The sequence below is a fragment of the Argiope bruennichi genome, chromosome X2 (assembly GCF_947563725.1).
Source record: "Argiope bruennichi chromosome X2, qqArgBrue1.1, whole genome shotgun sequence".
Lineage (NCBI taxonomy): Eukaryota > Metazoa > Arthropoda > Arachnida > Araneae > Araneidae > Argiope > Argiope bruennichi.
The window spans coordinates 125,462,097-125,918,505 of record NC_079163.1 but is presented as its reverse complement, the minus strand read 5'-3'; the positions used below and the strand labels follow the sequence as shown (position 1 = coordinate 125,918,505).

The 456,409-nt window shown below is 29.4% G+C and overlaps 7 protein-coding genes across 9 annotated transcripts; 4 read left to right on the top strand and 3 right to left on the bottom strand.

Moving 5' to 3' along the window:
* The first annotated feature begins 67,131 nt into the window (after positions 1-67,131).
* LOC129960061 (TBC1 domain family member 5-like) lies at positions 67,132-111,405 on the top strand. Of its 2 annotated transcripts, none has more exons than XM_056073119.1 (18): positions 67,132-67,323; positions 72,464-72,556; positions 75,781-75,889; positions 77,913-78,002; positions 80,147-80,218; positions 83,662-83,729; positions 83,821-83,923; positions 84,179-84,267; positions 84,515-84,565; positions 86,955-87,024; positions 88,812-88,978; positions 89,545-89,687; positions 89,776-89,882; positions 90,078-90,184; positions 92,428-92,549; positions 102,573-102,919; positions 105,866-106,039; positions 110,433-111,405. In XM_056073119.1, the coding sequence occupies exons 1-18, from the start codon at positions 67,304-67,306 to the stop codon at positions 110,787-110,789; spliced, it is 2,289 nt and encodes a 762-aa protein (XP_055929094.1). In that variant the 5' UTR covers positions 67,132-67,303; the 3' UTR covers positions 110,790-111,405. The 2 variants fall into 2 exon arrangements, with proteins under 2 accessions (XP_055929094.1, XP_055929095.1); XM_056073120.1 differs by having other exon boundaries at positions 67,132-67,396; positions 110,433-111,404.
* Positions 111,406-114,656: 3,251 nt separating this feature from the next.
* Positions 114,657-235,154, bottom strand: LOC129960063 (uncharacterized). The gene is made up of 5 exons (XM_056073121.1): positions 234,992-235,154; positions 153,210-153,287; positions 128,711-128,919; positions 125,102-125,367; positions 114,657-117,674 (listed from the first exon to the last, which is right to left on the bottom strand). Exons 1-5 carry the CDS (start codon positions 235,137-235,139, stop codon positions 117,524-117,526), a joined length of 852 nt encoding a protein of 283 aa, XP_055929096.1. The 5' UTR covers positions 235,140-235,154; the 3' UTR covers positions 114,657-117,523.
* LOC129959874 (glutamate receptor ionotropic, delta-1-like) lies at positions 235,094-332,182 on the top strand. Its single transcript, XM_056072769.1, has 13 exons — positions 235,094-235,267; positions 256,267-256,420; positions 259,365-259,448; positions 294,316-294,402; positions 295,758-295,861; positions 302,395-302,485; positions 306,472-306,630; positions 323,117-323,285; positions 325,903-326,117; positions 326,850-326,961; positions 328,715-328,883; positions 329,050-329,306; positions 332,118-332,182. The coding sequence occupies exons 3-13, from the start codon at positions 259,416-259,418 to the stop codon at positions 332,180-332,182; spliced, it is 1,461 nt and encodes a 486-aa protein (XP_055928744.1). The 5' UTR covers positions 235,094-235,267; positions 256,267-256,420; positions 259,365-259,415.
* Positions 331,165-376,693, bottom strand: LOC129960518 (chitinase domain-containing protein 1-like). Of its 2 annotated transcripts, XM_056074001.1 has the most exons (11): positions 376,489-376,631; positions 375,640-375,723; positions 373,266-373,415; positions 371,090-371,270; positions 368,690-368,790; positions 366,909-366,970; positions 363,447-363,539; positions 344,411-344,509; positions 340,549-340,704; positions 339,564-339,641; positions 331,165-334,048 (listed from the first exon to the last, which is right to left on the bottom strand). In XM_056074001.1, the coding sequence occupies exons 2-11, from the start codon at positions 375,658-375,660 to the stop codon at positions 333,895-333,897; spliced, it is 1,095 nt and encodes a 364-aa protein (XP_055929976.1). In that variant the 5' UTR covers positions 375,661-375,723; positions 376,489-376,631; the 3' UTR covers positions 331,165-333,894. The 2 variants fall into 2 exon arrangements, with proteins under 2 accessions (XP_055929976.1, XP_055929975.1); XM_056074000.1 differs by lacking the exon at positions 375,640-375,723 and having other exon boundaries at positions 376,489-376,693.
* A 270-nt stretch (positions 376,694-376,963) lies between these two features.
* On the top strand, positions 376,964-389,912 carry LOC129960297 (glutathione S-transferase Mu 1-like). The gene is made up of 7 exons (XM_056073621.1): positions 376,964-377,121; positions 379,420-379,560; positions 379,982-380,063; positions 385,157-385,257; positions 387,510-387,608; positions 387,751-387,861; positions 389,582-389,912. Exons 1-7 carry the CDS (start codon positions 377,086-377,088, stop codon positions 389,684-389,686), a joined length of 675 nt encoding a protein of 224 aa, XP_055929596.1. The 5' UTR covers positions 376,964-377,085; the 3' UTR covers positions 389,687-389,912.
* Positions 389,913-399,578: 9,666 nt separating this feature from the next.
* Positions 399,579-400,871, bottom strand: LOC129960553 (GATA zinc finger domain-containing protein 1-like). The gene has a single exon (XM_056074040.1). It carries the CDS (start codon positions 400,716-400,718, stop codon positions 400,119-400,121), a length of 600 nt encoding a protein of 199 aa, XP_055930015.1. The 5' UTR covers positions 400,719-400,871; the 3' UTR covers positions 399,579-400,118.
* A 19,501-nt stretch (positions 400,872-420,372) lies between these two features.
* Positions 420,373-450,052, top strand: LOC129959873 (troponin I-like). Its single transcript, XM_056072768.1, has 8 exons — positions 420,373-420,390; positions 421,418-421,549; positions 421,646-421,769; positions 440,901-441,001; positions 441,090-441,133; positions 444,006-444,047; positions 448,830-448,932; positions 449,893-450,052. Exons 1-8 carry the CDS (start codon positions 420,373-420,375, stop codon positions 449,926-449,928), a joined length of 600 nt encoding a protein of 199 aa, XP_055928743.1. The 3' UTR covers positions 449,929-450,052.
* Positions 450,053-456,409: the final 6,357 nt, after the last annotated feature.

Genomic DNA, 456,409 nt, shown 5'->3' with positions numbered 1-456,409 from the left:
CTTTGTTATCTCATTAGATGACGCTTTTGATCAGAAAATGTGTTATTTTACAAATTCAAATAAGAAGCTACAGAATACCTGATATTTGAGGATTATGTGTCATTTTTGTATCGGATAATATGAGTTGAAATTAAATCCTTCAATGACGATAAGTTTGAGAAATGATAATTCAAAGCGCATATGACGAACAGGTAAGGCGATTAAAGAGTTAAGCATGTCCAATGAACTATTTGTCACAATTAGCGTTTTTAAAAGTAACCCAACATCCAGCTTATAACTAAAACGTGATTAATTTCTGGTGGTAATTGGGAAAAGGTAATCTCTGGTAATTAAAATGCAAAATAACTAAAGATGTAAAAGTTTGTAACAAGACTGGGACTTTTCTCTAAAAAAAATGCCCGGATTTTTTCACATATTCACTAAATATTTCTTTTGATAAACGTTATCTTTTATTTTTGTCAAAAATGCCGCTACTGAAGGGAAATGTATGTCGCTAAAATATAAGTAACCTTCAAATAGGAAGCAATTCGTTAAGCTCTGGTATTTAAAAAATTGATTAGATCAATAAAACGGAAAAATGCATGATAAATTTGGAAATTTAAATGCAAGGCAACTTTTTAAAGTGGGGCAAAAGTCTGAGACATTTCTCTATCAAAGAGCCTGAATTTTTCACATCTTCACTGGACAGATTTGTTGCAATAAAATTTATTCCTAATTTTTTGCCAGATTTATCATAAATAGAAATGCAAATTGTTAAACTGTAGTAGCCTAGCTAGAAGAATAATAACGTAGAATAGTTCATTATTAAAATATAATGAAGTTCTGATGTTCGACAAACTGAAATGGTCGAATGATGGATCAAAAGACCCGGAACTATATTCAGAGCATTTCATAATAAAATGTATTGCTTTCATACTCATACAAACTCAATCTGGAAAGCATTCGACAAAATATAGTTAAATATAACTCATTAAAGAAAGCTTTTTAATATAAAATGAAAACCTCTTTAATTCTCCTTCTGGATTGTTAAATGAAAACCCAGTGGGAGGTTCTTTTTTTTTCTTCCAAAACTCTCTCACCTATTTTCTAATAAAGGCGCGTCCCACCCCAACCCCCATAAAACTTTGGATCCCCCAGCATAACATCATGAGAGCCTAAAGCGTAGAGATTCGTCAAAATTCAATTCGAATTTTTTAAAAAACTATTTTAATACTTTCTCTTTACATACCTCGTATGCACGAAAGTAAAAAACAGGAAATTGTAGCTTCCAGTTTTTGTAATTATGAATGCATAAATTCAGAAAATTTCTGATTATTGCAGTATGCCATACCAAACTGAATTGGCCTAATTCAGAATTTTTCAATATTTCGGATTCTGATCCAGTTATATGATTTCATGATCATAATTTCTTTTAGAGAATTTTAAACATTTTTTCATATTCTTTGAAAAATTCGTGGTGGCATGATGAATGCTACTGTAATAATACGCAAAAGCCTACGCTAATTTTCCAAATCCTCTTCCTTAAACTTAGGATAGATACAACCGAATTTCTTACTATGGATTAAAAATGAGATTAAAGGCGGCTAATGTATTGACCGTTTATTAATATTAAATGTTCAAAAACATTTGGTAGTAAATTGTCAAGCAGAAAAAATTTTTAAAATCAAAAATATAGAGATCAAATCCAAACTATAAAAGCGTGAGGCGCTAATTAAATACTTTAAACAAACGAATTTCTTTCATATTTAAATATATTTTTAAATTTTAACGAAGGTTCCAGGATTTTCTTTCTTATGACATTCATTATGGCCAAATATTCTTATGATATTGTTGTAAGTACTTTACATAGTTTTAATAAACAGCTGGAGAGGTTCTCCCAAATTTTTCTCGCATACTCTCGAATAAAGACATCATCCCCCTCCCACCGCATAGAATTGGGGACCTTGCGTAAAGTCGCGAATGTGAACAATTGTTATGAAATATATCTTTGGCGTGAATCTAGCATTTTTACTAAATCTATCATGCGGTCTTTTGTAAATAATCTCTAGCATGCGATCAATATGCAAGTACACGAAAATCGAATATGTATTTTGGACGCCTGTTTTCTCACCAATTGGAACCAAAATTTGATATAGAGCTACAATTACAGTCTCAAAATCACATACTAAATTTCATTTATTTAAGTCATTTATTTATTGCGTTTACATGCACGCTAAAGACAACCCTTTGACAGAGTTGTTTCAAAATTTGATACAAATCTGTATAGCTATACTTTATATTCTAAAACTGTGTACCAAATTTTATTCATTTAGTTTTTTATGTACTGTAATTATTGTACTTTCTTGAAACAGCCGGACAGATGATTTCCCTCAGAACGGATTTCATTCAAAATTTGATAAATTTACAATTGTGGTGTAAAGTCAATATACCAATTTCATCCGTCACAAAGCGTTTCTGAGTTATTGTGTTCACAGACAAACAAAATTCCAAAATGTATTTTTCAGGCTCACAGACGTCTGAAATGGAATTTCTTCGAAATTTCGAGTTAGGATTCATGACGATTACAATACTTTCTTATATATTTCGCATACGAGAAAGTTAAAAAACTATTATATCCTTTACAATAGACTAATGCGTATTTTTTAAAATTTGATTAGTTTCTAGTTTTTGTTCTTTATTTTATTATCCAATAAATTATTTAAAATACTGAAATAAATATTTTCTGGAATTCAAAAGTGCATGATACCAAGCCTATGGAATCACAGTTTAATTGAAATCAAACGAATAACTGAAAATCGAGTTCTGAAAATAAGAAAATATTGTACTGTCACAATCGATCGGTAACATACTACTGGGCATAATTTTAGAATTCTAGTTATCAAGACCGACTGAAAAATTGATTTCAAACTTTAAAGTTCAATAAAAACTTTTAAGAAACAACATAAAAACAGGCAAAAAAAAAACAATTCGAGAATTTCTAAAATATTTCACGATTGCAAATCAGATATGTTTTCTGTAAATCTCTCTGTGCAATAACTGCAGATATGAAAGAATAAAAAAAATTGTTTTATCACCATAAAATCTTCCATTGAATAACTTTTTATCCAGAAGGTAAAACAGTGATACAGTTGTCAATCAGTTTACAGTAATACTCTATTAAAAAACTGAAAGCAAACTTATACCGACAATTTGATGCGATAAGCATTACAAGGCCTAGCTTTTTTAAAAAACGTTTTTTATTCACATGTACAACATTTCCGTAAACAAAAGATTTCTAAAAGTCAAGGATAATTAGGGTAAATTTTTTTTCCTTCAAAATTTCCTATAAATATGTTTTGAACAACCTTGTTTAAAATAATGTCTCATAATTTGTTTCAGTGAGACGAAAATATTTTAAGTGCGTAAAGGGGAAACAATTATTATTATTTTTAAATATGATTTATTCATTTTAAAGTTTGAAAAGTTTTCGATCTTTTACTTTTGATTATTTACGATTCTTCTCTTTTCCAAACCCGCTGATACTTAAAAAGATTACGATAATTATGATATTTAATAAGATCAGCTCATTTACCGACTTGCACACTTCAAAACTTCAGCCAAGAAAGTTGGTAAGATTAAAATGGTTTAGATTTAGAATGCATGCTAGACAATTTTGCAATTCCTGCTTAAAAAAATTTATAGCAAATGTAGAGTTTAGTTATAGTACATCATTTGATGCATTTTATATCAGGTACGCAGAAATATCAAGAATAAAATACAGGTGCAGATAAAAAGTATTCGGTATCCGTTCTTGAACTCGATTGCTACCGAATAATAAATTTCATGATATCTTTCGTCTGCGATCAGGTGATCCACCTGACTAAGTATTAGGCGGATACAGTATCACCCAACTATAATTCGTCGTTGCCTTGCTTCGCCGGGGCTATTAACCTGCATTTTATTTTTAATTACATTCAAGAAGAGAACTGGGAATAAGGAGTAATCGGGAATGTTGATTATAGTACGCACGGCACTGGTAAAGCTTTAGAGAGGTAGGAAACGTATACTTTTCTTAAGGCCCTCCAGATAAAGACAAAAGCACTTCCCAATTTTCTTCAGTGTTCTTTTTTTAGTTTGTTTCATTGCAACCATTTTTGAAAAAAGTGAAACCAAAACATTCCTAAGAGTCATTTTTCATTGCTTATATCGGTTATTTTCAAGGTAAGTTGCTAAGTTGTAAATTTCTTTTATCAATAATATGTAACGATTAAGAGTAAGATTCAATTTTCATTTTTGGATCTCCTTCTGGAAATACAAAATGGAATTCCCAATGACTCCTAACAATTTCCATTGTGGTATAAGTAGAAACGGAATTTTAAAAATATCTTTTAATAAAAATCAATATATTTCATGCACGAGGAATAATTTTTATATTGATAAGAAGTGAAGTTAAATCTAGGAACGTGATAACATTCCACCCTGCCAATAATATTTATCATTTTATATCGAAATAACAGATGATATATTTAAAGAATCTACTGTGTGATCTGCTTACACATTACTTTTCACGTATGAAAATTGTTTATTAATAATGATTTGATACTGATTGACATCTATAAAAGAAAAAAAGAAACTGACGTCGAGAAGGTAAAAAAAAAAAAAAAATGACACTGAAAGAAGAATCTGAAGATTATGATTTTGACTCTTTTGAATTAGAAACAGATTTTGGAGAGGCAATAATTCATCTTGAATTCTCCAAGATTGGATTTTCAACAAATATGCAAATTTCTACAATTATTTTGAAAGTACTAGAATGAATTCCCATTATTCGAGGAGGGATAGATGGAGTTGACAGCGATCAATTGAATGCGACAAATTTGAAGAGCACTCATTTGACTAAATTAAAATTTGATTCTGTGTTAATGATAGTTGAGGATTTCCGAGAATCAGATAAAAACTATACTACCAAATCGTATAGTTAAGTAGAATTTTTTAAAACAGTGTAAGCAACAACGAAAACTGAGAAAGGATAATGAAATTTCTGCTTGAAATGGTTATATATGTTTTTATTATTAAATTGATATGCTATTCCTTATAAATTTTAAGGTCCATTTCTAAATCTTAGATATCTCCTTTTTCTTTCTTATAATGTTCAATCTTTTCTGTTTTTATTTAGGTTCATTTCCCGAATTTTTCCTACAATATTGGGACACAATGATTATAAATTACTTCAAGTTGAAAGTATTAAATAATTTTGACTTTTCATATGTGTTATTTGACGAAATATCATAAATTTTTATTGAAAGAAACCGTAAAAATTTGGCAATGGGTCGTAAAATAAATTCTGAGGTCATAGGCTATATTTCCTATCATTTCTGATATTTTCTCAAATTATTTCATTATTGTAGTTAGAAGACAAAATACGTGTACTTTTATTAGGCAATATGCTACAAAGTACACTCCGCATATTTTTAGTTGAAAAATTGAATTCGTAATTTATTCGTCAGTCACTATTGAGGAGTGGACTATATCATCTATTCTTCCCAATGTCTATTGATACTTTCTGGAAAAATTTTGGTTCTCCAAACTTCCTTAAATGTTGAACCATCTGTCCGTTAACAGAAAATTTTTTGCTTTTGTATTTACGAACTGGAGCAGTTTTGCTAATGTCTGTGAACTGATTCCGACACGTTCGTTTGACACTATGTGATTAAAAATTTTGCACTGATTAATAATTTTGCATAATTATAATAAACAAAACACTCATTACACCACACCACTTGATTGCCTGCCCTTGGGCCTTGCAGTCATTTGAAAAAGAAAAGAATATCAGCTATTACTTTTAATTCTTTTAGGTACCCTTAAAATAACTATTTTAAACCAATAAAAAAATCCATAAAATATGAAACAAATTTTAAAATATAGTGATATAGCACATCAAATTCTTACTGTTACAATATTTCACAATTGTCTGCGTTAAATTTTAAAATAAAGCTGATAAAAATTGAAGAAACACATGAACAGAAAGAAATTTGATATCACTATTATATGTAAAAATTTCGAATTTTAAAACGGCATTTAAATATTTTTTGTAAAATAATTTTCTCCAAAGTTGCTACAGAAAAATGGCTAAACTTCAGCTAAATATACATACCCGCGCACACGCGCGCGCGCACCCCTACACCCCCACAATGAATTATTTATATTAAGATGAAGAAAACTCAATATGCGTTTGGGAGCTTATTCCCTTTAACCAACTGAAACTGAAACTTTATACAGATCTTTAATCTTGATATAAAGATTAAATATTAAAATTAATCTGTGTAGCTTACTGCGTTATCGCATTCCTATACATTAAGAAGAACATATATCCACTCTTCTTTTTAAAGGATTCCGTTCTTAATTTTTTTACAAATATACATCCAAAATTTCCCTCTTTTAGCTCGTTTCTAAATTTTCCCTGACAGACAAAATCTTAAATAACATTCCTTGATACAAGGAAGTTTAAAATACAGAGATTCAAGATATAGCGATTATTCTAGAGACGAAATCCTCAACGGTATCCATCCAAAACTGTTCGCCAGTCATTCCGTCGATGCTTCCAAGCTTTTATTACTGATGATGGACACATTTCTGGACAATAATTAGAAGCTTTTTTATTATGAAATGACTAGCTGTCCAGTAAACGGCTGTCATAGGCTGTCCAGTAAAAAAAAAATCATAAATTAATTTTTAAAAAATGACCGGTACTTATCCTTTAAATTTTGATCATTTTTTCTCAAAATACTCTCCTCTACAGGCAGTGTATATTTTCCAGTCTTCAAACACTCTCTAAAAGCCATTTTTTGACAAGCCTTTCAAAATCACTCTCGCAGCCTTTCTCTATTGTATCTGATAATCAATGATTGATTTCCAACTAGGTAGTTGCTTAGGGCTGTTACGCTGACAGAGGACTGCAAGCAGATCGATTAAAAAAACTTTCCCTAGTTGCCAATGTAAAATATACCAATTCCATAAATAATAAATTATTAGAATAATATTACCACTTTATAAAGTTTAAATGACCAAGTTCCAACGTGCTTCATTAGCTAATTTAATTATTAGAATATTTATAAAATGGAACATTTGTCCCAATAATATTACATAGAAACGTGAATGCGTGGCAATTTAGAATTATAATTGAGAAAATATTGCTGTCTTTTATTTATCTACGTTTAAAAATTAAAAACTATAGTAGTCTAAAATAAAACATTTATGCGTTAAAAATATTTGAAACGTGAAACTAAATTGACTGTTTTATCAAATGAGAGGGCCTCAAAAATGAGCACTACATAGAGCCACGAGACACCTAAATCCGCCACTGCTGATGACAGAAGATGCTTATCCCAGAAATGTTTCTTCAAATATGTGGAAAGAAAAATATCATGTTGCTAAGTTAGAGCTATAAGGAAGGTGGGGAACTCATGTGACTGGCGATTTTTGAAAGATAATGTCGAAAGTTTCGGCATCCACCGCGAACAAACACGTGCAGTAATAGTTTATTTTATTTTGGAGCAAAGTGTGAGTTGCATCTACTGAAATGTTCATTCTTTCTGTGAGGTCTATGAATGCGATTTGATAATCATTTCTCCCTATTCACAGTAGGCTGTGTTGATATTTATAGCAATTACTGGATAGCAATTACATCGGGTCCAACTTCCTTTGTAATCGAAAGTCTCTCTTTATACGTTTTTAACATCTTCTAAATATCCTATAGAGAAGGACAAACTCCCCATAAGCTTCCTGTAACGCCATATAGACTTCCGCTGATGATTTTTAAGGCGAAAACAAGAATTCGATGTATTTTTCAAATGGCCTATCCATTTTTGGCATAGGCCAATCAAAATGTACTTGGCTAACTGCCATGGCGACCGCAGTGACGTCATAACCATGAAACGCGCTATTTATTCTTCATTTATCGTGCTAAACACGCAATACTAAGTTTTCTTGGTGTTTTTAGCCACCTTTAAAGAAATATGATAATTCTTTATTGAATAGCCCGCGTAATTTATAAATATGTATTTGCGTCCCAACGAATCTCTTCAGCTCATACTTTTCAACACAAAAAATGTTTTAGTGTTCTTTAACATCCTTTAAATTTTTGCCAATGAGTTCAGATTCATGCTACATGGGCTAATCTTTCCAATTATTTCATACTTGAAAAGAAATTGCTAAATGCAATTTTCAAAATGCTTGAGTAATTACTTTTTACATTACGGGAGGGTGAAATCTGAAAATATTCTTTTAAAGTTTGAATCCTGACAGAAGAAGGAATATGATCCCTCTCTTTTTAAGGCATTAGAAGATATGTGGTCCCTTTGAACTTCCTGTAGATTTGTATATTCTCGTATACTATTAGCAAAATATGACTTTATAACAATTGATACAACAGGTAGCGGTGCTAAAATGTCCACAGAATGGGTAAAGAAGCAACAAATTAGCTTCACGGTGAGAAAGAAATCTTGATGGATCAATAGTATAGCATCTGTACAATTTATACACAACGGTTTAAAAAAAAATCTAATGATTCAACATTTGAACGAAGAAGGTAAACATTTTCTCAATTTTAAGAAAGACTTCTTCAGATTAAAAAGCCGATTTTGATTAAAATGCCCAGTATTGCCAAAAATATTATTCTATTTTTTCCGTATTTGTTTGGTAAGAAATATGTTTGAAAAAGAGCTAATATGAACGGATCAACAAATCTGAGTTCAGAGTAGCATTTTTATGTTTCTAAGCAAGCAAAAAAATTTTAAATATTAAAACTGAACAAAGGGAAATTCAAAACGGATCAATGAATGTAGAAAGATTTTGGGTTAAAGCCAGACTTCAAATATTAAGCCAGTACAAGACTGTAATGACGTTATATGTTCTTCGGTATAAACTGTTCATCCCTTGGTATACAGGATGTTATGACTTCAGAGTAGTGACAACTATCGTCTTGAAAGTTGATTGCATCATTACTAATTCCCAAATTTCGAAGTTAGTGTACCTTTTTAGAAAACATTTGGTAGTAAAAGAAACCTTGTACTCATTAGACAAAAAAGGTATTGTTTGGTAGTGATTTTCGAATATTGTGTCATCACGAAATAAAGAAGAATGCAGCATTTACTTTTCATTAGAGCTCCTTCTTCTTTCTGCCATAAAGAATTTCTGAATTTCGATTTTCAATTAAAAAACAAGATCTATCAGCTTTTTATTGAAAATTCTGAACCAAAATAGCAGTCCAACGTATTTGATGTTAAATTTTCTATCGCTTAATACTGGCAATAAAAGATGATAGATAAAAAAGATAGATTACTGTTGTTCACAGTATTACATGAATAGCATCCTCATCTCTCCGTATCGTGGTTGCCAGGAATGTTTGCTGGACCTCTTAAGTGATTCATTGCGCACTAAGCGTAATCTATCAGCATTCTACCTCTCTACAATGGTTTTGACTGGTATGAATGAGCAATTCATTCGTTCAAGATTTTCCTATTTATATAGAGAGACATATAATCTACTCGCTAAGTCACAATATCACGCTCAACATTTTCGTATTTTATGGGTTTTTTTAATGTGCGCAAGATATCTAAATGAATGATACTCTACAACTTATATATAATTCGTATCTCATACAGCCTTCAAAAGGCGGTTCATTCCATATTTTCCTACAGTTGACGGTATAAGATGCTTTACTACATAGCGGATAGCCGTTTTATTACATTTGGACGCCACTTTTATGCCTATACCTATCCACGTTCTGAAGGTGTGGAAGACGGGTGATTCAGGATTTTAGTAAGCAGTTTGTATAGATAGATACGCCGACTCCAGAGAAAACTGCAATAAACTTAATCAGTTTTACTATAATGTTTTCTTTTGCAATTAGACAAAACTTTCTGTTTTGGAAATGCATTGTATTGATTCAACTAAAAGTTCAGAAAAAAGCTTAAAATATTTTTGAATTACCCAGCATTTTTGGATAGATTTATAATGTTTATGAATGACTAAAGTTTAGTTGGTCAATATAGAATTAAAATAATTCGATGGACGTGCTCGGGCATTACAGTTGAACGGTTAAAAAAATCAACGAACTGTAAATTATTCTACTCCATATAATGTTGCCCCATGCTTTCTATTTCACTTTCTAAAATCGTCCTATTTAATGCCACAAGACTAATTTTTCATTCAGTCCTTTTTTGAATTCAATTTACTTAATTCTCTTGGTGATGTTATCATTTTTTTTTTTTTTTTTTTTTTTTTTTTGCATTTTCTATTTCCGATCTATAGCTTTCCGAAGGGTAACTTCTGTACTCCGAACCAATCTTTGTTTAAGTAAAAGTTACTGTATAAAAATGTTATTTATAAAAAAAAAATTGTTAAATTAAAGGGTAGGTTTCAATCAAACTGTTGACACTATACACTAACTGAAGAAAAACATTGTCAGTATTGCACATCTCAATCGTAATCGCTGCTAGAGAGGTGAGGGAGAAGAATCTTAATACATTTCAGAAGATTTTGGAAAAATTCTAAAATCCTTATGAACACTATAATATTTTGTAAATTTACAGAACTTCCTAAAAGTTTCTAGAACATTAGAAGCATTCAAGATCATTCTCGAATATATTTAAACATTATTGAATTTTAGAAAAATTCAAAAATTTTATTAAACTTGATATAAATTTTTTTTAAATATAGCTCATTCAAAACATCCTAAGACAATTTCTACCGTTCATGAATAGTATAGAAGTTTTTAGAAAATTCTTGAATATTTGGGAATATTCAGAAATATTTTCGAGAGCTGTTATAGCTTTTAAATCTGTTCTAAATTTTAATTCTATATTCTAAATCATTTTGGATTTTCTAAATCATTCTGAGGCAATACAGAATATTTTTAGCCTTCTAAAGCATTTTCTTGATGCTTAAAATAATTAATTAATCAACAAACTAAATTTAATTTTAAATATTAAATTATACATATTGTATAGTTACTTAAGTATTGCACTGTATATTTTTTGAAGTTTAATTTACGTGTTGTTTCTTCAAACTGTTATGTTTTCATTTAAATCACACTGATAAATAAGCCGGATTTGAAAGATTGAATTTATGGTGGTTATGAAAAATGAGTGTGAATTCTTTTTCAAAAGAAATGAATTGGATCTGTGAATAAATTATATCACCGATGAACGCCTGATATATGAGTTAGTTAATATATAAAAAAACACTGCTTATATACCCGTAGTCCCCTGACCTCCTGCACTAAGTGACATTTATTTTTATTTCCGACATTAAAACCTTAGAAAAGAAATCAAAGTTTATATTGTTTTCTAGTTAAGATATGTTTTTTCAATCTAGTTTTCTAGTGATTTATTTGGAATGAATTCGTTTTTAACAAATAAAAAGTAAAACTTTTACTTTTTCGGATAATATATCAGATTAACTCTCCTAAAGTACCACTAGATGGCGCCACGACTTGTGAACAGTGCTGCAAGCTCTAAATGAATTCTATGAATTACTATGCAAAAAGTAAAGATCAATGATTAAAAAAAAAAAAAAAAAAAAAAAAGAAGGGAAAAAAAAGAAGAAAAAAGGATGGAATCTAAAATATTGATCTGTTGATAAAAGGGAACTATATTACTACAAAATCACTGCAGCATTTGTTCAATGCAATAGAATGCAGCCAATTTCATTCTGACGGGACTACAATAAAAACTCGATTTATTCTAAAACTAGAATTAAGAATAACAGGATCTAAAAATAAATTAGCAAAAGATGACAATTTTTAAAATAAAAAATTCAGCAAGAATATATTTTTGACTTACAATATTTTAAATAAACAGAAAATTATTTAATAAACATATAAGTGGAAATTTTTTAATAAAGTGAATGAAATTGTCTATTAAAAATTAATAATTTTAGATGCAATTTTTAAAAATAAGTAAATAATTGTACTAAAATCCTAATATATGATGTTTATACAGCATTTGTGCAATAAAACTCTAAAACAGCATACTTCTCACTTATAGCTCAAATCTTTTTGAAAAAGCGAGATGTTTTTCATTTTTATTGAAAATATTTTGCCCTTTTTGCTTACTGTGTGCGTGCACGCGCGTTTTGGCTTCTAAAGACTAGAACATTTGACCTACATCTTCCTAGCGTACCATATTTTACACACACATACACACACACACACACTTTGGAAGGTGGGAATGCAAACCTTTGAGCGTTTTTTTTTTTTTTTTTTTTTTTTTTTTTAATATTAAGTGGAATTTAAATTAAAAATTAAGTGATAGTTTGGCATTTCCCCGCGATACGTCCGAAAATATTAGAGCCCAAAAATGATTTTTACGTCATCTTAAAATTTGAAAAGTGAATGTTTGAAGGTATTAATTTTTTTTGTCCCAAAATTTTTTTTCCTTTTCTCATTAGTTTTTCGTCTGTCTTGTCAATCTTATTGATGTTCTTTCTTAGCAATTTAAAAAAATATATTTTAAGCATATTTTCTAACAAGAATACAAAAATGCGTAAGAATTCAGAACAAATTTTAAGCATATCTCTCACAATAATACAAAAACATAAGAATTCCGGAAGAAAACTACAGTTACCGATAAAAGTCACTTTTAAAGTTACAGATACTTTGATTTTTGTTTTATAATACAAAAATAATAAAAGTGGTAAAATAATGAAATTAAACTTCTGACTTTAATTCATATCATTATTGGTAAGTCAGATTTCAGAGAAGCAAGCAATATATTTACTTAATTCTGAGAAGAATCTGTAAAATTTATTTTTAAAATGTACTATTAATATGAAGAAAAATGCCAAACTTCACAATGCTTTTAGAAATGAAGTTACGTTGTTAAAAGGCAAGAAACAGCAGAAAGTATCCATTTTCTGACAACTTTTAGGGGAGCTTAGAGAAAATTTGGGAAATACATAATACAATAAGCAGAACGGCGTAAAGTTTCTGTAATAAAACGAGTTTTATGACTATCAAAATTTAAAGCTCAAAATTTATTTTTTGATTAAGATACTAAGAGACAAAGTTACATAAAATATTGAATTGAAAATTTTAGCGAGCATTAACCACAGTGAATCGGCTGGGCGCCAAACGCGGATAGCTAAGAATAAGGAAATAATTGCGAATCAAAATTTACAAATTATTAGTATATCTTTAGAAAACAATTGTTTTGAATGTAATATTCAGCATGTATATTTGCAAGGTGTTGCACTTTAATACTGACCCAATAGCAAAATATATTAAACTATTACCCAGTTTCCAAGCTGTGAAAAGTAGGCATGTAGTTCTAATTGTAGAAATGCTTTAAGTGACGTACAGAATTATATTCTTTGAGTGAATAAATAATATTAATGAAAGAATTCCAAATCTAAATTTTTAGACAGTCCCTTTCCTATTAAACTTATTTAATAAAACATTCTTAACATGTTATCACTTTAAACAAAAAAATATTCTTCTCACTGACTAAACTGATCAATTATAAAACTTTGAATACCAATGTTTTAGATGATTTAGAACGTCTTGAGGAAGATCTAAGAACAAATCCAACGTGCTTCTTCAGGTGGCCGCTGATTGGTCTAAAATAATGAAAATCAAGACTTCATAACAAGGTCAGTTTTATCTCGAAAGAACTTATTTCGTACAAAATGTTTGCGTGTTGAGAAAGTTTTACTAACCAAGACTAAAGCTTAGAAATTGTATAAAATTTTAAATTTCGAATTTTTTTGGCAATAGTACATTTAGTAACTAATGCAACTCAAAATATAATTTTTGTTATTTAACTTTTTTCTTATTAAGTTTCTTAACTTTTACAGATATACCTCTCTATAAAGGCTTCGGAATGTACTGTTGGCCACGATTAAAGTGGATACCTTGTGCATATTTATGAAATATGTTCATCGCATTGATATTATAACCACTAAAAGCAAAAATCAATAATATTAAGATTGTTATAAAATATATTTTGAATTATAAGCATTCTTTAAACTTCCTACTTTCCGAAATTTATTTTTAAAAAATCCTGATTTTCCACATACACGACGGATCCTTAGTGAAACTCAGTTTTGAACCTGGAATCCTTCGATTTCGAAGACCTTAATACTAGTAATTTGCAGAAGAAAAACTCAAATCTTTCGCCTTAAATTATAATGAGAATCAATGAATAAAGGACAAAGAAGTCAATTTAGAATCCATGAGTCATAATAAGTCTTCAAATGTTTCATTTTCTCACATCATCAATAATTCACATTTTAATTGCAAAACTGCAAAAATAAAATAATAATTTCTTAACATATACAGTGAGAATCAAAAGAACGTAAACACCCATGATTGATTTAGAAAATGCGTTATTTCGAACATATTATTGATTTATAATATAAAGTATATATATATATAATTAATTATAGATATAATATAAAGTAGAAATATATATAATTAATTATAGATATAATATAAAGTAGATATATACAATTATTAACTTATTTAAGCAGAATCTCACAACTTGAAAGCATTGCAATAATACATAAAGAGATAACTGAACTTGAACCTAATATCATCCAATTTTATGCGTCAAAAAAAAGTAAAAACTCATAACTCATTCTTCTTCAAATGTTTCAATTTTATAGATATCACCACTTTTTTTTCTTAGAGGATCTTGATATAACTCTTATATTCTGCCATCATTTATGCGAATTTCTAGAAAATTCTGAAAGATTTTTCTAGAAATTTATATAATTTGCGATGGGGAAATTAACAGCTCCAGAAACAGAAAATTGATAATAAACTTGAAGGAAAATGGTAAATCCTTACGTGAAATAGAAAAAAAAAAAATGTTGAAAGAAGCCACTGCACAGTGAAGAAAATTTTTGATAAATATTCCAAATGCAGACAGATTTTGAGAGAACAGGACGCCTTCCTGGTACAGAAGGGAGAGCAGTGATACGAGAAATGAATGCTAATCCAACTGCAAGTGCTTTCAATTCTCAAAGCATATCGCAAAGATCAACGAAGACAATAAGTGCAAGCATTATAAAAAGGACTCTTCATGAACATAGGTTACATGGGCAGGATTCCACGTAAGAAACCATTCATCATGAAATCGAACTAGGAAAAGAGTCTGCTGTTTGCCAAAAATACCTTAATAAGGATTTAGATTTTTATAATAGTATTTTATTTAGTGATGGGAAAGAAAAATTAAATTGTTTGGAGCACAGAATTTCAAAAAATGTTGAAACCAAAGAATAAAAAATCCAGTAATAAGTATTCAGTTAAGACGATTAAACATGGGGTTGAATCTGTTATGATGTATGACTGTGTATGGTGGTAGCATGAGTCGGTCATTTAGTATTTATCGAATCTACAAGAACAAAATGGACTATCTAAATATTTTAAAAGATAATATTGTCCCTAGTGCAGCGAATTTGGGACTGTCTGGAAGTTGGGTCTTCCAACATCATAACGATCCCAAACACACATCAAAGATTGTGAAAGAATGGTTACTTTATCGTGTTGCAAAAACTTTGGACCATCTTCCACAATTACCAGAGCTAAATCCCATTGAAAATGTATGGTCATATCTTGAGAAAAATGTCAGCCAAAGAACCATTTCTACTTAGGAAGAGTTGAAACAAATTGTCGTAGAAGAATGACCCACCCGAAAATTCCACCCGAACTAACAAAAAAAATTGGTCACATCTATTCCTAAACGATTAAAGGCAGTGATAAAAATTTAAAGGGCTGCAGACAAAATATTAATATTATAGCTTTCCTTATTTTTGTCAGTATCAGTGTTCTCAGTTTACTTTTTTTACGCCTGAAATTTGATGCTTTCTGTTTTAATTGAATTATATTTTTTTTGTATTTTATTTTAATTTAATTTTTACAAGTTGCTCGATTCTGCTTAAATAAGTTAATAATTGTAACTATTTACTTTTATTATAAATCAATAATATATTTGAAATAACACATTTTCTACATCAATCATGGGTGTTTACTTTCTTTCGACTCTCACTGTAGATGAAAGAAGATCTGCTCGATGGTGATTGCCCTAGTGCAGCGGACGAGCTGTAGCGTACTCAGGTAATGTGAACATCATTGATTACTCTCATCTATTATATCTAAGGTAAATATTCGTTTACATAAAATTCAGGGATGCTACATACAGTTCCCAAATATGGGTTCATCAAACTCAAGAATCTGAATGCATCAAAAACTTGTAGTTGAGTGCCTGTCTCATCAGAGTTCCTACCGCCTAATCAGTTTGAACTGATTGATTGGTTGATTGAGATTTACACTTAATACATGTGCTTTTTCTCTACTTATACATCTGGATTAAAAAAAAATTTTTTTTCAAAAATAACTTTTGGAAAACTGGGAAAGTAAATAACAGATAATTGGATAGTAGATGTACCGAAAAGTTATTTTCGGTTTCGATTTTTCATAAATGTCAGAAATCCAATTAAATGAGACTGAATTGCATTCAAATTCTTGTTTTAAAATTTCTCTTTGAGATTCAAATCTTATGCAGTGAAAAATAATGCATTCTGAGCAAATGTTTACCTTGTTTGCAAGTATTGTAAAGGGAATAAATTAATGGTTGGTTGCTTGGCTAAAGAATTGTTTGACTGTAATTGAATGTTTTGGTGCGGAAGTGTGTCTTTATGATGTTTGTTTTTCTGTTATACAGTATTAAACAATGTTATGGTTTGAAATTAATAAGATGCATAAAATTTTTATAACATTTGAAACTCTTTAATGTTGTGTCTGCTTCCATTCTCACGTTATTCTTTAGATAATGATTGAGATCACCCAATGAAAACCATTTAGTAAAACATGTGCCTAGGGCTGTCCGGACTACATTATGAATTAGTTTGTATTCGGCGATTCTGGAATGTCCTGAGATCCCAATGAATACAATGGAAATGATTGTGGGGATTTTCATAATTTCTTGCGCCAAAAAACTGATTACATTTTTGGAATGAGTGCTTGAGGACTGTAGAGCTTTCAAAACCGATAAAATATATCATTCTTGTGAATTAGCGAATATAATTGTTGCATGCTGGATTGCAAAAAGATACAGTTTGAAATAGAGCCTGATTAATAATAATGATATTTACAATCCTGACCATCTAATTGGGAATTTAGACGCATCATTCATTAAAGTTTTGCCCATCGAATTATGAAATTTATATTCTTGATATAAGTTTTGGATAATAATGGCGGGCATGTTTCTGATTTGAAAGGGAAAGGAATCGAGTTAGAAGATATTTTGACAATTGCATAATAGTTAAATTTTCGGAATGAGAAAAGTGGTTTGTATATTCAGTTTTTTGATGCGGTTTTCTGGGAATTTTTTAAAAAGAAATTGTTTTTTTGTGTTTTGGTGGTAATAGAGAGGTTCGAAGGTATTTCGATAACGTAATTAAGGGACTGAGTGCAAAGTTTTTAATTAAGTTCGATCATCATTGTAAAATGAAGATTGAGAAGCGTTTGGCCAGTCTCTTTTACAAAGATGGGAATTGGCATTCATCCCCAGCTTTGTAGTTCGGTTGCGAAAAGGAGGGCAGTGTGATAAATGATTTCCAAAATAGATAAATCGCCTTTACTTGCTGTTATGACATTCGAGACTTCTTCTGATAGTTGAATGAATTATTTTAGTTAAATGAAGGAACTAAAATACCCCCAATCGTTGGCTGCAATGTCAGCATTTAGCCTTTTAAAAAATGATTTTTCAAATAAAGAGCTATTTAAATGTTAAATTGAAAAAAACTATATACCGAAGATTTTAATGCTTTATTTACTAAGCATTCTAATGTCATTTATTCCAAAATGATATTCGGGAGACTGCATAATGTTAGAGAAAATTGCTTCCCATTTTTCTGGATGGAATTTTTTATTCATCAATGGATAATATTAGAAAAAATAGTCGAAAGTTGCTAACAGTAGTTGAGAGACCTAAGATGCTACTAGTGTCATTGGAGTAAATTAGTAAAAATTGGCAGTATGGGGAAAATGACTGCAAATATATCCATCAATCTAACGGAAAATTGAAATCCCTTCAGAATACCTCGCAATGATTGCTTGTTAGTTTGACTTTTTCAAGGAGTAAAAAAATATCATGCTAAGAAAATTCTAAAACTAATTTTCTGCCATTTCTTTGATACCTAGTTGAAGAATTTATTAATTAATAAATCTCTCATAATTTAATCATATGCTGATGCTGTATCAAATTTGATGAGAATGAATTTTTTTATTATTATTATTGCGATTATTATTTTATTATTAAACTTTGATTTAAAAAAAACTTTGATTTGAAAATGTCGCTATTGATTATCATATGTAGAAATAACTTTTCGAAAATTTTGCGTAAAATAAGGTAAGATTGAACATTATATAGTATTACTCTTTCAGGTTTTAGGAAGTGGGTGATTTTCATTGTCTCCCACTTTGTGGGAATATTTTCGGTACTCCAAATTTCATTGTACATTGCTGATAAATAGTATTTGTAATTACAGGGGAAGGGTTTTAATAAATTTTACAATAATTTCATCTGATCCGGAGGAACTATTAAGGGTTTTATGAAAAGCGCGTTAAAGTTCCTCAAAAATTAAAAGTAGATAATTGCTAAATTTTGTTGCTGTAGAGGTCATTATGAATGAACTCTGCAATAGCTTATAAGATATAAGGAACTGCGAAAAAATTTGCTTGAAAACTTGGGTTGGAGATGATGGTAGTTGAAATTCGTATGCAATTGACACTGTCGATGGGAAAATGGTTTCTGTTTTGCATAGGTTTTAAATTTTTATAGATTCTTCCTGAAAATTGGCGTCTTCAAGTTTTATGTCCCCAAGTCCATATAAGGGTGAGCAGTTGAGCACAGAATATTTTTATATTGGATCCAAGAACATGAAAAATGGGTTTAGGCTAAACGAAGTAATTTGCTTTTTTGACCCAAAATTAAGTTACAGCAAATTTTATTCTGAAGTAAAAATTGACTGAATGCGAATTTTATTTGTAGTATTTGAATTAGAAATTGACTTGCAAAAGTTTTCAAAAGAACTACAATAAGAAAGATTTGTTAGCGGAAACTAATGACATAAGAGTTTCGTCCAATTCATCCCCTGTCCACATCCTTAAAACTCTGTGTATTGTTTTTTGAATTCTAATAAATTGAGAAAAAAAATGACCAAAAGGATGTAAGTGGAACGAAAAAGTAATGAAAGGATAGATGTCTGAGGTGGCTATGAGGTGTGTATACAGTCACTCAAAAAAGTATTAGGACACTTGGCATGAATACCTACAAAGCTATTTATAAAACTACTTATTACATTAAAATAAAAACAAATGAATCAAGAAATATTTTAACGTTTGTTGCACAATTTGTAAGGAAAATTTGATTGGTATTTTAAAATTATAATTTTATCTAGCTTTTCAAATATAATTCAAAGGTAAATAAGAGTCAAAAAAAGTTTTAAGGCACTTTTTAAATGAGAAATTCAATAAATATACAGCACATCGATAAAACTAAATTAACTACCACTTTTTTTAGATTATAATTTTAAGCATAAAAGTTTCAACAGATAATATTTACTTATTGAAAAAAAGGCGAGAAACAAAGATATATCGATTGTTATACGAAATCTTGTAATATGTCATTGAAAAAAATAGAAAATGAGTTCTCTGTATAGGACCATATCTAAGGACATATCTAAGTCTATCTAGTTCATGGTATTGATAAAATGAAATATTTTCGAATCATTGTCACTGTGTTCATTTAATATTAATAAGAATATAAGCCTTCATCTTAGTATAAATAGAAATTGATTCTCAAGATCAAAAATTTGAATCTCCAATATCCAAAAAAATTAACAGTTGATAGAAACATGACATGACAATTTTTTGGTATAGCACAACTGGCAACAAAGTCAGAGAGGTTTCCTGAGGAATCTGATCACAGCCCTTTACACACACGATGGTTCAAGCTCAGATCCGTGGTTTGTCAAGAGAGAAAAGATTGCGCCTGCCAAATATCGATGAAAATGTTAAAAAGAAAACTTGTATATTCAAGCTCCATTAGTTATTATAGGTGCGCCAAGAACAGGAAGGAAAACTCTCGCATATCGTTTTGGTAATATGAATCAGGGTTTTTTTCATGAACCAGTACCTGTAGTCTATTTCTACTCTGCGTTTTGGCAAGGCAGCGTTCCTCCTCAGCAGTCGAATGCAAATAACTATTCTAATCCATATAGACGATTTACATTAAGACTTGATGTTCATATTATCCCATAGTCAGAAGAGCTGCCTCCTTTAACTACTGTACATTGGGAAAGTTGGCAGGAATTTTGTTGCGCAATCTTTGCATTTGATGCGAGAAATTGGGCATCTTTTCATACTGTATTTAAACATATTCCTTAAGAATGGTTATCACTTACCCTCCAATATCATTCTAGTAGGAAACAAATCCAAATCGAAGATCTGAACCATCAGGACCTCCTGACGATCCTTGAGAACATGAAGTGCCTAAACAGACCGCATACATGGAAGCCGAACATATGGGAGGAAGGCATTTTTAATGTTCTGCCAAGAATAAAGCAATCGTTTCTCCATTATTAAGACACATTATATATAGAGCAGTTTGACCAACCATATTTGTATCCAGAACATTATTGATGAAGATAAAATTCTAATGTTGTATATAGAACAGAATATTTGAAAATTCATGCTACTGCATTGCGTGAAAACAATTCAATTTTATGCTCTTGAAAATTTATAAAGAGGAGTAATTCTATCTTTTGCAAATATATATTTAAGGGGTGCGTTATTCGACAAGCTGTTAAATGGTTGTAGTTAAAAATTTATTAAATTATTAAATGCGTAATTCCCCTTAATAATCTTATTTATTATATTCTGTCTGTATGGAATGAACGGTAATGCATAGTGATTTATGAAAAAAAAAATTAGAAATTGTTCGCTGTTCGTTATTTTAAATAATTTAGACTAAGCTTAATTTTCATAGAAAGATGTATTTTATGCATGAAAACTTCTAATTATGGTAAAATGATCTAAATTAAAACAATACAATTCTGAAAATGCTTGTCTTATGTTGGGAATTTAGCATATGTATCTCTCTTCCCCAAGTAAATTTTACTCGGTTGAAGTGTAGTTTAGTGTGCCCCCGAATTTGTCGCCAATATGGTAACCCAACGAAACGATCTTATAGCAACCCTAATGCTGTTTTGTTTACTACTTTTTTTACAGTAATTGAGTTGTACATAAACTACAACTATTTTATAAAAAATGTTAAATTTAAAAAATAATAAATATCAATTAAAGATTTTAATATAGTTTTGTATTACAATTAAAAGTTTTTTATTGTTAATAAGACGCTGTAATGTTATTTTTAATGTGAACACGAACAGAAAATATTTATTCTTTAAAAATACTTGACTGTCGGTATGCGTTCTTGAAATCGTCTGAATGTAATTCCTTGCATTTTTCGTAATTCTTTTTCTGATCTGCCGGGTTTTTTGATAATTCGTTTTGTCGCAAATTTGTTCAAGAACGGATGTGTGGTGAATAGGATGGCAGGAAATATTTTGAACCTGCATAGTGAATGAAGGGTCAGTGGAATATATACGAGTTGATGAAGTTAGGAAATGGATGCTTGTTTGAAATTTTGTATGGAGAATGGTTTGATTGCTTCATTCTTTCTTTTCTTTTGATTATGTACTGTTCCTTTTCTACACACAGTCCTTATGTTCAATGAGCTAGCGAAGCCGTAGGATGGGTTTTTTTTAAAGTTATTTTGTACGGTTCCTTCATTAGATGCCGAAGGCCTCGCAAGCTTTAAATTTTACTTTCTACACAACAGACCGGCGCGGCCGGTTTGAAAAACTTCTTTATTTCAAAATTGTTAAGATAAGCAGTGATAGTGATCTCAAAGATTTAAAAAAAAAAAAAAAAAAAAACACGGATAAAATACTTATCAGTAAATATCATAATTTTAATGCAGAAGTGTTTGGATGGAAAAAACATTCTAGCATCAAAACCAAAGGATAATCTAACATTATTAGGATTAGAACTAACATTTTGCACAAGATTCTTCATCATTAAAAAGACAAATCAATAATTAAAATGTCGAAAGAAACGCATCAAGCTAAACCGATACATGTACTTACCCGAGTATTTCTTGAATTTCAGCTTTTCACAATTTCCAATATCTTTCATTTTATGAAAAGTGCATAAATGATCTCGCAAATCACATAATGTTGGTAAACTTTCCTCACAATTTTTCTTCCTGGCACATAATATTAGCCCTTACAACGTGATGAATTTTCCCGACGTGTGTCGACAAACTTTTTTCAGATGCGAAATGTTTTTCGCAATATGTACATACAAAATTTTTATTATCACTTTTTACCCCATGAATTCATGATTCGGGCTTGTAAATTGCGTTTTCTTATAAAATTCTACGCCGCATTACGCACATTTGAATTCCATGTTTATTGCTTATCCTTGCAATAAGAAACAACGTTTATGACTTCGCAGATAAAATTGGTTACTGTAAACTTGGCGGGAACCGCATTTGGTTGTTTTTAATTCACTGATCTGACAAACCAATCAGATTAGACTTGTTTTTCGGGTGTCTCCTGAGATTGAGGCGCCTCTAGTGTTTGTTTATTTTGTCCGCTATCTTTATTGGCGACTTGGCATCCTTGGATCAGCAATGGCCACACTAAATTACACTTTTACCTTTTATTCCTCCATATTTTTAATTTTAGAAAATCTCGAGTCAATAATGGACGATTCAGCAATGAATCTCTACAATCTAGTGTTTTGAAGGAAACAAGTTATTACATAAAGGCATTTTGAGGGACGATCTAGAATAAGATAATCATTTACCTAAATCTATTGTTAAAAATAATAAACCGAATTAAAGCCAACTCTATTTCTTTGACAATCGCTGTGCAGTTCTTTAGCACCATTCTTGAATGCATAAAATCATTATAATGCCACAATTGTCTGGTGTAAATCTCGATTTGGTTCGAGATCTGATCTTATTTGAAGCCTGCTGGCCGATCTACTGAGACTTTTAAGCCTGAGGAGTAACCACTTGCATTAAACATAAGCAATTGAAATACCGGAAATCGTCCACTTAAACAGGAATTTGACTCTATGAACTTGGACCCAGCAGTCTAGCATTATAATTCTTTATCTTCTAATTATAAAAGAATAAAACTGTATGAAATTCAATGTCATGCTAATTGTCAACAATGGCATTCAGAAATATTTTGAGTTTTTAACACATTGACTGATGCATTACTCACCTATGCATTACAGATAATATGTATTTGTACCAAACCATCTATCTAATTAGATGACAACTTCTGTACTATAGTTAAGAGATAGCCAAGAATTCATTTTAGATAGATCTCGAATATCAGGCTTGAATCGTGGCAGGGAATGCGTTAAGTACAAAAATAAATGCTCTTTCATTAAAGTATATTTTTTAAAGGCTGTTTAAATTATAGCTTGTTCATTACTCTGGGATTTATTTTTCTAAAAAAACTGTTTTATAGTAGATAAATCTGAAGTATTCAAGCTTTTCTTGCATTTTATCCCAGGACTGCAGTAATGAATGTTTTAATTATGGTCATACAATAGACCCTCATTTATCCGTCAATTACCAGACCAGAGAATTGTTGGATTAACGAAAATACCGGCAGTGAGAACTCATTAAAAAATGCGTTTTAACGGTAAAAATATTTATTTCACAAGATATTCAAAATTATATCATATATAATAAATATTACAAAATGTAATTAAAAAGTTGTGCAGCAGCCTATTGTTAACGATGGGCCAAGGTCTTTGATTTCCATATGCAATATATGCTTTCCTTTTAACATTCACTTTGCTGTAAATGCCGAACAATAAAGGCAATGAATTGATCAACGATCAAAAGAGAAATTCATTTAATAGATCAAAAAAGTTTTTTTTTTTTCTGGATACATTTCCGTTATATACACATCACTTGCCTTCTTTTTCTGTGCCTTAGTGAATTTTCTGAAGTGATGCTCCAGTTTAACTCGATTTTTTCCAACACATTTTTTCACCCACATTTTTGTAACCTTGTGCGTTTTTATTTTATTTTTATTTATTTATTTATTTTTATTTTTATGATGATTGCTTTCAATGCACTGCCGAATCTACAATGTTACCACTACCAACAAAGCCTAGAATTTTTTTTTTTTTATATATATTTAAAAAAATGTTTCTCCGTAACCATTCGGATGTTCTAGGTACCGCATGTATGATTTGTTCTGCTTCATAAACAAGGAAACTAAACCAGTTACTCGTATTTAACGTCTTACATTGCGATGCCTACGATTTCTCAAATGGTATTGGATAAAATTCTTTGTCATAGAAAATATCCTTCGATTTTGCTAGTAATGGAAGTGTGAACTTTTGTTTTTTAATACTTTGAAAATAAGAATTCTCTACTCCATCCAAGTATCCCGAGTGGTGGTTGTATAAGATGAAAGTACATTATTAAGATGAGCAACAGCTTTCTTTCTTACTTTCTTTTATACGAAGTGTACAAACATAAAATATTGCAATCGTCGAAAAAATTCGAACCCAGGATTTTGACAATCTTCCCGTTTAAGACCTCCCTTGATCGGAAAAAGACATTTTTGGTGTAATGTCTATCCTTCTGTCTGTGAATACGATAACTCTAAAACATTTTGAGCCAGATTAATTAAATTTGGTACATGGTCTTTACCTCAAATTTCCAGATTTCTATCAAATTTTGAATAAAATCCAAAAGAAGTCTGTCTATCTGACCGTCCGAATGTTAACACGATGACTACAAAAAGAAGACAGCTATATAGATAAAATTTGGTACATAAATTAAACATCTAAAGCGTAGATACTTTTCAGATTTAGAAACTAATCTCTCTAGAGCTTGTTCGTCCGAGGGCCTGTACTTTCACAAGCATGCAAACGCGATAACTCGAAACCGCAATGACTTAAAAATATGAAATTTGGTATGTAATTTTGTCACTGCAATCGTAATTCTCTATCAAATCTTGCTTTCAATAGGTCTAAAAAATACTTTGTATGGATATAAAGTATATACGTAATTTTATATGGTTTTAATTATCCTCTCGAATCCAGTCATATGTCGGATGCCCTGAAATTTCACTTACAAACTCTAAAATTGAGCGAAGCATGCAAAACAAACCATTTTTGTAGTAAAATATGAGGTCAGAAATTTAAAAAAAAGGTCAGAGTAGGAGCATTCTTTGTCAGTAAATAAGTAAAAGAAAAGACACAGAGATACAATGTACAATATAGGTTTAATGGAATGTTTATTTTTTATAGACAAACAACACAATTTCACGAATAGAAACATACAATACGTGTATCACTTCGAACGGCAAATCTTTTGAACATTTTGTACTCCAAAGGTATGTTGTGGTTACTACGTCTTACTTTCTATTATCGCATCTATTATGATGCGTACATCTTGTAATGTAGTTGTTCATTTAATGAGCTTAGTTTATTTTGATGCGAAGTTAGATGACATTAATGACCTTCTGAAAATCTTTCAGAAAAAACGGAGAGTTTGGAGGGTGTTATTCACATCTGCTAAATAATAATAATAATAATAATGAAGAAGGAATTGATAAAGAAGAGCAAGACGATATTATGAGCCATAAATGCGGTGTGTTTCAAATTTTGTGCATGGTATTTGTAAAAGTATTTTTAAGCTTAAGTTAAAAATTGATTTTTCTCAGATAGAGATTTTATGCCTAATATTCTCATTTTAAACATGATATAAATAGATTGATTTGAAATTCTACGAACAATTTCATTCACTAGATCTCTTGAGAATATATAAGAATAATTTATATCTTATGAATATTTTGTGAATTATTGCTTTTTATTTGAAAAATGTCAGTAAAAATCTGCTTGAACTCCTGCATTGATTGTGCGAATTTGTTCAAAAAGATTTACGTGTAAAATAGAAATTAAAAATTGTAATGCACCCCCTTGTCTGAAGTTTGCAATTTATTTTAGCATTAGTTTTTTAATCAATACAAAAAAATTCCTCTATCATGACTGAAACTCTTGAAAATTTTTATTATAAATCTGCATGAATTGAATTTTTGTTTTGTAAAATTAGGAGAATTTATACACAGATATCTGTTTAACGAGAAACATACTTACACTATATTAACCCTTTGCACTCTGAAAAGTAGTTAGATGCATAACTATGCAATTAATACAAGAACTTATTTACTGTTCCAAAAATCAATTAATATATAATTGTTTTAAGTTGAATTTCCCCGAAATATTAATCTACGACTTTTTATCATTCTGTAGGCATTTTTAACAATCAAAAGAGAAAAATAAATAAATAAAGCGTCAAAATGATGCACCGTTTTGAATGGTGCCTGAGAGGAGTCATGAGAGTGCTGAAGGTTAAACAATATCTCTGATTCACATGTTTTGTCATACTATCAAAAAGGGTGCTTCATGTTTCAAAAAGCAAAGTTCCTCGTTTGAAACCTTTCTGAATGTAGGATCATATACCGAACATTTGGGAGTTGTTTCTCAGACAAATTTCTTCTCTTATGTAACATAATTATCGAACCATCTGATAATAAAAATTTGAGACTATGCAAACAATATATTATATTTTCCAGACAAAAAGGAAATCCCATCCTTTTTTTAGTCCACTGCATCTTTCTAACTTCATTCGTTTAAAAGTTATTCTTTGAAAAACACATAAATTATGATTTTATGACAGAGAAAAAATCCACTTTCTTTTCCATCCTCACTGTGCTAATAACTTTATTTATTTGCTAGTTATTTTTTTAAAACTGCTCCAAATTAGTAAAACAACTGCATTTTTTTTAATCCTCCCTTTAAAAAGATAGAACATTCTTTGAAACTTTTAAAATGATCTTCTCAAGCGATATGCTTCACACCTTCGTTGTATTTACTTAAAAAAAGGGTTCCGTTTATGAATGAAATGAATTTAAAGTATAGAATTTTGAATACTTTTCTATAAAATTATTTAGATAAGATCAAGCAAAAATCTTTCATATAAGTTTTTTTAGAAAATATTTTTTTATGCCTCATTCAGCAATTTAGTATTATTTGCGTCGCTGGAAATACTATATGGGTTTGGAAATAAAATCTGGCTACACATTCAGCACAAAGTTTAGTTTCCAATAAATATCTCTCGACATTTTACTTTGAAATAAAAGGCAGATATAAAAAGTTTCAACAATGGTTCGGAATCTGATTTTCACCTGCAAAACCAAATTAATTTCTTTTCTTATGAATATTATAATTCATATAATATAAAAATTATATTTTATCTCCGATTCCAAGATGTTAGTTTTATATTTTATTCCAGTAGTGAATAAGCAAAAAATAAATTGATAGTTTCTACATGTGAATACTCCTGTAGGGAAATAAACAATTCTTCTTAAAGAAACTTACTCTATTTCTATATTAAATAAAAGCAGAATGGAAATGCTGTGAAAAAAATTACAAAAAGTAGCAGGAACAGTTTCTTAAAACACGGATCAGTGATGAAAGAAATCAGATTTCAAGTTTTCAGATTCAAGATTTTCAGATTCAAGAATTCAGATTCAAGATTTTCAGATTCAAGAATTCTGATTCAAGATTTTCAGATTCAAGATCAGATTCAAGATTTTCAAATGATCCAACAACTGCGAAGACAATGCAGATTCATTTCTATATTTCAACAAGATCTTTTGGGAAGAAAAATTTTTATTTCATGAAAAACTCAAAGTACACTTTTAACAAATGAACAAAGTTTAATTAAAAAATTAATTTTATAAAAATATAATTTGTAAAAACACACTTTTATAAAGTATCCTAAAAAATTTATCTTTTTGTTTTAGATCTATTCTTTTGTTTTAGTATTTAATTTATAGTTCAGAATTATGAGCATAATGGGAACTTGTAATAATTTTTTTTTCCTTAAATTAACTACCAGGTACTTACTGCCTCTCGTATGAAATTTAAACTTCATTGAACTAATAATTTAAATGATAACTGAATTCTGAAGGTATTACTGTCATCAAGATCTATGAATTATTCCAAATCGTATACTTCAAAAATAAAATTTAATTTCAAAAAATTTATATATTTAATCAATATTTTAAGAGTGAAGTTCATGCACATGCGCAGATTTCATTCCTATCTTATCATTGTAGTTTTAGACCAGATTGACATCGTATTTAACCGTATTTATCGGATAGTCATAATGAGAATCTTAGACCATTTAGACGCTCGGGGGATAAGCGCCTTTGTGGCAGGGCGTGTTGCGGAGTTTTGCATGTCTTCTCTTCGTGTCTCGAAACCATGCAATGTTTTTAAATATTTTTCTTTTTTTATAATTTTTCAAAAATTTATTTTAGCTATTTTTCTCCAGTATTTCCACAGTTGCTATGAATTATTCCAAATCATATGCTTTAAAAATAAAAATTAACTTCAAAATATTTCTATATTTAATCGAAATTTTTAGAGTGTAGTTCACGCACATACGCATAATTCATTCCTATTATTAGCATTGTACTTTTAGACACCGTATTTAAAACTTTTATCTGAGAGTCATAATGAGACTCTTAACCCCTTCACACGCTCGCTGGGCACGATGCTTGCTGGCTGCATCGGTAGGGTTTGTCACTGTAATTTGCAGGTCTTTAGTTCGAGTTTTGAAACAGAGAGGTTTTTTTTTATATATTTTTCTTCTTTTTTTAAAAAATTTATTTTAGGTATTTTCTCCATTATTCCTACAGTTACTATGAATTATTCTAAATCATATACTACAAAAATAAAATTTAATTTCAAAATATTTCTATATTTTTAAACGAAATTTTAAGATTCAAATTCACGCACATACGCGGAATTCATTCCTATTCTTAGCATTGTGCTTTTAGACCAGATGAACACCTTGGTTAAAACATTTATTGGATAATCAGAATGAGAATCTTAGACCCTTTCGACGCTCGCGGTATAAGAGACTTGTTGGCTAGATCGGCAGGGCATTTCGCTGTGTTTTGCAGGTCTTCAGTTCGAGTTTCGAAACCAAGAATGGTTTTTATATATTTTCTTACTTTATAATTTAAAAAAAAATTTATTTTAGCTATTTTTCACCAGTATTCCCATAGTTACTATGAATTATTCCAAATCATATACCTCAAAAATAAAGTTAACTTTAAAATTTCGATTAAATATATTTAATCGAAATTTTTATAGTGAAGTTTGAGCACATGCGCAGAATTCATTCCTATTCTTAGCATTGTACTTTTAGATAAGAATGACACCGTATTTAAAACTTTTATCTCATAGTCGGGAAGAGAATCTTAGAACCTCCAGACGCTGTTGGCATACGAAGCTTGGTGGCTAGATCGGCAGGTTGTGTCACTGACTTTTGTATGCCTTCATTTCGAGTCTCAAAACAGAAAAGTTTTTTTAGTATTTCTCTTCTTTTTTTAAAAAAAATATGTTAGCTATAAATTTAATTTCAAAATAATTCTATAGAAGGTATGTGCCTACCTTCGGAGACTTTTTTTAAAAATATTTAAATTTTCAATAAACAAATGACGTTTTTACTTAAAATGGGGTATAAAACTTTAAATTTAAATGTAACTTGTATGAAATTATTATTAATTTTTGAAATATTGGAAAATTTTAGTGAAAAATTACACTTAAGGTAAACCTTCTACTAAAAGTTCTAATGAATATATTTCAATAATATTTATGCAGTGAATAAGTAACACCCTTATCTGTGTTATGAACTAAAAGATTTGCAAAATTTTGAAAAGTTTTTGAACTATTTGAAATTTTGTGTCAAAACTCTATTTTTTTAAAAAAAGACTCATGTTTCCCCCCCCCCCAAAAAAAAAGCAATAAAAGAAATAATGATGGAGATTAGATTTTAGTTCATAACACAGATAAAATATATTTAAACACTTTCTCAAAATTTCAAATCAATATCTTAAAAAGATGTGCTTTGGTGATGTTTAGCGTAACGCAAAATATTGAAAAACACAGTTTTTCAGAAAACACATTTAAAGATTTTAATGCATCATAAAAAAATTTTTACTCCTTTTTTATTCTTAAAATTTACCATATTTGTATGTCAAACCTTCTCTAACTTCATTTTTAACTAATTTTTTTTTTTTTTTTTTTTAGCTTTTAGCTTTTTTCTGGTCAGTTTAGTGGAGGGCAATGATTGACGTCTCGATTTCTTAATTCGCTCATCATCGATTCCCATATAGATTTTTAAAGTCAGAGGATTAATTGGAATTTCCAAATGTTTAAAAATAGGTAATAGTCCTATATAGCTAGAATTAAACAATATGGCTGCCACAAATGCACCTAAAAATAAAGTTTCTTTTCCACAAAATGTTCTTTAGGTAATATTGACCACAAGATGTTGTTGAAACTTTCATTATTGTTTTGTGTCATACCATGCAATCATTTTTTTAATAACTCTCTATCACAGAGTTCTAAATACGTTGAGTTTACCACTTTCAAGACAGAACAAGGAAGACCTGATGATTTTTCTGAATATTCTGTTCCGTTGCTCATAGCTTGCTGATATCGACACCAGCTGTCACTCTCTTCTGGACACTGCCTATGCATTAAGATTCTACTGCTAGAACAGCAGAGAAAGAAAGCAACTATAACAGCAGATTTCATTTTTCCAATATCTCCAACATTACTACGGATAGCAATTCCATAGTAATTTTGAAGTTTATCGATAAATTTATCAGTTAATTTTCCTTTTCCACTGAGTCCTTTGGTCTTCTTTTTTAATTTCCTAAGTCGTGACCCTACTCTTTTTTTAACGTGCCCTATACATTCAAGTTTTGTAACTGTATCTTTTTCATAGATATCCTTTAATTTCAGAAACTTCCGGTTTATTAATTAGGCTATAACTTTGCTTGTAATTAACGTAAGAACAAAAATGAAACAGTTCTAGGATCGTAAATGTATGGGATATAAAATGAGCACATAATAAAAATTTCGATAATTTTCACGAAAACGTTTATTTTAGGGTAAGCACATACGAAATTTTGTGTCAAGTTCACGCACATGCTCAGAATTCATTTCTTTTCTTAGCATTATACATTAAGGCAAGATCGACACCGTATTTAAAACTTTTATCTGATAGTTGTAATGGGACTCTTCGACCCTTTAGGCTCACACGTGATAAAAGTCTTGTTGGCTATATAGGCAAGGTATGTCACTGAGCTTTACATGTCTTCTGTTCGGTGGTGGAAACCGAGAAATGTTTTCATATATATTTTTCTTTTTTTTAAATATATTTTAGGTATTTTTCTCTATTATTCCTACACTACGTATGAATTATTCCAAATACTATGAAGTTATTCCAAATTATTTATTATTATTCCAATTCCAATTAAATATCGAAATATTTTGAAATTAAATTGTATTTTGAAGTATATGACGTGAAATAATTCATAATAACTGTCGGAATAATGGAGAAAAGTAGCTAATAAAAATTTTTAAAAAAGAAGATAAATATATAAAAAAAACTTCTCTGTTTCGAGACTCAAACTGCAGACCTACAAAAACTATTGACACTCTTTGTCGATCTCTCCACCAAGCCTCGTATCCTGAGACCGGGGATAATCTGAAGGGTCTATTATTCTCATTATGACCATCAGATAAAAGTTTTAAATAGGGTGCCAATCTGGTCTAAAAGTACAATGCTAAGAATAGGAATGAATTCTGCGCAAGTATGTGAACTTGACTTTAAAAACTTCGATTAAATATAGAAATATTTTGAGTTAAACTTTATTTTTGAATTATATGATTTGGAATAATTCATAGTAACTGTCGGAATAATGGAGAAAAATAGCTAAAATAATTTTTTTTTTAAAAAAGAAAAATATTTTTAAAAAAATTCACGGTTTTGAGACTCGAACTGAAGATCTACAAAACTCAGCGACACACCAGACTGATCTAGCCACCAAGCCTCGTATATCGAGTACGTCTGAAGGGTCTAAGATTCTCATTAGGACAATCCCATAAGAGTTTTAAATACTGTGTCAAACTGGTCTAAAAGCAGAATGATAAGAATAGGAATGAAATCGGCGCATGTGCGTGAACTTGATTTTTAAAATTTCGATTAAATATAAAAATACTTTAGAAATTAAATTTTATTTTTCAAGTATATATTTTTTAATGATTCATAGTAACTGTCGGAATAATGGGGAAAAATTGCTGAAATAATTTTTTTAAAAAACGAAGAAAAATATATTTAAATCTTCTTGGTTTCGAGACTCGAACTGAAGACTTGCAAAACTCAAAGACACGCGCTGCCGATCTAGCCACCAATCCTTGAACCCCTAGCGAGTCTAGAGGGTCTAAGATTCTCAAAATGACTATCCAATCAGTTTTAAGCAAGGTGTCAATATGTCTAAAAGCACATTGCTACGTATGGGAATGAATACTGCGCATGTGCTCTTGACTCTTAACCCCTCAACCGGCTGGAACTTAGAAAGTCACTCCAACGTGTCTCTTGAAAACCGGCTGGAACGTAGGAAGTTGCTTTCCGAAAACTGCTTTAACCCGGCTGGAACGTAGGAAGTTGCTTCACGCAAACTGCTATTTACCCGGCTCCAACGTAGAAAGTCGCCAATGCTCTCTCTAATTAGGGGAATGAACTCCCGAGAAGAGGCAGCAACGTTTTTCGTAAGAATTCACGATTGCAGGATCGATTGGTGATATGAGCTGTATACTTCATTCCTGATTTGAATATTTCATTATTTCGCCACAAATTTAATATCCAAATGAAAACTATTATACTTAATAAAGGTAGGGAATCCCTCATATTTACATTTCATAATCATGTATAACAGTTAATGATTGTGATTAGTTCGCAAAAAAGTACGTTTGAACTTTTAATAATACTTTTATTAAAATGCAGTAAAATATTAAAAAAAAATCCTTTTATAAAATTTTTAAATTTATTTTCATCCCGATTACTAAGCGAGACAAATATTTATTTATAAGTATAATTTTAACTATTGCTTAAGATTTGTATATAGATTTTGGCCAAGCATTTAATACGTTATGAAAGGAATATTTGAAAATTTTTTGGATCTAATTATTTATTTTTTACTGTTTAGAGTGAGTTTTTAGTAAAAGCGTTTTTAATTATTTTTATAAATGTTTTTATTTAAAGGATTTATTTTATTTTTTATTTCATTATTTAAATACAAGCGTTCTTTACTGCCTTTTGCAAATCATATTTGTCTTTTTTTTTGGGGGGGGGGGCTCAGGTAGGAAAAAAAAACCGCTTCCTTTATAAATATAAAAAATATTTTTTAGAAATTATATCTTTAAAATATATAATTATATTATTAATATATATATTTAAAATCTCTATAAAAAATCAAAGCACACTCAAATGGGAGGAAGATTTGTGTCTTGTGACGAGCTGCGAAAAGCGTATATGAAAAAAATTACTTAGTAATAATAAGGAATATTAAAAAAAAGTTTAGCATATGAAAGAAAGAAAATATATTTCATAAAAGGAAAACATTTATTTATATTCAACAAAATTCGGTGATGAGTATGATATTACTTTGAAGAATAGAATTAATAAATGTATTTGTGCAATTATAGTTATTGCTTTGCACTGAAACAGCATTAGCTATTTAATGAAATTAAATAAATGCATTAAAGGCTGATACGATTTCTAACTGTTTGAACTTATCACAAGGCTGTGGATTCAGAACTTTTTTTTATTTATGGATCTCGGTTCCTTTCAATTGCTAGTATTCGGTAAGAAAATCCATGTGTTTATCTATGTGAAAGTAGTTTTTCGGCTGGTCCGCATTGTTAATAGAAGTTTTACGATCAAATCAAGCTGTAAAATGTCGGTAGGTTTAGTGCTTAAAATTGCCCAAGTTACGTTACAAAGAGAAGCGTTACATCTGGCGACAACAGCCTATTCAATAAAAATTAGTGTCTCAAAATGGGTTATATAGAACATACGCCAGGCAGATTGTACAATAGAAGTACTTTTAATACGAATCTCGCATTGAAAGGGAGGATATTTTCCCTTGCTAGGCATTCAGCAAGACAAGAATGAATTCTTGAAAGATGTTCTGAGTAGTTCTTTTAATCTTTACCATTTTTTAAATTTATGAGTCTTGGATGTAAAAGATTAATTCATCACTCCTGAAAGCACTGTTCTTTTTATAAAATTAACGTGGGTATTATGGCAATAATATATGAAAAAAAGTTTTTAAGCTTTGCTCTTTAATCAGTTTTAGATTTTATGTCAAACAAAGTGTGTGCTCTACTATTTTTGATTTTCATATCCATTAAAGTTTTTTTTTTCATAGAACATTTAAAGACGTACTTCTTAATATATTTAATAATAATTAATGACTAAAAAGTAAAATAAAAAATTCAATTTCTCTGTTCACTAATACAAGGCAAGTGGATTTTCTTACTAAATTTGTTTATATTCTGGTTGAAATTCGGCTATTGATCAGATACTACTGAATATTGTTTCAAATAGAAAAATTGCTTCCTTTAGGAAATTTATTTCTAATGCACCTCCTAAGGCCAATCCTAATAGGAATTTTCAAAAATGAGCTAAAAATTTTTCACCAATGCTTGATTCTGCACTTGAACTTTATCTAAAATACAACAAAATTTTTAACAAAAGCATACTACTGAAACATATTCAACATTAAATAATTAGTTGGATCATATCTTGATATCAACAATGGAAAAAAATTACGTTGAAATGATAGAAGCAACAATGAAGACAATTTAATTTCACTTCCATCATGAAATATATTGATGTAAAATATACTTAAATTCGATAAATTGATATACAAATGTCAAATTACTTCATTTACTTTCCTTCGAATTACCACGGGAAAATGTTGATTAACATTTTTATTATGCTTTAAAAATTAATAATTTACGAAAATATTAGCTTTGCATTTTTAAAAGCTATTTCTGAATATTAATTTTGCTTTGATAAGAAATGGTTACAGATGCTAAGAAGATTTTAACATCATGAGACACCGATGAGTCATCTGTGACTAAACCACCAATAATTCGCTGATTTTACCGCACCAACATGATTCTCCGACCCAGTCTTTGCTAATTAATTCTATGACATGGCAATTGCCCTGCGTCGACAGATTGATTACTTGATTGATCAGTCAGTACTATTCAAAATCCCTGGTGTTTAGGGGGAGGTAATGGTCGAGACGCGGTAAAGTTTACCCTCTGTTGTGAATGGTCAGGGGAAAGCAAAAACATACCAGGCCGGTTTACGAACGTTCTGCCAATTTCTTATCTAGTAAATTGTATTCAACCTTTATTTTGACTGAGGCCGTTTTAAGAACATTCTTGAGCTAGACAGTCGGCTCTCGATGGGTTGAATACGGTGTTAATTTGGTCTAAAAGCACAATGCTAAGAATACGAATAAATTCTGCGCATGTGCGTGAACTTGACTCGTAACATTTCAAATAAATATATAAATATTTTGAAATTAAATTATACTTTTGACGTAGATGATTTGGAATTATTCAATTTATCACTAGGAATGATGGAGAAAACTGGCTAAAATAAATTAATATATGTATATCAAAAAATTGGTCGGCTTAGAGCCTCGAACTGAAGAAATGCAAAACTAAGCGGAATACTTTGCCGACCCAGCCACCAAGCCTCGAAACCCGGCGGCTTCTGAAGGGTCCAAGAGTCTCATTACGACTGTCCAGTAAAATTTTAAATACGGTGTCAATCTGGTGGAAAAGCACAATGCTAAGAATACGAAAGAATTCTGCGCTTGTGCGTGAAATTGACTCGTAAAATTTCGAATAAATATAGAAATATTTTGATATTAAATTCTATTTTTGACGTATATGATTTGGAATTATTCAATTTATCTCTAGGAATAATGGAGAAAACTGGCTAAAATAGATTAATATATATATATATATATATTTGTTGGCTTCGAGCCTCGAACTGAAGACCTGCAAAACTAAGCGCTGCACTCTACCGATCCAGCCACGAATCCTTGTAACCTGAGAGCTTCTGAAGTGTCTAAGAATCTCATTACGACTGTCCAGTAAAATTTTAAATACGGTGTCAATCTGGTCTAAAAGCACAATGCTAAGAATACGAATGAATTCTGCGCATGTGCGTGAACTTGACTCTTAAAATTTAGAATAAATATAGAAATATTTTGATATTAAATTCTATTTTTGACGTAGATGATTTGGAATTATTCAATTTATCTCTAGGAATGACGAAGAAAACTGGCTAAAATAAATTTAAAAAAAAAAGAAAAAGAAAAATATATAAAAATATTTGTCGGCTTCGAGCCTCGAACTGAAGACCTGCAAAACTAAGTGCTACACTCTACCGATATAGCCAACAAGCCTCGTAACTTGAGAGCTTCTGAAGTGTCTAAGAATCTCATTACGACTGTCCAGTAAAATTTTAAATACGGTGTCAATCTGGTCTAAAAGCACCATGCTGAGAATACGAATGAATTCTGCGCATGTGCGTGAGCTTGACTCGTAAAATTTAGAATAAATATAGAAATATTTTGATATTAAATTCTATTTTTGACGTATATGATTTGGAATAATTCAATTAATCTCTAGGAATAATGGAGAAAACTGGCTAAAATAAATTAAAAAAAAATATATAAAAATATTTGTCGTCTTCGAGCCTCGAACTGAAGACATGCAAAACTAAGCCCAACACTCTACCGATCCAGCCACCAAGCCTCGTAACCTGAGAGCTTTTGAAGTGTCTAAGAATCTTATTACGACTGTCCAGTAAAATTTTATATATGGTGTCAATCTGGTTTAAAAGCACAATGCCAAGAATACGAATGAATTCTGCGCATGTGCGTGAACTTGACTCGTAAAATTTAGAATAAATGTAGAAATATTTTGATATTAAATTCCATTTTTGACGTAGATTATTTGGAATAATTCAATTAATCTCTAGGACCAATGGATAAAACTGGCTAAAATAAATTTAAAAAAAATATATAAAAATATTTGTCGGCTTCGAGCCTCGAACTGAAGACCTGCAAAACTAAGCGCTACACTCTACCGATCCAGCCACCAAGCCTCGTAACCTGAGAGCTTCTGAAGTGTCTAAGAATCTCATTACGTCTGTCCAGTAAAATTTTAAATACGGTGTCAATCTGGTCTAAAAGCACAATGCTAAGAATACGAATGAATTCTGCGCATGTGCGTGAACTTGACTCTTAAAATTTAGCATAAATATAGAAATATTTTGATATTAAATTCTATTTTTGACGTAGATGATTTGGAATAATTCAATTAATCTCTAGGAATAATGGAGAAAAATGGCTAAAATGAATTTAAAAAAAAAAGATAAATATATAAAAATATTTGTCGGCTTCGAGCCTCGAACTGAAGACCTGCAAATCTAAGAGCTACACTCTATCGATCCAGCCACCAAGCCTCGTAACCTGAAGTCTGAAGCCTCGTAACCTCGTGAAGTATCTAAGAATCTCATTACGACTGTCCTGTAAAATTTTAAATACGGTGTCAATCTGGTCTAAAAGCACAATGCTAAGAATACGAATGAATTCTGCGCATGTGCGTTAACTTCACTGGTGAAATTTCGATTAAATATAGAAATATTTTGATATTAAATTCTATTTTTGACGTAGATGATTTGGAATTATTCAATTTATCTCTAGGAATGACGAAGAAAACTGGCTAAAAAATTTTTTTTAAAAATATATAAAAATATTTGTCCTCTTCGAGCCTCGAACTGAAGACATGCAAAACAAAGCGCTACACTCTACCGATCCAGCCACCAAACCTCGTAACCTGAGAGCTTCTGAAGTGTCTAAGAATCTCATTGCGGCTGTCCAGTAAAATTTTAAATACGGTGTCAATCTGGTCTAAAAGCACAATGCTAAGAATACGAATGAATTCTGCTCATGTGCGTGAGCTTGACTCGTAAAATTTCGAATAAATATAGAAATATTTTGATATTAAATTCTATTTCTGACGTAGATGATTTGGAATAATTCAGTTAATCTCTAGGAATAATGGAGAAAACGGGCTAAAATAAATGAAAAAAAAATAGAAAAATATATAAAAATATTTGTCGGCTTCGAGCCTCGAACTGAAGACCTGCAAAACGAAGCGCTACACTCTACCGACCCAGCCACCAGGCCTCGTAAACTGAAAGCTTCTGAAGTGTCTAAGAATCTCATTACGACTGTCCAGTAAAATTTTAAATACGTTGTCAATCTGGTCTAAAAGCACAATGCTAAGAATACGAATGAATTCTGCGCATGTGCGTGAGCTTGACTCGTAAAATTTAGAATAAATATAGAAATATTTTGATATTAAATTCTATTTTTGACGTAGATGATTTGGAATAATTCAGTTAATCTCTAGGAATAATGGAGAAAACTGGCTAAAATAAATTAAAAAAAAAAAGAAAAATATATAAAAATATCTGTTGGCTTCGAGCCTCGAACTGAAGACCTGCAAAACTAAGCGCTACACTCTACCGGTCCAGCCACCAAGCCTCGTATCCTGAGAGATTCTGAAGTGTCTAAGAATCTCTTTACGACTGTCCAGTAAAATTTTAAATACGGTGTCAATCTGGTCTAAAAGCACAATGCTAAGAATACGAATGAATTCTGCTCATGTGCCTTAACTTGACTCGTAAAATTTAGAATAAATGTAGAAATATTTTGATATTAAATTCTATTTTTGACGTAGATGATTTGGAATAATTCTATTAATCTCTAGGAATAATGGATGAAACTGGCTAAAATAAATTAAAAAAGAAAAGATAAATATATAAAATAATTTGTAGGGTCGAGTCTCGAACTGAAGAGCTGAAAATCTAAGAGCTACACTCTATCGATCCAGCCACCAAGCCTCGTAACCTGGCAGCTTCTGAAGTGTCTAAGATTCTCATTACGACTGTCCAGTAAAATTTTAAATACGTTGTCAATCTGGTCTAAAAGCACAATGCTAAGAATACGAATGAATTCTGCGCATGTGCGTGAACTTGACTCATAAAATTTAGAATAAATATAGAAATATTTTGATATTAAATTCTTTTTTTGACGTAGATTATTTGGAATAATTCAATTAATCTCTAGGTCCAATGGAGAAAACTGGCTAAAATAAATTAAAGAAAAATTTATAAAAATATTTGTCGGCTTCGAGCCTCGAACTGAAGACCAGTAAAACTAAGCGCTACACTCTACCGGTCCAGCCACCAAGCCTCGTAACCTGAGAGCTTCTGAAGTGTCTAAGAATCTCATTACGTCTGTCCAGTAAAATTTTAAATACGTTGCCAATCTGGTCTAAAAGCACAATGCTAAGAATACGAATGAATTCTGCGCATGTGCGTGAACTTGACTCGTAAAATTTAGAATAAATGTAGAAATATTTTGATATTAAATTCTATTTTTGACGTAGATGATTTGGAATAATTCAATTAATCTCTAGGAATAATGGAGAAAACTGGCTAAAATAAATTTAAAAAAAAAGATAAATGTATAAAAACAATTGTCGGCTTCGAGCCTCGAACTGAAGACCTGCAAATCTAAGAGCTACACTCTATCGATCCAGCCACCAAGCCTCGTAACCTGAAGCCTGAAGCCTCGTAACCTCGTGAAGTATCTAAGAATCTCATTACGACTGTCCTGTAAAATTTTAAATACGGTGTCAATCTGGTGTAAAAGCACAATGCTAAGAATACGAATGAATTCTGCGCATGTGCGTCAACTTCACTGGTGAAATTTCGATAAAATATAGAAATATTTTGATATTAAATTCTATTTTTGACGTAGATGATTTGGAAGTATTCAATTTATCTCTAGGAATGACGAAGAAAACTGCCTAAAATAAATATATATATATATATATATATATATATATATATATATATATATATATATATATATATATATATATATATATATATATATATATATATATATATATATATATATATATATATATATATATATATATATATATAAAAATATTTGTCGGCTTCGAGCCTCGATCTGAAGACCTGCAAAACTAAGCGCTACACTCTACCGACCCAGCCATCAAATCTCGCAAACTGAGAGCTTCTGAAGTGTCTAAGAATCTCATTGCGGTTGTCCAGTAAAATTTTAAATACGGTGTCAATCTGGTCTAAAAGCACAATGCTAAGAATACGAATGAATTCTGCGCATGTGCGTGAGCTTGACTCGTAAAATTTAGAATAAATATAGAAATATTTTGATATTAAATTCTATTTTTGACGTAGATGATTTGGAATTATTCAATTTATCTCTAGGAATGACGGAGAAAACTGGCTAAAATAAATTTAAAAAAAAAAGAAAAATATATAAAAATATTTGTTGGCTTCGAGCCTCGAACTGAAGACCTGCAAAACTAAGCGCTACACTCTACCGACCCAGCCACCAAGCCTCGTAACCTGAGAGTTTCTGAAGTGTCTAAGAATCTTATTACGACTGTCCAGTAAAATTTTAAATACGGTGTCAATCTGGTCTAAAAGCACAATGCTAAGAATACGAATGAATTCTGCGCATGTGCCTTAACTTGACTCGTAAAATTTAGAATAAATGTAGAAATATTTTGATATTAAATTCTATTTTTGACGTAGATGATTTGGAATAATTCTATTAATCTCTAGGAATAATGGATTAAACTGGCTAAAATAAATTAAAAAAGAAAAGATAAATATATAAAATAATTTGTCGGCTTCGAGCCTCGAACTGAAGATCTAAGAGCTACACTCTATCGATCCAGCCACCAAGCCTCGTAACCTGACAGCTTCTGAAGTGTCTAAGAATCTCATTACGACTGTCCAGTAAAATTTTAAATACGTTGTCAATCTGGTCTAAAAGCACAATGCTAAGAATACGAATGAATTCTGCGCATGTGCGTGAACTTGACTCATAAAATTTAGAATAAACATAGAAATATTTTGATATTAAATTCTTTTTTTGACGTAGATTATTTGGAATAATTCAATTAATCTCTAGGACCAATGGATAAAACTGGCTAAAATAAATTAAAAAAAAAAGATAAATGTATAAAAACAATTGTCGGCTTCGAGCCTCTAACTGAAGACCTGCAAATCTAAGAGCTACACTCTATCGATCCAGCCACCAAGCCTCGTAACCTGAAGCCTGAAGCCTCGTAACCTCGTGAAGTATCTAAGAATCTCATTACGACTGTATTGTAAAATTTTAAATACGGTGTCAATCTGGTCTAAAAGCACAATGCTAAGAATACGAATGAATTCTGCGCATGTGCGTTAACTTGAATGGTGAAATTTCGATAAAATATAGAAATATTTTGATATTAAATTCTATTTTTGACGTAGATGATTTGGAAGTATTCAATTTATCTCTAGGAATGACGAAGAAAACTGGCTAAAATAAATAAATATATATATATATATATATATATATATATATATATATATATATATATATATATATATATATATATATATATATATATATATATATATATATATATATATATATATATATATATATATATAAAAATATTTGTCGGCTTCGAGCCTCGAACTGAAGACCTGCAAAACTAAGCGCTACACTCTACCGACCCAGCCATCAAACCTCGTAATCTGAGAGCTTCTGAAGTGTCTAAGAATCTGATTGCGGTTGTCCAGTAAAATTTTAAATACGGTGTCAATCTGGTCTAAAAGCACAATGCTAAGAATACGAATGAATTCTGCGCATGTGCGTGAAATTCACTCGTAAAATTTCGCATAAATATAGAAATATTTTGATATTAAATTCTATTTTTGACGTAGATGATTTGGAATTATTCAATTTATCTCTAGCAATTACAGAGAAAACTGGCTAAAATAAATTAAAAAAAAGGAAAATATATAAAAATATTTATCGGCTTCGAGGCTCGAACTGAAGACCTGCAAAACTAAGCGCTACACTCTACCGATATAGCCACCAAGCCTCGTAACCTGAGAGCTTCTGAAGTGTCTAAGAATCTCATTACGACTGTCCAGTAAAATTTTAAATACGGTGTGAATCTGGTCTAAAAGCACAATGCTAAGAATACGAATGAATTCTGCGCATGTGCGTGAGCTTGACTCGTAAAATTTAGAATAAATATAGAAATATTTTGATATTAAATTCTATTTTTGACGTAGATGATTTGGAATTATTCAATTTATCTCTAGGAATGACGGAGAAAACTGGCTAAAATAAATTTAAAAAAAAAAGAAAAATATATAAAAATATTTGTTGGCTTCGAGCCTCGAACTGAAGACCTGCAAAACTAAGCGCTACACTCTACAGACCCAGCCACCAAGCCTCGTAACCTGAGAGTTTCTGAAGTGTCTAAGAATCTTATTACGACTGTCCAGTAAAATTTTAAATACGGTGTCAATCTGGTCTAAAAGCACAATGCTAAGAATACGAATGAATTCTGCGCATGTGCCTTAACTTGACTCGTAAAATTTAGAATAAATGTAGAAATATTTTGATATTAAATTCTATTTTTGACGTAGATGATTTGGAATAATTCTATTAATCTCTAGGAATAATGGATTAAACTGGCTAAAATAAATTAAAAAAGAAAAGATAAATATATAAAATAATTTGTCGGCTTCGAGCCTCGAACTGAAGATCTAAGAGCTACACTCTATCGATCCAGCCACCAAGCCTCGTAACCTGACAGCTTCTGAAGTGTCTAAGAATCTCATTACGACTGTCCAGTAAAATTTTAAATACGTTGTCAATCTGGTCTAAAAGCACAATGCTAAGAATACGAATGAATTCTGCGCATGTGCGTGAACTTGACTCATAAAATTTAGAATAAACATAGAAATATTTTGATATTAAATTCTTTTTTTGACGTAGATTATTTGGAATAATTCAATTAATCTCTAGGACCAATGGATAAAACTGGCTAAAATAAATTTAAAAAAAAAGATAAATGTATAAAAACAATTGTCGGCTTCGAGCCTCTAACTGAAGACCTGCAAATCTAAGAGCTACACTCTATCGATCCAGCCACCAAGCCTCGTAACCTGAAGCCTGAAGCCTCGTAACCTCGTAAAGTATCTAAGAATCTCATTACGACTGTCCTGTAAAATTTTAAATACGGTGTCAATCTGGTCTAAAAGCACAATGCTAAGAATAGGAATGAATTCTGCGCATGTGCGTGAACTTGACTCGTAAAATTTAGAATAAATGTAGAAATATTTTGATATTAAATTCTATTTTTGACGTAGATGATTTGGAATAATTCAATTAATCTCTAGGAATAATGGAGAAAACTGGCTAAAATAAATTTAAAAAAAAAGATAAATGTATAAAAACAACTGTCGGTTTCGAGCCTCGAACTATAGACCTGCAAATCTAAAGCTACACTCTATCGATCCAGCCACCAAGCCTCGTAACCTGAAGCCTGAAGCCTCGTAACCTCTTGAAGTATCTAAGAATCTCATTACGACTGTCCTGTAAAATTTTAAATACGGTGTCAATCTGGTCTAAAAGCACAATGCTAAGAATACGAATGAATTCTGCGCATGTGCGTGAACTTGACTCGTAAAATTTAGAATAAATGTAGAAATATTTTGATATTAAATTCTATTTTTGACGTAGATGATTTGGAATTATTCCATTTATCTCTAGCAATGAATGAGAAAACTGGATAAAATAAATTTTTTTTAAAAAAAAGAAAGAAAAATATTTAAAAATATCTGTCGGCTTCGAGCCTCGAACTGAAGACCTGCAAAACTAAGAGCTACACTCTACCGATCCAGCCACCAAGCCTCCTAACCTGACAGCTTCAGAAGTGTCTAAGAATCTCATTTCGACAGTCCAGTAAAATTTTAAATACGGTGTCAATCTGGTCTAAAAGCACAATGCTAAGAATACGAATGAATTCTTCGCATGTGCGTGAACTTGGCTCGTAAAATTTCGAATAAATATTGAAATATTTTGACATTAAATTCAATTTTTGACGTAGATGATATGGAATTATTCAATTTATCTCTAGCAATGATGGAGAAAACTGGATAAAATAAATGTTTAAAAAAAATGAAAGAAAAATATTTAAAAATATCTGTCGGCTTCGAGATTCGAACTGAAGACCTGCAAAACTAAGAGCTACACTCTACCAATCCAGCCACCAAGCCTCGCAACCTAACAGCTTCAGAAGTGTCTAAGAATCTTATTTCGACTGTCCAGTAAAATTTTAAATACGGTGTCAATCTGGTCTAAAAGCACAATGCTAAGAATAAGAATGAATTCAGCGCATGTGCGTGAACTTGGCTCGTAAAATTTCGAATAAATATAGAAATATATTGATATTAAATTCAATTTTTCACGTAGATGATATGGAATTATTCAATTTATCTCTAGCAATGATGGAGAAAACTGGATAAAATAAATTTTAAAAAAATTAAAGAAAAATATTTAAAAATATCTGTCGGCTTCGAGACTCGAACTGAAGACCAGCAAAACTAAGAGCTACACTCTACCGATCCAGCCACCAAGCCTCGTAACCTGGCAGCTTCTGAAGTGTCTAAGAATCTCAATACGACTGTCCAGTAAAATTTTAAATACGGTGTGAATCTGGTCTAAAAGCACAATGCTAAGAATACGAATGAATTCTGCGCATGTGCGTGAGCTTGACTCGTAAAATTTAGAATAAATATAGAAATATTTTGATATTAAATTCTATTTTTGACGTAGATGATTTGGAATTATTCAATTTATCTCTAGGAATGACGGAGAAAACTGGCTAAAATAAATTTAAAAAAAAAAGAAAAATATATAAAAATATTTGTTGGCTTCGAGCCTCGAACTGAAGACCTGCAAAACTAAGCGCTACACTCTACCGACCCAGACACCAAGCCTCGTAACCTGAGAGTTTCTGAAGTGTCTAAGATTCTTATTACGACTGTCCAGTAAAATTTTAAATACGGTGTCAATCTGGTCTAAAAGCACAATGCTAAGAATACGAATGAATTCTGCGCATGTGCCTTAACTTGACTCGTAAAATTTAGAATAAATGTAGAAATATTTTGATATTAAATTCTATTTTTGACGTAGATGATTTGGAATAATTCTATTAATCTCTAGGAATAATGGATTAAACTGGCTAAAATAAATTAAAAAAGAAAAGATAAATATATAAAATAATTTGTCGGCTTCGAGCCTCGAACTGAAGATCTAAGAGCTACACTCTATCGATCCAGCCACCAAGCCTCGTAACCTGACAGCTTCTGAAGTGTCTAAGAATCTCATTACGACTGTCCAGTAAAATTTTAAATACGTTGTCAATCTGGTCTAAAAGCACAATGCTAAGAATACGAATGAATTCTGCGCATGTGCGTGAACTTGACTCATAAAATTTAGAATAAACATAGAAATATTTTGATATTAAATTCTTTTTTTGACGTAGATTATTTGGAATAATTCAATTAATCTCTAGGACCAATGGATAAAACTGGCTAAAATAAATTAAAAAAAAAAGATAAATGTATAAAAACAATTGTCGGCTTCGAGCCTCTAACTGAAGACCTGCAAATCTAAGAGTTACACTCTATCGATCCAGCCACCAAGCCTCGTAACCTGAAGCCTGAAGCCTCGTAACCTCGTAAAGTATCTAAGAATCTCATTACGACTGTCCTGTAAAATTTTAAATACGGTGTCAATCTGGTCTAAAAGCACAATGCTAAGAATACGAATGAATTCTGCGCATGTGCGTGAACTTGACTCGTAAAATTTAGAATAAATGTAGAAATATTTTGATATTAAATTCTATTTTTGACGTAGATGATTTGGAATTATTCCATTTATCTCTAGGAATGACGGAGAAAACTGGCTAAAATAAATTTAAAAAAAAAAAGAAAAATATTTAAAAATATCTGTCGGCTTCGAGCCTCGAACTGAAGACCTGCAAAACTAAGAGCTACACTCTACCGATCCAGCCACCAAGCCTCCTAACCTGACAGCTTCAGAAGTGTCTAAGAATCTTATTTCGACTGTCCAGTAAAATTTTAAATACGGTGTCAATCTGGTCTAAAAGCACAATGCTAAGAATAAGAATGAATTCAGCGCATGTGCGTGAACTTGGCTCGTAAAATTTCGAATAAATATAGAAATATATTGATATTAAATTCAATTTTTCACGTAGATGATATGGAATTATTCAATTTATCTCTAGCAATGATGGAGAAAACTGGATAAAATAAATTTTAAAAAAATTAAAGAAAAATATTTAAAAATATCTGTCGGCTTCGAGACTCGAACTGAAGACCAGCAAAACTAAGAGCTACACTCTACCGATCCAGCCACCAAGCCTCGTAACCTGGCAGCTTCTGAAGTGTCTAAGAATCTCAATACGACTGTCCAGTAAAATTTTAAATACGGTGTCAATCTGGTCTAAAAGCACAATGCTAAGAATACGAATGAATTCTTCGCATGTGCGTGAACTTGGCTCGTAAAATTTCGAATAAATATAGAAATATTTTGATATTAAATTATATTTTTGACGTAGATGATTTGGAATTATTCAATTTATCTCTAGCAATGATGGATAAAACTGGATAAAATAAATTTTTTTTAAAAAAAAGAAAGAAAATATTTAAAAATATCTGTCGGCTTCGAGCCTCGAACTGAAGACCTGCAAAACTCTGAGCTACACTCTACCGATCCAGCCACCAAGCCTCGTAACCTGACAGCTTCTGAAGTGTCTAAGAATGTCAGTTTGACTGTCAAGCAAAATTTTAAATACGGTGTCAATCTGGTCTAAAAGCACAATGCTAAGAATACGAATGAATTCTGCGCATGTGCGTGAAATTAGCTCGTAAAATTTCGAATAAATATAGAAATATTTTGACATTAAATTCAATTTTTGACGTAGATGATATGGAATTATTCCATTTATCTCTAGCAATGATGGAGAAAAGTGGATAAAATAAATTTTTTTTAAAAAAAGAAAGAAAAATATTTAAAAATATCTGTCGGCTTCGAGTCTCGAACTGAAGACCTGCAAAACTAAGAGCTACACTCTACCGATCCAGCCACCAAGCCTCCTAACCTGACAGCTTCAGAAGTGTCTAAGAATCTCATTTCGACAGTCCAGTAAAATTTTAAATACGGTGTCAATCTGGTCTAAAAGCACAATGCTAAGAATACGAATGAATTCTGCGCATGTGCGTGAACTTGGATCGTAAATTTTCGAATAAATATAGAAATATTTTGACATTAAATTCAATTTTTGACGTAGATGATATGGAATTATTCAATTTATCTCTAGCAATGATGGAGAAAACTGGATAAAATAAATTTAAAAAAAAAATGAAAGAAAAATATTTAAAAATATCTGTCGGCTTCGAGATTCGAACTGAATACCTGCAAAACTAAGAGCTACACTCTACCAATCCAGCCACCAAGCCTCGTAACCTAACAGCTTCAGAAGTGTCTAAGAATCTTATTTCGACTGTCCAGTAAAATTTTAAATACGGTGTCAATCTGGTCTAAAAGCACAATGCTAAGAATACGAATGAATTCTGCGCTTGTGCTCGAACGTGGCTCATAAAATTTCGAATAAATATAGAAATATTTTGACATTAAATTATATTTTTGACGTAGATGATATGGAATTATTCAATTTATCTCTAGCAATGATGGAGAAACTGGATAAAATAAATTTTTTTTAAAAAAAAGAAAGAAAAATATTTAAGAATATCTGTCGGCTTCGAGCCTCGAACTGAAGACCTGCAAAACTAAGAGCTACACTCTACCGATCCAGCCACCAAGCATCGCAACCTGACCGCTTCTGAAGTGTCTAAGAATCTCATTTCGACTCTCCAGTAAAATTTTAAATGCGGTGTCAATCAGGTCTAAAAGCACAATGCTAAGAATACGAATGAATTCTGCGCTTGTGCTCGAACGTGGCTCGTAAAATTTCGAATAAATATAGAAATATTTTGATATTAAATTCTATTTTTGACGTAGATGATTTGGAATTATTCAATTTATCTCTAGCAATGATGGATAAAACTGGATAAAATAATTTTTTTTTAAAAAAAGAAAGAAAATATTTAAAAATATCTGTCGGCTTCGAGCCTCGAACTGAAGACCTGCAAAATTAAGCGTTACAATCTCCCGATCCAGCCACCAAGCCTCGTAACCCGACAGCTTCTGAAGTGTCTAAGAATCTCATTACGACTGTCCTGTAAAATTTTAAATACAGTGTCAATCTGGTATAGAAGCACAATGCTAAGAATAGGAATGAATTCTGCGCATGTGCGTGAACTTGGCTCGAAATATTTCGAATAATTATAGAAATATTTTGATATTAAATTCTATTTTTGACGTAGATGATTTGGAATTATTCAATTTATCTCTAGCAATGATGGAGAAAACTGGATAAAATAAATTTTAAAAAAAATGAAAGAAAAATATTTAAAAATATCTGTCGGCTTCGAGCCTCGAACTGAAGACCTGCAAAACTAAGATCTACACTCTACCGATCCAGCCACCAAGCATCGCAACCTGACCGCTTCTGAAGTGTCTAAGAATCTCATTCCGACTGTCCAGTAAAATTTTAAATACGGTGTCAATCTGGTCTAAAAGCACAATGCTAAGACTACGAATGAATTCTGCGCATGTGCGTGAAGTTAGCTCGTAAAATTTCGAATAAATATAGAAATATTTTGATATTAAATTCTATTTTTGACGTAGATGATTTGGAATTATTCAATTTATCTCTAGGAATGACGGAGAAAATTGGCTAAAATAAATTTTTAAAAAAATTAAAATATATAAAAATATTTGTCGGCTTCGAGCCTCGAACTGAAGACCTGCAAAACTAAGATCTACACTCTACCGATCCAGCGACCAAGCATCGCAACCTGACCGCTTCTGAAGTGTCTAAGAATCTCATTTCGACTGTCCAGTAAAATTTTAAATACGGTGTCAATCTGGTCTAAAAGCACAATGATAAGAATACGAATGAATTCTGCGCTTGTGCTCGAACGTGGCTCGTAAAAGTTCGAATAAATATAGAAATTTATTGATATTAAATTATATTTTTGACGTAGATGATATGGAATTATTCAATTTATTTCTAGCAATAATAAAGAAAAATGGATAAAATAATTTAAAAAAAAAAGAAAGAAAAATATTTAAAAATATCTGTCGGCTTCGAGACTCGAACTGAAGACCAGCAAAACTAAGAGCTACACTCTACCGATCCAGCCACCAAGCCTCGTAACCTGGGAGCTTCTGAAGTGTCTAAGAATCTCAATACGACTGTCCAGTAAAATTTTAAATACGGTGTCAATCTGGTCTAAAAGCACAATGCTAAGAATACGAATGAATTCTTCTCATGTGCGTGAACTTGGCTCGTAAAATTTCGAATAAATATAGAAATATTTTGACATTAAATTCAATTTTTGACGTAGATGATATGGAATTATTCAATTTATCTTTAGCAATGATGGAGAAAACTGGATAAAATAAATTTTAAAAAAATTAAAGAAAAATATTTAAAAATATCTGTCGGCTTTGAGACTCGAACTGAAGACCAGCAAAACTAAGAGCTACACTCTACCGATCCAGCCACCAAGCCTCGTAACCCGACAGCTTCTGAATTTTCTAAGAATCTCGTTACGACTGTCCAGTAAAATTTTAAATACAGTGTCAATCTGGTATAGAAGCACAATGCTAACAATACGAATGAATTCTTCGCATGTGCGTGAACTTGGCTCGTAAAATTTCGAATAAATATAGAAATATTTTGATATTAAATTATATTTTTGACGTAGATGATTTGGAATTATTCAATTTATCTCTAGCAATGATGGATAAAACTGGATAAAATAAATTTTTTTTAAAAAAAGAAAGAAAATATTTAAAAATATCTGTAGGCTTCGAGCCTCGAACTGAAGACCTGCAAAACTAAGAGCTACACTCTACCGATCCAGCCACCAAGCCTCGTAAGCTGACAGCTTCTGAAGTGTCTAAGAATGTCAGTTCGAGTGTCAAGCAAAATTTTAAATACGGTGTCAATCTGGTCTAAAAGCACAATGCTAAGAATACGAATGAATTCTGCGCATGTGCGTGAAATTAGGTCGTAAAATTTCGAATAAATATAGAAATATTTTGACATTAAATTCAATTTTTGACGTAGATGATATGGAATTATTCCATTTATCTCTAGCAATGATGGAGAAAACTGGATAAAATAAATTTTTTTAAAAAAAAAAGAAAGAAAAATATTTAAAAATATCTGTCGGCTTCGAGCCTCGAACTGAAGACCTGCAAAACTAAGATCTACACTCTACCGATCCAGCCACCAAGCCTCCTAACCTGACAGCTTCAGAAGTGTCTAAGAATCTCATTTCGACAGTCCAGTAAAATTTTAAATACGGTGTCAATCTGGTCTAAAAGCACAATGCTAAGAATACGAATGAATTCTGCGCTTGTGCTCGAACGTGGCTCGTAAAATTTCGAATAAATATAGAAATATTTTGACATTAAATTATATTTTTGACGTAGATGATATGGAATTATTCAATTTATCTCTAGCAATGATGGAGAAACTGGATAAAATAAATTTTTTTTAAAAAAAAGAAAGAAAAATATTTAAGAATATCTGTCGGCTTCGAGCCTCGAACTGAAGACCTGCAAAACTAAGAGCTACACTCTACCGATCCAGCCACCAAGCATCGCAACCTGACCGCTTCTGAAGTGTCTAAGAATCTCATTTAGACTCTCCAGTAAAATTTTAAATGCGGTGTCAATCTGGTCTAAAAGCACAATGCTAAGAATACGAATGAATTCTGCGCTTGGGCTCGAACGTGGCTCGTAAAATTTCGAATAAATATAGAAATATTTTGACATTAAATTATATTTTTGACGTAGATGATATGGAATTATTCAATTTATCTCTAGCAATGATGGAGAAACTGGATAAAATAAATTTTTTTTAAAAAAAAGAAAGAAAAATATTTAAGAATATCTGTCGGCTTCGAGCCTCGAACTGAAGACCTGCAAAACTAAGAGCTACACTCTACCGATCCAGCCACCAAGCATCGCAACCTGACCGCTTCTGAAGTGTCTAAGAATCTCATTTCGACTCTCCAGTAAAATTTTAAATGCGGTGTCAATCTGGTCTAAAAACACAATGCTAAGAATACGAATGAATTCTGCGCTTGGGCTCGAACGTGGCTCGTAAAATTTCGAATAAATATAGATATATATTGATATTAAATTCTATTTTTGACGTAGATGATATGGAATTATTCAATTTATCTCTAGCAATAATAAAGAAAAATGGATAAAATAATTTTTTTTAAAAAAAAAGAAAGAAAAATATTTAAAAATATCTGTCGGATTCGAGACTCGAACTGAAGACCTGCAAAATTAAGCGTTACAATCTACCGATCCAGCCACCAAGAATCGTAACCCGACAGCTTCTGAAGTGTCTAAGAATCTCATTACGACTGTCCAGTAAAATTTTAAATACAGTGTCAATCTGGTATAGAAGCACAATGCTAAGAATACGAATGAATTCTTCGCATGTACGTGAACTTGGCTCGTAAAATTTCGAATAATTATAGAAATATTTTGATATTAAATTCTATTTTTGACGTAGATGATTTGGAATTATTCAATTTATCTCTAGCAATGATGGAGAAAACTGGATAAAATAAATTTAAAAAAAATGAAAGAAAAATATTTAAAAATATCTGTCGGCTTCGAGCCTCGAACTGAAGACCTGCAAAACTAAGATCTACACTCTACCGATCCAGCCACCAAGCATCGCAACCTGACCGCTTCTGATGTGTCTAAGAATCTCATTTCGACTGTCCAGTAAAATTTTAAATACGGTGTCAATCTGGTCTAAAAGCACAATGCTAAGAATACGAATGAATTCTGCGCTTGTGCTCGAACGTGGCTCATAAAATTTCGAATAAATATAGAAATATATTGATATTAAATTCTATTTTTGACGTAGATGATATGGAATTATTCAATTTATCTCTAGCAATAATAAAGAAAAATGGATAAAATATTTTTTTTTTAAAAAAAAGAAAGAAAATATTTTAAAATATCTGTCGGCTTCGAGACTCGAACTGAAGACCAGCAAAACTAAGAGCTACACTCTACCGATCCAGCCACCAAGCCTAGTAACCTGTCAGCTTCTGAAGTGTCTAAGAATCTCAATACGACTGTCCAGTAAAATTTTAAATACGGTGTCAATCTGGTCTAAAAGCACAATGCTAAGAATACGAATGAATTCTTCGCATGTGCGTGAACTTGGCTCGTAAAATTTCGAATAAATATAGAAATATTTTGATATTAAGTTATATTTTTGACGTAGATGATTTGGAATTATTCAATTTATCTCTAGCAATGATGGATAAAACAGGATAAAATAATTTTTTTTAAAAAAAAGAAAGAAAATATTTAAAAATATCTGTCGGCTTCGAGCCTCGAACTGAAGACCTGCAAAATTAATCGTTACAATCTACCGATCCAGCCACAAAGCCTTGTAACCCGACAGCTTCTGAAGTGTTTAAGAATCTCATTACGACTGTCCAGTAAAATTTTAAATACAGTGTCAATCTGGTATAGAAGCACAATGCTAAGAATACGAATGAATTCTTCGCATGTGCGTGAACTTGGCTCGTAAAATTTCGAATAAATATTGAAATATTTTGATATTAAATTCTATTTTTGACGTAGATGATTTGGAATTATTCAAATTTTCTCTAGGAATGACGGAGAAAATTGGCTAAAATAAATTTAAAAAAAAAAGAAAATATTTAAAAATATCTGTCGGCTTCGAGCCTCGAACTGAAGACCTGCAAAACTAAGATCTACACTCTACCGATCCAGCCACCAAGCCTCGTAACCTGACAGCTTCAGAAGTGTCTAAGAATCTCATTTCGACTGTCCAGTAAAATTTTAAATACAGTGTCAATCTGGTATAGAAGCACAATGCTAAGAATACGAATAAATTCTTCGCATGTGCGTGAACTTGGCTCGTAAAATTTCGAATAAATATAGAAATATTTTGATATTAAATTCTATTTTTGACGTAGATGATTTGGAATTATTCAAATTATCTCTAGGAATGACGGAGAAAATTGGCTAAAATAAATTTTAAAAAAAATGAAAATATATAAAAATATTTGTCGGCTTCGAGCCTCGAACTGAAGGCCTGCAAAACTAAGATCTACACTCTACCGATCCAGCCACCAAGCATCGCAACCTGACCGCTTCTGAAGTGTCTAAGAATCTCATTTCGACTGTCCAGTAAAATTTTAAATACGGTGTCAATCTGGTCTAAAAGCACAATGCTAAGAATACGGATGAATTCTGCGCTTGTGCTCGAACGTGGCTCGTAAAATTTCGAATAAATATAGAAATATATTGATATTAAATTCTATTTTTGACGTAGATGATATGGAATTATTCAATTTATCTCTAGCTATAATAAAGAAAAATGGATAAAATAATTTTTTTTTAAAAAAAAGAAAGAAAAATATTTAAAAATATCTGTCGGCTTCGAGACTCGAACTGAAGACCAGCAAAACTAAGAGCTACACTCTACCGATCCAGCCACCAAGCCTCGTAACCTGGAAGCTTCTGAAGTGTCTAAGAATCTCACTACGACTGTACAGTAAAATTTTAAATACGGTGTCAATCTGGTCTAAAAGCACAATGCTAAGAATACGAATGAATTCTTCGCATGTGCGTGAACTTGGCTCGTAAAATTTCGAATAAATATAGAAATATTTTGATATTAAATTATATTTTTGACGTAGATGATTTGGAATTATTCAAATTATCTCTAGGAATGACGGAGAAAATTGGCTAAAATAAATTTTAAAAAAATGAAAATATATAAAAATATTTGTCGGCTTCGAGCCTCGAACTGAAGGCCTGCAAAACTAAGATCTACACTCTAAAAATCCAGCCACCAAGCATCGCAACCTGACCGCTTCTGAAGTGTCTAAGAATCTCATTACGACTGTCCAGTAAAATTTTAAATACAGTGTCAATCTGGTATAGAAGCACAATGCTAAGAATACGAATGAATTCTGCGCTTGTGCTCGAACGTGGCTCGTAAAATTTCGAATAAATATAGAAATATATTGATATTAAATTCAATTTTTGACGTAGATGATATGGAATTATTCAATTTATCTCTAGCAATGATGGATAAAACTGGATAAAATAAATTTTTTTTAAAAAAAGAAAGAAAATATTTAAAAATATCTGTCGGCTTCGAGCCTCGAACTGAAGACCTGCAAAACTAAGAGCTACACTCTACCGATCCAGCCACCAAGCCTCGTAACCTGACGGCTTCTGAAGTGTCTAAGAATGTCAGTTCGACTGTCCAGCAAAATTTTAAATACGGTGTCAATCTGGTCTAAAAGCACAATGCTAAGAATACGAATGAATTCTGCGCATGTGCGTGAAATTAGCTCGTAAAATTTCGAATAAATATAGAAATATTTTGACATTAAATTCAATTTTTGACGTAGATGATATGGAATTATTCCATTTATCTCTAGCAATGATGGAGAAAACTGGATAAAATAAATTTTTTTTAAAAAAAAGAAAGAAAAATATTTAAAAATATCTGTCGGCTTCGAGCCTCGAACTGAAGACCTTGCAAAACTAAGAGCTACACTCTACCGATCCAGCCACCAAGCATCGCAACCTGACCGCTTCTGAAGTGTCTAAGAATCTCATTTCGACTGTCCAGTAAAATTTTAAATGCGGTGTCAATCTGGTCTAAAAGCACAATGCTAAGAATACGAATGAATTCTGCGCTTGTGCTCGAACGTGGCTCGTAAAATTTCGAATAAATATAGAAATATATTGATATTAAATTTAATTTTTGACGTAGATGATATGGAATTATTCAATTTATCTCTAGCAATGATGGATAAAACTGGATAAAATAAATTTTTTTTAAAAAAAGAAAGAAAATATTTAAAAATATCTGTCGGCTTCGAGCCTCGAACTGAAGACCTGCAAAATTAAGCGTTACAATCTACCGATCCAGCCACCAAGCCTCGTAACCCGACAGCTTCTGAAGTGTCTAAGAATCTCATTACGACTGTCCAGTAAAATTTTAAATACAGTGTCAATCTGGTATAGAAGCACAATGCTAAGAATACGAATGAATTCTTCGCATGTGCGTGAACTTGTCTCGTAAAATTTCGAATAAATATAGAAATATTTTGATATTAAATTCTATTTTTGACGTAGATGATTTGGAATTATTCAATTTATCTCTAGCAATGATGGAGAAAACTGGATAAAATAAATTTTAAAAAAAATGAATGAAAAATATTTAAAAATATCTGTCGGCTTCGAGACTCGAACTGAAGACCTGCAAAACTAAGAGCTACACTCTACCGATCCAGCCACCAAGCATCGCAACCTGACCGCTTCTGAAGTGTCTAAGAATCTCATTTCGACTGTCCAGTAAAATTTTAAATACAGTGTCAATCTGGTATAGAAGCACAATGCTAAGAATACGAATGAATTCTTCGCATGTGCGTGAACTTGGCTCGTAAAATTTCGAATAAATATAGAAATATTTTGATATTAAATTACATTTTTGACGTAGATGATTTGGAATTACTCAAATTATCTCTAGGAATGACGGAGAAAATTGGCTAAAATAAATTAAAAAAAAATGAAAATATATAAAAATATTTGTCGGCTTCGAGCCTCGAACTGAAGGCCTGCAAAACTAAGATCTACACTCTAAAAATCCAGCCACCAAGCATCGCAACCTGACCGCTTCTGAAGTGTCTAAGAATCTCATTACGACTGTCCAGTAAAATTTTAAATACAGTGTCAATCTGGTATAGAAGCACAATGCTAAGAATACGAATGAATTCTGCGCTTGTGCTCGAACGTGGCTCGTAAAATTTCGAATAAATATAGAAATATATTGATATTAAATTCAATTTTTGACGTAGATGATATGGAATTATTCAATTTATCTCTAGCAATGATGGATAAAACTGGATAAAATAAATTTTTTTTAAAAAAAGAAAGAAAATATTTAAAAATATCTGTCGGCTTCGAGCCTCGAACTGAAGACCTGCAAAATTAAGCGTTACAATCTACCGATCCAGGCACCAAGCCTCGTAACCCGACAGCTTCTGAAGTGTCTAAGAATCTCATTACGACTGTCCAGTAAAATTTTAAATACAGTGTCAATCTGGTATAGAAGCACAATGCTAAGAATACGAATGAATTCTTCGCATGTGCGTGAACTTGGCTCGTAAAATTTCGAATAAATATAGAAATATTTTGATATTAAATTACATTTTTGACGTAGATGATTTGGAATTATTCAATTTATCTCTAGCAATGATGGATAAAATAAATTTTTTTTAAAAAAAGAAAGAAAATATTTAAAAATATCTGTCGGCTTCGAGCCTCGAACTGAAGACCTGCAAAACTAAGAGCTACACTCTACCGATCCAGCCACCAAGCCTCGTAACCTGACGGCTTCTGAAGTGTCTAAGAATGTCAGTTCGACTGTCCAGCAAAATTTTAAATACGGTGTCAATCTGGTCTAAAAGCACAATGCTAAGAATACGAATGAATTCTGCGCATGTGCGTGAAATTAGCTCGTAAAATTTCGAATAAATATAGAAATATTTTGACATTAAATTCAATTTTTGACGTAGATGATATGGAATTATTCCATTTATCTCTAGCAATGATGGAGAAAACTGGATAAAATAAATTTTTTTAAAAAAAAAGAAAGAAAAATATTTAAAAATATCTGTCGGCTTCGAGCCTCGAACTGAAGACCTTGCAAAACTAAGAGCTACACTCTACCGATCCAGCCACCAAGCATCGCAACCTGACCGCTTCTGAAGTGTCTAAGAATCTCATTTCGACTGTCCAGTAAAATTTTAAATGCGGTGTCAATCTGGTCTAAAAGCACAATGCTAAGAATACGAATGAATTCTGCGCTTGTGCTCGAACGTGGCTCGTAAAATTTCGAATAAATATAGAAATATATTGATATTAAATGCTATTTTTGACGTAGATGATATGGAATTATTCAATTTATCTCTAGCAATAATAAAGAAAAATGGATAAAATAATTTTTTTTTTAAAAAAAAGAAAGAAAAATATTTAAAAATATCTGTCGGATTCGAGACTCGAACTGAAGACCATCAAAACTAAGAGCTACACTCTACCGATCCAGCCACCAAGCCTCGTAACCTGGCAGCTTCTGAAGTGTCTAAGAATCTCAATACGACTGTCCAGTAAAATTTTAAATACGGTGTCAATCTGGTCTAAAAGCACAATGCTAAGAATACGAATGAATTCTTCGCATGTGCGTGAACTTGGCTCGAAAAATTTCGAATAATTATAGAAATATTTTGATATTAAATTCTATTTTTGACGTAGATGATTTGGAATTATTCAATTTATCTCTAGCAATGATGGAGAAAACTGGATAAAATAAATTTTAAAAAAATGAATGAAAAATATTTAAAAATATCTGTCGGCTTCGAGACTCGAACTGAAAACCAGCAAAACTAAGAGCTACACTCTACCGATCCAGCCGCCAAGCCTCGTAACCTGACAGCTTCAGAAGTGTCTAAGAATCTCAATTCGACAGTCCAGTAAAATTTTAAATACTATGTCAATCTGGTTGAAAAGCACAATGCTAAGAATACGAATGAATTCTGCGCATGTGCGTGAACTTGGATCGTAAAATTTCGAATAAATATAGAAATATTTTGATATTAAATTATATTTTTGAAATAGATGATTTGGAATTATTCAATTTATCTCTAGCAATGATGGAGAAAACTGGATAAAATAAATTGAAAAAAAATGAAAGAAAAATATTTAAAAATATCTGTCGGCTTCGAGACTCGAACTGAAAACCAGCAAAACTAAGAGCTACACTCTACCGATCCAGCCACCAAGCCTCGTAACCTGGCAGCTTCTGAAGTGTCTAAGAATCTCATTTCGACTGTCCAGTAAAATTTTAAATACGGTGTCAATCTGGTCTAAAAGCACAATGCTAAGAATACGAATGAATTCTTCGCATGTGCGTGAACTTGGCTCGTAAAATTTCGAATAAATATAGAAATATTTTGATATTAAATTATATTTTTGACGTAGATGATTTGGAATTATTCTATTTATCTCTAGCAATGATGGATAAAATAAATTTTTTTTAAAAAAAGAAAGAAAATATTTAAAAATATCTGTCGGCTTCGAGCCTCGAACTGAAGACCTGCAAAATTAAGCGTTACAATCTACCGATCCAGCCACCAAGAATCGTAACCCGACAGCTTCTGAAGTGTCTAAGAATCTCATTACGACCGTCCAGTAAAATTTTAAATACAGTGTCAATCTGGTATAGAAGCACAATGCTAAGAATACGAATGAAATCTTCGCATGTGCGTGAACTTGGCTCGTAAAATTTCGAATAAATATAGAAATATTTTGATATTAAATTATATTTTTGACGTAGATGATTTGGAATTATTCAATTTATCTCTAGCAATGATGGATAAAACTGGATAAAATAAATTTTTTTTAAAAAAAAAGAAAGAAAATATTTAAAAATATCTGTCGGCTTCGAGCCTCGAACTGAAGACCTGCAAAATTAAGCGTTACAATCTACCGATCCAGCCACCAAGAATCGTAATCCGACAGCTTCTGAAGTGTCTAAGAATCTCATTACGACTGTCCAGTAAAATTTTAAATACGGTGTCAATCTGGTCTAAAAGCACAATGCTAAGAATACGAATGAATTCTTCGCGTGTGCGTGAACTTGGCTCGAAAAATTTCGAATAATTATAGAAATATTTTGATATTAAATTCTATTTTTGACGTAGATGATTTGGAATTATTCATTTTATCTCTAGCAATGATGGAGAAAACTGGATAAAATAAATTTAAAAAAAATGAATGAAAAATATTTAAAAATATCTGTCGGCTTCGAGACTCGAACTGAAAACCAGCAAAACTAAGAGCTACACTCTACCGATCCAGCCACCAAGCCTCGTAACCTGACAGCTTCAGAAGTGTCTAAGAATCTCAATTCGACAGTCCAGTAAAATTTTAAATACTATGTCAATCTGGTTGAAAAGCACAATGCTAAGAATACGAATGAATTCTGCGCATGTGCGTGAACTTGGATCGTAAAATTTCGAATAAATATAGAAATATTTTGATATTAAATTATATTTTTCAAATAGATGATTTGGAATTATTCAATTTATCTCTAGCAATGATGGAGAAAACTGGATAAAATAAATTGAAAAAAAATGAAAGAAAAATATTTAAAAATATCTGTCGGCTTCGAGACTCGAACTGAAAACCAGCAAAACTAAGAGCTACACTCTACCGATCCAGCCACCAAGCCTCGTAACCCGACAGCTTCTGAAGTGTCTAAGAATCTCATTACGACTGTCCAGTAAAATTTTAAATACAGTGTCATTCTGGTATAGAAGCACAATGCTAAGAATACGAATGAAATCTTCGCATGTGCGTGAACTTGGCTCGTAAAATTTCGAATAAATATAGAAATATTTTGATATTAAATTATATTTTTGACGTAGATGATTTGGAATTATTCAATTTATCTGTAGCAATGATGGATAAAACTGGATAAAATAAATTTTTTTTAAAAAAAAAGAAAGAAAATATTTAAAAATATCTGTCGGCTTCGAGCCTCGAACTGAAGACCTGCAAAATTAAGCGTTACAATCTACCGATCCAGCCACCAAGCCTCGTAACCCGACAGCTTCTGAAGTGTCTAAGAATCTCATTACGACTGTCCAGTAAAATTTTAAATACAGTGTCAATCTGGTATAGAAGCACAATGCTAAGAATACGAATGAATTCTGCGCATGTGCGTGAACTTGGCTCGAAAAATTTCGAATAATTATAGAAATATTTTGATATTAAATTCTATTTTTGACGTAGATGATTTGGAATTATTCAATTTATCTCTAGCAATGATGGAGAAAACTGGATAAAATAAATTTAAAAAAAATGAAAGAAAAATATTTAAAAATATCTGTCGGTTTCGAGCCTCGAACTGAAGACCTGCAAAACTAAGATCTACACTCTACCGATCCAGCCACCAAGCATCGCAACCTGACTGCTTCTGAAGTGTCTAAGAATCTCATTTCGACTGTCCAGTAAAATTTTAAATACGGTGTCAATCTGGTCTAAAAGCACAATGCTAAGAATACGAATGAATTCTGCGCTTGTGCTCGAACGTTGCTCATAAAATTTCGAATAAATATAGAAATATATTGATATTAAATTCTATTTTTGACGTAGATGATATGGAATTATTCAATTTATCTCTAGCAATGATGGATAAAATAATTTTTTTTAAAAAAAAGAAAGATGATATTTAAAAATATCTGTCGGCTTCGAGCCTCGAACTGAAGACCTGCAAAATTAAGCGTTACAATCTACCGATCCAGCCATCAAGCCTCGTAACCCGACAGCTTCTGAAGTGTCTAAGAATCTCATTACAACTGTCCAGTAAAATTTTAAATACAGTGTCAATCTGGTATAGAAGCACAATGCTAAGAATACGAATGAATTCTGCGCATGTGCGTGAACTTGGCTCGAAAAATTTCGAATAATTATAGAAATATTTTGATATTAAATTCTATTTTTGACGTAGATGATTTGGAATTATTCAATTTATCTCTAGCAATGATGGAGAAAACTGGATAAAATAAATTTAAAAAAAAATGAAAGAAAAATATTTAAAAATATCTGTCGGCTTCGAGCCTCGAACTGAAGACCTGCAAAACTAAGATCTACACTCTACCGATCCAGCCACCAAGCATCGCAACCTGACTGCTTCTGAAGTGTCTAAGAATCTCATTACGACTGTCCAGTAAAATTTTAAATACGGTGTCAATCTGGTCTAAAAGCACAATGCTAAGAATACGAATGAATTCTGTGCTTGTGCTCGAACGTGGCTCGTAAAATTTCGAATAAATATAGAAATATATTGATATTAAATTCTATTTTTGACGTAGATGATATGGAATTATTCAATTTATCTCTAGCAATAATAAAGAAAAATGGATAAAATAATTTTTTTTAAAAAAAAAGAAAGAAAAATATTTAAAAATATCTGTCGGCTTCGAGACTCGAACTGAAGACCAGCAATACTAAGAGCTACACTCTACCGATCCAGCCAACAAAACTCGTAACCTGGCAGCTTCTGAAGTGTCTAAGAATCTCAATACGACTGTCCAGTAAAATTTTAAATACGGTGTCAATCTGGTCTAAAAGCACAATGCTAAGAATACGAATGAATTCTTCGCATGTGCGTGAACTTGGCTCGTAAAATTTCGAATAAATATAGAAATATTTTGATATTAAATTATATTTTTGACGTAGATGATTTGGAATTATTTAATTTATCTCTAGCAATGATGGATAAAACTGGATAAAATAAATTTTTTTTAAAAAAAGAAAGAAAATATTTAAAAATATCTGTCGGCTTCGAGCCTTGAACTGAAGACCTGCAAAATTAAGCGTTACAATCTACCGATCCAGCCACCAAGCCTCGCAACCAGACAGCTTCTGAAGTGTCTAAGAATCTCATTTCGACTGTCCAGTAAAATTTTAAATACGGTGTCAATCTGGTCTAAAAGCACAATGCTAAGAATACGAATGAATTCTGCGCATGTGCGTTAACTTGGATCGTAAAATTGCGAATAAATATAGAAATATTTTGACATTAAATTCAATTTTTGACGTAGATGATATGGAATTATTCAATTTATCTCTAGCAATGATGGAGAAAACTGGCTAAAATAAATTTTAAAAAAAAGGAAAATATATAATAATATTTGTCGGCTTCGAGCCTCGAACTAAAGAACTGTAAAACTAACCGCTACACTCTACCGACCCAGCCGTAAAACCTCGTAACCTGACATCTTCTGATGTGTCTAAGAATCTCATTACGACTGTCCAGTAAAATTTTAAATATGGTGTCAATCTGGTCTAAAAGCACAATGCTAAGAATACGAATGAATTCTGCGCATGTGCGTGAAATTGACTCATAAAATTTCGAATAAATATAGAAATATTTTGATATTAAATTCTATTTTTGACATAGATGATTTGGAATTATTCAATTTATCTCTAGGTATGACGGAGAAAACTGGCTAAATTAAATTTTAAAAAAATATATATAAAATTATTTTTCTATTTCGAACTGAAGACCTATAAAGCTAAGCGCTACACTCTACCGATCCAGCCACCAAGCTCCGTAACCTGAGCGCTTCTGAAGTGTCTAAAAATCTCATTACGACTGTCCAGTAAAATTTTAAATACGGTGTCAATCTGGTCTAAAAGCACAATGCTAAGAATACGGATGAATTCTCTGCATGTGCGTGAACTTGACTCGTAAAATTTCGAATAAATATAGAAATATTTTGATATTAAATTCTATTTTTGACGTATTTGATTTGGAATTATTCAATTTATCTCTAGGAATGATGGCGAAATCTGGCTAAAATAATTTTTTTTTAAAAGTAAATTTTAATTAAAATTTTTATTATGCTTTAAAAATTAATAATTTATGAAAATATTATCTTTTGCATTTTTTAAAAGCTATTTGTGAATATTATTTTTGTTTTGATAAGAAATGGTTACAGATGCTAAGAAAATTTTAACAGCATGAGACCCCGATGAGTTATCTGTGACTAGACCACCAATAAATCCCTGCTTTCCCGCCCCGACATGATTCTCCGACCCAGTCTTTGCTAATTAATTCTATGACGTAAAAAATTCACGCTTTTCTCTATTTTTCTTATATATATAAAATAACTTATACCTATATTTTTTCTGATTTAGCACAACCTTCTTAATATGAAATGTCACCTTCTTAATATGTAATGTCATTGTTAAGCCACTTTTCTTCCAACCAATTTTTGTGACCGTAGGATAAGATCCTTTAAATGAAGAACTCTGCCCTTCCTCCACAAACTGGCAAAATTATTACAGATTCATTAATATCTATAATTTGTTTTATTTTAATTAATGTGCCAAAATTTGTAGCAAGTATTGTTATTGTTGGAATGAAATAAAGACCTTATTTTTCGCTTACGGGTTTTAAACGTTGCTGAAGTTATGATTACTTACTCTAGATTGTTTTTCTTTTATTTTATTATTCATCCATCTTTTGAAATTCACATGCAGTGAAATACCTTATAAATATTTCCAATGAAATTCGTTTGAATTGTTCAGAAATGAAGAGCATGGAAGCAACGGTCTGAAAGGGTAATTTTTAAATGCTGGACACATGCAGCTAAGTCTCGTTTTTATCTACGAGATAATTTACGAATTTTCATAAAAAAATCATAATATTGTAACTTAATAAAATGGGTACAATTAAAATTTTGATTTCATTGATGGAGTAAGATGAAGGAAAGATTCTTCGCAATATTTGTCAGCAGAGAAATGCATGGATTTATGAAAATATTTCTGCACTGACTATGAGTCATTTTTACCAAGATTTGTGACAAGATTAGGAATGATATAAGAAATTGACATTCAAAATATTCACTTATTAAATATATGAATGAAATGAAGATTTTTATCAGATACAAGCCTCGTGAGTAAATGGATACATTAATATGTTTTCTTATTTAAGTATTAAAATTAACTTTAAAAATTTATTATTTCAACTTATTTTTTAATTATTTCAAAATAAGATAATAAGTTAAAAATATTCAAGTTAATAATATTTTCATCAACATATTATCAATTAAATATTCACCTACTATATATTAACAAAAGATTGTTTTATTATTTTCAGAACTTAAAAAAATGGAATGAAAAACAAAAATCTAAAAACAAACAAAAAAAAATAATACGAATATTTATTTATAATTTTCAATAACAGATTTATTTCCGAAATTAATGTAGTATTTTTAAATTATTAATAATAAATTTTTATAATTTATTTTAATCAGAGAACTATATATTCATCCATTATATATATAATATGCGAGTAAAATGCTTACAACTAAACATTAGAAAAAAACTTAATTAAAATTCACTGAATGTCAGTAAAAAGAATGTATTATATTTGTAATGCAATTTGATGAATGATAATTCCTTTTAAATAATTTATTAAACAAATTTTTCTATTACTAATAAAAAATTATAAAATCATATTGAGGAATTTTTTTTAAATTTATTTTTGAAAAAATTCTATTTTCTGTAAACATTGCAGATTAAAAGACAAGTCCTTAGTTCTCAGAGCGAAAACCAACTTCGTAGTCGAAAAACCACATGGCAATTGCCCTGCGTCGACAGATTTATTACTTGATTGATCAATCAGTACTATTCAAAATCCCCGGTGTTTAGGGGGTGGTGATGGTCGAGACGAGGGAAAGTTTACCCCCTGTTGTGAATGGGAAAGCAAAAACATACAAGGCCGGTTTACGAACGTTCTACCAATTTCTTATCTAGTAAATTGTATTCAACCTTTATTTTGACTGAGGCCGTTTTAAGAACATTCTTAAGCTAGACAGTCGGCTCTGGATGGGTTAAAAGTTCGATTAAATATATAAATATTTTGAAATTAAATTTTATTTTTGAAGTATATGTATTGGAATAATTCATTGCTACTGTGGAAATAATGGAGAAAATAGCTATAATAAATTTTTAAAAAATGTATAGATACATTTCTTCGTTTCGAGACTCGAACTTAAGATCTGCAAAACTCAGACACACGAGCTGCCGATCTAGCCACCAACCCTTTATTCCGAGAGTGTGTAAAGGGTCTAAGATTCTCTGTATGACTCTCCAATAAGTTTTAAGCAAGATGCAATCTGATTTGAAAGTACAATGCTTCATATAGGAATGAGTACTCTTTAACATTTCAATTAAATATAGAAATATTTTGAAATTAAATTCTATTTTTGAAGTATATGATTTGGAATAATTCGTAGTAACTGTGGGAATAATGGAGAAAAATAGCTAAATTAAATAAAAAAAATTTAAAAAATAGAAAAGAAAAGTAATATATATATATATATATATATATATATATATAAACTTCTCGGTTTCGACCCTCGAACTGAAGACCTGCAAAACTCAATGGCACATCCTGCAGATCTAGCCACCGAGCCTGGGATCCCAAGTGCGTCTGATGGGTCTAAGATTCTCATTAGGATTATCCAATGAGAGTTTTTACGTTTGAATCTCATAACTTTCATGTCATCTTTCATCACATTTGAAATTGAATGCTACAGCATTCACGCTGTGAACATGTTAATATAATTAGCATTCTTCTCTTCAAAGTACCATTTTTGTCTATGAAATTACTGAATTTCACAAATAGTTGCTAGCCAGGTTTGAAAACACTCGAAAATTGGTATATGAATGGGCATTGTCATTTTCTCTTTTCAGTGGCGAATTTCTAACTTGACAATCTGGACAGCTACCTACGTTCACTGAGTTGAAGAAGCCCACAGGCAAGTTGATAAAGAAATATTATTAGTCTAGTTACTAAATAAAATTTGCAAATGATGTAAATCCCGTGAATCGTTAAATATTGGGATAATATTATCATTTTGTTAAATATAATTAATTGACCAGGTTCATATCTGTTTCATTAAATCCAGTGTTTATAAACATCTGATGCATAAGTTAGGCTTATAAACATCTAATAGCACTTTAGTTGTTATAGTATTTATAAGCACTAAGAACTTAGTGAAATATACGAACAAACTTGGATGTTGCGCAGGTATGGGTCATAATAAATAAAAATATATACATTTCCACAAATTTACTAAAATACAAAAAAAAAGAAAAAAAAAAAAAAAGAGGGAATGTGCCATTAGGATGGTCATTAAGTTAATAAACTGTTTAAATGTAAATTAAACTGACTACTTTATTTAAAGAGGAGTCTCATAATATTTACTGCCTAGGGTCGCAAAATGCATAAGTCCGTCACTACTTTTTTAATTCTCTGTTTGGCAGTAATTGCCGGCGAGAGAAGTTATTTCCTTAAGAAAGAAAATATTGTCTCTTGTCAGATTTAGTATTACCGACATTCACCTTCAGTTAAATAATCACCTCAACAGTATATGACTCGAAATAAGGGGGAAAAAAAAATGTAGTAAAAGAACGCCAAGTGTTAGGATTTCGATGTAAACCTACATTTCTAGAAAAAAAGAAGGAGTGGTGGTGTTAACATAAATTTACATTCTTTATTTAGCCCACGCCAGAATTTCAATCTGATCTACATAATGAACAAAATTTTTGACATTCCGCTCATTTTAGGGCACTTATTATGACAAGCGTTTCAATCAAAGATTAAAAAATAAAATAAAATACCGGTTAAAATTCCAGGCATGGAATTGAATTATATAACGTCAAAAAAGATTATGAATGAAATATTTAAAATAACGTTTCAGATATTTTTCATGAATAATATCAATTTCACACTTCTCACTATTGGTTTCGATTTCTATGCTTTCCTGGCGATTTCCCTGACATTTCTGATAAACTTCTGTTATCCAGTTTGGTCTATTCACCTCTCCCGCTGAGGCGATTAAAGGCGAATGATTTTGCGATGTGTTCATCACCCGAAAACGAATTTTCTATAATCAAACAGAACTTTCAAAGTCAAGGATCACGACCCACGTCGCATTTTTCTATGGTGCACTGTGTTTGTTCTAGTACGACATATTTATTGCACTTTTTTTTTTTTTTTCATTTTGTTTTGGAATTATTAAAAAAAATGTTTGCATTGATTAAAATGTTTAATTGATTTTAATCTGATCCAATTTATCAATCAGTTAAATGGCAAGTGAAATAGTCTGCCAAGCGTAAAATTCATTATTCATTCTTTTACGACTATTTTCGATGAAAGCTAATCGTAATTTTAAATCCTTCTGTTGGGACGATGTTTTGTTTATGTTCGGCTTTCCAAAACAAAATTGACGGGACTTCTGAGCATGCGGTGGTATTCCACTGATCTATATTGGGCATGAGTATTTAGAGTTTTTTTAAATGTCTGGTGACTTTTAGGAGATTCAACAAAAATAGTTTGGACTATAAATTTCACTAAAATTAAAGAAAACTCATGATTCATCAGCTTAAAAAGTAATTAATTCTAATTAGGTTTTAATTTATTTTTACAGACTTGTGATCAACTTCATGAGTCTCCTATAAAAAGGTAATCAGATTTTATGGATGAAAATTTCAAATGGTTTTATTCTAATGTGCGCAAGATATAAGAAATTCTGCCTTCCAAAAGGTTTATTTTCCGGAAAAATAATTCCATTATGTGTGTATTTTTTAACGTGTAGTTTTAAGGAAAATTCATACTATATGTACTCGCATATGTTTTTATTTTTTATTCATATGATGTGCATAAATTTTGAGTATCGTTTCTAGCAATGTGGTATGGATTTTGATTCTCAGAAATGTTGCATGTTAAATACAAAATATTCTAGACATTACTTTCAGACTTAGTGAGTGCAAAATATTCAAATTAGGCATAAGACTGAATCACTAACAATAATTTAGAAGTAAAGAAGTTGGGTTAATGCATTCCTAAGTGCATCCTAAGTGCTTTTTCCATTCTGGCTAATAAAATGCATTTATAGGCCTCTAAGGAAAAGTATTTTTATAGAGAAGTAGTTAAAAAATTAATTTGGGTGGCATTATTAGTAGATAGAAAATTTTACAGTCATCTGATCTTTCTACAAGTCATTCTACTTGCTGGATGTCATTATATGTCTATATTGGATTCTGTAGCTTCATTTATTGAATTGTATTCATGGTGATTTGGATCGTTCAATGCATAACTATTTTTCCTTTGACTTATTACCTTTGAATAGAGATCATGAAGAATGATCCTTATCATCTCACCTCTGTGTAAAATGAGGAAGTTCTTTTGAATGTAGCTTTAAAATAGGATTCTGTCTAATTAAATTAAACCAAGCTTAAATAGAAATCATGTTTACATTCAAGAAATAATCATACATATTTATACTTCTTACATTAATATATGTCATTTAGTTATTGTGTATAACTTACTTCTTATTATTATTAATATCTTTTAAAGTTATGTCTTATTTACCATGTTATCTTATTCTTTACTTTTATTGTGTAATCTATTTTATATTTTCCTTCTTTAAAATTTATCTTATATTTTTATTGTTATTATTTTATACCTTATTTTATGTTTGTTATTTTGCATTTTACTTTATTATTTCCATTTATTTTTTTTCTATTTAAACTTTGCTATTACTATTAAATTTCATGTGCTTTTTCTTTTCAAAATGCTGCTGTAATTTTAGATTTTGTAATGTCTAAATTCTCATTCATTCAGCCAAGTTTATATTATATTTTATTGATACTGTTAAAAGTGATAAGATATGATGAGTATGAAAGCCTCTACTATATCTGTCTTATTTGTTGTATCTGTACGAGCTTTTGCTCTATTGCTTGTAAACTACCTGTATATCCACTTTGGTTTGGTCAGGTTTTTCTTTTTTGGGTATTTGTGCTTCCGTTATTTTCAATACTTACTTTTTAACTAAACTTTCTTTTATACCAAATTGCTAAGTCTTACTTAAGATTACAGTTGATGCAGAATTATTAAAATGCAATAAATAATTATAGCTTCCAAGTGGCTTACTCTGTGTATTAGTATATGGTTTAGTTTTATTACATAAGTTCACAGCTTTGTTATATCATGATTTATTTCTATGTGGATGGATAGGTAGAAGTGAGAGAAGAGTGCAACTTTCATTGCATTCAGGTTAGATATTTGCTTTTTATTATAATTAGAAGTCTATAAAATAAGATTTGGCAGATGGAGCTAAATACTAAAAAAAAATCTGTCATTATAAATACTCTAATCAAATTAGTAGTTCTTAAATATTTGTTGCTTTATTTATTTCATTACTGCTCTGTATTCATCATTAACTTTCTCTCCTTTAGTACCTACTTTAACTAAAATTAAAATGGAAATTCATCAGATATAACAAAATAGTTTATATTCATGACACAGATACAGGTATTTGAATTATTTGGTACATATTTAAACTTTTTAAGTAAACAGGTAGGTGATTATAATTACTTGATTTGTAACTTTTTATGCTTGAGGCATAGAGACTATAAATTTTGGGGTCCCTCCTCTTTAGTTATTTTACTTATTTTCCCTCATTTTCCTTTAATATTGTAAAGAAAATGCTTTCGACTTTATGCATTTAATTTCTTCTTAATTTCTTTTGACATGAACAAATTTCTCAGATGTAAATAAATTTTTAGTGTGTAAGAGTAAAACATATGCATGGGTTAAATATAATTTAAGACAATGTGTAAAGTCTAATATTGTGTCCTAAAATTTCTGAGCAGGATATGGAATAGAAAGTGTTGGAAATTAAGTATTGTGAAAAAGATTTGTGAATATTTATTTAAAGGTAATTCTTTTCCATTTATATAAATAGAATGAGCATATATCAAAATTTACTACTTAAAGGGGGAAAAAAACCTTATTAATGAATGTATAAATTAACTCTTTCCAAGGAAAATGTAATCATTTAATTCTTCAACTTTTAAATGTTTATGATAAATTATTTTATGACTGATTAGAGCTGTTATCTTTTAATAACAACAGAAATTGCAAAAGTATTAATAAGCACTTTGGCCTCGTAATCTGATTTTTAAATTCAAGTTAATTATTATTAATACCTATTTGAGATAGTTATGTACCAAAAATTAATGGTGACAAAAAAATTGGTGTGTGCTCCCAACAAGATTTTCAATGATACAAAAATCTATGTATTTCAATTTCTTATTTGAAACTATAATAATTTATCTTTGTTAATTAATTCATTTTCAAATTAATTTTATTTAGTAAGTTAAATTTATTTCTTTTGAATTCCTGCACCATTATTAAAGAAAATTGCCTTTTAAAGGATTAATAAAAGGTAAATATTTTAACCTTGGAGAAATATCTGTTGCAGGCATTGCTCATTTCTGAGCTGACAACTTGTCTCAAGATTAAATGTTCTGTGTGAACTAGTAAATGACATTACATCTTACATCTTATTACATATAATTTAAAATTGCATAAGTGCCTTTCTAGTATTAATCCAATTATGAATTTCTAATATTCTATGCTTGTAATTATTTTGCTTTACTCTTTTAAATATAATGGTTTATTTATTAAACCACTTATATCAAAGCATTTCATATATGGTTGTTAAATTTTTGAACCATTTAATAAACAGAGTATACTTTAAAAATTAAATATTTGCTTTCTTCATTAAATGGTTTAAAAACTGAACAATTGTGCATTAAATACTTTGATATATCTGATTCAAGATATAAACCACCATAATTTAAAGAGTTAAGATTAAATCGCTTTACATTTTAGAAAAATATGCATTTATTTATTTCAATATTTCTGTTATATGAATATTTTACTCCAATAATGTTAATTTGGACTTATATTAACAGATTACTATTATTATTTCATAGTATTTTGAGATTTTCAGTTTATCCCCATTATTATTTCAAAACTAATTTTTTCAATTCAAAGATAATTCTGTGCACTTTTAGATTTTGAACATTAAACATACTTATTTGATATTCATTGCTTCTCTCTCTCTCCTTCTCTCACTCTAATTTTTTAAATATAAATTTGAAAATATTCTTTTGAAAATGGTTTTATTATTTCTTAATGAGGAGTCAGGTTTGTCTGTATCTTTAACTAAATGTAATTGCAAGTTAAGTATATTATGCATATGTAGACATGAAAAGTTAATATGGTATGTGTGATTTCATATTTTCTTTGTTACAAAAGTTCCAAAGTAACAAATAGGATTACATTTATTGTAGCTAAAATAATATCTTAAAAATTCTAATTCACTTTTTTAACCTCTTAAATGCAGAATTTATTTAACCTGCTATTTAGATGGCATTTCCTCTTTGGAAAGTCATTATTATTTCAATTTATATAAGAACTCAAAGGATTTCTGAAATGCTTAAGCATATCCAAGCAATTTTTATCTTTTAAAGTAACTGTTACTTTGACTTACTTAACTTGGCACACTTTGAAATATGATATTTTCAATTATTTTGTATGTATTTTTTAAAATGAAATCATGAATAAAGCAAAAATATTTTTTAATACTTTTTAAGTAGTTTATATTTATCTGGTTATTTAAAATATCTGCTTACTATTAGTGTTTTTTTTTTTTTTTTTTTTTGTGATGCTTGGAGTATTTGGAAGTAAAAATTATCTTGTGTCCTATTTTTTGCTTTAAATATCAAATTTGTCATCATATTTTTAGTTATAAATCTTTTATTGTGTTAAAGGAAAATTCCTTTAACAACTTCTGTGATTATTTTAAAGATAAATAAAATATTTACATACATGCAAGGGTGGATACAGATCACATTTTTTTTTCAGGGGGTAAAGAAATTTTTTGTAGGGGTTCCTCAGGGTCAATAAAAAGCACCAAATTGGTGAGAAATAAGATGTTTGGAACTAAACTGTGCCATTATACATTCTATAATCGTATTTTAAATGCAAAATTAGAGTTGATATTTTCAAACTTTAGTTAATTAATTTCTTAGAAAATAAAAAGTATTTGTGCAAGTAAAGTTGCTTCCATGATTGCCAACTGTGAACATTAAATTTGTCCTAAGCCCTGACCATATGCGGCAAAACTTAAAGTACATTTCTATATGTAATATATATTGCTTATTTGTAAATTTGTATATATAATATATATATTGGGGTTAATTTGTATAGATAACATATAGAGTATATTATAACTTTGATATTATATAGCACATAGTTCTCTTTCATAAGCATACCATCTTGAATGTATTATGAATGTATTGAATGTAGTATGCCTTGTTTTCATAATAGTAACTTAATATGAGAGTCCCTGATGGGGTGATTTGTTAATGAATGAAGTTTTTAATGAAAATTGGATATCTAAGGCCACATAAATATGGATTATAAAAATTAACCAATTTATTTGATTCTTTTACCTAACTGATTTTGACTAAGATTTTTTTCTATCAAATAATCATATAATCCAGTCAGTTGTCAAAGGAAATCCTTTCTTTCAGACTATAAAATACTGTCTAAGGTTTGGGAGATGGGATCATAACTGTTCTTGTATTTTCTCATGCATACATGTACACTTATATTGAAAGAACACATTTTGCACAAGATATTTTTTATGTAACAATGTTTTCTTTTTATTATCAGGTTTATCATGGTGACTAGAGCTATGGAAGCTTCAAATTCATCCATATCAGATTTTAATCCATTTCAGTGTGATGAAGTTACAAGCCCTTATGAGTATGGAATATTTATTTTTAAAAAGTCTTTAGTCTTTTTTGAGTACCATGTACATTTTCAATTTATGTGATTAATATATATCTGTATATGTTTTGCCAATAAGCAAATGTTTTTTAAATGATGCTTTTGTTTATTATTAAGAAGTGTAATTAAGTGGAAATTCCATTAGTTGGATATTATTGATGTTATAATTTTGCCTGAGAACAACCTGAACATGTAAACTGTTTATGTATATATCCAATAAAAACGCCTTATAAAACCAAAAATTAAAATTTGATGATTAAAATAAATAATATTTTAAATCCTAGGAAAATGAAATATATTCAATTGTTTTTGCATCTTTTAGTGATTAACATTTTAATAAAACATTTTTTACATGCATATTATGTTTATTATGAAAACAATTTAACTTCATGTTATAGAAAAATGTGCATCATACTTGAATATACAATAACTATTTTTATTATCAATATTGCATAGATGAATTCTTTATGATGTGCTTCTACTGAACCTTATGATAGGTTTAATATAATCATACTTATTATAACTTTGATACATTAATTGGTTTAATAGATATTTTCTGCAGAGGTATATTTACTTTTAAAGGCTTAGTATGGCAGCCATTAATGTTTTTAATACTCTCATAATTGTAGCAAGCAATATCATGTTACCATCATGAGTGAATGAACATGCACTGACAAAACACCTTGTAATATATTGTACATTATATATTCATGTGTTAAACTATGTATATATTTTTTACATATTCTGTATTACACTCTAAATGACTATATGTATGTATATATATATATATATATATATATATATATATATATATATATATATATATATATATATATATATATATATATATATATATATATATCATTCAATCTGAATTGAAAATTAATAAATAAGAATAAAAAACAAATAGGGAATGGAATTAAAATAATATATACAAAACATTTTTGATGAGGTAAAGTATCCATAGTGTCATTTTCTTTACTATAGTGATTCCTAGATAATCATTATAATTCATAGTATTACTTTAGAAAAATTTTAAATTGCACTTGTTTGTTATCTGGCACTTTAAGAATTGCCATAAAAAAACTAGCATTCAAATGAAAAGAAAGTTTGTGCTTGTAAATTAAAATGTTCATTCTTTAATTCTTATTTAATTATTTCATTTTTCATATTTTAATTCTCTTAAAGTGAAAATGCATTAGGGTGGGGGAAAAACTTCTATAATTAATATTCATTTATTTAATTTTGATGTCTAAAAAATGCCTTAATTTTTGTTGAGTGTGAAAAATACAAAAATTATAGTTTTATTATTGAGGAAGACAGTTTTGTATATTATTTTTCAACTTTTTTCATAAATAATGAAATAACCTATTAAAAGTAAAAAAAAAAAAAAAAAAAAAAAAAAAAAAAAAAAAACGTTTTACACTATTAGGAGTAAAATTTTACTAAAGTTTTGTTAAATAGAAAATTATCTCTAAGAGAAATGCTAAATTCTTTTAAATGAGTTAAGAAAACAGTTGTTTGGAAATAAAATAATAAATTTATCAAAAACACTTTTGAAAATACTCTTTTTTCTGGTATTATAAAAAATAAATTGTATTTTTACCAGAATGAAGCCAGGCCAGTTCAATAAATTGTGCAATTCATTACGAAAAAGAGAAAGTTGTTTAGTAAATAAAATATGTTGCATATTAATAACTTCTTCATAGCAAAAAAATTTATAGTGACAAATTTATCTTTTTTTTTGTTTAATTCCATTATATATATATATATATATATATATATATATTAAATAAGAAATATTTCAGTGAGTCAGGAGACACTGAATTTATTTTTCTGAAGTTTTATATGACTTTTTTTCCCAATTACAATAATTTTAAAGAAAAACTAAATCTACACATATGTGTCAGTATCTTTGAAAAGGTTGATTGAAATTCCATATTTCTTTAATCATCTGTATCTGATGCACTGTTCATAAACACCACTGTCATTCTTATTAATAACCTGGGTTTTCTTACACCCAGTATCTGCCATAAAAGTTAAATGTAATTATGTTATAAATATTTTTCATTATTTTTATTTACTATAAAATTCTAAACTAAAGAGTTAATATTAGATTACTTCTTGTTCAATTAAAAGGCAGTATACAGTGATTTATTTTTATACATTATTGTTTTTGCAAAATAAGTTTAAAAAACAAAAACTGTCCTTAATATTAGATTTTATTATTGAATTTTCTTCTGATATTTGACTCAGGATAACCTTACCTTTCCTTAGCTGATATCTAAAGGAAACAAAAAAATTATCATCTACATTTTCTTATGTATTTAAAATAATTCTTTGATCGAAATGCCATTTAATTTATGAATTTTCTTATAGAAACTTGTTTTTTTAATCCAATAAAGCTGTTTTTAATAAATTTAAAAACAATGGAAATGTCATGGAACGATTTTCTTAAATATTTGACATTGCTTTTAGTATCCATATTAACACAGAATGCCAAATAAAATCATATCTACGTGATGTGCAGTATTCAGAATATTGAATCGCATTGTAGATATGTCATACAATATCTTTTGCTTATAGAGATGCTCTAGAAGTAGTAAAAACTGCAACTAAATCTCATCTCACCTCAAAAAGCTATTATTATTTGCCATGTTTTCATCTGAAATTAATTGATAGAATTTTTATGCTAAGTTTCAATATATTTCTTTCAATAGTTTCTAATATCAGATTCTATTTAAATAAAATAAACAAGGAAGTATTCACCAGATGAAGTTAGAGATTAACGGGGCTATGAAAAATGTACTGAAATATAAGCAACTTATGTTTCTGGAAATGATATTTATCTTTTTGTTGTACGTTATTCAGTATTATGCGTCTTGTGTTTACCATTATAAAAATTAGTATTCAGCAATCTTCTCAGAATGATCATTGAGGAGAAAGTATGTAATTAGTTATTAATTATTCGTATTGACTGTTATGCTCTGGAACTATTTTTGTTATTTCCTAACATTTTAAACTGTTTAAATTTCTTGTATGCCTGTTGCATATTTACAAATTCTGAAATACTTCTGAGGTCATCAATTATACATTAAAGTTATTACACTCAAATGTATCTATTTATTTCTGAAAAATATTTTTTAGCATGTTTTGTAATAATTTTTATTTGTTTAAATAATTTAAATTGCTGTTTTTAGGGAGGAATGGGAATCCTTGTTCTCAGGTGTAGGCTATCTAAACCGATTAAAATCTTCTGCAATTAAAGGTAAACTTCAAGCTTCTCACTTTCGGAGCGTTTGTTGGAAGGTATGATACCAATTTTTTTTACAGTTATTACAATGTTTTTGATATGAAGGTGTAATTGAATGATTTTAAACAAAAATTTAGCTAATCCAGATACAGTACACTATATCTAAATTAGCGGCAGAAAAGGGTATTGTTAATGTTAAATTAGTGAAAATGCAGTTATTGGAGGAATAAAGAAAAAAAAAATTATGTGAAACTTGAAACTTTGCTCATACTGCTAAATATATTTCAAGATTATTTCAAGCATATTTAATCCATTCATATGAACCTAATTGTTAGTTAGCCCTAGTTAGCTGTTTAATTTCCTCCATTGAAACAGACCTTCCTTTCAGTCACTATAATAAAGGTGAAAAAACACAAATAAAAACCAGATAATGAAAAAACAAGCAAATATGCAAAAATGAAAAATGACAATTATTATTACAGAGTTTTAATAAATTGGAGTTTCTAGCAACTCTAACTATATCCTACCCAGCTGTCATGAAACACTCATTCTCTAAACAATCACTCATTGCCTCAATGAAAATTAAAATTATCAAATACATTTTTTGATTTATGATTTTTTTATTAAGTCAATCATTAATTTAAAAAGGATTGTTGCATATTTAATGTGTTTATTTAAAGTTAATTACTATAAATTCTTTTAAAGTTAAATTGCCACTTATGGTTTATTTTGCTATAATATGAAAACAACAACAACAACAACATGACAAGATCGTTTTGTTTAGGGATCTAATTAGTTGTATATGGCTAAAATTTAAAAAAAGTGTAATAGAAAATATATTGTAGAGCTTTTCATTTATTACTTTGTACATTGTAAACTTATGCATTTTATGCTCTCATCGATATTTTTTGAATGAAACAAAATCTGATATTGAGTTAATTCTAAATGTAATAAAAAGGGGTTTCTTATAAAAAATATTTAAATTTAATCTCCTTCTAGAAATTCTTTTGCAGGAATCGTCTGTCAATTTAATTATTAAAAGTGATGCCTCAATATGATTTTGCATTAAAGAAGTTTACCCAAAATTATTTCAGTATGATATATATTTTAATATACATTCGTCAATTTTTCACATTTAACTTATTTTTACTTTTATTTTTATTGTAACTTCAAAGCAATGGATCAGTTTCCCCGACTTTACTAAAAAAGATTTTTTTTTAAATGAAAAGTTAATCATGCTGCAAGAACCTCGGTTATAAAAGCTTGGATGGTGTTTACAGTGTAGAAATAAGAAGACTGAAACCAGGATAGAGGAAACTGCTCAAGATGTGTCATATTTTGACTCCATGTATAGTTTATAAACAATAAAAAAATAAAAACGCATATCCTGAATAAATGGTTGAGTAGAATTAAGTATTAGCTGTTCTCTTAGTTCTTTGCGTTAAATTTAGCCAAGTAAAAGCGAATGGTGTTACTGAATAGAGCAACATTATTTTTCATTTTTAATGTTTGGTTTGCACATCAATTGGAGAATCTATTACTTTAATTAAAACTTATTTTTTAAATGCATCTATATATATAGTATTGTTAGGAATAAATGATAATACTAGTTTGACTATTAAATGATAAGAGCTTAACAGTAGATATCAGTTAAATTTAGAGCAATGAAGTCGTGATGGAGAAAATTATGTCGTTTGGAGAAAACTATTTTGTTATACATTCGATGTTTAGCAATATACAAGTTGTAGATACAATCGTAAATTTCAATTATTTTTTTTTGATAAAGCCATTGAAAAGAAAAAGAAGAAAGAAACACTTCTGTGAGAGGGATACTTCATCAGTATATAATTCACTTAAATTTGAAATTTCGAAAACATAGCTTAATAAGGGAATGGTTTTATTATCTTATAGTCTGTTCTTGACTTTCGATTTTAATATTGCAAAATATTTTGCATCTACAAAAATATTTCCTGTCAAACAGCTAATTTATCCATTAATATTTTTAAAGACTTATGTAATGTTATATTTGTAAATTGATACATTCTCGAAACTTTGGATAAGTATTTAAATTCGTTATAGTTATTTCTTCGGTGTCTGCCAGAAAATCGTCAGCTATGGATTGAAACTGTGAAATCTCAGAGGCAGCATTATGAGGAAATCATGGATAAAGTGAGTTTTTTTTTTTTTCCAAATTAGCATTCTTTATTTTGAAAGAATATACAAGGAATAAAATCGCGAAACGAAATTTCTTATAGGAAATATGTCTTTTTTTACTTATAATAATAAAAATCGGATGAGGTTTTTAATTAAATAATGTTGTATAGTAATTTCAAACTACTCATATATCATCAAATACTTTTAGGCATATAATCTTCGCTCTTGTATTTACAGCTGCATGTAAAAGCAGAATTATGGATTTTAATTTTTTATCGTTTTATAGAAGTAATTGATAGAACTTTGTCTTTAGACAATATGAATTTCTTACGAAAAGCTCCTGTAGTTATTTAGTGGCTAATATGCATATACTTACCAATTTGAGCTATTAAAGATTGATGATAATTAAATAAATATCTCATGTATAAAAATTCCTGCCAAAATTACCTAAATTGAGGCTGCTTTGTTGAAATGAATACTTTAAATTTCAGTTATTTATTAATTGGTAGGAGTTTCGTTTTTTGAAAGTGATCAATATATTTTGACATTTTCATGTAAAAAGTATTTTATATTTACATCTTATTTACTAACAAAAATTGTGAAAGTATGCAAAACTATTTTAGACAAAAGCAAGAAAAGTTTTAACAAAAATTCAATATGTTCAGAATTCTTAACCATTTATACTCTAAAGATTTTTTGGTTAATTTGGAAATTAGATGTATGTTACAAAATTGATTTTTCCCAAATTCTAGAAGATCTTTCCATTAAAGGAAAAATCCTTTATTTTTCTCTAGAATTATTCTTGTTGCAATTGAAAACTTTTCTTCACAATATGTATTTTCAGGAAAACGTATGAATGACTAAGCAACTAAAGAAAGCATTATATATAGTGAACCTTTCTCTTTCTTTTCCTTAAATGATGGGAAAAAAATTAAAACTATATTAATCTTAGGTATTTTTTTTTCCTATGTTAATATTTGGTAGGTATTCTAGAAGATCTTTCCCTTAAAGGAAAAATCCTTTATTTTTCTCTAGAATTATTCTTGTTGCAATTGAAAACTTTTCTTCACAATATGTATTTTCAGGAAAACGTATGAATGACTAAGCAACTAAAGAAAGCATTATATATAGTGAACCTTTCTCTTTCTTTTCCTTAAATGATGGGAAAAAAATTAAAACTATATTAATCTTAGGTATTCTTTTTTCCTATGTTAATATTTCATATTGCTTTGATAGTTATGATAGTTTGATATGATTTCAGATTTATAAAAGAAAAAATGAAAGGTGTTTTTTTTTTTTTCCCCTATCCCATGACTATGCCTGAAATTTTTTATCACATTTAATGAACTTTATTTGCATTTTTCCACAGCAGAACCACTCAGTCTTTCATTTCACTAATTCGAACAAAAATCATTTCCTCGTATGATCTTTTCAAAGTTATGGAGAGTTTGCTGCAGAATCTGACATGACTTGTGGGTTAAAGAATTTAGTTTGAGACGAGGAAGAGAGGTGCCGGATCAGATATAATTTTGATTGTTTGATCAAAACAATATCTGCACTAAACTGTTCTCATGTAGAACTGAACTGCACTGCCTTGCACTAAAATGATACTCATGTAGTTTCAAAATAGTTATCTGACTAAATTTTTACTCTACTTAGCTATATTTTTAAATATTGGAACCTACTGACATTTCTTAAACATGTCTCTCACTGTTACTTTTTATATTATGTTGATATATTTTCCTTCAGAATACTTTTTTATTTCCCCTGATGCTCCATTTTCATAGTTAATCTACTGAAACTGTGTGAATAATATCATAAATATCACGTAATATCACATTAATTACCCAGTGAATATAGTTGAATGCATAGTATAAATTTTTAATTGCTGCAAAATTCTTGAAACTTCGTAGTGTAACATATATATTTAATTGAAATTTAAAGTTAGAATTTTTTCCTCACTTTACTTTCCATAGATGATATATTATAGAGAATCACCCGAAGAAATTTTTTTAATAATTATATATTTTTATGCAAAATATGGCTGAATATATATCTTCGAAAGTGATAAAAATACCATAGAAAATGAAATTTGGTAAAATAGTTTACACGAATTAACTTCGTTGTTAATTTCTTGTGTCTTTTTTTTCATGTTCTAGTTTGACACCAATCCACGGAATGTTAATTCCTTAGATGTTACTGTTAATAATCCATTATCGCAATCGCAGCAGGTTTGTATTCATTTTATTAAAGTTTTATATTAAAGTTTTGTTTTGAAGAAATAATTTAATATTTTTCTATTGAAGTTATTCTGCTTCAGTAACTGGAGGTATACTCCTCTTCAAAGTGAGGTTCTTTTTATAAATCTGTGCTTAGTTAAAAAAAAAAAAAAAATGCAGTAAAATTATGGTTTGAAACAATAATAAAGGCTCGAAACAGAATTTATCATCCAATTCAGAAGTTAAATACATTTCTAAGTCAGGAGGTTAAATCCTTTTTCAGTAAGGCATGTAGTATAGATTTTGCGGTTTGACTGATACTTAGGAAGAAATCCCCCCTGCCCCTTCTTCTCTTGTGTGTAGTAAAAAGCTGTTGGAAATGCAATCAGTTTATTGTTTAAAATTGTTAGATTGCTGGTTCGTTGTATGATTTTATACATATTTAGAAACAAGAGAAATTGTTCTTCATTTGAAATGTCTGTGAAAGCAGGGGAAATTGTAGTCTCCCGTATCATCTGGGCGAGTGCCTAGTGACATCTAAAGATGTGGATAATTTTAAGAAAGAACCCCATATTATTATTAATATTAATCAAAAAAGTTTATAATAATTAGACTATTTAGGCTCGGAACTCGATTCCTCCAAATATTCGGTAACGTAACTAGAGTGGGGTTGACAGAACATGTGCTCTGGGTGCAGTTATCTGGGGGCGCAAAAGTAAGGAATCAGTTCGCTGTATTTAAAAGAAAAATAGTAATTCTAATAAGTTCATGTTTCGAAGATTTAAAAAAAAAAATTAAAATGGTTGCAACAAAACAAGCGGAAACTTAAGGGTAATTAAAGACAATAGATTTGCCTAATTGATTATTTTATGTGTTATAGAAAATAACTTATAACAACTTATTTTTTTAAAATCATTTATTCACTGCGAAAGTTCTTTTAACTAACTTAAGAATTTATTTTCATACCTGTCAGTTTCAATGGGACCAAAAAAAAAAAAAAAAAAAAACTGATTTGTCTTTTTTGAGTACAAACTGACTTTTATGAAATTATAAACTACTTCACGTTAATAAAATAAGGAAGGTGATTTTATTACATTGTTGACAATACAGCCTTCAGAATTTTTCGAAAGTATTGTATTTGTTTTTTTATGTATATAAATAAATATCTAAAGTTATAAAGGAATGCAATTTTACATTTCATGGGTTAATTAATAATGTGTTAATTTTTATTCATCTTTCAATCAGATCTTTGAGTTGTTATATAATTGCTATCTTCGCATCTCACGCTATACGTTTTAACTTTGTCATAGGGTGCTAGATATATTATTAAATATTATTAATTCTACATTTTTAGGATAAATTTAAATATGTACATGAGCTAATTCTGTATATTACAATAGATATTAATTTAATTGCCAAGACCTTTGAATGATTTTATTTGTATTAACAAAGGATTTATTTCAATTTTCAGACTTTTTATATAATGCTTAAGTACGAAGACGTAATATATATATATTCATTATTACTTGTATTTTTCGATATAAAATTACACATAATATATATATATATATATATATATATTTCAAAATACCGTATAAAATCATTCTTGATTTGTATTTCTCTAATGCATTAAAAGTTCCACACAAAAAAACTATATATATATATATTTTTAAATATTTGTGCTTTATTCAGGTTATAAAATTAGGACGGATAAAGTTTTTTGTGTAAGTTGAACATAAAACTTTCAAACATTTTTTGAAATATTCTTATGATATATTTTCCTTTATATTGAAGAGCCGCTCATTCATAGCGATCAATGTGAAATTATTTGCAGTGCTTAAATCATATCAATTAAAAATGTTTTATTCATTATTATTTAAGCCTAATTGGGCTTTCATTTATTGCATTCCTCAGTGTAACGAGAGGGAGAGAGAAAAAAAAGTTCACATTTTAAAAAGCATGGGGAGGTGCAGTTTTGGTAGTTGCCTGGGGCGCCATTTTATGCATATACGCCACTGCAGATATTTGGTATTTGGAACTCCTTCTGGTGTAGCGCAGATGTTTTGAGAGAGGCGTGTTGGTTTAGATGTTATTATTTAATGCAAAATTTTGAAATTTATTCTGTAATAGCCCCCGATTAACTTCAAAAAGGGATTTTTAAAAAAAGATTTTTTTTTTATCAAAACAATTGTGAATATTTTATTATACATATTGATTGCATACATTTGAAATAAATTCTGATGCCAAGCTGAGGCATTTAATGTGTAGAAAAGTGGATAAGGTAAAATTGAGTATGCCTTAATTTTTATGTGGATTCTTATAAAATTTATCCAATAAAAAAACTGTTGTCTGAATCAATGGCTGAATTAAAATTACGAGGGCTGTCTAAAAAGCATCCGGCTTTGAATTTCCCTGCGTACGGTAATCATTCCAGAGAGGCGCCACTATGCACAGTGGAAGAAAACGTAATGCGCATACTTGAATATTTTCTCTGTATTTCAGTGTGTCAGTCGCTGCTTGCTGGCCGCGGAATAAAGTGCTGTCGTAAATGTTCGTCGGGTTTTTGATATCTCTCAGGATAACTGAACGAATTGAGCAAAGATACTGCATCACATTTTCTCAAAATCTTGGTGATTCTCAAAACGAAACAATTCGTAAGGTTCTGCAAGTGTTTCGAGACAAGGCTATGGAAGTAACAGAAGTGAAAGAGTAGTTTAACCGATTCAAAAATGGTCGCTCAGAGGTGGAGACTATAACGAATGCATCACGAATATGCACAGGAAGGACAAACAGCAACAAAAGAGTACTGTCAACAAGTTCAGATCAGATATGCAGTTTGGTGCAAAAGAACAGACCTCTGGACAACGAAAAACTGGCAGTTGCATCATGACACTGCTCCGGCTCATTCGTTACGCCCAATCCAGATTTTCTTGGCGAAACCCGGAATTCCATTTGTCTCCCAACATCTCACTCTCCAGATATGGCTCTTTGCGATTTCTGGCTGTTTCCGAAATCGAAGATGACGTTGAAAGGATCCCGTTTTGAGAGTAGAGAAGAGATGGTGCAGAACGTGAAAACGAAAAGGAACACCATTCCAAAAGAAGCTTTTTAGGAGTGTTTTCGGCAGTGGAAGAATCTGTGGGCTAAGTGTGTGAAGGCGCAAGGAGCCAATTTTGAAGAGAATGAGGGTCCCAATTTCATCACGTAAATAATATGTTTCTCTTGGCCAAAGGTCGGATACTTTTTAAACAGCCCTCGTATATTTACGATAGTCTATAATAGTGTTCCTTGTTTCATTTTTGATTTTTCTGTTACTTAATTAAAATATATAATTTCTGTAATACTCATTTCTTTTGAATTGCTAAATACAGTTTTTATTTAAAAATTCAGTTTTTTTTTAAATCTATGATTTTCATTCAAGTTAATGCATTTATTTATTTGTTTTTAAATTTAAGAATCCATGGAATCAATATTTTATGGACGCAGAGCTGAAAGTAACCATACACCAAGATGTTGTTAGAACGTAAGTTTATTTTACTGTTTTCCGCCACTTAGTTCGTTTCCAATGTTTTTATGTTCTTTTAAAATGCATATTTAAATGTTTCTTATTCTAGATTTCCAGAGATAGAATTTTTCCATACACCTAATATTCAAAAAATGATGTGCAATATTCTGTTTTCTTACGCAAGAGAGTTTCCACATGTATCCTATAAACAAGTATGTTTTTGATTCTATCGTATATATATTGTTATCAAATTATAAAATGGAATTCGCAATTTTTTTCGGGCATTTTTTTAGATTGTATTTTCATTCTGTATAATGCCTATGAAATGTCATTAAAACTACAATTTACCTTTTCTAAAACATCAAGTGCTTTAATCTCATATATTGTCACGACACACACATACACACATTGTCTTATTCTTACATATAATATTTAAGTAATCTTAATTATTTTTCTGTTTGTATTAGGGCATGCATGAACTTCTTGCTCCTATTATATTTGTGCTTCATTATGATCAACAAGCATATTTGCAAGCTTCTGAAATAGACAGCTTAGAGTAAGATATATGTTTGGTTTCGAATATTTTGGTTGTAAATTTTATGTTTATATATATATATATATATATATATATATATATATATATATATATGTATATATATATATATATATATATATATATTTGTTCTGATGAATTATTTTATTTATACTGATCTTAATTTAATTTTCTTTACTTTCAAATGGGTTATTAATATTTTTGCACTTGTGAGTTATATATTTTTCATTTCACATTTTCTTTTTTTCAGTTTGGAAATTCATATTCTACTGAATCAAAATTATATTGAACATGATGCCTTGTAAGTAAATATTCATATATGTATATATATTCATGGGTGTGTGTCTGTAATTTATGAGAGCAATTCGGAAAATGATTACCATTTGATGACCATTTAATAATACTTGTAGATACCAAACTATATGCATTATAAATCAATCATCATTTTATGACTTAATCACCACTAAATTTAAAGCATTTGTGTTAATGTTTTACAAGATATAAAATTCCCTTTCTTGGAAGAAAAAAAAAAAAAATGCTGCCAAGGAATGAAGTTATTTAACCAAGGAGAGAATGGGCATCGTAGAAGCACTACACTGCGAGCCACTGCTTCAATTTCCTAAATATTTGTTATTCACACGGTGCCAAATCAGGGCACGAACAAAAACATTTCAATCGAGATGCTGCAAAATTTCTTGGGTGGTGCTAGGGCGAGCATTACTGTGAACCTTTTGGGATTTGACATGCCCAATATTTGTATTTAATGGACCGCGCAGTTAGTGATGAATGACGGTTGGCAAAAGATTTTTTGCTTATAAAAATCTTTTAATTACACGCACTACATATTTGGCAGATTTTTCTATTTTGGCTTTCATTTTCAGTTGATTTTTAGAAAATTTTAATTGTTTCTCCAGGATATGTGGATTACATCCAAAGAAATGCCAAAACTTTTCCCGCTTAGTTACATCAAATGGTATTTAATTTCCGAATAACTCTCATATTTTCTTTCCTCAAAGGTGTGAATATAAATTTATTTGAAAAATTAGTATTAAGAGTAAAATTAACATTAAGAAAAATAATATTTAAGAAAACAAAGTATTTAATAAATTTTATTTTTCAAATGAACTTTCCACCCTACAAAAAATAAAGCACAGAATGGGACTTTAAGATTTTGTTTTTGGATGTGCTTACATATATTATAAAATTATTTTTAATATATTTCTTCATATATTTATCTATCAAGGGATGATAGAAATAAAATATTTTGTGAAACTTATAGAATGTTTTTATGATATGTATTAAAGCCATAAAATTTATAGTGCCTAAACGTTTTTAAATTTTTTTGGAGGAAATTTTTCAAAGTTAACTTAAATTTCAGTAGAAAAATGAATTATCTACATGTTACATTGATATTGGCATAACTAGAGTGGGGCATGCAGGGCAAGAGCCGTGGGCATCATTAGAAGGGAGCACAAATTAGTGAAATAAGTTGCATTTTTAAAAAATTGCCATTTTTTACTGTTATATCCCAAAACTTTAAAACCTAAAACATGGATATATTTTGTTATCTAGAAATTTCCTCAAATTCAAGTCACTATTTACGTTTCGTGCACTTCGTTTCTGGCATTCGCAATCAAATCATAAAAGTTTTAATTTTTTTTATTAATAAGCAAATGAAGATATATCGCCGTAATATAAACGAATCATGGCAGTAATATTCAATAAAAAAAAGATTAATATGAATGCGGGCTTAATATAAATAATCTTAGAAGGTCTTATTTCTCTTCACCGAAAACTTTTCTCAATTAGCGAAATAGATCAGTATTTTGAAATACATTGTTTAGAATTGTTGTTGACGAAACTGGATCAGAACAACGCAATAAATTTCATTAATAATAAAAGTATCCTAATGCAGAAATTTTAATGACAGATGTCATGGAGGATGTAACGAATTTTTAATTTGATATTTTTGTCTTGAAAATTTTGGTATTTTATCGATATTTCTGGTATTTTGAAAATTAATTTAAGCCCAGCTTATAATTTCTTTATTATTCAAAATAAAAACAAAGATTTTTACCACTATTCTATTCGTGTGTTTTATACATTTAATGACAGCGATTAATGCTGTATTATTTTCTTAAATTTAATTCGGTGAAAAAAATGTTTCTGAATTGTTGCAGTTTATTTTCTTTAATAACAAGGTATTTCAAAGGTTTCTGTGAAAGTTTACCCTTATTAAATTTTGAACTCATTATTAACATTAAAAAATCAGGCAAATAGAGAATATGAATCTTTTAAAAATAAGATACATTATAAATTGTTTGATGTAATGGTGTGATAAATGTTAATGGTGTGAGTCATTTCTGATAAAAGTTATTTCCCTTCTTATTTAAAAAGCTAATGCTTTTTTGATTTTGCATTTTATTGCATTTTTTAAAGAATGGGAGGAGGGGCACTGTTTTGTTATTTGTCGTAGGCGCCATGAGTATATGTAGGTACGCCACTGCACTTAAACTGTAATTTCCAAATTTTTCTTACAGGTGATTTATTAAAATTTGTGTAATTCATATCGTATAAATTGCATGTAATTTTTATTTGTTATTTAATTTCATAGTAAAGTAGCTATTAATCAATTCTAAAAATAATACAATGATATGTATTGACAGAATATTTTTTTCTCTCCCTCAAAGCTTTATGTTCTGTCAGTTAATGGACTCTGTTGAACCTTGGTATACTATGACTGATTACTCTCATTCTAAGGTAAGGTATTATTTTTTATTTCTTGGTATGGTTTAAACAAAACTGTTCATTTTTTAAAAATAAGATACATTGATAAATTGTTAATGTTCTTTTAATGAGGTGCGTTATATCTGATAAAAGTCATTTTCCATCTTATTTTGAAATCTAATACTTTTCTTTTTTACATTTTTAAGGCAGATTTTTAAGAATAATTTTGTATGCAATTTAAAATAGTATTAAGGAGTTGACTATGTTAATTAGGTTGCAAAAATTATATTGACTATTTACGAGTCACCTTTGTCAATAAACTGTAGTTCACCCTGTTTGATATTATGTTTTGTGTGTTTTTCTAAAGTAGACCCTGTTTACTTTTGTTTGTAGAAAATAATTACATTATAATAAAGGCTTAAATTGTAAGTAATATTTTCATGTGATTTCTTATTAGATAAAAAATTCTTCATATGGGAACTTCCTGTTTTTGTAATTGCCAGTTTAATTTCCAAGCAAATTTTTTACAAAGTTTGATCATTATATATCATTTTTGAGACTGGCACGAATCAAATTTCAAAGATTGTAATATGGGAAATTCTTTTCAAGATAAGGATTTGACAACTTTCTTTAAGATATTATGCAATCTCTCATTAGCGGCAGCTATTTTCAATTTGTAGAAATTGTTAAATTTTGAAAAATTAACTGGAGCATTGAAAATTAATATATGCTTATATGCTTTTTTAATAAAAACACTTTAAACGTATGTTTTTATTAAGGCAATTATTTTCATGCATTGTTTGAAAATATGGATTTTGCCATTTTTCTGGATTTTTGTAATAAATCTTATCAATTTTTATTACACATTTTAAACATTCCAATTAATATTTATGAATAATTTTACAAAATTAAAAAATGATTTGGTTATGTCATCTAATTATTTTTATACTTGGATTTATTATGGCCATGATATTACCAAAAATACTCTTATTGTCTAATGCAATTTAGTGAGTTAAAATTTATCTTAATTTTAAATTTTAGTCACATAGAACACATTTCTAATTGTGGCTTAATTTGTCCTTGTGTATCTAATGAAATGGTTTGAAATATAATACCATGATAAAATTTTGCTGTTTCAACTCGTACTTTCTTCTTTCAGCCATTTCTTTTTTAATGAGAGTAACCTGAAGTGCCTTTAGATGGTTTGTATTCAGTGAATTATATATGTAGTAGAGAAAGGTTATTGATGTGTTATAAAGTTTACAGTTTTGAAAGGCTGTTAGTCAGAATTATGAACTATATAACACATCAATAAGCTTTATTTAGGATTTCTTATTAGATAAATAAAAATTTCTATGAAAACCCAAAATGAATATTTGCTTTTGATTTTTTAAAAATAATCTTTGGGATAGTAAATATATAAAATATGATATGTGTTAGAATTCTTATCTTATAAACTATTCAAATGCTTATTTTTAAATATGGGCTTTTCAAATATGTGATTAATCTCAAATAAATTCCTTACCTTTTGAACAGTACTCAAAAGGATATTATTACTAATTTTACAACTTTAAATGACCATGTGTCTTTGGTCTGAGTGTGGGACTTTCGTTTATTTTTAGCTAAAAATACCCAGCATTTTGACGTTAGTTTAAATTACTTTTGACTATATGTGTAGTTTTAATATATAATAAGTGTAATTATGAAATTTTCTTGTATTTCTAAACAGGTTAGTACATTAAAATAATCACTGTCGTAATTATCGTATCTTTTTAAAATTGTGTTAATTTTATATCAAAATTGTTTTCTTGTTTTTGTAGTATGCTAAGCAAATTGCTACAGAGCCGTTTTCTCAGAGCATTGTAGCCCCTGGTAATTTGTTAGGAAGAAAGCTGAAAAGAATTTATGAGCAGCTTTTGAAACATCATGACTTAACATTATTTTCATATTTTGAGCAATTGGAAATCACTCCTCAGATATTTGGAATGTAAGTTTTATTTTTATGATTTTTCATATTTTAACCTTTTGCAAACATGGATCAGCATTACAATCGTCCATGCATATAAATTGGTTCTTAATAATAAAGAATGTAACTTCATAATATAATTTGTATCCATGTCAGATTGCAATCAGATCCAGTTATTCTTATTAGCTAATTATTTTGTTAAAAAGATTGTTTTATAAACTCTTTATCAAGAGCGCTTTAGCGTGCTTTTCTTTCTATTGGCATTAACGCATCTTCTAAGTCGCATGAGAATTTATTTGTACATAATCGCTCTATGCTTACAAAATTCATATTTATGTGTTTGATATCTAAAGATATAGAAAATAAACTAATGATTTTGACCGTAGCAATTGTGAATTTTAATTTCAATCGAACGTAATAGAATGTCAAAAAAATTTGCATTAGTGGAAATGATATATATGTGTTGCTAAAAATAAATTCATGTTCCGTCCTCAGAGGGTTAATCATTGTTTAGTGCAATGAATAATATCTTTTTATTTGATAATGCTAAGTAACCTGCAATTTTCTCTCTCTCTCTTTTTTTTTAGTCGATGGTTGAGATTATTGTTTGGAAGAGAATTCACGATCCACGATTTACTCATTGTATGGGATGCTATTTTTGCAGATAGTATTACTTTTCATTTAGTTGATTACATATTTGTTGCCATGCTCATCTCAATAAGAGACTTATGTAAGTTGAAACTTGTTTGGAAATAATTTTCAAAAGATGAACCGAATTCTGGAATTATATGAATATATTTATAAAATTTTCTTTTCAGTGCTTAAAGGTGATTATGCGACGTGCTTAAGTCATCTGATGCGTTTTCCAAATGTTGTGGATGCGCATTATATTGTTGACCTAGCATTGCATTTACGAGAGCCAGATGTAAGTTAATTAATTAATTAATTAAAAATAAAATATTTTTAAGCACAACAGTTCTATTTTATCTTATTTAATATTGACACATTAGCATTGTTTGATACTTACGCATTAATAAAAATAAATTATAAATCAAAATTAAGAGAGGCTTTTCATTTTAGTGCTGACACAATTAGTGATGATATTTTTATTTATTTTAAGCGCATAAAGATGCCAGAAAGGAAGATTGTAAATCCTCTACAGCTACGAGCATCAAAAGACTCAAAGCGTGCCGAAAATAAAAGTGTATCCAAAAATTCCTATCCTGGGTGAGTAAGTTATATGTGTACGTATATGAACTTCTTTTGATTATTTAAGGGACTTGGATGGGAAACTGAAGTCAGATTAATAAATTTAGTAGTTTTAATCAAATTTTTTTTTAAGCTTAAAGTTAGCTTGAATATTAGATAAAAATAAAGGAAACCAATAATTTATAGTACAAGGTGCGTATAAAAAGTACGGTGAATCGGAACATGAAACAAATCATGGGAGAAAAAATACCTTTATTCTCCTTTAAAGCAACATCCATTAGCCACAATACACTTTTGACAACATTGATAAAGCTGATGGAATTAGTCAGCGAAGGCCTCTTTTGGAATGGAGTGAAGCACAGTTGTCGCACATCGTCGGATGTCTGCAAGACGTGCGCCCTTAAAGGTCCCCTTGAGACGAGGAAACAAAAAGAAGTTCGCTGGCGCCAGATTAGATGAGTACGATGGATGTGCAATGACGGTTACACGGCGTTTGGTCAAGAAGTTGTGTACACGGATCTCAGTATGGGGGCAGGCGTTGTCACGTGACAAATTGCACTTACCAGTCCTGTTCAACTGTTGGCGAACACGTTGGAAGCGCAGCAATAACTTCTTCAAAACAGCTACGTAGAATTCAGCCTTGACAGTTTCCTCTTCTGGGACAAATTCCTGGTGGATCATGCCGTTACTGTCGAAAAACGAAATCAAGGGTGTCTTAATTCTGAACTTCTATAGGTGGCTCTCTTTGGGGTGCAGGGAAGACGGGGAGCACGATTCCATATTTTGCCGCTTTAGCTCCGGTCAATTTAGTCAATGAGTGCGACATGAAACGGGAACAAATCTTACCCAAATCATTGTGAATGACGGTGCTTACACTATCCTTGCTAATTTCCAATTCCTCCGATATCCATCGTAGAGACAATCGGCGGTTTTGCAACAGCATCTGTCGCACCCGTCCTTTGTTGTCAGTATTCACACTTTTTGAGAATCGACCCGAACGTGATTCATCATCAATGGTTTCCTTTCCCACCCGAAAATGTTTAAACGAGTCGTAAACGCGTTCTCTGCAAACAGTGTCTGTTCCGTACACCTGCACCAATATTACATGCGTTTCTGCGGCAGTTTTTCCCATTTTGTAACAAAACTTCATGCAAATGTTCATTGCTTCATTTCAATTTGACGTGAGTTTTCGCACACACGCCGTTCGATTGCCCGTTGCAGAATAATCTGCATTAATTTCTTGCGCTCTTTGCTATGTGGCGTCTCTCCATAGGTCCCTCGCTGCTTATGCGCCTGACTGTATTTCTCACTCACGTTGCTTTTGAGATATCCATCTATTTGCCGAACGTTTCAGACGCACCTTATATTTATAATTCATTTAGTGAGGCTCTGAACTTATGATGATTGAGCTTTTTAAGCTATATGATATGAATGTTCTGGTTTAGGTTTTTATATTTGTTGTCTGGCTAAGAATGTATTATTTATGAATTATTATCAGCTGTGGCAGTTGGCTGATTAATGAAAGCATTTTAATGTTAATTGATGTTCATCGTATAATCAGAATTGAAATTTTAGCTCTTGATACTTTTTTGCTTTAAAAAAATTATGTAGATATATCTGTAAAAATTTAGAAAAGTGTTGTCTAGTGTTCAAAATTAATTTGAGACGCATTTTTCAAAAATGATGCAGATTACTTTCGATTGATAGGGAATTTTTTAAGGTTTTTTTACCCATTATTTATTTTTTTAGAATAGAAACCACGAATTAAGACTTCTTGTGGTTAAATTAAAAAATTGTGTGTTCAAACAGGGTGAAAAGGTAGAGGATTTCTGGTATGTTAATGCACATTTGAATTTCTTATGATGTAGGGGAACCAGGAGTAAGTTGGTATATTCAAGCTACGATGTGGTTTATAAAATTTATAATCGGAATTTTCGTTAAATATTATTTTTAAGATAGGCCCTATCACATTAGCGTAGTTAGTGCCCAGCCGAAATGGGTAGTGAGGAATTATGAACAGATTCTCTGTTTTAGCTAGTGAATAGAGAAAAATTATTTTATAAATTTTGATTTAAGACAATTAATCCGTTAAAAACATATTTTAGTTTATCTACTTTGTCAATGTATTAAGATTTAAAAGGCTGCTTTAATTTTTTTACTAATCATTATATGTTTTTTATAAATTAAAAAAAAAATTGTTGAAACTATAATGTGGGTCAAGTTGTAACAGTCTTTACAACTTTTTCTTTTATTTTTACTAGCATTGCTAAACCAGTTAAGTCGCAAACCATTTCTAATAAAGCTATAGAAACTCGACCAAAATCCTTAAGTATTTCCAGCGTCAATGTATTGCGAAGTAATAGTACAGAATCTTCTCCAACAAGTAAGTTGTTCTATTTATTGTATCATTTTATTTTCCTTAGCGTTTATACCTGAAAAATTGGTTTTGGAAAGAAATTTCATGCCTTGAAGTAACATTTCCAAATTTTAAAATTTTCTAGAATACCATTGAAATGTATTTTAATATTAAAACATGTTGGAAATATTATTATCTTATTTATTAAAAATGTGTGATATTTTTTAATTAATAGCAAAACCAGAATTTTTTTTTATCAACGATAAAATAAATATTCCAAGAAGGGAAATCACCATTATTATGCCTATTATACCAAAATTATTGGAACTAAATTCTAACATGTTGTCAGTTTAGAGGTTTGATAGACGTGTATAATACTTGTATCTTGATTTGTTTGTCTGGAATGATGTTAGCATTTGTTGGATGATAAAACTTAGGAATAAACATTATTTTATTTGCTCAGATGAAATGACTTAAATTCTATGTACCATATTTTATTCATATGAAATTGTTAATTTTTAAGCATGAATTAATGCTCAATATGTATATCTTGAATGTATTTCCAAATGTTTTTTTTTATGTCATTGAATTCGTCAATATGTATAATTCGTGTGATTTTTGTATTCATTATTATCCTTCCTAAGTTGTTTAAAAAATTTAAGAATTTTGTTTAATTCTGAACTATATTATTTTTCAAAAACAAAACAGTCTGAAATTTTATAAGATCACGTATATTTTCTTAATACTGAATTTTAAATATATACTTTTCTTTTGCCAATCTTTGTCTTGTTAAATTTACCCAAGTACATTTGATTAGCTAATTTTTTTTTTTTTTTTTTTGAATTTGCACTAGTTAAAACTCAATATTTAATTTTATTTGGAATTAACTCTATTATAACATAAAAAGCTATGTGTAGTAATAAAAACAAAATACTTTTGACTGTGTGTCGTATATTCAGCTGTTGAGCCATGTTCACCATTTATTGAAGGAAGTGAAAGAAGATAGCTCCATTCTTGTTGCCATGAATTGCTTTTTATTTGATGAATAATCGAATTCAATTGTTTAATTGAGTGTGCAGACTTGCCAACCACTAGACTTTATAAATGATATTCATTTCAGTGAGATATTTAGTTTCATTAGAAGGGATAAAGTCACTAGATGCTAGACAAGATCCGGTAGTGAAAGAGATTCCATTTCGATTTTAGCTAATCTATTGTAAAAACAAGTTCAGGTAGAATGGTGTTTAATTAATTGCAGATATCCAGTTATTTATTTTCCCTGGTCACTCACAATAAAGAAGACATTTTCTTACAAAGCCTTCAATTTAGATATTATAGCAAAAAATGAGCTTTCATTTTCAATGATTATCAAATTGTTTAAAAGTCAGTAATAGTAATAGATCAGTCTAGTAATTTAATCAATTTCACTATGTAACTCGACATTCAGTTAGATCAGACATTTGGCACACTGTGAATGAAAAATTAGTTTATCACTTCAATTCGTTTTCCCGTGTCTCATTTGTTTAAAGACCATGAAATTAGTTTAAAAACACTCTTAAGTTATTACTACTAAGTTAAGCAAATCCTACTGTTTTTAATTTTATTTTATCATAACCAGTCCATTTTAAACATTAGATATTTCTTTAAAGGATGAATTGTCGTATATTTCTGAATTTTATTAATTGCATTTAATAAAAAGATTTAAAAGCAACACTATTTCAACACTTCTTGAAGTTGGAACTGTAGCACAGTGAAAGAAAAGACCTTGGGAGATTTATGAGCTTTAATTACAGTTTGCTTCTATTTTCATTATGGAAACTGAATCCATCAGTTTTACTTGTATGCTTCTTTATTACTATTTTATGTCTTTTTCAACACATTATTATTATGTAATTGTAGTTTAGAATTAGTATGCCGTCTTAATTTTTCTAATTTTTTTGTGATTCTTTGTAATTGTGAACAAAAACAACATTTTTGAATTTATGTGCGTGTGTTTGTGCTTTGTCTTCCAATTGAGTTCAGTATCTCTTCAAAATATTCTCCAAGGCTTCTTAAAATTTGGCAATATTTTATATGTATGGAAATAATATTTCTAATTTATTATTTGGTTTCTAATCTTTATTGCATTAGGATATAATTTGGAAAAATTTCTGGGTTATCTATATGATTCAACAATTTTCAATTTTAAAAGTATTTTGTGGAACAGTGTTTCGGAAGAAATAACTTTTGTTCATAAATTGATGCATTTAAGAAATTTTAAATGATTAAATAAGAAAATGAGGTAAATGGATTTAAAACTATGTCTCTCACAATAAATTGTTTATCATACTTTATTATTTAGTAATAAATTAATTTTTTTGAATTTTAAATTTTTGGTTATTTGAAAATTTATTATTTTGTAGTAAAAGTAATCAAAATAAACCTGTGTAATAAATTTTTCTAAGAGGAGGTCAATTATTTATTCGAATTTTAGATACAAATTTAAAATTGCCAAATTCGAAGCATCATAATATAGCAACAATTAATTATAAATTTCTTATAATATTGCATATGAAGATAATAATTTTCTTATAATATAGCATATGAAGATAATATAGCATATACTTGGGAAAACTATATCTCTTTCAAAGAAATGATTTTAGCTCATTATTTCTTCATCAATCTCATATTTATATAGAAGGGTTTATAAGGAAATTATAACAAAAAAAGAATTTCTAGGTTAGTTTTACTAAGAATTATAATGCATGTAAGATTACTTTAATTCCTGCATTTCCATTTTGCCCTTCATTTCTACATTCCTCCTGTCAAAACGTAAAAAATGGAATTTTAGTAAGTGTTTCAAAGCCATATTTCTTTCTTCACAAGTAATTTGAAACTAATATGTTTCATTGTTCATTTATTTGTGTTTCTGTCTGCATAATTTGTTTTAAATATCTAGTTTTGTTAGTTCTTTCAAGCAATCTTGTTTTAATAACAATGAAATGACAATATTAGATTGCATGTTTATTGAAGTAACAGCAAATAGTCTGTATTATTAAAAAATAGAAAAGTTTCTCTGGTGGAAAAATTATGTAGCAATCATGACTCAAACATTTGAATACGAAGATTCGGAGAGCGATAGGATACAAGATACCATTTTTTTTTTTTTTTTAGATCTAGGAAGGTCCTCAAGTTTTAGGTGAGAAAAAGATCCTTTCTTTAAAATTTGGAAGGCAAAGCCAAGAATATTGGGGGGAAAATCATCCTGAAAATATCATTTCGTTAAAAGGTGTTAAAATCTTATATTTTTGTCTCTGTTAAATGAAGCACACAATGATTAAACGTTTAGCATTTTGCACTTTTAACCCTGCTGTTCTCTTTGGTTCATTTTGACTGGATGAATTGCTTGTGAGAAACGACGGTATCAAGTTATAGATATTTGTTGTCTTTGTTAAGGTGTGGATATTTCTCTAAAAAGGGCACTTTTTTTTTATTTATATATTTTCTATAATTGTTTTCGAATAGTATTAAAGTATCTTTCGAGGCTATTTGATCCGATACTATTTTCTCTGAACTATATTTTAAATTCGCTTCGTATAATACTAATTCTTCTAGAAAGGATAGAAATAAATTCTTGCTAAGTATTCGGTGTGGTAAGAAATGAATTTCTCTAGAAAAAGCTCGCATAAATAAGCTGTTCGGAAAAGTTGGGGAAAATTACTGTAAATTCAGAATTTTTTTTTTTTTCAAAGTGAAAATACTACAATTGACGAACAATTAGTTTTTTTCATTGCTGATATCAAATAAACCTTTGCAATATTGCTTTATATATACGTAAAAGAATTTAAATATTGTTTTTGTGTAATAGTGAAACTTTATTTGTTCTAAAGGTACACATTTATAATGAAAAAGATTCTGTTCTAGGACTCTGAATGATCAACTTTTGATATATGTACTTGTAAACGGAAAACAAATCGTTGACTTAATATCTTTTATAATAGTTCTTTTGTTAGTTTTGCTTGCAATGCATTTATTTTCTGGACATCAGTAAATACCTAATGGTTTGAAAATAAGCTTACCAAAAAAAGGTTGCTTTTCGCTATCCTTTTTTTTGTGTGTGTGTGTGTGCTTAGGCAAATAAGAAAAATACAAGTAATACCACATCACTCCAGAAATGAAGAGTCACATAATATTGTCGAAAGATTACAGAAAAGGCGATAAAATAATTTATCATCAACTTTCGCTATTGATTTACAATTGAGTAATAAACGTGCGCGTTTCTGGTTGTTTCCTTCAAACTGTAATAATAATAAATGAAATAAATTGTGCAAAAATTATAAAACAAACAAACAAAATTGCTAACTATGTGTAGCATATTTTTGTCAAAATAGAAAATTTACAGAAGGTGAAATTTAAAAAATTGCTCTCATTCATTTTTTTATATTACAGAAACTTTATATATTTAGATATTTTTGTATTAATTTTTAACTTTATCATGTTTTTCTATTATAACAATTCTTATTTATTTCAAACTATTTTTCTGAAAACTGGGAGAACATGTGTTCCTGAAGTTATTATTTAATGTTTGAGTTATATTGACTTGAACATTACATTTCTACATTAAATGCGCCCTGAATAACTGGGTTAAAGAAGAATATTTTAGAGAGAGAGAAATGGAACTGTGCTAGAAATGAGTTTTTATTGAGGGGCTTTACTTCTGTGGATTGTACAAATCATCACATGTAAGAGATTTGTATACACTGATAGCACTGGGTTAGAAATATGATGGAGAACAATGTCAATAAATAATTCTATTTTGTAATGTGAAGTTTGAGATTGAATTATATCATATCCGTCGAAGTTGACAGGAATTTAATAAATGAGCATAAGTCACGGAAGTTTTTGAGATGTTTGTTAACAGGTAAAAAGCAGCGTCATTGGTCTACCCGAAGCTTTCTCGTTTACTCTATAACAAAGATTTTAAGCCCCACTCCCTCCTGGGAATTGGGAATTTTGGGCTAAGCCGTGAATTCCACATACAGCCAGATTTTTATTTTTGGAATCCCTTGCAATTACGATTTTGTGTTTCTTAGTATAACAAAGAAAATATAGTGTTTATTTTGGTGAAGCCCTTTTGTGGATAAATTGAAATTAAAATTTGACACAGAACTACTATTTTAATAACTAAATAATATAAGAAATTTCATTTTTCTAAGTAGCTGCGTTTTTGAATTTTTGTGTTTACATGCGTGCAACTGTACAGACCGACAGATGGTCAACATCATGTCGGAATTGGTTAAAAATTGATACTGATTTGAAGATCTTTTTAGTATGTATCAAATGTTGTTCATCTAGTTCCTTGCGGTTTTAATCGCCGTGTTTACTTGCACCCAGACAGATGCCAAACTTTCTGTGATTTCGGTCAATCTATGTATTTGATGTGAAGATCAAATATCATTTCAACTGTCTAGCTCAAAGTATTTTTGAGTTTTAGTGTTCATAGACAAAAAGACAGACATAATTCCATTTTTTTAATTTCAGATAGGTCTGAAACGTGATGCATTAAAATCTCGGGACCGAATTTGATAACAATACTTTCTCTTTGTATATTATACGTGAAAGTAAAATAAATGATCAATATTGGAGAACATGTTACAAAAGATGAAAAGCTGGAAAATTTTAGAGGATGTTCAGTTTGGCATTGTATGCCTTGAAATAGTTAGCTATATATGAAACAAAAAATTCTCCATAATTAACCCAATATCATTTTACTCGTTAAAAAAGAAAATAAGCCGTGGAAATCTAGAAAAGAAAAAGGTTTTCATGGTTAGGGAAAAAAACTGAACGAATTGACTAGAGAACTGACGTGTGCAGCTTGCGAAAATTTCAATACCGATCCTTGTTTTCTCCCCCCCCCAGAAGATAAATATTCTAAGAATAAATCCAAGTGTGTTACTAACGTCGACGAAAGAGTCCCAAGAAAGATTTCGAAACTGAATGCATTTTATCCAAAATATTCCATTTGAACTTATCACATCGTAATCAGAGGAAAGATCAACATTGACAATGTTACTGATTTACATAAAAGATTGTTTCAAGATCTACGCCTTTTAAAGGCGCAGTTTTTTTTCTTCCGAGAAATAAAAGATAGGAAAACAAAATTCCCTTGAAAAACATATGATAAGAACATTTGTTAAGAATATTCCATAGTTTTTCAGATTTCTACAAGCTATTGTTCAGATATGGACAGTAAGTTTATTTTTACGCTCGTAATTTCTATAAGTATTTCTTTACTAGGAATATTAAACTGCTCTTTAATTAGTGAAAATTATTTTTTAATGCTTTGACTATTTATAAATTAAAATATACTATTTGTTTTGTGATCTAATTTATTTATTAATAAATACTTAATTGTTGTGTGTCACATCCCGTGCGTCCACGTTTGAGCGTCCGCTTTACGTGTGTGCTCATGGGATGATAATCATTTAGAGGCTTACATTTCAAAAGCATCTAATTGTTTTCAAGAAAATTATTTGTGCATTCCTTTAATTAGCGATGTTAATATTTTTCTTTTTCTTTTAGCTATTAATTTTAAATATTCACATTATTTAATTTTATTGAAATTGCAAATTTTATCTTTTTGATAAGATTATATATAGTAAACAAAAGTGTTTGAAGAAGATAAACGGGGAATATTCGATTATGTATAGTAACAAGAAAATTTGCTTTAAAAAAATTTTATTACACATGCTTCATTTTATGTTTTAAATACAAAATTTTTTCAAGTTTATTTTGAAATGATTTGTACTCAAGAGAAATGGAATTTGAATGCGTATATTAAGTTATTTTTTCACTAAAAGCCAAAAATAAATTTAATTTTCAAAAATGAATTATAAACCTTCTGTGAATATTATTTGTTTCTGCAAATAAATGTTTTGCATTTAGATATTGTATTATTTAAAGTAACTATTGCTTGAAAAGTTTTCCAGTTATCTTTTTTCCTTATTATCACATGATTAAATCATATAATTTTTTGTTTTTAATATGTACTTTTTATTTATAACTACTTTTTATTAAAATTAAAAAATATGCTTTCATTTGATATTTTCATAGCTATACCTGTAGGATACAAGTTGAATTTTAAAAGCCGAGATTAATCAATTCGGGAGGATATGAATCGTAATTTATTTTCGACTATACCAGAAGAAAATTTCTTCACGAGAATAAGAAAGCAATCTTTGTTAGGCTCAACATCTACTCTTAAAACCTTATTTGCACTTACAGTTTTCTGTTTCTTTTACTCTTTTAATCTATTTATCACTTTTCCTGGTGGAGAATATGTACGTTATGTAATTACATTAAAAGTGTATAAGTATCAGTTTTGTATAAGTTTACTTTTATCTAGTATGAAATTTAATGCTACTTTGTCAAATTTTTAGACTTCCTCAGCATTTGGTTGTTATTTAGAGTGGCTTCAGACTCTAATTTCTTTATAACTTTTATACCATTCTCTAGAGTCTCATTCAATTCATTTTTTGGAATCTACTGAAATGTTCAGTCATAAAACTGTATTTAATATCTCCCTATTTGTATTTTAATGGTACTTACTTCTTGAAAAATTAAATATTTTTTGACATAATAGTTGCAAGTATTTAGGAACTGATTTTGTGATTTGCTTTATTTTCGCCGCAACATTCAAGTAGGTAAATTGTTTTTTTGAAGAAATTATTGCTACGTTTAGATATGCATATAACAATAAATTGCAGTTAAATGCAAAGCATTTTTATTCTCGTTTGTAATACTTATTTGCAATGATTTTAAAATTGGGTTGTGTTTTATATAAAAAAATATTATAAATATAATAGAGAATTTATCATGAATAACATCGCGTTCTGAAATCTAAACTGGTCTTTGCGACTCTATTCTTTGATTGTAATCTGAAGTTGAATAATTTTTTCTGCGGTAAACTTCCATATTTCTTTAAAACTGTCTTAGTTGTTAATAATTCAGAATTATGGTCAAAACATGTGGATTTTTTTTTCTTGTTGTCTTAATGTTATTAATAGCTATCGATGCTGTCTTAAGTTCAATTATGTGAAATAGCATTATAAATAAGAGTTTTTCCGAAACACATCTTTTAAAGCTGAAATTTGGTTGAGTTCTTTTTGTACATCAAAAGCTGAGGAAAATTGAATACATAACTTGCTGATATATGTTATGATATCGCCTTCCTTCATTATTGCTCATATATGTTATGTTATTGGAAAGAAAGGCTAAGGGCAAATTTTGTTTGTTCAGGACTGTTGTAGATAAAAATATTAAAATTGCAATTCAGTGTATAGCTTATATTTAGATATCTCAATATCGAATGACATGCCATTTTGCTCAGTGTTAAGCAAGATATTTTAAAATTTATCTACATGATACCAATATCTAAAAAGAATTGAAACATGTTTTTCGAAATTAAATTTGGCAAAAATATGTTCATAAATTTTTCAATAACTACTAAGAAATTCTTAATAAATGTATAAGTAAGAGTATTTTCAAAATTTCAGTACGTACAATTTTCAGAACATTCAAATTTTCTGCGATAAGTACTCTTGTCGAATGCATTTTAAAATACTAAGCAAATTCGACTTAATTTACAGACCGCATCAAATTACATATCCTTTTTTTTTTTTATTGATCAGCGAGTGCGATGATCTGAGAGTGAAATGCGATTTTACTTATTTCATGTTAAACTTCCATTGTGATTTCTGTTCAGTTTAAATCTGAAATGTAGTAAAACTAATCTTGACCATATTTGGTATGATTAATATGTCTTTGCAATCGCCGTGCAATGTTTATTGTATGCTCGCATGTGTGGAGCAGAAGTTTGATAAGACATGATAAGACTCGTGAGTATCATTCTTGTTGTTTGACCATAATTCAAAATGGCGTTCAAATGCCTATCCTAAAATATCCCTTGTTTTGCTTTGAAATGGAACAATAAAATTACTGAGCTAAATTAAACAAAATTAAATACCAATTATAATCCTGCAAAATGCATTATTACATCTTATACAGTTGTTGGCAATAATATACGGATAATAATTGAATTATTTTACTAACTACAACTTCTTTCCTGCTATTCATGCGAAGTGTTTGCAAATAAAAATAAGCGGTTTTGTAAAATTCATTTCATTTACAATAATAAAAGAAATTGCCTCTCATAGGCAATTAATTATATTATTGGATACAAGAGGTTCTTATATGGGTAATGTCTGGAATTAAAATGAATGGAATCTGTTTTGTCTATGAATAACTCTTTATTTTCATGTACAGCATCTTCAAGAAAGTAATGTTCATAGTAATTGTATTATATAGTAATATAGGTATAGTACCTACAGTTTATCTCTTTCTAAAAATAATTTGTAGCCAGTGATGAGAGTTTTCAATACCGCCGTTTGAGTTCATAATTTTTTCTCTTTGATAAAATTATTGAAATTTTATTGGAGTGAATGCACGAAAGCACTTTTTGATGTTTGTAAATAGATTGTTGCAGTATTTGTTATATTAATCATTAATTTAATTTTTGAATTATATCATTCATTTTAAAACAATTCACAACAAAACGCAATAATTTGATCTTGGAAATGTCTGATAGTTGTTGTTCAGATGATGGGATCATGCTACCGAATGGGTAGCTATTAATCAAACTAAAGTTGATTGTCTTTTTTGCTTAAAATAGCAGGTATCTTCATTCAGTTTATTAATTTATACGAATACCATATAAAACTTTTACGTAAGAATTTTTTAGCTGTTAGCAATTATATGGTACTGATTACTGCACTTTTGATAAAATTTAATTGAATGAGATTGAAATTTTTCTTTAAAATTTCTGAACCTGAATCAATTCCTTTTTGTTTAAGTGAAAATATAAAACCGACTTTTAATTATGACTTTTCTTATAGGATATTGTTAATTTGAGATTTTTAAAATAAAGGTTGCTTTATTACTTTGTGTCATGGGAAAATTTTCTCTATATAATATTAATTTCCTTTTTTACTTTAAGTTTTTCTTATTTTTAAGGTGCTCGAACTAAATCATCTAGTCTTAGTGAAAGAAATTCTAACGCTCCTTCCTCTGATCCTGATGAGGTATCATGTTCTGAATTTCTTGACTCATCTGTGTCATATACTGAAAGTAAGGGTGCTTCATTTACCTTACCTCGAACACGCATACGTAATGTAATGGAGAACAGAAACCATAAATTTCGACCATCTGATATAACTCAATCTCTTGGTAATTACAATGAGAAAAGTTCGTCTTCTGAAGCTACATTCCGCGAAATGGTTCCTCTTGTTCCATCATCATCTAATCAAACTTTGACTCATGTTGAATACCTTTCTAAAAGAGAGTGCAAGCCAACGTTAAAAGTATGTATTTAATTATTCCTTACATATTTCGATTTTTTATGCATAAATTCTACAAACTGTACTTAAATAGAAATTTCATTTTTAATTTTGGCACTTCAAATTATTCATTCATTATTATTTATTGAATGTAACTATTCATTATTATTTGTTGAATGTAACTATTATAGGGTTGCCACGCTACTGCGAGAATTCGAAAATCGTCTAAACAAGCTGGAAAAACCAAAAAATTTGAAAATTTTCATAAAATTCTGAAAAATACTGGGAATTTTAAATTTTTTGGTTATTTTTTTCCAAACTAAAAGATGTCGATCTCTAAAGATTCCAAGAATAAAATATAGTAGTCATAGCTTCCAAAAACAATACAATATCATTCGCGATTTTGTAATGCGGAAACTCACTATTTTTCATCTCTCTTCCCCTTTTTTTCTGTATACATTAGTCCAGTTTCGATTTGCGATACAGTTGTTCATTTCCATAAGATCCCGAATTGCAGCTAATGAGCATGCGCGAGACTTCTGTAACTGCGGGAAAGAATAGAATACAATTCTCTGGCGGGAATAACAACAACTGTTAAGTCTACCGTGCTAGAGTTTCTTGAATGGTTGTTTATTATTTGAGAAACTGTGAGCTTATTTAAAATATATTAGAGAATTTTTTTAAAACTATGAGCTGCTCAAAATCAGTATTTAATAAGAATTGGATGGATAAAAAAATCAATCCTGATTTTGCTGAATGGGTTCGAGAAGTCCCGCAAAATCCATTTATTTTGTACTGCTCGCTTTGTAAGAAGATAACAAGCTTAAGTAATATGGGAAAACAGGCAATTACAAGTCATGCTAAAAGAGGAAAACATACAAGACTGCGTGTCAATTCAAAGGAGTCATCATTGATTTTGGATTTAGTATCTGAAGCCCCATTCCGACGGCCCGTGCGCACCTTGAATCCGGCACATTTTGCCCTTGTTCCCCTTACTTGTGATTTTCCGGGGTTCTTTGATGTCTGTTTATTTTACCAACAGTTTTCCAGAAACTTCCGATCGACGTCCACAGTCGAGAGTGGTTCTACAATGGGTGAGATGGCAGATTTACGACCATATCCGTAAAAGGCAACGGGTCGTAGGAACGGGGCTTAAGAGAAATACAGGAAAAGATGACGCCAAATATGAAAACGTCAAATTTAATGTCCGAAAATAAACCGATTTCGAATTTTTTAATTCAAGTCAATCATTTAAAGTTGAATTTTTATGGGCATTAAAACTTGTTGCGTCACATTCGTCCTTTTATACATTCAGTGATATATCAGAAATATTTTCACATATGTTCACCGAAAGTGAAATTTGCTAAAAAATAGAAAAATGTCTTATTTATTTGTTACCGATTAGTTCTATGAAACTGATGGCTGAAAAATTTGCAGAAATTGGTGCCCAAATACATGAATTGTCAAAAATGAATAAATAAATAAATAAAGCAATCTTGCTTTGTAAAGTTTTTTGTTAAGTAATCATTAAATGATTTGTATCATGATAAAAAAATGTTTCGTGTTTTATCTCATCCGAGTCCTTAATTTTGTGTGATTTACTATTAAAGTACGGGAAGTAATGTATCCACCCCCTTAATATATAAATTTTGTTTTGCTAAATTTTAGATAATAAATAAATTCCTTTCCTCTGTATGGAAATATAAAAACTTTCTTTTATTATGTTATTATTTCGAATAATGTTAAATTGATTTTTCCTTTCCATGCTTTTTCCACACCATCAAACCATATTTCATTATAACTAGCACATGAATGCGATTTGCGCATTTCCTCGTATCTTGAATATGCATACAGGGAAATTTTTTTCTAGATTTGAGTGGCAACCCTGATTCAATGATATATCGAAAATATTTTAATATATGTTCACTAATAGTGAAATAACTAAAAAATGTACATTAGGTCGTACAAAAATGTCGTACTTAACGGATTAGCTCCATGCAACTGATGGCTGAAAAATCTGCAGAAGTTGCATAAATTGATGCCCAAATACATGAAATAAATAAAACATATACAGTAGGAATAAAAACATATACAATAGGTATACAGAAGGAATAAGTAAAAAAAAGTAATCTTGCTTGTAATAAATTTTTGTTAAGTCATCATTAAATGATTTGTATCATGATGACAAAAATGTTTCGTGTTTTATTTCAGCCAAGTCCTTAATTTTGTGTGACTTACAATTAAGGAGCTTGAGAGGTAATATACACCCCCCCTCCCTTAATATATAAATTTTGTCTTACTAAATTCTGGATAATAAATAAAGAGAAAATGGGGTTTTTTTGTATATTGTATTTGTCCTATTCCAAATAATATTGAATTGTTGCTTCCTTTCCTTACTTTTTCCACTTTTAAAATAATATTGCATTATAACTAGAATGGGTGCTATTCGCGCATTTCCTTGTACCTTGAATATACGTACAGGGAAAAAATAGGGAATTTTTTTCCAGTTTTGAGTGGCAACCCTGTATTACCTATTTTCTTTTTATGAATTTGTTTTGTGTTTATGCGTGTCGATGTGTTATTTTTAAAAGTTACTAGTATGCTCTCTGATTTGTTTTCTTCAGTTAAATAAGCTGTCTATTGGTAATTAAAAATAATGTTTATAAATAATAGCTAAAATAAATTTTATTATTATGTAAAATAAAAAAAAAATTCTCTAAAAAGAAAGCTAAACTTGTTTCTATTGCCTTAATATTTAATTAAATTCTTGATCTTAAACAATAGTTTTTTATTTTAAATAATTTGGTTACTGTAGAACGGATTCTTTTGTTTTTAGTTTTTAAATACATTAAGATACTATATTATTCTAATAATGAAATATTCTTAGAAATTTTGTAGGTTTTTTTTTTGTTGTTGTTGTTGTTGAAAATATTTCTCATAGAAAACTTTAAAAAATTCTGACTCTTATAGGAAGCAAATGAAGAAATAAAAGTCCTGAAATCAAAAATTTCAGAATTAAAATTAATGAACGAATACTGTACAGAAGAAATAACTCAACATTTGGAAAAGTTGCAAGAAAGTATGGTGAATCAAAAATTGCAACATGAAGATGAAATGTTCATTGCCCTAGCTGGTATAAAAAGGGTAAGTTTAGTAGTCTATTTCGTATTTTTTTTTTAAGTTCATTACTGAATAAAAGTATGAAAGAAATGCACGTTATAGTGAACACCAGGAAGACTTTATCGAAGTTTTTTTTTATTATTAATATTTCTCATATACTTTAATTTTTAGCATCATGAAATCGTCTAGGGTCAGGTGTGCTTACCATAAACAGTTCGTCCGAAATATTTTTCTTAAAACAATCAATCTAAATATGAAATAAATAAATTCAGCCGTGTTTAAAATTCTGACTAAAAATTAAAATTTGAAACTGTCACATTAGATAAATATTTTATTTTTAATCGATTTTTGAAACTAATTTTTAAACGATCATCTGATATAAAACTTCAGCTACCAAAATTCTATCAAATACATCAACAATCAAGGCTGCTAATATTATACAAGGCTAAAGACCATTCAACTTTATTTTTCGGGTTCAGGACTTAATTATCAAACAGAAAAAGTAAATAATTGCCTCAAGGTCCCTAAGTCCTTGATTTTTTTTGTGATGTTTTTGTGGTATTCAATTTCGTGCTTTCATTATACTTTATAAGGATCATATATTCGGACTTATGCGAATTAAAGTCAAGTATCAATTAAATTTAAAAATAATATTCTAATGATTTTTTTTTTTTTCATACTTGGAGGTCAGGTTAGCCTATTTATTTTTCTTTTCACCAAACTATGAATTCTAGTATTTGAATCGTGTTGATAACAAATTCTGTTGATTTTTTTTTTACTATTCCATTCAAAATTACTTTTAAATTTGAATTTATTTATATGTGAGATTATAAAATAATTGTTCTGAAAGTTTTCTGCAATAAAATGTTATATTATTAAACATAACATAACAATACAAACACAGTAATACAATATTTGTTACTTAAGGTCTTCTAAAATAAAGATTAAGTTAAAATAAATGCAAGATTTCTGGCTTTGAAAATTTTGGAAGAGAAAGGGGGCCTCGGGAACTTTCATTGTCATGACCCCTACATAATTTAATTTGGCCGTATTTCGTTTTCTATATTCGAGACAAATTCCACCATAGCAGGATGATGTTGTTCCAATCAACTCGGGAAAAGTTGCTGTGAGTAACAAAAGAAACGGATACATACATCTCTTGCTTAGTGAAATTGTATTGTTGATGTTCGCCCTATTTGACTTTGTGTTTACTAGTTTAACCTAAAAATTAAATCATATTGAATTAAGATATTGCGCACTATCATTGTATCAAATTGTTGTTTAAGATATTCTGAAAACTTAGATTTATCTCATTGATCGTAATTCGAACTTCAATTTGAAGAGCGACGTCCGCATCCATAGAAAAAAAGGAATATGAAAAAATTACTTCAGAAATACCAAAACACGCACACACACACGCACGCACTATTCACATTTACCACGGTTTTTCAGATTGGAATGAAAAGTTCTTTCTAATGTGCCAAATGACTAAATGGGGATGGTGTTAACTAATAACAAATGTCTCAGAATTTGCGGAAAATCAAATTCTGAGAAATCACCTAGAATCAATTCTCCCTAGTTTTCCTTGTCTTATAGGGAAATGTATCTATACTATATCTTAAGATTTCAAGAATTTTCTCTTAAGTTTTTTAATTTTTCAATATAATGGAACAAATACTTGCCATATTTATTTATTTTTCATTTTAAAAATCATTTCATTTTTCAAAATTTTTGTGTGAAGTCCTGTGTTTTCAAAAAATTGGATCTCAGACAGTTGTGTATTCTTCAGGATTTCGACACACAGTTTGTTTGTAGAAGGCGGCGTAAAAGTAACTAAAGACCACAGTTATAATCTTTGCGTTGAAAGCAAAATTTGTGCCATATCGATGTGGAAAATTTTCCTCTTCGAGATTTTTATTTGGGTTTTTTTTTTCTTCCATATAATAACTTGAAACTGAACCAATATTAATTGGATGTCTGACATTAAAAGTGGTGTTTACAAAAGAGAAGACAAAAGCACAATTCCCAAAGGAAATATTTAAATAAACTGGATATTCTGAATTTTTTAATTCTCTTTAAAAAATAAAATTGTAATGTATGAAAACTTCTGCAAATGAATGATCATTGTTTGTTTTAAATCTGATGGTCTTTCTAGTTAAACTTCTAAGTAAATCTAACATAATTTGAGAAAATATTTTTATGATTGAAAAGATTATTGTAAATAAAATGCAGGTTGTATTTTGAATTCAGTACTCTTATAAGTGTTCAATGTGAACCTCTCCAGAAATGCAAACAGTATCAAGTGGTATGTTAATTTATTTCGTATTTTTTTCTGCATTCCTAATGTGGTGCTTCGAAAGAGTGTTGATATACGTATATTGTCACTGTTTTTAATTTAAACTTTCAATTGTTATTTTTAATTTCCGATGAACTACAAGGTTGTGCGTTATTTTCTTTTCATAATTTTGTAAAGTTGGGATATTCATTTATGAACATCCTGTACATTTCATATCGCTTTAAGGTAGATCACCATAAATTTTGTTGCTTGCAATAGTTTAAATCCATTTAATAAAATAGAAAAAAATGATTTTAAATATTCTTAAGAAACGAGGAACGGTTAAATGTTTCTGTGAATGTAGTCTTTATAAAAATAGCAGAATAAGTCAATTTTAAAAACCATTCTTTGCTTTTCAAATCAAGAGTTTGAAGTGATTTAATACATCTATTTCTATGTATGTATGTTTATTTCAGGCAAAGAAGCAAGAGAGGGATTACCTTTAAATTATAGATTTATGTTTCTTCTTGTTTAAACAGAATGCTGATTTTCTTTTAAATGTTATTAAAGTTTATCTTTTTATAAAATCGTGGTCAGTATTGGAGCAATAGACTCATCAGAGCAACACAGAATAAGGAAAAGGAGATCGTGAGAAAGCATGCATACATTTGAGAAGGGATCATGAGAAAGCATCGAAATCTTTTACCGAAGTCTTGTTTTGCAAGTATTTTGATTTGAATAAGCATTTCATGTGATACTATTGTTTAACGTTGAACAATTAAAGTTACAGAAAGGCTTGGGAAAGACAGAACCTCACACAATTCAGAAGTGAAGTTTGAATTCAAGTGGTTGGAAAATAATTAATTTTAAGAATGCGAATGAATTGAATTTATTTCATGTATTTCAGAAAAGAAAGAAAGAAAGAAATGAAAGTGAATGCTGCATGTATAATGTCTATCAAATAATAGGACTTTTTATCTCTCTGAAACATAGACTGTGAAAAAGAGTTATTGGTTCTAGAAAGATATTTACATCATGAAACAATTCATAAAGTTTATAATGCTGCTGTTTGCACCTTCGCATTTGAAATCTATTTAAAGTGATTGAAAATTTGAGAGAAAGTAAAAGGTTTGAAGTAAATTGCATCATTATAAATATCATTGTTTTCTTTTGAAAGATAACAAGAAATTTTATTGTAATTGCTTTACAAAAAAGTAAATTGGAAAAAAAAGGTATGTTAGGTATAAGATTTCGATTCGAAAATTATCATTAATGGCATTAATCTTCAAGCAATTGATTGAATATCATTATTGTACATTAATTTCTGAATTATCTGCATATTGTAAATTCAGCGAAATGGTGTAGTGAGTTAGAAAGTAACACTGACATGAAATTATTTGTTCTTTTTTCACTCTAGTGTGGACAATAGTAATATTGCTTAAAATTCTAACTAATTTAACTATCTTTTTCCTTGTTGTCGTAGTTTTAGCATAAGAGTAAAATTTAAGTGATACTTTTATAATGTTTTATTATCAGAATCATGCTAATTGTTTCAATACATTATTTTTAATAAATCAAAAACTAATATAATATTGATAATAAATATCCAAAAATATCATTGTTAGTAAATAAAGGAAAGAAAAGCGAATCTTCAATTTTTTTTCAATATTAAGTAAATAATATATGAAAAAATTGAATTTCCTCAGAGTAATTTATTTTTGCATAAATATCAATATATCAGGATTTGCTAATTTTTCTGTTATAGATCAGAGTAGTCTTATAATAGGTATTGATTTTTTTGTTTCATAAGATTAATATTTTACTTTGTCCGCATAACTGCGAGCGCTAATTGGCAAAATTTAGTGAAGTTAATGCACTTTTAGAATTGTGTTGCAAATTTAATGAGTTCAGGAAAGATCTATAACAATATTTTTTTAATATAAATTCCTAGTAATTACTAACAGCTTGCGTATTTATTTTACATGATTCGTGTTCTCTTGAAGATAATACTGTTTCGTCTTTGAAATTTATCTTTAAGACAACAGTAATAATAAATAATGCTTTTTTTTTCGAGTATTGCATATTTGAAAATTATGTTTTATATTTTCTTTTAAGTGTAAAGTTGTGTTTTTTTAAAATTAGGTCCGAGATATATTAAAGGGAACTGTTAGCTTTACTGAAGAAGTCCTTGGTGATAATCTGATTCCATATTGTGTTTCTTCTCCTGGTTCCTCCAAACTATATAAGGATATTTCTGTGGTGGAAAAAACTGAGATTAAAAATGCTAATATCCCATGCTCTAAAATTAGTGCTAATAATGTAATCGATGAAGTTTCAGCTGACGAATCATTTCAAATTATTGATGTAAATACTGAACTATTTGATTCTTATGCCTCCACTTCTGTGATAGATGCTTTCTCTTCTCATTCAACCCAAGAAAGTAATTTTTTAGATTCCTTTAATGAAAGTTTAAACTTTGAAACATATTCCCGAAGCTAGTCTTGAATCATTATGTTATAATTTCTTAATGTATCATTTTTAATAAGGGAATTGTGATAAACTATTCAAAGAATATTTTTTTAATTTATTGTTGAGCTTTGTATCGTATATGGCACTAATAATTAGTAACATGCTTTTCATATTACTCTACATTTGCTGTTAATTAACATTAAAGTGTATTTTCAGAATTTACGGGATTTCTTGCTTTTCTTTTGTGTGAATGGTTACGTCCTAAAATTAACTAGACAGGATTTTTTTTTAAAAACCAAAAGTTGCTTATTTTCTTGTATTTATAAAGATGTTTCCTATAAAATGATTTTCCCATATTTATTATTTTTTATTTACATTAGAAAATATATTTAAGTGAAAAAAGGGAATGCTTAATTGTATTTATCAGGCTATTCTCAAACATGGCACTTCACTATCATGTCTTTGAAAGTTCCTAACATTATATTTTGAATGTGTAAGTATTCATTATAAAAACTTAAAGGGTTTCCATAGCTCGCAAAATTCACATTTTAAATCCTTGTTTTTCAATTTGTAGACTTAGAAATAGTTTTTTGTTGAAAGTTTTACTGTCAAAACCAAATGTTTACTTGATTTTAAATTGTAAATTTTTTAGAGAGAAAACTTTAAAAAAAATTTATTAATGAATCAATTTTTTCTAGTAACACGAATATTATATATTCAAATGTGTAAGTGAAATTTAAAAAATATAGCATTTGGGATAATTCATAGTTTTATTTAAATAAAATGCTTAGATAAAAGTTTCTAATATATTTGAGCATTGAAATGTTTTGGAACATATTTTGTAATTGAAAGCTTGGTGTTTTATATTATAAATTGAGAAAAGTATTAGAGATAATTGGTTATTATTTTAAATTTTAGTTTTAATGATATATAAATGTACCTCTAAATTTTCGTAAAAGGTTTGAATGTTTCTATTTACATTTATTATTAGTACATCATATTTTGTAAAGTTTACAGTAAATGCTTGCTTTACTTTTCTAACGATGTTATCGTTTTATAACATTTGAAATGATTCTTATAACTTAATATTTATATATAAAGTTGGTTTTTATTTAGAAAAAAATTGCAGATCATTAGATTTTATTATACTTCTTTTTTCCTTTCTGTGTTAAATATGCAACCCACCATTTTACATGAGTGATGCAAGAGCACTTTTTGTCTGAACGAGAAATTTGTTGTAGATTTTTGTCTTTCTGATAACCTTGATTGAAAATGCATTTTTGATGATGTGATTTGCCAAAGTATTTATTATATTCCAAGTATTTTTATTTCGCTTTTTGTATGTTCTGGTGTATTTTTATTTTAAAACGAATGTGCTGTATCATTTTGTGTGTTTCCGTTACTTAATAGTAAATATTTAAAATAATATTTTCACATTTATTTTTCACATAACATTTTGAGATCTAATAAACGAATTAATGAACGTGCAGATTTTATTTTTTGAAATCATGCCATCTTGCAAATTAGCATTGATGTTTGATATAATGAAAGCAATGTCGTACCCACACGAACCAATATATTAATGGATGCCTTCACAATTATAATCAACGAAATATGGATTTTGATACTTACATTTGAAATTAAAGATTTAAAATATTCGAATTTTGGAACGGCCCTAACAGGTAAAATATTTTTTTAAAGCTACAGCAGGGGAAAATGAGGCATAGAATACTGATAAAGAAGCACTTTATGAATCTGTTTGATTATAGCTAGAAAATAATGATAGATAATTCTTTTAATTTAAGAATGCAGTTATGAGAAGAAATAATATACATTGTTCTTAAAAAAGTTTTAATAATTTTAAGATCTAAAATGAGCTAGTTTTTAATGTATTAAAATTTTAGACTCTCCAACTATTGTAAATAGAATTGCTAGGACTAGACTGATAAAATACTTCTTGTAATTTTTTGACATGAAAAACAAAGAATGAATTTTATGGTTGATTCTGTTGACCATAGTAATATAAACCTGTAGAAAAAATACCAAAACAATTTAAATACTATCAAGAGTAGAACCTATTTAAAAAGAGCTATAACAAAGTAACCAAGATGCTGGTCTAGACATATTACTCCGATCGAACAATAAAATAATACTTTAGTCTATCTATTTTCAATAGGCGGTTCAAGGTCACATTTTCTATCTCGTTATTGGTTGTCTGGTACCAGTAACGCGGTAGAAAATGTGACCTTGAACCGCCTATAGAAAATACACAGACTGTAGGAATACAGAAGCAGTACTAGGTTTTGCATTATTTGGCGAGTCATTTGCATTAGTGTAACTCTGATTAGACTAGTAATGAGGATAAATAAATTACTGAAGAAATCTTTATAGTCCTTCTAATTAAATTCCATACAAAAAAAATTATGTCATGCAATATTTTCACTTTTTTAATGCAATATAATAAGTTGCATGTTTTCTTCATATACGGCTGGATTATTTTTGTCATAAAAAATTAAGATATGATGGCAGTTATTAGGGAAGGGAAATGAGTAGAATATTAATCAGTTTAGTACTTTTTGCGTTAAAAATAATTTTATATAAATAATATCGTGAATACTTGTACAGTATTTATTGAAGGTAAACTGTTAATCTCTATGATATTGGACAAAGTCTTCTATCACATTATTCTGGCGTCCATTTTCACTAATTATTTGAAAATTTGCTTTACTTTTCTTGAAAGCTTCAGCAGTTTAATTTAGTGAGACCATTATATATATGTGAACTTCTAAATATATTATGGTTTTCTTCATATGCATGTGATATTGAAGTATGAAGTTTCAAATGTAGACCTTGTCATTTGTTTAAAATTAAAGCTTTAAAGTCATCTTTAGTCCATGATTGAAGTTTAATTTAACATTAACACCTTAGAGCTGTAATTTTCTCTGCTATCTAATCCGACGACATCTGTTTTGGAAATTGATTTGTCATATTGATTCAATCAAAAGTCCATGGTAACGCTTGGTATATTTATGGATTCTTCGTAATTTATTTATCTAATTACAATGCCTATGAATTACATAATTTTGAATTAGCTGAAAAATTTAGTTATTCAATGCACGAACTACGCTCGGGCGTCGCAATTAAAGGTTAATATTATGAAACGAAATATCACTATAGGAACATTATATATGAATTGTCTGAAAAAAATATTAATCTGATGTTAACTCTTGAAAAGATTTGTACATTATATATTTAAGGATGAAATGCTTATTTTTATAAATATGAAATTCATCAGAAGTTTATTATATATTTAGGAGTATATTCTTAAGTATTTTAAGCAAAAAAAACGAATGGAGTTTTTACCTTGCTTGTCTTTTTAATGTAAAAAATTTTCTTTTTTTTGGGGGGGGGTAATTTTTCACTCTATGATATATCGGTATTTCTTTGTACTTATTGTCGATTGTGTTTCACATTTTGCTGGCTATCTAATGAGGTTGAAGTGAGTTTTGATACGGCGCGAATGTTAAAGTTGTTGCGATCTCCAGTGCTTATTTCCGATGTGGATTTAAACAATTACACTATCTTCAGTTTATCAATTATTGCTACATTGTTTAACCACTTTATTTTAGATTTCTTCAGGAACAGTGTACTGAAGTTTTCTCATAAATTTCTTGAAATTTTCGTTCCTGAAATTTTTCTCTCAGCTATTTTGTTACAGTAATATTGTACCTGTAATATTGTATATAAAGCTGCTTTTATCAAATGGAGTTGGTAAAGCATAATAATTGTAATGTTTTTGTTTGAAGAAGTCATAATAATGTATTATTAGTCATAATAATGTATTATTACAAAAGTTTTTCCAACATTTTATTTGAGAGAAATAAAACAAACTAAAAATACTTTTGTAACAAATGAAATGTTTTATTTAAATGCAACCACTTACCACCTTCTTTAAAATAAAAGCACAAATGTTTAAATAACTTAAAGAGACAAGCTCTCAGTGGAGACACACATTTTAGCAAAGCACTATTATGCTTTGATTCGTCTGATTACGAACAAGAACGAAGTTCACGACACCTTATATCATTTTGTTAGACAAATAAACATTGTAAAATCACAGGTATAAAATTAAGAATCAGTAAATACACTCTGGAACTCTTTAAAGACTAGATTTTCTGTGTAAATGGTATGTCAAAACTTAATTAAAAATATGTGAGATTTTAAACGTAACTACACATGTTCAAGTCAATGTGTTCAGTTTTTAGAAGCATTTTTGTAACAAAGAAAAGTGAATATTGTTATAATAATATAATCTTTATATTAATAATGACTTCCTAGGAAGAGAGGGATAAAAGCAGGTCTGTAATATAAGGAAACAGAATTATAAATAATCGTGAAAAGGAAGAAGCGCAGTTTTAAAATAACTGAATAATGAAGTAAAAGTTTTGCACTTTTAATTTTTCCAAGATCAGCTACAAATGGCTTAAAAAATGTATGCGTTTAATAAAATCATCATTGTTCGAATCGCTATCACAGGTTATAAAACACTCCATTTCATTTGATAAAGCTGGATAAACAAAGATTTTACGGAGATAAACTTTCCTTTGTGAAATGTGAGTTCATCTACAATAAGATTTAAAAAAAAAAAAAAAACGCATATATTTTTGAGCAGGATTTTTTACTGGGAACCGTACTGAAATGAGTGTCGCAAATCACCTAGCGCCGTAAACAAAATTCATACGACAGCGAAACACCGAAAAATAGACACCAGGGGTTATGGTCTACGCGGAATATCAACGAAGTTTTACCAGTTGACGATTAAGGAGAGTGATTCTTTCGCGGAATATCAACGAAGTTTTACCAGTTGACGATTAAGGAGAGTGATTCTTTTCATAAACAGCAACGATGGAAAATGTTTATTCCTGTCAGCGATAAACAATATGATTTTTGTGGAAAGAAAAGGTTTTAAGAGGTGGTATCTGTCTTCATACGGTATCGATGTGTGGAAACGAACTATCCGCACACCGACCTAGGAGAAAAAGTGTCATCAAGACAGACTGTGTGCCATTGATTGGCTAAGTGCAGCAGTGAACAGGAAACTGCAACCAAAGATATGAGCACGTAACGATCCTTTACTTACGACAACTGATAAAAGTGTATTACTGAATAAAGTATTTTATGTGACTATAGCTCTATAAGCACAAAATATTGTATATCTCCACGATATTGTTCGATATTCTGAAAGTCGAACAATATCCTGAAGATGTAACTATATTGCTGGGCGTTTTGTTTTGATATGGACTGAATAGGGGCATAATACTTGATGACCTGCAGAGCGAAAGGTAACGGTGAATTGCAGTATATTATCTGTAGAGGGGGCACCAGCACACTCGTGGAATGGTTTGGCACACGCACTTGGAAACTCCGAGCCAAATGGCGAAAATGCTTAAACTTTATTCGATAGTAAATCTAATGTGATATTCAGTTTTTGTGAATAAAATATTTTCCATTCTGTGACTGCATTTGTATCAGCCATTTCCGTACGGCGTACATGTTTATTTTAAATTGAATTTGTAGTTATGAGTAGTGTTTTTTTTTTTTTTTTTTTTTTTTTGTTGTTGTTGTTGATATTAGAGAATTAATCACGATTTTGTATTAGTTTCCAGTGTGTTAGTTTTACTTCTGTTGACTGAGATTCCATGTATCAGAGAAAACATTTGTAGGTCTTTTCCATGTGTACGTACTGAAAAAGAAAATAATGGTTCAAAACCGTGCTTTTACTTTGTCAATTATTTCTGTTTATGAATTTTAGGTTTATAATTGTAGCGTTTTTTATTTTGAAATATTAGTTTTGTAAGATTTTTCTTCTATATTTTATATTGAAGATTGAGAAAATGTATCAAATTCTCTTACTTTCATTCAAATTATATTTATTTTAAATAATTTTGATGTAATGTGCCTTTCATTTCTTTGTTATTAATGCAATTTGAAAATTTGAACCGTAAAAATTAAATTGAATTAATCTTTATCATTGTTATCTCTATCAGAGAAATCGTATAAATATTTATTATAAATAAATACTGTAAGTGCATGACAATATTCTTTTGGGCTCTTTTTTGCTCATGTCGGAAGGAATTATAAATAAATCAATAAAATTAGCATTTATCAATCTCTTTATTGTCAAGAAATTTGTGGAGTAAAAAATTTATAAATAAACTTATGAATTTTATTTGTTGTATCAGAATTATTAAATCTTTTTCAAAATCATTCCTAACTTTATTATTCCTATGAGCCCTTTATTATATGTGCTAAAGCGTAATTAAAATTGGATTATAATTATCTACATATTTGTTATTTTTTCTGATCATTATTAATTAGAATTACACAACGGAAAATGGAGTGTTTTATTAATCCCATAATTTTAATATTTTGTTTTAATGAAATATGAAAGCCACACACAGTTTTGACATTTTCTTTAAGTATCGTATTTGGTACGATCAAATATAACATTTTCCTAACTTAAAAGAACATAATAAATATATATATTAAGTACGGAACCATTTTAAATAAAAAGTGCTGTTTGAAATGAAAATACAATATACATCTAAAATGAAATGATCATACTTTTTGATAGTATCGATTGGAAATGACAATAAAATTACATTCATATCAGCCGTTTCCTTTACAATGGTCCTCTAATCAGTTGGTGGAATGGCGACCAATTTTGGCAATGGAAGTTCACGACATTTACTTCCGCATTTTAGTCATGAGTCTGGAATGTACTTCGGAGTAATTTTGCAAGCACAATGATGAGGTGCAGCCACAAAGCCCCATTGAGGAGTTCGATATGGGTCATCCACTCTTTTGTAGTACATATACATCCATCCATACCTTTCGGTACATTCGCTTTCGTACCTTTAATAAGTAATAAATAAATAAATAAAGTGAAATGAAATATTCATGAAATGACACTTTCATGGCAAGTAACTATTGAATCAAGTTCCTCCGAGATTGGAGAATAAAATTTTAAACTATTGTTTCACTCACTAGCTACGTTAACAGAATTCATTTTGTAATTATTTGATGAAATTTTGTGGGTTTAATCAGGTCATTTGCTTATATTTCTGCTATTGACAGATAGATTCTTTTAGTTGGTGAATTTGCATTAATCCAATGTAACTCAACAATTTATTGTTTTTTTTGTGTATACTTCAAATATTTGATATCATCTACTATATTCATAGCCCAATTTTAAGAAATATGTCGGCTAGTGGGGCATATGAGAGGCAAGATAGGTATTGATGACACAATGCAAGACATTGTACAATATCTTCACGATGCTGTTCGATACTTTGAATATCTTACTATATTGTTGCTGAAAAATCCCAAAAATCGTTCGATGGGTGTACGGTGAAAATTCCAGCTGGCTCATTAACGGATAATAACGCTTTATTCTACACATATTCACAGCAGAAAAACACAGCTTAAGCGTATAGAAGAACAACATTTACAGTAAACAGCAGCACACAAGTAGAAAATAGGTAATAAACAACCATAATAGTACAAAGCGCCCAGTCACTGTCATCTGGGTGCTCCTCTTTTTACAGCTTCCGTGGCAGGACATCGAATATTTTTGAAGATTATTGTATATTTTCTCCTAATCGATGTATAGCCCAAATTCCAGTAGTTTCAGGAACTTTCGATTTTGTCACCAAATGATCCCTAATGCTATTTATTAATTAACCTGGCATCCATTCAGCAGCCATTAATATAAATGCAAAATTATCTTCCTTACCAGGAGACTTACTGTGCAGGGAAGTAACGTTTGAAATTCGTAACAATATTGTAAAGATGTAACAATATTTTAGGGTATTTTTATTTGACTAGGGAAACGCTAGAATTGTGAAGCGCTGCGATCATCATTATTTGACATTTTTATTCCCAAGTATTTATACAGAATATAGGGGAGAGACAACAAATATATTTTATATAGCACCTTTTCCCTTTATGCCTCTGTGTTGGCAAGAGATCTCATAGTTATGAATTGTTGTCCGATAATGAAGACAATGAATGATTTTACATTTTTCTCTCGAACTGCTCTAGCAGTAGCATGGAATATGGAATTCTGGGTACCAGTTTTAGAATATACCATTGAGACAATATACAAATTAATTTTTGTCACTTTTGAGTGCAGATAAAATGAGGGGATGAATTAATAAATAATATGCTTCAAGAATGGCAAGGGGGATAGAAAGATGTTTACACACTTCCATCAAAGTGATCTCCTTTTATTATCTATCATTAGAATCTAACTATGCGGATTTTCAGAGAAATCATGTTACGAACCCGTAATTCTGCAGCACGAAACAGATGTCTTTGCCAACACTATTTTCTTTTCGATGGAGGAATGGTGGCTGTGGTGCCTCATTTCGATATTGGAAAATAGTAAGTTCAAGTCCAATTGAAATAAAGATTCCCAGTGTATATATTTCTAGTGCATATTAAATAACTTGCTCCATGTTCAGATGTCCTGATGATGATCTGTGAAAAATTGTGGAGTAGAATGCAAGCTCAAATATAATTCCATCATTTAGAATACCGGCTTCAGAGGTTATACTAATTTCATAAATCAGATAATTTATTAATAAAATCATAGATTTCTATGTTGTGATATGGTTGGATAATTTTTGCTTGATTCAATCACAGCCGATTATCAACCAACGGGTGTCGAATGTTGTCCTTTACTCCTAGTGACATCTAGCGGAGAAGAGGAATAATTAAGTTGAAATTTAAAATCTGTTTCTTCCTTTTGTCAACTTTTTTGTCTGTCATTTAAATATTTTTTAAGGACTATAATACGACCAAATTATGTCAATAATTAAAGTCAGACCGATTCTGAAGTGCGCAAATTTTTCAAACATGATTTTCATTGAGTAAATGTAACTTGGTTTATTTATGCACGGATACTTTTTCAAAAGAAATGAGGGGACCACATTAGACTATTTACTTCTTTTCTCAGATTAAAAAAAAATAACAATAGAATTATTAAATTCGCTATTGATAAAAAAAAAATATGTCAAGGTTGCAATTATTTCAATATTAATTATCAATTATTGACTTTTCGATATTGTTGCTTGTACCATTTTACTGTATACATATTTTTTATCCCCTATTCAATTTTTAAATTTAGATTTACCTATTTTTTAAAATAAAATTTGCTTTATTACTGGAACATGGATTTTTATATGAAAAATTTAATGCTCATTTCAAGATTGTTTTAAAGAAAAAATTATCGAGGCAGAGAAAATTATTCAAAGTAAGATCGCTATATAATTTGTTTATTCCCACATCCCCTCCCCCTTGATAAAATGTGCCCATTCAAAATAAATGGTACTACTGGGTGTCCATTGACTCGAATGGATTGAAAAATGACATGGTTCGGGTGGCCAAGTGGCAGCATTTTACTTTCCAGATCGATGGGATTCATGAGGATTACCTTGAAATTTCGCTTTGTGCAATAGTATTTGTTAAATCTATGACAGATTAAACGTTTCCTCTATGATTTGATGCAAAAGCTAGGACAGCATGCATTGATTTAATTATCGCACTACCCGAGTTTTCACCGTCTTAACGTCTACTGATTTTATGCAAATAATTGTGTTTCAGTGGTACCAAAATTCAGTACATTGATCTCTGGGATATGAACCCAGAATATATATATATATATATATATATATATATATATATATATATATATATATATATATATATATATATATTTGAAACTGAGTCGTGGCCGAGAGAGGACTTTGAATTTTATTTTTAAAAATTCGCTTTCATCCCGGGAGGCATAATTTATATACAAGAAGAGAGGATGAATTGGCGTCCATTCACAAGCGATACAAGAACAGAAGTCAGCGAATAAAACGCGAAATATTTATCCTCGTTGTTTATATACTGTGAGATTCTGATAGGGATTTCTTTACACTTGTCTATTTAGGATAGGGGCAAATAGGGTATCTTATAAAGAATTGGTTTAGATCAACAGATTTTTATCCCTTCACTCGGAGCGTGTGAAAGTTCAGATTTAAGCACTTTTACAGAGCTCGTGGCGCATTAATTAAATAAAAAGAGGCGGAATTGGATCAGGAAATAAGAGAACATTTTAGAATTAAGTTAATATGAGTTAAATTAAGATAAAAATTAGGAAATTAATTAGGATTTAATTTTGATTTAGAGATATCATTGCATATATATATGTAGTGATATCTCTAAATCTAAATTCGAGTAATACTAAATTTAGAATATATATATATACGCAATACTGGTTTGAATTGCCTTTTTGAGTAATTTATTTATTAAAGCTATTTTTTTAAATGATATTTTTAAACGACGCTCTCATTTTAAGTGCACAGTGTCGAAAACCTCACACGGAAATGTTGAGGAAATTACAATGTGATATTTAGAACCACTAGCGACATATGGCGTTTTGTGGTCACATACAACAATCACATATCGCATAGAACAATTTGAGAACAGATGTAGTTAATCTCTGCAATTGTTTTGGGTCAAAAAAATATTTTAACAAATATGACATACGATACTTTGATACAGTAGTGATGAAAAATTATTCTTCTAATAGAGCAAGTAATAAAAAAATGCTCAATGTATTTGGCTTTTATTGTTAAAGAAATACTGCAAATTTGACATCGAAACATCTAAAATATTAAATTATTAAAAAACCGTACAAGTTTTAGCCTCTTAAATGTGTTGTTGTTCTACTTACTATCTAATTAGATGACTTTTTCTATTATGGTAAGATGTCGTCGTATTGATTCAAATAAGTGTCTACAGATTACTGGATATATTAATGGATTAATAGTTATTTTTATATCGTTATAACTATAAATAACTTAATTTCACACTAGATGTTTTAAAATGCCATAAATAAATGTATGAATGGGGCTTGGACTTACCAAATATTTGGGGAAACCAAAGTATTTGGATTATATATTATTCAGAAAAACTATATTTTCAAAAATGTATTTTTTTTCATTCTGTTGTTAACTACAATATATAGCTTGTTCCAAAAGTTTAGAAAAGCAACTCAACTAAATTTTTCTAAGAGAATAATAATAATAAATTGCAGTTGATGTCGTATGGATTCATTTTTATCTCCATTTAGGTTTCGTGTTTCCCAGTAAAGAACACTGGCGTCCATTGTAGTAAATTTAATAAATTAAAATTGTCCCTATCATACATTTTCTCTGATATTTAAATTTACAGATACATATATACAGGTGTATATATACAGATGTTAAATGTTTAAATACAGATTTATTAGCGACTAAAGCAACATAGATATATTTTGGCTTCTTATTATAGTTAGATATATTTCTTAATGCTGTCTTATTATACAACAGGTGTGAGCAGTTAAGATTTTATAATGAAATATTTAATGCTCTCGTGCAATATTTACGAAAGAGAGTCAAAAAGTAAAGGAACATTTGAAAAAAGGTACATTTATTCTAATGATAGAAAACTGAAGCATGCATTATTTTTCTACATAACCACCCTGAACTTTAATGCACTTTTCTCAACGTTTCAGAAGTTTTTTTGGTTCCGTCGGAAAAAGGTTTTTTGGTTGTATCTGCAACCAATTTTGTACCCCATCAATGACTTCTTCATCAGTTGCAAATCTTCTGCTCCTTACCACTTTCTTCAATGGTCCAAACATAAGAAAATCCTTTTGGAGTCAGGTCTGGTGGGTGTTCCAGCACTTCGAATCCCAACTCCTTTATTGTTTTGGCTGTCCGTTGAGCAGAATGTGAGCACCTTTTTTGCAGTTTTCCTCGACGTTTGGATTATCTTCTGTTTGGACTTTTGTCTGTTTTCCATCACCATACCCTCAACGACTTTCAAATTGTCCCTAGTGTTTGACGCCGATAGTCTGCCCGATCTACCGTCATCGTATAAAGTTCTTCCCTGTTCATTTGTAGATGGTTTCCTTCGCGATAAACAGCTGTCACCATATTGCGCTTACATTTGACGAATAACTTCCTCGGATTTAACGCGTTCCGCAAACAAAAAGCGAATCACTGCCCTCCTCTCCTATTTGGTTCAGATCGACAATGGAGCTGCCATATTTAATGGTCTGCTGCACATCAAAGACTAACGCGGGAATAAGAGTCATACGTTGCATAGAAGTGTTGCCGACTGCACTAATTCAGCGCAGAATACTAGCAATGCTATCAAACCCTGGAAAGAGAAATCGTAAAAGTCCCTTTACTTTTTGTTTTTCCCTCGTATAATAGATATTAGATTATTTTTTAGTGTTTCTTTGTGATTCTGATAACTTTGTTGACTGTCTGGAAAGTTTGAAGATAATTGACCTCAAAGCGAAATTGCAAATTAGTTCATTTCTCACCTCATCTTGCTTTAGTGTTAGTTGAAATACACTGGAGGAAAAATTAAAGGAACAACAATAAAATCTATGAACATGAAACTTGCACAAGAACTTTATTTTATTCCTACATTTTCGAAATGTACATTGCCTGAAAAAAAATTAGAATTATTTTGTACTTAAAAATTAAAAGGAAGCAAATTTTTTAAATTGTAAAAATAAATTTGGAGGGGAAAAAAAAAAAAAAGGAAATTTTATGAAAGGTAGGACTGGGAAAATAATGTTAAGCAATTTTTTCAGAGATAAATGGGAAGCAATTAATAAAATGCAAGATTACCGGGGACTAAAATTCAAGCTTTGCAGCTATTTGTTATGCTATGTATTAAATTATACTGAAGTGTCTGCCGCAAGAATTGTATTTTTTGTAAATAGCACCATGAAGTTCCCAAAGAATGTTTGATAAAGTGTATAATCATGAATATTGTCTCTTCGTCTTCGAATCGGTCGCTAGTACAGTGTGATGAGGACATGAATTATCGTCTCTTAGGCAGCAGTTACTTACCATAAAAATACTTAGTACGAGGACCAAGTACTCTTTTTATCTCAATATTCATAGTTGAATAGATAAAAATATGCTAGTCGTAGAAAGGCCAGTTAAAATGATAGTTGCCCCTGTCATGATAGCACCAATTTTGTATCCATGTCTTGTTTGGTTTTTTGAGTATAGATTATGATAATTTTTTTAAACAAAAAGGATTCTCTCCACTCCGGTTCCTATCCATGGTACTCCTAACACGATTATCTCTGCATCACTTTAACGAGCGCATTTCGTAGCAGGATGGATGGCAAATCATGGCTTCCCTTGCAAATAGCCCTATTCTATACAGCTTGTAACTAACGGTATATCTGAATAATCAAGTTTTGAATACTGCAGCAAATTCCCTAACAATCAGGGCTATCTAGTTCATTTAGTAATCGTTACTAAATGACGGCATTGTTAGTGGCACATATTCGATCTTACCTATTTTCTACATTGATCATTAGTATTTTTAAAGCATTTGAAGATTCTTAATAAGATGTTTTTGGCAACTTTTAGGTTTATATAGTCCTAGTATCTGAGCGGCTCTATTCTCTCAATCGCAAGTCATTTCTCATAATCCGTCAAATGCGTTCTCGAAGATTATTTCTACATTCCGCAAACAGAACTTATGTTCAAAAATTCTCCCTATTCGTATAATAAAATTCATAGTCTTTAATATTAAGTTCTTTTTTATGTTTATTACTTTCATTTTTCCCCGCCAGTGTTTTGAATGAGGTTAATAACTGTTTAATTATTTCCGATTAAGTTGTCAGATTTTCACAAAATTCGTTGTCATTTCAAAATTGTGTTGTAATTCTAATGAATGAATTAATTTTTTTCACATTTTTTTTGTGTGATTCAGACATCGTGTGTTCCAGATATTTTAATGAGCTACATTTACCTGGAAGAGTTGTCTATCACTTAGTTTTCATTAATTAATTTCTAAAAGTATAAAAAAAATTATGCATGATTTGAAAGGCTCATTGTTAAAAAAATACAATCACCTGCTCAAAAAACAGTATTTTTATCTTCAAATTTAGCTACTGGGTACTGAGGCGCGATTTCATTCTGTGCCTTTCATCTGAGAAATTACCATTTAGGTGTATTTTGCGTTTAGAATTGTTACAACCCTTATAGAAAAGAAAAGAATAAAAAAAAAATACATGGTATTGTATAAGTGTAAATTCAATGCTCAGGAGTATGTGAACATTTATTTTATTGTAAAAAATATTTTAAATGAGATATGAAATTTCAGAAAGATTTCCTTCGCCATAAAATTTTAAATATAAGACTATCAATACATTCGAGAACAGTTTAATTGCCTTTTAAATCTTTTTATTCTCATAACTGAGTACTTACAAAGGGGATATTCCAATGCATGGTCCAGTTTCTGCGACACAGCTATACGAGAAGACATACTGTTGAACACTGTCTTGAATCACTTCGACTTCATTGCCATAAAAGTCGTGGGTACTGTTGATTTGTTTCCACTGACGATCCGTTTTGCAGATCTCTTGGGATGGAAAGCTCATCTGGGCTTTCTTTTGAGGGTTCGACTTCACTTCGTGACTCTGGTCTGAGGAATTCTCACTCAGATATCTTTTCCGCTTAGAACTGGTACGGCCCTGGTAGAAAAGATTTTACATGGAATTACATAAGAATTCTGTTAACATTATCTAATTTGTGCGTTTTATTGCGTCGTTAAAGAATCTCTAATAATCTCATTAATTTAAAAGCTACTGGAGCACTTTAAATGCATTTTAGAAAGTCAGTCACTTCTTACTGACTCTGAATATGGATTATGAAGTATCGTTCAGAAAGTAAAGATACATTATATATAGGCAGAAATTTATTGTCTTGCTGCTGTCGTTGACAATGCTGGCTTTGACCTTGATTTGTTTGCTTTCCTTTTCGTTGTTCTTTGTCATTCCCCTATTTAATACCTGGTTTTCAAGAGAAGACGACTGAGAAGCAAGCATCATGAGATATGAAACGAGTCTGTTTTGATAAATTAAGAAGAGACCACGCAGTTGTATTCATTACAAGTCTTTTATTTTTCCGTGAGTTGCTGTCTGTTTCATACTTTCTCCATTATTAGCAAATGTATTTATTTGTCTGAAGTCAGCCGCCAACTTATGGCAGTCAAACATTAAATCTGGTTCTATCTTTCTGGTATTAGTTCGTGTTTAAATCGGCTGCTCAGACTGGGCATCCTATCTGATGTGAAATACTTTCTGTTAATGTAACGTAAAAAAAGAACCCATGGAATATTATTAAAGTAGTTGTTAAAAAGTTGTTGTTGTTTATTGTGGTTTGGAGTAGTTGTTGTTTATTGGTATATTATGAATCAGCACAAAGTAATAAAATTATGTCATAACTTCTCTGAAGATCATCCGATAGGATTAGGATCTATATTCATGATGAATACAGGGGCGAGAAATCGCCAGTGCTTTTTATGATGAATTTTTTCATACAATTTAAGAGGAAATTCAAGCAGATCAATGAGAAAATTGGATTAAAGAATACCGGATATGTTTAAGACAGCTTTCTGTGAAATAAAATTGAACTGTGATTTCAGCAACAAGTGGTATAGATTCTGTAATTCTGGGATATACAAGATTGCACTTGAATGTAATAAATACTTGGGAAATGGCTGCATCCGTGTTGAAAAATAAAGCAAATACCAGAAAGGAATACGTAGTAGATATTTTAACGAATAAAAATGATTTAAATGAAAATGAGACGTTGAATCTTTAATTTTCGACCAACCTTCACTTTCGATTACTATAGTAAATAAGACATTCAATTTACGGTCAATGTAGTGTTTGTAAATCTGATATTTGTTTTTTCTGTTGGGTATTTTCTCGTTTGATTAATGTGCTAATTGCGTAGAATTATGTGGATAGAAATATATAAATGTCTTTAGCATATAATTCTTAAATTTCACAGAATGTAGTTAAATTTGTCTTTTAATAGGTTAATTTTTAAAAGCATACTAACTTTTCATTCAGGTTTATAATAAGATTTGGATAATTTCGAGTTATAGAATAATTTTTCCCATCGCTTTTTTTTTCAGGTAACTTAGAAATTATTTCTCTATTCATTCCAGCAATTTTGTAGGCAATCTGCTAAAGCGTTACATATAAATAGCAACTCGTTTCGTCTAAAAGTAATTATGAATTAGTCACGAGCATTGGATTTAAACGATGATTAAAAGTAATTCATAGCTTTATAGAATAAAGAGGGAAAGAAAGAAAGGAAATTCAGTCAGAGGAGGTAGAGGTTTTTTCTGCTGTAAATAAGATCAAAGAAATCAAACTGTAATAAACTAAAGGAAGAAATGAAGGAGAACGAAATCTACGAATATAATGACAAATCAAAGTCGAAATTATTGATGAGAAATATCAAATAGATGTTGAGGCTTTACTAAAATGAGAGAATAAGCAATAAATAATGTAAGAGTGAAAAATATTCAAGCAGCTATTTTTCACATTAAATCTAAAATGCACGTTTTATAATGTGATAAGCGTAAAAAATTCTTGATATTACTGTAAAATGAGTGTGAAAAGAGATTATTAGTGTAACGTAAATACGGGCTGATCAATAAGTGTTTTGTGATTTTCTAATATTATTGCTTTTGACACCTACAACATTTACCAATTTTTGTTCTCAAATATCAAAACGGTAATTTACGTGAAGACAGTTATTTTCTTTCTTGTTCCTTCTATCAACATAAATTATATTGATAATAAAGAGAAAATGAAAACTGTATTAACTTCATTTATGTTTATAACTTAATCTAAATCTCTACCAATAATAAAGACGAATGTATGTGTATATGGGGGGTCTACAGGCCAAGCCGTTTGATCTAGAGATACCAACTTTGGCTCATATCTACCTTAGAGGATAGGAATGCGCATTTCAGGGATATTTTTGAAAATTTAATTAACTAAAAATTAAGCGAAGTTATTCCTTTTTATTCACCGAAACTTTTAAAAAATATTACAGTACAAAAATTATTTTTACTTTATTTTAAAATTAGAACAACCATTCTTTTAATGATACAAATTTTTTGCCGTATAATTTTTTAAATGTTTAATTAATTTTTAAAAATATTTTAAGCGAATTTTACAACAATATATATCATTGTTCAAGTGAAATTCAAATCATTTCCGTTGTTGCTACTAATATTTCATCTTCTATTTCTTTCATTGCCGATGATCAGTGTATGAAGATTAGGCGTATTCATCCATGTTGAATAGATTTCAGCATAAGACATTATTTTAATAAAAGTTTTGAAATTGTATTGTACTTACAATAAAGGCTTAACTTCAAAATCAAGCAATTGCGACATTTTTTTTTAATTGTGTCCATTTTTAAACATTGGTATACTTTCCAGTTATATAACTGGATGTATAAAGATATGGGAAGAAAATTACGAAAATGCATAGCACACTGAACAGAACTGTGTAAGGCTTCTCAAATAATAAGATCTATATGTCTATAAAAATTTAAAGTTTAAAATTATTTTGCTAAAGAAGCCATCAAGACCAAGTTACAAAATATTGAATAGAAATTTTTAACAATCATTGATTCCGGCAAACTAACTGGTTGCCAAAGGCGGCAAGTAAACTAAAAATCCAAACATCCTAACTTTATTCTAATACGTGCAAGTAAAGAGCATTGTACAAAATATTCAGTTGGGAATGTTTACTGTCATTATGTCAGGTGTATTTTAAAGAATGTCAATAACTTCTATTATAAAGATTACAAATGGTGAAATAAATCAATTTTATTCTCTTTGAAATTACAAGTTAATTAAGACATGGAAACTTTATTCTTGACATTGTAAACCAGAATGTTTCATTTTTGGGGCATTTTCAAAATAAAGAAATTAATTTAAGTTTTAAGATTCAGTTTTATTTATTCAGTTTCGGGAAAATTCGTATATAAACGAATTTGACTCACTTGTCTCATCGGTTGTGAAGAAGTGTTGATATCAGGGTCTATATCCGGACGTCCTTTCCCAACCCACATATATCTTTGATGTAAAGCCGGATGATGCCGAATATGCTCATAAAGAGACTTCATCCTTTGTTTCAGAAGAGCATGTTGAATCTCAGTCAGTTGAAATTCTGGAATGGAATTCATCTCTCGGAGCATTTCTTCTGTGTAGGCTTTAAAAAAAAAAAAAAAAAAAAAAAGATGCAGATTAATTATTTGTACAGTTTTTCTATCATTATTCCAAATATGACTCCTTTAGGGTCGATATATGACGAAAAATTCTTGTCAAAAAGTTATTTATTTAATGAAACAGCTAAATAGAAGTGGATGGAAGCCCAATAAAAATTCGATTTAATCAGAAATCAGAATTTTTAAAAAAATGGGTATCTGAAAAGAGTACAGCAAGAAAAAGTAATGATTTTTAAATTAATATGGCAATAAGGATTTAATTTTAATATTTATCCTCTAGTTAATAAAGCATGATAAATACATAAATAAATGTTAATTTTAATAAAGTAATAATAATAAAAAAATTTGATAAGTTTTAAAATGAATTCTATAGGTAAGTAAATAATTTTAATAAAAACAGTTTTAATCTCATTAAATAGAAAAATTGTACAGTAAAACTTTCAAATAAACACAACAATTCATATCTAATGTATATAAAGCCTTTTTAAAGCGAGAAAATTTTCATTGCTTCTTTAATTGTACTGGCTTTTATATGTTTGATTCAAATTCTGCAGTATAATTAAGTCCTCAAATGAAGTGAAGGCCTTGAAAAATATTTCACTTATGGTTACTGAGAGACGACCTATTTGAATAATGAAAAAAGTTGGAGAATTCATTTTTTTTTATAATTTTATTTTTGATTAACTAAATTCCAAATATATATACGATATTTTAAGATTATATTTAATGGATCAGTAGAAAAATGCGAATTACAACGAATTTGAAGAAAAAGCGTTCTAATGAGTCAAGTTCTATTGCATAAAATCAACACCAAAAATTTACATAAAAAGTGAAAAAATGAAATGCTTTTCATTCATTCTTAAATATTTTAGTTCATATAATTTTCATTAAATTAATAATATTTTATATGGAAGGGATAAATAAATATTTGGTTAAGATGCTAGAATTTGTAAGAATCATTGTTATTGCAATCGACAAAGAAAGAAAAGAAAATTAATTTCGATAGTAACATAAAAACAGTACATTGGTAAGCAACAAAAACAGTTGTGCAAATGGAAGGAAAACACTTTCCATCAATTTTTTTTTTTCACTTTGTTGATTTCTAACAAAGAAAATCGAAAAGGAACAAGAAAAGTGTAGGATGTTAAGAAAATCTCACAAATATAATTGTAAGCTTTCTGTTTTATAGTAAAATTGTTTGTTTACTGAAAGTTTGAAGTAGTATGTTTTTTTTTTTTTTTTTTTTTGCTATTTTATCTTTTAATTTTATTATTAAAGATTGTTCGCTTTTATTTGCACTACATTACTCCGCTTTTACGCTTCCGGCATTAAGGTAAGTGACTTTCCATGTTTTACATTTTCCCCAGATTGCAGCAATATTTTGCAGGTCCCTTGAAAAGTGTGTAAAAAGGGCTAATTCTGCACTATACATAATATTCGTGTGATAGCATGGTATGAACCAAAAGGAATTTAATAAATAAGCTAATAATAATTATAATTGTTATGTAAGTTTAATAATCATATTTCAGTAAATAATTAACTTTAATAAGCAAATAGCACACAGCATTTTGAATAAACAATTGTTTAATAAAAATTCGAAATAAACTAAGCGTCTGTACTAAAATTTATAAGAGAATGCAATGTGTAAAATAAAACTATTTGTTTATTCTTAAATCTCTCTCTCTTACAAATAAATTGAAATTTGTTAAAGATTCATTAATATAACTTTTTTCGAAAGAGTTAAAATTATTTGTTGCTCAAAATTTCTTGATCAATTTTACACATTTTATTTAGTCATTATTAGGTCTTCTTCTAGAAGATGGAATTAAAGTTGGTACATAATCACGAAACTACAGATTAGTCAAACATTGATGAAACATTTTGTAATCAAACATTCTTTAAATTTCATTCATTATCCGAATAAATATGCCCATGAATACAATCATAATATTAATATTGCTTTTATTAGTGAAGCTAACCGTTTCCTGAGCGAAAAGTTCCTTTTGATGTATCAAAAATTTCGATGAATAATAATTTTCGAACAGACAAGCATTTATTATTGAGAAATAATAAACAAGGCTTGGTCATGAAAAGTTTATTAGCAAGGGCAATACTCGAAGAAATATTATTCTTTTATTTAATTTATCATTTTCTTGAATTTAAATCTTTCAAATTATTAGAATGAATAATTTTTATTTAGAATAAAACTAAGCAACGAGATTTAAATCATGAAAATTGCAACAAAAATACAATTGATTATTTTATCAGTGCACTAAGTAGCAGATACTTATTATTATTATCATTCTTTAATTTTATCTTGATATATATTTTTTCTTAAACTCGCTACCAGATGTCACCACAGAAACTAAATGAAAATTTTATGTAATTAATGATTAAGTTATAAAAATATAAAAATGTATTTTCATATAGAATTTACAAGTGTACTAAACTTTAAATTTTTTTGCGCATAGGGAAGTGAGGGGATAAACAATTACAAATTTCCATTGTTACAAACATGAAACAAGACAAGTCAAATAAAAGTATTTCTAAACTAAACAATATTTTAAGCAAGAAAAAAAAAATTCGTAGTAACTACTTCACCCAATATCCGCTTCAAGCAATCTATTTTCAGATCCTGCTGATTATTTGTTATGTCTTGGGATGATATTACAAGACATTTCAAAGTACGGTGTCTGGCTTATTTTTTCTCCGACCCTAAGAAACAGAATCTTCGATGGGCGCCTTAATCCTACAACGCCCACACAGTGTTATAGGGGATATAATTTCCGGAATTCTTGGCTATAATTCTGTCCCCTATGTGGTGCCAAGATTCTTGGATTAACCCCCCGCCTACCTCTTCTCTTGTCAATAGAACTCATATTTCTATGAAAGAAGACTTGGCTTTGGCTACTGACAGTTTGGAAAATTAACCAGCAGTTTCTGAAAAAAGATTTATTCTTACATGAAGCACTACAGTCAGACTTTTCAAAATACCCATTTTCCAATACTGCCCTTTTGTCTTTCATTTTTCACTTCTGTTATGTATTGGTTTACTGTTATCCACTATTCTGAGCCACCAATTTTAAGAATGAATTTTGTGCCCTTAATGTTGATGATATAAATTAGTTATTTTTATACACTTTTATATAACACTATCTATCCTCGGCGACCCATTGGAAATAGTGGTTCAGCTTGCTTTCAGTTAAATCTCATATGCAGGGATTAATGTTTATGATTTTTTAAGAAAATATTTTTAAGCATCAAACTATCACAGACATCAAAACCGTGTTATTTTAATAGCTTTATGCCTGCTCTGTTCATTGTGTGCATGGACCATCTTAATAAAGGTAAGTCTTATGACTGTATTCTACTGTATAAGATTAGTGGTACTATGACTTCACTTTCTAATTCGTTATGTAAGCTACACGAATATTAAACATAATTCTTCTTTTTTTTAATATTTCAACAATGGCAGAATATTATGCGATTAAATATTTGATGAACCAATGAAACAGTTTGAATTTTATTACAATAATGAAATTCATTATTGAAAATTATGCAAAAAAATAGTTTGAAAAATTACCAAAATTTAGAAAAAATCTGCATGGTTACTAAATTGGTATCAAATTTTCTTAAATCTTAAAATGGTGCAACATTCAGTTTTGCTCAATAATATGTTTAAGGGTTGTCGCAGGAAATCTCACTTAATTTTTCACTAAATAAAAGTTTGAAAAAAATTGCTATGAGTTGCACATTTCCAACCTCCAAAATATATCAGCGCTAATTTTAGCTGTTCTTGCACAAACGATTTGCTCCGTAGAGTGCTAACATGCACGCATACACAAAAGTGCGTACGTAAGTACATTTATATGAAATTTTAAAATTGATTTTCATCCCACTTTTCGATGAGAAATTTAGTGAAATAGCGTGTTCTAGATTTTCTAAACTAGTATGTTCACTATTTCAATATTTTCAAAACTTATGTATCAATTAATCGATTGCTTTAATTAAATTTTGATTCCATTCAAGCAACCTCCTAATGAATTTTGAAAAACATTATTTCTTTATTTTATATTATTTATTAAAATGAATTCTAAATTAAGGTCTAAAAGGTAGAAAATAATTTCAACTTCTTAGTTTATTAATAAAGAGTATTTAAAAATTAATTTTATTAACTTTTGTAAACTGAATTTCTTTCTTTCATGACTTTAAAAATAGAATTTTGTAATCAATTTTTCGTTCTCTTCCTGATGTGCTGCAGTTTTGAATTTCTTTACAGTTCTGTGTTTCATATAAAGAAAAGTTTGAAGATTAAAGCAATTCAGGTGCCATTCTTTTTCATCTGAGCAAAACATAAAAGGTATGAGTTCTGTCCGAAAATAGCCCACTTTTAGATTAAAAGGACGTTATATAACTAAAATAACTAGCTGGTTAAAATGTTGGAATTCACTAGTTTCGAAAATTGACTGGAATGTATGAAGATTCAAAATGATAAGAGGTAGAATCTAAAATATTCAAAACTGCTTTTCATTTTAAAATGTCAAATGAGAAATTTTTTGTAATATAGTAATCGTGCGAAATATTTGGAAGGCTTCTAATTAATTAAAAAGAGTGCGTGGAAAAGTTTTTTTATGATTTTGCAATGTTTCTCATTTTATCACTTAAAAGTTTGCCACTTCTTATTTCTATGGCACTTTAATTTTTTACACACACACACACATGCCCGCGCGTTTTTCTTATTGTTCATTGCTTTCAAACGTAATCCGTTTCTTCTCTTTGTATTTATTATAATATTTCAGCATTTCTTCTTCTCCTTTTTAACATACACACCTCTGCTTGATTCCTTTGCGCTTGATTGGTTAAATATGTGCAATAATGTTTGTACACCGATTACTGAAAAGCGATAATTATACGGAAGTGGGGAAAAGCAAGTGGGAATAATTAATAATATTTCGAGAGCATCTTTTTCGCTTACTTCGTAATAAAGATGATATCCTTCCTCTCTCAAGAATAAAAATTGAGTGCCCTGAGCACAATTGTGAGCCGTGAACATCACGAATGATCAGATTTTTATTTGCAGAGTTCTACAAATGAGAGTTTTGTGCCTCGCATAGAATTGGGAAGAAAACCAAATATATATATATATATATATATATATATGGATTACTTTTTGTCGACCGATTGGAACCAAAATTTAGCACAGAAATGCAATTTTAATAACAAGATCACACATTAAATTTTATTAATCTAAGTCGTTGTAATTTTTGTGATACCAAGTTTACATGCTTGAGAATATATTAATTGACAGTCCTTTGACAGATTTATTTCATAATTTAAAAAGATTTATATCTTTGATACTAAAACAGTGTACCAATTTTTTTTGATGAATTACATATTTTAGTTATCGCGTTTACATGCATACGAAAGTACAGACTAACAGACTCTTTGACAAATATGGTTCAAAATTTGATAAGAATTTATATTTTAGATGTTTAACCTATGCATCACCGAATTCTTATCTATCTAGCTTTTTACGTTCTTTAGATATTATGCTCACTTGACTCTCAGGCAAACAGACAGATAAATTTCCTGGGAATAGATTTCGTTTAAAATTTGGTATATATATCTACAAATTTGGTTCAAAGACCTCATACCAAATTTTATCCATCCAGCTCAAAGTGTTTTTAAGTTATCATATTCCCAGATATTCCCTATTTTTGGACTCAAAGAGGACTGAAACGTGAATATTCTTCAGAATCTCGAGGTTGAATTTTTTGACGATTATAATACTTTCTCTTTGTATTGTTACTAATTTGTAATTTTTTCTGTTAGTTCCATCGCAAGGAAGACAGTTTTACAAATATGATAGATACTAAACGGATGCCGCATGAATCACACTTGGCCTTGGTGGCGAATTTGTTGACAAAATAGAAGATTACATAATAGAAGATTACATAAGCTACAGGAATTTTGGTGATAGATATGACGATCTTTCTATTCTCTGTCTGTTATACATCTCTGTCACGTAAACTATAAGAAGTTAAGAGACAGAGTTAAAGTCAGTCAAGTATTGAAACAGCTTTAAGTGATCTGCTAAGTAGCCAGTCTATGCTGAGACATACGACGAGTTGTGTTGCCAGTAAGTAGCATGGATGAGAAAGAGTAGTAGAGTTCTCTCTGAGAGCTTCGTACTGTTACGATTGCTAACAATCTACTCTGAAGTGCCAGAAAAACTGGTACATCAATCTAATATCGTGTAGAGCCCCCACAAGCATCAGGAATGCCGCAACACGGCATGGCTTGGATTCAACTAATGTATGAAGATATTCTGTAGATAGCTCACATCAAGATTCCTGCAAGGCCATGGTCCACAAAGCCATGAGAGTGCAAGGCGGTGGAGATATCCTAAGGATAGCACGTTGTAAAACATTCCCAGATATGCTCGATAATGTTCATGTTAAGGGAATTAGGTGACCAAGAGAGGAAACGAAATTCAGAAGAGTGCTGAACCACTCGGTCGCTACTGTAGACCTGTGGAGTGGCTCATTATCCGGTTGGAATTGTCCACGTCCGTTGGAATGTACACTGGACGTGAATGGATGCAGGTGGTCAGAAAGGATATTAACGTACTGCTGATCTATCATGGTCGAGTCTGTACTATCATGAACTATCTATCATGGACAGTCCCATTTAATTCCAATTGCACAAGCCCTATACCATCACCGTGCCTCCACCAGCTTGAATAATTCCTTGTAGGCATGAGGGATTCATGAATTCATGAAGTTTTCTCCACACCCGCAAATGACCATCCGCCCGATACAATTGGAAATGTGACTCGTCAAACCAGACAACGTTTTTCTAATCATTAAGAGTCAAATGACGGTGTTGGCGAGCCCAGGCAAGGCGCAGAGATTTGTGCCGCTGAGTCAACAATGATACACGAGAGGGTCTGCGGCTGCGAAAGCCCATATCAATTAGGGTATGTTGCACAGTGTGTACACTGACACTTGTTGATGGGTCTGCATTAAAATCCGCAGCAATTTGAGGAAGTGTTAAATGTCTATCTCGTGTAACGATTCTTTTCAGCTGTGGATGATCCCGTTCTGTCAAGGTCTTTTTCCGGCTTTACCGCAGTCGGAAATTTGAAGTTTTACAGGAAACCTGATATTCGCGGTGCACTTTTGAAATGGCTGTGCTCGAAAATCCAAATTTCGTGGCTACTTTGGAAATGCTGTGCCACATCTCTCGTGCGCCGACGATTAGTCTCCGTTGAAAATCATTTAAATCTTGATAACCTGCCATTGTAACAGCAAGAATCAGATACCTGCTGTCTTATATACGCATTGTCGATTGCATCGCGTTACTCTGATTGGTTGAACACATCCGTTATTTGCGTACGACTCGCTATACCAGGTTTTTTTTTTTTTTTTGGCTCTTCAGTGTATTTGCTGCTTAGGTACTGTTATTTATTGTGAATGCTGTTCTTGAGTGCACTTTGGCTGTGTGTTCGGGCTTTTGTGTTGAATAAACATCGTTATTTGTTATTGAGCCTGCTAGATTGTTTCACCTTACAATCACTGACATTGATTGTCGGACGCGTTGATTGTCGGATTTGAGGATTATTTGGAAAATTTCTATAATGAAGAAAACGAAAATATTTGGAAAATTTCTGTGCAAGGTGATCATAATTAAACTTGGCGTATTCAACTAAAGCTCTAACTAAAATGCGGATTTATTTGAAAATTTGTCGATAGACTGTTCAAAGGATAGTTTACCCGGAATATTCAGGAAAAATAATTGGTTTAAGATTAATAATAAAATTAATAATTAATTATTCTGCTAGAGGGCGCTTTAAAGCCAAAATGCTTAAAAAGACGTGCAATAAAACCTGTGGACTAAATAAGTATTTTCAAGCGTTACGGAATTTAAAATAAGAGTTTTAAACTCTCACTTTTTGCATTTAGCTTTAGAATAGTCGTACAAAGAACTGCAGTTAAGGCACTGCAAGTGAAATAATCTGATTTGCATAAGCAGATGGTTCAGCGTAAGTTCTGGGTATGAAAAGGAAAAGATTGAGTGAGTAGCATTCTTTCAGTCACGATGGTTATTAGTTTCTCAGAAAGTGCATTAATTATGAAACTGTTTTATGAAAACCAAGGAAATGCAGTAGCAACTCTTTGTGAATTTCGACCTCGAAAGAAGTTGCGACAGGGACCAATATCTCTAGAATGTGTGAGTGACTTGACATTTCGATTTGAAAAAAAAAATGGGTCGTTATGCGTTCAACGTGTTAGAAAACGAAAGCCGATGAGCGCAGAAGTCGTTCCAGAAGTAGCAACGACCCTTGTCGATCAGTCACTGATGAATTTTTATGCAATCAGTAGTGCACGTGCATTGCCACGACAATTCGTATCATATGGAACAGTGAGGAGATACTGTGAAAAATAGTGTACTTTTTTCCGTATAAGCAAATACTCGGTACTAACACTGAATGTCGCTTACCTTTTGCACTGACTTTTAATGCCCAAATAGAAGTGGATGATTTCTGGCTATGGAACATCCTGTGGAGTGACGAGGCACAATTTTTATCTCAACTGAACGGTGAATACACAGAATTGGTGAATTTAAATCATGGAAAACCCGCGTGCATTCCAGACAACTCCTCTACATTCGTCTAAATATACCACTTTGTAACGGCCTTTCGATATCATGACATGCTCAACAACTTCGTCGTACTTCAACTTTAGCAGCTACAATACGTTTCACCTACTACTTTTATGCAGAATGATACCCTTCCACAAAATGAACTCTGTGTGCAGAGGTTTTCGCAGCAATATTTTACCGACGACAGAGTGATTAACTGTCCTTTCTGAAACTTGTTGCAAGATCCCACTCATTGGCTGGCCCTTTCTCCTGATCTCACACCGTATGAGTTTTGGTTATGCCATTTAAAGATTTTAGTTTATTGGGGGAATGTTGCAACTTTGGCTGACGTGAAAGACCGTATAACATTGCATGTACGACAAATCACTGGCGATCAGCTGGGGTTAGTAGCTGAACACACCGTTGATGGTCTTAATATGTTATACCCTAAAGTCGGGACCCACATTGAACAATCTGCGCTACATCGCTAAATAGTATGTATACGCTTGCATTGAAATTTGCAGCTTTTTTTTATTTCAATATCTTGTGTTCCCCTAACTGAATTTTTTTATGAATCTTTCAGCGTATCCTTTGAATAATCTATCTACAAATTATCGAATGAATTCGTATTTTAGTTAGAGCTACAGATTGTTCTGATTAGACCAAATTTAATTTCGATCCCCTTGTCCTTCATTTATGAGAAGGTAAAGAAAAAAGAATGCAAGCAAACAAGGAATGTAAAATGCTAACTGTTGGTGTATTCATCTTTATTTTTTTTTATTTTTATATTTCCTATAATAATGTCCATAGAACATTTAAAATTAAATATCGATATCAATCAATTAAATAAAAAATGAAGCCAAAGTTATTGGATTAGTATCATTGATCGCAACCTGAAATACTCTAACAAGAAGACGCAGACAAATAGTTTCATTGTTTATCTAAACTGTTTTTCAAACTTAGATTAACAAAATAACATTTTTATTGGTTCAATCTTTCTAGCAAAGAGAACCAAAATTCCAAAAAAAAAAAAAAAAAAAAAAAAAACAAGAGAGACTAAAATAGTAAATGTTTCGATACATTTGAAAATCGTGTAGGTAGATTTAATATGACGACAATTGAATCGATCATATGAGTTAAAAATATTTTGCTCGCTTTCCAGATGGATGAGGATGAAGACGGATGAGAGAGTTGCTCACATCTTTTCATCCGACACTAGATGTACAAGTAAAGCATATTTCATCTTGAAAAGTTTGACAGAAACGAGAAAAAAAATGAGACGTAGGTGGAAATAAATTGCAAAATAAAGCGAGCTCTTTTTGTATGCTTAAGGCTCAGACAAAAATTAACTCAGGAAAATATATTTTCAATTGCAAAAGTTGGAGAATTAATTTTTTGGAAATATATATAGTGGAACTTGGCTAATTCGAAGCTGACGGGATAAAAATAAAATTTTTACTAATCTGAAACTAATATTAAACTGAAAATGTTAGTAAAGTTTTTTAATCCATAAAATTTTAAATAAATTATATAAAACAAATGGGAAATTAACACTTTTAATAAATAAATTAATAATAGTTGTAATAAAAAATTTAATATATATAATTTAGCATTATATGAAAAAAAATTTATCTAAGCAAATTCTTTTAATAGGAAATCATTATATAACAGTTTCTAATACAGTGGCTGTATTCAGTCACTCCAAAATAAGAAATGCAGTTTACATCTAATAAGCTCAAAGTTTGGAAAAAAAAGGGGAGGTTTTTTTAGTGCCCTTTTAATCGAAGACATTGTTCAAGTTTAAAGCCCCTCGAATAATCATAAAAATTATTCATTTATGATTCCTGAGCATACAAAGTATAGATTGTATTATATATAATTAATGAATTAATCAATTATAATTAATGAAACGAATTATAATTGACCTCAATTCTCAGTTATAAATGTAAATTAAAGACGATATTTTAGTACTAAGTGTACAGACACCTAATGAAACCCGGCGAAAAGACAAATTATCAACTAATTCCAAAGTAAAAACGTTTGAATTAACGAAATTACAATGTGAAACAAATATGTTATAATCGTGACAAGGACATATGTGATTATTTAAAGTTTCTTATATAACAAAAATAATTGCGATATTACATATTAAATATTATCCATAAAAACATAATATATTACGAAAAGTGTAATTGAGACAACTAAGTTTCACTTATGATTGTAAGATGGGATTTATTCTAAAATAGAACTATCTAACTATAATATATTTGAATGAAAATCACATCCAGGTTCAAACCAGATTCTATACCACTGATCTACTGCATTCATTTCGAAGCATCTTTAAACACCTGTACGTGTGGCATTTTGAGCAGGAACGTAACACTGAATTATCACTTTTCCATTGTTGTACTCCAGGGGTGGGAAACATCTACATAATTTTTTTATCAGGTGCCTGATGCTTCATCAAAAATTATATACAGGAAGGGTATTTAGAATTCTTCAAGAATGATGTAAGCTATCGGCTTCAAAGTATTTTTACTTTATCGTATACGAAGTATACAAAGAGAAAATGCTGCGAGCTTGAAATAATTCGTCCTTGAGATTTTGATGAATCGCCATGATCCATTAGATCTCTCTGACTCCAAAGCTGTCATTTTTGAATGATAATTGTCTGTGCTCACGATAACTAACGGTTTTGTCATCCGAATTGTAGCTTTGTACTAAATTTCAAATCAATCTATCTCTTTCCGCACATGCGAACACGATTATTAAAACAAAACTAACCTTTTGTTTTGTCAGTAATAGAGATTTAAAACAAGTTTGAGCCTAATCTGACCACTAACAATATTTAACCTCCATTTCGAAACTATACGATGACACTTGCAGAACAAACTTTGCAAATTTGAACCGTAGTCAGATGACTAGGGCAGCACCTGAGCCGGCTACCTCTCTCACTATTGGGAAGACTCAATAGTTAGGCCGAGTGTTTTTAACGCGCATCTGAATCGTTTACACAGAGGTTCTTTAATGGAGTCGGATTTCGAAGGCGGAACTCTCTTGCACCGAAGCCGAGAATTTACCAGCAGACCAACATGACGGTAATCGGGCAATGGAAAGGAATCCAAAGACGCAAAATTAAACCTATTATCTTCACCCTATGACGAAGCTAACACACAGAACTCTTTATATTCTGGAAATACAAGGAAATATCAATAACTAACGCATATAATTTTGAATGCATTAATAAAAAGTGCAATTACTGACAATATGAGAAGTAAATGGAAGTACCGCTATGAATGACGGTTATACTTTTCGACATATTTGTCATTCATGTTGAGGCATTTGCCCTAGTGCTGGATCAGTTTGAAAATACAGATCTCATAGTACGTCGTCGTCGTCTCATCCCTTGTGTAAGTTCGTTGTCAGAGTCGAGCGTCTCACAATCGAGTAACCTCTTCATGAACCCAAACAGATGAAAACCTGAAGGTATTATGCTCCGATTGCTTTATGGCAAGTTATGGGAACAGTTTATGCAAAATTACAAAGAAATTTTGGAGCACCCACAATACAGACCGGACATGTCATTTTCAGGTTTTCTTCTTCTGGAAGCCATAAAAAGGTTATTAGGCAGTCAGAAGCTTAAATCTGAAGAAGACATCAAATGGGCCGTGCGACAGCGGCTTTATTCCCAGTTTATTTACGGCATTTTATTCATATGTGATCTCGATTTTCAAACAGATCCAGTGAGAGACAAATACGTCTGTATAAATTGAAGTTACGTCGAGAGACAGCAAATTGGCAATACTTTCATCTCCGTTTCATAACGTCATCCACTGCATTTTTTATTATTATGTTCAACATTATGTGCATTACTTATTGATTCACCCTCGTAAACTAAAAAAGCCGAGGAGCATTCTTCCTGGCTATTTATGTTGCCAATTATTTATGTCAAATTTTTAAATATGAAATTAATTATAAATGCATCGCTTCACGCATTCCCCGCTTACTTTTCCCTCCTTTTTTTTTCTAAATTAAACAATAGAACTACGCAGAGACTGTTTTCGTATAGTAATTTCTAATCCAAATGAAATAAGATATTATATACGATGGAACTTTCGTACAATGATTTCTGCATTAAAGGAAAAATATGTTATATTCAATAGAACAAAATAGGGATCATTTTCGCTTAATGATTTCTACACTCAATGGGACAGTATTTGTATGCAGTGGAACTAAGTAAAGACAGTTCTCTTACAACGATTTCTACACTAAATGAAATAATATATTTTATATCAATGAAATGAGTGTAGGCAGTTTTCGTACAGTCGTCAACAACAACAACAAATGGAATACCTCTGTAACTTTGTTATTTATTATTGCATCTTCACAAAATTGGAATCGAAGGAAATGGTTTAAAGGGGCAGATTTGTTGAGATAGGGAAACTGTTTAAACGAGCTAATTAATATAGTTAATTAACTGCTATTTCAAAAATTTTCCATTATAGAAATCGAGATTTTTAAAATAATGCTATTCAGTAGGGTTCTTTTTTTATATGTATATCAAATTTCCTTTCGAAATTCATAGTCATTTCTGAGATATACTTAATTTTGTTTCCTGAAATCTCCGCCCCAAAAGAGCTAACCTACCGAGGACCGCATATTAAAGAAATCTTATCTTGTTAACAGCAAAATAAGGCTTTTTTCGCTTTTTTTTATTACAAGAATTTCAGAGGAAAAAACAACACAATTCAAATTTTTCTTTAATATGAGTATGATTTATAAAAATATAAAAACTTTTTTCTTTTTATTTAAATATTGAAGCATTTCCATTACTTTTAAAATCAATTCATCAATTAGGCTTTTTTGACTGATTTTGCAATAAGAAATCAACATAAACCTTCATTTTTATAGCGAATAAAATGGATTGCTTAGCCCTTTCTTCCTTTCTTTCTTTTTTCCTTCAAAGTCGTTGATTGGTGAGATGCGAATAACTTAAAGACATTTTAGGCCAATGTAATGATCCATTTTTATTTAAAGCATAGATTATTTTCAAGCGGAAAAAACTAGTAATCGTATAGAAGAATAATTAAGTTTACTACTGTAAGAACGACAGAGTGATGGACATTCTTTCTGTTATGCAACGGCTCTTCTTGTAATTAAGACGATTTGAGCCAAGCAGATTATCATGCTGCAGTATCTCGAACCAGAGATTTGAAAATGTTTTTTCATAAACGCAATTTCAAACAGAAAATTATTTCATAACTTTGAGGGAATCTAATTAAACCTCAACCTAATTAAAGAAATTTATGAATGAGTGCTCAACATAAACCGTTAATTATATAAATAGATTCTAATTAATTATCTTATTTTAGCGTTAATTATTTTACTGAATGGTAATAAATGATACGGATTAACTTTGATCTCTATTTCATTTACTTGCAAACAATAACTGCCAAAAAAAAAAAGTAAAAATTAATTAAACTTTCCAGCAGTCAATCTGTCCTATGATCACATTTTATACCGTTTGCGTTGGAAAAAAACCCTTTATTATTTTTTTTAAAGAAAGCAAAATTCATATTGAATTAAAATCGTTTGATCTGAAAATAAATTTAATTTTTAACTAACTGTGATAATATAATGGTCATTAAAGCCTGATATTCATCGAAAGTATATCTATAAATACAAATAATATTAATATAAGGTCCCTCAAAAAGAGGGATATACAAATCGGCGGTGGAAATTTTATAATTTTTGTAAATATTTCGATAAGTATGTAGGGTATGGTTACAATTTTTTGGATTCCGGAATTTCAGCATGTTAATTTTACACCCATGTAAAAATTTAACAATGTTAGAATTCACTTTTTTCGCACTCATCTTTACAAATTTATAAAAAATATTAAATTTGTGTTAGTTATGCATTTATTTCATGACTTTATGAAATATGATATTTTACCTTAGATGAGTTAATTTTTTTTTAAAAAAATATATAATAATTACCGAGATATCGCCGAAAGTTCATAAGATTCATTTCATACTGGGAGCGTCATTTTTTAAAACTGTATAGCTTACGAAATTATCATAATTCCATAAAATAATTTCATTAAATTATTTTATGGAATATTTATTATTATAATTATAAATCATGATAAATAAATGCATTATAATTAATATGCAATAATATAATATATAAAATTGTTTTATGGAATAATTCCATAAAATTTTACTATGACAAATCAATTCAGTAAAAAAAAAAAACCTGATAGATTTGATGGATAAATTTTGAGATAAAAATTAAGTACGATGTTAATTAACTCGGTTAATCAGTTTGTCAATCTCATCAAACCTATCCCCCTAGAATCATTCCCATCGACATCAAACTTGTGAAGATGCGATAATAAATAACAAAGTTACAGAGGTGTTCCATTTTTTTTGTTGACGACTGTACAATTATTTTTACACTACTTAAATAATATTTTGTACATAGCAGAACTAATAGAAGCACTTCTTGTTTAATGATTTCTACATTAGATGAAATAATATATAGTATTTTGGTAAGGGTTTCCAATATTAATAAAAATTGAACTCTCATTATGCTTTAGAGAATACTGGTGATCTGGCTGCGATGGTAAAATAAATCAGAGTTAAAAAAAGACTACATTCGTATTTGAAGTAAAATTAAAATCATTCAGCTTATTTGAGCAGTCTCTCCCCCCCCAAAAAAAAAATATCAAGATTACCAGTTTTCTTCTTTGCTGTCTTAAATTCTTCCATTGATTACTCCGAATTTTAATGTAATTTTTTTTTTCCTAGTTTCTTTTTTTCTTCCGGTAGAGGAAAAAGAAAGGGAACCTGTTTTAAAAATATCAATTTTTCGACAGTATTGGAACGAAAGATTACTCTTTAATTTAGCATAATTAAAAAAGTTTTTTAATATCTTCTTTTCGGCACATCTTTAGTCTGTAAAAACATAAATAGCACATTCACTATTGCGCAATCAATAAAAATGTGAAAAACTACTTGGGAATCTCTTAGTCAGGGAAATTAAAAAGTTCCGATTTTCAGAAAACGTATTCTTAAAGGCAACGAGTCGATATCCTGACAAAAGTAACTTTTACTCTTTTAGCTCTAATTGTAAAGTGAATTAAATTTCGTTGCACCATTTTGACTGGAAAAAAAAGTCGGAGATAAATAAGGAATTCACTTTTCAATGAAATTAGAGTGAATGTTAAGTAATGGGAATTAGACTTCGAGAGAGATTGGTTTATCAGGGTTAGGCTTTGCAATAATTTTAGAGATTGGAAGTTTAACATTATTAAAAAATTAATAGCATCATACATAATGGAAATACATTTTTATTTAAAATTTATAATTATAATTATTTTTGTGTGAAAAACAAAAGAAATTAGGTGTTTAAATCCAGTTTCCGAATCTTTTATGCCTTTTGACTAAGTCTTTTCAAGGAGTGAGGACCTCAAATATGGGAGTGAAAAGACACATTATAATTATGAAGGTTCTCGCTTCCTTCAAGAATACAGTAGTGACTAAGAGATATGGATAATGTGATTACATTATCCATATCTCTGATGACAGGAAGTATTTCATATGGGAGGAATTGGAGCGTGACTGGTGATGGTTATTTTATATCTGAGCTTAGTTCTCATATTTGCTATGGTTAGCCATTCAGATATACCGGGCAAGTGCCATGATTTAGTAAACAATATATGTTTCCTTTTGGATTTAGTTTGAAAGAAATACTTGTATTTCCAGTCCTTCGTTAAGGCACGGAAACTAAATTAGTGAAAAAGTAGATTAACATTAAATGAAAAAGTTAATGTTGTTCTTTGGTTTAATGGCATATTTTAAACAACGGTGCTTCTTTTTTCCTTTCTCATGATCATCAAAAATTTCAATCAATCTCTATGTTTTAGACCTTTCAAGATCCTAATCCTCAACCTCCCCACTTTTTAAAAGATGTCTGTTCGTAAATACAATAGCTCGAAAACGCAAAGATTTAGACGGATGGTGTACTATATAGGGTTTCATAACACAATTCCACTTTCTGTCAAAAAATTTGATTAAATCTATTTGTGTGGAGTATTTTTGTCTGTCCCTCCTTGTGAACAATAACTCAAAAAGACAAAGACATAGAAGGATGAGATCCAGCATACATTTTTATAGTCAGATCTGCAAATTTGAACTTCACCGTTGTAAGCAAATCAACAATCGGAAGTGCTATGAGTTGATTGGTTTATTATTCTTCAGGTGGCCAGTGAATAGCGGAAATTCGTCTCAAATAGTGATTTTTTGACATCACTCTGTCAGTTTTAGAAAGGAGAAGGAACGAAATATTTTTGTTTAAAATAAATGTGAGTCGGGAATATTTTACTAAGCCTGTCTAATAGAAAAATGAAACTGTACGCAACATTAGACATCATTATTTTTTTCGGCAGCACATTTATTTTCTAACAATATAAAATATAATAGTTTACAACTTCTAGAGGATTTTTAAAACTGGAAATATATGTATATCTCTCACGGTTTAAAAATCAGTTATTGGATTAGAGGCAGACTAGAGGCGATACCTTATATACTTAATATTTGCTATTATACAGATTCCTATTACTATTATACAGTTAAAATTCTGGCCCATACTGTATACTTCAAACATTCACTCATTCCTTTGTATGGTAAAATAATGACGTAATAAAATACTGTGAAACTTGGTGTATTCGAAACTTCTTTTTCTTGTGTACAGCCGACCACCCTGTCACCAGTGAACGTAGCAGTATCGGCAGGATTTGTTGTGGCCGACTGCTATCTAGAATTGTCCATCTTTACATTGACCGATTTGTCAAACTGACATTTTCTTCGAGGTAATTGGCCACAAAGTGGTCAATTACTGACCTTCCTTCTCATCTTCCTATTAAACAAGGAACAGGCCATCACAAAAAGAAAATCTCCGCGAAATTCTAAATATTTATCCAAATTCTCGTTTCACAACAGAAATCCGAACACTTTCAAACAGTTGGTAAAAAACTGGCAATTTTTGACATCATGTCCTTCAGAGTTTTAAGATTACCTGGTACTATCAGTACTGAAGTCATTATTCCAGATTTTTTCTTAGTTCCGAGATTTCTATTCATTCCTTTAAATAGTGGTAAACAGTGCCGATTCCTCCACAAATGCATTTATTTTCCTGCATTCTTCCAAATCTTTGGAAATATGCAGGAAATCTCCCATGTCCTGATATAATTTTTATTACCAGTGGATGGTATTTACTTATTCTTATTTCTGGATTAGGAATAAAGTCGTAAGTTGCTCTTCCTTTTTTGGATATATACCATCTGTCAAATCATTGTAGCTTTATTTCTTCTCTTAATTCCCATTTTAAGACACCATTTGATTTGGGGACAATTACATGAACACTCTTTTTCTGTGCCGCCAACTTTGCATATTGATCCGACTTTACATTACAATATATCTCAATATGGGTCTTAACTCAATTCAACTCTGTCCATTGTTAATTTTTACATTTTTTATCTTTTATTTTATCGTCCATATTTCCCTATTACAATTGTGACGATTATATGGCTTGCAGGACTGACAGAGAATCTGAAAAAATTGAGCACTTCTGTTCGTCCTCCACCCTTTCACAATATTCAATGGCCATCTTTAAAGCTTGCATTTCTGCCTGGAAACTTGTGGTTAGGTTCGATAATTTCACAAGACTTTTATCGATCTCTTTCCCATAGTAGCATACTACTATTGCAGCTCCTAATTTATTTTCATCTTTTGAACCATTTGTAAAAATTTCTATTCCATCTATATCTGGGATTTTCATTTGAAAACCATGAATAAACCATTCTACAGGGCGAACTTGTCAAAATACATTTCATAATCTTTATTGCTGAAGCATTTGTTTCCTATTTTAACTTTATTACTAGTAGTTCTTATTTGAAAATTAGTGAATATTTCCGTTGCTCTGAGATCCATTGGCAAAATTCCCGTTATCACTTGAAGGGCTTCGGTAGAAATGATTCTATATACCCCAGATATACTGATGAGAGGGCCCCTTTGGATTGCATTTAATGTTTCTCCCGTGCCCGAAAAGAACAAATGGCTCAATGGCTCCAATGTAGATTCTTCTTAGATGGTATTTCCTTTTTCTATAAAATTTATTCGCAACTGTCATTAGTTTATATGTTAATGCATCCACTTTTTCTTGACCTTACTAAAATGTGACGTAAATGTTAATTTACTGTCCCATGTAACTTCCAAGTATTTAATTTGTTTGACTTATTTATATTGTTATTGTCTATTTTTATGTTAGGCAGGTCTGTTAATTTTAAACGTTCTCCAAATGTAATAGGCATTTGAATTGTTTTCTTTTCATTCAACTCAAGTTTATATATTTTGCCCCATTTTATTAGTCTATGAATTATTTGTTTTCCTTTAATTTCCAGTTCATCTTTTGTTCTTCCCGAGATTATTAGTAGCACATAATCGGCATACGTCTGTATAAAGCAGTTCTCTGGAAGATTGATCTTAAATGCAGAATTCATAACCAAGTTCCAGAATAACGGCCAGCTGCATGAGCCCTGTGACATTCCTCTATCCATTATAAATCCCCAATTATTCTCTCCATCTTGGTAAATGCATTGTCTTTCACTTAAGTAATTTTTAATCATTTCCAAAAAGTTGCTCGGGCAATTTATTTTTATAAGGGCATATAAAATGCTTTCCCTCCATACTGAATCAAATGCTCCACCTACATCCAAAGATATAACTGTTGTTTTTAGTTTTTGATTCATCGCACCTTTTATTTTACTCCACAGTGCATTTTGTGCTGTTTCACAAGAGTGATTATATCTAAAACATGTTGATCATGATGTAGTCTACTTTGTGCCGTTAATAAGTGCTGTACTCTTTGAGTTATCAGTTTATCCAAGATTTTACTTGATGTTGTTAGCAAATGAATTGGTCTATAGGATTTAGGGCCTATTAGTTATAGGAATTAAAATCAGTTTTGCTACCTTCCACTGATTAAGGAACCTACCTAATTCTAAGCACTTGTCTAAAAGTATGAATGGATTTTTACTGTTAATTTCAGCAAGCATCACCATTGGGATGGTGTCTAATCCAAGTGTTTTCTTTTTAGCCATTTTATTAATAGTTGTTCTTATTTCATTTATTGTGAATATTTTATATTTTTCCTTTGTTTTATATTCCTCAATACTTTTCCTTATTTTATTCTGCTTTTTATTTTCTTGTTGAGGCTGTTCCTCTTTGAAAAGGCATCTCACAATAGTTTCTTGTGTATTTTTAATTTTTGTTCCATCCTGTATTTTGACACCGTGCAATACTGTTTTCTTTTTCATTTTATGTTCCGCTAATTTATAAGGTGGCTCAAAAGGATTCCTTCTCCTTATTCCGCTACATAACTTTTAAAAGCATTCTCTACTTTTCTTTCTTAACATTCCTCTGTATATTGATTCATTTTTTTTTATAAATTTGTCTTCTCTTCATTCTTTCTTCAATGTTTTTAAATCGTTGGTATTTATGCTGCAAGGCTCTTATCAATTTCATTTGTTTCTCCAGCTCAGTGTCCCATCAGGGGAGCCTGAGGTGATTTATTTCTTTACTGCTTGAGCTTTGGCTAATTCCTTGGATGAATTCTGTAAATTCTTTAACTCATAATTCTAAATCTTTTTTAGTTTTTATCCTTTGCATGGTTTCTCTTATATTAGCATATTTTTCAGTCACTTGAGAGCTAATTTTTCGAATTTTTCTCTTGCTTAATTTAAACCTTTCTGCTGAAAAAACTTTGCCACCCATATTAATTTGAAAATCCAAAAAGCCATGGTCACTCAGAGTACTTTGGATTACCTTCCAGCCTATTCTCTGTCATGCAGGTCTTTAGTTGATAAGGGGACATCAATCCAGCTTCTTCCACGTGCAAATTGAAACGTTGGCAATAAGTTTGGAGCATTCCAAATAACAAGGTTTTTCTTAAAAGTGAATTCTATAAACGAGCCGACTTCATCTTGTGGTCTATGATCGGGAATTTCATTTCCCCACAGAGGATAATGAAGACTGAAATCACCTCCTAGAAGTATGGATGATGTTCCCAACTGTTCAAACAGATTTTCAAGCTCCCTGCAGATTTCTTCCTTATTGTGAGTCGATAGGAAGTATACCGATACTACAGTAATTTTGCTATTTCCCACTGACAAATCGGCTGCTACTATGTTTTCGCTAGTAAATCTTGTCAATACAGAAATAATTTGGTTTCTAACTGCTATTATCGCCTTCCCGCAAGTTTCAGCAATTATTCTCCATCCTAGGGGAAGTCCTATTATTTTTCCTTTAATTGCATATGGTTCCCGTAACAAGTAAACATCTTGGGGACAATCTGGAATACTGTCCCCAAACAAATTTGGAAGTTCCTTTGTCGCTTATTTACCCCGACCTATATTATGTTGAATTACACTCCAAAAATTACCATTGAAAGGTTTATTATTCATAATTCGTCTGTTTGATCAACTGATCTCTCTCCCTGATAAATACAGGGCAATGTTCCGATGTTGTAATATGATCCGTTCGAATCATAATTCTAGTTCTTTTGCAATACTCTTTGCAGTTTCTGCATTCTGGATTTTGCTTTGTGCAATTTTTATAATGCAATTCCAAACACTTGGAGAGCTTTCTTCTTTTTGCATACATTTAGATCGAGCATGCCCATATTTGAGACATTTAAAACATCTAAGGGGTTCTACAAATTCTCTAAATCTATACGATCCGAAACTACACTGTAGTCTTGCTTCACCTTTAATTATTCGGAACGCTTTCGGGCCCAAACTTATAACCCTGTGAGTCGAGCTACCTCTTCTTTTTTGCCTATTTAGAAACCGCATGTTCCCCATTGCTTCACTTGATTTGATTGAGAAAATCCAATTCCTCCTCCTACCTGGGTCTCTCACTCTTTTCCACATCATATATAATGATTTGAGGCATTCTAATCCGTGGAGTAGTAGCCTTGTATACATTTTGCAGATTTGTATGATTGTTAATTGCATCTTTTAACTTTATGATCATTTCCGGTGTTTCAACCTGAACCAGAACTCCATTTCCCATTGCCGGCTTCAGACTCATAATTTTAATTTCCATCTCCTTTGAGCTGATATTCGCTTCCAATGTCTTTCTCATTTTAATCGATGAGTCTATTGTCTCTGTAATTGATCTAACTACCTGAGTAGGCAGGTTTGCTTTAGGTCTTAACAATAGTGTTGATTTATTATCTTTTTCATCGGGTTTATGATTTTTTGTTGTGTTTGACTCCTTTCTTCCCCCACCAATAGTTTTTTGGAGGCTTGGATCCTTCTATTAAAAGTTATACCTGGTTTTAATGAAATTTTTTAATTTTCCACTATGCCACTGTTTAGTTTTTAACCACATTTGCGAATGTTGATCTATGATTATCATTGGTTGAATTAATTTTGGCTACTGAAAAATTTGACAAAAATTCAAAAATAAATCTCTCAGTTCTTCAGCCGCGTTACCCGCAATCCTATATTTATTGATAATATTTTCAAATGTTTCCAATATTCCCAATGGTCCGAAGGTTGCTTATTTTCATCTGGTATTATTTCGCTTTCATTTGCATCCACATTCTTTGTCTTCTTAGCATTTGCAATCCTATCATTTCTTTCTTTCTCTTTGCCTTTACGAGGAATGATTGGTCTTTTATCTTTAGGACGATTTTCCCCTGTTTTCATTTTTCTTTTTGTGGCCATTTGTGTTTTGCTATCCGTCTGCACTGTCAGTTCATTTATCTCATTTGAATCTGAATCCAATGATTATTTAAAATCTTTATATGTCAGTCCTTTAAAACTTTTAATTGGATTTGGTATATCGGGGATTACCATTTCCGCTCCTTTTAGAGAGTAAAATAAATCATCATCATTTAAAATATCGCTATCATCAGCATAGTTTTCCCTATCAGTGTTGCTTTTCTCTGATTCCATTTTTTTTTTCTATTTTTTCACAAAGTCTAAATTTCTTGTTTGTTTGTTTCTTATGGCACTTGCCACTGACAAGCCCGCTGTTACGAAGACAGCGATTTAAGCCTGAGGGGGAACGTCTCTTATTTTTTATAGCAGCGCCAACTAGGGCCAAGAGTACGACTTTGCCACTCACGCATCATTCATTCGCTTGCACAACCCCTTTTTACAGGAGGGCACATTCACACATCTCACAGATAGAACAACAGAAGAACAACCATGCCCAAACCGGGACTCGAACCCGGGACGCCCAGATCACGGGGAAGACGCGCTACCCCTATGCCAGGTCGCCGGCCTAAATTTCTAGTGCAACAGAAAGTAAAGCTTTAACAAGCTCTTAACGAAATGTTTGGAAAGCTTTACCAATTTTAAATTTGAATTATTATAAACACATTTAAAAAAAACTATCCAAATAAAATCTTAATTTTTTTAGCATAAAACTATCTAAAGTATAACAAGAATTTCTTCTAATTAGATGCACCAATGAGAATTAAAAAATTCTAAACAATTTTGTTGTCAACTAATATTAAACACATTTATGAACACTTTCCATAAACTGGAATTTAAAATTGGCAAAAAAATCGCAAAATAAGAGTCTGCACAATAAAGAAATCTTTGGATACAGTAGGACAATATCCGAGTCCTGCAAATAGTTCATGCACTGAACGCAGATATCGATAACAGTTTCTCAAATGGCAAACACACAACCAAATGGCTACCTAAACAAGTGGGCGTTTCTGCCACAACTGCATTTTAGAAAGTCAAAAACTTCCAAGATACTAAAGAATGTTGAAATAAAATTCATAAACCTCTTACTCCAGGGTTTCAGCTACACTTGACGATCACATTGAACAGAAATTATTCATCATTTTTCATTTAATAGGCATATTTTAAAGAACCTAAGAAAATATCAACTACACCGATCACTACAATATCGATTATGGTGTATTCGAAACTGAAGGGACAATGATAAAAAATTTGAACTATCGAAAAATTTGAGCAAAGAAAAATTGTGCCTAAGAATGAGTACAGCAAGATTAGATGACAATTTTTGAGCTGTGGAATCGCAGTAAGTTTTTATTTTTAATACTAACAGTTTTTTAAACTATTTTATTAATTATCAAAAATGGCTATAAATAAAGTTATAATTATTTGTATTAAAAATAATTATTTCAAAAGTTGCAGTTTTAATAAATAAATAACCAGTAACCTTGAATACAACAACTCTACAATTGATCTTCTGTGTAGAATGGAATTAAAAGCAATTTTTAGTTTCGATTTTATATTAATGCACCATAAATTTAAAATGATATTTTAACATTAAGCTCAGAAAGGGTAAGTCAGTCAAGCTGATAAAAATGACCGTCGAATTCAAATTAAAAAGTTCAAAATAAATAAGTTCAACTATAATCAATTGAATAACACAAATATGAAAATAAGATCATGTTTAAACACAGTGATTATCATATTAAAATAGTTTTACGTATTATTATTTCAACAGGATTAATAAAGATTTTATTGAGAAATAATTTGTTAAATAAATGATAGAACAACAGGGTTTTTTTTTACCTTCAATAATCAATTGAATGATTCCATTGGAAAAGGGATGTTGGTGCAAGGTTGAGCTTGAAATAACAGCAGGGATGGCTGAAAGAAAATTAAACTGCTATTAGTTAATATATAAAATGAAATACGTGATTAGTGTTATTAAAGAGCTAACGTACAAAAAATAAACGTGAAATATGTAACTCAACATTATTACAGATATAAAACGAATTCGACAATTTTATGTCATGCTATGAATTCTGAAAACTCTGAATGTGTATATTAATTTAGCACAAGATTTTTTCTAAGATAAAATGCAGACGTAAACTGTGTATTAACTCATATTTAGGCATTAATAAACTTAATACTCATTCATTGAGATAAATTCTGAAGAAATGCATATCAGAAACTTACTAAAATGTTTTACTGACATTCAAATATAAATGTCGTATATCGAAAAGAAACCTAAAGCCCCATTTAATAGAACGTAATATTAATAAGATTTTCTTCTTTGGCGTTTTTAGAAAGGCCCGGGTGATCACCCTTAGTTGAAACAGAAAAAAAAAGTAGTAGATTGAATTTAATTTATTACATTTATGTTTGAATTTTTAGATCTGCTGTAAAATTCTAGATTGCTCTCTGAAACTTGTTGCAAGGTTTAGAGAATAATCAGGAATGAATTTGATTCAAAAAAGCAAAATGTTGTCGAAAAAAGAAACGATGCTGTCCAAACAGAAAAAAAATCGATGACAAAATTTAAAGAAAGAAATATTCTTTTCATTTTATTTGCTGTATTGTGACCTAGATGATATTTTGCGTCTTGTTCTGAAAACTATTTAAAGAAGATCCATATATCTTTAATAAACAAATATATTTCAGTTAAAAATAAATATGACTATTAACGAATTCTTTTATTATATATACAACAGAATATTTCCTCTGACCAGAGCTCAATTTTATAAGGTCTGCACCAACATAGCCTCAGTATTGCTTTCTAACGGGACGTTAATGCAACTAAACTAGACTAAACTCGTTTATCTAAGAGAAAAAAAGAATTTCTTTTCTGATTACTGTTAATAGTTTTACCCAATTATGTTTTGTGATGCCATCTAAAGAAACTGGTGCAAAAAACGATCGTTGTTCATGATTCCAGATCTGTCAATCACAATTAAATAGATAATTTGGAAAATAATACATATTATTTAAAATATATAGATGTATTTTATATTTAAAAAAAACAAAATTAGGTTAAATTTGAAAATTATATTATGAAATGCATTCGAATATCTTCTTGGTTACTAAATTGTCATTAGAGTTAAAAAAAATTCTTCGTGTAGACTAGTCACTCCGTGTATCTTGTTTTGACATACTGACAGATTTTATGAAATTTTGAAATTCTTCGCCAATTTCTTTTCATGTGACTTTATTAGCCGCATATCATGTTCGCCTTCCTTTTCAATTCTTTGTTCATTTATTTTTATCTTTATCATTTGAGAGTATCATAATATCATAATTGCATATCATAATTGTCTCCAATCCCTCATGCTTACATTTCCCCTTCTCTAGTCTGTTACATTTTTTGTTGTCTCATAAGTCTAAATTTCGGATTTAAATTTATATAATCGAAATAGTCATTATTTTCGTATTGCCGGTTAATTGGATGGCGGTGACGAGAGATTTTGCTGCAGTTTATAAAAACTATTGAAATTCTTTGCGAAGATAAAAGAAATGCAAATAAAAACGGCTTGGAATTCCATTTAAAAATATATCTTGCTCTTTATTTTTGTTTTTTGTCAAAAATAAAATTAACTAGAGACATTTTTTCTACAGATCAAGTATCCTGTAGAAAAATGCGGGGAGAAATACAAAATTCAGTATAATTTGCAAACAATAAAAAATGTAATGTCTAATAATATGTAATTGGACACCTGTGATAAATAAGATAAATAAAATTTATTGCTATTCAATAGTTGGTAGAACCTGCAAATGAAGCAATTACAGCCTTAACTCTCAGGGGCATGCTTTCCAAAAGTGTTTGGATAATGGACAATGGTATTTTCTTCCACTATAGATGGTAATAGTGGACAATGGTATTTTCTTCCACTATCCCCAGACTTTAATTCTACTTCCGCCAGGCATTACTGTAGGTACAACGCATTCTGGCAATAGGAGTTCACCATATATAAGCCAAACCCAGACTCTGCCATCCAACTAGTAGAGATTGAACCTTGATTTATCACTCCAGAGAACCTTTTTCCACTCATCTACGGTTCAGTTTCGATGTGTCTTGCACCATCTCAGCAAAGAAGCCCGGTTGAATTTTGTAATAAGAGGCTTATGGGCGGCACATACCATAGAAACCAAGCAAATCTGCTTCCTACCTGATGGTATTTCTCGAAACAATAGTTCCGGATGCTTGTTGGAACTCCTGTAGTATGTGGGTCATCGGCTTGGTACGGTTTTTCCAGATTTCTTTGGACAGCACTCGTCGACCTCAATCTCTTAGTTTTGTGAGTCTACTGGGTCCAAATACATTCCGACAATCACCACACACCTTTCACTTCTTAATGACAAAAGCCGTTGTCGATTTTGGAAGGTTTAATTCACTAGATATATCCCTTAAAGATCGGACGTTTCTATAATATCCGACAATTAGGCTTTTCTCGAAGTCAAACAGCTCTGAATTTGAGGTTTCTTGCATGTGATCAATGCCAATGCTATTTCCTACACGATATTTAAGTTCAGAAGACCTGACGTTGATGAGGACCGCAGATATGCTCATTTGCATGGGCGTCCAAATACTTATTGGTATACAGTGTATTAAAAGTCTAAGAACATAAAATGTTTGGTCTTTCTACATGACATTGAGACTTGAAATGACCACCTTTGACAATGATATATACATTTTATGTAAAACTGTTGCATATGAAATACCATTAATGTTTGCAAATGATCATAAAAATTTTCTGAAGAAATTATACTTAACATATTTTTAGCTAACTATTCAGTAACTTATGTCCGAGTCATTCTCACAGTATAATCAGTATGAAAAGTTAATAATGAGGGATTAAAAATTTTTAACAAACATTCTTACTAACCATAACAAATAAAAATATAGTTAATGAAATTATTAAGGCATGATTCAACATATAAATTACTGGCAAGTCTGAATCCTGACAGGGTCGAAATCCTGTCTGTCAAATATCTTAACCCTTAACTGGGGAGTGCGGTCTGTCAGACCGCTAAAGATGGGCTTTCTGTCACCTCTACTCTATTTTTAGTTCAATTGAATGGATTGACCCTACAGCTTCCTGTTTCATGACCTTCACCACACGTGCACTTTTTTAGCTGGTTTCAGTGGATGCTTTTAAAAATATTTCAGCCATTTCTTATCGCGACGTCTGTGAGATCGGACCTCCCTTTTAGTGTTCAAATTTTATACTTGGCTTAGCAGAAGGGTCTTGGTGCTCGAAACATCATCCTACCTACAGATCCTCGTCATAAAGCAGAGTCCCAGAGACTTTTAAAAGAAACAGAAAGTGATTTTACTGATGAGGATAATTGTACAGAAAATGTTTTCGATGAAAGTTCTCATTCGGCTGATTCTGATGTGTATGTTCAAATATAATAAATTTTTCTAGTGATAATGTATTTTGAAAAATTTCTAAAATACAGGGTGATCAAAAATAACAGTAGGTGTTCGGGGCCTTGTAGCGTGTGATATAATGAACGAAATATAATAAAATTTGGCCACCATACACATTAAAGTATGCGGTTTCGATTTATCAAGAAAAAAATAGTACCAAAAAACGCCGATAGGGGAAATTCTAGCGCTGCAAGCACATAATGTGTGGAAAAAGAATACATAACTGCCAATGGAAACAGTAAATAGCAACACACCAAATACCAATGAAAAACGTTTATTATAGCAATTTACAAATTTGGCTCAAGGTGACCACCAACTTGATGTTCCAATAATGTATGCGGTACACGAGGCTTTCGACATAGGCTCGCAGCATATCGACATTTATTCGTCTGGCATGTAACATTATTAGATCTTTTAAAGTAGGAATGTCAAGAACATGTCCTTGATGCACAACGCCTTTCAATTGAACCAGAACGCCCCACAACCAGAAATTCCCAAGATTCAGATCAGTGTCATCAGTTAATGGGTGTTATCTAACACAGATAAAATTTCAGGATGTTACGCAATATCTTATGCACCGTCGAGAATGGGATATCTGTTTGTCCTGATATTGAACGTGCACTGCTGGTACCCTGCTTATTAGCTATCGCCTGATCCATAACGGCTGTTGCAACGTCTTCAACTTGTCTCTGCTTGATACCTTTACATCCTCGGCCTTGAATACTCGCACACCAAAATTCATGTTGTTTCAAATCTTTCAACTATGCTTTGTAAGTTAGTTATGGTCATCGGTTCTCTACGTAACTGTTTTAACCACCGGTATTCACGAAGAGCAGCACTGGCATTTTAATCTCGCTGATAAAACAGCTCGACTAATAAGGCGTGTCCACGTAGTGACAACGCAGAATGATTTAAATTCCCGCAACCCTTCCTTTTATCTTCTATGTCATGTCCCAAAGTACCCATGTAAGCAAATTATATAATAAAGTTTTCGGTCGCAGCACCAAAATGTTTCCTTTCGGCGTTTTTTGGTACTATTTGTTTTCTTGATAAATCGAAACCGCATACTTTAATGTGTATGGTGGCCAAATTTTGTTATATTTCGTCTAGTACATAACACGCTACAGGGCTCCGAACACCACCTGTTATTTCTTGATCACCATGTATATTATTATACTAAGAGAAATATCTACAGAATTTATAGACTGATTTTTATACTTAATCTGTATGTTTAAAATGCCCTCAAAAACCGATGATGCTAATAAAAAAAAAAAAGCGTCAATTTTACCCATTGTCAATTTTTTTTATTTTTCATATGATTGTTGAAATTTCCCTTATATTGTTTTCTATATACCTTTGTATACTGGAAAAATAAATATGATTTAAAAATAATAAGTAGTATGTTTTTTCAAGAATATTATTTGTTGTAACATGTAATTTGAGAGGAAAATGTATGTTCCAACGCAATTACTTTTTTCCATGATAACATATTTTGAAAAATTTCTAAAACATATTTATATATCAAGAAAAATATTTGCAGAATATATTGACAGATTTTCATTCTGATAATTTGATTAGAAAATTTAATTTGAGTGTAAAGAAAATGCACCTCCGAGACCCCACCTCCCGAGTTAAGTCCTAAATTTTCACCTCCACAGTTAAGGGTTACACAGTTTAGGAATGTGAGCCATTTGACAGTCGTACAACAGAATCAGAATTCGAGCGAAGAGCGAAGTTTAACCCCCCCCCCCTCAAAATCTTTCGTTGTGATCCTGTAAATCTCGTTGGTCTTTTAATAACGTTTCGGCTCCAAAACCGAAAGGCTCTGAATTCCATGAAAGATTCATCGAGTGCAAGGGTCGGATGCTCTTTAAATTAAATCTAACATCAGATTCAGATATTTTGATGTTAGTGCGGTGCGGGAATTTGTAGAAAGAGCTACCGGCTCATCTTCGTTATTGAACTACATTTCAAAATGATGAGCTCAAGAAGTAAAATGACATTCGCGTTGCTTTAAAATAGACATTAGTATAACTAAACCAAACTTTGACGCTATACTCTTTTGCCAATTTGGGTCTGAAACTCATCTCTCTCTCTCTCTCTTTTACTTGACTTCCTCTCCTATTTCCTTTATATCTAATCAGTAAAAGAAGCAGTAAAGTACAGAGAAGAAGAATATAGATGTTTTCCTCCTTCTTATTGACTTTTTTTAATGAGATGAATTTCCTCAATTTTCATTTCAGTTTGAGAAAATTTATATCATTTATGACATAATTTTTATGATTAAAATTATAAGTAGTTTAGAGATGTCTGTACAATAGAAATTGACATGATAATTACTATTTAGTTGAAAATTGCATTTAATTGAAACAGATCGAGCTGTTGGATTTAGTTAATAATTTGTAGGGATTTCAATCTTGTCAGGATTTTTAAACCGTCGGGATTAGAGTTCAGTATCTTTAAAAACACAAGTTTCACCAAGGATTCTCTGTTAAAAACCAGTATAAATAAAAATGAAAAATGAATTAAAAACGTATTAAATTTTTCAAATTAAAACTACTTTTATTGTAAAATTTATAGCAATAACAATAGCAAATTTGATAAAAATATTTTTAGAAATACACTTTTATATGCGTGCTAAAAAGTAAACTTCTTTTTTATTTTAATTATTTTCTACTGTTTAGTATTTAATTTATAAATTCTAAAATAAATATTATGAAATCTTGAAATTATTTTTTTGTCAAATTTGCTATCAGGCGGTACCACTTGTATGGGATTAAAATTTAATTATTATAACTGATTAAGTTATCTAATAATTTTCTGAAAATTTTAAAATTATATATTGTGACAGAAAGATGAATAACCTTGAAAATCAATCGATCAAAAATTAAGTACAAAATTCCATCATTATAAACTTGAAAAAAAAATCACGTAAATCGGAATGAATGAAAAATTAAAACCTAATATAAGAATTTATTGCAGAAAAAGACTGGTATGTCATTCAACTATTTTATAGATTAAATACCTTTCGCTTTACAGAATGAATTATTTTATAATATCAGCATGTTGATGCTAGTGGGCGAGTTTTATTATGATATAATTATTTTCGGTTTACAACGGGAAATATTTCGCATTAAATAGGTTCAAAAACTGCATTCAAGAATGCACTTATTGCAAATTCCTGAAAAATCAGTTATATCGAAATCTATTTCTTCTGATAACTGTTCGATCTAACTATTGAAATGACCTTCGCTAATCGCTGAAAATGTTAGAAAACCTGCAATTTTTTTGAAAATTTATTAAAACATTTTATTACAATATATTGCTGATAGATTTTTAAACATCGCTGCCTAGGAAATAAATCCCATAATATACCAAAATTACATAAAATGCTTTTCATTTCGGTCTCTGAAAGGGAAATAAAAACTCTCAAATATAAATTTGAAAGGATTAACAATATGAAATATCGGAATCAAATTAGTGTTTCAGTAGAAAAGAAAGAAAAAGATTTCCTTATTGTTTTATATTTATTCAATTTTATTGAACATTTCTTATTAAAGCAATATATTTTAAGAGAGGGCCTTTCTATTCTCAAAAGAAAGGCACTCTCTTTTAAGTTATATCAAAGGTTGGATGCGATTGTGCAGATTTTCATCTTCAGGGAATCGAGTAATTTAGTACAATTTCTTTTTAACCAATATGGTCCAAATTTTCACACAAAACTACATTTCTAATGTTTAGATCACAGACTAAAATTCATTAATCTAGCCTATTGCGCTTCTGAATTATCGTGCTCACATACACATGAAAGACAGACAATCAACAGATCTAGACCAAATTTGATATGCATCCATAATTTCGACGAATAAAAGGCATTTGAAAAATATTTAGATAACTGCGTTTTAAATCTGTTGTGCTTACACGTAAAAATAAATAATAAAACTCGTTCAATCTTCCCGTTGACCGATTTCGTCTAAATCTGAACGAGGTGTTGAGATCTGACGGATAATCAAATAGATAAAAAGACATTCCGTAGTCCAAATGTTATCTATTTAGCTTTTTATGTTTTGTTATTATCGAGTTCGGTTTTAATCAGGTAATCGGACAAACATACTTCATTTGGGTGGATTTCATTCATAGTTTGATAAAAATGTACAAATTTGGTGTCATGTCCTTATACCAAATTTCATCTCAAAGCATTTCTGAAATTTCAGCATGCAAATTTTTAGCAAATTTCATCTCAAAGTTTGGCTCAAAGCCTTTCTGAGTTATCGTGTTCACAGACAGAGAAACAGACAAACATAGTTCCAAAAATGTGTTTTTTGGACTCAGAGAGATCTGAAACTTGGAGATTCGTCTAATTCTAATTTCCAAATTTTTTGACGATTACAATATTTTCTCTTTATATATTTCGCATGCGAGAAAGTAAAAAATAATCTCTTTTGCAACTATTGGATCACTGATAATATCCCAGCAGGTTCCAAGAACGTATTTCATAAAAACAGACCATACTTACTGGATAAATATAGTGTCATGGGTAAATTTCGGGGTTTAATATACTTTTAATTTCGAAACCAGAAACGTTTTCATAAAATATTGATAAATTAATAACTTATTTAACAACTTAAGTCTCTCATTCAAGAATGTTAAGTATATCGTTCATTGTAAGTTAACATTCTGAATAATATCAAGAATAATTTTCTTTATAATCGTGACCAAATGTCATTATTAATGAGGTATTCTGAAAGCCCATCATAAACAACTGTCTTGAAATGTATGGAAGATGTTATCGAAGAAAGTTGAGAAGGTCTCGCGATTACAAACTTATGAATCAAAGATCTGAAGAGTGTTAGAAAGATCTTCTTTATTATTATAATCAAACTGCGTTATTAGGAAAATATGCATAAAACATCATTCCGAAATGGTGCGTGATCGACGAATGGATCTTAGCTGAAGCACTGTTCTCTAATTATACCATGCTTCATATTAGACTATCTCAGAACGTCACACTTTTTCTCTTTATCTTGCGAGTGTATCCATCATTCTTCATTTTCATGTTGTCTTCCATTGCGTCCGCGGCTTTTCTTTTTATGAAATGGTATTTCTGATTAGGAAATATGATGATATATTTTTTTGCTGTGTTAGTAAATGATTTAGCTACATCGAGCCATAAAAAGAAGAGAATAAACAATCCTGTTAGGTGGTCTCAAACAAATAATGAAAACCACTCTCTTTTATACAAGGAAAATCTATCTATAAATTGCTACGATCGACCGAGGAAAAACAAGTCAGAAAAAATTGTATGCGTGACAGTGTTATGCTAATCAAAAAGTTCCAATCATTATTCAAGAAATTGAATCCTTACTATGTTAGGAATAAATGGTTTTGTTAAGGAAACGAGTTTGTACTATTGTAGTTGATTGTTCTTTTGATCAATAATGTTAAGAAAAAAAAGCGTTTTGAAATGGATGTCTCTATCTGTTTATAAAAGAATGTAATGATTTTCCAAGGAAACTTGATATTTAAATCAGAAGAATTCGATGACCTTTCTAAAGATAGGAGGAAAAACAGGAAATTTTTTACGACTTCCAACTAATGATAAAATATAGCTTAAATAATTTATATTTTGAATTAAAGTTGATTTTAATTTGTTCATGAATTAAGTAGAGTTAGAGAAAGCGTTGTAAAAGACAAAAAATTAGACTTTGAAATTTTGATGACTGTCCAAGTTAAAATCTTTTGGGAACCATGTTTGAAATGATAGCTGTCTCTTTTTGAATACGATAACCAAGAAAACAATAGAGTTGGAAGAATAAAATCTGACATGAAAATGGTAGGTTTTCATCAAATTTTGAACGAAGTTATAAGAGGACATACAGGACAAAACCATTATTCAAAAACGCAAACGAATTTTGTGCAAAAAATAAACAATTTTAGAAGTAGAAAAGGCGCCACCCCCTTCCTATTTAAACTCCTTTTTCCTCAGTTTTAGCGTTAATTATTTTAAGTGGTTTCCCTTCTTTTATACCACTATATCTCTGGTCCCTTGGAAGATGTAAAAGTGCGATTCGATGGTATTTTATTGCAAACAATACTTTTTGAAAAGTTATTACTATAATGACAAAAATCAGAAGTTCTCATACATGACGCTCATTAAGAATACAAACATGGCAAAAGATTAGAAAAAATCCGTTTTAATGAAAATTAATAATTATTTCTAAAACGTGAATAAAGATTTGCGAACTTCGCTATTGCGTTTAAAGTAAAAATATCTGTAATACAAAAGATTAAAATAATATTACTAGTATAAAATTAAATCTTACATTAATATTTCATATTAATATGAAACTGAAGCGCATTAAATCTGTCATATAGCTTGGATATACAGAGAGTGGGTTGCATTTGTCACTTTTTATAAAGTTGTCGAATGTGAAATTTGCCAAAATGTTTTACTAAGCAAAACAATTGTATCTGTTAGCTATATTTGCCTTAAAATTGTTGTACGTTGTTATGAAATGATAGTCTTTAGTACTTTCGGTACATTAAAATTTCTTACGTTTTACCACCTAAACGTTTATTTATTATTTTTTTTTTTTGAAATATTACATTTGGATATAACAGTAATGGTATAACGACGACACAATGGACGCAAGATTTCATTTTTGTACAGGATTAAGTCAAGTTATATAAAATCGAGTAAAAGTATTAGAAAATTATTCTCCCAATAATAATAGGAAAAATGTCAACATTCTCATTTTTTTGCAAGTTCCTTTTTTCCACTAAAGAAGTTTAAAAAAAATAACTTGACATGAAGTATCAATTGCATCAATTTATTTGAGGTCACATTCAGTCTTATGGAAAATGGAATTGCGAGGATTATTTGGTGTCAAGATACGCTATATCGTACTGCGCTGTCACAATATGAGTGATGAAATTTAAAATTAATATATTGTGGATTATTTGGCTCATAATTTGATCCCATTATCTGAAAAAGGCTAATCTATGATTTATAAAAATAATCTTACTAATTAAAAAAATGAATGACCAGCATTTTCAATAGCAATATCCATTGTTTTAAATGCGTTTCAACTTTCAAGCTTCTAAAATATCTAAAAAAATAAATATACACAGATGTAAATTTAGAACACACAAAAGAATAGTTTACAGAAGTACATCCTATTCATATCTGTACTATTTTAACAATTAATTAGTTTCAGTTTTTTAATTTAGATTCTCATATTGTTTTAGAACATAATATCAGTTATATATAACATTATATATGTTATACAACATTTTTATATCCATTAGAACATGATATAAAATATATGTCTTAAATAAGATTGAAGTAAATTTTATGATGAAGTAAAAATATCAACTTATTGACCAATATTTTTAGCTTTAACGTAGATAAAATCTGAAAGCAAGATTTACATTTTTGGATATTTCATTCTTTTAAAGGGTTAAACCATAATTGTCATTACTTATTGCTCTCTACTCATTTTATGCTCATATATTGCACGTTCATACACTGTCTGCATCAATCTAATTTGGGAATTCACTGCATATTTTGAAAAGGGAAGAAGAACGTAAAGTTATACCACAACGTTAGACAACTTAGAGAAAGAGAAGTCGTGAGGAAATGTGGCACGTACAATTATGTTTAAAATGTGACTATGGTTATTTCTCTTACAAAGGACATGCTTTCTCTTTTCTTGTATCTGATGAACATAAATGGCGCAACATGAATCCTTTGTAAAAACAAATGAAATTGACAAATCGTTTAGAAAGTATGCATATGTATGTAAATGTACCTCGTAATTGATTTTATTTGATACATTTCTTAAAATCAGTTGCTTAATATCTAGCAGAAACTGCTTTTTAATTAAATTTTAATTACATACGAGAGTGCCATTTAGCATGAATTTAAGAAAAAAATTAATTGCCAGATTGCATTATATTCACAACAATTGTGAATTACATTAAATACTAAAAAGTCGAATATTTTTTTATTAAAAAAAAATCTAGAAATCAAACTCTTTACAAAAGGCACTGAGAAATTCTCAAACCATTAAGGCAAATCGTCGAATGAGATGAAAATGTTATCTTTTATAAATTGACAAACAATTTTCAAGAAATATTCTTAATTTTTTTCGTTTCAATGCTTTGGGAACAATGTGCAAAATCAGCAGTATGGATCCTGCCAGTCAAAAGACAAATGACTAAACACTGTATACAAATTTTATCATCCACTGATTTCAATGAAAGAATTTACAGATCAGCAGTAGATCAGCGCCTTAATACTTATCACAGTTCCTTCAGCAATCAATCTGAAAGAAATATACATTGAAGCTTGCAGGATTTGAATCATAATGAAATTATCACTATCCTACCACGTGCGGAACTGAAAAACTGTTATGTTTATTTGAAATGCACGTGGGAATTTATATTAATTTTCTTCTTAAGCAATTGCTATCTTAATGAAATGAATAGAATAGATTTCAATAAACAAAAACATTCAAAAAAATTTCTTTAGCCTGCAATTTTATTTTTATTTTATTTCTGTAAACGGAAAGAAAGGGACAGTAAAAAAAATCTACAAAATACATTGTTTATTTTTTTAACTTGGTTTCATAATTAGGAACAGCTAAGTAGAAAACTAAAATAGTAGTAAAAGATGAAATATTTCACTTAGCAATAATCATTCTGAAGTTATTTGCTCTGATTCTCTTCACGCTTTTATTCACAGCTTTTGTTTAATTTGATTTATTTCATGACCATGAAAATTGAATCTTATACTCAATTTTTCAATCACTTCTTGATATTTTAGAGCTCTGAAAATTTTGTACATTTGCGTGTTGTTGATGACAATATAGTATTTTAATAATTTCAGAATTAAATTATCTGATAATAGATTAATTTAATTCAAATTTTTATTCCCTGCAATTGACGCCATTTAGTAGTGAGAAAGAATTAATCTACGATTTTTTAATACACACAACAATGAACTGCAAATTAAAGACTAAAAAGTAGACAATATTAGAAAAGAAGTTAACTATAAAAACGCTCATAGAAGTTTATTTCTGAAAATTCTTTTTATTTTATTTCCCTTTTGTATTATTTGTAAATATGGAATTTTATAATCGACGTTTCCTTCATTTCTTGTCGCCCTAGAGGACCGAATTTATACATATTTGTATATTCTCGATCAAACAGGCTATTTTAATATTTTGAGCACCTAATTAACCCTTCATTACCACTTAAATCACACTTCCATTGCATAGAATTAGTCACCTGGTAGTCAGTTTTAGTAATAACATACCTCAAGATTCAGAAATAGAAAATAATCAAAGTAAAAAAAAAGTCTGCTGTTTGGCATACTACATTTCTACATCTATTTTTAAAACTATTTTAATATAATTTATTTTTATTTCAAAATAGATTTCTTTCACTTATTTCGCTCACATATAAAGTATAACGAAGCCTAGACTGTAATCTGATTATTGTATGAGTCAGAAACTTCCAAGTTTTTTATGTATTTATTTATTTATTTTGTCGAGATTTCAGTCATGACTGATCACCAGACTAGTTAACACGATGAATAACTGTCTGATTACTCTACATGCGTTTTTTAGCAAAAACTTTTTACGTGGGAGTACGTCGATTGACAGTCATTAAGCGACAGCATAAAAGGAATGTTTAATTTTGGGAAATTCGTTCAATTTCATCAGAATCCGCCTTCCATAATCAAGAGAGATAGCAAAAATTCTTCATAAATTTCACCGCTATTTTTAGTATGTGAGAAAAATATCTCTGTGAAGAAATTCGGAAAAAATTACATGAAAAAAAGGGAGGAAATTAGAAAGATTGTGGAAATCACGAGTGGATATAAATATAAGAAATTATTAAAAAATGTAGTAATGAATAAGACTTTCATATGAAGAATGATATAATAAATTGATGCATTCTAATTATTCCTTATTACTAAAGAATCCTTATTAGTGAACTTTAATGCATTTTTTATTCGTATGGGAATAAATTAAGAACTGGAATCATACAAAAATTCGAATAAAAAAACTAGTTTATAGAAGGGGCACAATAAGACAATTATTTAAATACATAGCAATCAAGAATTATTTTTAATATGCAACAGTTTTAATTAATGATACATATTTGATAAAAGACGGTAATTAATTTTAAAAATAAAGTAATCATGATTATAATTAGGAATATGACTTATAATTTAAAAAATAATTTCTATTACAAAGAAATTAATTTTAAAGAAGAAAGTAGATAGTAATTTGAATACTATAATTGTGTAATAAAACTTCAAATAAAATAATACAACTTACATTTAGTGTGTTCAAAATTCTCTATTAAGTGAAAAAATGCATGGGCTTTTATTCATTCAATGCTTTGTACCGTAGTTCAATCTTTGAGGGAATTGAAGTTATTAAAATTTATTTCTTTGATATCACTGAAGATACATTTTAGGGAAGTATTTAAAAACCGAAGATAATTTAAAACGGTATTTTCTGAATTCTTTACTGCAAAATTTTCAGAGTTTTACAATTTTTAGTATTGACTTCAAATTTACCAAAATAAATTCAAATTGCAGACGATATTTTAAGATTATAGGAAATTCAAAGGACCAAAGAATGAAATTCGGATTAAAAATGTTTGAATTAGCCAAGCTCCAATGTAGTAACATTAACATTGCTATTTAAATCGATAGAACTGTTAAGCAAGTATATGGAATTGAATACTTTTTAAAGAAGCATTTTTTATTACTGTAAAGGTATAGTAAAGGTAAAATTATGGCATTAATATTACTTGAATTCTTTGATGAACTGAAAGTCTTAACAATGTTTCCGACAAAATTTATTGGATTATAAGTTGCTAAAAATGAGTGCCTCAATTTTCAAAAACCTTTTACAATTTATTAAATTACCTACATACTTTAGAAAGTTTAACTTCCTGTCAGCACAAGGGATTGGTTTATTAAAGACTATTAGTGTATGTTTCCATGAATAATACTTTAATATTTATTTGACATTAGACAAAAAGTGAGGCGATATTATCTTTACTTTTAACTTGTTGATTTTATTACAAAGTATCCCTAAAATGTATAAATACTGTTAACACCTTTTATAAACAGAAGATAGTAATTTACTTCAAAATTTCATTTCTCAAATTAACATCATCAGCAATTGGAAGTTTTGTGATTCTAATGAATTAATGCAATAGCAAAATTATACTTCAGACATTTAAGATTTCACTCTGTAGATAGCATTTTGTGGCGATATAAGAAACACAAACTTTAATGTTTAAGTTCAGCTACAATTAAGAAGATGAGAGCATACATTGAAATAGAATACACCAAAATATCAAATGTTATATTTAGTGCCTTTTGAAATTTCATTGCTCAATTTTATTAACAGTGCCAAGATTATGGTTAATCATTAGATTACTTTGGATAGCTGACGAAATTCGTCATCTGTATTAAAAATTTTGATGCAAATTTTAATTTTTGTCCGTTATTCAAAGCATATACTCTAAATACTATCAGGGAGCAAGGAACAAACACAAATCAATCATCAATAACTTGAAATTATCATATCATTAACTGCAATTTAATAACAACCAATAACTTGAAATATTTTTAATGAGACAATGATACAAACTGTAGATTTGATATCCAAAATATCTTTGCTTCATACAAACGTTGAAACCGAAAGAGTTTACTACATATTCTTTTCCTTTCATTGCTTTCTCCTACATCCTGATGGATGAAAGCTGAAGAAACTGTAGGTAGTAAAAGACAAACGAATTTAAGTGAATATAACCCTGTTTTAAATTTTGATAAAAAATAAATTGTCTTCTACCTTTTAGTAAGATTAAATTTAATAAATCTATTTGTAATTTCTTAAAAAAAATTGTACTTTTATTACGCAATGACTCATATTTCCTTCGTATCTATTTCTGCTTTCTTCAATTAAATGAGGGTGATTTAGCAGATGATTGATAAAATTATGTAAGCACTTTATTTTAACTTTAATGAAAAACGTTTTTTATAATAGAAATTACTGAGCAATTAAAGTATAATACAAATGAATTCGTTTTAATTAATATGCTTGACCCAAAATAAATCTGTGAAATTATTTTTCTTACATTTCTTTCATGCATTTATAGTGATTTAAACATGTTTTGTTTTAAAGGTAAAAACTCTTGAAGTATCATTTTTGGTAAAAGATGGTTATTAAATTTTCAATTAATGAATCAAAATTGTTCAATTAAAGAAAGGGAAATCAATATTTAGAGAATATATTTGTCGTTTTCCGTTCTTCTAAGAAGTCTCATATTTTGCACGACAATGATCCTAATTAAATTCCTTGTTAATTTAAAACTTTTCGGGAGACAAAGATACAAACAGTAGCTTCTGATTCCTAAAACATCTGCTTATCAAACAAGTGTTAAACTCAGAACAGCTTTGTGCTGTTTTGAGACAGGTAATCCCAGACTAGATATATTTTACCTTCTCATATAAATATCAATGACAGTATGTATCTGTTTTCTATTGACTCTTTCTACTGCTAAAATTTATTTTATTTCCATTGGGAAAAATTCATCATCCTGAAATGTAGATAATCCGTCATGGATTTTATCATTCAATGCATCGGAGCTTTAACATAATTATATATTAAGGATTTTTCCTTAACATAAGTTTTAATTCTTTCTAGTTTTTATAAAAAAAAATACTCGGAGAAATTGACATTTCTTCAACGTAATGGTGTTGTTTCAAAAGAAAATTACCTCAAAACTTTTTTTCAAAATCGATTCTTTTTAGTAGTTTTTATAAATATTTTAGATATTTTAAACATTTCTTATTTCTAAACCAGAACCGCCCAATTCAAATTAATATGCTGTTGAGAATAAAACAATACTTTCGTAGTAATATTTTTTTTATTTATATTAAACTGAAACCTTCTGAAATACAGAATAATCATAAATTGAGTATAGATGTTTAAAATTCAATTATAAAATAAATGAATGAATACTAAGCTAAAAAGATAAAAATTTTGTTTATGCGTTATTTTGAATACGGGGCCGATTTATAAAGAAAAAAAAATTTACCATGTATACCACCAGAGGTGCCAGGTGATTTTGGGCTATAAAACGGGCTTTGAAAATAACTAAAAGAATATTTTATGTGATTGTCAAAAATTTAATATACATTTTAACATAGAAATGAAAATTGAACAATTACATTTCATTTGTAACATTTAATTGGATTTTTACAATTTGCAAATCTGTTGTTGACATTCCAGTTTACAACTTATCTTCTTCCACTTTCCTATTTGTTTCGAAAATTCAGAATAATTAATTACTGATTTTTTTCCAAAAAACTTTCCACTTCAAAATGCATCATATTTCTATCGATCTATTTAATGGGCAGTGTTGTTCGGTTCTACGTATACTGGGTATAAGTAGTTCATAGTTTAAGATCAGACGAAGAAAAATTTGCATAATTCACATTCATATGCGTTTTGTAGAAAAAAAAAACCAGATTTTAATGGTTAAACAGACAAATATAATTGTTAAAAATATTTTTAACTACAAATGCTTATCAAATATTTTATAAACAAATATAAAGTTCTTTTTTGAAAATTTTGATGCTTATTTTTACCTTGCAATTTCAGTCTATAGCGCTACTTTTGCCTTTGTAATGAAAACATAAACTCTTTTTCCATTCTTTATAAAACGGTGCTCGCGCTCCAAATTCTAGGTATGCAAATTAGGTTGATACTTAGGTGATAGTTGCGTTTGACCCAGTACTTGCTTTGTAATAAAGCGTTAAACACCTATACTTTAATCATGATTACCCAGTATATAAGCTATTTAAAATAAGAGCTTCTTGGAATTTTAAAAGCATTCATCCAAGAAATTAAAGTGAGCCAATAGAATAGTTTGTCATTTTCTATTTTTGTTGATAATTGGTTTTAGTTTAACTGTTTTTGAAATTTCTCAAAATGTTGGCTCACTTTTGCCTTTAAAAACTACATCGCTCACAAAATTATACTGACAAACTCAGTCATTCAGAACCACTGAAACAACATAAATGAAACCAAATCAATTATTCATTTATTAATAATTGCTGTATAAAACAGGTTTATACAGCAATGTATAAACCTATGTTGATTGATTAACTATCCTATCGCCGATGAAGAAGCGTATCTTTATGTGCGAGTTCTGCGAATGTAATAACACTTGTAATTAGGAATTAATAAGTACGTTCTCGGAACTTACAATACCATTAAGGTTTCCGGTTTTACCGAATTTCTTCATGACTGTATTCTTTATATCTGACCGCATTATATCAAATACGCATTTCAGATGTTGTAGGTTCCAAATAATCAGTACTTTTCTTCAATAATAAATCTTCTTTGTCATTTTAATTATTTCATTCTGACATCAAAAGATTTCATGAATACAAGACGATTTCGATTCAATATATAAAACATAATACACTCAATGATAATAATCACAGATCCCTTTTATATCGGCTTTTCACAGACTCCAGGCCCACTGGGACATGCTGTTATCTATATTGAATGAATTCCCATCTGATAGAGAGGACGCGCTAGAATGTTCCTTTTTAGGAATGACTCTGGCCTACATTCGCCACATGTGTGATCTATTTTTCCTCATTTGCGAAAGAATGATTATAAATGTGTATCTCCGCTTTGCAGATTTGTTAAAAGAAAGCAAAACAAAGCACAATCTTGTTGTCCCTCGGAAATCAAAAATAACAGTTGAAAGTTTAAATTCCGTACAGTTATAAATGCTCAGTGCTCCAAAAATACGAAGGATATCGAAGTAATACGATAACTCATTCCACATTTTTCTGAGTGATGTTTTGAAATGATGCAGATATGTGTGTATGGGAGTATTTGATTTTTTTTTCTGGGCTCCATACAGCAAATGTCTGTTCCACCATCATCAACTTATATTGATAAACTGAAGACATGCATATCTGCAGGCTTTCAAAGCATCACATTTGAGATGCTGAGAAGGTATGGGAGGAGATATCGTATAATCGTGATCTCGTTCGTGTTTTGGGAGGTGCTTACAATTAATATTTATAACTGTGTGAAATTCAACTTTTCAGGTGCTATTTGTAACTTCCGTTACAACTAGGTTATACTTTCTTTTCTTTTCTTTTAATAGTCCTGCAAAGTTGGGATATTGATTTATAAACCTCCTATACATTTAACTTATTCTTCTTTTCTGGATGAAGACTTTAAATTTCTTTAAATACCGTCACAAAGAAATAACTTACGTGGTTTTTGACTCTACTTAAAAGCTGTAATTTTTAAGTATGTTTTTTTTTTGCATTGAAAAAGTAGAGTAACAAAAAATTTTAAGTATAATAAAGAAATTTAATTATAGAATGAGATAAGAAAATTTCCTTCAATTTTCTATGAAAACTTCTGCTTTGGAAAAGTACTATACTATGCTACTATGAAGTAATGAATATGTATCGTGCATGACTCAAGAATATTAAAATGCTTTTTTTGAAACAAAAATAGGCATTAATAGAATTAAAAATAGAAATTTGTGAGTTATATTATATTTTGAAGTTTTATTGCACAATTATTATAGCATGGTTTGTTTATTAAATTTAATCACTTATTTATTAAATTATTATTCTTAAAGTTATAATATTGTTTTAAATATTATAATTTCCCTTTCATTTTTTAAAGTTAATTATTTAATTTATAATGTAATATTTATTAAAATTGTTAAATAAATCTTCGTTTGCGGTTTTAGTTAAAAACAACAACATTTGTCTTCTGTTGCTGTATCCCTTTTTAGACTCAATTCTTCTGAATTCTAATCCTTTAATGGTGATTCCATCCATTTCGAACTAGCCAAATTCCTCTGCATTTATAAAAGCCTGTGGAAGAATTCGTCTTTTGTAGGAAAAGTGACTCTCCTTCTAGGAATAGATTTTAGTGATTCATCATTGTTGACAAAATGTCTCATTTATATAACAAAATAATAACAATAATATATATATATATATATATATATATATATATATATATATATATATATATATATATATATATATATATATATATATATATATATATATATATATATATATTATTATTATTATTATTATTATTATTAAAAGAAAATTTTTAAGAGCAAAATCTTTCCATATGAAGTAGTATTGAAGTTTGCTATTAGGTTACCCGAAATAAACTAAAAAGATATCGCAGTTCATCACTTGATAATTCGCACATTGTAATGACATTAGCTGGAATTACAAGGATGTGCTAAACTCGAGATTAAATCTAGATATGGGAAAGAATAAAAAAGTGGTTTAATTCCGTAAGATTTTGTGATAAACGAAAAGTAGCGATTTACTTTTCAGAAGTCAACCAACAACAAATGGTGCGAATGCTTTAGAAATTGCATTCCGTTGCTCTATCAAGAAATTGCTACAGTGCTATCACGAAATCATCACTAATATGATGATGATCTTTTACAAGCTCTAAACTTACTTATGCGAAAGGAGTCTATTTTGAAAAAGCTATTAATACGAGGATATTAAATATGTTTGTATTTATCTAAAGAATATGCAGTGACCTTCATTCTGAAATGGATGTTACAGATGGCGCGGCTTCTTTAGAATTTACTTTATGCTAAAATATCATGCAATTTCATGTGGACTATTATGTTGTTGATATTTTGGAAAGCTTATTTTAAAACGGCTGAAACAACTGGCTTGTTTATGGAAAAGTACTCAATGTATAGTGTTTTAAATATCTTAATTTTTTACTAATGAATATGTGCAGCGAAAAAAAAAATCGGATTTTGGGGTTATGGATATTCTTGCATACACACCATGGAGTTTCATTTGAATTTGTTGACTTGTTGATGATAGAATAGAAATACTTAAAAAGTCTGTCTTAAATAAATAAATTTTAATGTGGACGCAAGGTAGAGTGAGACATAATGCCCAGGAACACAAAACAGATAAAAAATGTGATTTCAAATATCTTTTTGAATAACATTAAAATAATTCTTTAGATTGTGTAAGAAGACAGAATAATAGGAAGACGAAGGCGAAAAGAATGAGATCTGCAGAGGTGAAATAAAATATTCATTTTGTGAGTCGGTGCATATGAACGGAAAGAAAATTCACGACTTCAGTCGGAAGCCTTAATGTTCTCTCTGTTTTGAGAATAAATATACTGATGATGGAGAAAAGAAACTAATCTCTGTATTAGAAAATCTGGAGCCCGAGGTCGAAGTTCAAGGATGCTAGTATATGGAATAGAGAGGTCACGAATTCTGCTATCTTCGACTTTGCCAGCCAGCTGGGCGTCTCGTCGCCACCTGTTCGCTAACTACGTTGCTGAATGAAAAAAGTAAAACAAATGACAAACATTGCAATTCAAGCAGTTCTGAGGCAACGATGGTAACTCAGATTTTTTTTCGTTTTCTATCTATGGTATATGATTCAATCTGTCAAAAGTTTTACTTTTGAAAGAGACCGACAACAAGTGTGGCATGAAAATCACATGTTGCATTAGATCGCTCCTAAATAAAGCGGAAAGGCTTAATATCTTTGACGAGTCATGTTAGGATAACAGGTTTTCATTGCGCTAGCTAACACCGCATCTGACAGTTGAATGTGCTTGAGACAAGCAATAATATCAGCAATGCTAAGGAAAATAATTCTTTCCTTTTATTTTGATGCATGGAAACATATATAAATAATCCTCTTTTTATTCAATAATTTCATAACAACGTAATTATTAAGAAACGGAAAAAAAAAAGTCTTTAAGTAGGTTATCAATGGGTAGCTGATAAGCGCCAAACAGAAAGTATCTAATAACTTTGATAGCTGCATAGCCATGAAAGTTTATTTACTTATGTCCGAATTAGATTCAGAATTTAAGATGCTATGAAGAGTCACAATAAAATATTTTCTACTGTTTGCAAAAATTGAGACACAGTTCCCATGGGACAAAATATTCAATTCATTCCATTAGAAACCAGTTTCTGAGAATAGAAAAAATTAAATACGTAGGAAATCATCAACAGCTACCGACTTTGATAACTAAATGGAAGGCTTATTTATTGCGTTTCCGAGTTGGATTTGATCTTAAGATAGTATGAATTGTCCTATTGAATTGCATTTTTTCTTTCAAAAATTAGGATAGAGTTTTTTAGGGGTGAAGGGGGGGGGGGCAAAAGAATAAACACCTTTAACTCAATTTCAAATTATAGTTTCCAGTAGAAGTATAGTTTGAAGCATATTATGATATATTTTATTAGAGCAATAAGCTGTTTCTGAAAAGATGATTCGTTAATAAAGGATTTCTAATTTACATTTTAACAGCTTTGTCTTATCTACTATTTATTTACATGAAATAGTCTGTTTCGGGATTATGCTGCTGTTTTGATTCAATTTAGATTCCAGAGAATAATTTTGATGGTTATGGATGCAATGTAATTTTTTATCGGAATTAACAACGTCTATGAGAGATTTAATTTAAGCTTAAATATACGAACACTCTCTACATATAAAGTAGTGAGTAATTGTATCATTTGTTCTTTTAAGTTTTCATGGAAATAGAAGACTTCAAAGAACAAATTCATATTTCTCAAACATTTAAAAAAATATTTTTTAAAAATTCCCTTTCCGTTAAACTAACTTTTTAACTTTCCTGTCTCCTTTCAAGCTTATCTCCTGGATCAAATCTTTTCCTATGTTCTTAATATGGCATAGTTGGCATATAATGGCCAACAATTTTTATAAACTTTTCTTATTTTCTGATACATTGCTGGCCATTAAAATTGAACACCCGGAAGGAATGATCTGACGAACGTCAAAATCGCATGAAAGAAAGAAGAGGTTACGATATGCAAATGATTAATATTTCAGCACATTTAGACGAAGCAGGAGGGAGAAACGACATCTGAAGTTCTGCATAAAAAAAGTTGTGTAGTGGATTTTTTTTCATTCGAAAAGCGCTTTATAAGGATGGCGTTTGCTGAGAATCTCGTGTTATGCCTCGAATAATAAGAAGTGCTTACCAGGATCGTTAGAATTACTTAGAGGCAGGATCGTTGTCTATCGGGAGTGTGGATTATCGTTCCGTGATATCGCCCGTCGCACTGGTTGAAATCCAACCACTGTCATGCGAATATGGAATCAATGGGTTGCTGAGGGTCATACTGAAAGTCCTTCAGAATGTCAACACCCTCCCATGATTAACGCCCAAGAGGACAGACATATTCTGAGGTTGGCCTTGCAAAACCGTACAACCACATAATGGACCATTAGTCAGGAAATCAACATGTTTGCAGCCCACCCAGTATCTGCTCGTACGATGCAAGAACGTATGCAGCAGCATGGATTATCAGCACGGTAACTATTACTTCGGGTTCCCTTGACAATGTGACATAGAGAGAGACGGCAACTCTGGTGCGCCGAACGACAAGGCTGGATACAGGAGTGGCACAATGTCGTCTTTTCAGACGAGTCCCAGTTCTGCGTGCATTATTCTGATGGCACCTGGTGTGATTGCTTAGGCAGCCATTGGGTACACGACACTCATCTCTCTAGTTCATATCGACTGTAATTTGAAAGCAGATCGGTACATTTCTGACATCTTACTTCCAGTGGTTGTGTGTGCCCTATCTTCGAGGCATTCCAAGAGCAATCTTCTAACAAGATAATGCAAGATCACATGTTATACGTCATGTTCTGACCTTCCTCGATTTACAGGGTATTCGATTGTTTCCGGGGCTTGCATGGTCAGCAAATCTGTCACCCATTGAAAGCATCTGCTCATGGGTTGCTAAGAGACTGACCTGCCACCCTTCTTCAGCTAATACGGTTGATAAAGTGTGACATAGACTTGGAATTAGTTACCCATTTCTATCACCCAAGCTCAGATCCACTCTATACCTAACCGGGTAAACTCCATTTTAGATGACAGGGGTGGCGGTTGTTACTACTAATTTCGTAGCCCTGTAAACCCCAAAACTGCTTACAAATTTAATCATTTTGTCTTCATGACCTACTGTTTACGTACATTAAATATCTTTTTTATATTTGCTTTCCTTCATGGTGTAGCAAATTTTAATGGCCAGTAGTATACGTATGGGAAGTAGAATGGTAGTATCTTCGTCCTTTTTAGCCTTACGACAATTTCCTTAAACATGACATCTTTAATTATTTATAAAATTTAAGTTTAAAACTAAAATAAAAATCTTAGACTGCAGTGGTAGCCAGATGATAGAGAGATTATTAGGTAACTGCATTTTCTGTACCATTTTTTAGCCATAGTAAGAACATAGAAGAACTGTGTTAAGCCACTGCACATAAGTATCGTGACAGATTTCGGCTACGAGACCAGAAGGCCAGGATGAAGGCCTTCTGAAGTCGGACGCATGTACGACCTGGCACAAGTTAAATTTTTAGAGAATAAATCTTTTTGCTACTGTTATGGGATAGCAATTTCGAAGAGGAGGTGGGTGCTAACTCAGATGTCGTTCCTTCCATGATTCAGAATTATGAGTTAGATGAGGAAATTACGAAGTTTCATTCAAAATTTAAATCCCAAAATGGAATGTTAATCTAACTGAATTGAACTAAATGCAGTAATATTAGCTTAAAGGTTGTCGGTACATTCACACATACTTACGCAATATGGAGCTTTCTGTGTTGAATCTCATAGTATAATGAAAAACAGATCGAATATACATTTTGGGTTCACTTCCTTTTGAACAACTGCGTTCAATATTTGATTTTGAAAAAAGGGTGTTATTCAAAATCAAATTTTGTACTACAAAAATTCTGAACTGCATGTAAACTGTGGGTGTTTGTGCAGCTTATTGCGTTTTTTAATTATCTCGCTCACACATATGCGAATAAACTAATAAACAGCTTGACACTATTTTGCGTATTTGGTTTTAAATTTAACACACATCTATAATTTGAGTGCTAAAACCAAAATTCATATAATTAATTCGGTGTGTTCTTTGTGTAATTATTATCAGTGATTTATTACAGATATCACGTACAATTGTTTACGGACATATTGGCAGATTTCCGTTAGATGGATTTCGCTAAAATTTCATGAAACTTATGGTTTTGCTATAAAACCACGTATTAAATTACATCTATTTATCTCAATGTATTTATTATTGATTTTGTTTATAGACAGACAGGCATAATTCCAAAAATAATTTTATTGTTCTAAAAGATGTGAAAAACTTACAGATTCATCAAAATGGTACTGAAATTTCGGCGATTTCAATAATTTGTGTATTTCAAAAAAGTAATAATTGAATCATTTGGAGTTTCTTCAAATATTCTTGAATCTCAAGCGTGCAATTGCTAATCCATATCAATATCAAACAACGAATTCCTTAATAATATATGACTTTTATATTCAGGGATTTAATTTAGTTAAATTCATGAATATATATAATAATTATTATTATTATCTTGTTTTGCAAAAACTTAAATATCTGAAAATTGCCATAAAGGCAATTATCAGACTGAATACAACTGTTCATTCAATTTTCAAATAGAGCTAGGTTAAATTTTTATTTTATTTTGATTGCTAAGCACAGTAAACCTCCCTCCTTTTTATTAGAAAAACCACCAAAATAATAAAAATATTAAGATTTCAAATTACCCAAGACGTAATTAAATATGGTCGAAATCATGAGTCAAGTTATAATTTAAATAGGGTCGAAATCATGAATCTTAACATATTCATTTCCTTTCTGATTACTCTTCATTAATTTTTCGAGGTCAATAGAAACACAGTTAAATTATATCAATAGGTTCATGCTTCGAATTTTAAGAGTCTGATTTTTCAAACCTATTCCTTTAATAGAAAATATTTTTTTCTTCTTTTATTTAAGATTCTTAGTAATTTAAAAGCGATATTTAGCTTTTAAATCAGATTTTAAGGATACGTTGTGCAATGTTTCTTTCCAACAGCCATTTCTCAAATATTTGAGATCGCTTGCTCGTCAGTTTACAAGCCCTATTCTATAATTCTATTTAAGAAAGAGTTTAGTTTATAAGTTTTGGCTTTTGTATAAATGAAAACGATGAGTAAATGTTACAAGGCAAACCAGGAGAGCGTTCTCCCTTTGACTTTATAGAATATTTAAATAATATAGTACATTTTCTGCTTAGTGATAGAGTCAAGAGAATCGAGTACGCCGTTTGGATTTCCGTTGACCAGATAAGGCAAATATTTCATGTATTACTTCGTTACCCTACCTGTTACGTTTTTACTTTTTCGTATAATAAATGTACAAAAAGAAAATATTGTAACTGTCAAAAAATTCGAACTCGAGATTTTGACAAATTTGCTCGTTTCTACCCTCCCTCATTCCAAAAAACACTTTTTTGAGTTATGTCTTTCTGTCTCTGTGAATACGATAAATAAAACATTTTTTGAGCTACAATGATGAAATTTGATACAATTAATACGGAATTTGTAAACAAATTTTGAGCAAAATCCATTCAGAGGAAGTCTATCTGTCCTGCTGTTGGAATAGAATTTCACCCGATAACTACAAAAAGAAGAGAGCGAGATTGATAAAATTCGTTATACAAATTTACCATCTGTAATGTAGACACTTATCACATTTTGAGATAAATATAACATAGGGTTGACAGTTTGTCGGTCTGTACTTTCAGACGTATATAAACGCAATAATTCAAAAAAAAGAAATGGCTTGATTCTATCAAATTTGGTATGTGATTTTGTGAGTATAATTGTCATTCTGTGTCAAATTTTAATTTTAATTTGTTGGAAAACAGGCTTTCAAAATGCATATTCGGTATTATGGTAATGGCGTATTAACTGCATCCCAGTGATTAGTTTCAAAAAATTCCACTCTAATAGGCTCTTTCGTAACCCTTGTTCGGCGATGGCATGTGGTTAATGACGCAAAAGTACATTTATCAGAGTATACGAGAAAATTTCAGTAAGACACTCCCATTGGTTTAGTTATTGTATTCATGTGTTCATTTGAACAGACAAACAAAGAAAGAAACAATCTACTTGTTGAAGTATTTTGTTTGCATTCAGCTTAGATTTAGAATTCTAATAATAAAACCATATATAAAATTTTATTTATGTAGTTCGCTGCGATTTTGAATTTTCGGATATACGAACGAATAGATAAACAGATATTCCGTATTTAAATGTATTTTGATAGATTTTCAAATTCAGTTTCAAAAACTGTTGCTAAATTTCATCGGTTTAATTTACTGGGTTGTGTCGATTTACCAGATTTACAGAAAGGCAAGTGCAATTGCAAAAATGACCCTTCCACATTTTATACCCCCCTGCTGCCCATGCCTCAGGAATGCAGTGATCAGCCAAAATCTTGGGGTCGAATTTTTTTATAATCATTATATTTCATCTTTGTATATTTTGTAAACGAAAAAGAAAAATTTTACAAGAAAATGCGACTTGCGGCTTAAGCACTATTTTGCCTAGATCCATATTTTTGAAAGTCATGCTAAGTGTAGATTCATTTTTGTCAATATTCATTATAATATACAGGATGTCCAATCAATAGCTAATTTCTAAACCGTTAGAAATTGTATAAATTTACAACTTTAAAAATTCTCCGAATGGCGTAAAAATCTATATTTTATGATGTTTGAGTCAATAAATGTACTTCTGAAAAAATGACAATGTCTAAATTTGTATATATTTTTATGGTTCTATTCGTCATATTTAGTAAAATACTCTCGACTCATTAACCTTATAAACAAAGATTTTATATTCTACTGAGACAAAATAAACGCTACGACTCTACTAAAAATATTCTGAAAAGTTAGGAGTTTTTATTATATTAATTTTAAAGAATGGTTTGGAATTTACTTTCGTGCGATATACTATGTAATTTATTTTCTTTTCAGTGTTCAACACTTCACTCTACTACAATTTAGTATAATACTATATACTTTGTGCAAATATAATATATATTTTGGAATAATAAATTGTTTTAAATTCATTGTTGCACTAATAAAAGTATGTTTTTAATTTTTAATTTCTATTTTCATATTTCCTTATTAGAAACATTGCAGCCTCTTAAAATATATTTTCTCCAATTCAGCACCAGGTAATGCCACTCAAACATCAGATAAAATGAATCCCTTTACTGCCATTTAACTTCTAAAATGTTAATATATTGTATTCTCATCAGAATACACAAAATTTCAAAACTCGAACGTATCAGAAAAGGAGTGGAAAACCGATTTCCAAATTTCATGTCTGACAAACATTAGCAACAAGTCACGCTAAGTAAAATTGCTTTAAAGTGAAGGTAAAATAATACTTAGTGTAAGAAGAAACTAAAAATGAATTTGAATTTATTAAATATACAGAGATTTACGATAATGAAAAAATATCTTATTCTTTTTAATAAAATTAATTCTTCGATAAATTTAATTCTTTGTTTTGAATCAACTATATTTTTTCACTGTGCGATTGATGCTATATTATTCTGTATGGATTGTAATTTCGTTTCAGTTTGAAATAATTTAACTTTAAATCACTATAACGAAGTTAATTTTCCGAAGCAGTTTTTCTGTATGGAATATTTTAATACGTCATTAAATGACAATTTACTGTTAAATTAATAAAAGGAATAAAACAATCCTAAAACTAGTTTACTTGAACAACATAATTACCAAAGAAAACGGACACTGCTTTGAGTTTTGATTTATGCGTGCGTCTCGACCTTTAACATAAAGAAGAAAGCAAAAAATCTATTTTGAAAATTCCATTAAAACGCTTTTTGAAATTGTATAGCTAATATCTTGATGTTTTAATGAGAGAGAACTAAATAATGACAGTGTTTTCGTAGATAAATTTCAGATATTTCAGTCGAATGTATAACAAAAATTTCTTTGATGGATTCAATTTGTTAGAAACCTAAATTTCATTCATCGCTTTAAGTGTTTGTCAAAAATTGGATAAATTTCTTCAAAATACAATACATTTCAGAGGTAACATACAATAGCGATATATATATCATTCCGTAAAGAATGTTATAAATATCGCTTTTGTTCGAAGATTTTAGGGAGTTTAAAATTTGATTTTATCATGAGTCGTCTTTCACAATATTTTTATTATTAAACTTTAATGTCTTTTATCACAATAATAATCACAGTTCGTTATTAGGATTGCAAAGTCTAACAATAAGTTGGTCGCGGCGACATCGTAGTAAAATCTCGACAGCGAAACTAGAGAGCTCTAGATTCAAAACTGAATTAAACCAAAATTCCACAGTGTATGTAGATCTAATGCACTTTTAATCTGACATCAGATGCAAATGTTCTTTCTTTGGAGCGGGACAGAATCTTGGATAAGGGAATGTTGATTTAAACGTCATCCTCGTCATCTAACTATCGTTCAAAATTATTAAATACAAATCTTTCATGTTAGTACTATGTACAGATTTATTAGCTTTACCCAATACTCTTTTTTAACTGTAAAATTTCCGAATATTTAAAAGAGACAAAAAATATCGTGGTATTGTCGTCTCCCTTTTAATAATAGAATCACTTCCATTCAAAGCTTTTGATGAAAACCTCTAACAATTAGTATTTGATATCCTCTTCAAAACACATCTGCTTTTGTCCTCATTAAAATTATTAAGTTTTCTGTACGGAAAAAACGTTTGTGGAAAGCTTGACTAAAGCTGCTCTACAGCAGAAGCATTACTTTTAGCTTTTTCTAATCTATTATAAGTATGCTCTGTTGATATCTTACAAAGAGCTTCAATCGATTAAAAATATGTAATATCAGCAAAAATACTTAATGAAGAATTGCCAGAATTCGAATCTATCCAAATAGAATCGAAACGAAAGTCTGAAATATTAATAAACGAATCATTAAAGAAAAAAAAATACCCAAAGTATGCTGAAAGAATATATATATATATATATATATATATATATATATATATATATATATCAGTTCTAAAGAGGTGAAAGAATTGACTTGTTGACTTGTGAATTGAATTGTTTAAATAAAAAACAAAAATCCTTCTTCAAAAGATATAGATGGAGGAGGCTGATGTAGCTTTTGATGGAAAATGCATAATTCATCCAAAAAGAAAACTAATTTTGAAATAAAAGCTTCAACCTACTTGCAATGATATTGGTTAACATTAATACTTAATTTTTAATAACATTTTTTTCGAGAGCCACACATCATTTTGTCACTATTTTGTGAAGCTAAGAAAACCTCTATATGTGTGGTAGGTGATATTTTATATATCGAATATGGATCAGCATAATTTGCATAACGGACTCTTTACCGAAATATTGTAACAAATATACAGAAAAGGATAGCTTTATTCAGTCTCAATATTATAAATGATACCAATTTTTCGAACCAGTCAAAACATTCACCAAAGACGAACCGAAAATTGAACTCCTTCCAACAGAAATTTTCATGCCGTGAAAGAGCATGATTGGATTCGTAAAAATTAACCTTTAATTCTCCATGAGACTGCTGGAGATTTGGGCTACAGCAAAAGTTCGTTTGATAAAATTTCAGCTGATAATTTGCAGCCGCGTTGCATAGCAGCAAACGTTTTGCCTTGACACTTGATTAACAAACAAAACGCGAATCGTTTCCCAGCTCGTCAATAATTGCTGAACCGTTCTAATATGGATCAAAAGCTTGTTGTAATTCCAGAGATTTAACCCAGTGACATTTTTGCTTGTTTCCAAAGTTGAAATTTACTATGAAAATTCAAAGTTTTGAAAATATAGAAGAAAATTCATTCGATACTTACTTATGACTCCAAAAGGAGGATTCCCGAGAGCCAGTCTACCAATGAAAGACAAATTAGGACTTGTGTATGAGTAAAGAAGAATAGTACTTTTAAGGAAACAAGTAACATTTAAATTTACACTTGAAAATTATTTAACATTTCAATAGCTTTTCGACAGACTATGTACTTTGAATAAATCTTTCACTTCAAATATAACCAAACATCTTTTACTTACTCGGAAATCAGGAGAGTCATATTCATAAACCTAATGGAAAAAAAAACTAAAAATAAAAAATCAAAGAAAATAAAGCAAAGCAATCTCTAAATTCCACGTTTTGAAAGAATAAAATGAGAACTCAAAAGAACAACCACGGCAAAACCCACCATTCATTATAATGAAGTTTACGTTTTTAATCAACATAAATAATCATTATGAAATCGAAATTTGACTAAGTGCTCAGTTAAAGTAGATGAAATTAAAAATTTATATTGTTTATCTGATTTTAGCTCACCACCATCATTTTAAAGTAAATAAGGGCAAAAGGCACGTTTGAATTAAGTAATTCAGTTTGATTCTATAAATCATATTGCTTCCAGCAAAATTAATTTAATCTGCTACATTTCCGGAAATAGAACTTTGAAATGTACAGTATTACGAGGGAGACTAATAAAGGCTCAAAGTGAAATTCAATCTATTTTTGATATTCGTTCCTTTGATATTCGTTCTTTAAACAAGTTGAGATTGGATACCACTCAAATGAGGCCAATCATTTTGAAAAGTTTATAGTAGTACACGTATCGTAGTAGAATTTATTTTAATTATTCTCTTTAACATGAAAAATTTATCATATTATATATGGACCCAGAAATATACTGATTGCTAAAATAAATATTCTTAGTAACTTGTTCTTTCAATAGATAGCTTTAAGCTTTCTTTTTTACTTTTCCGAAATATACAATGAGAAAGTGCTATAATCGTCAAACATTTCGAGATTTTGATGAATCTCATTTTAAATCTTTCTGAGTTCCACCCCCTCAAACCCGTCATTTCTGGAGTTATGTTTTTCGGCTTATTTATCGTCTGCAAACAAAATAACACATAAACACAGCAATCTAGATGGATGAAATATGGAATCATAAACAACTACACCAATCGACCCGAAGGACGACGGGAACTATGGTTGAGTCCTAAGGGCCATCAATGGTTCCGTTATAATTTCTACCGTAGGAGACACATCCCATCATCGGTAGGAGGTAATCGAACCCGTGCCATTTCTATATTCATACAGTTTCAGATCCAACCACCGAACCGGAAGTTTCTCATTACCATATCTGGGGTGTCTCCCCCCTCCGAGGGATAAAATAGGGCATGTAATCGTAGAATGAAAACTGCGAATTTAGACCAAATTTTAAACAAAATCAGTCTGCGGCAAATCCTCCGTGTGCCTGTATGCGTACAACATAATAAATCGAAAACGCAATATTCACGTAGTTTAGCATATGTCTTTATTACCAGATTTTATTTACGTCAGATTTTAGACATACTTTTTTAGCATGCAGCGCTAAACACCGGATGGCTAAAGAAATTAATTCTCATTGAATGTCATTAGAAAAAACATTCCTAAATATGTATTAATAACTAAAATATAATATGTTGAATTTATCAGTGTTTAGATCACCATAAAAATATTTTATTCCAGTGTTATGTTCTGAATCCCAATTCATTATATTGTCTACATAGTAAAAGAAAAACTAGAATGAATTGAATATATCACATCACAAATATTCAAATTGTTCATATATAGTAAAGCATCATTCTTGCATAAAAACTGTGAAAGCAAATGAAAATTGCATTCTTGCGATGAAGTTAATGCAGAATGTGGTGTCAGATGCTTCTAATTAAATATTTTTTTCTGAAGACGTATAAAATTCTTGGAACGTGCCCTTTTACAACTTCTTTAAATTTTACAATACACCATGATCCACTCAACGGAAATTACCATAAAATGAAAATTTCCTCCTGTACCTTACACAATCAGTGAGAATACGTCAGTTTGTGGAGAGGATTTAACTTTTTTTTTTTTTGGAAATTATTAAATATGATTGCTTATGCTTTTTTGCCACAGATATACAAATATAAATGCAAGCGTTTTAAGGATAAAATCATGCGAATAGTTTGTAAAACTGTAAGGTAAAAGTAAATGTAATGATGTGATCTCTGTAATTATTTTTTCCTTCACATTTCTTGGTAGTCGGACATTTAATGTTACTATGGTGAGTTAATATTACAAAAAAAAAAAAATGTTGCAATTTTTCTATCAATACACATTTCTAAGAATTTTAAATTATTCTATTTATTCAATTGAGTTCCTAAATACTTTATGAGTTGAAGAAAACTGTGAGTAGTTTAAACACCCAAATATTTAGAAATTTTTATATTGTTTTTTAAATAATAAGAGTTATATATACAAATTAATTGCTGATTTGAATATAGTTTTGTCATTTATAAACTTCATAATTTAGAATTACAGATATAAGCATAAGTAAACCAGCATTTTAAAAATGAATCCGCTAATGAAGATCATGTTACTTCAAATTAGTAAAATTCAAGGGGCATTGTCAAGTGTTCCAAGAGTGAGATAAAAAGAATTCACTAAACCCTTTTTATTTTTGATGCTATTTGCTATATTGCAAATAAAGGCTGAGGAATCTTACAAATTGCAAAAGCAATTCGTAGTCAAGGAATTAACATAGAGCAATGGTCGAGAAATGACGAATGTGGAACTAAACGATCCTAAGCTGGTTAAAAAACAGCCATAGTATAGAAAAAGAAAATAAAGGTCTTTGTCTTACAACAGTTTAAACGAATTACTAGAAAAAAAAAGACGCAGGAACTATTCAACTACTGGAAATTGACCCAAAAAAGAAAGTAGAGCCACTTTATGAGAAACATCAAAAAATTCTACGTTGCTTGCCACAAAATGTTTAAATAGTTACTGAAGTCCTTATACCTAGCAAAAATAACCAGTTTTTAAAGAATAATTGTTTCAGATTACTATTTATCAAACAGAAATAAAAATTCTTTCAATTAAGAATCGCTTTTCCTTTTTTCAATGACAACAATATTTAGGTTTATTTAAATTGCATACACTTTCCTAATTTAAATTATACCTCCATTATTTTTTCTATAGTAAGTTAACTTTGTGGAACGAGATTTTGTCGTGCACGCGCTGTATTAACAATGTTACACACCACCACCACTTCGAGTTTGAAAAGGGATCCCTGTTCAGATATGGTTTCGCTTCAATTTAGAACTTGAATCTGTTTTAAAGAAAGTAGTGAAGTTTTTGGCTAGTGCAGCGGGAGAAATGAATGATGGAAAAAAGGAGAAAAAAATCGCATGCCACTAGCAAGTTTTAATTCATAGGTATCATGATCAAGCCTCAATTATTATATCACAAAATTTGAATCATGCTTGCACAAGAGAGAATTTGCCTTTTATCACTTCACGTTTACTTTTGAAGTTTTCTTTGTGACATTCGTTTCCCACGTTTGAAATAAATAGAGTTAACATTTCATGCTCTTATGATCATTAGTTTGTTTCTCTGTAGTGCTCTGAATAAGGAAAATTTATTTCTAACAATCCGGTATTTATAAAATAAAAATATTCTATCATTAATTATAAGTGTGATCCTGAATTAAAAGCTTTCGCAGCACTATTCAACTGTCTTATCCCACCAGTCCTTAAATTTATATCTATTCAATCAATGCATAGCTTCAGTTGTACTCTTACAATTCTTGTTAACATGTCTTATCACTAGGATTGAATTATTATATCACAAAATTTGATTATACAAGCGAATATTCATCCCACGTTCTTTATCTTTATTCTTGGAACTTTTCGGTGTTATTCCTTTGCTGCTTTATGAAATAGACTTTTTAAAAGAAATTATAGAAATTTTACGCTCTTATGATCGTTTTTCCTACAGCGTCTGAAGAAGGATTATTTAATTTTACTACCTGGTATTTTCAAAGTAAAAAAAGTAAATCATCAACTATAAATAAATACGTGAAATATAAGTATTTAGAATAAGATTCACTTTTCAATTTTCTTATAAAGTCATTTCTTTTCATTCCACCGTATTAAAAATAGCAGTTCAATTACATTCGGCACATCATCTTTCCAAGTGTGATGATCATTTTTGAAATCGTAAATTATTATTCAATCGCCGTTATTGGAGAAAGACATAACAATAATAATAATAAAAAATACTCGCATTAGATTCGATGCAAATGCATGGAACTATTTTTAGAATTTAGGGCTAAGGATCAAATTATAACTTCCTCTCTTTCTCTGAAGGAACATATCTATTATTAGAAATTATTTCAAGCTTCTTAGATGAGAATTTTAATTATTCTTGAATTCGATATTGGAACAAAATAGTTTCTTTCGTAATCAATAATATGCAAATTTTCCGAATGAAGCATGAGAAACGTAATTATGAGATGTTTTTGAACTGAATTAAAAAAATTTCCAAACAATTTCCAATCAAATGTAGTGAAGAATCCCTTGATTTAAATCAGTTGCTCGCTTAGAGAATGAAATGCTTCAAAAATGAAAAAAACATATTGCATTTCATTCGTCTTTTTTGAGATCTATCTTTAGTAGCTTATTTAAGGAAATTAAAAGAAATATTTCTATTTATCTCTGAGGAGTTTTTGAAAAGCCTCGAGAAGTTTTAAGAATCAAAACAGGAAGATTGTTTTCAAAGTAATTTGAGATCTTTCTGAAGCGTAGGAGAAATTACTATGTATGTAACAGTGTAAGGCGGCTAAAATTAAAATATTATTTACAGTTGAGAAAATGCCAAAGGTCCTATAACCATCAAATTTTAATTGAATGTGCTTCAAAACTTGAGGAAAGATAAAAAAAGATTTTTAACATTTTTATTGCTATTTTAATGTAGAAATTAGACAGACTGACGGACAGTGAACCTTTTAATGGATTTGAAGCAGACCTACAAGTTTAGTGATAAACGATATTTACTGTTTCATCATTTTATCTCATTACGTTGTCGAGTTGTGTTCATATGGAAATAGACAACCAGATTTCTCATGAGCGATTTTACTCAAAATTTGATAGGAACCTACCATTTTGGTTATTGCGCTTTTGCGTTTCATGTTCACAACCAGACGGACAAGCATAATTCCAAAAATGCTGAGGTCAAAAATGTGAATATATATCGAATTCTTGAGGTTATTTTTTTATTTTTCATTTTATTTATTTATTTATTTTGCTTTTACTGTACTTTCTCTTTGTATTCTTCCAGTACGGAAAATCAAAAACAATAACAAATTGTTGATATACTACCTAAGTTGACCAAGTTTAAAGAAATAGGATAGCCAGTTAATGGGTTCTTGTTCTTTTTAAATGTCATTTTCGTAACAGAAAAAACTGTGCATAGATATATATGTGCAGTATATATTGTATGCTGACGGTGTATTGATACACGTGATTTTTTTTCTGTTACGAAGATAAAGTTTTATAATAGCATTAACATTAGCTCGCATCTCTTTTTCATTTGGCTTGGTCATTTTAAGCAACATAGGAAGATATGGTTCCATTTTCATATAGTGTATACTGTCTACCGCATGTGTTAGTGTCTATTACAAACAGGGGAATTACGGATGACTCGCTTCACTAGCTAGCAATCTGTTGACCGGCAAACTTACAAGTTTCATGTAATAGGCTTTGTAATATTTTATGTAAATGGCGATAATTGTCCGCAATTCCCAAGAGATACAATTTTTAGGCACGATTGAAACAAGTAATATTCAATTAAAAACATTACCCCAAGTTTCGTGTATTTTATTCGCAAATCTGACTCAATTATTCAGAAGATGATAGAGTGGCAAAAATGGTGACGCAGAAATGCATTTCTATTGTAAATTGATGAAAATTATTTTCATTTAATTGCATTATTTGCTATTTTTAATTTATAATACTACATTGATAAAAAAAATGTATTCATTTCCATTAATACAGTACTATATTTTTGAATGTTTAAGCTAATTCCAATCATTCTATATATTTCATTTCATTTTGCAATAAAAAGAAATTCCATTTTATTCAATGAATTCTAGGAATGAAACAATAATTATGAAAGTCATTCTGACAATACGTTTTAACCATCATTTGTATTAAAGTTCCTGTTGCTAAAACACACTTAAAAATGGATCATGATTTCGTTTGGGTTTCAAGTGTCTAATTCAAACTGGCAATTATATTTTTGTATTTTTTTAAAGTTTATTCCAATTAAACTAGTATTATCATGTGAGAAAAATGATGTTGTTTTCGTTAGGGGGTTTTGAAGCTCGAATTCATGTAGGCAATGAATAAAGCATAAATGGCAATTTTCATCATCTTTTAATCGCATATATTCTTTTACCTGCTTTTACCAGTATTGCATTATTATTATGTATGCTTCTTTGAAAGCAGATGCGTATTTAAAAGGGTGACCTGTTTTAACAGTATTGCTTTATTATTACGTATGCTTCTTTGACAGCAGATACGCTTTTAAAAGGTTAACGTAGAACTATGACATCATAGCTGTTATTTCATCTCAAAATCGTTCGAACTCTAAAACTTTGTTTGCCAGCTAAAAAAAAATTGAAAATGAAAGTTTAAAAAAATTATATATATATATATATATATATATATATATATATATATATATATATATATATATATATATATATATATATATATATATATAAGGATGCTACTTAAAATTCATGTTGACACGTTATATTATTAAAATAAATTTCCTTAAAACTCAGGAACAATATAAGTCTTATGCCAAAGTTACCGGAAGAGAATTATATTTCTGCTTGTGTTGTGCGAATTCGTAATGCGTTCGTCAATAAAGAGATATGTCTTGACTTTATGCCATCATTAACCGAAAAAGTGAAATGTACGCCAAAATTGATTTTCTTAAAAAGGTTTTTAATAAATCTTTTGCAAAGAATCTTATAAATGTGACTTTTTGAAATATAGAAAGTGTAGAAAGAAAAACTTATTTCACTAGGAAACCACACTTTATATTGTTTTAAGTGAAGCTATAATTAAATTAGAATTTTAATTGTAATCATAATTGAGTTTAATATATGTTTAAGAATTCTATTAATTGTGGCTTAATTTTCTTTTTGTAATTTTTCCAGCGCTTCCCAATTCTACAATTTTTACTTTCAAATTGAGCTTATTGACTAAATATCTTGTTCTCTATAATTTAGCACATTATTAATAGCTTAGCTTGAAGAAATGTTTTACTTATTTTTCTTGTCTTTTACATTTAATATAGTTCATAATTCAGTTTATAATTCTTGGAGAATTTGGTAATTAATTTTTACCACTGTCACCAAATAGTATTGTTCCAATTGAATCAAAGTGAAATTAAATCAAGCTACAATTATTAATTAAATTTTGAGTCTATTAAAATATACTATTGTCATCTGCAGCACACAATTACACAGAATTTAAAAATTTAGCACATCAAATAACGACTCTGAAGTCGATTACAAATTCTATCTTTTTAAATATGAAACAATTCAAGCTCTATAAAAGCATACAAAAATACTATTTGTTCTATACTTTTCTGCAAAAAAGAAAATATATTTTTAAAATTATATATTTAATCGATTAAAATCGATTGAGTTTTTGAGAAAATATTTTTTAAATCATTTAGGAAATTTCAAAACTTATTACAATGCTCAGAAATTGTTTTTATATGGAATTATCTCATTCTTCAAGAAAATTATTTTTATGAATGATGTATACCTTCACATTTAAGCGACAACTAGATTTCAACTAGATTTAGAATACAAGTTTTGAAATTTAATAATTCTTAGCGAGTCCAAAAAATCATACAAAAATGAAATAAATTTAAAGATGACACATTAGTATTTTATTGAAATATTTCCTTAAAAATATAATATTTCTGAAAAATTAATGATTAAACTGAAATATTTTAATTACGGAATTGTTTAAGGCACTGATTCCAGTATTAACATAGGCGAAAGTCCTTCATGCATGAAGACATTTTTTATGAAGTACATTTGATAGATAAACGTTATCGCTTGTTTTTTTTTTTTTTTATAAAAACTAATGGAACAATAACAAATTTATTCAAAAAATGAATCAAACTTAACTCTTTTGTAAGTTTTATGTTTGCGGATTGTAAAGATTTTTTTCTTTTTTTTTTTGCATTTTCTTTTTTCTTCTGTAAATCGTGTTTCATTTTGCAACTATAAAGTATTTCCGAATTTATTTCAATATTTTCGTGATATTTTTTATAAAAAAATATCCTCTAAATGGCCTAAAATTTTGAATTTTGGATTAATAATAAAATTGAGCTAAGCAAATTATGAGATGTTTTCAAATGCAAAAGAAAAAATTAAAATTTTTCAATTAAAAAACTTATGACTAAATACATTTTTAAAAATTTACCTCTTACATGATGTTGTTTTTTCCTGAATAAAGGAAACTTTAAACAGAAAATTATTAATAAAATTTTATTAGAAGAATAATTCGCAAATTTTTTGTTCTCATTTATCATAGTAGAAATTAATTTTGTACAATTTACTTTTAAATAGTTTTATAAATCCTGAAAAAGACTTTTTGGTGAACGATAATTTGAATGCACTTCAAAACACACTTAAAAGATGTATAGATGAGCTGTACAACAAGTTCAGTCTGTATTCAGATAACTTACTTATCTCAATAGAAATTTGTGTGCTTTATGTGCAGTGTAGCAGAGCTATCCTCGGAATTTTATTTATTTTTCAAGTTTGAACTTTTATTCCGATTCATTAAATTTGATATTAATACGGTCTATATAGTCTGTTTATGGAATGGACTAAAATATCGTCTAGGATTCGAGTTTATTTTGTCTTAATCATAGTCGGAACAAATTTTTTGAATTTCTGAATTGCTTTCCTTAGTTAAGTACATCAATATCTTATATCCTCAGCGATTAAAAGCAGTTGATTATTTAAACGTTTAATTTACTGGAGGTAACTGCAATGGCATGTATTAAACAGAAAAGGAATAATAATTTTCGTATTTTTCAAAGCTTTAAACATGTTTGATGAAAACTGTATTGTTAGTTCGGAAACTTCATAAAACAGTTGCATTCAATTAGCTGTATACTACTTCCTTACAAAAAAGGCCTACAGATTTAATTGAAATTATTATTTACAGGACTTTTGTCACTTTTTCTAATTATAGTTTTTATTACTTTATTCATTAAAATTACTAACTGCTTATTTATTAATTATCCATGTCTTATTAAAATTCTAAAACACAAAAATGAATTTTTACTGTCATCCTTATTAAAAGTATTTCCCGCTATGCTCATTTTTGTACTCAATTTTTATAAATTCGAACTTTTGGATGAATCAAGTTTTAGAATAAAACAAACTTTTATTTCGGTCTAGCCATCATCGAAACAGCCATCTGATATGTTCCACCATATTAGATCTAAATTATTTATGATTTTTTAGCGAGATTGATAAAAAAAAAGTCACGTTTTATTGTATTTTCAACAACAGGTTGAAATTATTATATCAGCAAGACAATTATTATCGAACTATGAAACTAACCCTTTTTTTTTCCTTTTTAACAAAGTAATCTCCATAGAAACGATGTCAATGTTTACTACCAAAAACATTTTTAAGGAGAATCGTGATTCGAAGACTCTGAACTTTTGAATTTCCACTCAGAACTCTAATCGAGTGAATAACAGTTGATCTCTTATCTGATTAAAGCAAGATGCTTCGTAAGACATTACTGAATCTTTGTAAAATGGGTTTGTCGCTGTCACTAGGTATGATGACTCAAAAAACGGGGCTTCTAATGAAATTGTCCTCGGAATTCCTTTCGCTATCAAGAGATTATGCGCTCAGCTGATACAAAATAGCAGACAGTAAAAAAAAAGGAGAGGAAAAAAAAAAAAAGAAAGAAAGAATTTTGTGATAAGAGAGCGAAAATAGCTCATTTGAAATTTTCACTGTCAAGGTTCATGCATTTTATCTAAAGTAACTGGTGAATTAAAAATTGTAACGAGACTTAGCAATATGTATGTAGTTAAGTTAGTCGTTAAAATTAAGCATACCGACACACAATATATAGTTATTTTTACTAACAATAAAGATGAATGTATATGTGTGTATATTGGCTCCCTCCAGACCAGAGTATTTGACCTACAGCGACCCAATTTAGCACATACGTTGGAAGGTGGAAACGTGCATCTGGGAGCAATTTTTTAAAAATTTTAATTTGGATTTTAATTAATTAAAAATAAGCTAAATTAGTTTAAGTAAGTAATTGAGTTTTTCCGCATTAGCTTTCAAAAATATTATTGCATAAAAATGAATTTTGCACATTCCAAAATTTAAAAAAAAAAATTCTTTTTAATTATACCAATTTAATAGGTGTATTTTTTCCCCATTTTTTTTTTTTTTTTTTTTTCATTTACCGTTTTCAGTGTTTCCTCAAATATTGAATAGCATTTTGCTTCGTAGAATATTGAAAGAAACAATTATACATTTTGACAATTGTTTATGACTGAATAGGCTCAAGTTTTGATATGGATTTACTTAAAAATCTGAGACAGATTTACGATTCTGAGGATAAAATTGTATGCTGCATTTGATATATCTTGGTGGTTGAGTTGTTGAATTTTCATGCACGTGGATGGACAGATACACAGAGTTCCTGTTGACAGATTTCATCCGCAATGTAACAATTTTGATGTGAAGATCGCATTACAAATTATTATGCCTCTAGATTGTCGAGTTTTCGATTTTTTGTGTACACAAGTCGACTAACAGACAGATTTCATTCCAAAAATAATTTATTCAAATTCAAGGAGGTCTAAAATACGGAAGCGTATCAGAATGTCAAGGTCGATTTTTTTTGTTGATGATGATGATTTCAATATTTATTCTTTGCTGGTAAAATACAATAATGAGTAGGTAGAAATATAAGTAAATTTTGAATTCATTGCAAACTGCAGATACAGGATGTTTTTCTGTTAACATATTTCTAACATTTGGAATAAATATTTATAGTATTATGATTTTACAGAAAGGAGTTGAAACAAATAAGTAAGTGGCTTATTTTTAAGCACACAATTGAAAAAAAAGCACCATCTAACCAAATACCAAAGATGGCACAAAATGCTTAAAACAAAAATTATGCAAACATAAAAGAATGCACAAAGCAACAAAAATATTTTTAACAGAAGAAATATAAATGCGGAAGAATGCCCCAAACAATGAAAGAAAGAACACAAACACAAAAGACTACAAAAAATAAAACATGTCATTTTAATGTTGTAAGGTGTAAGATTATTAATCTGTTAAAGGGAAAGTTAGCTTGAGTTCAACTCGTTTTTCAATAAAATATTTCATCATGCTCAAGAAAGAGGTTAAAATGAAAAGAGAATAAGCATAGAGATTGAATGAAGTAATAATAAGTATAAAATTGAAAATGAGTGAATATATCACCTTTCTAATCGGGTTTTTTGGCAAATAATATAGTGTTTTAAGGCACTCGAAAGGAGGTTGTCTGTCACCTTTTGTCATAAAGCTGTTTAAAATCATGATTCGGCCTTCTTCGTGCAAAGTGAATGCTAGAATATACTCTGCCTTGGCTAGAACAATCAGACACTTAATTTGAAATTAAAAATAATCAAGAAAAAGTTGTTCTTGCTTAAAATCAGAGATAGAAATATTAAAAACAGGTAAATTTTAGATATTAGATTCTCGATAGCAATCAAATATCTTTGATACACATAGCACTGTAAATAGAAGTATTTTTATACTTAACAAATAGGAAAAATGAAAAATTGTATGAAATCTTAAAAACGAACCGCTTAGTAAATTACTTATTGCATTACAGTTTCCAAATGTACTCACCTATCAAAGACATTACCTTTAACTTAAATGGAATAATTTTCTTTTATTTTAAACTTTATAGGTTGTTCCCATCAAAATTGTTAATTCAAATATTAGGTTTCCCTTTGTCCGCTGTTTACTGATGTCGTTCATTATACTTTCTAATCAGCTACCTATCCTTTAGTGTAAGACGCTTTTCTAATCATACTGATTTTTTTAAGGCTTAAAACCTTAATTAAAAAAAGGATAGTTCAGTAATTTTCCTGTGAGGCTATTTTTATCCTTCAATCAAAATGATGCATTGTAATAGCTACAGAATTTTTTTACCACGCTAAATTTTTGTTGATGAAAAATTATTTGAAATTTATTCTTCGTCTTTGTAAATTTTTAACCTTTTCTTTATATATTTTAGATATCAGTTATGGCTTGTTCATGTAATGTTAAAAGCAACTTTTTTTTTTCCAAGTGAAAACAATTTTCTTAAAAAGTATATATCCAAAAAAATTGCGTGACTGTCCTTTGAGGGAAATTCTAAACGTGGAACATATGATTTTTCAGTGCCTGTATGTGCGGGGTTGCCGTAAAATTCTTCAACAAAATCTTATTGTCTCATCAAAGGATTAATCCATCGCCCTGAATTCATTTGTTTATACATATTCTTTTTGTTTTTACAGAACTTGCGTACTTAAATGAATGTTACTTCTATACTATGGTTTAGAGCCTAATGTAAAACTATTTTGCTCAGAATCATTATTACTTTTGATTTTATTTCTGTCCCATTGTCTTCCATTTCACCCTGTCTTTATTATGTTTTCACTTTTAACCCTTAAACTTTCATAACTGAATTTTTGACTTTCAGTTTACAGTGGCATTTCGTTTGTAATGATTTATGTGTTTGTGGGTTGATATTAGTGCATTTTTATGTTTTTTCTAAGCGTATTTGCGCATCATATTTTGCTCTATTTTGTTTACTTTTATCCACTTTGTGGTTTTTATATTTGTGGTGAACGATGAATATTAATGTTTAATCACAAATAAATAAAATAAATGCATTAAATATCTTTTTATAATATAGTTAATAACGGTTGTTTTGATCCTTAATTTTTTCGTCCCCTTTTCATTTATAACATTTGAAAGTGTAAATATTTTACAATTTTATATTTTCAATGTTCTCTAAATTAGTCCCAGGACATCCATTCCTTCTAGCCAGTGGTTGCGAAGAATGATTATTGATAATACTAATTATTTTTGCAAGTGAGTGTTACTATTGTTAACTGTTGTTCAGAATCATCATAACCTAATATTTACTGTTGCTCATAGTAGTGTTACAAGGGTAATCACAAAGGCATTTATCTCCTCCTGCCGAAGCACCCGAAGTAAACTGAATGATTGTCATCTCAATAGTAGGACGTAGGAAATTAGAGTTGAGTCCTAAGGGCTATTATTGTTCATGGACAAGTAACAGTAGAGATTCATCCCGTCAGTAGAGCGAAAATAGCTTGACCCCACAACATTACTCTGCCCTTAGAGAAACGAACCCCCACGCCAGGTGACTTCTCATCTAAACACTTCCGATGCTCACAGTGGAGGGTATAACTAGGGTAAGGGATTTTGTCGCAGAAAATATTTTTTCCTCTTTTTTTATATTTGGAATCATCAAAATGAATTTATCGTCCCTGTAACCTCTAAGTTGTTCCTAGACTATCTATACCTCCTACACCAAAACTGCTAAAAATGATGATTGCTAATATTAATTGTTAAAATTATACTACAAATAACTACTATGAAAAATGATGGAACTACGACTAATTGTTGCTGAGAAGGTTTATAACCAAATATTTATTGTTTCTCATAGTGCTGTAAAAGAGTAGAGTTCCATGTGCACAGAATGTTTCGGCCATCTTTTTTGATATTTCGAATTATAAAATGGAATATATATGATACAATTCTATCTTGTGGCAACCTTAAAGACGGCGGCTATTTTAAATTTAGCCCCTACGCCCTTGGCTGGTCAAAACGATTATTGTTACAACTAACTGTTGCTGAGAATAATTGTTACAATAACTAATTTTCAATGCAGTGAGAAATACTAATTAGAATTTATAAGTATTTTTGAATCATGTGGTCTAATTCAGAAGATTAATTATTTTTTTTATCCCGGGGTCTAAAATTGCGCTTTGTCTTCAGGATGACTAATTCGAGGCCCATCGAAAACTACTCAGTATATGAAAATGATATTCATTGAATTTATTCTTGGAAATAAAAAAATTATTGATTCTGATCGCGGATCAAAAAAATCAGTAAACCACAATCATATGTCGAACTCCTAATCTGGTCACGGTTCAGAATTATGAAATGAGTTTTCAGCTTCAAAACTGAACGTAAATCTATAGAAACAAATCAATGAATATTTCTTGGAAAATTGTTTAATTATCATAGTATTAATTATTGGACATGTTCCAAAATTTTGATGTTTAAATTCTGCACTCATGAAAAAAGACGTCTGAAAGTCATGCTTCTTAAGGTAACATATTACCTTTTTTTTAAAAAAAAAAATGTTTTACGTACACAGTAATATTAAAAATAATTAATGATCTTTCTGAGGATTGTATTATTAAATTGATTTCAACCGAAAAAGTCAGTTTACCAAGGAACGTTACCATAATACTTTAAAAAATTGAAATTTTTAAAAACTCTCATAAATTATTGATTTTTTATATTTTTTTAATTATTTCAATTGATTTTTTCTTAGTTGGATTATCGCCAACAAAAGTTAGCTTGGAATCGGAGATTTGATTCCTTGTAAAATTTTACTAATTACTTTTCCAGAGAAATCTGAATAAACCCTAATAATTATAAAAGTACCAACTCTGATATTTAAAACAAATAACTAGAACTTTAAGACAAATCGGTATTAATTCTTATTGTGTTGCATGATATGAAAATATCTACAAAAGCTTTTAAGACTTTATCTTGAACAGAAAAAAAAACTTTATGGAAAAGAAAATACTTCCCTCAATAAAAATAGAAGTCGAAAAAAAAATGAATGTAAATTTTGTAAAGGAATTAAACAAAAGCTAATATTGATTCAAATCTCTAAATTTTAATTTGTTCTTCATCAGCTTAAAATATGCATAAAACACTATTTAGACTTGTTATTGAATATATTTCCTTATTCAAATTGTTATATTTTCAAGCAACATCAATAACCTTCGTTACAACAGCAGATTAATGATCATAACTTAAATTATTATGATCAAAACTTAATAATTTCATGAAAGTTTTGAATAGAATGTACTGCTTTAATATAATAATAACACAAATTTAAAAAAATAAAAAACCATATTTATACATAAAACCTTCTAATTTCTTATCAGTTTTAAATCGCATAATTAATCAGTTTCGTTTTTGTTACACGACTTTATATGTCAGATTTTATTTTCAATATCCAGAATAATACAGTTTAATGCACTAGAGATATCTTCCGTTAGATATATATTTTAGCAGTAGAAATATTTTATCCGTAATACCTGCATTCAACCCACTTGTATTTTGAAGTCTCACATTAGGGTCTGCAGAAGACTGGTTTCGATAATTATTGTTTCTCTAGTCTGCTAACTCTTCAAGACATTATGTGTCTTAGTAACTCGAGAGCATTTCGGTAATGATATTTTTTCAACATAAGAATGAATAAAAAAACAACAAAATATTAAAATGCAAAGCTTATAAGTAAAAAAAAATTTATGAAAAAGCTAAAATCAGTCTTGAAAATGTTCTGATCTTGAAAAGTTATGTATGTTAGTTAAGTAGTAATGAAAACTTAATTAGAACACAGAACATTAATGGAATTAATTTTAAGCATTGAAAGCTGATAGCCATTTCACCTAATAAAATAATATAAATTCAAAAATGTTTTAATTAATTAATTTTAATTATGGAGAATTGTTTTAAAGTAAAAGCGAAACTAACTTATTACTTTAATTTGAGACTGCGGACACTTAGAAAATTTCAAATATCTTTAAAACTTTATAAATATGAAATCTAAAATTTTGAGTCGCGCTTCCCAGCGGCATGAGCCCTCGAAAAGTGTAATAAAATCTTTTTTCAAAATTTTAATAATTTTTAGAGTACTGTGTAGCCTTTATTCAATTCTGAACGATTCATAAATAATATGATGCCTGATTACTTGGCTGTAACTGCTAAATCTATTCATCATTCTCTTCTTAATAAAGAGGTCTAAATATCCTAGAAATTTAAAAATGAAAGATTCTGAAATTTATTTTAGATGCAAGATCGAATTCAAAAGAGAAAACGAAGAAAAATTTTCTTTTTAATATCAATATGAATTTATCCAGATTTAAATTCTGCAATTCCTTTTGAACAAAAGAAATTGTCAAAGTAATCTATATATTAATTCTATATTTTATTTGAACAATGTTATAAAGAGTAAAAATATTTAGAGGAGAAATCTGAATTGAGGTTAATTATCGTTAATATTTTAATGGCACAAAGCAGAAATTAATCAGTATTTTTTCTTTTTACTAAATCACACAAAACCTACATTGAAAACGAATTGCTTGTAAACATTTAGTAAAGTCATCAAAATAAAGAAAATGTTTATTGTCTGCCCATTTTAAAAGGGTATAAAAAGTACAATTGTACACAGATAAAATTACAACAATATTTACAAGAAAGCAAAAGCCTTTAAATAAACAAGATGGCTGAGTTTTAAACGTGTTTAATGAATAAATAGTTATTTTTTCTTATTTTTGCGAGTTTTAATTATCACCGCATATTATTACAAATATTGCAGCACATCGTTCATAAATATATATTTCAAGGAGAATTTTTTTAAGTATAAAAAATATTTAATTTTCGTTTTATTACTTTGCGTGTATTGCACAGAAGAAAAGAATGAAATCACTCTTCTAACCTTTTATCTTCAGCACTTAATATAAAATTTAAAATTATTTATCCTACGAATAATTTAGTTTTTACGAAAAGATTTAAAGCATATATATATTTTATTTTATTTGAAGAGGCATATATTGGAAGAGGCCTATTCCAGTTTTCACTCCAGAAACTTAATAAGATTCTTTCCCACCTCATTCTTTATTTTTTATCTTTATTTCTACTTCATAACAGATCGGACACATTTATGCTCAACAATCAACTGCATCTTTCGCATTTCAAGCTATGACTTTTTTCATAAAGCCTTACAGAAAAAGTGTTACTAATTTAATTACTTCATTACAAATTATTTTCTGTGCCACAGTTTGTAGTTGGCTCAATTTTACACTACTGACTACACCATTTAGATTGAAATTTCAACTATGAACTCGAAATCCAAAATAGGATGGTTAGTTCCGATTATTTAATAGTGTACATTCCACAAATTTACTATTTTTTTTTAATGATTCATTGGAATGAATCGAATGTCGCATCATTTCTCCGTTGTTTCGAAGTGTTTTCCCGCGTGAGAGTGTCGAGATAAAGATTCTAAAGTGATTCATCCCGAGCTGTCATCTCCTCCCATTGGCAAAAGCATGATGCTCTTTGGTCGGTGGCTTTCTCACAGCTGCGAAAAGTGGCAGTGAACCCGAACGCTGAGACGAAAAACATATTGCGTTGTACTTTCTCAAACTGCTGTCATCTTACGCATCATGTTCATGGGAAAGGAGGATTTAGAAAAGAGCGCTAAATCACTAATCTTTGCGTTGCGTTCATGATTCTTGAACGGCCGTACAAGTGAAATAAACTGTCTTTATTCTTACCTTCTCATATCCGAAATATACAAGAGGAAAGTATAGTAATTGTCAAAAAATTCGGCCTCAAATTTTGACGTATCTCCTCGTTTCATACACCCCCTGTGTCAGAAAAACATATTTTTGAAATGATGCCTATCTGTCTCCTGTGAATACGACTATTCAAAAGTTCATTGAGTTAGAGCGATGAAATTTGATATCTTGCCTTAACACCAAATTTGTAGATTACTTTCAAAATTGGGATTATACCCAGGGAAGACCATGTGTCTGCCCTTTTACTTAAAGAAAGAAATGTGTGGGTGACATTTGGTATACAAATTTATCAACAACGTTGTAGATATGTATTAAATGTGTATAAAATCTCTAGAAGCAAGAGGAGATAATTTGTGGATCGCGATGTGAACGCGATGACTTAAAAACTGAATAACTTGGTTAAATAAAACTTGATATGCACACTTTGGATTAAGTTGTAAATTTTTGTCACATTTTAGATACGAGCAGTGGAAACGAAGAATACTGTCCAAAATGCATACTCATTTTTCTACGTTATGTTATAAAGCACAAAACGCGCCATATTTTGTTTCTACCCGATGAAGCTAGATACCTGCTCACGCTTGCGGACTGTCGTGACTTTCGAGAATATGCTGTCTAGCGACACTAGCCCACACTCATTGCATGTCCAGAGAATGCATAACAGGAAAGAAAGAGAGCGAAAATAAGTGCTGGTTTGTGTAGAAAGTCAAGAGGAAAACATTCTAGATAGTTTTTTTTTAAAGGTAACACAAATGAAATACCTACTTCTTCCGTTTCGTGAACTTATGATGGATGCTGAAAGGACGATTCGCTCCTTTTTTCTGCAAAGGAACTGCTTTTGATGTTTCACTGTATTTTTTTCGTTAAGGATTGTGCAAATGAAATAATCGCTTCTTCTGTTTCACTATCTTATTCTTTAAGAAGAGTGCAAATGAAATCTGTGTTTATTGCGTTTCACTTCCTTTTCCCAATACAAATGAAATTGCTCCTGCTTGCATTTCATCTATCTTTTCTTTATAGGTAGTACAAATCTCTGCAAGAACGTCTGCCCTGCATTACTGGATGGTATTTATGTATAACCACAAAAACAACCGAATTTCAATCCCTTCGTTCTTCCTTTGGGAGAACCAATTAATCTATTAAGAAATTCTACTTTTCTATCTTGTATCATCACCATACGCATAATAGTTAGCTTTCATATTACTGAAGGAGCTAGTTTTGTGACCTTCTTTCCACTTTCTTGTCTTCTTCCTCAAAAAGAAGCATTTTGTGTTTAGCTTCGTCTTATTATAAAGAAAAAAGAATTTGCATTTTGGACATCTTCATTTAGGCTGGTTAGGTCTAAAATTTCTCACTTATTTAAAATTTTTATGTTAAGGCCATGTCAAATCTCAGTTATTTAATTTGCTGCTTGTTTGAGCTATCATATTAACATGCGCATAAATAGGCAGACCGACAGGCAATCATTTAATAAATGGGTTTCTTCTAAATTTGATAATGGTCTGAAATTGTATAAATGAAACCATATTTTAAATTTCATCCATTTATCTCATTGCTTTTTTAAATTATCGCGTTCACGTCCAAAAAGTTTGTAAGCTTTTTTGCCGAAGGGTTTTGTCGAATTTTTGTCAAAAATCTACAGTTTTGGAGTAATGATGGTATAAAAATTGTCATTCATCAGTCCTTTTCCGTTTTTTGAGTTATATTCACAGACATATAATTCCAAAAATGGGATTTTTAGACACAGAGAAATCGAAAATGCAGAGATTCTTCAAAGTCACGAGACTGGATTTTCAGAAAATTCAATAGTTCCTCTTTTCAAACTTCGTGAACTAGAATGTGAAAAAGAATAAGTCTCTATGACGGATTGAAAGATTGCCAAAAAGGAACGGATTATAGCGTCTTCTCTTTACCTGCATGTAGGAAAAGCTCCTTTAGATGTCAAAATTTCAATTTTCAGAAGAACATTTGGAATCGAGTTGCATTCATATGAAAATTAACAAATGAAAATGGTTTAAAGCTTATTACACTTAAGTGAAATTTGTTCATATGAAAAGTATCTAATGGATTTAATTTTAGGAAAGAGCATGAACTAAAACACTTTTGTTGAGAATTAAGTGAGATCTATTAAGAATGAGAAAAAAATACATAATGATGTAAAAGATTTCCAAAACATCCCTTGGCTGAAGAAATATGGTGATATTGACTTTTGGTTCCGGTATATCGTGGAATTGTAGTATAAATAAAGATAGCAATTCCAGTAAAAAAGTGTTGCCTTAAAATCGTAGGAAATCGGACGAAGAACATCATTTGTTCTATCCTAACTTTGCTTTTTAACCAACGTTGTTCAAAAACAAGTAGGATTTTAGAAGAGCATGGCATTGTTGAACAACTGTTATGAAACATAGGTCTTTGGCACGAATCTAGCATTTTAACTGAATCTAACTTATGAATGCGTATTTTTGCCGACCGATTGATGCCAAAATTCGACATAAAATTTTTGTTGTATGACATACCGAATTTCATTGATTTAAGTCATTGTGTTGTCACGCATGTGAAAGTACGGACCGACACACTGTCAGTCGTTTGACGGATTTGGTTAAAAAAATCTACTAAATGTACTAAATTTTATCTGCATAGCTCTTTGCATTTTGTAGTTATTGAGATCACTTGTACTGAAACAGCCAGCCAGACATTCTGAATTGATTTTGTTCAAAATTTGATAGAAATCTACAAATTTGGTCAGATGAAATCTCATCTGTATATCTAAAGGCCTATGTGAGTTATCGTATTCACAGACAGATAGACATAATTCCAAATATGTTTTTTTTTTCTGGAATGTGGATATTTGTTAAAATCTCGAATTTTGAATGATTACAATACTTCCTCTCTACTTCGTATAGAAGAAAATAAAAAAGAATTTTCAATCAGGATTTACATTAACGGTAGTAATTTCTAAGTCAACCATCACACTATATAGACCTATATATATCTTGACTAAAAGTAGCATGTAATCTTAGCATTCTCAACCGAGAAGACGAAATTGCAATCATTGTCTGCTTCCTAGCTAAACAGCTGGAGTCATTCCCCCAAATTTTCTTGCCTATGCTCTAATAAAGGTGTTATTCCAGATAACTCCTTGCATGGAATTAGCGTATAATAGTTACGAAATATCAACCTTTGACTTGAATAAAGTATTTTTACTAAATCTATCGAATAATCCTTGGCGAAATATTGGCTTTTAATCACTGGCATGCGGTTAATAGTATCCGAAATTTGAATTTGTACTTTAGACGCCTTTTTCCAAACCGATTGAAACAAATATTTGAGCACAGAACTACCATTGTGGTCACAAAATCCCACACCAAATTTAATATATTTAAGTCATTGCATCTTTGAGTTATCGCGTTTACATACTTCTGTAAATACAGATCAACAGACGGTCAACCGATCGTTAGATTTAATTAGAATATGAACAGTACAAATTTGAACGGTGTCTAGACTATAAATATTAATTGGGTTTATCGAATTTTATCAATCTAGCTCTCTTCGTTTCGTAGATATCGTGTTAAATTATATTCGAAAAGCGGGCCAGACAGACTAAGAACGAAATTTGCTCAAAATTTGTTAGAAATCTACAAATTTTACTAAAGGCAGTATACCCAATTTCATCCTATCTAGATGAAAGTGATTTTGAGTTATCTTTGTCACAAATAGACAGACATTTTCTAAAATTGGGTTTTTCGAACTCAGGGAGCTCGCTAACGTGGAGATTCTTCAAAATCTTGATGAATGACGATGAGTGAGTTCTCTATACTACGCATTAGAAAGGAAAAAGGGGGGAAATTCTGACCAATATTTACATGAATGGTAACATTTATCATCAACAATAAATCACTAATATGAATTTGTTCGACAAGAATAAAAATTAGATAGAATTGTCTGCATCTCATTATCTCTGATTTTATTTACGATAAATTTCGAATTGTAGAAGCATAGTAAACAGGCACAGCAGTTCGCATTTTCTAATTGATAAATGTTTTTAATATACATCTTTTATTAATATACAGGGCAGGAAACTGTATTTCCTGCCCTGTATTCAGGTTCACGGTAATCTGCTGCTAGAGTCAAGATTTCGGGTCAGAGGTCATGAGTTTGAAACCATTAGTTGTCCCATTAATCATGCATGTGAGCCTGATGCGTACTAAATGTGTCGTCGCAATTTAAAAATCTTCACACTGGAGTAACGTGGAAACTTAAAAAATAATGTGTTGGCTCGGATGTAAACAGCGTCATTTGAGAACGGTTCAAAATGACAAAGTCTTTTCCAAAATAACCTTCATGTGACTTCAAAACGGAATGCTGATCTAGCTAAACTAAGCTCCAAGAAATATGATATAAAAGTTAACAAAGAACTAGTTTTGTACACAAAACGGAAGTTAACTCTGTTGATTTTATTGATACTGAGTTTATACTGATAATAATCTAGATTCTCTCAGAAAGTTCTCAATAAAAGCCACTTCCCCTCTGTATGGGCCCTAAGTCAAACCTCTATCTTCTCTATGTGTAACAGATGCTATTACTTTTCCTTTTAATGTGGGTTATTGGCTATTGGGCACAGTTAGCTACACTAGACACCCTGCGATTTCAGTTTACAAAACATTCAGATATTAAAAACGTTGACAAAAACTTCAAACTCAATGTCATTTTTATATTAACAGTTATTTTTTGTTTCATTTGTTCAAAACAGATTTCAGTTCATTTATTTAACATTGTTTCTTGAAAGATTATTTAACATTGTTTCTTCGTTTTGGAAAAATACTAGTTAATAATCAATTCCAAAATTATATTTGTCAAAAAATTAAAAGAAAACTGAAGGAATTAAAAAAGAAGATCAATGCAATTATAGATTTAAAGGAGAAAAGTTGAGATATCTAAATAAATTTTGATTTAGACAACGAAAATAAGAGTATAATACTGTGTGGGAAGTTAATCACTTTTGTTCCAATATGCTAAAATTAAATTCTTAAAATAAAGAAGATCGCAATTGAATGAAGCATTCTTGTAAATTTTATCGATAAACAGCAGAAAACTTTGAAATTTAAAAATGCCCGATAGAAACTAATTAAAATTAAGGAGCATTTGCTCAATTTAACCTAATTCTTCAAATAAACTAATTAATTATAGTTATAGTAATTAAAGTTAAAATATAGAAATAGGCGGAAAGCCTATTGATAAACACTTCTCAAATCGCAATTGCATGCAATATACAGCTTCAGGTATACCGAAAAATACACCTTGTCGCAACTTGCACATTATTATTTTTTTAAATGTCATTATTAAAGTGAATTTGAATAAAATGTATTAATAGATAATAATTTATTTTGCTTTTCATATTTTTTCGTAAAATAATTAAAATCAAAAAGGGTTGTCCCTTCCTTCCATTATTAGACAATCAAAATCAAATTTGAAAAAAAGATAAATTGCTTCATGACATGTTGCAAATATATGAGATTTTTTTTTTATTTTCGAGACAAATTTATATTAATGAGAAACATTTACGATGAAAGTAATATTGTAAAAATCATCAGTTTATAATTTCAAGCTTAAATTCTGTTCATTACAATCTGTCTGATGTTATCTCGCTTTACTTAATGTATTTAAAAAGGATACTTTGTATCAACATTTTCTCTTCGTTCGTTCTTATGTTAATCAGTTAGATCTTTCAAAAAACTAAGCAAAAAGATAACATGAAGTAGTATCCCAAAGCTCTTTGAGCAAGGACGGTCACGTATTTACAAACATACTTTGGAGTTTTGTTAAGCAAAATATTATGAAAATGAAAAAATAATAAAATCATTAAGTGCTTGAGGACATTTTCTTCTAAATCATAAGAAGAGTAGGCATTTTTTTAGCTTGCAATTCTTATAAAAGATTCTTAAATTCATAACATTTGCTATTTTAATGATCCAAATTTTTATTTTCACTTCCAAATTTAATTATTTCAGATTTATTTACGAATTCTGAAACAACTTAATGACAATTTAGGTCAAAATTATTATAAATCTGCATGTTTTCAGTCGATGTATTTCATATTTGGAGTGATTTAATTAAACCTTGAAATGCAATTTACTAACATCACAAATATTATGAAATTTTTTTTTCCAAAAAACAAAATTAAGAAAAAGTGTATTAATGAACATATTTTCTTTTCATTATTTTATCTTCTTTAGTTGCCTATCAAAGTCAAATTTTCTTCAAGCAAAATGTTTATTCTTTATTTTTCTCTTGTACTTACGCATTATAACTAATTTCTTGTTTAGTTCTGAAGCGTTGGGAGAAAAATCGAGTCTGTATATTATGCCTATTTCATTTGATTTATTAAGTTCTAAATATAGTAGAAAATTACAATGACTGTATCAAGACCTCGTGCCGAATTTAATTCAAGTTCCTTTCGTTTGTAGCTTTGCAGCAATTATATACTAGTATGTAGTGTTCATATATTTACACTAATATATAAAGCGACATGCAATCATCCTTTTGCAGGATTTCATTCAAAATTCGAGTCATGTCAACAAATCCGGGGATAGATCATACTTTTTATTTCAACCATCTATTTTATTGCGCTTTTGAGTTATCAAGTTCACATATACATGGACATTCAGGGTGAACAGATATCTTGTTGATGGATTTTGTCCAAAATTTGAGAGAAATTTATTATTTTTGATGTACATACCACATATCAAATTTCACTAATCAAGATTCTTGTGTGCTTGAGTTACCATGTTCGCGGGCCAACAAATATTATTCCAAAATGTTTTCTTTTTTTTAGGTCTCAGAGAAATCTAAACCAAAAAAGTTTATCGAAATTTTGAAGTCGAATTTTCTTATTATTATTACAATACATTCTTTACGAGAAAATTAGAAAGCAGACTTTCTAATCATTCCTGAACATGACTAAGAGAACGAAAAGAGCTGGATTGTTGAACTTTGATATGTGGTCTTTAAATTGAAATTGTAGATTTCTATTAAATTGTGAACGGGATCTTTCAAAAGGGAATCTGTCCATACTTGCGTATGTGAACACGATATCTCGAAAATGTAGCGAGCTAAATATATGAAATTCGGTTTATAGTTTTTTTTTCATAGAATTGCAAATGTGTATCAAATGTTGTAAACAAAGGATTGTTGCCTGCCTGTCAGTATTTGCGAGGTATTAAAAAGTGATCATTTGAATCACCACAAGTTACAAACAAAAATTCATGCATGGTGTTGAAACCAGAATTGTAAATATTCTTAAATTTAAAACTGGGACTGCCAAATATATGATTTTAAGTAAATACGCAATTCTCATCTTTGCTATATGTATTTTATCAGAAAACGCTCGTTATTATAAATTTCATGAAAAAATGGAGGGAAAAGCATTCTTGCTGGTTCTGGAAAATTTCGGATTCCGTTATTTAAGTGGATAATTAAACTAGTGAAAAAAAACAGATTCAGATCTGAATATAAATCCTGATGTTTTACTGAAACGTTACTCCTTTTTCCCCTGATTCTTTGGGACCTTGACATAGATTTATTTGTTTCCGTTTAATGTGTTTATTAAGTTCTTGAAAGTTACGTTCGCATGTGTCTTTTAATATTGATCTTTTACCAGTGCAGCTTTTGCTTCATGAAACGTTAGCTAAGAAAAATTATACAGCCTTTCAAGAATGCAGGAATAATATAAATTGACAAATAAAAGATTTGCAGGCCATTTGCATAATAAATTCCTTGAAAGATGGCACATAATTCAAGTAGACAATTAGAGGATAAACATGATCTTAATTAAATATGTCTTTAATTATTGCTGTTATTATTTGATATTGAAAAGACGACGACGATTTCTTTTTTGCAAAAACTTTAAATATGTTAAAATTTAAATCTTTCTTATTTGCAGCAAAAATAAGTAAGAAATTTTTTAAATATTATAAATCTATTAACTACTTCTCTATTGGGGAATCAAAAATATTGAAGATAATTTTTTTAATTCATTTTTAGTACAATTACTTCATTGATAAGCGGTTAGGGCAGAAACAATTTAGACAAGAGAAAGCGATATATCTACACAATATTCTTTGAAAAATGCAGAAAGAAAAAGAATTTAAACGATGGAATTTTAATAAAAGCGCATTAGTTTAAATCAGTGAAAACATAAAAATTAACAACATTAAATTGAGAGATACTACTTCTTTTATTAAAGAGAAAATAATTAAATAACTGTGATGTTGCACCTATTTGAGGTAGAATTATATACACAGCCTTTTAAAATCTTATGTAACTATTTATCCAGTCTGGACTATAAAACGATTAAATTTTTCACAAATGGTTTATTTTAAGAAAAAAAAACTTATCAATCAGAAGTGAGGAAAATACAATTTAGATAAGGCAATATAATAAAATTACAAATTTCCTTTTTATTTTAAAACGGATGACAAGAACTATTAATACTACGCATTCATTTCTCCTTAGAAAAAAATTTATTGCTTGTTTTTAATAAATATATATATTGATACTTAATAATATAAACTTTATTAAAATAATTCACTTTATAGGTGGCTAAGAGTTTCTAATAACTTATATTATTGTCGTTGTCATATAAATAATATCGTATTAATAAACAAAAATATTTTGAAATAGGAATATTTTATTTGAAATTAAAATTAACCTTCCCACATACTCCTATTCCTTAATTCTTTGCCACCTACTCTAAAAAAATTAATCTGCACTATAGATCTTAACAAAACAATATGCGAGAAATTTTTAAACAATTTTCTTTCAGTTTCGAATATTATTATTGGATCCTTGTAATAAATAATAGCATTTTCAAAAGTTAAATTTAAAAATAGAAAGTAAGGTGCAGTAAAATTTATTTTAGAAATCAGATTTTTAAATTCGTTTTTCATGTATTCTTTATGTCGTATAAATATAGAACTGCAATTGCTCTTTTCCGTTGAATTCACATTTGTAATTTTTTTTCCATTTGAAAATGCTTCTCACATTTTTTTTTTTTTTATCAATTCTACATAATATACAAAAACACTTCTTCATATCTATTTATATGATGCATCCCAATAAGTTTTACCTTATTTTAAGAATTGTTTATTAATAGACTTAATTTCTTTATTTTCACGCATTTTTTAAAAAGCAAAATAAATATATTAAAATTGGAGCTCACAAAAAATTAAAATAAAAACGGGGATTTTCGTTTCGCGTGTGCTAAGTTTCAGAATCCAATTTTCTCCACTTTATAAATATATTCTTTTTATCAACAATACAAAACAAAAAGAATATAATAGATATCGAAAAACTAAGTCGACGAAACAATGAATAATCCTAATTTAATAACTTTCTTAAGAATGTGAATAATAGAAAATTAGATTAATTTATGAATAAGGAAATAAGAAAAGTTCTGGATCTTTGCCATGTACACAAAAAGTATGAATCTCGTATTTCTGCTAAAAATAATCCCGTTGTAAGGATTAATCACCCCCCCCCCCAAAGAAAAAGAATATGAATTCATTTTTTTTTTTTTTTTTTTTTTGGTTTCAGATCTTTTTATTATTCTTCATTTAATCCTTAAAAAATTAATAGTTCTTCTCATATAATCAAGATACTTAACTATTACTCGCTTTAATTTATCTTGGCTTTTTTCATAACAGTCACTACTTCACCTGGGATATTGGTTAGATTTAATATCTGTTAAATCGTTTACATATAACTCCATGTTCCTGATTCCGTCAAATTGTTGAATATTAAATTCGTCTTATTTCAACTGAAATTCGACAAAAAAATATTTTTAAAAAACTATCCAAATTCTGGAAAAACTTGCACAACTTTTAAATTTGTGTCATTGTCACACATTTTTTAAATTTCGAAATGATACAATTCGTTTTGTAACATTTTCAGAAGTTATCGTAGAAAACACCAAAATTCAGCTTGATTTTTAATTAATTAAAAGTTATAATCAAATGTCAAAAAAAAGTCATGCGGAAGAGCACATTCTCATCCTCAAAAGTATACATGTGCCAAATGTCGTAACTGTAGTTCAAACTAGTCGACAAAGAATAAGTTTCCTCTCTAAAAATCTCTTACCTTTTGCATTTTTGTTTAATTTTCTTTTATACAAAAGGATAAAGATTCTCCTTTTGGTGAATTCTTGTCTATTTTTCGACTTTCATCAGAAAATACAAATAATTGACCTAACTTTGAAAAAAAACCAAGACAGATATCTGATTGAATTGTTCGTGTCCAAAGAAAGCTATGTGCTGTATATATGGAATAACTTCATAATATTATAAAGAGAAAGAAACTTGCCTCAAAACTTCATTTGATTTTGGGTTTGCTACTTGAGGGAGTCAATCTAATAAATTAATTCTGTAATTAATGCAACAAAAAGAAGCATTATTACCTATTTGAATACCTGTATATGCTTTCATTCAAGAAAAATATCGTAACCTTGCACGTGTGTGATTTTAGTTATTAATTTTAATCTATTTTTTTACATGATAATACTTTTAAGCTGGCATATTGTTTGTAAATTGTGGGATACCAAAACTAATCTGTATAGAATACAACGGTCCGTTTTATCTAGAGCTACCAAATATGGAACAGATTTATGTCTGTGGAAATTAGAAAGGATTTTTTAATTTTAATTGATTGAAAATAAAATGAATCATTTTCTATCAATTATGTTAGAGTATAATATCGCAACCAAAACCATTTTCACTTCACTTTAGAACTAAATAGTTTGGGTTTTTCAACTATACCAGTAATATTTCCTTGCAATTGTTCGCTTTAATTTTTATAAATGTTTCAAAATTAATTTAAAGCCCAATATGCAACAAAATTGTTCATTATTAAATTTGCATCTATTTTATTGTTTTAAATCAATACTTTCCATTCGGTTTTCTCATATATTTACAGAAAATGGCGCATTTTGAAATTTTCTAGCATGATTTGAGATTTTCTAGCATAGCGAGAAAAAAAAAAAACTTGTGTATTTTGTATCTCTTAAAGTTGAGAGATTAGGTCAAAAATTTGATATAAATGCGCAATTGTAGTGTCAAGATAACCTGGCGAATTTCTTTCATGGGGTTTGTTGCATTTTTTCGTTAGCACATTCAGATATAGACGAATAGACAAACGGACAGATAGTGATTCCGTCTGCGTATTTGATTCTAAATTAGCCATAGATTTACAATGCTGCTGAAGAAACTATGCATAAACCTTCATTCATACGGCCCGCTGCATTTTTAAATTAATCGGGTTCCCATGTTCATAGATATTCAAAAATATAGCTTTTCTCTCGAAGAATTTTGCCCAAAATTTGACATGTATTTTTATTTATTTATTTATTTATTTTTATGTAAAAACTTTGTACTAAATTTCTATGAGTTCATGAGTTCACAGACAGATAGATAGACATAATTCCAAAAATGGTGTTTTCAAATTCAAAGAGGTAAAAAAACAAGAAAATTCATTTAAGCATCGAGGTCCAATTTTTTGACAATTATAATATTTTCATCCTTGCAAACTTCGCATACGAGATATTGCAAACTGGCAAACGCAAACAAAACTATATGGAGAACTATATATAAATAATAAATATAGACTATAAGCTAAAAAGAAACTAAAATTATATATAAATAATAAAATGTAGACTATAAACTAAACAGAAACGAAAACTATATAAACTCTACAGAAACTAAACAAATTATATCGAGATAAATGATTCACGGTCATGTTTCTAACACATTCTTCATTTATAACTACGAGTCCTAAAGTAGAAAAAATGGAGCAGTATGGCCAAATGTAACTCTTGCACCAATAAGTAACATAAAACAAAACTAACCATAAGCAGCAAAAAGAAAAGACGACGACTAGTATTATGCACTGAATTTGATCGTATTATGTGAATTCTTTCTTCAAAATATAACAAATAAGATATTCAGTTAATAATTCATCGTAGTGTGGAATTATTTGAGACCATTTAAAAATAGAGTAACTTAACTTAAAAATTGAAATAGAACTACTAGAAAAGTGCAGTTAAAGTTTATGCATATTAAAATTAAATCTTATGTTTAAAAAAAAAAATAGGAAACTTTCATTATGATTAAATTATGCTAAAAAAAGTTTCGTTAGGTCTTATGAAAGCCGGTTTTTTTATATTTAAATAGTCACTTCCTTATTTTTTTCCAAAAATAGCTTGCAGAAGTTACCATATAGTCTTGGTGCTAAAGACAATTTGATGAGATTTTCTTTGGACGCAGAAACCCTAACTATAAGTAGGTAATACGGAGGCGTCCCATCTTATTTTTAGATTATTGCAACAGAATGAAGTTTAGTTGTCATGGAAACTAAGTTAATCTCAAGGCTAGAAATTTCCTAAAGTCTGACCTTCCAGGTTACATAGAAATAAAGAGAACTTCTGGAATGTAAAGAAATTCTTATCGATCATATAACAGCTACAAATCAAATATAAAATATTCAATTAGTCATATAAAATGGGCAAGTATTAGATTTGTTTAAATAACTTTTATTTGCTATAAATAAAAGAACTATTCTATGGTGGTTTCTAAAGGTCTTAAAGTAAGAAGTCCAAACTTTTCTACTAGAGGAAGAAAGAATTTATAGTTAGATGCCATGCGTTAATATATTTGTCTTTTGACAGTGATGTCACTTGTAATGATTTCATAGGTCTCAAAAATGTATCTGAGAGACATTCTAGAATCTACATATTAACAACATTTTGCACAAACAGTGTTCTTCAGGATCATAATTTTTCCAAAGACTCATTATTTTTTTTTACGAAAATTGTCACTAATTCCGCAACAAACATAAATATTCTTTACTTTTATTCTTGTATAATTTAACCTCTTCAAAAGAGCCTGTTTATTTCCCTTCAATGATGTGATTTAAATGAAAACGAGAAGAATTCAAAGAAAAGATACTTTCTTTCCATTTTCAAACTCTATACAGTATAAGACCGAATATTCTGTGATATTTCCAAGTGTTTCACAATTTCCTTAAAATTTCTAGATTATTCTAGAATGATAAAGTATGTTTTAGACAATGCAGAATGATGTGCGATCTCCAAACATACATTAAATCTTCAATAATGTTTTTGATTTTCCGATTGCAATAATCTTTAAACACATTCGGGAATGATTTGTAGTAATCCAAAATATTCTAAAGACATTTAGAAAGTTTTGTAAATTTAAAGAATGTAATTGTATTTGAAAATCTTACAAAATGTGTGCAAACTTTTAATCCTTTACAATTTTATAAGAATCTTATTCTCCAAAGTCCCACAGCAGTTGAGTTAGGGATTTATATTCAAATAAACTGGAAAATTTTTAAATTTCAGATCATAGGATTAAATTACTTTCAATATTAATTTTCACGATGCTCCGTTTAACATTTGCTACGATCGTGTAAGAAAACTTCTGAAAATTATTTCAGACAAACCTATAAACGAACTATACTCTGCTTGACATATATACTTCTGATACATGACTTCTTAAAATCCAACAAAATAAGGAATGGATATATATGCTACAATGTTCAAGTCTCTGTCATCAGGAATCTTGCATACAAAATTTTTCTACACCCCCCTTCCCTATCTCCCCTAAAAAATGGAATAAATGGGAGATAAATCTGGTGTTTTGCATGCAAATAGAAAAATATTTGTCACTATAAAAAATTGGATGTGTTACTATTGCATGAGTCCAAGCCTTCAAAAATGAAACCATATTCTTCTGCTACTTCCAAAAACTTTGACATCTTGTATGTACTGGTACGTCTGACTTGGGGGCATCTCAAATGTGGGAAAGGGAAGTTGCCGGATAAATAAAATGTTCTCCCTTTCTTGGTGGATATTTAATAATGGTATGAAGATGTGTTTCTCCATTTCGATGACGGAACGTACCTTTCGCGGGAGGGAGTGGGTCGGTACCTATGATAGCTAGTAAGATTCCGTTCTTCACTTCCGAATACTGTCGCGATAACAATCATTCAATTCGTTGCGGATGTTTTACTAAGCAACAGTATACTAGTCCTATTGTACAGGTGACTGGAATGTTATTTTTTATTCGATTAATTAAGGGATGTGATTTTTAAAAATATTATTGATGTCAATTTTCAGTTCATCTTCTATATCTTGGGATTTACATCATAGATTTATAGATAATAATTACTATATCTTATTTCTTTTTGAATTGCCGACTAAATCTATTTTCAATAATAATTACACTTTTAATTTACTACTACTTTTATTTTTTGCATGGTAATGTATATACTAGAAGAAATTTTCGATTGCCTCGAAATAAAATGAATAAAAAATACTAAATCGGCTGAAAAATCAGTTCAGCATTTGATTAATTTACATACCTTCATTTAAATTGACCTCCGTTATTATTGCTTTTAATATACCATACAAGATATATCGTATCTGCTCTTTATATATTAAGTCTCTATTAGATATCCTCAATTTGGGATCTAATATGAACCCAGACTGGTTGTTGAAGATTAGAGACTGTACGTATATATTGCAGATTCAATTTAATAAATAGTCTAGGAAATGATTCTATTCTCACTCACACTGAAATTTGGAATTTATATTCAAGATGCGGAGGGGTTTTTGATGTCACTTGAAATAAATAAAAATGAAGTCATACATTGCAAATGCATGCACAGTCATTTGCAAATTATTCATTCTATTGTGTACTGAACTTCGTTTCAAATAACTTCAATTAAATCTGCATTTTTGTTTTCCCTGAACTCATAAATATTCCTCTTAATGGTATTTCAAAAGTTGCATGTTGAGTAAGATCATCTCTAAATCAATTTTTTTTTACTTTATTCGAATATTTTAACTCTAAATCTTTCACCTATAATACAGGCATGTTATGAATATAAACCATCCAAATAAGTAAACTCATATTTCAAAATAGGCTTCGTTCTGAAGAACTTTGAGATATCTTATATTAACTAAAACAGCCCTTTTAGAATGGTGTAAAAAACATTATGCCATAGCTGACCGTACATTTATGATTAAAAAACAGCTCAAGGCACTGATTTTCACATTGAAATGTTAGAGTGGTGAATTTGAAAGATTTTCTTTTGATAAATGCTCTATGAAAACTATAAAGGCTTAAGTGATGCTATAAATTATTAAAGGGGAAATGAAAAAAAATATTACGGCAAAATTATGTTTTCAATGGAAGAATATTTAGCTTTAAAAAGTACAACGAAAGGCAGCAACAGTAGGAAATTAGACTAAAACTTCGATTCCTTTTTGTACACATGTCCTGACAGAATAAATTAGATTCGGCTTTAAAAATTCTGCTTTTTGTCAGAAATACCACTAAACAGTACAATTCGGATGTTTATTGAGGAAACAAGACATTTGATCATTCCATGATAGCCCAATTTAAAAAGGTCGGTTCTAGAAAGTTTCGAAATCCACTAATATTTTTGGCTTTTCTGATACAATAATAGCTCGAGTGTTTAAAGAATGCCAGCTAAAAGGGAAAAAAATTGGGTAAAAAACGAAATATTGTGAAGAAATCGCTCCTGGGTGAAAGAGTTGCCAGATAAACTACATGGTTGATGAGTAGTAACGTTAAAGTTAAAACGCAACAAATCGCACGTAATAAATAAAAATCGTTGCAAAAACATATCCGTAATTTCTAGAAAATGGATTTTTCTACGAACTGGTTTTAATAGCCAACAATCAACAACAATTCCTTTGATTTCTCTGCAAAACCAAAAAATGGCTAATATGAGATTTTAAAAAAACACATCGACATTGGGCCTTTATTCATGAGTCAAAATATGTTGTCTAATCGTTCTGTCCAGATTTTTTTCTAATCACGCTGATGATAGTTTTCGTAAGCTCCCCTATCTATAACTGTCGGGAGATAGGATACCTAATTCACTATACCACCGACTGCTTACTAACTTTCTTGTGGCACATCAGAAGGCCAGAAACAAGTCTCAAGGAAGAATGGTACAGGGAAGTTACATCGAATACCCTTTCTCGGTATTCCATGCTATAGCAAATCATATTCACAAATACCAAGACCTTTTAATATCTAAGGCCAAAATTTCACTCATCAAAATTATTCCCTCATCACTTTAATACCCTACAGTACCAACGAACCACGCTCTCACAAAGAAAATCAAAACCACAGGACCCAGATAAAAGCTACAGATACCTGATTCTACAATTTTTTATATGCTTATTCATGTCAAATAGATGTTTACAATATTATTTATCAATTTTTTCCTTCTTTTTTTCTCTTTTCAATTAGTAGTCTCTATAAAGTTTACCCGCAGCTAACGGCCTCAAAAATGTAAAGAGGTTGCGTCTGCAAACATTAACATTTCTCTGTCAGTTCAACCGATTGTCACCACTTGTTTTTAGGTATTCTTTTTCCCTTCATTTAATTATTAACTTTGCCAAAACATTAAGCATAGCCGTGCAGGATTTGACACCGATGGGATTCTCTGCGGAGATCCTTGAATGGTTTGTCATTTTTTCTTTCTTTCTTTTCTCCTCTTCTTTTCTTTCCATCTTGTGCTCATCTAACTGGTTAGATAACTCAGTGTTATTGGCACCGGGAGCACAGGATGGCGTTATATTATGTATAGCGAATTCATGGGATTATCTGAGAAGCACAAACTGACTACTCCAACCCGCCGAAAGGCACACGGAAAAACTTGAATGACAACACTGGCGGGAACTGTGGTTGAGTCCTAAGGGCCATCACCGACCACTATATAACTCTTCCCTAAGAAAATACGTCCGGCCATTGTTGGGAGGAGCCATAAAGGAGTGGCGAGAACCAACCACCATACCGGAAGCTCCTCATCCTCAATTACGAAATGCCCCCCCCCCCGCTTTAGAAAATATTTTTAATGATCCGAGAAAATATTTTTATAATTAAAAAAAATCAGCATCCAGTTTCAGAGAAATCAAAGCAGCTGTTTAGTAGCATAGACTAATATTCCTTCCCATTGGTTTCACTAACTAAATCTTTATTCCATTGTAGTAAAAGCGATAACTTCAAAATGCAATAAGTGTGATGAATGAAATTTTGCATATCTAAAAAAGATATGCTCAGAATGATCGAGCTGTGTCAACTCTGGAGCTATCAACAATCTATATAAATGAAAGTTAGAATGCAGACTTGACACTAAAATTGAAGATCTGTACCAGATTTTGTCAACAGTCCGTCACTAGGAAAAAGTCAAGAATGCATATTCGATTATTTTCAGTGTAAGAAGAAACTAAACAACAAATGTGCCAGATTACGAAAGTACTTTAGAAAATCGCAAATGAAAACACTTCCGCTGATTATTCAGATTATAATGCGTGGTAAATCTGTGTGAATATAAAATACTTAATCGAGCTATGAAAGGAACACCCTGATAATGCAGATCGTGAAACCTCTATATCGTGATAATTCAAAAGTATTTGCTAACAGAATTGATATCACTTCAAGTAAGATAATATTGTAACGGAATCCGAGGTATCAGAAATAGAGAGTCACTTGTTGCAAAAGGCAAAATAACTCTATTTTTCTTATATAAAGAGCATTTGCAAAACACTTAACAAACATGGATGAAAAGCTAGATAATATTTGATAAAAAGTCATTTCAAATAAGCGGAAGTAAGGCTAAATAAACACTGTAAATATAAAACAAATCATATAAAAATATGTAAACAAAGTGCAGCATGTTTATAACCAGCTTATATACTCTGATTGCTCGAGATGAAAATATTTGAATGCTTTTTATGAATTAAAAATATATTAACTATTTAATTAATTGTCATGAAAACTTCGCTACTTATGATTTGGTTTCCGAGTGAAATGATTGAGGTCTTAAGCATAGCACAGTTACCTCATATCAAATAAATTGTTAATGGTTACCTGGTGAAAAATCGTTTGCGAGAAAGTAAAAATAGGTTTAATATAGCACTCGATGGAAAGGCAATGTGCACAGAAATACCAACATTTAAAAAAATAATATTTTTGAATCTAAATATACTTCTATACAAAATATTTTAATATACAATAGCTTCTTAACGTTAATTTTTTGTTTAAAGTGAATAGAATGCTTGAATTAATCTACATATAAATCAAATAATCTCACGAAAATCTATAGGCTAAATGAAACAATTTATGAGGAGCCTAATTTTTCTTATTGTCTATTAAAAAGTTTTAAAGAAATATACAAAATTAAATTAAATTCTATGAGTGGCAACTCGGTGGTAAATAAAAAAAAAGATGATTTAAAGTATCTTATATTTTCGCTCATAAAAACCATAACACTGAAAACGAAATAATCTTAATCTAATAAAAATTATTATACAATTAATTATCATGAAGCATTCACTGAAATTATCCTTTGACGTCAAAATATTTGTGAACAAATTTGAAAAAATTATTCAATACATTGTGCTTCTATGGAATATAAACTATTTATGAATTTTCACTTTCATTTATAAAGATTTGCCTCTTCCGAAAGCAATACAAAATATATTTATTATAAGTTTATATGCCTGGCTTGCATGAAGTCACAATTTTTTTAATAAATTCTTGTGCAAATTTAGAATATTTTCTAGCATTTGCGTTTCCATCTCTAACATAATTCTGACTTTGTTTGTGCCCTAAGAATAAGTATTAATATAAGTGGTTTCTTGACAATTATTTTTCCTCTGTTTTACGCCACTATTTTTCTTGTCCATTAAAAAGTATAAAATTAATTTCAAAATGTAAAAGTATATTCAAAATGACAGAAACTGCTATGTAATGTGTCAAATAATAAATAATTTTCAAAAATTTATATAATATTGTATAATATTTTAGATCGTTCTAGAATAATTTAATGCTATAAAATTAGAGAATGATCGAGAATAATCAAATTTTTTATCTTTATAAATTTCCAAAATTTAATAGTATTCGAAAAAATTTTATAATAATATCTCCAAATAGTCCAGAATTTTAACTTGAATAAAACGAAGAGCAAACTTTATGCATGCATAAATACATCGTATTTAGATGGGTTAAAGTTCGAGATGTAAAATATTTTGTTTTTCAGAAATTAATGTATCGCAAAAGTTATTATATTATTCAAGAACAAAAACTTTGAAAGGTAAAAATGAATTGAATTTGTGTTTTTGCTACAATTTCAATCTTATATTCTACAGTTTAAAACTTAACTTCTTACAATCAGGCATGTTTTTAATGAAAATGAACATTTTACCGTCTTCTGAATTTAACTTTCACCAAATCAATGAATTATATTTCATTTAATTCAATACAAAAGCGCTGCGATATCTTGTTCGAATACGTTTTTCGAGTTCTTTATCCTTATCTTTCCATCATATGTAAATATCTGTCTGATAACTGTAACCACTTGAGTATATGTATTTTTTCTATCTGTATATATCTTAGATGGTGTATTTAACGCTTTCGGTAACCTTTGTTGAAATAAAATTAATTTGTGATCGAAGTGCCTCTACCACAATTATTCAAAAACACTTACATTAATTCCGAGTATTGTCAAATTCTCTATTCGGATAAAGTCTACAGTGCTATTTGGTAATGGATTTCAGAAAAATTTATAACGAAATCAAATCTTAATAAGTTTATGACCTAAAAGTAAGAAAAAGCTTTTAAAAAGCACTTTGTAGTTTTAAAAGCATGCTTTTTAAAAACTCGGTGTTACTATAGTAGATGCTTTTAAAAACAGAAACACCAATTACATTAACACCATTGTAAAATTCCCCATTCGGTTAAGCTATGCAACGCAATCTGGCAATAGATTTCAGAAAAATTGATCACAAAATTATATTAAAATCAGAATAATCAATTATGAATTATATTAATGATACAAAAGTAGAATTTTTTTAAAAAAATCATGTTCTTAGCAGATTACTCATATATATATATATATATATATATATATATATATATATATCAAAAATTTAGACACCAAAGAAAAAGCGGTTAAAGCATCAATACAATTAAGAAATTAAACCACAAGGAACATCATTACAAAGAAAATCCCATTAATTAAATTATGAATACGATCAAAATTCCTTAGAGCATTATCAGCTAGTTCTTAACGCTTTTACAGCTTCGGCTTCCAGAGGTTTAATAAAAAATTGTTTTTGGCTTGAGTACACAAATCAAAGGGTTCCTTCAAAAATATTTTTTTAATTCAATCTTCAGAATATAATAAAGTGAAAATAAAAAAATGTCCACTCTGCATGCAACTGAAACTTTGTTTCGTTCTTACGATCCAGTCTGTAATAGAAAAGCTCATAGTGGACCCCAAAACTCCCACATGAGCTACGAATAGCAGCTCTAAATGCATTTCGTAATGGCAATTAAATTAGTACCTGAATATGAGCGAATCAATATCCTTTCAAGGTTGGAAGCCATATTAAAACAGTTCACGTCAATATGATATATTTATTACGACACTTGCATTCATAGAAAATACAACAAGTCTCGACATTACCATTTCTCCATAATCACCAGGAAGGATTATTCCTTGGTGATTCCTGTCTTTCAGTGACATTATGTTATATAGAGAACTGAATATGGCGGCAGAGAGTACAAAGCCTGTCGTGGAATTTACTTAAATCATGGAAAACTATTTAATGACATAATTGAATGTTGAATTTAATGTTGATAGGAAAATAGCTTTTTTTCTATGTAAAACAAATTTGCTCTTTATTCTTGGCTATCTTTTTCAGTTCCAATACTACATTTTAAATTATTTGTGTTTATTCGAAATATAAGGAATAACTTCGAAATGCGGAATTTCAAAAGGAAAATAAAAGAAGAACCTATTTTTTTAATCAAAAATTTTGACATTTTAATAGCATCAGATTAATTTGATTTGAATTTTAATCACATTTATAACATATTTGAACTTTGAATGAATGCTTGAGAATTCGCTTTCTTCAACGGACTGACTTTTTTCATAGCATTTCATAGCAAAATCATATTTTGATGATTTTGTTCTAGTATCCATATTGTTGATTAAAAATTTTCTACTCTATTTTTTTATATTTTACTTTTTAATCTTTGAAACATTTTACATTTATTATTATAAATCGTACAAAAATTTTAGCCTTTTCTTTTCCTACGGAAAAATCGATGTTTTAATATTTTCAGAACTTAATTATGACTTAAGGACGTATTTTTAATTCTTTCTCTTATATTCAATGATTCATCACATTCCAGAAGAATCAAAATGGTATAGAATCAAAATTTCATTAAAACTTATTGATTAAGTTATCATTAAGTCGTGAACATATTAAAATATTGTATTCCATAAAGACAATACGATTGTACAAAATTTCAGAATGTTAGCACTTCAAGGAATGAAAATTTGATTATAAATTTTCGTGATTACTAACATTAACATCACCCTACATAAAAACTTAAAAGAAATATTTTCCCTTTATATAAAATAAATTTTATACTATTTTAGGTATTTTTTCGTAAGTTCTGTTGCTGTCTTTCAAGTGATTTTTATTTGATGGGATTTAAAATCAATTTTACATTATACAGAGTTTCTTCTAATAAATGTTAAGTTATTGCGTTTTTCAGAAATTAATACATATCTATCAAAACTGTCTTTAGAAAGGTTATCTTCATGAACTGGTCTCTGACTCAGAGTAAAATCTATTATTATGAATGTTAAATGAGATAGCGAAGGTATAATCTTCTAGAATTAGAAAGATTGTTTTAAATTTTGGAGAATGAAAATTAGCAACAAGTAGTGATAACTCAACTTCATAATCAAACAACTTTCATCTTAAATATAGATTTTTTTTATTACAACATAAATTCGATAAATGGTGTTTAAAATTTAATCCTTTTCAAATGTATTAATAAATTTGAAAAAAAAAAAGATTAATTCTTAAAGATATTATTTAGACTTATTCAATTCGGCTTGATGATTCGCTCTATACATATCGCTGGGCTGTCATTTTGAATTGTTACCGTATAATTAACGTGAAGTCAAATTTTAAAATTATTTTCGAAAATATATTTTCATACTCTTTTATAGGATTTGATTTATTTCATGATTGTAAAGATGAAATTTTGTAATCAAGTTTTCACTTACTTTTTGATGTACAAAATTCCTCAAATTTTGTACATTTATATGTTCTCGATCATGAAACAATAATTTAATAGTTTTTGATCATAATTATTCCTTAATAGCATAATTCTATTAAGTTCTCATTCCATTATGGAGGTGAATTTGAGAAAAAAATTGACTTCAAAATTGCAAAATATTTATAATAAGGAATTATGAGCTAAACATTTCCAAGTAGAAAATAATTAAAAGGAAAATTTTCTATATTTTTGCTAAAATTATAAAATATATTTTTAAAAACTGTTTCTATTAAATTTATAATAATTTTGGCACTCAAAAAAAATTATTTTTTCTACAGTTCTGGTTTTTCAGATCGCATAAAAAATCCGTTCATCCAGCTCGTTCCATTTTCCAGTTATAGCTCTCACAAGGTAACAGACAATCACAATTACAAGAATGTATTACGAGCAGCTATGTCTAAAATTTGAAGATTCATCAAAGTTTCGAAGTGGAATTTTTAGTCGATTATGATGTTTTTTTTTCTTTTTATGCACATTTATTTAATTTGACTTATTTCATATTTGTAATGATGGAATTTTGTATTAGATTTTTTTCTTATTCCCTGGTAAATTAAATTTTCGAAACTTTGCACAATTATCTGTCTTTAAAGATTATTTATTGATTATGTGAATATTTTCAAAACCTAATTATTAGTTAATCATTTGATTTAATTAAATATTGATTCCTTAAGAGTGGCACCATCTAATAGTGACTTTGAGGAAATTTGAATCGAAGATTCCATAATATTTATAAGAATAAGAACAAAAAGTAGTAAGAATTAATTAAAAAACTAATTTCTAAATGCGTATTTGATAATTTTTTTGAATAGTTCTGTGTAACTTCCGTAATACAATAACCCGAAATTCTTTGCTAAAACAAATATAGTAAATGTCCTTGAAAAAAATCATGTATTATTAGTCTTCCTTCAAATACAAAGCTAACTGAACGGTTCCAAGAACGGTTTCTAAAAATAGACGGTTTAAAATACCAAGTAGTTAGAAACCAATTTCTTGATAGAAATATCTGTACACTTTTTTCATTTTCCAAAGAGATAAATTTAAAAATTTAATAAACATTCATAGCAATATTTCCTTCAGACATGAAATAAAATTCTCTCTAGATCCACTCCCGTCTAAGAATTCAGTTTTAGATATTAATGCGGCCCACTTGAAGATCTTTTCATTGTTTTCTAATAATAGTATCCGAGCCTAAGCTTTCTGGGGGCGAAATACGTAATAGAATCCAAGCTCATTTGTTGAGCAGAAAAAAACTATATTCACATGCGAGAGTACATCTCGTTATTGAATTTATTGTTATCTCGTTATTGAAGGACGAAGGATTGAAAAGTCATTTTATTTTTATAAAGAATTTGAAATGACAAAGATTAGGAAATGGATAATCAAACGATCATTAAAAAATCAGTGAGTCGTTGCTGTCTAACTACTTTAGGTAAAAATAATTTTAAAACGAAAACAAAAATAATCTGCAACTTCTTGATTTCCTTACTATAAATATTATAAAAGTAGAACTCAGAAACAGGTCTCTATATCTTATTTTGTTGGTTCAATTTTTAAATAAGTTTGTCAATTAATAATTATTTAGCCACTTCATAAATAATTAGTTTAAAAAGGCATCTGTTGAGTCACAGCTTTAAAAGTTGAATAGTACCGAAGGAAACAAATATAAAATATTTCAGAAATTATGTATAATTAGCAGATATATCCATCACTTTTAAAGGATGAAAATATCTTCATGCCATTTAATTATTCCCTTCATTGCCACCAAATCCTTACGCTTCAGCATTTGTGAGCGAAATTTGGAGCATTTACAACATAACAAATATATCATCATGATTACAGTCATCATCTATAAAATCTGCTATTGGCTCAAACATCACACTGCTTTTTTTCCCTCACAAAACTACGAAATGCCAATTGTGTTAGCATGCAAGAAAGTTGAAGGAAAGAAAATTTCTTAGGTTTCAAATTTCTTTTATGACTATTTTCAGCTATAAGGGTTATTTTCTTCCAACATTGATCATAATTAAGAAATCTCAAAGAATGTTTCATCATTATTTTATTTTTATTTTTATATTTATATAAAAAATTCATTTATATGAGCAAATCTGCAAAGAACTAAAAAAAATTGTATTTCACAAAAAAAAAAGAAAAAAAAATGCAACTGTAAATTTGTTCCTACAAAGTCAGTTTAAAAATATGTGGTTAATACTGAGACAGGCTATAAGAGAAATAAAAACAAACCAATTTTTTAAAAAGATAAACTTTCGTCTTTCTAATAAGCATTCTAAGCTTTAGATATATAGATTTGTAGTGAATAGATACGAAGCTTGATAAAACACTACCCAAATTCTGATATTTTCTAAATCGATTCGATTGATTTATTTACTTACAGAAGAATCAAAAGAATTTTACCTATGCCTTGTTTAAACGAAAGTGCTGTTAATAGTAAAACGCTAAATAGAAAATTGAATTAAAAAAGAATTTAGGTAAATTCTGAAATAAGGTTTCGTAAACTGGAGATAGATAGTAAACTGTGATAACAAAGCCTTCTTTCAAACTCTCCAATATATCATATATAAACCCATATTAAAAATTCAAATAAAAGAAAATGTGCAATAAATCTTAGTGAAGTTACTTAGCTTTATCATTGATGTTTACATTTTGGAACGCATTTTTTTCAGTTCCTTACCAAATATTAATCTCTAAAATGGATCGCAAAATTTTATCTATCCTTAAAGAAGCAGTGATTAGAATAAAGTTTAAGAAGATTTGTTTTTAAGCATGCTTGCGATGTTATTCCATCTAAACTTGATATATTTAGTGGCATCTTTACCTGTTAAAGGCATCGCCAGTAAAAGTTATTAGACGTTATTTCGGCAGAATTTTGTAAATACCTTGGCATTTTGTGCAAAAATGGGACCACGGAAAATTTTTCTGTCTTTAAAGGAGTCGCGAGATCAAAACTTCAGAAGTTCAGCTAATTCTTGAAATGTACTTGCAATTTTCATAAACTATTTGAATTATTTCTGATCTAAAGAATTTTCAGATACCACCGAATAAACATGTAGAATGAGAATCTTCGCTCCGAGGAGGGGAGACCGGGCTAGTTGTTACATTTTTTTCTAGAATTTTTTAAAAGAATCTCTTATAAGTCTTTTACAAAACATTCTTTAAAACTTACTCTAATAATTGAATATCCATAACATATTATTTTAAAATTCAACAGTACTGTTTTATATACATATGTATATCGTAAAAACTTATCCCTATTGGGGCTATTTATTACATACAATAGCAATAAAACATGTATAATATTCTTTTATTTTTGTAATTTTTATAGAATAAAAAGATCAAAAATGCTTTATTCATAATGCATTTGATTTCGTAAGCTGTTCTGTTGAGCAAACTTCATAATTATTGTCGGAATAGTACTTTTCATAAATACGAAATTTGTGAAATTCAGCCCTATGGCGTCTTCCAAATGGCCGATGGAAAGAAGTCTAATTAAATACCTCAACTAAATGGCCAGATTCCAGTTGTGTGGAAACCTTCGGCCTTACTGTATTCGGCAGGGTCTATTTCACTGCAGAAAATATGTGTCAACGAATCATTAATACTACTGGTGAAGTTTTACAAAGGCTCAAGCGCAGACCAGTCTCAGGGTTGCAATTTTTGTAGTAGAGAAGACCGAGGAATCACTCCGCCTTTTTCGACGGAGAACAATATCCGTAAATCGAGATGACATTGTATAGAAGAAGTTAGAGAGACCTATTTTTGGTACCTCATGAAATTTCAAATATCTTATCATAACTTCTGAACAAATTTCTCTGTTGTGGCTGCATTTCTTTCAGGTACTTTTGAAAGGTCAGTCATGCATGCTTAATATTTTTCCTAGGAAGAAAAAGAGGAACTGAATTGCTATTATCATGAGCAGCTGGAATCATTTTTAACAAAGTAAAAGGTGTTGTTTACATGCAAAGCTATGTACAAATGATTCTGAATTTTAAATAAAAACGATTCCGCAGTGTAATTTATTAGCAGCATTCTCAAGAAATAAATATTTTTAAAAACTGATAAAAATTTAGTTATATTGTTTATTTATTTAAATAATTACATTTAACTCATTTAACTATCCTTAATGCAATTAAATTAGAAAATGCTATTAGAATTGCAACTTACCCTTATCAACAATGGTAATTTTACTGCAGATTCTCTAGAATATCATGAAATTAATTCCACATTAACTAACTACCTTAACCACCTGTATAACCAGAATGGTGTAATACAGTTATGCAATACTTTTAAATATGTAATCGCTTATATGAATTGTGACATCATTTACCTTACCTTAAATATGACATCACTTACCTAGGTCTTCTCATTTCACTAACACTACACATATATCTCCAAGAGTTTCGGTGCTAATAAAAATTACAAATAACTAATGTTTTCACGAGCACTCTTTCTGCTATTAACTGCAGGCAGTATAAAAACCGTCGAGGAAGCTACACGAATGAAAGTCACTAACTACTAAGAGTGAAGTGAATTTCAGCCGATAGTTAACTTAAAATTCGTATATAACAACTTACCCCGCGCAGCAACTAACCCCATTCTTCCCTAAATAAAATTTCTTCAAAGAACTGTACTTCTAAGATGCATGGTTTTTGGGGAAAATACAAAAGAAAAAATATGGCGTAGCAATTTTAAAAAATGTGAGCATTTATTGTTTTTGATTAAATATTTTGATGCAGGCTCAGAGATGCAAAGTGCGAAAGTATTAAATCAACAAAAATTCAGAATTAGATTTGTTTTTTCACAATTTTTGGTTTATACTTGAAAATAATCCAAATAATTCAGATTATAAAAAATATTTTAACATTATGTTGATAGAACATTCAAGGGATCAGATTAAAATTGGATTTAGACAATTTTTTTAACAATAGGTAACATTATGTGGAAATAAAGGTATAATGTTTCCTGATTTTTACAATGATAGCGAATTTATGTTTCTACGACTTAGCTAACAACTGCGAATTAATTAATAAAAAGGAATTTAACATTTAAAAAAAGTACTATCCAATCTTTTGACTCGGATTATAAAAAAATTATCATAACGAATGGATCTATCATAGAAGCACAAAAATGATTAAAATCTCATCTCGAAATAATAGTAATTCGAGAACAAAATGGTAGAGCATAATCTCCTTTGAGATGCAAAGAAAATAGAATTTATTTCTTTGAATAGACGTTCGAAGTTGATTTTAGGAAAAAAGTCGTGTGTTTATTAGTAAAATTTTTATATTTAATTTCTCTTTTAATAAGACTATCCATGCTTAAACTTTAAAGTTATTCTAGCAAATATATCTCGAACTGATCCACGATCTCTGTTAGCTTGTACTTGAAGAAATCCTCAGCTTTAACTTATCCACGAAATGTAACCTCAAGATAAGGATAAATCTATTGGCATCGTTCAAATCGACAAAATTCGCTTAAAATTAGCTGGAGAGAAAAAAAATTTGGTGGAAGTACTTTTCCTGAATACAAAGAAATTGCAATTCATCTTTTTAAATAAATTTTTTTGGTAAAAAAAAAATCTTGATATTTATTTGAAGCTGAAATATTCTTCAAATTTCATTTGATTTATGAAAAAAATCGTTACAATAAAGACAAGCAAATTTTCTTGTTTTTAGAAAATAGCTTAATCCATGGGTTTTTAATTTTGTTTTCATTGTTTGTGATCCTTGATGACAGTAGTTTATGTAATTACAAATTCTGAAAATAACTATGAAAAATAATACTACTGTTTCTAATCATATTATAATTAGGATTATAGGATAAACTTTTCATAATATAGAAATTAAATTTGTTTTGTATAAGTTGATAAAACCTTTATTCAACTGTTCAAAGCTCTGAAATGATCCGGTATTTTTTTTTCTTTGAAAACCGGTTACAATTTTAAAAAGTTTTGAGAAATCCAAGCTTTTCTTTTTATAACGTATTCTTTTTTTATATTTTATTTTTTTAGTTAATTATTAAATTTTATCCGTTGCACGATATATATAATCACAAGATATTTATGCTTTTCAAAAAATTTTCAGACTATGAAAATTAGTTTGCCCGTCGGAAAATTATGAATGTGACACAACTAACGTTACTATTGGTTTTACGATATATTTGGCAAGTTCATCAAAAACTATAAATGTTTTGTCAATTAATGATTCGTAAAAGCTACAGTCTAGGGGAAATAGAAATGAGCACTTATCAAACTGGAGAAACGCTAGTGAATGAAATAATACCGATAACTCTTTGCTTATAAAATTAAAATTCATAGCCCTATTGTGAGAAAACGAATTTAAGCAAGTATGTAAAATCATTAGGACCAAATGAGCTATATTTTGATGATGAACATGATAATGACTATTGGTGAATGACTGATGATGAAATTTTTAGCAATTGCTTACCATCAGATGATATGCAAGATATTACGTATTTAGTAACCTGGCGATCTTTGTCATCGCTCATAATCACAAGATAATATATTAACAAATCCAAAAATAAAAATGCATTTTTGAATATTTCAAAATACTCATTTTTAATTCCGCAATAAAATTAGAAGTTATACTTAAATCAAAAATTACAATTACGAAATCAAATTGAATTCAGAAAAATACATTTATTCTTTAATTTTCGAACAATAGTTTTCGTCCACCGTGTTTAAAATTAAGAATTTTTATGGGTCACATTATTTAATTATTTATTCATTAGATTTCGTTTTATTCAATACATAAACTGGTTAAATCAGCAATTCGAAAGATAAAATCGATGCATAATTCTAAGCATCATGAATACCCGTAATTGCGAAAATATTTTTTCCTTTACATATTTTTTATTCGTGAAAATGATTATGTAAAAGAGATCTTAGTTAAAATTTTATCATTTGTTTTCAGAAATTTCAAATAAATCAACATTCTCTTAATCAACTTTCAAAAAATGAATTCATTTTATTTTAAAAGCATCTTTCATACTCAAATCATTCTTGCCAGAAGAAAGAAAAATAATATATATATATATATATATATATATATATATATATATATATATATATATATATATATATATATATAGGGTGTCTCAAAAACCTAGACCACAACTTTTATTCCTTAAATATTGTTCATAGACAAATACTGTCAATTACAAAGTTACGTAAAAAAGTGTATAAAATTTTATGAAATGGATTAAAATTTTCAGGGGATTAAATTTCAAAAAATACAAAATTTAAATTTTTAACGGACTCCGTACAAAAAAAATTCCCAATGAGTAAAATGTGCAATTATCACACAGCATTTTATCACAAAAAGTCTCAAAGATAGGAAACTACATAAATGCTGACTTAAACCACTTTTCGATGCCTGGATATGAGTTCGCAAAGAAGAAAAATCATGCCGGATGTTCGTGTTTTAGGGATCGTACATAAATTAGCAAAGAAAGTAATGAGTGAATAAATAAATAATAATTTTGCTATTTATTGGTTCAAAAGTATAAAAATATTTAGAAATAATAACTTAAAGGAAAGATTACATAAAGGAAGGATCACATAATTTTTTTTACATGTTCATTGACTGTGCTATTTTTAAATTATATTCTGTAATTCATGATATAAAATTTTAAAGTATTTCTCAGGAAGCATAGATTTTAAAATTTGTATTTAAAACTAAAGATATAAAGCATATTTTATTTCCTTATAATGCGTCGCGTCATCTGCATTGAAGCTGTAAACATTTGCATTTTAATTTGTGATTGACACTTCACCAACTTTGTTTTAACATATCTTTGAGAGTTTTCATGATAAAATTCTGGAATTTTGTACATAGCCTTATTGGAGGATGAGGCGCATTTTTTTACTCATTGGGATTTTTTTTGTACGGGGTCCGTATAAAAATTTAAATTTTGTATTTCTTAAACTTTTATCCCCTGAAAATTTTAATTGATGTCATAACATTTTGCACCTTTTTTTTTACCCAACTTTGTAATATACAGTATATGACTGTGATCAATATTTAAAGAATAAAAGCCGTGGTCAAGGTTTTTCAGTTACCCTGTATATATCATCATGGGATACCATTTCAGGAAATATGAAATTCATTTTCTAGCAAAGAAGAAGCATTCATATATGACTCTGTGAGTAATTTTATTAATAATTTTATCGTTAAACATTGAGGAGATTTGAAGATGCATAAAGTGTTTCGTTATGACTTATCTGTAGTTTTTAAATAAATTTAAGTAATACATTGAATTTTATGATTTTTAAGGTAGAAAATTTCTTTATTCGTGAAAATGATTTTTCCAAATAAGAATTCTTCGTAATCATTCCATTTTCTATTTCAATCAAGTTTCTTTAGGAATGCAATTCCATAATATCTTATTAGAGCATCCACATAAAGGAAGAGAATTTTTAATAAAGTTAATACTCATTTATATTAAGATTTTGAAGAACATTTTTTATATGAAAGAAATATATAAAACAATATAAGCACTACATTAACTAATAAAAGATAACTGCTTATGAAATCATATTTCATTCCTTAACATATCAATTTTTTATTGAAAATATCTAAAAATTATTTGCTTTTTGTCTACTTTAATGGTTGTAGATTAACATTCAGAATTAAGGTTAAGATTAACATTAAATTTCATATAAAGGTTTAGATCTTGGAGTATTAAATCTAAAAAAAATTTTGTAATAAAACTTATAAAAAGCTAAATATTTTATATTTTAAGAAATAAAAAAATAAAAATAAACTTTTGGGGGTTAAGGGATTGGAATTTGGTCTTTGACGAAAGAGGTAGTTTTTCTGTCGATTCCTTTAATCCCTGAAGTTTATTTTTCAAATAATGAATCTAGATGGATAAATGGACAATTTTCAAAAAAGCAATATATTAAATTAAAGAAAACCATTCCTTGTAGATTAACTGCTTATTTTTTGTTGATATTTTTAAATCTAATAGATTATATGAAAATGATGATTTTACACATTTTATGTTAGTTGTCGAAATATTATTCTCGGTAAAATCGATTATAATTTTTAAAAATACTATTATAAAAGTAGTATATGGAATTTTGAAAGTGTTTTTTAAAAAATATTACTTTAATTATTATTATATATTACTTAAAATATTACTTTAAAGACGTTTCTTTTCTGATATAATGAAAGGTAGTACAGCAACAGCGAACAGTTTCAATAAAATGCTTTAATGAACCAAATATTATATCTGATAATTAGAATAAGAAATGTTATTTCCAGAGATAATAACTTATACAGATTATGAAATTTATTACATAGTGAATGAAAAACAAAGTTGAGTAGTAAAATAAAGAAGTAAAAGAAATTGCGTAACTCGTCTGAATTTTACTCAGATTACTCAAGCAGAATACATTTTTTTAAAGGTATAGATCGTATCTCCTCAGATTGAATTTCCTTCTTTTTGGCTTCCCCTTTGTTGCTACTTTTTTCATTTTCATCTTTTTACTTGAGATTCAAGGATTAAAATGCGCTTATTATTAAAGAAATTATTAATTAAAAAATTTGATCAAAAAATCAAGATATCAAACATTAATTGCTGAACTAAGTTAGATAGATCTTAATTTTTTGGAGTTAAATTACATAAATATGATTTTTTTTCATTTGTCATAGTATCTTTTTATTCAGTGTTCTGAAAAAATTAAACGAAGATCGGAATTAAATCATAGTGCTATAAATATAAATTTTTTCCTTTGAAATTCGCTTTATTTATTAGCTTTTTTTGAAGCACAGTAATTGAAAATAAAGAATGTTTGAATAAGATTCTAATTATTAATGCGAACAATTAATTAACTATTTACTAATGCTAGTACTAATTAATTAGCTAATTTTTCTATCCATAATCCTTCGAAAAAAGATTTTCTTTAAAAAAATCCTTATTTTTAAGGCCCATTGACGCAAAGGAAAATAAATCAAAAAAAAAATTAATATAAATATTATAAATGAAAAAGTATTAAATGAGGAACAAAAGAAATGACTTTATTTTAAAAATAAGTTTTTGGTTCAATAGTCGTGTTCTCAAATTTTTATTATACTTTCTGGCATTTATAACTCATACCAAGACTTTTCAAAACATTTTTTTTTTAACTAATTCGACCCGTATACTGTTGTAAAGAGTTACACCAACATTTGGTTTAAAATGTATTCTTAGAAATTTTTTTGATTAAATGGCAGAAAATAAATCTGGAAACATACGAACAAACAAAATCTATGCAAGAAAGAGGTTTAACAACAAAAGTTAAGATATAAAAAGTTAAAAATCATGGAGAACGTATATATTTTTAAGGTACAAGAAAAGTTTAGCATGACATTAATTTTGAAATGTATAGGAAAGGGATGAAAAAGATGTAAAATAGTTAACTTACAATACATAATTTTATAATTTACCAAAATATATAAAAATTTGTTTGATGATGAAGAAATTAAAACAGGACATAAAAGCAGAGAAAAATAAAGGTGCATTTTATATGGAATTTTATTTCAAGTGAAAAAGTTTTCAATACAATTTTGGGGGTCGTGAAGTACTATACAAGCTCATTTATATTTGTTCCAGAACTCCGCTGCTTTCTTAAAAGTTCTTCTCAGCTTTCAATAATCATTTACTCTTTGTTCATCTTAATATTATAGTTAAAATCATCACAGACACGAAAGGATAAAAAAAAGAAAACAAAAATATATTTTAAACGATTGGCATATTTCAATAAAAATTCTTTTGGTAACTTTTTCTAATTCATGATATTAGGTGCAGTCGCTTTTTTTTTTCCTTCAAATATTTGTTTAACTGATCCCGTGGCCAATATATTAAAAAATAATATAAAAATCGCAGCAAAAATCACAAGGAAAAAAAACAGATATGCTTTATAAAAAAAAAACAAGTATTCTCAATAAAACATACTTTAAATCAACTCTGACAAAATCATTCTTCCGAAAAACTTTATTTCCACAGATTCCGTGACTAATATATTTTGAGAAAAGTTAAAATCGTAGCAAATATCAAGGGACAAAATAAAAAAAAACATAAATAATAATTAATTTATTAATAAAATAATAAATAATATAAATGGATTTATACAGTTTTCACACTCTAATAAAAATTCCTTCAATAAGTTTTCCTAACATATAACATACGCAATCATCAGAAGCATAACTACAACAAAAAAAAGTTTCGTTGTAGTTACAAAATTGAAAAAAGATGATGAAAAGAAGCGTTACTCACTGTCTAGCATGATCCAGGCGGCTAAGAGAGCGCAGGCCCTCATGGTGTTCAGCAACAGGTGTTCGAAGAGCGAAAGAACTCGCTGACTGTTCTCCGCGAAGGTTCGGTCGCGCCACGCTGCTCTCAGGGCATCTAGTGACAGACCCATCTCTTATCAGGACTTTTATATCCACACCTCTCTCGCCTCCTTTTCCACTGCCGCAGAGGATCAGCGGTCGTCGCACTCCTCACAGAAAGTTGGGCTCAACAGGTCGGCTTTTTTTTAAGAATGAACAGGTATATATTTTTAAGAATATATTGGCGAACCTATTACAATATAACAATTCGAAGAATTCAGGTTTAAGAACATCAATATGTAGAAAATTCCTTGTCATTTGGTTTCGTTTAGAGAGCAATTGAAATCTCAGTTCAGCGATGGCCATTAAAAATCCAGCGATGGCCGAGAATCAGCAACAAAAATGCACGTACCATACTTGAAACAGAATATTTTTTCTCAACAAGTTGGGATTTTTTTAAAGTTACTTTTAAAAACCTTAACCTAAATATTCCGCTTTTATAACAGCTTCTTAAATCGGGAACATAATCCGATTCAGTAATCGGAACAAAGTTATTTTTAAAAATTTTTAGCCAAATATTCACCTTTTATGGCAGTTTCAGTTTGAATTATTTTCGATTTGACTTGACAAATTTTAAACTTTGACAATTTTATATATATATATATATATAATTTCCAAAAGTGGATAAAATTGCTGTCCTGAAATTCAAAATGCTTCCATTGTAACGAACATTAGGTCTAGTGATTTACTTTTATTTTTTAAAGATAAAGAAAAATGATTCTATTAAATATTTGTGTAGTTTTCAACACTTATAAAAAAGTGAAGTTACGATACCTCAAAACTTAGAAGATAGATAAACCAGACAAACCTTATGGTTACATTTATTAAAAGAATTATAATTTTTTACATTTATAAAAACGTTATGATGTCATATAACTGATTTCTTAGAAAATTCATATTCAAAATGAAAAAAAAAACATCTTAGACTATTAAAACTGTACGATTTTACTACCTATGACAACAAGGCGGGTAGTATACAAATATCTGAAAGAAGCGCTGCTGTCAGCCTTTTCATCCTTTCTTTTGATATACATTGGGAATAAGTTTCCTTAAATTATTCTTTTTACCCGTCTTATGCTAATATTGTAATTTTATCTTTTTAATAGACTAAACAACGAGCGGTATTTTTAAATTTTTATTATTTTATATAAACAGTAACCGTCTATCCGTTGAACTGCACGTCGCAAAATGGCCAAAACATAGGTACAATTCAATACGGAAATACTTTCGAACCATTTTGAAATTCTCGTCTCCGATGCTATGAATCAACATTAAACATAATCTTGATCACCGCATTCACAGTCGCAAAGGGTTTTTCCTTTTTCGTATGCAAAGTATGGACGATCATCAAAAAATTCGAACTTCAAGTTTATACGATGCTTCACGTTTCAGACTCTTCGAGTTCGAAATAAACATGTTTTTGAATTATAACTATATGTTTCTCTGTGAAAACCATAACTCAAAAACGCTTTGAGCTAGATGGATGAAATTTGGTTTATGGACTTCACACTCATTTTGTAGATTTCTATTTAGTTTTGAACCAAATCTGTTTACAGAAAGACTGCTTGTCTGGCAGTCTGAATATAAGTAAACCCGATAACTACAAAACGTAAAGAGCTGGATAGATAAAATTTGGTACAAGGGCTTAGCATCTAAATGGTGAATTTTAATAAAATTTTGATCTAAATATATCAAACAGTTGACCTTCTTCTGGTCGCATTCACTCAAAAACACAATGGCTTAAATAAATGAAATTTGATATGTGATCTTAAGTGCAATTGTAGCTTTGTGTCAAATTTTGGTTCCAAAATACATATTCGATTTTCTGGTGCTTATGTATAAACCTCGAGAAATCGATTAATCGCTGAAGTTCACCATGCTAATTTCAGTGAAAACGCTACATTAGAGCCTAATATTGATATTTAGCATATACTGTACGCAAATGCCTCGCATTTAATATACAAGTGTCAGTCTTTTTCTATACGACGATAGTATCAAAATGTATGAGATTTTGAAAATAGAGATGTGAGCACTCATGTCGTTCGTGAACTTTATTCTGTCCACAATTATATATGGAAGGAGGGCTATGACATATTTATTAAAAAGTGAGCGAGAAAGTTTTGGGGGAACTACTTCCGTTTGTTGTTTACGATAATGGGCCCAATAAACATTAGGATTCTATACTTACAATTTTTGCTGACTGACATCTTTTAAAATTCGTAAATTTGCTTTTGTGTATTTTAAAGTATATTTTTTATTTGTAATTGAGACTTGTATTGGAAAAGAAGAGTGCAGATAATCAAAAGTTAACCATAAATCATTGATGTAATTATTATGGAATCCTTTAAAAATGTTTCTCAAATTCATTACCGTCACCATTGTAATCGTATAGCCTCGAAATTTAAATTTAATTTTTCGATAAAATAATAATTAGTTTTTGAAAACCTTAAACTATTACACTGTCAAAGAGATTAACAAATGCTCATGAGCTGAAAATTCTAGTTTACAAAAACTGAAAGAAAAAATCCATCTTTAAAGTCTGAAACTAGTTAAGGTCAGATAAATAAAATTTTATGTGATCTTGACAGCAAAATTTTAGATCTGTATCATGTTTTAGCACAATCAGTAAAAGAGAGGAGATAAAAAAAGGTCCATTAATATTTTCTTCAGTGTGCTACTCATTTTAACTCAAAATGCGTCTTATTGATTATGTATACAAGATAGTCGAAGGGAGAACATTCTCGCTGGCTTACAACTGCAGACAATTGTTTGCAGAGTGTATTCTTCCTGTTTTAGGCTGTGTAGTTCGGAAGTTTGGAGAGGGTGTGCCAGCTTAGATGTCGTTCTCATCATCTGACTGCGGTTAAAAATTACGAGGTCATCCCAAAATAGCCCCAGTGTTGCTTTAAAACGGGACGTTAATATTACTGAGTCGAACTTCTGTTTCAGGCTAATTATATACTATATGCAGAAGAAAGGAATAATTCAAAAAATATCACTTTTTGTGTTTTTGTTGTTGTTGCTATTAACAAAAATTAATGTGGGGGACATGCAAGTCAACCCCTTTTACTTTAATTTTATTCAGGTTTTCTTTGTTTTGTTTATTTCTTCCTTGCTTAATTGAATTCATGGAATTTTCTGTAATATGGGTTTATTTTTTAAAACAGTTTATCAAAGCAGCTTTTGATTTTGTAATACTTTCTATATTATAGTTTGAAGAGAAAATGTTTCAAGATTTTACAACGCTTCGTCTAATTAGAGGAATTATATACAAAATGCAAATACGAAGAAGTTTAAGAAATCAAAGTCATTTGAATGTTGAAAAACGTTTCACTTCACAAACATCAAGTTGGAAATTGGCTGCATTTCACTTTCCTTCGTAATGAATGAATGACCTTCAAGAACTTCAGAAGGTTACTGAATATGTCTGCCAGAGTCAACATCAGACCCTTTCAAATTTAAAATAACATGTAAAGAAAAAAATGAGAAGAGAATCGTGAATTGTAGTTCATTCTACTGATCAAAGCACTTTTTTCCCTTCTTTTATTCAATTTGCCAGTTTTTTCTAACAGTCTCAATTTGAATGCCTCTAATAGACAAGGGAACTTCTGACGCAGTTAGTAATATTTGTGAGATGAGTGGATTCATTACTATGCAGGAAATTTTTCGTTCATTATTTTTTACGTCCCAAACAGAATCATCGGGAGATTATTACCTTCGAATATCGAATACCATGCATAAAGGTTAAATTCTACATGTTTTGTACTTATATTATAATGAAAAAATTGATTATGCATTTTGGACGTCTTTCTTTCGACCCATTACGTTTAAAATGTGGTGCAGATTTTGTAATTTTGGCACATCACAACATATTAAAATTTATTTATCTCAATTTTTGCGTTTTTGACAACATTTAAGTGCATCCTTTTCACATACCTTTAACCTTTTAATCGGGTATGACGAAATATATCAATGCGAAACGAGTTGATTGTACGTTAATTATCCACTTAACATGTTAATAAACAGGCATTCAACCAGTTGACAGATTTGGTCCAAAATTTGATACAGGCATACAATTTTGATATAATCAATGTTAAACTTCATTTATCTAACTCTTTGGGTGCTACAGTTATCGAGTTCACATTAGCAAGAACAAACTAACAGATAAACATCCCATCAACGAATTTCATTCAAAATGAATTAAAAGTCTAATTTTCATATAATGACTTCATGCTAAACTTCAGCTATCTAGCTCGTTGAATTTCTAAGTTATGTTAACAAACCAACAAAAAGATATAATCCGCCTTTTTTGTATTCGGAAAGGTATAAAAGATGGAGAATCATCAATATCTCGTGATAGAATTTTTGGAGGATTACAATACTTTCTCCTTTGTATATTCTGCAAATGTAAAAATAAAAATAAGAGAATATTCAGAGAAAACAAACAAACAAATTGAAATAACGACATTTATAGATTTAATTTCCATGAAAAATAGCGCCATTTGTACAGAAAAGTCCAAATAAGTAAAGAAAAAAAAAAGAAAGAAAATTCTAAATTTTTTTTAATTAAAAAAAGGTTTGAGATTGAAATAAAATTATTGACCCTTGAAATTTAATAAGCGAAGTTTAAAAGGCTATTTAGCATTTTGTATATATAATGCAGTCTGTAGAAATTGACTTGCATTTTAATAACTATTTTCATCAGTTTTTAAATCTTTCAAATTTTTGTATTCATAATGACTTATGTCATCAACCAAAGTAATATACTTTACAAGTGACCAGGGTTCTAGTATTAAATGTAAGTGCTGTTGTGAGTTTTTATTATAGCAGAAAACTGCTAGTGTGCAGAGATACATTCCTAAGGAAACAAAAAAAAAAAAAAAAGAATCCAAAAAGTAAAAATTTTCACTTTCAGTTTTTTTTTTTTTTAATTTATATAAATATTTTCCTGGGGAAAGAGAACAAACTCCATGGTTAAATGTGTCCTTCATTTCGGAAAGAAATTTATTATATTGTATAATAATTCGTAATCAAGATGATTGAAATGTATGAAAAAAATTATTATTCAGAAAGAACTCGAACAAATTCATAGGGTAAAAGTCATTTTTATTGAAAAAATCATTGGTATGAATTTTAATAATTTGTGAACAAAATCAAAAGAACTTTATTCTGATGAGTAAATTTCGATATCTTCAATCTTTAAACACAATGAACCAAGGAATGGAATTTGGAATACACTTTTACACGAGATTTCTGGATCTGTGGATCAAATTTTGGGCCGAATCTGTTGAATGTGTGTCGATCTGCATGATATCGCGATAATTCACAAACACAGATGAAATCTTGATCTGTAATTTTGACTATGAATTTCTAAATCTGTATTAAATGTTGAATTCATTAGGCTTAAGGGAAGAGATCCAAATGCAGGCTCGATTTTCTTCACTAGATTACGAAGCCTGACAGAAATTGAGACATATTGTTTATGTAAACAAGAAAGCAGATGGGAGAAACTTCTTTGCCCGGAAAGACAATTATTGTTATTCTTATAAAAAAACATAAATTAATTAAAGAAACACAACATAGGGGGAAGAACCGAAATACATTGGGGGCTTTAAATATGTTATTTTATGGAGAAAAAAAATCCGCGAATGTATATTTTTGTTGCATAAATGTTTATACTCTCAAGTATCGAAAATACAGTAATGATTTTACATATAATAATTTGATCATATTCCTTTTTACCAAAGTTTGTCAGTCAAAACTCGTAATAGCCGTAAGATTCCTTTCATATATTTATATTTTTTATCTTTAAAAACGCTTCTTAATTGCTAATTTAATTCGAACAAAGAACATTCTCTCACTCAGTTACCTTAAACATGATTTATTGTCACACAATTTATTCAATTTGAGTTGTTCTGTATTCCTAAAAATATAATTTGTAATCTGTTTTTTCACTCACTTTTTTTGAATTGGAGCTACAGAAATCGGTAAATTTTTGTATTTCAGATAGAAATGTAATATTTTAATATTTACCAAATATAATTTTCAATTATTTGATTCATTTAGATAAATTTTGATTCTATATGTGTGACAACATCTGGTAGAATTCCATAAAAAATAATTATGTTTAAGACTTTGCTTTACTTTTGATAATGAATTATTAAATATATTAAGGACTAAACGCTCGAAACAATAAAAAATAATTTTAAAAAGTAAATTTTCATTATTGTTCTAAAATGTAGAAAATAACTTTTTAATCAAAAATCTGAAAGTCGAATCAGAGATTGTAAAAGTCTCAACCTCTGAAATTTCTAAAAAAAGGGACCTAAGCTACAATGAAAACCAGAAAGGAAAAGTTTTTAAATAGTCATTAAAAAGTAAAATATTTCATGAATGTGGTTAAAATTCCTTTACACATTGGATATTTATATCAGCGTTTCATACTTTTGATATATTTACTTTAACCACCCTATTTGTGATTAAAAAATTATTTTCTACATTTTCGTACATTAATAAAGCATTTTTATTTATTACTTTTGTGATCAACACAAGCATATTTGTCAGGACATTTATAAATACAAAATTTCATTTAAATGCAGTTTTGATTGAATTCCTTTATTCTGGAGATAAATTTAAAAACTGTCCATTTATATATAATAAAATCAAGAAATAAAAATGGCAACTACTACAACTTCTACCTCTCAAAGTTCAATCTTCAAAAGTATGAAAAACTTGTCTAAAGAAGTATATTTAGAAAAGAGATTCCAAGAAATGAAAAGTAACCGTTTTAATGAGGCTAAGCAAATCTTTCTTTCTTTTTTTCCAAGCTGAGTCTCATGTTAGAGCACAACGCATAGACGAGGAGTGTAGTTCGATTTCTGTGGCTTTGATTTTGGAAGTTTTTCAAATTTTTAGTTCGAAAATGTCAACAAAAAAGGAACATCTCAATATTATGCTATGAAATCTACACAAAACTCTTATCAATGGAAAGGACATGTTTATTCAGATCACCCAACTAATTAACAGGATTAATTAGGTGCTATACCGAAATTTTTCCTTAAAAGATCCGAAATCTTAAGGCATACCGAATTGAATTCTTGAAAAATCAAGAATTCGATTCGTTATGCCTTTTTACATATGTGTATCAAATTTGTTTCCAAAATTCGAAGTAGTTTTTTTAGGTGTCATTCATTTTGGTGGCTAAATTTGCCTGATAAGAGTCCATCCATTAAAGACTGTATATTAAGTAAATGTCAGCTTGTTAATGGCAGGAAAAAAAGTGATTCATTTTTTTTCCCTTCATTAGCATTTTAAGAAATGAACCAAACATGATTCAGATTTGTCTTTAATATGAGCATGCTTTTTCAAATTCTAAGTGATTTATGATTTTTTTATTAAAAGCTTGACATTTTATTGACTTTCAAAATAAATTATTATCTAGGTTTTTTAGTTCATTCCTTCTTCCTAAAGACATTCCGCTCACACCCAGAAATTGTTAATATGAATGAAATGCATATATTTCTTTATTTTTACTCGAAGTTTTCGATCAGAGTTAAGAAACAAATTCCTGTAGTGACATCCAATCCTGTGACTTTCAGCCAGTGAATTTATCATGTTTTATTAAAGGACGATATTTTATTTTTAGGCGGAAGCGATCGTTAAACGAGTTGGTAATTCGTTAAGCTTGAAAGTCTTTTTTACTAACAACAACGATATTACACACTTTAAATAGGTTTCTTCAATATTTTAATTAAATAAATAGAAAAAAGTAAGAGTAAACTTTTAAAGATTTTTATAGCAAATTTTTAGTAATCATATTTTAAATTTCAGAAATGAAGGTTCATTTCCAAGAAACTCAACTTATGTTATCTGCTTAAATTAACTGCACACGGGTGATATTTATGATGTTGAAATACTATTTAGAGTAAATATTTTATAATTCCTGTAATAAGAAGTATAAAAGGTAGAGCAATGCAAACATCAAATAATTTGAACTTTAGATCGAATAACGCAGAAACCTACAAAACTGTATGTTAAACTTTATTCTTCTAACTCTTTTGAGTGATTGCACCCACGTGTACACGAACGGACAGACATGAAGACTTTATTACAAAACCTTCCTTCTAAATTTGATGGAAATCTATAATTTTTCTTCAAATAACATGTACCAAATCTCATCGATCTGTATTATTGAAACTTTGATCACTTGCACAAGCCGACAAATAGATATAAACACAAAAAGGATTTTTCGGGTCCAGAGAGGTCTAAAAATGAGAGATTCTGACGATTATTATATTTTCTGTTCATTTATTTCGAATACACGAAAGCGGATTCTTTCATAAATTGGTTGCGTGGTATTGTTAAAATAAACATTTACAATATTGAGCATTTAATTTACTTACATAGAACACAAATAATTGAATGAATGAAGGTCAATTGAATCAGATACTTGTTAAGATACCAAATGTACGGATAATATTAGTAATTTTTTGTAAAATCCTGAAATTTTAACAGAATTGAACTACATAAAAATCGAACTTTTTTTACCAAAATTTTCTAACATCAATATTGATCTTCAAATGTCCTTCATTTTCCTTAGTGCGCTTAAATCTTCCAATGGGTGAAAACGTTTGCACGCTGTCGTGTGCGCGAAGCATGACAGCGTATTATCAAATATTTGCAGTAGAAACCAAGTGAAATGCAGTTAATTTAACAAAAATACCAATTTAAAACAATTAAATAATTTTCAAAATTTTTCATCAGATATATTTAAATACGAAATTAACCAGACATTTAAAAATATTTGCAAATCACGATCTAATGTGAGTATTTTATAATATATTATCTCTTGAAACAGCAGCTCAGAGTGATTATCAGTTTGATTTTTTTGTTGTAGAATTTTGGCAATTGCATATGAAATCCTGAATATAATTGATTGTTTTGTGAGATTTTTTTACATACACAGCCGCAAAATTCCCTTATGATGCTCTACAATATACTTATGATGTTTTGTCAATGTTGTATAGTTATAGAACAATATCATAATAATATTGTGCAATTTCTTTGATTTACTTGGGTTACAACAGATTATATCAGCAGGTATTGATTCGAATGTACATAGTTTGCAGCCTGAATAACAAAACTCGGATTTTTTTAAATAGAACATAAGTATAATATACAGGCAAATGATGCATATTAATACCGATGTTCAACGGGAAGTCTACGAATGCAAAACGTAGGGAATCTCGGCAAAATTGTCAGTTTATTGCAGTATAATTTTGCGCTTTTAATATGCTATACAATTCCACGTAACACTTTTCATAGGTGCGATGACAGTCTTTTTGAGAACTAGCAAGCAAATTCATCTTGAGATTAACCATCCTCAAACTTGCCAACTGCTGTCCATCTCTGCCCATCGTCCACTTGATTGTGAGAACTTATTTTTATTAAAACCAATTAATCTTATGATTTATTTTTTTTAAAAATTCGAGAGTCCGAGAGGTTATCATGAGCAGGTTTCCTTACAAAGCGTAATCTTTCAATCGCCTAAAAAATCAGTTTTTATTTAACACTTAATAAAGAGTTTTAAATTCCATCACAAATTTGAATATCAATTATACTAAGAGCAATTGTTGATTGTATATGCTAATGTGCCGTCTAAGTTTGAAAAGTAGGATATAAATTCAGATCTACACTATCCACTCTGTCTTTGTCATCTAACAATAGTTCAGATTTAAAAGACTCGTTCTCAGTTGTGATGTAATTTAAACTAAACAAAGCATTTCTAACCAAAGTGGGAAAGGTATTTTTATTAACATTTTGATGCACACTTTTAACTCTTGCTCATAATTCTATTAAAAATTGGCAAAAGAAACTGTTTGCGGTCCAAAAGTAATAAAATCGTTGTTCATTGTTTGCGCTTGGGGGAGATGTATTTGCGTAAATTCTGTGTACGCATACAGGGAAGAATAAGGTTTGAATTTTCAAAAAAAAAAAAAAAAAAAAAAAAAATTACACATTGCCACCTCCAAAGATAATCTCACTGTAAGGATGAATAATACTAAATGAACACTAGCAATATATGACAGCGCATATTATTAACTGGAAATGGGGTTAAATCTTTCAATAACTACATGCGATAAATAACTATTTCTATGACAACCCTCAAACAACATATTCAAGTAACATTTCATGATTTGCCTAACAAGTACTGTTATTTTATCTTTTAATGTGGCAAAGTCTTGATACATCGTTTTTCACAGATTTTCATAGTCAAAAGTCAAAACCATCGTAATCGAGAAAGAAAGTTCACGTAAAGTAAGAGCCATAGAAAGACTATTTATTTAAATGGATTAGAATTCTCTCAATATTAGGTAGATTCCTATAGGAAGACAACTTATTGCAATGGTTCTCATGGCAAGACTTCGGGAAAATTTCTTCAGTTCTTCACCGATCATAGTCCCTGGAACCATCCTTCGTTCAAAAGTTATATGCGTATAAAAGCTTTGCCCATTCTATCTTGTGAACAGGATAACTAGATAAATTTTGTTTGGATTTTAACTGGCTTGGAATATGTTGTTAGAAATGTAAAATTCTCGAACGAGTTCGTAAAGGGCCATCTAGTTCAAAGAGAGTGGAAATGGTGGGGGGTTGAAATTTTCATTTCGCTATAACTTTCTTAATATTGAAGATAGAACAATAAATCTAATTAGTCAGATGAGCACCGTATTAAGAAAAACAACTTTTGTATTTAAAGTTTCTCGATAACTGCAAAATCTGAAATGTTAGAGGCTGAAAAGGGATTTTTATTTTGACTATTTCTAACATCAACAATTTATGTTGCCAGATAGTACTTAAATATAAAGGAATCTACCTTTATCTTCCAGCTTGCCGAGAGGAATTTTTTTTAATCTTTGTGATCGAACCAGAAGGAAAAAATATTATGTAATATTTCTTTTATTCTTGCTAGAAACATCGCCAAATTTCCCCGAGGAACAGCTTTAGGCATTCGTATACTACATATTCAAATATGTTATAATACGAAGAAAAAAAAATGGATCTCAAGATTTAGATGAATCTTCCACGTTTTAGACCGCACTGAGACCAAAGAAACAATGTGGATCAACGCCTTTCTGTCGGTCTTTCGACCTATCTATATATACAGGATAATTCAAAAACGAAGCTAATTAAAGAAATGGAATTTTGTATAAGCTCTTTGCACCAAAATTGAAGATGCTTTTCAAATTTTAGACAAAGTTCATAGATAGAAAATCTGTCTCTCTCACTCATACGTCTGAAGAAGTGGACGAATTAAATTTTGGATGTGTTTTTATCAACAGAAATGTAAATTTATATCCAATATACACAAGCATTCATTGTTTGTCGATTTGTCTATTTGTATCTAAGTGAAAGTGATACCTCAAAATGCACTAAACTAGAAGAATGAACTTTTGCACGCTATTATTCCCAAGTTTTGAAACAAATCAGTCAAATGGTAGACATCTTTTTTTCCGTACGTATGTGGAAACGGATAACTCAAAACATAAAAAGGCAGATAAACGAAATTTTATGGTAACCCTTTATACAAAAATTCTGTATTTGTGTACAGTTTTGGAGTCTGTTGGTCAAGAGGAAGGTATCCAAAATACATGCTCGATTTCTTCATTATGTGACTATGCTAAAATCAAAACATGCCTTATCTTGGAAGACTGCACTCATTCAAATCGAAAACACTCCCGCCGGTTTTAGTAGAATTCGAAATCGGATATTTCACTCTACACATTCTTCGAAATGTATTTATTACATATTTGATGGAAGACTCTTAACATCTTCCGTTATGTACGTCTATTCTGCATTAGACTTTGATTTCTTAAATTGTGTTAAAATTTCAATAGGTGGAGGTATTAATACACTCCGTAAAAAAGTAGGAAAATAGACATTTTACCTGAAAAATCAATCTTGCATTTTTATTTAAACTTTCTATTAAAAACATTGAAGAATTAGCTTTAATGTTAGTCGAAGACACGGAAATTTCAGAAATAAATATTAATTGAAATATAATTAGTTGTAAACTATTGCAACCTTTATGAAAGAAATCGAAAGACGGTGGTGTTACAAATAAAATACGGGGCACAGCAGAATGGAATTTTCTTCTCATTAGATTTTATTACTTCAAGAACTTCGTCTGGAAGTAAACCGTGCAAACATTGGGTTTCAAATAAGCAGTAAATGCCCTTTGTATCATTCAGTACATCTCGATATTCACTATCGAATTCAGAATGTTTTCTTTCAGTTCTGCAGACTGTTTTCTATCAGTGCCTACTCGCTCAGCTAACATTGCCTGGATATTTTCCACTATATAAAGAGCAGAGTGTTTAACTGGTTTTGGTAAAAGGGTCACATTATTTGCAAAGAATCCATTTTTAGCTCCATACTACAGTAAATAGATATTCTCTGCTGTTGAGACATTCATTCTTCTCCAGCTAAATTTGAATCATGAGAAAGAAACTGAAAATCAGTTTCTGCTTCCACACAGAAAGATCAAATTTAATTTCCCGCTCAGCAGTCAAACCTCCACTTGCCCATTTATCGATTTGAATAAAATTTTTATTCATTCTTTAGACAATATCAGTTGCATTGGTAACTATTTAAACAGTCTAGATCAGGAATGGCGAATCGGTGGCACGCGTGTCATTGATGGCATGCGACACAATATTTTGGGCACGCCGTATCTGTAAACTGGTTACCTTGATAGACGTGTAAAGTCCTGCTTAAATTGTTTGTGAGCTTTTTGTAAAAGTTGCACTAACATTTGAAGCTTGCGAAACATTTTTCTTTCCTCATGAGGTGTTTTTTTTATTTTCTTATTTTCTGGGTTTTTAACACTAGAACTACCAAGACCACCATTTTTACAATTTTCTAATTTCAAGCTTAAAAATTTTGATATAATGTATGTATTGTTCTTGAACTTTATGACGACTTTTAATGAAATATAAGAACAATTACATATTCCTATTCAATTTCCACTCAGGCATTTTAACTTCCATAATCAGTTTGATTTATACCTATTCATACCAAGACCCATCAAAATGACAGATTTAGCAATTTCAAAGTTTATAACATTTATTGGATAATCTATGCAATGATGGACATCAATATGTATTTACGTTCGTTTATAGATCGCTTACAGACATTTTCTTGAAAAATTTGAATTACATTTTTCATATGAAATTATATTGATTGTTCCAAATTATTCAGCAGCCGTTATAATGGGGTCTATTTTATTCTGATTATTATTCATTTTAGAACTAAAATCGTTAACTGGATACCCTATACCAATACAAACTGTTTTCTTGTTTTTTTATTAATAATTAATGAATTATTATATTCAATGTTGTTTTTGTTAAATTTTATCTTTTATTTAGATAAACTAAGCTAAAAGTTACAATGAAAACCATGATGATCAAAACCCGTCAATTTGACGGGTGCGGTAAAACTAGGTATATATTTGTAGGTATACAACGGTAGTTCTAGTGTGAAATAGGTTGGAAATCATACTAGTATAGGAGCAATCTCTATGACAAATTTACTATCCTGTTTTAAGCCCAAATTTGTTCTTACTGAAAATCACTTAAATTTTCTCCTGATTCCATTTTAAACAGAAAGAAAAATAATTAATTTTTTTACAGAATAAATTGCCTTTGGCAAAGGCTACTACTGAAAGCAATTTAAATTAGTGTGCACCCATCTACCTTTTATAGAATAAAAATTTATTATTTGTCTTTGCTTGATGAATATTGATGTCAGATAATCATATTTTAATTCATATCTAAGATAGTATTTACCGAATTATGCCTGTATAAGAATTTATATTCAATTAAAAAATGTATCGTTTAATTAGGAAAACAACTGTCTTTGAATATTTTTACGGAATGTTATAAATTTAATACTTGATTCATTACAATTTACACACCCATTTTTAATACTAAATAAGGTATTATGAAGTATAGTATAAAAGAAATTAGTTGAAAAGATGTTCTTTTATCGAAATTATAAGTTTTAAATTAAATATAGTGGTTGCATGCTTCTATTTTAAGTCAGAGATGGAACATTTTGTAGAATCCGTCAATACTTTAAACGAATGCTGAAATTATGTTCTGAAGATAATTTTAAAATAATAAAATATCCTTAATATATATAAGGTATCAGTTTACGGTATAAAATTCTTAATTTAAGCATGCAATATATTTCGATATCATGCATATCATAACTGCTGGTGAAATTTAAAGTTGAATAAGCTTCTTTAGAAACAAGTGGGAATATTTTTTTTCCTTGGCTTTCTTCTATATATATACATGGCGTGATGTGTTTGTAGCAGGGCTAAGAAGAGATAATGCATTTTTAACAACTTTCCCTTCACCGCGATTGAATTTAAAATGGATTCAGAACTACAGTTCTGATGAGAAGACTATATATAAATTTCATTTATCTACCTAATTGAGTTTTAATTTATGACATGCAAATGCACTCGAATATATAGACCGAAGTATGGTCAACCATTTGACGAATTTGGTTTAACATCTGATATAGATCAGCAGTTATTCTGATTGATTTTAATTTGATTTATCTGAGTTTTTGAGTTGTCATGAAAGCCTTCTCAATGATGATACGGTAAAAGGACTTCCTCCGAAATTTGAAGAAATTTTTTTCAAAGGGATGGATGAATTTTACTGAATTCATAATTTATTAAAACTAAGAATTATTATTCACTGTATAATCTATTAAACATCAGATTAAGATTACTGGTAAATTTCTCTCCTGGAACTATCTATAATTAAAAATTCAAAGAAAATGGGGATTGTTTACTAACAATTCTTTCATGAGTTCTGCCTTCAAGATTAAATTTTCTTTTTGAAGATATGATGAGGACCATTCAAACCTTTAGAAGCAAACGCGTAGGTGATGTATTCGGCTTATGTTAGCAATACTTTGGAGGTACTACCGTAGGCGTCATAAAGCGCTGCGACTTGTCAAGAGTGCATGAAAGCAGAACCGACGTTTCAGATCACGATCGCCCTAAGTTCATGAATTTTTAATTTCCTATTGAATGTAGTTAAATATAGAGTGCATCTTTTAACTAATGTAGTTTCAACGTATATGAGAGTGAAGGAAGAATTATGAAGTCGTCAGCGTTAACCATCCGATCGGAATTAAAAAAAAAATGGTAAATATAAAGTTTGCAACTAAATCCAGGTGCTTTTGAAACGAAATGAATAGTTATTTATGCAGATATTATATGCAAAAGCATGATATAGCACATTTGAACGGCTTTAATTCCTATTCTAATTAGTAATTCTAATTGTTTCTCTGATTCCTTGAATTTTCTATTAATATTTAAAATATCATCTATAATCCAAATCTGTTTTGGTTATTTCAAAGTATGAAGCGGCCGCTGTGGCTTATTGGTACGGTCTAAGTTTCCAAGAGGGAGGGTTCCAGATTCGGAACTCGATTCCTCTAAAAACAAAAGAGCCACCGTATAAGAGGTCCTTGGGCTCATTAAATTCATCCATTCCCTAGCGTTTTACAGAAGTTTGAAGAGGGTCAGACTCCAATAGAGTACGTATTTCTATAAAGCGATACGTAACTATATTTAAACCAAATTCAAAGTCAGAGCTAAAAATTGTGAGAAATCGTTTATATTTTTGATGTTTTCTTCAAATACATCCATAAGTTTTTTACTCATTTATCTTAATATTAGAGCTACCAGAGATCGATATAGACATTATTCTACCAGAGATCGACCAGTCATTTTGACGAGTCCGGTAGTTTTAGTATTAAGTAAATAATTTTTACGCTACTTAATTTATTCAATGATTTTAATTGTTTAAAATTTATTGAATTGGAAAGAAATAAAAAAATTACTGACTTTTAAAAAAAGATTTTAATGTTTATTTTAAATTTTTGTGTGCAATGATTTCATATAAATTATTATATACTGTTTACTTATTACAGTTCATTTTCAAAGTTATCATTATTTATTAAAATTGTTTACTAATTATCAATTCATTATAATATGTTGAAATGAAATACTAAAATATATATATTTACTGTCATTTTTAAGCATTTCTTCTTCGTTTTTTTTTCTTTGTAAAGATGGAGTTTTGTAATCGGTTTTACACTCACTAGAAAGTGTCCTAAAATTTAGCTTAATCTTGTTTCAATTCAAATCTTTTTCAAACAATTGTGCCATTTCTAAACATTCTCTATTTAACTTGATTTGTTTCATACTTGTCCAGATGTAATTTTGTAATTTATTTTATAGTCGCTCTCTGATTTCTTGGAGTTTCAAAATTGTCTACATTTTCGATGAAATTACATTATATTGACATTTTCAGAACATATTTATCAATTAATCGATTTTTTAGTTAAATTTTTGTTCCGCTCCAATGATGCTTCCTGGAAGCGGTTTTGAAGGACAGGAATTATTGCAAGATTCTCTTATTTACAATTATGAATTGTAAAATGTTTTAAATGCTAAAAAATAGATAAAAAGTAAAATAAAAAAAATATTTTTTGTCAACTAATAAAAGTATGTTTTGAATAACTGGTTTTGTAAAATTTATTAGAACCACTTGTGGTTCTCATTTTTAAACAATAGCTTTGCCGATTTCAGATTTTTTTATGCTTCAAATTTCTTTTATCAGCATCGAATTAGCCGAATTCAACGCTATAATAGTAAGGACTACTTACACTTTTTTTTTGCTTTTTCAAAGAGCTGTTGTTTTGTTGCTTATTTTTTTTATTTTTTATTTTATTTATTTATTTATTTATTGCCTTAAATAATTTCATTTATGTTATGTTTTCTTTACTGTGGAGATCATTCTTTGTTAAATTTCCTCCCTTTCGTTCATTTTCTTCCTGAATTTATATTGGATTATCTTCTGTCTCTCCGGCTTCTTGAATAGTTTCTTTAGAGTGATTTAATTTAACTGCGTGGGTGTAAGCCAAATCCTTAGCATGATAAACTTAGATCGCTCAATACGAGACTCATAAATTGTAGATTTAGTAATACGCCTACTATTTAGATCTCCGCATGTCGCTACTAAAGTCTTAACTGCTAGATTTATTGAATCATTATCTTATTTCACCGAGGTGATATTAATTTTACTAAATATGCATATCCAGATTTTCTGAATGCAGAGGTATATTCTAATTCAGTCTCTTATAACTATGATTGCCTTGTGTCTACGAACGAATCCAACAGTTTGTTTTTATATCTTATCTTTACCTTAATTAAATCTACTCATTTGAAGTTTTTAATTTTTGAAGATTTGATATATATTAAATGTCTTATCATTCTTGCAGTAACTATTCTATTTTTTATTCTTCTCATCTACAATTGTACTGGAGTTTCCTGCATTGTTTTATAAAAGCTTCTGTCGTTTTTTCATTTTAAAGTTTCAGATATAGTTATGCTTTGAATAAGAACATCCATATATAAAGCATTCTTGTGTTCTCATCTGAGAATAAAAATAAAAACAAATTTTATAAACGAGGGTTTTTTTTAATTAAAATTATTTGTTTTTAGTCTTATTATGTTCCATTTTTGTTGATCTCCAAATCAATTTTTCATCGGATTTAGGCGGATCCACTTCTTAGAAGTGGATCCATCAGGCGGATCCACTTCTAAGAAATCAAAATTTAATTCAATTAATCGGTTAACTGGTAAGTAAATTCTGAAAATATTAAAATATTGTAGGTTCATGAAGAACCCAGAAGGGTACAAAAGTTCAGTAGAAAGTGGACATAATATCGATTACATCTTTATTAATTGATAAAAGTTAAATAAAAGTTAATTGAAATCATTGCTATTTGTGTTTTCCAGAATAGGTGCAATTTCTGTGGAATCGCTATCATGAACATCAAAAGATGTTATGTTTTTAGCTCTGATATATTTTTATGATTTATCCTTAAATGCAAAATAAATATCACTCTCTTCGTCTAATTTTACTTGTTTGAAACACTTTTTTCCATTGAAATATACCGATAGCAATAGTTATATCGTCATGCTAAAATTAAAAACTCTCATCGAGTACTATCATATTATTTGCTAAATCCTTATTGTTTCTTCGCTGTGAATAATAATTTTACATTTTAGTCTTTGATATTTCATCTTCTAAGTTAAATGATACTTCATATTTGAAGAGTCGGTTGTAGTATTGATTAAACTAGGAGTCCTGAGAAAGATTTAGAAACAAATCGATTATAAACTTCATTTTCATAGTTACCAAATAAATAAGTTAGTAAAAAATACAAAATCTGTGAATAATATAATATTAGGAAAATATTAATAATTTAATATATATGGTTATGTTCGTACAGAATTCAATATATTCATTTAGTTATTATTATATTTATTAATACCGAACCTCTACTTCAATAATATTGTGTAGAAACGAGGATGCCGGGCAGTGTGGAATTATAATGAATAAAGTCAAATATATTTTCACAAAGTTAATGAAGAAGAAAAAGATTAACCTCAAATATTTCCTTAAAATGTTAAAAGTGGGCAGAAAAATGAAATTAGATCGATCGTCTTATTAAAAGAAAGGTTTCATAGTGTGCTTTGCTTAGGACCGCAAAACACCTAAATCTGCCAACGGTGGTATTGGGGAAAAGCGAATGAAAAACGGTTTATCTGTTAGAAATCTATAAGTGAAAAATTTAAAAAAAACAAAAAAAAAACAGATATTGCAGATATAAAGTAAAGATCATGCCTCTTTTTAGCACATACATGCAACATCGGTTTATTTAATAGTACACCATTGACTTCCTAGAGAATATCTGTTTTTTATTGACATTTTATGGCATATCGATTATGTATATATATTGCTCTTAAACTGCGGTCAGAAAAAAACCTCAAATATCAGTGGCCTACATGCTCCAAAATAAATAATCGCTAGAAAACCATGACTAAGTTTTCACTGCCACAGAAAACGGAAGTAAATTTAGGAAATAGGTCAGTTTCTCTCACTACCGCTAAATGTAACTTAATTTTGTTACAAGTTGCATTTTAAAAGAGCAAGAGCGACATAATTTAAAAATAATGTGTTAGCTAAAAGTATAGATTACGTTCAGATTTTAGGTTTAGTTATATTAACGTCCCGCTGTAAAGCAACACTAGGGCTATTTAGGGAGGACCTCGTAATTTTGAACCATGGTCAGATGGCGAGGACGACACCTGAGCTGGCACCCCCCTCTCCACACCACACCAGTCAGATTTTAGGATACTAACACATTTACGGCCATGGTTTTTCTCTTGGAATTCAGACCAACAATCTAATTTGATGACCGCTTCTTTGGCATCTCTTAACCCTTTACAGGGCCATTTTTTTCTAGTCATATAATGTTCAAATATTTTTAGACTTGAAATTAGAATAAGAAAAGGGATTCATTTAGCTAATTAGATAAATTTAATTTGATTAATTAATTTGGTTACTTAATAATTAAGTAACAAATCAAGACACATCATTTTGTGTGAGATAAAGAAATAAAGCATCTAAGTTTCTGTCTTTCTAAAAAAATTTATCAGAACTTATGCCAACCTACATAATTTCATACAACATAATTTCATATTTGATGGGAAGCATACTTCCCACGGCCCTAGAAAGGGTTAACTATAATAGAGAAAGGATCATCTAATTAAAAAGCAGTTGTGAACCAGAAACGAATCGGGCAGCAGTCAGTATGTTAAAATATAATTCTCTCTATGGAGAAGACTAATTCGATTGTTTTTATTCTGAACTCGTTAGATTCGAATGCTTATCTATTCCCTTTTTTTCCATTAACATACAATAATACAGAAGTAATATGGCTTATAACATATTAGAAGACGATCTGCTTAATGAAAATACCGGGTTGTAATTAAGTTTTAATTGTAAAACCTATGCTTATTATAGAGAATTTTATAAAATAGGTAACATTATACATGTTATGTAAAGAGCATCACTAAATCTGAGCGGGAGTCTATTATTTATGTTGTTCTAAGGTAAATGCCAACGACAGGCAGGGACTTGTTTCCTCTTTTAAATTCCCATTAGCCTTTCTGAAAACATAGGATTATAGGAAAAATCAAACTGGCGAGGTGTCAGATTATAGAGAGATACTGCACTTGAAAAAATAGTCTAAAATTCGAATTTATTTTTGTTCATTCGAAATTAAAACAAAAAATCATAAAAACTTTTTATTTATTAAATGTTTCTGATAGTTAACTACGTCCATGTAGTATGTTTACCACGTGTGTTTCATTTCACAAAGCAATGCAATATTTCGCACTTTTTTTTTAAAAAAAAAAGAGCTTTGAATATGTTACGTGTGAAATACGTCATTTTGCTCATTTTTGAGTTTATTTGTGCAATTTTTGCATTCAAAGTGTCACATAATCTTTGTTTATTAAAATAACTTATTTATGAAAGCGATTATTTTAAAATTATACAATTTTTACACTATCATTATAATCAATTTATTTCTTAACATGATTTATTATTTGTTTATTTATCATTTACTTTATTAAAATTGTTAAATGCAGAATAATTAAGAAAGAAATATCCAGTTTTAAAACAAAGTAACATCAAAAATATTAGTTACATTCTACGATGCTAATAGGAGGAATAAGAAAAAGGTGATAATTTTTTTCTCCATTCTCATACTTTTTCATGCAACCCATTAGTCAGCCTAAACACATTCTCGTATTTAGAAGAGATGTCTTGTATTTAGAAACTTTGGATTAACCGATATTATGCTGACAATTAAGCCCTTTTAAATTTTCTCCTTAAGGTTTGTAATTCTTTTCTTTGAGGTTAAAAAGCAATGTAATATTTCTCACTTTTTTAAAAGGGTTTGAATATGTTAGGTTTTAAAATATGTCTTATTTTGTTAAAGACACTGTAGGTTTCGTCTTCCCCAATTTCATTGAATTGTGCCCCAGAATCGTATTGGAACGGTATCATGAGCACACACAATGGCATGTTGAACGTCTCTCGGAAGAATTGAAGTATCGGAGAGTCGTTTGTTGCGTAGCGAAAGGAGTATATATGCAAATTTTGGGAAAAGGAATGAAATAAATCCTTTTTCATAAAATGATAATTATTTCCTTAGCTATGATACTTCCAAAGGAATCTGAGGGCGAGATGTCCCTGGAGAAGTAAACGAGTTCTTGCTTGTCTGGAGGATGTAGCAATAGCAATACCCTTTTTTGACGACACCGCGATGATGTCCCATAACTTCTACAGGAGAAGTTGTGCATGGGCAGGTAATGGCTTTTTTGTAACTGACCTAAATGCTTGTTTAACTGTTTGTGGCAGCTGGTCATTCAGATGCACACAGTCGCTTCGCGCCATCTCGATTGAAGATCATAGTTGCGATATTTTCTAAAATATTTTAATATAAATAAAAGTCACTGTGGCTATGTTACCTATGAACACCTGTATCAAATTCAACCAAATTTGGCACACTTATTATAGAAGACAAAGGAAAGTCAATTTTTGAAAGTTCAAAAATTAATTATCGATTCGATTAATTCGAAATTAACAGAAATCCGCCTTTTTTCCACAATAACTTCAGAGGAAATCACTCCAGAATATTATAAATAATTTATATCATTTTAAAATTAGAATAAAAATAAGAAAAGAAAGACATAAGAAATTGGAAAATTATTTTAGAAAAATAATTTTTATCTCTCTTTAAAACAGTGTCTAGCATCATTTGATAAAACTCGTGACATATAGTATTTATTGATAAAATGCAATGAAGTTATATTTCTTGCTTATTTCTAATTTTAATTTGTTTTATTTGAAATTCAATTTTTTGCACATACCGCCACTTACTAATCAATTACTTCATATAGAGAGTTGCCAAATTCAAAACTGTATTTCATAAAGCTGATATGAAACGTTAGCTTAGTATTTTATAGACTGAAGAAATCGAGTTAATAATTAATATTCTGGATTTAATTTAGAAATCTAGTTTAAATGTCTACTCAAACATCAGACATATCAATGTAAACAAATCCTCAAACAGATGTATCAACCCTGACTTAAAATCCAAAAATAACTGTCCAGAAAGTTCCGAAAGCAAAAAAATAATTTAGATTTCTACACTTCGGACAATTTAACTATATAAAAATTAGTTTGTCTGGGTTGTAATATTAGGGAAAATCAAACTGAGAAAAAACAGCTTAGCATGTATTAGAAAATAAATTAATGTTTTTAACTCAATAATTATTTCAATAATTTATTCATTAGCAGTAAATAATTTTGAAAACTAAAGTGAAAATAATATACCATTTTTAATTATTAATTATTTATGGATGAAAATTCTAATGAATAATTTAATAATTGTAATAAAATTATATTTAATTACATTACTGTTGTAATAAACTACGTTAGCATTAATAGCATTAATAGCTTTGAATACTCTCTAGGTGTTTTTAAGATCGTTCATAGGGATTCAATGGCATAAGAACCAAACATGGTTAAATTAAAGTGAAATATTTCAGTAAAGATAACAGTTACACAACTTTAATTTTCCTTGAATAATCTGAAGTAAAAACATGTTAAATCAAAATACAAATAACTGGTTAGAGCATTAAAATTATATCCAAAAGTAAAGCGGTATTTGGCTTAAAATTGATTGATCAAAACAGATATATGAAAAAAAAGTCAATGCAGTAGCAGTTCAACTTATTCTACCACGAACTAGATTAACTGTTAAATAAAACGCGCTCTTTAATTTCTCCTCTCGCTTCGGATAAGGGAAATAAAGGGGCAAATTTCTGTTCTTTCTCCAAAATGAACAGGGAACGACATCGGGATTCTAATCAAATGGCTCGTGCAATAAAAGAAATGGTTAATCTATCTAGATATTTGGATGTTGACAGTAATGATGTTAATGATGACAGTGACAGTGTTGATGTTAATGTTGACAGTGATGATGTTAATGAGTTGAACTCGCAAAGCAGAGATCTGACAGATTATAAGCTAATATAAAATATTTGCAATAAAAGTCGAGATCTCAGACTTAGATCCACCAGAAAACATTTAGATGATGATAGCAATGATGTGAGCAAGTCCTTTAACATTTAGATGTTGATAGCAATGATGTGAGCGAGTCCTTTAACATTTAGATGTTGATAGCAATAATGTGAGCGAGTCCTTTAACATTTAGATGTTGATAGCAATGATGTGAGCGAGTCCTTTAACATTTAGATGTTGATAGCAATAATGTGAGCGAGTCCTTTAACATTTAGATGTTGATAGCAATGATGTGAGCGAGTCCTTTAACATTTAGATGTTGATAGCAATGATGCGAGTGATTCTAATATTTAGATGTTGATAGCAATGATGCGAGTGATTCTAATATTTAGATGTTGATAGCAATGATGCGAGTGATTCTAATATTTAGATGTTGGTAGCAATGATGCGAGTGATTCTAATATTTAGATGTTGGTAGCAATGATGTGAGTGATTCTAATATTTAGATGTTGATAGCAATGATGCGAGTCATTCTAATATTTAGATGTCGACAGTAATGGTGAGTGAGTCTGCAATCGATAAACTTATAAAGATACATGGGCAAATAATCATTGTAGAAGAAGAAACTTCAGACCAAGTTTTACCCAAAAACATTTGGATATTAATAATAACTAAGCACTTGAGTTTTTGGACTTGCGTAGCAATGAATTGACTGTTAGTAAACTTACAGAAATATATGAATAAATAGCTACTAGAAGCGACACCCCAAATTAATATCCAAAAGAAAAGGAAATGACATTTACAAGTATCTCTCATCTCGCTTAAAAAGGATTGCAAATTTCAGAGACAATAGACTCCAATGAAGAATGTATTCTAGCTAAGAAGCAAAAAATAAATATATATGCCTCTTATTAAGAAATGTTCGTTGTTTAAATGTTTAGAAATTAAATAAGTGCATTTTTGAAAGAAAATATTTGACAGATATAAAGGGCTTTTAAGAAAAAAAAAGGTTTATATCACTTGTATTATCTATGTTTATTATCCCGAATGAAGGAAATTTGAGTGCCAAAAAATCAATTTTGGTCGTGAACTCCTTGAATTAAATAATATTGTTCATATATTAATTTTTTGACTTAAGCTTATATATAGTAATATAGTTTTCATTGCCTGTTGTGTTTCAAAATTTAATAAAAATAATGATATATATTATTCATTCTGTTCTAGATGAAATTATGAATAAAATGGATGTCGTCTAAAATAGCGAAGCAATAAATAATGCGCATTGAAGAATCCTCTGAATATTTTAAGGTTTGTGATGCTTTTCTTTTCCCTTACTTATAATCCTGTCTTCAACGGCTTAAGATATAGCTACCGAATAAGCTTAAACCAATATTTTTTCTTGTAATGTTTGAAGATTTTGATTTTTTAGTCAACGCGTTTATTTTCCTTAATAACTGTGCAAAGTAAGTCATGAGTTAAAGACTTGAAATCATGAACTTTTTCTTCGTTTTCTCTAATTCGATTCAGATTAGTTTTCGATTTCAGGATAATGTTTTGGAGGAGACAATAAGTCTTTAATGCTTAAATATTTGTCTTTTATAAAAAAAAAAATCATACTTTTAATATTATGGAACACTTTCTTCTCTTAATGAGCAATATTCCATAATTTTCCTTCGTTATTTTATTTTATTTATTTATTTTTCATTTTGGTTTTTATCGCAGTTTTGTGTTTAATATTTCAATTTTGCTTTTTTTTCATTGGCTCCTCTATTTTTAATTTCATTTCTTCCATATTACTATTTTGTTTCTGTAATTTATATTTGTGTTCTTTTCAGTTTTCGTTTTTGTACTTCAAATTAATGTGTGATGTCTTAAGTGAAAACCATATAGCATTTTTTAAAAATTAGATCATACATTTTTTAAGAATACAAAGATTAATTCCTCTTATCAATTAATTTAAAGTGCAGTCTAACTTTGCTTAACGAGCACATCGCATGAGTGATTCGCATTACGAGCAAAACAAAATGGAGAAAAAGTGACGCGCTTAACGAGCAACGAGGGATTAGGGGACACCATGATGTCATATAATATATTGGCCTATATCAATCTGTATTGAGCGCTTGTTTGAAGAAAACTCTTTTATAGAAGTTTTGGTAGAATAGCGTTGTTAACGCGAATCCGAGAGATTTGGGCTAGTGCCTATGGAGCCTTGATCGGTGAAATTATGTCTCTGGCCATGATTATGGGGCTTAAGGTGGATAACAATGACATCGAAAAATTGGTGAAAGAACACAGCCTGAACTACCGAAGAAATTATGGAGCTGCATTCTGTATCAAAACATGCCGAGGAGATTTGGTCAGGAGAAGTGAAAATAATAGACTCAACAAAGCAACAACCTTTCAGTGAAATCAAGAATATGCTGAAAGAGTCGGAAATTACATACGTAACTGCAACGTACATTGAGAAGCATCAACTTAATAAAGCAATAGCTATGAGCACAACAGATTCAACGATAATGCTGCTTCATATTTTCGCCAAATTTTGAAAAGTAGCCAAACACAAATATCTTTAGATAATTTTCTTTAAAAAAAAGCATGCATTATAAGTAATAAATTATATTATCATACAATTATTTGAATATTTTTTCGAAATTGTACGCATCGTCCTACTTTACATGGACTCCTATTAAAGAAATTGCTTCGCCTTAAGAAGTGTTTCTCATTACAAGATTCAGAAACGAATTACGCTCGTTAAACGAAGCTCCACTGTATTCATTTCCAAAATTGACTCATCTTTCTATACTTAAAACTGTCTTAAAATGAAAATGATACAGATTGTTTTTCCGCTGATTTTTGACAAGTTTTTTCAGTTACTAAAAATGCTATAAATTGAAACGCCCTTTTTACTTTTTTTGTATGCGTAATGTAGAGTAATCTTTAAAAAAAATCGAACTCGATATTTTGACGAATCACCTCGTTTCAGATTTCCCTGAGTTCGAAAAACACATTTTAGGAAAGTGTCCGTCTGTCTGTCTATCTGTGACAAAGATAACTCAAAAACGCTTTGAGCTAGACGCTTGAAATTTGGCATACGTTCTTTACACCAAATTTGCATATTTCTATCAAATTTTAAGTAAAATCTGTTCAAAGAAACTACGTATGTCCGGCTGTTCGAGTATAAGTTAACATAACTACAAATCGAAGTGAGCGAGATAGATGAGATTCGCAACACAGATTTAACATCTGTAGTGTCGATACCTGTTGAAGTCTGAGCCTAAACCAATTACTGATTGACTGCATGTGGGTCTGTACTTTCAGATACATGTTGTTGTTTCTAATGGCACTTGCCATAGACAAGCTCGCTGATGAAATCAGCGATTTTAAGCCGAGGGTGCGTCTCTTGTTTTTTAATAGCTCCAACTAGGGCCAAGAGTACGTCTTAGCTACTCACGCATCACATTCGCTTGCACAGCCCCTTTTTACAGGAGGGCACTTCCACACATCTCACAGATAGAACAGATGAAGAACAACCATGCCCGAACCGGGACTCGAAACCAGGACGCTCAGATCACGGGATAGACGTGCTACCCCTAAGCCAGGACGCCGGCTCAGAAACATGTAAACGAGATAATTCAAAAATGCAATGACTTAAATGTATCAAATGAAGTATGGGATTTTGTGACTTCAAGTGAAGTTTTGTGTCAAATCTTTGTTTCAATCGACTGAGAAAAACATGTCTGAATAGCAAATTCTATTTTCTAATGCTATTAACAGCATGCCAGGGATCAATTCCCAAAACATTCGCCAAGGATAACACGCTGGATTTACTAAAAAGGCCAAATTCACGCCAAAAGTTAATATTTCGTAACTATTGTACACCAATGTCAAGCAAGACATTTTCTGGCATGATATATTTATTAGAAAGCATGCGAAAAAGTTTTGGGGAGACCACATCCACTGGTTAGCAATATATTATTCGATGCCATTTATGTTTATTTGGTAGGGAAAAAATCTTAATATTTTCCAAGAAAGAGAAAGGAAATTAGAATTAAATATCTCAGGAGAAAATGAAGTCAAATGCTAAAAAGACAAAATATAATTAATTTTTTGATAAGTTCTGATCAACTATTATACGTTTAAAGATTGTTTTTTTTTTCTTTCAAAAGAGAGAAATCTGTACCTAAATCACTAATTCATGGATATATAATGATTAGATCGATTATGTATTATAAATGCTGAAATTTGTAAATGTTTCTCTATCATTTGAGTAAATAAATAGAAATTAATTTAATTCAAGCCAATTTCTATATTTTGTTTAACAAAGAACTCTTGGTTTGGATCGTAATGCCAACAACCAAATTTCTGACACATAAATATCGAAATTTATAGTCTCGGTATATTTTAATTAAATAACATTTTTTAATAAATGCTGCATGCTACTGTGCTAAATCCTACAAATTATATTATTAATAATTAATTTTTATGAAATTGAAAAGACGATCAAAGATTGAAGTGAAAATTTAGAAAATCAAATTTATTAAACAGGAAAGGCGTAAGCAATATTTATATAATCAAATGGCACATTTGTAGTGACATATTGTGAGTTATACAGTGAAGGTACTCCATCACATGACAATTATCACGATAGTTCGCAGCAATTATAATTCTCTCCTTTTTCCATTAAGTTTTAGTTGTTTTTCTCCGAGAAGATTTGCACTCATGATAATGCACCATTGTTTGGATTTCCAGCAGGCCGAATTCTACCCCTATGGGATTATAAATAATGCAATGCAGACACCAAGAACTCTATGATATAACAAAGGCAAAAGCTGAATTATAAATGTAGACAAACATTAATTTGCAGATATACAAATTTGTATACTCAAAAGATAAAACATATTTTTGAACAGAGAGAGTACATATCTTCAAATTTAATATTTCACTAACTTTACGATGCTAATGAGGTTATTTTCCATACAAGAAATAAAAAGTTTAGTTCTTCTTTGCTGTCCATTCAGCAAGCATACACTTATTACATAAAATATTTTTATCTGTTTTGAATTTTTTTCCCCTATTTGTGATATTTATATTACAAAAATAGTTTTTAGTTTCAATTAGATTAACACCCAAGATATAAATTTATACTCAAAACAGCAACAAGACATGAATTTCAGATACGCTGCATATACAGTGGATCTTAGGCAAAATATAGTTTTAAATCGTCTACCATGTGATTACAAATCTTATCCTGTTACTTTAAAAGGGCAGTGCTGCCCCGGTGACCTAATGTTAAGGTTTCAGTCTCAGGGCTGGAGGATTCCAGGTTCCAGAACCAATTCCACCGAAGAACCATCATCTAAGCGGGTACGGTGCATGCTAATCCGTCGGGGCCAAATGTCCTCAGGGCCAAATGTCAGGTGTCATCCTCGTCATGTGACCGCTGTTCAAAATGACGCGGTCCGTCTCAAAATAGCCCTAGTGTAGTTTTAAAAACAGAACGTTAATATTACTAAACTTATAAGACAGTGCTTTCAAGAATGGCAATTACAAATGGAATGCGGGTACTAACTATAAGACAATTTTATAAATGAAAACTTACCCTTTTATTTACACAATTACTGGTAAATGAAATTTCAGAGATTCGAACTTAAAATCTTTTTTTGATAAAACTATTAAATTATCAAATTAATAAATAGTCTAAACAATTTTACCAGTGTTTTATGTACTATTTAAACTCTCAAGAAAATTTTTATATTACCATGTCGATGACGATGCCATGCAGAGGCATGCTAAGGCAAGTCTAGGAATCAGACTTGTTTTAGAACAGCTTTAAGTAATATTGTGTAATTAACCATGAAAGAACTAAGTCTTGAAATTAATCTATTTTACTAGTAACATGACAGGTAAAACAAATTAAGACAATTTATTACATGTGATACTGCTTTTCTCTTGCTATGAAGATGTGAAGTTTAAATCCCTAAGGAAGACCGAGTCCAATTACACCAAGCGAGCAGTCAGTCGAACTTAAGTGATCCCAACCCACTTCAAAACATTTCATATCCGAAAGCGAATATGTAGACCACTTAAATTTAATGCATTATACTTATACGCTTCCTAATGCATTATACTTATACGCTTCCTAATGCATTATACTTATACGCTTCCTAATGCATTATACTTATGCCTGTAACTTATACGCATTGCTAATAACAATGTAGAATCATTTTAAGGCAAATAAATAATTCCTGAAATTAATTCACCTTAAGTGTAAAATATGGCATTTTTTTTTCAAAAATATGATAATTGTTAAATTTCTAAATACAAGAGAATTCAAGTGCCGATCTGTTTTTTCTGTAAACTATGATATCTGGAAACTATGATATTGAAGAAATCCTATGTGCATTTGCTGCTGTAATAAAATATCATTAATTCGAGCATATTTAATTCGAATTTTTCTGGTACTTTACATTTTTTATTAATATGACATTCAAATATGGTTCAAATAAGTTCTTTCTATTTCTAAATTATTTCTGTAATTAAATAGATCCATACAATGTGTCCCTATCAATATTAAATGACAATTTTATGACCCTTAGTTTACTCGAGGACTTTACTACTACATAATATATTCAATCAAAGAAGCACTAAATAGATATTTATTTAGACAAAAAGAATAAATTCCTTAGATATAAATTTTACTGTTTATTTTTTAATTTTTAGGACAAACGTTGTATTTTCATTTCAAAGTTACTGAATTATTTAGAGAAATTATTATTTATAAAACATTATATTATAATTATTTCTCTATTTATTAAAATTACTGTTGGCTCATTTACTAGTTATGAATTATTTTATAAAATCGTTAACTATTGAAATGAATATGTACTGTTTAGCATTTCAGTTTAGTTTAAAAATTTTACATCCTTATTTTGAAAATTGTTGTTTTCTATTGGTTTACTTATTTTTAAGACCTGGTTTTTCTAAATTCGAATTTTCTGTTAAACCAAATTTTTATTATGGTACCATCAACTTCGGGTTAACCAGGCCTACTTTATAAAAGTTAAGATTACTCAATGAAAAAAAAAGAAACAAAGAATATACATTTTCGTGTAATTTAGATAATGAGATCACTTGAAAATATCCTCAGAAACAATTTTGCCTAGGTAATGTGCAACATAAAATTTCCGATTATTGTCAATAAAAATATTAGATAAGTATTCAAAATTAACCTTTACACAGACATATTGTCCCTAAAGTATTTTTCCTTTAAAAATTCTGATATTTTCGAACGATAACTTTGAAAATATTTTCTTTAAATAAAAACATTTTTATGACAACATTCAAAAAATTATCTATTCGATGTCCACACTTTGATTTTTTTTTTCTCTCATTCCAGCAATAAAGCGTTTATTCCATATTTGTTAAAAAAATTATTTTTAATTGAACGATAATAACTTTCACATGATTAAAAATATTTATAATATCCCCGGATAGTTAAATTAATAAATTCGCCATAAAAATGTATATAATATTTGCCTTTGGCGTGAGTTGCAATGCACTGGTAAATAAATGCAATAATTAAAAAAAAAAAAAGATACTTCCTTCAATGAGGCCCCACCTCAGATATAGGGATAAGAGCCTTACGGTAGGGGGTTGCCCGCGCCATCCTGGTGGGCATAATAACGGTGTGGGTCACCTCTGCTGATGACTGGACGTACTTCCTACAGGAGGAATTGTACCGTGGTAAAACAGAGACCTTAGAACTCAGCCATAGTTCCCGCCTCTCACTGTCGACGCGAAATGATCATTCAGTTTAACCGTATGCTTTCGGGTAGGTCGAGGTGGCTCAAGTATGCTTTCCTTAAATAAAAAGGGTATTGCTCAGGTGAAAAAAGTTTGTTCTGTTTATTTTCCAGCGTAACGAAGAATAAACAATCTAGGAAAGGCAGCACTACACGATGAAAAATCCTGTCCAAAAATCGATACAAATCCCCAAGACCTCCTCCCAAATTTCACTCATCTAATTTGTAGCATTTTGGATTTGTCGCATTCACATTTTCTTGGATATGCATCCTACCCAATGATGGATTTGAAATGAAATTTAACGAGTGCCTGTGATTCTTATAAAAAGCTTGCATTACGAATTTTATGTATCTAGCTCGTTCTGTTTTTGAGTTTATAATGTTTCATTTATCCTATGTATGTCACTGTATACAGAGCATACAGAGCGATAGACTGCCTGTCTTCTGGTGAGTTTGCAATAAAAAAATTTTCTACAATTTCGTAGAATAAAATTCGCATTTATATCAATCCTTTCTACATCTGCAATTTTGGTTGGCACTTAACAAATTTCATCCATCTTGCTCATTGAGTTTTTTTAGATATGTTCGCAAACATATAGGCCCTCTGTTAAATTCTGTCTAAACTTTATAGAGATCCACAATTTTAATATAAAAAAACGCATACCCAAATTCATCCATATACACGCATGCATAATTTCAAAAATGTGTTTTTCGAGCACCAGATTATGTAAAATTGTCAGATTTTCTCATTGTATACTTCATTAAGAAAAAGGCAAAAATAAGACTGAATACTGCTTTCTTAAGCATTATAAAAATATATTTCCTGCTGGCTTTTGAATATTATTAAAGGTGAAAAATTATTTCTATAGATAAATAAATTTATTTTTATTAATTAAGAGTAAAAAAGTTTTATTGATTAAATTTGGTTTTTAAAGTGAATTAAGATGCCAGAAAATGACTTATATTTTAAATGTTCCTTAAATAGTGAATACTCCGTGTTGTTAATTTTTTTTATAACACTACATATTATTCAGAAAATAATTCTTTTTTATTATGTTGTTTTTATTTCATAAAAAGGTTTAATTGTTTTTATAGTGTAAAATAAAATCACAATTTTTTTACGAAATTGAATAGATTCCTAAATTTTACACAGAAACAATTGTTATTCTACTTAATGTATAAATTTTTCTAGTTAAATACTGTGTGTCTATAATTTAACTATAGGTGTGCAGAATTCCATTATGAAAAAATATTTTTAAAAAAAACTCATTATCATTTTCAGTACATATTGTTTAGAACCTTCGGAATCAATTTATAAAAGTAAAAAAAAAAAGTTATACTTTCGTTACCCAGGATACAAATGGAATTGAAGGATGATTTGGGTAGTATAATAGGAATAAAAAATTTTAAAAAGGTATATTTAATGTAATAGACTAAAATTTAATGTGAATGTTTAAATACGAAAATAAACTTCCAGCAGGTACATTGTACTTTCAGCATTTAATTGAATCTCACATATTTGCAATCCACTTATTAAATTACAACTTTGCTCCTTTTTTAAAAAATTTTGTTCCTTTCATTTCGTTATTTAATTTATAAAACGTATTCAGTATGTTTCTTTTCCCCACTTTCAAATTCAAAATATCATTAGCGACTGCAGAAGACTTCGATCTGTCTATATGACGTGCAATGTTTTACATTCCTTTAAATCGGCACAATTAAGTTATTCACGTTTCTAAAGTGCACAAGCCATTCTAAATTATACCATAAAGGTTATAAACTAAGTTATGAAATGAAAGAAGCAAAACTGCAGAAAAAAAGATACAAATGAACAGTAAATTGTAAAATTTCAGTGAAATATTCAAAATGAAATGTAATTGTTAAAAAGCATTACTATGTAATGCCCCACACAATAAACCGTCCCCTCCACATGCTTTTTTCACTGCCCCAAAGCAGTCTGAAGTGCTACATTTGCCCCTGGTGCCAAAAATATAAACTGTTCTCCTTTTATTTTTTTATTTTTTCGTTATATATCAGTTTCCTTCTTCTAAATAATATGTATAAGACATGATGTTGCATTTATCTTAACACATTTGAATCCCAAATATCTATGCATTAATTATAGCCACCTAGTAGAGCAGAAATTTTTTTGATCTCAAATATATTTTGAAATACAATGGAAGTTGAATAAGTCTTTCATTTCTCGAATTTGTTATCAACGTAATGTTAAAATAATATCTATAATTTAATTTTATTGCGTTTAATTTAATGCCAAAACTAAAATTTGCAAAACTGTTTTGATTTCTGATTTATTTCTTTTATTTAAATGTGTCTCTACCTTGTTTTCTCGATAACTGTAAGTGAAATTTGTGTAGCGCTTGTTTGTAACTGAAAGAGATCTTTAATTCGTTTAACCATTAAAAGTTGTACTGTTGTTCAGTGTATTCAATCAAAGAAGGGATCAAAAATTTCACTTAAAAAAATCTCTGAGCGTTTTAGATGTGAACTTAAATTGTTCCCTTGTTTTGAAGTTTAATTTATACTAGTTGGATGTTTTTATACTGTTTTAATAAAATTTGCTATTTTTTTATTTTATTTTTTATTGAAATTTTATTTTTAAATAATAAATTTTATTTCCTAAACTATTTAAATTACTTCCTTTTTATTTTATGATCATGAATTAATTATTAAGATTGTTAAATATAAAAAATAAATATTCATAGATACTTCCATTTTCAACTTAAAAATGGTTGTTTTCCTCTGCTGTATTTATTTTCAAACTTAGTGTTTGTAATGGGAATTTTTGGGTCAGTAAAATTTTTATCGTATCCCGTTAATTTCGAATGAACCAAATTCATTATAAATTTGTTTTAGGAATTGTCACTTTGCTGTGTTTTTCAATGCACATTATACGAAACAATATTTTTGTAACGTCTGAATGGATAAGAAAAAATGCTCGTTATTTGCTTTACATTGCCCAATCAACTTAAAATGCTGGATTTTGAGACCTAATTTTTCCTCATTCAGAATTAATAGTTAAATCTTAGTTAACTGATAAATATAAGCATTGGAATTTTAGTATGTAACATATATAAATAGGTAATAGCCAACAAACTCTATTACATTTACTATTATGTATACGAGGATTAAAACAAAATTATTCTGAGTATTGAGTAAAACGTTTACAGTAAATAATGAGTAGCAGGTAGAAATAGGTGCTGTTATTCTTCTTTAAATGTTATTCTTTTATAAAATGTTTCACATTGGAACTTAGCTTATTTCTTTAGACTATTCTTTGCAATATATCGTCAATACAAATGCAAACTATCGAATATTAAAAATCGCGTTTGATAATTGTGTTCTCTAGGTGAATAATAATGTTTGATTATTAGAATATTATTGATAAATGTCAGATGCGTTTAGGATAATGTCTTGAGCTTGAATTTTTTTTTTTATAATCTTCTTTTTATAAGCAATTTCTTTCAATAATCTGTATTCGTATTGACAATATCAGACAAGTAGTATATATTCTGTAACCCTGATTACATTTCTGGAATTAGCATCTCATTTGAAAGTCGCGGATGACACCTAAACTAACATCCTATTGTTACAACTTCTAAACCATATCATTTAGGGCATTTTTGAGTGTTTAACACTTTTTTATTAACTCGTTTTCTGCTCTGTCTGTTTGTCTATTCGATGCAAATTTTGCAATCGATTTTAAACTAACCTCTCGATAAGCTAAAGACTTGAAACTTTAAACATAGTTCAAAACTGGATGGCAATGTAATAATAATTCGATTTATTATCTGCCTATTTTTTTTTATAAGTTCCGTACAAATTTTGAAATCGATTAAGAAACTTTCAATACCGACAGATGTCGCCCTGCTAAGTCATTAGCTCATCGGGATGTTAGTTTAAATTCGACTACAAAATTTCACACACATAAGAACAAAAATCAAAAAATGCTAATTTAAATTTAAAAAATATTAATTACGCTTTTAAAACGGAATAAAATGTATAAAATAACTTCTAACAAACATACAAATTGTCCTGAAAACTTGCGATTGAGAATTTTAAATCTGTTTCAGGTTATAAATGTGCATGTGTAGGATAAATTATTTTATATTTTTAGTCCGTTTTACAAGCTTGGTATATTTAAAAAAATATTTAAATAAATATTACGTTTTTAATTGACAAAGCCCACTTGAAAATGATGAATTTTGTTGAGCCTCGATCTGCGATCGTGAAAGACAACTACAAAAACAGAACAAACGCATCAGTGGTCTAGCAGGATAAGATGAGAAATTTGAGTCGGGCGAAAAAAATCATTGGTTCTATCCTGATTGTTTGTATTTTTTTGTTCAAAAACACAGCGTGCGATTTAGCATTGAATTGCTCTCTATGATCGTGTTGGTTGTTTCTTCATTTTGCTTCAAGCAAAACGCTAATGGAAGGCAATTTTTTCTGAAAGTGTACTAAAAAAGTTAATGCTAATGTCCTCATGCTAATGTCTTATTTTCACTTCAGTTGATCCTAAATACTTCGAGATCAAGGGAGCTGTAAGCATCCCTTTCTTCGTGAGATCCTGGTTTTATAAACAGATATAGGGATAAGACAAGTGAGATTAATCGACGAATCTAATATTCTGCCACAACGTATTCCAAAGTGACAAGAATAGAAAATCTGATGGGAAAGTTTCACCTTTTAGAGCCTACACATTGATAAAAAAAAGTGAGCCTATTCCATCGAATATCCTCTATCTATGCAGGTCTGGTTCATGTTCATTCCGTCAAGATTTTAACACCAATTGATCTAAAGTGGCGGGGATGTGTTACCGGTCAGTGGTCTAGAACTAGATTTTCTCCTTTGAAAAGGACAGATCGAGGAATAGAACAACTATTCCATCAAAAATCAAATCCTTTACGAATGCAAGTCTGGTGTGAAATGTTTCAGCTGGAATGAAACAAATCTACTTGTGTGGCTCAGAAATTTGGAGAGGGAATCGCCAGATAAGATATCACTTTCATTTTTGATCCCTGACTTCCATCCCAAAACAGCCCTTATGAAACTAGCATAAGACGTCGACCTAATAAACTAAGATGCATTGATTGACCTAATAATTTCAAAACATGTTCATTGAAATTATGCGAATAATTCTTGAAATTATGCGAATAATTCTTGAAATTATGCGAATAATTTAAGAATTTATCTACAGAGCTTTATACTTCTAGCATTTGGAAAGTAAAAATAATATGAAATCTTAGTTAGTAGTTCATTTAAATCAAGAATGATTTTTTTTACTTGATTTTAAACAGAGCAGTAAATAAAAAAAAATCTCCATAAGCAAATGAGCTGGTCTATAATACGTCAATGCTTTTAAACAAGTATAGTTAAAGTTATAAAATTAATCAAAAATTCATTTAATATCTGTTTAAATCTAAAGTTATATTAAATGCTTTGTCTTTTTAAATTATAATATATTTAATCAAAATATAGTTTTCATGATTTAAATCTGAAAAAGTAAGGTAAATAAAGCTGAATTCATGATAAATGTTTATAAAATTGTTAAATATCTATAAAAGTTTTAACAAACAAAAATTTGTGAAAACTGAGAATATTTTTTTTTAATATTTGGGAATTGTGTTACTAATAAACGTGAATTCACGAGCATAATGATAAATGAATAAAATGCACATAAGCAAGGGACTATTTTAAGTTTTGGGAGAGAAAAAATGACATTTAGACAAAATAGGCTTCTTTTGTAATATAAAATATGATTGAAACCAGCGGGATACATCGCCTCAATTTTTATTTACAAATATGATGCAACTTATTATAATTCTTCTAATACCCTGGCGAGAATCAAATATCGGATTTGGACCTCTTTCCTTTGGCTGACTAAGTTCAAGATTTGATACAAACGAACAATTAAGAGACATACAAACTTAACTTATTTAACCTATTGCGTTTTTAAATTATTGCATTCAGGCACACACGAATAGATCGGCCGACAAATAGTAAACCCTTTGACAGATTTGATCCAAATTTTGATCCTTATATGCAATTCAAGCAATATAATCGTATGATAAATTTCATTTATCTAACTCAATGCGGTTAAAGTATTTCTCGTAATCGCATACATACAGATAGGCAAAACTCAACAATTGCTGTGTGCAGACCATATATTAAATTTTATCCGTCTAATTTGTTGCGTATTTTAATCACCGTGTTCATAGGCAGAAAGATATAACCAAATCTGTTCATAGGTAGATAGTTCCAAAAATCTATTAGGAACTCAACAGTAAAAAAAAAAAAAATGGCGATTCATCAGAAATCTAGAGGTGGAATTTTTTTGTGTGATTACAATTATTTTTTCTTTCGATATACTTTTTATGAGAGAAGTAATGTCTAATTTAGATTAAAATATACTCAAGGTTGCAACGTTTAATTATATATACCTGCTTTCCAATATAAAAATAGGAATATATTTCTAGCAACCATGTAATTATCTTCTTAACTGAAGAAAATCTGAATATAATTTTTGATTTTAAAGCATTTCTTTATGATGAAATATCCAAAAAATAGCATCAGGAACTCTGAGTAATTAAGACTTATCTCCTTGTAGTCATTCGCAAAGAACTTTTTATATAGCCTTAATACTGTGCTTTCTTATTCCCTGTTCAAAAATATTAAGCAGCACGAATAGTAAATTCAAAAATATTTACACGCTTTTAGTAACATGCAATAAAGTACCCTTGAAAGTAATTTTTTAAAAGTCAAATATAAAAAAATAAAGATGAAAAACTAAATTGTTAGAGGATGAGGCGTAGATAGAAATACTCTAGGTAAATGGAATTTTATTTACACTTGTAATATATTTCAGAAATGAAAAAAAAAATTGGAAGTTATTTTTCGTAATCTCTGTAAAAAATATGTTTAACTTTATGAACTTCCAAGATTTCATTCCTTATCTAGTAACGCAAAAACAAAGTTGGAAAACAAACTAAATAGTTATTTTTCTAAAAATCTTCTTCTAGAAAGAAATTTAAAATACTTTTCTGTCATAGCTAACTCAGCTTTTCTTTTATCAACGAATCCTTGTTATTGAAATCTTTTTTTCCTTAAGAATTCATCAAACCTATTCCTCATCGAATAAGAATCGAAAGGGATTTTATTTCAGCTTCAGTCTATGAAGAAGTACTTTCTTTTTTAACAAAGCCACCTACGCAAAATTAAGGTAAATATGTTTTGAAATACGTTAGATTCAAATATTCATTGGTTGTATATTTGTAAAAAACAGAATATGAGCAACCGAAATTAGTATTTGATTTATGTCTTTCATTTTTATTTGAAAGATATGAAGACTTAAAAATAGAACAAATTCACTGCCGTAACTGTTTTTCCGATTGCCTAAACTCTAAAAATATGATTACTGTTGCGTGAGCTGGAATTTTAATTACATTTATAATGTGTGTGTGTGTGTGTGTGTGTGTGTGTGCGTGCGTGCGTGCGTGCGTGCGTGCGTGCGTGCGTGCGTGTGTGTGTGTGTGTGTGTGTGTGTGTGTGTGTGTGTGTGTTTTAATCTTCAATAAATGTTTTTGCGATATTCGTCGAAGCTTAATTTTGTTAGAATATAGTTTTCAACGCTTTTCTCTTTTACAATTAGGTTTTCACCTCCATATTTTTTTATTTAAAAACATTTTCTTTTCTATATAGTACTTTAATATAAGAGAAAAAAATATTTATTCAATATTATTATTATTGACTTTTTAGTCTTCATTCAATATTATAAATTTTAAGGAACTTTTTTAATCGGTTTAAACTCAGATAAAGTACCAGAGAGTGTCTGTCCTATGAAATCAAAATTTGATTGAAATTAATCGATTAACTGTTAAAAACTTCTGAAAACATTAAAATATTATGTTGTGATCAGAGATATAAAACACGAAATTTCAAAACTCAGATGTATCGGTTAGTGGGTGAAAATCCATTATAAAATTATATCTTCTTAAACACAAAACAAATTAATTTAAAATGTTTAGGTCATGTTCTTGCCTGCCGGGGAGACTGGGCCTTGACCAGTGATGGCTCTTAGACTTCCATACTGAGCTCAAATGCTATTGTTGTGATGACTATTATCCAATTTACCCCAGAGGCTTAAGTATACGGCGAGGGTCTCCTGTAAGGTTATAAACATAAAACAAGTTGAGTTAAATAAAAGCTTGTAGAATTCTTATTGTTCTCATTACAATCGAAGCACAGTGACAGTCAATTACTACACAAACCAACTATATATTCCGTCTTTAAAGAATGACAGCTATTTCTAACTTGGAAATAGCTGTTCGGAACAAGAAGAATTGAACATTTGCGACACATGCATTCAGAAATTTTTGCAGTTCTAAAGAATACATTTTCCTCAAATGCATTATTTTTTTCCATCTAATAGTTGTTGCTTTGCTATCAATTATATGCTACGTTCTCTCCATGGCAAGTACCATCTCTAGAGAGAAAGTATATGCAGCGAGAGAAAGTATACGAGAGATGAGAAAGTATATGCAGTGGTTGGACATATGGTCAACCATTGAAACAAGAAAGAAAGTATAATAAAAGAGATTTAAAGGCTTTTGGGTTCCATTTTGCGAGAAGATATTCATCTTTGTTTGATGTGGAGGCCGAACTTCCACTTTGGCCTATACAGAGAGATTCTAAAATTACGAGACAAAATTTAAGGGTAGGTTAGGCATACATAAATACGTAATTTTGACAATATAATATGGAATATAAACTTAAAGAGTGGCCGTTATAGAGTGCTTTTATCAATGAATTAAATAAATGAAGATGATGCACTCGATAAAATGTGCAACATAGAATTAACGAAACTCGAATTTATTATACCAAAACGCGATATCCACGCTTCTACATATTATTATTTTAACAGATTCTACGGTCATTATGAATACTGTAATAACTAAGTGAATGTAGTGAAATAAAAATTGAAACGAAATTTTAATACTATCCTTATATTTTTTAACCCATAGAATTTGCAATTTTTACAAATTTATTTATTTAGCAATTAGGCAAATGATATCGTTTTAATATTTGCTATTTTAATTGATGTATTACCCAAACAGATCTCTAGTCGCCAATCATTGCAAGCACAACATATTATAAATAATAAACCTTTGGAATGCTTAAATGAGCCATTCAAGAACTTGCCAGCCGAAACTATACACATTTTGCATATTATTATCCATACAATTAAGTTTTTGAGCTATTGTAAGCATGCATCTTTTTCTTTCACTTAGTTCGCTTACAACAGTAACAGTTGTGTTGGCAAGCCCATACTCTATTGTGAAAAGGACTCGTGACTGTATAGATCTACAAGTTTGTCTAGTGATTATAGAATCACCTTGTATTTGGTTATTTTCTAAAGTGGAATTTTCTTTGTTTTATATGGTATGCATGCTTCTATTCAAATCTTCTGTAGAAAAATTTAATTAAGATTTTCAAAAAAGGTCAGCAAATACTAAGCAAGATTGTAGCAAAGTCTCAATCAGTGTCTCTGAATTTGAGCCTTCAGTGGCTGCAATATTTTAAAGCAAGGACTTCTCAAACTATAAAACTCAACTCTAATTCCTCTGTTTCATACTCAAATTGTTCCTGTCATCAAACCAAACGAGGCCTTCCTTTGTGTCAACAGTAAAATATAGTAAAAAAAATTAATTAAAGTACAAAATTTAGAGCAATCAATGACTTAGATCAGAAACGTATAATAATGATGAATGCTGTAAGTTCATCGAATTAATCTGAAGTCACGAAATGAATTTTATGTAGTGGTACTTGGTTAATTCGAAAGTGTTTCATTCGATTTTTTCCCTTTTATTAATTGAATTTCGTATTAACCTACTGTTAAAGTATCGTCTGCAGTTGGAATTTGTCTTGGTTAACAAAATAAAAAAAAAAGGCAAAATATCGTTTTTATCTCTGAATTGTTTTCATTAATTAAAGAAAGTCGGAAACTTGCTACTTCAGTATTCTAAGAGAATAAATCTTCATAGCCTTTCATAGAATATCTTTCAAGGACTTTACTACTGTTCAATGTATTTAATCAAAAAAGCAATAAAATTTTCCCCATTTTTTAAAGAAAGAATATTTCAGATGTGAACTGTTGTTTTCTTTATTTTATTTTATTGTCTAGTTGTAGTATTCAAAAGGTTGTATACTATTTATTTAATCCTTTATTGGATTGATAATTATTGAAATTATGAAACCTATTTAATTATAATGGGCATTTTATTTACTCAAAAAGATAATCATTAACAATACATTATTTATTTAAAAATTCTTACATTTTTAAATGAATTTCTGCTACAATATTAAATTTAAAAACATTTTTCTCTTGCTTTATGCAATTTTACACTGAGTTTTTTTTTAATACAAATTTTTGGTTACATTGAATTTTTACTGCAGTCCTGTGTGAAAGCAGAACCTCAAATTAGCCAAATTCCTCAGTCTAAAGAAATATTTCACCCAATTTCTAGTTCCTGTTTAAGATCAAAACATCAGATTTTGCCCAGTCTGTCAGATTTTTTCGAAGAATTTTACTTCGAATACTCAACATTTTAGTTGATACAAGGGGAAAAAAAGGAGTCAACGTTTGAAAAAAGATCTAAGACATCTTAACATGGGAAGGATCATATCCCTCCAATGTGGACATTATGCATTATTTTGTTTTAATATAGAGTTTTTCATTATTATCCGTAGTTTGATCCTGTGGTTATTTTAAATAATTTCAATTAAGGAGGCAAAATTCAACCCTCCTTAATTGCAATCCTTAAGTGGTCACAGCATATCTAACGTGTAAATTTCATTATATAACATTTTCTTCCAATTATGATCCTTTTTTTTCTTTTATAATTACAATTACTAACCCTGCTGAGGACGAAAACAAGTATTCTGTAAGAAAGGGCAAATTGTAATGCATTAAAAATAGCTAGTAGAAGCAAGTTTCATGCCTTACTGTTAGATATCGCAACTCGTGACGACAAAAAAATGACACTCGTAAAATGATACTTCATAACACTTAAAGTTACGCAAAATATTTAAGGAATGATTGTTTTTAGCTTTTCTTATAAAGGAATTTTTAGAATTTGTTTTAAATTTATTGTTTTAATTAAGAAATCGAAGTGAGGAAAACATGCTAATAAACATAATGTTACGAAACATGATGATACTTTCCTAAAACTGATTACAACAGCAAGCGAACATAAGCTATCGATTCGCACAACATGGCAACACAATAATCTATTATTATAAACATTTTCATTTTTCATTCATTTCAAGTAATTTCTTTTACATTGGCGAAATTTTATTAACATTTCATGACGTTTAAAATCGCCTCGAAAATTTAATTTTTGATTTTTTTTTTCTCTCCCTAAAATTTTAACATTTTAAATCCAAATATTATATACATACATAGGATTTTACATGAAAAATTCAAATTGTCATCGGGCTCAAAGTGTTAATGGGTTGCCTTTTTAATATGTTTTACTATAATTGGGTTATCTGAAATCTGAAAACTTACTAATAAACATTATGTTACTTAACATGGCGGCAGATTATTAAACTAACTCTAGAAGCAACAAGCAATATAACATAACGCAGGATCCTAATTGTTATACGTCTTGATTTTTTTTCGCAACTCGATGTAATGTTATCGCAGAGGAACCGACAATTTACAGGAAGACAAAGTCGCTCAGCAGATTAGATTCTGCTCTATTCGAAGAACTGAAACATTAGAATTGCCATGGCTCCACAGATTCTAAGTATCTGATATGGGGTGAAAGAAAATAATTCGACTAATTACATCTTACTTCTATCCTTCTCTCTATGAATTTGTTTCATTTGGACTTCTTTCTTTTGGGAAGCAAAAGGTTAGTGCGAAAAGTGATGAATCCCCAGGTGTTATCATATGACGCAAGCGAGTGCGTCATTCAATGAAATATTAAACGACAGTTTTTAAAACTCAGTTTTAGATCGCTTTAATGTACAAAGGAAGTGTTTCTGGTGCCTTATCTTTCGAGGTCGTTTACAAAGGGGCCGACTTGTCATTAAGCCGAAAAATGACAAATTAGGGCTTTTACTAATTGGGCATTTGTTGAAAACTTCATTTCAACAGATTTGCGAAAGTGTAAATATCGCCTACGCGGCATGTCCGATTATCTGAACAACAAATGGCCGGTTACTTGATAGATTTCCGAGACTTGTCTTAAACGGCTGCGATATTTTTCACGAATTAGAAGTGAATAGAGGTTAAAAGATAAAAAAGAGATTTGAATGGCTCTTTTCACTCAAAGCGTGTCGAGCAGATGTATTGCAGAAATGCTTATCTTTGTTTGTTATAAAACACCTCTTGTAGACTTTCTTTCTGAAATAACCGTGAAACTGGCTTGTTTACGAAATGCTTATTTGCGATGGTCTGTTGAAAATTCGTTGTTAACTTTATTCCTAATAATAGAAAACCTATGTCTTACAGCAATGCTGATCTTTGTTTATGACAAAACACCTCTTGCAGGCTTTTCATCGGAAATAACCATAAAATAGATTTGTTTTCGAAGGGATTTACTGTAGTGGCCGATTGAAAATTCATTATTAAATGTATGGATGTTTTTTCTCCAATAACAAAAAATTTTTCTTAAGCATAGTAAAATATGTTTATCTTTGTTTATAGTAAAATATCTCTTATAGAATTCTTTTTTGAAATAACTGAGGAATAAGCTTGTTTTTGAAATAATTTACTTGAGGTGGTCGATTGAGTATTCGTTATTAAATCTATAGTTCCTCTCTTTTAATTCTTTTTGGACTGTTTATCTGTCATTGTGTCTTTTTAGGTAAAAATAATCAATGTAAATGGCCCTATAATCAAACTGCTAAAATAAGCATTACAACAGCGTATTTCATTTGAAGTCAATGAAGTTTAACAAATACGAGACTGACGAAATAACAGTAAAATTTCCAAAAACTTTAACTAAGGGTGATAAACAGTACAGAAAGGGAAACGGAAAAAAATCTTTGATTAAAAATTACAGCAAGGATTTTTTAATGTTTAATAATCTTCAAGAATAATGCATAATTATTAAATAAACAGTGAATAACGTTCATTTTAAATAAACAATAATTGAAAATGTTTTTATTAATAATTTCAATAAATAAGTAAATTTAGTTAATAAATAATTTATAGTGCTCTGAATACAATAAATGTGTAATAAAATTCAAAATAAACGGTTCCATTTAAATCTCGAGTATGCAATTTTTTTATGTATTAGAAATTTTTAATGGTTTTTTAATTCATCTTATTGCTTTTTGTGTGAATAGTGGGCCTTAAAAATATCCCTTTTCTTCAATAATCCATATTTATGTAATTAAAATAATTCAGAAATTAAAACACTTTTTACAGGTTTCCACTTGATCTAACGTAACTAACTGATGATAAAGGAAAAATGTAACAGCTTCTGTTCGCCAAAGCAATTTTGAATACCTAGGTAGTATCTGAGGCAGAAGCCTAACATATATATGTGGGCAAGGAAGATTGCCTTCCCACAGGGTTTTAAGAGGGAACCGGCCCACATTTGTATTTCTCGTGTAGGAATAGTTCCACGGCCAGTTCGACCACAACGAACAGTTTACTGCTAAATTTCACGACAATCACCTTTTTTATGAAAAAAAAATTTATTACAAAATCAACTGAATTACCACAGCCGTCCTTCAAGCACCCATTTAATTTCCTCAACCATGCTTTACATTAACCCACTAGACGACTGCTAAGCTTCAAATTCAAATTTTTTAAAAATATTCACAATAAAAATTTCACCGCTGTTAAATCTTTGCTCCATTTTATCTAAAATGGCATGGATTACACTCAATTGAGTTAAATTAACCATTCTGAATTAGAATTGTCATCTAATCTAAGAATTTATCGTTTGAAATTCAATCTTTATGCGATTACATATTTGTATAGTTTTTATGTTTTCAATTTACGCAATATATAATTTTTCAGTGAAAAGGAAATCATTTTGGAAAGTTATAGATTACTAAAGTAATTAATTTTTTCCCTAAAATAGCCTTCGATTTTATTTTAAAAAAATATATTAATTTGAGCATATTAAATTTAAAATTATATTTTTGATTTAAAGAAACAATAAAATCAAAAGCATTTGAACACAAATTTGTAATCCAATGTTTTTTCAATTAATATTCACGCGAATTCCAGCTCTACTTTTTTCATGTCCCCTTAGATTACTTACTTCATTTGTTAAAGAAATAAAGGAACTGACACTGCCTGAATGAGAAGTACATGGAATGAAATACATGTTCCGAAAAACAAATTAATTTTTGTCAAAGAGAAAAAATAAACTCCATTAAAACACCTTCCACTTTTCTTAAATATGTCACATCATCTATTTAAGCAATGATAATATCTGTTAAACATTTTAATTGGGAAATTCGAATAAGAAGTGCAGTAGAAGACATGAGAAAGCTGACACCTGTCTTCTTTGTCTCTCATTCTTCAAAACTGGGGAACATATAAATATGAATTTGCAGAAGAAGAATGTGATCTGTAAAAGAGATTGAATCACAGTTTTCAGCTCAAAATAATCCAAATACATGGAAATGCCTGCCAAGCAACAACAAATAAACGAGAAACTAAACAGTTTTAGTTCAACAACAAATAATAGAATTGAATGTGCTTGTATCAATCGTTATTTTTGGCCTTCGGTTTGTCCTTATTTGAATGTATCATTCCATGAAATTATTAGTATTGTCCAATATTCTTCAATCGTTTCCTTCTTACTTAAGAAGGAATCGATTCTTACTTAAAGCTATTGATTGAAAAATTGAAAAATCTTTCTTCGTAATATTTCATTGAATGGACTTGATTCAACTTGTATATTTTCATAATTACCATCAAAGATTCGACATGTTAATAACAAAGAAATCTACTACTCCACACTGTGGAAATACCTGCATAGTTATTAAAATATTTAAAACAAAAATATTCGCTCTTTTATTTTTATTTATTTATTTATTTACTGGAGGCCGCAGTGCTTTAGTAACAAGGTTTCAGCTACGGAGCAAGAAGATGTCACTTTCGAAACCAAACTTAGCATAATTGGGCATGATATTAGATCAAAACTAACATAATTAATTAAACGTCCCCCACTGGTGTCGTGCATGTCCCCTACTGGTGTTTGAAAGGGGCTGCCAGCTCTGGAACCGCCCTGCTCATTTGAATGGGATTAAAAATTATAAGTTCTGTCCAAAAATTGCCTTCAAGCGAGACATTGATAAAACCAAAATTTTTGTTGCATTATTTGTACCAAATAGGATGACAAAATTTCCTATATATTGGAAATGACAATATAAAATTTAAAAATTCATATTATGGAATGACAGCTCAAAGTTAAAATATTCAAAATGTCTGTCCTTTTTCAACACGCTTTCATTTCATTTCTCTTGTTTCATGCTTGTAAAGGTGGAAATTTTCAAATGTTTTTTCTCACACTCTCTAAGGTGTTATAGTTTCGAAATTTTGAACACTTGAGTATTCTCGGAAAAATATACTATTTTAATTATTCATTAACCATAAATGAAAATAAATTTGGAATCTGACTTGTGGAGCCACTTGATTGTGAGTTTGCGAGAAAATGGATATCAAGATTTTTAAAAATGAAAAATTATTAAATTTAAAAAATAGCTGCTTAGTGAAATGATACGAGTGTGTTTTTTGAATCGTGTACAATTGTAAATTCTCGATAAAATACTCCATTTTAAAATTTATAAAACTTAATGATCAGTTAATCATGTAACCCAGTGAATCTGAGGAAAGATTAATTATGAGATTCTCTTACAGTTATAATAATGAAATAAATTACAGACCCAAAAGCAGAAAGTGAAAAAAATTAATACACTTTAACTAATGCTCTTAAAAACAGAGAATATTTTTTAATCAAAACTGAAAATGTAAAAGTGTGAGGTGCTCAAAATTATTCTATGAAGAAATAAGCGAAAATGAATATCACAGCCTCACGTTCTTACATTTTTGCTTTGATTGGCCGATTATTTTATTTAAAAAATATTATCTACGTTTAAGAAAATCATAAAAACATGACTTTAAAACCCTTCAATCTAGCAATCACAAGATCACTGGTTCGATACCGCTGTTTTTGTGAAGATGACGCCTTTATTATTATTATTATATATATATATTCATGGGCTAGGAACTCTTGCGGACCAATGACTGAATATCAAATAACTTTGAAACGAATCCTCCACCTCCTCTAAAAATTTTAATAATGAAACCTGCAGGGATTTTTAATTGTAGCGTCTACACAAAAACACGAATAGACAGTCTGACAAACAGTCAAACATTTGTCGAATCTGGTTCAAATTTTGATTATTGACTTTGATCTATAAACTTGATGATAAATTAATAGGCCATATTTCATCTTACTCTTTGCCTTTTTGAGTTACCGTGTTCACATACAATGGACAAGCAAATGGGTTTAATCCAAAATTGTGTATAAATCCCCAACTTTGTCGTAAAATTAATACAAAAAAAATTCAAGCTTCTGGTTCTATTTTTAGATATATATTTTTTTAGAAATGCTTGTTTCCAAAAATATTTTTTAAGTCTACATCCTGAAGATTCATCTCGAGATCATTGCTTAACGATTGCAATGCTTTCTGTAACACAAAAGTAAAAAAAGAAAAAATAATTTCAACTTCAAAAAAATAGTGATTCCGTTGATGACAATGAACGTACAGAAAACTGCTCGAACAAAATTTCCAATTTTTCATATTTTAAATCCATATTTGGTGACATCATTAGAAATGATGCAAGTACACATTCCCTTTATTTTTTAGAAAAAGCTGGAATCGCTTTCAATCCATCTAAAAGACCATTTCAAAATGAACGAGAATGGGAAGTATTGGACTCTTCCGTTCAGACTTCCTTCACTGACTTCATTCTTAAGACAACCCTCGGCGGAGTGAGTCAAATACCCACACACAGCCAATAACAAATCAATATGGTAAGAACATCGTATTATCTAATTTTCAGTCGTGTTTATTAAATAATAGTATAAAATAATAAATATATTTCTTTAATTTTTTTTTTCGGAATTCTTTTATATAAGACAACATTCACGAATTAAATAAATTTAAAAAAGTATTTACCGCTTTTCTAAAGCGAATTTTTATAAAGTATATTGGTAAATAGAGATACAATCTCATGTTTAACTATGTAAAAAAAGGATTAAAAATATATATATTCATTGAAACTGTGCTAATTCGAATATTCTTAACCTGAATGTGTCAGTAATTTCAATTTTTATCCTCTTCAATTTCCTGTAAAAGTAAAGTTAAAATGTCGCCTATAATTCTAATTTATTTTGGTTAATTCAAAATAAAAAAGCTAAAAACTGTAATACATTACTTTAATTACTAAATTGTTTTCTTTAATTATTGTGTCCCTCTCTTGCGTCGTCAGTGATCATAAAAGAACAATATTTTCAGGCTTAATTATTATTATTTTATTTTATTAAAACTACGTACATTATTTATTAATTATGCAATTTGCTTTCAAACAATCAAAGATTAAAGATAAATCTTCTCTAAAAATCATCGTTTACTCTTGTTCGTGATCATTTTTCAACCAGTTTTTTTTTTTTTTTTTTCTTTTTTTTTATTGGAATTTTTATTGTGATTCTCGTCAGCTTCGAATTAAAAGAGTTCCATCTTTATTTAGAAATTTCAATTATCTGATTACCTTTGATTTGTGATGCAATTTTTTTTTTCATCAAATGCATAATAACTACATGATATGGAGTTTCTAAACTTATTTCCAATAAATAGATTTTAAAATATAAAGTCTTAAATTATTTATAAATAAATAATCTTGTATATGTTATATTAAATTGTTGGAAATTATTTATAAATAAACTATCCTGTGTCTGTCATATTAAATTTTTTTCAAATATATACTATTTTAAATTTGTTTCTTTTAAGTTGCATTCAGTTATCTTGAACAGAAAATGAAAGGACGATGCGTGACAAATAAGCGTGAAGAAAGGTTATAAATTAAGATTGGTTTATTGAGCAATAACCTTTTTAAACGTAATAAAATTAATGAGTGAAACTATTGCAATAGATGAAAAATTGTGTGTGTTTTTCCTATTTTAATTAAATGTAAAATTTTACAATGTTTTAAATTTAACTGGAATGGTTAAAATGTATTGCTATAATTTAGCTGCATTAAGTCATATTAAACATTTTTTTTCTTTGTGCTGTTTTACTCAAATGTGCCCTTCAAGAAGAAAGAGTTTTTAAGCAGATTATTTGTAGGATTTTTACCTATTGCGATGGTTTTCATACCACGGACACTTTTTCTCCTATAATAGTTCCTTCAAATTTTTGCGATTTCTCAACATTTTCACTTTGTTACTTAAGACATTTACAATTTTCAGTACCTATTTCAACTATTAACCGAGCAATATATCTGAAATTTGATGCCAGCCACTTTTTTGCACACTTTTATTAAGCTTGACTTGTTTCAAGTTTGTTGCGATGAAAATTTGCAGCAGAACTTTCACTTTCTTCCTAATATGCCAAAAATTTGTCTATGACAATATACTATTTTTACATTTTAAAGAACTTTATTATCATTCAGTCCATTATTTTAATTAAAATTTGATTCCATATCAACAGTGCCACCTCAGATTGAATTTGAAAAAAAAATTGATTTCAAGATTTCATGATATTAATATTAATAAATAAAAAGAAAACTGATTTATAGTTTAGTTTATTTACGACTCAATTCGAAGTAAAACCAGGGTTACTTTGGGTTGGATCTCCTAATTGATGTCTAGCATTATTGATAATTTACAATAAATATGTAGAATACATTATGACGTCACGTTTCGAGGGAATTCATTTATGAAATCCAAATCCACTGAAGTATGTAATATTTGTAGGCATATAAAAGTTGAATGAAGCAGCGCGTGGAAAATGGATTATCGTCGTCGTCATCTGATCGCGCTTATTACGAGGATCGTTCCAAAATAGCCCACATGTTGCTTCAAAATGGGATGCTGGTATGACGAAACTAAACCTGACTTGAAATTATTATTATCCTAATCATTCATGAATTATTCATCCTAATCATTGAGACTTAAAATTTCCAAATGATATTTTGCATAAATTCAAAATATGCCCATTGTTAAAATCTTGCGAACAAAGCAACACAAATCACTAAAAAGTGATGAAAATAGAAAGAAGAAATTAGAACTGATGTGACGATTTTTAAGCTTTTTAAATGGGAAAATCCCAAGAAAAGAAGTAAGTCTGTCATTTAACCGGGTTCGGGATGTTAGCTGGTGAGAATTTTTTTCTCAGAAAGTTATAATAATTAGATTTTAAAAGATGTGGAAAAATCCACAAGTTCGCGCAATTCATATGTTAAATTTTTTTAACTTTGTAATTAAGTGAATTAGAAAAGGATTAATTTTACGTAGATAAATTGAATCAAATGTGAAGGAATAAATCAATGAAAAAAGAGAGTATATTATTATTTATTTGGTCTCAAATATTTTCTATTTTGGAATTAATTTTGAAACACAATGGGGCTTGACTAATTCAAAGCTAACCGGAGAGCAATAAAAATTCGATTTATCCAAAATTTCGGTTGTTGAGAATAACATAATCTAGCAATGATTGCAACGAGAGGAAATGACATTTAAACTTAACGAGGCAAAAAAAGGAATTATTTTTAATATATATCAATTTTACTAAATAACTCATAATTAATAAATCCACAGTTAGTAATTTTAATAAATTAAGTACCATTAGCCATTCTAATTTAAATTTCTTTCATAATTTTAAGAACAATAACTTCAGTAAATGAGTTATTTTAATAAACAAACAGTAAACATCATTCCGAACACGACTGTACAATAAAACTTCAAAATTACGAATGCAATGAACATCTACGTGCTCAGAATTTTTTTAGAGTAAGATGTGTTTTTTTTTTTTTTTTTTTTGCTTGAATGTACTGAAGAGCAGTAAAATGCAAATTAGTTATAGGGCTGATATTTTTATGAGGGTCAATACTAGTATTATTACTTTTTAAGTTCGTTTAGAATCCTAAGGTGACCCAGTAAGTTTTACACTTAAATTGTCGAACAGCTTGTACAACACGAAAATTGGTAATTACATTAGAAGGTCGAAGTTTCACTGGATTTTTTTATGTTGTCACTCCTTCTATATATTTAGATTTTTACATTTTGCATTTTGTTTTTTTTCTAGTATTTTACATTTTTATTTTATTCTTCAGCTTCTAGCTATCTTTCGGAAATCATTCAATTTTGGCCTTTTACTAGTTGTTAAGTAAAAAAACAAGAAAGTCCATGGTTTATAAGCAGGGCCAACATTTAGAAAAGAAAGTATTATTTTAAAAGTATCGATTTACGATAAAAAAAAAAAAACCTTTTTAGCGTAACCAAACAACAATCGCAAATTTATGTTAATTAATTAAGATTTATTTCGTTAATTTTCGTTAATTAATTAAGTTAATTAAGAAAGCCCTTTTTTCCACTTTCCTAAAACCGTTTTTATTTTATGCCTACGATATTTAGAAATAAAATTAAATAGAATTTTACAAACTGTGAAATTATTGTATTTGACTTTTAACTTATTACAATTATTTCATTTCTTCTATTTTATACTAGATATTATTTGGAATACTTTAAATATGAATTTCCTTATTTTTGAAGGTGTTGGAAATTTAGATAATTCTGAAACAGTAAAGTATCTTGATTTTTCATTGTTGCAGTAATTTCTGACTTTAAACGCATGGAAAGTATTTAAAACATACCTATGACAAATATTAATTGATAAAAGCATATCTAAGTTAGTTAACGTATATTTTTAAGTTTTAAAAAACTAAAGAAATATCGAAATCCCCTGATACCAGTTGCTTACCAAATAACAATACATATTCTTTAGAGGGAAGAAAAAAATAAGGAGAAAATTTTTTAAATTGAAAATTTTAAAAAATGAATTATACTTAAGAAAAAGGAGGAATAATCTACAGAATCTAGAAGAAATTTCTTTTTTCATCTGTTTCAAAATTAAAAACAAAAACTTTAACCACATTTTTCTCGAAATGTGGGTTTTCCATATATTCTCATTTTTACAAATACGCAATGATGAACCATTATAAAACTATGCATCTTTTAAGGTTTGAAAAAAATGAAAAATTTCAAAAAAATCTATGATTTTACACTAAAACTCGTGTTATTTTCAAAAAATTTCGGTTATATCTAAACTTATGCTTCAGTCCCTAGCCAATATATGAATTACTGTGTATGCCGAAAGGTATACCAATTCGATTATCTTTTTTGAGCGAGAATGTTTGAAAAAATGTCAAATTGGGCTTAAAAAATTTTAAATTTTCTTAAATATATAAAAAAAATTAAATTATAAAATGCTATTATATAATATATTAAGTTTTTGCTTAAATGACATTTGACGATATGAAAATATTACTTCGAATATCATAATTTGAAAGAAAAAAATGCAACCGAAAGTAGTCGGATACCTTAAGTGCTTTTCTTTGGATTTTTTGAGCTGATGAAGTTTTCAAAATGTTTAAGTTACTATTTTAATACAAAAACTAATTAAAAAAGAGGTAATTGTATGAAATTAATCTCACAGATTATTTGAAATTATCTACTTATTCTTCTTAGCTCCATGATCATCAAAACAATTTGAATAAATATCGTTGTTATATGTACATTTGATATCATGTCGGTTATAAATATCCATTTTTATACACAGATTAGTAAAAAAATCGATCTGTGTACCAAAAGGAAGATTACAATTTTTATCTTTTTTTTAGTTTCAAATGCATAGTAAAAATATATTCAATAGAATTCTATGATTCATGCTTTTATCGGCCGGAAAATAATCATAATCTTTTTTCTTTCTTCTGGAAAATAATAAAGGAAGGCTATTTCTAGAAAAAGAAGAAAGGAGGTAGTCTGTCTTTTGAATTGGTTTCATAATGACACATCAGTTTTAGTATTATTTCATACAAAACCACCCTCTTACTAAGATCTTACATTGACTTTACTGTCTTTTCCACCTGAAAGTTTCGACAGCTTCATTGCAGTTTCCATCACCCAGCCCACTTTCCGCTCATTCAGCTTTTGATGATTATTTACAGAAATGAAAAGAACTTTCTGGAATTATTGTATATTTTATTTTCATGGCGTAACTTATTAAAAAATTTTGAGCTTTCGTTAAGCAAAGTTTTTCTATGGAATATCAAGAAGAAAATCGATATAAAACTTCACATAACTAATTCGTCAAGATCTGCGGAATTTCTAATGCTTCCTTCTCAGAAAATTTTCGACATATTTCAAGATTTAACCATTAAGAGTGTCTCCTGGGCTATTTCCTATGCTAGTAAAGGGTGTCCCAATATTAATGCAAGATTTGAATTTTCCACCATTCAGGAAGTAAAGTGGTGGGAACCTTTTTAAAAAAAACCATTTGACAGCTGATAGTTTAGAGTTAGTAAAATTGGAGCGTTATACGATAGAACAACGTGTTTTCATTATTGAACAATATTTTAAAAATAATGAAAGTCTAGCTGCCACAGTTCGAAAATCTGAGAATTGGACCCTAGATCGTGTGATTTAACACCATTGGATTTTTTATGGGGTTATTTGAATTCAAAGGTCTATGCCAATAAGCACACGTGCATTGAAGGAGGAAATTCAGCCACATTTATGCAAAATGGTCCGAGAAAATTTCGACAAAAAATGCGTATATGCCAGCAAAGCCGTGGTGGCCATTTGTCCTATCTGTTATTCCATATATAACCTTATCCTGTGTACTTTACAATTCAATAAAAATATAACAATTTAAAGAAAAAAAACTGTTTTTTATTTAATTCAAATCTTAAGTTAACACGTTGTTCTATAGTGTAACGCTCCATTTTGACTAACCCTAATTTATCAACTGTCGAATGGTTTCTTTAATAAAGTTGCCAACATTTTACTGCACAAATGATGGTATGTTCAAATTTTGCGTTAATTTTGGGATATCCTTTAGTACTTGTTTATTTTTAATCTATAATTCTTCAATCCTTAGATCTCTGTTTTCTTCCTATGTCATCATTGGTCTCAAAGCAGTCACTAATATATTTTATTTTGATCTCTGTTTCTTAGGCATTGTTCTACAATCAAGGAGGTATGAAACTTCTATGCTTACAAAACAGGCGCGTTTGGCTTTAAGATTCATATTGTAGCGAAGAAAAACAAATATACATTTTTACATCGTCCCTTTCTCTGATTGCACCCAAAATTTGCCAAAATATTTTCAAGATTTCATGCCGAATTCTATTATGCATCTTGTTATAGTTTTGAGTCGTCTTGTTCATATATGTACGAACAGACAGATACTCAGACAATTAACCATTTGGCGAATTTAGTCGGAAAATTTAACATCGATCAACAAGTCCGGTGATAAAACTATACTTTAAATTTCATCCATTTAGTTCTTTGAAATTTTGAGTAATCGTTTTGAATAAACATGTACAAGCAGACTGACAGACATTCTGTCAAGAGTTTGTCTAAAAGTTGACAAAAATCTTCCATTTCGGTGTTAAAACTAAATGATCTTTCATCTGCCGAACTTATTGCATTTTGGAATATTTAGAACAGTCGTGTTAACAGACAAAAGTTGATAAGATTACTAGATTAATTAAGAAGATTAACACGATTTGTAAGTTACCGAACTCGCAGACAGATAAGCATCATTTCAAAAAGTTTTTTTCCTGATTTAAGGAGGTATAAAATATAGAAATTCATCAAAAATTCGAGGTCGAATGTTCTTTTTTTCCAAGATCATAATATTTTCTTTTTGTATACTTTATATGCGAAAAAGTAAAAAATTATTCGATCCAATTTTTTAGAACTCGGTTCCGAAAATTTTCTATTTAAATTTAGTTAACCTTTTTTTAAAAAAAAATATATATCTTTATTTCTTTTATTTTTTTTTCTTCTTATGAAAATTTTAGATTCTTTTATTTATTCGTTTAGATTCAATTTTATTTTTCAACCGTTTGATTTTCATGTTTTGAACCATGATTATTAAAAAATCAAATCGAAAAGTATATTAAAGTATGAAGTTGATTCTCAGATATCTACGAAACAGGTGCATGTCTGTTGAATTTTAATGTGAGGATAATTCGACCTTCTAATCGAGCAACTAGCAGTTTTATGGTGTGAGCAGGATGAGGGCGATCCTTCCGATTGGCTATCTTATAATTAATCTTTTAATACTGTTAATCATTTGTTGATAAAATATTAACCAACTCACTTTTAAAGTAAAATAGAGTATCTTTTTTCCTCCTATTTTGAAGTAGAATGTAGTTTTCAGATTGAGATTTCCGTTTTGAAAAAAAAAATGCGGGAATGGTGTTTTCGAAATTTTCTCACTTACTCTCTAATAAAGATGTTATCCCCCTGCCCCTAAACATGTGGGCCTTGGGCAAGACCACGAATGTCACGGGTCCTCAGATTTACACTTTCAGAGTCCCAAATAGGACAATTGTATGTTTCATAATATATTAAAGAAAAAAAAAACGGTATTTTGTATTAATTGAATAACAGGAATGAAAAACAGTTTCTCCTACTAGGTGTGAATCTATCGTTTATGCTAAATCTAGACTGCAATCTTCAGCGTGTTTTTCTGGGCGGTTAATAAAAAAAGTATCAGAAAATCTAATATGTTTTTCGACTTTAATTTTCCGATAAATTGAAAGCAAAATTTTGCATTCATTGTAACCATAAAATGACATACCGAATTTCAAATTACTTAAGTCATTGTGTTTTTGAATTGTTGCGACATGCATGCAGTACAGACCGACAGAGGATGGATTTGTCTTCTCGTACTCGAGAAAGTAAAAATATATTCTAAAATTTCATAATTCAGCAAAATTTACTTTATTAATTCTTGATTTCTCAGCAAATAGCTTCTTAATGTTAGCAAAATATCAGTTTTTAAAAATTTTATACCGTGTGTTTTAAACATTTATATAACATTAAAACGTATTTAACATTTGCTAATTTTAATATCAAATAATGGATTTTTAATTTATTAAAACTGAATCAATGAACTTTAGTTCAGAATTTATATTGTATTGTTATTGGAAATATGAAACACTGCAAATTTATTGAAACACTAGTATGTCAGAAAGTGAGTCAAATAATGAGGAGAAAATTCCATCTTGACAAACGTGAAACTAGTCAAATTAAATGAAAGCATATAAAAATAAAGGCATTTGTATTTGAAATTAAACTTTTTAAAACAAAGCACTTCTCCTGAATCTCAAGAGACTTTGGAAATGAACCAGTGGTATCTAAGAAGTTTTCTTTGATAATAATGACTCTTTTTCCTCATGCTGTTTTAGTCTTTGTCTACTTAAGAAAATTAGCTGCAATAAACTGCATTAATGTCATGAAAGAGTCTAGAGATATACTGAGCATCTAAGCATTTCATCTGAATGCTGAAGGTTTATTTATAATTATGCCATTACATATAAGCCAATAATTGCTATGAAAATTTATTATTACGATTGTTAGCTTAGTGGTAACGTATTATGCAGTTTCTTTCCTGATATCATTTATCTTAAATTTACTCATTGTTGACGGCAATTGATATTTGTCCGTGAAAAGTATTCGCATCCAATTCTATTTGCTTTGTAGAAGATGTTTACTTGTCTCTTGAAAAAATGTTTCAAAGGAAAATTAGAGGGAAAGATATAGTGAATTCAAAAACAAATATAATTTTTCAATGGATCATGATAAAAAACAATTTTTTTTATTTTACCATCGATAATCCATACTTGACCTATTGCTTATTTAAAATCCTTAAGCTTCCCGGAAAAACAGCACAATGCTTTTTTTCCTCATAAGAAGTCTCACTTTCCCTATTAGCTCGAGATTATCAACAGTAATATTATGATATTTCCATAATATTCTGAATAACGTTCAGAATACCGTAAAATATCTTGTGCTAATAAGGGTCTTCACAAATACCTTTCAGAGTTTAAATGCCACTATTATGCATTTCGGTATTGTTAATTAATTCGAGGTTTATAATCGTCCACAAATTTATTACAGAAGAACTTCGCTGAATTGAACGTTTTGGATTCAAATGCTCCGATGGGTTTGTTTTCCCTTCAGAGCATTGTTAATCCCAATTAATAATGTCTATTTTCGAATTTATTTATTGTCTATTATTCGAATATTATTATTTGAATTTTAATTTGAACTCAAAACTAAAAATTGCAAAAACCTTTCCTTTTCTCAAGAACTTTTCTGCTACATAATACCTTTAGTCAAACAAGCATTAAAAAAAACTTGTTTAAAACCGTTTTGAGGGTGTTAGATGCGAATTCTTATTTTCATTATACAATTATTATATCTAAAGGGCTGTATTCTGTTTATTTATTAAAACTGCATATATATTTTTTGAAACTATTCATTTAAAAATTATTAAAAAACTATAATTATAGTTATATTCATTTGTATATTAAAATTATTTACTGTTTGTTTATTAATCCCATATTCACAACAGCTTAATTATTGAAACAAATCCTCATTGCTATTTTTAGTGCGAAAATTATCATTTTCTTTATCTGTATTCCTTTTTAGACCCAGTTTTTCTTTATTCGAATTTTTGCATTAATTGATTTTTTATAATGATCCCATCAATTTCGGATTTCCAAGTTCCACTGCATTGCAAATTTTGTCTTATTATACATTTATATCATGAATAATCGTATTATCACATACAACGCACTAAATGAAATGACTGAAACATTTTACTCGAAATAATAGTGAGAAATAAAAATAATAATAATATTCTTTTTCTGTAAATTCCCCATTTCATAATATACTTAGTTTATTCATCACAAAAATAATACTCTACAAATTTTCTTTTCTCTGACAGAGACACTTTTTAGCCGTTTGTTTTCATACCAGCTACATACATGTTTTCTAATCGGCTTTCAAAACTATTTATCAAATTTATACATCAATGTATCATTACAATTTCAGCTGAATTTTTATTAAGATTTGTAGGAATTTTTTCGGTAGTTCAGAGCAAAAGAATTTAGAATACAAGACAAAACATTATATTGTTTCAGAAACTTATAAGCAAACTTCTCATAAAAAGAAAATCGAAGTCAAAATAAGAAACAAGAGAGTTAATTATTCTAAACTTTACTCAAACTTGCCAAAAATGCTATTATATATCTGCTGACTGATAAAAAAATAATTACAACATTAGTAAGAAATATTAGCAGATAATTTGATTTTCGCACAATAAGAGCAGTTGAAAAGAAATATTTTTTTTTCCTTGAACTAATGATATTTGCGCCAATTCAAGCCGATAATGAATGAAGTCGAAAATCAATAATCGTCCCAATTGTTAGGAAGAATATTAGAAACCGTGGTGTCGTGTTCAAAAAGAATTGATACTCTAATTGAGGAATAAGAATTAAGAAATATACTAGCCACTTCACGGCAACTGAGTTTTTTCTAATGAAGTACATTTTTTTCTTCATTTCAGTAAGTTTAACTTCTTAATGATTACCTCGATCGAAATTTATTATATATGATCCAAACAATATCATCAAGGATATCAGAACAACACTTTCAATCATACAGAAGGTAATCCTAGTACAGATCTATCTGTATCTCCAATTAAGAACATATACTAGATTCGAACAAAAAAGATCAGAATAATGCGCGACTGGATGGTATTGATCACTTTATCGCTTATTAGAAGAGTGCGAATTCGCTCTCCTCAAATCATCCTGTAGATGACCAACTGCAGTTAAGAATTCTTTCGCTTTGATTTATTGACACTCTACAAATCAAACTCCGCAATTATTTAATGCACTTATGTAATCGTTCACTACTATACTGATGCAATTACTAGAAAACCTACATCATCTCTCAATGTTAACTCAAAAACATTACTGGGTGCACTGCCTTTTCAATACTGAAGGTCACTGTCTCTTCAAGTAAAATATTCTGCTTTCATTTATTGGTAGTCAAAAGAATTTCGTGGCATACCGATGTATCATTCCAAACAGGATCTTCTATCCTCACTCTTCTAGAAATTTCTAGAATTCTATAAATTTGTTTTTTATAATAAATAAAAACAATTACTATGATTGTCTCAAATGCATTTTACTTGCTTCATTTTTCCTCATAATTAAATGCAAATTTTAGAATGCTTGCTTCAGAGGATTGAAGTGCCTATCAATGGACACAAAGCTAAATTTGAAAGGGCGGAAACTCAGAATAGCCAGCTTAAAGGTAAGCATTTACAAGTTTATTCAATATATTCTATTAGAATAAACAATAAATAATAAACATATTTTCAAATTCACCTCTATAGCGCGTTTTGTATAGGCCCAAAACTGAATTAGAATTAATTTATTAGTTAATAATAAAACTCGAAGAACATTAAAGGGTCCCGGTGGCCTGGTGGTAAGGTCTCGGATTCGAAAACGGAATGTTTCAGGTTCGAAGCCCGCTTTCACTAAGAACCTCGTGTAAGCAGGTTTGGTGCACTTTAAATCACTCGTGGTCAAACATCCTGCCTCTGATGTTGTGTGATGTGGAAGTTCTGGGAAGGGGTGCCAGATCAGGTGTCTCCCTCATCATTTGACCGCGGTTCAAAATTACATGGTCCGTCAAAAAGAAAACTAGTGTTGCTGTAAAACGGGACGTTACTATAACTGAATTGAAATGAGAACATTCAAAAACTGTGCTGCCATCTTGAGCTCGCATCTAAGCAAAACGTCAGAAATAGAGTACCTCAGGAAGTGAGATTATGAAATTTGATTCATGGGATTTCAAGTTAAAAAAAGTGCGGTAATAAGTTTTTTTTTATGAAAATGAAAACGAACTGTATAGTTTATAAAATTTTTTGCTTTAGTGAAACAAAAAGAAATTTCCGTTAGTTAGACATTTTACTAATCAAACAATTTCTATCGCAATGAATTTGCAACAGAAACAAATGAATAATAAAAATGAGATATAAAGATGAGTAATAATTAAATTTCTTAATATTCGATCTATTGTAGGGCGCAGATGGATATAGCAGAAAAAATTATCCATTGAATAATTTAACGCTTTATTCATCATAACCCTGAAAATCTCCAGAACAGGAATTTCATTATTGCTTTTGTTAGAATGTGTTTGCTAATTTTAATTTTAAAAATTTTATAAATAAGAGTATATCTATAATTTTTTTTATTCTTTATCTCATTTCATAATTTTTGGATGAAGTTTTTATAATGAAACTATTCTTTAAAATTATGCTGAACTGTAAATTTTTATAAAGGCCTGCTATAATGTGGTGAAATAAGTCACTAGTAGGTTATTATATGTAGGTAGTCATCACGACATTTACAAAAGCTCAAAAATGAAGTAGTAAAAACAAAAAAAATTTATTTCCATCAATTTCTTCGTTCTAATGTATAAATGTATATAAATTCATACATCTACATGAAAAACAAAGTTTGTAAAATCTATTATTTCATTGTTGGCTACAAAATATAGTACTGAGAAAGATATTATAGAAATGCAAATATAATTCTCTTTTTTTTCAGTAATTCATTTTTTGAAGTTTAAAATTTTTGCATCCAAATTTCTTTTGTTTTCAGTCTTTTCCGTTTCAAGACGTGAGGAAAACCGATGATTACCATTACACTGGAGAAGGCTTTAGCTTCGAAATAGTCAAACAATTATCTCAGCACTTCAACTTCACGTAAGTATGTCTAGAAGAAGTTCATTAAAATTCTGAAACAGCCAAGAAAGTATTTGTTTTAACAGAAAATTTGAGTGGGAGTTAGCAAATAGGCCTGTCCCCGGAGGTTAATAAGAAACTTCAAATGAGCTTTGGTTTAAAAATAGTCCTTTTAGTTAAATAAGGGCGGAAAAGTAATATAAAATATATCAGAATAAATTTTATTTATCTTCTTTAAAAATATATTTTTAATAATTTAACTCTTTAATCTTTGCCTCTTGCGTACATCGAATTATCGCTTTTTAAACTTATAAGCGAAAAATTAAATCGGAGACTCAAGGATTCAATTCAAAATTTACACATAATACATGAAAAGTTAAAGTATCCCAAGGGTTTTTAGTTGAATCACTGGGACAATCATTTTTAGTGTCATCCTCGTCATCTGCCCACAATTCAAAACTGCAAGATTCGACTCAAAATAAACCTGACGTAACTTACAGACAGACATAAATATAACTAGCCTCCGCTTACGCCTCGTTGCTGGCACGTATGCATGGCGGATCTTCCGTATAATCGGATCTAAAACCCGTGCTACGTATTGATTTTATCTATGAAATGTTTTCATTAGTTAATTTTTTTTTTCGAGAAACAAAGAGACGGATGTCCGAAATTCTTCATCTGAAGAAAATTGAATTCCATGGGTAATTTTTTCCTCATGACGTATGTCGCATTCTGAAGACAAGGAGTTACCTCGGGAAAGTTAGAGAGAAAGGATTCCATTAGTTGGCGCTTGGTTATTTGAACTGTAAAATAGATTTTGGGGGAAAGGGGAGTTTGACATTAGAGTTCTCAACATTACTTTCTGTCATTTTAATTGAATAACTTTTAAAATCATTTATTCACTCTAAGACTTTACACTGTATACAATTTATTCAAACAAAAGCACTAAAAAATTTTCCCTAAAAACGTGGAACTCAATAATTGCACATTGTACTTTTTTTTGAACTTCCACTGTAAAATTGCATTCAAAATTATATTCAAAAGTAAATAACAGTATTCTATACTGTTATTTACTTTTGAATATAATTCTATAATGTTTATTTATTAAAATCATTATTTTTCTGAAATTATTTTCAAAATCATTAATTATTAAAATTATTATTTTTAAAATCATTAATTATTAAAATTATTATTTTTAAAATCATTAATTATTAAAATTATTATTTTTAAAATCATTAAAGATTATTCTAATCATAATTATTTTATATATTAAAACTAATCATTTCTATGTAAATTGTTTTACTTCATATAACTATAAAAATTTTAAATGTCTTTACTACCATTTTTAGTTTAAAAATTATCGTTTTGTCATTCTGTTCTTATTTATTACTAACCCAACTTCACTTAAATTATTGAATAAACCGTTTTTTTAATGTGATACCATCTATGAATTACCTAAGTATCCAGTGTATTAATTATTCTTGAAAAACTGATACGACTGTCAAGATTAATATTTTATTTATAAAGTTTTAAATAATAGCGAAGTTCAAAACTGATTCATGCATTCTAAAAACAACGAACAGCATTTTTCAGAATGAATTTTGTACCTCGTCCCTTCACATGTTTAAGACCAAAACCACTGATACAATTCTACAATTTTGGTGTCAGAACCACTTACAGAATTACATTCATATCACTTGTTGCGTTGGTGAGTAACCGCGTTCACTTGCATACGAATAGACAGATCGACTGAGAGTCGACTCTATGGTGGATTTGGCATAACATTTGATATTATTGATCTACCAATCTAAAGATAAAACTGTGTGCCAAGTTTCATCGATTTAATTCGTTGCGTTTCTCAGTTATCGTATTCACATGCACACTGATGGATAGACAAACTTACTTCCCTTTGACGGATTTCATCCAAAATTTGATTAAATTCTATTATTTTAGCTTATTCGAGTTTCCTTATCCAGCTTGTTACTTTTAGGAATGATCGCGATCATAATCCAATAATCAGTCATAAATTCAAAAAGGGGTTTTCGGAATCAAGGTAATCTGAAATGAAAATATTCTTCCTGCTTATTATTTCTGTTAACTGGTCATCAATAGCTTATCAATGTTATGGGCTATTGTATTTAAAGATAGGCAGACATAATTTCAAAAATGTTTTTTCCAACTCACGGTGGTCTGAAAAGGAGAGATTTGTGATAAACTAACTGCAAAAGGCAAGTTGTACAACTGTTATTATTATCATTAGTTTGCTATTTTTAGAAGATACATAACAAGTTGGACAACTATTATTATCATCATTAATTTGTTGCTTTTATAAATTATCTTGTTCACAGACTGGCAGATATCATTTCACAATGTTTTTGCGGACTCAGGAGGGTCAAAAGAAGAAGATATTCATCTAAATCTCGAAGACTATTTTTTGATACTTCTATTCTCGTATAATACTTATTCATTAAACACTTCGTATACGAGAAAGTAAAAAAGCTATTAGAAAAATAATTTGATATTTATTTTTATTTCGAATTTTTTTAAATGGAGATAGAACTGAACAACAGTCATTTTAAATATATTAGATGTTTCAAAATAAAGAATTGCGAACAAGATTTTGGTATTCTTGCACCCATTTCTCCTCCACGAATGTTTGAGTTGAATTTTATATTCTTTGAACGCAACCGTTCGTTTTAATTCTACATATTCCGTTTCTAAATATTCCGTTCTAAAAATGAAACACGTAATGTTTTTAGATTGTTTCCGCTTCCTTTTGTAGCTTCGTTGGAATTCGATGCAATTATAGCAAAAGTAATCAATTTACCTTCCGCATCACAGATAAGATAAAAATAGAAGCGAGACGCACTCTACAATTTCCCAACTTTTGTACTGAAATAAATTTCATTTGGGTACCCACACAAATCACCTTTGAAACGCCCGTCTTCAAAAACATGATAAATGGACGATCACTAGATCAATTCTTTTTTTTAACCTGATTTTCAAGATATCAGATTAATTCTGAAATATGAAGAATTTCAGTATTTTTATTGGGGGAAATCCCTAACGAATTATGATTTTCTTAATTTTTTAAATATGTATTCAAGCCCAGTTTATGTTAATTCATCAATGTATTTCCTCAGCTTTTAAATTTAATGATTTTTTTTTCTTTCTCTTATATAAAATATATGAAGTGAAATTATAGTAATCATCAAAAAATTCTAATCCATTATTTTGACAGATCTCCACGTTTCAGATTTCATTTAGTACATTTTTGGAATTATATTTGTCTGTGAACACCATAACCCAAACTATAAACTAACTTAAACTAACTTTATATTAGACGGATGAAATTTGGTTAATATAACAATTTGTTCTATTTAGCAAATTTGGAAAAATTTTCAAATTTTGCCTGAAATGGATGCAAAATAAATTTGTTGTCTCGATGATTACAAGGGAACACGTCAACTGCAAAACGGAAAGAGTTGGATAAATCAAATTTGGCACACAATTTTATTATAAACTATGGATCGGCAATAAATTTTGAATGAATGTAATGGATTGATCGATTGTCTGTCTGTACATTCTCATGCATATACTGTAATTGAAAAATGCAATGGCTTAGATAAATGAAATGTGGTTAATGATTTTGTGACTAAAGTTGCAGTTATGTGCTAAATATTGGTTTGAATGGGTTGGGAGAAAAAGATTCTCCCAACCCATTCAGATGGGTTGGGAGATTCTCTTCATTATACTACGAAGCAAGTCTCTTACATGCGTAGCTCTGGAAATAAAATAAAAGTGAGCATTCGTTCCCAAAATCCAAAATTTGTATGGGGGGGAGAGAAGGAATATCATTTTTAGGGAGTATGCGAGAAAATATTGGGAAGACCACTACAGTTATTTTATTTATTTATTTTTTATTGCTAATGTACCGATTTTAAATGGATACCTCATAGTAAGACTACCGGTTGCAATAATTCTCATGACACGTGAGAAATTTTTGTATTTTTTCTTATGGTCTAAAAAAAGGAAAGCCGCTCCTCGTTCAGCAGTTATATATAACTCTTAGCTCATCCTTAAATCGCATCGACCCACTCACCCATAAAATATGAAGCGGTTATAACGCTGTTCTTCTGCTATCTTGTTCAATTCAGTTCAGTTATATTAACGTTCCGTTTTAAAGCAACATTAAGGCTATTTTGGGATGAACTTCGTAATTTTGTATCGCAATCAGACGACGACGACGACACCTGAGCTGACACCCCTCTCCAAACTTCCGCACCACACTGCTATATTGGGAACATGATATCTAAAGTAATTTTGATTGGGCTTGTGTCGGTGAATAATATGTTGTAAGCAGGGAGAAAATATCGGTTTAAGTTGTAGGTGAATCATCCTGCTCGAAGTAACTGGAAATATAAACAGGATGAAATTTCCATTTCCCCATACGTCCCTATCTATTCAAGACAGAAAAATATTTCAAATTAGAATTTACTTCCTATAAAGGAACAATTATAATATCAAAGTACTTTTTTAACGACAATCCTTTGGAAGTTAGAAGTTGAAGAGTGAACCACTGAGTCTAAATTTTAACCGAAGCATGTAAGATCTCATGGTAAAACCCTAAACTACATTTTTTTCTACTTCATCATTACATTTCTCACCTTCATAAAGTTAGAGATAGAATTAACGCAGGGGTGGGAAATTTTCTTTTCCTTTTATAGCCATTAAAAATTAGCTTACCGGAGATTTCTGGCTTTCAAATAAAGCTCAAGTGTGGTGCTCGTTACCTGAGTGCGGTTCAAAATGTTGCTATTTTTCCTAAAATAAACCCGTATTTTGCTTCAAAATGGGACGTAGATATAACTAAAATATAATATTGTCTATAGAGTACACTTGGAATGCACCATGCCTATTTCATTTTGGAATTCATTGCGCATCTTGCACATGAAAAAAATAAGTGCGCAGCTTGAGTGAGGGGGCAATTATATGCGAAATGGCACACTTGGCAGCTTTTCATGTGACTGTTATCCACAAATTGATCCTATTGATACGAAAACCTTCAAACATGGTGAGACAGTACTCTTGTTTACGAAATATCTTGTACAGTCTGTGAAACTGAATTTTATAATATATATATAATCATACATACATTAAAGTATCAAACATCTTCTGCTATATATATAAAAGATACACAGTAAATGACAAGTGAAAATTTGATACTTTTAATATGGCTTTTGGTGTTTTTAAAATCAAACGTTGCAACTTTTAAATTTCTTTGAGTTTTTAACATTTTTAAGTAGTGGATGCATTCAACTTTTTCATTTCTAAATTGTTTTTCACTGTAAATCTAATCATTTAGGAAGCTTCGTAACAAAAAGTCACATGAAATTGAATCAAGTTAGTTGAGAGGGTCAACTGTTCCGAAATAGATTCTTCATCCATTCATCTGTGGAATTTTGTCATAAAAGATGTCGAATGGTTCGAGATATGTGTGGAGGTGCACCGTTTTGCATGCATGTTGTTCTGAACACATCAACGTTGCTGAAGTTTTGGGATCACAAAACTTGTCCACCTGTCTTAATACCATTTTCCAATAACAGAAAGGATTTGAATCTCTCAAGAGATAACATCTTCAAAAACATAAGGACAGATGACTTCTTGAAGTTTTAACAGTGTTCCCATCTTCTTTGATCTCCCAAGCCATTTGATTTTGAGCATTAGCTTCCGCTGTAAGATTAAAGATTTTTTTTTTTTCCTTTTTGCAAATTTCGTTATGTACAGCGCCGTTTATCGATGAGATTTTTAGTATATGGCGGGGGCATCATCACTGCAGTATCTGTGTCGATTGGACTAATATAATAGCCACCGCGGTTCTTTGATCTTGAATTATCGCTTATAAGGCAGTCAGAAATGATAGAAAAGAATTATTATAATTTTGATTTTGGTTAATCTGTGGACGATTAAGTTTCAAAAAGCTAGGAGAAATTCGCCTTAATCTGCTATTTATTAATACGAGTCGTATTATGAAAAATAGATTTTTCAAAATCTTGTTTCGTTTTGGAGTTGATTTCTGTGAACAAGTCAGTAGAAGCATAAGATTTCTTCTGGGAAAATTTGTTAAAAATTGTAAAGGGATTTTTATTTTTGTGAGAAAGCAGCAATATCATCATAAAAATGCATCATTGCAATATCATCATAATACCATTTGTTTTTGGTATTCAAGCTGTATCATTTCGATAATTGTATTAAAAAAGATATCACCGATTCTTGAAAGCTTCATCTCGCTTTTTGTGTCATGTTTTCAACCAATTTTTCTGTATTCTATCTATTCTTTTATTCTGTATTCTATCATAAAATCCGAATATAAATGGAAAATTCGTATATTGGTTTGGGTCGAATTTAATACAGATTCAGTTTTATTACATTACATCATGAATTTTAAGCATATATTTTACTTAACATAGCAGCTAAATGCATATTTTGTTAATTAAAAGTGCGTATTTTTTCCTCATTAAAATCACGCCTTTTTTATCTTCTTATTTGCACAGATATGATATTGTTGTACCCGACGATCTAGATTTTGGTGTATTAATTAACGGAACAAGATGGACTGGCCTAATTGGAATGCTTTTAAATAATGTAAGTATATATAATTTGTTGCTTGCTATAGAAAGATTAGATAAAAATTGAATTCTTCGCTAAATCAGATTTACAGTAGTCTTACGATGCTCGTTCCCAATAAGTGAATTTATATAAAAGACTTTCTATTAAGCACGCTTCTTTAAATACAAATATAAAATTTCTCTGAACATTGCTCAGCAATTGGAATAATTATTGAATAAGAATTTTAAAGTATTTGGGTTTTAAAATGATGGTAATTAACTATAAATATTGTTACGGAAATCGTCCGGGGGTGTATGGTGAAAAGTGTATGTATGAATAATGGAAAACTTTATTCCACAATATGCTTTATTACACAAGAAGACGTGAACAGGCAACAAAAACACATCCTGAGTTGCACACAAAGAAAGCATTAACAGAAACTCACAACACAATAAGACAGCAAATCGCTAATTTGAAAACAGTATAATACAACAACAACAGTAATCGCTAATTTGAAATCAGTAAACAAAATACGCAACTGAAGTTGCTGCCTGTGAATAATTCCAGAGAGAAAAGAAATCGGTCGTTCCAGCCTCTGGAGTTTGCATAGTCTATGGCATGACGTCACATAGAATTCTCCAGAAAAACCTCTAGATCTCAAACCCTTATGAATACTGTATATTTCTTTCATTTTCCAGAGCATTCATTTTTGTCGCCAAGCCATCAAATAAGCGCCAAGGCCAGGAAACATGAACACAGCATCATTAAAAATATCAATAACTCTTTCCAGCAGACTAATATTGCAGGAAAGCAATATTATAGATTCGTAGAAACATCATACTTATATAAGCAAGTATGTTAATTATTGTTAGTTTCTATTTAATTTATTACAAGCCAAAGGAAGATCTCGTGGCATCAAATTAGTGAAGCAAAAATAATATATTACTTATGATAGAAAATAATCTCATTAGGAATTGTTTTTCCTGTTTTATTTATTTCAAATTTAAGAAAAAAATTCACTAATTAGATCATATAATAAAATAAATATAAAATATGAAAAGAAATATGAAAATAATTTTTTAAATTAAGTAAAGTTTGAATGAAGTCCTAGAAAGGAAACCTGATTGCTTAAGATATATTTATTAAAAACCTTTTACTTCTTTTGATTAAATAACGATAATTTTAAAATCATGCTTTCAAAAGGAACAAATCGACTTTATCCCCATTTAACACCACACTCCCTACTTTGAGATGCAAATGCAGATCCGAATTTAAATGTTTTCATACAAAAAAAGCATTGCAATACGATTTATTATAAGCAGTACAAACGAGGCTGATTAAATGTAAACACTTTTCTCAGAGAATAAAAATAAAGATTTTTAAGGCATGCTTTTATTAATGTGCTAAACCGCGGAAAGCATTTTTTTTTATCAAAAATATGGGTATCAAATAGTGAAAGCGTGCTGCTCTGTTAGAAATATTCAAAGCTAATCAGAATTTATAATATGTTTTAAATAATACTTAGTAATTATCATCCTTGCAATGTTGCTTTCAGCATCACTATTTTGCCTTCATTCCAGAATTTTGATTTAAGAAAATTCTGCTTTTCGATAAATTAATAAAAAAGGTGTTTTTAAACACTTTTTTTATTTTTATTATTTTTGTATATTTCATAATCCCTTATTATAAATATTATGGATTTTGTAATAATTTTTTTCCTAAATTCATTAAAAGAAAGCACTTCTGGTACTCTGAGCGTCCGGGTTCGGGCATGGTTGTTCTTCTATGTTCTATCTATGAGGTGTGTGAATGTGCCCCCTTGTGAAAAGGGGTTGATCAAGTGAATGTGATGTATGAAGTAGCTAAATCGTACACTTCGCCCTAGTTGGCGCTACTGAAAAAACAAGAGACGCTCACCCGGTTTAAATCTCAGACAGATCTCTCAGCGGGCTTGTAAAGTGCCATAAATAACAACAACAACAACAACAACAACTTCTGGTGCTCAACAAAATGAATTGATTACTTGATAGTTAAGTTATAAAAAATTTTAAACGTATTGTTGTCACTCGTAACACACAGATGTGCTAAATTTTAAAATACTACTCCATCAGAATGATTAGAAATTGATTACAAAATTCCATCTTTAGAAGAGTGAAATATGTCAAGTTAAATGAAAATGTAGCGAAGCAAATTAAAACCTTCTCCTGGACTGAAACTTACAACTTGAAATGTAAAATTTTTATTGAATATTAGCATCAGAAGTCATTTCCGTTAGTATTTTATGAATATTGCCTGAAAAAAAGTTGAACTTCTTTTAATGACAAATGCACTAAATGGAATTGCTGATAATTAATTAATGGGCTCTTACAGTGTAAATGTGATTAGTAGAAATCATTACTGTTACTCTTACATTAGAACATTTATAAATAGTTCTTAGTTGTTCTTTAAGAGCACGGAAATTTTCCTTCAAAATGTACAATAATACCCCGCTTTCACTCACCTTTTGATCAGTCACGTCCAATCTCATTTTCTTCCCACACACTCTTCTCATTAGCAATCACCAAATGAAATAGCATTCCACCGTAAAACTTTCACTGAATTGACAAAAGGCAATTAAGGATATAAGGCCGCTACGTTACTTAGTTAACCAATATTGTGTGAGAATATCTACAATAGATTCCCCGTTGTTACATTCATGAGTTTTCGTTTCATTTCATTTGCTATATGTTTTTAGCAATGGAATTATATAATTGATATTTCACTTAATTCTCGATGTACTGGAGCTCTAAAATTTTACATAGTACCCAAAAGCAACCTCCATTTTAATGGTTTTTGAACTTAATTATCAGTGAATCTAATCAGATCTAAAAAAGCACAGCACATCCATTAAAAATTTCCTTTAGTGTTATTAGTTCTGGGACAAATATTGTAGGAAAAAGTAATAGGCAAATATGACTATTCTAAAAAGATTGCCGTTATACAATAGTTGATATTTTCATTAATTGTTTAAAAGTTAGATTTTTTTTTTATTTTAACATATTTTAAAGTTGAGAACAGTTGTTTCCACATTTTATGATTATCATTCAAAGTGTAAAAATAATTCTGAATTTTTATCAAAAAATTGACCTATACTAACTTTGCCTTGCTCTGACTAAAGAAAGGTTTTTGAATTTTGAACCTAGATTCAATAGTATGTCGTTTTTAATGAACCCTTATACAACGTATTAAAAAGATTTTTCCATAAATATTGCGGTAAACTAGATTATAAAGTTTTTTGATTAAAAAGTTTAAAAGAAATTTGTTCACTTCATTTGAATAATGATGAAAAATATGCCTGTAAGAACAGTATTTTATTTCTACGCTCTTTTATCTAATATAGTTTCTTTCATAAGCAAGCAATTTTATAATATATTTTCTTCTCACTTTTTGAGGTATAATTCTGTAAACTGCGTATTAACGAGGACAATCCAATGTTTTAATAATTTCAGAATTTAATTTCCAGATAATTTACTTTACTTAAGTTTCGATTTTATACATGTTCCTCAATTTTATAGGAAATATGAAAAAATTTGATTTTAAAATTCTATAATATTTATTATAATGAATAATGAAATATATTAACCAATAAAAAATGCTGAATAATAAAATAAGTTTTTAAAGCATGCTTTTATTAGTATACTAAAAAATATAAAGCTTTTTTTAAATGGATATCGAAGCAAAAATTATAGAATTTGGTGCTGAATGTAATAATATAAAATAATTATGCTGCATTAAACATCACAAGTAAAAAAAAATTCTAAACATTCATGAAAAATTTAAATATATTATAAATGTTAATGAAATTCCGATCCATTTAAGATTATTTTTATCTGTGCATTTGCTTTTGAAATCCATAATTTTGAAGCAAAAAAAAAATTACATAAAATTGTACTAATAAAAATGTGCTTTTAAATAACTTTTAATTTTTATTATTTAATCTTTAAGAAATACCAGTTATCGTTATGAAAATTTTCTTTACTTAGAAAGCAGACATGGTTGCATCCCCTTTGAGTATTACACAAGAGAGACAAAATGCGGTTACCTTCAGTTCCAGCCTTTACAAAGACTCTTTAGGCTTGATGTTTACCAGACCAAAAACTCAACATAATAATGAAGCACTTCTAGCTCCTTTTACAAATACTGTAAGTCAAAGAAAATTCATTTCTCTATCTCTCTCTCTTTATATATATATATGTATCTTTATATATATATATATGTATATATAATATGTAATGATATTTTTAAATCTAATTCAAATCTTAATTCGTTTCCAAATTTTTATCTTAATTTAGCCCACATTAATTTCCTTTTATTTTATTTCCTAATCCAATTCCACTATTTTTATTTAATTAATTCTACACGCGCCCTAGAAAACTGATGGTATTAGCATGTTCTCACGCTCTGAGTGAAGAGATTAAAATTCCTAATACTTGCAACATTCTTCTAAAGATACCCAAGATTCCCTTTTCTAAATCAATACGTGTCAAAGAAATCTCTATCAAAATCTCATAGTAAAATCGCTGAAAGAAAAAAATTCTTTTTTTTTTTTTTTTTTTTTTGCTTTGTCAAGATGTAGACTGGCGCATCTTTTATTGTTTCTTCCTTGTATATAATATACCTCCCGAAATGAAATAAATCGTTTAAAAATTTCAAATTTTTTTCCCCTTTAGGAAACGCAATTGTTAAAATGTTTTAACATGCTTCGTAGTATAAAAGCATTCTTCTTATCAAAATAGTTACGGCATGCAAATACTCTATTCCGCAATGGAATTGCTCCAGTGACACATGCCAGGTTCATTTTGGATTCTAACGGATCTTACTTGAGGAAAAAGGGCATTACGTCCCATTATAACGCCAAGACATTTTGTCATGACATACTTCATGAGTTCACTACAGTATTGTAAATACTCATGTTCTTTTGATTATAGTTTGTAGTCAAATCTTGTACATTATTTTCAGACTTGTAATTCTACTTGTTTCGTAATTCTACTTGTTTCTTTTATTGGTTATTATTATCTATTAATGAGATGTCATAGATAATATTGTATGCATATATTTAAAAATTATAAGAAAACATTTGAAGATATTACTTTTAAGTTCCTGCTTTTTCCAGTAATTCTTTATAAAAAGAATACATAAAATATAAACATTGCGTTAATTTCTACTTATTCTAATGACTTTTTATAGTAATTTAGCAATCATGATTTTATTCCGCATCTTATTAATTTATTATTTTTTATTTAAAAGTATTTTTTTAAAACTGTTAAACATACTTTCATTAAAACTATGTATAGTGTTTTTCGAATTTCTTTCAACTTTTCCAGCCAAGTGGTTTTAGTTTGAAACCACCTTTCTATTCGTCTTTATATTGATTTTCGATGACTAATTCTTTTACTCTTCTTTTAAAATGTAAAACTTTCAAATTTAAGTTCGAATTCAATTTTTAAAAAAATTCACATTTCAATGAAATTTCGGAAGAATAATTTCGTTTGCTGATCCCGAAAGGACAACCAACAAAATGAAATTCAGACAAATTCTGTGGACTTATCATTCTCAAGATCATTAGAGCTCAATTTTTTCCACCCAATTTTTTTATTCCATTTAAATATACACTTTTATCTGAGAAGTATAATGTTTGTAAAGACAGAAGTTTGTGATCGATTTTTAATCACCTCTTTATCTGCTGGAATGCTGAAAATCTTGCTGCTCAATCTAATTGTGTGTTCCCATTGACAATTTAATATTTTAATATCTTCAAATGTATCAGTTAATTAATTGCTTTTAAATACATGCTTATTTCGTAAGAATAGTGCTATCTTGTAGTAAATTTGAAAAAAAAAATATTAAAAACTCTGTAATAATTGTGATGATAAATTATTGAAGACTGTAAAACAAAAAATAATTAAAAAAACGTTTTTAGTAAATCATGGTTTTATTAGTATGTAAAAATATGAAAAAAATTTCAAAAATCTGAAAGTCAAAATAAAAATCGTAAAATTGAGAGTTGCAGAAAACGTAAAAATAATTCAGCAACAATGAATTTTTAAAGGAGAAAGTTGTGAAAAATTAATTATAAGTTTAATTTATTATTAATTTTATATTAAATCTGATTTTCTTAATATATTTACTATCAGAACATCGTGCTTTTGGCAATTTTTGCTTTGATTTACTTATTTTTGACAAAACAAATATTATTTTTCAGCTGCTAATTAAAAGGAATTATTTTTTTATATATTTTTTTTACGATTTTTATATGAATTTTGTGAATTACTATATGGATTGACAATAATATAATACCTCTAACAAGCTTGAATGGAATTGCTACAAAGTAGATTCAATTATGTCTCTTTCCCATAATCTGTCCTCTCTCAAAGCGTGCTTTCAAAAAATTATATATTTTTTATACGAACTGCCGTATAAATTTACTATGATGATTCTAAAAAATTTGGCAGAATTTCTCTGAAGCAGATTCTATTGCAACTCGTACCATAAGCTATCTTACTTCCATTTTAAGAACTCATCCGAGATACTCATTTAGACAGTAGCTCTGACTCTACCACAAGTTTGCTAGGAACCTAAAATGTGAACATCGTCATTATCAATTATTGTTTTAGAACTGAAATTCATCAAGTATCTAAATATTAATTAATTAGGAAAATATCTAAAACTTGTTGATTACCCGTATTCATTCAGCATTACTCAGAAATGTATTTGGTACATCACTTGCAACAAAAAGATTCATTTAAATGTCTTTGCTCATTTATGTGAGCAAAAATTAGCATTAAATTGCTGTAGAAGAGTAAGGCACGATAAAATTGCCTTGTTCCACATATCATTTTTTAATAAATATATTGAGTGTGTAATTTAAAATTTTATCAAACGTGCATTACTTTTGGTATTACAATTTTGTGGGAAAAGCATGCGCATTACAAGGTATCCTCAAGAAAACGCTCTATCTTTTCAGGATTTTATTAATAAAGAAAATAAATTGAGAAATCGGTGGTAATTACAAAATGTGGAGTCCATAATAAAATTGTTTTACATCATTTGAGTATCTAAATAAATTCATTAAAAATGAATCGATGTAAATTATTGTTTTTATATAGGTTTATGTGTGAAACTATTTAATTTTAAATATGATATAGACATTTACCAAATATTTCAGTTGTTCTACAATTTATGAAATTTTCTGGTTGAGCATGTTTTTAAGATGTTCCATTTCCTTAAATGTTATTTTTGGTAAAAATGAACTGCACATTTATTAAAATATAAATAAATGAAGATGAATGAATGCCCTGATTCCCAAATATTTGAAGACGCGGCGTTCCATATTGTTGATTTTAATTACAGTTTGTAAGGAATTTGTCTCGCAAAATAAAATAAAAAAAATACAAGTAATGATAAAAAAAATTTTAATAAGACATTTATGCAATAAAATTTATAATTTATAACAAAAAGCAACCCCACCAGAGGGCAGCTCAGAAATGAGAAGCTTCCGGTATAGTGGTTGGTTCTCGCCTCCCGGTGAATATAGAAATGGTAGCGGTCGGCTCCCTCCTATCGATGACGGGACGTGCTTCCCATGGGAAGAGGCGGTTGTGGAACCCAATTCGCATATGCGCTGACTCATTAAATAGTGTCATTTGTGCTTGCATTGTAGGTTTACTGGGATTTAATTACCTTTGGCAGGAAAACTTGGTGTGCATCTAGAGGGGTCATAGAGAATGCCCATTTCTATTATTGATAACAGAATGATGCATGATTGGGGATTCTTTTTCTTGAAATATTTACCTTTTTTCTCACAGTAAAACTGATAATTTCCCTTTAAGAATGCTAGAAACATTTTTGAAAGTTTATTTTAGATTAGGTGCTCGGTGTGTTTGATTTTTTTTTCTCTCCGTTATTTGGATCTGATTTTAAATATAATAGTATTGAAGTTTTCGAAATATTGAAAGCAAAGCCATCAATTGTGTATAATGGACATCAATATCAGCAGTATCGATGTAGCCTTGAAAATGGGGTAACATGGCGCTGCATTAACGAAAAGTCCAAACAATGTAAAGTACTGCTGAAAGCAAAAGACAACTGTATTCTCTCTGAAATGCATCCTTCTTGTAAGCCAGAGGAAGATCAAATCGACGTGAAGAAACATTTAGTAAAAATTACAAGGACAGTTCGAGATTATCAAGCAATGTCTAATTATCATCAATATTCGAAGTTTTTAATTATGAAAATAAAATAATTATTGCATTTATAACCTTTCCTTTCGAACTACTTGATTTGTTTAGATATTATACCATGCTAAGCTATAATTTATATTAAATATATAAAAAAAATTCTTTTACTACCCTGACTGTAATATAGTCAAAAAAAATTTGAAACAATCTTTGAAAAATTGGCACTAAAACCTATAGATGTATCCATTTTTAGAATAATAAACTTCTATAATAATTGTAGACATACAAGTATCAAAAGTTATTAATCTCAATAGTTTTCAATACATCATTTTAGTAGGAGTAAAATTGTCTTAACATTTATTTAAATTGGATTTGTAATGGAAAAGAAATTGAAGTAAAAAAAAAAAAAATGTGCATAAGTGGATTACTTCTATCATAGGATTTTGCCAATTATCTGCCAGTTTTAAATTATTGAAAGCTACACTTTTTGTTACTTAAAAAATACTGACGAAATATGGTCATATACAAAGTTTAAAAAAATACTGACAGTCAAAGCTTCAATTATGCCGAAAGTCAATTTGATATTTAAATAAGTAGCCTTAAGAGGCAAAATAAACTTTTTTTTTCTTACAAGAAAACATGTTATTCTACATGTTATGAAGAATGATATGATTAATATTATATATACATACATATACATATTTGCATCACATAAATAATAGCTATCAAGAATTCTTCTGCTATTTCTACGCAAAAAAACCACCTTTGTTTATTTATTTTAGAACATTTATGTCAAATATTCTTTTAAAAAATATTTAAAACCATGTGAATTCTATTTACAATAATCAATACTGCTTTTATAAATAGAAATGTCATATGATGTCTGATCAAGAATGCATATTTTACAAAAAAAGATAAAGAAACTAGATGTCTAAAGAGGGCATTTTCACATGCGAAATTTGAAAATTATATATTATATAGAATAGGCTATTTGATACATAGGTAATTGAATTTTTAGGCTATGACAAGATTTAAGTTTTGGCTTCGAATTCAGGTTTCAGTGATACAACTATGAAAATTAACAAAAATAATCTAATTTAATTGGTGAGTAAATAGAATGATTAGCAACAATTATCATTCTATAGATTTTGTTTCCTTCGCAATTATATTTGTTGCGTTAAGAAAAAAATTAGCTTGTTGTTGCTTGCTTTAAAAGGAGTATTTTTAAAATGGCAGAAATAAGGAAAGTCTGTCACATTTGAATCATGTAAATAGTCTTGAATGAAAACTGACTAAAAACTAATTTCAATAAAGCAAAAGCAGTGAATTTTTTGTAGTTTATTTGCCTTTAAAAATGGAATAAACATTCTGAGAAATACACTTTAAAGTAAAATAGAATATAGCCTATTAAAATTTTCATCGGTTCAATTAAAGAAAATGGTTTCTCAAATTACAGCCACTAATTTCTTTCAGCTCAACAATGATATATAGGTTTTGATTTTCAAGTTAATATCAGCATATAAAATCTGAACTCAGGTTTGATGTTTTATGAACTGCAGCAATTTTTTTATTCGTTTGTTCTTCAAGATATAAAAGCACACATCTTTAGTTTTTCTATTGTTTGGTGTCTTTTTATATTAATTATCTTTTTGCAATTCCAATTAATGATGATGATAATGATTATAATTGCTTTCTGAGAGCTACGATAGACTTTTTGATCTGAACATCAAATTCAGGAAATAATTTTAATTCCAATTTAAGCTCCTTTTGGAGGACCCCCCCCCCTCCTCAGAAAAAAAAGAATAACCTAACCTTACTTTTAAAGTATTTGAATAAAATTATACTGTAATAAGTACTAAACTGTGGTCAATAAAATTTACCCTCAAAGGATAACATGAGGATTTGAGAACTGAAAACGACATTGTATCCCTTTACAACTAGGAGAAGCATTACGATTTGCATATAAAATAAATCATCGTAACCAAAAGTTTCTTATTGTCGTATATATATATATATAATTTTAGAAACTGCAAAAGTTCGATTTTTTTTAAAATTCTTTTCGTGCTGAGTATTCCAGTAAGTCTCTGAGATGTCTTAAATTGTTCAGTTCCTCAAGTTTCTCTTCCCTTCTTTATAAAGACGATGGTGCAACTGCTGAACAATGAAAGTGAAGAACGTTATGCGTGATTCTCAAATCCTTTTGCAGTCATAATGATTGGATGATGTATGAGTTGCATTCTGAAATAAATGCTTTCTTCCACATTTGTGGCTAGTCATTCGAAATCTAAAACTAAGCATATCTCTGCAAATTTTCTTGATAGAAATGTGAAACTTTGTACATCTAGATGAAAATAAGAGAAAAATTATAATAATTCACACTTGAAATTATAATGGGCATATAAAAATTTAATTTCACTATGACAGTGATTGATTACCATATGGCGTACATTGTAAAATCTCTAAATCTTACAGGCAAAGATAAAAAATATAATCTGGTAACCTTCTTAAAGCTTGAGCGCAAATGACACTTTTTAATGAGTTAGCGTAAATGCGACTGAGCGCGACACACAACCGGGATGGGCTGTGCCGTGGCCGGTAATGGCCCTTAGGACTCAACCTCAGTTCTCGCCAATGCTATCGCGGTGGTCCGGTAATTCAAATTTAATGCGAATGCCTTTAATTAGGTGGAGTGGAGTAGTCAGTGTGGTTATAACAAAAATCAAGCAAAATTTTCACTAAGTTTCTTTAATGCAGACTTAAAAAATAATAATAATGAGGGAATAAATATAAGATTTTGAGCTTTTCAGACCAAATTTCTGGAGAAAACAACTAAAAATTTTCCATCAAATATTTAATGTTTTGAGTTAACTTGGATAAATGTCAAAAGATTTATTTCACAAGACAGGATTATTTCTCTCCCCCAAAAAATTATTCTGAAGATGAATTCTGTAGTGTGATGAAACTAAATACCTGGGAGTCAGCAATGGCAAAAGATTAACTTTTAAAAACCACATCGAAATCATCAGGGGAAAATTTAGAATTGCCAAAACACAGCTCTTACGGGCAAAAATTCCAAACCTTCACTACGGAACAAGTTACTCCTTTACCATTTCATATTATGCCTACTCTTTAGTTATGCTTTCCCGGTTTAGAGAGCAACGGCAAAAACTCGCATCAAAAAACTATGAATCTACAAAACATCACTGCAAGATAAATCCCCGAAATGCCTCGGTAAATTAGGAATCAAAATATTTTTTTAAGATTTGAGACTTTCTACTCTTGAAGAATTCTATAAAACAATCGCAGTTCGCTATTATAAAAAAATGCAGGTGCAAGAACTAATTGAACCGCATGTGAATTTCCCACAGGGGATTAGCGGAGAAATAACAGAAATAAACCATGCTCAGTGTTATAAAAGTGGACATCTTTATTAACTCGATAGATCAGCGGTGTGAGAAAAGAAATTGATCTATAAATTTACGAGGGCAAATAGCTATTATCACTATCTAATAAATCCTAATGTTTACATTGGTTTTTTTTTCTCTTTAAAATTTGTCTAGGATTATTAGTAATAATCTAAGTTTAATAAAATAATATAATGCGCATCAATAAAATAATTCCCTGAATTATTTTATTCATGCCCAGTATATCTGTTCTGCCATTAACCATTTATCCCAGGTAAAATGGTAGGCTCTTGATCCAAGCGCTTCCAAAAATCCCATTCTTCATTTGCATTCTATGCTCAGGAGGTTTTATTATTATTTTTTTTAATCAGTTAACATTTAAGAGATTTTAAAGCAGTCCAGGTAATTGATGTCGATTGTCTTCAGAATTATTGTAAAATACAAAACCTCAAAACGCATTCTACCCATATTTAAAACTTAATTTAAATATCTTCTGACTAAAATCATTAAATATTCTTCCTTGTTTAAAATACAGCTTCATATAAAATTTTGACAGTCATGATTATTAAAATCCAATCCTCATGTCGCTGCCTTTTTAGATCCATTGAATTGTTTATTATAACGTAAAGTGGCATTTTAGAGCAATCTGCTTGGAAAATATTTTTTATAATTTTTTTTATGTTGTGAATTTCTTAAACATAGCAACGACTTTTAAAAATCATTCATTTATGTAAAGATAATTAATCTTCATTTGTGGAATACATAATTTGTAATTAAGAGTAAAATTCGCCATTTTTTGTGATTTCATACGTATACTTGCATTTTACATTATGAAAAAAAATTGATTGTTTTCTGAAAACATCAAGAGAAAATGTTCTTTTCAGAGTAACTTTATAAAGCCAGTTTCTGCCTATATCAGAAAAAAAAGGAAATATTAAACAGAAAAAAATACGTATGTGATTTATAAATTTCTGCTAATTGTAATTGGAGGGTGGTTTTTTGCACGAACAATATCTGAATTAAAACTTAAAACAATTTCAGATCCATCTTTCATCGAAATTATTTAAAATGTATTTACTTGAACTTACAGGCCGAAATCTCAAATTAATTAGTTCTATGAGGATTCCTCTTTTTTTTTTTTTTTATGCCTCTATCGTCATAACTGAAATAACTGATATTTCGTAGTCTTTTCTGCAATATAATAGAAATAATGTCATTCGTCTTATTGTCAGGTAGAATTGCCTTCGTCTCAAAATATGTGGCTCCATCTATATTACATTTTTTTGATTTATTTGTAATAATGGTTCCAAACAAATTAAAGCAAATCTTCTAGCCCTTTATTATGAATCGTTTCTTTTGCCTGCTATTACAATGGCGAAACTAAGTTAAGGGATGAACAGAGCATATTATGTTTGTTTTTTTCGTTCCTACTGGTCATTAGGGATTCGCTAAAATTAAATGGCGTCAGCAGCATAGTATTATTTTTAATCTCTTCTTTCATTTCAAAGATGATCCCCTACTATTCCCATCTGACACAACTGTATCCTTCTAATTGCTACGCCACTATACTGGGAGCTTTAATTTTTACTTCTGTTAAACTCAGCTTTCAGAATTCTCTGGTTTGAAAAAGATCTATATCACTTTTATTGTTGTATAAAATTCAACTCGCGTTATTAAAATAATTCCACGGTCATACTTGTATCCTCCAAAATATTCAGATGCAACTTATTTTTGGAATCATAAAATGATTCCAAAAAATAGCAAGTAGGTCAAAATATCGTTCCTTCGGTAACTTTTTAAAATTATAATAAGTAAAAAAAAAAAAAAAAATCAACATTGCGAACGAGGCCATATCTTAAAATTTTGAGCACAAGTAACCACATAAAATACTTACTCACTAAAATAATTAAGGAACGAAAAACAGGTTACCTGTTCTTTAATTAAACCCTCAAAATCTTGCAACTCATCGTTTTTTCAAAATTATCAACAATTTTATACTCGCATTATATATCTAAGCGAGTAGTTTATATACAAATAAACTACTCGCATCAAAATAATTTTGAAAACACTCGCAGCAGTCACAATTTAAACACTTTTGTTTCATTTAAAATATCACACTTCACTTCACAAATTGTAATACAACGTATAATATTCTTTAATGCACCGCTATATAATATAATCAAAAAGCTAAATCTTATGGACTACCATGTAGCTATCAAATTTATCATCGATAACGTAAATAATTTTATTAAGCGCATAATTTAAGATTTTCTCGCTGATAATTTTTCGTATCTAATCTTTTTTTTCCCCCCTTCATTTTATTTTCTAGTATGCGAAGAATATAAAATATTGTAATCGTCAAAAAATTCGAAGAATCTCTACATGTCAAATCCCTTCTAATCCAAAAAACACACTTTTGAAATATGTCTGCGAACATGATGAGTTAAAAAAAATATGAGGTAGAGGGTTACATTTGATGTATGGTTTTCACACCAAATTAGCGGATATCTAACTTTGAACGAATCCTCTCAGAGGAAGTTAACCTGTCGGCCTCTCTATCTGAATACAAGTGAACTCTATATTATAAAACGCAGACGGATAAAATTTTATACATAGTTTTAGCATCTAATGTATAGACCCGTATCAATTTTTGAATCAAATCTGTCTCATGGAAATTGACTACCTGGTAACTGGTTCATTTTCGTGCATGTCCTCTTACACTGGGGCATAAGAGGAAAGTGAGAGAAGTTTTTTCCTTCGAGTTTTTACTAACAGATTCCGACAGGGATTTCTTTTGACATTCGTCGATTTAAGAAAGAGATTCTTAAGTATCTTTGAAATTATTCCGTAGGCTTTAGGGATTTTTATTCTTGCTCTCGTAGTGTGAGATCCAAAGCGTCCGCAATTCTTTACGTCGCGTTTTAGAAATAATTAAATAAAGACTGGAATTCGGATAAGGAAATAAGAAAACATTTTAGAATAAAGTCACGTGGACTAATTTAGGATAATAAAACAGGAAATTAATTAGGATTTAAATTATATTAAGAGATATCATTACACAAACACACAAAGAGTAAATGTATGCATTTTTGCAGAAAACGAAACCTTCACCCTGATCCTTCAATCTATATACGTAATAGCCTGATTCCAGTTGTTCATGAAGTGCCGTTTTTGGGTGTATATTTTGATAAAAAGCTCACTTTCCTTCCGCATATTTTATACCTTCGGAAGAAGTGTGAGAGATCACTCAATATCCTCAAGGTACTTTCTCGCACTTCCTGGGGTGCCGATCGTACCTCTTTACTTCGTATATACCAGGCTGTCATTTTATCTCGGATTGACTACGGGTGTTTCGTATATGGCTCAGCCAGATCTACTGTTCTGCGTCGACTAGATACCGTGCATCACTCTGCTCTGCGAATTTGTTCGGGAGCTTTCCGCACATCGCCAGTGGAGAGTCTTTGTCATTTGTCATCAGTTGCCTTTGGAGCTGCGAAGGAAAAAACTCTCCCTGCAATATCATTTTCGAACGCTGTCTCTTCCACAACAACCTGTGGCAAATACGACTCTTCCTGCTACTCTCCGCAGAATTTATGATGCTCGTCCTTCTAACATTCTTCCCTTTTCTGAGAGAGTGAAAAGCATACTTCAAAATTTGAATTTGCAGTTTCCTGAAATCCAGACTGTTGATTTCCAAACTTTTCCACCTTGAGATATTCCCAATTTTTCCTTTTTAAATCCTTTTAGTGGTTTCATAAAAGATAAAACTGCTCCAGTGATTTTTCAACAAATTTTTTGGGCTCATCGCAGTCAGTATCCTTCCTTTGTGCCTGTCTTCACTGACGGTTCAAAGGCAACCGAGCATGTTGGTTGCGGAATTGTTTTTGATTCCGACATAAACAGTTTCCGTCTCAATACATCCTTTTCAGTTTTGTCAGCCGAATTAGTGGCAATTTCTCATGCTCTGATGAATATATCATCCTCACCCGAGAGACAGTTTTGTATATATACAGATAGCATGAGTTCTTTGGAAATCCTCTCTCAATTTAATCCCCATACACATCCAGTTGTAGTAGAAATCTTGGGACTTTTGAAAACTCTTCAAAATAGAGGTTTTAATATTTTATTTTGCTGGATTCCCAGTCATATGGGAATTGCTGGCAATGAGCAGGCGGATCATGCTGCAAAAACTGCGTCTTCTCTCTTACATCACAGAATACCATACAGTGATGTAAAGAAATCTATTACCAATGGGATTTTTACTCTGTGGCAAGAGACATGGAATATGCAGACACAGAATAAATTGCATTCTGTTAAACCTGTTATTGACACATGGCCCGTTTTATCGATGCGTAGGGCTGATGTAAAATTGTCTCGCCTACGTATTGGACATACTCGGATTACCCACAAACACCTGCTTTTCGGAGAAAGGGCACCTGTGTGCTCCTCATGTCACACCGAATTGACAGTTGGTCATATTTTGATTGAATGCCCAGCTTTTGAATCTCATCGCCACCATTTTTTTCATCTATCAAATGCTACTCTCCCAGAATTGCTGGGAGAGAATTATCATCCAAATATTTTTAAATTTTTAATTGCTATACACCTTTTACCATATATTTAACTTCAACAATTTCCATTTTTATTATTTTTAAAAAAAGATGTCATATTTCGTCTTAATCTGTTTTTAGCTATTTAATATTAGTTTACACATAAGCATACTTAATTTCATACGAAGTTCCAATCATCAACAAAGTTCTAATTTTTACCATAAGCATGGCGCAGTATGGCCAAGAATGGCCCTTGTGCCAAAAAATCCAAACTAACCAACCAACCAACCAACACAAACAAACACACACACACACACACACACACACACACACACACATATATATATATATATATATATATATATATATATATATATATATATATATATATATATATATATATATATATATATATATATATATATATATATATATATATAAGTGTTTGTATATATGTTTTCGCATATATTTTTTCCGATTAATATAAATAAGCTTGTGATCCGTTCACAATATGTTAGCAGTTTATTCCTTACATTAAGTATTTAATAAAAAAAATATCGATGAGAAACTCCAAGGATTGTTTTCTATTCTATTATGAAAAGTTTCTAAAAATAGTTTTAAACTTTAATGCTTCACTTAAAAATAAGAAAAGCAAAGCAGAAGTTTTGTTTAAAATTTTCAAATCGTTATGATTAACATATTTTTCTGTAAAAGAATTTGCAATCCAAAATTTTTGTACAATAGCGTTTCAGTTTTCCAGCGTAAATGGGGATTACAAATACGGTCGAACCTCGCTTAACGAGAATCTCTCATAACGAGTGAACGCATAATGAGCAAAGTTAAATGTGTAAAAAAAAAAGACTGCCTTCATTTGCGATGTTTCGCAAAACAAGTGACGAGGTGGCATCCTAAAATGACATTAAGAATTCGGCTAAAATGGGGCAGGCGATATTTAACGCTTACTTGTTGATGTTTTCTGTAATTCAAAGGAAACTGTAAAATGTAACATTAACTTAAGCATTAAAAAAAAAGCTGGACACTTTGGTAAGCGTCCAGCTATATAATTGCTATATTGCGAACTATTTCAATAGCATGCGAACAAGAAGCTTAGGTATGAACTGCATTCTATGCTACAACAAAAAGTCGCGGAAGCGATACTGTCAGCAGAAAAGGATATAACTGTCTCCGTATAACATCAATTTTACAATCAATTAAGAGCGATGTTGTAAGCATGAGAAACTGCTGCGTCGTATGTTGAGAAGCATCAGTGTAACGAGGCAATAGCTATGCGCGCTATAAATTTATTTTAACGATAATGCTGTCTCATTTTCGGCGAATTTTGAAACACAGGCAAAAACAAATATCTTTAGACATTTTTCGTGTAAAAAAGTATGTATTATAAAAAATAAATTATATTATTATATTTCTTAATTTTTTTAATGGCATGCATTATTCTGTTTTACATTGTCCTATGGCAGCGTTTCTCAACCTTTCAGTATTCGTGGCCCAGTTTTCAATCATAGTTTTCATCTCGCCCCCCCCCGCGCTTACTATAAAAAGTATACAACAATAATGTATATTGAGTATTCTGTTCTTAAATTATTTTTAACTAATTACCAAATAAAGAGTAAAAGCGAGCCAACATTGGCGGAAAACCGCATCTGGCATTTTGCAAAGCGGGCAGTGAACTGATGAAGCGAATGAAAGGGGGAAATTTTAATTATATTTGAAATGAAAGCCAAACAGGGAGATAACGTTAAAAGAATATGAAAGTAGAAAATTCGTCAATGAATGTTAACCTAGACGGAGTGAGCTAAATTTAGAAACTGGGAATACATTTTTTCGTATAATAAAAGAAATAAAACAGAAGCATGACTAAACAAAAGAGAAAAAAATAAGTAATGTTTGTGGAAGAGAATTCACACGACCGATGCCGTCTCGAGCATGCGCAGATATTTTCTCATAGGAAGAAGGGAGATGTTAGATAACTCAAGTTTCAATTTCAGCCAGTCTCATTCGAGTCGATCCTTCTATCGCTATCGAATATATCGTGAATGTGTATTTTATATATGTTTTCGTGTTAATTGCAATTCACCATATTAAATATTTTGGGCAGCTGATTTATGCAAACTCATGGATGAATTTTTAAGCGGAAGTAAGCGAGCATTAGACGACAGTCAAGCATGAACAAATACATGACGAGCGTGGTTCCGAAAATAAAATCAACAAAATATTCTCAAGAATGCTTAAATTTTGGGTTCACCAGTACTGAAGTAAATGAAGAAGAAAGGCCCCTGTGTATTATTTGCTCAAAAATGTTGACCGCAGGCAGCATGAAACCCATTAAACTTAAACGACATTTGGAAACGCTTCATAGTGAGTACGTAAAAGAACCCAGAGAATTCTTGGAATTAAAATTAAAATCATTTTTTAAAGAAACTTTATCTGTGAATAAAAAAGCTTTATTGCATCTTACAAAATTCATATAAAATAGCCAGATGTAATAAACCTCAGACCATTGGTGAAGAGCTTATTTTGCCAGCAGCAATTGAGATTGTAGAAACTATGTTTGGAGATAATTTTTCAAAACAATTGCAGTCCGTACCTGTTTCAAATGATACTGTTGCTCGTCGAATTGGTGAAATAGCTGAAGATGTACAGTGTCAGCTTTTCTCGAAGTTGCGTGACAAATTGTTTTCAGTACAGCTTGATGAAGCAACAGATAGTAATAAAGATGCTAATTTGATTGCCCATGTTCGATTTTGTGATAATATGTCAGTAGTAGAAGAACGACTTTTCTGCAAACCAATAGAACTCAAAACCTTCCCTCGCATTATTTGCTATTTTAAATGATTTTATGAACTAGGCAAACCTAGATTAGAAAAATTGCGTCGGAATATGCACCGATGGTGCTCGTTCAATGTCCGGAAAATTCCAAGGTATACAAGCACTTGTAAAACAAAAATCATCTCACTACGTCTGGACACATTGCATGATCCACAGAGAAGCTTTGGCTTCGAAAGAAACGAGTCCTGGTCTGAATATTGTTTTAACTTCGTTTGTAACCGTAGTAAATTATATAAAAATGAGACCCCCTGAAATTGAGAATGTTTTCCACACTTTGTAAAGACATGGGTTCAGTACATTCAGCTTTACTATTTTATTGCGATGCAAGATGGTTATCACGTGGGAAATTTTTACAACGTGTTTATGAATTAAGAGAAGAAATCGCCATTTTCCTAGAAGAAGAAAACAGATCGGAGGCCGAGAATTTTCGCAATGGTTTATTTATGATGAAATTGAGCTACTTGGTCGACATATTCGAGAAATTAAATAACTTGAATCTTCAACTCCAAGGAGCAAATACACATATGTTGGATACGAGAGATAAAGTTAATGCTTTTTTTGGAAAATTGGAATTGGGAACAGAAATTTAAAGCAAAGAAATCTAACAATGTTTGCAAATGTGGATGATTGTACTAAAACTTATAAGGCTGAAGAAGAACATGTAAAAATTGTTTTTGGAACCACTGAAAATCATTTAGCCATGCTGGCAAAGATTTTTAAAAAGTATTTTCTTGCTGACGATAAACTGATAGCGAGTTACGAGTGAGTTAGGGATCCATTTCATAAGACTCCTGGAGGACTCTCAATTGATGAGGAAGAAAAATTCATAGATTTCACGACAAGTGGCGAAACTAGAAGACAATTTAGTAATAAATTACTATTTGGACTTAGGGCAGGAGTAGAGGATGATTTTAATTGCACTAAAAACAAGGGCATTTCGCATTCTATTACCATTTAACATCATACCTATGTGAAACTGGAAATTCTACTGTGGTTTTTTTGAAGACAAAATATAGATCTCGGCAGAACTGAGAGTGGTTATTTCTAATATTAAGCCTTCCTTCGAAAAACTTTGCTCTGCAAGACAGGCCCCAGGAAGTCACTAATAATTATTAAATTTGTTTTAATTTAGTATGTTTTGATTTAGTAAGTTGTTTTACTTTAATAAGTTATTAAATATGTCAAAATGTATTTTGTTTTCTATGTATATGTGTGCTTTCCTTTCAGTCAACTATTTTAATCAACTGTTTGAAATAATATTTTCTCTTGGATATTCTCGCGCCCCCCTAGGGGGGTCGCCCCACAGGTTGAGAATCGCTGTCCTATGGGAAAAAATTGTTTTGTTTCGAGTTACAAGTAAGATTCGGTAACGAATTAAGTACTCGTTAAGCGAGGCTGCACTGTATTGGATGAAGGAATACGCTGAATAATAAAGAAAGAGGAAACACTTTTTATGTCAAATGACATGCATTAAGTTAAATATCTTTAATTTTCTTATTGAAATATTCCCCAATAAAAAAATTACTTTATTTGAGATCTTCAATTGTTAATAATCATCGTGACACCCAGCTCCAAACGAAATGTTTCTAAGATAGTCTCTCTCTCTCTCTCTCTTTTTTTTTTTTTTTTTTTCTTTTCTTCTTTTTTCAGGTCTGGATCAGCGTTGCAGTAATTGCAGTAGCAATGTGTCTTGTTTTATACACGCTTATTTATTCTTCAAAATGCCTCCTTTCTAAAAAAGTGAGAAGGCCCTTCATGAAAGATACTTGGACACTCAATGATTGTGCCTGGTTTGTATATTCCAGTCTAATGAAACAAGGTGAGTCATTCTCTTCTATAGTTAACTCAACAAACTGCACTGCTGCTTTGCCCCCAGTACTCTGTAAATTTCATCATTCACATGAAAAAAGAAGCTCGAAGATTTTGTACAATATTCACAATATTACATAATATTGTAAGGCACTTTGATTACCTGAATTTGTAGCAAAGTATTATTTCCAAACCATGGTGAGGCAATGAGAACTACCGTTGGGATAGCTCTAGTTTTTATATGTTTCCACTCGGATGGAAGTTCACATTGGTTATCCATTAAATTAAATGCTCAATCATATGAAATTCGAGGGGAAGGAGGAAAATATCACCTCAGAAACTTGAAATCTGTAGCTTCCAACGCCAAGACTGTTATGAAAAATTTATTAGAAGATAATAGTTTAGAAACAGTTTCTGTAAAATCAAACGAAATGTTTAAATATTTCCACTGGTTAACAGAAACGAAAAAATTTGCTTAATAGTTATTATGGTGGCGATTTTAACTGTGGGGGTGCTGTCATTAAGGCAGTGCAGAGATAAATTTCAGAATAGCTTAAATGTTGCCTTTTTTTATTATTAATTTTGTGTAATTTAAAACTTAATCAATAAAACGTAATAATTATTGTTGATTCAATATAGTTAAACTTTTAATAAAGAAATTTAGCTAAGCAATTACTGATCTATAATTAACTTTAATTAAATATTTAATTTTTATTTTCAGGTTTTCAATTACTTTTTCGACAATTCTTTATCTCGTTTATAAAGAATTATTCAATCACGGTAGAATGATTGAAAAATTATTAAATGTAAGGTTAAAATAAATTTATGTATACGGAAATAATTATTACATTTATTTACAAGAAAAATAATCTCTTATTTTGTTATTTAGTTTCAAATTTTTGTCTCACAAAAATTTATAGCAGTGAAAAAGTTTCTAAAACTCTTTTAGCATTTCGGACACTGTACATTTCTAATCCTGTCTTTCATTCAAATCATGTGGTAGTTTGAAAATACGTTTTGTTTCTGCGAATACTCTACAAAGGAAACCAAGACAAAAGAAAATAGAAATTTTCCAAGAAATTCTTTTTTTCACTCTATGAAACAAAGAAAGGCATACCGTTGTTCTCTACTTTCACTTGACGATTAAAAGAGCTCAAGTAAAATCGCTAAATTGTTGATGATTTTAATATTACGAGTAAAATTAAATGAATTAGAGATTAAATTAAATCATTAAAAATTCCCAGGGGAAGAGAGATGCCTATATATGATCCGCGTCTAGTTGAAATATAAAAATATTATTACCGAAAAAAAACGCATTTTTTTTAATTCGATACAGCCAAAATTAGAAATAAAAGTTAATTTCAATTTACATTTCAAACATTCTACTCAGAATAATCTGGTTTAAATGGACTTACTATCTTACCTTTTATTTAGTGGTATTTATTAGATAAAAGGTTGGGGGTTTTTTTCCTTACTGAGATGAATTGTTTTTTTTAATTTGATAATATATGGGCTTAAATTCCTAATCTTGTTTCATTGATATTTTAATTTTATTCATTCTCCCCCCAATATTAGCTACTGAATCCTTAAATATCAAATGAAAATTCTTACAATAGATTATTCGTATGATACTTTTTAATTGAAATGGTAAAATTGTTGAGATATTTTTGAAAAGCTGAAATAAATAGCATTTGAACACTATCATTAATTTGAAGTTATAAACCAACTTTCATTGCCCAAGTATAAAAATTGGTAGGAAAGGCTGTCATACTTTGGTCACAATATACCTGGAATCACTAATCCTTATCTCAGTATGGGCTCTCATTTTGTACCAAATAATGCAACTATCTGAAGCAATACTCACTAGCATGTAGTAGAAAACTGTCGTTGTTTATCAACCCGGTTTTGTTTACAAGTGCAGCTATAAAATTGATTTTTCTATGTTAAAAATAAAAAAATTTAGAGAATTATGTTTCTTTATTTACGAACTTCAATATATGCCATTTGTAAGTTCGCGCATAACCTGCAAAGACCACCACATATTAAACAGTAAAGTGTCAATTCTTGTACCATGGGTCACTGATCTGAATTATATGATGCTAATTATCTTGGTCTTTTTCATATTCTAATAGCATAGTATGAAGTAAAACAGGGGAAGAATGCAAAAATATTGTTTTTGAAATTGTGAAGCAACTGAATCTCTGCGAGCTGAAGGAGAAAAGATAATTTTTATTAGAGAATCATATAAATTGTTTAATATTAAATTTACACGATTAATTCAAAATTTCATGACTTTTAAGAGTTTTGACATATATTAAATGACTTGAGGGCTTTATCCCCCTTCACTACTGATCCGACCCAACTGGTCGTGGAAATTGTACCTTGGCGGGTAGGTTTCTATTTCAAGCGAAGAGTGCAGGATGTAAGGCAAGGATATCCTTGGTGATCATTTGTTTTACATCCTGAATCCGTCGTTTGAAACAGAAACCAGCTTGCCAGGATAGAATTTGCATGGCCGGTTTGGTCAGAACAGCCGGGAAAGGATTAATCTTTAATCGTATTCTAGAAAAAGTGATCTAAGATATGTCTTAATTATACACAGAATAAAAATGTCATATTTTTAATAGGATTCAATAAAACGACAGATTTTAATCCTGTTCGAATATTGATGGCAGCATGGTGGATAACCTGCCTACTCTTAGGGGCTTTTTACACAGCAAATTTAACAGCATTCATGACAACCGAAACTTCTGTTACGGATCGTTCCATTGAAGAACTTATTCGTTCAGGTAGAAAATGGATATTCAGAAAAGGCACGGCATTCTCGGATTACCTGTTCAAAGCAAGTTGTTTTTAATGTGTTTTTTTTTACATGTAATTTCTAATGAAATCCCAAATAAGAAAAATGAAGCATGTTTTGATAACTATGCCATTAAATATATTTTAGATTTTATTTTTTTACTTAACTCTCTTAAATGTATCTAAACATTGAATGAAAAAAAAAAAAGGCATTTTCCTGTATTATTTTATTGGATAGCTGGTATTGTACATTTTTTTTTTCTTTCAGGACACTGATTTTCAAAAAATGTTTTAGTACTGCATACATACATACGGATCGGGTATGCCCCATTTAACCCAAATAATTGGAATTCCCCTATAATTTGAAATATGTGTCAATCTAAAATGAATAAAACTTTGGTGCGACTGGTCCAGAGATTTCAGTCACCATTATTTCTATCAAAAATATGCAAAGCATTTGATGAGAGTTTAGATATATAAGGATTTCATGATGAATTATTTTAAACATGAAATTAACTTGGACATTATATATATAGTAGTTTTAGATATTTATTTGCTTATTTATATTGCATCTGAATGAATAAGCAGTGCTTTTAAACAGCAAATGGTCATATTATTTTCAAGATATTACCACTTAAAAACTTATCTAAATTTGAAATCTTAAGAATTAAAAAAAAAAACAATTTCTAATAATTCAAACTTATTACTTCTCAATTTGTGGTTGCTTGTCTGCGTAACAAAACTTCATTTCTTATTTAGACTTTATACTTTTCAGGAAAGCATAGCTGAGCATGAAAATGACTTTTCATTATTGAAAAAGTCATTCATGAGAGGAAATGGTATGATGATCGATTCAGATGACGAAGTAATTGATTTCATCAAGAAAGGTTTACATTTTTTATAATTCAATGCATTAAATACATTTCCAAAACTGATTGGAACTTAAAATACTTATCAATTTTCTCAAAAATTTGGCTTACCATTATATTTTGTAGTTTACTAACTAGATGAGAAGAAACATTAAGCATAATGTAAGAGGCGTCATAAACAGGAAGAACATGTAACTTCAGTTCAATCAGAAAATTCAAAGCTTCAAATGATAATGTATTATTTCACCAATAATTGTTTTCTCCCACATCAAAACCATTGAGAGTAAAAATTTATTTCCCAGAGAATATTTTAAAAGAAGGGGAGGAAGTAGTTTATCTCCTCTTGTGTTGCGTGCGAGGAAAACGGAAAATTTCATGAAAAAAGCAGCATTCTAGAGCAAAAGTTTTTGATGCGGAATCCAATTTAATGCAAATTAAAACAATGGTAACTTTTTGCGGGTGTAAATTTTTGATACTTCTGATTTTGTTATTAACTAACACTAACATGAATTTTAATCCTATCAGAGATTTCGTGAGGTTTCCAAATCTGTCTTTCGTAATGCTAAGTACTAGTACTTGCTGAGATCACTGAGACACTTAGCAATTTGATTAAGTCAAGATTACAGATTTGTATTTCAATGATTTTTGGTAGCTTTCAATTGTCACAAAATATTTTGAAATCCTAATATCTTCATATTTCAGAATTCAGGAGCACCTTAAGAATATATATTACAGCAAACTAAATATGCATTATTTCCCTTCGTCCTTTTTTATAAGTAAAAAATTTATTTTTATCTTTTAAAAGTTATTTTTCTTTCACAAGTATCATTCTTCAAATGTTATATTTTTTATCAAAAATTATATCTTTTGTTGACGTCATATGCTTGAGATATTGCTTGTCAAATCGAAAAAAACTAATATTTATAAGAATTTTAGTATCAAAAAAATATTGTCTCTGTTATATCAAAATGCATACGTAAAAAAAAAAAAAAAAAAAAAACATTAAAATATATTACATTTTAATGCAACAGCTAGATCTATTAATGACATATAACCTTTCGTGGCAACTTAAACAATCACGCGTCGCAACAACATGAGAGACATTACTTACCTATACAATTGCTTTGCACCAATTTTTTTTTCCCCAAATTTGACATAAACACTTTGATATAACAGGAAGGATATATTATACTTTCTCGTGCTAAAATAGAACTCTGTCACTATGCAATAGTCTGATAGGTCTCCATTTCAATTTAATAATAAAATAATAGGTTGAATAAAACCTTTAACGATTGTTGATAACATTTGACAACAGCTTTTTGCAAAAACACAAAGAATTTGATAAGAAAATTAAATATTAAATCATCTTTAAAAAATTATTTAGAAACTATTCAACGGCGTCTGATTACCGGTTGAATGAGTAGCTCGAACAGAACAGGTACCCTCCCTCCAAAAAAGAAAGAATTAATTTTCTTGCTCCAAACTTGTATTATAGATGGCAATTTTTAGGTGTAAAAAGGGAAATGAAAACTTCTTACTAAACCACTGATGTTTATAAGCTCGTTTAGAAGCTCAAAAGAATAATTAACACAAAAAACTGGAAAGTTTCTGTTTATTTTCCTAGGAATCAAATAACTACTCTACTTTCCTTATATTGTTCAGATATATTTGATGTATTATCTTTGTGCACTATCGATTATTTCTAAACCATGTTGTAAATGAAAATGTATTATGGAAACCTCAAATGACCATTGAAAATATATTTGTTTAGGATATGCTTATATTCAGGAGATGAATGTGTTAAACTATATGATTTTCGAGAATTCCATGGAAACGAATGGCAGCTGTGCATTCAATGCAATAAATCTGCATTTTTTCGAGCACACTACAGCTTTTGCTTTTCCTAAAGGCAGTCGATACGCATCTCCTTTCTCTGAATAGTAAGTAGTAACCCGTTTATCCCTAATTATGAATATTAAAAGCATTATTGAATAATTAATATTATATTTTAATTCAAATATTCGCACGAAAGCGCTTGATACTAAATCCTTTGAAATTGCAAAACAACTTTTTATAAATAATCTTTATTATTATTATTATTTTCAGTATCGAGTTCCTACGAAAAACCGGATTGGTTCAGAAATGGATGCAACAATACTTGTTATCTGCGGATGTATGTGCTTTTCACTTTGATAACAAACTGTCAAGAAAAGAACAAGCTCTCACGATTTATGAATTTCACAGCGCATTTTACATTTTATGCATGGGATCCGTCTTTGGTTTACTCTGCCTTCTCACTGAACTTAGAAAACAAGTATTTAGATTTTTAATAGAAACAAGAGGAAGAATTTTTAAAAGTTTAATTCGAAGTATATTTAGAATAATTAAAAATATGAACAGATATCATCAAACTCAAAAGACTCTTTTAATAAAAAGAAGGAAATAAATTTAATACATTACTGCAAAATTATTTTAATCTATTTATAACAATGCTTTTAAAAAACCAAAAAAAAAGAAATAATTATCTCATTATGAACTACTATTATATCATGCACAATGAAAGAGGAAGTATTACTTCGCATGTATTTAAAGCCCTTTATGATACGCTTTATGAATAAGGAATCAATGTTTCAACAAGATAATTCTGAAATAAAAATTGCGAATGAATGCATAAATCTATCAGAGAAAGTTTCAGGGAATTTCATGAATAATGTTTGTTCGGGAAACAAACAAAATGGCTATAATTCAATGGGGAATACCGTTTTTGATTATTATTAGGTATCAATTATACGCAAAAATCTATTTATGCGTATATATTTTATAGCAATTATAAATTATAGCATTCAGGAAAATAAAAATAAATTGTTAAAAACATTTTTTTAGAAATTCAGCAAAGCGGTATCTTTTGTCTCTGTATGACATGCAAACTGTAATCATGTTTTTTCTTCTAATTGTTAAATCTTTTTTTATTAGTTATTATTTTATCTCAAATTTGTAGAGAAATGTTTATGAAATATTCCTTTCTATCTAATATTCTTAATTTCTCCTCATCTATTTAAAATTTATTTTTAAAAATAACTATGAAAAGTTCAAGAATCGCAACGAATGAATGAATGGAATGAGCCCTTGAATCGAAATGAACAGTTCTGCAGTATCTTATTCAAAATAACGATTTTTTTATTAAGTTCATCTTAAAAAGATAATTCATTTCTTTTGAGAGATTTGACAGCATCTATTGGATCGGATCAAGCGATGGTTCTATTAGTTTTCATTATTCATTATTTTACTCTCTCATATAAGCAAAGAGAAAGTGTTGTAATCGTCAAAAAAAACTCGTACTCGAGATTTTGACAAATCGCCACGTTTTAGACTTCCTCGAGTTCAAAAAACATATTTTTGGTTTTATGTCCGTCTATCTCCGACAAAGATAACTCCAAAACGCTTTGAACTAGATGGATAAAATTTGGCATGCGGTCTTTACATCAAATTTGTAGATTTCTAACAAGTTTTGGACAAAACCCATTCAGAGGAAGGCTCTCCGGCTGTTCGAGTATAAATTAATATGATAACTACAAAACGAAGAAAGATAGGTGAATAAAATTCAGTAAACATTTTTAACATCTATAGTGCAGATACCTATCAAATTTTGAGACAAATTCAACAAGATATTGATCGTTTGTCTATCTGTACTTTCAGAAACATGCAAATGCTAAAACTCAAAAATCCAATGACTTAAATATATCAAATTTGGTATGCGATTTTGTAACTAAAATTGTAGTTTTGTATCGAATTTTGATTTCATTGGTTGGAAAAAATATGTCTAACATATAAATTCACCTATATTAGAGAGTATGCTAGAAAGTTTTTGGGAGATCATTTCATCTGGTTTTCAACAGCATTTTCAGTCGCACTAAAATAGAAAACTTCAAAGAAATCTATACTAAATAAAAAATAAATTTTGTTAACAAGGGTATTTTAGAGCTGTTGTAAAATTCAAAAAATAATATATACCTTTCTCTTTCCCAGCCCAATTTTTATTCAATAAAAAATTACATAGGACGAAACTAGAAAGACAGGCAATAACGAATGAATAAAATTTGTCACCAAGAAATCTATAATATAAACCAACAAAATGCATTTTAATGTGTGTTTTTTCTAAAATAATTTCTTCTTTAATTACTAAGATTACGCCCTAAAAATATGGAATGAAACACAAAATCATTCACATCAACTTCACTTTTATTATTAAAAGTGGAAATACATACAATACATTAAAATTGCATTAAAAATGCATCATATGAAAAGTTATTTAGAACTTTGAAGCCAATTCAAATTCTGCAATTCATCTACTCAACTGCCAAATCTATGAACTCCTTAATCAATCGTCCTTTATGTTTAAGTGTCAAAGTAATTGATAGATCTTTCATTTTTCTTCCTACTGATTATTTGTAATAAGTTTTAATGCAACTAAATAATAAAAAATCAGATGCTGAATCTACAAAGTCATTTCATGGAAATAAGTACAATTAGACTCCTCATTGGAGAGAAAGTTACAGTAAAAATGTCATTTTATACTGATGGAATTTTTTTGTTTATTTACATCTGAATGCAAAAATATAATAACAGATAACCATTTAATATGATTGTGCCTTAAATAAAGGAACATAATTATTAGCTGCAGTAAAACAGCATTAAAAATAAATATTTGCAAGCATGGTCAAATAATTAAATAGGCAAATGCCAAGTGTGGGGCCTCATTTTTCATGTTGCTTGTTATTTTACATTTTTTTAAGTATAATAATGTCCGTTCATTTGATTTACAACAGCAGTGGGCTCGAATTTATTCAAATTAAAATCAATTATTGCTTACATTTCATATCGTTTAGAATTTCTTGAAAATTTTGAAAGTGGCAGATTGAATCATAAGTAAACAACCTTGTTTACATTAGAGCATTTAAATTGTATTAAAAAATTGTAATTTCTTGCCATTTTTCTTAATTCTGTTTGAATTTAAACTTCAATTTTCCGTAAACAAGAAACTGAAACCAACTCTCTTGAAGGCAACAAATATTTATTTATTTTTAAATTTCAGTTTGTTATATTTGTTATTTAAAAGCATTTTATAAAGAGATGAAACTAAAATAAAATAAACATATCTTTCTTTTTTTTTTAAGTTCGAAAAGGAGGAAGGCAAGAGAGTCCAAAACCTGGATTGCCTATAGGAATCTACAGGACTTAATCCAGTCTTGTAGAATCCTATAGAACTATGAACAAACAATTTCAAAGTCAGTCATTTTTGAAAACAAAAATATGAATATGTTATGAAATTGTACTTGAGGGAGAAAATAAATTTTGATGGTTGATAATTATAATACTCATTTAGGTGTTATTTAGAGACACCCCTATGTACTGTTGGAATCAAGTCACTTACAGGGGAAAAAAAAGTTTCAACATACGTTTGATTCAAATCTGATAAAGAAAGGGCACAGATTCATATAAATTATGCTTTTCACAATGAAATTTTTAGAAAATTTATAACTAATAAATAGAAGTCATAATAATATAGAAGTCATAATTGATTTAAAATGTAATATATAAAAATTAAGAAAAGTTCAAACCCTATGTCATATGATAATGAATGCAATTTTAACGAAGATTCAAAATTGGATCTTATTTATGTAAGTAAACTCTGTTTCAGAATAATGTAGATCACCATCTGTTAAATCTTATAGGTGGAAATATAATAAGAGGAAACAGCTGGGTCGGATAAAGTTTCATAGGAGTTCTTAGATGATGCAAAAACTCAAGGCTGTCCCTTTCTCATCAAATACAAGACATTTTTACTAATTTTAACTTTTGTAAACAGTTTTTAAATAACAAATGGATATGTTCTTTGAACTATTGTTTCAATTTATCTTTATTTGCTTTAAAACAGCAAGGGAAAATTTTTCAGAATTCTTGGCCTACAAGTCAATTCACTCAATTGTAAAAAAACTGAACCACATTGATTTGCATGCATTTTTGGAAACATGAAAAAATTATAAGAATAAATTATCTGAAAGTTACAAGGTACTTGATTTCAATTTGAATAAGTACGAGTATATGACCCTAGTAAATAAAAGGGAAGTACAAAATTTAATTACTATAAATAAAACTGGAGGTCTCAAACTTTTAAATAGTTGCTTACTTCACCCATTTGATGCTCTCGATCTGTTAAAGATAAACATGATGGACCCATTGAAATTCATTCCATAAATATTATATCCCTAGTTTTTATAATAAGACTATTATAAAAACTTCAGAACAAACCATCTTGACAAAACTTAAATAACAACTGACTTTGAGGAATTATTCCTGTTGCTAATCGGCGAATCTAAGTAAACTAGTAATAATGAATTTAAATAATGAACGAACAATAAATACACGATTTTTAAAAATTGGGAAGTAAAAAAAGTCAATGAGTAAGTTTTGCTGTAATAAAAACTATTTGAAGCTAAAATCATAATTTTATTTTGTAATTTTCTCTTTCATAAGCCAAAAATTCCATCCTCTTTCTCATGAAATGTTCATAATCGGATGAATTACAACACTACATATATTCTCTCATATGTTTTTACTCATCCTTAAACACAGTCTAGATCTGCAGCAATATAATCTACAATATTTATTTCAATCCAAAAGGCGAATTTTTAAATATAAATAATTTAAAATATTAAATTCATAGTTTGAATTTCTATAAATAAATAATAATTAATAAACACTCCCCACTTTTTATTTTGAGAGTCAATATATTTGGCATGTAAGCAGCTCTATACGATTACCAAAAAATTATAAACTTAAGGGTCTTCGAAATAATTGGTTTTCAACACAATAGTATTATTTGACATGTATAAATAAAACGATATTTCTGTTTTTAAAACAGTTATATCCGTTTCAAGAAATAAAAAACAATCACAATAAGTCGTAGAAGTAATTTAGGCCTTGTCCTGTCTCCCATATAGCTATTCCGGTTCTTAATTCTCTTGCTAGTTCAATGCGGAGCTTTATGGAATAAAGAGTAGGATAATACACTTCATATTCTTTCTCAAATCCATTCTCCTCAGTCCTGTTAAAAATAAAAATCCGATTAATAGTGGCATCTGTGTAATGAGCATACATGTAAGAAATTCATATTTTGTATAAAAGATACTGTAAAATGTATGTTTGGTTAATTTCTGAAAAATATAAAATTGTTTATGACAATTATTATTATTTTTTTATTAATGCTATTAATACAAAACATATTATTTATTGAAAATATATTAACTTGAAAACGCCATTAATAACGAATTAAATCAAATAGGTTCTCTTAGCTATTCTTCTCGACACTTTTTAACTTGACATGGCCGTTTTCATAATTGCTATTATTATTAAACTAGATTTATCAGTGTCAGAATATAAAATATTAGGAAACGTTTAAAGGTCCACAATTTTCCTTTTCTCCACCCCCTCCCTTTCAGATTCATTATAAGTCCTTATAGATATCGAGGCACGAAGCGACCGCCTTTGCAAAAAAATAGCCACTGTTCTAGATATATCATAAATGGTCATTTTTGGCCTCTTTTACCCTCCATTTTAAAAAGAAAACGAAAAAAAAAACTATTTTATAGGGCATTGTCTATGGAGAAAATCCATCCAAAAATTCCCATCCACAACCATTGTACAGATTTTGAAGTTTTTGTTTCATTTGAATGATTATGACATCTCAATACGTCATCATAGTTGTTCTTCCACATTTCGAGATACTGCAAAATAAATCTTTGAAACAGTACTCAGCCTGAAAAAAAACTCGACCAGTTAAAAAAATAATGCTACCTTCTCCCCGTCAGAAATGTCTTCCCCCCCCCCATCGGAAAATTTTTGCCGCCGTCTCTGAGAAAAAAAGATTATTTAGAAAAAGGTAATACCATCTAAAACTGCGAAGCAACTATGAAATTGAGTATGTAAGAGAAATGGCTGGAGTGTTTCGCAGATACAAAGTATATTAATCAGATGTTATGCGTAATAAAAATGTTAATTTGTATTTTCCATTCCAGCCCACAATACAAATGTAGAGAGAATATTTTCCCTAATGTAAACTAAATGTAGGACGAAATAAATAGGCTGTAACTGAAGACAACTGAAGAAATTTTGGTTTGTCATTATAATTTTAAAATGACTTGTCTCAAATAATATAATTATGTGAAAGAATAAAATGATATAATAAAGAAAAAAATTAACTTTAAAAAAATGACTGCACCTTGCATTTTTTACTATTATTATTATTATTATTATAAGTGTTCGTTTTCTCATATTGCTTAAGCTATTTTTACGAGGGTTGGAACTTTAATAGTGGCAACTATTTATTTACATGGAATACAAAAGTGATTCATGTCACCATGTTTTACAGTCCTTCAATGTAGTCGCCAGCATTGTGTAAAATCCGTTTTCAACGATTTGGAAGTCGCAGAACACCTGTAGCAGCGCCTGTTCTGTTGATAGTTCGAATGGACCGGTCTACTGCTGCAAGAATCTCTAGAACAGTTTTGAAGTGAATGACACGAAGTGGCTCCTTCATCTTAGGAATTAAGTCAAGGTCACAAAGACTTAAATCTGGGTAGTATGGTGGATGGTAAAGGTCTTCCCAGCCCCATCGATCGAGCAAATCAGTCACAGCTTGTGCTGCATGCGGCCGAGCATTGTCATGCAAATTGATAAGGACGTTCTGTAGAAAATGCCGCCGTTTTTTCTCAAAGCTGGTCTGAAATGGTGCTCCAAAAATGAGCAGTAATACTGCGCATTGAACGGTCTGCTGTGGGGGAACGGTATGCGTTAGGATGACACCATCACAGTTGTGCACGAGAATCAGCATTACTTTCGCATTGCCGGGGTTCTGAAGAAATTTCGGACTTTGTGGTGACCCGTAATGACGCCATTCTTTTGATTAGAGTTTCAGTTTTGGCTGGTACGATCTGCCCCAAGTCTCATCCAGCGTAATGATACGGCGTAAAAAAGCCTCTCCTTCGCGCTCATAGCGCTCCAGGTGGGTTCGAGCAGCATCGTATCGTAGCCATTTCTGCATTTCCGTCGAATGATGTGGAGCCCATCGTGAAGCAATTTTTCTCATGCCTAGGCGTTCCTTCAGAATGTGCAGCACAGTCGTATGCGTAAATCCTGTCTGTCGGGCCAGCTCACGAAGGCTGTGGCATCGATCACTATCCATTAGTGCGGCAACAGCATGCACTTCTGCTTCGCTCACACTAGGACTACCTGACCGATGTATATCTGCCACATTTTGGCGTCCTTCATTGAAGGCCTTTACCCATCTTGCAACAGTTCTGTAAGGCAAAACAGATTTCCCGGAAGCCCTAGATGACATTGTCGTGCTTTACGACCTATGGCACATTCAATTTCTATTCAACTTCGTTGTTCTTGTTTTGAAAACATCCTGACAACACTTACTTTAGACCGTAAGCTAATACAAGGATCAGTTCTTCGCGTCACTCCGCATGCGCGTGACGTAGGAAGGGCGAGTTTTTTTGCTGAAAGGTCAGGTAGGTATGTAGCTAACGTGTGGTGTGCGTGACATTCTTTGGTTTTGTTGCGTGGTTTACTTATTTTTACAGCAATATTGCCAATATTAAAGTTCCAGTCCCCGTATTTTATCAGAGTAAAACCATTACTTACCTACTCTTTTTTTTTAAAAAATTTATTTAAGATATGTTCAGAATCAATGAATGGCAATGTTGGCTCTTCTACCTATTCATAATGCATTAAAATTCCAAGAAAAACAATTTTTTAATTCTTTTTCAAATATTCACATTTTTTAAACTTTAGACAGCTTTTTGACTATTACAAACACATTTTTGTAAGTCGAATTTTCTAGTGTTATATATTTGTAGGATTACAAAGAAACTTCAATTATTTAAAAAAGATGATAGGTGCATATGTATTTCTTCAAATAATAAAGTGATTTTTTTAATTTTTAGAGAAGTGCATATTAACTATGAATATTAAATTCTTCTAGGAAATTTATAAATACATCAATAATTATATTATAATAGATTTTTAAACTTTTTAATATCAGAAACTATATATTAAAAAAATATTCAGTTACTAATTAATAATTATTGAAATTAACAATTTAATGAGAAACATTAAAAGAATAATAAGAGTTATGGTGCAAATAATACAATTTTAAAAATCTTAACAAGGCAAAACTAGACATTAGGAGTCTCGAGGCAGTGCCGCATTAAAAAAGTAAGCAAAGTAGCTAACTGCCTAAGGGCTCCACAGCTTTAAGGACCTTCGACAAATTCAGACTTTTTTTTTGGGGGGGGGGCATTTTTGGAGAAATTTATTTCTTAGCTTGAGCTAGTTCAAATAAAATCAGGTATCATTTAAATTCTGAAACGTTATTCTAATAGCATTTCAAAATAATTAACGTTTGCAAGTTTCATATTACACTGCTTCATAATCCTATCAAGCTATGTCGTTTTATAATTTCAAAGCTGACCGCTTTTATATTTAAATATCATTTGGATAGCGTTAAAAAAGTTTTGCTATGTTTTTAACAGCCTTGTTTAAAATTAATTTTGAATTTTAAATTCGAAGTGTTTTTATGGGCGAGATATTGAATCTAATTTTCTCAAAAATGATCCGAAATTAAATGTTTATTTTTTAAATTTGTCAAAAAATAACTACTTAAAACTGATTATACACAAATTAAAATTGAAATCAATACAAAAGTATCAGATTCTGGAAATTGGGAAGGGGATATATAGCCTGCGCTGCCATGGGATAACAAATGCACCCAATACTCATTAACTTTTCTCACTACCTCATCAGTTTTTTCTAGTTATGGTTGATCAATTTTTTAACAATTAAAACAGCTTCATATACTTTAAAGAAATGAAAATTCTTTTCGATAAATGTCTCGTTGATGTGAGCTATTATGTTATTTTTTATTCATCTTTAATTCTGTGAAATCAAAAATTACATGTTATCTGAAATTATTTTAATGTTATCTAGTCTGATTATCATCGATGCATTTGCAGATATTATTTTCAATTAATGAAAAATTAATTTTAATTCCATTCAGATAAAAATTTCTTAGCTTTAAAGGGGAAATATAAAAATATTGTTATAAAAGTTTAACTTTTCAGTTTTCAAAAATTTCAAATATATAGAAAAAAAATCGATATTTTCCCTCACACTTGGGGGGGGGGGTTACGGCACTGAATATTAATATGTTAAACCCACAAAAACAAATAAAATTGTTATCTTGCTATTGGTCTTCAAGTATATTTTAGTAAGTCATCAACAACATATATGAAATTTTCACAACTACAAAGTATATTTTGTAAAGTTCAATTTGGTTCACGATTAATTTTGATATTTCATTTGTCTAAAATTAATGATTTTAAACTTTCAAAAGGTGTCTTGATCACTGTAAAACTATTTATGGATACTGCACTAAAGAACATGACCATTAATACCATTAATGTTGAGAGAAAGTTAATGATTATAAATACATACGCTGGGCTATTAAAGCTAAAAGAAAAGTTTTTCAGCGGTTTGTCAAATGACAATCACTATAAAGGGAACAGATGATCCTTGGAGACAGTTAAAAAAAATTTCAAAATTATAATTCTGGAAGGTTTCGAATTGGAGAATGTTGGAGATTCCCAACTATTTTTTGCTTTCAAATAAACGCGTTTGAATGGCATAATACCATCATTCGGTATATCAGAATCGAACTCAAGGTGAAAATATAGAGAATTTTTTGCTTTGTCACAAGGCATTTTATCACTGAAATTAATTCACTTTTTTCATTGAGTTCTGAGCAAACATTGTTTTTCTTTCTTTTCATCCTTTATGTATCTATCTTTCAGCATTTTCCACATGTATGAATTTTTATTTATTTATTTAGGTTCCTAATTTAACAAATGATCACTTGAAAATCAACTAAATTTCAAAACAGTACATTCCTACACTATTTCACACGGTTAACAAAAAGGGGAAGCTTGTTTAACTGTTGTAAATTAAAAAGTAAATTTCTAAAGGCCTCTCTAAAATAGTTGATGAAATTATGTATGTGTGAAAATTGTCAATGAAACAAATAACTTCTGAAGCTGCAATTTATTCTGAATTATGTACCATAAATATGATTGCAAAAAAAATTCCAGTATTTTTGTCATAAATAAGATAGAAAAAATACTTCAACTTTAATGAATTTAATCTGTATAATAATTTAGATTCAATGGAAAATTAGAGTGACCCGTTATAGAAAACAATCACCACATTTGAAGAGGATTAATTAAAGAATTTCTTAGAAATCAAAGGTAATATATTAATACAATTTCAAAGATAATAATTCAGATGCAATGGAAAATTAGAGTGACCGATTATAGAAAACAATCACCAAATTTGGAGAGGATTAATTAAAGGATTTCTTAGAAATCAAAGGTAATATATTAATACAATTTCAAAGAAAAAAAGGCTTATCCCGTAAAAAAGTAAAAATATCAGATCTAAAAAAGCATTAAATAAAATATGTTACACATTATAATTAAATTTTCATAAAATAAATATATACTAACCTATAAGTGAACGAATGTTCTCCATTAAAATCGTCGAACTCAAATTTAGGTTTGTGTTGTTTTAGGATAGAAAGATACCTGTAAGTAAAAAACAAAACAAAACAAAAAAAAGTTGAATCCTATTTTTTATTTAAAATAGGATAATTTTCATTACTTGAATGAACTGCATCTTTATACAGTGAAAAATAGTGCATAAACTATTATTAGTCAAGTGTTAAGATCTTCCATGATACAAAAAATGTTCACATATTCATTTTTAATAGGTCATGTTTAATAGGCATAAGCTAAAGATTAAAAGGAAATCTTATGTTTCTTTTGCATAAATTTCAAATTATATATAAATTAAAAACAAATCTACAAAAAATAAAGTATAATCGATTTGATAAAAGATTGAATCAATTGTATTCTAAATGAAGTGAAATTCAAAAATAAAGACTTCATCATGCAGAAAAATAGAAATTACTTACTTTATTTACTTTTTCAAACATGCTTATTGTAAACTATTTTCTAATAAGTGTTTTGCTATACTACATTCAGCAGTCCCGATATATTTGACTATATCCAATAGCATCTTTTGGTTTAACTTCTAGCAAAGTATAACATGCCCCTGAAAATCTGACATAAAAGGAACAATCTGGGGCATTAACTATTACACTAACAAAAATTCCATTAGGTCCTGGAAGGCCAACTTTGAAAGTATTAACTGAACTCATTGTTGCTTTACAGCAATGATCAAACAAAAACCAGTGGTTCGCGCATTCTGTCTGTAAATAATGTTTTATTTATAGATACTGTACCTACAAATGATATTTTATCCATTGGTATATATAGACTGGTTGGCAGATATATCTACACTGGCAAAAAAAGTATCAATATATCAAAAAAAGTGTCTATATAAAAAGTATCAGTATAAAGTATCAATAATGAAGTAATTCTTACATATGTTACAAAGGAAACGTATTAACTAAAAAAAATCAATGCTTACTCATGCCCGACAATAGGTTTTCCGCCAAACTTCCAGTACACATAGCCATAAAAGTTCAGACCAAGCAACAGTTTTTGTCTATCTGTACTATAACTCTCCGGTACAAGAGCTTCTACACAATGACGAAGCCATGGGACAGGACTGTTTGGACCTGGCCTATTTTAAAAATATTTTACGAAATCGGAAAGTTAATTTTTGAAAATAAAAATAATAAAATTATCATTTTAATTATACAAAATTACAAATTACGAATACCAATTTCATGAAAGTATAACAGAACAACAGCAAACATGCGCATGAATAAATAAAAGAAGATTCAAATGTAAATGCATCAGCAAAGGAAACAACTATACCTGTACCACATTCACATCTCAACAGATGTGTTTCAAGAATAATTGGAGAATAGTACAAAATAATTTCATCGCGCTAAAGGAAAAAATGTAAACTTTTTTTTAAAAAAAATAACAGAACCAACAATCAATAAATATGAAAAATTTAATGAAACCGATCTAAAGACCTAATTTTGTTATTCATAATATAAAGCAATATCACATACTATGAATATGAGTGTTAATAAAGTAATACAGCCTTCTCATATTTTTTTCGCACAACATTTAGAATAATCCAAATTGCCATCTCTACCGTTCTGTTCACCTAAAACAATATATCTATTCTAGTACCTTGTTTACCTTGAAATAATTTTTTGGAGTGAGGTTTGTATGCTACAATACTGTTAATATCAAGAAATTATATTTTTTGTAATGTTCAAGGTGAAATTAAAATAAATGTTACTTTACAAGTCCGTGGATGGAATGCTAGAACATTCATTTTCATTACAAAACAAAATGACATGAATAGTATAACATTTAATTTTTCAGGTTAATTCATTAAAAATAAACCGACAGTATATTTTTTTTCAGCCAATAAAAATCTTTACTATTTGCGAACGTATTTTAAACGATATCCATATTCAAATAAATAATTTTAAATCATATTTTTTCAATCTTCAAGCCGAAGAAGATTGATGCTAATTTTCCCTTTGATAATATGTATATAATTTAGCTAATGGCGCATCCAAAGTTTTCCAAAATATTTTAAACTTTCATATCTCAAATATTTATACTAAGTTATTTAAAACTGTAACAAACATAATAAAGTTGAATCAAATTTAACCAACATCATCTCTAGATAAATTTGGCATTTAACGGAACAAGAAGAGCAACATTCCCATCAAACGGAAGAATCTGTTAATGGGAATTATTTACAGATGACAAACAATGAAAATATAAAGCACAGCCTCAAAGACTTAGCTGTGCATCGGAGTTTGTTAATATTTGAATGATAGGTTTACATAAGCCATACAAGAATGCATAGTAAAATGTTGCTTGTTTGCGCTTGAAATTATATTTTCACTCTTTCACAAATACAAATAAAGCAGATAATTGCGAAAACAATGAAATAAACAAAGAAGATAGCTCTCAAAATTTATCAACAGTCATTAGAAAACATAAAAATCAATCAAGTTATTTTTTATTATTATTTATTTTATTTGCATTAGCATCTCGTCTTTGTATAATTTCAGGCTAGAACTCTCCAAAAAGCAGAGGTTAAATATCAGTAAGTTTATATATCAACAAGTTCATTGCGGATATGTTTCTAAATTTACCTATTATGGATCGAATCAATAATTTTCAAAATACAAAAAAAAAAACAAAGTAATGAAAATAATTTAATGATCAGAAGCAGCAATTTAACATACTTAACAATGATATTATACAAATTTTAAATAGCAAAAGCACTTTACATTTTAAATTTCAAAATGAAGAATGATTATATCTTACTAGTATTCAAACCGTCATCGTTCAGTAATTTTTTTTTTAAATCCTACAATTACTCATAGTTTTTGCTAGGATATTTAAGAAATTTACAATTATTTTAAACCAGTGAAAAAATGGCAATATATATTTTTGTATATGTATTTTTTTAAATTAATGACTAATTTCATAGAGAATTTCAAAAGATAAAGAGAATAAAAGGAAAATGGAAAATTATGATGTATAAGCATATAAGTAATAAAGGCTTTTTAATTGTAAATTACTGTAAAAACCTTTCATTCCTTTAGTTTTGCCTGATCCCATGAGCTTCACGGACCTTTTCGAAATGCTGCACTTGCAATTTCTTTTTCTTCTTCTTACTTTCTTTTCTTTATATTTGCACTTCAGATTAAGAATATATCCGCTTTAAGAGCTATTAAAGAGCCCTGTTCTAATTTGATTCCCTCGATTTGACACTTTAGGGGTTTTGTAGCCAAATTTCCAAGATGATCATAGACAAGTACAAAAAAAAATATTCACCCAGCACCAGTTTGATCCAGTAACGTATTCTTTTTTTAAATGATACTAAATTCACAATAAAGTATTTTATCAGAATGGCTACAATAACCTTACAAAATATCAACAATAATCACATAACATAAATCGCCATTATCCATAAGAACACCGACAAAGCAATTAGATATTTTTATCCTCTCACATTATTAAAAGGTATGCAATATTTCTGAGCATGCGTTTTGTAGCATTTTGTTACGGAACATCCGTCCAGTGGATGCACAGTAAAAAGTCGGACAGGCTCATTAACAAATGACGACCTTTATTCTACAAAAACACTTATGAAATACATGTAACAAATCACAGGCGAAGCATCAATAAAATAACATTTGCAGAAAGCAATAACACAAAAGTAGCAAACCGTTATTAAAATGTGAAACCACAAGCTGCTCAAAGAGAACTGGCAGGTGATCAACACTCTAAAGATCGATTATTGGCTTGAAGTCTGTCTCACGGATTTTCCCAGTCTCCTTGACAAAGCAAAGAAGCTTCTAGAAGGGCAACGTATCTTATCTTCTAATCGAGATAACGCCAAAATTCCAGTAGTGTCGGGAATGTCGTCAAGTTTGTCAATAAGTCTGGGGGGGGGGGGTGATGTTGACTTGGCATCAGTTCAGCATCCATTAAAATATATGTAAAGATTTCTTTCGAACCCTAAAACTAACAGTGTAAGGAAGCAATATCACAGATTCGTAACATTGCTCTCCTCTTTAAAGACAGCAAATCTCGTCAGTCTCATTTCCTAGAGCTATGATCAGTAGCTCCATATGGAGCAAGCCTATTGACGTGAATGGATTGGTGTTGGACAACATCGGAACTCCCAAGACGACTTCTTGGAGATAACATAAGGTCCTTCCCAATTTTGTTGCAGTTTCAGGCTCGGATCTCTCCGTCGCTTCGGGTTGTACATCTAAACTTGATCGCCCTTCTAAAAATGATGGTCTGTTGTTCTGACATCGTAACGTATCTTCATTCGTTTATTTGACATCGTATCTTTACTCCCAATCGAAATATCATCAAAATCCCAGTAGTTTGGGAATTTTCCTCGCCAAGGTAGGGAATCATCCACTTGACACCATTTAGTAAACCAAATGCGGAGGGTGACAATATTACAAATTCGTACTAATATATATATATATATATATATATATATATATATATATATATATATATATATAATGCACAAAAAAGCCATACATTGAATATCATCGATACCAAGTACAGACGATGATAAACAAATTTCAAGGCATTTCTTATATGTTTACCATATTTTTCCGTCTTTTTTCTTTCTCCTTTGTTCTTATTTTTACAGGGGGTTGTATGTTTATTATATATTACTAAAAAATAATCAACAGTCTCAAAGTAAGCAGCTAATTATATTAGTAGCATGAAAAAATAATTAAAGTCTTTAGAAAGAAAAGTAAAAAGAAAATAATAATAGGGTAAAAAATAAATTATATATAAAAGTACTGTACCTTTCAGGATTAGAAAAATCGTAAGTCATGAGGCTAAAAGCAGTCACGTGTTTTGACAGTTTATCAAAGTCTTGACGGTGAAACATAGTACCCTCTTCCCTAAATTGAACAAAAAAAAAAGTTAGAAACAATACTAACTCTGAAAGAATTCACAACGCATATTATATTATATATATATACAAAAGTATTAAAATCAAGTTAATAGGAAAAGATATATATATATATATATATAGATAACGAATTGATTGGACAATTTTTCTAAAAATGGTCGAAAACTATTTTATTACATACGGAAAAAAAGCACTACAGAATTAGGCAAAAATTAGATGAAAATGTTAAAATTGTACTAACTTATAAAATAAAAATGTTAAAATTGTAAACTGCCACCTAAAAGTAAAACTGGGAATATCTTTACAAGAGATAATGAAATAGAAAAAAAAATCATCGTAGTAACACGTCAAAAACGTTTTGAATGATCTAATAAATTCTGAAATAAGATAAGATTGAAGTGACATAACGACATCAAATAACTTAAAATCTTTTAAATTACTAAATGAGATCAAAAAGAGGCAAAAAGGAAGAAAACATATATGTAACAAAATATTTAATTGTAGAAACGTAAAGAGTAGGTGGAAATGCAGCTTATTTACAGTAAGTTATTTTTAAAAAATCTATAAGTAAGAGTGAAATAGGCACGATAACAATGTCAAAATTGAAAATCCTAATATAAAAAGAGGATAGATATACATTTACTACCAGCATTAGTAAATGTTTAAGGAGAGAGTTTTAATGACAAAATGAATATTGAAATAAATGAATATATATATATATATATATATATATATTGGAGCTGAAAAGTTGGATTTCAGAAGAGGCATCAGAACTATATCAGAAGTCATTATCTTTAATGCTCTTATAACAATTAAATGAAAATGCTTAAATCATTAATAGTTGCCATTTACATTTTGCTTTAGCATCAATATTCAGTTCAGCTTTTTTCATTCACTTTTTTTAGCAATTAATACTTGTAGTATGCCGAAAATTAAATAATTCCAATAAGTAAATTAAAGTTACTTAGTTACTTGACATTACATAATTAATACAATTAATTTGATAGGCGACACAACCGATCGACGAAGGCTGTATTTGATATAAATCATATAATTTCAAAAACGTTTCATATATTATTCTTTATGTTTGATTGTAGTTTAAATATTTTCTCTGTCTGACATTAAATGTCAAGGGGGAGATGAAACATGTCGATTGCAATTTAAAAAGGGGGGGGGGGTAGTATTTGTTCTTGCGCAAATTTTATGCAGGTATGCCTCTGATTCTGTGACATATGAGTATAGAGACTTCTGCACTAAACTTTTATTTAAAAAAGGTGCGTCAAATTATTACTTTTACTGCGTAACTTGGCTAATTTGAAAATCTTTACTTCTAATTTCTTGGGCAATTCAAATTCTTCCTCAGGTTTCTTGATTTCCTAAGAACATAATGAATAAATATCGTCTGTAAGACGAATTTATTCTGATTAGTTTTATGAGAGTACAGATTGTACAGCCATATTTTATGCCCATAATGATTTCAAATAAATAATTTATTAAAGCCTTTAATGTCTTCGCGCATTTGAACGCGCTTCAATGTATCCAATAAAAAAAGGCAACAATTTTCTTAATATCTGAATTTTTTCAAAATTTAAGTAAGTCTAGCACATTTATTATTATAAATTTCTTAAAATTTCTATCAATAAATATTATTTCATTATTTTTTAATTGCATAGTTTATTTATTCGTTACATACTATTTATTAGAACTGTTAATTATTATAAATGAATCACCTGTTGCCATTTTTGCCAATGCCAATCACCATTTTTGTTTAAAATTTATCGTTTACTCGTGTTCACTTTTAGAAGGATTTTTCTTAGTTTAAATTTTTGAATAAATCGAGTTTTTGTGGAATCTTCCAATTAATCAAGTTCCACACTTAATTATTTTACATTGTTTTTTTCCCCCTTCCCAGAAAAAGGAAGAGAAATTTTTCAAATATTTAAAAGCGAAAAAACAGGTTTCCCCCTCCCCCTTTGTTTGAATTCTATTGACATAATAATGACAAATGGAAATTCAGTGCGGGTTAAATTTGGAAACAGTTTGTGTGTGTGCGTGCGTGTCTTTTATAGCAGTTTTGATAATAATATGATTTAACTCTTTTCAACAAAGTCATTTAAATAATAATATTTTTTTTTTTTTCATTTAAGCCAGAAAATTATTTATTTTCATAAATCACGCGTTTCAGATACATTACTTTTTCAGTTCCTAATGTACTTTGGCATAGAATTCGTAATGTGTGTAATTAATAGAATGTATATCTTTGTAATAAAATCTGCACCCATTTTTAGATGTGGCAGAGTTTTGATAATGCGAAACTTTCATTTTTTTAGCTTGTGAACTGATCTACAAATTTCAGGGACATGGTGAAAGGGGAGGGGATATCACCTCCCAAAGAAATAATTTTTTAAGAGACGTAATTTTGGGCGCATCAAAATGCAAATTCTGAAAAAAAATATTCAAATGTGACATTTTATTTTACGCATCGACAACACTTTAAGAAATATGATTCAGTGTTAAAAAAAAATAATGGAAAATTCTATTTCTTAAATCAGTTTCTAAATATGCTAGCAACCCAAATCTTTTTTTTAAGCTCTTTGCTTGTCTGGTTGTTATTATTATACATTGCTATTATTTGCTATTATTATACATTAACCTTTTAACCTTTACATTAGAATGGTTAAAAAAGAAAAAAGTTGTTAAAATAAAAAAATATATTTCTTTATTCACTAATTCAATGTGCTTCTTAAAAGGTGTCATTTTTTAATTATTATTAAACTTATTTCTTATATTCTGGGTGGAAGTTAACTGGAAATTAAGTATTTAATATTGCTTCCAATTGGGTCCCGCGTCTCTTAAGGCCGTCCTTATTGGGTAACAATGTCAGAATGCATAGTCTGTCGTCGTATATAAATAATATTGTTCACGTTTGAATCAGCTTTCGATCGCAACTGTTGCAAATGTAATGTTCAAGCGAAAATATTATTCTTAACTGAATGTTTGTCAAAAAAAATGGAAATTATATCAACACATTTCAGAGTCGCTTAAGGAAATAAAAAAATAAAAATTTAAAAAAAACGAGTCGTTTTTCTGTATTAGCACGCATCATAAAGAATAGACAGGATAATTTTGAATAGTTAGTCTAAAATAAAATATTTTAGAAATTCTAATATTCTAAAATTAAAAATTTTAGACTGAAATTAAATATTTTAGATTGGCTTTCTAAAATATAAAACTAATTATTTTATTTTTCCAATATAAGTTTCAAACAAAACAAACAAAAATTTCCATTTTTTTTTCACATATCTCGCAAAAAGTTTCAAAATACACAAAATAAAAAAATTTAATTGTTTCTTATTACATTCCCTTTTATGCGAAGCGAGGAGTAATTACATTCATGAACAATTTCATATTGTTATTGTTTCATTCAAATGAATTCCTTTAAAATATAATTCGAATCTAAAATTTTTTTTTAATTTTAGAAGGCTCTCTAACAAGTGACACACATCTGAATCTGAAATACGCATAAATAGTTAAGAAAGGCAATATTTTAAACATATTTAAAATTAAATATAAAAGTATTAAAAAAATATGAACTTTATGCCACATTTTCAATCAATGCATCTTTTTGTTGCTGATGATATCTTTAATTCAAAAAATTTTCTAACGAGCTTTTTATTTTATTTATTTATTTTTATTTATTTATTTATTTTATTAATTTTTGGGCCATAATTTTGAAAAAGCTTCGAATATTTTTGGAGGACCAAGAAATTTTCAATCAATTAAAAAAATTATAAAGATTTATTTACTTATTATTTTTTTTAATTCTTAAGCAGAAGAATCTTATGAATCGTTCTTCCTAAAAGCAACGCAGGTTTGAATATTAATTTTCGTTAGTCATTATATTCTTTTGAAATTAGCATTTTTTTTTTATATCTTAGGTGATATTTAAGGTAGTGGGACAGATCCGTACAGACATTCCCGTACGGGTCATAAACGTCCAATAAATCATACGTAGCTCTTGGAAAATTGTTATCTTTGGGTAGGGAGTGATTAGTTTAGCTTTGCTATAAACATGTTATCTGCTTGTAAGAGAATTTGGCGGTAAAATGTATTAGTATTTTAACTAAATTTTGATGCTTAAACAAAAAGGAAAAGCTTATGTCTGTTTATTTCAGTGTGTATGTGCTGGCTCTATACAAACCAGATCGTCTGACTTATGCCTATCAAATTAGGCTAATATATACTTTGGAGAGTAGAAAAGTGATTTTCGGAGTAATTTTCAAAAAATTATCTTTTTAATGATACCAAATTTTTTACCATATAATTTTTCCTTTCATATTTAATACATTTTTTGAAATATTTTTAACGTATTTTGCAACAAAACATTTCATTGTTGAAAAGAAACTGAAAACAGATGGCACGAGTATTTCATCTTGTTTTTTTGTTTTGTTGTTACGAATATTTCATTTTTTCCCCCTCTTATTGTTGTAACCAGAATAAGAAGATTATGTATATTTTTCCACCATGAATAGGTTTCATTATTAGGTATGCTCGTAATAATTTCTTTGATATTTTTTGTATTTACGAATGAGATTTAACTTCAGAATGAAGAAATGTTTTACATTTTTTTTAATGCCTATATTTTAAAATATTGCTGATTTTATCTGTGATATAATTGAAAAAATAAATATTATGTGCATACAATATAGATAGAAAAATAAATTGTACGAGTACAAAGCACAAAGAAGATAAAAACAGTGTAAGGCTATTTCTCAAATATATATTATGTAAATTAAAAATCGCTGATATACCATATGTTTCATGAACTATCAACATTAAATAAAAGATTATTTTTTTATTAAAAGAAATACACTAAATACTAAATAATCTTGACATATAATAGCTACTGCATATGCTACAAAATGGGTTTAATTTGCTTTACTTCATTTTGTATCCCTTATCTTCAAACTGTATTTTTTGTTGTTGTTGAAATTAGAAGAAAATGGGAAGCATTTCTTTATGTAAATGATATTTAATATTAGTAATATATGAATTTATAGTAAATTAATGCTAAATAATGGTAGGAATATTTTTAAGTATTTTGAACATTCCTTGTGAGAGGCTACTTTGACAGTAATCTTAAAATATAAATGTGGTCTAAGAAAAAATTATTTTTTGTGGATTATAGAACGTTTGTGGATTATAGAATTAACGTTCTGTTAAATGTTCCTTCAAATTTAATACAAAATCACAAAAATTTTAGGCTATTTTGAGAAAAAAAATTACAACTGTTACAAAAGTATTATAATGCAATTTTTTTTATTTAACAATATATTAATAGAAAATATTTCATTTCAATAACACGATTATAAATTTCTATAACAAAAATATACTGAAGATTCAATCAATATTTCATGTATTATGGTTAAAAGTAAATTACAAAAATAAAAGTGAATGTTCACTCATATAATTATGAGGAAATAAAACATCTCTTTAAAAACTTCTTTAATGTTACAGCAAGAGTTTCTCCTGCAATGCAATAACAGAAGTCTGACTTTATTTCTTTTAATAAAGAAACTAATGTTTTAAAATCATTTGCTGTTGAAATCTTATATTGATCTCCACTGGACTTCTTCAAACTATGAGCTCATTGTGAGAAAACCAGAATTTTTCCATAGCAAAATGTCTGCAACATGCATATTGTCTTCTCGGGGAAAAAAATTGCTTAAGAACGACCGAATCAATGATCACATCCAAGCGTGCCCTTAAAGCCATTTCTAATAAATATAATCAAATCCTCAAGAGATTTAAATCTACAATATGGGAAATGCTGTTATGTCAACAATCCAAGACATTATTTAAATAATTCTAATCAAGGGGGAAGAAGGGCAGGATTATTAAATAGGCAAAGTTGGCAATTGCCAAACAGCCCCTCAGCGCTTGAAAATTTTTAGCAGTTTTAGAAAGTTTAGTTTTATATTTCATTTAATAACAAAGCCCATGAAATCAAATTTATTCAAGTCAAAATCAAGTATTAATTAAATTAACTTCGAGACTTTATTTTAGTAATATTCCTAATTACAACTTACAAGTTATTAATTATGCTATTTTATAGTTCTAAAAAATTTGGACCTTTTTAGTATAAAAAAAAGATTCTTCCTTTTATAATATTATTTAGAATGTATTAAAGAAAGTTGTCTTTTGTTTTTTAATATTTTGCTTAAAGTTAATTTCACATTTCAACTGTGCACTTTTTTTATATGTGAAATATTGAATTGGAGTTTTCAGAAAGGGACTTGCAATAGCAATTTTTCAAAATTTGTTACCTAAAGCTACTGAATAAAAATTAAATTAAGAATCGAAAAAAAAATTGAAGGGAAAAAGGGGCTTCGAGATTACCTGAGAGCCCCTAGAAGTTTTAAACGGCCCTAAATTCTTTTGAAATTGGAAATAATTACATTGTTTAAAATATGGAAAAAAAGCATAGTCAATGAGTAAAAATTTACAATAAAAACATAGATGAGTATAAAAGTATGATGCCGAAGAGTGTATTACCAGAACTTCTTTCATCATGATAGTTAATGACTTATTTTACATATTAGATAAGAACGATCTTTTAAAAAAATTGAAGTTTCTGAAAAATATATACTACATATATAAATGTAAAAATCATTTTTTTAATTCTGTTTTATTTTTCAGCAGTAGATTTGGATTATGGTTTAATAAATAGTGCATCTTGAAGAAAATTAAATTTGAATTCAGCTAACATTTCCTACAAATTTTTGCAGATACACATGATCAGTTAACGAAATATTAATATACTTCTGTTTTGAAACTGGATGGAATTTTGGAACTTTTGGTGAAATTTCTATGTTCTTTTCGATCTCGCAAATCGGTAATAAAACTTCCAGCGATCTTTCGATTGAATTAAAGGATTTAAAAAGTATTAAATTCCCAAAGAAAAACAATATTAAGGCAATTATATGCAGATACATATGTATGCAATATGTTGATTATTAAAGCAATCAAGACATGAAAGCAATGCTCAGTTTAAATTATGAATTGATAAAAATACATTCGAATCATAGACAATTATTTTAATAAAAAATTCAAGTGATCAGAGAAAAAAAAATTAGAATTAACATTGAATCCGAAAAAAGTTCCAATAATTCGCCGAGCATAATGCGTGTGTGTGTGTTGGCGCTCTACAGGCCAGACTGTTTAACCTACAGCTGCCAAATTTCCTACATGTATACCTTGGAGGTAGGGAAAGTGCACCTGGGGTCCCTTTTTTTGAATTTTTAATTAGAATTTTAATTAACTTTCCCGCCAAAAAAATCTTTTCATTTTCCCACCGCTAAATGAGTAAGGCTTCAGTTTTTTTTTTTTTTTTTCAACACTAATGAGGCTAGGGTTAACATTTTTCAGCCGATTATTTCAAACGATTCTGTTTATTTTCTTAATGTTTGAGGCATTTAAAATTAAACATTATTAATTAATCGATCTTTCAGATTCATTCTGAAGTACTTAAAATAAAACAGAAAATTAAAATAAAACAGAAGATTAAAATAAAACAGAATAAAGGAAATTAAGAATTTCTAATCTGCACAGCGTTATTCCAACTGGCGTAGAAAAATTCACGCATTTGCGTTACCGTAACTGGCGTTGAAAATTCACGCATGCGCGTTGTCTTCTGATTGTTTACAATGGATTCAGAGTTGATTTAAATTATTTTTAGGTTAGTTGTGTGCTTTTGTAATTAAATTGTATTTATGTTAATTATATATTTTTGTATATGCTTATAGTTTTAAGTATATCGTTTTTAAGTAGTTTATTTTAACCTGTTTTCAACCGATTATTTTCTTAGTGTTTGATGAATTTAAAATTAAACATCGTTAATTAATCGATCTGCTCATGATGAATCTGAGAAAATTTTGTTGACAAATTCTTGAGATATTACATAAATTAAGATATATATTCTTTAGTGCCCATAAAGTTTAAACGCTCAGTGACTCTGTTTTCAGTAATCATATTATTTAAAAAAAATGCTTTGTTTCAGTAAAAAATATTATTATATTAATTGCAGATTCATCCTTTCCACTTTAATTTAAAGCATAAATTCTACGGGAGCTAACAGAAACTTAGAGAGATACATATTACGTTATGACTGAAGGCTTTTATAATATTATGAGTGAATTATATGACTATCAAAATTTGAAGTTTTAAAATATTTTGATGAAGAAGTTAATAAAATATTGTGTGCATAAAATATTTAGTTATTAAAATTTTAAAGAACATTAAGATTGGCGAACCGGCTGGTCGCCAAAGGCGGCTAATTATAAATAAAATTCTTTGATTAATTTACAGGAAATGAAGGATACCTGAGCAACTTTTAATAATCTAAGTAAGATACTGTTGCGACATAAATCGTAAATATTTTATTTAAAAGTAGCTACCGATTATTTTAATAATTATAATTTTTTTTTTTTTTTTTTTTTTTGTAAATAGTTGTGAAAGTCAGATTGGCAACAGCGATTTTTTTTTTTTTTGGAACTTTTAATTTGTTGTATTAAAAACGATGCTAGAATTTTGAAAGAAAATAAGTTGATGTAAATTTGATAATATTATCTATAATGTAATAAGATTTAGTTTTATAGTAAGTCTGTCTGCATTTTATTTTTGTTGACGCACGAACACAACAATTGGTGACCCTGGTTTTTCGATGACAACGGATAGCGGACATTCTACGATTGAAACAACTGCTATTATGGATGCCGAAGCGAATAAAGTAAGCATAAAAATTCCACCATTTTGGCGCGAAAAACCAGACATTTGATTTTATCAAGTCGAAGCTCAGTTTGAAATAAATAAAATTTCTACTGAAGAAACTAAATTCCACTATTTGGTTTCCCAGCTTCAACCGAAGTATGTTGAGCATATATGGGACATTATTAAGGACACTAAGCCTAATAAATATGCCTTGGCGAAAGAAAGACTCTTAAATATGTTCAAGGGAAGTGAAAACAAGAGAATTCAGCGCATAGTTACTGGAATAGACCTTGGCGATAATAAGCCAAGTCAGCTTTTGCAGAAGATGAAAAATTTAGGAGAGGACGACTTTTCAGAAAAAGTGTTAAAATCTTTATGGCTAGATAAAATGCCTGATTTTATTCTAAATAATCTTCTTGTAAGTGAAGAAAGTTCAGACAAACTGGCTACGATGGCTGATAAAATTCTTGAGATGAAATCGGAAAAGGAAGTTTGTGCTGTTTCTCCAAATGTTAACTATACTGATGCTTTATTTGCAAGAATCGCTGCTTTAGAACAAAAAATTGATTCGATGCAAATAAATGACCGTTCTAGATCCAAATTTATAAATCATCACCGGAATATACCTCGAAGCCGCAGTCGTTCAACTAAGCAATTTAACCAGAAAGGTAAATATTGTTTTTATTATTTTAAATTTGGCGATCGTTGCCGACCTGATAAATGTTACTCGCCATGTGCTTGGAGCGAAAAGGTGGGAAACTCCAAGATGCAACAGGATTAGCGGCTACCGCTGTTGCTGATATTAATGAAAGCCGCAAGTTTCGTTTATTTGTAAAGGACAAAAACACAGGACTGCGATTCTTAGTGGATTCAGGAGCTGATGTTAGTCTTATTCCTGCAACTCACCGAAATAAAACAATAGATGATTTTAAATTATATGTAGCGAATGGAACAGAAATTCCTACTTATGGAATTAAAATTTTGAACTTAAATTTAGGATTTAGAAGAGAATTTAAATTTCCTTTTATATTAGCTAAAGTTGATAAAGCAATAATAGGAGCTGACTTTTTGAATAAATTTAAGCTTTTAATAGATATTCATAACAAACAACTTATTGATGGAATAACTAATCTGTCCGTTCGACACCACGTAACAACAGTATCTGTTGATGATGTTATTAGTACTTTGGATAAAACTTCTAAATGTGCTAATTTGTTACAACAATACCCAAATTTAACTAAACCTAATTTAACAGTATCTAAATTTGAACATGATGATGAGCATTTTATCACAACAAAAGGACAACCTATTTATTCCAAAGCTAGACAACTGGATTCCAAGCGATTACATATAGCAAAACAGGAATTTCAATACATGTTAGAAAATGATATTATTCGACCATCTAAATCGCAATGGTCCAGCCCTCTTTACATGGTTCCTTAGAAAGATGGTTCCTTCTGACCACGTGGGGATTACCGAAGTTTGAACGCTCAAACCATACCAAATCGTTATCCTATACCTCGATTAGAAGATTTCAACCCTATTTTAAAGAATACTCGAATATTTTTTAAAATTGATTTGCATAAAGCATATTTCCAAATTACGATTAATGAAGCTGATAAGAAAAAAACTGCTATAATAACACCCTTCGGCTTGTATGAATTTAATGTAATGAGTTTTGCGTAATGCTCCTTCCACCTTTCAAAGATTTATCAATGAGGTATTTAGAGGACTAAATTTTGTGTTCCCATATTTGGACTATGTTTTAATTGCGTCAACTACAGAAGAAGAACACGTAAAACACTTAAAATTAATTTTTGACAGATTGCAAAAATGTGGATTGAGACTTAATATTTCTAAATCTATTTTTGGAGTTAAGGAACTGGAATTTTCAGGTTATTTAATTACAAGTGAAGGATCAAAACCTCTTCCTGAAACAGTTAAAGCAATTCTCAATATTAAACTGCCTGAAACTGTTCATCAACTACGGACTTTCCTTGGAATGGTTAATTTCTACCGTCGTTTTTTGAAGAACGCCGCTAGTACTCAAACCATTTTACACGAATACTTAAAAGGAGCAAAGAAAAAAGATAATCGGAAAAAAACTTGGAACAAGAAAGCCATTGAGCAGTTTGAAAAATGTAAAAAAGATTTGGCAAATGTTGCTGTGCTATCTCACCCAAATTCAGAATTACCTCTTTCATTGTGCACAGATGCTTCAAATACAGCAGTGGGTGCAGTTCTACAACAACTTGAAAATAGTAGATGGAAACCAATTGGATTTTTTTCCAAGAAGCTTAACCACGCACAACAAAATTACAGTGCATACGATCGGGAACTTCTCGGAATTTATTTATCCATTAAATATTTCAAACATATTCTAGAAGGAAGAAAATTTACAGTGTATACTGACCACAAGCCATTAATCTACGCATTTTTGCAAAAGTCCGATAAAGCATCTCCACGCCAAATTAGACAACTTCAATATATTTCAGAATTCACAACAGAAATTAAATACATTACAGGAGAAAGTAACGTGGTAGCGAATACTTTATCAAGAATTGAGGAAATTGCCTTAATAGATTATGAACTAATTGCCAAAGAACAAGAACAAGATGATGAATTTCGAACCTGTCAAAAATCTACAAGTTTGTCATTTAAAAAATATCTGCTCCCATCTGGAAAATATTTAAATTGTGATACTTCAACACAGCATATTAGACCTTATATAACTAAACATTTTCGCATGAAGATATTTCATCAATTTCACGGATTGTCTCATCCGGGAATTAAATCAACAGTAAAATTAATTTCTTCAAAATTTATATGGCCAAATATTAAGAAAGATGTCCAGCAGTGGGCGAAGTCGTGTATTCCATGCCAAAAGTCGAAAATAACCCGCCATACAAAATCAGTATTGGGTGAATTTCAAAAAACATCAGGAAGATTTCGAGAAATACATATCGATATTGTAGGTCCACTACCACCTTCAAATGGTAACACCTACTGTCTAACATGTATAGATAGATACACGAATTGAATAGAAGCTATTCCGCTGGAAAACATCTCTGCAGAAACAATATCAAAAGCTTTTTATAACAATTGGATAGCAAGATTTGGAGTACCTTGGAAGCTTATTACTGATCGTGGAACCCAATTTTCATCCGAGATATTTCAAAATCTATCAAGAATCTGGGGCATTAAGCTTTCACATACTACCACCTATCACCCGCAGTGTAACGGAAAGGTAGAAAAACTACAAAGATCAATAAAGGCTGCTTTAAAAGCCCATAATAATGTATCTTTGAGTGAAACGTTACCAACAGTACTTTTAGGTTTATGAACTGCGATCCACGACGATACTAATTATACAATAGCAGAAATGGTGTATGGAGAGAATATCAAACTTCCTGGAGAATTCTTTGATGCAAATATACCGCATATGTCACCAATAACATTTATAAATGATTTACAAAATGTTATGGAATTGATGAGACCAAAAGTAACTCAAAGAAAAAGTCATCTAAAAATATTTGTGCACAAAGAATTAGAATCAACTTCTCACGTTTTCCTTCGCATTGATAGAGTACGAAAGACACTCGAACCCCCTTATGAAGGTCCATATTTTGTTATCAGCCGTACACCAAAATATTTTACTCTGAGGGTAAAGAATAAAGAAGTGAATGTAACTATAGAGAGATTAAAGCCAGCGTATTCTACTATCCGGAAGTATTCAGCGTATTCTACAATCCTGAAGAGCGGCTTACAACTCCAACTTATGTGAAGATTACGCCTGCGCCACAACCAGCTAAGATTCAAACCAAGGAAACTGTGTCTCAACCTGATCTTAAACCAGCCTTAAGACAATCTCGAACTGGTAGAATCATTAAGACGCCATTGAGATTCAAAATTTAAATTTTGACTTATTTCCTACTTTATACTACTACTAAAATATTTACTTCCTACTTTCTAACGTAACGTTCGTTACTGGTAGGGGAGTATATGTTGTGCCATAAATCCTAAATATTTTATTTAAAAGTAGCTAACGATTATTTTAATAATTATATATATATATATATATATATATATATATATTTTTTTTTTTTTTTTTTTTTTTTTGTAAATAGTTGTGAAAGTCAGATTGGCAACAGCGATTTTTTTTTGGAACTTTTAATTTGTTGTATTAAAAACGATGCTAGAATTTTGAAAGAAAATAAGTTGATGTAAATTTGATAATATTATCTATAATGTAATGAGATGTAGTTTCATAGTAAGTTTGTCTGCATTTTATTTTTGTTGACGCACGAACACAACAATACTATCGATGAAATTTTCGTTTTTGGACATAAAAGCTTAAATAAGCATTTCCCATCAATACACCTTCCAAGCCTGGCTCGAAGGCATCAGTAACCTCTCAAACATATTGAGCAACCTTCTTTCGTTAATTCCATGATTGACAATTTCATTGTGCCCATAACTTGTTTTGATATGTGTGTCACTCAGTTATTTCTGCTATTTTCAGAAGGAGTTTGTTTCTGCATTAAGATTACAAATTTTCGTACAATAGTTCATTTAATGTCTGTCTTTAAGCATCATCATTCGCCAGCTAATCACTCTCTAAAGAAATGATTATCGCCGACTAATCTAATACAATAATATGAACTATTTGCTCATCGACACAAAATTAAAGTATTTTTTAAACTATGAGTAAAAATCCATTTTGGCACATAAGAATATCGCGTTCATATGAAGAAAATCGACATTTTCTCAATAGGAAAATTTTTTTTTTACTGCTTTCGAAAAGGCAGTGGCGGATTGGCCAGGGTGCCAACTTGCCCGATGACAAGTGAGCACAATAAAACAATATGGGCCCCCCAGTATAGAATGTGAAAGAGAAAGCGTGCTACAAAGAGATGAACATGTTCTGGCGGAGGTTTTCTAGAATTTCCTTTTTTCTTAAAAACTAAGTAAACAAAATAGCAAGAAATTAATTTTTGGTACAATAACAGAACCTCTTCTGAGGTTTGGCAGCAATGACCGATTCTTAAAACTGTCGGTACCCTGCAGCGAGACTGAAGAGTTGCTATCCCTCGTTGCTGAAAGTGTGTGGTTCTTGCGAAACGTAACTAAATGATATGCTTTATTTCTCTCTCTCTCTCTCTCTCTCTCTCTCTCTGTCTCTTAGTTTTTAATAACTGCTTCGTATTGTCATAAACTGATGGACAAGTTAACTGACCTTTCTAAAGTGAAAGAAAGTTTTCTTCGGTCCGTAAAATTCCTACAAAAGAGCAAAACCATGTCTTTTTTTTATTATTATTATTATGATTAAAGCCACATTTGGGAAAAGAACCACGCGCTGCCTTTTCTTAGATGCATATATTTAGGAACATTTATATTCGATCATCTTTAAATATTGTCCAGAAGGCAACGGGGCCACAATCTCATTGATCGGATTTCTGATCATTCTTTTGGTGCAAGCAGCTGGAGGAAAATGTGGTATTTCTGTTTCTAGTAACCTGTGAGCAAGATAAGCAAGAGGTTTTTTTTTTTAAAGGAAAGTTGAATTTTGTTTTTCAATTTTTACTTTGCTTTTGCTGCACCTCCATCAATCAGCTGAATCACACATCTTATTATTTGTATAATTTAATTATATCAATCAATTTTAAATTTACACACTCAGTGTAACCTAATTCAATAAATTAATCATTAGAAAATATTTTAAAAAATCAACTAGTTGCACCCACACACAATGAAAAAAAAAAAAAACAGAACATAAATTCATTAGGATTTGAACTAATTTTTTATGCAAAATAAAACATGTTAAATATCATCATATTCAATGATAATTATTCTTCTTTTGGTTGTGAATAAAGAGAATTTAAATTACAATTATACTACTTATTTCCTAAAATTTATATTATCTGAGCTATTAATAAAGATAAATGTATGTCTGCATGTTGTCACTCTACAGGACATATTGTTGGATTCATAGGTTTCCAACAGGGGAGGAACTGCTCCCAATTGGGTGTGGGAACCTTCTATCGATGCAACAGTGAGTCCAGAGGCAACAATATTTTAATATTTGGTATGATTAACTATTATAGAACAGATGACATTCAAATGAATTTTTTTTTCTTGTTAAGGGGACAGTGGTCAGAAAAGAATGAGAAATTATGTGTTTGACAAAAACCTCCCAAATTTGGAACAGATATAATTGAAAAGTAAAAATGTGCATCTTAGAGTTATTTTTTGAAATTTTAATTAGAATCTTAATTAATTAAACATTAAATGAAATTTTGACATTTTTATCCGAAAACTGTGGAAAGTCTTATAAAACAAAAGAAAATTTATAGCATCTTGAAATTCGAAAAAATTGTCTCTTCAATTATATTAATTTGTTATACATTTTTTTTCCATTATTGCTACAAATATTTCATCCAAGATTTTTTCTCATTGTTGCTGAAGACTTGTTTTATTTTTCCATGATAAGTAGGTTTCTGTTTTAAGTACGGTTTTAGAGACTTTTTGAAATTTTCTGACACTTACAATTAAGTTTTATTATTATTTTAAAAGTAAGCAATAATGAAAAATTTTTATAGTGTGCCTATTTTTAAATAGCTTATGTAAGAAAATTTTTGCATTAGTTGTAGTTTAATCATTCCCGTTTTAAATTAAATTTGAAATTTTAAGTAACAGAAAATTGGGGAAATGCACAGAACGATAAACAGAATGGTACAAGACTTTTAAAACAGTGCATGCTGCATGTGTATCAAAATTTAAAGTTTAAAAATAATTTGTTGAGGAAATCATTATGAGGAAGCACCATAAAATGTTTCAGTAAAAATTTTATCAATCATCGATACTGGCCAACAAAATGGTCATCAAAGGCTGCTAGTAACAAATAAATGAATAACATAATCAAGAAAATGGTGATAATGTAAGATGTAAGGATTTTTTTCTTACATCTTGATGTAAGGAGAAACACAAATTAAAAAGCATGACAAAAGAAACTTAAAATGTCAAAATAACATAGTAAAACTACTTAAAAAGTAAATTTATTTGAAGAAACGAAGAAAGAAAAACTGTTTGACTAAAATAATCAATGAAACAAAGAATGTGAACTGCATTTTATTACAACAAAAGAAAATTTTATATCGCAAAAATTAAAATTTTACTGTTGTTTTTTAACAAAAGAGTAATATTAGGATTACCGATTTGATAGAATAATGAAATTGATTTGATTTTCATTGCGATATTGCAAAGCATTGTTGAAAATTATGCATAAAGCATTTTTTAATTGGCAAAATTAAAAACAAAACAGCATGGCAACTAAACTGGTTCCATTTGAAATGCTGATGAGAACTGAATGGATCTTAGTTATAATAATTTTTAAAAGTTGCAGCACTTGTACAGTGTGCATATTAACGATTTTAGCAATAAATAGGTTTTATGATAAAACATGACAAATTTTAAGAACTTTATAAAGTCATTTTCCCCTTATCAGTCACTCAAGTACACAGTGAAATGACATTTTCAAAAGCTGAAAATCCTTAAAAATAAATTAATAAATTCATCGTCTGAGGAGAATTCGGAATCGTATATATTGCTTCCAGTTTAAAAGGAATTATTAGATGATTTGGACGCAGAAACACATATTGATATATTTGCACAATCAACTAGAGAACTAAAATTCTTATTGACTTGTTCTTAAAGTAGTCAATCGTATGTAATATGTTTCTGTACTTTTGAGCTATTAATCTATGAGAATAATAAGTATTCTTTAAAAATATTAAAATCGTGAAATTTGAACTGTATTTTTAGCATGGATACAAAAAAAAATTCAAAATAACAATCTAGTTCTGAAATATCAATATGCTATACACCTATCAAAAACTAATTTAAAATATAAGCAATTAAATTAAATTATTAAATATAATACAATATTAACTAGCATTTATATTTAATATTACTTAAATATATTTAATGATTGTATAATGTAATTAGCAATATATCTAACATATTTGTTAGATTGGATATAACCCCTTCCTCCCGTTGCTGCTTGGCAACCACTATTTTCAGATCCAGTTCGCACTGCGCAGAGGTAACGATTTTTCTTTTAATAACTTATTTATTTCAACAAAGCATCAGTATACATGACAGAAAGATAGTGACTTGACAAATAAAATTTCACTATCTTTTTTCCCCCTTTCCTACTGTAATCATATTTATTAAAAAGTAATAGACCTTCAAAATAAAGTATGTTCAATTTTCATTTCAAATATTATCGGCTGACTATCAAGATTCGAGCAAAAAATCTAAGGGGTTATTGTACCTCTCAACCCGTCATGTCTTTGTCCACCAGCTTGCGCTATAGATCGAAAACATATATATTCTCCCTTATTATTAGAAATAGATAGATATAGAAAATCAGTTAGTTAGTTATATTAAATTATCTTAATAAAAATTTAACTTTTAAAGATAATGATAAATGAATCATGATAAAATGTAACTATTTTTTAAAAGATTCTAAAAACGCTTGTTGCTTCTAAAAAGTATAAAACATTTAAAAAATTGTGGATGCTAATTTTAATATGATTGTAATAGCTCTTTTAATTTTACAGATGTTTATTTGCAAGCACTATATTCAAGGTACTATATTTTCCGACAGTGTTATAAAAAATAGATTTTTCAAAATAAGTGTAATTTTGGTGTAAATCTACATTGATTTTTATTTTGATGCATAACACTTTATTCTTTTTCTTTTGAATATAATACCAGAGAAGAGATTGATTGTTTTTCGCATATAATAAATTTCACACATTTTTGTAATACATTATTTTTTATAGCAAATTCAAGAAGTAATGTAAATTTTAGTATTCTATATAGGAAATTACAACTGTTAATGATTATAATCGCAAGTGCATAAAACGTGATATGGATTGTGTTAACTAAAATAAATTGCAGGTGCCCTACCAAGTCAAATCTGCCTCTCCTGCATGAGGAACGGTATACAAGCTGGCAAAGTGGCAGTCAGATTAATGTTAGTGCTCTAGCATATCCCAGTTTATAAACAGAATGGATGGATCTATCTGATCATGGATCATAAACCGAGATTTGCAAAATTTATAATCTGGCAGGACAAAATTAAGTTTTAAAGTAAATTATCATTTACTTTAGGCATTTTTTCCCCCTTTACAGGAATATTTTTTCTCTGAAAAACTAGCACTAGAACTGTTCAATCATATTTATTTGCATGAGAAATCAACAAATTTAGCTTTAATTAGAGTTTTATTATTAAGATATCAAACATATAAACATTGTTGCGAATGGCATCTCCTAGCCAACCAATCAGAGCTAACCAGAACTGATGTCTGCTGTTCTGTTTTTCACTTTCACAGATGTACTAAGAATCATCTTGACATAATGTTGTATTGCGCTTGTGTTGTGATTAAATGTTTTATATGTCACAACCTTGTTTATTCAGTAAATGTTAAATTCTCGCAACAAAAACAGACATCGGGTAGATATCAGCCCAGCATAATTATTTCAAATAGTGTGTAGCATAGAGTTACAACTACAAACTACTACTACAAACATGACGCCCTTATTAGCAATCAGGAATTAGACGGCAAATAGAAGACAACATTAGAGAATCGCATGTCTAATAAATGAATATTGCGCATTACCGGCAATTTGACGATTCACACGGCAATCGAAGCAAACTAATCTAGCAAAATTTTTTACTTCAATAATGTATTACAGCGGCACTGAAATAATTCTGCTATCTACACTTTTAAGGACAATCTTGCATATAAATAAAGCAAGCATACATTAACCTGTTTTCATATCCTAAATTCCAACTCTTTCATAAAATTCATTAAGGTAAAAAAAATTAACGCATTCAAAGATAATACATTAATTTTTAATAAAACGCCTTCATTTATTTAGTTCATTGCAGTAAATTGTTTATATTAGTATCCATATGGTTTATAATTAGTACTCTAAGTACATTATAGCCTCAGCAAAATTATTTTCAAGTACTAAAGTCATATATTTACTCAATAAAGAAAAAGTTTTTAAATTCAATAAAAAAGTGCAAGGGATATAAAATTTCGGTAAAAAAAAATACAAATTAAAATATTTTAGAGATTAATTACCCAAAATGAGTTGGTGGAGGAATCACTAGAATCAGAATCAAGTTGTGCTTTCGCAATTCTTTTGACATGGTTATAATGAATTGGGTTAGCTCCCTGAAAACAAAACGATATCATTATTTATGTCAAGTGTTTCAAATATATTTTGAATATCTTTTTGCAGATATCAATAGAATATGTTTTAAAAGATGAAACAAATAACATACATAAATGTCTATGCATTTTAAGAAAAAAATAGTTCATGTACGCATTAAAGTGGAACGAAAAAAAAAAGTCATATTGTTTCATTCGGAAAAGTTGAGAACTAGTGAGAAATATAACGAAAGGAAAATATGAGTAAAATTTGTCGATACCATGCTCAATTTAAAAAATTTCTTTTTATATCTTTAATATGCGATAAGTTAATAAGTACTCAACTTAGAATAATGAAATTTATTTTATCAAAATCTATCAATAACTTCCATTTGCGCATTCTTTCTACAATGAACAAAAAAAAATATGTGAAATACTTTATTTTGCAATCTTGCCAATAAATTACAGCCGTCTGATGTACATGCATAGGAAAAAGTTATTTAAGTCTAAAAATAGTCAACACCCTAGTTTTGCAATCTACTATCAAGTAAATAATAGAGATTGATTTTATATTTGCACCACAAAAACCTTTTGCTATGCATAGATAGATAAATCGAGTCTCCCGAAAATGACTGATGGATTTTGAAAATCAATAACTTTTTTTTTTTTTTTTAATCCGGAATGTTATAGAAATGTATCGTTTCCGGCCTTATGCTTGGGAAATCAGGAATTTTACCCCAAATTGAAAATTTAGTTGCCACCGACAGCTGCCGTTGCAAAATACGGAAAATAAAAACCGGTATGAAAATGTTGCAAGAACTATTTCAAAAAATTAAACAACGATGTTTTCCACGTTACCCCTATTTGAAGCAACAACGTAGCGCAATTCGAGGCCAAAAATGAGTTACAGAAAGGCGATTTCAAATACTTCGTTTTCACTGTACATGTTTCAAACCGCCTTGCAGCACAACCTTATGGTAGTAATGCTAACTAAATTTGGAAGTTGGGATAAAATTCTCCGATTTCAGAATCGTAAGGCCACAAACGATACATTTCTATCGCTTTCCGTCTTTTTTTTTAAAAAAATTGATTTTCAAAATCCATCAGTCATTTTTGGCATACCTGGTGTATGTATGTGTATATATATTGAATTACTGCAATACATCAAAAAATGATACGTGAAGATTATGACGATGATTAGGAACTAAAATTTACATATAGATATATTTTCATGCATCTTTTGTTTACTTTGGAGAGAAAATGCGACAGAAAATTCAGAATCGATTTTGATAAAATAAATTTTATTGGTCTTAAAAAAGTTCAGTACTACTTTACAGTTAATGACATTATAAATATGTAGGAAAGTTTTTTCTAAATTTTAAAAATGAATGAAAAACCGACTAATTTTGCCACCTTTTACCACTTTTAAACTCCATCCGAGAGTAAAAACTAATTTAATTTCACTCAATTTTATAAATTTTTTCCTTGTTTCACTTCTCACCAATTTGCAAAAAATTTCAACCTAACATTAGTGTTTATATACTTTTTATGATCAATGCAATTCAAAGGACTAAAAGAAAGAACCTTCAAAATTTACAGATTTCTAAAATATTACTGAGTTTAGGTTCATTTTCAAAATAATTAGCCTAAATTTAGTTAGCATTACTTTTAGGCTATTATTATATTACTTAAAATCTTTCAGAAAATTTATGTGAAATAGCATTACACAAAATTTTTTTTTAAATATAGAAAAAATGTTGGAGCCTTTATGCATGATTATTTAATTATCAACAAAGAAACATAATCACTAATTTAATTTCAAAATATCATGATAAAGAAATTAGATAACCAATAAGATTAATTTTTTTTAAACCATTAAGCAGGGGTTGATATATTACTTCGAATTTGAAAATATTAGCTATTTCAACATTAATCACTGAAGCCACTTGTTTTGAAATTTGTTTGCTCATTAACAGTCCATTGAAAACCTTACACTGAGTTTCAAAGGTAAAATTTAAAAACCTAAATGATGAACAAAATGGACACTAACAATAAATATGAGGATAAAAGATTTAATTTATTTGACCAAAAATTCCTTTGAAAAATAAAACTCCTTGTTAAAGTGAATGTTTACATTCTTTTCTCTCTTATAATGATAATTTTTCCTTGTAACTAACTATTGGCATTAAATATTAAATGATACTACAAATAATAGTTATACACTTTGAAATAATATTTACAGTCAATAGTAATTTATTCCTCATTACAGATGGTACAATGAGATGCTTGTTGGCATAGACCTATGACTTCAAATAACCCCATAAAAAGAAATCCAATGTTGTTAAATCACAAGATCTAGGGGGCCAATTTTCAAACTGTGGCCGCAAGACTTTCATTATTTTTGAAATATTGTTCAACAATGAAAACATGTTAGATCGTGTAATGCTCCATTTTTACTAACCCTGAAACTATCAGCTATCAAATGGATTTTTTTTTAATAGGGTTGAAAACACTTTACTGCATGAATGGTGGCAAATTCAAATCTTGTGCCAATTTTAGGACACCCTTTACATAATAATTTTTAGATGCTCATTTTAGATTTCATTGAAAGTTCAAAATTAAAGGCTTTTTTTAAATATGTACTATTTAGATTCATCCTAGAAACATAATCATAACAAATGCTGTTTTTCCCAAAGTTAAGATATTTATCAAATTTTAAAAAATGAATCAGAAGGCATTAATAATATAGTAATTTAAATCAGATAACATTTTTATATCATGTTTTTCCCCCTTATGATTGATTATTTGCACACACAATGTGAGGCATGTATGCATATTAGTCAAATTCATATAAGAAAATTAACAGCCTTTAGATTTCATATATACAATTTTTTAAACTGCAAAAGAAGTAAAGTTAAAAACATATTCTCCAAGACATCAATCATTATCAGAAACAGAACATAATACTCATTCTAATCTTAAAATTAGAAAGGAAGTCAATAAATGTAATTGAATATTCTAATGATCAATTTTATCTGATTTCATTTTAGACTTGCCAAATTTATTTTCATAGTTTATAATTTTTTTCTCTAGAAGTTTAATCAATGTCACAAGAATACATTCTTCCTAAATCATCATCTCATTTTCTAAGCCATTACTTAGTGAATAGATTTTTTTTCTAAACGACAAGAACAAAATGAAATGAGAAAACAAACTAAAATGCCTTATTAGTTTCTAATCACATAACTAAATTTAATATTGTTTCTTCAAGAATTACTAATTTTAAAGAACTGAAAAATTAAATTCTGAAACTCAATAAAAAAAATCTGCTTTCATAGTTAGAAGTAATTATTCTGAATGAAAATGAAATAATAAAAATAATTATATACTTACGCTTTCATTTTTCCACCTAAAAGACCCCAAATTTCAAAGACATAACCATCAAACTGATTATCCTGAGAGAAAATAATACAAAGCAGTTAAGAAATGTTAAGAATAACAATTCTAATTTCTAAAAATTCAGAAATTTTAGCGGATTTTTTTTTAATGTAATTTTACAGAAGCATAAAAAAACAATTAATACTCAAATAATTCTATGAAAATTGGTATGGAATGTTTTTCGAATTTGAATCCGAAAAAATTTCCTGAAAAATAAATGCAAAGATTTTTTTTTCTTTAATATATTGGAAATATAGCACAAAAAAGTATATATTCATTAATATAAACTTCTTTCGTATTTAACAAAAACACTGCAAAATCAAGGGGACATAATATTTTATCCAAACATTTTTTCTGAAAAATTAATGCCACTGATCTAAAAACAGGAAATTTTACACAAAAAATAGTCAAGTATTTCCATAAAATTGAAGTGAGCTAGAATCTTTTGGAAGTCTCACAATCAAGTCAATGAACAGAAGTGTTACTTAAAGTATAGGTAAGTATGTAATGAGCCAATTTAAAATAAATATGTCCTAAGTATTCTTTTAACTAAAGAAAAAAAATACTGCTCGGTTTAGATGAAATATATTTTAAAATAAACTAAATAATATTGTGTAAAAATTCACCAATATATTTTTTTACCATGAAACCTTTAAAATGTTTCACAGAAATAATACATTAACATCTTTTCTGTTAATAAAAAGGCTACACTGTTGATAAGTTGGTACATCTTCCAAAGTAACAAGTTTATGTATTTTGTCATCATGAGTTCCCAATTTTGTCAAATCATTAATTTTTTTCTGAAGATGATTCAAAATGTGAATCCATCCCATTAGCAGCAACCATAATATAATTAATACAAAATAAATCATTCATATACAGTGACTGTTGCTGGGGCTATAAACAACTGTTATTGTATTCTTCTCTTTCCAAGTATAATCTATAATTGATGTATGAATGTAAATAAGAATATTCCTGTGTTATTTTATAACACTGATATTACCATTCTTTATTCCCATTATATTTGGAATTGATAAAATAAATTATTAAAAATAAAGCGTTTTCATATAATTTGACGTAAGGTAACCTCTAACATGTAGATTCTGGATTAATTTTTTATATTTCATTTTGTTCAATGTCCTTTGATAATTAAATATATCTATTTTAGAATGAATCTGACACTTATTAACATATAAAGTCTGAAAACACATAATATTTCATTGTAATTATTCTATATTTCAAACATATTTGGAACCTTTTATTAATTGCAATTACTACACACATACAAATTACCAACAGAAAATAATTTTAAAAATATATATTTATTTTATGAAGCTTCATTTCAACCTCAAGAAATTTTCAAAAATAAATTCTTTTGATACTTCTTTTTTGAAAAATAGATGGAGCAATAAGGTAATTTGAAATTCAATTTTCAAGTAATCTGAATAAATAGATAATCAGTGTTAAAAGTCTGTGAATTACTTACTTATTATGACAAATTAGCAACAACAACAAAAATAACCTTAGGAAAACTTTTATTTTGAATATTAAGTAGAAATCAGCTATTAAATAACTTCGAAATTCAGTAAGGCTTTTGGTCAAAAAATCAAAATAAATTCATGTCCTTAAAATTTCATCAGATCATTTTCAAGTCATAAGTATATCTGACAAAAACACTTCCTGTTTTCATTTCTACTGATATAAATTCTGAGAAATTTTACTTAACAGATACTAACCTTAGATAAAAGGACAAGTTCAGTGGTGAGATCAGCTATTTTTTCAGTCAGAAATTTCTTTAAAGTAGGATATGTCCAATGCTCTAATATGATTCTAGGGACTAAAAAGAAACATGACACGTTTATTAGAAAGTGTGCGGGAAAGTTTTGGGAAGACCACTAATGATGGTTATAATCTTAAATATACATTGAAAAATAAAAACATGGGAAACTTATTTTTCATTTGTCCATTTTCACAAGTACATTTTTCATATCTAACATAAAATAGTAAGTTTGCACATATATTTACAAAATATTTTCTCCACCTTTCTTAAGAAACAACATCTTTGCATTTTTTCCGCATTCTATATTGTTCATGTCCAAACTATAGTAAATTTTTGCTGTGCATGTACACTTATTCGCCTCAGATTCGAAATACATCCAAATTCCTGCTCATTGTTACAATTCTTATAAAAATTGTTTTAGGTAAGGTACTACGCTAAAAAATCAATATTTTTTAATTTATTATTTTTCATTTCCAAAAATTTTCTTTCATAAAACTTTTTGAATTTAGTTTCAACGTTCATTTTACATAGCTTCCATAGTAAGAGTATACATTTGTCCACTTAGAATGACACACCATTCTGGTGCAATCTGTGTTTTTATCTATATACTACAATCTAAAATGAAATATTACTATTTTTTTTTTTTTCTAAATTAGATCTGAGAGGAAGTCAATCTCAAGAGTCTCGTAAAAAAAAATAGATTCAAATAATGATAACCTTTTGATAGTCAGTAAAAGAAACTGTGAATATTTTTTTACAAATATTGTACTTTGAAAATTTTTAACAATGTAATAAGGAATCTGCATAAAAGAAGAAACTAAATAATAATTTCCTTGAATTAAATGTAAAAATTAATTATTATGAGTTATTTTGAAGCCATATATTAGAGAAATTGTGCTTGCCCCTCCCCCTTGTTGGCAAACCTCTGTTGCTGCCCCTCAGTAAAACATTACTGGATATTTTGCTTAATGACGGTTATTCTCAATAAAATAATTTTAATTAAAAGATTGCTAATTTTTATTTGTTTTCAATTAACTTTAAAATAAATTTTCTCAATTATTTTCTAATTTTCTTTTCTCAGAATTTAATGATTTTGACTGAACATTACAAAATTTCAATAAAAGCTATAAGATGAAATAAATGCATGTACAGAAATAAGGATAATATTTATAAATATTATTAATTAATACGTAAATTAAATGTTCTTTCATTAGTATTAAAAGATCAATAACTATTTTCTTCAAATATACCATATAATCATAAAATTGCATAAAGAAAAATTCTCTTTCATGGATTTCAGGCAAAAACTGACATGGATCTACAATTTTGATGTTAAGACTTTTTAATGAATTTCATTCTAAGTTGGTTTCAAATTATCATGTCCATATAAACACAAACAAGCAGGCATAATTCCAAAAATTTTTTGAAGCAAAATTTAAAACATGGAGATTTCTCAAAATATCCAAATGGAACATTTGATGATTGCAATGCTTTTGTAATACTTCAAATCGTCATTATTATCTAATGGTATGCTGTAGTTCTTTCCAGTGTGAATACTCATACTGATGCTCTTTATTTTTCAAACTTTCTAACATTTTATTCTGAGTAGATGATAGAACATGAAGTGGAACTACTGTATATGAAATTCTTTAAGAAGTCATGTTGTTTAAAGCAATATGTGATTTTGTTGTTGTTGTTTTTCTCCTTAAGTCAGAGCTAAAGCAATAAAACTAAATTAATGTTACTCTCCACACAACATTCGTTAAATAAACCTTCAATAATATTTCTATGCAAAAAATGAAAATTAGCAATAAATTTTCTAATAATGTGAATTCTGGTACTTAAATCTTTCATTTTTCAAATTCATTTTTCTCTGTATTATAATACAAATTACTTTTAATTAAATAAATTGGCTCTTCCTAACATAGAATTTAAAAATTTTCTTGCTGCTTTCTTTTGTAAATCTTTTTATATTCATCAGCAGAGTAAATGAGAATTTTCACATTCTTCAATGTAACAGAAGCAGTAGAAAAGCTATGTTGCTACTACATATGCAAAATAAAACTGTTGAGATAAACTGATACAAAACAATTAGCATTGGCAGAAAATATACAAAAGGACCCTGAAAAATAAACATTTTAGACAAATTAACTAACTAAACTCCTTTTACTAAAAAAATGTTTTATATATTTATAAAGATACAAAACACACACACACACACACACACACACACACAAATCAAAATTTCTCTAGGAAATATTCTTTGGAATTTAAAATATACAATTTAAATTTTAACTGAAATTAAGAAATAAATTCTTCTCAGCTTTCTTGGTTACTTAGAACATTTAGTGCTTACCAAATCTAACATATGGATTCAGAAGTTTCACTGAAGCTACCCAATCTCTATCAATATCTTGAAGACCTTGGAACATAAATCCACCCTTTTCATTTTTTGGCTTAATTTGTAACCAAACAGGAGATACCATTGAGAATTTTGCAGCATACAGTTTAGCAATGTTATAACCATGATTGTTCCACTAAGAAATAAAAACAGTTCATTTTTTCTAACATATTGTTGAAAATGTTAAATATATGCCCTCTTTCATACTATTTTCTTTAAATATAACATTTATTTTTAAAATAACATATTATTTCATCATTCTCATTTCATTTCATAAAATTTTCTCATCATAGCTGAACTTTTTATTTAAAAATAATACATATTTTATTTAACAAATATAGATAATTTTTCCAATATTCAACAATTTTATGTAACAATTAAAACAAAAAAATAAAATAAAAACAGACATTCACAGCAGTTAATGATAAAATTGTATTTCATAAGATAAAACTAAAAAAAAATCTAATGAATCCTAATTCAGTCACAATAGAGAAATCGTCAAAGAAATACGTAAATTAATCCTAGACAACCTAAAAAATTGAGGATTTAAGGAAAATATTTTTGAATTTAATTCATAAGTTCTTTTAAAAGTAAACAATTTAATTCTTAATATCAATAAATTCAAAAATTAGATTTCAATTAAAACTAAAATATTTTCATTTTACTCAGGCAGTTAAAGAAACAGTTTTAATTAATAATTTTATTGATATGTTTATAATACATTTATAGTTGGCATAATCAACCAAACTGAAATAGCACAGCATTGAAATTAATAGCTACTGTTTCTTATAAGATAAATTAGACCAAACAATCAGCTGAATTTAAATAAAAAACCAACCTTTATGTTTTTAAATATCTATATATAATTAAGAAATTTAACAATTAGATTTGTTTTATAGCAATGCAGAAAACTATATATTTATAACAAACTAAATTCAAAGCAAGAAAAGTTTTCTAATTCTAATAACACTAGAAATTAAGTATGTTGTTTGAGCTTTAATGAACCAACAATACCAATGTAAACTTGTCGGTAAAGAAAAAAATAAGCCTTACATGAGCTCCAAATAATATGCATCATTAAAAGAGATAAAAAGGCATTAAATAATTTTTTGGTAATAAAAATGTAACAAATTATTTCTATATACAATAAATTCCCAATTATTCCTAAAATTAGAAGGCATAGCATCGATAGATAAGCAAATTCCACAAATAATCTAGAAAATGATGGAAAAGGACACAAGCTTTTGATCAATTTTGAAAATGCTTTTGATCAATTTTTAGCTATGGTAGGAACAATGCAGATACCATTATGACTTAATAAATAAAAGTCTTCAAAGTTTATAGGTTTACTTCTTTACAAAAAAAAATTAGTTGATTGGTTTTTTTTTTTTTTTTTTTTTTTTTTTTTTTTAAATATCTCTTCCTTAATTATGATTGAAGTTTTTTTTAACAATATTTTGTCACTAAATGATGCATCATCTCTTTTCTCCGGACAGAAAAAAAATAATAATGAAAATGATAAATATTCAAAAGTTTGCTACATTTATAATTCAGAAAACTTATATTTAAAAATATTATTACATCTTTTCAAAACTATTAAAGCATTATTTAATAATTTCTTAAGATCAAAGATGGATCTAGATAAATATCTATTTTAAAAAAACACCTTTAATAACGCAACATAATATATGATATATCCATGATGTTGCTTGATATTCTGTATTTTATATGGTATCATGTAGATATCTTGATAATTTATTGGGCAGTTTGTGCTAAAAGGAACAGTCAAAACTTTCTAGGTATGACATATAATTTTTAAATTTTTCATTTTTGAATACCATCATTTCTTTTTACAATTTTTATAAAAAGTATCATATTCATGAAATTTATGCTGTAAATAAAAACAATCATTTAATATATAATTTTTCTTTATTTTTTCATCAAAGATAAAAGCTTAACAAGTAGTTGCTAAAAGATGGTGCAGCAACTGCTGAATCACTAAATTAGAAAAATATTTTAATGAGGTGAGAGGAATAAGACTTAAAATGGGAAAACATTCTGTTTGAATTTGAAAATATATATAAATATATAAAAAGAAATGAAAAAAGCAAATAATTGAATAAGTACTTACTGGTGTAACATATCCCAAAACATCATATTCGAAATGCCTTACTAATGAAGCGGTAAAACTGTAGCTTTTATATTCATCCAGAATAGATTGAAAATCCACATTTACACTGGTCAACTTATTGTTCAAACGAGAGTTTGAACGTTGGCTACTCTATATTCAAAAGCAGAGACAAGAAAAGGAATTACGAGGTAATTTCCAGGAAAACAAATTATATGAGAGGATTATGTTATAAAGGAAGCTAACTTAATATAATTAATAATGTCAAGATGAGAGATTACCAACAATCCAGGAAAAATCAAATAATGCATCTCATTTTAATTTTTCTGGAAAATTTTTGACTGAGAAAATTAGTAAGCTGCACTTCAATCTTATCATTAAACTCCACAGAAAATCAACAAAAGTTAAGGCAGCAAAGTTAGTTTTCCCCTAACAAGTCGGCTCAAAAGCCAATTAAATGTATTCCATTGAAAATTTTCAGCTGGAACTATCATTAGTGAAGAAATGTTCTGTTCCCAAATGAAAGAAAATTTTATTTATTACTTAATTAAAAGTACTAGAACATTTGGTATTATTCTGTAATTCCTTGCTCTTCTGTCAACATCTTGGAAGTTGACCATTACAAAGGGGATGCTATTAAGCTTGAGAACATTTAATGTTAAATGGGGATACATGCTCTTATGTCTTGGAAAAAGGAAGTATAAATATATAAACCTATTGCTGGGGAATTATGCTGTCTCGTGTAAACAGTGATCATGAAGAAACTGAAAAATGTTATCTATATGAAAATGAATTTTTATGAAGGATAATACCCACAATCATTGTGCAGCATGTGTTGCAATTTCTTAAAAGTGGAAGTATATATCAAATGCAATAGCTTGCAAATTCACCTAGTCTTAATACCATAGAACATGAATAAAATTTGTTTGGATATGCATGACAGAATGCAGTGAAGCATCACTTAACAAAAAAATAAAAATAAATTTGTTACAGAGTTTAAGCACAGTGAGAGAACATATTTCAAACTACGCAGAATAATACAGTCTAGAATATATACAACCAACACTATACATGCATTGCAATGAGAGATCAATATATATTTATTAAAATTTCATAAAAGAAAATGTAAACAAATTCTTATGATCAATTTACTTATTTCTCCAAATGCTAAATATGTGTATGTTTTCATTTTGTAGTCTGTATATTTTTATAAATCTATCATTTTTCATTCTATATTTTTGCTGTGGGTTAGTTTGTATTTATGCATTTATTGACATAACATCATTATAACTTCTTCTTATAGATTATTACAATCCCTTAATTTAAGGACACTAATTTATACATGTACACACACACACACATAAGACTTAAAGTAATATAATCAAGATTATAACTATAATTAAAATTTTAGATATAATAATAAAAAATGGAGAATGTTCAAGAGATATTCCACATTTGACTATTAAATGAACCAAGATATAATATATTATTTTTACATATAAAAAAAAATATACGTAAACAGCATATAAAAAATTTCTTGATATTATAGTTAAGATCTTAAATAATATTTAATAATTTCCAAAACATTGTGTAGTAATATAATAAATTTAAATATGCAAAGTACTTTTATAATGAAAAATATTACTTTTAAAAAAAAATATTAGAAGTTACAGAAATAATCAAAGAACTATATGCCAAAGAGAATTTAAGTAATTATTATTTATCTTCAGCTATACATTCTCAATGACTTTTTATATGCCCTTAAATTCTTTGATTTTTTTTACACTGAAAATCAAACAATACGTTTTATTATATCTAACTAAATAAATACAGTGATCTCTATATAATATGCCACTTTACCAATCCTGTTCTTCCAATAGTTTGGCATTTACTGATGAAGAATAGAGAATACTGAAGAGGAATCAATTCATTGTATTCTGATATTATAAACATTTGAGTGAGATAAACAACTGGCTACTGCTCATAGTTTATCATATATTTATAATGTTAGTCAATCCATATATATGCCTAGAGTATATTTCTTTTCTTAAAAAATTTATAAGTTGTATATAAAACTAAATAAATTAAAAATCCAGTGCCTATCAAACTTGTGACCATGAGAGTGAAAATATTGCCAAGAAAACAAAATGGGACAAAAATTTTTTAATCAATCTGCAATAAAGTAAAATATCAGATTCCAATGACAATAGTTTTAACTGCGAGGCCTCTATTTAACGCTATTCATTGGTTGTTTTATATATAATCTGGTATATATGTGGTAGTCTTACTAATTGTGCCATATTATTTTTTGTTTAAAAGATTAGCGAGATGAGAAATTTTTCTTCAGCAGATTTCAAACGACAGTGATTGCACTTACGAAATATTCTAATAACAGCATGGCTGCTCAGCATTTCTAAATACATCCTCTGTCCGGCACAACAAACCAGCAATATTAAACAATCTAGAAAATTAAATAAGTAATTTTCGCAAAAAGTAACTAATTTCATTAAGAACTAATTTATTTTTTTTAAACTGAAGAAATACAAACTATAGAAAGAAAAAAAGAGTTTTATATCTGCCAATATTAAGTGACTTGCCACTTGTACTTGGCTAGCAAAAAAGCACTTACATTTTTTTTTTTAAAGATTTGTATATATGTATATAAACTGACCACCATTGTTTAGCTTTAGGAAAAATTCCAAAACTTCTTGGCTTAAACATACAAATACAATTTTCTCTAAACTTATGTGCATTTAGAATAAGTTTTGAGACTAAAATGTATTTCTTAAATGAGCTTCCACTAATTCAAATGTTAAATACTAGTAAATTATTGCGAAACTACTAGATAATTATTCGTTATACAGAAATTTGTCATTTTTATCTTTCAAATGCTCTTATCAGACAACAAGCATTTGTTACTTTAATATTAAATACCATAAGGAGTTATAAATTATATGAAAACATTTGATACGATATTTTGCACTATAATGCTTATAATTATTGTTTCTAAAACATATAAATAAATATTCTTTCAGTAGGAGGCTTGACATGATTCATGATAAGAATTAATACAATAGAGAATGAAATTTCCGACTCAGTTTCTTAATTTTACGAAGAAATATTATTAATGCAGCTTATCTAGTAAAAGTTTACGCCGTTATACAGCAGTCACAGAATTAATAATTAAGATTCCCCTTATGATTTCATCATTTAATAAACTACTCACCTTTTTTGCACTTTTCTTTTCATTCTTACTTTTGGAAACAGTAGCATTGTAACAATCAAAAAGTAGAAAAATTAAAAAACATACGATTCCAATTCGAAATTTCACCATTCTGAAGACGATGATAAGATAATAATATTATCCTTTAATCGAAACTAACCGCTGTTTTTGCAGAAATAAAAACGAACAGAAAGCCGCATGAGATACTGCCAGATGAATATATACTAACTTTCATCAGTACAATAATATCAGTTGAAAACAACAATCTATGCCATCTCATAAACGACTTAATATTTTTATTGAAGCATTATATAAGTTGAAAAAATTCATTTGTTGATCTTAAATCCATCTCAATATTTTATTTTGCAATTAATTGTTGATTCCATTAAAAAATATATAAATTTATAAAATCCTGTTTTTGATCTATATCGATTGAAATTATTTATAATCAACATCAAATCATTAATCTCCGCTTTGCAGTTTGCGGTGTGCGGCAGTTTCATAATCTTTTGTTCGCTGCGTGTAGTGGTAGATATTTTTGCCGCTTAAAAGATTTTTTTCAATTTTGATAATTTTCTGTCATTTTATTGAAACAAAAAAATGGCACCCGTATTGGGTTATTGGAATATTCGTGGGGTAAGTTAAGTTAGATGTTTTTTATTCTTGCTATATGTTTATAAATCTTTAAAAATAATGTCCGTTGTTTTGCATTTTTCATGGCGTCTGGCCGGTTTTCCCCGTTATTAGGTTTTTTTTATTTTAGAATTTTAATTTTTTTTTTCATTTAAAATCAATGTCAAATATTTAATATTTGTTTAATCTTTTAGTGTTAAGACTTCGGTAAATTGAAAATATGTGTTAATGTCCTTTTCGGCTCTTGTCTTGCAATGTTAAAACCGATTTATTCGGGACATACGCTATTTTCAGGTTGAAAGATTTTTTTTATATTGCTCCTTTCAAACGATAATAAGCGGTGTTTTGTTTTTTTCAATTAATTGTTTTGAAAATGACTTTCAAATATGGGTCTTTATGTTCAAAGCAACAAATTTTCGAATATAACGATTTTTTTCATTAAATATTTAAGACGCCTGTGCATTCTAAGGTATGCCCAACTTCGGAGCACTTATAATTTATAAGATTTTAATACAACAAACATATTTTTAATTACAGTGGGGAATAAAACTAAGTATTCTAATGAAATTTTTTAAAACTTCGAAATTATAAAATATGTTTCACTGAATTTTAGTGACTATTTGTAACAACGCCAAACACTCTCTAGCAAATGTTAATTAATATATTTAGCTATGTTATTAACTAAAAAAACTTCCAGGAATTTTGAAAATATTCCCATTTTTGTAAGAAAACTCAATTCTTATTCAAAATTAGAAAAGTTTTTCGCTAAAAGACCTGTAAAATAATGAAATATGAACCAAAAGGTTACATAATTCATAATCAAGTGGAATATGTGGTGACAATTTTATTTAAATATCTAAAAAACATTTTCTGAAAGTAAAAGGAAAATGACTGCAGTTTTCCATAAACTGCATTTAAAGAGCTTAATATAAAACAAAGATTTGTTATTTTAGAATGTTGAGGCTAACCACATTTGCAGGTCAAACTCTTTTTTGATTTTTAACTGATTTTCTTTTCTTTTTGTTTTTTTTATTATTATTATTATATTGTTGTAAGCTATATATTACAAATATTGCAGTAATTTTTGTATTATATTGTAATAGTATATTTCTATCTCAATCCATTCTTTGCAAATTCACATGTAATTTTAAACATTAGTGGAAATGCAAATCTATATTTTTAAGTAATATAATACTTGAGAACAAGAAAGTGGTTCTTCAAAGTTATTATTTGCAATTTTATAATTCTTTAAATGCTGTCTTCCAGTTTATTATTTATATTATAACTTTGCTTCTGGTAATCATAAAAACAAAAATAAAGCCTTTTTGGATATCTAAATGTATGGCCTGTAAAGGGAAGAAATAAAACAAATTTGAAAATTATAAGCAAAATGAGGAATTTGTGAGGGGCACATACTTTAACCATTTTGGTAGTTAACAGTGATGTATATTATGTCTGTGTTTGATTCCTTTAGTCTAATAGCAGTATCCCATTTTGTGATTTGTGACCTGGGCCTTTATATGTCACTGGTGGCTTGATCATCCTTGCATTTATGTAGTGTAGAAGTTTGAGAAATAATTTCCAGCATGTATTGTGCTTGTTATCTGACAATGTCTGAAAGTTACGAGGTTATCTTCAACAGTCTTCGTAGAATTTATATATATCAAATTATTGTTTGAAGAAGCTATTGTACCAAAAATAAATGTGTCAAAAAATTACAATTTTTTTTTTTCTGATAAGATTCAAAATCCTCTAAATCACCAGGGCTCGTCCTAAATTGTTTAATGTTGAGTTGTATTGTTTTTCATCCAGTTACCTAAAGGACAGCAGGTAGAGTAGTCCACTACCTAGGTGTCATAATTTTAAGAATTTATTCACTGTACTGCAATTTGAAGGGACATGTTTTAAAATTAAAACTAAAATTACTCGAGATAATCAGTGAACAATTTGTTTTAAGGAAATCTTAGTTTTATCCAATAAAAGTTGACTCTTGAAATAAATTTTAATGAAAAAATAAAATTTTACATTTGTATTTTTCATTGCAAATAATTTTGTTTCTATTTTGAGATTTATATGTTCTATAAATTTCATAAAGAAAAGGGCAGCATGTGTCGGAGGGTAAAAAATAGCATGATTGTATTTACCTTTTAATGTTATCTGTATTTAGAGATTAAGAAATACAAGAACTCTCGCTTTCTTCTGCCGTATTTCAGTGGGTTTTTTTTACTTCCCTTTGTTAAAAAAAATCTATAAATGGTAATAACTGTTTAAAAATATTGTATTTTTTAAATTTTTCTGTAGCTTGCTCAGCCTATCCGCCTCATGTTGGCATATACCGAGACGAAGTATGAAGATAAGCGGTATGTATATGGACCACCACCTGACTTTGATCGTCGTGACTGGTTGGGTGAGAAGCTGGAATTAGGATTGGATTTTCCAAATGTATGTTGTGCATTTTTGTATTTTTTTAATCATTATTTACAAATGAAATAATTTAGGTATTAGTTCTTGTGAATATTTGACTATGTCCAATTTGAGAACTTGCTATTATTGTAGTTTTTATATTCTAAATTATTTTTAGTTTTGTTACATTTAAGTTCAGTTTACTTTAAATGCAAGTTGTGCAAAGTACAAAAGTATAAATAGATTATAATTAGTTGAAAGTTTTTTTTCCCCCTTGAAAGGAGTATTTAACCCTCTGTTTCAATAAAAAAAGAAAAATCTGGAAGTCTTCATTAATTAAAAAGTACAAAATCTTTGAAGATTGTATTTATATTGAAATTATGTGAAATCTTTTATTGCAGCAACTGCAATCATTTATCTTGTAAAACTGATGAAATTAATATATATATATATATTATAGCTTCCATATTATATTGATGGTAACACCAAACTTACCCAAAGTATTACGATCATGCGTTACTTGGCTCGAAAACTAGAACTAGGTAGGTTAAACTCTTGATTATTATTATTATCTCCCCAAATAAAACAGGGTGGATAGCATTATATAAATTCCTTAAAAATTGCTTATTTTTAATTATCCTTATATAAGGTTTGAAAAGGTATCCATTTTGTCTAGGAATTTATTTTCTTTCTGAAGGTTAAAAAAAAACTATTAATGAGAAAACTGAACACATTTTTAAAAAAAAGTGAGAAATTTCTGAGAAGGTCAAAATTTTTGTTTTCTTACGTTTTTTACCTTCATCCTTTTTCTAAGAAATTGATATATTGCGTGGCAGTGTAACATTTTTTATAGTTAAGATGATTAATTGCAGTATAATAAGAGATTTTAGCTATTTATAGAAGGTGCTTTTGTAAGGTTTTTCATAAGAAATCTTCAAAATCATTTCAATCTTCAAAAATTAATTGAATATTTAGTTATATGGAAATTAAACAAAATGTTGCCTTTTTTCCACAGTAATTTTAAAGAAAATTATTCCAAGAATATTTTTAAACTATCTAAAAATTCTAAATTATACCATTTCAATAATCACATTCATTTCTATACTGTATTCCTTTCAATTGTTGTTATTTTTTTTTAAAAAATTTAAACACGTTAAAATTAACCCTCTCGCTGTGTAATTCTTTAAAATCACTATTTAGATGCGATGTTTGCAATTAAGTTCAAATATTTTTCAAAGAAAGGGAACTGATACTATATGTTACATGATTATAACATAATAAATCTCTGTAATGGTAAAAGTAAATACTCTAAACTGCAAAAAATGTGGGATGCAACAGAAAATGCTGATTGCCAACCCTCATTATATGCAGCTGGATGGATGTTAATGTTAAATGCACAATATTCTATAACTATTTTTTATTATAGTTTATTTAATACACTGTATGGAACCATGATATTAAAAAATGCAGTGTATTTTTTTATATCATGGTTCCATTTGTTTCAAAGCAGTGTTTAACTATGCTTAATAAGTAAAATCAATCATTCAAATGCAGACAGGAAAAGTAAAGCTCTTGCTAATAAATTAAACATGCTTGATGAAAGGAACGGCTTCAGGATATGAGGAATTTCAATGGAAATTATTCCAGGAAAAATTACACCATCTTAGAATAGAAAATTTTATTTTTTCTGCCATGCCTTTTTTTTTTTTCCCCCTATAGAAAATGTAATACAATTGATTTTAAAATTAGGAACTTTATAGGCACTCATCTGCTGGGCAATGGTAAGACTTTAAACTATTGTTATTAATTCTATAGAAAATATGACACAACTGGTTTTGAAATTAGTAACTTAATAGGTATTCATCTGCTGGGCAACGGTAAGATTTTGAACTATTATTGTTAATTCTACAGAAAATATAACACTACTGATTTTGAAATTAGAAAATTTGTAGGTACTCATCTGCTAGGCAGTGGTAAGACTTTGAACTGCACTGCCAATATTCTTTTTTATTTCAATACATGCATCTTAAAAAAAATGAAAAAGGGATTTTGTATATTATAAAATGTTGTACAAAGTATTCTGCATTAAAAATATTATACATGAAAGATTTTTAATTCCAGATAACACTGAGTATATCAGCTTGTATTTGTAAAAAATGGGTACTTTCTTACCCAACTTAGTTAATTTCATCTTAACGAATAGTTCTGTTTTTTATTTTTTTAAATATGTTAATATTCTTTTTTTTTCTATTAAAGGCATTTAAAAAGTATTTATTTTTTATTTTAACAAATTTTACTTCTCACCTTGTAAAAAAGTGTAAGTTATCCATTCATTTTAACTGGAAAAGCATCAGAGTGCATAGCATCATGAAAGTGCTTAAATTCGAAAACAAATTTTCAGCACTTTAAAAGTGCTTAAATTCGAAAACAAATTTTCAGCGCTTTAAAAGTGCTTAATTTTTTCGTGAAAAGCGGAGAAAGCGTTTTGTTTTGTTCTCTACAAGTTGAATAAAATAATTCGAAATTATGGTCATAAAAGTTTATTTACTAGGTGTATCAACAGAAAAAGGGGGGAGGAGAATTTGAAGAAGGAATCTAGCATTTTCTGTACATATTAAGATAATGCTTGATGATTCATTTCTTTTATTTCCCTTTTTCTTCAATAATGAGCATTGCCGTTTATTAAAATACTGGAATAGTTATCCGGAAGGGGCAGTACTAAATACGTACTGTGCCATTCTTATTGCGAATCGAAAAACGTTTGAACTTCCAATTTTTAATGTTTTAGATGTTAAAGAATTTATTTGTTGTAACTGTAAAGCATATATCTAAACTTTTATATGTTGCTAAAGAATATGCAGATTTGTCCCATCACTGGAAAATATGAAAACAGCAGAATAAATCTTTTGCACCATAAAAATATATTGAACATGGGGAAAAGCTGCTCTAAAAACTCTTAACGTATTCACTTAACATTCTCATTAATATATCAATATGTTTGGATCAATCACTAGAACGACCTATTACAAGTATTCAATTGTATTATTATATGGAGTTGTAATTAATTGTGGTATATAATTACATTAGTCCATCACGTAAAATCTAGTATGATGAAATTTTAATTTTCAATTATCGTGATATCATTTGCAATATTTTTTAATGTCCCTATCAATTTGAAAATTTTTACTTGTTGGACCATTTTTGCCAAATTTGTTTTGACTAAGAAAAAACTGCTGTATCGGGTACTTAAAATTTGTAAAGAAATTCTTATAAATCTTTCAAAATTATTTTTAGACGTTTTATTTTCCAAATTTCTATCATTTTATAATATTTTTTTAAATTCTTATGGGATTTTTTTTTTCTCCCATTGTAATCTCTCTTAATATATAAATGTTTGTCCTGAGCAATGCGCAGCATAAAGCCGTTGAAGTTAGGAGCATGAAATTTGGGAAGTTATTTTTTCAGTATTAAAAGTCTACTAAGAATGGATTTCTCACTTTTAACTTGAAATTTAATTAAAAATAAAAACAGAATTTTAACATGTTTTCAAAGCATATTGCATAAAAATTATTTTGACACTGTTTTAAAGGTTAAAAGAAATGGCTTTTCAGTGATAAAAATTTGGCTTGAATGAATATACTTTTTCTTTAAATTTTTAAGAAATTAGTTCTGAATATAGTTAATAACAATAATTTTTATTATAATCAAATTTAAAATGTCATTGCTTCTTCAAATCCTTAAATCACATTATTTTGCAACTTTTAAAGTTGTCATAAAAAAAGAAAAAAATGCTTTATTTACTATTATTTAAACTTAAAACATTTTGAAGCAATGCAATACATAGTCTTAGGCTGGCTTCAAGAAATGCATTTTTAAAAAAGGCTTCAATTGATGTTTTTACTTTCTGTTATACATAATTTAAAGAAAGTATTGCAATCATCAAAAAACTCAAGATTTTTACGAATCTAAACATTTCGAACTCCTTGAATTTGAAAAACACATTTTTGGAACATGTCTGTCTGTGACAAAGATAACACAAAAATAATTTGAGGTAGATGAGTGAAATTTCATATGTGGTCTTCTACCTAAATTTGTAGATTTCTATCAAATTTTGTGCAAAATCTGTTTGGAGGAAGTCTGTCTGATTGGTCGAATGCAAGTTAACTCGATAACTAATAACAAAGAGTTAGATTAAATTTTGTACATATATTTAACCTTTATAGTGTAGACACTATCAAATTTTAAGCAAAATCTAACAAGATTTTCACTATATGTTGGTCTGTATTTTCAGAAACAGGTAAAAGTGATAATTCTAAAATGCAATTACTTAAAATATCAAATTTGCTATGTATTTTTGTGTAGTTGGATCAAATTTTTTTTGTTTTAATCAATTGAGAAGAATGTGCCTAGAACCCAAATTTGCTTTTTGGATACTTTCAACTGCATACCAGGGATTAATTGCCAATATACTTGCCAAGGATCACACAATGGAATCAGTAAAAATATTTCGCACAGAATGTCGCAACTGTTGCCCGCCAGTGCCGCGTAAGGCATTTTCTGGCAGTACACAAGAAAGTTTTTGGAGGACACTCCTGCTGATTTATTTTCATTTTGCTTCTAACTAAATAACTGTTGCTTACTTTATGAATTTGTTTTCATTATTTATGAAAACTAGAACTTGTTAAGGCATTTTCATAAAATATATATAATTCATTCATAAAATATATATAACATTTCTTCTGTAATTTTCTTAAAGTATAAGAATTTCTGTTAATGGGTTAAAAAGCAGGTTTTCATTAAATTTTAAGATGTTAAATGTTAAAAAATGGTCTTTTCTAAACTTTGGAAGTAAGTGGTGATAAGATAGTTCTTTTAGTCTGGTCATTTCTGAATTGCTACTATTTTCCATTAAAAACTGATCTAGAAGACTTATTTAGAACTTGAGATTGTTCTATCATGAATCTCATGGCTATTTTACCAATTGTATAATGATAGCCATAGAAATGCTATAGTTCATAGATTTTTAAGATTGCAAATAAAATTACTAAATAGAATGAATTAGTGCAGGAAGAAAATTACTCTTTCTATCCCAGTCATGCTGAATCTTATTTGTTGTTGGTTATATAAAAATCAAATGCAAAATTTTTGATTTATGCTGGGACCTACATCTCTATCGACAACTTTAGAAATGTTGTATCTATCTAAATGAATTGTTAACTTACTAATTTTAAGAAATGTTTAAAGATCCCAGTTCAGTGATCAATTTGGTTTTTGTCAAATCTAAAATTTTACAATAGAAAGCATACAAATACAGAAATAAATATTAAAATTAAACTAGCATTTAAAATTAATTTAAAAAAATTCCAATACAAACTTTGCATTATTATAAAACAGTATAAAAAAAATCCTGTACTTAGAAAATATGCAGTATATCTATCTAACTTATGCATATTTATATGAAGGTGCTTACTTTTTTTGGCTGATGTACTTAAAAGTATGCAATTTTTGCTGTAGTTTCTCACTATGCGTCCTTTGTATATTTACCTTCTGTTTTACATTAATCCTATAAATAACCTCATATTATATTTTATTTGCATACAGTTTACTTCAAGCAATATGTGAAATTTTATTTTAGATCCCACTACGGAGGAGGAGCGTATTCGCGCTGATTTGGTTGAGCAACAGACAGCAGACTTCAGAATGGCGTTGACAAGAATTTGCTACAGTGCTGATTTTGTAAATTTTCTATTTTTATTCTTATACTACAAAATGTTTTCTTCTCCATCCCTTTCTAGACTGTTCACGATAATAAAATGTCATTGCTAATTTACGGGGGAATTCAGAGTTCCTAAATTCAAAATTCATCTTTTTAAGTTGCAGTTAGATAGGGTAATAGCACGGCAATGAAATTTCATAGTAAATGGTTGTGCTTAGAACTTTTTTTTTTTATTTTTAAGTAAAAATATGTGGTATCCAAACTGTTATTGGAAATAGTGATTTTTTAGATTGGCTTGTGGTTACCTGTTATTCCAAAATTGAATCTACAATACTCTTTAACATTAGGTTCTTGTAGATGGCTAAAAATTGAAATAAATTTTGCGTTTATGCTTGATTTTGTTTTATTTGTTGGAATAATTTTTTAAAATCTTTTCTAATAATAAAGTGTGTGTTTATGCAGGCCAGATTGGTTGGCCTACAGCTGCCAAATTTGATACATATATATCTTGGGTGGTTAGAATGTTCACCTCCATGTGACTTTTTTAAAATTTTAACTGAACAAAATTTTGGCATTTTTCCTCTATTTCTGAAAATATTACAGCACAAAAATAATTTTTACGTCATCTTGCAATTCAAAAAAATTTCTAGTTTCCATGTTTAGATGCAAGATTTATTCTCTGGATGCCGATAATAGTATTTTAAATCGTCTGTAAATTAAAGATTTAAGTGTCAAAATCAACTGCTGCTTCATTCATGACACAGTATTTATGTTCAAAATTTTTGGACAGATTTTTATTTTTTTCCAGGAAGAAATATTCGAGAGTATAGAAAGTTTTTAGCACTACACTGAAAGCACCAAAAATGGAAAATTTAGTTGATTGAAAAATAGAAATAAAACTAAATAATTTTTAATTGTTTAATATTAAGTATTAAAGTTATCTTGCAGTTTTATAGAGGGTAAATAACTGATTTTTTTTTTTTTTTTGCATTTTATTATGTGTATATTCACTCTTTATAAGCCAGACCGTTTGACTTAGAGTGAAGAAACTCGATACATTTATACTTTCGAAGGTAGACGTGCACACTTCAGAGCGATCTCCATTTTTAAAAAATGTGTTTAGAAATTTGATTAATTTTTAATTTATAGTTATTCTGCAATAATGTCCAAATATATTATGGTATACAAAAATGATTCTTACATCAACTTAATGGTCAAAAAGTTATCTTTTCAATTACAACAGTTTTTTACCAGATAAATATTTTTTCTATATTTAATCAATATAGACAATATATTTAAAATAATATGTTCAGCACATTGTCTAACAAGAAACATGAAATATTAACTTTATTAGAAATATTAAACATATCACAGAAATATAAAAATTCTGGAAGAACACCAAAGTTATCAATAAAAGTTACTAATTAAATTTACAGGTATTTTTACATTTTGGTTTTATAGTGTGGATTAATATCCTGTCCTTTGCATAAAGCATTATTGGCAAAGCAGATTTCAGGAAAGCAAGCAACATGTTTGGTTAATTCTTTAGGGAATCTAAAAAAGATGTATTTAAAATATTATTAGCTTGAAGAAAAGTGCCAAATTTTATGTGTTAGGTTATGTTAAAGGACTAGACGTATCACAGTATATCAATTTTTTACTAATTTTAGTGGAAATGATATAACATTAAAGAAATGCTTAGTATTAGGTTCAAAAAAGGTGTGAGGCTTCTAAAATAGTATGAATGGAATTATAAATTTGAAGCTTAAATATATTTTGCTAAAGAAATCAATAAGGCCAAGTTGCATGAAATTTTTTAATTGAAAATTGTAGCAACCATTAACACTAGCTGCGTAATTCTTTAAAATCATTATTTAGATGCGATGTTTGCTAATATTTTTCAAAGAAGGTGAATTGATTCTATATGTTACACGATAATAATATATTATGATAAAAATCTGTAATCATAAACAATAAGCACTCTAAACTGAGAAAAATGTGGGATGTAACAGAAAATGGACTGATTACCAGAAGAAGCTAGAGGGTTAATAACTGATCACTAAATGCAGCTAGAATTAAATATTTTTCAGTTGTATATAAAAGTTATAACTTCGTGGAATATTTCAGTAATTCATGTGTAACTAGAGCTTAAGTGTTTATATATAAACTTGCAAATCAATATTTTTTCATTAAGATGCAACATATTTTTATATCTTTTAGGTACATTGAATGATCTAAGTAAATTTAAAATTCTTAATGTTAATTTTTATAGGAAAATCTGAAAACGGAATACTTGAAAACTTTGCCCACGCATTTCAAAAATTTTTCAGCCTTTCTTGGAAACAGAAAGTGGCTTGCTTCTGCTGATAAGGTAAGTTAAGAATATCAATCTTAACTATGAAAGCTTTTAATTCAAAAATTATTATAATTTTCTAAAGGCATAGTTAAAATAATATTTTACTGTACATAACCTAGGTTGAGCTATTTTTATTTATTTCTAATTTATTTTTTAGTTGACTTATGTGGATTTCATGCTTTATGAAGCCATCGATCACAACAGAATTCTTGAACCTGATTGTTTGAAGCATTTTCCTACTTTGAAGGCATTCATGGAAAGATTTGAAGTAATATTTTAGTTTTTCTCAATTTGTTTGTATGTATATAATAAAAGATAAATACTGTACTGTTAAGTATTTTTTTTAAAAAATGATATCTTGATGAAAAGCTACGAATCTGTTTGTTTTAGGTTTATATGATTGAATCTTAAATTCACTGACGTACGTTTACAAAATACCTACGTTTGAGCCACGAGCTCTTGAGAGTAATGCAGGGCCGCGGTGGCCTGGTTGTAAGGGCTTCGGAACCGGAGGGTTTCAGGTTCGAGACCCGATTCCACCGAAGAACCGTCGTGTAAGCGGGTCTGGTGCATGTTAAATCCGTTTGGGCCAAACATCCTCCCGCTGGTGTGGGGGGGGGGTCACGCTCGTCATCTGACCGCGATTCAAAATTACGAGGTCCGTTCTGAAATAGCCCTAGTATTGCTTTAAAACGGGATATTAATATAACTTTTTTTTAAAAAGTAATGCAACAAAATTATACTGGTAAGAATATCTTAGCAAGGAAAGGAAATTTGCACCTTCTAAATGCTCAGAAAGGAGATTTCCTATTTTGAAATTCAAACTGAAAATAGAACTGAAAAATTGCTTTAATAATAGTATTTAAGACAGTTCAAGTTACAGCTATTAGATCCTGAGAAGTATGGGGAACCTGCATAACTCAAAGTTAAAGTGCGTTTAAAGTTGATGGAAAATAATTTTTTAAAATGTAGATAAGTTGAATTTATTAATTGTATTTATATAATATCATTCTCTATACCAATTTTTAAAGATTTTATTCAAATTATTATTTTTATAATTTGCTTCCAAACATAAGTTAACAGCTATGCTACCCAAGCAATTGCTTATGTATCATGGTCATGTTACTGGACTGTGAACCACAAGGTCCCAGTTTCTATCCTCACTCATTCCAAATAGCCATAGTATCAACAGCTGTATTCAACAACTGTAAACCAGTTGTCAATTACTTTTGAAAATTAAAATTCTTGTAGGTATTCAGATATTGTGAAATCACTTTTATTCTTCTTATTGAGGTAATCTATATAGTATCGAATTCCAGCTGCTTTAGTCTTGATTTTCCTTCCTAAATTTAAATGTATCAGAAAACATCAAAATTCTGCAGTAACAAGAGCTAATCCTATTGTAATCTTCTAATACTATAGCAGTAATGTTTTAATAACCATTTATTTCACTATTTAGTTATGTTTAAGCATAGAGATCGTGTTTTAAGGAGGAACAGTAATTGAACTAAACAGCAATCCTAATAGAAATTTTTGAAGGAAGAATTTGGTTCATAGATTATAATGTTTTGCTGATAATTTTATTGTAAGCAAGAATGTTTTAGGGGATGTCTTGGGACTGGAAAATTGGAATTTAAGCAAAAAGTTAAAAGTTTAGATCAAAGCTTGAGTTTGAACTGTAAAAAGGGCTATTTACTTTTCTAAGAATTCAAGGTGCTACAATTCTTTTATGCTGTACAACAAACTCACACAAGGAAGATAATTTCATAAAAGTTTCACCCTTATAGCTTTAACATTTGTAAAATAATTTTTCATTACAAACAGAATTAATATATTCCCATATAATTCATAATCTTTTATAAAATTTTAACATGCTCACTATCAAGCTAGTCTTAAAGTCTATACTCAAAAGATTCAGTTTTAAAAAATTGTCTTTAATAAAGCAGGGTATTATAAGTTCTGTTTCTACTCAATAATTGCTTTTATAGGAGTTGCCAACTATCAAAAAGTACATGGAGTCTGATGATTTCATTAAATATCCATTGAATGGGGATATGGCAGCATTTGGATCAAGACTGTCCAAAAAAAAATAATTTGGAGTATCTGCACTCACTTTCTGAATCAAGAAAGCTTTAAATCTCATGTTGGTGGAAATTAACTCTTGTTTACTTCTCTAATTATCCAAGTGAATGTGTTGCATGTATTTGTGTATAGTGTTGTCTGCTATTCAATGTGTCCTATTATTTTTTGAATTTTTTGATTGATGTAATTATTTTAATTATTAAAATTTGATACCTTGGTTTATATATATATATATATATATATATATATATATATATATATATATATATATATTATATAAATTTGCATGAAATTATACAAGTTTGCTATATAAGAATTCTTTTTTAAATGCTTATAAAATGGAAAAGTTCTACATATTTGTGTACTAAATTTTTACTTTTTTTTATTTTTATAAATGTTAAGAATTGTACTTTCTGAAAAGAAATAAAGAATTTTACTTCCTTCTCATTAAAAGTTTTGTTTTATTTACGTTTCTAGAAAATATCTAACATTTCAGCATTGTCAAACAAGTCTTTTATTGTCATTTGTCCTATAAAATCTACTATCTAACAAAGAAAATAGCCATTTGTAAATACATCATTTTAATCCATTCATTGTATGAAACTGCATTGTCTTGAAGTAATTTATTAACCATGGGAACTTATGTAAGGTTTAAAATCTGTAATCTGAATAATTTTTTCTTACATTTCTCACATTTTACAATGTACAAGTATGGTCTCTGCATTCGTGTGTTAATCTGGGTTATGTAATATGCATATTGTAATCCATTTGACCATTATTAAATGAATAGCTTTCTTCTAAGAATAGCCCCCTCCCCCATTGATATTCTAATTTTAAACTATTCAATTGGACTAACTACAGTTACCACGCCATTAAAAGAACAGAGAAAACCCGGAAATTAAAAAAATTCCATAAAAACGGGGATTTTTTTTTTCTTTTCTCCCCTCCATCCAAATAATGCCGATCTCTAAAAATTGCAAGAATAAAACATCGTAGTCGTAGTTTCCACAAACGAAAGAATACCATTCGAGCTGTGCAATGCAGTGACTCGCTCCTTTTCTCTCTTCCCACTTTTTACTTTTTCTGTATAAATCATTCCGGTTTCGATCTGCGAGACAATTGTTCTTTTTCCATGAAATTCCCGAATTTCAGCGAATGAGCATGTGCGAAAGAATCGAATACATTACTCTGGTGGGATTAGCAACATTCAATTTGCAGAAGCAGTGCAGTGGTGTTAGTCTATCATACTTGAGTTGATTGAATGGTTTGTTTATTTGAGAAACTGTGAGCTGCCCAAAATCCGTATGTAATACAAATTGGACGGATAAAAGAATCAATTGTGATTTTGCTAAATCAGTTTGAGAAGTTCCACAAAATCAATTTGTTGCTTTGAAAGAAGATAATAATTCTGTCATATGGGCTATGCCAAAAGAGGAAAACATCCAAGATGGCATGCCAGTTTAAAAGAGTTATCATTGATGCTAGACTTAGTATCTAAAAGAAATGACACGCCAAATTCGAAAACGTCGGATTTAATGCCCGAAAATAAACAGTTTTTTTAGTTCAGAACAATCATTTAAAGCTGAATTTTCATAGGTATTAAAACTTGTTGCATCCCATTCGACCTTTAATTCATTCAGTGATATATCGGAAATATTTTCACTGAAAGTGAAAAAGCTAAAAAATGTATTTTAGGTCATACAGAAATGTTATACCTTATTCGTTACGGATTAGGTCCATAGGTGTTGTCCTCGTCATCTAACCGCGTTTCAAAATTACGAGGTCCGCCCCAAAATAGCCCTAGTGTTGCTTTAAAACGGGACAATAATATAACTAAACTAAATCATTAACCCCATGAAACTGATGGTTGCGAAATCCTCTGAAATTGTTGCCCAAATGCTTGGAATTGGCAAAAAGGAATAAATAAAATCTTGCTTTGTAATATTTTTTAAGTAATCATTAAATGGAGTGTATCTTGATAGCAAAAATGTTTTGTTTTATTTCATCCGAGTCCTTAATTTGTGACTTACAATTAAACAACATGAGAGGTAATATATCCCCCTTAATACACAAATTTGTTCTTGTTAAATTCTATTTAATTTTTTTTTTCTGTATGTAAATATAAATCTTAATATGTTACTATTTCGAACAATGTTAAATTGATGCATCTTTTCCTTTTTCCATTCCTTAAAACCATATTCCATTATAACGTGCCCTTGATTGCTATTCGCCCATTTTCTCATGTCTTGAATATACGTATAGGTTTTTTTTTTTTTTTTATATATATAGAATTAAATTTCATCATTGAGATTTTATTTTTTGTATAAATTTATTCAATTTATTATACTTTACTTTTCATTGTTTTTGTTTGGGACAATTAATTTTATAAAGTTCATCTTATTTTGTTTCAAGTTTGTGTCACATTTGCATGATAAGTATGCAGTTAATAATGCAGATGTGAGTGAGTGTGAAAACCATTGATTTCATTACTAATGCGTTATACCGTTTTTAGAACAAATTATTTTCTTGGCTGGTTTTAATAACACTGTTAAAGCATTTACTGCTTTTCTAAATCTCGAAAGTTATGGAAATATTAATATATAATCTAATACTAATATAAGAATATCAAATAATACTTTTAAAATCTTTTCTTGCCTAAAGACTGCAATGAAAAAAGGTGTTACCAAAATGCGGCAAAGGAAACCAGATTATCAGTAATCATGACCTGGCTTGAAGTAATAAAATAAAAGATGTTAAAAAGGTATGCGGTTTCCAGATGAGATTCTACGACTTAATTAATTTCAGAGATGATCTGATCTTTTTATTTAAATGTGATTATAAAAAAAATGAAAAATATCTGTGGTTTCGTATTTTAAAAAATTGTTTCAAAATTCATAGTGATGTAATTGCTGGCTAAAAGTGGTAAATGTGCCAAAAGCAAACCAGTGGAAAAATCTTTAAAACTATTTTGAATTACTTAGATGACCACTAGGTACTTTTTATGTTAACTAACTTTATAACATAAAATATTGTCAATTTGGCATTTTAACATTAAAAAAAGTTATGTTTTTAAGATACCCTTAACTAACAATTCTTTCCATTCAGGTATTATTAAATTTCCTTTCTCTATCCAAATTATATATATATATATGTAAATTATGTGTAGTGGCGGGAAAAATATATTTCAAAAATTCATTAATGGCAATTGCGTAGTGTAAAAGTCTTTAAAAACTGCTTATTTTTAATTGCCCTTGTATAAGAGCCTTGAAAGTACTTTTTTTTTTTAATCCTTGTGCTCAGATGTGCCAAATTAAATAAATGCGTTTTCTTTGCAGTATTTGATCTTTCATCTCTGGCGAAATACTAATGAATCTGAAGATCAGTATAAAATGTTTTCCTTCTGTTTAGAGAAATATTGATTCTTTAAAAAAAAGAAAGAAAAACTCATTTACTTAACTTTTCATCTCCTTTTGCTTCTCTAGGTAGGGGAAAAAATCGTTTTTCTTTTGGGGATAATTTTATGTATCCCTGGAAATTACATTTCGCCCCGCCCCCTTGATACGACTAACTGGAGTGCAATAAAATAATTTTAGATGTGTATTAAAAGTGCTTTAGTTAAATTTTTCATAATATACTTGCATAATATTTAAACATTGCTCATTTTCGGATTTGAAAATTTTTTGTGCATACGTTTATTTAGTCAAAAAAAAAAAAAAAGCTTAGAAGGAAGGAGATGTTTATATTTAGCAATAGTGCGAACTCGTATTATCGCTGTATAGGTGGCGTAATAACTGCTCATCTTTCTGAGTACCACCCCTTGTCGAAATACAATCACTGAAACGTGCTAGTTTTGCGATCCTGAAATGAACAGTAGCTTCACTTCAGTGTTTATTAAACATATCATTCACTGGTTGCATTCTATGTTTATGTTTATATAAAATAGGTTATTTTCTTTCCCAACGTGTTCAATTTCATCCTAACACACAGTTCTAAAATCTAAACGACTTTGTTATTGTTGGTTCATATCTCTTCTCTAAAGGTGGTAATAAAGTGGTAATTTTAAGATAAAATTTAGCTATTCACTCTGTGCAAGACTTGAATAAGTACTGTTAAAAGTTACATTTAGGAAATGAGTTTGATCAAGCATGTCTTATTTGTTATCATAGTAAGGATATTTTTTTATTATTATTATTTACACCCTAAAGGCAAATGTTTATAAGCAGCAATATGAGAATTCTTCGCATTTCAGTAAATTTCAAGTCTTGACTGAAAATTACCCAAATCCTTTGGGACCTTCTTAGCTCAAAAACTGTGATGAAGATTAAAAATCTCCCAAGAGGTAGAATACATAAATTAATAAATTGCTATTTATTAGTTTACAAGTGATATAACATTCAGTTTTTTCTTGCCTCTCAATGGACGGCCCACGATGGCCTAGTTGTAAGCTCTGCACTTCGAGGCCGGAGTGTTCCAAGTTCCAGACCAATTTCTCTGCATATCCGCCCTGATACACACTAAAGCTGAAGTTGTGGGCCAGACGTCCTTCCGCTTATGCGTTGCGGAGAGGCCAGCTCAGGTGTCGCCCTCGTCATCTGATCGGGGTTCAAGATTACGAGGTCCGCCCCGAAATAGGCCTCGTGTTGTTTCCAAATGGGACGTTAATATAACAACTAAACCTCTAAAGGAGCAATGTAGATTGGTAAATAGCACCATTAAATATTCATAATTTCTCTAGTTTCATTGTAAAGTCTGTTGTAATGTACTAAATAAATGTAAATACTTGTGAAAGAAAATTATTTTTAAATAAATAATATTCAATTTAAAATGAAAAAAATTGTCATTTTATTGCTCTTATTACAGAAAGAAATATATATATATATATATATATATATATATATATATATTGCTAAATTCTGAAACCCAGCTATTTGGTCTCAAAAGGATTTGTCCTCAAATATGTAAACTGCCTTCGTTTACAATGTTAATTTTGAAATTCATTGATTCTCCTAGCATTATAATTCATTAAAATCTTTTTGAAGTCAAACTTCAGAATAAGATGGTAATACAAATCACCAGAGTGCTGCAAATTGTGTATATTTTGAAATAGCAGTCTTAAAAATTATCCAACTTTCATTTGCTATTTCCACCGCTTGTCAGCTTCGAGCTAAGTCAATAAATTTGGACTTTTTTATAAATATTCTTAAACGAAATCTACCCTTTTTATATTTTAAAAAAAGGAAGTGCTTATTCCAATTTATCCTTAGGTACGAAAAAAACGTTATATGTAGGTATTGTCAAATGCAATGTCCCTTTTATAACGGGGGGAGGGGGACTCGTAAGTACGAAAATTTTTGTTACGTAGATTTTTCCAGCTCTTCCACAGAAACATGCACTGCTTTTTCCTACTAATAATTGAATTTCTTAATTTATTAGCTGATCTTCCATTATTTTGCTCAAAACATTGTTTAATGAAAGTTTATCTGAAATTTCTAATCTGGACATGCTCCAAAGTCTAAAAAGATGCCTAATTCACCAGCAAAGAATTTTAATTCTTTACGATTGTAAGTTTTTAAATGTTTAAATATGTTAATAAACTTATTAAATATGTAAATTTTCAATGAAATAACATTGAATTAATTAATGTTAAACTAAATATTGCCATATGTTTGCAAAACAAATCCAAATCCTTTAGTTAATAAAATGCGCATATTCTAATCTGCAAATCAGTGCCTACATACAAATCTGGGCCAACATCTCGGAGTCTTTTTCTTTTCCCCCTCTTCTTAGCTGCATGACTGATCTCTGTAAGGATTAAAATTTTGATAATCGTTTTTAAAAGTTATCCCTGCAAAACTCTATATTTCTGATTTAATATTACTCAAACTACTTAATTTAATATTACTTACTGATAATATAAAAGGGTGTATGCTCCCCAAACCAGGTAATTGAACTGAGATAGTCATAATAAAGACAGGGAAATTGGAATGGATTGATTTTCACATTGAATGGTACAGTGGAAATAATGTATATTATATGATATTTGGAATTGTATAAGCTCATTCTGAAAAGAATTTCACAGGATAGAAATAATTATATTTTGCATGAGTAAATATTCATACCAATAAATTTAAACATCGAGTAATATTTAATTTCTCTGTAAAAAAAACTCAGATTCTGATAAAATATTCTAATAATTCTGTAAAAAGCAGTTATATGACTGTTTTTCTTTTTCCTCACAATCAATGTGTTCATGTACTAAAGTATAAATATTCACGAAGAATACCCTTCCAAATAATTTTAAATCAATATTAAATTTTAATCGCTTTAAAGTGTCTTTTCATATTATTTTCATTGATCATTTTATAACTCCCATTTGATTAAAATTCACATAAATGCCAGTAAAATATCACAATAAGTACTTAGAAGAAAGCAATTTGAACAGGATACAAACTTAACTTTAGGATAAAGCACCTAATGAAAATGAAAACACTTAGATTTGCACTTTCATCTTAAAAACAAATTAATCGTAAGTAAAAAAATAAATTTTAAGCATGTGAATGTGTCATTGACTTATCAATCAATAAAATGTTGTCTCTCACTGTTAACTTTTTCAATCCATAGTTCTCTTCTGAATTTTCTTTCAGTGAATATGAATCTACACAAATCCTAACATAGTCATCCAAACTGAAATACAAGGCATTAAAATTAGAGGCACAATAAATACTGTGTCTGTACCTAAAAAAAGTACAACATTAAAGATTAAATTTGATTTACAATTAATTACAGGAACTATATTTGGGAGAAAGATTTGCCTTGTCCTTCCTTTTGGAAACCTCCTCAATTAGTCCAGAAACAGTTACTCTTTGATTATAATTAAAAACTGAGAATACAAGATGATGAATAAAAGATTTTAAATAATTTCTGATGACATAATTTAAAAGCACACTTTTATATAAAAAAAAAAAAGTAAGTAGAAGCTACATGTTGATCAAATACAACTGAAACTGAATTTTCCTCCAAAGTAAATTATACAGAAGTCTTCAACCTAGCTTTGCATTCCCCTAAGCCTTTCAACTGTACTGTTATGATACAAAACGGAGATTTTATTTCCTTTTCTCTGTTAAATTTAACATATGGAAAATTGTTCATTTATGACTTCTACAATCACAGAAAAGATAAACAAGTGAAAAAATGTTTTGACTTTTTACGAAACTAAAAATAATTTCCAAAGTAATTTGGAAAGAATGCTGCATTTTACCATTTGTAGTAATGTCTGTTTGTAAAATCATAATTATTTATTATAATTTAAAAGTCCTTTTTATTTATAATGTGAAATACACTATTGGATGCCTGGATACGGATTCAAAACTGCCCTATCTATTTGTAAATGTTTAAATAAAATATTTTTATCACATTTGCTGTAATATTCTTATGTATATTCCTCTAAAAGATTTTATAGTAAAAAAAATGTTACTTAAAGGAAGTTACTGAGATATGAGAATAACAAGTTATCATAGCTGAATAAAACTTATAACCTGATAGCCAGATCATATTTCTGTGCTTTGTTTGAGCTTCGTTAAATTTAAAAAAGCTCCAATTAAAGAAACAGAATTACATGACTTGAGGCTAACTTTTTCATTTGTAAGGATAATAATTTCTTTTGAAATGTGTACAACCAGAATAATAGGCTGTATAGAAAGAAATTCCTCTAAGGATTTACACAATATTTTCATACCTTGTTCATACAATGGTCTATTCAATTAGAAAATAAACATCTAAAGAAAATTTGAAAGGATCATCATTACATCCCTTCCTTTCATCGGACAGACTGTTCCACCTTCCTGTTAGGCAAACCATGATCCCTTGTGAAGCAGACTCTAGCACTACACAAGTTAATAAAATGCAACGGGCTAAACATATATTCTTCAGGCATAACTAAAATAAATTCCTCTAAAACATTAAAAATTAAAGAAGTTCAAGTGTTTTTTCCAGTCATAGCAAGTTTAGCTCAGTCTGTATATCACACTACTTAATCAAGATAACCATTCCAGCATTTCGATACATGGCAGTGCCTATTGTTGAAAAAGGGTCAGTATGCATTATCTTCATGTATATTGACTTTTCTAGATCTATCTCACTCAGGATTTCTTTTTCATCAATTTCATTCTTGATATATCCAATAACCAAAGCTTCACGACTGCTTTCAATTCAACATTTGGGTAAACAAACTAAGAAAATTCTCTTTTTTTTTTACACTCCTCAGAAAACTGAGCACATTTTTTTTTTAAATCCAAGCAATTTTAAAGTGTTTAAAAATAGTTTACAAATTTAAGCACTTTTTTTTATTAATGGGCTATGTTAAAAGTCTTGCCATTCAAGCTGCTTAAAATAATAGAATGCATGGTTTTAAATGTGATTTATCAACAGATTTTATTTTGTCCAAGACTGTTCCTAAACAATAAAAAAAGCCTACTACAGCATTTGGTAATTATTAAAAAGAGGGGGACTTTTCTGACACAGTTTTGAATTCAAGATTGGACTTAACAGATATTGGGAAAATTGAAATTAAAGTCCCATTTTATCTTTAAAAAAAATATCCATCCTTATATTTGCAGCTTGCTTTACAGGCCACTTTGATAGCAAAAGGCATACATTAAAATGATCATTATTTGAATTCCACTGTCTTACTTAGAAATCAATTTGATTACACAAACTTAAATAGAAAATGCAAATAGTGGTCTTTGAGAAGTCCTTTATCTTCACCCATCTAAGCATTCAATTATTTTGATGTATTAAAGGAGTTTAAAGTGAATAAACCAAAATTTTTTTTAAATCTAATCAAATCCTTGAAATCTTAAAAATATTTTTCCCCTGGAATTTTAATCAAATAAACATGAATTATTTACTTTTAAACGGACATAAAAAAATAAAAAAGGCTATTTCAATCATTTTTAGGGTTTTAAAGCTCTAGAATGATGAATTTTTAATGACCTCACTCTGTTTCAAATAGCAATAGTTCCATATCTGTACAGTGTAATGTACAGCAGTTAAGCCGAAGGGAAAACATGGCTTTTATAATTCCTCTAATGAACCCACCAATTTTAAAAGCACTTTCACATCAATTCTTAGAACTAAACCACTTACCTTATCCATACAGTGTATGTACACAACTTCTGTCAACTCAATTTTCCCATATAATGCAGATGAATTAACATGCAGTTATTTCTACTTCATATTATAAACAGCATTTCTTGGTTAATTAATAAGCTAACTCATTCTGGCATTCGTATGCAGATATTTGAAATATAAAAAATTTAATGTAGACTAGCTCTGAAAATCTAAGCAAGTATGATTAAAAACTATCGTCCTCTCATCAAGAAATCATGATTATAAAACTACCATAATCTTGAATGGTATAAATAATTATTTAACTGAAACATACTCCAATGCTATTACACTTCCAAGAGTCTAACTCTATTACTCTTAAATTTTTAACTATCCTAAATAAAATATAAGAATTTTTAACATAATAATATTCAAATATAATTTATAATTCAATTATATATCAAAAGTTTACTTTTGCAAATACTGCTATTGATTTTGTATGAAATACTGTAAGCAGTGAAAACACATTACTTATTATCCATACTTTATGTATCACCTAATGCAAAAATAATTTTAAGCTGGAATGAACAGTTTTAATTTTTATGATAGCCTGATTTAATATATAATAAATATTTGGATAATTATAAAATTGAATTTCATGACAAATACTATAAGAATGATTTCACAACTCAGATCATTAAAGAAAAGCATATCAAGTTGATTTAAATATATTTTTGATGACAATTTTACAAATTATTTGATACTTTTCACTATCAAAAAATCATCAAAATCGGGTCATTAAATTTCCTGAATTTTAATAAACAAGTGTAAAGAATCAAAGAGAAATAAAAGATGCAATGTAAAAATATATCAAGCATTTAAAAAGACAAATTGCAACTCCAAGAAATTAGCTCTATATAAAAGTGCTGAATACTTTCAGATAAACCTGTTGAAGCTAAGAAAACTACCTGCAATCATATTGAAAATAATAAAACTATCTTGATTTTAAATATTATCATATTACATAATAACATATCCTTCTCCACTTCTTCTTAATAATCTTTTAAAAGACTAAGCCATTCTGAAATATATCAACATAATCCAATAAATTTGAGCTTTAATTAATGTTGTAATGAATTAATTTTTAATAATTCTAAAAAAAAATTTTACCCAGCTATCTGTGTTTAAATTTTAGGCAACACAATTTCACGACAAATATTTATTACAGACTCAAAATAGAATGATAAGTGTGAAAAAAAAATTAAATATGCTGGGATAAAAAACAGACATTTCAAACTAAAAAGTTTACAAAATGCCAAAAGTTTTCGATATTACTGATTATTCACTGTCAGTATGAAATTCTTCAGCAGGAAGAGATACTATTTTTGGACCTTTACTTGTCCAAGCAAATCCACATACTGGTTTCTCTTGTACCTCTGGATGACGTGGATTTTCCAAATAATAATATCCGTTTGGAGAATGACAAACAAATTCAAGACAATCAAGCGTTCTTGGAAATTCTTCTTCAGGGCCTATGATATAAGTGGCTGGATCAAAGCGTCCTTTTGGACTACTCTGGGTTGGAAGCAGCCATGTTATGACAGCACTCTTTTGACAGTACTGGTCTTGAAGCAGGCCACGAATCTGAGCATAATAAACTCGCGCTTGATCATCAATAAGTGACACAACATCTCCTTTAGTAAAATAGGAACCACGATAATAAACCCGGTTGGTAGCAACGGGAACAGAAATGGCACGAGGACCTTTATAAACAGATTTGTTCTTCTTAAAGATTTTGCGGCGTCGGCTTTGTCCAGTCTTGCAGGTAGGATTTTCTTTTGACTGATGAACTTTAATTTTATTTCTCGCAGAACTTTTAGTTCCATCAAATATATAGTCACCTACAACTTCATCGTCTTCTTCCTTTTTTACTTCCATTCTTAAAATAAAAAATATCACAATAGCAGTATTATAGGAAACTCCTTAAAAAGACCCCTAGCTTCAAATGTCAAAACAACGCCGCTTCGACTAACGGGAAACAAGAAAAACAAGTTTTGAAGCTTTCGAGAACAACGACATCGATTCACAATCGATTACAAGAGGCAATATCGTGATGTTGCGGAGTTCCGCGGTGTTACAAAGTGGTCACAAGCATCTCCAAATCATAATGTGGAATAATTACTTTAATTTATAAGTTTAGGGAAAGATTAAATTTAATTGAAGTAGTTTGGACGAGCGCAATAAAGCTCTAACGTCATGAAATTTGGTATAATTATTTGATTTCAACTTTTGATCTAATTATTAATTTAAAATAATATTTATATTATTTATGGGGTATAAAAGAAAAATTAACTAGTTTTGTCTGTCCATGTATTGGCTTATAAAACAAATCACGTGATAATTGCTAACTTCGATTTTTGTAATGGGGGATGTAGGTGGATATCAGAGTATTTTCTTAATAATCTTCGAAAATGTCAGTATGAATATTTTGCTGAAATTCTGATTTAATCAACTTTGACATTCAATGGTAATATTCGAAAAACACTAAGGTATAGTCTATGCATTCATAATACAACTTTATTGTCAGTCTTTTTTATAAAGATTCCCAAGATCTAAACATAAAATTATAATTTCGATTATTTACTAAAAATGCAAGTACAAATTCCAAAATTAGTAAATGAATAAGTAATATTCAATACTAAAAAATAAATAAATAAATAAATACAGAAGTGGCATGCCAATTTAGAACCAGCAATCTTGCAAAAGATATTTCTCAGGAATTTCAATTAATCATCTAAACAGTGATCTTACTAATTATATTCAAGGTTAAATTTTAATGTAAATTCTACGTTTATCAACGATGTGATAACGCTAATGTCAATTTTGTGTTTTACAATTCGATATTAAAGTTTAGCATTCATTTTAATACGTTTTACCTGAAATGATGGACAAACCGGATACATTTCCCGATATCTTGATTTTGATTTTAGATAAAATATCCTAGCGTTTTTTTTATTTATTTACAATAAAATAAATTAATATTAGAAAATGAAAGGAAAGTAAATAATTTTCATAAATAAATTTAAATTTTTTAAAATTTTATTTCTGAAACAATTTTTACCAACTCTTACGATAAATAGAATATGACAAAATTATTATGTTTAAGCAAATCATTAAGAATTTTAAAGAGCACTCTTTTGTTAAAGAAAACTTTATTTTATATTTTCTTAATGTTCAAATTTGAATTTTCATACATTAAATCAAAGCCTAAAAATCCTGTAAAATGACGGAAAAATCAGCTCTATGGTCAGCTCAAAATTCATCATCATTGATATTTTTACCTCGCATATTGAAACATAAAATGCATTGCATTTATGGTGATTAAAATTCAATATAAAATCGATATTTCTCAGATTAATGTAACAGCAACTCACCGGGAAACCAACCGAGTTCCATTTAAATACAATGTTAATGTAAAAAATAAGTCTGCAATAGACGGATATGTATATTGTAGGTGGAAAAGAAATAAAATGAGTCGTGGATTTTCATCAATCCCAAACCACAAAGACACAATGGGGTCAATTCACGGTCACGTGTCAGGTACCAAACAAACCGCTTCTGTTCAATTTTCAACCGTTCTGCGCATGTCGTGATGTCTGCCGATAACGTTGACACTGTTTACATTGTTGTTGACATTGTTTAGTAAATATTAAGCTAGCCGTTCAATTATTAAAAACTTCTGATTTTTTTAAAGATATTATTTTGAATTATTTTCTCCAAATTTTCTTAGTTATATAATTTTATTTCTTATATTAAAATTGTAATTAGTATTTTCAATGGAATTATTGTTTATGCAAAATTAATTAATATCGCTTTTTAATTCGTTTGGTGCCGCTTTATTCTTTCCTTTCCCATATCCCCCCACCCCCTTTTTTTTATCCGAAGGATACATTTTGACATATGACTATGGCAGTGTTTTTGAAAAATTACATATGTTCCTTTAAATAGTATTGAATGTTGAATTTTATGAATATAGTTCCCCCAGTTAGTTCTTTTTAAAAATAATTATTACTCTTAGGAAAGCTTACTAATGAAATTATTGTATTTTTTTTTCTTATGTAATTACTTCTATAAATATTGAGACTTTGATGTTTTCAGTTTCCTTAGAAGAAAGAACATGAAACTCAAATTAGTATATATTGAATAAATTATGTTTACAATTTCAAATTATGAAATATAAAAGGTATGGATACCTTTTTTTAAATCTATGCAACTTATGAATAAATAATTTCATTTTAATTTGTAGAAATCATTAAAGGAAAACAAACAAAATCAAGCTTTCATAATTTTTATTTACAAATTACAAATATATATATAGAGAGAGAGAGAGAGAGATAAAATATATGTGATAATTATTTGAAAAAAATATGATCAAATGTATGTTTCAATGTACTCACTAATACAAAAAACTAAAAATAAAACTATTTACTCTTTATCAACATTTATTTTTCTAGACACAACACTTAGAAATAATATAAACACAGTATGACAAGAATGTCAATGTAAATGATGAAATCAATTTTATTCAACAGAAACATCCTAGATACTAAAGAACAGTTTTTTTTTTATCACTAATAAAAACATAATGTTGAACAGTATACTTTTAAAGCAGAACATTTATGAAATTTTTTTAAATGCTAAAGTTACATTGATAAAAATTATATTGAATGAATAAACAAGAATAATATCATGATATATATATATATATATATATATATATATATATATATATATATATATATATATATATATATATATATATACAGAGAGAGAGAGAAGCTAAATAGGATATAAAGAGGAGTTGAAAGAAACACTCTTATGCTTTCACAGAATTTTATAATTCAAAATTGATATGTTAAAGAAATAGAAAAAAAAAGTGAAACATGCATGTAGCAATGAAGTTGAGAATAAAAATTATATAATAAATGCTGATATGGAAATTTATTTTCAATGAAAAGACCTTTATTTATTAAAACAGAAATCACTGAGGTGCACAGTGTTATAACAGGATATTATGATAACAGTGAATTTCAGTTTAAATACAATAAACTATTGACATTTCATTTTTAACAATAGAAATAATGTTTGATATAAATTCACTTTGAATCCATCACAAATCTGCAAATGTAATTAGAAAACTAGTAATATTCACTTCCACCTAAGTTTAGCATTATAGCAGTTGTTATTTTTGCAATAGGAGTTTGCTTACTTACATTAATTAAATTTAGATAAGATTTTGTAAAAAAATGCAATGTAATACTCATGTAAACATTTTAAAACCTTCTAAGCATATTCAAAATTATCAGAAATTTCATCAAATGTGAATGAAGTAAATTAGAAATGCACTCATGATTTTGTTTGATTGTTTTTGGTGGCAAATCGCTTACCGATTTCTTTTTCTTCGAAGAGTTTTTCTAACAAATTACTGGAACAGCTATATTTAATAAATGGACACACACTGCATGAATTCTTCAAAATGATCGGAGCATATCACCGACTTCGAAGGCTTGAAAAAATCTATACCAAAGCTATCAACCCAAGTCAGGATTGTTGAAAGGAAAATAAAAAAAAACATTTTATCATGACAAACACTCTTGTGTTTCGCATTAAAGCATGCATCCATCAGCACACCAGTATTTCCTCTGTTAACACATAATAAGAGGAAAGAAAATGACTAAAAAATTATAACTTCAAATGTAAACAAAAAATCCGCTTCATACTTGGCGGAGAACGTTAATGGCAGACTGATCGATGAGAGAGCGACGCGGATGAAACTTAAATGCCATGCGCAAGAGGTACATGACATGTGACTTTTACGTCACATGAATTGACCCCATTCCCTGATAAATGAAATCATGTGGCCGAAAATTAAGAAGTCTGTAAAAAGGGGTAACCCCTGCAGGAGGACAAGAAACGTCAGAAACAGACTTTCAGCCTCAAGGATGACATTCTTCCATTCCCTTAATTGAGGCCATAGAGGGAAAGAGAGAAATCTATGAATGGGTTGAAAAGTACCATTGTAATCATGGTATCATTGTAGTCAATTATAGTATCATTGTAATCATTCGAAACACATATCACTGAAAGCAGCTTTATTCATAGGAAAGTGTTTGTAAGAGTGAAGTCATTCTTTATAGTATTGGTGACTTGACTTCTTGACTTTCAGTGACTTGGCATAAGGATAATTTTTAATTGCCTGTGAAATGAAACTGCCATTGGCGCTCTTTATAGGGGCTATCTACTGACAGAATATAGAACTAAAGTGAAATCTTTAAAGAAATGACATTTTTTATTTCAATTTTTTTTAGAAAATATTTAACTTAAATAAATAAATTAAATTAATGATTTGGAATGAATTAAAATTAAAAATTAGGCTTAAATACATTAATTAAGTTTATCATAAATAAATTAATTATTAATTCCAATTAATAAATTTTATTATTAATAACTGTTAATTAAAAGTGTGATTGAAAAGGAGGTATTCGGAATAAATATTTAAAAATAACATTAGCAAAAATATTTGTTATTCAAAAATTCGTGGATTATGCATCTCTGGTGTGAAGAGAGATGTGAAATCGCTTCTTCTTTTAATACAAATTATATTCTAATTCCTACATTCTCTAAATTATAAAAAAGTTATTAAATTAAAAGGACAACAAAAATTAAACTCCAAGCATCTAATAACCATGAAAGCCATGTTTCAAGATTTCCATGGCCAAATGAATTAACCATTGTTAACAAGCCCAAAGATTTCGGATCGAGTCTCGAGATAAATGAAAAGCTGAAGTCTCGAAAATTTATATTACAAATATCTAAGATCTGCATTAATAATTTATTATTTCTTCCTACTTTATAATTTAATTTTGGAATATTTATAGTATTAAGAGCTAATTTGTTGAATAACCGAAAACCATATTGTACAATATTGGGAATTATATTATACAATAACGAAACCCATTATTGATCAATATCACAGTTTTTTTTAATTTTACACTCTTTCAGTATTTTGAAATAATTACAATATTGTTTTCTTTTAATTTTATAATATCGCTTTTTTCATTTTACAATATTACACAATAGGGCGTATCACAAAACATTTTTTAAAAATTCAAACTTTGAATTTGATAATATATATATATATAGCTATGGTCACACGTGTACTAATAAACGTTTTAGTCAAATTGAAAGGTATTTAAGTCTCCTGAGATGTACCTAACGTTTGAATTTTTATACCAAAAACATACATTTTCGATTTAAAAAATATAAATAGAATGCAAATTTGTGTTTTTAAGAATAAAAATTTAAAGTTATAGATTTTCAGTAAAATCCATGTTTCTGTCTGCCTCAAAATCACCTAATAATGGTTTGAAGACCCTCCTTGCTTTTAAGTCTATTTTTCGAGTGTTTTGTCCGTTTTTGCTTCACAGACATTTAATGATTTTTCGTGAATCAAAGTTTTTCTCTACAGAGTTGAATGGACAATTGCTTTAACTTCGTCTTCTAAGTTCTTGAAGCATTGAATTATCTTTAAAAAGTGTTATATTATGAAAATAATTCTTGGATAACATCATATAGTGAAAAATGAGACAACACAAATTTTCATCACAAATTTAGTCGGCTTTTTCAACAGTGGAGGTTTATCAAGCGGTGTAATGTATAAACATAAAGTTTGATTTGCAATTTCTGATCATCTGGCATGGGAGTTAATTGTAGGATTTGTGCTGGTTAACTCTTGTGGGCATTCGCCTGTTAGCGAAGTATGGCAAATATTTCGGAGATTTCTTTTTGTTTGTGCTCAATTCATTGAAAGCAAACTCTGGAAAAATACTATATATTTTATTGCATTCAACAATTAGTAAAACTAGACAACTTCTTAAATGTTTAACTGTTGTACCATTGTACCACTCATAGAAGTAGCTCTAGACGTTGGGCAACTGAAGGTGGACATATCTTTCTGAGAGAAAATTCGTTTAAATGAAGGTTGTAGTGGGGTTTTTAAAGCATTTTCTAAAAATGAAACTGGTTCATTAGAGGCTCCAATATTTGTTACGATACTATCAAAGTAACAGCTTTAATACTTTTCTCCTCAATGCAATGTTTTTTTCAGACATTTTATTATCGATGATACTATATCTTTCAAAATGATCTTTCTGGGTGCTTTTTTACGATACATTGTTTTTCAATAAAATATATGTGCTCTTGCACAACTATCCTAATTGATTTACCACTTATAATTTATTTATTTATTATTTCACCTTTTTGACAGTCAAAATAGAATGCAGTTATTTCTAAGATGCGATTTGAACTAATATCTTGACGGCATTTTACCTTTTCATGAGAAACCTTTAATTTATATCTTATCACTGATTGATTTTATATATTTACAACATTTAAACCGTGCAGAAGAGTACTTTCTAGATAAGCTCCTGTTATATAGGAAATGTCACATATTCAAGAAAAAGAAGGCAGATTTTTTGGCACCTATCTCCAAGAAAAGGACTTTCACCTGAGTTTAGTTATTTGTAATCTCACAAAATAAATTTTTCTCTAGTTCAAAAAGCTGCACTACAATATATATACTAAATAGAATAATTGATATTAGCCTAAAGGATGGATTCTAAATTTAATAATATGCCTATTGGTAAAAAAGAATAATGTTTTCGTACAGATTCCTGGAGATGTACTAAATATGCCAAGACAGTTTTAATTTTTTTTTGTTGGCAACTAACATTCTAAACTTTATATCTCTGTCCCAGAAAAAATTCGCTTTCTACTTCAATATATAATCTTCATCATGTATGATTCAGATATGTAATCTTTTTAATAAATTATTTTCACTTAATTCAAAAATAAGTTTAATTTCATAAAATAAAAAAATAAGATAGAGCTAAGTTAGCACATTTTAATTTTGAAATAATTTTTATCTGTATGGTTTCAAGAAACTTTTTAATTAAAAAGTAGACAAGAAGTAAATGAAACCGTTAGCAATGGACCTTCATTTTGAGAAAAACCAACAATTTTATTGCTATTCTGGGATACCTGAATTTTATCTGACACATATGTTACTTTTTTCTACTGTTAATTACTATTTTAAACTTTAAATTTTTAGTTTAACTTTCTATTTGTTTTTTTTTAATTAGAAATCCATGTTTTTCAACAAAATATTAAAATTTTATGCCCATTCCGAAAGATCTAACCAATTTTGAATTTGACTGAAAATGTTTTTGGTAAATATGAGATCATAGTGACTACTTTTTATCGAATTGAAATTTTGAATTTCAAAAAGTGTTTCGTGATACAAGTGTATCGTAGCACACTATATTGATACAATATAATGTGGTATGATACAAATACTACTTGGGTATGATACAATTTTTTTATATATATAAAGAAAATTGTCCATAAAGCGACTCGCAATAAATGTGAGCTTTGTAAGATCAAATACTTTTTTTATAATTAGTTATTATTATTATTATTATTTGTTCTTACGTTTCTGAAATCAAGTTTTCTCTAAATAATGAAATCTCTTTAAAATAATCACTATAACAATGCAGATTTTCATAAATTCTTCGTTGATATGTTTCAGTTAACACTTTGATCTACGAATTTATTTAAATCCCTACTTAAAAGCCCATTTTTTTTTTCATTTTGGACATTTATTTTCATCCTTTAGAATGGTAAATAACTTCAAAGTTAGGAATGGAGGTTTCTAAAATTTGAAACCCTCTTAAAGGTATCGAATCTAGAGTTTAGTCTTAAAGTATAGAAAATTCTCTATTTTGTCTTCCCCAATGTATGAACTCAAGCGGCTTATCCATTCAACCAATCGAAAGGAAGCTTCAAATGTTTTTAAAGGCATCCGCTCGAGATTGTGATGATTTAAAACAACAGAGTTTTCGGGGTTATGATTATAGTAAAAAAATCTCACCATTTTTCGCCGTAATAAAATAAAAATAAAAAAAAATTCACCAAACCACTTTTTCTTGTCCAAATTGTTCGGCGCATTTAAAAATGACAAATGGTGTTGGGATGAACGCGTGTGATGAAAATTGAAGGCTTAAATCATTTGAGAAGAGGGGTATAATAAAGGACTAAGGATGACACAAAAGAGGAGATGAAAAAGAAAACTTTCATTGGAATCGCTAGTTTTCCCACCTTTTCAGACGATCTCCAGCATGCATTGTTGGCAACAATGGCGAAATTAACATTGGAGGATTAATCTGTATAACTGCACATTTTATAGCATCTTTCGATTCTGAAAAATCTCATGGATTTAGTGTGTATACCTCAGCTTGCTGATAATCTGATAACCAGAAATTCATCGAAATGATGTCGGGGATCACAAATTTAAGGAAGATGATTCTATCACCAAAATATTGTTGCAGTAGGTGCGTGAAGGAGCACTATCTTGCATCCATACATTTTCATTAACAATATTTTTTGCTGCATTTCTGAAAGGAAGTAACTTTGTAACATTGTTGTATACCGAGCACTTGTGTTGGAGCACAATCTCATATTTATAGAGGTAATCTATTCGAAGAAGTAAGGATTGAGAACAAATGTGCTTGCAATAATACACCATAAAATCACCTTAACTTCATGTAAAGGAAATGGTGTAATATCCTGAGGATTTTCGTCCACTCAGTGATTGGAGTTCTGGGAGTTCACATCCCCTGCTAAGAAGAGATATGCTTCATCCGTCCATAATTTACGTATTATCCAATTGCTATCTTCATCATATCTGATGAGGAAAAAATTAGTAAAGTCGACATGCTGTTGCTCATCTCCAGGTTGTAACATGACTGACATGTCACCACTCTCAAAGCTCCATATTAGTAAGAGATTGCAAAGGGCTCGTAACCCTATATCATATGGTGATAAATGAATGGTTGTCGTTTTCAGTGATTTTTTTTAATGGAATATTTTATTTTCCTGTTAGGAGAAAAATTTACCTGACAGGAAGATTAAGTATTGGCATAATTTACGAAAAGGGCCCAGGAGCTTTTTCAGTAAGCAAAGTAATGGTATATCAGTGATGGTGTGGACAACTTTCGATTTCAACGGTCAAGTGAGTTTAAACTTTTTAGATGGCCGACACAATTCTCCTAAATACATTAATACACTAGAAAATCATTTTATACATTTATAGAAATGAGGAATATCAACATAATAATGTTCCCATATTTGCCTCCAATGCTACGAAAAATTATTTAAACTCTAAAAATGTTACTAATCTTAAGTGATCACCGATAAGTTCTGATCTAAACCCAATTGAGAATGCATGGAGCATTATGACTTGGAAGATATTTGAGAATGGAGGGTAATTTTATTCATTGAACGCCTTGAAGACAGCCATTGAAAGGTCATAATACGATTTGGAACCAGAAATATTACAGACCTTAATTATGTCGGTGGAAAAACATGTATACAATGTCATACTGAAAAATGGAAAAACTTTAAACTATTGAGAATATTATATTGAGCGCCTTTCGTTGAAATATCATCTATTTTATAAACGTTTGGAATATTTACGGTTTTTATTTTGTTATATAACTGAAATACAAATTGTTATTTTTTTTAAATGTTTCCTTGAAGGCAAGTCACATTTGGTTTGAATAAACATACTTGTAGTTGGTGTTTATATGCCTTTCTGTTTTGTTAAAACATGTATTTTACCAGAGTTTACAAACTTTTTGGACCGAGTGTATAGTATGAGTAGAAAGAATTTATATTTGGTGATAAAAATTTCGCATTGTAAGTCTATCTTGACTTTAAGAATACTGATACCAATTTTCCTTACTAATATTCAATGACCCGTCGGGACTTTTGATTTTGAGCGGAAAATATTCCAGCAAGTTGTTAACACGAGATCTGAAGAGACATCAAGTGTTGTTGCTTTTTTTGCTCCAGATAGCATGAGATTTCCATCAGCTGAAGGCTAAATTTTTCTTTCCACCGCTCTAATGAAAATTTCAATTTAGCGCTGTTGCTTTTACACCTTGGATATAGAATATTATACTTATCAGTAATATGGGTTTTGAACAAAATTGAGTAATGCTGATTTTGATTTTTTTTTTTTCATAGAGCAATTGCACTTCAAGTCTCAGCTATATTTATTTGTTAATAGTGTATCATCTTGCAGTGAGATATAATATTTGTATTCCTTATTAAAGGAAGTTTATTTTAATGTGAAGTGTGTTTAATGAGATCATTTATATTCTGGGATGAGAAGTTCGTCCCCTTAGCTACCTAGAGCAACAATACAAAGATAGCAAATATCTATTTTAGCAATAAAAATATTGAAAAAATAATTTATGATATTTCATAAGAGAGATTAAGAATTTTTAAGATAAGGATTAAGATTTTTCAAAGTTTTAAAACATCAATAAACAAAAATTTAAAAAACAAACAGACAAACAAATTGGATTTTCGTTTAAATTAATTTTTATTACTAATTTAATTTTTTTTGTTTGTTTTGCAATATATATACACATGTAAATTCTTGAAAAGTGTTACAAAATGTAAATACATACATATTGGTATAGAACGAATTAAAGAAAAATACAATTTGAAAATGAAGATAGCACTCGAATACTTCTTTCAACAAAACCGCTTTAAATCTCAAAATAGGGGAATTATTTAATAACAGAAAAATTTTCTATTAATCGGATAAATACTCTAAAATATGTTTAGTTGAACAATGCTTAGAATCTGTTGCCAAAGAGATACATTTTGAGTTCAGTCATTTGTATGGCTTTTAAGCTTATTGTATAAAAGTATTAAAAAGTATCCCAGTACAGCTTTCAACACTATTTAAGGAAGATATTTCGTATATTTAAATTCATTAGAACATAAAAAGATTGTAGCATTGCTGCATTATAGGTACAAAATATGGATATTTGGCTTCAGGCTAGCATTTCTACTGAGTCTAATGTGCGATTTTTGGCGATTAATACCTTGAATGCTGCTATACACAAATGCCAACATCGAATATGTATATTGGAGCCTTTTCTCTGACTCATTGAAACCAAAATTTGATATGGAGCAACAATTGTAATCACAAGATCAGATACCAAATTTTATTTCTTTAAATTATTGCGCTTACATGCATACGGAAGTGCAAAAAAAAAAAAAAAAAAAAAAAACAAAAAAAAACAGACGGTCAACCCTTTGATAAATTTGGTTCAAAACTTGATTAAAATCTACAATTTAGATGGTAAAACTGAGAATCAATTTCGCTTGCTTAAATTGTTACGTTTTAGAATTATCGCGTTTATATGCATGCAGAAGTTGTGAACCCCTTACCAAATCTTATTCAAAACTTGATATAGATCTAAATTTTGGATGCTGCACTTGTGCTCCAAATTTTGTTTATCGAGCTCCTATATTTTTATATACGTTATCGTGTTCACTTCTTCAGAATGGATTACGTTCTAAATTTTACAGAAATCTACAAATTGAATGTCAGCTCAAAATGCCAACTTTCAGGGCCGGGATAGCCTGGTCGGTAGGGTATTCGATTCGCGTCCCGTGGGTTGCGAATTCGAACCCCGCCGGCCGAAAAATCTCCGTGTGTGTGTGTGGCGACTGGCGCACATATAAATATGTGGTGATCATAAAGTCCGCCATGTCGAGAGTAATACCACTGGGGTTACTGGATCAGGGGTGATCGTTCTTTGATTCAGGTCTAAATTACGATCTGTGGATGAGTGAATGAAATGCATGAATGAAGTCCAGTTCGCCCGTAAAAAGGGTTATGACGCGTGTATAGCTAAGTCGTATTCTTGGCCCTAAATGTCGCTATTGAAAAAAAAAAAAACAAAAAAAAAAAAAAAAAACAAGAAATGCACCCTTGACTTAAAATCATTGACTTCCAAAGTCAGTGGGCTTGTCTATAACAAGTGCCATTAGAAACAGCAAATTTCATCTGTCTACGTTACCGTGTCGCAGATAGAGAGACAGACAATGGTAATTCCAAAAATGTATTCTTCGGACCAGCAAGGTCTGAAACATCCAGACTGTCAAAATCCCGTGTTCGAATTTTTTAACGATTACACGATTTTCTTTGCATACGAAAAAATTATATACATTAGAAATTAAATAATGAATACACAAAAATAAAAATCAAAAAAAGAAAAGGAAGGATCTTAGACATAGAAAGAATATCATAGAACACTACTCATCAGAAGGAGAAATAATCTACGATATTCAAAAGTTTTTAGTATAAAATTTAATCACCTGATGCTCTTTTGTATACGAATGAATTTAATTTAGTAATATTTTATTTTAAATGCTGTCGTATATTTTGAAGGTTAGGTTAGGTTCATCGCTAAAGACGGAGTAGTAATAAGTTAGATTCTATCAAATTCAGCAAATTTCAACACGAAATCTGACTCAAAAGAAAAATGTACTGTGTCTATTCTGATTCGAAACTCACCCATCTCCAAAGCAATCCTTTTTTATTTATTTTTTTTTTATTTTCTCACAGAAGTATTTTAATCAACACAAATTCCGAATACGAGATTTTGATGTATCTCCATATTTCAGACTTGTTCCAGTCGACAAAGCACGTTTTTGGAATTATGCCTGTCTATTAATACAATAATTCAAAATTACTTTAAGAGAGACGAATGGAATTTATTATATAATCTTACATCAAATTTGTAGATTTCAACAAATTTATACGAAATCCATATTCAGAATGTTTGTCTGCCTATCCGATATGACAATTACAAAGCATGAACTGCTAGATAAAAAAAAAAATAATAATAATCTTCTCAAAAAGTCCAAATATTCATTTTGCACACTATTTTCATCAAAACTTTCTTTTGAATATGCACGTTCTACTATATTTTTTTCTTTTAATAAAGAAATATGCTTCACTTTAGAATAATAAAAAAATTTCCAAAGAATTTAGAAAATTGTGTAGCTTTGTTTTAATTTTGTACGATTGTTCAGAGTTACAGATTTCATTTAATTCTATATGAAACATATGCAATGAAATCTCTTTCAGGAAATTTCCAAATATTAGATTTGAGAGGGGGAAAAAAAAAAAAGAGGAAACCTGGTTTTAAAAAAAGATTCTTGAGTTTCCAACAACTTGATCAAATTTTTAATTTTGAAATTTAACACATTGTAAAAAATTTAATTTCAAAATTTAATGAAATGAAGTTATAGTCTACTAGAATCATGCAACAATGGTTTTAATATAAAAATGATCGAAAAAGTTTGATTTCATCATCAGTTCTTTACAATTCATTAAGAAGTAGATTTCAGTTAATAAATGGTATCATGGTGGCCTTCTGGCGGCAGAGTGTCGGAATCAGAACTAGGTGTTCAGGGTTCGATGCCTTTTCTTCCAATGATATATAAGAAGATTCAGTAATTTTATCTGTTATGAGCCAAACTTCACGTTGGGAAGATGTGAAACTTATAGGACGGTGCTTGCCAATTAAGGTATCATCCTCAACATCTGTTAATGGTTAAAAATTTCGAGATCTCTCTCAAAATAGTCCTCTTGTAGCCTCAAAAAGAAAAGTTCATCTAACTAACCAAACTTCAACTGATAATAAAGAACTGACAAAAAAATCAGTGTCACAAATTCAATATAATCTCTAAAATGCAATCAAATTTCAAAAATCTAGCTTAGGGAATTTTTAAGACAATTACAGAAAATCATATTATTAAATTGAAAAGGAACAAGTGATATTATTAAAAAGACCCATTTTCAGCTTATGATTTCAATGATAATACAAATCACGATAATCAATAACAATTTCCAAAATGAAATTATCAAAATATATCATAAATTCTTATTATCAGAATTTTCATCTTCATATACTTCTTCAAGTGTATGAAAAAGATAAGGTGAGAACACGGAATAATACTTGTGGAAAATTAAAACGGATTAGATAATTCTTAATATCTTTCTTACATAAATGTACAATTACAGTTTTGATTTTATAGATTATCTCTATATATAAAACGCTAACGTACGTGGCACAGAAATTGCACTTATTACTTACTGTAGAATGGCAACATTCAAATATCAACAAACTATTGTACTAATTTCAGACTGCTTCATTCATTTAATATTTATACAGGTGCATTAAATCCAACGTTTCTCTCAGTTAATTAATGGAGATGCAAAATATTATTATAAATATTCTGGAGATGTTCCGCCATCTCACCAAAAAGTATATTCAGTTAGAGGAAAGAAGATAGAAATCTAATAAAGAAATAGCCTTCAAATAAGAAGTTTAATCGAGCCCAAAAATAGGCTTAACCATCACGAAATAAGTAATCATAATAAGGTTTCAGATTATAGCGGTTTCTCGACATGCACATCAAAATCTTGCCAAAACCAATCGTCCAAAAACTCGCCTAAAAACTGCTATTCTAGATGGATAGCAAAAATGGTAACAAATGGCTTTTAGAGAATGCAAAAAAAAAAAAAAAAAAAAAAAAAAGGAGACAAATCGCTTCAAAATTTTTCAATTTTGGTGACCGTACATTACTTTAAAGTTTAGCCGTATCGTTTTAACTTCCCTATGGAAACTGGTACTCATATTTTCCAAAACAATTGTCTTACAAAGAATGTTCCTTGAATCATCTTAAAACTCAAAAAAATTATCTTTTTAATGACATCAATTTTATTTCTCCACAATTTCCTCTTTAAAAGAATATTTTTAATTCAGTTTGATACATTATTTGAAAAAATGTTTTCAAACATTATGAAAGAATTCAAACTATGCATCAAAACATTCAATCGAGTGTTTTCACCAGTCATTAACTCAGTAGTGGGATTCTCACTTCCGCTTTGATTTCGTAATATATATACTTTTTAATTTGTAGTATACTGATTGAATTCATGTTTTTCAGTCTTATCAAATAATCAATTAATCATTTATCAATAAAAAAAAAGTTGGTGAACTGGGCGAACAAAATGGTCGCCAAAGGCGGCTAGTTCATTTAATAACTGAACATTCAGAGAAACTAGTGTAATTGACAAAAAAATATAAATGCAGTTAAGCGCGAATTTTTCTATTCAATAAACCTTTCCACACATTTATACTACATAGAATAAATGAAAATTACTGTCTTTATCCGAAATTACGGTATATATTAAAAAAAACAACATTATGATTAATGGATATAAGATATAATTTATTAAACAAGTACCTTGTTTATGTATGTCAGAAGCCTCTAAATAATGTCTGATAGTAAACAATTATTTGGATTCGATTAAGTCAAAAATTTTGAATATGAAAAAAGTTGTTAAAAAATAAAATGACTTTCGATGTAGTTATGAAATGACCAATTTTTTTAAACATAATATTTCATTGCAAAAAAAGAGTAATGAATCGGTATAATTAATTGGAATTCAAATAAGATTCCTTATATAAATTTGGAAAAACTTTGCCGTGAGGTACCAGCAAATTTAGAATGATCTCAAGAAATCGTAGATAAAGCAAAATCTCATTTCAAAGGAATAATCTTACATTTTAAATTAAGTCTATCAGTAAGTCTCTTTAACTAATGGTGGAATTACTTGTAAATGAATACCATGAATTGGGATAAAAATGATTTCAAAGGGAATAAAATATTTTCTGACATAGAAAATTATAAATTAACGAGTTTTATACGTAATGAAATTTGTTGATTCAGATAAAAAATTCAGTGTTCACAATATAACACACGAAAAAAACATTTTTAAAAGTTATATCTATTCTTGTGACAGGATGAGAAATTAAGGTGACGTGAAGGATTGAAAAAATGGCCGAATCTTCTTTTTATATCCCCACCCTTAACTGAATTCGTGCTCAGCGATGAAATGAACTCGATGCCTGTGGTGACGTTTGGATGCCCTTACTGGGTTATGGTTTCCAACCTTGTTTACATTTCGCTCGCCGGCAAAGTATTATTTCTGTTTATTTGGACGCTTTCCCAATCTTCCCACCTGCTTATGAATAAAATTCGAGATTCGTGGTTCCTTCGCAAAATTTGGGCTCAAAGGCGCCTCTTCCCGTAACTGCTCAAGTGTAAGGTACTTATTTTTATTGCTCTAGTCTGATTAAGATACCCGATGAAAACCATTAAGTCTGAATTTATCACAGAAATTCCATGGATAAAAACCAGAGAAGTCTTTAGAGCCATTGCCTTTAAGGTTTCCATTGTGCACCAAAGATTCTTTTGATTTTACCTATATTTGTCTCAGAAGTATGTTATTTCTTTTATGAAATTTAACCAGGGTGAAGCCATAGCACATCTCTTCATAAATAGTGTCGGGGTTATACTTTTTTTTTTTTTTGTCGCTAAAAGTTTTAATTATGATAACGTTGTTCTTCAATTTCATTTCATTTTTCTTCCGTTCTTGTCTTAATTGTATGCTATTTTCATGAAATTCAACCATGGGAAAAGCTATATAATATCTTTTGATAAACAGATGCTGGATTTATAATTTTATGACACTAAAATTTTTAATAATAATGTTGCCGATTCTGAGTGGCTATAGATTCTTTCAATTCTTGTCTTAAAGTTATATTATTCCTTTTGTGAAATGTGATCATTTACGAAACTATGGAATTTTTTGTTGCTGATAGATTTATAATTTAATTTTCTTGGAGCATGTTGTATTAAATTATTATAAAATTTAATTAATTAAGTGTACAATTTAGTATGGATAAAATATTTGACAATTTTTCAGCTTTGCTGAATTATTTTCCTGTAATTTTATAAAGGACTTTTATTTCCTTTGAATGAAACACATCTTAATTATTTTGAAAAAAAAATTATATCTCGATAGGGTGATATCGTGTAACTAAGCTCAATAAAAAAACTAAAGAGTTCTAAGGAAAAATATTAAACCATTCAGACTTATTTATTTTTTTAAATTTTATTCATTTGTACGCTATTAATAAAATATGGCTCTTTAAAAGGTCATACGATAATTTATACAATTTGTAAGAATTTCGTTTTTATAAGAACATTCTTCACTTTTGTTAGTTGAAAATCTCAGATAAAAGTATTAAACAGTAGGAATGCCATAAATATTTTAACAAAATTTTTCAAATAAAATTAACAAATACGCAATTTTTTAGTGTCAACACGCACGTTCGAAATCTGAATTAATAAATTCCTTCGTATTAAAATCTAAATTCTTCATGATAAATATTTATTTGGTAACAGTTTTATCCATTTTATTGTTTTAAACATTATTTAACCTTCTGAAATCAACACTGATTTAAATTACAAGAATATATTTTCAGTAAAATTCAGTATTCTCTAAAATTTGTTAGCGTGGCTAAATTGTTAAATTTGTCAAACTAAAATATTTCAGAGGGAATACATGTATTCAGCTATATCTATGCGTTTTATTAAAACCGTTATTTAGAAATTTTTTTTAGTTTCCTACAATTTCAGAAATTTGTAATTTTAATCTTTTCAATGTAATTGTTTTTCTGCGGTTGATAAACATTTTCAATGAAATTTTATTTTTTAGGTCACTTCTGGATATTTGAAGAAACATGTCGGACTTGTAAGTTTACTATAATTTCATATTTATAACAATAATTTTATATTGTGCAAAAGAATTCCTCTTTAGGTTGGTCGCAAATGAAATGTAAAGCAATTTCATTGTATATTGGCCAATTCGAATGCTTTAAAGTGGAATTCATCCATAATTCGTACTTTCCTCCTGTCCCTGAATTTCTTATTACCATAACGTTGAAATATTATCTATAATTCGAATTATTTGTTTAATTATAAGTCAAAAAAATTGCAAAAAAATTCGTTTTAAAATGTTTTTGTTAGTAAAATACGTTTGTAAATTAAATCATCAATGATCGTAATTAAATAATTTTCAATGCTCTTTATTCAACTGAGGACTTTATACTGCGCATCATATTCAGAAAAAAGCAATAAAAATGCTCATTTTTTTAAAATTGAAAAAAATTAATTAAAAGTGATATTTTATTCTTCAAATATTGCATTTAAAATAGGCTTCTTTATTAACAATCCACATTATTTATTGAAATTGCTTACTTATTGACTGAAAAGACGATTTTTAAAATTATTTAAAATTTAACTATAATTCTTATCACATCATTTATTAGAATTAAAAACTGCCTATTTATCAATTAATTATTAAATCTGGTAATTACTAAGAATGATCCTATATTGGCCTCACTAAAATGTTTCGTATTTCTATTCCTGTAATCTTTTTATACCAGTTTATTTGAGATTTTGGACAAATCGAATTTTTACAATAGCCCATCAACTTCGAATTGATAAAGTAACGCTATAATAATAATCATCTATCTAAGTATATTAATTATTGTCTCATTGATTTGTATATATTTCATTTAATTTATTTTGGTAAAGGAATATAATTTTTTTGCGGTTAAAAAATGACGAATAAAATTATAATGAGCTGAAAAATATTTATTTGGTACGAATGAAAAGCATTGCTTCATTAAGAGTAATTGCTATTTTAGTTTGAATTATTCTTATGATACTTATAAATTGCTTTTTGCTATTAAACATGATATAAAGATGCAATTATATTTATACAAGAAAATTATTGGTTTTAATTCTAATTTTAAAGCGTCATTCCACTAGAAAATTCAAATCTGTGATTAGTGTAGAACTGTTAATCTTTAGGCAAGTAAATTTTAATATTCAGAGCGAATTTTTAATTTAGCCTAAATGATATCAATACACAATCTTTGATAAATTTAATTCAAATGTGTTTAGATATGCAAAGTATGTAGGCATAAATTCTTGTTTGCTTAATACTCAGTCAATTTTTGTTTTTACAAAAAAATTTTAATGCACTTTTAATTATCTTATTTTTTTTTCTTGTTAGTAAAGACGGGACAAATTTTGCTAAATTTGCTAACCAATTTTTCACTGCAGACCTGAAATCCTGTACAGTTATGTATTCCCGATAACAATATAATCTTTTGATATTTACAGACATTAATTATTGGTTATTTGGTCAATGCGACACACTATCGGGTAATGACTGAGAAAATTGATTGCAATATTCTATTATGGTTATAATATAAAATGGGAAATGTATTTAAGACTTAAAAATATAAAAAGAAATAAATATAAAAAAGTTTTTAGAAAGTAAGTTTTTGTTAAAGTGCTAATATGTAGAAAATTACACTTTACAATAACGTTAAAATCATGAACGTCAAAACAAAATCGCAAAATCGTGAGGGGCTGAAAACAATACTATAAAGAAACTAAGCCACAATGAATATCATAAGTAAGGATTTACCTAAAAATTCACTAAATTTGAAGTATAACGTAGATATGATCAAAATTCTAGGTTGTTAAAAATATTTCTATCAGCGCCTCACGTTATACGATTTTGTTTTAACATTTCATTTTTATAAAAAAAAAAATCTGTTATTACATAAATAAAATAGTGTTTTAAAAAGCTTTTAATATTATTTATATACATGTATATTATTTATTCTATTCATATAACAAAACTTTTTTCTTTTTCTTTCATGAAATCTTTATGACCTTCAACAGAGAGGTAAATATCTCGACGTCTCTTTTTTCTTTTCTTTTTTTTACATACGACATTCGAAAATAATTATTTCCAAATTTTTGGAAATAAATATTATCAACTTGAGCTGTGACGCGGATATGTGAAAATAAATATTCTTGTATACGTTTGATTTCCTTTTTCGATAAATAATCCATCTCTATCTGTGTAAAAGCATGCAATGACAGTTCATACTGCCAATATTTAGAAATAAAATCGTTGGAAAATGAAAAGTTTAAGTCATTCTAAGAATGAAGTTATTTTAAATAAATGCAAATTACATTTGTTCTAATAAATTAAAAAAATCAAATATAATATATTAGCAAAATTGAAGGCTCCAAAAACACTGATTTCATAAAGAAATCGTAGTGAATTGAATTTCGCCATATTATATATATATATATATATATATATATATATATATATATATATATATATATATATATATATATATATATATATATATATATATTAACAATGATATGTTAGTGTAATTTTGTAAATTTTCACCTGTTTCTCATTAAAGAATCGAAATCAAATTAAGTTTGTCATTAACTGAAAATATTTAAAAGTATTCCTTTTTTTAGGAACGATTTATTGTAATAAAAGTATACATGTAGTCCATCGATGACTCAATATTTACGTACAAAGCTGAAACTCACAAAAAATAAATTAGGATTAAAAATAGTGAAGTTTTTCTTCGAAAGAAATTTATATTGAAACAGTCGCTATAAGTAGAAAACTGTTATGAAAACTTCAAAAATTCTTAACATGGAACAATAAATTTTTATATTTCATCTTTCTAAAATAAAATTTACTATTTTCTCTAAACAAAAGGTAACAAGGAGAAAGTATGTTTTAAAATGATTTTCAAACCTTTATCACGTAAATAATATAGCATTTTAGTTTGTAATTAATATAATTTTATAGTATAAAAATGGATTTTATTATATTACGCTTTGAAAATAAATAATTAAAAAATATTGATAAGGAACGTCATTTCAAATTTTCGAAGGAACAAAGACGCAAGCAAGAAGAAAAAGCGCGGAAGAAGGCCGAAGTTCGAAAGAGGCTCGAAGAATCGACCAAATCCAAAAAATCGAAAAAAGGAGGTTTTATGACACCGGAAAGGAAGAAAAAGCTACGAGTAAGAACTTTTACATTGAATCACTATTAAACTATCGTGTTTTAAGTAATCTTTATTATTATTTATTTCTTAATACATTTGAGTGATTCTTGACAGACTCTTTTGAGAAAAAAAGCAGCAGAAGAACTTAAAAGAGAACAAGAACGGAAAGCGGAAGAAAGGAAGAAAATGATAACAGAGAGATGTGGACAACCCAAAGATGTGGAAAATGCAAATGAAGGTAGGAAGGTGATTTTCTTTGAAGACATTTCTCTACTTATAAATAGAAAATAAGAATGAGATGATAAAAAAATAAAATGCTGAAAGTGAAGACCATGAAATCGTAAAAAAGAAGCATGTGACTTACCCGTTACACAGTGAAAATAAAACTTTTATAATATGCGCTGTCCTATATGAAACATTTTCCATTTATATATTTTACAATTTCTTTCTTATTTTTATCAGCTATTGGTTTATTTCATAGGCTTTTTTTCTATAGACATTATCTTAATCTGGACAATTGCAACACCAGCTTTATTCCAACCTCCTCCTCCAATTCACTACTCTATGCTTTCCAAGTCTCTTTCTCCCCACACCATTCCCTTTCCTGTGAATCTAAATGGCGTGATAAAAATGGAGTGGGAGGAGGGATATCGAACCTCCCATTCCATGCCATGCTATGTCGAATTTGACCAATTTTCTCTATTGAAAATAAATTTTGGAGTGCTACCACTCTATTGCCATGACGTGTTCAAATTTTTGGATATATGTAATCTGTCCATTACAAAAATTTAATTTTAGAAAATTTTTGGGCAAGACAATCTTTTCCCGTTCACCATACTCCCCATGCCCAATTTGTGTTGGTCAAGTCGTTAAAGGCAAAAAGCCAGAAGTAATTAGTAATTTTATGTACATAACAATTGAATAGTATACAAATACTTTTTGCAGTGCAGAATTACAGGATAAGCTTTTAGCGGCATTTTTATTTAGCATTTTTCTCCAGAGATTGGAAGAAAATTGAAACAGAATCGGATATATGTGTGTAATATCCAATTTCTATCAATGTGCTTCGAATTGCTATTCGCTTCTCCGGCATTTTATGTCGCCATTGATTTTTCTGACTCTGATAGCAGGTTTTACCGGACTTTAGATCAATACATTAGTAATAATTTCATTGTTTAAAACGTAGTTCTTCGAAAATCAGAATCTACAGTTACAGGGATGGTGCCCATAAAAAGAAGAGGCGGAAAAAAATCTTGTGGAAGGGAGTTATCTTCGAGAAGAAATTTTTGCAATTTTCTTCCTATTGCAAAATTTTCTTGATTTTAGCAGCCGTTGCGAAAATTATTGCGCACACATGAAGAGCAAAATCCAGGACGATGTTACACATAAAAGCCTTGGTACCACAATCACCAACATTTTTGAAGATAAAAGATGACGTGGCTTCAAAAATCGATAAGGCGAATATGCCTTGTGATTTCGTAAGGAAGCAATATGCATCAAACCGAAGACAATATTACAACTGCAACAGTACATTACTCGGGAATTAGACGTATTTTACGAAATGCATAGAATGATAAAAATTACATTCATTCTACCAGTATCTATATGTGTGCGAATAAAGTTTAAGTACAATTCGAATTTGTAAAAATTATAAGGTCATTGCTGTGATTTAAAATGGCCTTCAAAGCTTCATGGTCTTAGGAGTGCATCGTAGCAGTTTGTAATATTTTGATCAAGACCAATCAAGTAACAGAGTAGAGTAACAAAATAATTATTTTATTTGCAACCGCATATTTTTACAAAGAACCCCTTGTTCTCATTTAGGTTAATATTATTTACAAAAATCAAATAACAGCTGAATCACGAAACAGTTCCTCGACCAAATAGGAGAATAAGTCACCAAAAAGAAATCGTTAACTGCTGTTAGCTCTAAATGGATACTCCAGGGCCGTTCCAGAAAACCACCGATCTTTATCGGGTGGACCCTAACACAAAAGCCCGAATCACACGGAGCTTCTCAAAAAAAAAAAAAAAAAAAAAAAAGGAACAACTTTTCCGCATACGGGAGTCTCTCCGAATTCTAATTCGAAGCCTCTCTCTCCTTCTCTGGAAAAAAAAATACTGTATTTTATTTTCATCGGATATCCGTCTCCGGTTTCCCATTGGTGAATTTGAGTTCTCTATCACGCAATATCTGTTGAGCACCGCTTTCTCAATGGTCTAAATTCGATCGAGGGAATGTCTGCTAAGAATCCGTCTTTGTGGCCGACCGCCTCTTGAGCACGTGTCAATTGTAATAAATTCGCAGCTAACACCGGCTGAAGTTTTTGACACTTAATGACAATGGTTGCTGGTGATTGATTGATTCTTGATGACTTGAGGAGTCTTTTCATAAGGGAAAAAAGGTTTAGCATCTGGATGTTTTGACATTCCTCTCTGTTGCTGGGTGTGTTTTAATCCAAGGAAAGATGCTTTCTTGTCTTTTTTTAATTTATTTTCGCACACACACACATATAACAACACACATGGACGATGATCACACGTATATAAGGAAAAAAAATAATATATATTTAAATGAAGAACTTGCCTCTAACAAAGAGCGAACGCATTATTCCTTTTGCCGCTAACAAAGAGCTAGAGGTGCTTACTTGTACCAATTGCACAACTTGAAGTGTTTACAATAAGAAGAAAAAACTTAGGTGCGCTTCACTCACATTCCAAATATACATATGGTTTAGAGCATACTGCGCCATCTATGTTCAGTATTAATTAATATTTACTATATGAATAACTATACAAAAAATAAAAAATACAAATAAAATAATTAAATGAAAACAAAAATTACAAATAATAAAATCACATAAACGTACTCCCAGCCATCAAGAGGTCATTCTTGATGCACAGATAATATACAAAGTTTAACTATAGGCCTTTTAAAAAGCCCTTTCAAAGTTTACAACTATTTATTAGTATTTATTTATTACTATTATTTATTATTATATTTACTACTATTTTTATTATTATACTATTATATTTATTATACTATTATATTTATTATTATATTTACTACTATTATGGCCCCATCCTTACCAGGATGTGTAGCTACAACCTTACCAAGAGGCCATATTGCTGAGGGAATATTGTCTTCTTTAATAATTGCAATATCACCGATTTTAATGTTTGGATAACAATTTTTCCATTTCCTTCTATTCTGTAACCAGCTCAAATAATCTATATGCCATCTTTTCCATAAATTTAATTTCATTTTTTGGACAATATCCCAGAGTTTCCTCAATGAAAGTGTAGACACTTCCAGTGTCTCAGAGGGACTAGTAATTACATCTCTAATTACAAAATGAGATGGTGTTAGAACATTTAAGTTGTCTACATCATCATTATCTAAACTAACTGGAGGTCTTCAATTTAATATCGCTTCTGTTTGAGTTAATAATGTATAAAGTTCTTCAAATGTTGAGTTTGAATTTCCTAAAACTCTCTTTAAGTGAATTTTTACAGATTTTACACCAGCTTCCCAGAGTCCACCAAAATGCGGACTCAAAGGAGGGATAATGGGCCATTCAATTTCCTGTTGAGAAAGAACATAAGAAACCCTTTGATTTAGATTAATTTTCGATAAATGGTTGTATAAATCTTTGAACTTAATTTTAGCTCCTAAAAAATTAGTTCCATTGCCCGAATGAATATGTTTAGGTGTGCTCCTTCTTGAGCAAAAACGTTTCAATGCAGCGATAAAGACTTCGGACGTGTAATCAGTTACTAATTCTAAATGCAAAACCTTCGTAGCAAAGCATACAAATACAACAATATAACGTTTCATTGTTTTGGCTCCTCTGCCTCGGTGCTTCAATATAGAAACTGGACCTGCATAATCAATGCCACAGACAAAAAATGGTCTGTAGAGAGTCACTCGTCCCTTAGGAAAATCTCCCATTTTTGGTTTTGACATATTACTTCTAAATCTACAACATACAACAGAATTTAATACACGTTTTTAAACTATTCTTTTAACATTTAATACCCGAAATGTTTGGCGTAAAATACCTATTAACAAATTACCACATGCATGCAAATTTCAAATATGAAAATACTGAACAGTTAGAATACTTAACATATGCTGATTAAGTAATATGATTGGATGTTTTGCATTATACTGCAAAGACGCATTTTGAAGACGCTCTTCCACTCTGAGCAACCCGTCGTTATCAATGAATGGACAAAGTGCTGATAGTGGGCTTTTGTTTGGCATTGGTTGGTTTGACTTTATACAATTAATTTTAGCATCAAAAAATACATTTTGAACATATGTTACAATAATATTACGAGCAAAAATTCTTTCCATTGTAGTTAAAAGTTCAATTATACCTGTAGAATTCTTATTAACGTTATCAGCTTTACAATTATTTATAAATCTAATACAAAAACATATTACGTTAATTAACTTAGTAAATGACGAATATTTTTAAATTAATATATCTATTAAATCATTTTTCAAAATTGCAGCAAATACACATGCAGCTTTTTTCCTTTCTTTAAGGACAGAGTCAATGTTTTTAAATATTGGTTGCTTTGGCCAATCAACCTCTGATGATGATAGGAAAGTAGGGCCTTCCCACCATAGGCGACAGTCTGGCAGATCCTTAGGAGACAAACTTCTGAATCCCATATTTGCTGGATTTTTCTTAGACGGTACATGCCTCCATCTATTTTGAGGGATGAGGTCCAAGATCTCTGAAGTCCTGTTAGCAAAAAAGGGCTTCCAATTTCGAGGAGGTGAAGACAACCAGAAAAGAACAACTTGTGAATCTGTTCAACCATATAAATTAATAACATGACCATGAAAAGTATTAATTAAAACAGAATATAAACGGGCTAACAGGAGAGCTCCATTTAACTCTAGCCGTGGAATGGATACAGGCTTGAGCGGAGCTACTTTGCTTTTAGCTGCTGAAATAGTGACTTTAGTAACACCTTTATCAGTTCGTTGAACCGCATAAATTACACCGGCATATGCTGATTCCAATGCATCCAAAAAGCCATGAAGAGTAATTTCCTTTTCTGTAATTAGAAGCCATCTTGGAATAGAAATGTGACATATTTGCTGAAATTCCTTTTTGAATGTATGCCACTTAACTGCAAAATGTTCCGATAAGGCACTGTCCCAATCAAGTTTCAGCAACCATAACTGCTGATAAAAGATTTTTATTAATACTGTGCTAGGTGAAAGAAATCCAAAGGTATCAAATAGCCTTGCTGATTGTGATAGAAAAGATTTTTGGGTGATTTCATTCTCAAAGTTAAAGTCAATTTTAAGAACAAAGCAATCAGTCAAAGAGTCCCAAATAAGTCCAAGAGTTTTATAACAGTTTTCGGGATGAATTTCCACATTGGATTTATTAGCACTAGACTTTCAGCTAAATTATTTATGACATATGGAGAATTGGAATGCCACTTTCTTAGGTGAAATCCTCGAACATCAAAAATTTTCGACAATTTTTGGATTAACGCGATTGCTTCTTCATTAGATTTTGCTCCAGCCATCAAATCATCCATATAAATGGAATTTTGAATTATTTTAGATATTTCAGGATTTATAATTCGAGAATCCAAGACTATTGGATGTAAATATCTAGTAGCTAAAAAGGGAGCGGATGAAGATCCATAAGTTACAGTAGAAAGTTTTTATTCCTTAATAGTGGAATCAGGTGAATTTCTCCACACTATTTTCTACAAATTTTTATCTTCTGGATCAATTAAAATTTGTCTATACATTTGCTTTATATCGGAAGTGAAAGCAATTTTATTTAGTCTGAATCTGGCAAAAATAGTAAAAATATCTGGTTGCAATATTTGTTCTACCCCTAAAACTGAATTCAACGAATTAGAATCAGGCGTTTGCAGGATCCATCAAACACAACTCGAAGTTTGGTTGTAATACTGTCTTTCTTTTGCACAGCATGATGGGGGAGAAAGTATTCCGGTTTATAAGAATCAAAATCTTTATTAGGTGACATATGCCGCAATTCTTCATACTCACTCATAAAACCCTTGTATTCCATTTCAAATTCTGAGTAGAATTTAAATTTCTTCTCCATTGCTAGAAGCCTAGAAACAGCTATTCGCTTTGTATCTCCTACTGATTAATGTCCTTATAAACTGGTAATCTTACAACAAATCGATCCTGATCATTTATTCTGCAAGTTGATTTAAAATGATTTTCACAAAATTCTTCTTCTGACAAAAGAAATCTTTTATCCGGCAACTCTTCCATTTACCAAAATGTTTGCAAAACAGAATCAATGTTGCAATCATTTCCCACGGAAATCAGATGCGATTGCGTGGATGATGATGAAATAAAATCCCTTCGAATCTGACCTGCGACAATCCAACCAAATATTGTGCTTTGCGCAATTGGTTGGTTGCCCTTCAGACTCGCTAATTTTTCCATTACGAAGGATAGTGAAAAAGCAATCAGAGCCTAAAATTATATCACATTCTGATGGCCTTGAAAAATCTTCACCTGACAGAGGGATCCTCTTCAAATAATCTAATTCTTTAATGTTAATATTCTCAACTGGGATTTGAAAAGTAACCTTATTTAAAATAAAAGCACTAACTGTCAAACATTCTTCGCTAAATCTTGACCCAATTTTTAAATTAATTGAGATACGTGTGGTTCCTGCTTGAACCCCCACTTATGCCACTTAGAGATACTCTAGCATTCTTTCTCTTGAATCCTAAAATGCTTATTACATTTTCACTTACAAAACTGGATTCCGAACCGCTATCTAGCAAAGCACTGAATAAAAAAGAATCACCCTCACTATTATACAGTGAAACCTTTGCCGTGGGAAGGAATGATATAAATTTGGAGTTGTTCAGAGACGTGCTAGAACTAACGGGCCTTTGAGGTGCCGTTGATTTATTGCATTGCGTTTCTCCCCCTTGACAGATATCGCCTTCAGAGGGGTGGTCTGCGGTTTGTTTATCATTGGTTTGGAATCTGAAACACGTGAACTTTACTTTTAACATCTTCATGCAACAGTGAATTATGTTTTCCTTGACATATGGTACATTTTAAATGATTATTTGGGCGTTTTTTATATTTATGCGAATTCAAACATAAAAAGCAAAGACAGTTTCGTTTTACAAAATTCTTTCGAGCATTCAAATCCTAATACACTTAAACAATTTAAGCATTCCCAAACATTTCAAACAATTTTTATCAGTTTCATTTCTTTGGATATTTTTACATGCAACAAAATTATACTTAGTAGGAATTTTAGCATCAGATTCATTATAAATCATTAATTTCAAGAGATCAACATCTGGTATTTAAAAACTCCAAGAATTCTTTCTACGTAGGAAATCCTATTTCTTAAGTTTACACGGACCAAAGTCTTCTTGTTTCAGGATCTAATTTTTACAATTACAAATGAATCAGCCATGGATCTCTGCTAGATGCCTCTTCTAAAAATTTTAACCCTCTCAAAACCTCATCATTTGTGTCAACTATATTTCTCAAATTTGCTGAATTGGCTTGAGAGATGCTTTTTTGTTCCAAAAATGTTTTAATCAATGCATGAATAACTTTCTTCTTTTTATCATACCTGTCCGTTAATTTTCCCCGTGCTTCTTCATAGGAGTCATTGGACAATGGTATGTGTTTAATCAAAGAAGAGGATTCATCAAAATGCAAACCCTTTAAACATTGAAATTTTTGACTATTGCTTAGTGAAATTTGCGAATGAACTGTGTATACAAATAAATCCTCATCCTAATTCATCCAATCTTCAAATTTACCAGAAAACATTGGTATAGTAAGTTTTGGTAAACGAAAATTCGAATTAGATTGCACACTAACTGAAGAATTCTGTGTTTCAGTAGTAGATTCAGATGTATTAAAAACATCAGTTTTATTTTGAAACTTTAATTTCAAGGGAAAATATCTATTTTCGAATTCCTCGATTTCAGAATCCTCAACAGTTAATTCTGAATCCAAAGAAGAGTGTTTAAATGTTGTTTAAAAAAAGTTGTCCATATATCCAAATATCGCATGTTATCGTTATTGAATTTAAAGATTTATAATTTGATGATGAATTCTATTTCCATGATTTTTTTTTAGCCTAAGTTAAATTTAAAATAGCTCTAATTAAGGAAACATAATTACGTGATTTGAGGTCAACTTTATCAAATGTGTACAAACAAAATAATAAATTACATAGAAAAGAAATTTCTTTACAGATTTTGACAATATTCTTACAGCACATTCACGCAGCAGGCTATTCAACAAAAAGATAAATAAAAACCTGAAGGAAATTTGAGATAGCTTCCATTACACCTCCGCAGCAATACCTCTTCATTTTCACCACAATATAGTGACTTCCCTTTCCTATGAATGGGTATACACTAGGGTTGCGCGATGACGGAACTTCATCATCGCGATATATCGTTCAACACATATCGATATTTTTCGATATATCGTGATATCATAATTTATTTATAGCTATTATAAGTTATAAATAACATCTCTTAATATATTGACTGATTAGAACGAATCCATGTAAAAGGAAGTTTCAATTTATATAATAAAAATATTTGTTTTCTTTTGAATAAAAATAGTTAGAAATAATTTTGTTAAAACTCCTTTATAGTTAAGCAACGGATTGTAAAACCCTCCTCGCTTTTGCGCATGTGTTAGAATGGGTTTAATTCGTCAAAATAGGGGTGAAAAGAAAGATGAAAGGAGGAAATGTTTACATTTACTAGTATCTAATAGGGGAAATCCAAGGTCAAAGGGAATACCAGAAATGCACTCAACGTTCCGCGTTTCACTCCTTAATGAAATGCAATTGTCGAAATGCGGTCGTCTCAAAATCTGTTGGCGAACTATAATAAAGTGTGTCAGAGCCAAAGCAATGTCTGCATGTTACAATTAATAACATTGTGTTTAAAATAAGTATTTTTATATATTAGACTATGACAGTATTTATAGAAATATTAACAAAAATTCTGTATAAAGGTCAATAAGAATGAAGAGCAACAACAACAAAAGAAAAAAAAAACACTAAACGGTAACGAAAAAGAAACCGAAAACGTAAATTAATTGTGCATATCGACTTATTGTATCGCGATTTATCGTGAGACGCTAGGCGAAAGAAGAAATATAACGGATTTTCTTTTTTTTAAATCGAGTTTGCTTAAGTGTGAAAATGAGAGCTGCGAATGAAATTGTGAATTTAATCTGAATTAATCTATTTTGCTTTTATTTCTGAAGATGAATATTTAGCGATCAAACAAAGGACAGCCTACAATCTTCTGATAATTGCAATTATTTCTCCATAATGGTATCATTCAATTAGGAAACAGGAAACAGTTTTTTCCAAAATGACAATACAGAATTTTTCCTAAAACAAGCATTTTTGTATACTAAAATGTGACAGTATTTATAGAAATATTAACAAAAAATTCTGTATGAAGGGGAAAAAGAATGAACAGCAACAAAAATAAACACTAACCGATAACCAAACTGAAATCGAAAACGCGAATTAACTGTAAATATCGATTTATTGTATCGCGATTTACCGTGAACTATTATTCATAATCATGATTTCGATAGATCGATATTTTTCGAAAACCGGCATCGAAAATAGGCACAACCCTAGTATACACAGATCTCAATTAGAGCGGGTCGCGCCCCTCTGTCGAACGCTCTTGTACAGCGTTCTCATCGTTGCACGCTATTGTGAACGAATGCGCATAACCCTTTACATTTCAGGAACAAAATGATATCACATGGGAATAGGGAGAGTGATAGGGGAGTTATCTATTATGATTGAATTACGGCGAGGAACATGCGAACGATCAGAGATGAATTCCCAAACGTTTAGGGTGATTTTCGGGACTGCATAAACAAATTTTTGTATCCTAGGCTTGAGTAATTCAGCGTCCTATCAAAATCGTTCCTAGAAATGTGACAGCTTATGATCCAACAAAAATATCTACGTAATATTAAAATAATTAAGAGAAAAAAAATCAGTTCTTCTTTGATTAAAGCTTAAGAATTTTGTAAATCGGTGCCTTTTCACAATTGGATTTTGCAAGATAGTTCCACCATCTAATACAATATAATTTTTGAGGCTACATTATAAAAAGTACTTTTTTTTCTCCATATATTTATTTTACAAAAATACTCTACCTAATATTTAAATTCATATAACAAAATATTTATATACACTTTGTATTTTATTAAATATTTAAAAACATTTTTATTAAATTGATACAAAAATAAGCATCTTAATTTATAGTATAAGAAAAGTTTTACGTAAGGAAACTAATTTTATTTATTTACATAATATAAAATATAAAGTTAAAATGACAGTATATTTTACAATTATTCATCTGATTGAATGAAATATGTTCATACACCAACTATTCCGAAATATTTTTTTTTAAATTCGAACTCATTGTAGGTCACTCAAAAGTATTTATATTTTCTCTACGGAACCAATTTTGGATGATGCGGACACCTGCACAAAATTTAAAAAAAAATTACATCAATTTCGCTCAAAACCTTCAAATGGAGTTTTAATTAATTTACCAGAATGTTTTTGTTTATTTCTGAGTAAACTTTATACTTGTAGTTTAACAGAGCTAATTTTTTCCCAAAACTTTAACGACCCGCCTCCACAAGAATATTCAGAAACAGGACCGAATTAAGCCTTCTACAGGTCTTTAGGTGGTGCAAGTATCGAGTATCCTTATTCCCTCTCTAACTATCAAAACCAGATATTTTTTTATTCATTTAATATTGCGGCAGTTTTAAATAGCAAATTTTGGCACACTGCAATAGCAATACATTTCATTGCGAATCACTTTCAAGATAGTAAGTGATACGAATTTACCATAAGTTAAGCTGGTTCATTCAATTTTTTAATAAGTGGACTGTATTCTTTAAAAATCAAACGACAATTCGAAAGCCAACTTTTTATTTCATCGAGGTGCAACGACCCCGCAACGAACTCCTCAGTACGAAACTGTTTTTCAAACTGACCCCATGTCAGCAGGGTTACAATAATTTTATCGCTGAAGCCAAGTCAGCATAGGTTTGCTACATTCCTTACAAAAGGCGCCAACAAGGCCGTAACATTCCGCCCCGCGTTGCGTGTTTATGCAACACAAGTTACAATACAAGATTCAAAGTTATAATCCACAATATACAACAAAATTTTTTTTTTCGAGTTCAAACATGAAAACATATATAAAAAAGACATAGAAATATAAATAAGTATAAAGCATAAATGTACAATTAAATATGTAAAAATAGAAAATAAACATTTGAATATGTACAGAATAATATACAGTTTTTTTTTTATGTACAGATTAGAAAATCAAGTCTGAATGGGTAGGAGGCAAATTTTAGATATTGGTCTTTTAAAATGACCATTTTTAGTTTTGACAATTACAACACGAACTGCCGTCCTGTCCGGGAATAACTTGACTTATTCTTCCAAGACACCATTTAAAAGGTGGAAGGTTATCCTCCTTTAGTATAACCATATCATTTTTCTTAATATTATTTTTTGAAAATCGCCATTTTTTTCGGTCTTGCAAATGATTTAGATAGTCAATCGACAAGCGTTTCCAGATTTGTTCTACTATTTTTGTTAGTCTTTGCCAACGGGTTAATTTACTGTCTAGTTCATTTATTACTGAAGGCTCTGGGATAGAATTTATGGGCCTGCCTATTAAAAAATGGCCTGGAGTTAATGGTTCTAAATCCGAAGCATCGGAAGATAAAGGTGAGATAGGTCTTGAGTTTAGGATGCCTTCTATTTGAGTAATAACAGTTAAAAATTCCTCATAAAATAATTTTGCATCAGCAACAGTTCTTTTCAGATGATGCTTGAAGGACTTAACTCCAGACTCCCAGAGTCCTCCGAAATTAGGGGCCCGAGGGGGAAGAAATTTCCAGGAGATATTTTCCATTGCCAAAAACCTTGATAAATTTTCATCAGGAAAATTAACAAGTGAAGCGAGTTTTTTCAATTCTTTGTTGGCTCCTATAAAGGTTTTACTATTATCACTAAATAAAGTTGAGCATTTCCCTCGACGTGAGAAGAATCTTTTCAAGCAAGCAATAAATGCTTGTGATGTCAAGTCAAAAACTATTTCAAGATGTATAGCCTTAGTAACTAGGCAAACGAAAATAGCTACATACACCTTATGTAGATTACCCTTTCTTTGATTTTTGTACCTTATGAAAAATGGACCGCAAAAGTCTACACCTGTGTTAGAAAATACAGGGTTGGGATTTACTCGCTCTGGAGGTAAATTCCCCATTAATTGGTCTAAAGGAGTAGGTTTGCACCTAAAACAAGTTATACAGTTGCGCACAACCTTTCTTGCGATATTTTTGCCTCCAATGGGCCAAAATTCTTGCCGAACAAAATGTAATAATGATTGAGGTCCTGCGTGAAAGTTCCTTAAGTGATAATACTGGAAAATTAGAGTGGTAATTTTGTGCTTTTTAGGCAGTATTATCTGATGTTTATGATTATAACTAACATCTGCATGAACCAATCTACCACCTACTCTTAACAAATTATCTGCATCTAAAAAAGCATTTAAATGACTTACAGGACCCTTCTTCAAAGTTACTCCGTTTTTTAGGGCCTTTATCTCTTTATAAAATTCACTTACCTGAATAATCTCCATTAATTTCCTTTTTGCTCTTTCCAATTCACTATTTGTGATTGGACCGGTAATTTTTGTTTTATTCTTAATATTGAATAAAAACCTGCAAATAAAACTAAATACACGAATTAATTTTACATAGTCATTACTTATGGCTAAAAAATCCTCAAGAAATGAAATATTATTTACAGAAGATAAACTAATGTTTGACTGTGATTTAAGTTCAGTCAGATATTGTTCATCTGAAATTGCAGACTCATCAAGTTCACTAGAATTATTTTTAGAGTCCGGTAAATAGTCAGGACCACGCCACCATAAGTCGTTGGTTAAGAGTTCATGAGGGTTCAAACCTCTAGATACTACATCAGCAGGATTCAGTTGGGAAGAAATATGTTTCCACTGGAAGTTTTCTGTGAGAGTTTGTATCTTTGATACTCGAGTAGCGACAAAAGTTTTTAGTTTATATGGAGGTGTCTTTATCCAGGCAAGTGCAATTGTTGAATCGGTGTAACAGATTGTTTCACTGATTAGCATCTGAAGAGAAGGACGAATTCTTTCTATCAACTGCGACAGAAGGATCACGCTGACAACTCCAAACGAGGGATCGAAATTACTTTAATGGGAGCAACTCTTGATTTACTGGCAATAAGTTTATTGACAGCTGTGCCATCTTCCATAATAGATTTCATATAAACTACCGCTCCGAAAGCAGCTTCAGAAGCATCAGCATAACCTACTATAACAGTTCTTTCATAAGATTCTGTCAAGATATATCTAGGAACTTTGAGATTTTCAATTACTTTCCAAGATGTCACAAAATTCGACCATTCTGGCTGAATAGACTGGGGGAGAGTATCTTCCCAGTTCAATTGTTGGATCCATAATTTTTGCATAAAAATTTTGGCCTTTGTGATAACCGGACCAACGAGACCTAATGGATCATATAAACGAGCGATAACAGATAACACGTCTCTTTTAGTGTAGAAAGGCTTGATCTTTAAGTCTACCTTAAAGAGAAAATAATCTTCTTTTGGTTGCCAATTCAGACCCAAAGCCTTTACTGAAGAATGTCGATCAACGAGAAAATATTGGTGGTTAGTTTCCTCAGTGCTATTGTTTATGAGTTCAGATGAATTTGAAGTCCATTTATGAAGCTCCATGCCACAAGTTTGCAGCATTTGTATCAACTGCCTTTGTAATTCCTGGGCTGCTTCTAAAGTAGCAGCACCCGAGACGAAATCGTCCATATACACGTCTGTTAGTGTAACTTGCGAAGCTAACGGAAATTTTTTCGCTTCATCCAAAGCGAGTTGCTTCAAACAACGAATGGCCAAAAATGGAGCCGATTTTGTGCCGTAAGTGACAGTGTTAAGGCGATAAGTAGTTGGAAACTCATTCATATCATCTTTCCATAATATTTTTAGGAGATTTCTTTGCGATTCATCAATTAATATTTGACGGTACATCTTTTTAATATCTGCCGTAAATGCGTATTTATAAGTCCTAAATCTAGTCATTATTTCAAAAATATTTTCTTTCACTGCACCGGCAAGAAGCAAATCATTTAGACTTTGTCCCGATGTACTAGGGGCACTGGCATTAAATACAACCCTTAATTTTGTGGTTGAGTTTTCAGGTTTATAAACTCCATGATGCGGCAAATAATAAGATCCTTCACACATGTCATTATTCACTTTTTCCATATGACCCAAATTTTCATATTCTGCAATAAATTCCTTATATAAATTTTGCATCATGGGATTCTTATGCAATCGCTTAACTGTTTGGTTAAGTCTAACGTTGGCTAAGGCTTTAGAATCACCCAACAAACCTTCTTTCATCGGCATTTTAACTACGAATCGACCATCCTTATTTCTGGTGTGGGTTTCTTTAAAATGAGCCTCGCAAAACTCTTCTTCACTACTAAGAATAGTATTTTCTTCACTAATATTTTCCACTAACCAGAATTTTTCGATTACTTTTTCAATATTTTCATTTCGGGAAACTAAAGTACATAAATTAGTACATGGCTCCTGATTATTTGTATTTACATAGCCACCAGCGACATAACCAAATACAGTATTTTGAAATATTAATGAATTTAGAGATGAACGTATTTGTTCACCCTTAACAATTTCAAAGAAGGTTTCAGCACCCAAAAGGGCATCGATTTTGGAACTCCGTGTAAATTCCGGATCACCAAGCATAACCTGTGGAATTTCTAAATTCTCTAAATTAACATTTGTTGCCGGAACCATATCCGTAATTTTATCTATTACAAAAAAGGTTTGTGATAAAAAGAAAGATCCATTACAATTGGCTATATTTGCAACAGCCTCATATTCAATCGAAGTAGAAATTCCTCCCAATCCAGAAACCGATGTATTTATTTTTTGTTTTCGCAAATTCGCATTGTCCGCAAACTGCTTTGTTACAAAATTTGCCTGAGAAGCACTGTCAAGTATTACTCTAGCCCTCGAGAAGTGGCCATAAATATTCTGAATAAGTACTATTGCAGTTGGAAGTAGAACGCTTTTATTTTTTACGACTAAGCAGGCAGAGGAAGTATGCTGTGAATCGGCCAAGGTCACATCTGTGGGGGATAAATCAGCCCTCTGCTCCGAAGGAATTGCTTCGGAATGAGTAACATTTTCTCCTCCGATCGAAGGTTTGCGATGTCTGTGCAAGAGATAATTGTGATTACCATTGCAGATGTTACACAAATACTTAGATTGGCGACAAAAAGCTAATTTGTGCCCTGGTTTTAAGCACAACACACACAGAGAGAGTTTTTTAACCATATTAAAACGTTCCACAGCATTTAAATCAAGAAAACTTTTGCATTTATAGATAGGATGATTTGCTGGTAGACGACAAACAGGACACTTTGATGAAGTGTCATTTACCTTTGTTACCAAAGTACGAGGTTTAGAACTTTGGGAAATAAATTTCGATTTTGGTGGTTGAACGATATTACTTTGTAAATTTTCTAAAATTTGACATCTTTTTTCAATAAATTTTATAAAGGTATTCCAATCAGTTAGCTCATTTGACGTCAAAGTCATTTCAAATTGTTTACGCGATTCTTTATCCAATTTCTGCATAATAATATTAATCAACATAGCTTCACTTAGTTTATCCAAATCTAAATCCAATAATTTTAAAGCTCTTAAATGTTTATGTAATTGATCAACTAATGATCTTAAATCTTTGGCACTTTCATTGTGCAACTTTTCAATCGAAAATATTTCATTAATGTGAGTATTAAAAATAAGTCTTTTATTATCAAATCTATCTTCCAAAGCTTTCAATAAGGAATGAAATGTATCGTCATTCGATATCATCCGAGCCGCACTTCCAACTAAGCATGATTGTAAATAATAAAGCTTTTGCGACTCTGAAAGTTGTTTGTTAGAAGAAATTAACGAATCAAATTGAGCTTTAAAAATGTTCCATTCCTCAAAATTACCCGAAAATTTTGGTAATGGGATTTCTGGCAGCTTGATATTAACATCATTAGATTTATTAATTTTTGCATTCCCATTTTCATGCATGCAATTATTAAAAAGTTTTTTCAAGCTTACCTCCAATTTTAGGAGATCCGAGTCGATATCCTCGAAGCTATTTTCAATTTCCACTAAATCTTCATCTCTTTTCACAACTTTGTAGTAGTCTTGTCTTAAAAGTTCAAACTGTTGATTTAATTTACGCACTTTATCCAACTTGACTTCAATTTCTTCTATTTCAACATCCTCAAACTGCTGATCCTTTATTGACGTTAATAGTCTAGTTATTTGCGCCTTGATTCCACCACGAGTCCTATTTAACGAAGTAATGTCTTTCTCCATTATTATTTACTATTCAAATCGAAATTTAATTAAAATTCAAACTCCGCGAGCGGACCAAATTTTATGGTACGAATTTACCATAAGTTAAGCTGGTTCATTCAATTTTTTAATAAGTGGACTGTATTCTTTAAAAATCAAACGACAATTCGAAAGCCAACTTTTTATTTCATCGAGGTGCAACGACCCCGCAACGAACTCCTCAGTACGAAACTGTTTTTCAAACTGACCCCATGTCAGCAGGGTTACAATAATTTTATCGCTGAAGCCAAGTCAGCATAGGTTTGCTACATTCCTTACAAAAGGCGCCAACAAGGCCGTAACAGTAAGTTTTAGTACATCGAGTATAAAAAAAACAAAATCAAAATTAACATTAATTTTATACAAAATAGTAAAAAAAAAAAAAAAAAAAAAAGACGACATTTTTTAACACAATTTTAATATTATTTAACTATGAATCAGATATTTTTTAAACTACAAAGTCTTATATTATATTTTAAACTCATAAAATAATATAATACAAAACTTAATATTAAAACATATTCATTGGGTATGTTTTTAGAATAATACTGCAAAATTTAAATTCCAGTTCTAATTCCAAATACTTGATTTTAATTTGAATAAGTTCGAGTACATAATCTTTATAAATAAGGCACAAATTTAAATTACTTTGGAAATATCGCTGAAAGAAAAAACGAAAACGCTCGGCGTCCCCACAATTGTCCCCATTTAATAATCCAGCTGTATTCAGAAAAGTACTTTGGTTCTTTCTGAAAATCATGTCGGTAATACTAAAATTCCCCAAGTCCCAACCACTTTTTTGTCAGCTGCTTTCATATTTTTTCCATATCTTTTCATTCATTGAAGCATAAAAACTGATCGCTTTGTTCTTCTTGCTAATTTTGATTTGCGATTCCTGTTTCTCCTCCGGCGCTTAACATATTTTCTATTTATAGAAATAGATTTATGCCTTCCAGTACGACGTTCGATTTTAAGAAAACTGATATTCTGAGTATTCCAAGAACGAATTCGCTCTTTTTGCTCAGAATCAGAGAGCTCATATAACTCATGCTCTTTCCAACATTCAAAACCAAATTTAACTATCCAAATTTGTATCAGACCATAATTAAAAATGTGGCCAGGAACTTCATAAACAATTAGTCTGCAAATTACCAAAAAAAAAAAAAAAAAAAATTGAAAATGAAAAAAAAACAAAAAAACATGTCATAGGTTTCAAGTAATAAATAAAATTATAATAAAATAAAATAAAGCTCATTTTAGAAAAAAATGTTTGTAATTAAATTTATGTAATTAATCAGAATAATATGCTACATTAGAATTAAAACTATTTTACAAATAAATAAAACACAAATTAAAATGTTATGAGGTAAATATTTTACATTCTATCACCTTCGAAGTTGACAGAAAATTTCGCTTAATCCAAAAATTTGAATTAAGAAAAGCCGGGTCTAAAAATTAGTGCAAGAGCCACCGTCAATTTTAAATCTAAATGTGACAATAAAGATATATTTTAATGTTTTTATTAAATAATATATAATTAATAAATGAGCAGTACTTAACTTTTATAAATAAGCAATACTAATTTCACGTAAATTTTTAATTACTTTTTTAAATAATAAATAAAAATAATAAGACCTAAAAAAAGCAACAAAATTCACATCTTATATGTTCAAAATCCTTTTTAAAAAGTAGTTTTTTTTTAAATTTCTTTTTTGAATCATTACTTTGTTAAACAGTCAAGTCCTCGAATATATAGTCTTAAAAACATTTTAATTGAGAACTTTGAAAACAAAAGTTATGATGCATTTAACTAATGAAAGCAATTCAGAAACACAATCGATATTTTAACATTTTTAGTCGTGACTTCGAACTGAACAAAATAATTACGAATTTTAGGTAATATTTTAACACTAGAATATGTGCTCGTCTAAACGGTTTGTTAACCCGTTAATAGTATCTCATATCTGTTTACCACAGATAAACTAACAAAAATTGTAGTAGAAAATCTCAAGTACAGTGGCAGAATGCTTAAGAAATATATGTATAATTTGTAGCGCACTTTAGATATAAATATATAGCAACATTAAAAGTAAACAATAAAAGCCCGGAATTCTGTAAAGCAAAAAAATTTATGAACGCTCAAACTAAAACTAATCAATAAAAAAACTTATAATCCACTAACAGAAAAAATGTAATCTCAAAAATAATAAAATTTATAGATTTCAACTCATTGACCTTTGTTATAATCCAACGCAAAATAATGTAAATAAAGCGTGGAGTTTACGATATCATAATTATTTTTTATTCATGCTCAGTTTTATTCACATATTCATAAATCAGTAACATTAAACTCTAAAAATTTTTTCTGAATTACTTGATGTCAAAACAGAAGTTAGAGTATGCGCATCACATTATGACGCGAAAAAAAAGGGGTGGCGATATTTTAAATCTCCGTTCTGCGTTACAGACGTCACTGTCTTATGCTATTGCAGAGTGTGTAAGTAAAAAATGTAAGAGTCTAGAATTTTTTTTTTAAATTATAAAACGCTTGAATTAGCCAGACTGCAGACTCAACACCTTTCTGGATAAGTTTATACCACATAATTTCAATTAGTACATTCTTTAAGTCACAGCAGCATATATATTAATATATACTTAATATACAGGCTAAAAATGTATATATTAAATTAAATAATGTAAGAATACTTGAAAATCTGTATGTTGTTAATTATGAATTAATAAAATTTTTAACAATCAAAATAATTATTTGCTTCTTCTCATACTAACAGCGACTTTGCAAGCTATTTGTAAGGAGTATTATAAACGAATTGCTCAATTAGAAGATGCGAAATATGATTTAGAATACGAAGTTAGCCAAAAAGAATTTTTGGTAAGTTATAATAAAAAAATTTATTTATTTATTTATTTCTGTTCGTATTAAGCTTCACTCATCTAAATATTTTTTTAAATCCTATTAGATAAATGAGCTGACCATTCAAGTGAATGATCTAAGAGGTAAATTGTAAGTAATTTTCAATTTTTTAAAAAATTGTTTAGTGAAAGAAATTAATGAACACACACACACACACACACACACACACACACACACACACACACACACACACACACACACACACACACACACACACACACACACACACACACACACACACACAATATTGTATTGATATGCGCATTTCTTTCGGTAACAGATGACAGTTTGAAACAACAAGAATACATAAACCCGCTATGAAACTAGAAACAGTATCTATTTACAGCGAAATTGAAATTTCTTTTCTGTCAAACTTATCACCCAAGAGCAATTAGTTATTCTAATCTGTAAATATTTTAATTAATATTTTACTATCCTTCCTTTCTTTTATTGTTTCCGAATTATTTTTTGTTTTTATTGCAATGTTAATATATATCATATCCATTCCAATCGTGTCTGAATGGCCAATTTCTAAGTCGTTAGGGTTAGGCATATACTTCCAATCGGAAAATGCTCTAAATGAAATAAAGTATAGTATATTTTATACGCTATTTGAGCTAATAAATATTCTCCGAAAAAACTACGAAATCTAAATTTTTTACTCCGATCTTATTAATCATATTTAATAAAATTAGAAATAATTATTAAGTTTAATGTAAAAAGAATCAAAAAGAAAGAAATGATGAATTCGGCCTGAAGACTTATTCAAGGGTCACCCTCAGGCAGGGATTCAAACTAGAGATTTTTTCTGTGAGGGGTCTGCCTTTCGTCCAAAAATATTGACTGCTCGTGACCCGAAAATCCCTGCCTGAGGGTCAACCTTGAGAAAGTCTTCAGGCCGGATTCATCATTTCTTTCTTTTTGATTATTTTTGCATTAAACAATATTTATTTCTAATTTGATTAAGTTCATCTGTGTTTTAGAGGTAGCAGCATTAGCGCTCTCTAAATACGATGCATCTTTTATTAGTTTGGTTCGGAAGAAAATTTATTTTTAATTGAATTTCATAATGATTGCATTTTTGATTAATTTCATATTTAATAAAATAATTTTTACATGTTAACGTTTTAAACGAATAAAAGTTTCACACTTTTGTGACCAAAACTGTCCAAATTATGAAACTTCGCAGTTAATTATTTTACACTACGTTAAACCATTTCAATGGCCGTCTTGAGGAAAATCCGTCATCCAGCTGTTGCCGCTTCATTGAGGCCTCTGACTGAAATTTAAAGCTTCATAAGGCGGTCATTTCTGGGCTGTCTCTCTCTTGTTTAAAATGCTAGTGTACTAGGGTTATTTTACTATAAATGACAACCTACATAATAATTTAGACTTTATAATATTTTCAAAAGTTTTTTCGATCGAACGATACACACACACACAAAAAAAAAAAAATCTTTACTTCATTAAAAACATTTTTTCATTTACTATTAGATACCTAACTCTATCTTTTGAGCCATGATTGAAGAGGAAACTCTGCATATTTTCCAATGCATAATTTGAAATCGCTGAATTTTCAGTTTGATAATTTCTGAAATACAAACATTATTGCAAAAGTGAAAATAACAGTAACAAAGATATATGTGCCTGGCCAATTGTTATTTTTAATTGGTTGTGTTTCATCTCTCTCCACTTTTCTAAAAATTTCTGCTTAAAGAAATCTATGGAAATGATATAATTAATGTAATAAAAATTAAATTATGTCAATTGGTTTAATATCTAAAGGTACTTTTAAGAATCAATAAATCAGAAAAGGGATGTAAAGGGCTCATTGTGTGATCCGGCTATTAATAAGAACAAAACCATACTCAGCTGAAGAAGAAGCCTACAGCTGCATAATGGATGAATCAATATTCATCGTAATGAAGAGGAAACAATAGAAAATGAAACCAGATCCAAATATATATTAGGACAAATAAAGAACAAACGTTTTAAGAAACAAGTTCTTCTATGAGATAATATTTTGTTTCTTTGTCTTTTAATTAGAATGGAGGAAACAAAAGAAATTTTGACTTGTGATTATTGTTTGAATGAAATACTAAATTTTTGAGTTAATAAATAGATAATATATAAATAATCAATGTCTGCAGCATTTTATATTTTTAATAGTTTGAAATAAATCGGAGAAGACACTTCATCAAAATAATAAAATGAAATGAAACTATCTCAAATAAATAAGTGCCTAGGCTAAGTTTACAACGGATCTTCAAAAGCGAAAGCTTCAGCTCAGCAAGTATAATGCAAAATTGCATAACTTATATCAAGTATAATATTTTCCATTGTTGTTTCATGAATTATAAAGTGTAGAGGACTGGTTACCAAGAGATAACAGAGACCCACTCACACCTACAACGTTATCATTCAATTTTTATAACAGAGAGAATTTTCAAAATGCATGCACTGAAGGAAGGAAGTATAATTTCTGCAATATTAAATTGTTATTATTTTGTATATCAGCATTTTCCACATATGAATATAACATATATTTTTAAAAATACACACATTTATTTGCGTATACGTTGATATTCTATCAAGTGCTATATGTCATATATGATAAATGTAGTTTTTGTCAGTCAATAAAGTCTTAAAATTTTGTTTACTAATACGGAGGAATAAAAATAGTTTTAACTGAATGTTTCTTGACAAAGACATAGTTAATATTTTGTTAATACAAAGCATAAAATTAACAAATAGTTCGATTTGGAGAACCTTTCAGCTAACATACACATCATTAAGTTTAAGACACATATTGCCATAAATGTAAGGGCAATCTGGCAAGCTGACAACTTAGCCAGTTCGCCCCTATGTATAAATAAAAATCATATAATACAATGTTTTTTTTATTGAAATAATAAATATATGAATGTCATAATCTTTCTCCTTTTTTCCCCCTTCTTTTTAGCGTGAAGCCTAATTTGAAGAAAGTTTCAAAATACGAAGGAAAGTGAGTATTGTTAAGTATATTTAATTTTTCACTGTAGAAGAAATTATTTGAAAAGAGTGTGTAAATTTTCTTAAAAGCAGGGGGGGGGGGGGCAGATGATAATGGCGTGGTTTTCTGATTGATATAATTTTAAAGACGAGAGAAAATACGCTTTCATTAAGTTGTCATTTTTCAGCACTAAAATAGGGGAAGATTTATTTACTTGGGCACAAGCCTAAATTAAACTACATCACTAAAAAGATAATTCGACTGTTTAGTTGTTGTTCTGGCTGATTAATTTGTGTGTAGTCAAGAACTGATGATATGAATTATCGATTGAATATATGTCGGGAGAGATTAAATTGTGAATCTTAAATTTCTTTTCCCGTTCTCTTTCTAAACTAACATAACTATAGCTGAATTTCCCCTAATACTGTGCAGTGTTTATGAGAAACTAAGAACTGTACATTCAGTAGCATTTTATGGAGAACTAGCCTGCATTTATGTTTCGTTAGCAGGAAATTTCCAGCAGCCAGCTTGACTGCAGTGAGTAATTGTCTGCTAAAGCACACATCGGTCTACCAGTTTGTGAATAAGCCAGTTAAGAGCAAAGCAAGGAAAGATACCCGTAACGTTCTTCATCCGTTTCAAATTCCGCAATTATGCCTTTATCCACTAAACAATTGATAAAGGAACGATTTAGTTTATCTAAAAAAGAAGCACAGTTTGTTTAAGATCAGTATTTGAATTTTGATAAAATAAAATCTTGGAATGGATAGAATTTTATTTAAGTTTCTGTTTACTGCATCATAAAACTTTCAAGGCAAATAAAGCATAGACAGAATTCATTTCTTTCAAATAAATTATTATTATTATTATTATCATTTTATGTCGAAAGAGAAATTCTTGAGGAAGCTTTTTTTTCCCTAGGAACACGTTTGTGCTAGTTTATTGCAGCTTAGTAAAAAACATTTCTATTGTAGAAGATTTTTTTGCAATCTAGAAAAGATTAGGCGTTTTTAAAGATTAGGACCAAGGTAATTTTTTTTTCTTTAAGGGCTGAAAAAATAATGAAAAGATGTTTTTAAGTATTTTGTTCCTCGAAATCTGAAATAAATCACTGGCATCTGCAGGTTTTAAAAATCAATCGGAGTGCTCTCTACTCAATTTTTCTCTTATAAAATATGGAGTACTTTACGCTTCATACAGTGAAGAAAATAAAGTGTGCATTTTAGTCATCTTCTTTTACGCCGATCAAGTACAAAATTTGAGACAGATTTAAAACTTTGGTAATAAAATACCATGCCAAATTTCATTTTTTAAAATCGTTATCTTTGGCGGTTAAAGCGTTCACATATCTTCAGATATACAAACTGGCAGACGATTAATCTATTAACCTTAAGATTTGATATGGATCTATAATTTTGATAATAGAGATTACATTAAATTTAATCCATCTAGTTAGTTCAAAGAGTATTAATAACTAGGTAAAGTAGACAACAACATAGAAACTCGAGATTTTTTGTGGTGCTTTTTAGAGTAAATTTAGTTTGTGTTTTCATTTAATTTAAAAATATCGCTATTTGAACTCGTTCCAACAAAATCAAGCTTCGTTTAAATTTCACAGCATTATTCTTATGGTAATTTTAACTTACAATATTTTCCAAGTTTTGTTTTATAATTCTACAAAAAATGTGCAGCTTTATAATTTAAAAGAGTGACCACTTTTGTTATTAAATAATATTTGAATTGTGTTAAAACGTTTTTTATTTACTGTTTCGATGAAAATTACTTTCAAATTTCCATTTTGATTTTTTTAAATGCTAAAAATTCAAACCAACTCTTTTAAAAATGAGCCGAAATTAAATGTTTTGTTTTTTCAGTTTGTCAAATTTTGCTACTTAAAATTGCTTATGTGGACTAAAATTAAAATAAATTAAAAATATATAATTTTAGAAGTTGGGAAAGGAAAAATGGGGAGTGCCCGAGACAATACAGTGCAATGCTTATGGCGCCAATAAGGACTAATCTAGCTCACTGCCTTTGAGTCACTGCGTTCACAAGGATACGAATGGAGAGACAGACAGACTTTTCGTCAAAGTATTTCGTCCAAACCTTGATTAAAATTTATAGTCAAGTCCCCATACCAAATTTCATCTGTCTAGCTGGTTAAGTTTTCATGCTATCGTGGAGATTTATCAGAATATCGAGGGCGGATTTCTGACGATAACACTACTTCGTATACGAGAAAGCAAAAATACCACAATACATGAAATGAGAGTAAAAGGTTTGTTGATATTCAAGAAACTACTTTTTACCTACAAGCACAAGAGCAATTTATATTACACAAGAAATACAGTGGCGTAACTTAAAACAAAAAATGGCACACACACACACACACACACACACACACTACTAAATATTAAAATTATTTTACGCGGAAAAAAAAGGGCAGAGTGTTTATTTATACGTACCAAGCCTTCAAATGTGGATCCCCCTTACCAGCGTAGTTTAAAATAATACTGCACCACAAGCACACTTTCTATGAGAACTGAGTTTCCACTTACTTTCAAAAAGCTTGCAAAGGTATGGAACGCCTTCTTTGATAATCTTGAAAATGCCCATCTGAGATATATGGTTATTTCCATCTACTACTACTAACCTGCCATCCATGCATGCGTTAATGAGTTTTGAATTTAATGAATACGTTAATGAATGCGATGAAAGAATGAAACAAATTCTTTAAACATGAATTAGATATTAGATAATATGTCTTTCAGACGTAGTTAATTCAGATGCTGTTTGGTCTCTCACAGGATGAATATAATTCATGGGCAAAACTTTAAAACATGGAAGAATACATTACAACAAGCCTTTTTTTGCATGGGAATATATGGTGTTGAGGCACAAACACCAGGCCCCTGAATAATGTGACCACCTACGATTAACCGAAAATATCACTTTATAAAACAATCGAGAAGCGGAAATAAATAACTTACTCCTTGATAAATGCCTTACAATTTTTTAAATCGATGTCTTTTTAAAATAATATGTCAGTTAGTTTCTGTTACTTTTCCGCATATACACGATTAATTTTGACAGTTACATTTAAGATTAAGAAATATTCATACATAGGCTTAATGAATATTTTTGAAGATAGACATATTTGTATAACATTACAAAATTGATGGCTATCTATAAAGAAGCCATCAGAATATAATAGAATAAATTTATAAATATTTTTACTTTTAACACTTTTAAAATAATAATTCAATTTTCAAATCAAAATGAAATTTATTTAGACATTTTTAGGCGCCCTTGGATTATCTCAAAGGAAATTAATTGAATGATCGAGTAGACACGAAAATAAAAACCAACACTGTAATGAATCGGGGCCTCCGAGAGTAAAAAAATCGTTTTATTGTATAGGATATACTTTCATCCCGACGGCCTCGAATGAACAGGGAAAGACAAAGAAAAAAAAGTCTAGTTTTTGAATGAATCATCATCGCAGTGGCCCCGGGTGAATGCATAATAGACCCACTATGGCGCATCTCATACATTCACCCCTCACAAAGAGATACAACCCCACATCATTGAGGAGGGAGCGTGCATGACTCACCCCTACTTCCATATTTTCTCGTCAGTGAAACAAAAAACCATCGTACCGAAAGCTTCTTCTCTCTAAATCCGAGGTACCCCCTCAATGGGACAAATTCAATAGGTAAGATGACCCTGACAAGCACAATGACAGCATTATTGAAAAGTAAAGCAAAGCACTCCATCGATGCAACCATGCTTGTAATACTGTTAGCAGCTGGATCGGATTTAAAAATAGGTAATTGCTTAGAGACACCCCGATGCTTTCATTCTTTTTTGCGATATATATATATATTTTTTATAGAAAACTGATTTTGTATTTTCAGTTGATTTATAAAGTCCATGTACTCAGCACATTCAAATTAAAACTAAGCATTAAGTTTCAGAACATTATTCAACTGACTTTTTTTTTTTTTTTTAAATCATGTTCTCATATTCGCTTGCAGAAAGTAGTGAGAGGTTCAGTGAGGGTTCCTCCCCCCTCTCTTGATCGATTGACTCACTAGTCAACAGTTTCGTATTTAAGATTTCAAAATGTACTTAAAAATTGTTAGATTTTGTTCATACATGAGATACTGCAACGAACCCTTTCGATAGTGACATGCAATTAAATGCTTTAATTTTTCAGTCTATCGAAATATCTGTATCATAAATACTGCTTATATACATGCTAAATTGAAATCAAGCAGAAACTATTGTTTTTGAGTGTTTAAAAAGGAGAAAAGGGCTCCCAAAACTTGCAAACCCAGAGCATAAATCCAGCTGTAGCTGGCAGACAAAATTTTGAGTAGCTATAATAAGTACTGCTTTGAAAAAAGCACTTAACAGCGATGCCATAAAGTAACACCAGACATTTCCTTTTATGCCGATTTCTTGCGTTAATGCCTCAATGCGTTATTTGGCGTATATATTTCTACTTAAAGAGTGTTAGTCCACCACTTAAAGATTTGTCCATGAGTTCAAATTTAACTTGTATGTATTTATTTGATGATAAATAGCAATTAAATGCATCTCAAAAGTAAATTTCAGTTTTATTCAACTATCCAATGATTGAAACGCTTCGCTTACTTATTACTATTTTAGAGCAGAATGAGTTAAAATGAAAAGCAATGTTTCTTCATTTTTTATATAAGAGTAGATGTTAAATGCTGTTAATGCTACAGATTTATATTACTGCGTTAATTAATTATATTGTGTTTACAGGTTTGAAAAACTGAAAATGATTGCTAAAACAAGCGAGATAGACTTCCGTGCAAATCTGAAAAATGTGAAATCGAACAAATTCAAGCTAGAAGGAGAAGAGGAGGTAATGTTTGAATATTAATTCACTTGAAAATTTTTCATTTTTATGATATAAGTAACCTTAAATGTGAGGAAAAAAATCAATGATCGAATAGCAATAAATACAAATATTTTCATAGATATCTCTGAATATATGCTTCCGTTTCGATTTGCTTCCATTTTTAATAACTTATTTACTTTCTTAGCAATAAGTGATAATTGGTGAATACACCACTCCTTTTCAATTTTTAAAAGAGCTGTTGAAAAGCAGTATAGCTTAGTCTTCCATTACTTGATATTAAAAGATTTTGAGTAAACACTTTGATAACTCTTTGCTGATTTTAGAGAAACGGAGTTGTACATACAGGGTTTCTCCCAATAAAAGCTGAATTTCGAATATGATTTCTGGTTTCATTTTAAACAATGATTTTAGAAAGACTCGATGCATATTTTGCTAGTTTAGAGCCCTCATTTGAAATAATGTAGAACTTAGATTATGCCAAGAGTTTGATAGTATAGCTTAAACCAGTTACAAAATACCTAATTTAGAGAATTAATAAGATAGGTTCATCCATGCTGGCATCTCATGATATAAATACCGAAATCAAATGGAACATGAAAATGCAACTTACTGTATTAAATAGCTGCTATTTTGCATCTTTATTTTATTTCCACAAATTCAGGCAATTTATTGATAATTTCATACTTATTTCGAACTGAAAGTACAAAAGAAATTTCGAACATGATCACATATATTATTTAAAATAATAAATTGAGATAAATTGAGTGGTATTATCTCCTGCTGTTTTTCAACAAAGTTTTCTGAATCCTTGTTATCAGAGATAAACTATTCAAAAGCGTTTTTTTTTTTTTTTTTTTTTTTTTTTTTTTTTTTGTGTGTGTGTGTGTGTGTTTGTGTGTACATGTGATAAATGAATAAAATTATTTACTAAAATTATTATTAAAATGAATAAAATTATTTCAGGGCAAAAAACAAGGCCCAGAATGGGCTAATAAATAATGCTGGAAACGACAAAGAAAGAGAAAGAAAGAAAGAGAGAGGAAAGATAAGCTCTGGAGGAAAAAATAACACTTCTAAGAGAATACTTTATAAAAAAGAATAATAAAGAAATCATTAAACAGTGTTTTTTGTGTGTAATATCAATTATGACATAAAATACACATTTTCAAGTGACATTAAAATCAATTAACTTTTAAAGTGTGAAAATATAGCTAAATAAAGACAAATGTTCATCAAAAGGAAAAGGAAAGCCTTCCTCTGCAACTTTCATCATTCATAAAAAAAATTATAAATAAAAACAGAATATTTGGAAACTGACATGATACAGTGATATTTAGAATATATCACGCATGAAATACTTTATGGAATTTCTCTTCTCATCCCGAACTCAATTTTAAACCTCGTGTCTTCCCCTTGTTAATATCAATTTTAAATATTTCACTTCTGGTTTATAGTTTTGCAGGTAACTTTGCTTCTAACTACCGCAGAAACAAAATTAAATCATTTTTGGAATCCTAAATGCGTTGACTTTAATACAAAATAACAAAGAAATTCGAAATTTTTACAAAACGGTGATTTTAGGGTATGGGCATACTGCAAATTATTAATAAATGTTAACATTCAGACAAAAATTTTATCTGTAAAGATAGAATTTCTTTCTTTAATAATTTCTTATCTTTAGAATATACACTAGATTCTTTTTAGATCTTAATTAAAATTTATAAAAAAATGGAATTATTACAAGTACATTTATGAAATCTTACTCTATAACATTTTCAATAAAACACACGTTTTAGTTTCACTATTTTATTCACAATGATGATTTAATATTTTTCGCAGTATAATACGATTCGAATATTTATGGTAAAAAAGAAACACTATTTTGGAAATAATAAGGAAATTTAGTTGCATTAAAATAAATACACAATTATTAATCGGTCAATAATATTTATATATATATACTTGTGTTGGCGAGAAAAAATTATGCCAAGCTTGTAGCCAAGCGCGTGCAACACATTCGAGATTAAAATAAAGCGAGTAGCAAAATAAAATACAGTTCTATCAGTTTAAATGAAGCTTAATAACAAGTTAGCTAATTTAAATACAATAACTAAACCAAACTATGAAATATTATTCAGTTATAACATCAAAATCACCGAGGGATCCAAGTTACGAAATTTTAAATTGACATAAAATGGATATAAATAGAATATGTTTATTGTACATAGCTGTGAAATGATACAGGATGTTGCTATTGGGCGATAGGCGAGGATCGAACTCGCAACCTTTGAGTTCGTAGCCGCGTAACATGACCACAAGACAAAAGAAAATTCTCATGTCTCGTAGCTGTTATCTGGCTTATAAAGCGTCATCACATTACACAGTTAAATAAGGGATTAAATAAGCTTTAAAATTTAACAGTTAAAAGCGAGAAATAATCTGCCATTGAAATATAATGGGGAATGCGGTTACAGTGAATACAAATTCTGTCCCGAAGTCACGTGATTTTATCTTGTTCTACACCAAAATAGGGTTGCAGTCCCTCTCACTATTTCAACTTTATGGTAAAAACACTTTTCTGGACAAACAGCGCCATCTGTGGATTGTAAAAACAACACACGCTATGCTAAATATTTTACGACTCCATTAAAATTTTTCCGATTGCATCGTTAAAGAAATTTTTCATAAATTTCGATTTATTTTCATTTAATTATTTTCTATGACATTGCGTTGGTTAATGCGTCACAGGCACGAACGCTTTTTCTGTAAGTGCTATCTGTTGGACGTAAAAGCAACACACACTATACAAAATATTTTACGATTTCATTTTTCAGTGTTTCCGACTGCATTGCTAAATTAATTTTTCATAGATTTCGATTTATTTTCATTTTTATTATGCTATAAGCGATATCCTCGAGAATTAGTGTCTAAGTTATAGGAAACGAGGGATATCCTTCATACAGAAGATCAGTAGAAGAGGCGATAAATTAGCAACCATACAAACGCAAAACGGTGATATCGAAGTAGATAACCGATGAGTTATTTATATTCATCTTTGCTATCAAAAATATACTAAGTGCACATAAACGTGGAATACTGTAACTCCGTTAAATTGATCAAATACATTTGTAAGTATGAATAAAGGCAGCGACGAGGCAGTTTTTGGCATGGAACCAGAAAGAAGTGACAGGAATGCGGTCATACATACTTATATTTTTTATACTTTTATGTTTGTATTTTTCTAACGTTAAATATGTACATGAAAAATACGGACTTCTCTGAGTTACAGAACTATATATATTTTTCTAACATTAAGATACCAAAAAAACTGTAAAAAGTTGTCACGGAATGATTAAAAAATTTATTTAGTTCTTCAAACACATATTTAATCTTCTTTTTCAAACATGCAATTCTTACGAACCATGCAGAATGTTTTAAAAATTTCTGATGCTGATGAAAATCAAGGAATGCATATTTTTCAAAGGAAAAAAAAAAAAAAAAAAAAAAAAAGAATAAAAAGGAGTTCCCAAAGACATTTTTTTCAAAAAACGAATAATTTGTGTTATTATTATAAGAATGTGACAGTTAAATTTCACGAAAGAGCTTATAACTGGAAATTCAATTATTAACATTTATATAACATGTATGATACATAACGCACATCTAAGAGGCTACTACTTTAAAATTTGAAGAATGATGATATTTCATTGTTTAAATGTATTTCATAGAGCTTAATTGTTCGACAAGCACCTTCTTGAAACTAAACATCTACAAGAAAAAGAAACTTCATAATTGGGATGGAGAGAACGAAAATTTAATTCATTTAAAAAAAAGCACAGCAGAACAAAAAGTTAAAATTCGGCATCAATCATTTATCTTTAATACCTGTTGGTATTTGCTATTTAATCATTTTTCTATTATTATTCACTTAATTCTTGTTATAAATTATATTGATTTTTTTTAATTCTTTAAATTTATAGAAAAAATGTACAATTGATGACATCCCTTTAAATTGTTCAGAAATAAAAAAATTAAAAAAAGTAATTTTTAATTTTAAAAATTCCATTTAAAAAAAGCCAATATTTTGAGTGAATTAAAAATTATAATCTTAATATAAATAAATGTCACTACAGCTACGTATGTATGTTACAGATCTTCTAAAGCACTGAGCCGAAATAAATCAAACTTTGCGTACTTATTATTTAAAAAAGATGAAGAATATTGTTAACTTTTCAAAGTATAAAATTAATTAATTAGAAATAAACCGAAATTTTATAGTTTTTTTACAGTAATTTTGGAGCAAATTCTTCCTACATATTTATACCATCTTAAAATTCAAACTTTTTCCTTTTCAGTGATGCAATTCTATTTCCATGCAATTTTTCTCCGATTTTCAAGATTTTTTTTTTCTAAATTTAAGAAATATTAAGTAGGTGCGGACAATTTCGAAATAAGGAATTTATTGCAATGTTAAATCTGATTTATTATTGCAATAAAACTGACTTATTTATGAAATACCTGTCTATCTGATTGTGTCAAAGATAACTGAAAAAACTGACTAGCTAGCTCTGAGCTAGACAGTTGAAATTTAATATACTGTCTTTACACCAAATTTGCAGATTTCTATCACATTTTGAGTAAACTCTGCTCAGAGGAAGTCCGTTTGTCCGAATATAAGTTAAAACGGTAATTACAAAACAAAGAGTACTAGATCGGTAAAATCCGGCACACAAATTTAACATCTATAGTATAAATTCCTGTCAAATTGTGAGCCAAATCGAACTACGGATTGACGGTCTAATTTCAGAAACATGCAAGCTCGAGAATTCAAATAACTTAAATATATCAAATTTGCTATGTGATTTTGTGACCTCCAATGCAGTTTTGTTTCAAATTTCGGTTTCAGTTAGTTGAGAAAAACGTGTCTAAAACACAAATTCGATTTTTGGATACTATTAGCGCCTACCAGGGATCAATCGCTAAGTAACTCGGCAAGGATGACATAAGATAGTCAGTAAAAATGGTAAATTCAAGCCAAAGTAATATATTTCGTAACTATTGTACTCGAATGCCATTTAAGGCATTCTCTGGCGTGACAAGTTTATTAGAGAGTGTACGAAAGTTTAGGGCGAAAACTCCCGCTGGTTTTAATCTTAAATATACATTGAACAATAAATAACATGGGGAACCTAATGTTTAAGTAGTCCATTTTTTACAAGTACATTTTCATATCTTATATGAAATAGTAAGTTTGTGATTATATTCACAAAATATTTTCTCCAACCTTCGTAAGAAATAACATTTGCATTTTTTCAGAATTCTATATTGTTTGTGTTCGAATTATAATAATTTCTTGCTGTGCAGGTGCGCTTATTCGCCTCAGATTCGAAATACGTCCAAATTCCTGCTCGTTGTTGCAGTTATAAAAAAATTATTTTAGGTAGGGGACTATGCTAAAAAATCGATTGAAATATCGGTGAAAATATCGATTTTTTTTAAATTTATTATTTTGAATTTCTTAAAACTTTCTGAATTTAGTTTCTACATTCATTTTATATAACTTCCATGGCAAGAGTATACATTTGTCCATTTAACATGACAAGTCATTCTAGCACTAACTGCATTTCTATCTATGCACCACAATCTAGAATGAAATATAACTATTTTTTTCCAGAATTAGATCTTAGGGCGAATAAATCTCAAGAGTCTCAAAAAAACCTTAAATATTGACAATCTTTTAATGGTCAATAAAAAAACCCGAGAAAAATTGAAATTTGCAAACATTTTTCAAATATGGTTGCAAATTTTTAAAAATGAAAGAAAGGGCCAATATATGAATAAAAAAAGCTAAATAATACTTCTTTTAATTAAATGTAAAAATTATTATGGGTTATTTTGAAGCCAAATTAGAGAAACTGTACTTGCCCCTCTGTCAGATGTCTTCCCACCCCGTCGGCAAACCTCTGTCGCCGTCCCTGTTTCAGCGTGAAACGCATTGTTCTATTTTGTATCGATTCTTATGGGAAAAAAATTTTGCGAGCGTTTCGCATTACCAGTAAGATTCGGAAACGAATTATAGTCGATAAACGAGGTTCTTTTGCACTTAGTTTCATGTTAGAATGTCAACAAATGTACATTTTATACAAAATGTTTTTTAATAAATTGCGAGATAATTTTGCTAATAATATTCATAGTGTATGTTTATGATCCCTTATTCAATTTCACGAGAGAATTAATTTATTTAATAACTTTTGATGAAAATTTATTTTTGCAGCTGTTACTCCAAGATTGTCGAAAATTAGATAATATATCAAGTTATTTGATTTATCTTCCAGCTTAATACTGACAAAATGCACTTAATATGTGCGAAATAAAGCGATTTTACATACAATTGCAATATTCAGGCTTTTAGTTTGAGCTTTTATTTATAAACTTGCAGCTATTATAAAACTTAAATGCCGTGTTAAATTACAGTTAAAAAATTATTTAAAGACCTACAATTATGATGAGTATCACAAATGAAAGAATTTCCTGCACAGACATTATGTATCTTATACAAGGTGAAGATGTTTACTATGTTTATCTTTAAAAAAATCACTCTATAAGCAACTTTAGAGAGGACAAAAATACGAACCAATATAAACATAGTAGTTTTGATGATAAAATTTCCTGAATTCTACAAAATGTACCCGATTTTATACAAATATAAGCTAATTATCACATGCAATTTATAAATATTTTTCACTGTCATTGAAGTGAAGATATTTTAAATATTTTTTCAGCAAGTTTTTAATGAAAATCTTACTAAAGCACTCTCATTGCTTATCTAAAAATAACTTTATTATACTACAGTTAGCTATATTTAGAAAAAGAACATTACACCATCACTTCATCAACATTTAATTTCCTTGAAAGAAAAAAAGGCCAACATAAATAAACAAATCTAATATAAAAATTCTATCAACTAGGGAAACAGATTTTGTTTCTTTTTAAGAAATTTTGCTCCTTAACTCTTTCATTTTTTTCATTAACAGCTTATTGTAACATATTAGATTAAAAAAAAAAAAAAAAATTCTGGCATTACGCATGTTTTGCTGTTGATCTACATGCACAACAGTACCTTGAAGTTATTTATATTTTTTGGGTCAGAATAATTTAGAGTTGAATTTTCTCTCATTATATGAAACACTGCAATAATTCTAATAATGAGTTCGAAAAATGTGTTGCTTTACCTGCAGCAGTATGTGGTGAAGCCGATCCCTCCATACGGCTGCTTACCTTTGAGCATGCGCAAGCAATGCAGTCGCCAGGCGAGAACGGAAGTCGAACGGATTTCCTGTTTTATGAGAGTACGCTTGAACTGTGTAAGACGCGAGGTGTGAATAAAAATTGTGGATTTTAATTTGAATGAATCCTTGGTGCTTTTATTCCAGAAGATTAACATTTAGTGATTAGACTAATGGCAATTAACAATCTTCTC

Excerpts from the sequence above, each read along its gene's own strand:
- LOC129959873 (XM_056072768.1), top strand. Across the intron at positions 441,134-444,005 it reads AATGATCTAAGAGGTAAATT|CGTGAAGCCTAATTTGAAGA; the intron begins GTAAGTAATTTT and ends CCTTCTTTTTAG. Across the intron at positions 444,048-448,829 it reads GTTTCAAAATACGAAGGAAA|GTTTGAAAAACTGAAAATGA; the intron begins GTGAGTATTGTT and ends TTGTGTTTACAG.
- LOC129959874 (XM_056072769.1), top strand. The coding sequence starts at position 259,416 with ATGCGCATTGAAGAATCCTCTGAATATTTTAAG. Across the intron at positions 295,862-302,394 it reads TCTCAGCACTTCAACTTCAC|ATATGATATTGTTGTACCCG; the intron begins GTAAGTATGTCT and ends TTATTTGCACAG. Across the intron at positions 306,631-323,116 it reads TAGCTCCTTTTACAAATACT|GTCTGGATCAGCGTTGCAGT; the intron begins GTAAGTCAAAGA and ends TTCTTTTTTCAG.
- LOC129960553 (XM_056074040.1), bottom strand. The coding sequence starts at position 400,718 with ATGGAAGTAAAAAAGGAAGAAGACGATGAAGTTGTAGGTGACTATATA.
- LOC129960297 (XM_056073621.1), top strand. The coding sequence starts at position 377,086 with ATGGCACCCGTATTGGGTTATTGGAATATTCGTGGG. Across the intron at positions 387,609-387,750 it reads GGCTTGCTTCTGCTGATAAG|TTGACTTATGTGGATTTCAT; the intron begins GTAAGTTAAGAA and ends TTTATTTTTTAG. Across the intron at positions 387,862-389,581 it reads CATTCATGGAAAGATTTGAA|GAGTTGCCAACTATCAAAAA; the intron begins GTAATATTTTAG and ends TTGCTTTTATAG.
- LOC129960063 (XM_056073121.1), bottom strand. The coding sequence starts at position 235,139 with ATGGGTCTGTCACTAGATGCCCTGAGAGCAGCGTGGCGCGACCGAACC. Across the intron at positions 125,368-128,710 it reads CTTCACAACCGATGAGACAA|GGCCGTACCAGTTCTAAGCG; the intron begins GTGAGTCAAATT and ends CTTTTCTACCAG. Across the intron at positions 117,675-125,101 it reads TGCATTGGAATATCCCCTTT|GTACGAAAGCGAATGTACCG; the intron begins GTAAGTACTCAG and ends TACTTATTAAAG.
- LOC129960061 (XM_056073119.1), top strand. The coding sequence starts at position 67,304 with ATGATTCATCAGCTTAAAAA. Across the intron at positions 72,557-75,780 it reads GAAGTTACAAGCCCTTATGA|GGAGGAATGGGAATCCTTGT; the intron begins GTATGGAATATT and ends TGCTGTTTTTAG. Across the intron at positions 80,219-83,661 it reads CATTATCGCAATCGCAGCAG|AATCCATGGAATCAATATTT; the intron begins GTTTGTATTCAT and ends TTTAAATTTAAG.
- LOC129960518 (XM_056074000.1), bottom strand. The coding sequence starts at position 376,596 with ATGGTGAAATTTCGAATTGGAATCGTATGTTTTTTAATTTTTCTACTT. Across the intron at positions 366,971-368,689 it reads AACTTGTCCTTTTATCTAAG|GATAATCAGTTTGATGGTTA; the intron begins GTTAGTATCTGT and ends ATTTTCTCTCAG. Across the intron at positions 340,705-344,410 it reads GATTTTTCTAATCCTGAAAG|GCCAGGTCCAAACAGTCCTG; the intron begins GTACAGTACTTT and ends TTTTTAAAATAG.